Source organism: Peromyscus maniculatus, chromosome 16 (genome assembly GCF_049852395.1).
Source record: "Peromyscus maniculatus bairdii isolate BWxNUB_F1_BW_parent chromosome 16, HU_Pman_BW_mat_3.1, whole genome shotgun sequence".
Taxonomy (NCBI): Eukaryota; Metazoa; Chordata; class Mammalia; order Rodentia; family Cricetidae; genus Peromyscus; species Peromyscus maniculatus.
The window spans coordinates 22,187,938-22,754,080 of NC_134867.1; the positions used below are offsets into that span (position 1 = coordinate 22,187,938).

The 566,143-nt window shown below is 41.0% G+C and overlaps 1 protein-coding gene, 2 long non-coding RNA genes, 1 other non-coding gene and 1 pseudogene across 4 annotated transcripts; 4 read left to right on the top strand and 1 right to left on the bottom strand.

The window, feature by feature from the left end:
- The first annotated feature begins 2,136 nt into the window (after window positions 1–2,136).
- LOC121823142 (uncharacterized) lies at window positions 2,137–4,841 on the top strand. Its single transcript, XR_006064487.2, has 3 exons — window positions 2,137–2,275; window positions 3,510–3,587; window positions 4,694–4,841. It is a non-coding gene; the product is annotated as an uncharacterized LOC121823142 (long non-coding RNA).
- A 12,661-nt stretch (window positions 4,842–17,502) lies between these two features.
- On the top strand, window positions 17,503–430,936 carry Slc35f1 (solute carrier family 35 member F1). Its single transcript, XM_042262095.2, has 8 exons — window positions 17,503–17,675; window positions 271,976–272,151; window positions 344,302–344,429; window positions 386,520–386,679; window positions 393,365–393,521; window positions 395,496–395,548; window positions 404,319–404,473; window positions 428,271–430,936. The coding sequence occupies exons 1-8, from the start codon at window positions 17,503–17,505 to the stop codon at window positions 428,493–428,495; spliced, it is 1,227 nt and encodes a 408-aa protein (XP_042118029.1). The 3' UTR covers window positions 428,496–430,936.
- Window positions 243,454–243,556, top strand: LOC121823319 (U6 spliceosomal RNA). The gene has a single exon (XR_006064729.1). It is a non-coding gene; the product is annotated as a U6 spliceosomal RNA (small nuclear RNA).
- LOC107402674 (small ribosomal subunit protein uS5-like) lies at window positions 375,455–376,521 on the top strand (annotated as a pseudogene).
- Window positions 391,900–395,762, bottom strand: LOC121823131 (uncharacterized). The gene is made up of 2 exons (XR_006064462.2): window positions 395,687–395,762; window positions 391,900–393,602 (listed from the first exon to the last, which is right to left on the bottom strand). It is a non-coding gene; the product is annotated as an uncharacterized LOC121823131 (long non-coding RNA).
- Window positions 430,937–566,143: the final 135,207 nt, after the last annotated feature.

The following is a 566,143-nucleotide window of genomic DNA, read 5'->3' on the forward strand; positions in this document are numbered from 1 at the left end:
CCTCCTCCTCCTCCTCCTCCTCCTCCTCCTTCTTTTTCTTTTTGTTTTTTCGAGACAGGGTTTCTCTGTGTAGCTTTGCACCTTTCCTAGAGCTCACTCTGTAGACCAGGCTGGCCTCGAACTCACAAAGATCCGCCTACCTCTGCCTCCCAAGTGCTGGGATTAAAGGCATGCACCACCACCACCTGGCAATGGTAGAGAGACGGCCAACGGCCAGGACTGACCTACTCTGGTGATGGGATGGCCAAACACCCTGATAGTTGTGCCATAAACCTCATCCAAGGATTGAGGAATCTGGATGCAGACATTCACGGCTGGGCCCCTGGTAGAGCACTGGGAGTCTAATTAGTGAGAAAGAGGAGGGTTTATATGAGCGAGAATTGTTGAAGCACAGGGACAAATAACCAAATGAATGGAAGCACATGAACTATGAACCAAAGGCTGAGGGGCCCCCAACTGGATCAGGCCCTCTGAATGGGTGAGACAGTCATTTGGCTTGATCTGTTTGGGAGGCAGCTGTGCGGTGGTGCCGGGTCCTGGGCTCGTTGCATGAGTTGGCTGTTTGAATCCTGGGGCTTATGCAGGGACGCTTGGCTTGGTCTGGGAGGGGGGGACTGGACCTGCCTGGACTGAGTCTATCAGGTCGATCCTGGTCCTCGGGGGAGACCTTGATCTGGAGGAGGTGGGAATGGGGGGTGGGCTGGGGGAAGGGGAGGGGGGCGGGAGGGGGAGAGCAGGGGAATCTGTGGCTATTATGTGGAACTGAATGGTGTAAAAAAAAAAAAAAAAAAAAAAAGAAAAAAAAGAACACTGACTGCTCTTCCAGAGGCACTGAGTTCAATCCCAGCAACCACATGGTGGCTCACAACCATCTGTAATGATATCTGGCGCCCTCTTCTGGCCTGCAGATATACATGCAGACAGAATACTGTATACGTAATAAATAAATAAATAAATAAATAAATAAATAAATAAATAAATAAATAAAACATTGTAGGCATATATAAAATTGCCTATGGATAAATTTAAAAGAGACCCTGCTTCAAAAAACAGGGTGGATGGTACCTGAGGTACAATACCCAAGGTTGTCATCTGGCTTCTAAATGTAGGCCCACACATGAGCACCTGCTCACCTCCCTGAACATGCACATTTACAAACATACACAAGTACACACACACACACACACACACACACACACACACACACACACACACACGGTGCATGCATTCCTGTACTACCTATACTAATTGTATGATTCTCTAGTTTGAGGGCATGATCTTGATTGAATTCGGGCCCTTGACTCACTCATATTGGTGCTCTGCTTCTCCCCACCCCTTCAGATCCTTAAGGAAGTAATATAATGCACTGTCACACTCAGTGAGTAAGTTGACAAATTTTCCTGCAGCTTTGTGGTCGTCTGTTTACTAGCAGGTCATTGTTTTCAAAGATGGGCTGTGTTTTTGGCATGATTTTAAACATTTGTCTGGAGTTTTTGGAAACAGTCATTATTCTCACTAATGACTGACCCTGGGACACTTCTGTTTCCATTCAAGTCCCTTCAATTTTATAGTCATACCTTGTATTTTATAAGAAACTTAACTATTCAAGCATCTTTCACAAGGATTTGCTTTTTTTTTTAATTAATTGAGGCTTCCCAGGTGAGGATGCTCAACTTCATTCTGCTCTGTAAGCCATGTAAAAACCAAGAGATAGGAACAGTCCTGTGACATAAGTTACAGATATTTATTGGAATTTTCTGTTTCTCCTAAGCATCCCCTGTGCATGGTCTTTCAATTCTGGATTTTCTACAGAGACTATTATTCTATTCTTACTAACAGGAAGGTTCAGACTCAGAAGAAGTGAGCACATGGTCACAGTGAATAGAAACAAGAACCATATACAAGTACATTCTGGGAGTGGAGAGGAATAGCCAGAGAAAGATTGTGCCCAAGAGAGAAATCTTAAGTTATGATGAGCAGTAGGGATGTCCTGTGCTGGGAGGCAGCCTGGTCAGGGATCTAGGTGGACCTCAGTAGAAACTTAGAGTTGCGGAGGTATAACCTTCAGTAGAACTTAGAACCTTCTCACTTAGAGCCTTCCTTCTGTTTTGTTCTTTTCATCCAGAAGAAGCTGCTCCAGGGAATTCCAGCAACAGCAAGAGGGGTTTGAAATTTCTCTCATTATGTAGGGTTTTACATCTTGCCATAATCAAACAAGCTCCTACAGGACAACATATTTCCCCTTTTATCAGGCCATTGTCTTTTAGTTGTTGTGGTAAGTAAAACATTCTTAGTCTGGTTTCCTTTGGGTAATCTTCCCCTTAAAACATAGTTTGGCAATGTTAGGTCCTCACATCCTACTTTTCTAGTACAATATTATTCAATGAGGAGATATTACCCAAAGGAACAATGCTTAAATGATATAGGATTGTAAACAGAGGCAGAGCCTTTTGTCCTGACTGTCTGGTCCCAAATAACACACAACAGCTTATAATAATTACAGAATGCTTGGCCAATATAACTCAGGCTTATTACTAACTAGCTCTTAAAGTAATTAATTCTATTACTATTTATTCCATTTCTATTAATCTATGTATTGCTACATGGCTGTGGCTTTACCAGTCCTCTGGCATGTTACTTTTGGGCAGCTGGCTCACACCTCTTCCAACTCTACCCTTCTTCCTTTGAGTCCTCAGTTTGATTGTTCTGCCTAACCTTATCCTGCCTTGCCATAGGCCAAAACAGCTTTATTATAAACCAATGAGAGCAATACATAGTCACAGCATACACAGGGGTTATCCCATGGCATTTCCCCCTTTCTGTCTAATCAAAAAGGAAGGTTTTAAGTTTAACATAGTAAAATTACACATAACAAAACAAGTTATCAACAAGAGTTAATGTTAAAATATCTAGTCTATTTGTATTTGACAAAATCAGTAACTTCAAGGGATTATTTTGCTGTTTATTAACAAGCAAAATCCACGCACAATAATTATAAGACAGAATGGGGAATCTGCATGGGATTATCAACTACTGTGCAGCTGGCCATGCTACTGCTTCCTTGTTCAAAAAAGGCCTGCACCTCTCTTTCCCTTGCCTTATCTTTGGCCATGTCCACTCTCAATGAATCTCCACCTCTCTGACCCAAATTTTTCTATTGATTAGGTGACAGGATTCCTGTAACACAGGATGAATAATTCTGAGTGTCTAATGTATATTATGTCACTATATTATACAAATAATATATTATATTATTCAAGATTTTCAAGGAGAACAAGGTTCTTACACACTTCCAAAACCTAGACACATGGCAATTATGAAGTGTTGGATATGTTAATTAGCTTGGCAGTGGTAATTATTATGCAGTCTGTATATGTTTTAAAAATGCACCATATTATATGTCTTAAATATATATAATTTTTGTTTGCAACTGTATCTAAAAGACAGATGGAAAAGAAGGAATTTTGTGCAGTAATGAACATGCCCTGTATTTTCTCTGTTTCATACAGTAACCACTAGTCATGTGACTGTTGAGTACTTTGGATGTAGCTAATGTGACTGCTGGATTGAAACAAAGTTTACTTAACGTGAGTTAATGGAAATTTAAATTTAAATAACTAATTAGGGCTAGTAGTTATCCTGATAGCCTTGCTCAAATGACCATCAAATACAAAACAAATAAATAAACAAACCCCAGATTTCCTAACTTAAAGTTACCTATCAGCTTGTTTTTCCTACTGGATCCCTATGAGCAAGAAACTTTTCCTTCTATGCCATCATGTGTTCCCTCTTTCTTCTCACCTTACAGAGTTAGCTTTCTCTCTGATCACTCGTGTTCACATTTTTTCATCATCACCTGCTTGTGTCTGGTGGAAATTCAGTGCTTTATTAGAGAATGTTCTCCTAGGAGAAAGCTTTTCCCCCACCTTCCCCCACAGTTCACAAAAGCTGCAAAGCACTGTTTCCCAACTAGCAGAGTACTAGCCTCTGGGGGCCTGAAAGACAACGTAAGTGGTGCTAGTGAGAGCATTTGTACAATTATACTACTTATTTTTGTTTAATGGATAGTAGAACCATGCAATTAGCACTTCAGATGTGTGATTTCATGGATATTACTGCTTAATAAGAAACTAAACTAGGCATTTATGTTTTAGAGAGTCATTTAAATATTACGTTAAATAAATAGTAGTACCATTTGTTTTTGAAATGGCCAAACTCTGGGAAACACAGTTATTAAGTAAACTTCTGTACTAGCTTGCCTATGGATGTCTATACTCCACATATGTGCCTATCTATCTTTGTCAGGTCTTTGTTGATTTGGTTACTGCCTTGAGTGTCTATCTGTTCTTGACTCCTTATCTCTCCACCAGGAAAATTCTACCATGAACCCTTCCTGCCTCCTCCCTTCCTTAACTTTCTCATAAAGCAAGCGTCTCTACCTTGTATCTTTGTGCTGACCCACCCTTTCAGTGAAACATTTAGCACAATTTGGTTTCATTGGTTTTTGATGATATATTTTTCTCACTAAACTAAAATTATGTGAAAGCAGGGACATTGTTTTAATAATTTTTATGCCTTAGAGTATCTGACTTGTACTAAGTTCTTAAGCTTTGTCATGGAATAAACACAGTTTTAATGTAAACTTTACTATGTGAAGCCAATTTTTAATCATTGTTCTCTTTTTCTCTCATAGTTATTGTAATTGGAGGAAACTTTGGCCACCAGAGGTTAGCAAATGCACAGGAAACCAAAGGGGAATGATGATCTGAAATATGTGTGAAAATTTCTCAAAGTTTTCCAAAACTAAACCAAAACTAAAATAAATGTTTTAAATTGCTTGACTTTTTCAAATGAAAAAAATTAAATGATTTAATTAATTAATAAATACACACACATATATATACATATATATCCTGCATACTGAAACAATTTGATTTGAATTATGAAACTTCATGCATCCTTCACCAAACAATTTTCCAACTGTACTCATTCCTTGATATTCTTGATAAGAAGCCGCTTTGGGGAGGAAGGGCTTATAGTTTACAGTTTATGGTCTGAGGGGGTAGGGTCTGTCATGATGAGACAGCCATGGAAGCAGGAGTTCAGCTTGATTTTTCTTTTTTATGCAACCCAGGGCTCCAGACCATGCAACGATGTTGTTCATTATTATGGCAGGTTGTGGTGGTTTGAAAGAAAATGGCCCCCAAAGGGAGGGGCACTATTTGGAGATGTGGCCTGGTTGGAGGAAGTGTGTTACTGTGGGGGCAGGCTTTGAGGTCTCTTTTTCTCAAGTTTCCCTCAGTGTGATAGTCAGTCAACTTCTGTTGCCTGCAAGATCCAGTACTCTCAGCTCTAGCACCACATCTGCCTGCACACTGCCATGTTACCCTTCATGATCATAATGGACAAACCTTTGAAACTGTAAGCCAGCCACCCACAATGAAATGTTTTCCTTATAAGAGTTGCCATGGTCATGGTGGTCAAACCCAAACTAAGGCATGGGTCTTCTGGTTTCAATGAATGTAATCTACATGAGCCCTCACAGACATGCCTAGTCACTTCTTTCTTCTATGATTCTAGGTCATGTCAAGTAGATGGTATTAGCTCTCACACCAGCTCTCTGCTTTACTTGCCTTGGTGAGCTCTCTTCCAGATGTAACTCTGCTCATGCCATTGGTTCCTTTCTCATTAGTCATGGAACCTTCCCATAAATAAGTTACTCAAACTTAAAATTAATTTTGGAATTTTTATGATGATGTACATTTTGAAATTGTTGAAAATAAGAAATGAATATTAAAAATAGAAAATAGATAATCTTGTATAGGTTTTTGTTATCAAGGTCAGGAAATGAGATGTATAAACAACATAGGAATAAAGTGGATTTTCATTTGCCTCCTTATGTGAATAATGTCATTTCTTATGTGTAGTACAATAAAAGTGTGCAAGATAGCCAATGTTTATAGGAGCAATTTCTATTTATATATAAAGTCAATGCATTACTTTTTAAGGGAGCTTTTGAACTTTCTTTAATGTTTTCCTAACTTCAACAGGCAGCATATTGTTCAGGAGATATCTCCTTGAATGCCGTTTCCTCCATCCTTAAATAATGTCCAGTAGATGAAGCCTGGTTCTGGGTAAGCAAAACACTCACAACACAAACTTGAAATTTTTTGTACATTTATTAGAAAAGTAGTTTTAAAAAAAGTTTTAAAAACAAAAAGAGCTTAGAAATACAGGAGAAATTATTACTGGTTGAAAGGTAAGCTATTCACCTATTTAATGTTTACAATACAAGGTTGAAAGGTATATGCTAGTCAATGACTTACTCTCATTGATTTTTCAACAGCCCATTGGCTTGTGTAAGCATAAAGGGAAAAAGAAAAATCTTCTCTATATATGACACAACATGAAGTTGGGAAAGGTGTGTGAGGGGGTAAGATGGTTTGAATAAGAATGGTTCCCACGGGCTCATATATTTAAATGTTTAATCCTCAGGGAGTGACACTATTTGAAAGGATTAAAAGGGTGCAGAGGTGTGGACTTGGAGTAGGTGTGGCCTTGTAAGTGTGTCACTGAGGGTGGGCTTTGAAGTTTCAGACATCCATGCCAGGCCCAGTGTCTCTCCTCTCCTGCTGACTGTGTACTGAGATGTAGAACTCTCAGCCATTTCTCTAGCACCATGTAGGCCTGCCTGCTACCATGCTCTAAGATGGGGGAGGGTGGTCTGAGAGGAGTTGGAGGGGGAGGGTCAGGAGTAGAAAAAAATCAAAACACATAATACATATGTGTGAAATTCTCAAAATGAATGAACACGTTACATAAAATATTACATTAATTTAAAACAAAAGAGTTGACTTCTAGGGGAATTTTCAGAGTTTTTGGGTTCTTAGGTGTGGTGGGTTTTTGTTATTGTTGTTTGGGTTTTGCTGTTCTGTCCACTAAATACAAATTGCAGGTCTGGATTTTCAACCCTGTTACTTCTGCCTATTAAGATTGTTTTAGTGATTGGACATTATATCCCTTGATGGTGACTCGCAGATGCCTCAGGACAAAGACAGGACGAATATGGGCCTGGTGACGTGCTTCCCTGCCTTTTATTTGGAGACAGGGTCTCATTTCTCACTCTGGCCTTGGACTTCTTTTCTTACTATCACCACTTTCAAATGCTGGGATTATAGATATAGACTTTCATATGTAGCCCCCACATATTATTTTCTGTCACAGAGGATTGAACCCAGGGCTTTGCACATGCTAGGCAAGTTTCCAACCACTGAGTTGTAGCCTCAGCCCATAATGTGCTTCATTTCATGTGTTTCCTTTTCCTAAAGAGTCATTGCATTGGCTTCTGCCTTACATTGACTTTTGTCCGAGATCTGAATCATCTTTTAGAATAGCTCAGGGGAAATAAATACCAATACTATGCACTCATATGTCTAGATCAACCATTTAATAAAGAATACATTTTATGTCAAATTCCTTATATATACTTTATTGGTCTGCATGAGTCCTGAAATACATTTTTTATTGTTTCCATTTTTATAGAATAAGACATTCATGCTCAGAAAGTTTAAAAGAAATTCCTAAAGTTGACTCAGCCAGTAAATAACACTAGAGTTGGAACTGAGGTTATTTGACCCGTTTCTATTATAACTTTTTTTCCTACCTAGTCATGAAGTCAGTATACAAGTAACACAGCATTTTGCATTAATATTTTATGAACTAAATTGTTTAGAGGGAGATGTTAAGGTTATAAGTAGAAGATGACAAGTGAGTTTTATATGAGAATTGTGTTTCTCTGGTCACAGATAATGGGTAACATAGTACTTAAAATAGTGACAATTTCTTGGGTGAATTACTCACCACTTATTTTCAGTGTTGAGAATCAAACCAAGGCTTTTCATAGGCTACACAAGTTTTCTTCCACCGGTCATGTTCTCAAGCCCTCCAAAGACAATTTTGCTGTGCACTTATATATTGAGATGATCTTCATCCATTGAAGTAACTGATTCTACAAGACTAATTCTTTCACTAAATAAGGGTGTAGGTCAATTACGATCCACAGAACCAATCTGCTTAGCATTTGAGAAAACATTTATTACCTATGAACAGAGACTTACTGTATCACCATGACAAAGATATACACCCACATACTTTTAGAAATGGAACATTTTACAAAATGCATAGATATTCTAAATCTATCAAAGCATAGTCTGACCCTGCAAAATTAGACCTCATCCACAATTAATATCACACTAATATCATTTTCCAACCCCCTTTATCTAGAGCCAATTATAACCTACTAAGTCTTCCTAATTTACTCCAGAGGAGCAAGTTTCCAAATTGCATGACAAAAATTTGCATAATTAAGCAAAAATAGAGTGTAAAATGTGTGACATGTTGCCTCTTGTTGTTTATTGTCTCTTTCCCTGTTTTGTGCATATAACATCCACAATAATCATTAACTGACTACCTTAATTGATGATGAATGAGTGCTTATGGAACTTCTGTGCTTTGATATCTCAATTATTTTATCCATTTCTTGGATTTAAATGTAATGACACACCCATTCTGTTCTCCTTTCCTTTCTCTCCACATCTTTTCTATCTCTTTTCTTTACTCATGAATGAGATTAATCAGGTGAATGAAAATCCTGAAACTAGATGCTATGTGTTCAATTGCATGTGTCATGTGTGGTGGTTTGAATAAGAATGATCCATAAAGGCTCATGTATTTGAATGCATTGTCAGGCACTACTTGGGAAAGATTGTGAGGTGTGTGTGTCCTTTTTGGAGTAGATGTGGCCTTGGAGGAAATGTATCACTGGTGATGGACTTTGAGGTTTCAAAAGCCCATGCCAAGCCTAATGGCTCTCTTCTGCTGTCTATGGATATAGATGTAGAACTCTCAGCTACTTCTCCAGCACCATGTTCTATTTGTGAGCCATCATGCTCCCCACCATGATGATAATGAACCAAACCTCTGAAACTGTAAGCAAATCTTAATTAAATGCTTTCTTTTATAAGAGTTAGCTTGGTTGAGGCTGGAGAGATGGCTCAGAGGTTAAGAGCACTGGCTGCTCTTCCAGAGGTCCTGGGTTCAGTTCCTGGCAACCACATGGTGGCTCAAAACCATCTATAATGAGATCTGGTGCCCTCTTCTGGCGGGCAGGGATACATGCAGACAGAACACTGCATACATAATAAATAAATAAATCTTAAAAAAAAGGTGCCTTGGTCATGGTGTCTTTTCACAGCAATAAAATAGTGACCAATTCAGAAATTGGTACAGTGAACTAGGCTTGACATTGCTAGCAGAATGTGAAATCTGGGAGTTTGGATTGGGAAAGTAGTTGAATGTGTTAAGCAAGGCTTAATGGGTCATCCTAGTAGGAACATGGAAGACAGTGCTGAGGGTGATTTGAATTATTAGGGCACTGCTCAAGAAGTTTCAGAAGGGAAGGATGTTAGTAAGTGGCCTGGAGACCATTCTTGTGATATTTTTTGTGAAGAATGTGGCTGCTTTTTGTCCTAATCCTAAAAATCTGCCTGAGGCTAAATTGAAGAGTTTTCAATTAAAGGCATTAGCAGAGGAGATCTCAAGACAGTCTGGCATTTAGAGTGTTGTGTCATTACTAGTATCTACTCTTATGCAGGTCTATAGTGAAAAGGAGCAATCTGAGAAAGGAAAAATAAAAAATGTACAGTTTGAGGAGAAAAGAACACCAGGAAGTATAATGGAACTAAAGCTAGTGCCCCAAGAGATAAAAAGCTTAAAGAAAATCATGATGCTAAATGGAATAAAGGGAGTGGTGACCACAGGGTAAGCTTCCAACTTTCGAAAAGGAGTTAAAGAAACATTTAAGCAGTGAAGGAAACCATCAACAACAGAAAGCAGATATAATTGAACAAGGGGGCCAAGTTCCAGGCCCAGAAAGCAGCAGAACTTGGTGGCTTTGGCCCCACGATTCTGGCTTTAGAATCAATAATACAAGAGAGGGGCTGTGGAATTTCTGTCTGCATCTAAGCTGCTGAGGCCAGGTGTGTGTCGGGAGTGTCCCTGCATGGAGACCAGAGAGGCTATTGTGTGAACCTGTGAAAGTGAAGCCTCGATTGTGTTGGAGACTTCAAGATGTTGGAGATGTCAGAACTGTGGGATACCTGCTGAGAAGAGCTGCTACCAGGATGTGGAACCAACACATGAGAGAGAGGTATGTTGTAATCAACAAGGCTGAAAGGAGTTGGAGATATGAAGAGTGTTGACATCTGTGTTGTAGAATATTATTTTAAAATGCATTACTTTTGTTTATGCTGCATTTGTTTAACTCTGTGAAGCTGTGTTACTGTGCCTGTCTAAAACACCTAATGGTCTAATAAAGAACTGAACAGCCAATAGTGAGGCAGGAGAAAGGATAGGCAGGGCTGGCAGGGAGAGAGAATATATAGAAGGAGAAATCTGGGAGGAAAGAGAGGTAGCCAGAGAAGGAGGAGGACTCCAGGGGCTGATCACCCAGCTACACAGTAATCCATGGAGTAAGAGTAAAATTTACAGAAGTAAGAGAATGAGAAAAGCCTCAAGGCAAAAGATAGCTGGGATAAGTAAGTTAAGAAAATCTGACAAGAAACAAACCAAGCTAAATCTGTGCATTCATAATTAAGAATAAGCCTCCATGTATGATTTATTTGGGAGCTGGTTGGCAGGTCCACCTAAGGGAACATCTCTGCAACTTTTTTTTTCTGCTCAGCCCCCTAAGGGATATCTTAGCAAGGTTCTTCTTCTCTGCACTGGTGAATGAAGAGAATGGTGTGTGGTAGGGGATGGGTAGGTTGCATGGGATGTCAGCAGTCACCTTACCCATCATGGAGACACCTGCCCAGGCCACACAGGTGCTCTGTTTTAGGTTGGTGAGTGCTCCTCAGGTATTACCTGTCTCTGAATACTCATTATCATACAGGCTCAATCGTGTGTGAGCTGCAGAGTTAACTGCTGCCAAAGATCTCAAAGTGGCACTGGGCTTGCAATCTGTGTGTTCGACACAGAAAAGACCAACAGAGGTCCTAACCCACCCATAGCCAGTAGGCTAAAGGCAACTGAGCCATTCCCTTCCTTAATGAGCCTTACTGCAAATTGGAGTCCTTGTAAGATGGTATCCCAAAAGCAAATGGAACTTGAGTTTATAAATTTATAATTTTTCAAAGCCAATTGAAATGTATATAACTATTGAATTAAATGTATCATGCCCAGTAGAATGAAAGATTAACTAACTGTGGTAGCTACTTTTGCTGCCAGGGTCTCCACTGTGCTAGCTGTAGTAACCAATTATGAAATGGTAATCCCAGAAATAGTAGCAGTTGTGGCACTGGTTTCAGAGTCAGGACATGTTTCTCTGGTTCTGGGTTCGGGGATAAAGTGTTTCTTTCTCTGGCTCAGGTCCCAGATCTAGGCTGTGTTTCTTTCACTGGTTCTGGGATCCAGGGTCAGGGTGGGTTTCTTTAACCAGCTCCTTTTCCCTATACATGGTGTCTCTTCACAGCAATAAACCACTTACAATGACAGCGTGTGTGTGTGTGTGTGTGTGTGTGTGTGTTATAAGGCCCAGGGTAGCTTGGCAGCTGCTGCCATGACAGGCCTGAGGGAGACCAGCCAGAAAGTAGGCCTGAATTTCAGTTTACTGTAAGAAAACGTGGTTCCAGGAAAAACCACAAACTGACACCACCCAGGCACTGCCCAGCAATGGGCCAAAGAAAGCATCTAAAGAAAGAAATACCTGAGGTTCTAAAGGAAATACCTAATGTTCCAACCATTATAGATATCACCAGGTGTCCTTTACCCCAGAACACACTATCTCCTCATCCCAACCTCTGCTAGTATAAAAACCCTCCCCCAAGGTTGTGGCTCTCTTATCTCACCACTGTGATGGACAGACAGAGGGTCCAAGCTCAAGCTTGAATAAAGACTCTTTGCTTTTGCATACGGATTCTGAGACTTGGGTATAGTGTGTGTGCTTGTGTGTGTGTGTGTGTGTTAGATTCAATCAGACTTGGTAGAGAAAGAAGGATGGTAAGAAAACGATGCCACCCCCCATGACTCTTGGGTCTGTGGGGGCCACATTCAAGCAGGAGCTATAGTCCCAATCTAAACCTGAATTGGAGATGGACACAACACAGCCAAGCAGGGACAGGGGATTCTAACCCTGACCTGAAGCTGATCTCCAGCCAAGCACCTACTCTATGCCTTGCAGCCCAGTGGACTGAATGTAGCCAATGTATCAACCAGGAGCCCTCCCATGGCTTCTGGTGGTGGGTCACTATCATGAGCTACTCGTGATGAGAAAGCATGGCCCAGCCCTGCGCCATGGCCACCTGAGTAAGACAGGGAGACTCATACAGAGGTCTGGGGCTGCCCACCCAGGGCACTGAAGAGAAAACATGGGCCCACCTGGTACCTTGTAGCACCAGCCAGTATTGGTGAAATTATTTTGGCCACTCCACGTAGTTAAAAGGATATTTATTTAACGGCGTAACTCACAAATTAAGTAATAGGTAGGTCGCAGGGTCTGGGGAAGGTGTATTGCAATCCAGCGGTGTTCTCTGGAGCTCTGCACAATCCACCTTTCACCGTTCCGCGTTCCGCGTCCCGGCACAGAGCGAGCGCTGGCCCATCCAGCTCTCTGGTCCCTAGGCGCCTCCCCTCGCTCCGCCTCGTAGGCGTGACAGTTGCCAGAGTCTCAATGGGGGTTGGAACTTCCAGATCCAAGCTGGAATGGCTACCCACTACAAGCCAGTAGTAGGCCATTATTGGAGTGAGCAGAGGTATGGTGTGGTGTTTTATAGGGAGAGAGAGAGAGAGAGAGAGAGAGAGAGAGAGAGAGAGAGAGAGAGAGAGAGAGAGAATGGCTCAGGTCCTGTGGAGAGAGGCATATCTGAAGAGATGAGAAAGGAAGGAAGCAGGCTGAGATGGTGAGGGAGCTGACCTCTTGAGCAGCAGTAACACGTGGGAAAGTGAGCCCTACACTTTGTGTGGGCAGCACAGCAGGGCTGACCCTGTTGATGAGATCACAGGTGAGCCAACTGTGAGGATGGGTGCTTGGGAGACCTAGCCCCACCCCTCATCTGCCACGTAGTGACATGGGCTGGGGAGAGATGTTCATCCCCCCCCCCCCCCGCGCTACCCCCACCTGGGGCAGGTGGGAGAGCTGGCCCTATGGTCATAAGAGCTGGAGACCTGTCCCTGACCCCCTCCAGCTGCAACACTCGGGAAAAAGCAGGTCCTGCACCTTGCCAGGGCAGCACCACAGAGCCAAACCTGTTAGCACAGGTGTGGGTGAGCCAGCCCCAAAGATGTGAGCAAGGAAGAGCTGTCCCCATTTCCCATCTGCGCCCACCCCCATCATCGCCTGAGGCAGATGGGAGAGCTAGCCCTGTGATCATAAGAGCAGGAGAGCCGTCCCTGACACCAGCTGTAACACGCAGGAGAGCAGACCCTGCACTTGCCAGGGTAGCAAAATAGAGCCAACAGTTAGCACAGGTGTAGGTGAGTCAGCCCCAAAATTGTGACCATGGGAGAGCTGTCCCCATTTCCCATCTGGCGGGCCACCCCTACAGCTGTTCAGGTCCAGACCAGAGTTATAACTTTGCCTGCCCCAATATCCACCCCATCTGTGATCTCGTGAAGGGACCTGACCCACAGACCCCAAGCTGCAGGATCTCCACAACACAGGGAGGCAGCAGGATGTCCAAGAAGAGTCCTAGTGGGGGCCCAGCATTGAACATGAAGTGGGGACCGAGGGCTTCGAACCAGACCAATGACTCCTTGCAATGAAGACTTGTAAGAAGAGATAGATGAAATATATCGATAAAGGGCTATAGGGCATGACTTGTTGGGTCGAATAGCAGCTTCCATGATGAGATTTTTAATTCTTCCCTTTTAAAAATTTGTCTCATTTTATTTTCTGCCTTTTTTTTTCTCTTGAATTTTGTTTTATTCATGGGGCGGTGTGCAGGGGCAGAGGACAGATGTAAAGGGATGGGGAATGAATGGGATCAAGAGACATGATGTGAAAAACATAAAGAATAAGGTTTTTTTAAAAAAAGAAAATGACAGAGGAAGATATATGGGCCACTTCACAGCAAAAAAGATAATCTAGGCAACTCCTCAGTATTTGGGGGATGGTCTCGGGTACTTTTGGACCCTGACTTCTGACGTTATTTTAACTGTAATGCACAGGTTTACTCTTTGCTGAAGTCTCGATCTTAGGCTAAACTATGCACATTCTTCCACAAGTTAAATGACTTCAAAATGAGCAACGCCGTACAACACTGTGGTTGAGCTGATAGCCAACTTCTGCTGCCTTAAGGAACTCAACAGAATTAGCATGTGTCTTCAGAACTACGCAGGTGATAGACCAGGGAGAAAATGCCTGAAAGGAAACTTGGCAATAGTATCAGGCCACTACCTGACTGTGCAGGGAGCTGCAAAGGATCTCTCTGGCTATGGACCCATCTGCCACTACCGAGAGTGAGTTTATTCCTACCCGCCCCAGCCCCCTGAACTGGATAAGAAGTCCTGGAGTATAGATTTTGAGACAAAGAGACAAGTAGCACTCTCAAAACAGAACAGAGGGAAGACGAATTTAATTCCATGTCAGACTTACTGCTGTTATATTTGCACCTTTGACATGTTTCACCATCTCTTACACGCCACTTGAGCTATTTAAGAGCTGAGTATGGAACATGGAATCTGAGAGGTTCTGCCCATCTACAATATAAGATAATACAAGGTCTTTTCTCACCAGCAGGATTAGAGTTTTACTTGAACTACTCAGGCTTACTCTTGCTACGATGAAACACCAAGACCAAAGGCAAGTTGGGGAAGAAAGGGCTTATTTGGCTCCCACTTCCACACTGTAGTCCATCACTGAAGGAAGTCAGGGCAGGAACCTGGAGGCAGGAGCTGATGCAGAGGCCGTGGAGGGGTGCTTGCTCTTCCTACAGAACCCAGCACCACCAGCTGAGGGGTGGCACACTCAAAATGGACTAGGCCCTCCCCGCTCAGTCATTAAGAAAATGTCCTACGGGCTTGCTTGCCCGGTTTTTTGGGGGGCATTTTCTTAATTGAAGTTCCCTCCTCTGGGGTTGGGTGGACAAACCAGCCAGCACCACCTCCCTTCCTGACTCAGTGGAGATTCAGAACGTAAGGATTTGACAGTCCCTCTAGAGAAATGATATATACCCAGACATGGAAGTGCACTCACAGGATTGAACTATGATATGCCAAAAACATTCAAAAGGAATCAAGCCAAATGTGAGGGAAGAGGGCACGGAAGCAACCACTCATTCAAGGAAGACACCCGAAATGACTGCAAATGCTGTTTTAATAGAGATATTCCTATTGAGAGTTGCTGCCAGGGCCAGCTGCAGTACATTTTATTCCTGTCTACTACATTTGGTAGTTCCCCAGGGGCCAATTCATTGCCGTCTATTGGGATTTTAATGTTCACAAGGTTACCAGCCTTGTTCTTGTTTGTAGTAATTCTTGTACCTGGCCTGAAGATCTGGGGTGAATATTCCTAGAATGAAAAGTCACTGAGGAAGCATGGGGTGATGTTCTGATCATAAAATGGCAAATGTTCCAGTTTGGGTGGAATTTTGTAGAAAGGGACCCTGGGGACAGTTAAGGTGGAAACTGGGTTTGACAGACACTTAAATAGAGACTAGAGAGGTTTTGTACATGTATATTTATCACTTTCGTTTTGTTTTTTGAGACAGGGTTTTTCTGTGTAGCTCTGGCTGTCCTGGAACTCATTTTGTAGACCAGGCCAGACTTGAACTCACAGAGATCCTCCTATTCTCCCCTAATTTTTTTTTAAAATAATGAGTACCCTCAATGTTATAAAAGGGATGGGTTTCTTTTTGTCCCTCCCCAATTCCCCCCTCTTTTGAAATGATATCGTCTATTACTTTTGAATGTTATTTGCCTCTGAACATTCTAAACAGCAGTTTTCATTTGCTGGTCTCCAGAGCATTTAGATTCAGTGACAGTATCAACGTGCTTTTGTGTGAACAAATATACCTGTTAAACTAACTCAGTGTGATCAATTCCCATTCCGCCGTGAAGTGGAGAAAAATCTTAAATGCATATCATTTCCATTGCAAGATCCTTGCCCAGGCAATCTAGATTAAAAGACATTCGAAAAAAAAATTTCCAGAGTCAATTATGAATTGAAATGAGGATCAATAGGTATAAGGGATGCCTGGGACAAAGCCCTTTTGGTGGAAAGGGGTCCTGTTTAGGACTGGACCAGTAGCTAACACACAGCTAACTCTTTGACAGCTGGAGGACCTTGAAGGAGCCATCCGGCCCTCCTGATGGGTAGTTTACTTCATTTAACTCTTACAATGTTCAGGGAGACTCATGAGTAGCCTTGCCCCAGAATTTAAGAAACTAACTAGGATCTCTGTTATTTTCAGAAGTGCCATACCAGTCCGCTGGCTTCCCTTTCTGGGCTCCATCGCCTAAACAGAGACGTTTTGGGGTGGCTTGTTTTGCTTTTCCCAATTCCCAGACTGCATTTTTTTTTTATTTTTTATTTATTTATTTATTTTTTTTTGGCGAGAAACTGTTTCTCTTCCCATTTCTTGCAGGTTCATTCTGATGAGAGTAGTTGCAATATTTAGGGTGTTCAGTTTGGGTTTGTAACCTGGACCAACAGTGGTCTCATCGTGTCGATGCCCCAGGCTGGTGGTGCTGGCCTCCGCAGAAGCAAGAGAAGTCCTCCCCGGTTTCAGAGGGAGAATCTACCTTGTGCTGCCCTAAAAAGACAAAACCACCCACCGCCTGCCACAACACCCTAGACCTAGGGCTTCTTTGGACTCCAGGAGGAGGGTTGGGGACACCAAGGCACCGCCGGAGCGCCCTCTGGCGACAGCAGAGCGCGCGCACCCCCCCTCGACCCCCTCCGCCAGCGCGGCGCCCCCGCCCGGCGCTCCAGGTTCCCTCTCGGTCTCTCACTCCGTGAGACACAGACGGCAGCTTTCTGAGCGAACCCGGCACCAGCTGAAGCAGCGCCACCGCAACTGCCAGCGCCAGGACAAGCCCTGGGCACTGGGACAGAAGGCGAAGCCTGGCAGCCGGGTTCCTCTCTCTGCACGGTCCTTGGTCCTTGCAGTGGAGCCGGTAGCTCCGGGTTCCCTCCGACTCCCTTTCGCAGCCACTTGGCGGGGTGTGCCAGGACTTGGGTCGCGGCTGGGGAAGAGCCCGGACTGGAGGAAGCGGCGGCCCCCGAGCGAGGGTGTGCAACCAGGACTGGGTAGCAAGCCGAAGGCACTGCGCTGGGAGGCGGCGGCCGGAGCCGCGGGTGCCTCCCCGCTTCGTCGCTTCGCAGGCGGCACCGCCTCCCGGGCCGGGGCTGCTTGGCCGGGTTCTCTGCGTGTTCCCCGGGCCCGGAGCCCGCGCACTATGTGCCCCGCAGCCTTCTGATAGCCGCCCGCCACCGCCTCCGCCGCGATGATCCCCCCGGAACCTCCGCAGCCCCAGCTGCAGCCGCCACCGCCGCCGGCCCCGCCGAACCATGTGGTGACCACCATCGAGAACCTGCCAGCTGAAGGCAGCGGCGGCGGGAGCCTGTCCGCCTCCTCCCGGGCTGGCATGCGCCAGAGGATCCGCAAAGTGCTGAACAGGTGAGCACAGGCGCCCAGCGGGGACGCCGGGGACAGGCGCTATGGGCGCCCAGCCCGAGGTCCCCTCGCCCGATCCGACGTCCCCGAGGTCCTTTGGGACTGGGTCCGGGCCAGGGGAGATCAGTGAGCCAAGGCGAGCTCTCGCTGCGCTCGCAGGGAGGCCGCGGCAGCTTTGTCCTGGCGCCGGGATACCCCGAGTGGCGGGGCTGCAGGCAGGTCCGGGGAGCCAGTTGGGGAGAGGCGGGTTGTTCTACCTGCCCTGTGTGTGTTCACACTCACGCCTCGCATCCGCACGTTGTTTCACTTCCCTTTTCCACTCTTATCCCAGCTTTGCGCTCTGGGGACCCCCCCTCCCCGCCCCGAAATGGCCTGGGCGGAGGCGGGAAGGCGCCGGGCTGTGGTGATGGCGTGGAAGTCACCAACCTCGCGCTGTCTTTCGCTCCGCCCTGGTGGCACCGACTCCCCTCCCCAGGGGCATAGGGTCGTGGTGAGGACCCCCACCTCCACCCCTCCGCCCCCAAACAGAAGGGGAAAACACTTCTGCTTGATGCTTGAGTCGCTGTTCAGACTCTTGGTGGCTTTGGAGCAAGGAAAAGAGGCTAGAGGCCTGGACCAGACCAGAACAAAGTGCAAAATACTGAGGGAAGGGTGTGAGAAGCAGGTGCCTGGTTACTGTACCCCGAAACTGAGCCGGAGGATCGCCCTGGCCTTCACTGCTGGAATCTGCGTAGTGGGTTATCAAGGACAGACATGTTTTAGGATGAAGACTCTGTTCTCTTGAAAGTGGCATCTCCTGTAATACCCTCACTCAAATGTGATGTGAAACGGACTTTTGCCACTTAACTAACTTAAAATGATTGACGAGCTGATGGGGAAAATTCACCTAACCAGCTGTTTGTGTGCTTTTCAATGCTTCTGCAGGGCAACCCATCCAATCGCGTTATTCATACAGGTTTCTGTGTGGTAGCAGAGATTCCCTGATGCACTCACATGGAACTGTTTGGGTCATAAAGCTCCACTGAGAGCATAAATATATGTTGAGAAATAACTTGAAAATATTTTTATTTGGAGAGTGTCGTTGCATACGATCCAAAAATTGCTTGTTAAAACCCAATGTTTATAGTAACTTATTTATAGATGTTTCTGTCTAATATAAGAATTTCACTCTTAAGTGAGACTTGAATTGGCAATAGAAAGTCAGTTTTACCTGGTTATTTGTAGCTTTGGCAAACACATCCTCAAATATCCCACTTAAAAGATGATTTTCAAAGGATGAAAAGGAAAAGAAATAGGGAAGATGGGTTAGTACATATTATATGTCTACCCTGATCTTTATGAACACTTAGAGTTTTTAAATCGCTAACATTTTAAGCATAATATATTCTTAATTATTAAATTATTATTTTTTTCTCACCGAAGTACAAAACACCACTGCAATAGTTCATTTGTTATCATTGAGGTCATAGTGCTGCTGTTCTGCACATAGAATGAATCTTAATGTCCAGAATGATAAAGTTACAGAGGCAGGTTTGAAGGGACTTGGGCATTTACCATTCCTTTGCCTCTGCCTAGCCACAGGGCTGTGGCACAAGCGTTCATCTTCTCTGGTGTTGGGCTCTCCCTTTGTAGAATGTTTAGTGACAGCAGTCTCAATGCCCTATCACAGCATGATTTTGAGAATTAGATAAGACCGAAGGGGGTGGAGTGAGGTATCACTTTGGAAAAGCGAAAGTTCTAGGGATAATTTGTTCAGCCCAGTTGTGTTGCTCAAGACATGTCCATGAGAGCAACACAGGTCAAGAAGGTGAGGTAATGGCTTCACATTGCCTTTTACTGAGTCCTATTTGATCTGTGGCTTGAGCGGCATTAGTTCCTATGGAGAGAGGGGAAACTGAGATTCAGGTTGGGTTGATGACATTTTTTATCTCAAAAATATGTGGAATGGAACCCTAGGATTAAGTCATTTAGACTTAAATGAAAAACAGTTCTTGTTTGTCTCAAACTCTTCAAAAATTTCATCTTTTATGTTATCACAAGTTCCCCTCACCCTTAAAAAGGTAAGGACACGTTATTCTTTTGAAAAAGGACATCTTTAAGGAGACTGAAAACAGCAAGAAAATATTTTAAACATCGTAATGGACTCGTTTTGTTTGCATAATGGACTTGGCTTTTGTGCCAGGATTGCTTCAGCAAGAGGAGCAGAAGCTAGGCTCCCTCCTATGGAAAGAGCTTGAGTAGTGGAGGCAGGTAGTGCTTAGCCATAACTCTTCCTGTTGACCTATCATGGAGTGTAATGGCTATCAAGTCAGCTCATTGGGGCCTATTCATTAGCATCTTTGTTTATTTGCCAAAATCTCAAGATCGACTCCTTTTCTTTCTTTGCCTCTTTTCCCTCCCCTCTCTTCCTAATACTTCTGCTTCCTTCACCAGCATTGCCTATCCATACAGTGTTGTCTGAGGTTCCTTTTCAAGTATCCCTGGCATGCAGCAACTTAGCTTCTAAGAGAGATAGATCCATTCCAAACCCATGAGCTCCAGCCAACGTAAGAGATACCTGTCCAACATTTAGCATTAATATATAGAGTTGGCAGCATTCTGTTGCTGGGAGCTGGTCTAGCAGTCTCTGTTTCCTTACTAGGGAGCAGCTCTAGCCATCTCCTTGGGAATATTTCTGAGAGAGAGGCGGGGGAAATGGGGTGGGGAGCGTCAAACTGTATGATAAGCAAGCCTAGTAAACTGTCTGTTCTTGGTCAGAGCTACCTGTCAACCAGAGAAGGGAATGAAAACATGTCAATTGTCTGTCTATATCCTGTCCACTCAGGGACAGTTAAATAGAGTTAAGATGCTAATTGATACTTAACTAATGATACCACTCTCAGAAATCTTTGAATGAAAATATAATGTCAAAAAATAACAGTCAGTGAACATCCATCTTTCAGAATTGTGCATCAATTTCTTTCTTTAGTGGAGTACCATCTATTGACTTTAAACACCCACAGAGCTAGATTGCTGCATTTTATATGTGAGAATTAGGGCAGCTCACTGATGGTCTAGTCTCCTTCTGAATAGCAATTAGAATATCATATTATATAAGACTTTAGGGAAAGAGGAGGCACTGGATCATTTTTTTAAAAACCAGTTAATAGTATGGGTCTCTACTCAAAATTACTTTTGAGAAAGGATGCAAGAAATAGAAGATGATTCAAATTCTGGACAAATGACTACCCTTTGGTTTTAAAGATGCAAAATTATCCATTGATGTAGATAGATAAAGAAAAATTATGGCAAACTGTTTTTCACTTACTTTTTGTTTTTGTAGAACAACAGTATTTATTATCCTGCCAGAGACAAGCAAGATACAATAAATAGAAAATGCTTCAAGGTCAACAGTTGATAACCCTTCCACAGAAACTGCTGACCAAGTAGATTTCTTTGAAACATACAGGAGTAGGCACTAGTTATATATTAAAGTGCCAAAGAATTTCCTCTGAAACGATTAGTTAGCAAAATGTCCCTTAAAATGATTGCTTTGTACATGTAAGATTTTATTGAACTTTTTCTATTTTGACATCATGAGTTTCCAGTTTTTGATCAATTTTCTTCTCAGTAAAACAGTTATTGGGTTGTGTGGGGGTAATAAAGCTGTCACCGAGTTTCAAATCTTGTAGTAAAGATGTTTAATTATTAGATGAAAGTATTAGTGTTTTAGAACATCCATTCATTTAGAATTAGTTTTCAACTTAGATTTATTTTACTAATTTTCAAGCTTTGGATGTTTTTGAAAACTGTAAACCAAAGAACATTAAGGCAGAAGAATGCAAGAAAATTGGTAGAGAGCTTGCATGAGATCCATGCCAAACCTGAGAAGTTATGATGTAAGAGGGGTCAGCGTGGATACACAATATTTCTGTGTCACAAGGCAAGCAGAATGTTGTTAACTGATGGAATGGTTGCTGAGAAATAAGGCTTTGCGTAAACACTGTATTAGATCCAGCATGAAGACATGGTATAATGTAGATGATCCTTTCTTTTGAAGTTAGAAGGCTTTTTGAGGTTCCATCTCAAGCTTCTTCTTCTAACAGATGTCAAAAAAAAAAAAAAAAAAAAAAAGAGGAAGATCAACTCATAATGAGGATATCAGACAAAAAAATATCCCAAATGGAACTGGGTGATTAAAAACAAACATTTGAAGGATCAGTATAGTAAATAAAGGGTGTCTGAAGGATGCACTTATTTTTAAGTAAAAGGACAAATTAACTTTTAAAATGATCATCTAGGACTTTTGTATTTATGCACTGTGCTTGGGTAAATGTTCAGTAAAGGAATATTTTGCTTGCCTTGGTAAATATGACACATTTTTATCCAAGTAATTAATGTGTAATCAGATAGACATGCATTTGCATAACTGTTCTTTGACTGTTCACTTTGTCAAATCTGGTAACTCCATAGGGCCATCCAAATAGATACCTATTCCCACAATTCACTGCTGCAAGGTGTAGACGCTACAGGTGATTGAGCTGGCCAACCAGGTAACTCTGAAGTTGCTTAATGCAAAGGCTACTATCTTTTTAGGTTGTTATCACCCTGAGTAAAATCCAGAACGTGAATGTTTTACCTTTAGGTTTTAGTTGAGCACTTTTTGTTTGAGTTCAGGCTAATGAGCATTTACTGTACATTGTTCAAACACATTTTTTTTATTGTATGTCTAAGGGAGTATGGCTAAGAAGTTAAACTCCACTTGACATATGGAAAAATCCATAAATATTTGATGATTCTTGACTGTCAAAAACATACATGAGTACATGCTCATTTGTCCTTTGCAATCACTATGTACCAGAAGGTACATATGTGACAACGCAGTATTTTTGGAGTGGAAGACCTCAAAGTCTCACTGGGGGACTTGGCACATGTATTGCTATTGAGAGTGTAATGTTACAGTTCACTATCTGAATTGTCTTACATAATTCCCTACTGGATGCTCCCAAATTTCTAGATCCTGCAACCATGTATAAGTTGTTCAGTGCTGAGGTGTCTGCTTTCTGTTGCCATGATAAACCACTTTGAGCAAAGGCAGCTTAAGGAGGAAGGAGTTTATTTGGCTTACCTGTCCAGGTCACAATCCTTCATTGAGAGAAGTCCTGGCAGGGATTTAAGCAGAATCTGAGACAGAAACCATGGAGGAACTCTGTTTTCTGTCCCACTTACTGACTTATGTTCAGTTAGCTGTCTTACACAGCCTGGGGGCACTGACATAGGGATGATATTGCCCGCAGTGGGCTAGGTCCTCCTGCATCAATTAGCAATCGAGACAATGCCCCATAGAGATGCTCATGGGCCAGTCTGGTTTAGGCACTTCCTCAGCTGAGAATCTCTCTTACCAAGTGACTTTAAATTGTGTCAAGTTGACAATAAAAAGTAACCAGGACAAATATGCAATTCATATTAAACTTCTTGCCAGACATTTTGGACTTACACAGGGGCTACTTGAATGCTAAGAAGATTTTAGGAAATATCAAGAAGGAGAGTAAGAATAAATATGCTTTAAAAATATTTTCTTATGAAAATATCCCATTTCATCAGCATACACATGGGTGTAATTTGTTTCTATACTATTATTTAACATTTAAAGTATTTTTTTGCGTCAAATTTAAATTCTAAACTTTCTCTCAAAAATATTTACCAGTCCACGCATGATTATACAAAAATGCCTTAAATATTATTTTGCAAGTTCTGACATTGTAATTCCTATTGTGTTCCACTTAGATTAATTAGGTGGAACTACTACAATGGAATAAACAATCTGTTTTATGTTATTTTTTGTCATATTGGGGTGAGGGAATGTGCATCCTGTTGTGCATATGGTCAGAGGACAACTTGTGGGGAGTTGGTTCTCTCCTTCCAGCATGTGGATCCTAGGATCTAATTAAGGTTGTCAGTCTTGGCAGCGAGTCCCTTTACCCACTTTGATGCATCTTGAAAACCCTTACTAGATTAAAAAATAAACAAAAAGCTAAACCCAAGAAGTCAAATCATGCTTATTATACTCAGAGTTAGAGTGACAAAGTTCTAATTTGTTGCCATCCTTGCTTCTGGGATAACAGAGTACTCTGCCTGTTGATTAAGTCACCTTCTGTCATCCGTTGCTTCATTTATCCTAGCAGTGTCTCATGTAATGAGTACTTAGTTGGTCTCACTGTATATAGGACTTTGACAGAAGACCGTGGTGAACACATACTAGCAGACTATGGTGGGCTCTAGGTCATTGAAGCAGTGTCTGTTATTAACATAATCTTCCAAAGAGGCAATTCAAACAAAGTAGAAACAAACTTACATCATTTCTCGAGAATAGATTTTTAAATACATTTAGTTATCTTAAAATTTTTATGTGTATGAGTATTCTGTCTGCATGTATGTATGTGCACCACTTAAGTTCCCACTGAGGCTGAAAGAGGGTGCTAGACCCCTTGGAACTGAAGTTTCAGACTGTTGTGAGCCACCAAGTGGGTGCTGGCACTCGAACTAGGGTCTTTTGCAAGAACTGCAAATGCTGTTAACCATTGAACAATCTCTCCAGGCCCTCAGAATTAGATTTTTAAGGGGATCTAATAAAAAAGTTCTTGCCAGTTAGTGATCTTGCCCTTAGCTCTGACACATCCCTTAGCATCCACACAGTCACCTATAGTGTACACAGTGATCTTCAGGATAAAAATCTTTCTTGTTTCTGTTTCCTTTAGGACTTAAAAATAAAACAAGCAAAACAAGAGTAAGAATCAGCTGCTAATGTTCATGTGACTTCACCGTATTAGGAGAAAAAGAACCAGTTTGAATTCCTTCCTGCTGTTGAGTGAACCCATCAAAGGTCATTGCTATATAAACCTAGTAAAAAGGAGTTCTCTAGCTGGGTGTGGTGGTACACCCCTATAGTCCTATCACTGAGGTGGAGGCAGGAGAATTCTGAATCTGAGGCTAGACTGGGTGTTCTAAGCTATGTAGTTCTTGGCTATAAAGCTAGACCTTGTCTAAAACAAACAAACAAACAAACAAACAAACAAACCAAAACTCCCCAAGCCCAACCCCAACCAACAGCTAGAGTTTTCTGAAAATATGAACATGCTGACAGTATACAGGCAACTCTGCTGGAGCTTGGCATATGTGTGTGTTGCAGATAGGAGAGAGTTCAGACATGACAAGACCACGAGGGGTCAATGGGTAGAAGGGCTGGATACTTCGGTACACAACATGATGTAATTAAGTGACACTATTCCAGCTAAACATCAGCATTCATCTAGACAGTGGCTCCAGTTCTTAGGTTTTATGCTATAAAACATACCTTTTACACCACAGGACATTATTACATTATGAGCCTTTCAACTGGTTGCTGCCATCCTTTTCTAGATGGGGAAATACACCTTGCTAACTAAGGGCTTTGTAAGACCACAGAGGAGGGAGACAATGACAGGCTGGGTGCAAAGCAGGAGAGGCTAGGGATGGTATTTGCCCTTGGCATTGAAAGGTAAGTAGGGTAGGGACATGCGTAAGAGCGGAGGGAGAGAAAGGATGACTTGTATGTGGAAGCCAAAGACGAGGGAAGGTATGGAGTGTCCTGTTTAAAGGCATTTCAGGATGAGAAGAATAAAGGGCATGGGAGTGAACTGGGACTAGAATTGTTGGGTGAGGTCCAGATACAAAAAGCCTAAGATGGTAAGTTAGTAGTAAGACATCACTTTATATTGTCATCATCATCATCATCATCATCATCATCATCATCATCATCATCATGTTGTTACTGATTAGAGAAACAAGCTCAGAAATATGTTTCAATATGATAGTCTCAACACACTTACCAGGTCAGAGGACAGTAAAGGAACTGGAGCTGGGGTCCAGTTAGGAGACCGATGCAGCTATTTTGGGGGAAGGAGATGGACATCTACATGTGGAGTGGAAGCAGCTGGGATGGAGAAAAGGGTAGACTCTGGACCAGGTGGGGGAAATGATCAGGAAGTGCCCACCATGGTTGGATCTTAGTGTTTAGTACTGACTTACTTATACTTGATTTGAAAAGCTTTTAGAAGGGGATGATTTCCTCACTAGGGGAGTCTAGGATGCTGAGTGAGCTAGGTAAGCAGTCAGAAAACCACCTCCTACACAGAGCATTGTCTATCGAGTAATGCTGGGCCCCAAACTGTGATCTGAACAGAAAGTAAGAGAAAGCATTCTGTAGCAGTTTGTTCGATAAAGCAGTTTTTTGTTCTAAAATTTGTGGACATTGTCTTGTACCTACTTTTTTTTTGGCATTTCACTTTTCCTATAATTAATTTTTATTGTCCTTTACAAATACATTGCCCACATTGAGTTAAAAAAAAAAAACTCTAATTTTTGCAATGGAAAGCCTTAGAAGTACAGATCCCTGCTGGTTTTCTAACTGGGAGTAACAATGAGTCTGGTATCTAGAAGTGTGTCTGATCACTGAGTGATCACTCACTTAGCTGAGTGAGTAAAGATTCTCACACTGAGCTCATCAGGTATATGCCAGTCATGGCCCTGTGAATCTGCACCTATTAGTTGGTTATGTCGAGCATTATCATTTGGCCTTTAAATGTTCCTCAGAGTCCATGTACTAAAGGTTTGTTCAATAGCATTTAGGGCTAGTGGAGGTTGGTAGAAGAGTGGGACAGAATGGAAGGAAGACAGGTCTTTGGAGACATGTCCCTGAACAGGATATTTCAATGAATTTTCTCTCTTCCCTTCTCTTTGTTTCCCTCCTGCCATGAGGTAAGCAGCTTCATCTGACTGATCCCCTCTCCCATAATGTACTACCATGTGACCATATAATGATGGCTCTGAAACCAGGATCTAAAACACATCTTTTCTTCTCATGTGTTGTTTAGCTGAGTATTTTGTCACAAAGGCAGACATGTAGACAGTAGGGTAAACTGACAATTGATACATTAAGTATCAAGGCCATAGACAAATGGCTTGGGTAATAGTTGGGATTCCTGCCTGAGAGCCTCCTTACCCCCTAGAACATCAGTTCTCACCTTTGGGTCTTGGCCACCACAGATATTAGATATCCTGCATTTCAGATATTTACATTATGATTCATAACAGTAGCAAAATTACAGTTATGAAGTAGCAATGAAATAATTTTATAGTTGAGTGCTGTGGGATAATACTTGAATTTTTCAGGATCCCCATAAGATTACCAGTGCCCCCTATCAGCAGGAAGTAGCCTGGAACATTATGCTCACATTCCCAAATAATGGATTATGGATGTTTGTCTTTGTTTAGGTTGTTGGTTACAAATGGTTATTGGTCATAGTCAATATCGTTCTAAAAGAAGAAAGGGGGATATGATGTAGAAATATAGGATATAGGTATGATGGGATAAAAGAGTAGATTATTGAATCTACTTTTAAAAAGCAACAACTTGCTTAAAATATTTTACATTGCTATGGATTTTAGTTTATTACAAATTTAAAGTTAATTTTGTTATACTGTATGTATATTTTCACTCTTGTTTAAGGTATTATGTTTGTATAGCTCATTTGAAATTGTAATGGATAAATAAGAAATACAGATCAATAATTAGTCTTCTATGATAGTCAAACTTATAGTCATATTAAGTTTTCTAGGTATATATAGATACAATTCAGTTAGGTAGGTAATCGTTAAACACTTCAAAGATCTACAGAATATAGCATTTACAATTTTTTAAAACCTTAGACTTTCTGGACAGTGAGACACATCTGCTCCTGGCAGCACCAATTTACTTCAGAGAGAAAGATGATGGTGGAAGACACTCCTTATGGAGTTTATCTTCTTCTTGGCAAAAATAGCCATTTGGGCAAGAAACTGTTCTTGTCTGGACTGCTTGACAAAATGTTGCGTCTACTGGACATGCATGACCCATAGGAAGGTGACCACTGAACTTTGCAAGGTGAGATAGTCCTTCAGGTTCCTGCTTCACAGAAGAAACTACCAGACATTCTACAGGACACAGAAAAAAGTGACTGAAAGACTCTATGCCTGTGGGCTGAAGATGGATGCTCCAATGTTACAGAGGAACTTTGGATGACCATCCATGCAGGCAGCTGTCTCTGTCATTCTAGATTTTTGGAAGTTGCTTACAGTGCTCTTCATGTTTACTTAGGTAATACTATATGCTTCTGAGGTCTTTGATGTAGTAGAAGACTAGAAAGTTATAATTTTCCTCAGTTATGATAAAAGATGTAAAACTTTAAACTCATAAATATAAGATAGAATATTTTCTTTAATTTTATAAAATACAAATAGACTAGATATTGTAACTGTAATTCTTGTTTGTTATATCTAATTTTACTATGTTAAAGTTAAAACCTTCCTTTTTAATTAAACAGAAAAGGAGAAATGCTGTGGGATAATGCTTTGTATACTTGTTTAATAAAATGATGATTGGCCAGTAGCCAGGCAGGAAGTATAGACAGGATAAGCAGACAAGGAGAATTCTGGGAAGAGGAAGGCAGAGTCAGGTGATGCCAGCCTGCCATCCAGGGAGCAGCATGTAATGACACACAGGTAAAGCCACAGAACATGTGGTGACCAATAGATTAACAGAAATGGGCTGAGTTTAAGTATAAAAGCTAGACAGTAGTTAGCCTGAGCTAATGGCCGAGCAGTTTTAATTAATATAAACCTCTGTGTGTTTACTTGGGTCTGAGTGGCTGCAGGACTGCCTGGACACAGGACTGGGCAGGACACAGAAAAACTTTCAGCTACAGTTGAAGGGGTCACCACAGCATTAAGAACTATATGGTCGCAGCATTAGGAAGGTTGAGAATCACTGCCCTGAAAACTATCTGGAAGTGAGAAAGGGTAGGAGAGCAGCAGCTCGTTTCTGTAGAGTGGGCTGTAAGTGAAGAATACCACCTTACAAGATCTTACAGTCGAGGAGAGAAAGTCTTCAGTCAAAATAACAGAAAGTGGGTCAAAGTTACCTGGAGGCCCACATTTGTGCTTAGATCATTGATACCACTTCACCTTAAGTTCTGGAAAGCTCAGAGTAGATGCTAGTCAGCCATTGAGCAGGTAATTACTAAATCAAAGAAGAGACATGATCTACACATTGGCTGTTCTTTGGGGAACAAGGCATCAAAGGACTCTACTCTTAGGGAGGCTAAATTCTAGTAGGTGGAGGCAGGAAATAAACAACCACATCCCGATGATACCCAGGAATGCTAACACGAGGCATAGAATTGAAGTAGGGTGACATGACAAGAGCGGTAGTGGACTTTTAACATGGGTGGTCAAAGAGGTCTTTCTCTGGTGACATGGGCTCTAATCAGAATGACTAAAGGAACTAGTCACTGGAGGCATAGAAGGAAGGAAGGATATTCTAGGTGGATTTGATGAGATAAACAAGTGTAATGAGCTTAACGAAAAGAAGACTGGAGTACAAGAATTGGGCCAGTGAGAAAAAGACAAGAGAAACAGGCAGTGCCATTTTTAAGTGGGATGGAGAACAGGTGAGAGATTCTAAACAGAATGGGTATTGGGTCAAGTTGGACAAAGTCATGTAGGCTGCTGTTGGAGAATGGATTGGAGGGGAAGGCTATGGTGTGGAGGATTGGGAGCTGTCGGGAGCTGACCTGGGCAAGGGCAATGGCGATGGGGAGAAGTGGATACCTTTGGAATGATTTGCTTCAGGCAATGGAGCCTTTCAGTTGGCTGAATGATCTTACAGGGTTGCTAAGGGAAAGGAATACCTAAAAATCCCAGCTTTGGGGACTTAAGCAATTCAGTGGGGATAGTGCCATCTTGACAGCAGAGAAAGGCAGGTGGAGGAACATGGATAGGAAACCAGAGTTAACTTCTTCCAAGTTGAGTTAGGGATGTCTAGTGGGAATGCCAAATGAAAGCTGAAATTCTGGGCAGAAATGAATACTTAGAACTTTGGATTTAGGAATCTTGGCCAGGTCTTCTTGGAGGTAGTGTGTGGAAATAGGTAGAGAGGGGTCCTGAGAATGAACTGGAGAGAATACCAACTTTCAGAGAGAAAAGGGGGACCCAGCCGAGGTGAGAAAAGGAGTCAAAAGTAGGAAGCGGACCAGGGGGAGTATGATGTCCTCACACTAGGAAAAGGCATTTCCAGAGGAAGGCAGTAGGGACATGCATTGTGATGAGACTCCCTAAAGAGCAGGCAGAGACCTCACTAATGGTTTGGCAACATAGAAGACCCCAGGGGCTATGTTTTATTTTTCTATTGCTTTGAAGAGACACCATGACCACAGTATCTCTTATAAAGGAAAGTATTTAATTGGGGCTGGCTTACAGTTTCAGAGGCTTGGTTCATTGTCATCACAGCAGGGAACATGGAGGCATGCAGGCAGACATGATGCTGGAGAGGTAGCTAAGAGTACTACATCTGGATTGGCAGGCAGCAGGAAGAGAGAGTACCACATTGGGTCTGGCTTGAGCATCTGAGACCTCAAAGCTCACCCCCCCCACTTCCTCCAACAAAGCCACACCTACTCCAACAAGGCCACACCTCCTAATAGTGCCACTCTCTATGGAGATAATTTTTATTCAAATTACTACAGGCTGTGACAGTGCAGGATCAAAAGACTGATGCTGACAGAAACTTGATTGGATTGGTTGGGGAGAAGTGACAGAGTAGAACTGTTGAGAAGTTTTGCCTTTAAGGGGGGGGTACTTTCAAATGATGGGTCTTTGTGCTTGGGGCAATGGCTGCTGGAGAAGGAAACTGTAAGGAGGGTCATGAAGGCGTCTAGAGAAGGCCCAGGGAGGGCTAAGCCTGAGAAGAGGGAGCCTACTCTCCCAGGCTCAAGGGTGTGCTGGGAAATGCATGCACTGGAAAAAGCCCCTTTGGTAGATTTCGTGGTGGGAATGAGAGGCAGTGTCTGTCAGGTGGCTTCTCTGCTGGGGAACTCCAAGGCGAAGATTTCAGTTGTGAATGGAAGGTGCCAGGTGCTGGGGGAAAGGGTGGAGGATGTTTGTACAGAGACAAGTGGGAGAGTGGGAAAGGAAGCAGACTGAAATGTTATGTGTAAATGTGACATTTGTGGTTGGGATGGTGTGTGTGTGTGTGTGTGTGTGTGTGTGTGTGTGTGTGTGGTGGTAGGCCTAACGAAGGCACTATTATTTAGAATCTGCCTTGAAAGAAAGAGAATTTACCTAAGTCAGAACCCAAGTAAATTCAGGTGTAAAGTGGGGGCACTGTGCGACCTTAACAGGGGAAGATCCTGATTTAAATTTGGGAGTGGGGGAGAGAGAAGAGGAAAGCAAAGGAATTTATATGGTCACTCGAAGGTTGGTGCCCGGATCGCTGTGTCCCCCTGAGAAGGAGATATCTTTTCTCTCAGGCTTGTGGGGGGCTTCAATCTTCTCAGGGGTAGGCCAGTTAAAATAATTCTGGCTCGTTTCCCATTGGATGTTTGGGGTTCCAAAATGAAATAACACCAGGGGGAGGAAGGCTTGGACAGCTGCCAAGTGCTCCACAGTGGCGATCCTGGCCCCAGACTTAAGAAGGAACTTAAGTAGCTGTGCTCTGTCACCAAGGCTGTGCTACACGGTGACCTGGCCCTTCAGCACACACAGCCATGACTCTGCCCCCTTGGTATGCCTGAGCGTTGTCTGAAGGGAAACCACCTACTTATGAACACGGCAAGGCACTAGTCTGTTTATTATTATTATTATTATTATTATTATTATTATTATTATTATTAATTTCTTCTGGCAAATACATTTTTTTCTTCCTTTTTAAACAGAAAGCCTCTCCCGGGAGTCTTTCATGTGCACCGGGCATGAGGTACCCTGTCTGCTGTCGGAGCCGGGGCTTTGGCTGCGCCTGTGGTTTGCACAGGCAGGTTTGACAGGCGTCAGGAAGGGGTTAGTACCTCTTGAACCCAGCGGGTTTCCCACTGAGGGAAGGCCTAAAGGGAGTGGGCTGCCCTAGACAGAGCAGGCTCTGAGCGGAAGGGACGGAGCTGCTTTAATATGCTAATGAGGGAAGCCCAGATGCGGGGCGATCACTGCAGCTCTTTGTGAGATGCTCTGGCTGGCTGCAGCCTCTGTCCCCGCGTGGAGGCCGCTGCGGGCCGGGGAAACACTGCGTTCTCTGAGCGCTCCTCTCTCCTCTCCGCAGTCCTCCCTGGCAGAGCATCCCGTGGGCGGGCTACGGCTGTGGACCCCGCGAGGACCAGAGCATGGGCATTGGGGCATGCAGGATTGCAGCGCAATGGTTGGATCTGGACAGTGCGGGGGTGCCATGAACAGGGAGGATGTTTGTGGCCTCACAGGATGGACTCTTTGCCCTCGAAAACTGCCAAGCGTTGTGTGTGTTTAAGCTGAAAGGGTTTGAGGATGCAAGTCAGCGTTTACTATTGGGTTGAGTCAGTAGCTTTCTCGTGAAGCAACCAGCCAAGCAGCACCATCCCAGTGAGCTCTGGGGGAAAACACATGCTTTGATTATTTTTCCCGGGATAGGAAGGGTTTCGAGTACCCACCAGGAAAAAGGGGCCAGTGAAGGTGTCTTGAAGTAGTTAGTGTCTGCATGGCAAGAACTTGGGATATCCAAGACTGGGTTTAGTGAGTCATCTGCTAGCAGTGAGAGATGGGGAAGGCATTACCAGCCACCCCTAACTGCTGCCGCCAGATTTCACCATAAAATCCATCCAGGATGATATTATTATCTCTGGAAGTATGAGTTCCCAGATGAGATGCACAAGTGGAAATTATCAAGCCATAGTATCTTAACGTGTGTGTGTGTGTGTGTGTGTGTGTGTGTGTGTGTGTGTGTGTGTGTGTAGGACAGGGGTCAGAGGTCAATGTCAGCTGTCTTCCTCAGTTTTCCCCACCTTATTTTTCATTTAACAATTTTGAGAATCACACATGTAAGTGCTGTATTTACATCATTTCTAGCCCTCCAACTCTTCCTATGTCCCTCACTCCCATTCAACGTCATGACCCATTAATATACATGTGTGCCACTGAGTCCGTTTAGTATCACCCAAATGTACCTGTATTTAGGGCTTGGACACCTACTAGGGGACTCATCCAAGGAGAAGATGGATTTTTCCCCTGTCTTTCTCAAGAGCCAATGGTTGCCTGAAGCTCTTCATCTAGGTGTAGGGCCTTGTGAAATTTCCCCATCTCTTTTGGCATATCAAGTGGTGATTTTATTACGCAGGTCTTGTGCAGGCAACTATAGTGTGGAGATTCTACAGGTGCAGCTTCCAGTCATGTCCAGAAGACACTATCTTGAAACAGACAACCTGGTCCGTGGAAGGTTTCCCCCTCTTCCTCCTTCCACGATGCTCTCTGATCTCTCAGGTGTAGGGTTGCACCGTCAATGTAGCAAGTTAGTTTAGGAACTCCATGACTACTTACATTCTCTACATTTTGACCAGTTGAAGCTCTGTAATAGTCTCCATCTATTGCAAAATGAGGCTTCTGTGATGAGGGGGTGGAGCTGTAATTACTGTGGGTACAGGGATAAATATTTAGATTATGTTGTTTTAGGAAAATGGCAGTATATGTTCTCCTCTAGAGTCTCCGACTTCTCCAGCCATTAGTAGTTGGCTAGTTTACAGTACCAAACATGAAGTCCGTACTCTTAAGCAAGCCTTATGTCCAGCTAGACACCTGTTGATCATCGCCAAGATGTAAGTGCCACTATTGCACCATTAGGAACATCTTGCCAGGCCAGTCATGGCTATGGTTTGTAAACATTACTGCTGGGTAGGGCTACCAGCTTCTTTTCTTCCTTGGGAGCTTGCACAAACACCTTTGGACACTCTTAGAGTCCTCACAGAGGAGGCTTCTAGGTCAGTTCCAGCTTCATCCCTCTAAGTCCTGTGTGCAAAGTGTATGGAGTCTTTAGCAATAGGGTCCCACTTTCAAGCTCTGAGAGGCAATCAAATGAAATGTCAATAGTCTATATTGTTTGGGGGGTCTCTGGGACCCCTGTGATCAACAACTTGAAGGGAAGTTTCTCATGCCTGGCATTGGGGGTTTGTTAGGTAATCTTTGGCTCTTGAGGGGAGCATTATCATCCCGTGTGGTATAATTCTACTTAAAATTTTTATATATGCATACATGTATGTACTATATATATAGTCTCTATACACTTAAAATATATAATTTTTAAAATTATATATACACATACAAATATATTATGTATGTATTTTAAGTAAGCTTATAAAATAATGTTTCCCTGTGGCTTTTTCAGACACCAATAGTGTTATTTATCTCTTCATCCTCCCCCTCCCTTTTGGTTAGTCTTCTTCCACACTTAGACTATGTCCCCTATTTTTTTTTGAGACACAATATCTCTATGAATGCAGCTAGCCCCAGGGGTCCTCTGTTCTTATCTCACTACCTTGGGATGACTGGTGCTCACTGCAATGGCTGACTTTCTTACATGGTCCTGGGGATTGGACTCAGGTACTCATGGTCCTTAATAAGCTGTAAGTCTTTCCCTTTTTGTCTTCTATTGAATTTTTCCTTTTGAATTCTTCTGGGGATATTAAAATATTTATGTAAACACTGTGTGCTGTATACTATTTCCCAAATAATACTTACTAGATGTTATTTATAATGGGTCTTTGCTTGTCAACACCTCTCTCTCTCTCTCTCTCTCTCTGTGTGTGTGTGTGTGTGTGTCTTGCTCTGCTTTTTCTGTCTCTCATTTGGCCCACACTCATAGGCAGACAGGTGGTTTTCTGTGTAGAGTAATTTATCCTTCTTATTTGATGCTAACACCCAAATCTTCTAAACCTTCCTCACACCCAGGTTAAGTTCAGAATTAGTTTTAAAGGAATGTTTTATTTTCAATGTGTTTTGTTACCACATCTTTGAACATAAAAATATTGAGTGTGGGCCATATGAGAGACAGAAAAAGCAGAAAAATATCACCATCACACTAACTCTAACTAACTGTGTGACCTAATCTATAAAACAGCCCCCCCACCCCCTCCCAAGCTGTTTCCCTCTCTGAGTACAGTGGTTTGGCTTTAAACCTTCTTTGTCTTTTTCCTTTGATTGTAGCAGGTTGAATGATTTTACATTTTCCAGGCAACATTCGTGTCTTTTGAAAATTAAAATGCTGCTTCTCCTTTCCTTGATGCTTTCTGTTATTTCCCACTGCTAATGGGAATACATGGCTTTCCCTAGTTAAAGCTGGGTCCTACCATACCTAAAAATGTATAAGCCTGTTTGCCCTCATTTTAGATAATTGATTGCTTTCAACTCCAATGCTGACAAATGGACTCAATTATTTCCTGTATGAGCAAACCTTTCGTAGATGCACGGTTAGTTGCAACTTGAGAATATATCTTCCAGAATAACAGAAGAAAAGTATCATGTGATATTAGATATTAGAGCAAAGGGTATCACATTGCTCTTAGTAGGGTATCCTGTTGCTCTATGTATTTTAGGAGAAAACAGCAATTATGAAAAGTTTGTATATAAATAGGCATAAACATCCAATGGACCAGGGTACTGGGCTTTCAACATGTTAGGCAGGTTCTTAAACTTCTTCTGCTGGCAACCATTTTGCTGTTGGGGAATTATTCTGAGACCCAGGTTTATAGGTATCTAAAGTATAAACCAAATCCTACTGATAACAAACCACAAAAAACTTATTTTAAAACAATTCTTTGATATACATGTAATTTTTACATTTGTTAAAAGATTAAAGAAAATTTGAATACTGATGAGATGGATGCACTTGTTTATTCTTACATAAAGAATTAAATCTTGACTGATTATTAGATGCTGTCAGCCATAGAACATCATCAAAATATAATGAAAAAAGAGGCCATGACTTTGAATGAGAGGAAGGAGGTATATATGGGAGGAAAGGGGTGTGAGTATGTGTGTGTGTGTGTGTGTGTGTGTGTGTGTGTGTGTATGTGTGTGTGAACAATGTAATTATATTATGATCTCAAAAAATAAAGAAAACAATTACAAAACCTTGCAATTCATAGCCTACAATAATCTTGATTATGAACCAGTCTTTTTCAAACTGTGGTGGTTGGTGCTTTATGGTGTGACAGCATACACATTGCAAAGCGCACGTTTGTGTATTCAGAACCAAAACACCACAGTGAAGTTGCTGGATGCAACACTGGCAAGTTTCCAGAAACACCTGATCCATTCTGCATTTGGTTTTGAGCGGTTAATATTTAGTCACTGCATATTAAGGAACCTCTTGTTGTTTCCAATATTTTTGTGACTTCCACACTTAGTCTTATAACCTTCAGTGCAGCTGTGACCCACAGTTTAAGAAACTGTGTTTTAAACTATGGATTGAGTGAACTAAGATGACAACCACTCAAGTAACCTCATTTGGCTTTAACATTTTGGGCATCAGAGCAGTGCCAGATGTGGCTAACTGCAGATGTTTTTTCTTTCCCTCTTTCCAGTCACTGTTGTATTACCAAAGCACGATTTTCATCCCAGTATGGAGTGACAGACATTTGCTTTATATTATTAGAACGATCGCTTTATTTCAAAAAGAGTTATGAAGTCATTTGGCTTACATACTTGATGTCATTTGTATTGCCTCGATGTGGGGTTGAACGAAGCAGTTTCGATAGCTGCTGTAAGCAATAAGCCTATAAATGTTGGGTGCTGACTCAGCTTGAGCCTGTCTGCAGGAGAAGATGATTAACTTCAGGAGAAGCTGGCGTCAGCAAGAAGAAATAACAGCCATGCATTCAAAGAAATATGAAGTATTTACATGTGACATTTCAGGAACCATCTCATGGAGGGAAGCCTAGCTATGCTAGGAGCAAGTAAGTATATTCTCTCCCATCTAATACTGGTATTAGAAAGTTTATTACCTAAAAATCTCTTACCCGGTCTCTTATCCAATACATTCATCTCACCTGAGATGGCTGATAAAAGCCAAGTATTCCACAGACTCCTTGGCCAAGAAATTGTCCTTGGTCTTGGGATAGGCAAGGATTAAGGTTGACCTGAACATATTGAAGGGATCTTATTTCTGATGATAGAGGAATAAGCATCCTTTCTTTTTGTTGAGAGTGATAAAGGAAACAGATCTCCTGCTACTTGCCACCTTATGTCTGTGAAAGAAACCCAAGGACATTTTAGGATGTCACTGATGCTAAGGATAGAGGAATAGCGAGATGTTACGTGCCTTGACTGTCATACCATGTGCTTGAAGCTTGCTTTGTGTCCTGGCTTTCAGTATGTGGGATAATTAATATCTCTTTAAAGCTAATTTGAGCTGAGACATACAATGTTATTTCTCTATTTATTTAAAGATTTCTTTATGTAGTCTAGACTGGCCTCAACCTAGCAATCCTCCTGCCTCCTGAGTGCTGGAATCACAGGTACCAAGACCATTTGGGTTAGGATCTATTTAGCTTTCGGCTGTAAGCATCGCTAACTGTTGTACCTCTTTCATTGTCCTTGAATCTGAAGACCTCCTTTGGATACCATTCAGACCTTTCCTTTTCCTTCAGTCTGGATGCCTCAGCCAAAAGAGAACAGGAGCAGAATGATGATGTGGATGGTCTGGTTTAGTCTGTTCTGTAGACGGGTGGTTTGCCCAAGATGTTCCACTGTGGGTAGATTCTTGTGACCAGGAGATGCCATAGAAATGCATTCTAGTCTGCAGCATCTGAGAAAATCTATAGCTAGTCTGAATTTAGAAAGTTATATGGAGGCTATTAGAATACTATCTCATCCATTTATTCATTTGATAAGCATTTATTCTGAGCTTTCTTTATGTGAGGCTGGTACAAGCCATGGGTATATGAAAGGATTCAGACAATACAAAGGAAACCCAAGAAAACATCAAATAAAAAAGGCTGGGGAAAGCATCTGGTAGCTTAAAAATTAGAGACAGAAGAAGGCATGAGCAGAATAAATGGAGAGTATGTTTTTGTGAGTGGGCGGGTGGTGCTGAAGGTTACATGAAGAAGTGTTTTATGTAGAAGCAACATGTCAGAGTCCTGAGTAGTTGAAGTCTTGTTCTACTCAGGAAAATAAAAATAGGTTTAGTAGGCTACATCCGTGTATGAGAGGGAGTGGCCAGAGGCTGGAGGCACAGGTTGGGACCAGGTCATGCAGGGCTTTAAAATTGTTGTATGTTCTTTGCTCTGAGTGCTGACCAGTGCTGGAGACTCTAAACAGAAAGGTAATATGTCAATAAGATCTAGGTGTCTGCAGTCTAAACGACGAATTTTAGTAGAGCAAGGCTGATTGCAAGCGTTGTAGGTAGGCAACAGTTTTGGAAGAGAAATGCAGAGCTCTGAGGGCCTTTTAATTCCCTTTCTTTGGAAGCATGGTCTTTGTTTGTAATTACCACATAAGACGAAGTCCTTTGAGCCAGGTCTGATGGTGGTCAACATTTGATTTTGCTTACTGTAGCAACCTTATGACTCTCAGCAAATTATCTTAAATCTTCTAACGCTTTTGTTTCATCATCTGTGAAATTAGAATAAGGACACCTACCTCATAAGGAGATTGAAAGGGATTAAATAAGATAGTTTTAATTCTTGGCACCAGGCCCGAAATACATTAGCCGTTATAATTATTAATGTTCTTGAGAGTAACATACAGCTTTGGAAGAGGCCCAAGAATAATGACAGAAGAGCTTCCCTGTTCTTTCATAGTCTCGGAGTTGAGATTCACTTGGAAGTGTCAAGACAAGTGTTAAGTGTGGTGCCATCAAGTTTTGTATGGAAGGAGGACTTGGAATTATTGTGTTGGCAACACATTTCTAACCTTCGCTCCCAAAAGAAGAAGTATAAATCAGAGGAAAACATGGTAAATAGAAGATGTGCCAATTTGGGGGTGACAAGAAGGGCTGTTGACTTCACAGGACAGGCTGAAAAGCTGTATATCTAGGAGATAGATGTTGGGGGCAGGGCTACCAAGAATGCTAAGATTTCACCGTAGTGTGAACATTCAGCAGAGATGCACCTGGAAATCCTAGATGAATGCAGATGCATTCTTTTAAGGTAAGGATCTCTCTCTCTCTCTCTCTCTCTCTCTCTCTCTCTCTCTCTCTCTCTCTCTCTCTCTCTCTCTCTCTCACACACACACACACACACACACACCACCTGCAGTAGTGCCTGCCAGATGGTAGATACTGCAGTCAACAATACCGCCCAAATAAATGGTTGGATATACATGTGATGGGGAGATGGGTCAGGATTTCTACCTGGGGCATAGACATTTGTTGGGTAGGGTCCCCTCCATTTACTGCCTACAAAGCAGCCCTTGTATTTTCCATTGCAGCCATTAGACAAACTAATGAGAGAAGCTAATCGATAGCTGGTGAACTGATTCATGGAAATAGATTTCTTAGGCCACAGTTTGAAAGAAAAGCACGGATTCTTTCCTTGGGCTGCCTGAGCTATTTTTAGTGAGCAGATGTTGCAGCTTTCACAAAACCTTTGGCAGGGTTTCCTTCTACGCTCATTTCACCCTAAATATGTAGCGTTCATCACTTCCATTCCCAAAACATGCTACTTTGTGAATGTTTTCTGAGTAGATCAGGGCATTGTGGGAAAGAGTAGTTAAGAAAAAAATGAATTGCTTAGCATGTTCATATTCAACCTGACCTCATAGTACATGTGTGATAAACAAGATTGAACAGAGAAGTAATGTGGAGAGTGTGAGTGGAGGGAGAAGATGGCTGGGAACACCACTCCTGGCTGAACCTAGAAGAAATCTCTCTGCATTCTCAGCAATAATGTGCAGGTTTTGGATTCTTCAGTGTGAATCAATTTCTATTCCCAGAGCCTGGGAGTATAATTTTAGCTGCCAATACCTATTAGTTACGGAAGGGCCAATCAGTTTTCTTTGTGCGTTGCTTATAAACAAATAAATCTCTAGATCAATTGATGGAAACGCAGCAACTTAGTGTTTTGAAAAAAAAAAAACAAAGAAAAGAAAAGAAATGGTCCTTAGACAATATCATCATTTATACAGTTCTGAGATGAGTACTATACCATCAGAATGGTTATTTCCAATGAAAACAAACCATGTATTAGGTCTATGTTAGAAGTTGGCAACACGTTAGGTGAGTTAACTTTTTCACTGTTCCTATGGTCCAGTGTGAAATGTTGGTCTTGGGATTTGGGTAAAGAAAGCTTGGAGGTTTCTAGATTCTTGAAGAACGGTTCTAGATATCAACCAGACATACTGTGGCTTACTTCAGTTGTGTTTTACATGGTCTGCAGTTATGGATCATGTTCTGACCTGTCCTGCAAAGGGGTTGGGGTAAAGGTACATAGTTAGGATGTTCTTATTAGTCAGGGTTCTCCAGAAAAACAGAATCAACAGGATCCATTTATACAAAAATAATACACAAATTTATGAATGTAACATATATGGACATAGATACATATTCAAACATACACATGTAAACACGCATACACAAAGATCTAATTTTAGAAGCTGGGTTGTATTATGGATTGGAGCTAGCAAGTCTGCAATTTGTAGTTGAGGTTAAATCTGCATGCTGGAACTCAAGCACAGTTTCTAAGTTATAATTTAGACTTTTAAAGTCTTCAATGATTAGATGAGACTCAACCACTTTATTAAGGTAATCTGTTCAAGTCAATTAATTTTAAATGTTAATCACATCTATGCCATACCTACATAGCAAAATTTACTCTAAGGCTTGCTTGACCAAACAATGAGGTGCCAAGGCCTAGAGCTACATTGATACATAAAATTAAGCTACACAGTGACGATAACAATAATAATGATGTCAACTCTCAGACTCTATTGGAATTACCATGCATATATCAGTAACTGCCAAAGCCTTTGCATGTACTATCTTCTTTGATCTTTGCAAGCCTTTGTTTTCATTTTCAAGATGAAGACACTGAGTCAGAAAGGTCTGCTCAATAGGCCAAACTTGCATAGGTCTTGAGTGGCATGTCCAGAACTTGAACCTATTTGATTCTAAGCCAGTGTTTTTGTATAGGATTGTATAGAGTAGATGTTAATCATTACCACTTTATTTTCCCCATATGATAGAAGCCTCTCTCAAGCTTGAGAGAAAAAGCCATGCCATTCATTGACTGACTTTTGTTTTCCAGACATCCAAGGTCAGGGGATTCAAGGGTTAAAAGGACATAGTTGTTGTACACCTTGCCTCTACTTCTTTCCTTTAGGTGTGATTCTGCAGGCAGAGGAGCACTCTCTGTGAAGAAGGCAGCATTCAACAAGTGCATGAGAAAGGTGTTTTATTCTTCTCAGCCTTAGTGCAATTCTAGCAAATGACTTTGGCCTTGTTTGAGTTATGTGCTAGCCCTAGGTCTAAGACCTGTAGTCCTATGTTTGGTACTACATGGGCTTAGGTCTAAGTTTAGTTTGGAAGCCAGGATATCACAATGGAAGGCATGCTAAAACAGATGGAGTGGGGGGTGATGTAACGCTATCACTCCCCTTACTATTTTTGCCATTCTGTGCAGACACACCGCTGGGAGGGAATGAATACACCTATGACTGAACTTGGCTGTGACAGTTTCACATTTCTCAAATGGTTAGAAGTAGCCTGAAACCATTTTGTAAGAATATTGCTTTTGGTAGTGTAGGATGGTTGAAAGGATAGCCTTAAATTATTTAGAATTTAAATACACATTTAAAAGATTTTTCCTCTGACTCAAAGCACAGGACCTTAGAGGACTTCTTCCATAAACCTTAACATTACATTAGCTTCCCAGTAGGTGCTTAAAGAGCAAAAGCTGTCTTAAGGCAGGTAATGGTTCTAAATAATGTTCCTATCACATTGTCCTTTCTAACTTTTGATCAAAATGATCTCAAAATACAATTGCTTATGGCAACTTACGTTCCTACTGGAGTGTGAACTACGAGAGTGGGGAGGGCAGAGGCCGGCCTGCTCTTCCTGGCTCGCTACAGTTCCTAGCATAGCTTTCTATCATCATGAGTGAGGGGAAAGTGTTTTTGAGGAAGCGAATGAGTCTGAGTCATAGAGTGAAACAATCCATTGTATGTAGTAGCACTTGAAGTCTTCCAGGGTAATTCTCTGCAGGACTGTGCATAGGGCAAGGCCAAGGGTCAGACACTGCGGCGAGCTCCTCCGCCAGCGAGGAAGAACGACCACCACTCGAAGATTCTTCTCAGATCACACTTTATTGGAGCGCCTCTTGATTAAGGGAGAGCGGGAGGTGAGGGGCCCTAGGACTAAAATGCCGCTGCTTATATAAGGAATCAGGCAAACGTGCCGTACTGTGATTGGGTCCCGCCAGAATGCAAGCATGGGGAACCACGGGATAGGCTGAGGACATAAGGTCGATTACCATACCCGTGCATGTGCAGGTCACAGGACACGCAGTCCCGAGAGCATAGCCAAATATGGAGTTGTTTACAGCTAGGCTACCAGGAAGCCAGCACCATCTTTGAATGGCGGCTCCCTACAAGACACTCCTTTTACATTTTGACCTTTTAGGTCTATACCCTCAAATATGAAATGGGGATTGAATTAGTATCTACCCCACAGAGATGCTATGAGAGCATATTTTTAATCCCTAGCCCATTGTTTAGGGTTTAAAACATTACCTATTATGCTTATTGCTATTTGGTTGATCTTGACACTGAGATTTCACCAGGACTTATTTAAACTAAGCAAGGACTTGCCTTAGTTTTGTTTAGAATTGTGCTCCTATTATATACCAGAACTTAGATTTATTCTTGATGGAATTGCAGAAGTGGAAACATGTCTTTTAGAAAACAGGTTGCTTCTTTTTGTTTTTGTTAAAATCACATTAATATGTATCTCCTGAAAGCTGTTACAAGAAATGAAGATAATAGTGTGTGGGTGAAAGTTGCCTAAGGATCCCCGTTTCGGGCATGACAAAGCTGCTGCTGACTCATCTTGATGATTCCCCAAAGACAGTTTTCAATTTGCTCCATCTATTTTTACCGTGAACACGGCCTGTTTCTCTCTATGCTACGCTCACGGTCGACTAACGGTACAAACTGTGTCACGTCCGTTCTCTTACATCTTTGTTACTTCGTGTGTTGTTTGATGATTTTCATATTCGAAATGCATTCAAGCACTCATAGACATTCCTCCACTCCTCACACAGATTGTAACTCATTGGATGAGGTAGAGGAAGGTAGAGTGGAATGTGTCTAGAGTTCTTCGAATTCACTCTGAACTTCTAGGAACAGTAGGACTGTAACAGCCCACAGAGACGTCTCTAGCCCTTCTCATACAATACCAAGAAGGTGCTGCAGCCAGGGATTGTTGCTACTTGTTTCTGTTGCCTGCCTGATTGATTAGAGTGCTGGGAACCAAACCCAGGGCCTTGTGCATACTAGACAAATATTCTACCATCAAGCTACAAGACAAATATTCTACCATCAAGCTACATTCCCAGTCTTTGGCATTTTGGGACAGTCTAGTTTCCCTATGTAGTGTAACACAACTTCCAAGTTACAAGTCTCCCTTTTCTGACTCCTGAATGCTAGGATTACGGGCGTGGGCCTGACATCTGGCTTCTACCGTTCGTTTGCAACTATGGATAAAGGGATATCTCCAGATGGGAAAATACTATATCATTTTTCACTGTTGTTACCTAGTACACAGCTGCAGGTTGGATGTTTCCATCCCTTTAGAATTAACGTATAACTTAAACTTCAAGGTGAATATTAGGAGGTGAGATCTTTGAAGGGTGATTAGACCATAAGGACTCCACTTTCATCAGTGGATCCATACACTTGTGCAAGAGAGCTGCTGGGTCTTTCCATCTCTTCTGTTCTGTGTGAACTTAACATTTGTCCCCTTTGCTTTCTCTTTATGTGAAGAGAGGCATGAAGGTGACATTCTGGAAACAAAGCACAACGCTCACATTCTCCCAGCAAGGCATCTGATGAAGCCTTGATCTTGGGCTCCTTACCCCAGAATTGTGTTTTTCGTTGATTGTAGTATCAGGAACAAACAAACATTTCATTTTTTAAACTCTTATTATCTCTAGTTACCAAAGGGAAAAGCCAAGGCACACAAAGATTAAGATAATTAAGTAATAGAGATTTGAACTCATACAGTTTTGTTATGGAAGTCTTTATTCTGAACGATCACACCATTCCTGGGAAGATGGCAAGAAAGAGAGGACCTTTTTCAGACTCTGTGATCACTACTGTATTGTGTGTGTGTGTGTGTGTGTGTGTGTGTGTGTGTGTGTGTGTGTGTGTGTGTGTAGACTTTCTTGTAAAATCCAAGATGAAAATACTGGATGAACCAAATTTCAGACATTGACACTTCCTTTGGGGAATACCATGACATCCAAGTCATTTATCTCTAACCACTAAATTTCTGGTATAATTTCATGCAGGCTGATTCGTGTCAGCTTTCAGGAAATGACAAGACCATGTTGGAGCTCCAGAACCAGGATTAGCTGCAAGCCAACCCACATTTTTCTTTGGAGGCTTCTGGCAAGTGTAATTTTGTCTTAGTAGAGGGCCTAGGGAGAGGCAGAGACAAGACCTTCCTTGCTTTGCAGTCATGGTTGCCCTGTACTCACTATGTAGCCCAGGCTGGCTTCCTATTCATGGTAATTCTCCTGCCTCAACTCCCATCCAATTCTGGGATTTCAGGCGATCAACACCAGGCCTGGCTTTTAAAGACTGTCTTCTATGGCTAGAGAAATGGTTAAGAAATTGTTTGCTACCCTTGCTGAGGATCTGAATTTGCTTCCCACACTCAGATCAGGTGGCTCACAAATTCCTGGAACTCCAGGGATCCAACCCTATCTTCTGGCTTCTGAGAACTTGTGGTATACACACACATACATACAAGTAAAAATAAGATAAATCTTTAAAAAAAAGTATAAGAAAAAGAAACCTCAAAGTCTACTTAAGAAAAAAAAAAAAAAGAATCTCTTTTGATCCGAGAGACACCTACACTGATGTGTTGAGAATTTCAGGGCTTCGAAAGCCAGCAGTTTGCCTGTGGCCAAGCCTTGTTCTTTGATTCTGTTGGTGTCTTTGTTGAGCGTTTGAAGGTACTGCTTAGGAAATTGAAAATAACAATTGTTTTGTGTTGATATACATATATAAGCCTGAATGTACGGAGTGTATGTATGTACACTGTATGCATGCCTCATCTCCTCTGAGGCCTGAGGAGGACGTTGGATCTTCTAGAACTAGAATTACAAATGGTTGTGAGCCACCATGTGGGTACTAGGAATCAGACTGATATCTTCTGCAAGGGCAACAAGTGCTCTGCACCTCTGCTCGATGACTCCACCCCACATTGATACCATTAAATTATCAAAGCTCTATTTAAGGCAGAGATTCTCAACCTTCCTGTGGTGCAACCCTTTAATACAGTTCCTCATGTTGCTGTGATCTCTGACCCTAAAATCATTTTCATTGCTACTTCATAACTATAATCTTGCTACTGTTATGTGTTATAATGTGAATTACCTGATATGCCAGATATAAGAGATATGGCCCATAGAAGGGTCGTGACCCACAGGTTGAGAACCCCTGTTCTAAGGATTAGCTTGGTACTTTTTGGTCTTCTGTTTTTTTTAATGCTTTAAGCTATGAAGTGCACAAAGACTTATACTGATGCTGGTAAAATGAACATGATGCCCAACTGAGATAAGATGCCAATGGCATATGAGCTCTTACTAATGATAATTAATATTCATCTCTTTCAGTTTTCACTTATGCTATCTCTTGGACATGTACATGTTGTTAGGAGTTATTGTGTCCTTACACATGAAATCATTTCTTCATGAGAAGACATATTCACTATTCAGATTTTACTTCTTCCTGCCTTTTCCCAACAAAAGTAATCCCTATGAAGCACTCCAAATTGGAAGGGCAAATCATCTTTAAAGCACTACCATATATAAAATAAAGGGACTCCCATTATTTTTAAGCATTTTGAAAAAGAGATTATATACTATTCTCACATTATTCCTGAGTAAGCATAGATGTCCTATGATGTAATGGTTGCCATAGCAATTATCATCTTCCAAAGAGAATAGTGGAGAATATAAATCCACATAAATTGCCCACAACACTAGTCAGAACTGCCCTCTGGGAACCGTGGTTTATGAAGACTTTCAGCAAAAGGGTGCTTTCCTCCTGTTTCTTTTTCATGGGAAGAATAGAGAAAAGTGCTATTGTGCTCTGACTTCCCGGCCTTCTCTTCTTGCCTCTGGAGAGTTCCAGAAGGTGAGCAGGAGTCTGGCGGTGGCCGCAGTGGACAGGAGGCTCTCATGGTAACAAATGGCAGCAAACACTTGGCCGTGGTGGGGTTTGTTGCTTTATGAATATTCTGCATCCTGACTGTCATTTGCCAATGCCCTTGCTGTGAGAGCTTGGTGCTTGTAGCTTTTTGCTGGTGGCTCTTCTGCTTGTCCTAACCTCTGCCTCCTTTCAAAGCGAAGTGGAATTGACCACTGATTGGAGCTCAATTGTAGTAACAAAAGTGAGAATTGTTTCTGAAGGTCATCTATTGAATAGGGGTCTGCTGGCACACAAAGCAAGCTACCATGGGAAGAAATTCACAAACCACAGGAAAAGCATTGCAAAAGGGAGGAACAGCTGAAAATTTTTTTCATTTTTCTTTATTAAGAAATTTTCTACTCACTCTACATACCACCCACAGATCTCCCCTCCTCCCTCCTCCCACCTTCTAGCCCTCCCTCTCAAGCCACCCCACATCCCACATCCCCCGAATCAAGGTCTCCCATGGGGAGTCAGCAGAGCCTGGCATACTGAGCCTAGGCAGGTCCAAGCTCCTCCCTACTGCACAAGGTGTCACACCACAGGCACTGGGCTCCCAAAAGCCTGCCCATGCACCAGGGATGGATCCCAATCCCCCTGCCTGTGTGCCCCCCAAACAGTTTGAGCCAAACAACCATCTTTCATATCCAGAGGGCCCAGTCCAGTCCCATGGGGGCTCCACAGCCACTAGTCTACAGTTCATGGGCTTTCACTAGTGTGGCCGATCATCTCTGCACGTCCTCGCATCATGATCTCGACGTCCCTCGCCTGCAGAATCCCTCCTCTCCCTCATCAATTGGATTCCCAGAGCTCAGCCTGGCGCCTGGCCGTCACTGCATCTGCCTCCATCAGTCACTGGATAAAAGCTCTATGATGATAGTTAGAGTATTCACTAGACTGGTCACCAGAGTAGACCAGACCAGGCAACCTCCAGACCACTGCCACCACTCCAAGGTGGGGTCATCCTTGTGGATTCCTGAGAGCCTCCCAGGCACCCTGCCTCTTCCTACTCCCATGATGTCCTCATCTATCATGGTATCTCCCTCTCTGCCCTCCCACTCTGTCCTTGTTCCAGCTTGACCCTCCCATTCCCCTATGTTCTCATTCCCCACTCCTTGCCCTCTGCCACCCCCGCAACCCAGTCTGCTCATATAGATCTCATCCACTTCTCCTTCACTGGGCCATCCATGTGTCCCTCCTAGGGTCTTTCCCTGTTAGCTAGCCTTTCTGGAGCTGTGGGTTGCAGTCTGGCCATCCCTTCCCCTCACATTTAGTATCTACTTATGAGTGAGTACATACTGTTTGTCCTTCTGAGTCTGGGTTACCTCACTCAGGATGATATTTTCTAGTTTCATCCATTTGCCTGAAAATTTCATGATGTCATTTTTTTTTTTACTGCTGAGTAGTACTCTATTGTGCATATGTGCCACATTTTCTTTATCCATTTTTCAGTTGAGGGGCATCTAGGTTGTTTCCAAGTTCTTGCTATTACGAATAATGCTCATATGAACATAGTCGTGTATGTGTCCTTGTGGTATGATTGAGCATTCCTTGGGTATATGCCCAAGAGTGGTATAGCTGGGTCTTGAGGAAGACATTCTCAATTTTCTGAGAAACTGCCATACTGATTTCCAGAGTGGCTGTACAAGTTTGTATTCCCACCAACAGTGGAGGAGTGTTCCCCTTGCTCCACATCCTCTCCAACATAAGCTGTCTTCAGTGTTTTTGATCTTAGCCATTCTGATAGGTGTAAGATGGTATCTCAGAGTTGTTTTGATTTGCATTTCCTTGATGACTAAGGATGTTGAGCAATTCCTTAAATGTCTTTCAGCCATTTGAGATTCTTCCATTGAGAATTCTCTGTTAAGCTCTGTAGCCCATTTTTTAATTGCATTGTTCAATATTTTGAAGTCTAGCTTTTTGAGTTTTTTATATATTTTGGAGATCAGCCCTCTTTCGGATGTGGAGTTGGTGAAGATCTTTTCCCATTCTGTAGGCTGTCGTTTTGTCTTATTGACCATGTCCTTTGCTCTACAAAAGCTTCTCAGTTTCAGGAGGTCCCATTTATTAGTTGTTGCTCTCAGTGTCTGTGCTACTGGTGTTATATTTAGGAAGTGCTCTCCTGTGCCCATGTGTTCAAGACTACTTCCTACTTTCTCTCTTATCAACTTCAGTGTAACTGGACTTATGTTGAGGTCTTTGATCCATTTGGACTTGAGTTTTGTGCATGGCAACAGATATGGATCTATTTGCAATCTTCTGCATGTTCACATCCAGTTATGCCAGCACCATTTGTTGAAGATGCTTTCTTTTTTCCATGGTACTGTTTTGGCTTCTTTGTCGAAAATCGTATATTCATAGTTATGTGGATTAATGTAAGGGTCTTCAATTCGATTCCGTTGGTCCACGTGTCAGTTTTTATGCCAGTACTGAGCTGGAACAGCTGAAATTTAAATTATATTTACTAATTTAAACTATAATGAACAGTTGCTGTTTGGTGCCTAGCCTGGGATTCACCTTTTTAACTTTTAATCCTTGACTTCCAATATTTGTGCCCACTGGAAATATGGCACAGGTCAGTGTGGCTGGGATACAGAGCCATTCTTGATTGAAAACATTTCTTACAGAAAGGCTAATAAAAGCAGGTTAATAGGATAAAGGTGTTGTTAGCTAGGGTAAACTCAGAGACTCATATTCAGAAGATAGTCTGAGATTGTATTGGGGAGGAAAATTTTGATAAAAGAATGTATGATAACTATTAAGCATGTATTTTTAGATGGAATTAATTGTTCCACAATAAAACCCCCATAGTTCGTGTTCTGGTTTACCTCACTGTTTGGAAGATAATTTTTACAAATCACTTGTAAAATGAGTTCTGGTATCAATAGATACAAAGTTGCTTTGGGTACCTTCTATATCATCAGTTACTTCTCTATTGCTGTGATAAAACACCACGACCAAGGCAGCCTATGGAAGAAAGAGTCTGGCTTTTGATTGCAGAGGGATGAGAGTCCATCATGGCAGGGAGACACAGCGGCAAGTGGCAGGCATGCAGCAGGAGCAGGAAGCTAAGCGCTAACATCAGCAAACCGAAACATAAAGCAGAGAGAACACCCCCAGTGACAGACTTCATTCCGTAGGCTGCACAACCTCATCCATTGCCACCAGCTGGGGACCAAGTATCCCAATGGCAGAGCCTATGGGGAATATTCTCGTTCAAATTACCCTGCATGATTCACTTCTCAGTTATCAGATCTGTAATTTATTATTTGTTTAAGATATGACTCTAAACATTAGGAGGGCTGGGGAGATGGTTCAGTGGGTGAGGTACTTGCAGCCAAAGGCAATTAATTGATGGTCCAAGTTCAGTGCCTGGAACCCACATAATAGAAGGAAAAAAACCAACTCCCACAAGTTGTTCTCAGACTTCCACATATATGTTGTGGTTCTCTCTCTCTCTCTCTCTCTCTCTCTCTCTCTCTCTCTCTCATACAATAAATAGATAATAGAAAAGCATAAAATATCATGACAATTAATGGTTTAATTTCAATGGCTTCTGATACCGTATAACAAAACAAATGTCAAAACAGGAAATGTTCACACTCGATTTGATAAAATGCAGAGTTTAGCATCATGCTTGAACACAACGAATCTTCCCAACATAAAAACCATTCACTTTAACACTCCCAAGAAACCGATACACACCAAGAAAGCCTACAATTTATTGCTCTGTAATGACTTTACTCTTTGGCGGATCAAATGCCATACTTCTTGCTCCCCGTATTTGTTTGTGTTAGAAAATCTGCATGTAGGAAAGAAAGTTTATTTTTTCGGTATTTTAGTTACTGCCCAGAACGTCTAACCATGAGTAGCACAATTGGAACTATAGAGTAGGGACATTTGAGACCAATTACAGTAGCTCTAATGCCCTAGACAGATTTAGATTCTGTCTAGTCTCCATGAACACTGGACTCCTGCCGTCCAGCTTCACGTCTAAATGTACTGTTTTAAATATCCATCACTGTGGATTCAGTCTGTCACTAAGACTTCTGCCTCATAGTTCTCAGCTTCTACCAACCATGCTTCCAGTGGATAGACTGGGATTGAATTCTTGTAGCTATCAGTGTTTGGCACTATACACTACATCATATTTAATCTGCAAAATAGCCTTCTACAGATAATTACTTACTAAATATGTATACCTTACCAACTCTATTTAAAGAGATGAGAAAACTGGGTTCTTAGTAGTTATTTAAGTTAAAACTGCGATTCAAGCTGAATCTGTTTTATTCTGAACTCACACTCCTCTTACATCTACTAACTGTCAAGTATTTAGACAGTATAGTGTCTTTGTCCTATATGAAATCCTCATGGAAGTAACATTTTATCCAACTTAGAAGCAACAACCAAGCCCTTGAGTACATTGTCCTCATTGTCTGGTGCAAACCCATTATTGTTGGTAGGAGGCCCAAAGCACCCCAACATTTTTGGTGGATTCAGGATGAAACCAGTTTCTAGACATGCTCCCTGCACCAGTCTAGAACAGAACTGTTTCTGAGAGGGCAGGTGCTCTTGTCACTTAGAAAATTGCACAGTCCTTAAATGTATCTTAAAGTAGGTGACTATCAAGGTAGGAAAAGCTTCTTGACTGATTTCATGTGCAGATTGTAATTTCCACGGTTTAGGCTAAACATACAGAAGCATGGGGCAGCGGGGATCCTTGGGAGATGTGGACTCCATTTGTTAGCCTGTTTCCCCATCTGGCGAGTGGTTTTGCTTTCTGTGTTCCTGTTCTCAGCTTGACCCGTTTTGAGTCAGGCCTTTGGTAAGGCATACCAACTTTTCCATCGTGCCAGACAGGATCATGACTGTTTCCGTGTCGTTTCTAGTTAGTTGGAATGATAAAAGGAGTGAACAAGAATTCATGGTAATCAAGAATTGCAAGTGGCGTTCCTAACAGCTTCTCTGACATTTGAAAAGAGCCATTAAGGACTGTGATAATATCCAACCTTAGATAAAAATTTCTGTTTTAAGTCTTTAAGTTTCTCAGCTTCTCCTTCCCCTACCAGCCTTGCCTGGCCTTCTTCTTGAGCCTGTTAAATAGAGGGATTTAAAACCATCTTCGTTCTAGTAGATACTGTAAAAAACCCCACCAAAAGAATCAACAATAACTGTTGCTTTTATTTTTATTTATTTTTTCTGTTTCCTAATGTGCTCCCCCCTACTTCTCAATAGGCCTATAATACTTTTTCATTTATTTTAAAAACATCATAAATGTTGATCAAAGAAATCTGTAAAACTTAGATATATGTCTCAACAATGATTGGTATAGTATTTAATGATTGATTTTGCATTCCTTGTCATCTTTGTGAATTTATTATTTATTCCTGTTATGTTTTACTGAAGGTCTGAGTAAGTCTTCTAGAGTAGACACGTGAATCATATACTTTCAAAATCCTTTCATTAAAAACTATTGTTTATCCTTGAATGAATATATGTTTAGGCTCAAATTGTTTCTATTTAGAATTTGAAAATACTGTTTCATTCTTCTTTTATCATCCAGTGTTACATCAGGAAAGTCAGAGATTAAAATGAGTTTTGAATATTTGTAAGAAAAAGTACTTTCTCTCTGGGAGCATTGAGAATCCCACCTCAGATGTTCCCACGTATAGATTGCTTCTTTTTGTCCCTTTGCTGTGCCTTTGGGATCAGTCTGGCTTCATATAACTTGCTAATTTATTCTACCATTGATGTTGATTTTGCTATTTGATATGTCTATTGATTTTTAAACTTCTTCAAACATAGACTGTTTTCTAGTACTATTTCTCTTTCATATAGCTGGATCTTTCTTTCAGTTGTCTTTCTTATCTATATGGTGATATCCAGTTGAATTTCACTATTTACAGTAGTTTTATAGTCTTTGAGATAGCCATGGTGGGTGAATTGCAAATACCAAACCATTAATTTTAGGGAAAAGAAAGCAGTAGGCTCTTACTAGCCTCAGGTCACAAGATTTTCATCAAGAGATCAATCCAGTATCTGTAAGAATGTGTGTTTCTGTCAAAGATAGCTTATGTAGTACATATAGTTGATTCACAAATATTATTTTCACAGTCAACAATATTTCATACCACGCTTGAAGAAAGCCTGTCTAACACATTATTTCCACAACTCATATCATAGCTTCTTGGCATTTAGGAAGCTAGACATATTTTCAGCGCTGTGCTAGGGATCATTCTGAATAAAGTGCAGAAATGAGAGAAAGACCACAGAAGGGGCACTGCTCTATGGTAAGCATTGGACACAGGAAGCAGAGTGTTGCTATGATTGACCTCAGCTGGGCATGTGCATACCAACCGACTCAGTCTTCACCACTGTTGTATGATACATCAATGGTCGCAAAAGTGCTAGGAATATTGATTTGGAGATTAGAAATAAAGTTTAGCCAGTAGACAGATTCTCAAAGATGGACCCTACAAGTAACGCGAAGATCAAGAATCCATTTGTCAAAGGTCATTGTTCTACTGTCTGTTTCTTTGGGTGTTTGTAGTTGAGGATTACAGAACCAAAAAAGCCCAGAAAAACCATGTGGAGAAGGAAACCATAACCTATGTTCTTGTCATTGACTTCAGTGGCTTTGTTCATGGGTTGGTTTTCTTGAAATCATTAATGAATTTCATGTGTGTATGTTTTCGCACTTGAGATTTCTGTTTCGGGCTATCATGCTCTTGCTAGGGAAGACCAAGCAGATGCTCTTTGAGGAGTAATATTCAAACATTTTCTTTGTTAACGTGGGAGGCTTCTGTTCCTCTGGCAATCCAAGTGCGTCTCCAGTCTCTGTCCTTGTAGACCCCCAAAGTCCACACCGCTGCTACTGCTGAAGGTGGAAGGATTGTGGAAAGTGAAGCATGGGAATGCTGAGACATTTGCCTGGGGACTTCCTCCTGCTATGTTTTCACCTCTGAGTCTTGATGTGACCTTGGTTGTGCTTTTTCCTATCAAAGTAGTCCTGCCAGTCTTTTTTTTTTTTTTTGTTTCTGGGAATCCAAAGTTTTGCCCATCAATTCTACAGTTCAATTTGTTTTTACCACTGTTGTACTGTTTTATTTCTTTTGATCTGCTGAAAAACATTTTTTGTCTTTTTTTTTTTAATTGAAGTGGGAGTCGATAGGAGTAAAGGCTTAGTGTGTGTCATTTTGATCTTATTTTTTATTATTGTAATTAGGGAAAAATGTTCTCAAGAAGTTTTTGTGTTTCCAAATTCTTCAAGACAAAATAGTGCAGATGCGGAATTCATGACAGAATTTATACAGGATCCTTTATTAATTGCTAATGAGGCCATCTATAAAAATAAATTCATAGGGCTGAAGAGAAGGCTCAGCTGTTAAAGAGCACCTGCTGCTGTTCCAGAGGAACAGAGTTTGTTCCTAGTATTCAGGCATCTTAGAAGAGGTCTGCACGTCTGGTTCCAGGGGATCGTAAGGCTCTGGCCTCCAAGGACACCTGCACTCACATGCACATGCCCACATGCAGTCACAATACCCACACATAATTAAAAATAATAAAGGTAAATCAATAAAAAGTTGGATTCTAACTACTGCATAAAATGCTTTATTAATTACATGTTTATGAGTGTGCTTTACTTGCTAGCATGTGTCTTTTAAAACCATGGATTCCAAATTGTTTCTGGTTCAGTATAGCATTTAGTATTCGTAAAGGTTCTATAAGGTAGTGATTGTTGTATTCATGTTGAACACAAGGAAGCAGATTCACTGCCTGTGGGTCTCAAATAAGCTGGTATCTGACCTAATAGCTGTCTTTCCCCAAATTAATCATTCTACCACACTCTCACAGAGGATTAGTGCTTATTTCAAAAATGCTAATTATTATTTCTGTGCATATGCTCATTCTCATAAAAATAAGGAGGATATGATGCATAACAAAATGTTTGAATCTAAAATGGAGGGGCTGTATGGCAACGTTTGTGCATATATGCCTTCTGTTTTTGGGCTTTTCTTCATGTTAGAATGCACAGCTGTTTAAAAGTTCATCTTTTCAAAGCAAATTACTGATCAATTTAGCATCATTATCAACCATTAAAGAATTCGTGTCCAATCTAAGGCATAGCAATCAAATATTTATTTAAGGGGAGTAATTTTGCTCTCCCTGTTTTTTTCCATTTGAATAAACAGATAATAAATCAAGAAATATTGTAAACAGCAGGCATCTAGCTCAGAACTGCCAAAAAAAATTCTCTTTCCATCTATGCTGTAGAACACAAAAGAATTACTTGATAATTGGACTTAGATTGTAAAAACACCCATCCACATAGGGGATAAGTACATTGGGCCAAAGCAAGGAGATCCCAGTTTCTAATTTTGCCATCTTAAGCTGTCCAGACTTAGAACTCAAATTCCCTGCGGAAGTCAATTGGGTCTACCTTCATCACCCTCCCATTTCTGATGGATCCAATTGGAAGAGAGCTGGGAGGATGGTACACTCTCTTGTAGCGATATAATTTTTCTCCTGGGGTTGGGGTGTGTGTGTGTGACTGAGCCAGATTTTGAGATTAGTCTAATGACTTATGGCCTAGCAACAGAGAATTTAAGTTACAGCCACGGGAAACTGTCCTTGGTATAAAGAGGTGTTTGTGGAGACCCAAGTGTCCCATGACTCCCCCATCCTTTGCTTTTCTGTCTTCCTTTGGTTGAGATCATTGATGACTGTTGAAATGCAGATTTCACTTTTCCTTTGCCGAATTTATCTGCAGAATCTTATAAACAGAAACAAATCTCACAGAAAGTAAGCTCAACAGATTTCATAGGATTAAAAAAAGAAAATTACGTCTTGTGGCTCACTCAATACTACCACCCCCCCCCCACTCTCCCCCCCCCCCCCCCCCCGTACGCGCCCCACCCCCGCCGGATAGTGTGGACCTTAGTGATTCACATTCAGTGTTCCAAATCTGAGTTCTGACAGAAGCTCCAGTCTATTCGGCCCAGCTCTCACACTTTGCCTCACACACCTGCAAGAGAGCAGGAATCCTCCTGGGCTGGCCTTGTCCATGCTGTGCAGAGCCCCATGCCTACTGTGGCATTTGCCTCACTGCTGCTTCAAATACCCACCTAGTCACCTGGAGTCCAAGCAACTCAACCATGCAAACACTTGAGAAGTGCGAAGGAGGATGTTTCCTCCTCATTGGGAACACTCAGCTAAGAAAGTTCTGAGGGTTCTTGGGTTCAAACAGTGGGGGAGCTTTAACATTACACGCTATTCTTTTCTTGTTTGCACCATATTCATAACCCAGCACAGTGGACTGTTTCTCCCTTGACCCTCAGGCCTGCTTCTTGTGTGTAATGTGCAACTTCAGCTCTCAAGTGGATTTTCTTTTGTTGACAGTCACCCATTTCTCCTACTGTCCCTGAATGTTCTTATCTTTCTGTTTTCCTTCCCAAGTTTCGTCACGTGAGCTTGTATAGGTTTGAACTCCATGGACTCATAACTCAAATATTTTCCTACCCACCAAGAAGACCTTTGGTCTCACGTAAACCAGTGAATGCAAACTGGCTCCATGAGAACAAGCATCAGTTAGATCTTTGTCTCAGGCTGTCCCCAGGCTCATTTCAGCTCCGGTATGGACTACACATACTTTCCCTATTTATTTTTTTTCTTCGGGTGCTTGCTCTTCCTCTGGCACCTTTGTGAGAGGTGTGCTAAAATTTTATGGACATTCTGGATCTTGGTATCTTTATTAGAATTATGCTAAGATTATTTGAGCATTCTGGATCTTGGTCTTCTACAAGATTCAGTTCATCTGCAATTTTTCTAGTACTCACTAATGTTTGTCAAAAATTTGTGTAAATTGGAATCCAAAATACCTTTACCTCAATAGCATCCTGAGAAAAACCAGTTAGAATGGGTCCTAGGAGTGTAAACCTGGATATATATATATATATATCACTCTCCTGTGGCCTTTGTGAAAGAAGATGGGATGGAGGAGACATTCCATTATTTGGAAGGTTGTGTCTATGTTCATGTTGTCTCCCAGGTCCAATTTATTACTACTAATATTATTATATTATTTTAATTGCTATTTTGAGACAAGGCCTCATGTATCCCATGTTGCTTCTGAACTGACAATATTCTGTGGTGGAATGGGAAGAAGGATTTTACACATTTGTCTTCAGGTCCTGCATCCTTATGGACCAGCAGAGGACATAAGAGAGAATGGACAAATGTTATTGTTCAGTAGATGCTCTTTTTTGTTTGTTTGTTTTTTGAGTCAGGGTTTCTCTGTGTAGCTTTGTGCCTTTCCTGGAACTCACTCTGTAGCCCAGGCTGGCCTCGAACTCACAGAGATCTGCCTCAGTAGATGCTCTTTTAAGTTACTCTTTTCTTTGATGATTGAAGAGCTGGCATACAGCCATCACAGTGGCAGAGAGGAAGTAGGGGAGAAGCTATTTTATGTTTCAAAATGAGACAAGGGGGCTGGAGAGATGGCTCTGTACTGCTGTGCAGAGGACTGACCCAGTTCCCAGCATCCACATTGGATGCCTCACAACCACCTACAACTTGAGCTCCAGGTAAACAGATGAACAGATGAATCTGGTCTCTGAGGGCATCCGTACGCACATACCCCCCGCACCGGCACACAATTAAAAATAAAACAAATATTTAAAATGTCTTAAAATGTGTATATGATGGAGAGGAGAAATACATGAAAACAAAGAGGTTTTCCCTGAGTTTAGTGGCTTTTGGTTCCTTGTAAGTCAGTTTCCTGACTAACCAGGGCTGACCATAGTACCACAGCTTGAGCAGCCTTCATTAAGCACCAGGGCTCTTCCTGTTGAAGTGTTGTTGGAAGATTTTCTTTTTATCCCCAAAAGTTAACTAGAACATTTCATATATACCAAGCCTGTGTGGCCATTCATTTAACCAGCTTTACCGAGTGATGAATACAAATTATATGTGTTTAAGGTATGTATCAGTTACATTTGTGTTTATTTGGCAGAATGTCTGAAAGGTTTCTTTGGCTCAGGATGCCACAAGAGTTTAGTCTGTCACATAAGGGAAGGTGTGATGCTACAGCCTCCTCCTTGGCAACAGGAGCCAGAGATGGCCGCTGTTTCCATTATGGAAGACCAGGAAACAGAGCAATTTGAGCCAGGATCGAGCCTAGAGCCTCCATAGACCCGACCCCTGTAATCCATACCTGTCTCTATGAGTGGGGAGGGGCGGGACTTTCAAAATTAAAACACATGAACCTAAGGGGACGTTGAAAATTCAGACCCTAACAAGATCTAGGAAGGCTCTATAGAAATGAAGAACCAACAATCCTACTTTGGGGTATATACTGCCATAGGAAAAATCTAGACACATTGTCTTCACTTGTATGTTGATAGTAGCATTGTCCACAATAGCCAAGATACAAACTCAACATAAACATCCTACAGTAGAGAAATGGGCAGAGATGTGTTTTAAGATCATGTCAAGGATCTGAAATGTTTTTCTTCAGTACAATAAAGACAACTTCCATTTGTAATGGTATGGAGCTCACTGACCTGAAGGCAGCATGTCAGATGTGGTTTTGACATAAGAAACACCAAACTGACTGAGCAGGTTGTACTCATATATGTAACAAAGATGAAGAAAAAGGCCACAAATTGTGAGGGTATAGGGGAGAGGGAAGAACAGGAAGAGTTGCAAGAATGAGAGGGAGAGGGAAATGATGCAATCATATTTTAATTAAAAATAAAATAAAACAAACTGATTCTGATCAAATTATCTTTCCTTTGATGTTTAGGACCAAGGGTCCACATATTGGCTATGCTGTTTACATTTGGTGTTAAGAATCTAGACATACATACCTTTCTGATTTACAAATTCCACATCGAAGTAAGTGTTCCCTAAAGCAAAAATGAAAACACTAACACCTCTTGAGAAAACTCTGTGTTTAGAATCAATTATTTTTAGTCTTTCATGCTTCAGATGAGAAAATGTGTTGGAGAAACTTTCCACTGTTTTAGAACATTGAGAAACCAATTCATCTGATCACATTGTTTGCATTCAAGGTAAAGCCTTAGTGGTTTTTATTTTTTCTTTTGTATCTATAATGAAGGCAGAAATGCTCTTGGAGTAGAAATAATATCTCTGAAGAAACCCTGAAGTCAAGGCCAATCAATTGCAATAGCAAAACCATAACAACTACCACAACAGAGGCCCTTCAAATAATTATAGGGCTGTAGGTAGTTCCTCTGCCTGGGGCACACCCACTTTCCCATAAACCAGTGCTCTTTATTTCCTTCTTCATACAACGCTGTTACCTGTGAAATTATGATTCAGTTGCACTAGATGAATTTTTGACTAAGAAACAAGCCATTCCATGGAGTGAGTTGTCCAAGTACCACTGAAGATTTAACCCTGTATTTAAACACCATACATAATTGTGCTCCTTGTTTACTCCAGGCTCTTCCAAGTGAAAACAGGCTCCTCCCCTTCCCATCCCCACCCCTTACCTGGAATTTCCCATACAACATGGAATTAGAGATAAGTCAACATGAAGACTCATCAATTACTGGTCACTTAGGAGTCAGCTATAGATTTTCTTCTACAAGATCCTATCACCATTTGAATAATAGTCACCTGGTATGTGTAGTACTTAGAGCAATACCTTCTTCTCAAGCCCCTAAGAGCGGCTGTCATGGTGGAAGGCAGAAGCTGGGGATGTGTATTTTATAATGTCCTCACCCAGGTCTCTCAAAATCACCTTGAGTTGCTTGTACAACAGCCCATTAACTACTCACGCAAGATGACAGGCTTAAATATGAGTCTCACTGACAGCAGGTCCATGCTTCCACTCTGGAATTTGGGATTGATTCTGTTATGATTACAGAATATGAAGTATATAAGCATGATGAGCTAGATAATATACAAAAGGAAAGGGGCGAATAAGTTATTGAACATGTGGTGTAGAGATCAATATCATTTTGCCACAGAAGGTTTTGATTTTGAGAATGTTCATGACATCACGGAAGAATTAAAATTTTTAGGACTGCCAAGATGGCTCAGCAGGTAAAGGCCATTGCACCAAGGCCTGATGTTCAAAGTTTGATTCCTGTATCCCACAAAATGGTTGCAGAGAACTGACGTTCCAGAGTTGACCTCTGACCTTCATGTGCACTGTAGCACATGTACATTGGCACCCAAACACCCATACAGGCATACACACTTGTACACACACACATGAATATACACACACATACATGCACGTACATACACACCTACATGCACAGACATAGACACAAACATGTACACACAGGAATTTTATTTTAAATATATTTATTTATTCATTTTATCTGTCTGAGTGTTTTGCCTGAATGTGTATCTGTGCATCACATGTGTGCCTGATGTCCATTCAGCCAGAAGAGGATGTTGGAGTTACAGAAGGTTGTGAGACACCATGTGGGTAATGGGAATCAAACCCAGGTCTTTTGGAAGAGCAGCTGGTGCTGAGCCATCTTTCTGGCCCTCAAGAGTTTTAATAGTTAATGAGATTGGTTGATTTTACTCCTTCCTGGAAGCAATCTCTCTGTACAGAACCAGCAGTTGTGGTTTCTTCATGTCTGTTGTTACATTCCTGAAATTAATTTCATTGGATCATATACATTCTACGTAATTCTTAAAACAATGATTAAATATCTTATTTAACTTTCTGGCATGTATAATAAGGTTTATGATTATACCTTCTGTCACTGAAGTTGCTGGTTTTATCATATTCAAACAGCCAAGTATTGGCATAACTAAAATTTTAAGTTTTTTTAATGTTATTTCTAATTCTAATTTTTTCAGAGTGGTTTTGTAGCTATAACTGTTATGAAAAGGATGCCATGGAAAGTTGTTGCTGTCGTGACTTACATTTTATGTCACTTATTCTTATGAGTAATGCATTTACTTTCATGTAAATTAACTACCGATAGTTTTTATTTCGTAGGAACACCATGTGAAATATTGTGATAAATTTCTCTTATTACACGATTTATTCTTTGTCAAGGCACTGTGCCTTGCTTGAATTCCTTCAGTTGTAATACAGTCAATAGTCACATGCCCCCAAGCAAACTTTTCCTCTCAGATGCACTGGTCTCATGATTGATCCACTTTGGAGTGGGTCTTACAGATTCTAAGATATACTAAGCTTTATTTCAAATTCTGTTTGAACGTGGTATGTGCATCTCTAGTGTGGTTGTTTGGTAGATCATTATTGCTGCTTGATATCACACGTTGAGGCTAGATCTGTGGAGGTAACTGAAATGTATTTTCTGATTCCTAATCCAATTTAAATATGATTGTAGTTTTTTGAAAAATAATACATTGCTAAGATTTCCACTGAAGCCATAGCTTTTAAGTTTGGATTCCAGGCAAGTGACATAGTCATCTCTATGCATGCACAAAATTCTTGTTAGTGTTGGATGTGCTAGTAGTATTTTCTTCCAGCTTTCACTGGGTTAAAAGAAAGTTGCTGAAAAATTTAATACCGGAGGAAATTGAAGAGGCTGAACTAATGTCACTTATTGAAAGTATGAACATCTATGTTGTTATGGGATTGTGTAGTATAATACATGCTTTAAGCATTTATCAGCAGCATATATAAGAAACGATTGAAATCAGCTTGCAGGGGAAGCCATCTAAACCCTTGCCAAAAGTTGTCTCTATTTTGGATGTTCCACGAAGGATACATCTCTTCATTTGATTGTTGCACTGAGCATGAAGACTTTTGGCCAAACTCATAATGAAATAAAAACTTTCCATATTGGAAGGTCTAGGGTGTTTTTGAACTTTGGTTTATGTAAAAATTGATTTTTGCTGGTGCTTGAAGCAGCTGCTTTAGCTTCGTATCACTTTCTGACATTCCGCCTGCCTTTAGTTGTGGTTCTTTTGCCTTCTTTCATGTGCCCTGATAAACATAAGTCTGAATTAAAGATCGTGTTTCCAACTGTGTCAGCCATGGCTGTCCAAACTCTGACAGTAGCACATGCGTGGGAATATTCCTTCCCCACCTGCAGACCCAGTCTTTTCATGGAGATGTGAAGCCTCCCTCTGCAAGTGCATTCAGAATTGGTGTGCTCACTGTCGTTTATCTTGAAAAGCAGATAACAGGTCATCATCAGATAGTTTAATTGTACTGACCTGACACTTTCATTGTTTTATATTTCTTATTGCTGTGCAATATCAAAGCATGGGCAATTATGGAGACTTGTGTCTACAATTGAACTTAGCCCTGATCTTGTATCTATCATTGCCTTGTTTACTATGTGCCATTTGTGCATACGATGGGGAAGTTAAAAAATCATTAGTAAGGAGAAGAAAAGAGACTTGGTACAAGACAGGCACGAACCATCTCTGAGGTCACGCTGTCACCAGTTAGTATAAATTCTGTTGTTGAGCTCAGTTTATGTTGGAATAGGTGAATGTTTAGTAGCTGAAAAAGTTCACCATGCAGGGAATGAAAGTCTGTGAATACATTTATTCTCACCAAAGAGCCAGTAGTTTGCTCCTGAAGTGTAATGTGGCAAAGACTTGGACCCTAGAGAGGAGCTGTGGGGAAGCCGTGGGATGTGTGAGAAGTGGGGCTGAGTGGGAAGCCTTTGGATGGCTGGGGACGTGTCCTCCAAGGATATAGTGGAGGCTCGGTTTCTTCTTCTTCCTCTCGCTTTTGTGTCTTGACCACAGGTGTGAGGCTTTTTCCTCTGCCTCATGAGCTAGCCATGATGTAATGCCTTGGCACAGCTGCAGAAGCATGAGCTGCCGCCTCCCAGAACACAGGCTCAAATACACTTTCTTCTGCAAAAGTTGATTAATCCTTTGGGGATTTGTAATAGTGATGGAAGGGAGACTAGCATAGCCAGTTGTTTTTATTTTCTGAAAAAAAATTTTTCCATTCTTTTGTTGGCTTTGAGATTTAGCTCTTTCAACACACACACACACATGCACAGAGGCACACGTCTACACATGTAATGCATTCTAAATGCAAACACACTTTAAGTATTTGTTGATTTGTTTCAACTTACTTTACTGCCATCTTTATGGATGCATCTGTTCTAGGAAGAAAATGGCTGCATACAAGCAAGGGAAATTTAACTAAACTTTACAGGATTCCAATTTTAACGAGTAATTTGTAAGCAGTTTTAAAATGCGACTCTCGTTTCAGCGCTGAAGTCATTCTTACCTTTAGCTTCAGTTACGCTGAACTCCAAAGGCTTTTAGAATGTTCCAAATGGTCTGGATTCTTGCAAAGTTTTTGCTGGATCTGTCTCTGAGAGGATGCAACAGTATTGTCATTTAGAAGGCAGAGTGGGGCAATGTCTTTCTGCAAACCACTCGGGCAAGCTGCGAGGCTCTGACCACCATAGACTGTTTGGTAGTGGCACAAGCCGCTCTCTTATGCTTCCCACACTCAGGTATACTACCAGTGGATGGATTTGTCAACGTGGGAAAGGATCTACTACAACAGACACTACTTTTCTTCTTGTTTGGAGGTGTTTTCTCCATATTTGCTACTAATATTGTACTGCTTAATCCTTACAATGTCTTATGGGGGTTTACTTACTATTTTACAAATATGTATGCAAATATTAAAGGAGAACAGTTCATCTATCCATCCATCTACACACACACACACACACACACACACACACACACACACACACACACACACACACACTATTCACAGCTTTTCTGCAAGGCAAAAGTTAACTGCTCATGATAATTATTTTTGTGGAGGCTTTTAAAGTGACCCCTGTTTCTAGTTTTTTAACCTAAAAGTAAAGACATGTTTCCAGAACCCAGTATTGCAAGCTTAGTGAGGCTCTCCACAGTATTCTCTGTCTATACTGTGCTTGTTGGAGTTGTCATGTGCCTACACAGGAAGATGATGATGGACAACATGTCTCTTCTGGATAGTTGCAAGGGTTTTCTTTCACTTTGCAGGGATATTTTCAGTACTGGAAAATGAGTAAGTTGTCCAGTATTGAAGTTTTCCAGAATGAACTTTTAGAGGTGGGCCTTAAAAAACCTGAAGGTGGAAACTTTACAAGACACACCAGGATCTTAAGGAAATGACTGGTGTTAGAATGAGGAGCGTTTTCCCCATGAGCTGCAAAATGTTGACAGGAGCTATACCTCAGGTTGCTATCTTAGGATAGAAAGACCCAAACTCTCACTCTTCCTTTGTGCTTGGTGTTTTGCTCAGACCTTGGTGTGAGAATGAAAGGGAAATGAACTGGGTGCTTGCCCAATTACACCCATTTCCCTCTATTCTCCTCACATAGAATGCATAAGTCCAAACTTGCTTTTGAGACTGTTGGAAATGTGGAGGGTTTAGTTGGGGAAGAGGATGGTTTAAATGTGTTTGTACAAACTCTAGAAAGTCTGGGCTTAAAATTATGCTGTTAATACAGTGATATAAAAAAATAAAATAGTTACAACAGCAATCTGCACATTGTCATTCAAATATTATTTCCACAACAACTCTAAGTTGAGAGAATTGCTGACTTTGTGCTTCTTTGTTCAAACTGAGTTAGTTGAGATTTTGAGAGATTGATGTCTCTGCTCACAGAAACCCCTCTGGGTAGAGCTTAGGTAAGAACTTAGGCTCCATGACATTCTACCCAGTCTTCTTCAGTCCATGCTTGCATCCCTACTTTACTCTGGCCAAAGAATGAAAGATCATATGATAATATCTCCTTGAGGTGACAGGTTCTTTTGAGTGCTTTGGCCCAGAATGAAACCATTAATGAATAACTGAAAACCTTATGCTTTGTGACATTGCTAAAGTGGTAGTGTTGTAGATGGATTTTTCTCTGACCCACCAGCCAGCTCCCAATAATGACATGGAGACTTATTATTAATTGTGAAAGCTTGGCATTAGCTTAGGCTCGTTTCTAACTAGCTCTTAAAACTTAAGTTAACCCATTTCTACTAATCTACATTCTGCCATGTGTCTCATTGCTTTTGCCTCTCCTCCTGTATGTCCTGTTTCTTCTGTGGCCATCTGGTGACTCTATGGTCCACTCCCATAGCTGAATGTGTGCTTTCCAAATTGAGGTCAGACTCTGTAGCCAGAAAGTTTCTCTGGTCTTGCCTGACCCTGGGGTCCTGCAACTGCTTATAAAATAATCACTCAGAAGCTTATATTAATTATAACTGCTCGGCCATTAGCTTAGGCTTATTACTGACTAGTTCTTACCCTTAAATTAACCCATAATTCTTATCTATGTTTAGCCATGTTGCTTGGTACCTTTTCTCAGTTCTGCCTTGTCATCTTGCTTCCTCTGTGTCTGGCTGGCAACTCTTGACTCTGTCCTTCCTCTCCCCAGCATTCTCCTAGTCTGCTTGCCCCACCTATACTTCCTGCCTGGCTACTAGCCAATCAGAGTTTTATTAAACTAGTGTACAAGAGCATTATCCCATGACAAGACTCTATTGGTGGTCATGGAGCCATCAATACAAACAAATCTCCCCCATTTAGACTACCAGCTACCATTGAAAAACCTGGTTGCTGCATCTATAACACCTATAGTACCAATACTGGGATGGGGATTGACATGCATCAACAGTTGGATCCATGTAACTTGCTGGCCAGCTAATCTAGCCAAATAGAGAGGTCTAGGTTCAATCAGTGATGCTGTTTCAAAACTAGTAAATATGTAAGGCGGGGGGTGACTAAAGGGTGAAGAGGTAATAAGGGAAGGTATATTTACCTTGTGATGATTGTACTAGGAACCTCCAAAACTGTACTGAGCTCTGGCTTGTGTTAAATACCATTCAGCTGGGGGGCAACATAAGTTCAAGGCCAGCTTTAACTGTGTTTTAAGAATAAAGAAAGGAAGGAAAAACAACATCAACAACCAACAGTGACGCTGTTTGTGCATCTATGGAAGAGCTTCCCCCCACAGGTGGAAGACTTGGGCATGGAGTTCTATGTTCTATGTTCCCAGGCAGTGGGAAAAGTAAGCATAACACTTAAGATTCTGGGTCTCTGGATGTTCAAGGAAGAGCAGGAGGTCAACAGGACCAGAGAAAACTGGGTAGCAAGAAAAGGTTCTAGAGATGAGGGGAGCAGATAATAGGAGTATATCCTGAAGATCACTGTAAGGACTTTGCCTTTGGTCCCTGAGAGAATGAAAGTCAAGTGTGTATTTTCAGGAGAGAAAGAGTGCTGTCTGTTTCCTAAGAGATCTCTTGTAAAGGACAACTTCAGCTGTGGTGATGAGAAGAGACAACCTTAGGTGAGCAAGGGTCCAGTTATAGAGACTATTTATTTAAAAGTGGCATCAGCCATCCAGGTGTGACACAGCAGTGATGTGTGCTATTGTGGATATATGTTGAAGGTAGAGCCTTTATGACTGATTGCCAGGCTCCCTGGGTCTGGGACACAAGAGGACAGCTATGAGAAGAAAACCACAATCAGGGATTGGGAAGGACAACCTGACCAGGGGCCGGGGAAAGGTCAACAGCTGAGTGGTGTTTTGTGGAGTGGATTATATATTCAGTTATTCATGTTCAGCTGTTGCAGAAGACAGCTGAACAGAGGAGTCTGGGGGGAGGACAGAGGTCTCTCTGGACACGCACATTTGAGAATCACAACTGATGTTTTAAAACTGTGGAACTGGATGAAATCTCCAAGGAAATAAGAAGACAAAGGGGAGAAGAGGACCAAGGACTAAACCCTCAGCCACTCCAACATTAGAGGAGACAAAGCAAAGAAAGAGACATCAGCAGAGTGATTTATCAACAGCTTTGGGGGAAGATAAACAGAGATCTTGTTTCCTATTAGTTTATTTTTTAAGATTTATTTGAATTGTGGAACAAATGACAATAAAGGAATATGAAAAAGTAACTAGAAAAATATTTAAAATGACAGGTGTTTGGCTATAACATACGATCTTAACCATATTAACTAGCCGAGATAAATGGATAGGGCAGGGAGTGAAGAAGAAATGGCATTTTCATTTTTCTACCCTTTTTACTGAAGACTTATCAATTCTAATGTTTAATGCTTTGGATTTAATTTGATATAAAAATAATTTAATCCGTGAGATCTTTGGTTGGGGCTAAATATGACTCATTCCTTTATTTTATTATGAATCTGAGTCTCTTGCTTTTTAAATTTTTTTTTGTAAGTACGGAAAGTGTGATTTTCTTTTACTTTTCATTCTTTTCTTCTTGTACTTGAGGGTAAGAGCAGTCATTCCAGTCCCCAATATGTCATCAACACTGTTATTCGTTTATTTAACTAACATTTTGTTTTAGAATCTATTGCATATCCAGCTTTGTTTTAGATGTTGGGATAACTCTCTTCCCTTAAATAATTCCCACTTTAGCATGAATGAGTAATGATAATATAACAGAATATGCCCTTTGTGGAGAACAGTGTTTTAAGGAAACTCAAGGAGAGAATAGCCAACTTCCTGGTAAGGACTGAAGCCTTTTGCACAGTCAAGCTTAGTCTTGACAGGTTAATAAGATTTTTCCAGGGAACAGGATGGCCCAAGACATCAGACGATATCTTAATGTGGAAATTTGTATGAGAGAATAGTCCAGAGTTTAGAATGTATGTTGAGGATAAAATTGGGAAGCTTAACAAGGGCCACACAGCCTAGGTTGTTTTTTTTTTGTTTGTTTGTTTTCTTTTTTCTTATATTTTATTTTTTTTATTTTACAATACTATTCAGTTCTACCTAGGTTGTTTTATACCATACAGTCTATTTGTTTATTAACCCATTGAATTTTTAAGCAATGCTTAGAAGTGATACAATATTAAAGTCATTTTTGTAGATGTATATGAGTGAGTGACTTCACCTCTCTGTCATATAGGTAATGAGCTATAGAGCAGTAATATGCACACTTGATGCCGTGTGAGCTGTAAAATCATCCCCATTGTTTTCTTTTTGGAACAGTTATAAAAACCTCCATTCCATGTTATTAATTATTCTCCCTAGAATATCATCTGTCCCCCCATTAGATCAGATTTGACAAGACTTTTAATTGTTCAGCTCTTTTTCAATTTCATTCTACAAATATTAGTTCGGAGTTACTTTATTAGGTTGGCATGCCTCCCACAAAAGCTTGGTTTGTGGGAGATGCCTTTAGACCCCTTCCAGTAGCTGATAATCCTAACGTTTATGAATAAAAGCATACACACAGAACTCCTTCCTCCTCAAAACCATCCATAGAACTGACTGCTCACACCTCATATGCTCATTTCCCTCATGTAATTATCACCTTTGAGTTGAATGGAATTTGAAGACACCACCTGTCCACCTGTATCCCCAAAGCTCTTAGTTTCCTAAGTAACTATCTCTGTCGGTTTCTTATGACAGAGCTGTGAATGGTAGTGTGGGTGGAATGGGTCCAGGAAGCTGTCACATTAGCTAGTAGACACGGGAGTTTTGCATCCTTCATCTTCAGTAACATATGCATCTCTCTGGGGGATAATGGGAATCCTTACCCTTGATAACGCATCATCGTTAGTGTTCTGTGGAAGGAATCCTCTATTTGCAGGTGTGGAGTCTCCCTCCTCAGGTAGTCTCACATGCTTTGTTTTGAACAACACTTGGCATTACATTTCTATCTGTGATATAATCTCCATCTACAGCCGTTCAGTCACGTTTAACTCTGTAAGGATTATGTCCTTATTACGTCATCAGCCTGTGATGGCGTCCCAGCCTAAAAAGCTGTTGTGCCCTCCCACAGGCCCTTTTTCCGTATTCCCTCTGTACTTCCCCTCCGCGGTCTCTCTGTTTTTCTGTGTCTGTCTGTCTCTCCCTGTCTGTCTCTGTCTCTGTCTCTCTCTCCCCTTACTCCTAATAAAGCTCTAAAAAGGTAACCATGGCTCGTGATTCTTCGCAGACTGCAGCATCCAGCGCTCTCTTCCCCGCCACTCCATGTTACCTCTTTTCTTTCTCCACGTCTACACTCCAGTCTTGTTCTTCTGGATGCTGTTTGTCTTTGGGGATGATCTGATAAGCCCACAAAGAAGTGTTCTTCAAGCTTGCTCATACCCTTAATTAGCAAGGAGTTGAAATGTGACTTGAAATGTTGAGATGGAAGCTGCATATTTAGCCAGAAGATTTGGCAGGGTGTGGCTGAATCAGAATTTCCCTACACTCTCCCAACTTTTAGCTTTTGGATGCCTGGTGAGATTAAATAATAACCCGGAACAAGTACGTTGAGGCTCAATTTCTAATTGAATGGAATCCAGAGCTTGGGCAATGTGCTCTGTGTTCTGCGGTCCCTTTAGTTCCTAACAGTAGGTATTGTATTTTAAAAGGCGGCGGGAAGGAAAGCCACACCATATAACAGAGGTTTATTGGGGGACGGGAGGGGACAGAGAGGAGAGAGCTTGTCTTTTCATATGGGGATATACCGCATGCGCACAGGGAGTGGCTGTAGCTGATCTTGCCAGGTCCCCAAGGGAGGCCAATGCAAATGCCTGAATATTAACAAGTGCATGCTCACTGAAAGTGCTCTTAGTGACTGCAGTTGAGGACCCTGAGGGTAGGCCAGCGTATATGCCTGAGTACTAACAGTAAGACCAGCAGATTTCTAGTTTTGTTGCTGAACTTTAACTGAGCACCATTTATCAAGTATTGCAGATGCCATGTAAGATCCTTGTCATACAAAGAAAGACATCACTCTTCAGTGGAGTAATCCAAGTGACACTGGCCAGTTAAAATATTCCTGACATAGGTAATAATAAATCCAAGTAAATTACAGGATTTCCAAGGTACAGCTGCTCTGGTGAAGATTAAAAAAAAAGTCATCTAAAGCAACTTTTGAAGATTTACAGTAAACATGATTAAAACCTTTAATTTGAAAATGTGCAGTGTTGAAATTATAATTTCCCAAATTACAGTTAAGACAGAAGAAAGCAGGTGTTGAGACATCAATGTTGATAAATAAGGGAACTTCAAGTAGTCAAAGCCTTTCATAGGAAGTAGAAATATTTTTTTCCATAATTCTTTAACATAAACTGAAGTAATATATTTTAAAATATGTCCAAAGTAAAAGAAAAAATCACAGACATGCATAAATGAGTGAATTAATTTACTATTTATTTCTGTCTAGATGTTCTATTTTTAGACTTCAATGGAAGTCTTTCTCCTCATAAGGAATTTCTCTCAAAAGTGTGAATGTTATCTATGAAAGAGAAGATGTTTTATAGGGTTCGTTCACAGTCCAGAATCCTTCCAAAACAGAGTAAGGGAGCTAGAGATTTGAAGTAAGAATGGAAGAGTCTAAAAGGTTTAGAGATAAAATCCAGTGTCAGGCTGGAGAGATGACTCAGCAGTTAAGAGCACTGTCTGCTCTTCCAGAGGACAGAGGTTCAATTCCCAGCACTCACACTGTTGTACTTTAAAAACAAGGTGGCCTTGGCGGGTGGAGCCCAGGGGAAGGGCAGAAAGTCACTCACACCATGTGATAGCCCTCATGTGAAAAGTTTTATTATTAAAAGGGAGAAGGGAAGAGAGGGAAAGAGAGGGAAAGAGAGGGAAATGGAGACTGGAGAGAGAGAGAGAGAGAGAGAGAGAGAGAGAGAGAGAGAGAGAGAGAGAGAGAGAGAGAGAGAGGTGAGAGAGAGAGAGAGGAGAAAGGGGGAGAGAGAGACTTGCACCCTTGTGGCAAGAGAGGAAGGAAAAGAGAGAAAAGGGGAGGGGTTTTCTCTTAGAGAGGACTTTAGTGAGATGACCTTGTCAGGACCCTGGGCGGTCTGCAAAGGGCAGGACTGAAATGCTAACACACGTGGTGGCTCATGACCATCTGTAACTCCAGTTCCAGGGGCCCCATACCCTCCTGTGGCCTCTGCAGATCCCAGACACTCTCGTAGTGCCCAGACATGCATGCAGGCAAAATACCCATGAACATACACAATTAAAATAAAATAGTTCAGTGCCTAAAAAGAAAGGAGTCACCTGCTCCTTCTCAGGCAGAAAAACAAGAAAGGGGACAGGGTCATAATAGAATAAAGGACTGTCTGCTGAGTTGCAGATGGGAAGAGGAACACATCGATCGTGCTAACTGTCTGGACTAAAACTGTCCCATGGATGGAAAACCCTGGAAACAACCTTGTGATCGTATTTTATCAAGAATTTAACAGATGGGGAGTGGACATGATCTGAATACACTGTATTTGATATGAAACGGTCAAATAATGTATGATGAAAATAAAAAAAAATGATATTTATAAAATCTGCCAAGATTGAACTCCTTTAGTACAATCGAAGGCAGTGGGGAACCTAGGGGTATTGTATCTTAAACATACTCTGAAGGAAACACAAAAATATCTACAAAGTAAAAGACTACGTCCCTGCAAGTTTGAAGGCATGCTGGGATTTCCGTCCTGTCTTTTACATTCCAGGCCTCTTTGAAAGAACTGTGAGCACTCACCAGCTTGCTTCTTTGTATAATGTAGGCCAAGGAATGTGCCCAGGGTAAGAGACCTGGAAAAGACCCCTGTGCAGACCTAGGCCACTGTTCAAAGACCCCATATGAATGTTCTTTTTGCCAGAATCCTAATCCTTGCCGAAAAACCTAGGTGCAAGCAGAGAAGGTGGGAGAGGAAGTCATGGGACATGAAATGGGACTCGGCCCTGATTGCCATGGGCAGTGCCTAAACATGAAGCCCCAGGGATTCCCCGTGGAGCGCCTGTCTGTGGAATGCAGGGCTTCTGAAAGAAGCCTCACAGTGCAGCTGGGCGTGAATGTTACTTGGACTGTGCTTGCCAGCCGGTGGCCAGCCTCATGCTGTGTCCTTCTACAGAGCAGCCATCTGCTGCAGCTTTAATGAATGAAGCGCCTCCCTGCCCCCCCTTGGACAGAACAATAGCTTCAGTGATGTGATGTGCATTCCGATAGATTGAGTCTTTTGCTCAGTCTTGTGTGTATGAGGGGTTAGGGAAGAGACAGTATGTCTGGGTCTCCTCAGATTGGCCATGACTGATTTCGGATGGAACGCTGATGGATGTTGTTGAGAAGGTTAATGTTTTATCTTTGCTTTTAATTGGAGTGTTCAATCAACTTTGCTCTGGGGGCGTGTATTGCTCTGCGCTTTCTCTGCATTGTGCGTCTCTGTTGTTCTTTCTGTAGCCTGTCTCTCTCAGAACACAAGTAGATAGAGTCGAGGATTTTTTTCCCCCCGTGAATCATCTGATGCTAGCTTTGGTTGATTAATGCCCTTCCTGTAACCCCTGCCTTGGCTGTGTCCTTAAACCCATCTTCCTACCTTTGATGCAGTTCCCAGGCCGAACTCTCAGCAGCCCTTGTCAATACTTCCTTACCCTGTGGGGTTCATCAAACTCAGGGCAGAATCTTCTTAATTACAAAGGAAAGAAACACGCAAAAGACAAATCAAAAACTTTGCCAGGAGAGGATTGATTCGGTTTTTGGATTAATCATCTTTCAAAACAGAAAATCCTATCCTGCCTGTCGATAGGGGCCCTGTGGTTAATAATCTTTAGCTTCCTACAACTAAAAGGGGGAGCTAATTGGGGAGAAGCTTGAAGATTGCTTATTGAACTCATTGAGGTCATCTACTTTCTGATTTTCAAGGAAAAAATATGATATTTTGAGTTCAATGTTATCCAGAACTTCCATGCACAAACCAGCTCTAATTGTAAATGTTCTGGTGGGTGTGGAGAGAAGTGAGCAGGAAGTGGATGAGGGCTTGCCCCTCACTGGCCGGGTTTGCAGGCTGTGCTGGACAAGTTCATAATGATACTTACCAAAGGCATTTACTTGCTCAGGTGAGACTCTGCTAAACCTTAGGAGAAAGTAGATGCCATTTAATTTTTATTTCTCTTTTCATTCTGCCTTCCAACTGTCAGCAGTAATGCTACTTTATACCTTGACTGGGATTCCTTTCAAGTTAGGCTTTATCAGGCAAAGGATAGAATAAGTGGAAGCTGAAATTCCTTCCGTTCTAAAATTCAGAGGGAAAATACACTTGCTGGTTTGCCACTATGGAGAATTGAATCCTTTGTGTCATGTGACAATCTTAACATTTGTTATCTATTACTTTAAGATCTGTGCTTTCATCTTTATCGATGTTTTCCTAAAACATGTATTTAAGTTTTATATATAAATATATTTGTGTGCATAAACATAAAACCTGTCTGAATCATGTATAGTTCATTCAGATTATATATATATATATATATATATATATTCAGAAAAATATATAATATACATATATATTTAAATGTGTGTGTGTGTATGCACATATACAGCGGTAGATAGACACACGGGCCCTCGATTTCATTTTTTGTACATCCCATTTCCAAACACTAAGAAAATCCCTTTTATAGATCCACTTTCATAGTGCAGAACTATCATAAAAATCCTCTCCCAATACAAAAGATATAGGCCAGGGACTAGACTAGCAGTCCAAGAAGGCAGGCATTGTAAGTCTATGTGAATAACTCAGAGTTCACTAATATTTGTGGGATCTCAACATAGGAGGACATTCACATCTCCAATAAGACCTCATGAGAAGGTGCAGGAGTGGATGGGTGACCTATCATTCTTTCAGCAAGTAGAAAACAGATAAGTCATTGCTAAAACCTGTATTGTTTCGCAAGTGGAGGGGAACAATTCAGTGCAGTGCTGGGCAGCAAATATCCACTGGTGCCTGTGGTGCCCGACGTCTCCTGGGTATCTCCAGTTGAAGATTCTCAGCTCTACAAATTTCAAAGTATAGCCTTAAGTGCTATAAATAATTATGAACACATTAATAACTCCAGATAACAAAAACTGTCTGAATTTTCCCAAGCTTGAGCCTTATACAACTATTAGTGAGCTGCAAAGGTTTTAGCTTCAGCATGGATTATAAAAATGGTGCAGGGGGGAGCTGTTTAAACAACCATCAGTGGCGAAGAAGGTAAATACAGTAACTGAGAGGACAAAGGGTTTGCTTTTTGTGTTTTTTTTCCCTTTCTTTTGTTTATTGTATTTATATGGAATACAATTTATATTTTAAATGACCTTGAATTTAGAAAATTAGTAAAATTCACTTGGTAATAATTCAAAATGCTTTTAATTGAAATGGAATGACATCCCTTCCCTCCATTCCTTTACTCTCTGAAGGCCCTCTGAGCCATCCTCCTCCTTCAAACCTTTCTCATGCCTTCCCCTACTCTTAAGCTGACAGCCTCTTTTCCTTTCATTATTATTATTAGCATATGTATGTGTATATGTATATTCACACATATATTTGCATATATGTCTATACATGTGTGTAATTTGTTGTTTGTGTGTACATGTTTTCATAGCTAACCAACCTTCATCAACAGCCAGTAAGTATATTCATCCCCGGGCGAGGCTGATTCTCCTTCTTCCCAGCAGTTGTTAGTTGCCTACAGTTATGTGTCTAATGGTGGGACCCAAGAAAATTTCCACTTTCCATGTGAACATGTCCATTGACGTTGCCCTTTTCCTGGTCTTGTTTATGCAGCCATTTCTAGAAAGAGAGACTCTTTCACAGCAGGCTCTTACAATCTCCCACCTCCTCTTCGGTGATATATCTTTGGGGGCTCTGCTTTCTACAACCTGTTGTTCTCTGCATTGTGTCCAGTTGTGGTTTTCTGGTTTAGTCTCCATTGGCTGTGAAGAGAGGCTTCCTTGGTCAAGGGTGGTGACTGCACTTATCTGTGGGTGTAAGGAAAAGATTTTGAGTAGAGTAAGGAATTACGCTGAACTAGCAAGGTGGCAGTAATAGATTATTTTCTAAGATCCGTGACACCACTAGCCCCAGGCTAGGTTTCTCATACACAGGCATGATTTCCCTCCTGTTGAGTAGGCCTTAAGTCAAACTAGACAGCTGTTGCTTGGCACTGCCACATGAGTGCCACTTACAGCACCTTTATGAACATCTTGCCCTGCTGGTAATTGTCATAGTTTATAGATGTTGCAGCTGGGTAGGGCTGTAATCGCTTCCTTCCCTTCACAGTTCACATAATATTTTCTGAAATCATGGAAGCTAGACCACAGGAAAGAGGCTTTCAGGTCAGAACCAGCTTGAAACATGAGTCCCGTGTCCTAAGGATGCTGTGTCTTCATCACCAAGAGCTGCATCAATAATCTATATTGTTTCAAGAGTCGCCTGGACTATCCTCTCTAACCATTCAAAAAGATGGTTTCTTGTGCTTGGTGCTGAGGTTTTCGTGAGTCCATGGTTCTTGTGGGGAACATTTTTTTTTTTTTAATGTCACCACTATAATTTTCTCTGCAATGTTTTCAAGTTCAGAAGCAGTGAGTACAGTCAGAAGTTATTCTCTCGGCTAGGTGTTCTCACTCCAAACCCAAAGCTTCCAGATGATGGATTTTGCATCCATGTGTCTGGTGGTACCTAATCCAAAGCTGAAATTTAAGGAACAGAAAACTCATCAATATAAATGGTTAGATATAAAAGAAACACAGTGATGACCCTAAGATTTTCATGTTCATTGAATATTAAAATATACTCAGTATAAACTTTGGAATGTTAAATATATTTTAATTCTTTGAAAATGTTAGATAACTCATCTATAATTTATTTTGAACTCTCTGTTAGCTTTAAATATTAAATTAAGCTTCACCATCCATTCTTAGACTGTTCCAAGTATCATCTGGGAGATAATACTTCACTTTGAAACCTTGTCATGAGAAAAATTCTTTCTTATAGCTGATACATTTTTAAGCATTTGGTTGACTAAGACTTGAAGATGATATTTGTGCCACTTCATACATTATAAAATCTTGATGCTGTTTTATATCTTGAGATTTCTAACTTTATATCTTAAAGATACAAAGTTTTTATTGGTGAAATTATTAAGGCCACTCCACATAGTTAAAAGGGAGGTTTATTTCGTGGGGTAACTTACAAGTGAAGGGATAGTTTACAGAGTCTGGGAAAGGTGTGGCACAGTCCAGCAGTGTTCTCTGGAGAATTCTGCTCAGTCTACCTCCAGCATCCAGGGTTCAGGAACCAAGAGAGATGGATCTCAGGTCTTCAGGGCCTTCTCTTGGCCCTGCCTTGTAGGTGTGACAGTTACCAAAGCCTCAATGGAGGTTGGAACTTCCAGATCAAAGCTGGAATGGCTACCCACTACAAGTTTTAAAATTTGCTCTTGCAGGAAGAAATGCTTGTTAGGATTTGCAAGCACCAATAAATACTTGAACCACATTTATTATATGTATCTGTTCCCTCAGCTATAGAGATCTTCTTTCCAAAGCTAAACATGGAACCCACAGTTCAATGCGGGATCTGAGAACTGGCTTGAGAAAAGGATTCATGGTTGGACCTGGATCTGACCCACCCTAGAGGGTTTCATGCCCAGAGCTGCTGACACAGTGCTTAGCAGCGGTTTGGTAGAACTTCTTCCGAGCAAAATTTTATTCTATCTGATTTCAAGTTTTTCCTGATTTTCTGTCTCTTGAGAGGTCATTTGATACTCCAGTCAACAATGATGGGTGAGATTCTAGGCTCCTATTGCTACACCAAGAACTTTATCTCCTTCCTGCTTCACTAGAGACTAGATAAAAGAAAGAGTCGAGCAGGCAGGAACTGGAAATGAGGAGAAAACAGTGTGGACTCTGTTAGGACTCAAGCTAAGTACAATTTTGGTTCAGTGTGCTGCTAGTCACATTGTTTCACACATACCTGTACTGATTCTGTACCCCGTTTTGTGTGTAAACAAGTTCAGGTACTGGGTCATGCCTGAGGGTGGTCTAAGGTCATAAAATGCAGCAGTGATGTGTCCTAGAATGATGGACTGAAAACATGTGTAGCCATGTTGTAGCCATGGACAATCACTGACCAGTCCAATAGTGGTCTGTGACACATATGGTGTGAGGGGTCAAGGTTTCTGTGATGTGGCCAGTGGGGACCACGTTGGAGGGTGTGCACATGCTGCTTTATGGGAACATCAGGTATCTTGAACTGGAGCTGTCACTCACTATTATGCATCCTTTCTACATGTGTGTTGGATGTCCCACAGTAGTTTACAGACGCGTGTTCTTTAGTTCATGAACAGCCAGCCATTGGCTTGGCCAAGGCGTAATCCTTACTGGCAAATAGCATGAAGCTTTTCAAACTCTTTGTCTGTAGTTACTGACTGGCAGGATGGTACCACCCTGCTGGGCAGTTGGCTGTGGGGGCACTATGAGCATTAGGCTTTCCCAGGAGATGAGTAAGCCCTGATCCTTTTGCCCTTAGCTCAGTTGGAGAGAATGTATACAGGGCAATACAGAGTTATGGTGCTGTCTTTTGATGTGTTGTTGGGATGCCTTGTGCAGAGGATGATTCTGGCCCTTCCATTATGTATGTGAAACTGTGATTAAGCCTTCAATGAGTGCTTCTTTACTAGGCAACATGGGGACAGTGCCTGGAATCTAGTCAGTTCATTGATAAAACTCGAGGTTGGAAGCATGACTGTTTCTTTGTCTAAGTGCATCCAGGCCTCAGTAGTGGGCTACTGCCCAACTCTGCAGTCTGAATCAGCTGCTGGCTAGTCAGGGGACTTGCAGAGGCCATTTAAAAACACCTACAAGGGAAGCTTTTAATCTTTTACTGGAAAATTTCAGAACTCACCAGATGTCACTGAGGCTACTGTTGGCCAGTTAGGATTTGGGCTGGGGCTATGGAAGGTTAGGATTTCAGCAGCTTTCAGAAAAGGCAGGGAACCCTGTGCTCAGATGTTCAGTATATTCTTTATGGAAACATTTGACTTCAAGGCCAAACTTTTGCCATAATTCTTACCATTGAAATGAAACCTGGGAAAATGAAGACAATGAAGCAGGATGCCCCTTCTCTTTTGTCTATGGAGCAGTGTTCTGACCTGAGTGATGCCTTCCCTCCTGGCCTGGGAGGAGGTTTGTCTTCAGTGAGATGCTCACCACTCAGATTCTCTGAATGATTGATGATTCTGCCTGTGCACTCAGCATCTCATCCACTTTTCTCCCACTGCTTCTAGACATATTTCTAGGTAAAAAGAACATCCATCCAAAGAAAGGACGACTTCAACCTTTTCTGTGAATATTTTAGGATTTCAAAAATCTAACTTTTTTGGGGTGGGGGCACTCCTCATTTCTTATAGAAAAACCTTTATCCTTTTGAGTTTTCAAACGCTACTGAGCCTTGATCCATATAAGACTAAGGCTGTGTGCTTTGCAGAAAGCCACCGGAATTAAAAGAAAATGTTATCAAAGGGTAAACCATTGTCATGGTATTGAATATCTCTTCAGATTTTCAAAATAGGCTCTCACAGGCATCTGAATGAGTTTGAATTTTAGATTTAGTGAATCTGTTATTCTTTTAGAACATTTATTGAAAAAATTGAAAAGATTTATGCAGGGATATGTGTTCGTGTGTGTGTGTGTGTGTGTGTGTGTGTGTGTGTGTGTGTGTGTGTGTGTATGGTGGTACCTTGTGGGGATGAATCTCTCTGTAATTTGAAGAGTAATAGTTTTATTCTTTCAATTTTAGAACAGTCACTGCTTTTAGCCTAAAGATACCTCAGTGAAAGACTATCAAGAATGCTTTCACTGGCTAGACCTCTGCTTTCCCAGAATTTCCCCAATCCCTTGTTATTTTTCTCTTTCTGTTCCATTTTTGTCTGAAGGAGTGGTTTGGTGAGTTGCTTGGAGAGTCGGACCTGGAGGCCAGCTCTTCGGTGAATAATCAGATGTCCCTCCTGCATGGCACATGGTCCTAGGAGAATCATTTCGGCTCCCTCTGCACTGATTTTTTTCATCAATAAAATGAGGCATATTTATGGTCCTTTTATGAGATCCATGTGGTCTAATGTCTAGAGAATGATGTGACACATGGTGAACATTGTGTTTGTTATTTGCTGATATTCTAAGGGCCTGAGATGGTCACCGGAAAGCTATCAGTAGGAAAGGGAATTGGATGTGGAAGAGACTGAGGTAGACTCTGTTCTTTCACTAGGGCTGTGTTGGGAACTGTGTGTTCTGGTTTTTATCATACTGTACCAAATGCTATTCACTTGATCTAGATTCTGTAAGTGAAACTTGTATGCAACAGGAGACTTTTCACATTTCAACAACCAATTCTCCATGCAGAGGGCCAGAAACAAAGTTTGCCAATGCTCAGGATTGGTTTTTTTTTTTTTTTTTTTTTTTTTTCAGTAGCAACAACAAATTCCATCCAAGTTCCAACATGTTGTATTTGAGGAGAGGAAAATAGTTCTGGCATCCTGAAATAGATGCACCTTGCTATATCTGAGATGCAGGAAAAATAAAATATATTGGTACTCAATTGAAAAGATAAAAATAGGACTCACCAAAAACAAAACAAAACAAAACAACAACAACAAAAAAAAACATCGTTTCACCAGTAGACAAAGCAGAGGGCCTTGGGAAGGTGGCTTGGTTGGCAAAGCGCTTGCTGTGCAGCATGAGGATCTGGATTTGACCCTAGCGCACATTCTGTAAAGCTGGGCATGGTGGAATGTTCCCATAATTCCAACACTCGGGAGGGGGAGACAGGAGGATCCCTGGGCTCACTGACTGGCCAGTCTAGTGAAATCAGTGAGCTCTAGGTTCAGTGAGAGACATCTCAAAAAATAAGGTAGAGAATAATTGCAGAAGACATGCAGTGTTTACCTCTTGGCCCCATACATTCTGATGTCCATACACACACACACACACACACACACACACACACACACACACACACACACGTACATTAGCATTTGAAATGTTTCTCTTTAATGTACATTGAAGGCTAGTCTGTTGAACCAAAGATATGTCCTATAACACAGTTTCAAATATATATATATCTGACATAATTGTATAACAAATACTTACATATTGAAACAATTGATTTTGATTTCCTTCTATACGATGACCAGGTTGTTAATCTCATCAATATTTTGCATATGCAAGAATTACATATAATTGTTTTTATTTTTAACAGAGAACAAAGCTTTGATCTTGAGATATTTATTTGAGTACATAGATAGCAGAGATTTACAAGGCAGAAATCAATTTCTGGATGTTTGAGTACAAGTTAATGTAATTTCTGGCATATTCATGTTGCCTTTTGGGGACAATTTGTTTCAGTCCCACAGAAAATTCCTAAGTTCCTATAGCATACAAGGCACCAATGAAGTGTTAAGGTGAAGAAGACCCAAGAGCATGCTGCCTACCTTGAGGACAGATGGTCTACACAGGATCACAGTACTATAATCTCAACCTCCTCCCATCCTGATGTGTGAATTCAGACTCCGCCATTACCTTCCGTATAGTTTAGATAATCCATAAAGTACTTGGACCCCTCAAATACAGTGTTTTTGAGTGCTCTTATTTGTGTGAAATCCTTGTAATTAACATTCATCTCGTTACTGAGCATTGCTACCTTACATGGTAGTTTGCTCTTTAGACTATGTGTATTGTAGGTTAGGTATAAATTTGGTCACTTTAGAGAATCAGAGGGAAATGTATAATTTAGCAAATTGTGATGAATTTTGTATGAAGATAAGCATCTGGTTATATCAGCATTTTACCCCCAACACAATACCCCTAAAGAAGAATAGATTTGCCTTGATGTGAGAGTGTGTAGATGGGATGAGGACCTGAAAGGCAACGCAGCTAGCTAGCATAGCCCCCTAGAATAGGGAGGACTGTGGATAAAGATTCCTCGTTGCACAAAGAAAAGATGTGTATCTCAACCATGCTTGATGGACAATGAACAAATTATTAATACAGGCATGGATGAGGAAAGCAAGGTGACCAAAAAGGCAGGGAGACAATAAGTGGCTATGACGTATATTTCGGAGTTTATTTTAGGAAAGTTTGAGTGTTTAACATTTCTCCATAATTGTCTGAAACTTGTGTTGTGCCCAGATCGTAGGGTTCCCCAAAGACCACCAAGGAGTCCAAATCCATATGCAAAAGCAAAGAGCCTTTATTCAAGCAAGCTCGATCTTGGACCCTCCGTGTGTGAGAAGCAGCAGTAGATCAGAGTGCACAGCCTGCGTGGGGTGGGTTTTTAGTAGAGGTTGGGCATGAGGGGATTTCCAGGGTTCAGGACCCTGGTTAGCTGACATTTGTCTAGGGATATCTTGGTAGAAGGGAAATGGGTAGGTGCTGGGCTAAAGGATACTTGGTGATATCTTATAACGTTTGGAACATTAGGTATTTCTTCTGAAACATTAGGTATTTTCCCCTGGGATGCTGATTGGCCCATTCCCGGGTGGTGTCAGTTTATGGCTTTTCCTGGGGACCAGGTGGTACCTGCCAGTAAGCCTGTCATGGCAGCTGTGTCTGAGCTCCTAAGCCTATCATGGTGGCTGTGTGATCAAGCTGTTTTGGGCTCCCACACACTTGTGTTTCTTCACTGACCGGGCTTTTTGTACCTAGAAAGAGTTCTTTGGTTTGGTTGAAGCGCTCAGGAAATGAAAGCCTGATCCCACAGGTCAGCCTGCTCAGAGCCACTCATCTTTGATCCAGTGCATTTTCTTTTCATCTATTCTCAGTACTCTGTTGGTCATCTCCAGTAGGAACTTCTAGAAGGAACTCCATGACTGTAATGGAAGTGAGAGACCTGGCTTTCGATGAATAGATAGACATGCAATCCCTAAGAGATTTAATAACTCTGAAAATAGTTTCTTCCTCTTTCATCAGTGAAACTATCCAGAAGGCCATTGTGACTGTATGCAAGGATGCTAAGATCGCGGATCATCACTATCACTTACTAGAACCACACGGAACACCTGTGATGTATTCCTTCTTAGCTGACTCCCAGGCAGTCCTGACAAAAGACTGAAGGTGGGAAGAACCCAGCCTTCAGCTTTGGAGCTGTTTGACTGGCCTCTCCTCCCTTCCCTGCCTGGTTGTCTTCTGTCTCTGTCATAGTGATTCTCAAGGGACTTGGCTACAGCTTTTTTTTTTTTTCTTGATTCCACCATTCTTTAACCTAAAGCCTCATGCTAAGTATATAAATCCAACATATCCAGTTTTAGTATTTCTTAGTAACCCACTGAGAAACAAAAAGTTGTCTTCCATTGTTGACTGGAGTAAGGCATGACACATTTAATTTTCTAGGATTATAATTCAATACAACTAAATTAATAACCATGTACTTTTTTGTCTAGTTAGTAATGTCTAGTTTTATAGATTATAGATAAAAATATATGGAGGAGAGTCTTGGCTGAAGTAAGATAAGTCTGGGCAATGACAGCAGAACACAGTCTATACACAGAACAAACATCTGTAACAGGTGTTACTTGTGTGCACACGAGGACCTGAGTCTGGTGATACTATTGCACGTGCTCTGGGCATGTTTCTACACTTGGATATTTGCTAACTCCTGTACAACAGACTGAATCACTCAGTTTGCATTAGAGGCTTAGTGTATCTGACAGATAATATTTCTCTAGAATTCAAGACGAGTGCAGCGGCAAGCTTGGCTGTAAGTACATCCAAGAGATGAGACAGATGATGCCTCTCTTTCCTGTGTGGGCTACCAGTGTCCGATCTTTACTACTGTGTAAGAAGGAAGAAGCAACATAGCTCATGAAATATTCCCACAGTATATTAAGGCAAAAAGAAAAAAACCTTAAGTGGGATATTCTGTAAAGTAGTGAGTTACTTGTGTTTTCTCCTCTCCTTACTAAAGATTCCCATTGTTTCAGCAGGCTTACATTTTGAAATGACCTTCTCCTTGCTTTTTTTTTTTTTTTTTTTTTTTAATGCAGTTTCTTGAACACCACCACACGCATACAAACAGAGTTTTAGGATGTGGTCTTCTTTGATGTGAGACTGTAGGGTCCTGTATAATCATCTTCTCACCTGGGGAGTAGATGCTGTTCTTCTCTGACAAACATAGCTTGGAGGAAAAGGGCAACAGAGCAGGGAAGCTGTAGCCCAGAAGTCTTCTCACTCTGACAGAAGCTGGACTTCTCTGGAAGGCCTGCCAGCTCTCATCAGCTGCTAGACAAGAGTCCTCTTGAGGGATCAAAGAAAAAAATTGTCAATGGAGTGTAGTGGACTGGAGAAGAAGCATTAAAAAATACAGACAGAATGACTGTAGATCAGCTGGGGTGCTCTCACTGTGAAAGGCTACTCTAGCTGGTCTCCATAATGCAGAGCAACTGATACTTGCATGGAGAGTGCGTTCTGGTAGAATTGCATCTCATGGGTTCCAGCCTAGTCTCCCTACTTTCAGCTCCACGAACTGCACGGACATCTTGAGGTCTCTATGTCCCTTTTCTCAGGTTGTGGCTTGCCCAGAAGCCAGCTGGGTTAGGGGAGATGAGAGCCTTGACTGGCAACATTTTCCAGTTTCCATGGTGCAATTATTGCCTCTCCTGTAGTTCTAGAGAGTTGTGGCTCATGAAATTCAAGAATATTTGATAATCTACTCATTAGCTGTTCCAAACACATCATTGCTGACTCTTAATAGAGTTTACCTCACAGGACAGTAGGTGAGGATTCCTAACACAACGCATGTGAAGTTCTCAGCATCCTACCTCTGGCACATAACAAATTCTTACCATCCTGATTGGATACCGCTTTTGTGAGTCTTCTTATTAATGTAATAATTAATCTGACTTCAAGGTATCCTCTTTCCTCAAAAGTCGTGATTTAAAAATGCACATTCTAAGGGCAAAATTAATACTTCATTTATTAAAACAATCCCTATGTACTGCACAATTTTTGAGAAAAGAGGGATAGTTAATGATGTGAAAACAACTTTCCAAAGAAACCATTAAGGATGCTTTAAAGGCTCCCAGCAACTTTATAGACAATTCCTTTATTTTGAAGCTTTACAGCTCTTCGGCTAATTCTTGAGCACTTTTTGTAGTTTTCATGGCTGATCCTGTGCTCTGTGTATCAGTTGTTGAGCCTCATGTCAGGTGTCCACATGATGTTTTGTTTTCTCAAACCAATCTATTACCTAGTATGTTCTCCTATATTCTCTTTTCTTACCCACCATGGTGTTCTAGAAACATCCCTAGCTTTCCTGATTGCTTTGACATGCTACTACTTCAGGCAGTCTGGTCTTACCCTTCACTCTCATGTCTGACTGCAAACATCCTTGTGGATACTGTGCAAGCTCCATCCGGGACTAGGGCTGGAGGTGGGATGGAGCTACTATTTTCACACTCTTTCTTCTGTTCTCTGTAGGATCCTCCAAGATGAGGGCATGAGAAGAGTCATAACTTACGGCGTACTTCTCCTTATGTCCTTTTTTTGGTTGACTCTCTTCCTAGCCTTGTAGTGTCTCTGAGCAGTTATCATAAAGACGCCGCCTCTTCTGGAGAGCCTGGGGATACTTTGGGGGCACTGCAAATATTTCTCTTCTCCACCTTTCATTGCATCAAAGGTTTAGGCTCAAGCTGACTAGTGTTTTTCCTCTCAGCTTTATGGATAAGAAGCATCTGTAGTGGGGCTCTAGCTACCCATCGGAAGTCCACAGCTTCCAGTGAACAGGCAAATCAGGCACTGGTTATAAACCTTTGTCCTAACGAGTGGGAACAGCAAATGTGGAACTACTGGAGAGTGTTACCTCCCTTCAGTTGTTTGGAACTCTGCTAAGACAGACAGAAACAGGCAAAGGCTGTACCCCCAAAGAAAAATTCTAGCTAGGGAAAAAATTATTGCTTTCCCTTTTCTTGCATTTGTCCCGATCTTTAAAATGGATATATATTTTTTTCTTTCCCCAAGACAGAGTTTCTCTGTGTAACAGCCCTAGCTGTCCTGGATCTCACTCTGTAGACCAGGCTGGTCTCAAACTCACAGAGATCCACTTGCCTCTGCCTCCCAGTGCTGGGATTAAAGGTGTGTGCCACCACCACCCTGCTACCATGGATATTGTTAAGGCCCTCTCAAAAGTATTAGGGAGAGAGAAGCACCTCCTCTTCCCCCCTGTGTAGGATGTTTCACTATCAGCCTTATGTCACACAAGAACCAGTGACTCCATTATTCCCTTCCACAGTTATGCTAGATAGTGGTTAGTTGTGTTGATTTCCTAGGGCTACTGTAAAGATGTGCTCTACCTGAGCATATGAACAATGGAAGTCTGTATAACAATTCTTGAGGCTCAGTGTTTGAGATCCTTGTGACATCAGGGTTGGTTATTCCCTTTCCTCATTCTTATCCCTCCTTTTCCTCCTCCTCATTCTTTTTCTTCCACCTTTACCTATTTTTTTTCTCTTCTTATTATTTTCTTCTTTTGGTTGTTTTCTTGAGACGGCCTTCATTATTAAGGTCAAGATGACTCACAATCCACCTACCTTCACCTCTCCAAGTGATGGGACACCAGTATGTACCCCTACACCTAGCTACAGTTGACTTTTATTAAGCCCCCCTTTGTGTGTGTGTGTGTGTGTGTGTGTGTGTGTGTGTGTGTGTGTGTGTTTGTGTGTGTGTATAAATGACCATCTTCCTTTGTCTCCTTACATCATTTTCTCTTTTTGTACTAGGTTTAGTTTTCTTCTTATGAGGCTACCAATTTTATTGGTTAGGGCCATTCTAATGGTCTTAGTTTAATTTAATTGAGTCTTTAAAAGCACTGTCTCTAAATACAGTTGTATTCTGAGGTATTAGATATTAGGACTTCAATATATAAATGGAAAGAGGTTGTCACAATTTGATTTTCACAATTCAATTTCTGTCTCAATTTTGAGATGACACAAAAGTCCCACTCAAAATTGTGTTCACTGGAAATAGAAGTAGCAAATGGCAAGCATTTTAAAGAACTTTACTTTGTCTACATCACCAAAATAATTGAAAATAATGAAACATACAAAATAGCTTTCTGTAGCCCAAATGGCAGAAGCAGGAGAAAAGAATGAAGAAGAAAATTAACTATGAAATATTGGAAACAATCACAGGTCAGCAAAGAAGACATCACAGGAAAGAATGGAAAGATCAAAAGTCTACTTTGAAACTAGAGAAAATCCACATCACATCCTTTAAGAAATAAGGAAGTAAGATCCTTCAGTAAAAACAATCCATTATCTGGGCATAGTGGCTCAAGAGCTTAATCCTTGTACTCAGGAGGCAGAGACAGGTGGAGCTCTGTCAGTTCAAGGACATTTTGGTCTACATAGTGAGTTCCAGGCCAGATAGTGTTACACAGTAAGACCCTGTCTCAAGCAAAAAAACCCTAAGCCAAGACAACAAAACAAACAAAAATATCTCACTAAAGAGAGTATTTTTAATGAATTTGTCACTACCTACATTGTTATTGTATTGCATACTAGAAGTTCTTAAATGATTCATACTAGGTTTATGTTCTCATTCATATCATGGCTTATTTAATGCTTTTGCTTTTTTAAAATACATTTTAGGATAATGTTTATTCAACTCAAAGAATGGAACCCTTTGTTCTTATTTACTGTTGTCTGTAAACCTAATTGTTGAATTTTGTCAATTTGTGAGTTCTATACTTTTCAGTTTTATGAACAAATCATTGAGAAAAAATTCATTCAAATGATCTTATTGGTTGAATGAATTATTAAAGTTTCTTCCATGAACCTGCTCTTTGGTGGATGCCAAAAAGCAAGTTGTCTAAAGGTCATGCAAAAAAAAAAAAAAAAGTCAACAGTAGCTTGGGGGAAACAATCAAGAAACCAGTATTTGTCTGCATTTCAAAAATGCTTCTTTTTTTAAAAAAAATTCATAGTTATGGTAAGAACCCAGAGAAGGGTGTGTGTGTGTGTGTGTGTGTGTGTGTGTGTGTGTGTGTGTATACTATAAAGACTGAAGATGTCATTAAATATGTTCTCAGAGCACTGATTTTATTTAATTTCAGAAGTAATGGAAGAGACAGGGAAAGAGTCACTGTTCAGATCTCTTTTACATGAAGCAAGAGCAAAGGTGTAAAGACCACTGGAGAGGCAAAGGCTTCTTTGTGAGGCTGAAGGGAGGTGTGCCAGAACTGATTCAATACTTCTGTGTTTTCAAATGAAAACTATGGCTTGAAGTGACTAATAGGATGTACTATTAATTTTTATAAATCCAGTGCAATTTAAATTGTTGCTGATATAACTACTAGTAGTTTGGGAAACTTAATTGTAGACCCTTTGTATTGATGAAGACTTTTGGGGAAATAGTGTTTATAGTCTACAGACATCTAAGGTACTCACTAAACTCACTGTCCCTGGGTTCTCAAGATTCTAACCCAGTATGTACAAAGACCTGTGTATATATAGGGAGTCTCTTCATGATCCTGAAGCACATACAGATCTGGAAACTACTGGCTTGGGGAATAACTCTGCTTATTGATGATATATTCCTACCATCTTTCATTCTCTCTTTCGAGCAAGTTCATCAACTACCTGTTTTGTTCAGAGAGGAGTTAGACAATTATTCTTTTATATGGGTATCCTATTATGCTCAGAAAATTGTAGTGTGCTCCCCGCCATATGTTTTGCTTTTACTAGCTGAAAGTTATTTCACAGTTTCAGTTTAATATTGTTTTTCCCAAATATCTCTTAGTCTGGATGGCTGGATTTCAGCTGGAAGAAACAAAGTAAGAGAGTGATGCTTTCTGAAGAAATTTTGTTGTCAAAAAAATTTCACATGTTCACAATTCATTCCTCGTGGAGTCTCAAAGTTTCACCTCTAAGCAGAAATAATTTCATCTGTGTTTAGACAAAAACATGCTCCTTGCTTTTAACCTTACTCTCCAAAAGGGCAGGTGGAGCCTAGGAAGAGGTACCAGAGATGGCATTGTGATCAGAACTCCAGTGACATTAGTGTGGGATAAAAAGACAGAACAAGTTAAGGGGACCTGAGAAGGAAAAGACTCTCTCATCCTGGCATCTAGTTTTTGTTCCTGTGGGCTGAGAGTCAAGAAACTTCAACTCAACTGATAAATGCTGTAATTGTTTATAGAGGTAATGTCTATTTTTAAAAGACATCTCAGACAAGGATGCTTAATCCAATGAATTATATTTACTTAGGGCCAGAAAGTCTGTAGCCTTAACTTTCTTTCTTTTTTTAATTTTTCTTAATTTCCTTCCTTCCTTCTTTCCTTCCTTCCTTCCTTATTTTACTTTTTCATTTTTGAGATTATTATATGATTACATTTCTCCTTCTATGTTTTTCCTCCAACCTTCCCTACACAGCCTTCTTTACTTTCTTTCAAAATCCTGGCCTCTTTTTTTCCATTAACTGTTATTGCATGCATATATGTATAGGAATATATAATCTTCTCTGTCTGTCTGTTACTTACATTTATGTTGGGGCTGACCATTTGGTATTGGATAGCCAATTGGTGTGCCCCTCTCTAGGGAAGATGATTTCTCTCCATTTCAGCACTCCTCAGTTGCCTCTAGTTCTTGGTGTGGTGTTGAAGCGTATCGTATTTCTCACCCCCACTTTGGTGTGTCTGTTGGTTTTGTCGTCTTCACTAACCTCATGTTTGGACAGTCATGTTGGGGACACTTTATGGGTATAGCTTCTGACATTACTCGGAGACACAATCTCACAGTAAACTCCATGGTCATCTTTTGATGGGTACAACTGCACATGACAATTCTTTTTTTTTTTTTTTTTTTTTTTTGGTTTTTTTTGAGACAGGGTTTCTCTGTGTAGCTTTGCGCCTTTCCTGGGACTCACTTGGTAGCCCAGGCTGGCCTCGAACTCACAGAGATCCGCCTGCCTCTGCCTCCCGAGTGCTGGGATTAAAGGCGTGCGCCACCACCACCCGGCTGACAATTCTTTAAGATGAGAGAAATATGGAAACTAATTCATGTATTTTTACTTAAATTTCCAACTTAATTTTCCAACTTCATTTAGTCTTGAAATCTGTTGGGCTATAGTCTTTGTGCAGCACAGAAGGCCACAGGATCATTTCTAGCCACTGTAAGGGCTATCATTTCTTGCGCAGCCCAGGTCTATGTCTTGGGGAAATCAACTGTCCTTTTCTTACATGCCTTCTCTTTAGTGTCTGCCATTAAACACCATCCTGCTCTCTCTCCTTAATAAACTCTCTAACTTTGCCTCATTTGGACTCTTGGAACTCTTTCTGGTGGTAATCAAGAACTGGGCTTTGCCTGAATGGAGGTCCCCAGGGGAAGAAGTCTTCAGGCTTCTGATGGTGGTACTAAGTGGTGTTTCCCTTCCACAAGGGAAAACGAGGTCAGTCTTGCAAAACAACAACAACAACAAAACATTTATATATTTTTTTGCTAGCTCATTCAGGTGATATGAAGTCATTATGGAATGTTTGAAATGTAACAAAAGTTAACAATAATAGAAGCCACCTGCAATTTCATGATTTAAGCATTTTTAACTTTTGGGACATTTTTCTTTTTTAAGTCATACACAGCTGTTTAAGCTATTTTATATGTAAGTCTGTGGGCATTGCTAATCATTCATACCTTTAGGATGAATTCCAGAATGTTTTTTTTTGTGTGTGTATGTATGTGTATATGTGTATACAGAGGGGAGAGAGACAGAGAGAGATAGAGACAGAGACAGAGAGAGACAGAGAGACAGAGATAGTTTGGATTTGATATGTATCTGCAAATAGCTTTCAATGAAATTATTCTAACTGGCTTTTTTAAAGGTTATACTGATAATTAGATTACACAGCATTCAACTGGATACTCTGCCCCACCCACTGGTTTGCAAGGACAATACTATCTATTTTTAGAAAGTTCATAATTTTTTAATGTTTCTGGGTTATAGAAATAGCTCCTTCCTAAGGTCCTTGCCCAGTGTGAAATAGGCCCCGGGTTCAAACCTCAGTAACAAGAAAGAAAACTACAAGCAGAATCAGTGGCTGTGTCTGAATTTTGTGACTTTCTAACCATTTGGGGTTGAGTTTGCTACCATCTGTGGTTGAACACAGCACTGTAGTTAGGTGATGTGTTCTTCTCTGTCTGTGACCATGTCTGAAGTTAAAAATACTGTCAACAGGTCCCCTGTAATGTTCCTCTCTAAGTGAATCTTTTTTTTCCAGACAAGATTTCTTTGTGTAGTTTTGGTGCCTGTCCTGGATTTTGCTCTGTAGACCAGGCTGACCTCAAACTCACAGAGATCTGCCTGGCTCTGCCTCCTGAGTGTTGGGATTAAAGGCATGGGCCACCACCACCTGGCTCTGTGTAAATCTTTAAACTACATTCTCTCCAAGGAGCTCTTCAGGCTTGTAATGCTGGTGGGAACCTTTAACATTGGCAAAGTTTCCTCAGCTGCAAGCTGTATTGCTTTGTTCTTTGAGACAGTTCATGAAGCAGCTTAGCTGAATCTACCATCCACTATCAACACTCTAGAATAGAATAGACATGCACAGTCTTGAATTTCCATTTGTGCTTTGTGTATTAGTCCCCTTTTCTCCATCAGCACCCTTTCCTCTTCAGCCCGTGAAGACAGGGGAAGCCGAACACCAGCTGTTCAGTCTCCCTTACATAGATCTCCCTTACACAGATACAGTAACTTCTATTTTCTTCTCCGGCAAGTATCTAGACATGATAATTTAACAAACACACAAGGATAATTTTACAAGTTGAAACTAGAACACTCAGAAATATATTTGGTGAGAGTGTTAAGCTGATGTGGGCATCTAGGGCTTCCGCAGCAAACTCTTGCAAGCTGAGTGACTTACCAACAACAGAACCTAATTCTTCCACATCTTTGGATGCTAGGAGACCACAGCCAAAGCATTGTCAGGTTTGGTATCTTCTGAGGCCTCCCGCCCTTTCTTTGTGTCTCCACAGAGCCTTTCAGGGTGTCTCTGCTCTATCTCTTTACATGGACCCCAGTCTTATTGGAGTAGGGTCTACTCATATGACTGGGTTTTACTAACTTCTTTAAAATCCCTGTTTCCAAATGCTTCCTCATTATAAAATGAACCTGGGTTTTGGACTCTAACACAGTTGATCTATTTACATAGTGTAGGTGGATTTTTCTTTGGGCCACCAGCTCACACACACACACAGACACAGAGACTTATTATTAATTATGAAAGCTCAGCCTATAGCTTAGGCTTATCTCCCCCTCCTTTTCTGCTACATATGGTGCCCATGATGAGTGACATATATAGCAGACTTTTTCTTTGGGCTGCCAGCTCACAAATAATGACATGGAGACTTATTAATTATGAAAGCTCATCCTATAGTTTAGACTATACACTGACATATAACTCCTGGCTTTTACCTCTCCTCCTGCATGTCTTGCTCCCCTGCATATGGCTGGTGACTTAGACTTTCCTTTCCCAGAGCTCTCTCTGTCCAGAAGTTCCACCTATACCTCCTGTCTAGCTATTGACCAGTCACCTGTAGATGTAACCAACCGTCTTATTAAATAAGAAACACAGAAACAATGTAAAAGAGAAAGCCGAGAGGTCAGAGCTCAGAGCTAAAATCTCACCCTTCTTCCTGCTGTCCCAGATTCGCGAAAAGAGACCTACTTCCTGTCGGTTCGTTTTTTTAAAGTATGTTGTTCTGCCTTCTCATTGGTTGTAAACCCAAACACATGACTGCCTCGTCACTGTCTGAATGTACAGCCCCCTAGGTCTTAAAGGCATATGTCTCCAATGCTGACTATATCCCTGAACACACAGAGATCTTATGGGATTAAAGGCGTGTGCCACCACCGCCCGGCTCTTGCTATGGCTCTAATAGCTCTGACCCCCGGACAACTTTATTTATTAACATACAATCAAAATAATATTTCAGTACAATTAGATTACCACCACTGTCACCTCTTTATTAAACCAATCAGAAGGTGCCTTTACAAAGACACATCTTCACAGTGTACAAAAAGATTGTTCCACAACAACGAATCTTAAAATAGAGTCATTGAATGTGGACACATAGCTTGGGGTAGGTTATATTCTGAGTATCTTTCCACATTTCAGAGTTGAGAGTTGATTTATATAAAAATGTATTTGACTATTTACTGGTTGAGTTAATCATTTTACGTCATTGTGACAAATGCCTGACATAAATAATTGAAAAGAGGAAAACAGTTATTTTGTTTCATGGTTTTGGAAGCTTCATTCCAGGATCCACTGGCTCAGTTGCTTTTAGTGGCAAAGCAGAAACATGGTAGACAGTGGAGGGAAGCTGCTAGCTCACTTCATGGCAGCCAGGGAGCAGACAGACTAAGAGAAGGGACATGAATGGCTTTCCGTGAGCAGTCAGTATCCTTCAGTTGGACTCTATGTCTTAATAACCTAGTCAGTTATGAATTAATGAATGCATTAATCCAGTGCCATGGTCACTGCTCTCATGGTTTACTCACCTCTCAACAGCACCTGTATCTGGGAACCAAGCCTTCAACATGTGGCTCTTTTAGAGGGGACATCTTATAGTCATAAGATAACATTGCAAATGTTAGACCCTTTCTCTACAACTTTTATAATGTGAGCAAGTTAAGGGCAATGAAAATTCACATCAGTCTAAATCTTTAGTGCCAGCTATTGCTGTGGGATGGTCTGTATGTCAAATTGCTCTGATTGGTCAATAAATAAAACACTGATTGGCCAGTGGCCAGGCAGGAAGTATAGGCGGGACTAACAGAGAAGAGAATTGAGAGAATTCTGGGAAGTCGAAGGCTGAGGAGGAAGACACTGCCAGCTGCCGCCATGACAAATAGCATGTGAAGATGCCAGTAAGCCATGAGCCATGTGGCAAGGTATAGATTTATAGAAAAGAATTGATTTAAGATGTAAGAATGAGACAGGTAGAAGCCTGAGCCATTAGGCCAAACAGTTTAAATAATATAAGTCTCTGTTTACTTGGTTGGGTCTGAGCAGCTGTAGGACTGGCGGGTGACAGAGATTTGTCCTGACTGTGGGCCAGGCAGAAAAACTCTAGCTACAAGCTATGGGTTCCAGGAGTAAATGCCAAATTTAAAGTCACGGTATCTTCCATTCAGCTATCAGTAGTCAAGTCTTGTCATTGCTTTGGAGTTTGTGCTGTTGTGTGCAGTGCATCCCTTGTACTCAGGCTCAAGACCTTGCTGGATAGCTCCAGTTCATCTGTGCAGAGATTCTGTAGTCTGAGTTCTGTGTCTGCCACATAGCAGCTTTTCCCTCTGGGCAGTTTGCATTATCTCTGGACCCCAGTTTCCTTATCTGTAAGACAGAAAAGAGTGTGACAATTGTGCCAATAAGCACAGTGTCCAGCCCTTGGAATGCTTAATGAATGTTAGATTTAGTTATTATTTAGAGGTACATTAATGCATTTTACAGGCTGAAAAGATAACTTTATCTCTCCAAACTTGTAACTCACCATGCTGCTTTATTTGCATATGACAGGCACTTTGCAAATTTGCACCAAGAGAGTGATATTAAAGAATTCGCTCTTATGTAATTTACACCAAATGAAATTCAGTTTGGACCTTGAGCATCAAGGTCAAGCAATAATGCTTTCCAACTCTAGAGCAGAGCAGAAGGTTACTTCACTTGTGCAAGGCCAAAGAGATGTTTTGAGTCAAAATGGGTCTGGGACTAGTGGGATGGCTCAGTGGATAAAGGCACTCACCACCCAACCTGACCATGACTTTGATCATTGGAACCCACATGGTAGAAAGAGAAAATAAAATAGACTCCCACAACTGGTCTTACAGCCTTCACATTTGTACTGTGATACTTAAGTGTCATCACACACACACACACACACCCCACATACACACATGTACATTAAATAAATTTAAAAATGTAAGAAAACCCAACAACAACAAAACCCAGAAGTCTATGACAGCTGTTCTCAGAAATTTTGAGCTCGAGTCTATTTATATTTTTGAAAATTATTGAGGATCTAGAGAGTTTCTGCTTACATATGTCACACCAATTCATATTCATCATATTAGAAATTAAAACAGAAAAACTTAAAAATATTTATGCAGTTACTAAAATTATAAAAGTAAACCCATTGCAGGTTAACATAAATATCACGGTTTGGTGAAAAATAATTGTACTTTCCAAAACAAAAATAACTGAGAACTGTGCCACTGTTTGATGCTTCTACAAACTTCTATCATGCATGCATTAACAGAAGGCAGGCCGATTCACTACTTGATTCTGCTAAATCTGTCACAATATCTTCTCTGTGTACTTTCAGGAGAACAAAAGTGAGAAAAAAGACAATAATAAATTGGTGTGGTTGTGGTTTTGATGGTTAGCACCTCCCCGAAGGAGTCATAGGGTCTTCCAAAGGTCCTTGGAGTTCAAGAGCTGCTGGCCTAAATTATGTCCATTAGAAATGCATTGTCTTGGAACTTTGCAACCCTCCACTTATCAGCACTAATGAGATGAACAGATGGAAACGTTTACATCCTTCCCCTGTTGGTAAGAAACAAGTTGGCTGAAATGCATCTCCAAAGTCACTCATTCACCTTCCTGTTAGAGTTGATTCTCCAGATTTATGAGAATATGAAATGTGTGTGTTTGTTGAAGTTGTTTGTCTAAATAAGTAAATATAAAAAGAAAATCTGGTTAGAGCTTCCTGCATACCAAGTGCCTGCAGACAGTGTGATGTCTCTGTAATTGAAGCTCCTCTAAATGGGGTTGCCAATTAAGCTTTGAGATGGGATTGGCCCAGGGCAGCCCACACAAAGTATGGCCCAGTGGCTGCAGTGTAGTGTGGTGTCTTAAAGCATTCTTTTCATCTTAACACAATGTTCTCAGAAGTGTCAGAATTAATTGTCTCAGCCCACTAGTCCTATAGAACCTGACCATAGGAAGGTGCAATCAGGGCGCCCAAGTGGTGGGAAGTTCCGCTCTGTCGTTTGGGTAATGGAAATCCACCATCAAGGGGGGCTCCTCTGTCCTTCCTACCCATGCTCATGCAGTGCTGAGGACCCTCCCAGCCACATTCCACATGATATCTAATTTGATTTTGTTTCTGGCTTAACACATTTTTATAATTTTTATGTTTTAAGAAATGATTTATGACTTTTTTGTCTTAAGAATTTACAAAAGCAGCATCTTCTCTTATTTAAGAAACAAAGTTTGAATTTTTAATGGAAATGATGAATCTTGTGTGTGAGGACAGTAGAGCGCGTGTGCCTCATGAGATTGTCCTGTGTTTCACTTTGACCTGCCACGTGAGTGACAGACAATGAGAAAACATTCATGTGTTTTAAAATAAGCTGCACGTCAGCCACTCTCCACACCAATGCTCATGGAAAAATCTCAGTAATCAGAAATTCTTGAATGAGTTTTCTTTGAGTAGTGTGTACTTCTCTGTCTAGTGAGCATCAATGCATGTTTCTCTCTCATGGTGCCGCCAAACACACCCGTCTCTCCCCCTCTGAATAATATATGCTTTAAAGTTCTGTCCCATGCTCACAAGAGGGCGCTAATTTGCGTTGATGTCTCAAGAGGCAACAATTCACTCAAATCTTTTATCTTCAAAGTTGAACTAGAAAACATGGCTTGAAGAAGGCTCTTGATAGGTTTGTTTTCTTTGTAAAAAAAAATTTCAAACTTAATAAAGTTTAGTTTTTAAGAGAATCAGATATCATATAGTTGTTTTGGGTTATGTCGCAGACTTAGTTTTTAACAGAATTATTGAAATAAGGAAAATGATTTTCCTTATTTTCCTTATTCGGTATAATTCTTGTTTATTCTTTGCTGTATATTGATTTAAGAATAGTTTCAGGACAGAGGCACTCCAAAAATATGTAAATGTAGACGTTGAAATAAATACCAAGGAATTTAATATCTTTATGCACAATCTATTTGATTGGTTTTCATTCTATTATAATGAAAAACTCCTCACAAGCTAGAGCTAATTCTGCTATTTTTCTCCCATGGTTGGAAAAATAACACATATATTGTAGAAAACTTGGAAAATTCTGGTAAATATTGAAAAGTTAAGAGTTGTTATCCTACAACCCCAGCAATCTTGATATTTTGGTGTATTTTGTTGCATGCTTTCCATATATAATTGCAAGTATGTTATACATAGATATACAAATGAAGTTTTGTGTGCTAGTATGAAAAATGTGATAAAATATCATTGATTTTTTTTCAGGGGGTCATTTACATTATTTGTCTATTATTCTATTTTAATTATTTTCCTATTAATGAATATTTATATACTTTTTGCTATAAATAATGATGTAACAAACATCTTTGACCATAACTTTTTAAAAGCACAGCTAATGACTTTCTTAGAACAGATTTCTATAAGCAGAATTATTCCTAGATGACAAACATGATCTATTCTTCCTGTTTTTGACATATACTGTTTAACAACCACTTTTTAGAAAGGTCTTTGTTATAAAATAAGAGATTTTGGCAATCTCCAGCTGCCCTTGTTTGGTGTCTAGTGTTCTAATTTCCCCCAGTACTATCTAAGTTGATCAGTCACAGTGTTATTCAGCATATCACACAATATGACCTTCTGCATTGCTGGGGATATTGGGAATTTTCTAAGCGCAGTCAGTCATTTTTATTTCCTTTTCTGTGAATTACTTTTTTCATGACTTTTGCCCATTTTTAAATCTAATATAGAGGATTTTGCCTTTTTGAATGAACTGGAAAGGCAGCCTAGAGATGCCCCAGACATTCCTAAAACACATCACCTCCTGGATCAAAGCCTCCAACTCACATAAATTCTAAAGGTGGTGACTGTCATTGTACAGTCCATAAAAGCCTTAACCCTCCATTTTTCCACTGGAAGATTTCTCCGTGAGATTAGTATTAGCTTTTGGCCTCTAAAAACAGCTAAGAAGATTTTAATGTGGATGAAGCATGCCCGCACAGGCAGGGGAAGGGCTGGTGCCTGCCTCACAGTTTCCCCCTCTCTCTGGACGGAAGTCAATTTCAGATGCTTTCCTTTTACTCCATCCAGGCTAGAAAGTATTAATAGCTCTTTTTCTTTCACTAACACAGCTTGTTCGCAAGTAATCAGCATCCTGGTATGTTCCTGATCCTGCTGTGCCCAGCCTTACATCAAAAGGAGAAAATCTTGCTTATAACATCCCTTTTAAAGCACGGTGGCATTAGAATTCTATTATCGTGTCCTCCTATTCTTTCCTGGGGCTCTGAGTCCAAGGTTGATTGAGAGGATCCTTAGCAGGAGATAGCACAGAAAACCTAGCCCTGTCTCCACCAGATGTCCTGGGAGCATTCCTATCATCATCCTCTGTCTCCATCAGATCCAGCTCATGTGGCTTCCTGAGGGAAGCCTTCTGTTTCCTAGCATGAGTGAGTGATGCATTTCCCCCCTTTCATTCCAGGGGAGATATTTTATTCATGTTTCTTTAGCCCTGCCAGCAAAAATTACCCAAAGTTCTCTTCCTTTCATGTGGTGTCATATTGCTGAGAGTACAACTATGGAATCTCTTCTACCTGAGGGCAAGGGTTGGGGCCCCCATGTCTTTCTTGATCCACAGATGGATTTCTGCTTATGGGTGTGTGTGGTAGCCATGGAGCCAACTGCTTTGCACAGTTGTCCAAAACCTCATGTGTAGGGTTGCAGTGACAGGCGTGGGCCTATCTATGTTGCACCTTTTTGATTGTGAAACAGTTCATGAGAAAAATCTTCAGAAGCCCACATGGCTAAACCCCCTCACCAAGGTGCTGGTGCTCAGGTGGGCTGGAAGGTCTACAAGGCCCCATCTTGGGGTCTGTGAGTCTAAGTACATCATCAGATATATGTGGGAGATGGAAGAAACTACAGATACCCATGATTACAGCAAGAAAGGCCCAATTATTCTCATCTCTGAAGCATAATGACTTCATAGAAGGAGAAGAGTTTGGGTGAGCATCTTCATCCTCCATTGTATGTTTTTCAATGCCTACTTCAACATTTGTGTGTGCAATGGAAGCCATTGCCATTTATAGAAATGTAATACGATTTGGAAAAGGTCTAAAATTGAACAGAAAGGAATTTATGCTTTCATCCACTTAGTTATTGAACAATTGATAGTATGTTTGATATGATTCCTATGTCCAGCCAACGTATCAGTCTCTGGGTGAATAAGGTTTCTAGCTCTTGGGCTGGTGAAGTCTGTACTCTAAGGGAAGTGGACTTTCAAAGAAGAGAGATACATAATTGAAAGTGTTAACAGAATATAGACTAGGAAAGACTGTCTGGAAATGCACACAGTAGACAGGAACCCAAGTGAGTGTGGAGAAGAAATGTGTGCCCACCATTTGGTGACACTGGTGGTGTACCCAGATAGAAAGGAAGGAGGTTCACAGAGAAGCATGAGTGTATTCTATGGAATGATGATCCTTTGAAGCAACTTGTACTTATTTATTATTTCTATGTATGCATCATGTATCATGTGTATGTAGGCATGTGGAAGCCAGAGGCCAATTTGTGAGTCATTTCTCTCCTTCTGCTTTTCTTTTTCTTTTGAGACAGGTTTCACTGTGTAGCCCTAGCTGTCCTGGAACTCACTCTGTAGACCGGGCTGGCCTCAAACTCAGAGATCTGCCTGCTTCTGCCTCTCAAGTGCTGGGATTAAAGGCGTGTGCCACCACCGCCCAGCTTCTCCTTCCATTTTTACATGTGGTATGAGACTTTTACCCTCAAGTCTGCAAGACAAATGGCCTTCCTTACCCACTGAGGCATCTTGCTAATCTAAGATGCTTAAAAAGTTATTTTGAAAGTTTATCTTATAGAAGCCAGAAACCCTGAGTTCGACTAGCTTTGAATTTTGGAAACAAAACCCACAATACCAGATGGAACAGTTATTGATCTTTGATAAAAGTGTATAACACAAGTGGAGGCAGAGTTGGGGGAAAGGACAGGCCTGTAACAAAAATTGCTAAACGGTCTTTTTATAAAAAAAAAAAAAAACCCTGGAGCCTGATGTTGAGGCGAATGCTGAAAGATCAGAGAGACAAAGGAACAAGCCACCTCTTACCTCTAGGACCCCTCAGCCTGAAAAGCTTTCCTCAGCAGAAAGACTTTCCTGTCTCCTCACACCTTATATACCTTTGTCCACTCACCCATATCACTTCCTGTCTCAACTTTCCTAGTACTGGGATTAAAGGCATGTAACTTCCAAGTATTGAGATTAAAGGTGTGTGCCACCACTGCCTTGCTCTGTTTCTTTCCTTGTCTGAGTCAACCTCATGTACTCCAGGATGGCTTTGAACTCACAGAGATCCAGATGGATCTCTGCCTCCTGACTGCTAGGATTAAAGGTGTGTGCCACCATTGTCTGGCCTCTATGCTGAATCTAGTGGCTTGTTCTCTTCTCTGATCTTCAGACATATTTTATTAAGGTACACAGTTTATTGCCACACAGGCCAATAGCTGAGTTTTTATTTTTGGTTGCCATGAGGTGAGATAGGAAACTGAGGATGAAATGGCCAGTTGAAATATTTTGGCCATGGGCTAGAGGAGGAAGATGTAATAGTTGAGACTGGGTATTCTGAACTGGAGGGCGGAAGCGAGGTGGTGCTGGAGATGTAGATAAAGTCATCACTCAAACATTAGTGTTGGTTGAAAGTGTGGCACTGGAAGAATCCATCCAGAGAGTAAGGTTTGTGAAACTGAGAGTAGAACCTCTTGAGCATTTAGTATGGGGAGGTTTAAGAGGAGAGAGAGGGAGAGAGGGAAAGAGGGGGGGGGCTACTGGGGTAGGAGGGCTTCTGCTTGGGTGGTGATGATACCTGAGGGAGAAATGTGAGCAGGGCTGGGATTTCCTGGGGTATACCAATCAGCCTTTCAGCTCTCATTAGAACATTGGTAGCTACTTGTTTAGATGTCTCTCCATGGCCCTTCTTCCAGGCATCACTGAACTATCCAGGCTATTGACTTAGCAGTGATGGACATAAGCTACATGAGCTGGTAATGGTTAGGGTTTATTTTTAGTCTACATTCAGCATTAACAAAAAAACCTACTGTATTCCAAATACTTATCCTTACACCCATAGATATCAGAGAAGCTTCATTTTGGAGCAGACAGGGACTACAACAGATCCACAACTGCTCTAGATGTAGAGAATAAGTAACCACAGGTTAGCCAGCACTGACGCGTCCATCTGAGACATGCCCCCTACATCTAAAGCTCTGGGTACATTGCACAAAAGGGGGAGGAAAGACTGTAAGAACCTCAGGATTGGGAACCTGGTGCTAGAGAGTGTCTCTGGGACAGGACAGGGAAGCTGCACCCATGAAATCTCAATACTATAGCTGCTTAAACATGACCAACACAATGACAATACACGTTTTGACATGCCATCACAGACAGGAAAAAAATTCACAAGGTCCCACCCCTAGATGAAGAGCTACAGGCAACCAATGGCTGCTAAGAGAAGGAGAGATTCTTTTTTTCTCCAGGGATGTTGATCCCCCCCCCCCCCCCCCCCCCCCGCTATATAATCTCAGTTGTCAGCTCTAAACATGTTTATATAAGAACACTACTAAATGATCGGTAGTTTTTGTGTGTGTGTGTGTGTGTGTGTGTGTGTGTGTGTGTGTGTGTGTGTGTGCACATATGTGTGTATGTGTGTGTGTGTTTGTGTGTTACAACAATAATTGTAGAAGAGATCATGAACTTGAGAAGGAGTTATAGGAGACACAAAAGGAATTGGAAGTGGAGAAGAGGGAGGTATGGAAATGATGTAAATACAATACTTATGCATAACATTCTCAAAGCAGAATTAAATTAACAGAATTAGATAATAGAATTAAATAAAAATTAAATTATAGGAAATAGAAAAGCATGAGAAGTAATTTTGTGTACTGACACCCACAATATCCTTGTATTGCACCTGCCTTTAGAGTGGTTATCAGCATGGTTTCCACGTTGCCTTTTGCAGTATATTGCTCTCTCTTCTCATGGATGCTAAGGATACAGGTCAGAGTTGGATACGCTAGGCATGCTTTTATTGTAACTCTCAGGACCACAGCTCCATGTTTTTAAGAGTGTAATAAAATACCAGGTTCACATTTAATCTGTGATCAGTTACCATCTCTGAATCTGTCTCTGTAGAACTTCTATTAAAATGTATTTATCAATTTAAAACTTCTACCTTTTTTCTCTAAATACATTATCCCATTTAGATCTCTCTTCATGCCGATGTGATTCATCTCTTTAGACAAATCATTTATAGGAAAGGAAGTAATTTTGACTCTGCTTGGCGGTTTGCTGTCACACGTCTTATTAGTTTTTCCTTTCTGGAATGACAAGTCTCTCAAAGTTACTGAAATGCAAAAGAAACGTAGGAAAGAAGACGAAGTCAGTATTTAATAAGGATTTGGGTTATCCTTGAAATCCTCATCTTGAAAAAAACCCCAAACTTCTACGATTTCAGAGACCATGGTTCTTCCCCCACAGGCAAAGGGAACCTTGTAAGAGCTCCCAGTTCATCACATACTCCTCTCTGGCTGGAAGGTGCTTCCAGTTGGCAAAAGTGTGCAAATCTTGTCAGTGGGAAGTTCTCAGAGGGAAGCAATTGGTACATACTTGTGTAAAGGGGGTGGGTATGACTCCAAGACTGAAACCTATGGAGGATGCATATGGAACTGAAACAAAATCTTATATGCTGTTCCAAAGATCCTACACATCTCTAAAAACACCGGAAAATTAACCAGCCTGATTCAACAACTGGGTTAGTTTCTATTGCTATGACAAAACACTGGAGAGACATTGTCCTAAAGGTCAGATGGTTTGTTTGGGTTCATGATTTCAGAACATCATCACTTGTCTCTTTTTCCACCTCCCCAGGTAAGGCAGAACATTCTGGTGGTGAAAGTGTGGTGGAGTGATGTGACTTAACTCATATTAGATGAAAGAGAGAGGGAGAGAGAGAGAGAGAGAGAGAGAGAGAGAGAGAGAGAGAGAGAGAGAGAGAGAGAGAGAGAGAGAGAGAGAGAAGAGAATAGGAAAAGATAGTACCTCAGTGAATGGCCTGAAGGAAACCCCCTTTCTTCAGCTAGGTCCTATCTCTTGATTCCATTACTTCCCAATGGCCCATCAAATGATGAACCCACCAATGGACTGATCCTCAAATAGTACCAGAGCCTTCACGATCCGGTCAGGTCCCCCAAACCCCACCTCTAAACATTAGTGCATCAGGACCAATACTTGAACACAGTATTGAGCTTTGGGGAACACTCAGATCCAAACTGTAATGGAGACACTTCCTGGGAGACTCTCCAAATATATTTGTTGACCTTTGCACATCATCAGATTCTCTAACTGATCTTCATTAGCCAGCATTATCCACTGATTAATACCTTAATGATGGCGGAATCACTTACACCTCGCTATCTCCTCATCTACCTCCTTTTCTTGATTTTGTTTATTGATCTGGACTGGTTTAGACTAGAGACTTGGTCAAGAATAAGGAAGAGGATAATTTTCTTCTCACTGTACTTGTGTTGACAGAGTTATCACTGTGTTTTCCCCTGGAACAAAAGGACCATCTGCAGCAGGCTGGTGACCGATGATTCTGAGACCTGGAAAGCCAATCCAAATCATTCTTTCATGTGTGTGGGGGCTGGTGTGTGGTTTGTTAGCTTTGAATTGTAGAAGTAAAATGTGCTCATCCAACATGAGAAATTTAAAAACAGATTTCCTCCCATCTCATCTACTTGCCCAGTTCACTGTCTTACAAAATTTAGAAGCTGCTCTAAGCCCATACCATGCTTTTAGAAAAATCAACGAGCTTTTTTCTTTTTCTTTTTTTTTTTTTTAACCTGGCCTCAGAAACTTCCAACATTCTCATTGGTGAATTACAGAAATACCTTTAAAGATAAGATAGTAAAAACCCATTTGCAGATAAGAAACTGAAGTAGAAATGCTCAAGTCATTTGTCTTTTTAAACTAAAATCCTCATTGATCTTTCCTTCTTGTTATGACTCTTCTGTCCTTTTTAAATGTCAGGTATTAGGGTGCATCTAAAGTTGCACCCCCAAGCTGCTGCCAAGATTGGCCTGCTTGAAGATGGATGCTATTGTGGGATGAGGGATTTTCTCTACTCCCTACATGAGCTCTCTAAAAAGTATATTCTGTTACCCCACAGGATTCCACCCTTCACTTCATTTAATGGCAATTTAAACTGTAGAAAAGAAGTAACCAAGCATTTAGTTTAGAAAATGACTTATCCCTGACGGCAGTACCATCTCTGCTGTTTTCAGTTATCATCAGTGGCAATGCTGGTGCTGTGTTCTGGATTTGCCACAGGGCAGGCTGGCTCACTACCTGTTCTTGTGTGGCTTGCAAGCCAAGAATCACTTTCACGGTTTTAAATTGTACCAAAAAAAAAAAAAAATTAAAAGAGTTGTTTCATGACAGAAAAAAAATTGTAAGGTACAAACTTGAGTGTCCAGTAGTTAAGTGTTAGAGGATCGCAGCCATGCCTGTTTCTTGCCTGTGGCTGCTTTTAAGTTGAGTAGTTGCTGCAGAACCTGTAACATTTACTCTCTATTCCTGCCAGCTCCCCTCCTTGACGCATGCTTTAGAGGTGTTAGTGGGTGTAATCCTCTGCACAGCACTATGCTGTGTGGGCATCCATTGTTCTCATCTTATTGATGAGAGAATCACGGCTTAGGAAGGAGATGAATTGGCCAGGCTGAAATGACTAGGGGATGAGGGGATGGGACAGGAGCCAGTCTGTTTGGCATGCAAGCGCCAGGCCCTCTGTCACATGCTAAATCGCATTTCTTCTTGACTAGCAGCTCAGTCCACTTCCACAACAGCCATCTCTGCCTAGGTTCTTAATCCTCCCATTCTCCGCTAGCACATCACATTGTTACACAGGAAAGGTAAGCTTAATTTGGGTCACAAATTCATGAACTTTTTTTTTTTTTAGTTGAATAATTAGCTTGCCAAACTATGCACTTGACTGAGCCTTTTGTGCCCGAATCTACCAAACTGTGCAGTTGACTTACTCCTTGGCTATATGTAAGAAAAAAAAAAAAAAAAACAATGTGGGTACCCTTCCTTCTGCCATTATTTCACCAGTGTGTCAATGATGAATGTTCTAAACGCTGAACAAATAACTTGTTTAATACAGGCTGCAGTTTAAAAGAGAAATTGAATTTCCCGAGAATAATAGCTCAAGTAGATAAGAGTTTTGAGTTTAGTGTCTGAGTGTGATGATTAACCACAGGTGTCAACTTGATGAGATCGAGAATATCCTGGGATGTGGGCCTCCAGCCATCCCTGTGGAGGATTATTTTGGTTAGGGTAACTGAAGTGAGAAGACCTGCCTGGTGGTACCATTCCCTAGGCTTGTGTCCTGGACTATATACAAAGGAGAGAGTGGGCTGCACATTTGTTGTTACATGCTTCTTGCTGGCTGACATGTGACCAGCTGCCTCAATTTCCTGCTGCTGTGAATTCCCTGCAGTAACAGACCATAACAACTATAAGCTAAACAAGCAACAACAACAACAACAACAAAAACAACAAAAACCAGTTAATCTGCCTTTTCTTCCTCAAGTTGCTTCTGTCAGTGGGTTTTAATCACAGAAATATGAAAAGTAAGCAAGACTCTGAAACTTGAGCTTTCAAAATGAAATGGCAATTAGAATCATTTAGGCTTTTCTGTTTTTCATGGTTAATCTAGTTAACAAAACTAGTTAACAAACGTTAGATAACTCACAGTTCATTTGTAATAGGTGCATAGCAGGATAAAACACTTGAGAAAAACTATCCAAGTTTATAATTGAACTTGTATGCGGAATTGTCACATTTCAAAAGTCATTGCGCCATACACTTCAAGTACAGCATCTGCAGATGCTCATTAAACAGCAGAAAAGAGCATCTGAGACCATCCAATACTTGTAGTTAACTTGTGAGACGGTCTCCACACACATCTGCTAAGTCATCTATACACATCTATACATCTATACACATCTGCTAAGTCATCTATACACATCTGTACACATCTGCTAAGTCCTATGCTTCCTCTGTTAAGTATCTTTGAAGACTATGGAGATGGTGCAGTCTCCAAGTGCTTGTTGCACACATATAAGGATCTAGTTTGATCCCAAGCATCCATGTAAGAAAGCTGGATGCTGCAGTGTGCCTATAATCCAGGCACTGGGGGGTGGGGTGGAGACAAGAGGACCCTGTAGCTCATGGAGTGCTAGTCTAGTTGAATTTGCAAGTTCCTAGCTTAGTGAGAGAACTTAGTTCAAAAAGTAAGATGGAGAGAGACCAAGAAAGGGACCTGACTTCAACCTGTGGCATCTGCAGGTATTTGCATATGTGTGCATGCATATAGGTCACCACCCTCCAAACAATCTTCTAAGAAACTAAAAACTGTTTTGCTCTACAACACTGACTTGTTTGTTTGTTTTTACTTACATGTCTTTTCACCAGTGAAGACAGAAGAAAGCTCATAAAAATTTTCAACTTTTTTTTCTGAATGTATTTTTATGTTTGTGCAAAGGTGATTGCACATGCACTTAGGTTGATTACCTTACTGTTAGGCTCCTCAATTTATGACCACCAGAAAATTGGCTTTAGCTTGAATAAAGAGGGGAAATGTGTTGTAAACAGAAGTATGATCCTGGGGGACGCTCACTGGATCTGTAGGCATTGACGGGATGGGGTGCTACAAAGGACAAGGAGGCTATGGACATGTTTGGAAGGGGGCAGCTATGGTCTCTCTCCAACTCTCTCAGGCCAGTTGGTCTCTTGGTTCTGATTCTCTGGTGGGTCTGTTTTAGGCTTGTTTCCATGAAGCTGCCTCTTCTGCTTCTCCCTTCTCACATTAGAACATGGCCTTTTCATTGCTTACTAGAGGCCAAGCTGTATCCCAGATCCTAATCCTGGCAGCAAGAATCCATCTGGCTTTGCTTTGGTCAGGTGGCCAGCCAGGGATATAGGTCCTACCATTTAAATATGCTACCAGAGCCAGTGTTGATGAAAAGAAGAGTCATCAGGAAAACGAAGCAGCAGGTTGGGGAAGTCTCAGTAGGGGAAAGTCCCGCTTCATGATCCCAATGGCCATGTCAAACCCAAAGTGAAAACACCACTCACCAACTAGCTTTACTTTTCTTGCTTAATTCAGAAAATCCTGCTGAGATTGTAGGTTTTTTTGTTCTTCAGATTTAGTCTTGTTTATCCCGGCATTCTCTACATAGACCAGGCTGGCCTCACAGAGATCCACCTGCCTCTGTCTCCCAAGTGCTGGGACTAAAGGGATGCGCCACCATGCCTGGCAAGATGGTAGTTTTGAGTTTATGTTTCTTCTGCTTGTTTTCAGTAGACACTCGTACCTCCTGGTAAGCAGGAATGTTTGAAAAGTTGGCTGATGACTGGTCTGTGCCCAAACCCTCTTCTGATCACAGCTGCCCATGGGCACCTGTGGGGTAGTTTACCTCTGCATGGCTGACCCCAGCCCTGTACAGCATGCTTGATTTTCAATTTCAGTAGGGAACATTGTTAGCTTTTTACCCTGGAGAGTTTTGAAAGACAAGGAATTCCCTTAAGGAGACAATAATTGTCTGGTATTTCTGAGGCACCATGTCTCCTGGAAACTAAAGTGGATTTTTGCTATCTCTGGAGCTCTTTCTAGAGCACGTGTTTGGTTCTCAGTCTTGGTTTATATCTAAGCACGTGATAGGCAGCATGCTGAGGGATACAACGAGGAGTGGAAGGAGTTTGTTTCATCAGTTAGGCCGACCATTCACAGAGGTACAGGGGGTTGAGGAGCACCAGAACAGCATTTGTACAAAGTGCTGGGATGAGTCGAAGCTGCTCGTGAAGGTCAGATTCATGAGGGGCAAGCCTGGCTCTCATGCTCCACTCCTCCATCTGTTCTACTGTCCCCAGACCTGCAGCATCACCTTTGTCCTGAATCAGACAGCTGTGCATATGCAGACCCGCTTAGGATTGTCCACAGCTGTCCTTGCCTGGATGAAGTTCTACTGCCTTAAGTATTGGAACTTTTTAATAGCTTTGGTATCAGGTGATGTGTTTGGGCTTCATTCTTCCCCCTCTTTCTTCCAAATCCTGTTGTCCTAGCACTTTTCTTTGCCATCCCTTTTGCTGTGGATGTCTTGAAAGCTGTGAATATGTATTGCTCTGATTGTTTGATAAATAAAGCCATTTGGCCTATGGTAAGGCAGCTTAAAGGAAGGCAGGACATCTAAACAGACAGGAAGAGAAAGGAGAGGCAAGGGAGATGCTACTATCTGCTGCCAGAAGAAGCAAGATGTTAAACTTGTACTGGTAAGCCACGAGCCATGTGGCAAAGTATAGATTTATAGAAATGGGTTAATTTAATATATAAGAACTAGATAACAAGAAGCCTGCCATGGCCATAGTTTAAAAATAATATTAGCCTATGTGTGTTTATTTGGGTCCAAGTGGCTGCAGGACTGGCAGATAAGAGAGATTTGTCCTGACCATGGGCCAGGCAGGACACAGAAAAACATCCAGCTACACCCTTTCTTTTCTTTCTCCTCTATCCCTTCTCTCTTTTCCTTCTTTCTCACTATTCCCTCTCTCATCCCTCTTTCTTCAGGCCACCCAGCCCATCTGTGAATGAATTTCGAGTTTTACCAAAGCCTTTGAATTTGAACTTGTCCAGCTGTTTAAGCCAGGCATCATTAAGCTTGCTATTATTTACCTAGAATCTGGATGGGAAAGGATGGAAGAAAAAAGAAATGCATCCAGGAACAAGAAAGACAAATTGATACTTCAATAAGGATCGTGCCCTACATATACAAACCCCATGGTTAGTAAAGTGCTAGTCCATTCCAGGCACATGAAGATTAAGACTGTGAATCATCATATGCCAGGGACTTTCTCCAAAATGTATTATTTTCTGTCTGTTAGATAACTGTCAACTTCCACTAACAAAAGTTCAGAAATCTTGACAGTCTAGGAAGTACATATTCTGAAGCTGAAGAAATGGGTTATCTTTTTAGAGGCTTGAAACTTGGGTTCTACAGTCAACCCAGATTGGAGAGGCTTGAACCTCCATCCTTCCACTCAGCTGTATCCTTGGGGAACCGTGTGGGGCAGACACACATCAGTCCTCAAGAAATCTGTGAAACTGTGGATGTCACTGTCAAATCCCAAGCCTCTACCAAAGTGCAGGGGCCAGCACTAGGTGTAGGTGTAAAGCAATGAGTGCTTTGTGTTTGGATGACCCCAAGCTACTGGGCTAGTTTATCCTTGGGGAGGAGGCAAGACGGTGTTCTGCTTGCTGTCATTTCTCTCTGTCACACAGCATCAAGTCTTCCTGGACCAAGAGAATGCCGGCGTCCTGACAGCTTCCTAAGTAAATGCAATTGAAAGCTGTAAGGTCTTCTCTAACTTATAAAATATTCTATTTTCGTGCAGAAGAAAGCCCTAATTCAGCAACAGCCTCACACCCGAGTTTGTGCAAAGTTAATGCACGGACTCAAGCGGTTCTGCCCCCCTTGACTGAGGTGAGCTGCCTTTGGAGAGGGGCCTGGTTTGAAAGGTGACACAGGCTGCTAATGTTGATCAACTGGGTCATTATCAGATTTCTTTTGTGATATTGAGGAATGCGTTAACAAAGTGTCTCTTTTGAAAAAGAGAAACGTGACGTCCTTTAATGTGGGGAAAAAAGTTAGGTTTCTAGTATTTTTTTTTTAAATCAAGAGTTCTATTTTAGAGCTAAAGGGAAGGTCTGTTGTTTAATGGGTACAGCGTTTCAGTCTAGGGTGGTGGGAACATTTGGAGGGTAGATGGTGGGAATTGTTACACAGTTATGTGAACAGACTTAATGCCACTGAATTGTGGCCTTGAGAGCTGATAAAATGGTAAACTTTGCGTTGCATATATTTACCAAAATAAAAGTCCTGCTTTTTGAGTTTCTGGAGCTGTCATATTTCAAAACACTTGTTTTAGTGAGAGCGGTAGGGAGGGTGCTGGTGACCAGGAATCCATTGGAATTTTACGGCCTGGACTTCTCAGCTGATGCACACTCCCTGATCACACCACTCACCTCGCTCTTCTAGCATCGTGGTGAATAACAAGCCCCAGTCTCCAGTGCCGTCCTGAATTGAATGTGTTTTGTGCATCCTCCCAAAGGGGAGACTGTGCACCATCATGCTGGTGTGCTATGGTTTCAGAAATACTGTTATCTGTGAAGGAAATGCTTTCCACCTGTGACCTGTCGGGTACCTGGGGCCTCTTTAGCATATTAAGTGTCACATCTGGAGACGAGACTTCCTTCTCAAAACCGTGTTTGGTCTGGTTTTCATTTTCATAGGATTTTTGTATCAGGAATTTAATTTTAGGGCACTCTGAATCCTTCTTAATTTATGGTGAAGGGGTTAAAGTGGAAATTAGATGGCAATTTTTCAACTTACAAATGATTTGCCCTTTTACTAATTAAAACGCCTAAAGATCCAAAGCACAGTGTTTGAGGTTAGGCATTCAAACCCTGGGAACAAACAAGCACTGTCCTTTGTGTGGAATTTAATTTGTCTTTTTGGTGAGTAGGGCGATACGTGTTACAATCTCCAGGTTTTAGGCAGGATAAAGTAGAATAACAAATGATAATAACACCTGTGAGCTTTGATTGCTTTAAGGAAAGAGAAGGTGAAGAAACTAGACAGAAGCCTCTAACTTGGTTTTGTAACAAGCTCACATTCCTTTAGTCTGACAAATGACTATATATATATATATATATATATATATATATATATATATATATATATGACTATATATATTACACACACACACACACACACACACACACATATATATATATATAAAATTTTACAAACTCTTTTGTTGGCTTCCTTTTTCTTTCTTAATAGCTGAGTGGAATTTAATTTATTGTATCGCCATGACATGGCAGCACCTAAATTCAGAAGTTTCTTTCTGTCCAAATATCTGATTCTAAAGGGAGCCAGGCAAGTGTTTGTTTCCCTTGGTTTAAAATTGGCTAAGTGAATGACTTCCACATTAATGGTATTAAGGGAATCATTTAAAAATTACAAACAATTTGTGTAACTTCATTTACATGGTATGTACAAAAGTACACACACACTTCCATGTTTTATGTGTCATTTTAGGTAACTATCTTTATGGCTTTTTTCTAATACCTTTAATGTTATCTATCACTCCTTCTTCAGCTTCCTGCTGTGTGGTTCTTCCTGCACCTCTCCTATGAAATGTTCCCCACTTTTCCCACTTTTTCCTTCATATTCCCCCTCAAGAGCCCTTCTTCCTACAGCTTTGGTCCCTTTTTATTTTCCTTGTGTCTGTGGTCTTTTTCTGGCTCTACACTCACATTTAAAAAAACTTAAAAGCCATCAGGTTAAGTGCCTCAATCCTATGCTACTTCTACTACTTTTTGTGTGGGAATTCTGAATCCACACTGTTGGAATTGAAGTCATTTTTGTAGGAAATAACTAGACCTACAGACTAAGAAAATTCTGCTTCGTTGGAAGCTCCTGAGACATATGAGTTGTGTTAGAGTCACATTTAGACTGAGTTTGTACCATATGCTTCTCTTCTCTCCCTCACCCAGCAGAACGTCTTCTCTGTATCATCTACTGGTAAAATTCCTTCTAGGTTATTTGATGACTGAAGAAGTAATTTTAGAAATCATGTATAAAATGTTAAGATATTTTGTTGTATTAAATACTGCAGCCCAAGACAACACATTAATCAATGGCTTCTTACATTTGCATTGCAATCTGCATTTAGCAGAATGGTTTTTATGTACACCTATTCCACAGTATCCCAGAATCCTGAGGATGCCCAAATGCTTAGTCAAGTTATTTCTGTAACATGGTGTGGCATTTGCATATAATTCATACACACCATCTCCTACACTTTAAATTGCCTCTATATTACTTATAATACTTAATAAAATGTAAAAACTGTGAACATAGTTAGGTTGTGTTATTTAGGTAATAATAATGGGGAAAATAGTCTGCACTTGTTAACTGTGGTTTGTCCCTGAATACTCAGTCCTGTTTATGAATCCAAATGACCTGTAATATGTAAACGAACATTTCTTGTTCTGCCAATCCCAAATAACTGACTCAGAGGCTGAATATGAATTTTAAGTGCTCTGCCAATAGCTCAGGCTTGTTACTAGCTAACTCTTACACTTAAATTAACCCATATTTCTATCTATGTTTTGCCACATGGCTCATGGCTTGTTACTTTTTTTTTTTTTTTTTACATGTCCTGCTTGTTTGGCGACTAGCTGGAGTCTCTCTTGACTCCATGGACTATACCCTCCTTCTTTCCATCATTCTCAGTTTGGCTTTCCCACCTAACTTCCTGCATAGCTACTGGCCTGTCAGCTTTTTATTAAACCAATCACAGGGACAGGTCTTCACAGTGTATAAAAGGATTTTCCACAGCATTTCCCCCTTTTTGTCTAATTAAAAGAAAGATTTTTAACCTTAATATAGTAAAACTATATACAACAACAACAACAAAAAACATTTATTAAGTAAGAATTATAGTAACAATATTTAGTCTATTTGGATGTGGCAAATTTCGAGAAAATACTTAATTATCTTGTGAGTCTGAACTTTTGTATCTAATTTACTTTCTATTATAACTAAGAAAGATATAATTATAATTATTTAGTCTTCAACTCCATCAAAGACTCCAGAAGGATAAAATATTATCTAATGACGGGGACATCAGGTTGCCTGGACAGTCACCTAAAGTTTCTCTGTAATGTTGGGGCATCCATCTTCAGCCTACAGGCCTAGGAATTCTGACAGACTTTCCTGTGAAGCAGGGAATTTTGAAGGACTGTTCTACTTTGTCTTGGCAAAGTTTGGCAGTTGCCTTTTTTGTGTCCTGCTGGTCCAGTTTGGACAGTAACTATCAGCAATTGAGGCAAAGGCAGTTTCTTTGCCCGAATGGTTAGCTCTTGCCATAAAGAAAACAAACTCCATATAAAGTTTCTTAGATGCCCATCATCTTTGCTGAGGTAGATTGGTGCTGCCAGGAGCAGACATGTCTCACTGTCCTGAAAAACCTTAGGTTATTAAACATATTAAGTACCATATTTTGTAGGTCTTTGAAGTGTTTGAAGACTATCTATTTATCTAAATATATCTGTTTATGACATTAAAAACATCTAATGTGACTATAACTTTGACTATTATAGATGACTATTAATCTTTTTTTTTTTTTTTTTTTTTTGGTTTTTTCGAGACAGGGTTTCTCTGTGTAGCTTTGTGCCTTTCCTGAAACTCACTTTGTAGACCAGGCTGGCCGCGAACTCACAGAGATCTGCTTGCCTCTGCCTCCCAAGTGCTGGGATTAAAGGCGTGCACCACCACCGCCCAGCGACTATTAATCTTTATTGCTTAATTATACATTATATTTTTAAATGAGCTGCATAAACACAATACTGTCAACAAGAACAGAAATATACTTACAGTATAACAAAATTAACTTTAAATTTGTATCAATAAATCAAAATCCATACTTATAAAATATTTAAGACTAGTGGTTGATTTTTTGGCTCAAAAGTAGATTCAATAATCTACCCTTTTATCCTATTTCTATGTCCCCTCCTTTTTTTTTTTTGAATGAGATCCCTGAATCTAATCTCCTTTGTTCAGCTTTTTTCCTGACAGTTACCAAAAACAACTTGTAAACAATCCCCCTAAACCATGACAAACATTCATAATTTATTTTTGGGAATGTGGTTGTAGTACTCTAGACTACTTTCTGCTCATTGGGGGTGCTGTTAATCTTTGGAGGACCCTGGGAAAATTTAGGATTATGATCAAGCCCTGGCTGGAGTATTCTGTGAGGCTGGATCATTTCAGCCAGCAGCCTTGAAGCTTTTCTGGGTACACAACTTAGAGGAAAATGTAACACAAGCACTATGAAACATTGGATCATCTGAGCCATCTGTTCCCATCAGAGATTTTTCAGGTGGTCTTCTTCAGTCAAACCTGATTTTTCTTAACCCAGAATGAATTCACAGCCTTTCATTTCCTGTGGAAATAAAAGCAGAACCTCTTTCTCAAAGTAACATATCTTTTGACTTAAATTTGAAGTCAAGATACTTTTATAAAATATATAGGTAGGTTTAATCTAGCAGCTTTCATAATCAATGTCTCTCAGCAGTTATCATTTATCCATTAGCAGTCAAAAAATTTAAAGACCACACAATAACATACAGTATCCAGACTCTCTGTATTTTCCATTTTTACATGACTTATTATATATTTTTATTACTGTATTTTTAAGGACTTTTTTTAACCCTTTCCCCTTTCTCTCCCAAGCTGATACATATTTTTAAACACACTGTGACCCATTTAGAGGTTTTTCCCATCTGAATCTGTTTTTACTGTGTATCTATTACCTTTTCTGTCTGCATGAGCAAAAAAACTGCTGTGTTAACTTAGATCACAGCATGCTGGTACTGGCTCCTCCCCCTTGGTTCCATGAGAGACTAGTCTCATGGTGGTGGAGGTACATTTATTGCCAGTTCTGGGAGCCATATTAATTGACTCAACTCTGGAGAGTTTCTAGGTCTATGCCACCACTGAGTAGCATGTTGCTGGCTCCTCTTAAACACCATTTGTGTGTTTAGTAGCAGGACCTCTTAACACCCAGTTTTGCAGCTAGCACAGAGTCAGGAAGCTGTCTCTTAAAGGAGTCATGCCTCTGCTCATTGCTAGCAAATGGAGCCCACTGGAGAAAAGGAAGCTACTAAGAAGCCATGCTTGACCCCATTCTTGTGTGCCTAGAATCCTTTTTTAAGTTTTGTCAGGTTTTATGTGGAAATTTTGGCCCCACACTGGGGGCCATATGTAAACAGATGTTTCCTATTCCAACTGCCAGTCCCAAATAACTGACTTGGAGGCTGAAAATGAATTATAAATGCTTGGCCAATAGCTCAGGCTTGTTATTAGCTAACTCTTTCACTTAAATTAACCCATATGCTTTGCCACATGGCTCATGGCTTGTTACTTCATTTTTACACATGCTGCTTGTCCTAGCTCTTACACTTAAACTAACCCATATTTCTATCTGTACTTTGCCATGTGGCTCATGGCTTGTTACCTCACTTTTAAAATGTCCTGCTTGTTCAGCAGCTGGCTGGCATCTCTCTTGACTCCTCTGACTCTGTCCTCCTTCTCATCATCCTCAGTTTGGCTTTCCCGCCTAACTTCCTGCCCAGCTACTGGGCTGTCAGCTTTTTATTAAAGCAATCACAGCCACAAATCTTCAAAGCATACAAAAGAATTTTCCACAACAGCAGTGCATGGATATGGAGAAAGGGCAGGCACCCACATGTTCTTTGGACCATACGCCTCCTGTATGATGAGTCCTATGCTAGTTTTCAGAAGGTGTGTGAAAAGCAAACGAGATACCTGTGTCATTTTAAAACTTGTTCTCAGTTTGTATGATGCATTAAAAGTTAGGGTTATGGATGCAGAAGAGGTAGTAGATGGGCCAGACTCTGTGTCACTGTGTGTGTCTGCATTGACTGCCTGTGGGGTGTTGCTGCAGCCATCCCATCTTTGGTGGGTTCTTCTGTAAGTTGATAAATGGCCAAGACCTATTAGATTTAGCCAATTTGTACAGATGGAGAGTATTTGCACCTCAAAATAAGGTGTAAATTTATAAAACAAGCATTTCAGTGGTTCTCAATTTTATGAGGAAACTAAATGGACAGTCTAACTGCAGAAATTACTGAATATGCAGGAAAATATACAGAAAAAATTACTTGTTTTTTTGGACTAGGTCAGGATATTCAGAAGCATTAAGCAGAGACTAGAATAATACAGTGTCTTCAACCCACATTCCTTATTCAAAATGAAACCTGAACTGTGGCCAGCAGGATGGCTCAGCAGGTAAAGGTGCTTGCCACCAAGTCTGAGAACCCAAGTTTAATCTTTGGGATCCACATGGTAGGAGAGAAGTGTTCTCAAAGCTATATTCTCTGACCTCCATGGGTATAGTGTGACATGTGTGTCCCTACGTCCATAAGACACAAAAATAAAATCTTAAAAGAGAAAAGAAGACCAACTCTATAGCAAATGTAAATGTACAACTGCATTCTCATTTGCATGTAATAATGGACCCAATGCTTTTTGTTCTTTAATAATGAAAATTTCAGAAAATTCTTTTGTTGTTGCTTCTGTTCTGTGGATGACCTAGACCTGCTGAGGCATCTAAAACAAGGTCTCTGTCCCAAGACTCAGAGGCAATCACTACTCATAGAGTAGGTGGATACTTCCAGAACCCTATTATCTAGACAACATATTCTAATGAATTTTGAATACTTAACATGAACACACCCCTGTTTTGAGACAGGATCTCATTGTATATCAGTAGCTGGCCTGAACTTGCTGTTTAGACCAGGCTGGCTTGTAACCAGTTCACAGCATTCTGCCTGGCTCAGCCTCTTGAGTGTTGGGATTAAAGGTGTATACCAACACACCCAGTTTAACCTGAAGCTTTTAATTTTGACTTTTTACTTATTTTGTTGTTGCCATTAAGAGATCTTTGAAAACATTTTCAATGTTAGAACCACAGGCATGGACATAAGTTTCTGAGTAGTTTTAGCTTTATGAACTTAAATATAATTACATGAGACCCTTACTGCATACATCCTTTAATCCATTCTGGGTTTTGTTTGAGTTAGTTGGATCTAGTTTGTACGTGTTATAGTAAGACTGTCTGAGTACTTTTGATAATCCACAACAGTATTAATTTTAAAAGGAATAAACCCTTTTTCTCCTATCATATAAAAGTAGTTTCGGTTTATCTTGTTCAACTTTATATGATTGGCCAACAGCAGGATGAATTTTTCCTTGTCATCATTGGACATTTTCCAATTTTTGTTTATTTCTCTCCATCGAACACTTCTCTCACACTTCCAAAAGTTTTGTAAACATCATCCCTCTACTAAGAAAATAATTTTCCCCCATGGGAAATAGTTTGCTTCTGTTTTTATTTGCCTTTTAATTTTGTGGCATATATGATAATGAATTAAGTCAATATAAGCTAAATTGTATCAATAAATTCTTTTGACTTCATTTATTGTATAGAAAGCTTTCCCCTATCCTGAAATTTGATATTCAAGATTTTCTTTTAGTTTTTAAACATTCACTCCCCCGCCCCCAGCTTAACTTCTTATGTTCCTGCTTTCTGTGTTATATGAGCTGCTATTTATTTTCATTTACTTGATCCTTGACATCATTGTGTTTGTTTAATCCTTGAATTTCGGGAATTAAAGAGGATGCTCTTTGAAGTTGGTCAAGGGTCATCAGTTGATGATTGATTGATCACGCACCAATGCCATGTTGTGTGTTTGGAGGTAAAAGACAACTTTCAGGAGTTGATTCTTGCCTTATACCTTGTTGCTGTTTTGAGAGAGGTTTTCTCTGTGTAGTCTTGACTGTTCTGGGAACCAGAAGGTAGACCAGGCTGGCCTCAAACTCACAGAGCTCTGCCTGCCTCTGCCTCCTGAGTGAGTGAGTGACTGAAGGTGTGCGTCACCATGCTTGCTTGGCTTCAGCCTGTTGAGGTCAGATCCATCGGTTTTGTTTTTGCTGCACTGTGTACTCCAAGCTAGCTGAATCCTTTGTTTTTGCCTCCCTTCTTTCCTGTGATGGGGTGAAGAAAATAGGAGTGGAACTATTGGGAGGCGTGGCTTTGTTGGAGTAGGTGTGGCTTTGTTGGAGTAGGTGTGGCTTTGTTGGAGTAGGTGTGGCTTTGTTGGAGTAGGTGTGGCCTTGTTGGAGTAGGTATGGCCTTGTTGGAGTAGGTGTAGCCTTGTTGAAGGAGGTGCATCATGTGGGAGTGTACTTGGAGGTCTCCTATATGCTCAAGCCACTCCCAGTGAGTCAGTCTACTTCCTGTTGCCTACATATCAACACATAGCAGCTCCTTCTCTAGCATTTTGCCTGAAGGCTGCCATGTTCTCCATCATGAAGATAATGGATTAAACCTCTGAAAATGTAAGCCACCTCAATTAAATGTTTTTCTTTTATAAGAGTTGCTGTGGTCATGGTGTTTTGTCACAGCAATAGAAACCCTAAGACACTACCCATATGAATGCTGAGGCTACAGGTGCATGCCTCCACATCTATCTTTTTTTTTTTTTTCTGTGAGTTCCAGGAATTGAACTCAGATCATCAGAACTTGCACAGCAAACATTTTCCCTAGCTGAGCCATCTCCATGGTTAATAGTCTGAAATGCTCTGTGCACTGGGATGGGGAAAACCTTTCCATGTGTACTTTGATATCTGTCACCTTTCCCTGCTCCCTTTCATTGCATCCAGTTCCTCTTCACTTCTCCTCTTCTCCAGGTGTCAGTTGATAAATATAAATCCGATCCTTTGTATCCTCGTCTAGGCTTGTATAAAGATCTTGGTCCTGGAGAAATCAAGTTAGGAAATGTGATTGCTCTGTACCCAACTGGCCTTTCTAACTAAGAGAAACTGCTGACTTTGGTAGACATCAGAAATATTTTTCTATGCAGCTCTATTTTTCTGTGAGAGAGATTTTTAATGGAATGGCTTATGGCTGTTTTTTAAATGCTATAAAGAGAGTCTAGAGTGAAAGACTGTTAAAGCTAGAATGGTGCAGAGAGAAATTCAATTTCTTATTCGGAGATTAATTGATAGTCTTTCCAGCAGTCATTGGTTTCTCTGGAGAGTATTTTAGTCCCATTAGCTTCACCCTCTACAATCTCTATCAGGAAGATAGGAATTTTGCAGATGGCATTGGGCCATGCTTCATTTCTGGTCAGATCACACCATAATGATGCCACTTATTCATCCATAAAAGCTTGTGGAAGTGCACGGAACATCTGTACATAATGCAGCCATTCATGCAGAGAAAGCTGAGGACTCTGTTTATCACAGGGGATCTGCAGGCTCTCTCTTCCTGCTCAGTCAGCCTCAGAAGTTTCAACTGCCCTGAGAGACAAGTGCCAGCAACCCATTAGCCTGATGAGCCAATCTACAGAAACATGGCTCTCTCTGCCCCCTGCATGCCTGGCCTGAGCTGGGACTCGGCCAACATGCATTGAATTCCTCTGGAGCCTCAACAGTAGCATCTCCCTTCTGTAGCTGCACTCCCAAACCACTGCTTAGACATATGGCTTCCCGGAGTCATGTTTACTCTTAACCACATGTTCGGTGTAAGTTTTTTTGCCAAAGCAAATGGGAAGCTTTTGAGATTACAGCCATCCTTCAAATGGATGCTTCAGGAGTACCATTTAAATGAGAAGCGTCACAATTCTTCTCCTTTGTAGTCACTGTAAGTGTTCATACGTGCGTCCAATTAGCAGATCTGCATTGACAGCTGCTCTGTGCTACATCTTACGGATACAGCCATGAAGGAGGAAGAGGCCGTCATGTACCCTGCTGCCTAATTCCAGGACAACAAATGGACACAGAGTTTAAGAACTTCATTATTTTCTTAGAAAAAAAAACAGCTTTATTTTTATTTTTATTTTCATGATTATCACTTAATTTAGATTCTAGCCTGAAGAAAACTCTAGTATTCTGAGTGCGGTTCTCTTAACAGCCATCTTCTTTCTATTAGCCTCTAGCTGCTTTCCTATTGCTTCAACAGAAACACACTCCATATCGACATGTACTGTAATAATGGTGATGCCAAAGGCACAGAGTTCAGCCCCAGGATGGCGGAGTGTTAGTTTTCTCTCACCATCGCAACAAGTCACCAGAAACTGAGTCTTAAAACAACACACATGTTCGTACTGTTCTGCAGCGTAGAAGTCTGAGTGTTTCCGGCTTTGCACAAGGCAGAAATCAAAATGTCACCTGCTGAACTTCTTGGCTCATTCAAGTTGTTGGCAGAATTCAGTTCCTAGGAGTCTTAGGACTGAGATGTCTGTTTTCCCGCTGGCTGTCAGCCAGGGGCCTCTCTTAGCAACTAGTAACCACTTGGGTACCTCATCTCCATTCCTCCACCAGGACTATCACCTTGCTGGAGCCTCGCCATTCAAACTTCTGGCTTTCGACGCTAGTTCATTTCTGATAACCAGAGACAAATCTTTCAGCAGCTGGTGTGATCACACTGGGTCTGCTTTGATAATCTAGGATCATCTCCCCAGATCAACAGCCTTGTTTGTAGCAGCAAAATCCCATTTGCTATGCTAAATCACGTATCACATGTTCCAGGGATTAGGATGTGAACAGCTTGGAGGTGTCCTTTCATTGAACAGCTTGGGGTGTTCTTTCCTTGCTTTTGAAGTCCTCTCAAGTGCTATTTATGACCAGTTAAATAGTACAGCCTAAGAGATGACTGTATATGTATTTGCTCATTATATAAGCAAATAAACTGAAACTAGAGGAAGCATGGTACCTACCAGACACTTGCAGCCATCAATTTTGACACTGGGATTAGAATTCAGGCTGTCTCTAAAGCTATCCTGTGTCATTTCTAAAAATCAGCCAAACAAACCATATAGCTAGGAATTGTGGTACATGCCTGTAGTTCCAACTCCCAGAAGGCTGAAACAGGAAGATTTTAAGTAAGTTAGAGGTTAGCCTGAGCTATATAATAAGACCCTATCACCAGAAGAAAATAAGTATAAAATAATAAAATATCATTGATGAAGTGAGACTTGTTCATTGACAAAATTAAATGATTTGGCAAAGTAATGCTCCTTAGAATTCTCTGGGATCCCCACACAAGGAAGAAAGCTCAAGTTTAATGTGTATTGTGTATTGCTTTAAGGTAATTTAGACAAAACTATCCAAGTGTTTAGGTAAATATCAATGATAACCTTTAAGAATTCCACTCAAGTTAGGCGGTGGTGGTGGTGGCGGCGGCGGCGGCGGCGGCGCACGCCTTTAATCCCAGCACTTGGGAGGCAGAAGCAGGTGGATTTCTGTGAGTTCGAGGTCAGGCTGGTCTACAGAGTTTGTTCCAGCACAGCTAGGGCTGTTAAAGAGAGGAATTCTGCTGAGAGAGAGAGAGAGAGAGAGAGAGAGAGAGAGAGAGAGAGAGAGAGAGAGAGAGAGAGAGAGAATTCCACTCAAAGCTGAGTTGAGTGAAAGACTGGGGAGTTACAATCTCATATACCCATGGCTTATGACCTGATAGAGGTAAGTGCTAAATAAATACATACTGAATGGAAGAATCAGTAGGCATACTTATATTTTCCACATACACAATGAGGCCTATGTAAAAGTCTGCTTTAAAAAAATCACCAAATATATTTTATTTGTATATTTTAATAGAGTAGATGAATTTTACTGTATCATTAATCATCAGAACATTCTTCATTTGAAGATATATAAACTACATTTTTGGTAGTGACCAATTACTGTTGACTAAATTCTAAGTGAATTAAACTATCAGGAAAGAGAACTCCTTAAAACCATTTTTCATCATACTGAAGCAGGATTCTCTATGGATGAAGAAATAACACAGAGCCCGTGGTACATATTTCATGTCTTCATGTTTATTTTTACTTGTGTGATTCAGAGGATATAAATGTCTATTCAGTGTGTTTTAATTTCTGAAATACCATCATGTAAGGAAGTATAGAAACTCCATATTTACTTGTTAATGTGAAAACCTCAAACACACTTCAGTCACACACTTCGAGCTTAAGGGCATCAGATTAGTGCAGAAGCAAATGCTTGCAAATCGCACTGGACAGGAAGAATTTCCTTCTATCTTAAATAATAGTTTTCCAAGGGTACATTAGACTCTGTCCCAAATAACTTCCTCTAGCAGAGACAATGACTGATATGTGTGAAAAATTATCCTTCCCTATGGTGTGAGATTTTCTAGACTGTCTATAAGAAAAAGCATAAGAGATAAGAAAAACCTCAAAATTAGTTTTGGGGAGTTTAAAAAACACTGACTGTCATTTATACAACTCCAAATATGCTATTTTTTTACTCATTTTATTCTATTTTATTTCAGCTTTACATGCATTCTCAATGGTTGCTTCATTCATTCTCTCTTCTCTATGAACAGTCTTGCAGTATTGTTATTTCTTCACACAATATCAGATTCCCCTCAGGAAATTGAACAGCATATTTTTGTTGAATTACTGGTTCATTTAGAAGGAAAGGGGTTCAGATGGATTCGTTGTCTTAAATTACACCCAAAGACATTTAATTATACAAAATCCAGGGAACCTTGAGGTCAATGATTCAGGATGCATTATCTCTCATAACTCTGCCTCCAAGTTTCTCTGGAAGGATCTTAACTAAATCCATATGTTATTTGGGCATAGCATTGTCTGAACCAGTTAAGATAACTCTCCCAACAACCCCATAACTATGAAGAGTTGTTTCTTCCATTTCTTGATAGGTAACTGCATAGTTATATCCTGAAAGCATCCTGGAGGGGATAAGCCAGATTCAGGAGGTCCTGACGTCATGGGCTTCCTTGCTTCACAGTAACCTACAGGCCGTGGTCTCTGATCAGGTCTCATACAAGAGGCTGGGGAGCTGAGTAGGCTTTGCTCCACTGGGGATTGCCCTGGATAGGTGTGGACACTGGTATGCTTCTCAACAGACAGTTCTGGACATAAGCTAGAGTATGCCATGTTGATGCTGGTAGATCATCATGAAAAGCGGAATTCTAGGGCTGGAGTGACAGGTCAGTCAGTAAAATATTTGCCTTGGGAGCATGATGACCTTAGTTCAGTACCCAGACCCCCACTGAACAGTCTAGTGCAGTGACACAAATTTGTCATCCCACTGCTGCAGAGGCAGAGACAGACAGATCCCCGGGCTTGCTTGATAGTCTCCAGTCCAACGAGAGGCCCTGTCTCAGCAAACAACGTGGTTGGTGACTGAGAAATGATAGGATGGTCCTCTGACCATCCTCTTTCTGCACACACATGCGCACATAGGGGCATTTGCACACCCAAGTACCTGCCCACACATGTACCTGCAAATACACGCACACACTCTTTTACACACACACACACACACACACACACACACACACACACACACACACACACCCTCTTTAAGCTGTGAAGCTTGTGGGAATTTGTTAGGGTTTCTACTGCTGTGATGAAACATCATGACAAAAAGCAACTTGGAGAGGACAGGGTTTATTTCACTCACAGTTCCATATAACAGTTCCTCATCAGAAACAGTGAGGGCAGGAACCTAGAGGCAGGAGCTGATGAATGCAGAGGCTATGGAGGAGTGCTGCTTATCAGCTTGCTTTTTTCTCTTATGGAACCCAGGACCACCAGCCCAGGGATGGGACAGTCACAATGGGCTGGGCCCTCCCCCATCAGTCACTAATTAAGAAAACATCAATTGAGGTTCTCTTTTTTCAGATAACTCTGGCTTGTGTCAGGTTGACACTAGCCAGGGCATTCCTTTCTCTCTCTCTCTCTCTCTCTCTCTCTCTCTCTCTCTCTCTCTCTCTCTCTCTCTCTCCTCTCTCTCCTCTTTCTAACACACACACACACACACACACACACACACACACACACACACACACACACACCCCACACAAAGAGGGAGAGGGAGGGAGGAAGAGAGAGAGGATGATGGGGGAGGGGGAGAAAAGAGAAGTAATGCACCTGAACCGAAACTCAGTTTTCTCAGTTATGAAAGGATCACTGTGATGCCCACTACACGAAGTGATGAAGATCATGTGAGTTAATGTATGTAAATCCCATTTCTCCTTTCATATCTACTGTTTGCACTCTTCTTTAAGAGGGCACTCAGCACCATATGGAGCTTCAGATCTCATAGAACCCGGGTCAGTCCTGCTTGGCAGAGAGAAATAAGAACAGTCAAGATCAGAAAGAGAAGCAGACTCACTGCTCCCCAAAGGGAGGGGAGAAGAGAACAGAGCTTTGGGACCCCTCTCCTCCGGCCTCTTTATCCCTGTCCATCAACAGCGACGCTTGGCTGCTTCGCAGGGATTGCGTGAGGGGCCAATGAAAAATGCATGTGAAAGTAACTTACACATGCAAATCACGAAGATATTACTACTAGTTAGCAGGTTTTGTTTTGTTTTTTTTTTTTTCCTGCAGGTGCAGTGATTTACAAACACTGTAAGCAATCTGGGTAATGTGCAGAGGGCACCTGCAAATTGTCGAAGCCTTTCTGTTTTCTTGAAACTTGGTGATTAAACAAGACAATTTAGGTGCCTGGAGAAGCCTGTTTTGAAGTTTTTACTGTTGTTCATTTCAAATCCTACAACTGAGTGATCTTTCTAAATATACTCACAGAAGTAATATCAGTAAAAAATTTTAGAGCCCATTTATCACCTACATTTTCCGTATTATCACAGGAGTTTTAACAATAAGTGAACATACTAAGGTAAATTGTGGCCATTTTGCTTATTGGCTGAACCATCAATTTTTCTACAATATGTTAACCATTGGTTTGGAAAACAAAATTCTAGCTGTGCTGGATTCTGTTCTGCCATCTACCAAAAATTCAAAGAAACTGAATCCAAATTCTTTTAGCACAGACTTAAGTCTGTTATGTACAAGCCAGTCTTTCCAGATGTGGCTTGTGCTCTCCGACGGCGACCGTACTGTCTTGGGTGGAGAAAAACAAAGCTCGTACAAATTAAACGTCCTGATGGGAATAGTTATTCACATGCACTAGCTAGAACACAGTAAGGAAAAATGATTTCAGTTTGACCTGTGAAAGGTTTCCAGAGAAGATGATGTAGAGAGCTGTCATGTGACTAGGGAACAGTGCTGAGGAGAGGTGTGGAGGAATGGGTGGTTCCAGGTTTTTAGAGGACTTCTAATCACAAGATCCTGATGCATGTGCACTGTTGACATGCATATGGGCTGTGAAGAAACCAGAGGGGAGCTGAAGCTGACATTTAATGGCTTTACTGTTATTCTGAAAATTGTGAGGACCGCTGAACAGGATCTTGCCTGTTCCTATCAATGAAACCACTTTTCTATGAGTCTTGTACACTGGAAACCATATGTCCTCTAATATTTTGCCTTTCCAGTGCTACCTTTTAATTTTTTTCTTTCCAGAGTATGTGCCATTACATCAGTTATGTGGTGGCTCTTGTTTCTGTTTCCATACAGCATATAACTCCAAGTATCAAGGGATGGTACTACCATTTTAAACTAGAGCCAAGTTTATACATACTTAGATAGTATACTCATGATTTTTCACCAATTATGTGAAGTTCAGTGATGGGCTAGCTGGAACCTCACCTCTGTGCATGTGGTCAGGTACTGTTGTCATTTGGAGAATTTGCTTTCTTATTGTGAGACTGACACCTTATTGTTTTGTCAGCTGTCAATCAGGACCACCTATGGCATCTAGAGGCCCACTCTGGTTCCTGTGAGCTCCACAGGCTCTAGCATCACACAGACCTTTGTTCTCTTCCAGATAATTATGGATGCATGTCTCTGATTTCTAGTCCCTTTCCAGCCCTAACAGAATTTTCTGTAATCATTATCCAGTCAAGGTGGTGACTATTCCATTGTATTGGCTCTGTGTGCACTCGAGGGAAGAGGATTATGATATAGATTGTTTGTATCTGAGAATTCTGCCTGTTGCGTCCATGCCTGACATTGATGTGTTTGGGCCTCTAATAGCAACTTTGACATTTTCAAGCAAAGTGGAAGCTGGACCATGAAAAGGAGTCACTACAAATGATGGGGCTCTGACTGTCACAACTTACCAGATGCTGAGCTGAGTGGACCTTAGTCCTGGCCGTAAGGAGAACTTAATGTTCCCTCCAAGATGAGAGGTCAAGAATGAAACTTATCTCATGATTCTGCATAGAGTAAGAGGAGATTTTTCTGGAATTACTGAGAAGAATGGAGTCTAAACTTATATTCGATGCTAGTGGCAGACCAGATTAGACCTAAGCAGATGGCCGGTGACAACCACAGATGGCGACAGGCTTGGTTTAAGAAGTCTATCTATTGCTGCCGGGAATAACAATCTTTAATATTTTGCTTCCACAGCCTAAACTCCCTCTGGGGTTGCTTTCTTTGTGCTTTGCCTAAGAATCTGGCTCCTCTGCTCATGTTTGCCTGCCTGTTATTAGAAACTAAAGACCCATTTGAGGAATTTCAGATGGTGCTATTATAATTATTGAACATACCACATGGAGAGTTTAAAATTATGATGGCCCTTAGAAATATTTGTTGTCTTTACACTTATTCACCACCCTGGGCGCCACTTACTACTTCCTGAACATAGAGTCAACTAGCAACCATTTTATTATTTTTTTCCATGAGTTGAATTAGTAATTTACTCTGTGGCTATTTTCTGAGTGCCGGTTAGCTATCTGCAGGCACTGTGCTTGGGCCTGGGATATGGCAGGATACACAGGCTCCTGACTTCAAGGGTGAGGAATGGGGAGCTTGAGAGTCTCAAGAGAGCCTGAAGATGGCCAGAGCTTCTTTACTTTATGGAATTGGGCATGGGGTTTATTTTCCATATGGTAAAATTATCATCCCTCAAGAAATCAGGATCAATGGAGGGTCCTATTAATGGTGATAGCCCAGTGTGCCATTGGGTTCAGATCACTACATCATCTCCCCATTTTTAAAATATAAGGAAAGCCAAGCAGACCTGTTTCTGGGGAGAATAAAGCAAAAATAAAGAAAAGAGAAATCATGGATCTGCTCTTCAGTTCGTTTTGCACTCTACAATAATGTGATTGGACAATTTTGCCCAGGGTCACAGAGCTAATTAGAGGTAAGACAGTGATTTGAATCCTACGAGTCCCATCATCTTTTGATGACGATTCTATAAAATACGTTAACACCCTCTATTCTTCTGTCCTTTCTTACCACTTTCAAGTGTGCTTGTAATTATCCACTCAGTAAAATGGCTTTCAAATGACAACTCTGTGCTTTAGTATAAATTTTATTCTCATCTGCTTAAAAGATTTTTAAGTACGAATTAGTCCAACCATATTTTCAGTTAGAGTTACATATTGCTTATAGCTACTGAAGAGGAAAATTTCCTGATGTTAAGGATACAGCTTTCAGATGAAGGGATTTTGTTGTTAGATACACATGCAGGGGAATTTACAATGCCCAGGAATGAATGACTTCCTTCCCGGGAAGGAATAGACAATATTTTACAGGTGACCCCTGAAGGTAGAAACCATGTACACCGTGTTATTGTTCTTTAGCTTCTTTTAAAGCCAGTATTCTTTCATAGATGGGAATTAGCAGAAAAAGTCCTTAATGAAATTTTATCTTGCTAGCAAGGAGAAGAAGTTTCCTATCTGGTGTTGAAATCTGTGATGGTAAACTTTCCTTTATGGCTTGAGAAGTCTCTTCTGTACCTAAGTAAGAATCCAGTTTCATGTTGTTTGCTATGAATACTTCTATTTAAAAGTCTCCTCTTAGCTAGTATCATTTCAGAACAGCAATGCAATAGGGTTTTTCCATGTGTTTTCTCAGTAAGGCATGACAATTAGTTCTTCGGTGTTACTGTACTGCTCGGGTGATTCTTTGTGGAAGGCTTTGCTATATTTTCAGAGCAGAACTAACATATATTCTTGTGGTAAAGGCAAACACAAGAAGGAATAAAAGTCAGGTTATGTCAAGAATAAACTTTGCTTCTTAGTCATTTGTTGTTGTTGTTGTTACTGTTTCATTAGACCATGTCAATAGTGGATGCCAAAATTTTTTTCTGTTAGGCTAAGTTCTCTTGCATTATTTAAAATATTATATTACTCTTTGGTGCTTTTATTATGGTTTTGGGCATTTTATTTTTCATCTAAGAAATGGAAAATCCTCTAACCAATCTGGTGCTTTTTCATAATTTTCTTGAGATCAATGTGAAGTTATCAAGGAAAATAATCTCACACATCACTCATCTACAGCTTTATCCTGGCCTCAAGGATGTCACTACAAAAAACACGAAATAACCACCCCTTTCCAATTCATACCAATCCACAGACAACTAAGTAGTATGCTATAGATGAGTGTCTCTAAGCTGGGGGAGATTGTGTCCCACCTGGGTGTTCTGTATGGTCTGGAAAATGATCTATGATATCTTGGCTTTAGGTTTTGAATGAATGGATTTTATTAAGTATATGGTAGGCAAAAATAGAGGAATAAAATAACAAGTAGGAAATAGAGAGAAGCAACAGGGATTCATGACAAGTAGAATCAAAGTAGTACAATTGAGAAAGCAAACAAAAGCGAATATAACCAAATCAGGAGATTACAAACAGCCAGCAGAGATTGACTGGGAAAGCCTGATCAGGCTGCCAGCTGGAATTCCCTACTGAGAGACTCCCAGGCACAGCAGAGTGTTCCCTTTGGGTGAGGTTTCCAAGTAAAAGAAACAGTGAGCAGAGATAACCTCACCCAGCATTGGGAGCTCCCAAACCCAGCTCAAACTGACCCGGGAGCAGGAGTTCCTGTTGGAGCTTTCACTCCATGGTGGAGCTTCCTATAGCTGATCCTTCTGTCTCCTGTTCCCATTGCGGGCACTTTTAACGTTCTATCTGTTCTCAAGGACCCCATGTTTTTAATATCCTTAGCTGTCTGCTGTTTTTCTTTCTCCCTGTTACAGAGTTGGGGCAAGTCTGCCCCAGGACAGGGAGTTTTGAACAGGACCTGACAAACAAACTTGGGTGTGAAGTAGAGGAGCAACCCACCTCCAGACAGAGCTTCTCACTGAACTCAAACAGAATGTGGGACTTTACCAATGACACCAGGTGACATTTAGCACTGCCTGGAGCCCCAGGGGTTGGGGGTTTGGGAAGGAGTTGCTATTGGCATCTAGTAGATGAAACCAGGGATGTTTCAAAACATACATCAACACACAGGACAGCTCCACACTATACAGAATTGCCTATCCCCAAATGTCAATAGTGCTGTGATTGAAAAATTATGAGACAGAGACAGAAACCCTGGACCGAAGGGACAAGATATATGAGATATATTTATTCATCTCCACTTCTTATAGAACAACCAAAAAAAAAAAAAAAAAAGGAAAAAGGCTTTGAAACCTCAGAGTGAGCTTCTTAAACATAGCTTATCATTTAAGAAATATGAAGAGTGTTCTTAACAATAGGGTTAGTACTGTGTGTGCACTTTTAAGGAAAAGAAAGAAATCTAGAAGGAAACGGTTCAGAGAAAACTGCCATGGTGCTTCAGTATACAGAGGTGATGTCCTGTTACTTGTAACATGTGTAGCCAAGGTGGAAAGGAAAAAGAAACAGGTGGAAAAGAGAGATGAGAGGAAAAAGACAAGGCTGTGTTTTATATTTAATTGGTCTTGTGATGCTCTTACCTTTTAATGAACTCAGCCACTGTCATTTAGTTCTGCTTCCTGGAATTGGAGCTGTCTCAGTTGATAGTATGTAGAGACCATAAACAGGAGACCAACAGGAGCTGTCTCAGTTGATAGACCATAAGCAGGAGAAAGAAAATGAAGAAAACTCAATTGGAGAAAGCACCTAGATACACAAGCTTGAGAGATTCCTGTGGTGACCCCAGTAGAAATGGCCATCCAAGGTGCTTCCCCAGCCCATATTTGCAGACATCCCTCCTGACTGGGAAGCCAGGGCTGAGGGGCCACGCAGTATGTTGAGGTGCCATGTGCCATGCTAGCTTGGTGTGTGGGCCCAGTGTTCCTGAGGGGTCTTGCTGCGTCTGCCCTGATCCATGCTTACTAATTTGCTAAATGGATCCTGAAAAAAAAAATCACTTAACCTTCTTGAGGTGGAAATAGCTTTTTTGTGTTTGCTTTCTATAATTGCGTAGGGATGGCGAGATACAGGGGAGTGCTGAATCCAGAGTTCCATTGCTCATAACCCGTTCCACCATCAGAATGGAAATGAGGGTTACCGTGACAAACCACTAAACACCTGGCTTATGTACAGACTCCGTGTCATTCACGGCCATAGCTGCAGATTGAGCAGGAACCATCCTCCACCAACATGCACCTTCTTTGGTGGTGACTTGGAATATGGATAGATGTGAACAGCTTTTCTGTTTGAGCAATTTGTTCATTACTGCAGCAGTAATCATGAGAATAGGTCAGAGTTCTTTTAGTCCTGGGTTCTTATGCCTCACCCTCTAGAGAACGGTGCTTAAATATTAATAGCATCACTGGGAAAACATGGCAGTTATTTCCCCGTTTACTTCAGCTCAATGAAGAGCTGTTCAGTGTGGACCCCAGTGCACTGGCTTCATGAATGGATGTGATTGTGAGAAAGTCATCTCCTCCTAAGGCAAGATGTGACGCTGGGAACAAAGACTGGATTTTTTAGCCGATGTGATGAGCTCACTCCAGGGCCCATGTGGGGACCCTGAAGCCTGTGTGGATGCCAGCTTTCTGTGTATATGACATTCTTGGGGGGATCTTTGGAGGCTGGGCAGTAGCCTTTAAACATTGATCTGCAGTGTGAGAATCACAAGGTCAGATGGGGTGAGATCTCATAATTCCTACGTTACCCAAATTTCCCCCAGAGGATACAATTCCATGCAAAGGGAAACCACAATATTTTCAATCGAGCCAAATCAATAAAGGCTTTACAAAAGCATATTTATGTAATTATTTTCTATTTAGTTTTTTTCTGTGATAAAAAAGGACACATCTCCCATTCAAGACTTTTTATGAAGCTATGCTAATGATTAGTAGAAATGCATCCAGGAAACCAGGCTAGAATAGTTGCTTGAAATTGGAAAACGTTATGGAAGCTGCTTTCGATTTATGTGATGTCTAAAGGCCACACTGACTGATATTTCCCCTCATTGAATTGACTGATTCTATTGTTTTATCATCCTTTAGTCATAGCCTATTATTTTGGCTCTTTGGAAAGTCCATCTGACTCATTGTGGATCAAAGCGAACTTGAATAACATCAGCTTGTATTTCTACTCCCACGTGAGAATCTCTAGGCACACAATACATTGTGGGCACAAATAGTTAATTGGGCACCAAAAGAATGCTTCAAACTGCACTGACTGTCATACCAATTCAGAGTAAGAGCGATGCAGACATTACTATATAAGCATTACAGAATCATCTAAGGCTATGATTGCTGCACAATGAGGAAAAGACCAGCATTTGAGTCAGAGTCAGGCTTGGACTGAGATTTATTTTAGCTAAGTTTTCTTAAATAAATTGGTTGGTCCAAGTTTCATTTTCCCCCCATGTCAAATGGGCATACTAATACTTCCCTTAAAGGTACATCAGGGCAGCTAAAGCACCCAGCCACAGTGAACACTTAGTATGTGGGACCCATTGTTATGGAGACCCAGAAAAGTGCACAGGGCTCTAAGGATTCAGAGACCGCTGTCCTCAGTGACTGGAGAAGGCCAGGAAGGATTCTTCATGAGAATTAAGCTGGGCTCCTAATGGCCCACGAGACATCATGGACCCTAAGTGGGTGGAAGTGTCCATAAAAGCTGCTAGCATCTGCTAACATGCAAAGACACATGGAAAACGAGACTTGGGAAACACAGAAACTGGATGCTGGGAGTAGGTCATAGAATTCAGATCTGAGACTCACACTTGTCGCTTCTTAACACAACTTCCTTAAAACTGAGTTGACAGCAGGTGTCCTCCTGGCCCGGGATTGTGGGGCTTTCATATCAGGAATCAGTGTCCCTTTTCTCATGGACCAGGACTGCTGGGGCAGAAGCTGGAGCTTTAACTAACAGCTCAACATCAGGGCTGCCACCATCCTCTCCGAATTAGAGACACAAACCTGCAAGAAGCAGAAGTGAGGCTGGGTACATGCCCTAGATCGAGTGTACAGAGGTGCAGCGTCCATGCAGTAGACTAAGAACAATCTGGAAGGTCTTCTGAGAGCCTCAGTGCCTGCGAGCTTAGTGTCCTCTATAGCTCGCTTGTCCTGACAGGCGCATGCATGCTGGGATCTCAGCATGTTGTAGTTCTGTCTGGCAAAAGGAGTCACTAGCAGAACGTCCCTGCTGCCCCCCTCCATGCCCTTCTCTCCCTCATCCACCATCCTCTCATTTCTCTGGTGGTTTCTGGCCCTCTTTGCTTCCCTACTTTTTATTTATTCTGGTAATAGCCATTTTCAAAACACAGTTTTCTAAATTCAAGTTTTCATAATCTGACCTCAACCTTTAAGAACCAATCTAATATGAAAAGTCTTCATATTCCAGCCAGAAAGAATTATACCATAATTCTAAATGATTTTAAGACACTTTACCCTACCTGTTACCCCACCGTTCCCTGCTAGGGTGAAAATTCCTTCAGGGCAAGAATTTGCCTAGCCTGTGATTGTGTTGGGCACTTTCTGAAAAATAGCCGAGGCCTCTCAGAGCACCACAGACTGCTAAGAAGCCCTGCTATTTGCTCAATAGATCTGTATGTTCCATCTTGGAAGATAATTAACAAAACTCATCTAATTTTTGGGAGATGATTAAAAAATAGCCTATCAAATATGGATGGTCATAACAGCTTATTTGAAATATACTGATTTCCAAAACATGACTTCTTTCTCCAGTATTCTTGTTTAAATGGGTCTTGCTTCTACGTCATCCTCCCATAACTAATTTCCACATCTTAGCTTTGGAATCGGTTTGCTGTATTTTTCAGAACTCAAGCCTTTAGAACATAAACATGATTTCTCCCAAAAGATGTTTTTTTTTTAAGCCAATTAAAAGGAATCAGGCAATACCTGAAGCTGGTGCACCCTTGTCTACGTCATGTGGGCACACATGTTTGCACACACATGACTGTGCATGTGAGTGTGTTCACACAAGAGTGGTTGCACTGTTTACACATGCACACGGAGGTCAAAGGGCAAACTCAGGTGTGTCATTCCTTAGGTTCCTTCTGTCTTTTGTCTTGCTCTCATTGACTTGGTACATCTCCAAGTAGCTGTGCTAACTGGCCAGGGACCCACCTGTCTCCAACTCCTACCTCGTCGCTGCTGACAACACAGATATAAGCCACCAAGCCTAGCTTTTCCCCTGGCTTCTGAGGGTCAAACTCAGGTCCTCATACTTTTGATGGAAGTGGTTTGCCACCGGGACCATCTCTCCAGCCCTCCTTCTGTCTTGATCGAGTATTGTCATAGTTACGGTATCTACTAATTTTTATTTTTGTGTATGTATGTATTTTAATCCTTAGCATAAACAGCACATTGAATATTCATTGTTTCCAGCTGAATACAGGAAACATTTCTGTAAGTGTGTGACATTGTTTCCTGTGGAAATATTAACTAACTTAAAGAAAGGCTAAGAAAGTGGAATTTTGTAAGCACCTTATCCATTTAGAAACATTATTTTTCTAACCTGGTTTATCAGCAAGGGTGGGGGAGGGAGAAGGTAGCCTGAGGATGGCCTCCATCCCAGTCCTTACTTTGGATACATCTGGCTCTCTTAAATCAACATTTTAGGGCTGAGTTGCCAGTATTCTTTGTTGAAGAGCATGTTCTGTAGAATGGTCCTTGTTCCAGGATACTTGTGCAGATGATGTCTGCCCCATGCCTGGTCTTTTGCTTAATGCTTCATCTGTCAGCACATGATTCCTAGCTGATGCCCTGGCTACTTCTCTTTCCTGAGGCATTTGGATTTTTTTTTTTGTTTTGTTTTTGTTTGTTTTCTCCAGGAGGATAGAATCTTTCTATCCTAGGCTGCCTTGAATGCTGGCTTCAAAGCTGCAGCTATCTGACCTGGGTCTCTGAGTGCTGAGATTCTAGGCATGGGCCACTCTTAATGAGTATTTTTGAAAGGAAAAAATTCCAAGCAATCTTTTCTCCTCTTTACAATATACCCCTAAAATATCTACTCACCCCGGGCCCCCGACCCTGCCCCACCAAATAACAAAGAGTGCCTCCATATCCAATCCCCCTGTGAAATTCCAGGACTGTTTAACACATGACTAGCTGCTGACACAGGCTAGCCAGGAGTGTAGGAATCTATGAGATCCCTCATTTTCTATGTCATCGGGATAGATCTGGAAAGACAGTTGCTTCAAGAGCCAATGTAGGAGAGGGAAAACGGCCCAATTATTTTGCAGAGACTCTAGAATGCATATAAATTGTTAGAATTCTAAAATGTTGTCCCCAGACATTGTTCAGTGACCACATTAGAAGTAAACCTCAGAGACTGGCCATGAACTTGGAGGGAAGCTACAAACAGGGTGTCATCTGCAGTGTGGGAATTATGGGCAAGCAGATCCCAATATGGGAGTGTTTGCATGGTGTTCAGTTCTCAAGAAAGGAGCCAATGTAGTTCCTCTGCCTCCTCCTCTTCCTCTTCCTCCTCTTCCTCTTTCTCCTCTTCCTCTTCACCCTCCTCCTCTTCCTCCAACTCCTCTTCTTCTTCCTCCTCCTTCTTTCTTCTCCTCCTGCTTCTTCCTCCTCCCCCTCCTCCTTTTTTTTCAGAGTCCTAAGCAAACCAAGGTAAAAATATGGCTTCTTATCAGAGACCTCTGAGGGATGCTTAGCTTAGTACTGTCTCTGTTATTAACTAATAAAATGCCCTGGAACCCACAGCAGGATCATCTGCTCTCTAGCCATCAGTCTTAAGTTTCCGCTGACAGTGATACTTAGTGGGTAGCAAAGCTCAACTTCAAGTAGAGAGGGCTCTTCTAAATAATAGCGACTTGGCAATGGCATGAGCTCACTCTCATTATGTTTCTGTCATTCATCTGTGGTAGATCTTTTGTGGCTCTTGTATAAAATAGCTCTGGGGTATTATTTCTGCGCTCTTATGTAAGCTCTGCTCATTAAATAGAGTGCTCCCCGTTAAGTTCCCATTTAATTTTGTTTTCTAAGCTCATCAGAAGAGAGGGATTGGATTGTCATGAGCCCTTTTCATGGAATAGTTAATGGCAGTTTGAGATAAGATCAAGTTTTTAAAATGCATAAAGTCAACGAGACTTATCATTGCTTTATCCTTCACTTTTTAAAGTCCTCTAGCATCTGCCCAAAGTGGCACAGCCAGAGTTCACACAGTGTCACAAAAGCAGTCATTATCAGAACATGGGTTCTTTAAGTGCAAAGAGTAGTCAACCTATAACTACAGCACTTAGCAGCTACACAAGCCCCTTGATTTCTCTGAACATCCTTGCTATTTGGAAACGGTCAGAACAATTCCTACTTTACAAGGTTATTGTGAGATTAAATGCTTGTTTCCCTATTTAAGACCAAAGCATTCTACATATTGACAATTATACACATTTTTGGGTCTCTTTGTTATTGCTGTTATTGATGATTCAGATAGGGATATGCTAAATATACTTTCTACATAAGCTAAAAGTCTTACGTTTGGGAGCCATCACAGGAGTCTAGAACTAAGATGGTATAGAGGCCCTTCATATTTGGTGATAATGAGCAATTATGTAGGAAACACTCTACCAAACATCTCATGCTTGACTGCTGGTTCCACAATCACATTGCTGGAGCATTTTGGGCACACTGGGTAGACTGGCCTTTATTGACTCTCAACTTGAGAGCTTTGAGGACACTACAATTTACATATCATGATGGAACTCCTTGGCTTTGTGATAATAGCTCTTGATGTATATGCACATATATATATATGTATATACATACATACATACATACACATACACACACACATACACACACACACACACACACACACACACACACATATATATATATATATATATATATATATATATATATATATATACATAATGGTTTGCTTGTTTATTTTCAGACCAAATAATGAAGGTTATTTGAGTATGGTTATTGACTACATCTAGTGTATAACTGTAAAAAAGAATAAATTAAAGGCCAAAGTGCCCCCCCCCCGCCAAAACAAAATTAAATAAAAAGTTGACAAAAATAGCATTGGGTTTGTTTTTTTAATTTATTATTATTATTATTATTATTATTATTATTATTATTATTATTATTATTATTTTGAGACAGGGTTTCTCTGTGTAGCTTTGCACCTTTCCTGGAACTCACTTTAGAGACCAGGCTGGCCTCGAACTCACAGAGATCCTCCTGCCTCTGCCTCTGCCTCCCAAGTGCTGGGATTACAGGCGTGCGCCACCACCGCCCAGCCCGTGTTTGTTTTATGTTGTTCAATCACTCTTGGGTATGCCACCTGCCATGGATCATGGTTGATGTACCCAGTGACACCCCAGTGGAGAAGATCAAATTTCTCATTGTCAGTGGGTATCAATTTCAAGTGGCTTCTTGTTTAGGGTAAGACCCAATGCCCTCTTCCTCCTCTCAGTGCTGGGATCCTATCACTGACTTGAACATATGCAGGTTTTATGTCTGCTGCCATAGTCTTTGGTGTTCATATGTGTATCAGTCCTGTTTTGTCTGGAAGACATCATTTCCTGGTATCATCCATAACCTCTGACTCTTACAATCTTTCTGCTTCCTCTCCCATATAGATCCACTAGCTTTGAGGGGAGGGCTTTGAGGATTGAGTGCTCTATAGTCTCTCACTCTTTAGATTGCTCAGTTGTGGGACTCTGTGTTCACTCCCATCTACAGCAAGAAGCTGCTCTGATGTTGGTTAAATGAGGCACTGATATTTGGGTATAGCAGTATGTCATCAGGAGCTAATTTGTCTGTTTTTATTTTTGTTTTTAATGGGTTTTTGTATCTTGGTTTGCTTTTGTTTTTGTTTTGTGGAGAGAATGAGACAGCATGGAGAGAGACAGAAAGGTAGAGAGAGAGGAGATAGATACAGAGATAGATAGATAGATAGATAGATAGATAGATAGATAGATAGACAGATAGAAAAAATTAGCTGGGTAAGGAGGTTGGGGAGGATCTGGGAGGAGTTGGAGGAGGGGAAACATGGTAAAATATATTGTATAAAAGGGTTGTATTTAAAAAAGAATAAGTTGCCGGGCGGTGGTGGCACACGCCTTTAATCCCAGCACTCGGGAGGCAGAGCCAGGAGGATTGCTGTGAGTTCGAGGCCAGCCTGGGCTACCAAGTGAGCTCCAGGAAAGGCGCAAAACTACGCAGAGAAACCCTGTCTTGAAAAACCAAAAATAAATAAATAAATAAACAAACAAACAAACAAACAAATAAATAAAAAAGAATAAGTTAGTATAGATAACTTGAAACAAGTTAAAGGATTTCTTTTGACTTTGCATAAATATGTTCTATTACCACAATCAACAGATAATTAGCACCAACCACATGATGGCTTGTTCTTGTGGAATCACTGAGGATTGGAGAAGTGGAAAGAGAGACAGAGAAACTTTGAAATAATTCACGTTTCCCATTAGTATTTAGGAACACACAACTCTTATATGCATGTTTCCAGTAGCTTGCACTCTGTTTCAGCTTATGTAATGCATTGGATAATGTATTATTCTGACCTTCTAGCCTTATCCCATTTCAAACTGAACCCTTAGGCAATGCTAGTGGGAAAATGGAGGTCTGTTTTTTTACATAGTAGTTGGACTGCAGTGATATTCTTCAATTAAATTACTATTGGTGTTTGGTAAGAGTCTCTCTCTCTCTCTCTCTTTTTTTTTATAATACTCTCATCCCATTTGTGCTATGCCCTTTATCACAATGGGAAAATTCACCTATTTCTTCCCTAGCGAGTATTTTTATTTTAAAGCATTACACAAATGTCACAGCATTTGAAACAATTGCAAAGGTTGGAACCTGGTACATTTTAAGATGTAGTGGAAACAGATATGCTATTTTTTTCTTTTTTAAGACTAGCCATAACAAGTGGTTATGATAACTGTATTTCTGCTCCCTTTCTTTGAGATGTAGTTGGGATGTGTAATCTTGTACCTATTACAAAGGACTAACACCGAACACTGACCCCATCCTGTGTGCAGTGCAGGCTGTGTGATACCTGAATATGACTAGCTAATTTGTATGTTAGATTGACTGCTAATTAAGTGCCAAGTGTGATAAGTTTATCTGATGGAGGTTCGGCATGGTATCCATCCTCAAAAAAATGTATTAAGTGATTGCAAAGTAAAGGGAAAAAAAAAACTATGGAGGAAACATTTAGAATTCAAGGACTTGACGGGGTCGGTGGGCCCCAGGGACTAGTGTGGTGATGAAGAGCTTGTCCAGGTGAGCATTGAGAAACACATTTGGATAGACTTGAGGGGAGGAGTATTGTGGAAGACCTTGAAAATGAAACAAGAGTATATTGACTGGAGGAAATGGGAAGTAGGAACTCATATAGACGTCTGCAGGAACAAAATAAAGTTTGTTAAGTGGATGAATCTGAATTCAATACTTAAATGTTTAGAAGGTTCAAGACTAGGCCCTGGAAACTAGTAGAGCAGAGGAATCACTACTGAGGACCGAGACACAGGCTAAGGTGAAAAGTCATATCAGAGATACTTTGAAATAAGTGGGGATCACAGAGGAACTGAGTATTGAAGCTCATGTGTTAACTTTGGTCCAGGCTGTGATCCGAGCCCCTCTTTGAAGCAGCAGAGGGAGGCAGAGCAGGGGACAGAAGAAAGAAAAGAGGTAGAGAGAATTTTCTAGATCTTTAAAATCATGAGTTTAAACCCTACCAAGCATCATATTGCTGCCACACTTACTTAATTGGGTCAAATTTGGCTCACAATTGCGGCCGGGGCTTAGAGTAGGATTGCTAAAGCTACGTTGGAGTACAAAAGATTTGTGGCATTAGAACCCGGTCAGATTTTTTATTATGAAATCTTATGACTAAAAGCATCAGATGGATGTACAGGCGGCTAAGAAAATGTAGACTGGAAACATTGGAACTAATCTGATCGCTAAGAGGTGTATTAGTTACTTTTTCTGTTGCTATGGTAAAATAACTTAAGAAAAGCAACTTAAAGGAAGAAAGGAAGGAAGGAAGGAAGGAAGGAAGGAAGGAAGGAAGGAAGGAAGGAAGGAAGGAAGGAAGGAAGGGAGGGAAGTGTGTTTATTTTGCTCACAGTTGGGAGGTACAATCCATCATGGGATGCAATCCATGGCTTCAGCATCCTGAGGCATCTGATGGCATGGCATCTGCAGTCAGGAAGTGGAGGGAGATGGGTGTAGGTGCTCAGGTCTCCTTCTCTATTTTATGAAGTCTGGGACACAAGCCCAGGGAAAGTACACTTAGGCTAAGTCTCCTCATCTCAGTTCAATTAGTCATGATAATCTCTCACAGGCATGACCAGAGTCTAACAAAAATGTAAACAATCCCTCACAGGTGTCATCAGAGGCTTGTCTCCTAGGTGACTCTAGATCCTGTCAAACTGACAATCAATACTAGCCATTACAGTCACCTAATCTGAGAAAAGGAACTGGAAGATATCAATGAAGGCAAAGAGGATGAGCAAGTAGAGATAGCTCCCATCCTATCAAGATGACAATGACTTGAAATTAATGTGTGTGGAATAAGATTCTGGTTTGGTGGGTAGGAAAGTGATGACATTCATCAACACGGGGGGGGGGGGAAGCATCTGTTGTTGAGAAGGGAGCTGACAGAAGACTTGGAAGTGAGGGCTTAAGTTGAGCACTTGTTAGAGAATAGAAGTTATGAATGTGAGTGACCACAGGTGACCACAGGTGTTCCGAGTACTTAAGAGCACTGGCTGCTCTTATGGAGAATCCTGGTTTGTTTCCCAGAACCCACATGGTGGCTCATGACCACCTGTAATTCTGTTCCAGGTGATTTGATGCCTTTTTCTGGCCTCAGCTAGCACAACGCACATGTGTGTTACACAGGCATATGTGCAGACAGAATACCTATACACATTAAAAATAGCATAAATTGAATGAGTGTGTGTGTGTGTGTGTGTGTGTGTGTGTGAGTGAGAGAGAGAGAGAGAGAGAGAGAGAGAGAGAGAGAGAGAGAGAAGGATGTGCATGCAGCCTACTATTTAGAGGGTATTCTGTGTAATTTCTTTGCTCAATGTAAGGATGCATTTTTAGGTAGTGATTTCTGAAGATCAGAATACAGAGAGGCAGTGGGCATAACTCATTATGTAAGTTTCTGGGGACAATGCAAAATAAAAATGGCGATTCCCTCATCTCAAAGATCAGGAAAGAGTTCAAGACAGTGGCAATGAAGAACTGAGGCATCCTGAGAGCCCTTTTGATGGTGGCATCCTGGGTGACTTCACCTGTCATGTACTCTTGCAGCTGACCTGGCAATGGTAAAGCCATCTGAGGGCTGGCTGTGCAGAATGCAATCTCCGAGTGTAACTTGGGGTATCTCTTCTTCAGCGTCTTTTCACTCCTTCCTTTTCTTCAGTTATACATAAAAATAGCTAAGGTAATAAAAATGATGGATGCTGGAGGAGTCCCAGGTGCGGAAAGGGATTGGAAGCATGATCTATGTAAGGACCGACCCTCACTATTCATCCATGCCAATTTAAATGGGAAAGTTGATGTCTCTGGCCTCAAGCCTTATATCATGCTGTCGCTCTGCCACAGCCATGGGAGGGTCCAAGCAATATTAATATTAGGATTATCATCTTAAGCATCATATTCCTAAAACCCTCTCTCCTCTTACAAACACAAAACACCTCTTTGCTTTGCTGGAGTCTAGTTGACCACCAATTTCTTTGTGTTGGTGAAAAAGGAAGCGTCATTCTAGTTTAGAGAAAACCATTTTCAGAGTTATGAGAACAAGAAACCATTTTGATTTATGGTTGAATTAGCTCTACTTGCCCCCACGAGTCATATCTTCTGCAGCACAATTTCTACGAAAGAGTCAAAAACTCCCATTAATTTAAGAGATTTTACCTTGGAGAATCTTGGCTTACTGAGGAATCAGGCATATAGTAGTTATTGTGTTCAGACTTCAGACCTTAATGCTGGAATGAATTTAGACTTGTGTGACTGTCAATTACAATTTTTTCATTTTATAAATGAAAAACCTGAGACCAGAGTTAGACTTGTCCAAGATCAGTCAACTTGACAGTAACGAGTTTTGAGGGTTAGGGGACCATTCCTGCAGCATCCACAGATCCTTACTTCCAGCTCATCCTCAAAAATGGCTTTTTGACTGGCCAAATACCCAAGAAGAAGCAAGTTGAGAGAGGAAAATTTCCTTTAGAGTAAGTTCTGCTGATTCATGGCTGTGGCAGCGGGAGTGTGCCGACATCTGGGCGGGTCAAGGGGCAGATAGAATGCAGATGCTCTGCTTGCTTTCTCTCTTCCTGTCCACTCTTCTGTGATGATGGGAGTGGGGGAGGGAGTGTGATTTTAGACATTCCATCATGGCTGAGCACTCCACAGAAACTTATTCTCTATGCTTTGAACAGTTGTAAGTTTTTGTGTTAGCCACCATCCACTGCACAAAAAAGCATCTTTGAAGAGGACTAGTTTCAGTAATTTATGGGTAGAGAGATATTGGTATTTGGAGAGCAGGCTAATACCTATGTCTGTTTAGCAAAATAGTAGATTCACTTCTCATGCCTGTGCTAGAATTAACTCAAACTAAACTAATACATTTCCAATGACATGTTTCCCTATAAGACATGTCTCATATGATGTAACTAAAATCTTTATCCATCTAGAAAAAGTTTGGGATTCAGAATGTTTTAGTATTTAATTTCAAGAAAATAAAGTTACAAAAGAGCCGTTCATGCCTTAGGGATGGATCCTGAGCCCACTGCTTATGGTGGGACACCTTACATAGCCTTGGTCCAGGGGAAGGGGCTTGGACCTGCCTCAGCTGAGTGCATCAGGCTCTGCTGACTCCCCATGGGAGGCCTTTCCTTGGAGGAGGTGGAAATGGGGGTTGGGACGGGGGAAAGTTTGGGGGTGGGTGGGAGGAGAGAGGGGAGGGGAATCCGTGGTTGGTATGTAAAATGAATAGAAAATTTCTTAATAAAAAAGAAAAGAAAAAAGAGCCTATTGCTAAAAAAGCAAAAAATAAATAAAAAAATAAAGTCGGCATATTGGGCAGTTTTAAGTTGGAAAAATTAGGCTTGGGATGTAGCTCAGAATTCAATGGCTGAGTGCTTGCCTAGCATGTGGAGTGCTTTAGGGGTGGGGGCTGGAGAACGAAATGAGAATGAGAATTGCAAAGTTAGTACAGGTTTCTCCGTACTTCCCACCCAGATTCCCCTATTGTTAACATGCTGCTTGAATAGGCTATAATTAATGAACCAGTAATGAGACATTTTTAATAAACTCTACACTTCATTCAGATTTTGTTTTCCTAATTTCTTCCCTTTCTTTTTCTGCCCCAGAGTTCTATCTGAGGTAACATGTCACACGCAGTTCTGTCTTTCCTTTTTCCCTAACCTCCTCTCGGTGTGACAACCTTGGGTGCTTAGAGAAACACTGGTCACTTAGATTTGTAAGTGTTTTCTTAGGATTGTACTGGAGGAGGAGGATTACCCAGATTCTGTGAACCAGACTCATCATCACTGATATTAATGATCATATGGCTGAGGAAGTGCTCCCCAGGTTTCCAATACGCCCCCTTCATTTTGTATTGCACTCTTCAGAAAGATTTCTCCACAATAATGCATAACTGAATAAGGAGCGATGTTCCCACCTTCAGGGAGGGGCATATTTACATATATGTTCTTTGGAATTCCATGGCACATGTGTGTATTGTTCCCCCATCATCTATTTATTTATTCAGTCACATATCCATGCCATTATAGATTCATGGATACATTCTTATGATATTTTTGGCCTTACTCTCATATACATCATTTATTTTGTTCAGTGCATTTCAGCCTTGGCCTTTGGAAAATCAGTTGAATTAATGTATAATCTAATAGTCTTAAAACAAATATGGCAGCATACCAAAAGACACCAGCACATGTCTTATATCTTAGAGCAAATCTATTATCTTCAAAGAAAATTCAGGTCGGTAAAGTATTCCAATAGATTGACTTTCTGTGATCGCAACAGATTTTCTGTGTTTGTGTCAAGACTTGTTTCAGCACCAAGAAAAAAAAAGTCTTTCATTTTTATAATCCCAGTCCTTGCTAGCTTCCATCCTTATCCACTTTGCTGCCCAAAATGTTCTCAGTACCGGTTTACTGACTTACTGCTACATACTTTGAATAATAAAAACAAAGTTAAGCCTAGAAGACTAGAAGCTTCTCACTGCAAACAAAAGAAGAATAAAAACTTACACTGTCAAATTAGAGCAGCTCTTGGGGTTCAGAACGAGGATATCATCAAAGTGACTGATTGAGCGGAGCATTGTGAGTGATGATATCAACACTCTCATGGACACCTTCTGATGTTAGAGTGCTTTTTCCCCTCATACAGTCACAAGGCACAATTTTGTCTGCTCTACTCACTTACACTAAATATACAATCTATAAATCTCCACCTCAAGGAGGCAGTTATTCCTGTTAAGCTGACCTCTTTGCTTGCCCACACAGAGGCACATTTTTTTGAGGAATATATAAAGTAAAATTTGCCATGTTAGTGTAAAATTCAATGGGTTTTGGCAGATACTCTCAGTTGTATAAATAGCGCATGTCTTTCATGCCAAGAAGTTTTCTGGTCCCCTTTGTAGTTAATGCCTTTTCCATTGACAACCCTTGGCAACCAATGACCTGATTTTTGTCTTTGCCTTTTCTAACAACCATGCAAATAGAACCATATGGTGTGACGGCTTTTGTATCTGGCTCCTTCCACTTAGTCTAATGTTTAAAGATTCAACCTTATCAACACTTGTACTATAATTAACTGCTTTTGTGCAGAAAACAGTCCATTTTATTTCTTTATCCATTTAGCATTTGGTGGACATTTAGATTGTTTCTGACTTTTAGCAGATGTGTGAATCAGCCCTGTTTACAAGGGCACCTTCTCTCCCTGACTTTGGTAAATACCTAGGGGTTCAATTGCCATGTCATTTTTCTTTAGCATTGTAAGAAATTACCATTGTTTTTCACAGAAGTCCTACCCATTTGCATCATTTCGTACCTCTATGTCCAACCTTTTAAATCTTAGCACTTCTAATAAGCCTTGTACAAGGTTAAGGTAGCACTGTACCTCCAAGCTACATCCTAATGACCTGTTTTATTCTTTTCGTGTCCTGTCTACGAAACCCCAAACAACTGAGATTTCTTGTCTTCCAGAAGTTGTATGCTATTTAGTTTAGGAGATACATTAGGCTTGGGTCTATTTTAAACTAACTTTGTTTAATATGGAGTAATGTTATTTTATTTTTAACTTTTAATAGATTCTTAGGCTTCATATTCAATACAAAATCCAAAATACATCTGAATGTGGTATTGTGTTTTATGTCTTGACCTGTTCTGTTCTATTAACTCATGCAGTGAAAAGTTGCCGATACCCTACTAGCTGGGAGACAAACTCTCTAAGGGATAGCTCCTGCTGTCTCTCTTCTCTTTGTACTTGTTTTCCTTTTGCCTTATGAAAATCAATATCAGTGAGATGTGTTTGAGAAATTGTTACAGTCATAGCTCTCTTCAACATTTTTCTCTTTTTCCCTAACTCTGAAAATTTTATCTAATGTGTTTTGATCATGTTCGCCTTCCACCTCCCCCACAGATCCATACTCCCTTCCACACCCATCCAACTTGGTTTCCTTACTCTCTTTTAATTTCATAGAGCCAAATTTGTGTTTTCCATTTCCTCTTGATGATGTGGCCATCCACTGGAGCATGGTTGACTGAGTGAGTGAGACACTCATACCCTCTTCTAGCAGCTACCAATTGCCCATAGCTCCTTGGTGAGGGATGGGACTTCATGTTCCTCTCTCCTTAGGAGTGTGTTGAATGACAGACATGGAAGAGTTGGGGTTGAAAATCCAGCTGAAAATAGTGAAGAATGTGGATTGTAAAACAATTTTTTTCCCTGAGGACAGCAACTGATCCTACAATGTCTGTTGGAAATACAACCCCAGACTTGAGATAAAGCCATGAGATCATTATAGAAGCAGAGGACCACCAGACTGATCTCTGCAAGGACAGACAAATGGCAGAAAAAAGGAAGCCATATTTGTTCTTTGAAAGCATGCCTAGTTAAAGATCAAAACCAAAAGGGTAGATTAGAAATAACTGAAGGGACACAGATGGAGAAGTATCTGGAGGGGCCTGAGATCCTGTAGATTTGGAAAGAAGAGATCAAGTAGAGGGAAGACCCAGAGAAGACAGCTACATCAGCCTCCAGTTATTTAACAAATAACTGGGGGGTGGGGGGTGGGGGGATGGAAGGTGAGAGAGAAAAAGGAGACTGTCTCTTATCAGTCTTTCCTGACTTGAATTTTCTGACACCAATTAGTGGATGTTACAAGATTCAGTATTCTATTTACAGAACCATGACAAAGTTGCTGACTTGATTTAAAATACTTCAATTTTAAATAACTAGCAGCCTCTATTATGTTAATGTAAATTATTAACTTCTAAAAAGAAGACCCATCCACATATGCAACATTCTCTGCTTCCTAGGCTTTGCATCCTTCTCCTTATTTATCATCTATGTATGTATGTATGTATGTATGTATCTATCTATCTATTATCTATCTATCATCCATCTACCTATCATCTATCTATCTATCTATCTATCTATCTATCTATCTATCTATCTACCTACCTACCTACCTACCTATCTACCTACCTATCTACCTATCATCTGTCCATTTATCTACCTACCTATCATCCATCTATCTACCTACCTACCTATCATCCATCTACTTATCTATATCTATCTATCTATCTATCTATCTATCTATCTATCTATCTATCTATCTATCTATCCTGTGCCACGGTGCATGTGTGGAGGTCAGAAGGACAAATTTCACGAGTTAGTTCTCTCCTTCTACCTTGTATGTTTCCGGAATCAAACACAGGTCTTCAAGTGAGGCAGCAGGCGTTTTAACCCACTGAACCATCTTGTCAGCCCTTTCTTTTCTATGTAATTTATAGAATGTCTTCTTGGAATTGACATTCCAGTGAGGGAAGAGAGAAAGTCACCTGTGTCAGCAAAGTTTGTCCATCATGTTAAGGATGATGTGATAAGTATTATAGACATTTCATAGAGATGGTTTATGTAGAGGGGGTTGATACCTGTGAAAAAGTCAGTTTTAAAAATGATTAGGGAAGGTTGATACACTAGAGACATAACAGAGGCAAGAAAGTAAACCATACTTCTCTGTGGGGCGTCATATTCCTGGTCAAAGCTGCCAAGATAGCAGCTCCCTCACTTGCTTATAGGACAAGGGAGTTGGCTATAGGGGAAGCCGTAGCAGGATTGGTCAGAGGTGTGTGTGTCTGAGGTTACATCAGGCAGTTGTTGGACAATATGGCACTCCTGGCATTGGGGAATCCACTTGTGATTGTGTAGGGAAGGCTTGGCCTTTGGTGTTGTCTATCAGCAACAGTGGTTGAGCATCTTTATTGCTCCTTATAACTATTTTGGCTAATGACTCATTAACACAGGAGAGGTTTTGAACACAATGGTTTCTGCTCTCACCCATTCTGAAAAAGCAAAGTGCTTTTGTGTGGCTTTGGAGAGACAATACAGCAAGTAGAAGTAGAACATGCCCTAAATTGGCTAGCAGTCTCTGAGAAAGGAGAGAGTCACTGAGGTCCATCCAGGAGGCTAGGAACAATAAAAGAAAAGTTTGGTCTTTGAGGATAGAGAGAAGGGGAGGAGATGAAGGTGGGTTTCTTGCCAAACAATCAGACATGGATTGGATGAATATCTCTCTGACTAGAATCCTATTCACTATGATTTATGAGGTCAGCGATCCCAAGTGATTCACAGATCTTCTCCACTTGAGGTTTTCTTCATGTGTTCATTTTAAGAAATAGTCTGTTACCTTTAAGAGCTGAGAGTCATTTCATGTCCCCCTTTCATTCTTGGGAAATAAATTCCTATAAGAAGCAGTATTTTTTTTCCTAATAATATATAGAACATTCAGTCTTTAAAAAGACTTACTATTAATTAATAAATTTTATTTTTAGAACCTCTTTAGGTCTATAGCTAAACAGAATGGGATATGTAGACAGTTTCTTCCCCCCCCCCTGTGTGTGTGTGTGTGTGTGTGTGTGTGTGTGTGTGTGTGTGTGTGTGTATCATGCGCTGAGTCTGTTTTTGTGTATATGGTTTTAGGGCTGACCACTGTGTTGGACAACCAAGCAGAGGGTTCATCCCTGGAAGAGGTTAATTGTCTTTCTGACAGTATTCATTAGATTCCTGTATGTCGTCCTTTTTCTAATGGTGGGACCTTGCAAAATTTCTCCCTTCTGTGCTAACATGTCTGCTGATACTGCCATTGCTTTAGTTTTGTTTATGCAGCCATTTCTAAGAGAGATTGCTTCACAGCAGACTTCCTGGTATGCTGGTTATTACACTCTTTCCACCCCCGCTTCTGAGATGTCCCCTGATGCAGGGGCTGTGCTGTAGATGTAACTATTGGGTTGGACTTTCCAGCATCCATTGATCTCTGTGTTTTTGTCCGGTTCTACTTTTTTTTTTGTTTTTTTTTTTTCTTTTCTTTTTTTTTTTTTTCGAGACAGGGTTTCTCTGCGTAGCTTTGCGCCTTTCCTGGAGCTCACTTGGTAGTCCAGGCTGGCCTCGAACTCACAGAGATCCGCCTGCCTCTGCCTCCCAAGTGCTGGGATTAAAGGCGTGCGCCACCACGCCCGGCAACTTTTTTTGTGCGTGTGTTCTTCTCCATTTGCTGTAAAGAGAGTCTTACTAAATAAATGGTGGGAGCCACACTTTTCTGTGGGTATAAGGATAAGGTTTAGAATGTAGTAAGGAATTATGCTGGCCTAGCAAAATGGTGGCAGTAGATTCTTAACTAACATCCACAATGGCACTTGCCCCAGGAAGCTAGTTATGTTTCTGGTGCCCAGGAATGGCGTCCCTCTTGCTGAGTGGGTCTTAAGTCTAAGCTGTTGGTTGCCACCTTCCTGTGGACCATGACAATTACCAGTATGGCAAGATATGCTTAAAGGTACTGATTTTTTACTAATGAGCAAAAATGAAGGAGAACACAATAAAAGGTGAGAACAGGGTTAGATTTTAGCTATAAGGACATAAAGCACAATAGAAAGAACATGGACCAATTTTGTATTAATTTATCAAGTATATTCACTTAGAAAACTTAAATCAATCACCTATTTACGATAGAGTGTGCTTGGGTTGAGACACATGAGGGAGAATGATAAAGGTATGTGTAGAAACAAATGGGCCATCTAGATGCCTCAGCATGAGACACACCCCCCCCCCCGCCCCGCCACACACACACACACACACACACACAACCCTCTCCTCCCATTTTCCACTTTTTAAGAAATAATAGGAATCGAACCAACAATGTTGGTTGTTTCTCTTTGGGTCTCATCTTACTGACGCCAGTGAGTGCAGTGCAGGAGAATCTGCCAGGGAGGGTGGGATGTATATTTTCGAAATTTAAATAGTTTTCTTTATTTTACAGCTTGTCACCACCCTATTTGGCAACATAGAAAGACCACTGGCTCCGAAGGTCTCATTAAATGCCTCTAGGGGCCAAGTCAGTATCTTACCCTGCGTTTCTTAAGTCTTTAGCAAGTTCCGAATCATTTCCCTGCCAGGATGTGCTTGAGTTGTGTGCTTTTCTTACCGAATCCCAATCTGTCTATTTTTCTCGAAGTCTGAGGCTTGCAGATGATGTGCTGTTGTTCCTGCCTCTCTTCTGGTGACACCTTTTCTCCGAGGACAAGCCATTCTGCTATCCTTTCCGCTGCCATGTTGCCTTATGAATAGGATAATCTTACTGAACATTTTTACACGACTGTTCTTTCTGGATAGTCTTCCTCCGCCTACGTGTTATACTTCACGAAATAAATATATTACAAGCACATTACCCAGAAGAATAACATCATTTGCATTTTGTTGAACATTTTACTTCTTTTATTAATATTAATACTGTCCTTGACTTCTTTTTATAGTCTCTTTTTATACCCCTTTGGATTTAGAACTCAAATAATTGTCAGTGGCTAAGTAAATGTTAGGTAATGTCTTTTCACCCATTAAGATGCATAGCCTTTGGATTTGGAGATTTTTACATTAACTTTAAAATAAGGAGTTATTTTTGGATGCATTAATAAAACCTCTTAGGCATTATCTCCTGTTAATGCTCAAGCGCATTACTTTTTATTTTAAATATGAGACTGAAGAAGCTTCACTTTGAGGAGGCTAGGGAATCTAAAGTACAGATGCTACAGAGTCACAGCCATACCTCATTTGCTTCTCCATCTATTCCTTTCTTTTTGAAAACCTTTTTCTTCCTGAGGTGTATTGTTATTCTCTATATTACAAAGCGAGACATCTCAGGTGCAGGGGAGGATCATGCCTAGTACAGACTGCAGGATCAGGACACCCATAAGGCAATGGGGCAGGCATCTCAGGCTCACCCATCATTGTTATTCATGCGACACTGGTCAGACCTCTTCAAAATGACTGGCATCATCACCCAGCAAACATTGAGATCTCTGTTGTAAAGCAAGAGGGCTTTGAAGTCAAAGACGCACATCTTGCTTGTCATTATATTGCAGATATAATGGTGCCGTGTGAATGACAGGCAATTGGACCTTACTGTGCATTTACCGTGTGAACGGATCCATCAGTGAGAGACAAAAACTAAATGGAAGAGAATAAAGATGCTACCAGAGACTTAGTGGGCAGAGTCCTCCTGACAAAAGAATAATAAATAGCTGTTAAAAACTTTCCACTCTAGCAAGGTTAGCAACATTCATGGAAAGGCCAGACAGTAAATATCTTAGGCTTGGTGGACCATATGTGGTCATTATTACTTCTTCCTATTTGCTTGTTTGTTATCCAAGCACTTTGTAATGGTAAAACCTGTTTTTAGGCTGCAGACAACCTCAAAATCCAACCTGGATTGGCTTTGGCCTGCAGATTATAGTTTATTGCTATAGATAAAAATCATTAAAATATATTCATGGGGTCCTTGATGTGTATATCACCCAGGGTAGCACCACAAACAGTTTCTTGGGGCCTTTAGCTAACATCATTTATATATGGTCCAAAACTGCGTTTCAGGGACAAGTAGCCATAATGGAGGCATGTTGCTGTTGTCAGCTTCATTAAGGTGACATTTGTGACCTTGGGTTTTGGAGTTGTGTTTGTACTGGTTTTATAAAAGTCATTGAGTAGTGTTTCCTGCCCTTCAGTTTTCTGAAGAAAAGATTGAGTAAGACTAGTTTGTGGAGAATCTCCCTTGAGAAGCTGCTACCTATTTCATGGAGTTGCGTTAGTCAGGTCAAGGTTAACCATCACAGGTGTGTTTAACTACATTTCTCCTAAACTCCTTTCCCCTTCTCTATCCCCCCCCCCCCATTCACTTGCCCATCAGGAGTTTCCTTCCTGTGTTTTCACCCTTTGGAATTTCTCCCTTATTCCATAGCTGCAGGAACTCTTCTGGCTGTTTAGATACAAGGATGGCGATCTCCCTCATTTTGGTTGCCTATATCGAAGACCTGTTCTGTGACTGAGAATCACCTCCAGGCAAAGGAGCTAGAAAAGGAGAATCTCCCCTGAGATCTTGCCTTCCTTAGGAGTATTTGTACTCTTCTTAGTGTTCAGAGTTTTTAGATCAGTGGTTCTCAACCTAGGGATCAATCAACCCTTTCACCCTGCATATCAGATATTTACATTATGATTCATAATTGGCAAAATTACAGTTATAAGGTAACAATGAAAATAATTTTATGATTGGTGGGTCATCACAACATGAGAAACTGTATAAAAGAATTGCAGCATTAGGAAGGTTGACAGCCATTGCTCTCGAGAGTATGGTCCTTGTTATTATTTTTCCAAGAATTTATAGGTAGTCAGGAGAGAGGGATGGATTGTAGGGAAATTATATTACAATCTATAAACTGTTGCAGCCACTATTCAAGGCAATCTGGGTACCATTTGAACTACTGGCAGAAATTGGCATCATGATGCTAGTTTTGTAGTTGTGGAGGATGTAATAACTGAAAAGTGACAGAGGCTTCCACCAATTCCTCAAAGGCCAGCCTGGAATATTAGGCAGTGTATGACAGAGTTCACATCCTTGTCCATAGCTCCTAGCTCACACCATTGTCCATAGCTCTTAGCTCACACCCTTGTTTATAGCTCCTAGCTCACACCCTTGTCTGTAGCTCCTAGCTCACACCCTTGTCCATAGCTCCTAGCTCACACCCTTGTCCGTAGCTCCTAGCTCACAACCTTGTCCATAGCTCCTAGCTCACACCCTTGTCCATAGCTCCTAGCTCACACCATTGTCCATAGCTCCTAGCTCACACCATTGTCCATAGCTCCTAGCTCACACCCTTGTCTGGAGCTCCTGAAAGGGCAACACATGAAACTGTGAGACTGAAGCCTAAACCAGAATGCAGATCCTGAGATGTTGGAGGTGTCAGAAACACGGACTGTGAGGGAGGCTGCAGGCAGCAAGTGGAGTCAGCCAAAGAGAGAGGCCAGGCTTGATTAGATTAAGAGGCACCTTGGAGATTATTCAAGCACATTTCTGCGTGTGTCTATGAGGCCATTTCCAGAGAGATAAAAAAGAGAAGGCCCACCCCCCAAATGTGTGCAGCGCCGTTTTATAGACTGAGCACCTTTAGGAGAGGGCCACAGGCATTGTGTGTTCTCTCTGCATCATGGCTGTCGTGAGATGAGCTGATGCTTTCCCATAGCCTCTTCCATGTAGCACTGGTGCTTCCAAAATGGAGCCAAACAAACCTTTGATTCTTAATTCTTTCTAGTGTTTTTGATCAACACAACAATGACATGTCTCACACAGTTACTTCCATAAAGAACAAGAGAGTGTTGAGGTTCCAAGAGTGCCATTTGTATCTCTTGAATTATTTTGAATATCTGTTATCAGCACAGATATAGTGGCTACACTGTCAGATTAACTGCTCTAAGCATCTGCATAGGATAGAAACTTAGAAATCCAGCACTGGGCAAACATGAAATATTACTGATCTAACTTCACCATTTTATATGTCATATGCTAAAGTGAAATTTATATCTAAGTTTATTCAACTGCTGTGGATATCATTCTATACAAATAAAACACTGATGGCCAGTGACCAGGCAGGAAGTAGGTGGGACAAGGAGAGAGGAGAATGCTGGGAAGCAGAAGGCTGAGAGGAGAGACACTGCAGCCACCGCCAGGACAAGCAGCATGTGAAGACGCCGGTAAGCCACCAGCCACGTGGCAAGGTATAGATTTATAGAAATGGGTTAATTTAAGATAAAAGAACAGTTAGCAAGAAGCCTGCCACGGCCATACAGTTTGTAAGTGATATAAGCGTCTGAGTGATTATTTTATACGTGGATTGTGGGACTGCAGGGCTTGGGGAACCTGGAGAGAAGCCCTCCAGCAACATTCAACCCTCATTTCAGACTTACTATGTAATTAGTATATGTACCACACATATTCACATAAATACATGTCCTGAAATCATAGCCTCTGTGTCTGGATTGTGAATGCTATTACACTTTTCCAACCTAAAATTCTAAAACTCATCGATGTTTCATGAAAAAAATCCATCCATACTTCTTTATTAATATTTGTTGCATTAAATTTAACAAAATAAATTCCATTTATTTTGATGCAGTGACACAAATATGAATTAAATGTGGATGACGCTACCCTGGTTTTAGAAAGTATTATAAAAGCAGGGTGGTGGTGGCATATGTCTTTAATCCCAGCACTAGGAAGGCAAAGGTAGGTGGATCTCTATGAGTTTGAGACCAGCCTGGATCTACAGAGCCAGTTCCAGGATAACCAAGGCTATACAGAGAAACCCTGTCTCAAAAAACAAAAGAGAGAAAGGAAGGAAGGAAGGAAGGAAGGAAGGAAGGAAGGAAGGAAGGAAGGAAGGAAGGAAGGAAGGAAGGAAGAAAAAATTAGAAGTACTAGGTACAAGAATGCCCAGTGTTTCGATAAGAATGTAAGAACACTGTCTTGGTTACTTTTTCCCCTTGTGATAAAGCACCCTGATAAACACGGATAAAAGAAGGAAGAAATAGATAATTTTGGCTCACAGTTCTAGGGTATGGTCCATCATATGGAACATATGGAACAGCCCATGCCATGGAACTCAGAGCAGCGAGAGCTTGGGGCATCGCTTTTCCAATGAGGAAGAACAGGGAGATGAACGCTTATGTTCAGCTCACCTTTTCCTTTTTTTGCAACCTAAGAATAGTGCAACACATAATATGAGGGTTTTCTCAACTCAGTTAACTCAGGCAAGATAATTCTGCTGCAAGGATGCTAAGAGGCACATTTCTGAGGGTACTCTAGATTTCATAAATCCTTACTGATGGACTAAGAAACAAATGAGAGGGACAACATCTTTCACAATAATATAAAATATCTTGGGGTAACTCTAACCAAGCATGTGAAAGATCTGTATGATAAAAACTCTGTAGTTTGTATGGCAGATGGCTTTGTGAGGATAGTATTTGGGGTATGTAAATGGAACCTTTTTAACGTTAAGGGGGAAAAATGGGAGGAAGAGACCTAACCTGTCTTATTTTCAACTGTTACCTGAGATCGAGAGCTATACATGCAATAGTAAATGTTAATAAACATTTGACAGATAATCAGAAGAATATAGATTTTTCTGTTTCTATAATTGCCTGGGTGTTTTTTATAACATACAGTGTCAGACATGCTCCCTCTCACCCAGTCTTCTAATTCTCAAAGTGCTTCGAATATTTGCACTTAAGCACTTTTAGGATATTTAACTTTCTTCCATTTGTCAACTTTTCTTGATAGGTGGTGTGAAAAGCTGAAATCTTTGCTCACATCCACAAGGAGGAAAAAACTCTTTTTTCCTTTTGCAGCTCTTTCCAAAATTGATTTTAAATCAGGCATCTTAGAGGAATCTGATTCCCTCTATTGTCTGTTCGGGGTGAGAGGCTCATTTAGTCTGTGGTGATTACTGACAGAGAAGGGCAAGAATGGTCTCTTAATTGACTGGAATGTGGTGAACTGGTGGCACTTTAAGATGCCAGAATGTTCGCGGCAGGTACTGTCAGCAACACCTGCTGAGACGGGAAGAAAGGGCTTGATCAGCCACAAAGCAAGTGGCTACTGGCTTTGTCTCTTTTAGCTCAGTCTCCATCCTCTTTATTTCCATCTTGCTTTTACAGCAGAAGTATAGACGGTGTTGGGCTCTTGCCTGGGTGTCTCTCTGCAGCCCAGCCTTGCCTCCACCCTTGACCTCTCCTTGTGCCTGCTTTTTCTACCTCCATCCTTCTGTACTTCTTCCTGTTTCTCTGAACTCATTCATCTGTAATGTGTGCTTGAAATCCTTCTCCAGGGCCTTTCCTTTTGAATCTGGGACTAGGGTTAGGAGAGAGTTTGTTGCAAGTCATGCAGGTCCCAGGTCCAAGCTTCTGTTTCTCCCGGAGTCCCTTAACACATCCAGACTCAGGCATCAGTCAACCTTAGTGGTTCAGGCACACAGCTGAAGAGCCCAAATAGGTAGCACTTAGCAGGCAAAGTGAGTTAGAGTTGGTCAGTCCTGGGTTTTAAATTATGCTTCATGGGTCCACTAAGATCTTTCTTCTTCTGCCCAGATCTAGTCAAACTCCACATTCTTTGCAGCTTGTCTGCTTTCTTTCTTAGCACTGGATCAAGAATCTGAATTCAACTCTATCTGTGCCAACCAGCATCCTTCTAATTTAGGAAATGGGAGAGGAGTGAGAAAATATATGAAATGGAGGCTCCTGAAGTCTCTTCTTGCAGTAATTATATTATACAGTACATGTAATTTGTTAACCATCTAATAGTACGAAATATATTTTACAAAAACACTGTAAAATTAAGTCTTACGTATACTAGTAGGTGTGAGCTTTTTTTCAGGTACAAAATAAATTATTTTGTTTTACTATTTTCCCCCTAAAGGTAAAATGTGAACTTCCTGAAATGTCTCTTTGCTTGGCAAATTTAGTCTTGAATAGTTTGCCTTGTGGTATCAGAACTCATGGAGTCATTGGGTGTGGTGGTGCACACCTTTAATCCCAGCACTTGGGAGGTAGAGTCAGGTGTATCTCTTCTAAGAGTTGATGGTCAGACTGGTCTACACAGTGAGTTGTAGGGAGATACTGTCTCAAAAATTGAAACAAAGTAAAAAATGAAGGAAGGAAGGAAGGAAGGAAGGAAGGAAGGAAGGAAGGAAGGAAGGAAGGAAGGGAGGAAGGAAGGGAGGAAGGGAGGAAGGACCAACTATTGCAATCACGTTCTGGCATCTTATCCTCCATCAAAGGCTTCATTCTTCATAATGGGGAGATGTTTGAAATTAGACTCCAATACTAAGGAGTCTGTGGCAATACCATCACTGGGGAAGTTTGAAGCCAGCCTAGGTGACATAGCGAGACCTTTTTGTCTCAAAAAGAAAGAAAGGGATAAAGAGAAAAGAGTTAAGAAAGGAATTAGACATACTTTGCAACTGCAAAGGAGAGAACCTTTTTAAGATCACGGCTGGTAGCCACACATACAGCACAGTAGGTGTCTAAGGATAGAGCCCAGTAGATGCATAGTGTTCACAGGCAGGAGGAGTCTCAGAGCACAGCCCAGAGCCTGGCGTCAGGAAGCTCTGAGTGGATGTTTGCGCTAAACCTAAAACTTTTCTAGAGAGCACTGACCTACAACAGCTATTTGTCTTTCCTTCCTTCCTTCTTCCTTCCTTCCTTCTTCCTTCCTTCCTTCCTTCCTTCCTTCCTTCCTTCCTTCCTTCCTTCCTTCCTTCCTTCCTTCTTTTCTTTTCTTTTTTTGAGACAGACCAGGCTGGCCAGGAATTAAATATGTAGCTGTGGCTGGCCTGAACTCACTATGTTCACCCATGATGGCCTTTAATTCAAGGGCAGTCTTCCTGACTCAGTCACTCTAATGCTGCAATTACAGTATGAGCCACCATGCCTGGTTTAGCTATTTGCCTTTATTTCCAAATGTGCTTTTTACTCTTCTTTTCTTCCCCAGCTACATACACTGAGGGTTCTGTAACTGATTCCCATGTCTTTGGGATTTACTGAGGAGATCTACTGCCTGAGAGTCTGTATGATAATGAGCTTCTGGGAGGCAGATGGAAGGGATGGTTAAATACATGCAGCTTGTTCCATCTGTAGGGTAAAAAGTCTGCGTTCACTTCTAGGTTTCAAAAACCCACCAATCCCTGAGCTCACCCCAAGCTCAGGATTTGCAATCCCACCAATCCCCACCCTGCAAATCTCCACCCTGGAAAATTCCACCCCCACAAAACCCTATATAAAGCCTGCCTCCCACTCAGTTGTCTGCTGCCTCTCTCCTGAGCAGAGGCAGCCGCCCTCTTGTGTCTTTCCTGATAAATCTCTTGGGTGAGATTTGTTGTGCAGTGTGACTTTGTGACACTCCTTGGCTCCTAACTGCCAGGATATCCTTTCCTTTAGAGCTGCAACTTCCATGAGGGGGAAGCTCTCCCCACTTGGAGCTGTAACACTTCCACTGGGGAAGCCTTTCCTCTCAGAGCTGTAGCTCTTGCGTAGAGGAAACCTTTCCCCTCAGAGCTGTAACCTTTACAACATTACCTCCTATAAATGCTTTTAGATGATGCTAATGAGCTTATTGTTTTTATTGGAGGGAAGGGAGAAGGAATCCGTGGTATTGTGTATGCTTTGGCTGGTTGTTTTCCTTTCTTTGACATTGTCTGGACCTGTTTTTCTAGTTATTAGTTAGCTCTGAGTTGAAGCCCAGACTGAGCGGATGAAGAAAGTGGGTCGATAGGCAGAATTTATTTTTCCTGAAGTTCTGGCTCAGTCAGATGGACACAAGTCTGCTATGTTAGGAAAGTACTCCCATTACTCACAGCCAATTGGCTAAAATGCACAGGCATCTAAAGAAATGTGTGATCACTCTTATAAAAATAACCTGGGGATCTATGGATGCTTTTCCTTCTAGAGAGTGAGTTGGCTTTGTAAATCTTGACATCTTTTAAACTAAACTAAACTAGGACTTGTTAACTTACCATTCATCATCAAAATAATTTTTACTATAATTTCAGCTCAGCTCTAACCATATTCAGTGGACATGTCATCAGTAAGAATGGGAAGGTGGCCAAAAAATTCATGATGTTTTGAAACCAATGTCTATTCTTAACATTACAACCCCCCCACTTCCCAGCCCCATCTAATCTCATTACAAAGAATTTGTATCATTTCTTGCAGGAGGCTTTAGGAGTATACAGCAGGTGGCAGCTAGTATTCAACAGGTCCATCCACCAGAAGAATAACACTCTGATGGGGAGCCCCACTTGGCAAGGACCGTGGGGTCACCAACTGTAAATGACTGGTTGTTTCTGTCTATAGTTTTTCTCATGTGTCACTACATTTCTTCCCTAAAAACAGATATGGGTGTTTTCCCACTGCTTGTGTGTTTATCTCACGTACATATTCCATCTATTGGGCACACTTATAACTGTGGATGGTCAGGAAGATGATTTCTGCTTAAGCTGTGTAATTCTGATGAATAGAAAATAGGAAAATAACTGTATTCTCAGCTACAAAGTCAGCTTTTCACACATTTAGCTAAGACTTCAGAGAAAATCCAAAATAGATTAGTTGCCTCTGGAGATGAATTGCACAAGGGCAAGTTGTTGAACAAAAGCCTGGCTGATAATATTAAAGACACAACTCCCTGCAACAATTGCCTTTCTGTACATACTCTTAATCTCAAGGTTCAGCCAACTAACTGTTTATTGTTCAAGTTCTGAATTTCAACCTCACCCTCTGTCTGGCAACTCTAACCTTACTCAGAGCTATGTGTCTGCTTTACACACCATGCCCAGTCAGCTCGACCTCCCTAGCCTGAGAGAAACGGTGTAATCAGAATGGCTCTTTCTTATTGTTTACTCAAGAAATGCTATATGACCCTAAAAATGTGGCTCATATTTGTTCAGTGTCTTTGCTGGAGAGAGAGTAAATGTGAGGGATGTAGAAGGAGAAGTGTGAGAGAAATGTGAAGAGATGTAGCTGAGTGGGTAGAGAGATATAGAGGATGTAGCTGTATAGAAAAGAGATGTAGAGATGTATGTGAAGGAAGAGAAGTGGCTGTGTGGTGAGAGAGCTGTGTAGATGAGACGTATCATATAGCTGTGGCTCTGTGGAGAGAGATGAAACTGTGTGGAGATTTGTAACTGTGTGGAGAAAAGGAAGAAGAACATGTATAGAAAAGAGGTGTAGCTGTGTAAAAAGTGATGTAACTGTGTATTGAGATGTGTGGCTGTGTAGAAGTTAGATGTAGCTAGAGAGAGAGATGTAACTGTGTGAAGAGATGTAACTATATAGAGATGTGTGGCAGTGCAGAAGAAAGATGTATGTATGTAAGGAGAGATATGTAGCTGTATGTACAGAATGTAACTGTGTGGGGATGGAGAGATTTTTTCAAGATGAAGTAAAAGAGAAAGGTACTATCAGAAAGTGTATGTTTTCTTATTTACCTCTCAGATAGAGAAGTCTAGCCCTGGCCACATTTGTGGATATTTTTGCCTACCCTGGAGGCAGTCTTGGAGCAGGCTCTCCAAAAGGCTGCCACAGGTAATCTTCTAGTCTCTCCTCTCCAGATTCCTAGAATGGAATGTTTCCTGAATCTCACTGCTTTGTCTCTGGATGGTGAAATGATGCTTGCCTCTTCCTCTGCTCCTAAGTGCAGTACAGCTTTAGAGGTTATGAAGGGTATGGGATATCAGTAAGCTAAATACTGACCTCCTCGGAGTGATAAGGCTCCCTAGGACTCTCAGGTTTTATCCACTTGAAATGCAAAATGTTGAGGACAACAGAATGAGTGATATACAAGGAAACAGGTGGGAAAGGCAGCCTAGGGCATTCTCACCCCACACTGTATCCACTTCTGGAAGAATCAGTCATTTTAGAGTCCTGACCCAGGAGTGAAGAGCTGTGTGCTCTGACTGGGCAAGGCTTTATCTTTGCTTGCATTCAGTAACATGCAGGTCTTTTGGATGCACGTGTGGACTGGAAGCAAGTACTCAGTGTGGTGGTATGGTGTTCCCCAAAATATTGTGTACTCTAATAAATTTATCTGGGGTCAGAGAACAGACAGCCACTAGATACAGAGGCTAGAAAATGGTGGCACTCACACCTTTAATCCTAGCATTCCAGAGATAGAAATCCCTCTGGATCTCTGTGAGTTCAAGGCCACATTGGAAATAGCCAGGCATGGTGACACACGCCTTTAATCCCAGAAAGCCAGCCTTTAATCCCAGGGAGTGGTGGTAGAAAACAGAAAGATATATAAGGCGTGAGTACCAGAAACTAGAAGCATTTTGGCTGGTTAAGCATTTGGCTGGTTAAGCATTTGGCTGGTTAAGCTTTCAGGCTTTGGAGCAACACAGTTCAGCTGAGATTCATTCTGGATGAGGACTCAGAGGCTTCCAGTCTGAGGAAACAGGACCAGCTGAGGAACTGGTGAGGTGAGATAGCTGTGGCTTGTTCTGTCTCTCTGATCTACCAGCATGGACCCCAATAACTCGCCTCAGGTTTGATTTTATTAATAAGAACTTTTAAGATTCCTGCTACAACTCAGGCTTCTTCAGCGTGAATGCTGGAATCTAGTGGAGTTGCAGAGACGTTGGGCCGTCCTGGAGAGAGGATAATGACTATCCAGAACTGATTCTGAGAGTGCAATGTGAGTAGAGGGAGGTTATTTGAAAGCTGATGATCAGAATCATGGGGAGGGAGAGGAAAAATGAGACTGGGAGGAGGCATTAGAGACCATGGGCTCAGTCACTAGGGTTGGGTGGCTCTTGAGAACCCCCCCCTTAGACTCCTTTCAGCATCCCCTGGATCAGGTGTCTGAGGGTCTGGGGAGTGGGTGATGTAGCTGTGTTCAGGAAGCTGCTTGAGGTAAGGAGCTTTGAGTTATAAGAAGCAGCCATTTCCAAGCTGCAGGAAACAGCAGTCGGAGTTACAGAGGACCAGTTGTGGATACAACTCACCTTTTGCTTTTTAAAAGGAAGTTAGAAATCTCATTTTGTGGGAACTTTCTCGACCCTATAGTGACAAATAAGTCAAATTTCATAAAAAAAAAAAAAATTTCTAAGAGTCAAATAAAGAAAAGTTTGTGGATCACATTTGACGCCTACCTCATCCAGGAAGGTGATGATGCTACATCCTTTACAAGAATTATTCTAGATTTTGTTTGTTTATTTTCTCAAAGAACAGCAACAACAAAGGGATTGTCACAATTACCCACATTTTCTGCGCAATATAACAAGAAGGTAGAGAATTGTGACTAAGTTACTGTTAGTTGGTATGCACCTGGCTCCTAAGCAAAGGCAGGGCGCTGCCCAGGTTTTGCCCAGTGTCCTCAAGCCTAAAACTCTATAGGGGAAGTTAAGCCAGATGTGGCCAGCAGTCCAACTGTACCCAATAAAAGTTAGTCTTAGATTATCTACATTTCCAGTTGTGCTGTGAAGTGGTTTCTAAAACAGAAGTTTGGATGTTGAAAAATACTTTTCCAGTGATATTTTTCTTTTTGGTCACAGGGAGTATTATCTATGTAAGAACAGCTAGTCTGGAGACTAAGATGTGTTTCCTGAATATTCTTTTTCTAAAAGAACATCCTCCCAGGGATTCTACTAATTATCACACAGTTTTCTTTTAGCTGAATGCAGGACAATGAGAAGCTTTGGACTCTCTCTCTCTCTCTCTCTCTCTCTCTCTCTCTGTTACTGGAGCATTCTATGTTATGGCACACATTGATTCAGAGCGTTTGGAAGTTCTGTTTGTAGACACTTTGGGTAAGAATGGCAATATTTATTCTATTGCTCTTATCTTTACAAATGCTAGGCATAAAAAATTTGTTATATTCTCTCCAGATGCAAAGGGGAATTATGTTTATGGACCTATAACAGCTAGTGCAGCCATCCACGCACTTGGTGCCTCCTGTAGAGACTTTTGGCCCTTAAGGGAGGGCTGTCATCACTGTGTGTTTCTAGGGCATTAGGCTTTATTTGGAGTATTTGAGCCATTTTTTATAGATATGAATTTTTAAGAGACATCTTTATTACTATTGTGGTAAAAAGAAAAGCTTATTGAACAAACTCAATACTGCATTTCTTCAAACACAAAACTTTACTTCTCTGAAAATAAATGTTGTTCTCTTACTCTGGTCTTTATTAACAACTGCATGTAGTGATTTCCTCACAACATCGGTGCCCTGACCTTCAGATCCCTGTAACAATCAGAATGTACAACTGACACTGGAAATGATAGCAATAGAAAGAAGGCACCTGCCCTTAATTCACTGCTTAGTAAGAGAAAAGAAACAAAACATCAAATTAATCAAGAATTGTGTTGTGGTAAAGGAATAGTTATAGAAGTTCATGTACAATGAGACCTGGCTGAAAAAGAGGCACCAGCTTCATAAGTGAGAGGCAAAAGACCTGAGAAGAATCCTTGTAATCATAATAGTTAAACAAGAAACAGGAATTATCTAGGCAAAGCCAGGTGTGGTGCTGTACACTTGTAATCATAGAGTTCAGGAGAAAGAGGCAGGATCTTCAGTTTGAGATCAGCAAGTCTAGGTATGTAGCAAGGCTCTGTCTCAAAACAGATAAAACAAGATAAAAAGAAGGGGAAAGAGTTATCCAGGCAAAGCAAGAGTAGAGTGTAGTGTGTAGCCATCCCAGCTTTGATCTGGAAGTTCTAACCCCCATTGAGGCTTCAGTAACTGTCATGGCTACAAGGCAGGGCCAAGAGAGGACCCTGAAGACCCAAGATCCAGATGCTCCCACTCTCTTGGTTCCTGGACCCTGTATGCTGGATGTAGACCGAGCAGAGTTCTCCAGAGAACACCACCGGACTGTGCTACACCTTTCCCAGACCCTGTAACCTACCTATCCCTTCATTTGTAAGTTACCCCACAAAATAAACCTCCCTTTTAACTATGTGGAGTGGCCTTAAGAATTTCACCAATAGTAGAGAGCAAGAGGGTATTAGGTGGAGTAAACAGAAGATTAATAGAATGGAGGAAATGGGCATGGAACTGAAAGACATTCCCCATCAGACCCTAGATAAGAGAAGAGTAGGAAGGAGCAGGAGACATGAAAGGAGAGCAGAGGTAGGGCCTGAAAGTATAAAGTTGGAGGGAAGGCCAAAAGGGAGAGCAGAGTGAAAAACAGGATAGGGTAATGAATACATGCAACATGAAGGTACTGGGCAGACGACTTGGAAGGAGGAGGTAACCAGCAGGGAGTGCGGGAGAGTGAGTTGGTGAGGGATCGAATGAGAACAAAGTATATATATACATATATATGTATGTATATGCATAATCCTTTTTATATGTGTATGAAAATGTTATAATGAAACAGGATACTTTGTTGCCAACTGAAAAATTAATATTTGATAAACCACAGAGCTAGATCAGGCCAGATTTCATTGTAGACCACCACATTATTGTGACCTTTGGGCTCAGGAGTGTGAGTGACTGGCAATGCAAGACTACTTCAGGCAATGCAGACGTTTGCTTGACTAATGACCACGCACGACACAGTTGTTCTCTAGAGCATGACTTTAAAGATGAGTACATTGACACCTAGATGTCTCTTCCCATCTATCAAATGAAGTTATAGAAAAACTCCAGGTTGCACTGAAGGATTTGTCTTAAGAATTTGTGCATTCTGCATTAAAATTATACTCCAGAGTCACTTTCTTAGTTTTATGGACTGTTGACTTCTTAGTGTCTTTAAGAATTGTACCTAGTTCATTATCCTAAATCCATTTGTCTTAGAGACATGTTATTTAATTTCCTTTCGAAGAAGCTCACAATAAGTTTCCTTTTGTTCTTTTATTCACCACTATTGTCTCTCACCATGTATGTACTGTAGAGCTAGCCTTACTGACAGCCTTGTCCTTGGCTATTGCTCAGGATGTCACAGAATAATTGAGTAATTTTCTAATCTTATATTTTAACACATGATGCTCATGTCAAGTTTTAGAAGATAAATTAAACAACTAGAAGGGAGACAGGTTAATGATAAATATCATCTTGCACTTCACTCACCACATACTCAGCACCATTCAAGACCCAGGGTTCTATCACTATGATAAAATACCTGGCCTGGGGACAACCAGGAGCCATGAAGCAAAGATATTTATTTGACATATTTGAAGGTTAAAAGTGTAAGATTGGGCACCACAGATTTAGCTTCTGGTGAGGGCTGCACATCTGGCGTGAACCTCTAGGAACTAACATTGTCTTGAACCCAAGGTGAGAGTGTGGGGCCTGAGAAACTGTGGCCTGCTTTTCCTCTCAAGAGCATGCGCTCAGTGATATAAGGCCTCACTCAAGGCTCACGTTCTAGAGATCAGTAGTATCTTTCAGTACTACCACTCTGGGAAACAAGTCTTCATATGTAGACTGTGGGAGATGTTTAGCCCCAAACCGTAGTAGCGGGCTTTAAAAGCATGTAAAGATAGAATACTCTTTCTAGCAATTCACAATGCTGGGAAAGAACAGATCATAGGTGGGAAAAAAATTAGTCATACAAAGTTAATGTCAAGAGCTCAGAGGTATGGTTGAATTACCAAGTGTAGTTCGGGGTACTAAGAAAGAGGCTCTTAGCATGTCCCAGAATATTTTAATAAGTCTTTTTTTATTTCTTTGGTTTTTTGCTGGTGCTGGATGCTAGTGTTCAAATGTCATTCTCTCGGATTTCCTTTTCTAAGTCATCAGTGTGTCACAATGGTGCCCCATGAATACTGATATAGTTCTGGATTGGTTGGGCAGCACCACATAAATGGGCATTGATATTATGTGCATCAATATTGTGCAGTGACCTCATTTTGCAAAGAAATTTTATCTGGTTAGGAAACGTGAAAACAAAGATTTCTTTCAAGGAGTCCAAACAAACTGAAATGTTGCTAATTCCAGAAATTTTTAGGAAATAGAAACCCAGTTATGAAATTCTTTGGCCTTCTGGCATTCCAAAGAGAGAATGCATGCCTTTACTGCTTCTTAGGAGGGAAGGAATTTAAATGACTAGAAATCCACTGCATTGTTTAAAAAGGAGGGATGTGAAACTGCCCTAAGAACCTCGGCCAGGGGTCAGGTCATCACAAAGATGAATAAAATACAGCCTTAGCATTTAAATCATTAACTCCGATGTCTAGGAAATGCGATAGTTTTTCTTATCCTCAGGAACATTCATTTGTGAAAATATTATGACAACATTAATATTTGGGGTCATTAAGTAAATCCCCCGCATCCTGATTATTTTAACACACTTAATTATGTTTAATAATATTTTACTTCCAGTTTTTGCTACTATCCATATGTTTAATTCAACAATTATAAGTATAGCAAACATCCGATTTAATATCTATTTTTCACTTAATATTCTACAAGTAGCATTTTCCTTATTTTTTTTCAAGGCTAGTCTGGAACTCATAATCCTCCTGCCTCTGTCACTCAAAATCTTTCTGCTCTTGCACCCCTTACCTTCACCATGTTTATATTAATGATTTTAAACGTCTGTATGAAATCCTTTTGGACATACCCTCCAAATTTTATCTAAAAGTTCATTTTATGTGCTTTTTATTCTTTGTATTATAGATATTTAAGATAATAAGCATCTCTATGCTCATATTATTTTTGACTGAAAAAGTTTTAGGGATAAATTTTGTAATAAGTGGATCAATGAGCAAGAATGCTTTTATGATCTGGATACATATTGCCATATGTGTTCCAAAGGAGGAATTCCTAGTTATTATGTTGTTATCATTATCAACACCATTATACCACTGATACACCATATGATACCACTGAGAAATTTTATCCTATTTTAAAATAGGATAAGTGGTCTTTTACTCTTGTCGGAATGTGTACTGTTTGTAGTTACTAAGGCTGAAGATATTTGTCCTTCCTTTCATGAAAATTGTAGTAAATCTTTTGAATTCTTGATTCTTTCTTCATGATCATCACAACTTGGCAATTGGTTAGCAGGATGCAAGGCTGTGGACAGAGTCCTTTTTAAAACAATGGTGCTTTGAGAGTGAGCGAACCCTGGGAACAGAAATTATTTCACTGTGTTGAGATGCTATAATAGAATCCTCTTCTCTGGATGTCTGTCCACTGCAGACACTGTTTTAGGACACTGTTTTAGTCATAGATCACAGTGCAGTTTCTGAATCCTTGAGGAATGCTTTTTGAACGACTGGTTGAAATGTCTTAGTTCGGGATAATAGAGGAAGGTGGTTTTCCATCTGGGAGTATAATTCTCTGCACTTGGCTCTGTTACAGCCTGGGATCAAAGAAAGGAAATCATTTTCTTAAGGTCTTGCACTGAATCGATGCCATTTTGGCACCAAAGCTGACATGGGTCCCCATGTGTCTTCGATATTTCACATTTCACATTACCTCATTCCTTCTCTGACACTGCTTCCCCTTCCTGTGTTAGAGCTGATGGGCAGGCAGCAGGTTTGACTTTCTGGGGGGTGCTTTTTCTTCAACTGATGAGAGGAGCCTGCTTCTGCGTGGATTGTGTGAGTTTCATTTCCTGTTCTTTTCAACCATTGAGGAGAATGTTCAAGCGGAGATAAGGGGGGAGAAAGAGAGAGAGAGCAGGAATTAACAACTAGTCTAAATGCTACTGGCCTCTATTTTATTAGCCCTTAATATTTGTCATTAAATTCTACTTTAAATTTTAAGTGGCTAGAAGCATTCCTGGTAACGGTTGTGTTTAAACATTAAATCATGAAGCTCCTTAATACAGCTCTGTTTGGTTTATCAATGACTTCATTGATTAAACACTTATAGTTCAGGTATTTAAAAGAACAATCTTTTGGTGGTTTTGTTTTTTAAAGATTTGGGGTGTGTGTGTGTGTGTGTGTGTGTGTGTGTGTGTGTGTGTGTGTGTGTATTTTCTCTGCATGTATGTTTGTGCACTGTGTCCACACAGTGCCCTCAGGGGTCCGAAGAGGGCACCAGGTCCTCTAGAACTGGAGATGTAGATGGGTTGTGAGCTACTATGTGGATACTGGGAACCCAGCTATTTTGCAAGAGTTGCAAGTACCCTTAGCTGCTAAGCCATCCTTCCAGCTCAAATTTTGGTGGTTTTAAATTTAGTCACATTTGGTTTAAGGAACTGAACTTGTTTGGGGCATTATAGTGAACATTAGGAAAAAATGCCTCTGAAATATCTGAAAGTCACTGTGATGGCCTTTCACATGAACTGAGAGGGAATACTCCATTTTTGGAGGAATGTAATCTTGATATGGTAAATTATTTTGTTTTTATTACATTTACGTTAGCAATCTTTTTTTTTTTTTTTTGGTTTTTCAAGACAGGGTTTCTCTGTGTAGCTTTGTGCCTTTCCTGGAACTCACTTGGTAGCCCAGGCTGGCCTCGAACTCACAGAGATCTGCCTGCCTCTGCCTCCCGAGTGCTGGGATTAAAGGCGTGCGCCACCACCCCCCGGCTTACGTAGCAATCTTAACATAAAGAATTGAGGGGGTTCCTGAAGGTGACATATAAGGAAGTGAACCATGCAAAGAGATAAGAATGATAACCAGGTGCAGATTGACTTCGTCAACCTAGATCAGACTTTGGGGAGTCTAATAACAGGTAGTTTATTCTCAACATATTTAAGCCCAGCATAATTTGGAAAGAAGTTTCCTGGTGTAATACAATCCCCATTGTACAAGGAGAAGCATAGTTACATTGAAACTGGACTCAGGGTACATGCCATTTTCTCCAAGAAGATGGGTTCTAGAGATATACTACTTGTGCTAGCCAAAGGCCTAAAATTCTGGCCTGGTCTCAGTCATACAGATAGCATAGAGGTCATTTGGACTATTAGGTACCTCTGGTCCTGGTTGTAGGAGATTGGGGTGGGGAACCTCTGGCCATGAGAGTCATTTAGATTACTGTCCACCCTGGTCTTGGTTTTAAGAGCTTGATATGGCCTGGCCCAACAGATAACATAGATCACCAGGCTGTTAATCAATTCCAGTGCTCAGCTTTCTGGATGTTAGAACACATCTTTCCCATTGGAAAGACAATCCTGTGTGCTGAACAATCCTTGTTTTTTTTTTCCTGGAGATTTGTGGGTGCAAGGACCTTTGTGCTATGCTCCCAATAAATCACAAAAACATTTGGTTATTTTGTAAAATATTTGGTGGGATATTCTACCCCATAAGTTATTGGAACCATTGCTATGTGGATAAAGCTTGGGGTCAGGAGAAGCCTGAGTCAGAGCCGCAGATGGTCAAGGTCTGGTGAGAATGAGATCCACAGCTAAAGACAGAGGCAAAGCAGAGACAAACATGAGTCAAAAATTATGTTTGGACAAGAAGGCCCCTGGGGCTTCAGACTTCAAGCAGTTCCTTGGTCATTGACTGGCACCAGGACAAACCAAAAATGCTGGGATGTGTTAAATAAGTCAGGTTTGCTTCACTTTGCAAACTTCAGCTGAACTTTGAATCACTGACAGGAGTCAACACGGGAGACAGAGCCATGAAGGACCACTTCTGTGACTTCCAGAGGAAAGGAAGTTCATGTGGCCTCTTTTCTGAGATGGCTCAATTCTTCCCATCAGGATTATCCTTGGGATTATCTGTGACTTCACGATTTCAAGATAAATCCTAATTTCTCATGTAACTCGGTCCGTTGTTTGGGTCCTTATATATGTCTACATTCTTGATCCAAATGGGAAGGACCTCGGGGGCATCACTTGGGGAAAACAGAGAGATACAGCTGTCCTGCTTCTCACAATCCCATGTGTAAGGAAATGGGTGCCAGTAAATGACATAAAATTGGTCTAGAGATAAAGAGCCAAACAGACAGATGTGCTGTGTCTGTCTGAAGGAGGTAGAAGGGAAGTAGAAACCGAACAAAGAGAGTAGCCTGACTCCCTGATGGCAGACAGTCTGGACATTCCTAAGGTGCCGATGAAAGGCATGTTTAGAGCATACCAGTGTTTGATCATTGGCTGGGCATCAGCATGTAGGAAGTCTTAGTCATTTCACACAGTGCCAGGCAGTAGTGACGTAGCTTCTGAGAGTGTTGGGGATGTTTCATTGGAGAACAATGGTTCTCATTCCTATGAACTGCCCTGAGGAGAGGTCCAAAGTGAGTTTTAATCTAGATGCAAGGAAGAGAGCTGCGATGACATGTGTAAGGTCTGATGCATTTACTCATTAACTTGGCCTGTTCAGTATCCTAGACTAGAGTCAGGAAAGCATTCATGATTCCTGCTAGCCAGGAGGGCAGAGAAAGATAGATATAGTAGTCAGGGTTCTCTAAAGGAACAGAACTGATAGAATGGAAAAAAATACATATATGTAATTACATTAAAATTGTGTGTGTGTGTGTGTGTGTGTGTGTGTGTGTGTGTGTGTGTGTGTGTGTGTGTTTAGTAGAGTGGCCTACAGGGTGTTGATCAGGTACAGTGACTGTCTCCTCCACACCTAAAGGCCAAGAATCTGGTCATTGTCCAGTCCATAGAACTGGATGTCTCAGCAGTCCCAATCTGGTGCTGGAGTCTCTGGGGATTCCTGAAGAGCTGCTGGCCTTCAGTCTGTGTTGGAATCCTGAGGACGTGGGTTCTATTCTCAGGGAAGGCACACCCGAGGAATAGGATAGAAGAATTTTCCAGTGAGAGTGAGGACAAGCAGGTAAAATGTCAAAACACTTCCCTTTTCCATGTCCTTTTATATGGGCTGCAACTGGAGAGTGTGACCCGGGTTTCTCACGTTACATGATCCAATCAAGAAGATTCTTCCTAGGTGTGCCCACCTGCTTGTGTTTGAGTTGGTTCCAGATGTAGTCAGATTGACAACCAATATTTACCACCACAGAGGCCTGTAAGAATTGTGGCACACCAGTGTTCTCTGCCTGTGGAGAGCATTTCAGAAAGATCCTTGTTGTTTGTCTTACCTGTCCATCTTTGCCATCATTGTTGTTTTGAAACAGTCTCTTGTAACTCGGACTAGCTTTGAAGTCACTAAGGCTGGCCCAGACTTGTAATTCTCCTGCCTCTACCTCCTAAGAGCTGAGATAATAGGAGTGCACCACTGTTTAGCAGAAAACGACTTACACCTGTCTTGAGTACTGAGCCTATCAACAAGACACTTTAAATATTGGAAACACTCAATGTATTATTTGAACTATTTACAAAACATTCCCAATGTGTTTGTGCTACTTCAAATACCGTTTAGTTAGAAGTCATCATTTTTCTTCACTCCTTTTTTTTCCCTTTAGCATATATCATTTTTAGCTTTGCTTTATTTTCAAAGTACCCTTAGGTTATGTTCATCATGTAGGGGAGTAAGGATGGAGTGAACTTGAGGGAGCTGGTCACATTCACAGTCAGGATCAGACAGCGAATGAATGAATCATTCCCATTGGCTTATCTGCTTGCACTCAGCTCAGTCACTTCCCTCGTAGGTAGGTCAGGATGCCCTACCTAAAGAATGGTGCCACCCACAGTAGGCTAGGTCTTCTTCCTCTGTCAACAAATGCAGACAGACCCTCATCAATACTTTCTCCCCAGATGATCCTAATTTGGGTCAAGTTGACATTAAAACTAACCATCACAATCTTGTATTTTTACTTTCATTAAAGATTAATTAGTATGATTTCTTCCAAGAAATAAATCCAGATTTAGTATGAACAGATTGATAGACAGCTCAAAAGCAATGCTAGTCTCGAAATATTTAATACTTCAGATTAAGAAAACACTAAGAAAAGACAGTTAGATATTTGAATTCAGATGAGCACAGGTTCCTGGAAGAAGGCATTTTTTTTCTACATTTGGGCTAGCACCATGAAAGTATTAATATTCAGCCAGAACCAAGTCAGTCTATAATGGCTCCAGCCAGTTTCTCATATCAACTCTGGCCATACTCTCTCAGGCAGACAAAATAACTGTCATAATTTATGGTGAGGTTGTGGCCTGGTAGTCTAGTTCAGTGAACCCTAGAACAGGGTGTGTATTCAAGTGAGAAAGAGAAAGATGATTTGCTTTATACAAAGACTTCTTGCAGGAATTTCCTGGAGCCCTTTAGTCATTGTTGTGGTAACTAATGCCCAGATAGAGGGGAATGGGTCTTTATGTTTCACCTGCTTTACATTTTGAAAAATGAAGGACTTCAAGAACAATTTATCTTATTTTGATTGTTAGATCATCTTGTTGGTCAGTGACAATGAAGAAGACAACTTTCTTTTCTTTGTGTGTAGGCAATAATAGCTGCTTAAAGGGAACAAGCAAATGAGAATAGAAGGGGGAAGTGTTCTGGTCCCAATTTATTTCTCTTCATATAGACTAGGTGATGAGGGGGAAATGGTGTTAGGGAGTCATCACCTCTGCCCTGTATACATTTTAACTGCAGACCCACCCAATGATAAGGCTGTCTTTCAAGCTGACTATCACACCAGCCATTTAACAGGGGCAAATGAAATTAAGCACAGAATTAGTTTGATTAGTGTGTACTACACTGGTGAACCAATGTGATGCTACAGATGTTACAGTTCTCTATTCAAATGCCCTAATGTGAACTGTAATAATGACATCAGATGGAAAAGCTGTCTGGATATGAGATCCTCCTTAACAGTTATACACTTTCATCAACACTTGAGAGTTCTTTTAATGGCTCCAAGTAGGAAGATAGAATATTAGGGGAATTCTAAGCTTAGCATCTACTGTTATAGATTCTTGCAGATGAGTTACATGGTAAAATCTCATGAGCTAACATCAATGGGCCTCTAGGAAAGTGGAGTTAAATGAAACATTTCTCCCTTTCTAATTTGATATCTGCTAAATAGAGTTTGTCTTATAGGCATTTCAGCAAATGTGGCTTTGAAATGTACCTGGAGTTTACCGGGAGAAAGTAAAATATTGATATATCAAAAACTTATGGGAAGTATAATGCATGGATGGAGTTTAGTGGCTGTGTGCAATATGTTTTGTTAGGAAACAAATTCAGGAACTCTTCACAGGAAAACCACTGAGAAATGAGGAAAGTGGGGCACTAGAAAAGGAAAGACATTTGGGACATGAATTTCTGTCATTTCCAAAGAGGAGATTTGGCGAAATGCATGGAAGCATGCAGACCCAAAGAACCCCTAGATGTTTGAGGAAGGTGAGAGATGAGCTTGTGTGCCAGTAGGTGATGTGCCTTTGTTTAAGGACTGAGCACATCAGTACACTTTGCTATGTGTCAGCGAGCAGTGCGCCTCTTTTTAGGACTGAGCGCGTCAGTATTCTTTACTGTGTGTCAGTAGATGATGTGCCTCTATTTAGGACAGAGAGCATCAGTACTCTTTGCTGTCATTGAGTGGCAGGCTGACACAGGAAAGCAGTTTGCTGAGTGCTGAGATGTAGGGAGAAATACAACTTTAATTATTCTATATATTTTATATCTGTCATAGTTTAAAAATATGTGTGATGTATTGGCACAGATCTTTTTATACATGCAGTGCATGAATATATGTGGGTGTGTGAAGGTTCACATTCCACTTTTTTTTTCTGTAATGTGGCAACAAATCTAGAATATTTAAAGCTTCAGAATCAGCCTGCTTTCTTCCAACAATTCAGGCCGGACTGTTAAAAATCACCCACATAAACCAGAGACCCAAGGAACTGGTTTGTTTTTATAACCTAAGATCAAGATTCCTAATCTTGTTTCCAAACATCTGTTTTTCAGACATCTTACTCTTTTATTCCTTTAAAAAGACTGTTGTTTTGTAAGCATTTCTGTGTATCACCTGGAAATTTTCATGGAACAAGATGGGCATATATAAGTAAAGTTAAAAATGCTTAAAGAATGTATAAATTCATCATGCCATTATTTTTTTTCCAAAGCAACATCATAATGAGTGGGTATTTCTCTTTTTAAGAGATTTATTTTTTATTTTTAACTATGTGTATATTTGTATACCTCTTTGTGGCTATATGCAGGTAAGTATAGTACCCACTGGGACCATATGAAAGTGTTGGATCCACAGGAGGTGGACACAGGCTGTTGTGAGCCACCTGACATGGATGCTGGGAACTGAACTTGGGTCTTCAGCATGAGCAGCAAGTGCTCTTCACCACTGAACCATTTCTGCAGACCCATAAGTGTCTGTTTCTATTAGAAAAGCCCTGAGAAGCTTGAAATAGTCAACTTATTAAAAGCTCTATTTGTCTTGATAATCATGTTTTTCTACTAAAGCTGCACTTGGCTGTATTTCTGCTGGACTCTAATATTACAAGGTGTAATTGAAAAGAAAAAAGTTCCTAAAATAGAATGCAATTCTTTCTCTATAATAAGATCAGCTTTAATTTAGTTTCAGTGCAATGAAAAATATAATGAAAGCCTCAACTTCAGACCATACATTTTGGAGAAATTTGCTGTCAATAATAAGAGGCCATTCATAACCTTTTCAAGATATAACAAAATATTTCATTTCCCACTGAAATTATTTAAACTTTTTCTCTGATCATTAAGGATGTCATAAAGTCAGCTCAGAGGGGTGGTTTTGTTGCTGCTCATCATTCTGACTAATTTAATTAGCTATTCAGGATGTGGTAAGTCATGCACCACAATATTTAATCACCATGTCCAGTAGAAATGCCTAATACATATTTGAATAATCTCTCAATTTCACTGCAGCAAATGAGAATCTTCTTAGCTACTCTTTTTGTGAACATTGGACTAATTGATAAGAAAACTATGTGTTACATAATATTATTTAGAACAGTGTTCACTTAAGAGAATTACTTATATGTTAGTTCAACCACAACTTCTTACCCTCACCTAATTTATTCCTGGATACTACCAAGAAGAAGAACAGTGGGGGAATACATTTTAAGAAAAATGAAGTATGCCTTGGCATGCCATCACCTGTAAACTGTCAGAAAATGCTATGAAAACATGATACTTTTCAGGAAGTAATCCTTTTAAATGTCCAGTTGGGAACTTAAGGAAAATGCTAATTTGGGTAGGTTCAAAGATGCCACCAAGGCTAACTGGTTACGATGCAGTGAAAAGCAACAGTAGGCTACAGTAACTGTGTCTGTCACAGGTTGTTACCACAGTAACCCAAGTGCAGAAAGCCCATCTCCACCTGTGATTTCATGATCGCTAACAAATGAGGGAGGGGGCCTGGGGATTCATGTGCTGACTGAGAAAACTTCAGCTAGAAGTAAAGCTCAGCATTTTATGTGGACACACAGTTTGAGGCAGACAGAGAATTCTGCAACTCTACCACATACTCACACACACACAAAAATCTTGCTTTGGGTAAATGGACTGCCACAGAGGCCACTGATTGAAAGCATTCTACTGACCAAATGGTACTATTGTTTCAGAAAGATGAGGAAAAAAATGCTTTATTTCATAACACTTAATGTGTCTGTGAAACATGAGAGTGGCTGGATATTAAAATAAACATTGTTAATGCCCTCAAGTAGCTTGTATTCTGAAGGGAGGAGCTAAGTCTATAAGTGCACAAGTCCAGATAATGGCATCTGGTTAAAGGAAAAATAAATTATAAGAATTAAAGACCCCTGTGGTCATAAGAATGAGAGAGCTATCCATGATCCCCACCAGCTGCAATACTCAGGAAAGCAGACCTCGCATTTGCCAGAGTAGCACAATAGAGCCAACCCCGTTAGTGAAGGTGTGGGTGCGCCAGGTCTTCAATCCTGAGCATAGAATAGCTGCCCCCATTACTCATCTGCCTTGTGGTGGCATGGGCAGAGGAGAGTTGACCCCCTGTCCATCAATGCCTGAAGCGGGTGGCGGAGCTGGCCCTGTGATTCATTCATTCATCCACTATAACTACCTGATGGCAGAGCAGGAGAGCCATCCCTGAGCCCACCAGCTGCAACACTCAGGAGAGCAGACCCCGCACTTACCAGAGAAACACACTGGAGCCAACAGTTAGCGCAGGTGTAGGTGAGTCAGCCCCCAAATTGTGACCTGGAGAGCTGTCCCCATTTCCCATCTGGCGGGCCACCTCTACAGCTGCCCAGGCCCAGACCCAGGTTATGACTTGGCCTGCCCTAACATCCAGCCCATCTACGATCTGCTGGAGCATGTGAAGGGACAAGACCCGAAGACCCAAAGCTGCAGCATCTTCACAACACATGGCAGCAGCAAGATTTCCAGGAAGGGTCCTGGTAGGGAACCCAGCATTGAACATGAAGTGGAGACCAGGGCCTTCGAACCAGACCAGTGACTCTTTGCAATGAACACTTGCAAGAAGAGCTGTATGGACAACAGGCTATAGGGTGTGACTTGTTGGGTCGCACTGAAGCTTCCATGATGAGATTTTTAATTCCTTCCCTTTTTAAAGTTTGTCTCATTTTATTTTTTTTCCTTTTTTTCTCTTGAATTTTGTTTTATTCATGGGGGGTGGGCAGTGTGCAGGGACGGAGGGCAGATGTGAAGTGACAGAGAATGAATGGGATCAGGATACATGATGTGTAAAACACATAGGAAAAAAAAAGCCAGAGGACAAACAAGGAAAACACGTATTTTAGCATCAGATTTGAGCTTGCACATGCTCTCTTTCTCCTAGTCGCTGTGTGTGATTTTACCTGTATGTATCCATAAATGGGGAATGACATCTGTGTCATAGCCTTATTTTGAGGATCATTGTGTGGGAATTATAGGGCTGGCATGTCATGTATGAGTCCCTGGGTTAAATCCCAGCACTGAACAAATAAGAGGCATTATAAAGTGCTTGCCAGCTAGTGGGCACCTGACCAATAATAATAATTATTAGAACACCTGATCTACAAAATATAATGCTTTGACATAGTTTGAGTGTAAGTAAGGAGCTCTCTAGATGGACTCACCCATGTGCAATGAATTAGTAGCTGCTGTGGCTATTGTCAGCTGTCTCCTAAATTTATTGCAAAACATTTATAGACTCCAGATATTAAGTTCCTGTGGTAAGATATTTCATCTTTTATAAATAAGGAAGAATTAAGGGATGCAATCAGGTAGTTATAGTGGATGAATGAACGAATTGTAGAAAGATCAAATTTTGAGAAATAGGATGCAATTCTGTATTATTTTGCCTACTTGAATTGAGGATATTGAAAGGGACAGATACAATATGGTAACTAACATGGGTTCACTCACTTAATTCCAAGGTGATCTGCAGCACTGCTCCGAGAGGTTTGTCCTTCTATGTGCTGAGATTAAGAGACAAAACCAGGTGGAAAACAGTGTGGTGCTTAAAGCCCGCGTTCCCACACTGTGCCCTGGGGCTGACTCACCCATTCATTTCTTTTTCCTTTCCTTTGTGTCTTACAATCCCAAATACAATGACTTCTCTATAAACTTCCTGACCAGTTCAGGACAAGTGACAGTCACAGAACAGATAGCAATGTGTTCAAGCATCTTCCCATCCCATGGAGACCATAAAAGGAGCAGAACAGCCCATTCACTCCCCAGAGAGGCTGGAGGCCACCATCGTGGACGTGAAATTGCTTTCCACATGCATCAATTGAAATGGCCTCCACACAGCAATTAGATTTAATGAAGGGAAGCTGCTGATACCAAGGCAGGCTGCCAGACCTACTGTTGGTTATTTTTAGAGGAAATAGATTGTACAACCTGTTTGGCCCCAATTCCTGTCTCTCTAAAATTGCTTTTTCTTGATGAATTTCGCTTCTTTTTCTGAATTAGAAAACAAGAATGAACTCCTAAAGACTGCTTGCTTGACAGCTTCAAACAAATGTGATCATAAAAAACAAGACATGAGAAGATTCTCCTTAGACCAGTTAGACACAGAGATAGCGATGGCGTGCATATGCATGTATTTTTATATGCTGTTCCTTAAGTATATGATTTGAGTCTTTATATTGTAACATCATCTATAATTGGATTACAGTTATATTCATATTCTACTGTTTTGTTTCATGGTTAGGAACAGTGACTAGAAGTAAAGAATCTATACACATAGCATTCAAGATCGATTCTTTGATTCTGGGTCTCAACACACAGGCTAACATGTCTGACATGTTCTGTGTAGTTCAGGCCTCCCTCAAACTCATGATCCTCTTGCCTTAGCCTTCTGAGTGCTAGGGTTACAGAAGTGTATCCAGTCTTCTGATGTTTGTAATGCTTTTCTGTTTCGTTTGCTTGCTTTGCTTTGTGGTGCCAGGGATTTGGCAAAGGGTCTTACCCATGTTAGGCCAGCACTAACAGCATTGCTAGTCTAGCTATACCCACAGCTTTTTTATTTTTGTTTGTATTCTGAGACAGGTCTCAATACATTTCCCAGGTCAGCACCAAACTCAGCGTAATGTAGGCAGGTCTTAAATTAGTCTTGACCTCAAGCCTCTACCCCCATCCCAGCCCAGGATGGTTTTTCATCCTTGAACTTTCTATCCATGACTGTCTGCAGAGGCTATTTTTTTTTTTAGGGATGGTGCCCAAAGCTGCACCAGAACATGTTGCAAGTTGGAAGCCAATAGCTGAATGGCTCTCATTTTCCCCATTATGTATTGCTCAGTTTGAAATCGAAAAAGATATTTATTTTCACCAATTTCAAGTTAATTTCCTAAAGCTAAAGAGAAGGCACTAAGATAAGCAAGGTGTGTCACTTTAAAATCCAAGACTAATAAATTCCAAGACACTTTGAGATTCTTTTTTTTTGTTTTCTAATAAGAAAATCAGAGATTATTGAATACATGAAAAAGTATAAAAAAATAAGACATGCTAGTTCTCCAGCATATTAAGACTTTGAAGGTAAAACTTTATAAGAACGACACAAGCTCTTTGGGTTTTAATTAAGGAAAAATTTGACTGATTGTAATGTGAAAATGACCAGATATCAAATTAAAAGGAAAAGTACCAAGTCCCAAAACCATTTAATAAGCCCTGGACACTTTTCTTTCTTTCTTTCTTTTGTACTTTATTTATTTTTTATTTTATTTTATAATTTAATTTAATTTTACATATCAGCCACGGATTCCCCTGTTCTCCCCCTGCTGCTTCCCCCCCACCTTCTCCCCAGCCCACCCCCCATTTCCATCTCCTCTGCGGCAAAGACTTCTCTGGGGATTCAGCTCAACCTGGTAGATTCAGTCCAGGCAGCTGGACACTTTACTTAATAAAAAAAAAATAGACGTTGTCATTTGTTTTTAAGGGGTGAAGAGTATTTGTTTTAAAAATGAGTTTTATTTACCTCTTATTGTAGGGTCTGTGGCTGTATTTCAGATAGTTCTTCCATGTCTCATGTTTCTGTTTTAAAAGAGAACAACTATCATATCACTACCAGTGGGCTGGAGAAGTATGGTCCATCCTTGAGAAGGACCTAAAACTGACTTTGGAGAAAATGTTTATAAATTTTCTTGGTCAACATACTTTCTCATAAATTTTTGTGTTTAATATGTCATCAGTTGTCTAGAGATATATTCTAAATTGTTTTTCACTCAGTTTGGAATGAAGTAAGATTCATGACATCGTCACAGAAGAGTCCAAATAGAAAGGAAAGTCTTAACTACAGAGAGGTTTCATATATTCTTTTTCCATGTCAGCTGCGTCTCCACCCTGTCAGTCCCTCCAAGATTTATGACAGAGGTGAATGAATTTGGCCCAAAGAAATTATGTAGTAATGTATGCATTTTGTGTATTTTTATTGATATACTTCTTAATTAATCGTTTTATGAAAGGCTGATTTTTTTGAGATTCATTGATGGGTCAAAAGGTGTCATCCATCCCCATCCCCAATCCCATGTTAAAGCTTTGTATACAACTGGGCACGCAGTGAACATTCTTCCTTCTCTTCAATAACCACTGAGTGCTGACTATTGTGAGGAATGGATGGACATACCCATAATCCCTTTAAGCCTCAGCCAGGACAGGGAATCATAGCTGGCTGTTTCCTGTATTGCTGATTTCACTCTGATAGATCAATGACCAATGGTGCTTTTAACATGTGTTTTAAAGGACCTTGGGGTGATTTTGTGATAATTTCATTGAAATTAAATAAGTAAAAAACATACTGCAATGAATGTGTAATAATACATAACAAGTGAAGTTATCAGTTATGCCCAGAAGATCTCTACCTGGCTGGGAGAAATCAAACCAGAGATTCTTTGTATATTTAGATTGTTTTGATTTTTCTTTATGATTTTCTTATGTTTTTTTCTTTTTTTCCTCAGTGCTGGAGATTGAATCTAACCTCCTAATACACACTAGGCAAGCACTCTACAACTGAGCCCTGCCCTTAGCCCTCCTTGTATTTTTTATTGAAACACAGCCTTGCTAAGTTACCTGGGCTGGAACTTTCTCTGTATCCATGTGGATCTTGAAGTTGTGATTCTCCTCAGTTTCTCATACTTGGGGTTAGAGCCTGTGTCACCAGGGTGAGATACGGTCATTTTAATTTGGAGATAGTTGAAGTATTGAGAATGACGTTTGCTTCATAACCTGACATATATAGTAGTAGCTCCTTAGTTCCAAACCAGCACCATAAGAGTCATCACATTTTTTTCACTACCCTAAGGATTACTCAGGCATCCCATTATTTGTATAACTGGCTACTAGACAGCCCTGGTCCTTTGTTTAGGTAACTGACGGAAGGAATTGGAAGCCAAGTGTGAATGACGCTAACTAGACTTTAGTAGTCATAACACTTGCATAGAGAACACCTCTGTAGTAAGGACGAGAGAACTAGAGTGCCTAGAAATTTTAGGTCTAATATTATTTGAATTATTAATAATTACTAATAAAATTCTGAATTTGTGTCCAAAGTTTTATATCACCCTAAGGAACTTATTTTGTTTTCTGTTGCACCTCAGACATATTAAAAATAATATCTGTAGTTGTGCATTTTTCCTCTTTGCAGATGTTAAGAATTACTATCTCCAATTTGTTTTCATCCTCCTTAGTGTTTTAGGCTTATTGGCTATTCCATGGACTTGTGATAACTCAATTACTCAAGGTACAAGAAACCAATGGAAGGTTATGCCCCCAATTAATGTACAAGAGAATGATCACACAGCTAATCTCAGCAATTTGAGATGGAGCTGATGAGGAAGACCAACACAGATACCTGAATCAGCTTCCTTTACTATGGGCAAGAATCTTAAATGATTGCATTTACAATGGGATAGAAGTACAGAGAGATAGAAGTCAAATTCTGCATCTCCAGTGTCCTAGGTTAGTATTGAATGTGATCATACTGAACACCTTAGACAATCTAAGAAAGGAAACAGTCTACTTTTGGGTATTTTAGTACAAGCCAGTAACCTAAGACTATGAACTCCTATTTCAATAGACTACAGCCTACTTTTTATAAAAACTAAGACACACAGGCAAACTGGGCTGTAATAATTTTTAGCTTCAATTTCTATAGCCATTGTTCTTCTTCTGATTACTGGTGACTGATAGATTTATTCTGCACTGTGTTGCCCAAATCATGGATTATTATCCACAACAAAAACAATGTTCTGAATATGAAGTAGAAAACCAAAAATGAAAGTATTGTTATTGAGCAAAGACTTAGCCAGTTATTTACAGGAAGATTTGTAAAACCTGGCTGAAAAAATTTCAGCTAATTAAACTGAATAAGGTGTCATTATTACAATGCAGATAAATGCCATAAAAATTAGGTGAAGATCTGTTTCTATGAAATATGTATTTGATTTGCAAAATTAATCAGTTGGACTATTAATTTTTGCATAATTTTGAAAGTAGATAAGTCATTACTTGTATAGTTGAAGTTTTTTCTTTCATATGTATAATCTTACATCTCTGTTCAAATACTTTGTTTATAGTCCAAAATAAAGCAATTAAATAACTTAGATTTATTTTTAGTTCTATTATATAGAATAGTGCTTGTGATATCATCCTTAGGATTTAGTGAGTTAATCCATCCTTAGTACTTCTTAAAAATGTGGTTTTAGTGCATTAAAATTTGGATAGTGTTCCTGAATTTGCTTTGAAGAAGCACCATTTGAGAAATATCCAAACAATCACAGACAGTATGAAATAATATCTTTGTAGCTTAATTTTAGGAAAATATTTGGTTGAAAGTATTGGTATTTGACTTGTTCTTGTGAGACAAGATCTCCGTATGCAGTTCAGGCCAATTTCAAGCTGCTGCTCCTCTTATGTCAGCTGCCCTGGATTTATCTTGTTTCTAATCTAACTACTCCGAGATAAAATATCCAGTTCATAGCATGGTCATGAAGCAGATCTTCATTATTTGATGTCAGGAACACATCCAAGGAAAGAAAAGATGATGATGTGTGTTCAGAAGCTGTCTTAGATTGAAGTCATGGAGAAACAGAGATGAGAAAGCAGGGAAGTGTTGCCCAGCATTTAACAATCATCAGAACCACCAGGATGTGGGGGCCACGGCTGGATCTGTTACTTTCTGTTGCTGTGTTCAACTCAGAAGGAAAGTGTTTATTATACTGTACAGTCTGGAGTCCATCACCAGGGCATGAAGGGGTTGTGGAGAGAAGCTGGGTTGGCTAAGAGTACCTGAAGAGACCAGGAGGCCATTCATGAAGGTACACCCTCAGCTGCAGCAGAGACCCCAGAATACTAGAGATGCCAGGATTATGAGATAGCCACTGATAACAGTTGCTGGAAGGAGGAGAGCTGAACTGATCCCCTGAGACAAACTGTATAAGCAGTGAATGGCAGTCCACGAGAAGTGGGACTGCCAGAGCCCTGTGGGGCCCAGATTATCAGCCCCAGATGTCAAACATTGAGCTATTTATACTATTAAATGGTGGTGCCACTTCAATCTGATTGGTGATTGTACCCTGATCTTTCTCTCTTGGAATTAAAAAAAATGTATATAACTTATTTTGGATTTTACAGAAGCCCACACTTAAGAGACTCTGGATTTTTAAAGGGAACTTGGACTTTTTTAATTGTTGTAATTTTTAAAAGACCCTAGGCGGTTTAAAAGTTGGACTGTATTTTTTTTTTAAATATATTAACATGAGATCTTGAGGACAAGGAAAGATTGTGATTATGTTCATGTGTCAGCTTAACATGGCGTGAACTTGTAATGGCTGACACTGGTTGTCAGCTTGACATACATACCTAGGAAGAAGGAATCGCAATTGAGGAATTGCCTCCACCAGACTGGCCGTGGTATGCCTTTGGGGCGTTGTCTTTTTTCGATGATTGATATGAGAGAGTTCAGATCATTATGGATCGCACCATCTGTAAGAAGGTGGACTTGAATTATATAAGAAAGTAGGCTGAGCACAAGCAGGGGCCGAGAACCAGTAAGCAGTGTTCCTCCATCAGTTCTGCTTCGGTTCCTGACTCTGGCTCCTGCTTGAGTTCCTGTCCTGGCCTTCCTTGGTGATGGACTCTAGTCTGTATGATATAACAAACAGTTTCCTTCTGAGTTTCACACAGCAACAGAAAGCAAACCAGAAAAGATCCAGTTCGTATTTACAAGGTTAAGCCTACTGTATAATCCAGGCTTGTGTCACAGTCCAGTTACTTTTAATTTATCTTTCCTTCCCTCTTTTCCTCTCCTCCACACTCTCATCTTTATTTTCTCTCCTTTCCTTCCTTTGAGTGGTGCTGAGAGTCAAATCTAGCGCTTTGTGCATGCTAGGCAAATGCTCTACCCCTGAACGGTGTCCCCAGCCTTCAAGATCCGTAATCTTATCCATATAAGCAAAGTCTCTTTTGCCATGTGACATAACCCCATCACCAGTTCCAGGGGTTAGGATCTGATTCTCACATCACGTTATACAGCAGTGATGTATGCTGGTGCAGGCACCCACTTTGAACGACAGGGCCATACACATTTCTCTCTAGAAGCTTAGCAGGGAGATGTTCAGAGATTTGAGGGCAGAGGCTGATCCAGAGAATCTTTCAGGGTGATGGGAGGACTTGTGCATGCTTGCCAAAGGGTAAGAACGCTAGTAGAAAGGTTGAAAGATTAGACCAGAGGAAAAAGGCCCATAAAACATACATGGGTGTACAGGAGAGCTGAATGGGAAATGTGACTAAAAGAGGTAAGGAAGAATAAATTCTTTAACTTCTAGATACTACTGAGATATTTGTAAAATCAAAATAAACAAAGGAATGAAAGGCTAGCCAGGGAGATTACATAAACTGGTGTATTCATACTACTTAATGGATTTGAATGTTGGCAGCCAGATTTCATGAAATAGGTTTGCAACTAAAATAAAACAAAATAAAATAAACCAGAATAACAACAACAACAACAACAACAACAACAATCCACTGAATGCCTACTGCACCAAAAAAAAATCAACAAGCAAAGAAGCAAAAACATTTTCAATCATTTCATTTCAGTGTCAATGGCAGAAAGGCCAATTGTATGCTCCAACTAATTTAAGCAAGATTTTTGTACAAATCCAAAACCTGAAAATATAGCAAATTAGTCTTTTTAAGGCATATGCTGGAATTATAGAATAAATCCAGAAAATATAGATTTTTACATTATTTAAAAATAATTAAACTTAATTTTACCAGCAACATAGTTATATGATTTGAAACAAAAATTACTGAATTATTAAAATATGCCTATTAGAATATTTTCAGATACTCAAATTTGTTGTGGAATATTAGTTTAAGATGTGTTATATTCATTTATGCTGTGGAATATTTGTTTAATGATGCAAAGATGTGTTGCATTCTTTTATGTTACATTTGTTTGACTCTGTGAAGCTGTGTTACTGTGCCTGTCTAACACATCTGATTGGTATAATAAAGAGCTGAATGATCAATAGTAAGGCAGGAGAAAGGATAGGCAGGGCTGGCAGGCAGAGAGAATAGATAGGAGGAGAAATTTAGAGAAGAGAGTGAGGAGTAAGAAAAGGAGAAGGAGAGGAGGACACCAGGGGCCAGCCACCCAGCCTCACAGCCAGCCTCAGAGCAAGAAGGAAAGAAAGACATATAGAATAAAGAAAGATAAAAAGCCCAGAGGCAAAACATAGTTAAAGAGAAATGGAATAATTTAAGTTAGAAAAACTGGCTAAGGCTGGGCATTCAGATGTAAGATTAAGTCTCCATGTATTTATTTGGGAGCTGGGTGGTAGGCCCCCAAAGAATAAAACAAAAACAAAAACAAAATGAAACAAACAAAAACAACTACACAAATTAGTTGTCATAGTTTTTAAAAATTTACTCTTACATTTTAGAGTCTGGGGGATATCAAAAATAACTTTTACTTCTGAAACACAAAACACAAAGATGCAACAAAGAAAGAGAATTACAGACCAATCTCCTTCATGAACATTGATGCAAAAATACTCAATAAAATACTGGCTAACCGAATCCAGGAACATATCAAAACAATTATCTACCATAACCAAGTAGGCTTCATCCCAGGGATACAAGGATGGTTCAATATACGAAAATCTGTCAATGTAATACACCATATAAACAAACTGAAAGAAAAAAAACCACATGATCATCTCATTGGATGCTGAAAAAGCCTTTGGCAGAATCCAACACCCTTTCATGATAAAGGTCTTGGAGAGATCAGGAATACAAGGAACATACCTAAACATAATAAAGGCATTTTACAGCAAGCTGACAGCCAACATCAAATTAAATGGAGAGAAACTCAAAGTGATTCCACTAAAATCAGGAACAAGACAAGGCTGTCCACTCTCCTCATAGTTATTCAATATAGTACTTAAAGTTCTAGCTAAAGCAATAAGACAACAAAAGGAGATCAAGGGGATACAAATTGGAAAAGACGAAGTCAAACTTTCATTATTTGCAGATGATATGATAGTATACATGAGTGACCCCAAAAATTCTACCAGGGAATTCCTACAGCTAATAAACTCCTATTGGTGAAATTATTATGGCCACTCCACATAGTTAAAAGGAGATTTATTTAGTGGGTAACTTACAAAAAAAAGGGAAAGGTAGGTTGTGGGGTCTGGGGAAGGTGTATCGAAGTCCAGTGGTGTCCTCTGGAGCTCTGCTCGGTCAACCTCCACCGTCCAGGGTCCCGGAACAGAGAGCGCTGGCCCATCCAGATCTCGGGTCTCCAGGCGCCTCCCCTGGCCCCGCCTCATAGGCGTGACAGTTGCCAGAGTCTCAATAGGGGTTGGAACTTCCAGATCCAAGCTGGAATGGCTACCCACTACAAACTCGTTCAGTAAAGTGGCAGGATACAAGATTAATTAAATGCCATTATAAATCTAGACTAATGATCTAACTCTTATCTGGCTTTTGCTCACCTGTACACTCAATCTATGGTGTCGGAACAATCCTCTCTGTCTCTAAAGAGGGTGGCTTACAAATGTTTCAGAGTTGTTTATTTCAGCAGAACAATGATATGAGAGTCATTGGCTTCCCCTTTGGTTGTAAGTCATGTGTCCTTAACAACAATGTCCAAAGACAGAAGGAAGAATTCAATGTTGGTGGCCTTTTTGAATGAAGGAAAAAAAATTCCAGAAATCTCCATTGCTCCTCTGTTTGCCTCTCCTGTTGCACCATCTGGTTACAGGTATGTCCAAGGCCTTAGCTCGCAAGCAGAATGGAACCAACCTCTCTACTGGATGAGGCTTTCACCTTGACTTTGCTTTTTCTCTTCTTTATGTTTTTCATTTATTTATCACATGTGCACACACACACAGGCATGCATGCATACACACGTACAGATATCCACAGACATACACATTCATGCAGGCACGCACACACACACACACACACCACATACCACAGCACATGTTTGGATGGTACAAGACAATTGGTGGAAATCAATTCCCTTCCTCTACTATGGGGCTCAGAAATTGAACTAGGTCATCAGGCCTGACAGCAAAAGCCTTACCAACTGAGACATCTCTTGTTCTTTTGCTTTTTACAGAACAAATTCTACATACCTCTCAGGATAATTCAGTCATGATGTTTGGGGGTATTATTTAAGCACTAGCATTTTTGTGAAAAAGGTTTTTATATGTTTTTAATGTGCAGCTTGGATTTTATTGGAGTTATTGGGTTATTAGTGGCTCCTTGGACTTGTGTTGTCTCTGTGCTCAGGTTTCTGCTTCAGAAGTGAGGAGCTGTAATTGATATCTCTTATCAGCTCCCACATGATGCTGATGCTGGTGAGATCATATTTTGAGGGCTATGTTGGAAAGTCAATGTTGAGGGCCAATCAGGTTTCTCCTAGCAAAAAGAGGCAGCAGAAGCTGAAAGGGCAGCCAGCAAGGAAGGGCAACCAGAGCATGTCTCAGCTTCTTTTTCTATCTTCTTGTTCTAATCAGTGAGGATGATATTGCTCTCCCAAGGAAAACGTAGTCCAGAGCAGCAGCCTCCAATCTTGGCTTCCAATACTTCTGTTCCCCAATACATCCTGAAAAGGAGTAGGAAAATTGCCACATACTGGCTAGTGCCAGGTACTGAAGGTGATCGCTAGCATCATCAGCAGCCTTTCTGTGATAAAACACCATCTCTGTATACTATACACACTTGTACAGTTAGAAGTCTGAGGCCAAAGGTTGCACATCCGTGGATTTAGCCAACCACGGATTAAAAATATTTGAAAAACAAAAATTCATCTGCGTTAAGCACATAAAGTTGTTTCTCCTGTCATTCTCAAACAACACAGCAACTATTTACAGAGGATTTGCATTGCATTAGGTGCTGTAGGCAATGTAGAGATGTCTTAAAGCACACAGGAGGACTGTACAGACTATATGCAAATAATGCAGTATTTTTTATAAAGCAACAGGAACATGGGTATTTGAGTATCTGTAGAGGTCCTGTAACTAGACACAAGGGAGAAATGTGCTGTGTAATCTGTAAAACTCAGGCTAGTGCATGCATGCATGCATGCATACACACACACACACACACACACACACACACACACACACACGCACACGCACACGCACACGCACACGCACACGCACACGCACGCACACATGCATACACGCACCGTAGACAGCAACAAACTAATGTTGAGTTTAAGGTCTGGGGAACCCTGGAGTTCAGAGGTAGAAGATAGTTTTGGGTGGTAAATGGGCGTCTAGAAATTTTCTTGACAGGGAGAGAGACTGGAGAGAGCATAACAATGGAAATCAGGCCTTGGGAAACAGCTGAAGGGCTTGCCTTGCAAGTAAAAGGACCTGAGCCTGATCCCTAGAACTTAAAGATGCCAGGTTTGACTGTGCATGCTTGTAATGCCAGTGCTGGGCAGAGGGAGACAAGCACGTCCCGGGCTCCTTGCCCAGCAGCCTAGCCTCCTGGGTGAGTTCCATGCTAGCGAGAGACCCTGTCTCTTAAAAAGGTGAAGGTACCTGAGGAGTAATGCCTGAGGTTGTCCTCTGACCTCCATCTGCACATGTACACACACGCAACGGCACACAGACACATGCGGAACACATGCAAAATCACAGAAGCCAACAAAAATTGAAACATCGAGAAATCATTTTTTAACCTTAAGATGCTCTTTTTTTTTTATTTCAGATTTTGGTGTTTCCATAGTTTTAATCTAGCATAGATGTCAGGATTCTTCAGAGAGTCCGAAGTAATAAAATGAGGATATGAAATGGGATTGATTTATCAGGGGAGTTGGCTCATGCAATTATGGAGGATGAAAACCCCACAAAAAAGCTGTCTCCAAGCTGGTGGCACAGAAAAGCAGGTAGTATGGCTAACTCCAAGTGTGAAAAGCTCAGAGTCGGGGAGTGGCTGGCACAATTCCTAGATAGAGTCTGAATCCTGGGGAACCCAGAGTTCTGCTGCCCACGGGCAGCAGAAGAAGGATGCCCCAGCTCCGGGGGACAGTGACCCAGTCTGTCTTCTGTTTTCAGAGCTTCCCTAGCCAGCCTGCTGACTCACAAGTCAGTCTCCTCGAGAAACATCCCTCAAATGCCCCTCATTGCCCAGTCCTCTTGATACCCCTTCACCTGGCCAAACCATCATCAAAAATCAGCTGTCGCAGTGAATAAACACAGAGCAGTGGCCACAGCCGCTCCTGTGAAGGGTGGATGCCTGGAAGAGGAAATCCACTTCTTCCCTCTGAAGAGAAGCCAAGAGAGATCTGAAGCAGCTTTCCTTTCTCACAGCCTGCAGTCAGAGCAGAGCAAACCATCCTCCATTCTCACTCCTTCCCTGAGTTATCTTTGCTACTAGCACCTTCTATTAGCAATTGCCTTTGCCATTTCTGAGCAGAAGGAAAGGTGAGGGCGAGGAGATTTATTTTAGGGAGATTTTTTTTCCATTATACCCCTCGGGCTGATTGGAGAAAGCTATACATGAGGGGACATACTCCACTGTGTATCTTCCTTATTCCCTAAACACCCACAGTGTGTTAGGTGTTTCTCACGTAGCATCTTATTTAAATTGTCTAGCCAGTTGGCAAGCTTGTCCTTAATTATAACACTCACTTTTTACATTTTTCTACTAATGAGTTTCGTTGGAAAGGAATCATACAGATACCACTATATGAACAGAAATCAAATTTCACCATTTTCTCTTAGAAGACTTCTGGACAGTATTTAAGTTTAAAAGTACAGACATTAAAAGAAAAATATTCTATTAACAATAGTTCATAGCAAAAGCCCTGGATATGCTGAAATGAGATTTATTAAATATTCAAGAATCAGTCTTAAGTCCCTGTGTCAGATTGAGACAGTTATAAAGGAATTTTTTAAATGATGATAGAAAATTGCTTCCCTTTATTAAAATTGTTAGTCATTATTTCAGATACAACTGGTATGAACGATAGGTTTACTCATAATCACTTGTCATATTTACTTGAAGTCACTTAATGCTAATGGGTAGAAATTAACCACCCTATGTACACAAGACACAGCCTCCAAGATGGTCACTTTTGGGCAACTATTCCCCATTTTGGGAAACTATTTACCCATTATGTCAAAGTAACATTAAATTCAGATCAAATTGACAGTCTTCACGTCATCTTTAAAGTGTGTCTTGTAGATTGAGCAATGTTTTCTTTTTTTTTTTTTTTTTTTTTTTTTTTTTTTGGTTTTTCGAGACAGGGTTTCTCTATGTAGCTTTGCGCCTTTCCTGGAACTCACTTGGTAGCCCAGGCTGGCCTCGAACTCACAGAGATCCGCCTGCCTCTGCCTCCCAAGTGCTGGGATTAAAGGCGTGCGCCACCACCGCCCGGCGAGCAATGTTTTCTTTTCATCTGAAGATCAAGTTGACTTGAGTAGGAGAGACAGAGAGGTCAGACAGCTTCTTTAGTATCTCTTGGGTGGGTTCTTTCCCCTAGATTCTAGGGCCTAGAAAGTGTCTAGGATCTAGCTTGAAGAGGTAAGATGTTCCACGAAAATTCCCTAGGCAAGCATGAGCTGTTTTCTGGAAGCTGCAGCTTGCCAGTCAACCTTGACAGTTTTATGAGACACACATAAATAAGGAAGAAGATTGTCATAGCAATGATTAGCAAGCCTCTTCGCTGGCTTCTCTAGCTAATATCTAGTTATTAAAGTATTCTCTGCAGGAGGAATAATTATATTTATTTATCAGTTCTGAATGATTGAGAAAACACAGTTTACTTCATGTTGAGCGCTTATAAATAAACTCTGCCTTTTGTGTCTGAAAGAACAGAGACTTCCAGTACATAGCAAGTGAGATCATTTATGCAGGAATTTTCATTCAATTAAAGGTAACTTAATTGGTACCTAATATATTATGCAGCGAAGGTGACGGGAACCTAACAGAGAATGAAAAAAAAATGCAAATTGCATTTACCTTCAGATAGAGAGAAAACCAAAATTTCAAGGAAATAGCAGTGTACACTAAATCTTATCAAGCAAGTTTTATTTTCAAGTGACATTTATGTTACTTCTGTGGCACAGAAGGTATGAGAACATAAATCTTGCATAAAGAAGCTGAAGTCTACTTTTAAAAAACGATGGTAAATTCAACTTTCCTGCACTGGAGTTAGGCACAGGAGCTCTACCTGCCCTGTAGAAAAGCACTCGTGTATGCAAATATACTGCACACATGCATTCATTTGTCTTCTTAATTATATACTACAAATTCCTTTCTACTTAACCACTGTCCACCTGCCAACGTGAATGCCTGCTTCCCAACTTATGTCTTCAATTGTTACAGGTATTTCTTCTAGTAGCTAATTCCGTATCTCTAAATAACATACCTTTCTTGCTATTACCTTTTTGACAAATTTTAAGATGTTATCTGGACTTCTTGTTATGAGCAATGAAGACCTTTTAGCATAGTCCAGTTTCTACCTCCCAGCCTCCCAATACAGTGAGCGTATTACAGTGTAGACTGTTGTTGCTGAAGCTAGCTGAAGTTGAGTTGCTCAGCTGTAAGAATGAGCTTCCTCGTCCCAAGTACCTCATAAGTGATGGTGACCGAATGAGGGTGCGTGCAATAACTTAGAATGCTGTTGGAATATGGTAAGCTCTCTGTAAGTACTTAATATTATTACATAAGGTAGCCATAGCCTAAGTAGGGTATTGTAAGAACTAATGAATGAGTACACTACTACCTATACATTTAGAGAAAATGAGTAAAACAGTTATAAAATTCATCAGGCTCAATTATACAACCTAGCATCCAAGTGAGTGTAGGTGAAACTTTATGTAATACAATTGAATGGATACATGTTAATATTATTTTCAATGCCAACATTTGAAAGTATTTCCTTGCTTTTATTGTTTAAATTATCATTAATATATACTTTTACATGTAGCTGCATAGTATATTTTAAGAATATAATTTACTCCCTACTGACTTATCTAGCATAAGCCAAATTAGTCTTTTGTTTGTTAAATAGCAGCATACATTTTACATGAGTATCTAAGTGCCACAAAATAATTGAAATTTAGAGAAAGAAATATGGTCAATATGTATTGTTCTGATTCAGCAAATCCAGAGGAAAGCTGATGTCAAAGATGAAAATCTTTCCTGCCAATTATACAGGTCTGATTAGTTTTTCTTTTCTCCGTAGACACTGGATTTGTCATTCACTGTAGCAATTACACTCAACAGGAAGCAAATAGCATTGCGCCAAAAGTTGGGAAAGTTGCATTCTATTCCCACATCTATTACAGACTAACAGTGTGTCCTTTCTGGCTCCTGAAATGTATACAGTCTTACATCATGTGAGGCCATTATACTTCATTCAGATTCGTTAAGAGTTGTCTCTCGCCATCATGTGGTGCTGGCAGTGGCGTTATTCAGGTTTTGCAGTGCACTGCTGTTGTATTGCTGAGAAGAAGTGTCACTGGATTTTGCTCCTGGGGCCGGACTGCCAGGGCTTCTCTGCAACCCCGGGTCTGTGCCTCCCCTCTTCCAAAGCACATCAAAACTTTGACCTACTGAATGCTTGGATACTTGTCTTTGTTGGTGGTAAGATTATTCAATACTCTCTAGCCCTCAGTTCAAAAATGTTGGGGCTGAAATAGTGTGCTTGAGGCTCCAATAATTTAGCATAGTATGAAGGAAACTGATCTGGTAGTTATCAAGAGACTTGGAGACATGCAAATTGAAAAAGATGGGTACTTAGAGGTTCTGTATACCAACTCTCCTAACCTAAGTGTTGGGGCTGGCTTTCCAGTGCATTGGTCACACAGCTCTGTTCTGGGTCTGGTACAATTTTAATGAATGTATTCTGGGTAAAGTGATTCTCTGTCTCAGAACGTGTGCTTGCTTGATGAGAGTTGTGGATCATTAAACTAATTCAGTTAAGTTATTCAGTTTTGAGTTATTCTTGAACCTATAGTTGGGATCTTGCCTATGTTGGTTAGGATGTAAATGGGCTCAGAACACTTCTTCTCACTTCCAATTATACAATTATACACCAAGAGGGTTTATTTTCTTCAGTGCTTTTACATTAATAACAATGCAAGAAAATCTTCAATCTATATAAAAGTGGAAGCTAGTGTTATTTCCTAAAGAAAACCTCTTATCAATTCTGTGTTCCATCAGATACTGTCTGTGGTCTCACTTTTTTCTTCTAGAAGTATTTAACAACTATAAACCTAAGTGTACTAAGTTGAATGTGAAGAGTAAGATGACAAATATTGTAATTAACTCACAAACAGCAGTAAAGATCCTACCAATATAATATTTAAAGCTATATTTGTACTTTTGTTTGTACATCAGTCTTTGAGTGGCAGAGTATCCTGTTATGTTAATGCAGTGTTTAATCTTGTAAACAACCTGGTTAGACTTTGGAGCTGTTTGTGGTGTTCAGTGAATCCAGATGTTAAGATATGTATCAGTATACACAGAGTAATGACTCTTCTTGTGCAAGAGAATAACAATATTGCCTTGTTTGTTCATATTTTCTTCCATGGCTGTGTCAAATATTTTATGTTCTTCCTCATTATGTGATTGTGTTAGATTTGTTGTTATTGTGACCAAATGTCTGACACAACTTAAGTAAGGAAGATTTATTTCGAATCACAGTTTCAGAGGGATCAGTCCATGGTTGCTTGTCCTCACGAACTTGTACAAAATATTATGATGGTGAGAGCATGTGGTAGGAGAGATGTGGTAGGTAGACAGGACAGAGAGAGAGAGAGAGAGAGAGAGAGAGAGAGAGAGAGAGAGAGAGAGAGAGAGAGATATTTACCTATGATAACTAATTTCCTCCAAAAGGCTCCCACTTCCTGCTTTTCCCCACCTCCCATTAGTGCCAACTTATTATGGCTCCATCAAGGGATTAACCATCAACAAGATCAGAGCCCTTAGAATCTACTCACCTCCCTAGGGTGCATAAGCTGTCAGATAAGTTGCCTGTCTACCTCCAGCCATATTCAAACAATAGATCACATTCTACAGCCACATTCAAACCATAGATCACAGTCTACCAGCCACATTCAAACCATAGATACTACTCTACCAGACACATTCAAATCATAGATCACACACTACTAGCCATATTCAAGCCATAGATCCCACTCTACCAGCCACATTCAAACCATAGATCACAGTCTATGAGTCATACTCAAACCATAGATCTCACTCTACCACCCATATTTCATAGATCACACTCTATCAGCCACATTCAAACCACAGATCACAATCTACCAGCCATATTCAAACTACAGATCCCACTCTACCTACTAGCCATATTCAAATGATAAGTTCCAGACTACCACCCATATTCAAACCATAACAGGCTTTAAAAATTCAAGCCAACAGTTAAAATGTAGTTTTTTTTAAAAGACATGTACAATCTGTTAACATTGAGCCTCTGAAAATGGCGCCACTATCTTCATGTGTATGCACTGCTTCCCCACCATGATCTCTTTAACACAGAGGCCCAGTGCCTTCTCCCCACTAATAGTTACCACGATTCTGTTGGAGAAACCAGTGTTGTTTGGTCTAGTCTGGTATTGCTTGGGTAAGAGAAATGTTTGGACCCTATATTTGCTTGAATTTTGTGCTATTTGTATAATGCTGAAAAACTGTTCCCAATACTAAATTTTATTGTTTCCTATATTTTTAGATACTTTATGCCTAATGTTTATACTTAAATATTTAACATGCTAAGCATTTACTTTTCAACTAATCTAAGAAACTTTATCCAGCTGTTATTTCCAACATTGTTAAGTAACTCATGTTCTCACCATGGATTGAAAAAAAAAATCTGTTTTATTATGTAATAAATTATGTGCAATTATACATACTGTTTCATAGGTAAGAATTTTTTCATGATATAACTACCACAGGCCTTGACACACTTATTACAAAATAAAGCCAGCTTTCTTTTATTTCTGAAATGCATATTGTCTATTTTTATGCAGCTATATTTTAAGTTTATCTTAAAATTACTTCTCAAACCTCATTCCTCTCATCCACTTACATCCCTGTTCCCAAAAAAAGGAAAAATTAAAGCTTGATATTGTTATGAATTGATAGATAATCTTTGGAGAACATACATCTAGTTTTGAGTGTTCATATATCAGTGACATATTCTTCATTGTGAACAGAAGAGACTAACAAGATAAACCCTCAGGACTGCTCAGGTACAAAGTATGTTCAGAGGCAAGAGATCGCCCAGAGGCTAAGGAGAGTCTCTGCAAAGGTTGTTTTCTCCTCCGATGTTCATGGGTGGAGGGGAGCATCTATAAGCAAAAGAATATCAATACAGGACTCATGAACCCTACTGTTCTATAGTATTCCAATGTGTCAGCTTGGCAAAAGCAAAACCAGACATTAACATGTAATTGGCTTATAAAAGGGATAAGGAAATGGCCTTTAGAACCTAAGTAGAATGAAGTTTGTATGTTTCTTTGCTGGAAATGAAATGGATGGAATTCTGTCATGAACCACCCCCCCCCCCATTTTTTTTACTTGAACTGACTTTTGTGGATTTTATTGTATTCATAACAGATATGGAAACTGGCATCTAGCAATTGACTTCAGCATAATAATATATGGTCTCAAACCACGAGGCAGTAGAGTGAGGACTGAGATGGCTTTGTGATACAGGCACACTCTGGTAATCCCAACATTCAGGAGGCTGAGGCAAGGAGAAAGTTTGAAGCAGACTTGGACTGTGGAGAGAGACTCCTGTCTGTAAAAACAAAGAGTTTGCTTCGAAGTCGTGTCAGCATCCTGAGGACCCTGCTGGACATACAGGTGACCTCACAGCTTCCTGTGACAGGACAATCCGCAGATGAGACATAAACAGCGCCATTAAGCAGTAAAGGATTCCAAGAAAGCGCTAAAAGCACAAGAAACTACAGTCTTGTCCAGCCTTACATGCACTCCTTAGACCCTTTTCCTTCCAGTCTGACTGTGTTTTCATTTTCTAGCTCAGGAAGTTTTTCATAGCAGAGGATTAGCCTTGCCATCCATCGTCGATTTAAGTTCTTCCTCTTGAGAGAAAACAGAATGTCAGACGGTAAACACTGAAGTAATGAAAACTGGTTTTTGTTGATGTTTGTCTTTCATGGCTCCCTTTTCATTGATGTAACCTCAAAGTCATGGCCCAGATGGTGGAGCATTTTTTTTTTTTAAATTCTTGGGTGAAAAAAATACTCAGATTTCACAATTTCCGTATTTCCACTTAAAGTTGATAGAAAGAATGTAAGGCAAAAATGTAAACAACAACAAAAACCCCAAACCAAACCAAACAAAACAAAAAACAATATAAAGATGGTTCAAGTTGAACGCATTTAAAGTAAAAGAGGTGGAAAAATTTGGAGGTCACCAGTAAAAAAAATGGATGGGATTTAGCAACTCTAAGAGGCACAAACTTATGTTCTACCTTGGTGGTTTACTATTTCAGAAAGTGTTTAAACAGTTAAAGGTATTGGAATAGTAGAAGAAAACAATAGTAATGCATACCTGTTCCACCCTGAGCTAGAGGCTTTGTAGCCACATACTGAGTTCACCAGGAGGCTGGTGCTTGCACAAAAAAAGAATTAAAAACAACAACAAAACACTAAAGACAGGCCTATGCTGAGGCATTTTGCTCAGCCTTGGTGTAGAGAGGAGCAGACTGGCCCTGCCTCAACTGAATCTACCAGGCTGAGCTGAATCCCCAGGGGAGACCTTGCCTTGGAGGAGGTGGGAATAGGGGGTGGATTGGGGGGGAAAGCTGGGGAGTGGGAGGAGGGAGGACAGGGGAATCCGTGGCTAATATGTAAAATTAAATTAATTATAAAATAAAATAATAATTTAAAAACAAACAAACAAACAAAAAACAACTTTGTACAGCTGATCTTATCAGATCCCTTACAACTTTATTCCTGTGGTGGCAGGTTACAGTTTGATTTTTACTATTATTCAGTTCTAGTTAAAAGCTCATCACTTGGGGGTATCCTACAAAGCATTTGGGCCTGGTCTACTTTACCCCAAGATGGCTTCAGGGCAAGCACAGGAGGAAGCTTGTGTATCTTTTAAGTATTGGTATATCTTGATGGGAGGTATCTGATGCACTTCTCTCTCTGGTGGCATGTTTTGAAGCCTCATTGGCCTCTGTGAAAATGTCCATTGGCCTACCTGAACACTAGATATTCTGAGCCATGGCTATCTCGGGCTTGACTTTTGGCAAGTTTTGTGAGTATCCACTATTGCTTTCCATTGTCCCTGCTATGGCTTTTGGACATTTCATAGTCCCTTGTTCCTTTTATGAGGCCACTACAATCAACTTTAAAAAGTAGTGTGTGTGTGTGTGTGTGTGTGTGTGTGTGTGTGTGTGTGTGATATACTTACCATAAAATTCACGATTTTAGCCACATTAAAGTATAAAAACCCAATAGCATTAAGTACATTCAATCAATGTGCAACTATCACTACTATTTCTAGAATTTTATCCCTGTCCTAAATATAAAAACTATACTCATTATTCTCCACTCGGCTTTCCTCAGCTCTATTAACCTAAATTTTATTTTCTAACCCTCTGAATTTGACTAGGTATCTCATAGAAGTGGATCCACAATATTCTTTTGTGTTGGCTTATTTTACTTAAAATCGTATTTTTTAAAAGGCTCCTTCATGTGGGCCATATGAGACTTCAATTCCTCTCCTCAAGTGGACACTATTAATGTGTATGCATATAGCAATTTGGCTCATCGATGGAACTTGGTTGTTTCTGCTTCCTGCGATATTGCTGCTGTGAACATTGGTATGTGAGAATCCAGTTAAGTCTCTGGTTTCACTTCCTATGACCGTATATACAGGAGGAGAATTACTTTTTGTGTCAGTGATATCTTGTACCTAGTAGAGACCTAGGGCCTAGCAGCTGCTCAGTCCACACTTGACTGGAGTGGGCAGGGCAATGGGTTGTTGCCTTGGCATCTGTTTGGCTACATATTTTCTTCAGTCTTCTCCGTGTGCTCTTGATGCTGGCTGAATGAGGGTACTTAAGTGTTGCTGAGATATTTTCTGGACAGAAGAACAATTTACCATGTCCTATGATTCTGTCTAACCTTTTTTTTTTTTTGCTTGATTTCACATAGGAGTGGGTGAGCCAAGTCATTCCCATCTCTTCTCTCTCCTGTTTTTCCTTCTCCACCAGTCAAAAGACATTCTATTTTCCACTCTTATTGTCAGGGATTTTCTTTATTCCATATCCTTTTTGTCTTTTAGGTGGAGGCTCACCAAAATGCAATACCCATATTTCCTTTTGTTTTTAATGTGTAAAGAGCACTTCAAGTTTCTAATACCAGTTGATTCCTATAAAGTCGGGTCTGAACATTAAAAAAAATCGCTTGAGATTTAAGGCTGGAATCTACCTCCTTACCTCTTAGATGATCCCATAGCTCCTGAAATAACAGCATCATGAATTCAGTAAGTGGGGAATTGCAAGATAAGAAAAAAAGGAAGTAGAAGGCACGAATATGATGGGAGGGAGTCTGCTGATTTCCCCAGTGGAGTCTCTCTGCATAGAATGCTCAAGCTCTTGCTTCTTACTCTCCAGGCTGAAGACCGTGGAAATACCCTTCACGATAGCTCCTTGTTTCCACTCATGGTGATGACTCACTATGGCTCCGTAGTCACCAGAAACCTGAGAACATCAGTGAGGATTCCCACTGTCTTCTGAGTCACTACTCACTCAGTCCTGTATTTCTACAAACACCATGGCTTTATTTTAAACCCGGCTTAGCCTCTAATTGCCAAATTAAGGTTACGACAAAGCCATTAGAACTCAATAATCAGATAAAACAGTAGTCTTGTACAGCTAAAGGAAAAAAAAACTAAAACAAAAATAACAACAGACAATTTGTCATTCCTAGCTTTCTTGGGCTACTTTAATGTGTGTATGGAAGGTTGCCCCACCATGTGTTTTTACCAGACCATCCCCTCCATACACCTACCTGAAAATAAAACTGTACGTGCATATACTAATAAGAAGAGCACACTTGAAGCCTTTCTCCAGAGCCCTTCAAGCCTAGTGTGGCCTGGCAAACTGCCCACAATACTGTGTATTCATTCAAATCAGAGCTCCTGAAGTATGGTAGAAAATGGGGGCAAAGAGGAGAAACTGGCCAGAAATGGGCCAGATAAGTATTACTAATATGCTAGAAGCAGTCACATCAATATACGACTCATACAGTTTTTTTCTTATCTTGCAATTCCCCACTTACTGAATTCATGGTGCTGTTATTTCAGGAGCTATGGGATCATCTAAGCAAAGAAAATGCAAGGATGATAACACCCAGCACAGTAGTTGTGAACTGTTTACTATCCTGTGTGTTATTTCCTTGAAAACACTAGGCTTGTTCTTGTCTGTCATGACCTGGTCCATTCTTCAGCCTGCTTTGACCATGTTCCATGCATGTCATTGTGAAAAGAGGTTCCGGCCAGTGTCCAGCCTTCTAAATTTCATGAACACTTAGCTCATGTTTCTGTCAGGCTCTTAGCTCTGATTCTGCAGAGTGGCTGGAAATAATTGATTCATAGAAGGTAGCCTGGCTCATCGTTTAATTTGGAGTTCTTACACTTGACTGGTCATGAGTATCATCTGGGGATCTATAAAAACTTTTAAAGATTCGTTAAATCAAAATCTTCATGATGCTCTCCCTTGGATCTGCTTTTAAGGGTTGCCCATGATTTTGACAAATCAGCCAAATGGAGGCCTTTCATGTTCAAGTCAGATGCCTGTCTAAATTAGGGAATTCCCAAGACACACACACACACACACACACACACACACACACACACACACACACACACACACACACACGTATGCTCGAGTGTGTACACTACTGCAATGCTTTCTCTGTTAGAGACTCGGTCTCTGAGCTTTGCTGATGGTGCATTGAGATTCCGCTCTAAGCAACCATAGTAATTGTGACAATTGAATACGTGGTATTTGTCCCAGGTGAGAAACACTGGCCCAAATCAATGTTTACAGATAAGAACAAAGCCTTGTTTTAAAGCTGCCCAAAGATGATGTCTTGAATTACACTGTTCATACCTTTTTTTTTTTTTTTTTTTTTTTTTTTTTTTTTTTTGATGAAATTCAAGTCATAGAAGGGGCTGAAATTCACAGGCTCAGGGAGTAACTTTGGAAAGGTCTAGTACCAAAGAGCTTGGGGTTCATCTCTGCTAGGACTAAAGAACTAAAGAAATTAAAGGAACACCAATTACAAAATAAATCCAGAACCTTAAAAAAAAAACAAACAAACAAACAAAAAAAAAAAAACCAACTATGATCTCGCTTCTTTTATGAACCTATGTGTTGGTTTCGCTTTTTAGCACAGGCTAAAAGTTTCCAGCGCAGCTGCATTCAGAAACTCAGTTCTGTCAGTTCTCTGTCTCTAGATCTCATTGTCTCTCAGCTGCTTTTCCTGTCCCATTGTCTTCTTCTTCAAGCACTCTCTTCAGATGGCAAGGAAAAAGATGGCTGCTCACCATCCCAGACGCATCCCCTTAAGCAATGCAAAAGGAAAGACGCCTCCTCTCTGGTAGTATCCAGTCTAAATGCCAAGGAAAGCACCGAGGAGCCCTGTCTGAATCACCTTTTGTTCCCTGAATTTGTTAGGATAGATTGGGGAATCATTAGCCTACATGACACTCCCCTTAGTTTGGAGGATGCTACATGTCTATCAGGACCACTGAGGGTAGAGCGTAGTTGCTCCCTAGGGAAAAGGTGGAGGACTAATAGGTGGAGGAAAAAAATGTTCTCTAAAACACAAAGCAAATGGTTTGCTGTGTCAGACTGAAACTCTAGCAGTCATCAAAGGCTGTGGTCATCAGGGAGGCACACATCATGCAATTCTGGGGCAGGCACAGCGAGATTCTTACCTGGCTGTTTCTAATGGCCCCTGGGAAGGATATGTGACCGAAATGGAGCTACATTTTACCACACATTTATCGCTATCCACCTGCATTGATATAGTAAATGAGCGCATAGACTGCTAATTTTTTTTTTTTTGAAAAACAGGCTTATTATAAACCTTTCTAAGATAAGTGTGCTGACCCACATGAAAACGTAATAACGACTTTACGGCCTCATGTACGTATATGCAAATGTGCTTGTGCACTGAGATTATGACCTTGAACTTGAGCTGCCCACAGCGTCCCAAAACCTGCTTAGTGATGCTTAATAAGAAAAGAAGTAATGAGGAAATGTTAAGCTAAAAATGTGTAATTCAAAATTCATTAAAATCACCCCTGAAGTACTTCCTCCCAGATATTGAAAGCAAGTAATTAAAGGAATCCTTTCCCCTTGCTCCAGTGATGCCTTTATGACATTATTATAAAGTCAAGGTCAAAAAATAATTTACAGTTTGGTTCAGTATTGAATAATGTGCCCTTTAAAAATGTTCCATGATGGATTCTGATTGGTATTTGGCAATGTATGTTGTACCTGACGTCTGGATTCAGATGAACAATAATTTGCAATTTAGCTATCACTCATTAGCATCATTTAAGAGAGATCATTATTGCCTCTTCACGTTATGAAAGACATTTTTCTTGGCTTCACTAATGCAAACTGTCTTCACTGTTTTCAAGATTTAACTATTTGTATTTAGGTTATTGGAACGGAATTTTGAGCATCCACCCTTCCACCTTCTCTTTCTGCTTGACACATACAGGAGCAGTGCCTGGGTGGCAGACACCATTCTAAGCCTTCCGTGTGCATTTTGTCTACATCTGACAGCATCCAGAAGACGTAAATGCTTCGACGGCCTTGTTTTTTCACATGATACTGAATCTTACAGCTTCTAAGAAACTTACAGTTACGTGGCAGCTATTTAGTCCTGGCACCAGGATTCCAGCCCTGCTTTGTTTGCTCCCAAAGTCCCAATCCTTGCCACACACACCCCCCCAGTCTTTTTCTTCTCTTTCTCTCTTGCTCATCCATGATTTTACTAAAGCCCCTAAATTAAATGAGGGAATCTGACAATACAAATGACTCGTTCCTCCAATCTTGTCTAGTTCTTATTAAATTGCAATAGAAACTTTATTTCTATTTTAGCTTTTTTTTTTTGAGAAAGAAAGGGTTTATTATGTTACAACTCCCAGATGTCATGATCTATCATCAAGGAACTCAGGGCAGGAATCTGGAGGCAGGAACTGAAGCAGAGGCCATGAAGGAATGCTGCTTACTGCCTTGTTTCCCATGGATTTCTCAGCCTGCCTTCTTGTGCCATTCAGGACCACCTGCCCGGGGGTGGCACCACCCTCAGTGGGATGGTCCCCCTACCAATTATCAATCCAGAAAATACCCCTTCAGATTCACTTACAGGATATCTGGATGGAGGCATTTTCTCAATGAAGGTTCTTCTTCCCAGATAATTCCAGCTTGTGTCAAGGGACAATGACAAAGCAGCCAGGACTCATGCTGAGCTCTGAGGAGGCCAGTGGGGAGAGGGATGGAACTGTGATCCCAGGGTGGTGGGGAGAGGGATGGAACTGTAGATCCCAGAGTAGTGGGGAGAGGGATGGAACTGTAGATCCCAGAGTAGTGGGGAGAGGGATGGAACTGTATATCCCAGGGTAGTGGGGAGAGGGATGGAACTGTGATCCCAGGGTGGTGGGGAGAGGGATGGAACTGTGATCCCAGGGTGGTGGGGAGAGGGATGGAACTGTAGATCTCAGGGTAGTGGGGAGAGGGATGGAACTGTAGATCCCAGGGTAGTGGGGAGAGGGATGGAACAGTAGATCCCAGGGCAGTGGGGAGAGGGATGGAACTGTGATCCCAGGGTAGTGGGGAGAGGGATGGAACTGTGATCCCAGGGCAGTGGGGAGAGGGATGGAACTGTAGATCCCAGGGTAGTGGGGAGAGGGATGGAACTGTGATCCCAGGGTAGTGGGGAGAGGGATGGAACTGTGATCCCAGGGTAGTGGGGAGAGGGATGGAACTGTGATCCCAGGGTGGTGGGGAGAGGGATGGAACTGTGATCCCAGGGTAGTGGGGAGAGGGATGGAACTGTAGATCCCAGGGTGGTGGGGAGAGGGATGGAACTGTAGATCTCAGGGTAGTGGGGAGAGGGATGGAACTGTGATCTCAGGGTAGTGGGGAGAGGGATGGAACTGTAGATCCCAGGGTAGTGGGGAGAGGGATGGAACTGTGGATCCCAGGGTGGTGGGGAGAGGCATGGAACTGTAGATCCCAGGGTGTTGGGGAGAGGGATGTAACTGTAGATCCCAGGGTAGTGGGGAGAGGGATGGAACTGTAGATCCCAGGGCGGTGGGGAGAGGGATGGAACTGTAGATCTCAGGGTAGTGGGGAGAAGGATGGAACTGTAGATCCCAGGGTAGTGGGGAGAGGGACGGAACTGGGTTTGGCACAAGGAGGAAGGGCTACTGCAGGGTTGGGGGCCCCAGAAACCAAAAGCCTGTACATGAGAAGCAGCTGCTCAGGAGGACCACAGACATGAACACCAAGGCTGGCAAGGGTATCTGACCCAGAGACGGTCATGCTATGTTCTCAACCTCTGTCACAGACATTTCTGAACCAGGCAAAGCTGTTCTTTAAAATTCTCTCCTTCCTACTTGTTTGCTAACGTATAAAATGAAATATAAAATATAAAATAATTCCAGAACAATATTGGTCTGGAATATTTTACTTAGTAGTGGAGGAAATGAGAGTGGCCTGACTTTTGGCTGGGGTCACCCCAAAGCAGGTTGCGAGAATTTTACCCTAAGAGAAGAGTACCTGAACAATCCCACTGAGAGGCCAAGGAAAGAGGCTTTAAATGTAAGGTGATGGATTCAAAGCATTAAGGGGGGGGGGAGCTTTCTCATAGAGTGCTGCTTCTCTTTGATAGACAGTGAAAGGAAAGTTTGGTCTACCTCGCAGAGGCTCCTTAGTAAGGCCTTACTCAAGGTCAGAAAGTCTAACCTTGCTTTACCCAGCAGGGTTGCATAATAGGATGATTTGGTCAAAGGCGTGGTTACCAGATGTTTTGAAGAGTCTACACTTGGCTGTAGTTGTGCTTTGATCTTGGAAGGAGGAGGTCTTTTGCCTCTCCCCTTGCTAGTGTATAAAAAGCCCATTAAAATAAACTCGAGGTTGCTGGGTATTGACCCAGGGCCCTCCCGAAGCTATCCCGTGTCTCTCTTTTCTTCATCAATATTTTCTATCTATCACTTCCCAATTCCTCACTCCCCTCTTCAAGGAACCCTTCAATAGGTCGAGGCTGAACCCCAACACCAGCTACACCGGACAGAAGGAGCCAGGGCATGTAGTTCATAATGGGAAGGAGGAATCTGGGCTCAAGGACAGGGCAGTTTCTTTCAGTGTTTTGGGCTACAACCTGAGTACCTTCTCAGCACCTAGGAAGGCATAGTATAGCACTGGTTGACTCTCATTGTCATCTTGGCTGGATTTAGCGTTACCTAGGAAACAAGCTTCTGGTCTTGCCTTGCTGGATTATCTAGATTAGATTGGAGCCCAGTTCCTTTGGGCTCATCTGTGAGGGATTTTCTGAAGTTAGCTGTGGTGGGAAGACCCATCCTAACCCTGAACCAAATACAAAAGAGAAATTGAGCTGTCAAAGTATGGTATTTTCGGTCAGGACAAAAAAAGTGTGTGTGTGTGTGTGTGTGTGTGTGTGTGTGTGTGTGTGTGTGTGTGTGTATTGGAGATCTGAAGGCAGGTACAAAATAATTACTACAAAGTGTAGTGTGTGGTGTGTTTCAAAGTGGCACTTTTGTATTATACTCATAGATAATATGGGGCTCCAAAGACACATGATCCTGTTTCTGGCTTTGGTGGTGATGGAAGGCTGAACTTCAGGGACTGGATTATTAAGTTATTGGCAGATCATTTAAAAGAAATTCAGGCCTGGGGTCTGAAGTAATCAGAGTGACAGGGACATAGGTAAGTTCACTCCTTTCTCCCGCTGGTATTATCTGCAGTGAGGTGACATTCATGGCTGGCTTATCAGTTCCAGTTTGGACCACTTTGCCTGGTGACTTAATCACTATTCTATTCCTATGACAAAACCAAGGCAACTTATAAAAGGAAGCATTTAACTGGGAGTTTGTTTACAGTTTTTGAGGGTCAATCCATAACCATTATGGTAAGGAGTCTATAGGCAGGTAGGCAAGCAAGCAGGTAAGGAAGCAGTCAGGCAGGCAGCCAGGAAGGCAGGCAGGCAGGCAAGCACGGCACCAGAACAGTAACTGTGAGCTTACATATTGAGATAACAACCATGGGACAAAGAGAGAAGGAGACAGAAATAGATCACTAGGAATGGCATGTGTAGTAGGTAGCCATTCCAGTTTTGATCTGGAAGTTCCAACCCCCATTGAGGCTTCGGTAACTGTCACGCCTACAAGGCGGGGCCAAGAGAGGACCCTGAAGACCCGAGATCCGGATACGCCACCCTCTCTTGGTTCCCGGACCCTGGATGCTAGAGGTAGAGCGAGCAGAGTTCTCCAGAGAACACCTCAGGACTGCGCTATATCTTCCCCAGACCCTGCAATCTACCTATCCCTTCATTTGTAAGTTACACCACTAAATAAATCTCCCTTTTAACTACATGGAGTGTGGCTTTAATAATTTCACCAACAGGCATGAGCTTTTGAAACCTGGAAGCTCACCCCCAGTGACACACCTCCTCCAACAAGGCCACACACCTCCTAGTCCTTCCTAAACAGCTCCTCTAACTGCAGGCCAAGCATTCAAACACATGAGGCTATGGGCCCTTCTCATTCAAAGTGCCATACCTGGTATCTTCCTTGTGTAAACTAAAGTGAAAAGCACCCTTTCACACACCAGTTTTCATGTCTTTTACTCACTTTGTCCAGCTGTAGATTAGCTGTATGTGCCATCATTAGGATTATTCTTGGGATCTGCCACACCAACAATAAGACGTGGATTTACAACTCACCCCAGATGAATTAGTCAGATTATGTCTAACAGAAGGTTATGTTAATGAGCAGCCTTGAAAAGAAACATTTCTCATCATGGGACATGGTCAAACAGAAAACAGGTCACAGAGTTAAGCATTTTAATGGATTTGGGGCCTACATAGTCTGAGAGACCCTTCCAGTTGTGATGTTCCACAATTATATATATCTTTAAATTTTATTTTATTATTTTATGTGTCTAAGTGTTTGCTTGAATGATGTTTGTGCATCACATGTGTGCCCTGTGCTCACAGAGGCCAAAGAGGACAATGAAATCCCCTGGAATTGGAGTTACAGATGGTTGTGAGCTGCCATGTGGGTTCTAAAAATTGAACTTGGTTCCTCTGGAAAAGCAGCTAATGCTCTTAACTACTGAGCCATCTCTCCTGCCCCAGTTCTATGTATTTTTTTATTATGACTCCGTATTGACTTCTAATTTCCCCCGTTAAATGCTGACAGGTCCCCTATTTGAGCAATTCCCTTGGGATTGCTGTCAAATGTCCCTTTCTGGCTTGCAGAGTCCTTTTTTTCTCATATGGTGAAAACCAGGCCGACTTATGCCATCTCTTGTCTCATCTGCCTCTTGCATTTCTGAAGGTTGGTGTCAGCCTCTCCATTGCTCACTTGTGAGTTCTGCTGTAACCTTGAGATGTGACATGTTGAGGTCAGGCTACTTGAACTCACTCAGAGGAGCATGTGCTCTTTGTAATCCTTTGCCTCCCTGGAATGTCAGTTCTCTTTGCCAAGGCTCATTCCTGTCTCTTTATTCTGAATCATTTCAATGACAAAGACAGAGGCAGAATAATGGGATGTTCTCCTTGCAGCTGTTGTTAGGGAACCTGGAGCATTAGTAAAGCCTGGGCCCCAGCTTCCTGTGACCTTGACCATCATTGCCACTTTGAGAAGCTTTTGTTGTTGACTCAAAGTTCACTGTGGCCTTTATCTTATTGTGTGTTCTCGTTAGCTTGTGTCTGTCAGATTTGCTTTTTCATTGCTCATGTGTCTTTTTCTCCATATTTAGTGGAGAACAGCACTGACCTCTGTCTAGGGTGTCTGAGGACCACTGCAAGCACCTACTATACTAAGTACCAGTTGTAGAGTGATTTTTGTTGTTGTTTGGCCTCTTTTTCTACCTTTTGGAGGTAAAATGCTGGCAAACAGTCAAGATTCTCTTAGCTGGCTCAGCCCAGCGTCCCAGCAGTGAGTTCTATCTAGGCATCTGGAAATCAGCCCAGGCACATGCTCTTCTATTCTTTTCCCCACAACCATCTATCAGCATGCTCCTCATCCAGTAAATTCAGAGGCCACCATGATTTCCTGGGCCTGTCCTGATATCATAATGTGACTGTATGATGACTGTCCTAGTTAGCATCTTTTATCAACTCTACACACCTAGGAAGAGGGAACCTCAAATGAGGAATTGCCTCCATCAGATTGACCTGTGGGCTTTTCTGAAAGACATTTTCTTGATTGCTGATTGATATATAGGAGGGCACAGCTCACTGTGGGCCGAGAGCCTGGGCTGTAGAAGAAAGGTAGCTAGGCAAACCAGAGGAGGTAAAGCCAGTAAGCGGAATTTCTCTTTGGTACCCACTTCAGTTCCTACCTTAAGTTCCTACTATGGTATTCCTCTAGGGATGATAGATTTTGACCTATGAACCAAATAAATGGTTTTCTCTCCCAAGCTGCTTTTGTTCAGTGATTTATCACAGAAACAAAGAGGCAAATTGGAACCATGAGACACTTGCACTTCGTGTTCCTGCTGTGCTGCTGTTATTTATCCAGCCTTTCTTACTCCCACGAGATAGTGAACACCTGGTAGACACTCTTTCTTGTCGTGTTCGTCTTATTTACTGAAAGCACCTAGCATTTGCTTTGTACCTGGAAGCCACTAATCAAGCATTGGATTGGTGTAAATCTTGTAGGATTAAAATAGCTATCAAAGCAATAAACATTTAAACTGCATTCTACAGTTACATTTTGTTGTAAAATGGCATGTGGTGGCCTTGGCGGGTTTGAGTCAAGGTGTCCGGTGGGTGAGGGAGACACGTCATGTAGATACCGTGGGTGGTGGCCAAGGGGGCATGGCAGAAAGTTACTAACACCATGCAAACACAGTATCCACATGGAAAGTTTATTATTAAGGGAGGAGGGGAGAGGGAAGAGAGAAAAAGAAAAGAAGGAAGAGAGAGAAAGATGAAGAGAGGCAAAGAGAGAAAGGAGAGGTGCATGCAGCTTCATGGAAGGGGAGGGGGGCGAGAGAGAGAGAGAGAGAGAGAGAGAGAGAGAGAGAGAGAGAGAGAGAGAGAAAGAGAGAGAGAGAGAGAGGAGAGAGAGAGCGAAGAGGAGAAGAGAAGAGAAGAGAAGAGAAGAGAAGAGAAGAGAAGAGAAGAGAAGAGAAGAGAAGAGAAGAGAAGAGAAGAGAAGAGAAGAGAAGAGAAGAGAAGGAGGAGGGCTTTTTTTTCTTAAAGGGGACTTTACGTAAGATGAGTCAGGATGCTGGGCAGATCCCTAAGGGGCAGGTCTGAATGCTAACACATATATTCCTAAAAGTACTAAATAATAAATCACTGATAATGCTAATATAATCACCAGCCTGTTTTTGGTAGTTTTACTTGTAATGGTATTTAAAGTATCCAAACTAAAATGTGTATCTTTTCATATTATTTATTCTAAGTGCTAATTTCATATTTATTATTTTTGGTGGATTATCTTTTGATTCATTGTTTTACACCTTGTTTCTTCTACAATTATTTCCTAGCTCCCAAATGAGCAGAAGTCATGGATCTTGCACAGTCCTATCCCTGGGCCCCTGTGGTAAACAGTAATTAATGCAAAGCAGGTCATGGAGGATGTTTCATGTTCCAACTTTGCAATGTTGTCATTGAACCATGGCCACCAGAATGTTTTCCTAGAAAGCAGCCCATTTGGAAGAAGTGTTGAGTTCGGCAACAGAGAAGCCTCGCTTTTAGTTTATCTCATGGCCTTTCTCCTTATGCTTCATTCACAGAGGGGATCGTCCATTCATTTTGACTGATAGGAAATACTGAGTGAGCATTAACCCCGTGAATCTCTTCTTAGACATACAGAGAATAAGGTGAATGAGAATGAGGTGACAATGGAGGGCTCAGGGATGGGAAGGCAAGTGGTTTTCCAAGTTCTATACTGAAAGAGGGTATTCAACCAAAGGAATCACAAGGCTGACATCAAACTAATCAAGCCTTATCAAATCATGTGCCGATGTAAAGTGGAGCAAGTGGAGAAGCTAGAGCCTTTTCCTAATTAGCATAAAGACCTTCTTCATTTATCAAGCTTTGCATGGTAGGGCTGCATCCTCCCCGAATGGACACCATTCTTTTGTAACTGAAGACATCCTGTGGAGTAGTGAAGGCCATGAAAATGAAGTAGCAATGCACTTGTTATATGTGTGCCATTGTGGGAAGACTAGAGTCAGAGAAGTCATTTAACCAGCTACTACAGAAATGCAAGGAAGAGTGAGGGTACCTAGGACAAGACAGCACCCCTGGAGATGTGAGTGGAGAGCTTTCTGATAAACTGGAAAGAAGTGATATTGGAAAAATGGGGGAAGTAAGAGGGAGACTGACTCTCACCTGAGCATTGGATGGCTATTGTTCCATCTAATGAGATGAGAAACCCGAGAGGGACAGCCAGAATAGTGGGAGTGAGGTGAGTTCCTTTTTGAGGTGCTCTCTGGGCATTTCCTATTTTATAAATCACTGGAACCCCATCAACTGGTCATGACAGGGCTCAGCCTTCTGTGTCCCAAAGCCTAAGAAACAAAAGAGCCTGTGTTGGGAGTTCAGATGGTCATTCAACATCTCTGGGCCCTTTGCCAATGGAATTAGGGCTTCATCATTTCCAAAGTCCCTTCCTGCCATATAACATGGCTATTCATTTCTGTTTTCTATTGCTCATCTTCGTGATATTCTTTGTATAGGGTACCCAGTTCAAAAACAGAGATTGGCAATGATAAATAACAGTAAACTAATGCACGTTCTCTAAGCTAAAAAGTTAAGATCAATAAGGTACACAAAGCTACCTAGGCATTTTTACAAGGATGATAGATAATTGGAGGATTGCAGATCCAGTTTCAAGCTTGTATTGCCAGTCAAGGGCCACTCCTCCACCATGGGCTTAGGGATATCATAGCTTGCTCTTCTGGATAGGCATCAGCCTCCAACCTGGCTTTGCAAAATTGGAAGGGAAGTCCCTTTTTTCATGAGCCAATTTCATGAAACAAAACACAGTGCCTCAGTTCTTGACTCAAAGCCGAAAAGCTGCAATGGTCCCATAAATGATTAAAACAGCAGCTGTTAATGTCTTGGAAACAGATTGATCAGTTGGAGTGCCTTAAAATGTATCTGGGTCCTGCATGCCTTTGAGCAATATGAACTAATTCTGATGTGAGACAGAGAATGGAGATTTAGAACCTGAAGATGTCAAGATAATTGTGGAAACCCTGCCAAGGGCTACACCTTTCTCAGGCAATTATTAGTGTATTTTAATACTTTCAGGAAAGACATAAAATTTGGAAGATTTTGGGTGCTTGTAAACTCATAGTGGATCCTGTTTAGCAGGTCAGGATGTTTGAAGTAAAACATCTGAGTATTATTATTTACTTAGTAAAGATGAATACTGTGTGTCCAACATGTATCTGCTATGGGCTGGAAGTGGTATGTGACACAAGGTTCCTACCCTCACTAAGCTTATAGCATGGTATAGAGCAGTGATTTTCAACCTTCCTAATGCTGCAACCAACCCTTCAATACATTTCCTCATATTGTAGTGACCCCAAACCATAAAATTATTTTCATTGCTACTTCACAGTTGTAATTTTGCTGTTATGAATCATAATGTAAATATCTGATATGCAGGATATCTAATATGTGACCCCCAAAGGAGTCTTGAACCACAGGTTGAAAACCACTGGTATAGAGAAACTGATAAGTACCTAATAAGTAAATGGTATATAATAATTCACACAGCAGTAAGACTATGTTGGAAACAAGCGTAAAGTGTTGAGTAGTTATTTTAATTTGAGCTCTTCAGAGAGCCCTCTCCAAAAGATGGCATTTGAGTAGAAACTTCAATGGCCAGGGAATAGATGCCTACAAAAAAAGACTTAGGGGAAAGACACTGGCCATCAAAAGCACCCATGTATGGGAAAGGCCAGAGATGATAATGTCTGGCTGTGGTTGACAAACAATGAGAAGGCAAGTAAGATTGGAGCCTGATGAGTAAGCCAAGAATCACAGCAAATAAAACATGAGAGTTTGGCAGAATCTAGGTGAAGTATTGCCTTCTAAAAAGTTGGGTCTAATTCTATCAGAAATCAATAGCAGGCTTTAGCAGATACTAGACAGGAACAGGACTGAATAAATTTATTAAAACATCCTTCAGAGTGCTGCATAGAAAGTGGGTTGTGGGAACCTTAAGTGGAAGGAGGAAGACCACAGGAAGTAAATTCAGGTGTCCAGGAAAAAGCAGATGGAGGGCTGAATTGTGGTGGAAGTGGAATGCTGGTCAGAAGTTGGTTACAATAGGATAGTGTGTGAAGGAACAGCTGACAAGACTCAGATTTCAGGCATGAGGAAAAGAGAGAGAGAGATGATATGTGTCTATGGAGTACTTAGAGGAATGGAGGGCAGAAAGACAGGAAGAGTTCAGGAAGGACCAGGAAAAACAGTATCTTCAGGACATGGAAGCATCGCTGAGCTCATGAACTCACCGCCCTTGTGGTTGCCTATACAAGGCAGGAACAAAATCAAGCCAGTCAACATTCCAACATGTAGTCTGTGGTGGGGTGTGTGAGTGGGGGGGTCCCCGATATCCCCACCCACTTGAGGAATTATTGACAGTTGATGGCTTCTAGGTAAGGAAAGTCAATGTCTTTAAGGGTGTAGCTGCTGGTAGGATGACAATGACCAGTGGATGGTCCATATATAGATAAGCAACATACATTGGACTCAGTTAAAAAAGAAAAAGAAGAACATGAAGTTGGGAAGGGGTTCAGATCTGGGAGTAGTTGGGAAGAATGTGACATGACTATGATCAAAACACATTGAATTTATATGCATTTATAACATTTACAACGAAATAAAAAATATTATAGTTCTAAAACAAGGAATGGCAGTCTTTTAAAAAGTATTTCCTTAAACTTTTGGGTGACTTGGTCTTAACTGATTGAAAGAAGTGAGTTTTAAGTGAGGATTGATTTGGATGCAGTGGGAGAAGAATTCAAAATTTAGATTGGTTGAGATTAGATTCTTACTGAACATCCATGTGAAGTTGCCAAGCAGGCAGTGAGATAGTCCAGCTACCTGGAGAGCCATGAGGACCAAAGCCTAAAACACTTCCACTTCAACAGAAAAGCTTCCAGGAGGTAGAAAGAAATCAGAAGTGTGGTATCCTGAAACCCAGGGGCGAGGGGTACCCAGAGGATGAAAGAAGGGGACTGATAGTTGACCATAATCTTTGACAGGACAAAGGTCATAGCTCTACTTGACAATAGAAATTTTCTTCAAGAGGTAGGGTGAAAACTGCACAGTAGATGCCCACAACAAAGACAAGTCTTTCTGGAGAGAACTGAGGAGAGATTAGGGGATAATTTGAGGGGCATGAGCTTTCTTTTGTTGTTGTGGTTGTAGGGTTCTTTCTTTCTTTCTTCCTTTCTTTTGGCTGTCCTGGAACTCACTCTATAGACTGGGCTGGCCCTGAACTCACAGAGATCTATTCGCCTCTACCTCCCAAGTGCTGATGTTAAAGTTGTACAAGACCACTGCCCAGGTTTTGCCTTTTTTTTTTGGTGGTAGTTACAACATGATACTATGGTGGTAAGAATGATCTAGGCAGAATAACCAAGGTGCAAAACAACCTAGGGGCATAGTTTCAAGAGACTTTGGGTAAGTAAGAGAAGATGATCTTTTTGATATAAATGGAGGGCTGGACATTATTCAGAAAAGATAGTGAAACACTAGGGAAGACAGAGTCTGCATGGGCTAGCTCAAGCAAGCTTGGAAAGAACTGAATTTTGTAGAAGATTTTGACATCACAAAGTTGCTTCTATTGGAGTGAAGTATGAAGAAAAGTCATCATCTAAGAATGGGAGTTGCATAGGAAATGTTGCTGAAATTTAAGGATAGAGAGGGAAATTTTTCCAGGAAGATAGAGTGAGATTAATGGTAATACTTAAGAGGTATATGGTCATGAGTCCAAGTTTATGTCCTGTGTTCCAATCAGAGATAGTATTGAATAAAGAGCATGATATTGGGCAAAGGGATGTATAGAGACTAGCTATATACCTTTGGACAAGATATTTAAGATTCCCATGAATTTTATTTGTAATAGGGGACTGTGTTTTCTTTTCTTTTTAAAATGATTTATTTATTTTTATTTTATGTGCATTGGTATTTTGCCTGTATGTATGTCTATGTGAGGGTGTCAAATTCCCTGTAGCTGGAGTTACAGACAGTTGTGAGCTGCCATATGGGTGCTGGGAATTGAACCCAGGTCCTTTGGAAGAGCAGACAATGCTTCCAACCACTGAGCCATTTATCCAGCCCCAAGACTGTATTTTCTATCAGGAAAGATGATTACATGTATCAAGTTAGGCAATGTGCTGAATTGGATTTTTCCTGGTTTTATTTATTTATTTTTAATTTGTATATGTATATGCATTTGTGTGGGTATATGCATATGAGTACAGGTACCCATGGAGTCCAAAAAAAGAGTGTTGGGTCCCCTAGAGCTGAAGTTTTAAGTGGCTGTATGCTTTTAATTTAATTTATTTTTTTAAAGAAATTTATGATCAGTCTTCTCCAACTTGTTTGTCATTGGATAAAGTGGTATAGGAAGCGGTTATTTTTTATGAGGCCATTTACCAAAAGAGTTAAATACTCACTGTCTAATGTAAAAATTGTGGCGTTGTCCACAGTGAGTCCTGAAATTTTGATATTTGTGGGGAAAGTAAAATTATAGGGGTGGTGGTTCATGTTCAGTTCAACTTGACTCGTTTTAGAATTACCTAGAAAACCTCTGGGAAAGATTTTGAGGGATTCTCCAGAGAGATTTAACTGACTGACTTTGAATGAGGATGAGACCATCCCATGGGCTCAGGTCCCACTTTAAATAAAAAAGAGAAAATAAGTGTATCACCAGCATTCGTCTCTCTTTGCTTCTTGACTGCAGATGCAATCTGACACTCTGGATACCATATCTACCCGCTATGATGGACTATGTCCTGAGCTGTAACACAAACTACATCCTTCCTTCCTTCCTTCCTTCCTTCCTTCCTTCCTTCCTTCCTTCCTTCCTTCCTTCCTTCCTTCCTTCCTTCCTTCCGTTGCTTCTTGTCATTTGGCTACAACAACTAGAAAAGTAACTAATAGCATGGGATTTCTCTAAGTACATCAGACATGGACAACAGGCAACTCAGGGTCACAAATGTCCTAGTCAGTGTTCTATTGCTGTGAAGAGACACCCTGATCAAGAGAACTCTTAGAAAAGAAAGCATTTAATTGGGGGCTTGCTTGCAGTTTTAGAGGTTTAGTCCATGATCTTCATGATGCTGGGCAAGGCCGCACACAAGCAGACATGGTGCTGGAGAAGTAGCTGAGTTTTCTTTATCCTGATCCACAGTCAGCAGAGCTAGAGAGAAAGAGACTGGGCCTGACATGGGCTTTTGAAACCTCAAAGCCCATCCCCAGTGGCACACCTCCTCTAATCATTCTAATCCCATCAAAGCATTCCACTCGCTTCCTGGTGACTAATCATTCAAATATATGAGCCCACAGGGGCCATTTTCAGGCAGACCACCACGTAATTAGAGGCTAAATTATTCCTAGTGGAAGGCAGCAGTAGTGTGAACATGGAGGTGAGGCTGAGAAGAAGCAGCTCTCGGGGGTAAAGGAAGAAGTGAAGCAGGAAAGCAGGAGAGGGGTCGGGAGTGGCAGCAGGTGGACCAGGTGAGGTCACATCAACCGTTCCACATTCTTGCTCTAAGCTCAGGTGGGTTCTTCATCAAAGCTTCATCATTACTAATAGAGTATGCGGTCTCAGACCAGGACTTCCGATTTACAAAGTTTGATAGAGAAGCAATGTAAGATTGGGGTTCACATGAAAGGTGCTGTCTTGGGTTGGTCTATACTTCCCCACAAACAGGGAAGGTGAGAGATCAATATTAATGGAACATTGGACTATTATTGATAGATCTGAATTTTCTGTTCCAGTCCTACCCTGTCAGTTCAATCAAGCAAGTTTCTGATTGAGGCTGAGTAAATAAAAATAAGAAAACAGAACATTTGGGGGAATATGGACATAGAAATCGGCAAGCTTCAGTATAATTTGGCCTTTGAACTTTGTGCCTCATAGCTGTCCCCACCTCCTTTTGTGTGGGCATCGTAGAAGACAGTGAATGTGATTTGTAAAGAACAAAATCACCCATGAAACAAATCCTTGTCGACACACCGCCTCTTTAAACCACCTCAGATCTTTTGTGGAAAAAGCCAGGCTATAAATAAAAGACCATAGTGTCTCAGCTGAGTGTCTAGCAGTTGGACATTCAGGTCTCGCTGGACACACACTGGGCAACTCCTGGTCACCAGGTATTGTTGAGGCATGGCATTCAAGTGCACAATGGATGTGCTTTCATTATGTTTCAAAAGCTTGTCGACTGACTGCCAAGGATCACACTTCATCTGCTGTCTTCTTCATTCCCACACTTGACACTGAGAAACTCACAATGTGCTAAAGAGGATGCTATGCCACCTTGCTTTCGGACGTTTATTCACACACGGCCTAATTGTAGTCATGAGCTAACATAACTGAAAATATAGAACCGTGACAGAAAGCATCTTCTGTGATTCATATTAGCTTCTCTTGCTTTAAATCTGCTCTTTTTCTCCTAAGTTGATCGTCCCTGACCTGACTCAAGCAGGAGACTCATTGACTCTTTCATTCCAGACAGCCTTGGTCATGACATTCTACCAGTGTTACCTCATTTGCTGGATTTGACTCCTCTTCTGTATCTTCAATGCCTCTGCTTGGGATCAAAGAAGTTTCCCTTTTGGTTGCCTGGCCTTTTCCTTCTTCTTAAATCTGTTTTTCAGTGGCTTCATGTTGTAGTTTCAATGAAAATACCCCCTCTCCTTCCTTCCTTGACTGTGTGTGTGTGTGTGTGTGTGTGTGTGTGTGTGTGTGTGTGTGCTTGTGTGTGTGTGTGTTCATGTGGGTGTGAATGCACACATGTGTACATGAGTATGAAAGTCAGTGTTTGATGTCAAGTGTCTTCCACTATGGCCCTTCATGTTAGTTTTGAGGCAGGGTCTCTCTCTGAGCCTGGGGCTCCTTGATTCAGCAGTGTTAGTTTGCAAAAGCTCTGAGGTTCTTGCTGTTTCTGCCACCATGACTAGCTTCTGCATGGGTGTTGGGCCCTAAGCTGATGTCCCCATGCTTATGTAGCAAGCATTTTACTAACTGAACCATCTTCCCGGTCCCCCTGAGTGACCTTTTGAAAAGTCAAATCTATAAACAAACTACAATAATATGCATGTATGAAGATGCCATAAAATCATTATTTTGTATGCTTACTAAAACTTAATAATAAATACATAATGAAACAGAATCCACAGAATTGTTTCCAATTGCCCTAGGTTAGGGCTATAGCCTGAAACTGATTCACAAGTCCCTTCCCCTCTACGTGGTCTCTCAGCTCTCCCCACCTGCCTCTCTGGTCTCTCCAACACCATTTTCTCAATGCCCAGGTGACATTGCATTGTGGATAATACTCAGTTTTATGCTGACTCCAAGGGATAAAGGGCCACAGTTGGGAAGGTCATCTGTTCCTTTAAAACGTCTCAACTTCATTTGTGGTTTTCCTAATTCTGAATATTAAGGCCTTCCCCCTTTTTTTAAAAAAAATATATTTCCTGTATCTTGTGTGCCATGGATGTAGACTTATCTCTGACCCTTTTCCTGTTGGACCAGGAGCAGAGAGTGATGGAAGTCATTTTGGTTTAAATGTCAGCTGTCATGAACTGGAAGTTAGAGTGCATTGCTAGAGGTGACCGTGGCAGAGCAATATTTTTCCTGGAAGACTGATTTATATAGAAAAGTGCACTCACATCACAAATCTCATTTAGAGAATTATTTTGTTACTAACATCAACTACAAGGGCTGATAATGCCATGATGGCCATTCTTTGTACCAATTAAACAAACTATACCAATCCACTGGAAACAGTATGGCGCTTAAAACCATACTAAACATCTAAGACCCATCGCCTAGTAATTATCATGGATTGAAGCTTTCCGTCTCACAAATTGAGTAGGTGTGGCTTAGGTATTCCTTAATCTTTTCACATCTAATTATAAAATAACTCTATTTCTAAATAGAGTTTCTCCTTTCTAAAAATAAGTCTGGTTGGACTATGTATTTCCCATGAACCATGCTTTGAAACAACTTTAGTAGAAGAAAGCTCACACTGATACCTATACTCTTAAGTAATAACAAGAGGGCATCAATGCACTCAATAAACTCTTACTGAGTATCTATTATGTGTCATTATAGTTTTAACAGATGGATCAATGGGGTCATGGTATTACTTCAAGCCAATTGTAGATCATTTGTACACACACACACACACACACACACAGTTTAACCTCTCACAATAACATCATGAAATATACAAGATGATTATCATCCTTTCACAGTTAAGGCAGCTCGGGCTGTGACTGCAATGATTGAAATAAAGGACATCTCACTGTGAGTGGTGGATGGGGATCCAATGGCCAGGGATCCTTGATGCTCTGTGCATCAGTGGAAGTGTTTGAAAGCTCCCCTCAAGGGAGGACTCCCTCTTCTTCAGTTGCTGCCTGTTCTGGAGGTCTCCAGTGACTTTTCGCCTTCACCTCTGACTCCTGCCTTGCCTGGTATTCAACATTAGTCTTTTTGTATCTCCTTCCTTCTTAAAAAGCTTTCCAGGGAAGAATTGGTACCCACTCCTCCCCATGTGCTTCCATTTGATAACTCAGTGACCATATGTCATGACATGTTCTTAACTAAAATGATTGGGTGCGAACTTGTATTTCCAATGCCCATGACAAAGGATAATATTGGTGTACATGGAATCAGACTTTTAACATTCACTCATCTTTTTCTTTTTAAATTTTTCATTACTTAGAAATCATGTGGATGTGAATATGTTTAGGTATGTGCACAAGAATGCAGGAGACCATGGAGTCCAGAAGAGAGAGTTGGATCCCTTAGAGCTGGAGTTACAAGTAGTTGTGAGCCTCCAAGTGGGGATACTCGGAAGGGAACTCAGGGCCTCTGGAAAAGGGGTGCAAGCCCTTGACCTCTGTTCCATTTCTCCAGCCCCATATATTTTCTTAATAGCACACAAGAAGAGAGGAAGGAGAATGCTGCTCTTTTTACCCAGCACACCCTTTCCTGCTCCCCTTCATTTTCTCACTGCTGGGTTTGACTTATTCTTTGAGATACCTGACTCCGGTTGGCTTAGAACTCTGTGAACGCTGAATTGCACTGGAGGTTGACCACAGATCCCAGGGCAAATGCAGGATCAGGAACCTGGCTTCTGCTAGGGTATTTTGTGGGAGAGGCCTCAGAGCGAATCAGGGTGCCTACCCTGGAGAGATGTGGCGACTTCAGCAGGATGCCATTGAGGCCGTCAGAACCACGGAGCTGACCAAGGCTTTCTGGTCCGACCGCAACCCCACTTGGTGTGCTACTCGGGGAGTTCAGTCCTTCTCCAACGGTGAAGCAGCATCTCCGAATGCAGGCTTGTTCAAACAGACTGCAGAAACCCCCTCACAGAGCGTCTGAGTCGGTGGGTGACTGATGCTGTCACTTGGGAGATTTTGCTTTGAAAGCTATTAATTTAAATGCTACAACTATCAATTAGGAGAGGGATATAAGCAGGAGACAATACGCATTAGGTTGGCTCTTCCTGTCCTCCTCCTCTTCCTCTCCTCCCCTCCTCTCCTCCTCCAGAATTCCTCTACCTGAAGGTTACAGCTATCCTTTTTGAAGAACTGTCATCCACACAACCGACCTCATTCCCCTCCCCCTCTCCTCCCCTGCCCCTCCCCTCAGTCTGTCTCTGTCTCTATCTCTCCCACCACCCCTCCATTGCTTTACCCCTCCCTCCCTCCCTCCCTCCCTCCCTCCCTCCCTCCCATCTCCTCCTCCTCTTGCTCTGGAGATTAAACCCAGGGTCTTGAGAATATGGAACTCTATCGCTAATCTATGTCCCTGGACCTTGGGGTTTGTTTGTTTGTTTATTTCATTTTTTTCAGACTGGGGTCTTGCTGCATAGCTCCGACTTAAACTTTTGATCTTCCTTCAGCTGCTGAGTGCCGGGATAACAGCTGCCTGCCATCACGATCACAAACAGCTTGTGCAATATATTTTTTTATGTAAATGGAGTCTGGGTGACAAAATAGCCGAAGGAGGGACCCTAGACTAAAAATGTCCTTGTGAATTCAAGTTCCAAGAAAAGAGAAGAAAGGCCGAGTTTAACACCTATGTTAACGACTGTACAAGGTGGATTGACTGAAAGGAACTTCATATTGTGGAGAACTGGAATGTTGCAAATCCTGGGCCAAATTATCTCTAGCTCTTTAGTCCCCTTAATTGCCCAATTTTGTGTCTGACCTAACATCTTCTCAACTATCCGATCAAACCTTCAGAATATATTAACTAAAAAGACCACTAGTTCCTACAACCCAAAAGCTGAGCATATTACCAGATAACATTTAAAGCTCATTGTAGAGTTTCCTTGCTCTGAGTAGTAACCTGCGCCTCTTTGACATTCCCACCAACATGTTTGGAAAACACCTTGATTTGTGTCTTTCTTTTCTGTGACTATAAAAGTTCATGTAATCATTTCTATATGGATATGTTATTTGCCCCAATCTGAATCTGTGTTCTTGGGCCATCATCATTCCTATGGGGCTCAGATTCCACTACTGTTCCCTTTTAAAGTGAAGCTGTACTTCTTAGTGGCCAGGAGCCCATCTGAGGTCAGCCTGAATATCTTCTTGTGTCCTCTGGGAGTGAATGTTCCATGTAGCACTATGGTTCACAGTCATTTATATGTGATTTGGTTGATGTCTTAGTTACCTTTCTCTGGCTGTGATAAAACACCAGGACCAAGGCAACTTATAGAAGTGTTCCAGAGGCCTAAGACTCCATTGCAGTCCTGTCAGGGAAGCATGGCAGCAGGCAGCATGCAGCAGGCAAGGTGGCTGGAACAGCCTAGAGCTCCTACCACCAACCGTAAACAAGAAACAAAGAACTTACCTCAGAATGGTGCAAGTCTTTAAGTCAAAACCTGCCTCCAGCGACATACTTCTTCCAGCAAGGCCACACCTCCTAAGCCTGCCCAAACAGGGCCACTAACTGGTGACCAAGTCCTCAAGTGCCCAAGAATGTGGGGGGACATCTTATCCAAACCACCACAGGTGGGCGAGCATTCATTATTTACCCCCTTTGCTCTAAAAACTGCAGTAGAACCAGCCCTGGACTAATATCTAAGAGCTTATGATTTGATACTATAGTGAAGTTGAGATAAAAGATACTTCTGCCATGTCCTTCTTGGTTATTTTATTAGAAAATCTGCATTCATTTGTATAAAGCAAATAACATTTGCAAACACTTGTATATAATGCATTATCCTCACAACAGCCCTTTAAGATAGCTATTATTATTACTATCTTCTCATAAATGAAGCATCTGAGGCATAGAGAGCTTAAAATCTTGCCCCAACTGTGGGAGCCCGTTCTCGGGTTCCTTGTGGCTTTACCCAGCAGGTCCACATAGAGGATGATCAGGACCACGGGCCTGAGTGCAGGTGTCTGAGATGGTCTGCACTTGGCTATGCTGGGGGAGGAGGTCTTTTGCTCCACCCCTTGGCGTCTCTATAAAAACCCTGGACCAGAGACAGTCGGGGCCCGTTGGAAAAGGTTCCAGGCCCTCTTGAGGCTATCCTTTATTTTCTATCTGTTTATCTCCGCAATATTCTCCGCAATAAATCCTTCTATCTAATATTTCCTGCTGCTCGCACTCAAGAAAACTCTGGGAAGCTGTGGGGTTGGTGGGTAAATGCCCCACACCCAACCCATCAAAATCTGTATGTACAGGATTTGAGCAAGGCAAGCCAGTGCTCAGCCCTAGGCTTGTGTGTAGTCATTATGGCAGACGGGTGCACGTTGATCCTGACCAGCTCCCCTGCCTGCATCTTGATAAAATTTCCCCTAAGTTTTAAGTTCAATAAATCATTGTAATGATTAACGCTGATTGCTACCTTGATTGGATTGAGAAGCACCTAAGGGCTTCATGGGGTTCCCTTCTAGGCGTGTCTGTGAGGATGCTTCCAGAGAACATTAGCAAAGTGGAGAAGACCTTCCCTGCACAGGCTGTAGCACCTTGCAAAAACCATGCCAGCATAAATGCATGCCCCATCCCCACCCCCTTTTTCTGTGCCTGGCCACCTTGCTTTACTACACCTTCCCCATGGAAGACTGAAACCTCTGAACCCAGAGGAAAAACATCCTGCCCTCCTCTGTTATTTTTCTGGGGTATGTGACACAACAATGAAAAATCTGAATACTGAGAAAATTACCCATTACTAGTCAAACTTAAGGTTAAAGTCCCCCCTCTGCCCCCACCCCAGACTGTTCTTACTTCCCGTACCAGCTTCAGATGGTCAGCTGGCTCTTAGTTTGGAGCCCTATAGATTCACTCCGTTTCCATCATTTTCTACAACAACTTATAAGACTCGGGAAGGAGTTATATGTTTGCTTGTAGTGTTCTTAAGTGTCTGTTGTCCTCATGGACATGCCAACCTCACAGGGTCAAAGTATATCACTCCTCAGAGTCTTACCAGGCAGGGCAGCTCACCTGAGCCCTGGTGTCTGGGGTTTATGTACCATTTTCTATATTGGTTGTTGCATTGAATCAGCTGCAGCTGATGAACTCAGGCTCTCCTCCTCTCTGCTCCCGGGAGGTAGGGCTGATAGTGCTGTGAAATCCCCATCCTTTAATTATATTTGCTGTTCCTGAGATGTTGTGGTCCCACCTGGAGTCACCTCGTTCACAGAGACCATCACCCACAGTCCAGGGGCCCCGCCCTGGATAGTAAGACTTCTTTCTGTTGGTCCAGGAAATCCCAGGGGATTGAGAGAGTCTCCTGGGAACTTCAGACAAAGGCCTGTTAAATTCTTTGTTACACAAAAGCGCAAGCCCAGAGAAGTGGTAGAACTAGATGGCAGTTCAGATGTGAATGTATGACATCATTTAGGTCAGCAGCTCTATTTTTGTGCCAGGCGATAGTCTCACTCTCACAGGCAAGGGAAGAATTTCTCCTGGAATTTCAGCAAATATGCAGCAAGCCAGGATAGGTTTAAATCAGGGAGCCGGAGAGTTCTGCGCTGTGGAGGCTCACACACAGATGAAGCGGGTAGGAAGGCAGCCTTGCCACAGTGAGGGGTTTCTACTGGGTGGGAGAGCATCTACAGTGTGAATGGAGGCCCTCAGGACTCTCTGCCTTATGAAGTTTTTACACACCCGACATGTAAATCACAGTACGTGTGAATGGGTGTTAGTTCCCATGTAAATGAGAAAATATTTCAGTTAATCAAGTCTGGCCTCTGAAAAGAATCTAGGGACTAAGGACTATTCTGTGGCACTTGCGAATAATAGGGAAGGAGAGAATGTTGTTCCATTTCCAAAGGACTTCTAGAATGAAAAATAACGAGGGTTGGGAAGAGGGGAAGGGGACGGGAGAACATCACAAGAAGCAATCTTCCGTGAAACCCCGCCTGTGTGCCATTAATGCATGTCTTTCCAAATAAGAGCAAGCAAATGAGAAAAGAGCAGAGAGGTGTAAATACAGGCTGGGTGAGCACAGAGGGAGGCGTGCCTTGCGTGGACGGAGACTTTAATTTTCAAGGGCTGGCTCTGATAGCAGTTCCATACCGCACACACTTGTGTTTATGACTCACTCAAAATGCAGGATTTCCTGTGATGCTCGAGATCTCTCTGAAGCCAAAGCCCCTCATGTCTGGTGAGTTTAATCAGGATCTCCAGTGCAAGGGAGGAAAGGTGAAGGAATGCTTAATTTTGGCCAGACCATGCATCTGAGGACCCCGGCGGTTGGCGAGGTTGATTGGCTCTGCCTTGTCCTGGGCATGCCTGCTTGATCTTCACTTGGTCCCTGCAGGTTTAGTAGAGATGGGGTTTTGATGAGACCTAGGGAAGGCTCTGGCTGCTTCCCTGACCCACTCCATCAGGTCCAGGTCTCCAGCCGCTGATTTCAGCTACTACGCTAACCTGAACATAACAATGACACACAAGAAAGGGGCATTATGGCTCTCTCCATCTTTCAAAGAAAAAGAATAAGAAAGAAAGAAAAAGAATTACGCTTGGCGTGGGGAATACTGTTTTCACTCCCACTATTCAAGAGGACCCCAGCATCAAGGCAGGAAGGTCTTAAGTCTGTGAGGTCAGCCTGGGCTATTTAGAGAAGAAACGTCCAAGATAGAGTTGGGGGTTGGGGAGGAAGAGGAGAATGAAGGAAGGCTGAGGAAAGAAAGAAAAAGTTTGTTAGTATGTAAACACAGCAGACAGCTGTGATTTATGTGGCAGCCTCGGGCAACAAGGGGTTAAAAATGTCTGTGGTGTCCAGAGAGAGTCTGTTCAGCAGTGAAGAGTACTTGCTACCTTCCCAGAGGACCTTCAGCAGGTGGCTCACAACCTCCTGTGATCCAGTTCTAAGGAACCTAATGCCCTCTGCCTCACGGGACACCCGCACTCATGTGCACATACCTCCCCCAGCCCCCACAGGCACATAACCGTTTTTTTTTTTTTTTTTAATTAAAAAATCTTCATGGACACTGAGTGATGGATGCTTTCAGATCTTGATCCAGTCACCTCAGCCCCAAAACAGTGGCTTCAGGTGTGGAGGAAATCACCTCCATGGCACCTGGTAAGGCAAGCTCATCCCTGATCTTTGAGGATGAATTCTTCCTGTCCTGAGTTCTCCGAAAAGGTCTGTTTCTTATCAGCCAGAGGTGAAGTTTAATACTGGACAGAAAGGAAGGACAGGAACTCAGACAGGGTAGGAACCTGGAGGCGAGAGCTTATGCAGAGGCCATGGAGGGATGCTACTTACTGGCTTGCTTCCCTTGACTTGCTCAGCCTCCTTTTTTTTTTTTTTTTTTATAGAACTCAGGACCACCAGTCCAGGAATTGAACTATCCGCAATGGGCTGGGCCTGCCCCCATCAGTCACTAATCAAGAAAATGCCTTACAGCTGAGTCTTATAGAGGTATTTTCTCGATTGAGACTCCCTGTTTTCAAATAACTCTAGTTGGTGTGTCAAGTTGACATATGACCAGCCAGCACAGAGCAGTTCCTGACTAGGCTTCTTGGGGGGATGGCAGGAAGCCAGAGAAGTGGACACATCAGGGCTTGGATCTGCTCAGGCCTCCATGCATAGCATGCTGAACACTCTGGGCAAGTTATCTTATTCTCAGGCCTCCACTTCCATGTCTATAAAATTGAGTGATCAGGAGGTCTGCCTCCCAAAGCTGTCTTGGAGATTAACTCAACATTTTTGCAGTTCCCTGGAAAGGCAGGCACCTCCTTCCCAAGAAGAATAGTCGGAATGTCAAGTGCATGGAAACCTAGTGCAAATTGGAAGCAGGTACAGGGCTATCTTCAACTTCAAAAACTGATGCTGATGCCTAAGGTGTCTCAGGAATTTTCGGATTTATTGCCTGCTGCCCCAGGGATCCTTGGGCCTGAGAGCATTTGCTTTGGACAGTGTGGCGGTCTACTTCACCACCTGCCTAAGCAGAAGGCCAGGCCAACTCTGTGGGTGTACTGTGGAACAGCCACACACGTCAAGATTATGAGCATCCAGGTCAAGGTCACCGTGTTCTATGCTCAGGCCTGGTGTGCCTGAGGGGGCACACTTAATCTGCTAGGCAAACACACTGCCCCAGGAACATCAGGGGTGCTGGCCCCACCCCCATCCTCCTCTTTCCTTTCCTCTGCAAGGGAAGGTAAAGACCTGTGACCATTATTGCCACCCAGCCGGGCTGATTTGCTTTGTAGTTGAGTACAGCTTGTCCCAACTCCAGCAAGTGTTCTGGCAGCCTTGACGTGCTTTTTCAGTGTAAGGATGTAGTTTTCCATCATTCAAGTCGGCTGGCAGTTATTTTTAACTGATACCACCTCAACCTCGGCAGCTGATTACTGTATTTTACCAGTAGGCATTTTGAGTCAGCCCTGAAAGGCTGCATATTCCATTAAGAGCTAGCCATGGAGCCCCTTAAGGAGCATTCACAAGCATACCAGATCACAAGTATGCCTGGTCTTTTCATTCCCACCTCTCCTTCCCTCCCTCTCTTTCCTTTCTTCCATTCCCTGTCCTTTCTTGCTTCTGCCTTCCATTCTTTTCCTCCATCTTTTGGCACTTGATTCTAAATCCTCAATTGGGATATTTAGATATTATATTGTATTCCTAACATGATTCAAAGGCAGGATGGGATACCAGCATAGCGATTAGAATAATGCCGAGGTAAAATCTTGGCTCCATCACTTATTAGCAGATCTTTTAAAACAAATTATTTAACTTCTTCTATTGTCTGTTGCAGCACCCCACCCACCCACCCACCCACACACACATCACAATGTAGCTACTGTTGTTGTTATAGAACTCTGGTGAGTTTTAGAAAATAAAGGAAGCAGTGTGGCAAATGCTCCATAAACATCAGACAATAGCTTTTTTTTTTTTTCACTGAGATTTTTGTGTGATTTACTAACACTATTTTGTGGTTTGTGTTTCATTGTTCTACCTCAGGCACTACAATAAGAGGAAGGGAAAGGGGAAAGAGGTAACCCTGGGTTCCATTTTTTTTTCTAATAAATAAAGTATTATAAATAAACAGGGTATGTCACGCTGAAAAGTCTTGGTGTTTCTCCTGAAAGAGAAACTGTAGAGCCTGGCCTGAGCCACCTCAGCCCTAGGGGTCCCTAGATTTGCATCCTTCAGTTACACAGCCCCATGGGGCTAAACCTACTTGTTCCTTCTTCTCTAAACCCTACAGAATGAACACTTCCCTCCAAGCCCAATCCTTCTTGTCCCTGTCATAATTATGATGCTGCAAGAATTTTTTACTCACACATGGCCCTCTTGCCCCTCCCTTTGATTCCCAGGATGCCCTGCAAAAGAGTTCTTTCACTCTATTTCCTCAGCTCAAGACCAAGGCCATCCTCTCTCCTGATTGGCTCTTTCCTGAAGAGACTGCTTTGCTCACTGTCCACTCACAGAGCAGCAGAGTTTGGCCTTCTGTCTCTGGTGTTTGAGGTAGATCTATTGTCTGTTTGCTTTGTCACATTGAGCTATGACCAACCCCAGGAGGCCTCAACTCTTAGCTTCCAGTATCTCCCAATAGCATCACTACTGAAACATGCCTTTAACGCCTTTGGAGGACATTCAACATCCAAACTATAACAGGTCTCTTCTTATCAATTTAGCCTCCACTGAAATGTTACAATTCTCATGGAGGCCTTTTCTAGCCATTGTGTATTCCCTAATGAAAAGGAAATTCTACCTCCCAACAAAGCTGAAAAAAAATATTATTTTAATGTTAAGGTGTTTGTCATTTGTTTATGCTTTCCCCACATAGAGGGAAGGATTAGTAAAGAATGGGGATCTTGCCGGGCGTTGGTGGCGCACGCCTTTAATCCCAGCACTCGGGAGGCAGAGGCAGGCGGATCTCTGTGAGTTCGAGGCCAGCCTGGGCTACCAAGTGAGCTCCAGGAAAGGCGCAAAGCTACACAGAGAAACCCTGTTTCGAAAAACCAAAAAAAAAAAAAAAAAAAAAAAAAAGAATGGGGATCTAGCCTGTATGTTTTGTTGCTGTTCTCTGGTGTTTGGAACAATGTCTAATGTTCAGTAGATGCTCAATATTCACTTTCATTATTCATATAGTCATCCATTTATTTTTGTTGTTGTTGTTTGCTTTGAGACACTGTCTTGCCAGGTAGCCTTGGTTGACCTAGAACTCACCAGCTAGACTTGGCTGACCTAGAACTCACCAGGTAGCCCAAGATGATTCCAAACTTACAGTCCTCTTGATTCAGCCTCCCCAGTGCTGTAATTACAGATACAACAGGATTACAATACCAGCACACCCAGCAAGAAATGTTTTTTTAAAGAAATAATCGGATGGACAAAATCTTGACTCTTTCCTCTGAATACCAAATGCTGTTTAAGTCTATGCTTTCTCCAAGGAAAAAGGAAAACATGAACATAACATGACTTTCTAACAACTTCTATCAGTTCCTGCTTTATTTTCTTCTTTCCAGTTCCATATCCTGTGATTTCTTCTTATAAACTCTTTTACTCCTTTGTCTTTAGGCTACACTGGGAGCTGGAAGGAACCTGGAGTATATGCAAAAATACTCACTTTTCATAGCTGTTTATCCTCAAGTGGAATGCTGGCAGACCCTGTAATAATACACACGTCAGGGAATAATCTATTCATTGCTCAATGAAGATGGAAAAGTTAACACATGGCCTGTCAGTGTTGGATTCTGTGTCTACTATCAGTTGGATCCTAGACTTAACTGCTTTCATCATATTCTTGACCATTTTTAGACCTGTATTATAAGGCAGACTCAGATACCTATAATACATAAGTAAGAAGTGTGTGTGTGTGTGTGTGTGTGTGTGTGTGTGTGTGTGTGTGATTGGAATTATTTGTGTGGAACTAGTCAGTGGAGACAGTAGTATGAACAGTATTAAGGATCAAGGAAGGAGTTTAGACCTTTCCAGGCTGGAACAAATCGCTAAGCCTTTCCTCAGACCGCAATGGATTCTGACTTGCCTACAGCTTTATCAATAGGAGATCGCTGCAGCCCTAGTTCCCACAGGTCTCTAACACAATGAGAACATTCGATCCTACCCTGAGGTGCCGTGATTGTAATGCTTTCTGGACTATTCAGGGAAGAACAAGTGGTGGAAATCGTGGGGGCACAATCAACATCATTATTTGGAGAATGACAGTTTCTGTCTGGTGTACATTGTAATTCTATATAACTCAAACATTTGATTCACAAAAACTATGCCATTGCCCCAAACAAAGAATCCATTGTTTTTCCAGACTGGTTTAATAACTTGCTGGAACTTGACATTTAACTGTGAACATATATTAGTTCCATAAACTTTTTGTAATTAAACTACAAAGTGAGTGATGTTTTATCTTAGTCAAGGCTTATGGATTACTGTCACATATTGACTCCAGTGCCTAAGCAACCTCTGGGTAAATCTGAGTCACTGTTGAATTTTTAAATGTTGATTTGTTCTTCTCTTTGGCCCTCGGACAATCAGCCTGTTTATTCATAGCTTCCCGTGGTGGGAAAAGCCAGAAAACTCTTTAAAACAATGATCCTCAAAAATATCAGCAACACTAAGAGTTCTTTGTGTGTGGCTAGTTTTCAACACACACAGATAAGAATAGCTTGCATGCATGAGTGAAGGGAAGGGAACTCTTTACTCAGGAACACTTGTTTCCCTAGAATTCCTCATCTGTTGTAGTACCATGTTATTGCCAGAGAGAGAGAGCTGGGCAAGTACTGGAGCCCAGCTATAACATGCGTTCTCCATGCTGAAAACTACCAACCAGTTACTACCCATTCAACTTGTCTTTTTTTTTCTTAGCAAACTGTAGATGGAAGAATGAGTTTAGCTTCTTATGTTTCAGTGACATTTTATGGGCATATTATTTTCTCACGCTGGGAAAATTAAACTTCTCATAAGATTAAATTGCAATACTTATTGCATTTCTTTGTTTTGAATCATCCTAAAGTCCTCTTTGCCTATGCTCCTTTGAAATGTCTTGGGTAAATTATAACAGCTTCAAGAAAAAAAAAAAGAAAGTGAGAGAGAGAACATATAGGGAAAGTTAATAAAGAAGAATGTCCAAGGAACAGACAGAGTAATTGAGAATGGTCTCCCCATCTAGAAACAACGTCCTCTTTATTAAAGAATCGTAGTAGAGGAAATAAGAGAGTCAGAGAGAGAGAGAGAGAGTGTGCAAAGCAAAGCTCTAAAATAGCATTGGAACATTTTAAGCAGTGGGGTTTAAAAAGTTTCTCTACTCAGGTGAAAGAGGTAATGTCAGCAGGTATGGAAAGCAGAGAAATTCAGTTCTCCAAAGGCTTATAATTGTGCCAGACCACTAGCTATGGTGTAGATGGCCAGGAATGGTTTGACTCTGGGACCACACGTAGCATTCCCAAAGCATGGCCAACATCTCTGACACTGTTTGCCTTACCTCTTTGGAACCTTTACTCTTTCCCATGACAGAGGTACCGAGGTTGTTGTCCAAGGCTCATTGTTCGATTTTAGAGGCAGAACAAAGTGAGAGAAGGCAGAAAGAGATCAGAGTCTGTCCTTCAGCAGAGGGGACTGTTTATTAGCAGACACATTAAGGGTCAGCCTCTCTGCAGGGCAGGAAGCTGGCTGCAGTCTTTTATAGGGGCGGGAGTAGGGGGGACTTGGGAATGAGGAAATGTTGCAGCCATAGGGGGTTACTACATGTCTCTCCATTCTGAAATTGTTTGCCTAAAGGGAGGCAGGCTACCTTAGGAGACGCCTTTCTGTACTGATGCATAAGGCTGAGCAAAGTCTTTGGGAATCTCATAGGGATCCTGTTTCACAACTGAGGCACGCATCACTCCCCTATAAACTTTACCTGACAACTACCTAAAGCAGCAAGGGCCAGCTTCTCTCTAGATAAAACCCACATTCAGCTTCAGTTGAATATAGACATTACGTGAGACTTTCAACACTTATTGTCTAGAATTTCAGATCTAGACATAAAAATACATAAAAACACTTCCTGGTAGAAAATCAAAGACTAACGTTGAGCTAAAACCCTGAGACGAGTTATGTGGTAGAAAGCAGTTACCTTGTCTTACTGTAGGAATAGCCCACTTAACATCAAAGGTTCCATAACATCACCCCTCCCCCATCCTCCCACACAAATATCACCAGAAATACATGCAGAGTAGGCATTCAGCATTTGTTAGGTGAAAGAAGACCATATTTCTGAGGCATTAAAGCCTTCCAATGAGGCCAATGAAGCAATATAAATGTAAAGTGGTTTGGAGTAGTCACAGATGTATATTGCAACCTCTAGGGCAACAAGTAAGCATATTTTAAAGAAATGTAATCAATGCATTTTTAAAAGGAAAGATAGAATCATATAAAATGTCTAGTTAACACAAAAAAAAGAGACATGAAGGCAGAAGGGGGATTATTTGAAGGGAGGGAGGGGACCAGCAAAATGGGAGAAGAGAGACAGAGGAGGGTAGCATATTGTGAGCCAAGTAATTGTGTGTGTGTGTGTGTGTGTGTGTGTGTGTGTGTGTGTGTGTGTGTGTGTGGTGTGCGTATAGTAAATGTCATGGTCACAGTGAAATCTGTGATTTTGTATGCAGATTAAAGAGACTAAAAAATAAAAATCAGTTTAAGGTTAAAAGTTGAAATGTTAGAAATTATGAGTAACAAATATCACCAGTACTAGTGAAGGACTATAAATTCGAATGGTCTCTATAGTCTAATTGAGAGGTAGAGATTAACCTGAGGCCATAGTTTAGTGTTGAACTTGAATACTTCCCTATTATGCACAAGGCCCTGCAGGGTTCAATCCACAGTAAAAATCCAAACAAAACCCAGACAAGAATGGATTAAAAAAGAAGCCTCCCTCGGCATTGTCTGTTAGACACATATTTTATATAGAAAAACACAGATGGTTAAATGCAAAGAAAAGATTCTAAACCTCAGCCCCAAGAGGAAACTCTAAATAAACTATAGACTTTTGACAATAATGATGTGTCAGTGCAGACCCCCCAGAGAAGTAGATGTGCCACTGTGGTGGGTGTTACAGTGGGGGAGGCTGGTATGCATGTAGGAGGAGTGATATTGAAACATTGATGTAGCTTTGCTTCATTTTATTGTGGACCTGTAACTGCTCAGAAAACACGGCATAAACTCCAGCTCTAGGAGATCCGATGTCCTCTTCTGGTGTCTGCAGGTACCACACACAGGCACACATTGACCATTGTGCCACCAATAAAACAAAATCTAGAATAGTTATATTAATTTCATATGAAGTTGACTTTAAATGAAGGAAGATTCTTAACGCAACCTCTTCAAATCACCTTTCTAACTGTGGACTTAGTTTCTTGAATGTCTTTTCTCCTTAGTGGCTTTAAGCTTATTTGACAATGGATCTGAGCTCCCTCACAAGATTATCCACATTTCAAGTTCTACAGTTAAAAGCTAGTAGTTCAATATCATTTAATAATGCTGTGTAAGTTTACTTGTTTTTAAAGTATATTGTCACACTGAGGCAAAGTAGAAACACATGGAATATCATGATGATACAGAAGGCAAAGGGATTCCCCAGCCTGGAGCTGAGTCAAGACTTCCAGCCAATTACCAAAGCTTGCTCTGAATACAGCCTACATACAGACAACATTTCTTTCTTTCTTTTTTTTTTAAGACTTATTTATTCGTTTATTATGTATACAGTGTTCTGCCTGCATGTATGCCTGCATTCCAGAAGAGGGCACCAGATCTCATAGATGATTGTGAGCCACCATGTGGTTGCTGGAAATTGAACTCAGGACCTCTGGAAGAACAGTCGGTGCTCTTAACCTCTGAGCCATCTCTCCAGCCCCGACAACATTCCTTTTATACAGGGATCTTTCAAGAAAAGTACTAAAAACAACAGTGGACCATTCTCATGGGCTGAATATATATGACTTTTCTTGTTCTGTAGACCTATAATTTTCTAGGAATCTTACTTAAAAACTCCATTTACAACAAGAGTCATGTTTTAACCACCACCACTACCACCACCACCACCACCACCACCACCACCACCACCACCACCACACACACACACACACACACACACACACACACATACACACACTCATTTGTATATGTGGTTTTATTGTTTCAAACTGCAGATAATACACCTCTGGAGCTACCGTATAGTTTCCTTCACTGAAAAAGAGATTTTAATTAATTAATTAATTTTTTGCTTTTCTCTGAGATGTAAGTTAAGAGCCATCAGTATCACATGTATAGTTTCTCTAAGACACTAAAGTTCTACTCTCCCTTGGGAAGCCTTCACCCGTGCATGCGTGTGTGCATGCGTGCGTGCGTGCGTGCGTGCGTGCATGCATATGTGTGTGTGTCTTATTCTTTCCCTGGGTATATCTTTCTAGCATCCTTGGAGCCTCTCTCTAACAACTGTCTTCCTAAGACACCCACCCCTACCCTGCTTCACACCCAATCATCTTCAAGTTCTTTTCTGCAACAAAGTCAAGAATCTCCCCAGAAAAGAGCTGTGTAGGCTGTTGCAGGTGGCAGTGTGGATCCGTGTCTCTGGCTCACACCCTGCTGCCTGGGATAGCACCAGGCATGGTGGGACATACTGCAGTCCTGGCTACTTTGAAAGCTGAGACCGGAGGATTATTTTCTGTCTTCCATGGCTTGCGATGCCACCCTCTGTCACCTGTTAGATGGCATATCTGCAGTGCTTAGTGGCCTGTTGGTCCATTCCCTAACATAGAAAAATGCAGGATGTCACCAAAGGGCTACCATTAGCTCATTCAAGCTCTTTTATATGAGTTCCACCATTTCACTTTTATAATAGATGAATGCTAATATTATCTCTGTTGCACCAATGAAGAAATTGAGCCTGGGGGAAAGTTCAGAACCTAGCCAACTTAGAGTGGCAGAGTTCAGACTAGAACTTGGCTCCGTCGGATTTCAGAGCCCAAACAACTGACTACTGTATTCTACCTTTTCTCTTTATAAAGCTGTATTTTTCACACACACACACACACACACACACACACACACACACACACACACACACGTTACTTTTCCAGTTCATCATCTGGCCCATGACAGATTTCCTGCCTGTATGTTCCCCTGGTTTCTTATTTTCAGCATTTCCTGGACTGTGTTCCTTTCTTCACTCCCAAACTGCATGGCCTCCTGATTTTTTCCCCACCATTTCTAGCTCTCATTCCTGTTCTCTTGTTCACCAGTTGAAGTATTCAACTTACAGCTTCTCATTTGTATTCTAGAGCTTAGGTTTGGGAAAGGGCCACCTTGTTATTTTGGATTGGAATCTCAAGCAGTGTGAGGAGACCATTGATTTGAAATATTTGGTGTTTTCATTAAATGTAAGCAAATGACCATCTTTTAAAAGGCAGTATGGTGTGGTGGCTAGTTTCAACTGCCAACTTGACACAACTTAGAGTCACTGAGAAGGCAGTCTAGTTTGAGGCAGTGTCTAGATCATGTCAGCTTGTAGGCATGGCTAGGGGAATTGCCTTGATTATTAGTTGAGGTGAGGACACATATCCTGAATGTGGTCAGTGTACTTCACAGCTGGGAACTGAACTCTCTCAGGCTGATGGAAGCGGGCTGAACAGAAGCTGCAGGCAAGCAAGGTGTGTTTATTTTCTTTGATCTTGTGAGTGTGACGTTACTCTGTGATTGAGTCTCTATGCTGACATCTGGGAGATGATGGACTAGAACCCGGAACTGGTATCTAAATGAGCCCTGTCCTCATCTATGTTGCTTTTAGTAAGGATATTCTATCACCATGGTAATGGAAATGAAACTCAAGCAAGTGCTATAGGAAACATATAATTTGCTTTATTTGTTAGCTAAGGCTAATACTGGGGGTAGGTAGAAGCTACTTGTTAAAGAGGTTGGTTGTTCTAGAAGCATCTGACTGTTGCTCCCAAACTGAAGCATGGAGTCATTGGATGACTTTTAACTTTGCGTTCTGTTGTGGGAGCTCTGCCAGCTTCTGCCTTGGACGGTGATGAGCATCCATCAGTTGGTTTTATTGCCTGCACTGTTCAGCATCAATATAAAACAGGAACTAACAGTATTTTAAAAGTTGCTCCTTCTTCAGGCAGGTGCTTTTCCATTGTCTTCTAATCAAGGGCGGGTGTGTGATTCAAAGTGTATTTCTTTATAATTGCGGCTCACTGTGAGTGTCATTATGGGGAAATAAAATTTTAACCACTAAAGGGGTAGAACAGTGGTTCTTAATCTTCCTAATGCTTCGACCCATTCATACAGTTTCTCATGTTGTGGTGACTCCCAACTATAAAATTATTTTTGTTGCTTCATAATTTTCTGTAATTTTGATACTATTATGAATCATAATGTAAATATTTAATATGCAGGATATCTGATATGTGGCCCCATGAAAGGTGTTAAATATTTGGAGAAGCAACATCGTGTGTAAGTTAACATTGCTTTGGTGAAACAAAATTACAGTGTGTGTGCAACTGAAAAGGACTAGTCTTGACCTTGAACATTGCCATCAAGGTTATTATCTATTGTTCAGAGCTACAACTTTGTTTCAGACCTTATGGCTGGTCCAGCTGAGTCCTCCAGCCACAGCTCTGTCTGTAATTTCTCATTGAGGAGATTGTCACAGCCCTGTAGGAAGAATGATGTAGGCTTAGGATATCTCAAAGTTAGCTGTCATCTATCTGCAGGGACAGAATAAGGGAAGATGTGTGGAGGAAGACAAGGTACCACAAGTACTGGATGGGAGGACAGTGCCCTGAGCAGATGGTGGCTGTTCCATGAACACTTATCAGTGGATAAATGGAAGAGGAAAGAAATGAGCTGAAGCGCCAGGTACAAGAGCTGAGGTGACAAGAGAGTCAGGGTAGAACGGTGGTTCTAACGATTGCCATTCATTTTTACTCCAGGTCAAAACCACCCAGAACTGCAGTATTTTACATTCTGTACAATTGTTGATATCAATTGCCTGACATAGAATGATGTGGTTTATGGACATCACAGACAGCTAACAGGATTCCTCATCCTCTGCATTGTGCATCTTAAACTTGCAGTGTACAGCACAAATGGTCCTCAAATTTCCTTCTCACGCTTCTTCGCAATACTGTGCATCTCCAGTAGCTCAATAGGAGTTACAAACTGTAAGGAAGAACAGAGAATAGTTGACAAAATGACACACTATGTTCAACTCAAAAAAAATCAGTAATTTATCACACTTGGTAATCATTTGGTTCTTGTAGTTAATAAAGGCGTTGATGTTAAAGTTAACTTAGATGTTTCTTCTAAGTCTGAATGAAAATACTAGGCATTAACTTATCCTCAATATGGGTTTTGTTTTTATTTGAAGACTTACTATGGATCGACCCGAGGCAAATGATAGATTGGAGGCAAACGTGGGCATGTTTGCTTCCTTTCTGAAAACATTTGAATGTGCAATGGAGTCATACTTCATGCCTTGATCAGATATTTCAAGCTGTCCTTTCATGTACTGTGCTGAGCATGCCTTCTGGCCAGGGGCTCTGTCTGTTGTGAGAACAGTGTGGGTGAAGAGAACGTCAACAGGAGCTGAGAAGAGTGCTTCTAAGCCACCAGCTCGCCAGTAGATGCAGTTAGGAAAGAACCTTATGGAGGCTGGTGGTTTGGAAGTTGATTATCTCCAAATTGGTCACACTTGCAAAGTTTCAGAACACTCTCTTAGCCCATATTGAAGATTACCATGCTAAAGGACAAATGCCTATGCGCTTAATATTTTACAACTTTGTGGTAAATAAAAGCCCAGGAGCATTTATAAAAAGAAAATCCTTTTACAGAGAATATTAAATATGTATTGACTGAATGCAATAACTATGGCTATAATTGAATTCGTGCTGCACTTGCTAACATTTAAGACACAGAATAAACAGTACACACCAAAATGAAAGGCTTGACAATTTATATTATTAAAGAAGTTTATTAGCTCCCAACTCATTCTAAATGCAAGGGATAAATATATTAAGCCCCACTAAATCATGGCTTTGCTATTCTCTGAAGACTTTTTTCCTTTCCAAAAATAGAATCTCACTGTGTGGTTTAGGCTAGCTTTGAATTTGTAATTCTCCTGCCTCTGTCCATCCTGTGTACCATCTTATCTGGTGCCTTTTTTTTTTAATAGAAAAAAGAAGTTTTGTGTTGGATAAAATAGTACAATTTTAGAAAAATGCATAAAAAGGTTGCAGAATGGCAAAGTCCTATATGTAATGGTTAATGTACTAAAAGGAGCAACAACTCATATTTTTGCTTGTGAGCCCACCCTTTAATAGCTAAGCCAACTCTCCGGCCCAAGGAGCAACAACTCAAAGTGTGTACTTTATTGTTTGGCTCCCACTTAATAGTTTCCCTTCTCAAGTTTTGGTAGACCTCTCCTAATTCACATGTATTGCATTTAATGAGCATCCACCATGGGCTGGGTAACACTGCAGGGTGCCAAGCAGTGTGCAGAGAACAGGAGCTGCTAAGCATAGAAAAGACAGTAGAGTGAGCGGAAGCAGACTGGAACTATTTGTCATTAGAACACTTGATTCCCACTCCAGCCTCACTGAATCCTGCAATCTATCAGAAGTCTTCATTGGATCTGAGCCTCAGTTTCCTAATCTGCAACTTATAAGACGATTCCTGAATTATTGACACAGTTAAGTAACGTCATGTCTGGAACCCTCGGTTGCAACTTCTGGACTTCCGAACCTTGTGAACTGCCATGAATGTTGAGATTGTTCTTGAACTCCTTTACCACAGCCCTTGAGCATCTTCTGCGTCACCTGCCTCATCAAGTCTTTATAGAACCCCCAGGTTCTCTAAACACAGCTTCAGTGTGGCTCTTTCCCCATGGACTTATCTCTCCACTTTGTAGTGAAGTCTACTCTTCAACTTGGGATGTAGGTTGCCTGATTTCTGTATTTCTGAACTTCCAGGGAAGGTGCAAGACATGTGACTAATCAGTCCAATGTATGCCATTCTTAAGTTGACACTTGTGTCTATAAAAACAACCTCTTAACCCACTTATTCTGCACCATGTGTCTGAAAACTCTCAGTTGGTCATCTCTTCTTTGGAAGACTTTTCTTTACACTTTACTGGTAGAAAACTACCAACTGGCCTGACTTCACAGACACACATTCTGGTATTTCCTTCCTCCCCATCACTTCGGGTTTTCCTTTCCACCATGCTTCTGTCCTGTTATCTTCAAATCTCTTCTTAAAAGGGATGGGAGGAGATTTGTGAGGGCACAGAGACACTGCCATGCTCACAGCAGCATAATTTTTCCTTTTGTAACATTAAGAATTATTTTCTCATTAATTATTTTTGAAACAGAGGACCATGTAGCCCAGGCTAATCTTGGACTTTTGAGCCCCCTTCAGCCATTTTCTGCATGCTGGGATTACAGGAATGTACTATCATAGCATCTAGTTCTAAGATTTATTAATTTTTTAATTAAGAATTTTAGATTTGTTATTTTTTTTTAGTGTTTTTGCCTACACACATGTATGTGCATCATGTGTATTCCTGGTACACATGGAATACAGAAGAAGGCATCAGATCCCTCATAGCTGAAGTTACAGATGGTTGTGAGTCACCATGTCTGTGCTGACAACAGACCCTGGGTCCTGTGCAAGATCAATATGTGCTCTTAACTGCTGAGTCGTCTCTGCAGCCTGTGGACTCACTTTTTAACTGTTGTACAGACTTTTAACAATTGTTCATATTGATGGAATGCTATGTGATGTTCTGAAATACATAAGTTCATTGTGTGATGTTTAAATCAGGTCAGCACATCTAGCTTCTCAAATATTTATTGTTTGTTTATAGTGAAAACATTCAAAAGCTTTCTTTTTTGTTTTAAAAAGCATACTGTGCCTTGTTATTATCTGTAGCACCTCTATTCTGCAACAGCATTTTCTTGCTATAAATTAGTCTCCTTTGTTCAATCTTCGCAATCTCTACCTTAACCTGACTAGAGAGTTGGTGGTGGCCAACTTCTCAGACTTGCCTAACCAAATACACTGTGGCCTCTAGTTCACTCTCTGCACAGCTTCAACCATGGCTGCCAAAACTGCAAATGAGAAGGTTGTTAATAACTGAATTGAATACTAGCATGTCAGCATTGAGCGGGACGTTGGGGGAGTCAGACAGTCTCACCATTGGTGGGTGCTGCAGTAACATCTGTGACCTTACACTACTTTGTATCTAACCTCTGCATCATTGTTTGAATGAAAGCAGCTAATTCACAAGGCAACTCATTCTCTTTTGGGGCTCATCTTTGTGCATATGCAACCCTGGAACTTCAGCAATTGACCCTTGTTGGGACACCCAAGACTCACACCATTTTGAAACCTGTGGCAGATGAATGAGAGTGATTTTTTTGCCTTGTTGCTCTGACTATTCTGTTTGCACAGTTGATTCTAAGCATTGTTGTCGTTTTAAGGATATACACTTTCAAAAGATTCTTCTGAAGAATGCTAATTCAATTTTTAAGTGAAGGGGCATTCACTGGTGGAGAGTAGTTTACTCCTCTAGTGACAATGTGCTTATTATTTATGACACAAGAACGGAGGTGGAGGAAATACCAGGAATGGACACATACAGCAAGGGCATCCTCAAAACATAAATAGAAGAAAAAGAAATGGCATGTTTCCCGAACAAATCCACAGAAGGGACTTCTGAGACTCTCAGAGTTATTTCCTTGGTAACAAGGGTCAGTAATTTGATGTCAACTATATCACTCTGTATTAACTACAATGAGTCAGAGAGATAGTTCAGGGTACAACATACTAGAGCATTATTCACATACAATACATTCATCTTTATAAAGTGCAATTTGATAACTCTGGATAATTGTATACAATCATGCAGCCATTCCACAGAATATTTCCATGTATTTCATTGCAAAAAAATCCCCTTTTCAGAGCCTCAGATGAAGGCACACACCATTTACCTTTCTAGAATTTCATTGAAAGGAGATTCCACAATGTATTCTCTTTTGTGTTATACATCTTTCATTTAGCATCCTGTCTGTAATTCATCCATGTTGCCAAGTGCCTTGGTCTTCCATATCTTTTTCTTGCTGAGTAATATTTCATGGTGTGGTATAATACAGCTTATTTATTCACCAGCTGATGAAGATTCAAATTATGCCCGTTATGAATAATACCACTATGAACACTCGTGCATATAAGTTTGTGTTGACACAGGAGTGAAACACCTGAATCAAAACTGCTGCTTTGCATGGAAAATGTATGTTTAACTATTTAAGGGTTCCCCAAGTGCCTGCGGTACAGTTACTACCTGTAATGAATGAGACTTCCCATTGCCCTGAGTTCTTCCTGACCCTGTATGTCAATTAGTCTTTATGACATCTAGTGTAAACTGCCATCTTTTGAATTTCCAACCATTCTCCAATGGTTAGTGATGCAGACCATCTTGGTATATGTGTCTTGCCCGTTTATATATTTTATGAAGTGTCTTTCAAGTCTTTTGTCTTTTTTAATTGGCATATTTTCTTTCTTTATTTAAAAAAAATTTTTTTTGAATTGGAATCTCTCTATGTAGTCTTAGTTGTCCCGGAACTCACTATGCAGACAGGCTGGACTTGAACTCACAGAAATCTGCCTGCCTCTGCCTCCCAAGTGATTAGATTAAAAGTGAGTGCAACCATGCCTGGCTTAAATTGGTTAATTTTCAAAATGGAGAAGTAAGTCTCTTCATTTTCCCAACACTTTCGTGTATGTAGAAGTAACAGACCTGGTGGATAGACTAAGTAGAACTCATTTAGAAAGGGACTAGGCAGGTCCCAAGGACCCTCTCTTCCCTTTGTGGCCAATGATGTTCCTATGCATGCTGGACTACCAATGCCCATAACAAGATGTAAATAGAGGCTACTATAATACCTTAGCTTTTTCTTTTATTAAATCTGGAGATAGTTGTGCTTCTTCATTGATTTTTTTCCCTAGAGAGTCCAAACATGGACTGTGTAGCACTAAAGTGAAAACATAAACTATCATGTTTGCTAATGTAAATTACTTTAACTTAGTGCAAAGTGACCCTCAGACTTAAGCTGGGGTAGGAGGTGTTAGGGCTAGGTGAATATAGATCTCAGAGCACACACTGACTTGAAAACAGCTAAATGTTGCCCAAGAGTTGCTACTTCTTGTGCTAGAAAAAAGGCGCATAATTGGCTTTTCATATTTAAAATAGGATGCTTATGTGTCTATGACACAATGTAAACTAATCCAGCAGTAACACTATTTCTTTTTATAAAGAGCACAGAGATTTCCATGTTATTGGTTAGTCTATAATAATGTTGTCTAATACACAATAATTTTCTACTAAGAAGTTATTACTACACAATATTTATTAAACGTCATTGTGTTTATATTATGTTGTACCCATGGGAACTACTCAATATAATTTTAATCATCTTGCCCATTTTCCTAAAATGTATAGGAAATATATTATGCTCATTTTTACAAAATGGAAAAATAGGCATATACTTTTTTGAGGCACATTCCAGACCACAGTGGCTCTTCTTTTGTAGGTTTCCAATTCAAATTACATAAATAGCTTACACTTTGTACCTGTAGAGTTTAATAGAGTATACAGCAGATAGAGCGACTAGAGATAAAATGAATTGGGCAGTCAAACGTGATGAAAGTCTTTGTGAAAATAATGAGGTCATGTATTGAAAAGGACCATCTTGGAATAGAAACCTGGAAAAAGTGGTATAAAGCAGTTTATGGCTACAGCATTAGCAAATAATTTGGACTCTAGACTCAGGTTGGAGCACATGAAGCTCCACTTTAAGGTGCATATCTTCATTTTTTCCTTTGCATTTATTTCGCCACCAATAGCAAACATACAAATGCTCTCCAGTAGTGCTTAGAGTAGGCAGTCAGCACAATTTGGTGTGCTATATAGAAATCACCAGAGTCTAAAGACTTATATTTGGGACAAAACATGTTCATTTTTGTTATTGTTGTTTTGTTCTTTGCTTTTCTTGTTGTTTGCTTTTTGTTTGTTTAATCTGTTAAGTCTTATGCTAAGTAGTGAGGGTACAAACAGAGTTAGCTGCAACCAGGCTAATGTATTCTGATTTTCATTGGACATTTTTGAAAATCTTCCTGCTTTTGAACAAATACTTTCTTATAAGACATGTGCCTGGAGTGCTTTAAATAGGAATGGCCCCCATAGGTTCATATATTTGAGTGCTTCATCATTAGGGAGTGTTGCTACTTGACAGGGATTAGATGTGGCCTTGTCGGAGGAGGTGTGGCCTTGTCGGAGGAAGTGTGTCACTGGAGGTAGGCTTTGGGATTTCAAATGCTCAAGCCAGGATCAGTGTCTCTTCTTCCTGCTGCCTGTGGAAATGGATGTAGAAATCTCAGCTCCTCCAGCACCATGTCTGCCTGCATGCTGCCTTTCTTCCTGCCATGCTGATAACAGACTAGACCTCTTAAACTGTAAGCTAGCCCTAGTTAAATGCTTTCCTTTAGAAGAGTTTCTATGGTCATGTTGTCTCTTCACAGCAATAGAGCATTGACTAAGACACTGTCTAATGGCTTTCTCAACACAGAGTCACATTTCTAAGTATGGATGAGAACATGTACTATCTCAGAGATACCCATTGTTGTGTGATGAAAGATTCTGATGGTAAAAACCCACAAAGCTGGGTATGTCCCTTTATAACTGTCTAAGGAAACAGAGAAGGGAAGGATTTGATTGCATTATCTCAAACTTATTCAACCTTGTGTTGACACAATTCAGTCCTTATAAATATGGGTTGATTGGTTTGTGCTTTCTGCTTATGTGGAATTCTCACCTTTTCTCAATGTAAACCCAAGACAAGAGCAAGGGCACAATCTACAAACTCATTAAACTTTAATAGTAAACACTTAGATGGAGAAAATTTGATGATTGAAGATGATTCGTAAGTTGAGGTCTCAAGAGAGGATCAGCAAGCTCTAGGAAGATTCCACGTGGTGAAAATACAAGCAGAATTAATTTAGTAGGATTCTCTCAAGTGGTTTGTTAGCGAAAAGAGCCCTTTGTCTTGGCTACTAAGGCTCTCAATGTTAATCTCAAATGTCAACCGTGGTAACTGAATGATCCTCTCTATTTCTGGCACAACAATCAATTTTTCTTTCTCTGTCCTTTAATTCTCCTTTTAGTTTAAACTTTTAACAGTCCTATCAGAAATATATTTTCTTTGCATTTTATGTGATCTCAAATTCTTTTGTTAAAAGTAGAGTGCTAGATAAAAATAACAAGTTCTTACAGCAATAAAAGAAAGTGTATCACAATGGAAGCTTCAGAGGCCTAGGCCAGTGAGAAAGCCAACACGAGCTGATGGGACAAAACCTAGTAAGACTAGATCAGCAGGAAAAAGAGCCATGGGAAGGAGAGTCTCTCCTTCTTCCATAAAGCCAAACTTCAGTCCCTATTTTCTATGTGGACCTCCTTCAGAGAGATAGGCACTATGCCAATTGCTTGAGTGTGCCACACCTGTGTTCGTAAGTAGTGGAGGGCCAATATCACAGACCTGGCTGATGAGGAGGCCCATAGCAATGATAGGTTATATACAGGCCCAAAGCACATGAACAGGAAGGTAGAAAATGACACAGCTTCATTATCATTTTCATATTGTATTGAGGTACCTCAATACAAGAAGAAATGCTGATGCCTATGTCTAATAAGGTGGTAGAATTGCTTCAATAGCATTGTTGAACCTCCAACATCTTCCCAGATGAGGGAACTCATCACCTTGTCTAAACAAATGTCAATAGTTCTCATTCCTCTCAGTCCATTATTTTGAATCCATGTAATTCCAGGAAGCTACTCTGTAAAGGATTAGAGGCAGGGGAGTTATAGTCAGCACAGGCCCCTGGATCTAATTTCCAGGATGTAGTTTCCAGTGTTAATGGTGTTGGCAGTGTCTGTGGTAGGGTGATGATAGCTTCATAACATTGTAAATGGACACCAGATTTTATAATTAGATGGGTAAGATGAGGTGGATTTTATATGAGCATTTTTAAACAGAAAATAAAGCAAAAAAAATTCTCAAAAAGGAAAGAAAGGAAAAAATTGGTTAAAACTTATAGAAAAGCCAAGGGCTAGGCAAATCTGACTTATCACTTGCTTCTTGTGTCTCTCTACTCACTTATGATGATAGCACTAGCTTGAGGGATATTTACAACTTCATTTTTATTAGATGCTAAGAGGAGTTAGAGTTACAAGTTAAACTATCTGGGACGCTCGTCTATTTCTAGAAAATTGAAAAGAACCTTATTATAAATAGCATATCTTCTAGAAACACTCACTGATCTAGACAACTTTTGCAGGACTTCTTACTTGTTCTACATTTAATCTTAGTGAAGCCATTGGGCACCATCCCCTTCCTTCATAAATTTACCCTTGAGAACATTCAGTCCCATGGAGGTTGTGTGTATTGTTTAAGGTCACTGTAACAGTTAGCGCAAAGATTTGAACAGTGTTCTTGGCTTTGTTCTCTTTAAGGAGCAGCCCAACCAAACAGTCTCTCACACATAATCACATTTAAGTTATTCATGAAAATGTTTATCTTCAAAGACACTCCTATCCTTCCCGAGAGATACAGTAGGCTGTTTAGCATCCCCTTCAAAGGTACCAAATTCCTCTTTATGTCTACATTTATTTTATATGCCTTCCCTTTCTCTTTTGTCTTTTTCTCCATTGAAGGGGGACTTTTAGGCATGTCAGCTACAAAGTATGGTAGATAGGAAGGAAAATCCAGTTCTCAGATCTTTTTATTCTGAAATATTCTAATATCAAATGGCTTAATGCCAGGATGATGGAACTTCAGGATCCATGCTTCCTACACACGGCGTGTGATCAGCAGCCCCTGCCTGTCAGAATCAAATACCACCATCAAATCCCATGAGGAAGAGACTTCTCTCTTCAAAGTTACATTTTCTCTAAAATGGAAAGTTACCCTTAGAAACATGTGAACAACCAGTAAAAATGAGTTAAAAATGTATTCGTAGGACTCAGTGATATTTTATTTTTGTACCTCCATAGATGCAAAATAATAATAATCAATTTTAAATGAAAATTTGGCATGGCATTTTTGCATGTCTTATATAAAGCATATTTGTTCCTGGATTTCTCCCATAGCCCCACTTTTTTAATTCAAGAAAAAAAAAAGACTGGAAATACAACAGAAATATTAATTCCATTGTTATCTGGCACTGCTGCAATTAACAATGTGGTAAATTTATAACACGGTGCCTGAATTTCCAGGAAAGCTGACTTGCCTGTCTTTGTTGGTATTAAAAGGTTCAACCCCAAGCAAAAACACGTATGGAACAGGCTTTCCTGCCACAGAAGAAAACACCAGTGCAAGGCTGGCAGCTTCCATCGTAATTCCAGCAATGGGAATCTGAGAGAGCTTGGCAATGGGATACACACAAGAGAGTTTGCTTTTATTGTGTGCTTTTTAATATCTAACCTTGGTAAACTTGCAACCAGAGCTTCCAAATAACAAAATGGGCTTCTTCAAGTTTCTAGGTGTTTATCTCTACCTCTGCCCTGCCTCCATTCATGAAGGAGCTAACAAGCTGTACTGTGGCCAAAAGGCAGGCAGCAGGGAAGAAAGGGAGAAAGAGCAGAGTTTGTCTGATTCCAGACCCCGGCTAATTGGCATCCAGATAATTAAGAGCTGGCTTTAAGAAGAACCAGCACCTAATAGAGGCTCCCTGATGAAGAGGGTGCAGAGAAGAGCTCTGACAAAATTTGGAACATTTATCAACTAGTAAAACTCCAAGGCTGTGGGCTAAAAGCAGGAAGTGAGATAGAGGCAGACACCCCCAATAGGAGAGAGGAAATTAGCAGCTAGCTGGCATCAGCAAACTGTCTAATAGTTGGAGGGAAGAAAATCAGCTTTCACTTCCAGGGAAGAGATGGTAGTTTGAATAGTCTTGATGCTTTATTCTCAAGAGATCCTTTATTTTTTTAAAGCTTGTATTGTGTTCCATTTATGTTGTATAATAAATATCTTTCTATAAACTAAGATAAAACCCTTTGCAAAATATTTCTTTGGCTGTGTCTCAAGGTTCAATTACAGGAGAGGATGAAAGCAATTACTCAGATTTAAAGGAAAATTATCTTACTTCTGCTTATATTAACAGGCAAGTTTAACCCAAAGTTACACTTGGCCTTAACTTCAACACCTAAAGATTGTTGAGTAGAATTGATCTACAAAGGTAATATATTTGGCAGGTCTTAAAAGACCCATCTTAGAAATTCAATACCCAATAATAACATATTTTACAGTTACCATGCAGACAGATAGATTCTACACAAAACAAGTAAAGTATTTAATGAATGCTAAGGAAAAGCTATTGCTTCAGTATACGTTGAAGTGATGACTTCTGTCCAAGTCTTCCTAGTCTACACTCTAATACTTTGAAAAACACCAGGTTTAGACTTGCGTGTCTGTACAGTCCTTGGTTGTCCCTAATAAAGAGCCTCAGGTTTACGGTGAAAAACACTTCTGAACTGATGCATACAGCTGGAAGCTCCTATCTCTTGTCAAAAGAGCAACTGTTCTCTGAAACAATTTGCGTGTTTGCTTTTGTGCCCATGGTGAGAAGTTCTGGAAACTCTATGTCAAGTGGAAATTCTGTGGCATTTCTGCTTAGATCAACTGACTAAAAGAATTCTCAGAAACCTGTTCAATGGGCTCAGGATGAGCATCGTTGGCCAAGTGTGCCACTGTCTTTCGGAAGGTGGTAGTCAGTAAATGACTGGTCCCAGCTCCAGTAAAGGGACTTTGGTAACTGCATCTCGAGCAGATTCACAAATTATAGAAAGGAGATGACTTCTGAGTAGAATTTATCTCCTGAAGAATTTGCGGTCTTAAGGTATTTCTTTTGCTCTCAAACCTCCCAAACTCAGGGGTACAATGAAAGATGGTGTCTAAGCTACAAGGTAAGGTACCTGAAACCTAGGACTAGCATTGCCGCTTGCAAGGTGTGACCTTGACTCATTCATCTAGTCTCTTTGAATTTTATTTTCTTCACCTCTAAAATAAAGAGGTTCAGCTGTTTGATTTTTGAGGTCACCCAATCTCTCAGAATCTCGTGTTTTTACTTTAGTGTATAATTACCCTATGATCTCAAAGGCCAGGGTTGCTAATGCTGAATTACTTAGTTTACAAGTTAAAATAATGGAGCTGCTGGTGATGGACAATTCTTTCTCTGGATTGTGCTGTCCATGGTGGGAGTCCAAGAGACTTCTCACTGGGACTAGGTTCTCTCACCCCATCTCTCTTTAGAAAGGAAAGAACAAGATATAAACCATTATAGCAAAATAAAACTGGAAGATGGAGAGTCTCCATATTCTTTACCTTCTTCCATTCGACTGAATTCTCTGTTGTCATTGAGACTGGCCCAGATCACCTGACTGGTTTCACGTGATACCTTAGGTCACCTGTCATAAACATCTCACAAGAGCCTCAAAACCTTGTTGACCAAACTTGAGCAGGACTCAAGCAAATATATTTAAATTTCGTATTCAGAACAGGTCAGAAAAATTCATGTACTGTTAAGGTATAACTAAAAACCCAAACAGTAAAAGTGGCCAGCAGTTACAATTATAAATGTTCTTCTTTGGCCTATTTTTTTCTACGTTTCACTATTTTTTACAATATGCAAAATAAATGGTACTGAGATTAGTGAACGTAGATTATAATGAAGCAGAGCTCAATCAGATAGGAATAATAGGCCAAAGAAATGCTTAATTTCTAATAATTTCACATCCCTGAATATTTACTACCAAGGAAATGTCTCCACACATTTATAGTTTCCGATAAATAGATGTATAAGTAACTGCTTGAAGGCACATGCCTGTGTAAAGAAAAATCAAGAACACATTTAATTATAGAAAACAAGAAGAAAATGGTGTCTTCAACATTTAGTCCTCAAGATTTTCTTTTGACTGCTGATTCATTGATACTGGCTAAAATCTATTGGTACAGTGCCAGGTTGTCTCACCTTGCCCTCTGAGCTAGGTGAATTACATCATTACTTGAGAAAAGTTACCAATTATATACACAAAATAGCAAAAATATTTTTGTCCTTATTTATGGGTCTTTGGGTACATGCTATCAATGCACTATGTTTTTATAGTGAGACATGGTTATTCCGTGAATTTTTTCTGAAAGGTGAGAATGAGTAAATTATGCCTTTAAAAAAGCTTCAGAAAGAGCAAATGGTAGACTGTGATTGTCCCTGCCTATTTGTGAGAGTATCCTGAGAATCCTCGTGCTTTCTTTGGGGAATCAGCATCATGCCTAGCCCAGAAATTGTCTTCTTTGTTAGCATTCATGAAGTATGAGAAATCTCCCAGATTCACAGCGGGCAGATGGCCTTGTGTATTGGACCCCATGCTGGTTCGATCCTTGCTTGATTCCAAGACAGGGGCTTTGCCAGTGCACCCGAGGTGAAGCAAGCCAAGCCAGATGACACCTGTGAGCTGATGAGATTTGGGAGAGAAAGCATATTTAACACATGACCTTGTTAATATCATTAATACCCATTGTCAGCTTGCCAGATCAGTGATGGAAGGGGGCTGGCAGGTTTCAGGGTCCTGGAGTGGCTCTTGGGCCACTGCCCATGGATAATTGCTATTCTTTTTTCCCCCTAGTTCATTTGGCTTGGTTCCTAGGGCACTAGATATTCATGCTGGTGTTTTCCCATGGAAACCTTAGCAGAGTTAAAAAGTGATTCAGGATTTGCTGGGTAGGAGGAAGAGGGTTGGTTTTAATTTTTGAGATCAAATATACTTCTTGTTAAACAGAGCTAACGATGGAGTAGTGTGTGTTTCTGTATCACAGACAATAAATTTCAGGTGTTCTCATCACCAAAAATATTAGATATCAAGGGCAATAGATATATTAAATCAAACATTATTTTGTAATTCATGAGTATGTATAACTACAGTTTGTCAATATGTAAAATAATAAAAATTCAAATTCAAATCCAACAAAAAGTGACACTGGGTAAGACATCTTTTACAAAATGAATTCTGTGTTTGCTTCAGGAGCATGGATACTAAAAATGAAATGTTTCAGGGAAGGTTAGCATGGGCCCTGTACAAGAATGACTTGCACATTCTGTAGCAGTCCATGTTAATTAAATCAGGGGCTGAGCTTGTAGCTCAGTGATAAAGCACTTACTTAGCATGCACGAGGCCCTAGGTTCAATTCTATGTCACAGAAAAAAATATTATTCAGAACATGTACAGTAGAAACCTTCCCTGGCAGGCAAAACAGTTATCATTTAAGCCTTCAAAGACAGCAACTCCACTGTCCAATCCCTTTCCCTTGGAGGGACTTTTGGAGGGCCCTCATGTTTCATCAATAAAAGAGGCATTTAATCGTACTCTCTTCCAAGGCTTCTGATAGGATTAGATGAACTCCTTTAAGTCAAACATTTAGAAAAGAGCCTGCCATAAATAAATTCTACATTTGAATACACTTGAAATTGTATCTTAGAATTGCAGTATTTTACTTTTGGATATTCAATGACAAGACGCAATATTTCAACACACTTGACTTCCTATCTAGTATTGCCATAGTTTGTCTTTGACTTAGGCAAGTAGTCAACGGTGAGAGCAAGGTTGGAGGCCAGGGCCCGGATGCAGCAATGACAGATGCCCAACCCTTGGCCTTAGAGAGTTGCTTGTCTCTTTGGGAAGATTCAGAGTGAGTAAGTAATCAATGAAGCAAAGAAGAAATCACACAGTGCTAGGCTGTGGTGGGAACCTTAGTGAAGTCGCTGGAAGTAGTACTAGAGAGTAAAGATGGCAGGTCTTCTGTTAGGCTGAAGGCAAGACGAGGCAACTCTAAGGGGAGCTATGTGAATTGTTACAGAAAAGAAGCATTGCAGGCTGAGCACCAGTGCAGTGGAGGGGGGCAAGACAGAAAGTTCTATTCCGAAACCACAATGGCTGCAGCCAATGAGAAAAAGAGGTGAAACGCAGAATGTCAACAGATCCAAGATGGGAGTCATTACGTGTAAGGCATTTTCCATTTTCCAAAGACCCCTTTAGCTGCCACATATGAAATGAAAGGGATTGTAGACAGAGTTATAGGAATCTAGATCTGGAAGATGATAGCATGAACCAGAGCATGTAGTTGGGAGGTTTCTCTGCCCCACTGTCCTGCAGCCTGCTTATAAAATAATCACTCAGAGGTTTAATATTAATTACCATTACATGGCTTATGGCAGGCTTCTTGCTAGCTAGTTCTTATAACTTGACCCATTTCTATTAATCTAAAATTGCCACATGTCTATGGCTTACCAGTGTTCACATCTTGCTTCACCTGACAGTGCTGGCGTCTTTTTCCCCTCTGCCTTTCTTCTTCCTGTCTCTCTCTTCAATTTCCCGTCTAGCTATAACTTGACTTGCCATAGGCCAAACAGCTTTATTTATCAACCAATCAGAGCAGCACATAGTCACAGCTGTACAGAAAGACATCCCACAGCAAGAGCACTGATGTTGTGGTGGAGAATGGCTTGGATTTGGAAGATACTGAGAATGAATCAACAGGGCTTGCTGCAAGCACACTGGGCCTGTATTATGAAAGAAAGGAGAAAATCAGAACTATGAAGTACTTACCTTAATATTTTAAATTATGAATATAATAAATACAAACTCAGTGAAATCAAAGGAACAAACTTTATCTACTTAACAGATGATTGAAATATAGTGTCTATACTACTGTCTACCATTAATTATAGGACAGCATCTAATAGACATGCAAGCAATAACTTAGAAATCTTTTATTTTAGTAATTTCCTCACTGAATATGAGGACACTGGATGAGTTTCAGAACCTTTTCTCTTTGCTAGGTTTCCAGTTGCTTTGCCATTCATTTTCCAAATTCCCCAACCCTTAAAACAGTATATCTCTACACAGTAAGCTACATATTTACAAAATTCATTACAGATAAAAATCTTCTAAAGATTTAGATAGCTTTCAGTAGTAGCTCTGTGTTACATGCAGTTTGAAGGATTTGCTATCTGTCTTAGTTTGGGCTTTTTTTATTGCTATGAAGAGACACCATGATCACAGCAACTCTTATAAAGAACACATTAAATTGGGGTGGCTTACATACAGTTTCAGAGGTTCAGTCCATTATCATCATGACAGGGAGTATAGCAGCATGCAGGCAGATGTGGTGCTGGAGCTGAGAATGCTACATCTTGCAGGCAACAGGAAGTTGACTGATTGTCACACTGAGGGAAGTTTGAGAAAAAGACCTCAAAGTCCACCCCCACAGTGACGCACTTCCTCCAACAAGGCCACACCTCCTAATAGTGCCACTCCCTTTGGGGGCCATTTTCTTTCAAACCACCACATTTTCCTTGCTGGAAATTTAGCTGCTTTCTCATCTATAACCTGGACAGCCTTGCTTTGGGGAGTATCTTGAAAATTAAATGAGAGTAACTATAATATGCTATGTAAATACTTGCCACATATTATGATTTCAATATATCTAGGGTATTATTTTTATTGATCTACCCAGGCTATTTGGAAAATACCATATTTAATGGTTTTCATCAACAAAATGAAAACAGGCCCCACCATCTACTTTAGTGGAAAGGTGCTGCTTGACTGTGGAATAGTGCACCTTCTTGAGGAGTTCCTCCTCTAAGAACACACAGTTTAGGCTTGGAGGTGGATTACAACAAAGCCATAGCACACGGCCTATCATACCACACCATGCCAAATGTTCAGAAACACTGGAATGCACACTCTTTATGGCAGTGCCCCCTTGATTTTACCTGCAGTTTTGCATTCAGAGAACTACCTCTACTTAGTATGCATGAGGCACCATTATTTCTTACCTATTTATACTGTGATACAATCTGAAAGGATTAGAGCTGAATTACAGAAAGGGATTGGAGATTATAAATCATCTTAATCAAAGTTGCAGAATTAAAACCAATAAAAGCAAAGAAAAACTATGTAAAAATCTTATAAATATTTTGTTTTTGATAACCAGGAATTTTTCATGTAGTTAATTCAGAGTATTTTACAGTCTTCCAATTAATTAATCATCATAAAACCTTTCCCATGGGAAGCAGTCAGAGTCTGATATGCCAGCACGTATATTATAATGTGTTGGTCCAAGGTCATATCTTCCCTAAACACACAGTGTTATGATTTCATCTAACACAGTTTTCAAGTTCTTCATGATTTAATTCAGTAAAAGAGAATAGGCTTAACAGGAAAATAAAATTGTTGATCCATTTGTTGATTTATAATGTGTTCATAATGTGACACTCAGAAAACAAACATGAGGAAAAGATCAGTTAATATGCATAAAATATGTTCACCCATAGTTAAGGCCCAGAAATGATTTCTGAGGAGTTTTTCATTTGGTATTATGGGTTAATCACTTATATACATTTATAGCTTTTGACAATGATATGAAATTGCTGTTTACTATTTGAGCAAGCCAATGTACCATGACTTAATGAAACATCACATTACAGCAACATTTTGGTCATTTCTAATTTTTATTATTTTGAACCATAATCATGACAAAACATCTAGTTTTCCCATCTTCTGATTTCATTAAATTCTCAGATATGAGATGACCGATTATAATGAAGAATGCCAACGTCAATGTTGTTACTTGGTTTCTGCTGCTGCCATCAATGCATGAGTACACCAGCACTGCCCACTAGTTAAACCTTAGCTCTCTGTTCCTGCTTTGATGAATATCCATAGAGGAAAGTTTGCACGTGCAGATACGTAACTTTAAATTTTGCATTCTGACATTCAGGACAGGCAAGTGCACTCTTTCTCATCCTTTATTTTATTATATAACTATTCTCACACGGATGCTGCTCTCTAAAAGTTATTTTAATGAACACAAGCAGATAAACAAAGTGCTTTCAGAATGAGCTGTATTTCCTTACTCCTTCCCAAGCTCTGTCCTCAACCCATCCCACCTCACATCATTTTATAGTCAAGGAACATAAAAATTTGAGGAGTGAAGACAGTGAAACATGACAAAAAAAGGAAAAAGAAAATGATGCTGTGGGACTGGAGAGATGGCTCTGTGGTTAAGAGCACTGGCTTCTTTTGCAGAGGTCCCAGGTCCAGTGCCCTGTACTCACATCTGTATGTAACTCCAGTTGCAGGGGATCCAATGCCCTCTTCTGGCCTCTCCAGGCACCGAGAATGTATGGTGTGCACAGATACACGTGCAGACAAACCACACAAGTAAAATAAAGACACCTCTGTGTAGAAAGTGTCGCTGGAAGAACAGCAGCACACATGCCTGGTGTATCTGAGTGACTGATGTGCCTGTGTGCCTGGGTGTGGCCTGTGGATTTACTGGTGTGGGCTATAACTAAGAGCTCAGATGCTGGCTTCAGCTGGAGTTTGGATTTCTATCACTTATGTTTACGCATGCAGAGGTTTTTGTGTGGCCTTATACAAGTTACTAACTGCTTTGTATGTCTGCTTGTTCATCTGTAAAATGAAGAAAGTAAGAATGGCTACGGCATTATTCAGACTTTTAGTCAGTATGAAAAATAGCAAGAAAAATAATGTAAAGATGGAAGGATTTATTTTGGGTAACAATTTCAGAGTTTGGGGTCTATCATGACACAGAGGAAATGGTGCAGAACAGCTTGCCTCATAGTGACCAGGAGCAGCAGGGGGAAATCTGTCCACAGCCCTCAGGATGGTACCACCCACATTCACACTGGGTCCTCCTTTAAAGTACATGGATCCCCTCTGCCTTTACGGACACCTTCTGAAATGTGGTTCACTAGTCTCCTAGGACTGTTTCAATCCAGTCAAGATCAAGGTTAAGCACCACACAAACACTATGAGACACAGGGTCAGTTCATGTAAAACCACTTTCTAAGTACTACAGGAGTGCTAGTTATGATTACTGTTATTGTCTCTGCCAGAACTGAAATCTCTAAAATGACTTATTTTTCCCAATCAAGAATGATTGAATATTCATTTTGTTCTCTTTTATTGTTTGGTACGTCTTAAATGATCTGAGGTGCTTGTTCAGAGGGTATGATTTGAGCAACATCTGGAAGATTTTGTCTTCAAATACACTCTGATTTGTCAAGCTCCATGGTTACAGCCATCTTGTTTCTGTCCAGTTATGTCTTGCTCATACTGCCACCTTCTGAGCTGCAGATGGTGATACCGCCTTGTGGTCTCCTGGGCGTTGGCTGGATACTCAGTGTATTCTTGAGTGGCAGACGCAGATAGGGGCCCTGTGCTGCTTCGAAAGGTAAACACGAGGTGGGAAAGGAAGGCTGAGGACAGTGGGGCTAAAGTGCTTCCTCGACTGGAGGGAAGAGAGGGGTAGACATCTGGTTCTAGAAGTTTCCCTGAGGTGCACCTGGATTCAAATTGTGCCAGGAATGGATCAGCATCTCTGGGAGGCATGGGGCCAGAAGTGACCACATGGTTTATCTGAATAAGAGTTGTCTGCGTTACACTTGAGTCTTTTTCTAGTATTAACGGGACCTTGGATCCCGGTGAAGATTCAGGTTCATAGAGCTCTGTAGGCAGAACCTGTCTGGTGGCGAAGGAAAAACACAAAAAGGAAAGAGAATTAAATGACATCAACTGCAAAAGCATGTTCTCTCGCTACTGTGGATGAGCAGAAAACTGTTGCCTCAACTGTCGAAGCTGTTTTCTGCCAATTTTAGAGGCAGGGCTATATTTAGTATTGGGGGAAAAAAACCCAAACCAAAAAACCCTGTCATTTATAGCCAGTAAAACTAGTTCGTTTAGAAGCATAAATGGCAACATTTCTGGACAGAAAAAAGTGAATTCTCACAAAGAACAAGTTTCTAGAAAGGTTAATCATATTGTTAGAGTAAAATGGGCCAATTTTTACTGCAAAGAAATATTCCAGTGCTCAAAATTACCAAAAAGGAGATGGTTTCTCCTGATTTTCATTCTGCACTCAATTTTACTGATAACAACTTTCAAATCTCACGTAGAAACAGTTGTGGGGTTTTTCCTTTTTATTTTCTTTGTGCAGTACATATTTAGAGCTCTATTTTATATTGGAATTCATGGTTACAAAGTTTTAAAAATATTTATTCTTATGTTTGTGTGTATGTATGTACGTATGTGTGTATGTGTATGTATGTGTGTGTATGTGTTTGTATGTGTGTATATGTATATGTGTGTGAGTGTATGTGTGTGTGTGTGTGTGTGTGTGTGTGTGTGTGTGTGTGTGTGTTTATTATCACTGTGAAAAACCACCTACCAAAATCAACGTGGGCAGGAAAGGTTTTATTTCTTCTTGCAACTCTCAGGTCACACTCCATCACTGAGGGAAGTCAGGGCAGGAACCCAAGGCAGAAATCTGGAAGCAAAAACTGAAGCAGAAGCCATGGAGGACACTGCTTACTGGCTTGCTTCCTATGGCTTGATCATTCTACTCTCCTCTACATCAGGACCATCTTCCCACAATAATCTGGGCCATCCCACATTAATCATAATCAAGAAATTACACCACAGACTTGTCTATAGGCAAGCTGATAGAGGCATTTTATCAATTAATTGTCCCTCTTCCCAGATTACTCTGGTTTGTGTGAAGTTGACAAACCCCAACTAGCATGGTGTGTGTGTGTGTGTGTGTGTGTGTGTGTGTGTGTGTGTGTGTGTGTATGTGTGATATGTATGATATGTATGTGTGATATGTATGTGTTGTGTTATGTGTGTGTGTGATTTGGATGATATGTGTTTGATGTGTGCGTGTGTGTGTGTGTGTGTGTGTGTGTGTGTGTGTGTGGTGTGTATGATATGTATGTGTGATATGTATGTGTTGTGTTATGTGTGTGTGTGATTTGGGTGATATGTGTTTGATCTGTGTGTGTGTGTGTGTGTGTGTGTGTGTGTGTGTGTGTGTGTGTGGTGTGTGGTGTGATGTGCACGCTGACTTCCCATAGCACACAGTGAACAACCTTGGGTATCAGTCCTTGCCTTGTTCCTTGTTTGTGGCTACTTTTCACACTCCAGGCTAGATGGCCTGTAAGCTTCCTAGAAATTCTCCCATCTCTGACTAGCTCTTCACTGTGGTACTGCCAGGATTCTGGACACATGCCTCTGTGTCCAGCTTGTACGCGGGTTCTGGGGACCTGAACTCAGGCTGTCTGGCTTGTGAACTTTGACCCACTGAACCATCTTCTCAGCCCCTAGAATTGTAAAACTATCAAACCACTAGGTTTTCGAGTTTACTGGTGGCTGGATACACCTGGCAGACTGGTTAGTTTTTGTCAACTTGACACAAACGAGAGTCATCTAGGAAGAGAAGACACTAATTGGTGAATCACTTCCATCTGATTAGCCTGTGATCATATCTGTGGGGGCGTTTTCTGATTACTGATTGGTAGGATGGAGTCTAACCTATTATGGGTAGTGCTATCACTGAGCATGTGGTCCTGGGTTGTATAAGAAGGCAAGGTGATCAAGCCAATAAGCAGTTTTCCTCCTTTGTCTAGGCTTAAGTTCCTGCCTCCAGGCTTCTGTTCTAGGTCCAACCTTGGCTATTTTTTTGATTTTGGATTGCTTTTGGTCAGTATTTCATCATAGCAACAGAGGGCTAAATTAGGCTAACTGCTTTACCCTGGGTCGTCATAGTCTCTATGTATAGGACCTCAGAACTGTGGGCACAACCTAGATGCCCAGTGCCTGGCACTGAGTTGTTACAGGGTAAGGCCTAGTACCCTGCTTCCTAGAAATGTTGCCTTCTTGCCCAAGGAGAACCTTATTGGTTAACAGTCTAAAGGTTAAAGGTCTAGGTACCTTTCTTTCATAGGTATTTCTGAGACCATCAAAGTAGTCTTGCTATGAGTGTCCTATGTTTGTATGTGTCCTTCTGCCTTTTCATAAGAAAAAACAACTCATTCTTGGAAGTTCAAAGCCTTATGAAATCTGAAGTTAGTGGAGATGTATTAACAGAAAGACACATCCAAGATCATGAGGAGAAATTGTCAGTACAAGACAGGATTTTATACATGTTGAATGATGACTTGCTTAAGGGGATAGTGGAGACTTAGGAACATCTAGTATGATGGGCAAAGGTCTGCTTCAAAGAGTAAAGTAATGTGGCTGCATCTTCTCATGGGTTATCTCATTACTGACTGAAATATTCCTGACTGACTTTAGAATACTTGCTTCTTGCATCTGTCAAGTCCAGTTGTCAACAGGGAATTAGCACTGCTGGCTGCCTCCAGCTCTGATTCAGCACTCCAGAGCCTGAGAGTCAGGAGAAATATGTTAGTTCACAAATGAGCTTTTCATAAAAGCAGGTGGTTGATGAAGGCTAGTCTGTGAGAAACGCTGAGTCCCGTGATAATGTGATGAGGGAGGCAGAGTTGAATAAACCCAATACAACCCAAAGGTGGATTTGGAAGTCACTTGATGTGGTCAACAGCGCACAGAAAGCTGGTTGTGATTGCCTGGGTTTTCTGAGTAGGACCGTGTAGGTAGGTTGTCCTGGGATTAGTGTCTTATTAGATTTCCCACTTGTAAGAAAAGATTCCAACACTCACATGCCTCACTAGTGGCTTAGCAATAAAGTGTGCAGTTTAGAGACTTGGTGTTCCTCCCTTCCACAGTGTAGCAAAAATGAACACCAGGGCAGTCTGCTGCCTCTTTCCCTTTCTTCCTGTTTCTCTACATCCCAACCCCCAAACTTCCCTCTCCTGTGTTGTTTAACCTGAGATTACAATTGGAATCTTTACTTCATCTTCTGTCAAGGTGAAGTAATGTTGGAAAGCCTACTCTTTCACCTTGCTTCTGTTGAGACTATCAGTAGATGGAGTCTAGTCTGTAGAGATCTACAGCAAAGGCATCACCTCTCTGTTGCATTCTCTTCCTCATCATTAGCTGTGGTTCTGAAGTAAAAAGACACCTCGCAGAGTACTGAGAAAGCACACTGGCCTCACTACTGTCTTTAGTGTTCAAGTACACTGAAGACACATTAGCTTACCAGTTACTAAAAGTCAAGATACCCAACTTTCGCTTCTTAAGTACTGATGTGCTAACAAATCAAGAGGTTAATAACCATTATGTCACTTCAAGGTTATTCTCCAAGTTACATTCTCTGTCAATCATAACATTTTCTCTGAATGACCATTTATGAACTTCAGTGCTACTTAGAGTCTGTATTTTGTTTCTATGGAGGAACATCTTGGATGTGAAATAAAAGAGAAGATGTAAATGTTATGAAAGGCCCATTGTCAGAATCATTTAGATATAGATGCCAGCCTTATGGAGTGGGGGATCCTTGCCCAGGCCCTTTATCTGACTTGGCTGTTATGCAGAAGTTCCTGCTCACTCTGAAGTCCAGCTGGAACTCTGCATCTATCTGTGCATGCAGAGATTAAACACCTGCTGGTTTCTGATTTCTCAGAAGACCTCTATTGCCTTGAAGCAAGGGGAGGTTGAAATTTGAACAACACACATTTGGGCCATTCCTCCCCCCCCCCCACTACTAAATATATACCATCCAAAATTCATACTCTTGCCAATATGTTTCAATATCCAGTTGCCTTCCAGGTGTTTCTGTAAAGGAAAGAAAGTGCCAGGTGTTGTTCTCTTGTGCCATATGGTTGTAGAAAAGTCCTCAATCAAGCATTTCCCACAAGCCTAGGAACTAGATTTTTACTTCTACCTGATATCCTGTCAATGTGTCCCAAGTTACCATTCTGTGTACAGAACTCAGGAGAAGCCAAGACATGAAAGGCAGTTAGATTATTGCTATCATTTTGATAGCATGGTTTGTCATTGACAATGAAGCATAATGGAGAGTCTCATTCACATTCCCTTTCCCATAATGCTGTGCTATTTGCCTGTAGGATCACCTTCCCATTACTCTGAGCTAGCTGCAATGTAAGAGTCAGAATTATTTGGGTGACCTTTATGTTGTTAGTAATAGCCTTCATTTACCTTAGAGTATTTGTAAAGAATTCAGTAACTTCTCTACCCCTGTCTTGCATTGTTTATCTTTATCAAGCACATTGTTCTATGTTTGGATAGCATTCATCTTTGAAGTGATGTGGACATATGACTGATCCTATTGTGATGAAATAATAAACATAGATCAGTTAAAATACCTCCATGTTTGTGTAATTGTCTTGATTTGTCTTTTTAAAGTTTCTGTGCTAATGTGCATGCCTTGGTAGGAATAAGCCTTCTGATTTCTCTTGGCTTCTGATGTTATCCCAGTTGGAACATGATAGTTATATCACAAAGGAATGTTTGTAGAAATAGAGGATGAAGCCCCATTTCTTCTTCATAACCTCATGCTATGGTTTAGATGCCCTGTGTTGAGCCTTGGGCTCCACAATGGTGCTATTGGTTGGTATTTGGGAAGGTAGGGCCTGATGAGAGGTTTTTTAAGTCATAAAGTTTGCTTTCAACATATATAGTGGGACTCCACCCTCTTTTTCTTCCTTTTCCTCTTGGCTTCCTAGCAATGAGGTAAATGTTTCTGTTCTAATACATGTGTCTGCATGAAGCTTTGCTTCACCATGGTCCCAAGGCAATGGGGTCAATTGATCACAACCTGGAACCTCTGAGTGGTTATAGGGTAAGGCCTAGTACCCTGCTTCCTAGAAATGTTGCCTTCCTGTCCAAACAAATCTTTTCTCTTCATGAATTGATTGTACCAAGTGTTGTCATAGTAACAGAAAGCCAACTCTCATACACTATCTGCTTCTACCTCTCCATTTTTTAAAATTCTTAAAAGCTTACCTGTAGTCATGTGTGTATGCATGTGTGTATGTACATGGTGTGCATGTGTATATGTATGTGATGTGTATGTGCTTATGTGTGTGGTGCACATATGTGCTGTGTACATGAGTGTATTGTGTGGTGTGCATGTATGTGTGTGGTGTGCATGTGTGTTTGTGTGGTGTATATATTTATGGGTATGGGTGCATGTGTGTATGTGTGTGGTGTTTATATATTTATCTATATGGTGTGCATGTATGTGTATGGGAACATGTTTGTGGTGTATATATGTTCATATGCATGGGTACATTTGTGTGTACGTGCATGTGGAAAACAGAGGTTGATGATAGTGTCTTCCTTGATTGCTTTCTACCTTGTGTATTGATACAGGGTTCCCAACTTGAACCCAGATGTCACTAGTTCAGTCACTCTGCCTAGCCAGCTTACCCTGGGGATTCCTGTCCCTCACCACCCCCATACTAGGGTTCTGAGTATCCAAACTACATTACATATGCTTTCATAGCAGGAGCTTTACCCACTGTATTCATTTGCTCTCTATTTCTGTAATAAAACACCATGATAGAAAACACCCTGGGGAGGAAGGGCTTTATTTCAGATTATCTTGAAGCCCATCATCCAGGGAAGTCAGGGTAGGAACTCAAGACAGGAACCTGGAAACAGGAATTGAAGCAGATGCCATGGAGCAACACTACTTACTGGCTCACTCTGCCTAGATTGCTCAGTTTGCTTTTTGATACACCCCTGGACCACCTGCCCGGGGACTGCACTGCCCATAGTGAGATGGGCCCTCCCATATTAGCCATCAATCAAGAAAATGCCCCTCACGCTTGCCCACAGCTTAATCTGGGAGGCGGAGGGGGGGCATTTTCTCAACTGAGGTTCCCTCTTCTCAGATGACTCCCACTTGTATCAAGTTGGCACAAAATTACCAAGCATACCCGCCATGGTCTCTCTCCAGTCCCTGCCATTTATGTACTTTTAGTAAATATTTTCATAAACATAAAATGGAAAAATGCTGACAGATGCATTCTGTTAAGTAAACCAGAAATTTATTTGCCAAACATGAAAGGCTAAGTCTCCTATCTCTCACTAGTGTATCTCAAACAGAACTGGGAGTCTAGAAAAGAACACTGTAAGGAAACATTTACAAAATTTATATCACAGCAAGCCCCTGTTCTGTTCTTCAAGGGGCTTGTTTTCCTACCTTCCTTGATTTGGCTATGTATCTAGAATGTACATGAGGCACTACCAATGCGCTAGCAGCCAGATAACTTTGTGAGGTCCTTAGTCACATGGCTTCGATGTTTTGGAAAAGTAAATGTTTGTCATTAAGACAGTTCTGTTTTTCCTGATACTGTTCCATGTGATCCCTTATTATTCCTCGTTTATCTTTTTTCACTTCAATTAACTTTCTTTTATCTCTAGACCTTTCCTTTCTGTCTCTTTCCTATCCTTCTCTATTTTACTCATCCTTGATTCCAACTGAAAAGAACTATAGTCTTTGTCCATGATAAAATAATGAATATTTGCAAAAGGATTAGAGAAACCACCAGGTGTTTTTGTGTTTAAGGAAGGAAAATGCTTCACTTAGCAATGGCTTACAAATTGAAATGGAAAAACATTTTCCCAAGAGTTAAAGTACAGAGATCTTTTGTGCTACAAAATTTAACAAAACAAATTAAACCTGAATCTGAATCTTTGGATTCTGCACTCAGAAGAAATCCTCAACTCTTAGGAGACAGAAAAGGCTTCCTCCTCTCTCTTCCCTCTCTCTTCCCCCTCTCCTCCCCTCTCCTCTCCTCTTCTCTCCTCCCCTCCTCTGGGGCAATCCATCATAAACTCTTTGGTCCATTATTTCTAATCCTGCCCACTCTTCTAGAGTAAACAGACCGGAGTCTTGTGCGTAGTGAGTGAATCCTGTGCACTAGGGGGATGCATATTTTCTAAACCCAAACTACCCCTTAGAATGAAAGGTTTGCAGGTTTTATGCCACCCTTGGGCAAAAGAATCTATCTGTACGGGCTGGGAACCATGACGCTTGAACACAACTTCCCTAAATGGTCCATCAAAGCATTCTCCTATGTATCTGTAACCTCCTGAGTGGCATGAAGGGATGAATCTAGGTGCCTCCTCCCTGTAAAAGCTGTCATAGTTTGGAGACTTCTTCCAAGTGTGTACTCTCTGTGCCCTCCTATCTCTAGGATAGCCTCCCTCCCTCTGACATAATCTCCTCTGGAGGATTCTAGAAATAAGAGGAAGCACCCTTCTGGGAACATTCATCTTAGTTCCACTTTCCTTCTTGGAAACCATTTCAATACCAGGGAACTCAAAATCTTTTAAGAAAAAAAAATATAGGTACAAACCCATCACTAAATGTCACAGTAAGTTATGTTACCATCAACATAAGGTATGGCCAATTCTCTTTTCAGCCAGTTCTTTTAAAGCTAATATAATATCTCTCTCCGGGAAGAAAGAAATGACCCAAGGTCAGCCTGACCTCTCTGTCACTCCAAGGTAATATATCAGCAACCAAGTCATTAAACAAGGCTTATTCTACCTTCTTCATTTACAGAACTTCATTAAGTTTATCTGAAATGTGCTTTAAAAACAATCTAATTCATCTTGCTCCAAGTAATTTAATTAGAATCCAATTAAATTCAGCAGAATGCATACATCATTTTACATGTTGCACCTTGATTCATTTAATTTGCAATTTTATTTTAAAGATGCAGAGGAGTTACTTGGCCCCACACTATTCGATCCCAAACAATCCATTTCATGCATAAACAAACTGGTTCTCAGGAGCGCTATGGGAAACAAAAATGTGCTCATCTTTATGCATATCACACACCACTCATTTGAATTTCATATCCTGGGCAATGTGTGCTCTTAGGAGAGAGACACTTCATATCAGTTCACTTTTGCTTACAGAGGGATACTTTCTCTCCCTCTCCTTGCCTTTCCCTAAGACACACACCAAAATGGATCAATACAGAAAAAGGAATGGTATTCAGATCCAATTTACATCATTTTCACAGTCACAATGAAAAGTTTAGGGATCAAGGGGACCAAGGATGGAGTTAGAACTCTTTTTCTTTGGAGACTGTGCAAAATACTAAATGGCTAGAAATGGCTTTTTTTTTTTTTTTTTTTTTTTTTTTTTTTTTTTTTTTGGTTCATAGACACACTGTATTTGCTTGAAATTGGTCTTTGTGAACATGATCTTAAAAGGCCCAGTACCACATGAGTACTATATAAATGCCATTGTGAGGAGGCTGGCCTTGTTCATCTTCCAGGAAAGCACAGGACTACTTTTGAGTCATTGGCAAGAATCTTGCTGATGTAGAAGAAATCTTCCAACACTCTGTGCGTCTGTTATTTCAGAGACCAAAAAGAATACCATATCTTTCCTTTAGATTTTTTTTTCTTTTTTGTTTCAGTCATGATTTTTTGAGTCAGAGTCTCATATAGCTCAGGTTGGCCTTGTAATTCTTATATAGGGGCAGTTTGCCTTGGACTCCAGGTTACAAGCAGAAACCACTACAACTTCTTCCTTTGAGTTTTCATAATTTGAAGTTACTCACAGTTAAGGTAACAAATGAATATGGTGTCCTTTCAGTTCCATGGTGTAATGGAACTGGCTATATGCTGTTCTTAGCCCACAGTTACACTGTGGCAACTATTGTACCTTAAGCAGCATTAAACAATTTTAAGACCTTGTTGAGGGTAGTGAAAGAAAAAAGACAGAAACTATATCTTTACCAAAAAAAAAATAGAAAAGAAAAGAGAGAATGAAAGAAAGAAAAGAAAAAGAAAATAGGTAAAGTTAAATTGTAGCATTTGTTTTAGCTATTAAACTATTACTTAATTTCCCTTTACTGGGATTTTAAAGCATTAAGTGAGGCCATGTTTATTTCTCATCAGGTAGACAAAATTGTAACATTCTTTTTCTCATTATTTTGCCATATTTTCACTGAGGTAACTTTTCCTGGGGAGACATGAAGAACTAGACATTCTAGATAGGGCAAAAATGGCAGGCCAAACAAACAACCCCACCCAAATCTAGATTGATGAACCAATGAATTTATTTGGCTTACTTGAAGAATCATGGGTAAGTGGAATGGGGATGATTCCAAACAACTGTATCCCTGTAATACCTCCACCCCAGCAAGGATGATGACCTCTCCAAATCAGAATAGATGGAGTCCCTCTTCAGTTAACCTCCTATCCACTATACATTCTAGGGATCCCATGCCATGAAGGCAAAATGACCTGTAGCTGGGAGGGTGCGAGTGGGACAGAAGAGTGGCTGAAATCTCCGAAGAGGGCCTGATGACCCTCCTTACCCTCTCCTTCTATAAAGGAATGCCACAGGTTCAGTCTTGTTGAGGGCTTCCAGTGGGTAGTCACCACTGCCCTGGTCAAAATGGTGAACAGCCATCTAATGCACAGGAGACACCATTCTATAATGGATGAGCTCTTGGACAGTTTAGACAGCTTGGAAACATTATTAGAGCCTTTGCTGGTGACACAGGTGTGTGGGATGGAGTTTATCAAAGATCTGAAATGACTTTGATTTACCAATCTTGATCTATGAGTAAAGAAAGTAAATGTATGTCTTGGTTTAAGACACTATAACAAAGTGCCATAGATCAGATGGCTTATGCACACAGACATTTATTTCTCACGGTTCTGGAAGTTGGAAGTTTAAGGTCAAGATGCTGGTATGATTGAGTTCTGATGAAGAGCCCTCTTGGTTGCGTGCACACTGCTACTGTACCTCGAATGGTTTAAGAGCCCTCAGATGGCTTTTATAAGAACTGAATTCCATTCATAAGTACTTTGCCCGTTTGACCTACTCATCTTCAAAAGACCCACCTTCTAATATTATTGCATAGTTAAGGTTGCAATATATGAATTCTGGAGAAACATAAACATTTCATCCATTTCAAGGTGGTTTATAAACGATTGATTGCTTCCTCTAAAAAGCCACTGTAGAAGCATGATATACTGAAGCAAGATTATGTTAAGGGACAATGGCTTGTCCTTTTCCATTTTGGAGACAGGATTTGGTGAGGCTGGGTATGTCAGAGTACATCTTGTTATGCTAGCAGGTTATTTTTCAATGACTTCTAGTAGGAAAATGATTAGTATATAATTAATATGCACAAACATGAGCCCTAACTCGTTTTCCATTCCTATTCTTGAAGGGTCAGTGGTCTCCAGCATGTGAGGGTCTAACACTGGTCTTCATGCGTAACCTTAGCAGTGGCTCCTCCTGTTTCTTACGTTACATCACCTGGGACACAGCCTCAGTGGGAAAGATCATTCACAGTAGACATCATTGTTGCACCCTTGGTTCGGAGCACCACTGTTTCTCTTACTTCACTGATGTTCTATCAGTCTTAGTCTTGATAGCTTTTTAAAAGGTAGAACATTGTATATCACACAAACAGCCCCGGGTTATCTTTCAATAGCCATCGGTTTCGTTTCAATGTCTTTGCATACTCTCATCAGCATCCTCCATCTCTAGTCTTTAAATGTCTGCTACAGAAACCCTCCATCAGAGTGGCTCTCCCATTGGTCTTTCCTTCTGTTATCTTCAATCATAGAGGCAGCCGAGAGCCTTCATGGATCTCACACTTTGAATTATCACTTCCATTTGCCTTCTCATCTCTGCAACTGGAGCCTGGGATGACAATAATTGAATTTCCTGTTTTTGTTAGATTTATCCCTGATGTAGAAATTTCAATAAATCATTTTCTTCCCTGTCATTATAATGGTTATAATAAACGCCCAACTTTTATTTCTATAGGAGATATTTCCCTCTACAACAATTTTTTCTTAGTCTATGCTATAAAAATTAAAAATTGACATAATTTTGAGGTGTTTTTAAGGCAATCTGTGAGAAAAGTTTAAATCAAAATCACTCCTTTATTGTCTTATCATTAAAGCAGGGGTACTGGACTCATCTTTTGATGCACAGAAAGAAGAAAAAACTGTCTACTAGCCTCTGTTCAGAGGGCCCCTTTGCTTGGGAGCAAAATCCAGGTGTTTTGTCTTCTACAACGAGGAAATACTTCTTTGTTTAGCCACATTTCCTGCTCATTCTTGCAGGTAAAAGCATAAGCTATGATCTCAGTTGATTACACATTTCTCGAGTGGGTTTTCACCGTGTGTGTGAAATTTGGCATTCAGAGGAATATAGTTTCCTCATACTTCATGGGTAAGAATGTATTACAGATGTAATAAAATTATGAAATCTGACATTGGTTTTTAATGTTAAGACACAGTGAGGCAGTCTGTTTTTGTTCATTCAGTGGATTTCCAAGTTAAACGTTTGCCTTTTGGCCCCAGGGTTCACTAACGTAATTCAAAATGCAAAGCTAAAAGCATTTTGAAATGAAAAATGTCAAAATCATTTAAAATGCATAAAGCAAACAGTAACACAGTCATCCTAAAAGGTTACACTGCCTCTCTGCTCTCCAAGATGTTAGCAAGCATGAGAACTAGTCAGAAGTTCCTGCTGGAAAGCTGCTAAGTAGTCCATATTTCTTTTTCCCCCCTGACTTTCCAAAAGACAAGAATACCAAAGGCTGTCCTAATTAGAGAAAACATTAATTAACTTGTTAACAGTCTTCTGAAAGTATCAGATGGGTTGGTACTTACAAATAGACTCAACGTTAGGAGGGCCGTTATTCTGAGTATTGTCCAAGAATCAGATATTACAGGAGGCAGTTCACATATACTACTTTGTTAAGTCATCTACATTTTATAAACCAGTGAAATAAGTCTTAGCGACCTGATCGGGATCGGGATCTAAGTCCAGATTTGTTCAGTTTCAAAGCATGTTCTCATTTTACTATACCACATAAGTCTCTAGAAGAGCATGGCGATGTCATACCTCTCAAGAAAACAAATAAAATTTTATTTTCTGAGTCAGTTGTCTCCAAAGTGGTAATATATAGCTTCAGAGGAATATCAGATCCTCTGCTAAAGTCTGAGAAGAAAATGTTATCATTACCTTATAGGTGAAGAGAAAACACCATGCCTTTTGTGGGAACGGCAGTAAAACTGAAGTAAGGTGGGCCGATTTGAAGATGTGAATTGACCATCACATAACTGTGTAATCTGTGGGACTGTCCTCCCCACTTCCCTCTTCCTTTTCTCCCCCCCCCCACATCTTCGTCCTTTCCTAATTATTGTGCATTTTTCCTTTTTCACATAATTTCTTTACATTATAATTGCATCTCCTCCCCTCCTTTTCTTTTTCTCCCTCCTAAAACTTCCATGTACCTCCATCACTTTGTTCTCCTCCAAATTCATAACTTTTTTAAAAAAATTATTGTTACACTCATATACACATACCATGTACGTCTGTGTGTCTCTATTTGTGTGTACATACATATGTTCCTAAATATATAAACACAATCTGTTCAGTCCATATAATGTTACTTATACGCATATGGTTTCAGGGCTGACCATTTGATACTGGCAAGCCAATTGGTATTGACTAACCAATCGGTATGCTCTTCCCTGGGGAAGAAGACTTTTCTTCTACTCTCAGCATCCCTCAGTTGCCTGTAGTTCTTTGTCTAGGGCTAATGCCTCCTGAGCTTTCCCCCACCCACATTGGCATGTCCATTGGGGTTGTCAGGTTCTGTTTGGGCAGCCATGCTTATGAGACTTCATGGGTGTAGCATTTCCGACATTTCTAGAAAACACACTCTCACAGCAAACTTCCTGTTTCTCTGGCTTTTGCAATCTTTCCACCCCCTCTTCCAGAATGATTCCTGATCCTTAGGTGCAGGAGTTGTGCTGTAGATAATACCAGTTGAGACTGGTATTATCATATTATCATAACTCTGTATTTTAATCAATTGTGATTTTCAGAAATGGTCTCCATCTGTTGCAAAGAGAAATTTCCTGATGAGGGGTGAGGATTAAACTTACCAATGAATATAATGACACATATTTAGAATATAATTAGGTATTATGCTGAGTCAGTAAGGTGGTTGTAGGTTCTCCTCCAAGATCATGACATTACTATCCCTGGGTAGTTGGCTACAGTACCAGGAATTATTTCCCTCTTGTTAAGAGGGTCTTAAGTTCAATTAGAGAACTGTTGATTACAAACAAGGTATGTGGGCCATTACTGCACCCTTGGGTTATCTTGCCAGGCTGGTCATTGTTGTGGTCCTTAGGTGTCATAGCTGGATGAAACTATTGGTTGTTTCCCTCCATAGGAAGCTTACTTAGCACCTTCTCGTACCATGAGAGCTAGTCATCAGGGAGAAGGCTTTCAGATCTGTAGCTAGAGATTTTCTGCCTGGCCCACAGTCAGGACAAATCTCTCTTACCTGCAAGTCCCACAGCCGCTCAGACCCAACCAAGTAAACACACAGAGACTTATATTGTTTACAAACTGTATGGCCGTGGCAGGCTTCTTGCTAACTGTTCTTATAGCTTAAATTAACCCATTTCTATGAATCTATAAGTTGCACATGGCTCATGGCTCACCGGTGTCTTAACATGTTGCTTCTCATCATGGTGGCTGGCATTGTCTCTCTGACTCAGCCTTCCATGTCCCAGAATTCTCCTCTCTGCTTGTCCCACCTATACTTCCTGCCTGGCTACTGGCCAATCAGTGTTTTATTTATTAACCAATCAGAGCAACACATTTAGCATACAGAACATCCCACAGCACAGGCCAGATCCTGCTGAGGATGGGGTGGGACTGTCTCTTGGCCTTGTGTCCAAAGTACATAGTTTTTTTTTAGCAATAGGGACTTACTTTCACCTGGGGTGGGTGACAACCAAGAGCAATAGCAATAGCCTATAATGTTTTGAGTTTCTCTTGTACAACCCTGACCACCAACTTAAAAGATGGATTCTCATGCCTGGTGTTGGCAGTTTTGTTAGATGGTCTATGCTCTTGAGGTAGAGGGTGGTGTATTGTCAGTCCAGATGGAAAAATTTCATGTAACTATGTATGTATGTTTATATACTGACTTAAATGTATTGGTATTTTTAGGTAGATAGTTAATAGTATAACTCCTCATGACCTTTCCAGACATCCTTACTGTTATTTTATGCTCCTACCTCTTTCTTCTGTATTTATTTCCCTACTTCTTCCTAATTAGCACTCCCCGTTCTTCCCATTTCTCCCCTCAGATAACTTTCCCTTTAGGTCATTTCTCTCCCTTCCATCACCCTTTCCCTTTAATGACAGATTGATAGACATATATCTCACTTCTGATAGAGTTCATACGCATAGGGTGTACAGTTCAGTAGCTTTTAGTATAGTGGTATATGGTGTTCAGGAACGCACAATAAGCACCACATCCATTTTAGAGCATTTTTATTACTGAAAAATAGCTAATTATTCACTAGATATCAGCTCTGTTTCCAGCCCCCTCATCCCTCTCTTAGTATTTGACTCTTCTAAACATTTTCTACAAAGGAAGTAATTTAACACAGGATAATCTGTGCGGCTGTGGTGGGTTGGTAGTTCTTTTAAGGTATATGTGACTCTCTGACATAAGAATGGATGCTCTGCTCTCAGAAGGGGTTCTGTTCTCCTCATGTGGGTGCTTAGTGAGATAAATGATTGTATTTCTTCAGTGACTGAATTTCATAAAGAGAAATTTTGACTTAAGAATGATCCCTGAGTCATCAATAATATCAAAAAACATACAAGTAAATTACAAAAACAATAAAAATAAGCCAGGTGTGGTGGCATATACCTTGAATTCCAGCACTCCGGAGACAGAGGCAGATATATCTCTGTGACTTGGAGGCCAGTCTGGTCTCCAGAGTGAGTTCCAGGACAGCCAGATTGTTACACAGAGAAATTCTGTCTCAAAACAAACAAACAAAGCAATAAAAATAGATATTTCTATTATTACTTTCTCTTATTAATCTGGACTTTATGAGCTATGAATTAATTATATTTTCATTTTAAAATGTTAATTACAATTTGTAATTATCAGCAAGACATTTCTGTAGACTTACTTCTCCCCTTTTATTCTAAATGAACCCGGCTTTCAATGTATAGATTAGCTTGAGGTAGTTCCTGACAGTATTAGCTAATGATTCTAAACTTAAAACAGCAACAAAACAAAACAAAAATACAAACAAATAACCCAGGCATGGTGACACATACCTCTTATCCCAGAAGTTAAGAGGCTGCAGTTGAGGGATTGCAATGAGTTTGATGCCAGCTTGGCCTACATAGTGAATTCTAGGTGAGTCTAGACTACAATGTGAAAGTCTGTCTCAAAAAAAAAAATTGTTAAGCAACTATAAAATAAAGATAAACTGTGCAATTTGCGGTAGGAGGGTGTGTTTAAAGTATTTTAATGCATCACTTTACATTTTTTCCATTAAATGTAGCAATAGTTGTTTAATTAGATTTTATTGGTATTATTCTATTGGTATTTTACACAGTAGTAGATAATTAAAATGGCATTGGGGAGATCTCTTCTTCTCATTATTATAAAGAGAACTGTAGCATGCAAACAAAACAGTAGCAAAAACAAAGATGGCAACATTAAAAATGCATTCATCCATTGACCAAAACTACTGAAAAATGCATTAAAGCCATGCAAATATTTAGAGAGAGAAAAATCAAATTCCTGCATACCATTTGCTGTGTTTGGGTTAAGGACAGATGTAGCATCGTGGATTGTCCAGAGCTGGTGTAGAATTATGTCAACGTAGTCAGTGAGGGTAGTTCACTTACATAGCCATCTCTCACGTCTCAATAGTGCCTTTTGTTGATTCTGTTTTAACCATAGTAAAATGATATCTGGGCATTAACAAATAAAATGAATGGAGAAATATAGGAACATTGTGGCTGATGTTTAGTTCATGTCTCTTGTTCAGAAATATAGAATGCTTTCAACCAAATTAAAAGTATGTCTATGCCACTTTTGAATTCTTTTATCACCTACTTGTATATATATAATATATATATATATATATAATAAGAGTATATATATAATATATATTATATATATACTCTTATTATAACTTCTCATTGGCCAGCCAAGTGAGTCCACATCTGTCTCTGCATTTAAGCAAGCATGGCATTCCCCTCCTTGCAATGATGCATCAACTTTCCAGTACCAATCCAAGCCTTTACCATTAGAAAAAAGACTCTAATATTTGCTCTCCAAGAAATGCTTTCATAATAGGATCATCCAATTTTAAACATTAAAATTATCCCAATAACTTCTGGCCTGTTTTAAGATTTACTTGAGTTCATAAGTACTTTATGTTCTCTATCTTACATATTTATTTGCCTTTCTCAACATCTGGAGGTAGAGCAATGGATTTGTTCCTCCCTATCTGTCTGTACCTGGTAGGGCTTGAAAAATCTACAGACTTGTTTATTTCTCTGTGGATCATAGCAAAACTAACAAATAATAAATGCATGGATATTTATGGTAATCCAGCAGCCACCAAAGAGTTATCAGTGGCCTGATTGCTTTAAGGTTAAAGATATAAATGTCAGTGGTTGGTATACATATACTGCTACTTTTTATAAATGTCAGTGGTTGGTATACATATACTGGTACCTTTTAAAAGTAAGTCATAATTGTGGAATAGATGAAAATGTAAAGCTTATTAATTTAACCCGAGTTCTCCCATAAAGCAGAGAGAGATGTACATATTGCTACTTTATTAACAGTGCATTTCCAGCAATAACAGCAATGAGACACAATAAAGAATAAAAGAAACCTTTGAGAACCTTAAGATGTAGCCATCTCTAGAGAGCCCATATAGCTTGCAGGAAGAAGGAAGAGTTTCCCATTGTTCAAATGCACTAATTCCATTTTACGGTTAGCTTTTTCATGAGTGGGTACCAAACAGGTTGCCACAAAGGTCCAGCCCTCCACATCAGCTGAGAGACCCTTCCAGGGTAGAAGGCACAAGGTCCACAGCATGAGCCTGAGGCGCAGGGCCACCAAGTTGGGCCCACATAACTTTGAGTGAAGTCTATGTAGAGATTCTCACTCTAACTACCACTGGAGCTGGATTAAGGGGCTAGGAACCCTACAGATACATGAAACCAAAAGAATCTGAAGGATTGTAGAAGAGGTGACATACACACAGGGCATTCACATATCCTTATTTTACCTAGAGGATCTCAAGCCTAAAGTGGGAAATAGTCAAAACCGTGGTGCTACATAGTAGAGCTGACAGGGCCAGAAAGTTCCAACTGTCTCCTCAATAACTTCTCTCCTTCTCTCCAGACACAATTGATGAAGTAAGCATGAGCATCTGTGTTATCTTGTCACACTAAAGTTCAAATATCTCCTGTACTTAGTATATCATAGATAGATGGCAGGAAGGCCTCCTGGTGGCTGACTTGATTTCTTGTAGTTAATGGTAAATACAATTCAAAATGATGCCACAGAGCCAAAGAATAGATTCAAGCCCAGGCATTCAGATTTGAAATAAAAAGAAACCCTGGTTGATGTTAAACCTCTCAGAACATGCATTTGTTCTTGTCCTAATAATCACCTTATAGAGAAGTCAACTAATTGTCGAATACAGTCAAAACCTGCTTAGCAGAGAGCTTCTCAGAGTCAATGGTCTACCAACAAGAATCTTACAAAAGAACAAAGTAGTAAATGTTTCTCCCACATTCAAGTGGCATTGTTTTTATACCAACCTGTATACTCAAGTATTCTTTATGCATGCATCTCTAGATGCTTGTACTAACTCAAATCTGATGAGACTTGCCTGAGACTCATTATCAGAAGGAAGATGCCTCCACATTGAAAGGGGGATTTGTTCTAATTCAAGATGATGGCATAATTATTCCACTCTCACGGCAAAGAATTACAGAGTAATATAATTATGTAATGCTGTGTTGACATTCTTCATACCTTTTAAAAGAATATATTCTTATGATTAAAAGAAAAGAACAGGATACAATTTATGCTTTATTTTTAATTTTATTTTATTTTTAATTTTTATTTTGAATGTTTAATTTATAAGAGAAACTTATCCCCCCAATCCTAAATTCTATTTCTTTAACACAACACAGTGCTGTTGATAATGGGCATGTCAGTATTTATGAGTACAAGTTCTGTTGTAACAGGTACTCAGCTCCTAGCAGCACCATTTTCCTGAGACTCATGCATTTTTCATTGTCTAGCCTGTCTGAATTTAAAGTGGATGAGATGTCCTTTTAAATGCGCAAACAAAGACGATGAAAATGTGTATCATAGCCTCCTCTCCATTTCTGCTACTAAAATTATGGGAACTATGTATCTTATGTTAGAATGCATCTGCTGTGCTATTCTATGTACTACATGAATAACCAAGAGCTCACTGTGCAAAATTTCACCCAGCACCAATTTTAGTATCATTTTTTTTTTTTGCAAGATAGCACCTTTCCGGGCTTGCTCAGAAATGCACAAGAAAATAGCTTATTAATCTCAGTTTCTAACTGGCAGTTGGGTTACAGTAAAAACAAAACTGTCTTCTGTTTCATTTTGGTAAAATTTCCAGCTAGGACAAGGTGCCACCTTGCCAATCTTCTAACACTTTACCCTTTCTGTACATAGACACTAGCTCCCTCAGAAATGCCTGCATTCTTCATTGAGTATCTATTTTCTTCTGTCCAGCAGTCATCAGACCTTAGGAACAGAACATAGAAATTATTAAAGGTCATTCATTCCCTTCTTCTCGGTAGCTATGCTATATATTCAACATAAGTAGACATAGGAATACAGACCTGAAGACACTCGACTCAGCCTTGGGGATCAGCAATGGCCAATGAAAGGCTTTCAAGACAAGTTAGTATGTTCAGGCCTTGAAGAGTTAGGTAAAGGACCCACACAGCAATTGCAGTGATGACTCAAGAGAAAAACACAAGAGGGACAGAATGACAGAAACCAACTCGGGGGATCCTTTGAGTTGGAAAAAACAGGTTTCTGTGCCACATGTTGCCATATGCATTCATCTTGTACCAATGAAGAGTAAAGAATTTGATGGGGGGCAAAATGGCAGGGCAGAGGTTGGGGTTAGTAGAATACCAGCATTTAGATGTCGAGAGGCTTTGTATTTACTTTATTTTGATGCCTCTAATAAGTCACTCAAGCATGTAGGCTCCAGTTGCTCTGATCTCTAGCTCCTTTAGTCAAGAAAGGACTCATGAGCTGATTAGTGTCTGGTAAGAGATTCATTGCACCTTTTCCTGATCCACATCATGTTTATTAGCATGCCCTATAAAATTATAATTTGCATTCTCAATCCAATCCCACCAGCAGGGCTGAAAGATATGACTGTTAATTAAAAGCATATGCTCAGCACAGTGGGTCTGTGACTTTGTTCTGATAAGGAAACAAGGGCAGGCTTGTTTCCTTATCAAGACCTCTTGTTGAAAGGCACACATTACACGTACCTTGGTGGAAAAGTTCTTGTCAGTCAGTCTGACTAGCTGTGTTTTTTTTTCTTTACTGTTTCAAGTATGTTCCTGAAAACCAGCCTGTTCGGTTAGTCTGTGCTCCACACACTCTCTGAGAACAGAGAATATTTCGGGCAGCTAATGGTGGCACAGAATAGTAATTCAGAAGTTAGGATTTGAAATCAGATCACCTGGCTTCCACCTAATGTCTTTCCAGTATCTACATTCAAAAAGATCTTGACCTTTGATCTTGAACTGATGCTTTGCCTGTCTGTGACTTAGGTCCTTATCTATCAAAAGGCACAATAGCAGTATTTAAGATTCCATGAGTATTAAAGAAAATAGTATAAACTAATCCAAGTGCTTTTAAAATATGAATTAATAGGGATATTTCCCTTTAGTTTCTATTTCTTCAGTTTTTTGTTTGTTTGTTTTCTAAGTTTCTTGGAAATCCAATGTTAAAAGTTTGGTTTAATGGCCTCTCAATGACAGACTATATCTTATTCATTTTACATGACTTAATACAGCATATAGAAGGCTATTTTATAGTATGTTGGATATAGTCACAAGATAGATTAAAATCTTATTTTTGTGTGTAAGTTTTCTGTAATCTTGTGTGGCTTGGTTTGGTTCAGGATGCTACCAAGGTTTTAAACATCGTCATTATAATTTAAGTAGGTCATAGTATTTATTGTTTTAGCCTTCTCTAACAAGAAGGTACACTCCACACATAGCACTTTCTAATGCATACTCAGCATCAGAAACAGCCATTTAATACACTCGCCGTAATTTTACCTATGTCTTTCCCACTTTAGTGTGTATAAAGAATGACCAATCATAGGGTTCTTATCCATCTACTGTAAATTAATTATGTACTGTGATTAGTGTTATGCTACATGGTGATTAGATCAAACATCTTCAAAGAAGCCTTCAAAGCTGACATTTTTATTTCTCACCACTTTCTACCCATGTACTCACCATTAATGATCCCACCTAAGAAACTCTCTATGCCCTGAGTTCCCCAGGCAAGAATTGACAGGTAGGGTTATATGAACCTAAAAAGCTTCCACACAACAAAGGAAACCATTAACAGAATGAAGAGACAGACTACAGAGTGAGAGAAAATCTTTAACAGCAATACTTCAGACAGGGGACTGACACCTAGAATAATAAAGAACTGCTAAAGTATTTCCAATCAATAATTGAGGCAAGGAAGCAAACGGAATGTTCTCTAAAAAGGAAATACGAAGCTGGGGTGGAGCTCGGTTGGCAGAGTGCTTGTTGAGTTGGCATGATACCCCGAGTTCAACTCTTGGTACTACAGAGAAAAACAAACAAACAAACAAACAAACAAACAAACAAACAAACCCTGGCTATGTTAGCATACCTAAATTCGGGAGGATCAGAAATTAAAAGTCATCCTTGACCACATAACGAATTTGAGGCCATCCTGGGATACATTAAACTCTATCTCAAAGAAGAAACAGCAGGAGGAGAATGCTTTGTCCAGAGTGTCTTTTAACCCTTCTGTCTCATAATCCTCTGAATGGCATTACCTGGCTGTAGGAATAGGAAACTTAGAAAAGTCATTAGTCAGATGAAGGCAAAAGAGGTAAAACGAGCAAGCAGTAATTACAATGCAATGAGATCAAAGTCATCAATGAGCTGTGTCCCGAGGGAAGGAAAGCAGCAAAGCCTCGCAAAGCAAGTGGCCAACGAGCCAAACGTTGAAAAAAAAATGAATAGGACTCAGACTGGAAGAGGCCTGATGCACATTCTGCAAATGATAACCCAGTAAAGGAATACAAGAAAAGAAGACCACCGTTCTCTGTTGAAATATAAATAGCTCTAAAAGTCAAGAACACTGGCTTCATGGAGGAATGCCACTGGGCTGGGGAAGCAGGAGTTAACGGCCTAGGGGCCATTGGAGGGGGAACATTCAGAACTTCATTTCAGTTGCCATATGACCCTTGGAAAGCCACATGCCCCAAAGTAATGCCGTTTCATTTTTCTCATAACTCTTCTCCTTGGGCAGCAGTCTCTAGGGATTCCTCATTTCTTCTCCTTTGTATAGGTTGGCTTAGTATGTTGGAGGCAGGAGACTCCCAAAACCTCATTCCATTCAGCACAGAGGCTGCCTGGATCTCTCTCTTTATTTCCCAGGTGCCCCTCAGTATTCAGTAGGACACCTCAGGCTCCTTACTGGGGAGCTGTTTCCTAAGAGGAAAACATGAAATGCTGCAAAACTTCTCAAAGGTTAGGTCCAGAAGGCTCATGGCCTTCATCTTCTCTGTACTCTAGTGGTCAAAGCAAGGCAATATCAACCTAGCTGCCAAAAAAGGGGAGAACTAGACTCAATCTCTACACAGAAAAAATAAAAGAAGAACTTGTGTTTTCCATAAGTCTTTGTGTTTATACTACTGCCTTCTTATTCTATATTGCTGTTTCTACAAATAAACCAGAAAGATGATCAAAAGAGACTTTCAGAAAAAACTCTGCCTCCTATTTCCAGAGGCTTTCCGTGTGTGTGTGTGTGTGTGTGTGTGTGTGTGTGTGTGTGTGTGTGTGTCTACAAAGCTTGTGTGGGCATTTCATTTCCATAACTGAACATTCTGACCCTTGCCTCCAGTCCCCACTTCAGTAGTCTACAAGAGCATTGCCTAGGAAAATGGCAATGAAAATATTTGCATAATTATTATACTTCTGCAGTCCTGAATCTATTTCAGGAATAATAGTTTTAATATACAGTCAATTGCAACTTGAGAAGCAAAGAATAAAGACCCAATGCGTACTAATGGTTCTTAGATCCGAGTTCTGGAGTCTAGGAGGGCATGAGAGATGGTCCTTCTGGATTTCCAGAGGCTCATATAGCCATTTCATCCAAGTTTCTAGACCCAGGAGTTTGATCTGTAAAGCAAAGCATCTCCCTTTATTGCTTTATTGTAAACGCAAATGATGTTGGAATATACTTCCTGTTTGTCATGGTTGGGCATGCTCCCAGCATCACTAATGCACAGTACTGTGGTAAGCATCAAGATGATAGTCCTTCCACAACAGCCTCTGGAGTGCAGTGATTGGAAGGCAGCAAGGTTCCTATCCAGAGACTCGATCTCACAACCTGGTTTTGCTTTATCCTCATTATGTGTTCTGTGGCAGATTAACTAACCATGTTAAGCATTCATTTCCATTCCAAGAAAGCCTCAGTAATAACTGTACAGTCCCCCCAACATCACTTCAATGGGTTACAATGGAGAGTATTCATTGCCCTTCACTCGGTGTCTGCTATGAATTATCAATGGAATTAAGTGCTGTTGTTTTCACAGACTTCCTGTTGACACCCCTGTGTTTCTCTTCATTTCTCAGGGAGATGTTAATCTCTGTGGCTTTAGGCCAGGTGTTATCCCTTCTTGTTTGTGGAATCGGCTTGACCAGCAAGTACCTGGCAGAAGATTTTCATGCCAACACACCAGTCTTCCAGAGCTTTCTGAACTATATCCTCCTCTTCTTGGTCTATACCACCACCCTAGCTGTCAGACAAGGTAAGCTGTCCAAAGCCCAGGAATATGACATTTACAAACACATAGAAGAATATGAGCCATGCCTAGATATCATTTTATCACTAGTAGCTTCAGTAAGATGATTCAAATCTCCAAATCTCATTTTGTTATTTTGCAGTAACACTACAAAGAAAATGAATGAATATATCACAAAGAAATATACATTGTGTGAATTCAGCAAGAAGTCGGTGATATATGCATTGGAGAAAAATACAACTGCTCACAATTTGAATTCCTTTTAAGGTTTTTGTTTCTCTCAATGAATCTAAATAGAGTACCTCCTAAAACCTGAAACAGGCCCAATGCAACTCTTCTAAAGATGCTGGCCCTGAGCTGTCTATGGGAGCTGCAGACCAATACATATTCTTGAGGAAAGTGACACAAATATAAATATACACAACTCGAGCAACAACGCGAGAGGAATAAAGAAAAAGGAAACTCCCACAAATGGCCAGGTGTGGTCCTATTTTCAATTTAAAATAAATAAAGCAATAAAAATAAGTTTTCCAAGGGTCAATATAAGAAAATGCCTTTTAAAAGAGTAGGTCCAATAAAAATTACTTGGGAGGGGACCTATCTTAGAGGCCTTTCAGTACCTTGTGACTACACTATCAAATTTAATATAATCCTTTCACCTATGGCCCTAGAAAAAAACAAAAAATTCCCCCTAAATTGTAGCTTTTGACCTGGATCTATTGAAAAATAATCATTAATAGGTTTGAAAACAATCATATCCTTTAATTAGAAACAAGAACATGTATATTGCTAAATATATGTTTTAATAATTATACTTTTTAAAAACTTTTATAAAAAAAACCATCAATATTTCATTCTCACTTGTCCTCATCTGGATTTCTGTCTAGAATAGTACTGCCCAGTTATAATGATTTAGCCAATAGTAGACTTCATCTGAGAGGATAATAGATCAAAGGTGGCTGGCATGAGGGTTGTAGCTTAATTGCTAAAGGGTCTGCTTTGCAAGTATGGGAGCCTGAGTTCAGATCCCCAGAACCTACCTAAAATTCTGGGCACAGCAGCATGCATCTGAATACCACCACTGGGGAGGCAGAGACAGGCAAATCCCTGGAGCTCACTGGCCATCTGTCTGAGCAGAACTGACAAGCTCCAGATATCGCACAACACTCTATCTCATAAATCAAGTTGGAGAATAATTGAGCAGGGTACCTGCCATCAACCTCTGGGATTTACATAAATACACACACTCACACACATACACAAACACACATACACACACACACACACACACACACACATATGCCTACCTATATATGTGTGTGAACACACCCACAAAAGCACATATATAACCCCTCTACACACACACACACACACACACACACACACACACACACACACACACAGGAAATTACCACACTAGTACTCAACTGATTTTTCAATTTGTTGAAAATACATTAGAACCCAATTTAATTTGCTTTCCCTAAGTTGATATTACTAGAGGTTTTTTTGTTTTTGTTTTTGTTTTTTGCCTTAATATCAATAGCTGTACTTAGTTTTAAGAATCAACTGTCAGCCTACAAAAGTTACAGACAATAAAGCTCAGCTATGTTTGCTCAGTGTGAGTTGGAAGCCGATGAATTTGAATGATAGAAGTGTGTTGTCCAACAGTTATCCCACTGTTTCTTGAATGGTGCTTCAAGCCAGGAAAAGACTCCAGGAAGTGAGGCAATGGGGGAGGCATACAATTAGTAACTCATTTCTGAGACACTGTGGGAATGTATCAAAAAAGGAGAGATAAGGGATGAATGTAAAAAATTCGTTTGATGTGAGCTTGAATCAACATTAAAAAGAATAGTATTATTTAACCCAGTATAAAGAGTATAATTAAGAATAATGGGATTAAATTGGGAACAATTTTGCAATAGCCTAATACTGAAAAAAATTTTCATGTGAAAATAGTGAATTCATCTTTTGTGATCTTTAAGCACCACTGGATTTTGAGATCTCAAATTGTTTCTCCTCTTTGGGTTCTTGTCTCTATTGTTTCCTAAGAGTCCAGAGATTTAGTAAGAGTCTGTATCTAGGGAAAATAAGCATATTAAAAATCAGAAAGAATGATTATAACAGTTATAGGTAGAAGCTAGAAAACTGAATGTATGAAAAGACTCGTGTTAATAATACTAATCACACCATTTACAGAACCTTTATAACGTGCCAGCTACAATGCATGTGACATCCCTTCTTACTGCTTCAACCCAAGGAAAAATAAGTATCCAAAATTTTACAAGTGAGACAACCAAGAATGCTGCTCGAGGGTGTGTGCTAAGAGAGGGAAGCTGGGCTGGGGAGGGGGGTGCTGCCTAGAGGACCCTTGCTTCTTCTTGTGAAGTTCAGAAAAGGCCGCAGGAGAGATGGGAGACCCTTTAGAATAAAAGGAGAGGTGCACGTTTCTTGAACTTGAAAGTCCTGAACAGGAATCTAGCCTAGGGTGTAAGGTGCTGTGAGACCAGCAATGAGATCAGCGGAGACTCTTAAAGATGATGGGAGGAACATCGGTGTGGACAAGGCAGAGGAACAAAGAGGCGAAGACCAGGCAGGAACTTGGAGGCTCTTTAGAAGGAAAGATTAAAAAGGGCCGAGGAAGTCCTGTCTTCCGAGTCAGTGGAGGAGAGAGTCAGTTCACACTACGCAGCGCTCTTTCTGGAGATTTTTACCATTGCCCTGGCTGACCACTGAACTTGTGCGTGTGCCTGTGTCTGTATGTGGTGTTTATTCATGATATTTGTTTTAAGTTTCATCTTTAGTATTTTAATAGGCCGGTATTAAGCTAACATCTAGAAATCAACATAGTAATTGAGTTATGTTTGTATACGCTGAGTCACTTTGGTATTCTGGAAATACAACCTTTGTGTTCAGGAACCTCCAGATTAGGAGGGTGTGAGCTAGAGAAGAGATGGGAATTCTGTATGTAAGGGAGTCTTTCACAGCTAATCTCTCCTTTCTCAGTGTTCCTCACAGTCTGCAGGTTGAATCAAGAGCTGGCCTTCCCATCTCTCCTAGCATAAATACCACCTACCTAGTTGGGCCTCCATATTCATGGTATGTGTATGCCTTGGACCAGTTGACAGTAAGCAGTTTCCTGGCTGTGTTGTATTTATTTTTTAAACAGATCTCAGTCATTGTACTCATACAGCTTCTAAAACTTATGATTGTCAATTTGAAACCCTCTGAAAATATTTAAGTGTGATTAGTGTAAGTAACCTTGCCAAAAATCTGCCTTCAAGGTTAAGGCAAATTCTCCCTATCAAATTTACATTAGATCAATCCCCAAAAGATATAGAGGGAACAGGTTCCAGTGTGGTTGTGAACTTGCCCTTGGGTATTAACTAATTCCTGGGAAAATGAGGGTGGTGTTGTCTTTTAAAATAGTGTGTCCTGCTGAACAAATTCTCAGTGTGGCCTGGAAGGCTGAAGCTGTGCTTTCTTCCAACTGTTTCTGAAATTAGGAAGATAACTACTGTTGCTAGCAAAGTCCTTCAGTGATGGCATTCCACAGGAGAAGTGTAGTTCAAAGCTGTGGTTTGCACAGACATGTCCAGTTGGAGAATTCAAGTAAAATTGAGCCTGTTGTTACTTTAACCACACTAAGAGGTGTCTGGGAAGTGGAAAGTTCCATAAAGAAACTCGAAAACAAGGCCCTTAGGACTGTAACTAAGAAAGCAAGTGAGGCTTGAAGCCTGATGGTCTGCCCAAGAAATACACAAAGACTCTCCTTCATCTCTACATACTTCGTCTATTTAAAAAAATTTCGTGTAATGCTAGATGAAATTCAAAGGCCAAGAGACACAAAAGAGCAAATACCATGCAACAAGGGAGGACAGGGTGGAGGTCACTGAAGACTGAATTCTTGCTTTTTGTCAAGAAGCAAGAAATATGACCAGCTTTTAAAATTAAAAGTGACATGGGATACATTTCGTACCGAGAAAATAGTTATCATCATTTTTCGCCCATAATCATTTCTTACTGATTGTAATTATCTGCCAGAACTACTTTCGGTTGTTTCCTACATAACAGATGAAGTCAGTCTATTTACTACCATTTTTCTGTATTTGTATCCAATTAAGGGGAATAAAGAAAGCGGAGTAAAAATGGGCTGCTTAGGGAGAAATGAACGCGTGTTCAGAGCTTGTGTTCTTTCTTCCGTCATGGTGTGGAAAAGGACATGAAAGTATGAACAGAACCAGATGTATCAGCCACTGTGTAGACCCTGGAGTATGCCTAGTGACAGATCTTACAAGGGTTGCTTTTTCATTGAAAAGTACTTTTTTAAGCTCTTCCAATTTTGAATAAAAAACAGCCTTTCAGCTAAAGCAATTTGTTAAATGTCTCATGCTTGAAGATAGACTCTCACATACTTTCTATCATGTCTTGCTTTGTGATAATGAAATAACTCTCTAAGAGTAAAATTTAACACTCATAAGCAAGTCTTAAAAGATTCATGTAGTTAGAAAAAATAATATATAAAGGGTCATATTAAAAAAAATAGGGTTCTTGGCCATAAGGAAGTCTTGGCAACTTGAGTGTCTGTATCTTGAAATACATCGGACTGTGATATTGTCTAAGAAACTCTCTCTCTCTCTCTCTCTCTCTCTCTCTCTCTCTCTCTCATCCTGGCACTACACTACATTTGGGAATCTCTGCCTTTACCTGCATTGGAATGTGTTTAGTGTTTACCATAGGTGGTCAAAATCCCAACTCAAAGCAGTAAAATTAATTAAAGCAAAACCCAGGGTTTCCTCAGGGCAGAAGACTCCCAATTCCTTACTGAACCACTGAAGAGAAGGGACTGCTCCTGGCTTGTCAGGGTAAGAGAGCACTTGGCAAATGTAAATATGGAATCACACGTCCCCTGGGAGCCATAGGGAAACTAGCACCATCAATCTCCTAAGACCAGTGAGGTAATTTTTATTGGACTCTCTTAAAATCTCCCTTGTGGGAAATTACTTGGCGAACTTCCATGCCTATTCCTTGTCAGGTCACATTTATTTTTACTTTTTAAGTGTGATTGGAGAGCTGTAGCCACTATAGTATAGAAAGATTGTACTTGAGAGGTTCCGAGATGAATCCTTGTAGACGCTCCTTGAGAAATACTTAACATTGCCACGGAGAAGGACAAAACAGGCTTAAGGTCAAGGAAGCAGATGCATCATGGTAGGAAACTGACAAAGAAAAAAATCACACACAAGAGTTAGAACCCACTTCTAGCAAAGCTGCCTGTCAACACACACAGCTCTTGTGTAATACTGGTAGAAGTGCGAATTGGCCACACAACTTTCGAACACAGCTCGGCATTTTCTTATAAAGTTAAACTTGTACTACATGATCCAACAGTTAGTCTCCTCCATCATGAAAGCATAATGTTGTCACACAAAACTGTTTGCAAATGTTGCTTTGTTTATAAGTGCTTTAGAATCCTGTGAACAACTGGAATGGGATGCCCATTAGACTATGGAAGGGGAGAGAAAGCTGCTTGTGGTGGTGCACCCCAGTGATCCCAGTATTCAGGAGGCTAAGACAAGAAGATTGTCACAAATTCAAGGCCATCTCTGGCTAAATAATGACTACCATGGCAGTCAGAGCTACACAGTAAGATGCTGTCTCAAAGAAAAGCAGGGAGGGGTGGTGACGGTTGGGATGGCCAGTGAGTTGGTTCAGGGTAAAGGCACTTGCCACATAAGCCTGATGACTTGAGTTCCATCCCTGGAGCTCACCTGGTAGAAAGAGACAACCATCTCCTTCAGACTGTCCTCTATCCTTCACACACACAGCATAGCACACGTGTGCTCACACTCACACACATACACACAAAATAAGAAATAAATAAATAAGAAAGTGTAATCAGTGTATATAATCTAGTACCACTGCCTAATAAGAAGGAATAAGGTTACTGATACATTCAGCAATATGGACTAATTTTAAAAGCATTATGCTACGTGCAAGAACCAGAAGCAAAATTTGTACTCTGACTGGATAATTGCATAGTTGGAGAAAGCAAAATAATAATGACAGAGAATAGATCCATGGTTGGTGGAGACTGAAAGTGAGGGCAGGCTGCAGAAGGCACCAAGGAAAATCTTCATTGTTCTCTGTCTCTCAATTGTTTTAGGCATTATATAAGTATAGACATTTGTCAAGACTCTTCAAATTGTACACTCAAAGAGATGAGATTTATTGTATCTATATTACACTTGATGGGAAAAAGAAAATAGTCTATTCCAACGCTATAGTTGCCTGGCTGGAATAAGATATTGCTGGGTTTCCAGTAGGTGGCTATTCTTTGGTCACTGACTGATGTCAGGAAATGCCCTTGAAAGCATCTTCCTTCATTGTGGCATCCTTCTAGAATACCAAGGAACTTGATCCATCTAGTTCCAAGTTATGCATCAGATGGTGCCAAAAACACACATTTTATGCGTATACAGTGTATGCAGGATAAATGTATAACAAATTAAGCATCCCACAGTCTTAATAATACTTAGAGCACTCAATATTTTATATATATATACATATATATGTGTATATATATGCTATATAATCACAAATACAGGGTGCTATACACAGAGCCCTCAATATCAGCTCATTTAATGACTTTCAGATTGTAAGAAAGTGACAAGAATATGCAATGCCATCTTCTCCTTTTAATGCATCCTCATATAAATTCACACACACACACACACACACACACACACACACACACACACACACTTCATATCACATCCTCCTGCATTTCCCCATGCTAAATACTTCATTAATGAATACCCCTCTGATTCCAAACAGCATCTAAGCTTGTAGGAAGGGATTGTCTCCCTGTTGTATCTGGAGTCCATGTTGACTGTTAATTCGGGAAATCTTTAAGCATTCATCTTTCCATGCTGAGAGCTGGCGAAGGGCAATACTCATTCCTGGCACGGAGCTCCAGTGTTCATGTGGGAGACTGAAGGGTGGTTACAAGATGATAACTGTATTGCCTGGAGCAGATAAGTCCCCTTCTGCCAAAATAGTGCTTTGTATGTAATTAGTGTAAAAATTCAGAGGAATAGAGTTTATCCTTACAATCATCTTTCTCATTAAAAAAGAATCATAATGGAGGAACAAAGCCATCCCTGCAGTGAGCTGAATTGCTTTCCCTAAGTTTTCATTAAATCAAAGACTCAGCAGTTGGGACTCTTGCAGACACTATTGCAGGCTGCTGCATGGGATCTGCAAGAGAAAATGATTTTTTTCCCCTCCAAGGATTAGAATTGCATTGTGATTATCTTCAGATCAGAATTCCCTGCCTGTGCATTTTGTGAATGTTCCTGTTCACTGGTTTCTATTTTTGAGGCTTCCCAGGAACATGGGGAAGATCACTCAACTAGACACATTTAAATGCAATACATGGAAACAGGGGTTCTGCCGTGCAGTACCTGTATGAGGAGAAACAGAAAGAAAATAACCCCAAATACGAAAATGTTCAGACCTTATTTTGCTTCTCATCATGCGTTGTGTTATTATTTAATAATTCCAAGACAGAACATACTCATCCCTCTCTTTTACTTTTACCTCCTTAATCAGTCATTTCTAAGAATGTCTTTTTTCCTTTAAGTTTTCTTGTGATGTATTTTCCTTAGAAGAAATTACAATAGCTCTACATTTTATAGTAAAGAAAAATGTCCCATTGTGCATTTGACTACATCACATATTATATTGCTCACCCTTGATTATTTGATTAAAAACTTTTTCCCTTAACATAAATTGAGCATTGCTTTTCTAATTAGTGGGAATATGATTTTTTTTGTTCAATTGTATTTGCATTTTTTATAAATTGCCACTACATACCCATTCTTTTTACTATACTATTGGTGAGAAATGTTTACATGAGCTTCTCATGAGTGAATCTTTTCTATAGTCATTTAAAACAGTTGCATTCATTTATATGATTAGTTTTTTTCCTTCCCATTCCCTTCTCAAATGCCACTGCCTCTTCCTACAAAAACCTACAGGTCCCTTTCAACTTTCATGACTTTTTTTGTGTGTGTGTAAACCACTAAGTTTATTTGGTATCTTGTCTGAGTATCTCTAGGGATCCAATGTCTCTAGCCTCCTTGAGCCCTTACACTCATGTGTACATACCCGCACACATATGCTTAATCAGGTAATTTAAAAAATTAAAAAATATATAATTTTTAAACTATTGCAGTTGACACCTTTTGTGGATTCAATTAAATCGAAATTCAAGAACCATTGCAGAGTTTATAGCTCCCTGGGGCTGTGCTGCTTCACTTTACAAAGCTGGATAATAATGGTAATTGTCTTAGGGGTTTCATGTGAGCTAAATAAGGTGTGGTATAGATGTGAGCCATACAGAAAACATTTACTGAATGTGACACATGTCAGCATTAATTTACTTAATAAATCCCGAACCTTCCGCCCATCAGTTTGGGGTGTTAGTTTCTTGTTTGTTTTTGAGACACGGTCTTACTCATGCTGGCTTCAGCCTCCCACATGCTAGGATAATAAGCATGAATCACCATCTCATCAGTTTGAATTTTATATATAAACCTTTAATTTGAAGAAAATCCCCAGGGGGACTCTGGCCAGGAGTCCTGCATGAGTGGTTTCATCCATGTGATCTTGAATGTCAAAGATGCTACTAGTGTGATTTATAGAGGAATCCGAGAGGAAAGAGTCCAGATGTTCTCTTCCCACTGTGGTGGCCAATGTGAAAGGGAGTTCACTCGTGTGTTGTACAAGTGTGTGATAATTATAAAAAAGCACATGTTCAAAACCACCCTACTAGTGCACAGATGGAATCATTCTACCTACGCCAGTCAAGCCAAGGGAAAGAGCAGGCACCCAGCACCTTTATCTAGAAGGACCCAGAGGTGTCTTCAGTCTTTTAGTGAGTGCATCTACACAATTCACTGAGGCTGGGGAAGACAGCCAAGGAAGGAGCTAGATGTCAGTGAGCATTTGTTTTGTTTAAAGAGCTTTCCTTAGGATTGGCATGACATTGTTGCTGTTTGTTTGTTTGTTTACAGATAGGCAGAGCTTCCTTTGGAATCTAGGCTATCTTAAATGTATGGCCACCACCTTCTCAGTTTTGGGATTGTAGTTAGCTGCCAGACACACACCCAGCCATCAGTGTGAAATATAGAGGCACAACTCCATCCCATCCTGCCTCTCACACTTGTCTCTGCGTGTGCTTCTTATTTCCTTTGCTTCCTGTCTTTAGTCTAGCCTTTTCCTTTCCAGGTAACCTTAACCTCGAGTCAAATAGACAGAAATGGGGGGGAAGTATTCTCATTCCCTTGATGGAAACAGAAATGTCATGACAAATCCTGAACAAAGGAGAGCAAACCCAGGTTCCATTCCCAGCCTGTCTGCAGATAACCTCTCTAAGTCACTCTGCTTTGCTCAGTGAAAAGCTGCAAACACATGATACCTGCTAAGGTGTGCTCTAAGCGAGGCTGGACCGTTTTCTTTCCTGGATGGTTTTCTTCCACCACATGCAGAATGCATCTGTGAACTGTGACCAACAAACACTTCTGTGGAAATGGAAGTGGATCCAGAGCAGCTGGGAAGTCAAACTCCCCTGCTGACGGAGGCTCATGGCAGCTTGAGAAGTTGAAGGAAAAGAAGTGTGATTTGGTCAAAGCCAGGGGACTGCATGTCGACAGAAAAGAACCAGTTCTTGGGACAAGGACCACGGATGCTTTTAAATAAAGCTGTCACCGTGAAATTCTCAATGGATGCCAGCATGGAGAACCAGCTCATTGTTTTATAATCAAAAACCCCACATTCCCACTAACTAATCGGAATAGCAAGGATCCTATCTCATTTAAGGCCATTTTAATGAATACCACAGTAAGAAATATGCAAGCAGTAACACAGGCTTTCTCCAAGAATCAGAGTTGTTCTTGAATGAGCTCATTTAAAAGACTCTTGGACACATAATCCCATTTTCTTTCTTTTCTTTTTTTTTTTTTAATTTTTTTGAAGGAAGGGCAGGGTAAGTCAGCTCTTTCTGTTTTGGAGTTCAAAACTAACATCTGGGTGGGAGGGAGGAAAAATAATAAAAGAATCCAAGATGAAAAAGAGCTGCAAAATGCCCTAGGAGCCCATAAAGCACCGGGGATAAAAAGCTAGGAAAATGGCCACCTGTGTCATCTTCTGAGAAGAGGGGGAAACCATGCTCTTGGGGATCACGGAGCTATTGTGTAGCCACTGTTGAGCTGGGGGACATCACAGACAAACTCAATGGAACAGTCCCTAGCCCCTCCCAGATTCAAAGCCCAGCTGCCCAATGGCCTCCACTGTCTTTCCTTTGATGGTGTATATGCCCTTTGCACCAAGACCCCAACTTTGCTTGAAGAAAAGCACCCACCTGCTTTTCCTCTACCTACAAGCACATTTCAGCTTTGCCTTTGGTGGCTGAGGTCGAAACTTCCAGCTGTGCGGTGTTAAACTCACAACTATTATAGCACAGCTTTAAGCCAGCTATTGATTTTAGACTTTTGTTAGACTCAGAGAAAAGTAAGGCAAATCATCCAGGAGCAAGCAAAGAATGTCTAAAAATAAAGCCCAGGAACTTGATAACTAACTTCTCACAAAGAAGTGTGTGGGCATAGCTTATGTAAGTAGCATGGATGGCAAAGTCTTTGCACTGCTAAAACTGTAAGTTGTTTACTATATAGAGTCTTAGGAATCCATAGCTCCGGGTCTCTACTGTTTTGACTTCAAGTTATGCTGATTATCTGTAATAACAGAGGGGAAAAAATCTATGATAAATGTGTCCCTATACTGAGGGCGGTGGCCCTTGAGGGTGTCAACCTGGTGTACAAGGCAAGAATGTGACCCCCTCCCCAGAGGTGTTCTATAGTATCAGTTCTATCTATGATTCCTTTAAACAGAACATCCCACAAGTCTCCCACTGAGCACATCTCATTCAAATTTCTATTACATAACGTGCAGCTCTCTTACCTACCCGGTCATTCTTTTTCATTCCGTATGGATACTCACTCATCACTCCATTCATTATTCATTTGTTCAGCAAGTGTTTGGGGGATGCTTTCTTTCATCAGGCACTGTTCTGCTCAGTGTTGATGGCACTTGACTGAAAAAAGGCCGTCTTCCTTCTGTTGTGCCTCCAGACTTTCGGGCTAGAGAAGACCAGCAACGAAGGATGCCTATGAATGTACAAGCACACATCTGAGGGGCTTCCTTTCCTTATTGCCTCCAAACTTCACTGCAAATGCCTTTACTTCTACCTTGTCTTTTTTCCATTCACCCAGAGGCCTTCTGTTTCCTAATCATTCAGAGTACAATTCATTAGAAATGGTTAGAATCAATCCATTGCTAGGCTGGAGAGACAGCTCAGCAGTTAAGAGCACAGACTGCCCTTTTAGGAAACCTGACTGTGATTCATAGAACCCAAGTGTCAGCTTGCAGTGGTTTCTAACTCTAGTTTGAGCAATATGAAACCTTCTTTTGGCCTTCATGGGCATCAATGTGCTTGTGATACACAGACATAACTGCAGACAAAGCAACTGTACACACAAAAAATAAAAACAATAATTAAAAGAAGAATCAATCCATTGCTGCCCAGTGACCTCTCCTTGGCCTTCCATATGACATACAAATGTGCTTTTCACCAAGAACCCAATTTACTCTAAGAAAATGGGGTTCTCTAAGAATCTGCTTCTCAAGTCCCTCAGCCACTCCCAGCCATGACTCTCTCCCCAGAGAATGCTACAAAGACATCCTCACCCACCTGCTCTACGCTCCACTTCATCTATATTTATCTGTGGTGACTTCTTATCCACTGGTCTTCTTATGAGCTATACTTTGAAGTATATTAATGGCTTCCCACACTTTTACAGGTCTTCTTCACCCTTACCAGTGGTTATATATGGATCACGGGTTTATATTATCTTGCCTGACTTAAGCGACCTCTTCACGAAAAGACAATTAGTCCTTGATTGTTATTTTAGCCCCTTTAGGATGCCTTTGTCATCCCCAGTGACTTAGACAAATACCTTCAAGTTCTTGCAATCATGCTCAATTAAAGCTCTTGCCAAATTTCTAACAACCTCATAAAATATTAGAAGCTAAAATAATTCTAAATTATAAGGAGAAAAGTGACCAGTGGAGAATATCAGAGTGCTGGGGCTTTGTGTCCCTTTCTCCTGACAGAACAGACAGTTTGAAACCATTCACTGAGACGGTGAGCATATTCAGGGAATCAGGAAGGGAGAACAAAGCATCAGCTTTGGCATTGACAGGGTGTATTATTTCCTTGGTCTACAGCACATTCTGTTCAGCAAATGGTGAAGACATCACTCAGAGCATTCAGAGTCCTACTTTGTAGTATTCTGGAAATGTATCTCAAAGGTTCCCTTGGTGGCAACATTACAACATACACAATTACCAATACTTCTCTTTTCACAGGGACATTCAACTAACTGCAGTAATGTGTATGATTTCTTTGAAGATGCCTTTATTACATTCTTTCAATTTTATCCCCAAATCTCTGACATGGCTTCACAAATCTTTGTCAAGCCAGGTTATCTCCAACCACTTCACCCTGTGCATCTACATCTCCTCCCCAGTTAGCACTTCAATGCACTCACCATGCTAACTTAGAAAACAAACTTCATGGAGATAGAAGTTTAATTTGTTTGTAGAATACATTGACAGGTGTACGAAGTTGTCTCCAGTTAAATTTCACTAACATCTGTTGATTGCACTGTGTGCCCAACACTGTATGAAACCCTCCAGGCTGCTCCCTCTGTGTTCACATTGGCTCTAGCTCTGCCCTAAGTCAAGCCACGGCTGGCTCTCTCCTTAAAAGATGCCACCACCCCTTGGATGCTTTCCGTCTCTGTTGCCTGTTGTATTTGCATCTCAGTTATCCCACTTTTAAAACTCTTATCTACTCTAAGCCAAAGTTGAGTGACAAGCAGACACTGGATGGCCATGTTAGCCCTTCTTTGTGATTCTGATTACACTCGGGATTTGAACCAACAGTTGGGGAAGGAACTGGTTAATAAAAAGCTTTCTCCATCCAGTAAAATCAATATGTATTTCACTTCTTTGTCATTCCGGGAAGGAAATGGAGTTTTATCAAAAGAACTCAAAAAGAAAAAAATCTTGCCGGGCGGTTGTAGATGTTATCAACCGTCTTATTAAATAAGAAACACAGAAACAATGTAAAAGAGAAAGCCGAGAAGTCAGAGCTCAGAGCTAAAATCTCACCCTTCCTCCTGCTGTCCCAGCTTCGCGAAAAGAGACCTACTTCCTGTCGGCTCGTTTTTTTATAGTATGTTGTTCTGCCTTCTCATTGGTTGTAAACCCAAACACATGACTGCCTCGTCACTGTCTGAATGTACAGCCCCCTAGGTCTTAAAGGCATATGTCTCCAATGCTGACTGTATCCCTGAACACACAGAGATCTTATGGGATTAAAGGCGTGTGCCACCACCGCCACACTCTTGCTATGGCTCTAATAGCTCTGACCCTGAACACACAGATATCTATGGGATTAAAGGCGTGTGCCACCACCGCCACACTCTTGCTATGGCTCTAATAGCTCTGACCCCCAGACAACTTTATTTATTAACATACAATCAAATTAATATTTCAGTACAAATCAAAATAATATTTCAATACAATTAGATTACCACCACAGGCGGTGGTGGCGCACACCTTTAATCCCAGCACTCGGGAGGCAGAGCCAGGCGGATCGCTATGAGTTCGAGGCCAGCCTGGGCTACCAAGTGAGCTCCAGGAAAGGCGCAAAACTAAGCAGAGAAACCCTGTCTCGAAAAAAAAAAAAGAAAGAAAGAAAAAAAAAAAAACTCAAGATCAAGCTAGTGAGGTGTTGCTACTCTTGCTTCCTAATTAACATGCCTACTTCAGGGAAAGATGCCAACGAAATAACACACTAATTTTTAGCCTTCTAGCCAGGGGCCTTTTCTCAAGCATAAGCCAAATTTTCTTGATTTTCTTGGATTTCTGAGTAGATGACTCTGATCCAGAAGTAAATAAATAAATAAAACTTTAATATTTCAGGTGTACCAATTCCATTTGAAATAATTTGAGCTGCTACTATACTCTGCAGTGTAGCTAGAGTTTTCCTGCCTTGCCCACAGTCAGGACGAATCTCTCTCACCCGCCAGTCCCACAGCCGCTCAGACCTAACCAAGTAAACACAGAGACTTATATTGCTTACAAACTGTATGGCTGTGGCAGGCTTCTTGCTAACTGTTCTTATAGCTTAAATGAATCCATTTCCATAAATCTATACCTTGCAACGTGGCTCGTGGCTTACTGGCATCTTCACATGCTGCTTGTCCTGGTGGTGGCTGGCAATGTCTCCCTCACTTAGCCTTCCACTTCCCAGAATTCTCTTCTCTCATTGTCCCGCCTACTTCCTGCCTGGCCACTGGCCAATCAGTGTTTTATTTATTGACCAGTCAGAGCAATTTGACATACAGACAATCCCACAGCACTGCAGACAGACTTGGTGCTAAACTCAAAGAACCCTTCCATGGCTTAATATAGAACTTCCATCAAAGTTGATTAAATCCGGTTTGACTTGAGAGTTAAAAGAATGAGAGACTTTAATAATAATGTATCTCAGTAAGAAACAAATATCTTTACCACACTGCTTCTAATGCACACATGCACTCTACCAAAACTGCTAAATACGAGGAAGATGCCATGAAGAGCTAACAGCCTAAAAGATAATGCTAGAGCCCTTTGTTTAATTTTTATTTTTAAGTTACTTGGGTAACACATTAGTATAAACATTACTTGTGTAATATAAACATTTCAAGTACAAGGCATAAATATAGTTAAAATGATTGTATTCCCCGTTGAGCACATAAATACCCCTATATTCTAAGGCAATCTCTGTTAAAATACTGTTATTTGTTTTCCCTGGCATTTTTCTATGCATTTGTAACCATATGCAGAGTTACTGTGTGTTTTTCATGAAAGTGCTGGAAATTACAAGTTGCTTTGCAACTTGGTTTTTCTCATCTGTTAATTACTATGTCTTGGAAAATTGTCCACCTCAACGCATGCACAATTACTGTATATTTTTAATTGCTGCAACAGTGTAGATAAGCCCCCAAATTAATGGTCATATGGATTCTTGCTAATTTTAAATTATCCCATCTAGTTTTTGAAAAATTTATTTTTATTTTTTGTGTGTATGTGCATGCATATGGGTGGATGTGTATGTCGTGTGTGTGTGTGTGTGTGTGTGTGTGTGTGTGTGTGTGTGTATGTGTGTGTGTTCTGTGGGGGGTACGGGTGAGAGTGTATATATGCCATGTGTGTGGTACCCAGTGGGGGTATAAGGCGGCATAAGATTGTCACCTGAAGCTGGAGTTGCCAGTTGTTTGGAACTTCCCAGTGTGGATGCTGGAAACTGAACTCTGGTCCTCTGGAAATGCAATGGGTACTCTTAACCACTGAGCCTTCTCTTCAGCACCATACACTATGGATTTTAGAAGAAAAATCCTTATAGATAGGTCTGTAGACACAGATGATAGATAGTATATTGTAGTTTACACTTCTAAAAATGTAAAGACTGAGTCAATGGACAGTCTAGTATTGATTAAAATTCTCCCCTACCTTACTTGACAACCCCAAAAGACAGTAACAAGTCAAAGCTTGCTAGTAGTGTCTGAGAGTACCTTCTCCCTATTTATCTTTTGCCGTTGGACATTATCATTAATTTTTGTCATCCTGAGAGGTGGGAAATATCACAGTCTCAAATCTCCCTTCTTTAATTATCACTGAAATGTTTATTGTGATCCTGACATAACTTTTCAATGCTGACGGTATGCAGCAGCAATGGCCCCTCACAGTCTGCTCTTGTAAGTACACATTCCAACGGCGGCATGCCCTTTGACACTCAGCCTCCAGTTCTCATTTCCTTGTGTGTCAGGGCAAAGAAGGAAAAAGAAATGAGCCCTGTGATACCTTGCTTTGGAAGAATGCCATCTGACAGCATTAGATAATAATACTGAAATTTATGTCATCCATAAGCCTTTTACAGTGGTGTAATTAGTAGGGCCATTTAATACTAGCCAAGCCTAGCTTTATTGCTGTAAACACAGCTTGTAATCACATAAATGACATCAGTAATAATCCTTCAGGGTCTCATGTAAACCTAAGCACTTGAATCAGTAGCACTAGGACTTCATCATAATCTTCATTAAAAAAAAAAAGGAGCTTAGAAAGCAGAAAAGGAGGGGGGACCACTGGGTACTTGGCAGCACTGTGGGTTTTGAATTCAAGGGGAGAAGCTCTCTATTATTAGATGGAAACAATGAGTTGGAAGGCACAGAGGAACTGTCAGTATCAGTGCAAAGCTATGCTACCTTGGCCAAATACTGCCTGTCTCTGCAGCTCCAAGCCCCTTGCATGTGATCTCTGTACTCGTTGGATGCTTTTATTAAGGCTCATCCAAAGAAGCCTTTGAGTATACTTGCTTCTCATGTCTTCAAAACATAATGCCTGTGCCGTAAAGACAGTTTCCAAGAATCCCATGCTGCAAATGATAAGCATGCTTCAGATGAAAACTGGAGATCGGGAGTAAAAGAGCAGCCAAGAATGGTCTCCAGTTTATGTTCCTGTCTTAAGCAAGTCACCTTCTTCTCTCTGTGATGCAGATTTCCTGGCTCAGTAAATGGGAAAGTCTATCAAATAGAATTATTTATTAGCCTGGTATTTCTAATTGTATGTGAACTTATATAAATTTATAATTGATGATTCTATTAAAATATCCTTCCCTAATCATATTGGAGAGATGGTATTTGATCGTCTATAGCATTTTAGAGTTGGGTATTCACTTACTTAAGCCAAGTATCTGAATAAATCTAGTATATTCTACAATAAGTGGGACTTCTGGAGCAAGAGTAAAAAGTTGATTCACTCAATTGAACATGGACAAAGAGAAGAGGCCACTTAGCAAGTGAGAAAGAAATGGTGCACAGTGAGATTTTATGACCACCCTGTGAACTCTTTGAAGGGTCACTCAGAGGGAAAGCAAAAGGAAATGCAAATATACAGCAGTCGTACATCATCTTTAGCCCCATGACAATCGAGTGCTTTTTGACAGTTGGATAAACTAAGTCTCAGAGAGGTTAATTGGCTGATCAAAGATGACCTAGTGACTTCTGTTTAGCACACCAGGTCCCAAAGATTACCATGCTCTAACAGCAAAAACATGCCTGGTAAGCTACAAAACTATAGTTTCTCTGAAACCTCCACCCCGAGATAGCTAAAGGTGAAAGGAAGTTTAAATATGCAAAATTATAAATACCAAGAAATCCACTGTAGAGGAATCAGCGATAGCGATATCCATGGGTACCGGGAGCTTGGTACAGACTGAGGAGTGAGGAGAATTCTTTAGCAATGAATTAGCCTGCTGAACTGTAAAGGCACATTGTTAATATCTCAAAAATGTGCTGGAAAGTGCAAAGAGATCTCCAAAACTTCAGCAGTACTTAGACTCTGTGCCTGAAGGAAGACAAGTGTTGGTTGTGCTCTCCAGGGCCTGAAAACCATTTGGGAGGATGGCTCAGTGGTTAAGAGTGCTTCCTGCTCTTTCAGAAGACTTGCCTATGGTTCCCAACTCCCATATTGGTTGGCTCACAACCACCTATAATTCCAGCTCCAGGTGGTCCCACAGCCACTTCTAGCCTTTGAGAGTCCTTGCACACAGCTGGCATCCACTCATACACACTCTCTCTCTCTCTCTCTCTCTCTCTCTCTCTCTCTCTCTCTCTCTCTCTCTCTCTCTTTCTCTCTCTCTCTCTCTCTCTCTCTCTCTCTCTCTCTCTCACACACACACACACACACACACAAAAGCAAAAAATAAAAATAGATCTTAGAAAAGTAAATAAGCAAGCAAACAAAAAAACCCATGAAAATAATGATGAGCTAAGTAAAAATGAAATGGAAATGGCAAGAAATCTCATTTTCAGTGAACAGATTGAGTTCCCATTCAAGACATTTGTTACAAGAAGAGAGATATACCTTTTTCTACTGTTTTTTAAAATATAAAATATTCAGATGACGAGATATGTAAATAAGTAATAAACCATAACTTATGATCAAGAAAGAGCAGAAACATCAGAAGTAGACTTGGAGGTGCCATAGATGTTATCAGAAAGGTATCACACTTCAGTTTTAGAGGAGGATGCTAGCTTTCATGAAAAGTGGGGAACGTTATCACTGGGAGGGAGGAAATGAGAGAGACCACGGATTTGAATGAGTGGGGATGAACATATGGAAGGGTCTGGAGAAGGGAAAGGGAAGGGAGAAATGTTGTAATCAAATTATAATTTCAAAAAAAAAAACCCATAGCAAAAGAAATGAAGCATATAGGACTCTGTGGGAGAAAGAATGTGGACTTGAAGGTAGGTGAGTACAAAGTATCCAACCAGGAAGAAAAACACCAAAAAACAGGGAGCAGTGTGGAGCACAACAGAGTGGGTGGTCCAGTGTGAAGGTGACAACATGAAGTGATCCAATGTAGACAGAGGGGCAAAGCAAACATTTGAAGAGATGGTAGAGGAGACCTTTTCCAGTGTGTTGTAAAGTGTCCTATGGAGCCACGAAGCTTGTCAATACCCAAGAAGGAGAAATGCAAATTAAAGATCACACCTGGGTACCTCATGGTGAACCTGCTTTAAAAAAAGAAAAAGCAAAAATAAAGTCTTGAGAGAATAAAACAGATCATTATGTATGGAGAAGACATACTTCTTACCAGAAACAATGGGAAAAGAAAGCAATAAAAACAATTAAAGGATGAGGATTAAATAAAAACTGCCATAAGTCTATTAACAGTGAGGTTCCCTTTAAGAAAGAAGGGAGGCAAGAATCATATAGTTAGTATGAACTAGCAAGAAGGAGTGAATTAAGGGTCTAGATATGGTAAGATTGCTTCTAGAGTGATGTTAGCCTTTCAACATTTGATTTTGACAGTTCATTTTTATTATAAAGTAAGCTTATTAAAAAATTCAGGTTACTTGTCAGCACTTTTCAGTTACAGAAAATGCTTACAGGCAATGGCAGTGAGGAATTCAATCATTTTTTCCTCCCTCACTCAAAAATAGCCATCAGGAAGAGTAGAGTATTCCAATCAATATGCCACAACGGCCGTAAGATGGTTATTTGGATTTCAACAAGTCTTAGTGGCTTCCTGCAATCTATAAATGGGCTGTAATCTACTAATCCACCAGCCATGACTCAGGTGTTTGCAAGCACAGGTCTATCAATCAGCCTCTTCCGCACAAACATCACTGTCGCCCTGGGCATGTATGTATTTGATGCCAGCAAACATGCTTGGCGTTCTTTAAAAGGAATGTGGCTCAGAGCGGCATTTTTGAGGCCCCAAATGAAAAGTCATGTGGGAAGGTCAAGGAGGAGGTGTGAAGAAATGTCTTATCTCCTCCATCTGTGATGGTGAATCCTGATGGCCAGTTTAACAATCTGGAAACACTAAGAGCCACCTGCTATGACTGTGACAGATCACGTAGATTAGGTTGATTAAGGAGGAAGTCCTATCCAAATGGCGGGTGGCGTCATCCTCATGGGCTGGGGTTCTGGATTGTGTAAAGAGGAGAAAGCAAGATGAACACCAAGAGTCCCCTCTCTGCTTCTTGACTGTGGATGTGATGCAACCTGCTCCTGCCACCTTGCCTTCCCGGCTGTGATGATGATGGACTTCGTGTTCTTGAACTATAAACCCACACAACCCTTCCTCCTTTAAAGCTGCTGCTTCTCAGGTCTTCTTTCATGACAATGAGAAAAGGAAATAACACAGTAATTGAAGTCACGCTCTCATTCCAAATTTGCTAATAGAATTGTAGACAGAGCCGAAGGAGAAAATAAAATATTGCTCTGCTCTAAACTGAAAGTACTTTAAAAAGCCACTGGTAGCCGGGCGGTGGTGGCACACGCCTTTAATCCCAGCACTCAGGAGGCAGAGGCAGGTGGATCTCTGTGAGTTCGAGGCCAGCCTGGGCTACAGAGTGAGTTCCAGGAAAGGTGCAAAGCTACACAGAGAAACCCTGTCTTGAAAAAACAAAACAAACAAACAAACAAACAAACCAAAAAAGGCCACTGGTGAGGATTTTAAGAGTCATTGTATTTTAAGTGGAGAGTCTCTACTTCTACCACACGTGAGCCAGCATCTCAGAGTAGATTTTAGTGTTTTGACCTCGTCATCTGTAGGAAAGGCATCCCTTCAGGGTAGCTCTGGTCATTGTGCTTCTTCCTTACAATGAGTCAAACTACGTTTCCCTTCAGCTCATGTGCATTTGGACCCCAGGACATAGTAAATTGTCTTTATGAGGGAGTTATTAATTTATTTGAAGGCAAATTATACATGCATTTTCTTTGTTAAACTAACCATCCCAGGCCCCCAAAAGTCACCTGCTGTCCATTCCCAACAGCATCCCTTCAGCATCATCCTTTAAGACCGCTTCCCTGTAAGATGTGCCCACGCTCTGCCCTTCAGAGTAGGAACGGGATCAGGTCTCTTCCCTTTCTAAACATACCTCAGCTATAAATTTAGACTTGTACTTGATGATTCTATTTCCACTCTCAATAACTGTGCCTAACCACTTCCAGATGAAAAGGTAATTGATGTCTTACACATTCCTGTACTCTGAACGCAGGAAAGAGTTTTCCACAAGCAGTTAACTCTCTATCTTTTGATTCTTTAAAACATGCCTGACCACCATGGCTTCCTTGGTGTTACAAATTCATTTCTTCCTAGTAACCTTTTGTGTCTCTCAAAGTCACTGTAAGTCCTCTTAAATCACCAAAACTTTTCCTTTTTAAGGGCCACTGCAGATGTTAGATCTGTCCTGATGGTTCCTATTTTCTATGCCTATCAGCTTTTTCACACACTTCCAGACTCCCTTTCATCTCTTCACACGCTCTAAAAATGTGAGACTCTAAATTAGATACTATTAAATATATAATAACCGATAGAACTTCATCAACTCCGAGCAAGCCTCCCTAGCTTTCTGTCATCTCTGACAAGATGTACTTTGTACTTCTTCTTCATGAGGATGGTCAATAAAACAAACTAGAGCATCCAGCATATGCACCCGACCTACATTTCAGCAGTCCCTTCCTGATGCACCGAACAGTTATATGTTTTATCCTGAAAAGCCTTGGAATAAAAAGGATGGGTTGAGTTTCTTTAGTAATTTTCTCTCATAGAAGGCCCATTGCTGTATGACTGTAGTCACAAGTACTGGGGAAACTGAGGCAAGAGGGTTGTTTGAACCCACAAGTTCAAGGATAGCCTGAGCAGCATAGCAAGGTTCCACCTCAAAAAAAAAAAAAAAAAAAAAAAAAAACCTCTCAGACCTGCTTTTCTGTTTTGTTTATTTTAATTTAAAAGGCTCTCACCTTTTTAATTGTCCCCTAACCTCTTCTCATTATTCTCATTAACAGGTGGCTACAAATGACAGAGATGTCTTAGTCTTATTGTTACAGTAACTATTTGTGATTTAGGAAGACTTTTCTTCAACGGTAGCTTTGTTATTCTAGGTAAAGATTTAAAAAATTTGCTACTATAGTTTCCAAGTCCCTTTGGACTTGACCATGAACTCTGAAAAAAACAAGGCTCTGCCTACATGGGAATGATCCTCCTTGTTTCTGTGGGAGGGAGCAGTAGGCATGCACAATGCATTAGTCTCTGGTAGAAAGGAAATGCCTAAGTCCAGGGCTAGCTTTGAAGGCATGTCTCACTCTTTACTTCTTTGCTTTCTGTCTCACAAATTAGACATCCCCCTATCACAGTACTGGGGTGCGGTGAAAGCTGACATATCTGCCAAGTTCTGTGAGGAACAGAGATGTTCTGCTTCAGCAGCTTTCCCCATCTTCCAACTCGTCTATCTATTAGTACCTGAAACCACAGCTGGTTAGTTAGCCCCTGGTCCCTGCTCCAAGTGTCTGTGGTCCAGATTCCTGGAGATGTCTACATCACAAAATACTGGCATTTCCTGGCTCAGCGACTGGAGGTTTTGGCCACTCCCTGAAGGATGGCAACTCTTCTTTGCCCCTCATTCTCTACCTGGAGTGTTTGGTCTCGGGTCTTCCTCCTCCCATCTCTCCTGTTAGAGTTCCTTGTGTTTAGGGTACAGCTACTGACCCATCTGTGGGAAGATCTGTCTTCTGATAGCTGCTCTCAGAATGTTCTCATAGCTTTCTAATTTGGATACAGTTCAGTTGACCATCCTATTTAAAGAATTCATTCTTGGCAAATGTTATGTTTAACATTGCAAGCAAATTTTACCATGTTTTATCTTTCTAATGAGACTTTTTAAGCTATCCTTTACTTTTAAGGAGGTGTGAATTATAAGTAGTTTAAGAGAAGCTATATGAATAAAACAGACACATGTTCTACCCATTAAACTTTGGATACAGGGGGAATTTGTTCATTCACTGAATGTGAGGAAAAACTCTGCTCCTATCCAAAGTCAACCAGAAGAGACTGACAGTACCTGCAAAGAAACCCAGCTGGTCTCAGGACAGATGTAAGATTTATCTCAGTGATAACTCTTATCTTTCCCCCAGGTTACTTTGGTCCATCTGAGAACAGATTTGTGTACTAAACACCCAGGTCTGTGATTGACAGATAATCAGATTCACCCATGGAGGTTTTGCAGCTCATTCTCTCACAATCCAGCTTAGGTCACAGCAAAGCAGTTTGGAACATTCTCTTTACAGGGATATCTCCACAGGGGCCATAATCAAAAGGCTATATCCATAGTTAAGGGAAATTAATGAAGGTTTTTAAATGTAGAAGGGACACAACTAACTTGATTCATCTCTTTTGTGAAGATTAACCTAATCTTCCTAACACACTATGAAACAATATTTTACTAGCTATTGGCAACTCTAAGTCTGGTCACATTGAGGCATAAAATGAACCATCACAGAATTCTGATTTTCGTCATTGTTTATAGATATACTGTATGATATGTGTTCCGAGAAACCTTGTCCAATAGAGGAGTCCTACCTGGTACATGATGGTAATCAGTGGTGGCTGGCTGCTCATACTTTTACCTTTTACCTTGAGATATATGGCAGCTACTCACCATGGTCTGGAACTTGGGTTTTAATAGTCATCAATATGATTCATAAGCAAAGGCCTGGAGCACAACTTAGTTACGTAGAATCAGCCACTCGAGTAAAAGTAGAACTACAGAGTGGAAGCAACCCCCCCAGCAATAAACAAGAATAAATTTTGTTCTAAAGTACTATGTACTTGTTTGATCTGACTTGAATCTGTCAATAGAAAATAATTCTCTTCTGGGAGTAAACTTGTATGTGTGCATATTTGAAATTAGAAAATATATTATTTATATGAATTAAAAATCATGAGCTAAAATTCAAGTGGTTATAGACTGGCAGTTTCCCTGGGTATTTGGCATAAACAATCATATATCTGCCGAAGGGTGTGCTCTAAACTTAGATATCAAAGAATCCCTATAGATCCAGTTGTGAGAATTACGAATTGAGCTGCTTAGCTTTTGTTTTTAATGATAAACCAAGTGCAGAAGCACCATGAGTAAAATCCTGCATAATAATCAACCACAGAAGCAGATCTGAACAGATTATGGATTTTGGAACTGTCAAGATTTAAAGTAAACGTGTTGAGCAAAGCAAAACACCAAAAATAAAGAGTTCTCATTATATGACAAAGGAAGAGGCCATCAAAAATTTATCAGGCAGTATAAATTCTTAGTTTTCTAAGGAAAAATTACAACTGTTAAACAGAAAAAAAAAAAAAAGACCATCCCTAGACATGGAAAGCAGTGGTTTAAGTTAAGTAGTCATCAGTGGTCAAACAGTAACATCCACTAAAGAGAATATTAGTAAACAAGGTGATTTCTTACAAATGCTTTGAAGTTTGCTTCACAATAAGGTAAAAACAAAAATATGAAGCAGCTATTCACTGACATGGGCATGAATATGATCCTAGAAGGAGAGTAAAGAGATGGCAACATCCTTTGTTCATAATTTTCCAGAATTAACAAAATACTCAAATCTTTCCATTCTGAAAGTCTAGTGAATAACAAGTCAGGAAACAAATGCAAAGCCACGTCTAGATACATCATAATGATACTGTAGACCACCAAAGCAACGATGGCCAGCAAGACAGGAGAAGAGACCAGCTACATGCCAAGAGTTAAAGTTTATGGAGAGTACTAACATGTAGAAGCTAGCACAGTAATCAGAAAAACCTGCTGTTACATATGGGTTTTGAAAAGAGGGTACACTTTGGATACTTCCTGACAAATTACAATAGAGTTTGCTATTGAAAGACTCAGAAATTCAAAACCCATGCTTCAAGAAGATAAAAAAATGGGCTTAATAAGATCTACAATTGAAGAAGAAAGCTATGCAAAGAATATGGCCCAAAAGGAAGGCAAACCTATTAAAAAAAACATATTAATTGTGAAAAGCAGAAAAATACTTTCTTCTGAGGTTTTAGTGTGAAAAAGAAAGAAAAAAGAGAGAAAGGAATGAAGGAAGTAAGGGAGGGAGGGAGGGAGAGAGGGAGGGAGGGAGGGAGGGAGGGAGGGAGGGAGGGAGGGAGGAAGGAAGGAAAGACGGACAACAATAGCACCTAAATCAGAAAGCAATGTGGTTGTGGTTGGGATTGAAATGTTCCGCATCTCTTGTATTCATTTAGACTAGAAGGAAACTAACTTTAAACACTGGAACATTGTGTTTCTTAGGATAATACTGACGAATAGAAATAGAATGCATCAGGGCCCCAGTGCATGATTCCACACTCATGTTAAATGGGCAGCACTAATTGGATTCAGTAGGTTAAAAAATAAAATTTATTTTTTAAAGAAGAAAATAGTACTAGAGAGAAGGAAATACAAAATAGGAGGAATATTTAATACATTCAAAAGACAGCAAAGTGTGCAGCAGGGAAGAAATGATGCACGAATCAGATAAGTCTACTATGACATCACAAGTAGAAATGGATCAGGAATTACAATTAACACAGATTCATAACCCTCTCCAATTAGAGCACCATCAGAAGGAATCTTTAAATTAGTTGAAAACACATTTACCTAGTGTAGTGTGTGTGTGTGTGTGTGTGTGTGTGTGTGTGTGTGTGTGTGTGTGTGCATGTGGATATGTGTATGGCCACACACATGCTACAGCATTCATGTGGCAGTCAGACAACTTATTGTAGGAATCTGTATTCTTTCACCAAATTGGGCCTAGGAATCAAATACAGGCTGTCAGATTTAATAGCCAGTGCCTTTATAAACTGAGCCATCTCATGGCCCAGAATGAATTTTGTTTGGTTGGGTTTTTTTTTTTTGTTTGTTTGTTTGTTTTTGAAACAGGGTTTTTCTGTGTGACAGCCCTGACGGTCTTGGAATTCACTCTGTTTATCAGACTGGTCTTGAACTCACAGAGATCCACCTGCCTCTGCCTCCTGAGTGCTGGGATTAAAGAAGTGTACCACCACCCCTGACCAGAATGAGCTTTTAAAATTATAGATGTATACTGACTATAAAAGGTATGCTCAATAATGGAAATACTTTTCTAAAATTAAAAAAAAAATTAAGTAAGAGGGAAAAGACAACTTGAAAAACATTTTTAAAAAAAGGAGAACTACTACAGGTGTATTTGACAAATATTTTTTAAAAAATCATTACCTAGTGAAGTTAGTAAATATATTACTAACTGAAAGTTTAGCTCATCTAAGGTTCCTATGACTGTAGGATCTTTTCAATTAAATTCAAAATGCCTAAAATAAAAATTGGTCCATCAAAATGGCAGATATTTAAGGTGACTTCAATGATTAGTAGGTCAAGATATAAATGACCTTGTTCATTATAATTTTTAAGAAAGCAACTTTTGAATGGAGTGATGCTTCCTATTATATCTTCTTTAAAATGAATTTTTCTGTACATACTTTTTATTACTTCTTTGTGGTTTGTCCTTTGGGATTTAAAAATTTAGTAGAGTCTGACATAAATGTAAGGCATCAATAAGCCCAAGCATGAAAATTTAAAGATAATCACATGGGTGTTCTAAATTATTTATTGTAAAAAATGACATTATTGTTCTTATATATACTATATTCACTATGCACCAAAACATTCGTAAGACCTTTGTAAACTTATCAAAGACACACATTGTAAAATAACTTGGATGTTATATATTTTTTTTCTGACTGACTTAACAATGAAAGGCCATTATAGTAGAACTTAAGTAGCCACAGTGATTTCCATGGATATGTTGAGCCCTGTTGTGTCTTGGAAATGCTCACCTTGGAAAGATTTCTCTTTGGTCTGGCTCTAAACTTTAAGTGCATTGCTCAAAATATGTTTTCAAAATGAGAAATGCTATGTGGCGCAGATTGCTGTAATTCACCATGATCTCTCCAGACATCTTGAGATCTTAGCCACAGTGGAGGCTTCCAATTTCTGAAGCTTCCTCAGTGACCTTGAAATCCATCACAGAAGGCCTGTGATTGGGTGGCATGTTTGAAATCCATCACAGAAGGCCCGTGATTGGATGTCATGTTTGTCTTTTACGGTCACAGTTTAAGCTGAAGCTCTAATCCAGAACTAAAGTTAGAGGTGAGTTCTGTTTCCATGGTTGAAAGGCATCATCAACGACAGGGGAACACTCTTCACACTATACAGGATCTCAAAGTGAACCTAAACAGAACCTATGAAGTGACAACCCTAGAAACTGTCAGTCACTGCTTGACAGTGGCCATTAAACAACAACAACAACAACAACAAAATAAAAAACAAAAGCAAAACACACCACTCTATTTCAAAATATGTACTTGGAATTTAAAGCGTGCATTCCCCCAGTAAGCTCTTCTGACTTTGAATGCTTAACTGGTTCATTCCAGAAGACACAGCCTCACTAGAGATGCCATCTAGATAAGCTTAATGTCTGTGACTGCAATTAATTTAATATTAGCAGAGGTTTTTGCACATTACCACAACCCAGCCTTCTTCCTGCCATAGTTTGCTTTGTTTTGGCTTCCTCCTTGCAAGTGCAATACTTGCTTATCTTTGACTTCTCATTCAAATTCATTGTCTTTCTGAATCAGAACTAAATTTTGTTCCATCTCCACCTACAGAACAGAGGATCTTCTCAACAAACATTTCCATTGGATTGCTAGTGAACCAACACATAGCTGATCCAAATTCTTCTGAGTGATTTGGGTATTTCTAGCTCTTTCTTGAGAGTGGTATTTAAAAAAAAAGTCAGAAAACACAAGTTGTAACATAATATTTGTGAAGACTGGGTATGGTGCCCACACATGCCCATCTGCTCTGCTGTGCACATATCTAGGAGTAATTATGGAGAAGTTCTCAACTGTCTCAAGACAATGATGTGGCTCCCCCATGCCTAAAGGGGGACTCCCAGAGGTCTCATGCCAGGGTCTCTAAGTGCTAGGCTTGAGTAGAGTCGTTCTAATCACTGAAGGAGAGAAACATTTTTGGTGAAGCCTGGTACTCAGAGACCATGACATGGCAGCAGAAGTTCCAGCTCCTCTCTCCCTGCCAAGCATTCAGCTAAATGTCTACACAGAAGGGCCACAAAAACTGTATTTAGAGTATTTCAAGATTAGGCTATAGAAATGTGAAGACAAAAAAAGGGAAAGTATATGTCATACATCTATGTATTAAAACAAAAAGAAGGACTCTGAAAGGACTTTACATGGAAACATGGGAAGCCTGAGTAAAAACCATGGCAGGTTTCAATGTCAAGCTACAAGTGGAGGAGACAAGATTCTTTTCCGTATCTGTGATGCCGCTTGTTGTAACGTTAGCCGCTTCATAGCGGAAAACTTCACCTTGGCCATATGTTGGGCTCTTGCTTCCTGCCTGCCCTCCGAGAACTTTTCCTTTGTCAGGGATGAGGCAAAGCTTCTGTGGCCGTGGTCACAGGCTCCAGTAGGCAAGAGACTACCCACTGTCCTGTCTGATGCCATGCTTGGTATACACACATACTTGTGAAAGCTGCTTACAGAGCCCTCTGCTTGGATGCTGTAGCTATAACATTAGCAAGAGGTACAGAGCCAAGATGCTCACTGCTTCGAACACTGTTTTTCTTCTGCCCCTGGCAGTCTAGGATTGAACCTTAGGCCTCATGCATGCTAAGCAAGCGCTCCATCATTCAGTGACATTCCCAACTATCTTTTTACATTTTATTCTGACGTAGGTTCTTACTGAATTGTCCAGAAGGCCTTGTCTTGGCTTACGGATTCGTTAGGAGCACAGGCCTGTGCCACCAGGCCTTGCTAGTAATTTCTCTCTTGGCTATGGCAGGAAGTAAGTGCTACTTTATCTCTTGGCTATCCCAGAATGCCTACCTTGAAAAATCCTTCTTCCTTTACTTCTGCAAATGACTTCTATAGTCTCAAGCTTGGGGAAAATAAAAGCCAGAAAGATTTGCAACTACTTTTGTACTGGCCCTGCCCGACTTCCCGAGGCTCTAAAACAAAGTTGGCACTGGTTTGAATTAAGAGGAAGCAGAAGGGAAATGCAGAGGAGGGAAAAAGTCTCAAAAGAGCCGCTAGACACAAAAGGAGCAGGAAAAGCAAACAATGTACCTAGTGCTCCTTATCCATACAGCAACTTTAATGCAGGCAATCATTCCTTATAGCTTTAGGTATTCTCTGATTATCCATTTGGTCAAGATCTATCTGTTTATCCATCTGTCTATCTATCTATCTATCTATCTATCTATCTATCTATCTATCTATCTATCTATCTATCTATGATACCTTAACGTGGAAGTGGAAACTGGCAGTCTACAGGCCAATTCTAGACTATTGATAATGTTGTGTTTGACTTGCACAATGTTTATATAAATCCTGATTAGTTGGAAGTAGTTTTAAAAGGAGGGCATTTCACTTCAAAATATAGAGTTCCAGATTCTATTGAAAATCAGACTTGAAACAGTGGATCTGAGAGACTAACAGTAGGAACCCAGACAATGAGTTGAGTCTTATTCTTAGGCATTGCATGCATCCTTCAGTTGGCTACAGCCTCTCTCTGTTACTCATCTGGAAGGCACGTGCATCTGGCAGTACTGGTCTGTCTAAGCTCCTGTGTCCTAAGTTCTAAATACACTTATTAAAATTTGATATGTATTGTTGTCTTAGTCAAAGCTCTATTGCTGTGAAGAGACACCATGACCACAGCAACTCCTATAAAAGAAAGCATGTAACTGTGGCTTGCTTTCATTCAGAGGTTTAGTCCATTATCATCATGATGGGAAACATAATGGCACATAGGCAGACATGGTGCTGAAGAGGTAACTGAGACTTCTGCATCTCAGCAGGCAGCAGGAAGAGAAAGAGAGAGATAGAAAGCCCAAAGCCCACACCTAATGACACACTTCTCCCAACAAGGCCACACCTCCTCCAACAAGGCCACTTGTCCTAATCTCTGTAAAGTGGTGCCATTCCCTAATGACCAAGTATTCAAATCTATGAGCCCTATGGGGGGGGCATTCCTAGTCAAACCACATACCACCACAATTGTCTAGTATGAATAGATTCAAATTATCCTTCCAAAAGAGGTATTTCATTTTCATGCAACTCTCTGTTGAATTCTATCCCCCTACACACACACACACACACACACACACACACACACACACACACACACGTAAAAGATTTATTTTCATAAAGACTTTATTCTCACATATATATGCAAGATGCAAAACTGAGCCATGTACATTTTATTCTTGGTGACTTCTAGTCAGGGGCGTATGCACCTGACCTACTCAACTTCTTTGTGTAGCCATGTCTGCAGCTGTCTCTTCTATACATATATTCCTCACATATATGTGTGTGTACACACATGTGACAATACATGCCCTGCTGGATCTGGAGTTGCTTCTGTGTTCAATGCTAACAACCATCTAGGATGTGAGTGCCAAGAGAGGAGAAAAATCTTCTGAGTTCAACGTACCCCCACCAGGTACAGAAAGGGCACTTTCTGTTCTTTATCAGTAGAATCAAGCAGGGCAGAGACTATCTTATTCAACCCTCAGTTATTTCTCAGGAGCTCAGCTGCAGGAGGGTACCACAGTGGACTTTGCTTCAGGTTCCTTTATCTTTCATAGTTTCACATCTGCATTAAAAAATCATTTATTTCTTCTCTGCCATATAAATCACTGTCTTCCCCACTCCCTTTCCAATCTCCACATTTAAAGAAAAAAAAAACTATCTCTAAGATAAAATAAGTATTTAGTTTTGACTAAATTTACTGGGAATGAGTCTGTCCACATTTCAAATAATAAATATGTATTGGTTAGTTGTTCATGACATTGATTCACAATAATTTGTTTACTTGGCTGCTTTGATTTGTTAGGTACCAAACTGGTTTCTAGAAATTTAAACATGGGCAAGAGGGAGTTACCATGGGTGCCTGCCTGTGGTACCAGCATCAGGGAGGTTTTAGTGAGAAGACTGAATTGAAGACCACCTACAGTCACCTACAGTACACCATGGGTTTCTGTCTAGGGACACACACACACACACACACACACACACACACACACACACACCAGAGAGAGAGAGAGAGAGAGAGAGAGAGAGAGAGAGAGAGAGAGAGAGAGAGAGAGAGAGAGAGAGAGAGAGAAGTATTGTCAAGAGCAGTCTATTGACTGCCTAAATGAAGCCACGAGCAATCCATTCCCAGGATATGTGATGAACTCAGGGGACCTGTCTGCATCACCCAAACAAAGGTTTAGCTCTTCCTGTCTCATGAACTTCTAAGGCTCGGTGATAGGTTTTCTAGTTGAACCAAACTAGTTTCCCAGGGCCTGGGCTATATATTCTAAAGTCTAAGTGGGCAAAGACTTTCTATAGCCACTCATTCCCCAAAGACAGCCTATTTCCGGTATCAATCCCATCATGTCCAGGTCTCATCGCGTCTCATTCCATCTCAGCCAGCAGCCTTCTGAAAAGATCTCATTTTCTTCAGGGGTGCACAAGTTGAGATTGTTCGCTACCCGTGCTTCCTGTCTGAGTCAAACTGTGAAATGAGATAATTCATGTAACAACACCCTGCACACGGCAAGCGTGTGAATCTTACCTCTTTCTGCCCTTCCCCTCCACTGAAACGCACAAGCTGGAATTGCTTTTCTGTCAAATGGAGCCCTCAGTGTTGAGAGTGAGAGTATGGTTTCATTTCCACACCTTTCCCCCTTACCATCTGCGTGGAGACCGACAAGTGTTCCATTAATGTCCAGCCCTCTCCCCAACATGTAAGCCAAAGTGGGGGTGGGGAGGCACTTGAAATTGTGACCAACTCATGAAAGCAGTTTTCTGCTCTGTATGTGGAAAAGAAATTACAAATACAAGTTGAATTTTTCCTGCTCTTCCTGCTCCTCCCAATCACTCTCGGGTCAGGACTGGCTTTCTCAGATGATTACAAAGTTTACACTTCGCTGTTTGGGTTTTTTTCCTTGACAGCTCAGTAGTTAGGTTTCCTCTCATTATCCAGGATGTGGGTGGCTGGAAAGCGTTTTCCAGAAGTGTCCAGATGAACCGTCTCTCTTAGAAATGTGTGAACCAAGCCACCAGCCCCCTCAAAGTACAAATTTTAATGAGTCACTTCAATTTTAGGAAGCATATTAATCTAAACGGTGCCTGAGCCAGAAAGCAGGATTTTCTCAACTGGGAGTTAAAATAGCTTTTGTTACAGGCAAGGGGGAAGCTCTTCTGACTGTATATGAATCATTTGCCAGATCCTCCCATGGAAAGAGGCTTAGGCCACTCACTGTTTCTGACCGATGCCAGATACAATAGTTTCGAGAATAACAGCTTGAATTCCTATTGGCTGGCTCCTCTGTGAACACTGTACAATGTGTTTAATTCACATTGGGTCAAGACATTGAACAGTCAGTCAGCTCCCACTAAAGAACTCACTTCTTATTCTGATTGCTTCATTGTGCTGTTCTCTTGAGCAATGCCACAGGAACACTCAAATCTGACAGGACTCCCCAACTCACAGAGTCCCTACAAAACGTCCAGCTCTATTCTAGGGTTGACATTTACTGATCCCCCCCGAAAAATGCCTTTTATAATGTCATGTTTCTGCTGTCTTTCAAACTATTCATTTGCTGAAGTCCACACCAAAGAAAACGACAGTATAAAAGATCTACAACTCTCCTTGAAGTCCCTTGAGCTGTGGAAACATGGGTAGCCCCATGGAATACGAAAAAAAGGTCTTTTAAAAAAAGAAGCTAAATAACATACTTATAAACACGTCTCTCCTGGGGGGCGTTATTTACCCACTCATTTAGTGCTGGACACTTAGGTTATTTCCAGATATTAGTTTTTAGTTCATTTCCTACACCTGTTGTTCATGTCTAAAAACTCATTCTGAAGACCAAGGGCTTTGCCTTTCTGTCCTCTTCTAAGAGTTTGCTAGTGTCTGTCTTATATTTAGTTCTCTAATCCACTGGAATTGGTTTTGTGTGTGGGATAAAGGGTCTAATGTTACTCTTTTGCTGTATTCAGTTTTTCCAACAGCATTAATAGAAGAGAAATTTTCTCATTGTTTCTCTTGGGTACCCTTACCAATATTATTTGACCATATACACTTGGGGTACTTCTGGACCCCAAGTCCTGTTTCACTGGTGTTTGTATCTGTTTCCATGCCAATGTTGCTTTGACTAATATGGGTTTGTACTGGAACTAGAAATTATCAAAACATATAAAATGGATATTATTCATAAGCCAAAGAATGAAAAATACTATATGATGTCACTTGTAAGTGAAATACTTTTTAAAAGAGGAAGAAAGAAAATGTAAAACAGCAACAGAAAGTAGAATGGGGGACAAGGGATGGGAAGACATAGGACAAAGAATACACAGTCAGGTTTATACAGGATTGTCATGGCAGTACCATCCAGAGACCCATCCAGGAGGGGAGTGTCCAACACAGCAGTATCAGCCATTAGCCTCAGAAGGTTAAATGAAGAAAAAATTATAAATTGGTGATTACGTGGAAAGGGGGTTTATTTTCAATACGGCTGTATGGGGAAGACAGAGCTAAGAGACCGATAGCTTTGTGTTTATACTGAAAAGGAATAGTGACAAAGTTCAAGGCAGGTTACACAGCTAGCATGGTCATATTATGGGATGGTTGACTATTAGCCTGGGTTGATCATGATACAGAGTCTTATTTTACTGCTGGCCTGAGAGTGTGCTTTCAGTTACCATTGTAAGGTATTTATGCTAGGTTTGTCAGTTAACATCATGAGGTATTTATTTTAGGTTTTGATGCTGAAATTAAAATGCAAATAAATCATAGCAATTATTTTTTATTACTATGACTAAAAAAAACCCTCAATGAAACAATTTAAAAGGAGGAGCTATCTCTACTCATGGTTGCAGTAATTTTGGTTCATAGTCATAGGCTTTGTTGATCTTGAGCCCATGGTAAGCAGAAACATGTAACAGGGTTGCTCACCTCATGGTGGGCAGAGAGCTGAGAAAGATAGGGGCTGAGGACCGGGTGTAATCAACACAGACATACGGGTCACTTGTTCTCTGTGTTTTGATCAGTTGTGGATTTCTCTAATGGTCTCTATTTGCTACAAAACAAAGCTTCTTTAATGAGGGGTGAGATCTACACTTGTCTGTGGGCACCAGGACAAGTATTCAGAAAGCACTATAATAATTATATTAATGTATTATTCTGATTTAGGAAAGCAGCAGTAGCAGGTTCTCCTATCGGGTTCATAGTTGTACCAGCCAGGGGTAGTTGGCTAAGTTTATAGTCCCAGGCACGAATTCCCTCCTATTGAGTTGGCCTTAAGACCAATTAGACTGCTGTTGATTATCACTAAGACACAAAAGCCACTATCGAATCCTTGGAATATCTTACCATGATGATCATTATTATTTGTAGTGTCACAACTTGGTAGGATTACAGATTATTTTTCTCCCCTGGTAGCTTGCATAGCACCTTCCAGTGCAATGAAACTTAGTCCCCAGGGAGGAGGCTTCTAGATCAGATCCAATTTAATTCCCCCAAATCCTATGTCCAAAATGTGTGATGTCTTCAGCAATAGGAAGCTCTCTGAGGCAACCGAGGGCAACAGCAATAGCCTTGATAGTCCCATGATAATGCAAAGGAGGTTTCTCAATCTAGCACAGAGGGTTTTTTTTCTTTTAATTTATGATTCTTGAGAGAAGCATTATCATCCTGGGGGGGCATACCTGTGTGTGTGTGTGTGTGTGTGTGTGTGTGTGTGTGTGTGTGTGTGTATGTGTGTGTTTGCACATATACTTGTATATTATATACGCATTTTAAGTAAACAAGTGACCAGGGTGCCCAAGCCCAGTTGTCACATCTACAACAGCCCCTATACCTAAGATTTGGGGGACATCGTGGGCAAAGACACAAAAAGCAAGGGGACCAGGACTTCTGTTGGGGAACTGTGTCTTCTGTATATGACTGAGAAATTTCAGGACTGCCGCTGCCCAAACAAGACCTGCACAGTGATCACAGTAGTTGATATGTTAATGTGATTGGGGGAAATCTCACAAAACCCAACCCTAAATGAAGAGCTACAGGCAATATTGGCTATGGAGAGAAGGAGAGCTTGTCTTCTTTGGGGATGAGCTTCCTGATAGATTATCTAATCCCAAGTGGTCATCCCTAAACACAGACACACACAGACCCACACTCTCACACACATACTCTCTCTCTCACTCTCTCTCTCTCTCTCTCTCTCTCTCTCTCTCTCTCTCTCTCTCTCTCTCTCACACACACACACACACACACACACACACACACACACACACGAACAACACTAAAGAGACTCAGCAGGCCATATTTATTTATATATGTGTATGTAAAAATAATTAAAGAAGATATCATGAATTTGAGAGGGAGTAGAGGGAATGCTGTGAGGAGTTGGAGGGTAGAGAAGGAGAGGTAGAAATTATATAAAAGCAGTATTCAAGTATGAAACCCTCAGAATGATTCTAAAAATTAAGATTAAAAAAGTAATTCAGAAACCAACAAGCTCGAGAGAAAGACAACATGAATTTAGGCTGTAGGTGGTCCCCCACTAGGATGAGTAAGTCTTGAGAGCTAACGTATAAGGAGTGTAGGGGTGTTTTTTTTTTTTACTATTCCACACCATTTCTTAATTGAATCTTTGGGAATTTCACATCATGCACCCCAATTCCGCTCACCTCCCAGTCTCTATACATCCTCCCCTCCCCCTTGCAGTCCCCCCCCACATGAAAATTAAAAAAACAAATAAATCATACCAAACCAAAACAAACAAAAAGAAAAAATAGCCAAAAGAACAACAACAAAACAAGACAAAAATATGTCTTTGCTCCTCCAGCTTTCCTGCCTCTCCAACGCTCATTCCAACGAACATTTGCAAGTAAAGCAGAAGGGACAAAAGGGTGCACTGTGTGACACACCTCGGCTCCCAACGCCACCAGGGAAAATGAAGAGGCGGCGGAGTGTAGTTTTTAAAATAATAGACATTGGAAATTTGTTAAGTGACTTAGCTTTTCGATGCTCTTACCACTCCAAAAAGAAAAAAAAAGTGATTAAGAAATGATGTCTATGTTAATTTGCTTGACCATGAACATGGATTCACTATATACAAAACATCATGTTGGGGTTCAGGGTTCGTGTAGATCGGTGGCAGAGCAATTTGGCTGTTGGGCCTGAGGCCCCAAGTTTCTGCCTAGCACAGAAACAATCCTGTATTCCTTACACATGCACTATAGAAAACTGCTATATATATATATATATATATATATATATATATATACACATATATATATATACACACACAGTTATTTAACCTCGTAAATGACTCAGCTACCCCCACCCCCTTCTTTACTCTTCATGTCTTTGCTTTTCTTCCCTACTTTTCCCTACTTCTTTCTCCTTCACTCTCTTCTGCTCATCCATCCTTCTCCACCCCTTTGGTTTTGTAAGACAGGGTTTCTCCGTGTAATATCCCTAGCTATTCTGGAACTTGTTCTTTAGACCAGGCTGGCCTCCTCTATCTGCCTGCTTCTGCCTCTGAATCCTGGAATTAAAGGCATGTACTACCACGCCAGGCTCCTTCCCACTTTTTATCTCCAGATAACTTAAGACCTTCCCAGTGTGTGGGAACTGTGCTTTGTGAGAAGCTCCTCATGATAAAATTGTGCTCTTAGAAAAAACAAACAAACAAACAAACAAACAAACAAACAAACAAATAAACAGTACAGCAGCCTGCAGTGAAGGTCTGTTCCACCCTGACTGTACAACAGTTGAGTGTGACCTTATTATGAAGTTGGTTTCTTCTGAACTTAGTCCATTAAACAGATAAGCTATATGAAAAATCTGCCTCCAGGATAACATTCCCAGAGGGAAAGGGGAGTCAGGGAATGTAGAACTCGGGGCTTGTAACATATCTCCTGATTCCTGGGGGCTGGGACCTGAACAGAGGGGCCTTTGCCCAAACTGTACTCAGCCCTTCCAATTATCCATGTAACAATTCAGGGTTGAATTTTTAAGACTTTAAGTTTCTGCTTTCGGAGTGAAGAACATAGAAAAAAATCCTACTTTACATCTGAAAGACTCTGAAACAGCTGGTTTTGCTGGAGAGCCAGGCTTGCCTGGCGGTGGCTTTGTGAAGGCATTCCACGAAGAAACTTGCCCACACAGACAAATGCTGCTTTAATGGAGGCCTTTTGGTGCCCAGAAATCTGTTGTTTGGAGCAACGGAAATTGTACAGAGGGAAAAAGAGTTTCTTCTATTATGAGCAATTCTTTCAGCATAGACACTGTCTGTCTGGAGTGCTTACCTCTGGAAGATCCCATTGCCTTGCAGGCATCCCATCTGTAGGAAATGCAGGGACTGTTTTATTTTCTCCTGTAAACAGTTAGTTCATCTTGAACTTCAATCATGCAATCTGTAAAGACATGCATCATTTGTTTTTAGAAAATGCTAGATTAGAAAACCTCAGATTTTTGAACTGAAGGATTATAATAGTATTCTAAAATACTCTAGTTTCTTTTTATAACTCTTTACTTACAGTACTGAGACATGACTTTATTCAGGTCTCACAAATGCATAGATTGACTATAAACATTTTTTCTTTTAAAAGCTGAAATATTGCTGACTGAAAGGAGGCCTTCTTATTCATGAGGGGTCGAAAGAGAGAGATGGAGGCTCTTTGGACCTAACTTCAGCACGAAGAACTGTGTTTTTAAAATATGAAAACGTATTAGCACAAGATAATACTATTGTTTGTCAATCATTTTCTTAGTGGCTATATTTAAGGAAAGGGAGAAAGTACATTGAAGTATAGAGTATTTAAAACTACTTCTGTTCTCAGAGACAGACCCTCATTATGCTGTGTGCCATTCAGGACCTGAAACTGTAACACACAATGGAGCTTGTTCATGTTCATGTTCATGTTCATGTTCATGTTCATGTTCATTCTCTCTCTCTCTCTCTCTCTCTCTCTCTCTCTCTCTCTCTCTCTCTCTCTCTCTCTGTCTCTCTCTCTCTCTCTCTGTCTCTCTCTCTCTGTCTGTCTGTCTCTGTGTGTGTGTGTGTGAGAGAGAGAGACTCTCCCCTTTCTCTGTCCCTCCCTCTTCTCTCTCTATCTCTACCCCTTCTCTCTCTCTCCCCCGCTCCCTCCTTCTCCTCCCTTTCTCCCCCTCTCTCTTTCTCATTTCCTGGTATCAGTCCCCAAGACAGGAACCTTTTCTAGCGCTATCCATCCTAGAGGTGACTCTAAGCACCATGTCAGTTACTACTGACTTTCTCGGATCTGGCAGGAAGTTTTGCACAAACGTAGCTGCCAGAATATAAGTCTGAAGACACTGAACACTCTCAGAGTGTGTCAGGCAAAGTAATAGAAGCCCAGACCCACAGAGCCTGCTCCCAAGGCTTGGGAAAGCTGCCCGGTGTCAGGGTAGTCTTCACTGCACATGTCACAAACCTGAGGGACACTTGAAGTATTTTAGGTCTTATGGGGAAGATGCCTATTATGAGATCCCTGAGGACATGGAACATTCCTAATGTTAAGGCAAAACATTTGTATTAGCCAGGGTTCCTTAAGGCACATAACATAACATGTGTGTGTACGCATGTACATATAATTTAACACACACACACACACACACACACACACACACACACACACACACAGAGGATTTATTAGAGTCACTTACTGATTGTGGTCCAAGTAGTTCAACAATGGCTGTCTCACAAGAGAAAGGCTGAGAATCCAACAGTTGTTCAGTCCACAGGGCTGGATGTCTCTGAAGTCCCAGTCTAGTGCTGGAGTCCTGGAGGATTCCTGGAGAGTTGCTGGTTTTCAGTCTATGTTGGAATCCTGAAGGATTTAATTCTGGCCACAAGAGGATAGATGAACTTGCTGGTGAGAGTTGGGGCAAGCAGGTCCAAAGCAAAGATGCTTCTCCCATGTCCTTCTATGTGGGATGCCATCAGAGGGTGTGGTCCAGATTTAAGGTGACTCTTCTTGCTTCATATAATCTGATTAAGAATATCTCTCACATCAGTGCTGAGCTGCTGGGGTGTTAGTTGATTCCAGATGTAGCCAAGTCCATAACCAAGATTAGCCATTACAGCGTTATAGTATACCTTGCACAAGGAGAGCACAAGGCCTGAGCTGTTCCAGACAGCTTTTCCTTAGCTCAGAACTATCAAAGAGGAGAGAAAAGCTGGATGATCCAAGGTCCTGTGGAAACCATCCTGACTAGTTTTATGTCAATTTGATACAAGCTAAAGTCATCTCAGAGGAGGAAACCTCAACTGAGAAAATACTTCCGTAGATCAGGCTGTGGGCAGGAAAGCCAGTAGGGCATTTTCTTAAATAATGATTGATGTGGGAAGGCTCCTCCCATTGTGGGTGGGGACACTGCTGGCTGGTGGTTCTGGGTTCTATAAGAAAGCAGGCTGAGCAAGAGCAAGTCCCCGGCAGAGCTTCTCCATGGCCTCTGCATCAGCTCCTACTTCCAGGTTCCTGCCTTGACTTCCTGCCCTGACTTCCCTGGATGATGGACTGTTACCTGGAAGTGTAGATGAAATAAACCCTTTCCTCCCCACATTGCTTGTAGTCCTGGTGTTTCATCACAGCAACAGTGACCCTTATTAAGACAGGAACCTATGCTCTGTGTGTTTATATTTACATCTCCCTACAAAATGAAGTCATATCGCATAGTTAGTTCTATAAACTATTCCGTTGACATAGTTTCCTTTGTAGCCACTTTTAAAGCTGTATAACCTTTTGTTTCATAGCTATCATAATTTATTTACGAAATCTGTTTATCAAATACTCAAATCTAAAGGCTACCATCCTGACTCCTGTAAAATTTTAAAGAGCAGACGTCAAAGATTTTACTTATTTCATTAATTAATGAAGGAACCAATAAGATACTTTAACCAGTTCCAAAGAAACCTCAATGTGTCTCATATTTAAGAGTTGATATAGAATTTTGGCAGAAATTTATAAAGGGACATGAAAGTAGTATACCAGTCAGTATCCACATGGAGAAAAAAAAATTACATTCTACTAGAAATAATTTTCAATCAGTGGACAGCGACTGCCTGGAATGTACTTAAAGAATGATAGGCTGAAGCCAGCTTCAATGCTGTCCAGTGGGCAGGGAGTAGCTGTTGAAGGAAGGAATCACTCAGTTTATCCTGGGACAGCCAGGAAGAAACAGGCTTTTGAGTAATGAAGGGTCTTTCAAGACTTTTTGCAACTTCTAATAAAAACTTTGTCTCTTTAAAATATTGGCAGTCTTTTTTCTTGGGGGGGGGGGCCATGTTCGAGACAGGGTTTCTCTGTGTAGCTTTGCGCCTTTCCTGGAACTCGCTTTGTAGACTAGGCTGGCCTCAAACTCACAGAGATCTGCCTGGCTCTGCCTCCTGAGTGCTGGGATTAAAGGCGTGCGCCACCACTGCCTGGCAATTGGTGAGTCTTGAATGGACTTTTTATGAAAGGTGTCTAAACAGCTACTTACTTCATTGTCCACTAGAAAATCACAAGTTAAAATGACAATAAGCCAGGCATGGAAACCTATAATCCCAGCTGCCCTTGGGACTGAGGCAGGAAGAACCACAACTTTAAGCCCTGTCTGGGCTACAAAGAATTTCATGGCCATCTAGGATCACTCAGTGAAGTCCTGTCTCAATGTTTACAAAGAATTTCTTTCAAAGGGCTGGGTAGATACTTGCCAAGTGTGTTTTCAGTCCTAGGTTCAGCTCTTAGTATCACAAAAACAAATGAATTACACACATATATACATCTATCAAATATATATCCATCCTTACTTCCACACATAAAATAACTAGATCTTTGACAGAATGGCCAAAATTTAAATGACAGAAATATGTGTTGCCAGATGTAGTGGCATATGCCTGTAATACCAGCTCTTTGGAAATTGAGGGAGGATTCCTGCCAGGTTGGAGCCAGCTGGGGCAATATAGAAAATGAGAGGGGGGAGAAAAAGAGAGATAGAGAAAGGGGGAAATATATTGTTGAGGATGTGGGTGGCAGGTGAAAGGTTTCAAGTTTGGGGCTCAAGGGGGCACCAAGACAAACTGTTCTTTTATATAACATATCTGTTAGAAGAGTTGTTAATACCACAGACAGCCAGACAACAGCATATCAGGTCCCTAAGGAAAGCTCTACAGGTTTCACAGGAACAGGTTGGGGGGGAGGAGATTGAAAATTTTCCTTTTCTGAAGCCGGGCGGTGGTGGCACACGCCTTTAATCCCAGCACTCGGGAGGCAGAGCCAGGCGAATCACTGTGAGTTCGAGGCTAGCCTAGGCTACCAAGTGAGCTCCAGGAAAGGCGCAAAACTACACAGAGAAACCCTGTCTCGAAAAACAAAAAAACAAAAAAAAAAAAAAAAAAAAAAAAAGAAAATTTTCCTTTTCTGGCTCGTGGCTGTCTCTTGCTGGGGTAATCAGTGGGTATCCATTTAAAGAACGTTAAATGATGGGTAGTCATCTTTCTTGGCACTATAACTTGAGGTCAATGGGGCAGGAAAACCAAGAACCTAGAGAACAGGTAGCTTTAGTTCTGGAAAACAAATTGCTGTGGTTACAGGAATTGTCACAATTTAACCAAAAATAGAGGATCTTTCCAAAGTAGTGTGGCTCTAGCTAACCCTCTGATATTGCTGTATACTAGTGAAAATATAGATTAATATTACTCTTTGGGAAAACTGTTGTGGGTTATCTACTAAAAATGAGCTTATGTATTCAAGGCTGTGACATTTTTCCTAGTGATGATGAAAACTAAACTATTTTCTCATTGTTAGGAGCAATACGGTTAATATTTAGATGTTTCAGAGTATCTGGGGCGATTGATACTCAGTGGATTTGATGCTTGTTGTTCTAGCAGAAGAACCTGAGTTTGGATCCAGAGCACTCATGTAAAAAGCTGGGCACAACAAGGTGTGTATATACATCTTCAGCTGGTAGAGTGCTTGCCTAGCATGTATAAAGCCCTCTGTTCAACACCCATAAACCAAGTGTGGTAGCACACACCTGTAATCCCAACACTCAGAAAGTGAAGGCAGGAGGATCAGAAGTTCAAAGTCATTCTCGACTATATAATGAAGTTAAGAAGAATCTGGGGGTACGGTACGTAAGACCTTGTGTCAAAAAAGAAAAGAAAGAAGCAAAGAAGGAAAACCAGAAAGACAGGTAACAGAACCAGGCTCACACCTCTTATTCTAGAACTCAGGATACTGCAGCTGAAGGATTATAAGTCCAAGACCGCCTCAGCTATACTAATTATATTATACACCATTTAGACAAGATTTAAATTAATACATAGTATAGTATAGTATAGTATAGTATAGTATAGTATAGTATAGTATAGTATAATACATAAAATAAAGCAAACCCTTCCCTTTGAGGACTGAGGTAACGGCTCTTCCCAAGGTGAGACACGTGTTGCCCCTGCAGAGAGGCGATGTATTCCTTAGAAGAAACTAGAAACATGAAGGGAAATAGTTGCGCTCTCTCTCTCTCTCTCTCTCTCTCTCTCTCTCTCTCTCTCTCTCTCTCTCTCTCACACACACACACACACACACACACACACACACACACACACACACTCAGCCCTCTGATACGGTGGTCCCCTCCTTCTGTTCCCTCCATGCAGAACTGGCCTCTCCTTCTGTTCCACCCACCCTATGCCCTGCCAGTGCCCTCTGCTATAATGAGGTCCCCAGGTCTTTTTTTCCCAGTCACATGTAACCCTGGGAAATCATTTTTATCTCTAATTCAGGAATGCCTACCAATAAAATGAGAGCCCACCACAGAGTGTCAACAATGCTCCTTGTGAAATCATGACAAATAACTTTGCAATTTCCTTTGACCAAGACATTGGCTTGGTATTATGAGTTAAGTCATTCTCCGGTTTCCTGGTTTCTTTATAAATCATTTAAAACATGAAGAGTTCAAATTTTTGTGAGGAAAAATTCATTGTAAAGTACTCCCCTTTTTTTACTTGGGGCACACAGATTTTTACACATAACCAAAAATGCCATTTAATTATGAAAGCAATGCATGCTTATTAGAAAAAGAAATTGGAAAAATGCATGCAATTAAGTAGAAAATTACCCCTTGTGCGACCATCAAACCACAAACACTTCTGATAATATTTTGATGTTGTATTTCAAATCTTTTTCTTCTTAGATTTTTATTATTTTTATTTTACATAATTAAAGTCATACTGTGTTTACAATTTCACACCTGCTTTTTTTTATACTTCATATTTCATTAGAGACATTTTTACATTGTCTTTCTCAAGATACCTTTAAAAGCAATTATTTCTGCCTGTGGTGGTCCATGCCTGTAATTCCAGCATTTAGAAGGCTAAAGCAGGGGGTATCAAGTTCAAGACCAGCCTAAACTATCTAGCAAAACCCTACCTCAAAACCAAAACAAATAAACCCCATCTTCCAAAGCTCAATATTTTTAAGGATGTAGTAAAATTGTCCTTGATAGTTTGGCAATGTGTAAATGTCCAGAATTTCAAAAATTAAGTCTATCACGTCTTAGAACCTAAATCTATTTTTCTACTTTTTAAATGATGATATTTCAGATATTTTGATAGTAGTTTTAGAATCCTGGCCCCTGCTCATAGAGAAGCGCAATTACTTTCAGGAGTCTCTCTGCGGAGTCTATGTGTCTGAAGGGCAGTGGCAAGCTAGCAAAGGCCTGTCCACTTCTCCACAAATACTTAATATCTTAAATATTTAATGCTTACTTCCCAAGACTCCTCTCTCTTCCATCTTCCAAGACAATCTACCTGACCAAAAGAAACAGAGCCCATTTCTGATTTTACTTTTTCCAAAGGTTTGATCTGCACTGTTGCTATTTCAAAGGAAAATCGGCACATATCACCTTAGTGGTCTGCAAAGACAGTGGCAGTGGTGCCCCAAGATGCTTAGCTAAAGCAAGAAGAACAAAGGGAGCTTAATTATGCAAATGAGTGCCCGCCCATTTGCAGGAGCTCCTCTGCCTGGAGGAGCCTGGTGGGGTAGGAAAAGTTGGCAGTTTAGTCTACTGCCTTTCTGGGTGATTATCGCGCCTTATAATTAAATTTAGAGCTAACTATTACTGGAATAATGTCTGGAGCTGCCAAGTACTCAAAAGCCAATATTAGGGGTGAGGGTTGGTACAAAGGATTCAGGTTTTTTCACGGATCGTCGTCTTGAAAAGGGCTGTCAACCTTAAAGTACTATCATGGGGAATTTGGGAGCATGAGGGGCTTTTATAGGAAAGGAAAGCGGTACCATAAGACAATGTATAGGAAGGCTATTAGAGAGTGGGGTCTCTGTCTCCAGCTCTAATCTCCTTTTGTTTCTCTGGCCAGAACATCCCAACTGACCTTGACCTTCCAGGATTTGTTTCTGTATTTCCTTGAAGCAGACATATTGCTTTTCTATACATTCGACTTCACAGCAACTTGATTGCTCTGTATTGGTTGATAGGGAAGTATTACAAAAGTCATCAGATATTCTGTGCTATATTCTGTAAACCCAAAGGAAGGCTATTTAGCAATTAACTTCTTTAACTACATGGGATGAATGATATGACTGATATATCCAAATGTTTCATATCCGCCCATTTTCTTTTCTATGTCATACTATACAGCCCAGACTCACCTTGAATTCTTTATTTGCCTTCCACGTACTGGGATTATAAGTGTACACTGCCACACCTTGCATCATGTCTATTTCCTCTAATCCTAGTACTAAGCAGGCCCAACCTCAAATAGCATCCAAGATCAGATGGTTTGCCTTCAGGGTACGCATGGTGGTACACGTGTCTGCTAGTTTCTAATTCCTTTAAAGACATTTTTTTTTGGTTTGTTTGTTTTTATTACCTGATCTATAGGAGATCTTGTCTGGTGTATGTACCAACTAGCACCTTGTGGTGACAAGTGACCAAACTTAATTCTAATTTTTTTTTAATAAAAACAATGTAAACCAACAAAATAGAATTGAAGTTCAAAGGGAAGAATAAAAATGAAGTGCAGCTGGTGTGGTTTGCTCTTTTCTTGTAGAAAATCCACCAAGAAATTTACCATAGGCCAAGCCTTTCTTCTCTGGTTGAAGCATTAGGGGGAAGCAATTCTTTGTCTAGTCTACTCTGAAGGCTGTTGTGTAGATTATATGTTCAACACACACCAGCCACCTTAACCAGGGTAGTTAGATGTTGACTAGTCTCTACATGAATTTTAAGTGGAGCCTAGCCTAAGTGCTGTCCTTTCCAAGTTCCTCCCTAGCATCCTCATATGGGGTAAATTCTATCTCCCCCAAATTCATATTTTTAAGGCCATCCCTTCAGTATTTCAGGAGCAACTTCACTTGAAGATTGGACCTTTTGAGAAATAGTTAAGATAGACCTATGTGGAACTTGATCCAGTACACTGGTGTCCTTAGAAGAAGCCATTAAGACACAGAAGAAAATACCATGCAGAAGACATGGGGACAAGATGACCATTTCCAAGGCAGGGCAAGAGGCCACAGGGAAAATGGATCCATTACAGATCTCCAGTCTTGGAGTTTTAACCTCCATAATTGTGAGAAAATACATTAATCTTGTTAAAGCCACAGAGTCTGTGATCCTTGGTTGGGACATCCCAAAGAAATAAACACACTGCCATAGTCAGAACTAAGCCCTTTGCTTCTGCTTTCCTATTGTGTTTTTGCCTTACTTACTTCCTGCCTTGTAGTTCAAACATGCATATATCCATATCTCATATCTTTCCTCTAGGACTGTAAAAATCTTTGTGCACAGATCTAAGTTAAATTCGTTTTCAGAATACTTATGAAACACCCATCAATTCATCAAATGAATATCACATACTTACTATAAATTATGAATATAAATACACTAGGCACTTAACAATTTTTGCCAAGTTAATGTGATGCCAAAAGAAACAGTTGACAGACCTAAGTTTGTTATGGAATGTCAATTCTTAAAGGACATGTGATTAATTGAAGAACAACCAAAAACATCTGGGCATATTCTTCAGGAAGAGAATTTGTGCCATGAACACATGCCGTACAGACTACATGCTGCTGGGTTTTTTTTTCCCTGTAGTGCTAGGTGCTTGAGTGATACTAATAGGGCATCACCATTATAAATTCCTTATTTGACCTTAGCAGAACTTTGTACAACTGACTACAAAGAGGTTTTAGAATTTAGCTGATATATTCCCCAAACAATGGATTCCCCCATGTAAGAGTATTAACTGTATTTTTTCTTAATAATTCAAACACACCAGCACCTACAGTTTATAAAAAAAATAGAACTGTATAGAGTAAAACCTCTAGGGGATACACTACTATTTTTATTCAGCAATTATCTATACACCTTAGTTCCTACAGAAACCCACATTTGGTCAGGAATCTACTCCATCTCTTATGATAGGCTGTGTGGCTCTCAGAAAAAAACATTCTGCAGTCCAAGGGCAGCTACAGCTTCAAAAGGAAGCAGGTCCCACGCAGGACTTGGAGCCTTGAACTATGTTATGAGAAGATGTAAAGTGCAGGAGAACAGAAACAGTTAGAGCATCTCCATTCTATCTGTAGTACCTGCCCAAAGAGGTCAAGTGTGCTCAGGCTGCTTGGATTCTTGATGATCTGATTATCTAGCAATCCACCAATCCAGTTCCAGGAGATGGAATGCTCAAGAGGCGTAGACCAGACGAATTCTCCCCAGTTGTCCACCCACATATTCTCACAGAGCAAAATGGATCAGGCAAGTGCTGATCAAGAGAAAATAGGAAGCATGGAAGACAAGACACAAGAGAAGCTTCCTGCAACAAAAAATGCAGCAGACAAAATTGACCTACCCAAAGTGCTTCATTCTCCATTCTAAAAAGTGTCTACTTCCGCAAATGGGAGTTTTGGTTCAGGATTCCTTGCCTTTGTCCCCTCCATTGATTTCTCCAGTATGTCTAGGGTGAATAGACCTATTACAGGCTGGAGCTGTGTATTCTCAGGCTGAATGGAAGAATTGATCAGTCCATGGGGATTTTTTTGACTTAGATATAAATATATATTCAACTTTAACACTAGCAATAGTTATTCCAGCAATGAGTCTTAAGAAAACTTTAGCCCAATAACAGACATTTCATTGTTTTTCCTTTGGGCAGGGAGAATAAGTTTTATTTCTCTGTGGAGCTTTTGTAAATAGAATAAGAGGAGAGGATTTATAAGGATGGATGGGAGTTGAGAAACCAAAAGACAAGTGATAATAGGCTCATTTTCCCTCCCCTTTCTTAAACAGTGTTTTCAGAACAAGTAATTTAGCTCAAGTATATAGAGTGAAACTCTGTGGTTTAGAATAAGATATAGGGGTATCCACTAGAAGACAAGCATGAGAGTGTGGGTGGGTATCAGTGAAAAATTTAACTAGATTTTATATGATAGGGATGAGATGTGTATGGCTAGAGATGAAATCATAGAAGGAGCAGGATTCAAAACTAGTAAGGAAGTAGAGAAAAGTCAAGGGTGGTTCTGAGGCTGAGACATTTTACGGTTAGTTAAAACTGGGAGGTTGCTAGAAAAAAAAGAGAGAGAGCTTCTGTAGGACAAGGATAATTGAGTTCACATTGAAAGAAATCAGTTCACAGGGCTAGAGAAATGGCTTGGCAGTTAAGAGCAATGGATGGCTGTTCTTACCAATGACACTAGTTCCAGTCCCAGCACCGACATGGTAGTTAACAACACTGTATAACTCCAGTTCCAGGGGATCTGATTGCCCTCTTCTAGCCTCTGTGGGCACTGCATCCATGTGGTGCATAAACATGTATTCAGGCAAAACACCCATATAAAATTTTAAAATAGGAAGAAATCAGTTCACTTGTTTATAAATCACTGTCTTGGATACTTAAAGGAGGCAGCTGGCTTTTTTGGCAGACATTAGAAGTCATCCAAATTAGGTTTTGATATCATTGTGTTGGTCCATTGGGGTACAGAAGCCACACCCACATTGGTCATTCCTGGCAGGTAATAGACAATAGATATCAGTGATGCAACCCACGTGTTGTCTTTGTCCACTCAACATCTATTTATCTGTAGTTGAGCAATATTCCCCTTCTTTTTCCTCAGGGCAAAGTATTCTTTGCCTGTGTGTGCCTCTTGGTGTGAGTTTACTCAGGGAGCCCTGACCAAGAATGTGATCCAGGCTAGGTCAATGTTTCTTCCTTTCTGGGTCCTGAATTTGAACATAATAATTAAAACTTTAAAACCAACAGGCCTTGATTTGTCCTAGTAACACTGTCTTTAAAAGATTATCTTTACTTTCCAGTGCTGGTGATGGGATCCAGGAACACCCTTGAGCTGCATCTCTGGCCTTGGTTTTTGTTTATTTTCTTTCTAGATTACATTTATTTATTTATTTATTTATTTATTTATTTATTTATTTATTTATTTGTGTGTGTGTGTCGTGTGCCATGATGATGTCGTGTGCCATCTGGTCTTGTTTATTTCTAGATTACATTTATTTATTTATTTATTTATTTATTTATTTATTTATTTATTTATTTATTTGTGTGTGTGTCGTGTGCCATGATGATGTCGTGTGCCATCTGGTCTTGTTTATTTCTAGATTACATTTATTTATTTATTTATTTATTTATTTATTTATTTATTTATTTATTTATGTGTGTGTGTCATGTGCCATGATGTTGTGTGCCATCAAGTAGAAGTCAGAGAACAAATTGCAAGAGCTGGCTCTGTCAGTCTACCACGTGAGTTCCAGAAATCAAACAAGTCATCAGCCTTGAAGCAGCCTTACCCACTGAGCTATCTCCAAGCCTTTGCCCTGGTTTTAAAGAGAGGGTCTCACTATGTAGCCCAGACTGAACTTGAATTCTCCATTCTTCTACCTCTGACTCTCGAGTGCTGGATTATGGTTGTGAACTACCATACAAGGCTAACGATGACCTGTTTTTGCTATATAGGTATTCTTTAAGTCAGGTTTTCTGAATTTCTTCAAATCCACTTTCTCACCCTTCAGAAGTTTTCTTTCAAAATTACAACCAACACAGATGTTGATTTCAATTGTGAAAAGCTTTATGTTGAAATGATCATAGAGTTAGTACATTCTATTGGTGGCCTTGTTCCAAATCATTTAGGACAACAGTGTATCTAATTTTCTTAGAGTTATAGATACCAATTAATTTTGGGAAACCTCATAATATTTGAATGCCATTCTTATTAGAAAGCAATTTGTATCTAACCTGGATTTTGTCTATAAAATGTTAAAACCAAAAATATTGAAAAAGATGTCATAAAGGTGGAATATTCTATCACACTTATTATAAACCTACTAGAACAAGTTAAAACAAGTTGGAATGTGTCTGGCCACTGTTTTAAACTCAGCAATGCATAACAATCCATTCCCCATTCTGTTGAAATGATCGCTTCTCAACTCTAAGTCTTTTCTGTAGCTCTTAATTAGAATCTACTTTTCAATATTAATATCAAAGAACCAGAATCAACAGTGACAGCGTATTCTAATTATCACCACTGTACTAGCATTTATTTAAGGATTGTTGGATCTGATTGCCTTGGTTATCAAACACAAAATGGGTAATAGACTACCCTCTTTGCAGAATGTGTTTAGTTTGTGTTTACAAGCATGGAGAGAAGGGAATTTCTCTACAGAGGTAAATCATAAATTTGTACAGGCACTTTAGGGAGTTATTTGGTTGTAGCTAGGAATATGAAAAATGCAAACACTCTATGAGCCAATAAGTTGGTATACTGGCAAGTTTTACACAAGCCACAAGACATATTTATTGTAGTACTGTTTATAGTAGAAGAATTGAAATAACCTGTGAATTTGGAGACGGAAAGAATAGATAACTAAAATGTTTCGTGCCATGCTGCATATGTTTTAAAATGAGCCAAATTTATTTGCATATAACATGGATAACTCACAAACAATGGTGAGTGAAAAAAAAACTCAAATTACAAAGTTATGTATTTCTAGAGCATGACACAAACACTATAAACTTCATAAAACCCTTACAAAACACATTATATGTGAGGATGAATACATATACACACTCATGTATAAATATGTATAAGACAAAATGGCTTGAGATCCAATTCACAAATTCCTTCTCATTGCTTATGAGAGCAGAGGAAAATATTGGAAGTGAAAGAAAATGAAGAGTTGAACTTCAGTAAAAGTTCTAAAATTTTACTTTATTCTTTAAAGTGACTTTGAGAAAATTTAAATGGCCAATTCTTTGTCATGGAAGCGTCAACACAGTCAATTATCCTTGTATTTTTCACTTTTTCAAAATGAAAGTCTTCAAGTTTACTACAACCTATCCTGCAAGATGCTTGATTTATCTGTTCATTCTTCAATGAATGCATCATTTGCTGTTATGTATACGATACTATATTTGGTACCATAGGAAGAAACAAAAATGATATGACATGACTGTTCTACACTCAAAGTTCTTGTAATTTTAGAATTTGAAATTTCCCATGGGGGAAGAAAGTATTTGTGAGTTTGAGCATGTCTCATTGTGCAATTATTATAGGCTTATGATATGAAATTATTATATTTGCCATAAAATTACATGTAGGTGGGCTTCAGTATATAAAAATGTAACAGGAAAATCACCACTTACAAAAGGTCAAATTAGGGTGTAATTGTCAATTTAAGAGGGAATTAGTCATTTTTAAAAAATGATTCACTGTAGGTCTCTTCCCTGGATGCACAAAATTGTGGTTTTATATATATGTCTCCTTATGTTAGTCTTTTGTTTTGGTTGATGTGGTCATTACATAAAGTAATGTATAGGAGAAAGTGTATATTGTTGTTGGCATACAGTAGGTTCAGTACTCATAGAGACTTGAAGCTGAGTACGTTTCTAATCACTCAGAGGTGAAGCGGGTAATTCTGCTTAGCATGAGCTAGAGATTCACCAGTATTACCTTGGGGGTCTCCATTGCAGATGCCACTAGCAACTATTAGCCAATATGGCAGGGAACGTGCAAAAGATTGCAGATGGCTACAGAAGGACCGGGAAGTGATGGAGGTGGCTGAATGCTGCCTCCGAGATACTGAAGGACAACATCTCTGTTCTGACTAGAAAGGGGGTCTTAGAAGAAGGGACAGGATTTAAAAGAAAGCCTGATTTCCTTGTAGAGAAAAGCCAGGTCTGTCCGTGAAAGAAGGGGAAATAGTGTGGGGTTAAGATCAAATGAGCAGAATTTCAAGCCTATCGCTAAGGGATTTCTCAGAAAGACCGACATCTCCTATAGAAACATATTTGATGTGTGTGTGGATTAAATGAGCTCTGGACTGACTATTGGATGCACTGTATGCACCTGAATCTTCTGGAACATCAGTGGGGGTTTCAACCTGCAGTGGGCCCAGCTCACTAACTCTGGAGGTGAGAGTGGAGGCAAGACCAGGGCTGTTCCAGCCCCTCCATCAGAGGGCAGTCTAGAACTTGCTGTACTGGGTTTATTGTCTCAGTTTGCATAGGGCCTTTGACTCCACTTAGCAGCACTCTCCTCTTCATGGTCTCTTCTCTGAGGAAACCAGGTCCAAAACAGCTAAGCAACTGCAAGGAGACAATAAGGGCAGACAACTGGGGACAGGGGTGACGACTAAAACAGAGAGGGAGCCAAAGAACAGAGAATCAAAGACATACTTGGCCCATTTTATAAGTAAGCCTTATCCTTTAATTTCCTATCTCTTAAAAAGCCTGATAAGCATCAGGTATTGCTTCTGTATCTTTCATCAAAAACACATGGCTTGAGCCCTTTTTCTAGGAACCTTCTCCCTAATATCAGGAGGGAAAAAAATTCTAGGATACCTCCTGGTCCAGTCATGAGTATCCTTAATACAAGTAAAGTGGACTTTACAGTATGAGTCCCCAAGTCGCAGGAAGGAGCTGTCAACCACAGTGCCCTTTGCTGTTAGGACATGTTCTGCTATCTGAGGGTTTCTTTGTTTGGCCAGACTGTGAGGCACTGAGGAAAACAGTTGAAGCACAAAGGATCTGAAAGGCACATACATTTCCTTCTTATATCTAAAGAGAGAGAAAAAATATAGGTGAACATGAGAAAAAGAATTTCTGGAAGTTTTCAAAAATAAAACAAAGACCGCGAAGTGGTTTAAGGTATACATAAAAAGCAAGTCGCCTGTAAAGATAAGATGGTCTTGTTGCTAGGCAACAGGCACAAGACAATGGTGAGCCATGAAGGTAGAAGTCATGAGTGTTTTAGTGTGAATTCCTGTCACAATGGGGAGCCTGCTAATAAGCTTCTCCGATAAGAGGAAATAGCTGAAATGGAGATATTACAGACTAAGAGAGGTGAGTCATTTGGAGTTTTGTTGGCTACCATGTGTGATACAGCTAATACCTCTGTTAGCGCGTGGAGTGGCCTGTTTACCCTACTAGGCGTGTGTCTAGTTTCCCAGTTTCTATGGATGACTGCGAGATTTCAGATGCTGGTATCTGGATAGAGTTGGCAGCTACCATGGACAGAGGCAGCGCTTCCTTTCCTTAGCCCTAAGAATACAGTGTATTCTGACCATGAAGCAAGAAAGTGAGCCCTCACGCACCTAGCAAAGAGGTTTAGTTGTCCCTCAGAAGTGAAACTCATTTGACAGGTGATGGCAGACGCTAAAGTGACTTTCGTACCATAGCCCTCTTTCCATAGGAGTATGAGCTCTTCGTTTGCTCCCCACTGAAGTTTGGGGGAAATTGACAAGGAACTTTTAAATTAGTCTAAGTCTATGAAGCAAGGCTAGTCAGGAAATGCCTGCACTTAGCTGTCAGAGGATGCAACGATAATTTATTTAGAAGAAAGCTCACATCATAAAAATTGATGGCATGTGTTAACTGTCAGGAAGATATTTATTCCAGGTAAATTATATTCTTACCATTTTAATTGAAGGTTCCAAAAACTCTGACTGCAAAACAGCACTGCTTATCGTTATGAACTACAGTTTACACTCACACACGGGTGTATTGCTCGAGTTTACACTCACACATAGGTGTATGGAAGAACTTCAGTTTACCCCAAATAGTAGATCTTTGGGGTTCTGATAAAGTACAAATGTAAGACGGTATAAGATCTACTCCCATACCTCATCTTTTTCACACACAGTGGCTTTGAGTTAGATTCCAAAGTGATTCAGATAGACTGTTCATGTACTCTCCAGTGCTCCAGCCATCTGAAAGAACCAATGAGAAGCCCAAGAGGAGCCTAGACAACTGGGAAAAGATTTCCCATTAGCTCAGTTCTTCACATGACTATTTATAAAAGATTATTACCTCAATTTAATGTCTTTGTGGAGATATGTTGTGTTATATTTGCGTGTGTGTGTGTGTGTGTGTGTGTGTGTGTGCCATATATGTGCAGGGTTCCCTGGAGTTGGAGTTATAGAGAGTTGTAAGATGCCAAATGTGGTGCTGGAAACTGACTTGGGTTTCTGGAAAGCAAATGGCACTCTCAGTGGCCATGCCATTCTCCACCCTCTGTCACCTCCATTTCTATTCTTATGTATATCTTCTAAGAAAGTGAAAATAGGCTTTCAAACAGATAATTGAATAAACGGCATTATTCATAATACCCAAAGGTGGAAACAACCCAAGTGTCTGTCAGTAGATGAATATGTAACTAAAATGTAATGTATATATACATTGGAATATCAATTTTTAAAATGAATGAAATTCTGATATGTCATGAACAGCATAATGAACCTGGGAAGCATGAAAAAGTAAAGGAGTCAGACACAAGAAAACAGATAATGTATGCTTCTCTTCAGGTTAGATACCTAGAATAGTCAGATTCGATGGGTCTACGCCTGTTGATGTCCTGTGATAGTAGAACTGGCTGTTGTTCAGTGGGTGCTAAGCTTTAGAATAAAATGATGAAAAGTTCTGGAGCTCAATTGTAGTGATGGTTGAATAATAGTGCAAATATTCTTAATGTCACTGAAGTGTTCACTTAATGCACAAATGATAACTTTTACATTATGTATTTTTATTATAAAAAAACAATAATCTTGAAAAATATCATTGCCTTATCTACACTCAACCCTTGAATCACTCCTTGCTGACACTGTACCCTTCTGCTTCTTTCTCCCCTGACCTCAGGTTTAAAAATACAGCAGTGGCATCCCCACAAGCCTTAATTTAAACTCTAATGGAATGCTACAGGGTTAGTTTAGTAATTTCCTCTCCTGGAAATGTAACTTTTTTGATATATTATTTATATGCCAGTTTACTTGCCAATGCCAGCCACATACTTGAGGCATCACGGGTACATCAAAAGGGAAGTCGAATTTTTCTCTGCTTAAGTTAGAGATTCAAGGGCAGATGGCATGGTACAGATGGCAGAGCCAGAGACTGGGCAGATGGCCCGATCTTCATTCTGAAGTGGAAGGTGCTTTGGGGGATTTAGACCCAGTTATACCAGATCATGGGTAAGTCACCATTTCTATGCAGAAAATAAACAAGAAGAATGAAGGAACTATCAAACGTGTTTGCAGGCATGGTGCACCAGACAAGTGGAACGAAGCCCTCTGAATGTCATGATGCCACTAAATTTATCCAGGTCAAGTTTATTACTAAGGCATTAGCAACATCACAGCTAGATGTCATTTCTCAGCTAGATGAACACCTACAACCTTTCAACACCCTACGTATTTCCAGCCACACCCTTTACAAACAAACAAACAACAACAAAAACAACAAAACCCAACCTATTCTGCTCATTGAAGTCAGATCTAAAAATAGCCTTGATTTGGTAAATGTGGTTGTATGAGTATATACTTCAAGCTGGGTCTTTGAATTAGACCCAAGACATAAGTGAAGAGACCACAAAAGGTCAATGGAAGTACTGTGGAGAATAATGTGAGCTGTCTCCTGGCTGCATATTAAGAATCCCAATTTTAGCCCATGAGTCTCCCTTTCCTCGTGTGTTGACTGCTAATTGGGAATCTAAAGGCTTTCTTTTCACTCACATACAAGCTCCCAATCTTTTTCTATATCCAAAGAAATACATGGACAAATTTAACATCATTTTAAAAGCTGCTGAATAACTGGTGAAAACTGGGGGACACATTCAAGTCTGTTTTGGTTCTCAAAAGTTCATCTCATACCAGGGATTGTCCATATTAAGCCTGAGTCTAGGGACTGTAGAGGTAGGCTGTTAACAGCTCTTGGATATTGTTGACTTACCCGCCACCTGCAATGTATCAGGGACAGTTAGCCTACAGTGATACTTCACCTTTCAATGTCTAGAGATATCTGGCTTATCAGTGGATAAATACCTGAGGAAAAGAACCTCATGTTTTTAAGAATGACAATTAGTATGGATTGCAAGTGATTTTATTTATTATGTTTTATTTTAGGATTAAAAAAAAAACCTCTTATATTGTAAAAGGGACCTTTTGGAAGGTATGCTCTTCTATGAATTTTAGCGTGGCTCGTTGTCACATTTCAACGGGTAGACATTGTCAATATACACATGCAGAATCAGTGTCATAGTGATACATAATAAATAAATAAATGGATCAGGGGGAGGATGAAACAATTGCTATATGTAAAAATATAGAAGAAGCTAACAGAAACAGAGGTTTTAGTGTCTATGAAATTTGCCTATATAGTATATTCTGACAATTTGTTTGTAATAGAGTCAGTAAACATTTGTTAAGCAAACAACAGTGTATTTCTATAAGTGGATAGCAGAAAAGGATTGTCAAACAGCGTTTGGCTTTGTGGTTGTTTCTTCACTTACTTCCCTATTATTCATTACAGAAGTAACACACTGAAAAATTTTTACAATAAAAGAAAGGGTATGATTAGGTCTCCAAATCAAGAGACCAGTACATAAGAACTATGCGACTTTATAAAAAAAAAAAAAAAAAGCCTATGGTTCAAATTTGGAGGAAATTTCTCCGTGAATGGAGGGGTTGGAGGAAAGATCCTCATCATACTTTTGTGGATAGTCTCGGTCACCCTACACACACCTCAGGGGTTCTGACCACTTTAGAACAGGGGTACACAGATTCCTATATCAAAAGTTACCTTGTTAGCAGCTTCGAATTACCAGCCAACAATTAGCAAGCGCCAGAGAAAATAGCTGAGGGAGAAACGTGTCCAGATTATTTATTAGTCAAAATCAGACTGCCAAAATGTAATCAAATACAAGTAGCCTCATAATCTCTAAGAGGCTTTCTAAATTACTACAGATTCTTGAGTCCCAGCCCAAACCTGTCTGAGATCAAACCCAGAAATTGGCACTTTTAAAAGCATCCAAATTTAAGGAGCAGACTAGACAAAGTTTGGGAGAAAATGACAAAAATATGATGTAATTACAAAATACACAAATATGTATATAATTTTATAGGCAATGGAGTCCCTAATATTATAAACAAGTTTGAATTGTCTTACTTTTTTGTTCTCACTTCCAGAATGTTTCATCATAGTTAAATGCCCGTTTGTATGACTAGGGCTTGTAACATCATTGTACTGTTCTCTGTGATGTCCATACCTCCCATGTGTTTGCTTTAGGAGGCTTTTCTTGGGATGCTGGGTCATTTCTTGATATCTTTTCCTCTTTCAGTATGGACAGTCACATTTTGAACCATGAATCTCTTGTCACCAAGCTGGATACACCCTTGTTCAGCTGCTTCTATCTTCCTAGCATCCTGCTTCAAGACAGCAGAGCCAACCACTGAGAGGGCAATACTCCAGCAGTATGTTGAATCTCCTCCAGCTACTTTAGAAACTGCAGTGCACAAAGAATTCCCTATAAGGACTTTTGTGGTCCACACATAGACAGACACTTCCTGTAGAGCATGCAGCAAGGACAAGACACTACTTCCCATTAGCACAAGGGCAAGGTACCACCACAGACAATAGGAGGCAGGGAAAGAACAAGAGGTTCTTCGCTATGAAGGGCTTGTCAAGGTTTGTGCCAGAGGAGTTGTCAAATATTCCTCCTGACCTCCAAGACCAAAACAAGGGCATGGACAGAATGCAGTTCAAAGCCCTGGATTTTCTAGCTGTTAAAATTGTGTAGTATCTCCTAGAATTCAAGGCCACAGTAAGGAGGAGTGAGGTCTACTAAAACAAAGACAAAGGCACTGTTGGAATTCATGTTCTTGCTGGTGCTCTGCTGTCGGCAAAAGCTTCCCTTTGCAATGGCATTCTCTTTGGTTTCTTCTGTAACTTTCTTATTATGAGAATTCACAATACTAGAGAAGGAGACAGAATATTATATAGAACACCATCAGCCACATTTCAACTGCAACAAATTCAACTGGTGGCCAAGCTAATCTTATCCTTACTCTTACCACTCACTTTCCGTGAGTACAGTTTCCCGCTACATGCATTTTATCTGTTACTCTTTCCGTCTGTATTTCTGAAAGATGATAACATAAGAACAACAGTACAATAGTGCCATAGTCACATTGAAAAACCAGCAGTTTCCAAATGGCCTGTGAGTATTCAGATTTTCTGTTGTCTCACAAATGCGTGTGTTTTTAGTTTGTTTGGGTTGGGATGCAAACAATGACCATGTAATTCAGGTGGCTGATATTTCCTTACGTTCTTTCAATCTATAGATTTCTTTTATTTTTATACAATGTTTTCGATGAAAAACTTTTGCCCAATATGACAACTTCCTTTCAAACAGTAATTCATGCAGGTCCCCCGGGTGGACTGAGCAAAAACACATATTTCAATCAATCAACTGGTTTGGGTGGGGATGGGATTCTGAATTTCTAACAAGCTTTCAGTTAATATCATTGAACAGAGCAAACAACATGTAGAAAGGTTACGTCATGTCTGGATTTTGCTGATTGAATTTTCATGTGCTTTTAATGCGTTCCTTGAACCCCTGTTCTCTGAAGTGGTGCCTGAGTACAGATGTAACCAATCGTCTTATTAAAATAAGAAACACAGAGCCAAGGTAAAAGAGAAAAGCCGAGAGGTCAGAGCTCAGAGATAAAATCTTACCTCCTGCAGTGCTCCTAGCTTCCCCGAGAGAGGGAGGTACTTCCTGTGTCCCTGTTTAAATAATCTTTCTGTTCTGCCTTCTCATTGGTTGTAAACCCAACCACATGACTGCCTCATCACTGCCTGTAAGTACCGCCCTCCAGGTCTTAAAGGCGTATGTCTCCAATACTGGCTGTATCCCTGAACACACAGAAATCTACCTAGCTCTTCTAATCACCACGCTCTTACTATGGCTCTAATAGCTCTGACCCCAGGGCAACTTTATTTATTAACATAAAATTAAAATCACATTTCAGTACAAATAAAATATCACCACATTTCCCCTTTTCTATTTTAATAAAAAGAAAAAAGGCAAAAGGTTATAACTAACAAAAGAAAAACTATATACAAAAGTACAATAACTATATACAATATATACAAGTAACAAATACCTAAACGATGTCTAGTCCATTTGTATTTGACAAATCAGAGAAAATAATTCCCTTATCTATCCTATTTTAGTAAGTCCAAAATGTATCTAATTCACTTTCTATCCTAATTAATCTTCAACTATAACTAACTAATCTTCAACTCCCTCAGAGACCCAAGAAGGAAATAATATTAGCTAACAAAAATAAAAACAAGAAGTGCACAAAAGCAACTTCCAAAAAATTTGTGAGTTGACAGAAACAGCCAGCTGCCTGGACAGTCACCTGAGGTTTCTCCACAGTGTTGGGGCATCATCTTCAGCCTATAGGCTTAGTGTATCTGACAGACTCATTTGTGAAGTAGGATGTACACAAGGTCAACAGTTCAACCTCACATTGGGTGAGAGCAGTCCATATACCAGAAACACCTGAATTCCACTGGTGTCCTGTCATGATTCAGGATTTTAAATTCTGGAAATTGTTGATGGTTTTTGAATTCAGCTGTCCATTCTTCTTGGCTGTGTATATATGGCTTCATCTAAGCATCCCCTTCTCCACATCCCTCTATTAAATGCCAGTCTACTATTGAGAGGCGTGAGCTTTCAGTTGCTGTTCCATTGCACAACAGAAGCCATCGGCCCACTGCCTGTTCAGCTGCCTTCGAAGAAAAGGACACTGTACCTTTTCCGGATTGTGAAGTCCACTTCAGGGATGGTGCCATATTGTCCTGGCCTCAGAAGATGCCTTTTGATAAAGCCATAACCACACTTGTTTTGGCAGGAATCGGTAGTCCTTTGTTTCGTGTTCTGTCTGTCCATTTTTTCTGTTGATTTGAGGATACTTTGTTTTCCAGTGGCTAACTTTTGCCACAATGAAAATTAACTCCATATGCAGTTTCTTCAATGCCCATATTTTCTCTGAAGTAGATTGGTACTGCCAGGAGCCGACATGTCTCAAAAAAGAAAAATTTCTAAGTTATTAAAACATTTTAAATGCCATATTCTGTAGATCTCTGAAGGGTTTGAAGATGACCTGTCTAAAATACATCTGCTCAATTTTTAAAACATATCTAATATGACTACAATTTCTATTGTAATGTCTAACTACTAACTTTCATTTCTTTATATCCTAATAGTTGGTAATAATGTAAAGTATTTAAAACTAGTAATTGTCTTTTTCTTTTCTTTTCTTTCTTTCTTTCTTTTTTTTTTTTTTTAAAACAAGAACCTTAAATCTAATCTCCTTTGCTTAGCCTTTTTCCTAACCCTTGACAACTTGTAACCTACCCCCCTAAATAATGAAAATTATCCCAGACCCAAAACCCATTAAAAGAACCAAAAAACCACCCGCCCCACACCACTTCTTTGGCAATGTGGGTGTCATATTCTTAAAATTGCTTCCTGCTGGGTATGGGCGAAGTTATCTTTATCCTGAAAGAAAAATTTAGGTTAATTGTCCAATTCTAGGAAAGGTAACTATATCCTTCATTATTATCCAGTCTGTGTATAAAGCCAAAGTTCAGGGTTTATCTCAAGTCCTTATTCAAGTAGTCTTTGAGACTGGATCATCTCAGCTAGTCATCTCAAAATTGCTCTGAGCACCTTGTAGTTCAAAGCTGATCTGTAGATGATGTTTGTCAGTTTAGTGATATTATTATTGTCCACGTGGAATTGTTGTTGTTGTTGTTGTTGTGGTGGTGGTGGTGGGGCCCCATCTTCTTTCCGGAGTCTTCAGTTGATGTTAGGCCTGGCCGTGATTTCCTGCAGAAAACTGATAAGAGACTCGAACACAAAGACACATATATGCAGCTGATTGGAGCCTTCTTTCTAGAATTAGTTAGTACTCTATCTGACCATTCATATCTTAACAAAGTTTAAAATGTATATATATATTAATCTTGTAGATTTTGATATAAAATTTATACTTTAAGAAAAGTTTAAAGAATCAGAATAGAATCAAAGAGTTGAGATTAGTAATAGAATAGTCCCTTAATTAATTTGGCTTTTGTCCTGTCCCATAGCAGAAAATGGCTCTTTCTGGCATGATACAGGGAGTTTGCATTTTCCTTTTAACAACATGCTTGAGTTTAAAGAAGGAGAGAGCCATTCTCCAACTCCAAAGTCAGCTTTAAATTTTAATTGAACTGGGACTATTAGAAAACCAATAGTGTTAAATCTTTAGAGAAAAGCAGAAACAAACATTTAAGAAGACATAAAATTTTTTAGATAATATATACCCATATGCCATATACTCCCATATACTCTGTTTCCTGGGATAGATGATTTGTCCCTTTTCTTCAGTTGTCTCATTTGTCTTGTGTCCTTCAGATTCCTTAACCTTCATTCTCCTAAAAGACAAAAACAAAAACCTTCCCCCAAGACTAATTTTGGGGATGTTCCTTTTTGGCAAGTTATTATCTGATTAAATGAAAAGACATGTGTTACAGGTACAAGTTAGTTTAAATTGGATGTTCATGCTGATTGATGAACTATCACCTCCTCTAATTAAGAGGTTTTTCTTGTTCAAATCGAACCTTTATCAATTTTGATGGTATCCACAGCTTATCTTTTCCTGTAGAAACAAAAGCAAAACCTCGTCCCCAACGTAATACATACCCTGGCTTCCATTCTGAGGTCAGCACATCCTTAAAGTATATAGGCTGATTTAATTCTGTAGTTTTTTCTATTACCCAATGTCTCTCTGCAGCTGTTGTTCCTTTCTCATTGGCATTCAGAAAATTCAAAGTTAATAGAGCATTATGCAGTCTATTTCTGGGGGTTTTTGTTACTCCTTTCTGTTTATTTAGCATATCCTTTAGAGTTCTGTTTGACCTTTCTATAACTGCTTGACCTGTAGGATTATGTGGTATACCTGTAATATGCTTTATATTGTAATAAGCAAAAAACTGTTTCATTTTAACAGAGACATATGATGGAGCATTGTCAGTTTTGATTTGTGCAGGTATACCCATAATGGCCATAACTTCTAGCAAATGAGTGATTACAGAATCAGCTTTTTCAGAACTCAGAGCAGTTGCCCATTGAAATCCTGAATAAGTATCGATAGTGTGGTGTACATATTTCAGTTTTCCAAATTCTGCAAAGTGAAACACATCCATCTGCCAGATTTCATTTCTCTGAGTACCCTTTGGGTTGCATCCTGCTGGTAATGGCGTTTGATTATAGAAGGAACAAGTAGGACATTTCTTTACTATTTCTTTGGCTTGTTGCCAGGTTATGGAAAAATCCTTTTTTAAACCTTTACTATTGACATGATGTTTTTTATGAAATTCTGAGGCCTCCAGCACATTTCCTACCAATAATTTATCAATCTCATCATTGCCTTGTGCTAGAGGGCCTGGCAGACCAGTATGAGATCGGATGTGAGTTATATATAAAGGATGACTCCTTTTCCTGATTGTATCTTGTAATTGAATAAATAGTGAAGTTAATTCTGAAGCATCAGGGATAAATTCTGCAGTCTCAATATGTAACACCACTCTTTCAGCATACTGAGAGTCAGTTACTATGTTGAGAGGTTCTGAAAAATCCATTAATACCAACAGAATAGCATACAATTCTGATTTTTGCACTGAATTATAAGGACTTTGTACCACTTTACTTAAATTTTCTGATTTGTAACCTGCCTTTCCTTGTTTGTTGGCATCTGTATAAAATGTACGAACTCCAGATATGGGTTTTTGCCGTACAATTCGAGGCAAGATCCAATCAGCTCTCTTTATAAAATCAATTCTGTTGCTTTTGGGATATTTGCTGTTAATTTCTCCCAAAAAATTACTGCAAGCTCTTTGCCAAGGTTCACTTTCTGTCCATAATTTTTCAATGTCCTCCTTAGTTAAAGGTACGACAATTTCTGCTGGGTCTATTCCTGCTAATTGACGAAGTCTCAATTTTCCTTTCCAAATCAAGTCAGAGATTTTTTCCCCATAGGTTTTTAATTTTTTATTTGGTTTATTTGGTAAAAATATCCATTCCAATATAATATCTTCCCTCTGCATTAATATTCCAGTAGGGGAATGCCTAGAAGGTAAAATAACCAAAATGCAATCCAGCTTTGGATCAATACGATCCACGTGCCCTTCATGTACTTTCTTTTCTACCAAGGCCAATTCTTTCTCAGCTTCAGGTGATAATTCTCTTGGACTATTTAAGTCCTTGTCACCTTCTAAGGTTTTGAACAAATTAGTCAGTTCATTATTTTTTACCCCAACAATAGTTCGTAGATGAGAAATATCTCCAAATAATCTTTGAAAGTCATTAAGAGTCTGTAGTCTATCTCTCCTAATTTGCACCTTTTGGGGTCTAATTTTTTGTAGCTCTATTTTATATCCTAAATAATTAATAGAATCTCCTCTTTGTATTTTTTCAGGAGCAATTTGTAATCCCCAGCGAGGCAAAATTTTCTTTACTTCTTCAAACATTCTTTCTAAAGTATCTGCATTTGAGTCAGCTAGTAAAATATCATCCATATAATGATAAATTATAGATTTAGGAAATTTTTTACGTATCACTTCCAATGGCTGTTGTACAAAATATTGACACAGAGTTGGGCTATTTAACATTCCCTGTGGGAGGACCCTCCATTGAAATCTTTTAACCGGTTGAGAATTATTATAAGTAGGCACTGTGAAAGCAAATCTTTCTTTGTCTTTTTCTTGTAAGGGTATTGAAAAGAAACAGTCTTTTAAATCAATAACTATGAGAGGCCATCCTTTTGGTAACAGAGTAGGCAAAGGAATTCCAGATTGTAGAGAGCCCATTGGCTGAATTACTTTGTTAATTGCTCTAAGGTCTGTTACCATTCTCCATTTACCAGATTTCTTTTTAATAACAAATACAGGAGAATTCCAAGGGCTGGTTGATTGTTCAATATGCTGAGCATTTAGCTGTTCTTCTACCAGCTCTTCTAAAGCCTGGAGTTTCTCTGTTGTTAAAGGCCATTGCTGAACCCATACAGGCTTGTCTGTTAACCATTTTAAAGGTAGAGCTGTTGGTATTTTTGGAGGATTATCAGTTGTTGTGCCCTGTTCTTGTATAATATGGATGGCTGGTGACCACTCAAAATAATGCCTTCTAATATTTCTCTCAGAAACATGTGCTAGTTTATGATTTGTTTCTGAGATTGGAGGGATTTTAATCTGAGTATTCCATTGTTGCAACAAGTCTCGACCCCACAGGTTCATAGCTATGTTAGCGACATATGGTTTTAATTTTCCTCTCTGTCCTTCTGGACCTATACATTCCAGCCATCTTGCACTCTGTTTCACTCCAGATAATGTCCCAATTCCTAACAGTTGAATGTTTACCTCCTGAAGAGGCCAAGCTGGATGCCAAAATTCTGGTGCAATTATGGTAATGTCCGCACCTGTGTCTACCAGACCAGACAACAAAACACCATTTATTTTTATCGTTAATTTTGGTCTCTGTTCATTAATAGAAGTTTGCCAAAAAATTTTCTTTATGTTTTCTCCTGAATTTTCTATTCTCTCTTTTTCATCATCCTGACCAGCATGATTTCCAATAGTCATTTGGTTATTTAATCGCTCAGAGCAGGGATTTCCTCTACAGCTGCAGGTAAGGTTTGAACTGGTTTTGCTATGGGGGCCTGCATGAGGCCCCTCCGGGAGTTTCCCGAAAACTGAGGCAAAGGATTACCCTGTCTGTCCTTTGTTGATCTACATTCGTTGGTCCAGTGTTTTCCCTTACCACACCTTCTGCATACTCCAGAAGGAAGGGGCATTCTGTTGCCATTGTTCCTTGAAGAAACATTGCTTCTAGGAATGACCTGTTTACAGTCCCTTTTAAAATGTCCTTGCTTTCCACACCCAAAACATCTAACACTCCTCAAACCTTTTGAAATTACTTCTCCTACCCACGTATCATGCTCATCAACCTCAACATTAATTGTTTCTCTAATCCAATCTTCCAAAGGTGCAGATCTTGCCCTTAACGGCCTGATTATTCTTTTGCATGCTGCATTCGCATTCTCAAATGCCAAAGCTTCAATTATTGCCTTACTAGCTTCTGATCCTGAGACCATTCTGTTTACTGCTGAAGCCAGTCTTTCTAAAAAATCTGTGAAAGATTCTTTTGGGCCTTGCATAACCTTTGTGAATGACTCAGGTTTTTTTCCTGGTTCATCAACTCTGTCCCATGCATTCAAGGCTGCCATTCGACATAAAATTACGGTTTGAACATCATATAAACATTGTGTTTGTATTGAAGCATATTGGCCTTCTCCAATAAGCTGATCCTGACAAACTTGTATTCCTTTAGCCCTCCATTGTGTTTCTACGTTTCTAGCTTCATCCTTAAACCACGTTAGAAATTGAATTCTCTGGCTGGGTTCCAGAACAGCTTGTGCAAGGTCCCGCCAGTCCTGTGGTATAATCCTATTATATGTTGACCAAGAGTTTAACATTTGCTTTACATATGGGGAATGCATGCCATAAGATACTATTGCCTCCTTAAACCTTTTAAAATCCATCAGTTCAATTGGAGCCCAGATATTTTGTGTAGCCATTTGATCAGGCATCTGCTGTACGGTTACAGGATAAATTAAGGATGACTGTGTGAAAACAGGCTTTCTTTCTGTAACCTTATGATCCAAACTTGAACCAACTTCACTGTTAAAATTAACAGGTTTTTCTAAAGCTGTTATCCTGGCACTTAAATCGACTATCTTTTTAAATAGTAAAATGAGAATAAGCATGGTGATTAACTGCATAATTCCCATAATACTAATCTTTTCATATAGTTGTTCCATTGTCAGACTGCCTAAAATTTCAAACAAAACCCAATTTTCTTCCAATGTACACAGGAAACCCATTTTTTTAAATGTGGAAAAAATTTGTCTTTTAAATAGTTTCCTTTATGACTTACCAAATCTGCGTAGAACAGTAGAAAATCCGAGCGAATTTCAAAACAGCCACCTAGAGTCCTAGGTGTAAATCCAGAGAGAGAGAGAGAGAGAGAGAGAGAGAGAGAGAGAGAGAGAGAGAAACAGAGAGAGAGAAAGCAAGAGAGAAAGCGAAAGCGAAAGTGAAAGTGAAAGTGAAAGCGAAGGGGTAGCCGGCTAAAGCTTAAAGCCAGCCACTTGTTCCCTCTTGAGCCGAGTCAAGGCTTGGCTTTACAGGCAGGGGCCCTGTTTAGCAGGGCAGGCCTGAGCTGTTTGTAGCACTGGCTTTAAGCAAGCAGCTCACAGTCCAGCCTGAGCCCAAGCAGACCTGGGCCGGGGCTAGGGAGCTGGCTGCTCCGGCTAGGGAGCCGGCCCCAAGCAGATTTTAATGGATTCTTGTCACGTTGGGCGCCAGATGTAGATGTAACCAATCGTCTTATTAAAATAAGAAACACAGAGCCAAGGTAAAAGAGAAAAGCCGAGAGGTCAGAGCTCAGAGATAAAATCTTACCTCCTGCAGTGCTCCTAGCTTCCCCGAGAGAGGGAGGTACTTCCTGTGTCCCTGTTTAAATAATCTTTCTGTTCTGCCTTCTCATTGGTTGTAAACCCAACCACATGACTGCCTCATCACTGCCTGTAAGTACCGCCCTCCAGGTCTTAAAGGCGTATGTCTCCAATACTGGCTGTATCCCTGAACACACAGAAATCTACCTAGCTCTTCTAATCACCACGCTCTTACTATGGCTCTAATAGCTCTGACCCCAGGGCAACTTTATTTATTAACATAAAATTAAAATCACATTTCAGTACAAATAAAATATCACCACAACTTGGTCAAACTTAAAGATCTGTATAGCAGGATGTAGGTGGTGTTTTGTTCTTGTCAAGAAACAAGAGACACCACGATGTCTGGTTGTTTCTTTCTCTTGACTGCTAGTGTCAAAGCTTGTCTCCACTTACTAAAAAAGGAGGTACCTAACTATGACACTCTACTCACCGTACTTCGGGTTCATTCATTAGGTAGAATATTAGCATAAATACAATCTCTCACGTGCTGTTTAGTTACTCAGTGGTGGAGCTCGCATAGAATCGTGGGAAGAAGAGGGGAAGGGACTTGATCACTTTACTTTGTCTCCCCATATTCAGAATCTTGACTTGATTTAACCAGCATCTCTCAGTAACAACCAGGTCTTATTTTTGTTGGTGTTTTCTGTATCTCTCGGGTGGAGGTTGGGGTGGTTGTTTTTTAATTCATCAAAAATTCACAGATTTATCAAATTTCATGCATTTTTGCCAACCTGGTCATTTCTACCTGTAAGGGTCTTCAAGTTGGCCCCTGAATCCTTTTGATAACACTTTCTAGTCTTGGAATGCTCCCCTTCTCTTCTGTGTGACAAGATATTCTCGGCTCAGCTTGTGTATTACATTTCCTCACCCATGTCTGTATTCAGCCATTTCTCCAAAGGTCATTGTTTCTTTTAGTGAAAACTATATTTGAAGATGATAATCTGGATGTTATGGTACTTACTGACAGTAGGTTGATATAATGGAAAAAAATGAATTCTATAAATACATTCTTCAATATTTTCAGTTGGAAATACACACACACACACAAGAAAGGAAGAGACAGACATACACACACACACACATACACACACACACAGAATACTCTATTGTTTATATTGCTTAAAAAATGCCTTTTCTGTTTTCTGAACTTACTTTCAGGAAAGAAATAATAATATGAAGCATTTCTGATTTGTTTCATTAAACTCTCCATGTAGACAAAAAATACCATTCTTAGAGAAGTTAATATTTTATAATAAAAAAATCAGAACAGACCTTGGAAAAACTACATAACTTCCTCTAAATCTAATTTTCTGGTCTGAGAATATCTTCCTCACAGCGCTGTTAATAACAAAGCCATCACCTACCCAGTATTTACTTGAAGCTAGATACTCTATAGGCACTTCCCCCACTTAATCGTTATGGAAACATTTTCCAATAAGTGGTATTTGCTTCATTTTGTAAATGAGCACCGTTTTTCAAGGTGACACCGCCTGGTAAGTGGCAGCCGGTGTTTTCACAGAGGTCTCTGACTCCGTGCTTTTAACCTAGATTTTAAAGTGTCAGGCAAGTAAGAGAAAGGATGCGCGGTGCAGAGTACCTGACAGTTGTATTCAGTGGAAAACAAATGACATTAACAGAAGTAGCCTTGGTGGGTATCCACTCGGCATTTGAGATGGGAGATAGGCTGGGAAGTGGAGGCATGCCAGCCGGCTCCCTGCGTTACCAGGCATCTGGCCCATTGACACTTTCTCCTGTTAATTTCCCATGTCGGGGATAACCTATGTGTCCACCATGACAGCTGCTCTTATGTTGGAGCTCAAGGTCAGCCCTCAAGAGTTCAGGCTGGCACCTTCTGTCATGGGGTCTTTTGAATACACTCAGCAAGTGGCAGACGTCCAGAGGCGAGCCTGCTTTGGCCTCTTCCTCCGGTATCATGTGTCATTAGCAGCGACATAGCTCCTTGTTCAAAGTAAAATTCACGAAACTGACAGATTCATCTGCCTAATGTCGGGAGGCATCAGAGCCAATTACAGGATAGTTCCAGAAGGCAAATAGGGGCACTTTTCACAAAATGGGATGAAGAAAAGGGAAATCGTCTTGTCATTAAAAAGGACAAATACATTTTCCTCTCAGCATGCTCACCCCAGGAAAATTGAGAGATTTATATTAATACAGACTTTCATTATGATTGCTCTGGATAATTTTAAATTTCAAATCAAAGCATCTACCACCCACTCATCCCCCAGCAAACCTACCATTAGAGATGTTAGCTAGTGAGCAGTATTTCGGATTATAAGCGGTGTCTTCGTGATGATAGCAACTTGAGGGATAAACCGCAGAATTGTGACACTTTGTCTAGAGAGAAAAAACTTTTTCATTGTTTCACAAGGAGGTGTGTGTGTGTGTGTATGCACGTGCGTGCGTGCGTGCGTGCGTGTGCGTGCGTGTGTGTGTGTGTGTGTGTGTGTGTGTGTGTGATGTTACTTTTAATCTACTAAGTCTAGGGGCTTTGGAGACCTTGTTATATTGGGATGCATCTCATATGCATTCAAGGTTTTACATAAGAGTGGATAATAGCCGGGTGGTGGTGGCACACGCCTTTAATCCCAGCACTCGGGAGGCAGAGCCAGGTGGATCTCTGTGAGTTCGAGGTCAGCCTGGGCTACCAAGTGAGTTCCAGGAAAGGCACAAAGCTACACAGAGAAACCCTGTCTCGAAAAACCAAAAAAAAAAAAAAAAAAAAAAAAGAGTGGATAATAATTTCATCATGTTGGAAGACAAACTACTGAAAATGCTTAGGAACACACCCCCAACACTATCTCCTCTTATGCTATCTCCTCTTAGGCTAACTTCCTAAATTTAAGCTAATCAAAAACTACCCCACTGTCTGACACCAGTTTTAAAGTTTGGTATGTGGAACCTGCTTAAAACATCCCGAATCTTGGAAATTTTCAGGAAAGTCTCATACAATCAATGCTCTGAAATAGGACCTGGCAGGGGCAGAGAGTGGACTTAAATTTCATCTATAATACTTTCTCAAAAAAGATCTGAGATAAGCATCACAAAACATTAGCATTTGTTAAATCAAGATGGAGTGTACATTAATACTTTCTTATCCAATGTTTTATTTTTATTTAATCATACAGATAGTAAAATATTAACCAATGGAATATATTTAAATACCAAACTACAATTCCAAAGATTCTATTTTGTGCTCATAAGTTTTATTACCCTTTACAGTTAATAAAAATAAAATTGAGGTGATTTCAAAGCATTCACATTTGTCAATTACAAGGGTATCATATTCCCAGGGATGGCTGACCCTCTTTCATGAGATTTGGAGGGGCCTTTAGCACAGGGATTCCAAGAATATATTGTTGTTATTTTAAAGTTTTAATCATCTATTGTACAGCAGTGTGAGTCAGGTGCCCCTTTTAAAATAAAGCAATCTCCCTCCATCCTGGATAATTCTTCTAGTCAAGTCTGTTGAGTGTTTGCAGAGTCATCAGATGAAACACTGTGGAAGCATTCACATGGTGTGTATTTACTTGAAGTTGTTATCAGCAGACCAGCAAGGCAACCCATCCTTCATCTGAACCCATACATGTTTAGACTTTGGGTATGTTCTTGGTTAGTGGGACAAAAACATCACTATAATCTAGTTTTCCAGTAATGTGTATTGAGACATGGCTTGTAGGCTCTGAATTTGGCAATTGTTCATCTTGTAAAATTGCAGGGAAATGACCTGTGACTTTAGAATTGCCAATTTGAGGTTAAATATACCATTAACAATTTTATGACTTCTATCCAGTGTATTATGTGTCAAATACTCAACAAATTAGTTTTGTCAATGTCATAGTTTTGACTAGAAAACTATTTCAGTGGAAGGAGTAAAAATGTCTGTAGTAAATGTATTTTAACTATCTCAATTTCAGTGTTGTAAAATCTCTTTCTGAGATTACTAAATGTAAAATTTATTCATATTTATTGACTTTTTGTCATAGACTGTTAGGTTCTGGAGATAAAGACCAAGATAATGCCAATTTGTTCAAATTGTGAATACCTAATGAGTAATAGAGATAAGAAAGATAAGTTCTGGATGTGACTGGAGCAGTTATTAACAGACATATCACATGAAGTCCCAACCCAATGAGCAGAAGTAAGAGTGTCTATCTTCCTATTAAAAGTGTATGCTGGTGCTTCATTTTGGACACTGGAGGATCAGTGCTTACTTAGGGTTTCTATTGCTTTGAAGAGACACCATGACCAAAGCAACACTTATAAAATAAAGTATTAATTGGAGGCTTACTTATAGTTTCAGAGGGTGTGTTAATCAGGATTCTCTAGAATAACAGAACTTCTACAATGAATCTCTAAATACATAGAAATGGGATTTATTAGAATGAGTTATAGTCTGTAGTCTAGCTAATCTAACACTGGCTGCCTTTGAATGGAAGTTCTAAGAATCCAGTAGTTTTCCAGTCCACAAGGCTGATGTCTTAGCAGGTCTTCAGTATATGCTGGAATCATGAAGAAGTAGCTGTAATGCCAGTTACAATGACCTGTGCCTTTAGAACTGGGCTTGTCAGCAAGGATGAGAGCAACCAGGCGAAGAGAGCACACTTCCTTCTTTCCTTTATATAGGCTGGTGGCAGAAGGTTTGGTCCAGATTTAAGGTAGATCTTCCTATCTCAAAAGATCTGGATTAAAGGTTTATCTTCCCACATCAAAGATCCAGATTAGAAGTAGGTCTTTTCACTTCAAATGATTAAATTATGAAAAAAAAAATTCCTCACAGGTGTGCCCAGACATTTGGGTTTTTGTTAATTCCAGACATAGTCAAGTTGACAACCAAGAATAATTATAACAGAGATTTAGTCCATTATTATTATGGCAAGGAGTATGGCAGCATGCAGGCAGCATGGTTCTGGAACAGTAGCTCAGAACTTTACATCTTAATCCAGGCACTAGGCAGAGAGGAAGAAAGGCATGGGGCCTGATGTGTGTGTGTGTGTGTGTGTGTGTGTGTGTGTGTGTGTGTGTGTGTGACAGATCGCCCCATCAAAGCCACACCTCCTAATCCTTCCCTCATAGCTGTGAGCAAAAATATGAGCCTATGGAAGCCCATCTCATTAAAACCACCACATTCCACCCCTACCCCCCCCATAGGTCTACAGTTATATCATAATGCAAAATGCATTTAGTTCAGCTTCAAAGGTCCCCATAGTCTTTAAGACTTAAGACTTTCAAAGTCCAGTGTCTCTTCTGATACTCAAGGCAATTTCTTAACTGTAACCCCCATAAAATAAAAAACAAGTTATATACTTCCAACGTACCATGGCACAAGATAAATATTACCATTCCAAAATGGTAGGAAAGAAAGCATAATGAAGAAATACTAAGTCAAAGCAAGACCAAAACCCAGCAGGGCAAACTTCAAACTGTGCATTTCTATGTTCCATGTCAAAGTGCTCTTCAGATCTCCAACTCCTTTTAGCTTTGTTGACTGTGATACACATCTCTCTTTTGGGCTGGTTCCATATCCAGTCCTCTGAGTTGAAGGCCTGAGGGCTTCCAACAGCCAAAAGACCCCTACTCATAAATCCTTCAGATGAAGTGAAGCTCTGTCTGGCAGTTGGCCTGGAACTTACTAAAGTCTCGAATCATAAGCATTCAGTTAAGCTGCAACGAGATTCTTGATCCCCTTGAAACCAGAACACAGTAAACATTTCTTGTTTTGAATATCTATATATTGGAATAATTTGTTATACAGTAGTAAGTCACATACATCATCACTATTCACTCAGAGTGTCTGTATATTCAACATTGTCTGTGAAGACTTCACAAGCTGGCCACACAGAGCTGTATGTAATTATCATTGGGCCACTTTTAGAAATGAGATTTATTTCAGCTTGAAATACATTTTCCTAAGAATGAAGATATCTAAAGTGCTATGAACGTAAAACAAGGAGATGAAATTAATTGTTGGTAGCACTGAGACAAGGGTCAGGTGGTGTGGTCTTTTCCATCCTAAAGCTTTCTCTGCTCACATCACTCCCATATCTCTAGATTAAACATGAATATTCAAGCAAAAGTCTCTTTTGAATACCATCTTGGAGTCTTACGACAGACCTACTACCACACACACAACTGCTTCCAACAGGCTACTTTTCTTTTGGTCTTGAAATTTAGGATGGCCTGAGGTGTTTTGTGTGTGTGTGTGTGTGTGTGTGTGTGTGTGTGTGTGTGTGTGTGTGTGTGCCATGCACCCTTTCTTGTACCATTTTCCTTTCCCTTGTGACACAATTATTCTTTCACACATTGGTAAAGATATATTCCATAGTAAGCAATGACCTACTCAGCCCCACCCTGGTGTGGAAACTAATGTGGAGACCTAAAAGTGACCATGAAGACAATTTCCCAAGTAAAGCATGTGAATCTTTGAAAGATTAAGCCACTAAAATATTGAGTAAGTTTCTGGTAAAAAAAAAATCATATGTAGGTACATAAAGCAACAATATGTTAGGATTCTAAATACGTAATGTGTTTTATGTCAAGAACCTAAGCCATTTCCCTTCTTAACTTTGTAACACAGGAGAAGAAAACCTCTTGGCAATTTTACGCCGAAGATGGTGGAAGTACATGATCCTGGGACTCATAGACTTGGAAGCAAATTACCTGGTGGTCAAGGCTTACCAGTACACGACTCTCACCAGTGTCCAGGTAATGATAGTTCCTCTCCTCTCGACTTTCCAGATCCAGCCCACTTTGACTTGAATTGATTGGAAATCGGTATACTCCATGATGGGTTTTTCTTTTGGTTTTTTTTTCTTTTTGTATTTAATTTAATTTAATGTTTTTTAGTTTAAAATAGATTCTTCTGTCATACAATACATCCCAACCACAGTTTCCACTCCCTCCACTCCTCCGAACTCCCCACTATTACTTCCCTCTCCCCCAGATCCACACCCCCTCCGATTTCCCCTTCAGAAAAGAGCAGGACCCTCCCCCTCCCCAAGAGATTACAGTCAAACAGGACAAAACAAGATACAGTAAGACAAGGCAAAAGTTCTCATATCAAAGCTGGACAGGACAACCCAGTAGAAGAGAAAGGGTCTCAAGAACAGGCAAAAGAGTCAGAGACACACCCCCTCCCACTGTAGGAGTCCCACATAAACACCAAGCTAACAGCCATAACATGCGTGCAGAGGACCTCTTGCAGATCCATGCAGGACCTGTGCTTGATGCTTCAGTCTCCATGAGCCCATGTCAGCTCTGCTTCATTGATAGAGTGGGCCTTGTTCAACTGGTGTCCTCAGCCCCTCTGACTCCTACAGTCTAGTCTCCTCCTCTTCTGAGGGGTTTCCTTATCTCCAAGGGGAGGAACCTAATGGATACTTCCAATTTTAGACTCTCTCTGTGTTTAACGTCTGGCTGTTGGACTCTGTACCCATTCCCATTTGCTACAGGAGGAAGCCTGTCTGATGACAATTGGACAAGGCACTGATGTAGAAGTAGAGCATAATATTAGAGATCAGTTCATTAGAAATCAGTTCATTCTTTTTTTTTTTTTTTTGCCAGTCATGTTTGGTTCTACTATAGGTTTCTGGACTATCTAGTCTCCAGTTTCTGGCTCTGCAGGGCCATGGGCTCCCTCTCTTGTTATGGTCCTCAAGTTAAACCAGACATTGGTTGGCCACTCCCACAAGTTCCATGCCATCATTGTCCCTAATTATCTTGTAGGCAGGACAGGTTGTAGGTGGAGGGTTTTGTGGTTGGGTTAGTGTCCAGGTTTCACTTTCCATAGCCTGCAGAGTACCTTCTCCTACCAAAGAGGCTATAATGTGGGGTGAAGGCTCCAAGCAGGCATCAGCTCGACCTCGATACATTCAATGAGCTGTGTGGATGTTGTCTTTGGCCATGGGTCCCACTGCAAATTTTCAGAGAGCAACCTTTTGTCTTAACATCAGCCTGGGTTGTTAGGGATCTCCATGGGACCTCCTCAGCCAAAAATTCAACCAAATGTAACCCAGCCCCACCACTGGAAGCCTTGCCTGGCTGTAAATGGCCAGTTCAGGCTGTATCATCCATCACTTAAAGTCATCGCTAAGGTCCCCTTCATAGAATCCAGGAAGTTTCCATTGCATTAGGTTTTCACATCACCCTCAAGTGTCCCCCAGCTGTCTCTCCCTGCGCTCTCTCCTTCCATCTTCCTTACACACCTGATGCCTCCTGTTCTCATCCCCACCTGTCCCCACTCCACCCGAAAGATCTACTCTATTCCCCCTTCCCAGGGAGATCCACGCTTCCCAATTAGTGCCCTCCCCTTTACCTAACCTTTCTGGGTCTGTGGATTGTATGTAATATACATTTATAAGTGAATGCATACTATGTTTGTCTTTCTGGGTCTGGGTTACCTCACTCAAGATGATTTTTTTCCAGTTTCATATATTTGCCTGCAAATTTTATGATGTCATTTTTTTAAACAGCTGAGTAGTACTCCATTGGGTAAATGTTCCACATTTTCTTTATCCATTCTTCTGTTGGGGGACATCTAGGTTGTTTCCAGTTTCTGGCTCTATGAATAAAGCTGCAATGAACATAGTTGAGCAAGAGTCCTTGTGGTAGGATTAACCATCCTTTGGGTATATGTCCAGGCAGGGGTGGTATAACTGGGTCTTCAGGTAGATTATTTAAAAACTAAAATTGAACTTCATTTATATGTCATTAATTTTTCCTAAAGCAGGTACAATTGAACAGCTTTTTCCTCTTTGTTCTAAATATACCAAAATAATAATTTACAATGCAAAAAGTAATTCATGGATTTGAATGCTGCCAACTAATCTTGTGTCAGCAGGAGAATTATTAATAAGTATAAAAATAAATCTGATTTCATCACAACTTAACATTTTTTAGAATGTTAATAGATTTTGATTAAGTAAGCAAGCTCTTTAGTAACCTTTTCTTTTAGCTTTTTTTAAAAAAATGCATTCAATATGAAATCTGAAGGGATAAAATTTTTCCCTGAAGGAATAAAAATAAAATTCTTAGAATGTGTTATGTGTGAAGATAGCTACTGTGTTTCTCTCTCTCTCTCTCTCTCTCTCTCTCTCTCTCTCTCTCTCTCTCTCTCTCTCTCTCTCTCCCCCTCCCTCCCTCCCTCCCTCCCTCCCTCCCTCCCTCTCTCTTTCTCCCTCTCTCTCTGTCTCTCTCTCTCCATCCTATCACACAGATGTACACATGCACACATACACACAAACACAAATAGCAGTTCAATCTATTTTTATAATTGTTGGATACTCATTTTCCTTATGACTCAAAGTACTTGGATTGCATTTGTTTCATCATCATTTTTCTTTGTGCAGAAATATTATTGGTTTCATAGCTATTCTAAAATTCCAAGAAAAAAAAGTCAAACATTATTCACCAATGAGCATAAGCTGAGATTTGATACCGGTCATCCTTTTAATTTGACTTGGAACTACAATGACCTAAGTGAATACACAAAGACACAAAGTACCCGAGTAAATATATACAATATAGACTGGGTGAGAAGTGACTGAAACCTGGTTTCACTTTGTTATTTCATCACATTCCTAATTTCCATATGAATTTCAAAGATGATTTCTTGGTCCACTTTTGTGGTTATGATAGAATACTGGAGAATGGATAATTTATAATGAATAGAGTATTATTGGATCACTGTACTAGAGGCCGGGGAATTCAGTATCAAAGAGTGAGAACAAGGGGAAGAGTAGGAGGTGGGTCAAACCCCACTGGATAACGTCTCTGATCTCACCAGTGACTGTAGCGCAACAGTGGCCTAATCGCCTCTTAATGACTCTTGGTCTCTGTGACCCTTGCAACAGCAATTTAACATTTACCTGAGTCCTGGGAGATACAAATATGCAAGCAATAGTAGATAGCCTAAAATAAAAGGAGCCAACATTTTCCAGGACTATGTCCACACACGGTTTGTATTCTTGTTACATGTGTGCCACTGCATGCATGTGTGCATGTTCACGTATGTGCAGGTACACACATGTAATGTGGAGGGCTGATGACAACCTTGGGTGTCATTTCTCAGGTACCACTTGCCTTTATTCGGGGACAAGGACTTTCATTGACCTGAACTTGTCTGGCCGGCGATGCTGACTGACCAGCAAGCTCAGGGATCTACTTGTCTCTGCCTCTCCAGCCACTGGGTTTACAAGCTCAGGCCACCTTCTTCAACATTGATTTTTATGTGGACTCTGGGAATCAACCTCAGGTTCTTGTGGTTTCAAAGCAAATATTTTACTGGCTGAAATATCTGTCCCCAGCCCACTTCCACACACAGTTTGATTCTGAGAACATTTGTGGGCTGAATTCCAGTGAAGATACACAGTGAAGCAAGAAGTAAACCAGTAGAGAGGAACTGAGCAAGCCTTCTTAATCTAGTCTTTACAATCCTGTGGCTTCCAGACTCATATTGGAGGGTACAAGCTAATGTCCAGATTAAGAAGACCCAGAAGTCTTGCTCTTTATCACTGTCTTTTATAGAATTATCTCTATGGCATCTCTGCTCCGTTGGGGACCTTCTTTTATCCAGGTGCTTATGCATCTGGAGATTGAATTTCCTATTTCCACATTTTCCTTCTTACCATTTCCTCTACAGAAAAATAATTTCCAAGATTCTTCATGCACAATATGTGCTATTTCTTCTGGTTAAAAAATATCTGAACATGCTCACATCCTAAGGTCTTTGTAAGATTTTAGACATCTTCAAAACAGGAATTTGTGACTTGTTAGAATAAGTTAGAAATCATGCATAAATTAGCATTTAGAAATATATACATCTAATACAAATATGGTTATAAGAGTTCCCATTTACATTTGCTTTGATTTTTTAAAAAAATATCACCAAACTAAGAAAACACATGACAGTTGAAAGCTCTAACTGGAGAATAATTAAGCACTCATCTTTCCTTTAACAGTGATCATTATGGCTTTAAAATGGAAAATCCTTTAGCTATAACCTAGCTATACTAACGGTGTGCATCTCCACAGTGTATATAAATGACATAGGCTTTAGGAAATGGCTGCTTTATTACAAACTCCAATTTTAAAATCTTTTCTCTGTTTTCAATGATAACCAATTATTTTTTAAATCGTGGAGATAAAAACTCATTGGCAATGTTCTCGCAAACGTGGCATTGGGTATTCAGTACATGTTGCCACTGGATAAACAACAGTCTCCCGAGTCCCACTTTTCTTTGCCTTCTTCAATTAGAAACAAGGTCCTTTTTTTGTCTAGCCTTTTACAATTAGAAATAAGATATAATAGTAGGCTGTCTTCTACTGCAGATGCCCCATATTAAAAAAAAAAAACCTTCAAACACACCTTACCCAACAACACACACACACACACACACACACACAGAGAGAGAGAGAGAGAGAGAGAGAGAGAGAGAGAGAGAGAGAGAGAGAGAGAGAGAGAGAGAGAGCAGTTTTTTAAAAAATACATTTGGCCAAGTCTTTTGTATTATATGAAATATATTTCTCCCTTCATCTTCTAGCGATTGATATCTTTCTCACTGTAAAATCCTTTCCACATCCAGGATGGTTTCAAATCATATATTAATTGAAAGTGCAATAAATCATCTTTAATAGTAAAGGAATATATTGGGTCTTAGAACTAGAGCACCTAGAGAAAGGGCGGTCTTCAGCACAGTCAGTCAAATGTCTTAATGATGCCATCGAAGTTGCAGATCTCTTTATCCTTGCCCTCTTCTGTCTCTCTGTCAATGCAGACCATGGTTATGGTCATAAGGTAGATCTCTGCCAGCATGAATCAGTGCCACACACTTCTTCATTTATGACCAGTGAAAGATTAAAAAAAATCCTCTACCAATAACCAATGAATAAAAACCTGGAAGTCTATTCTGACTGGACCATACAAGTAGCTAGGGGGATGTTGGAATATTGAGGACTAATTCGGCTTAGATGTGGCAAATAGACAAATGCTTCTTACTAAGAGTACTACTATCAATTCTAGTTAGACAGTACCCCTTCCAAGTCAGGACTGGGTAAATCTCACCCAGTTATTCTCTGTCACATATCGCAAGCGAGACAGATAAACGCAGGATGATGAGCTGCAATGGCCTTACATCTAATTTAATGCCTGCCTCAGTTCTATAATCCCCACTATGAGAGGATCCCTCTGGTTCCTATGCCCCCATGGTATTTCGTTCTTGCTCCATTTTCACAGTCTCCTTCCTAAGAATAACTTCATGTATCTCCATTTAATTCAGTGAACTCAAGATCCTTAACTGCAAACACAATTTCTTTTTCACCTTTGATGCTCTAGTTCCTAGTAGAAATCCAACACACACTGGATAATCAATATTTTTAAAGAGGTTAATTAAATTGCATCAATCTCTAGCAGTCAGGGGCGCAGGAATTCCCAACAGTTCCCTACCTAAATTTAGAGACTGCCAGAACATCTATGAAGGCGTGGACACACAGGAAAAGTGCAACACTGACTTCTTGACCGAACCACAACCATGAACCAAAGTCAAAGTTTATAAATGGATGTAAGGAAATAAGGAGGCTTTTCCTTTGGAAGGATGCTTGATGTGTCTTTGTTCTTTTCTTTTTATGGTTAGCCTTCAAGAGCCACAATCAATTATTGGTCTTTTATGATTTAAATGTTTTTTCAAGTTTTTCTTTGTGGGGAAACAGTTTCAATTAATTCCTAACACTGGTTCACTGAGCCTCGGATATTTAGATCAACTTATGTGATACACTATCTTGGTTTGTTTTCTATTGCTAGGAGAAAAAAACCCACCATGACCAAAATCTGGAGAGAAAAGAGTTTATTTGGCTTCCAGGTCCCAATCACTGTCTATCACTGGGGGAAATAACAGCAAGAACTCAAGCAGGAACCTGGAGGCAGGACTGAAACAGAGGCCTTGGTGGAGTGCTGCTTACTGGCTTGCTCAGCCTGTTTTTTATACAACCCATGCCAACTGCTCAGAGATGGTACTGCCCACCGTGAACTGGGTCCTCCCACAGCAGTCATTAATCAAGAAAATGCCCCACAGATTTGCCCACAGGCCAATCAGTTGGAAGAATTTTCTCGACTGATGGTACCTCTTCCCAGATGGCCCATGTTTATGCGAAGTTAATTAAAAACAAACAAGCAAACGAAATAACTAACCAGGACCTCCACCATCACTAATAGGCCCAGCTACCCAGTTACCTTTCTCAAATCAGCTCTGTGACACTCCACTTAATGCTGTGTGTTAGGAAATAATTTTCCAAATAATCTAGGAAGAAAACAAAACGAAAGTTCCAGTGAAAATCAATTGGCCTATGTTACAATTTACTGGGCAAGGAAGAAGGGGAAATAAAAAGCAAGTTGAGTCTGGTAGTTCTAGAGTCATTTTTTTTCATCCACAACAAATAAACCTATTAAATAATAAAAAATGGTCCGGACAGAAGACATTTGCCCCAGGAACTACGGCTGCACTGCTGAAAAACTAATTTAGTTCTGCTTGCTCATTGCAAATCGGTGAAGCTAACAAAGATCTATACTGATGCGTCCCTTGTTTCTGTAATTATCGACTGAGTATGCAATATGTGTGTTAGTCCTGGTAATCAATCAAGGAAATACTCAGCCCCTGAAAGCTGTGCCAGCCATTGCAGGTGACATCGAGACAGACATGAGGGAGTCTTGCCTTTCAGGAGATTAGCGGCTAGTAAAAGGAGGAAGAGTTGTGATGTGTGCACTGAACAGAACAGCCACTAGATATAGAGGCCAGAAAATGGTGGCGCTCACACACACCTTTAATCCTAGCATTCCAGAGGCAGAGATCCATCTGGATCTCTGTGTGTTCAAAGCCACACTGGAAACAACCAAGCATGGTGACTCACGCTTTTAATCCCAGGAAGTGGTGGCAGGAAGCAGAAAGGTACATAAGGCGTGAGGACCAGGAACTTGAGCCCCTTTAAGCTTTTAGGCTTGTGAGCAGCAGTTCAGCTGAGATTCATTTGGATGAGGACTCAGAGGCTTCCAATCTGAGGAAACAGATCAGCTGAGGAACTGGTGAGGTGAGGTTAGCTGTGGCTGATTCTGTTTCTCTGATCTTCCAGCATTCACCCCAATACCTGGCATCAGGTTTGTTTTTATTGATAAGAGCTTTAAAGATTCGCGCTACAGATGTGCTGAGAGTAATGCTGAGCACAGCCAGGGAACAGATGTCGCAGTACTGCTATGTTTAATGAGGGCAGGGAAGACAGCCATTGGAAAGTAGAGAAAATGCCCATTCCTGGGGGCGGGGTCTATGACAATGTTAAAGTGTGTTAAGAACGAAGCATGGATATGACTCTGTACAAGAAATCAATAGCTATATAGAAGCCTGGGACTAAAAGCCCAGGAGCAATATTTGAAAAACTATTATTCCTATTCCATTCACACAGTTACCTCAAAAATAATTCCCGAATACTTCTGGATCTGAAACATTGTATTAGATGATTCAAACCCTTGAAGGAACATACAATGTGTGGTTATTCCTCCCTGGGAGCTCCTGCTACTATTGGGGGTTCTCACTTTTCTGTAAAATATCTACATTTGCTTTTCATAATATATGTGTATTTTCTTAACATTTATGTATTATGTATATAAAATCTGTATTCTCAAGAAAGGTAGCATTTCATCAAACAACCAAAAAATATGGTTACAATAAAAAGGTTTGCATTCTAGAAAAGATTAACGTGGTTCTATTGGAACTTTTGTGAAAATGTCCTGACTGAAAGGAATTGGGGAAAATGTCCTGACTGAAATGAAATGAAAAGATGCAAAAGTAGAATATGAATTGGAAGGGAGCAGGGTCCAACAAAGAGGGCCTGATGTTCAAGGTCACATGGTAGGGGCACAATACCAAGGACAAAGTGCCTGTGGTCAGGCAAGGAGGGAGAATAGTTTCAGGAGAAAGCTGGAGGAAGAGGCAGGGGTTGGTGGCCCAGACCAAGGGTTCAGCTCTTCGGTCTGACAGCAGAGGAAACCAGCAAATGTGTTAAGCTGACACTAAAGTATGACGTTTTGGATGTTCGAAGATGACTTTAGATCGAGTGTGTTCAAGCAATGGGTTTTCACAAGGAATAGAGGATAGCAAAAAAAAAAAAGTTGAGTCTGGGCTGTGTTGTGGGTCTTCAGGAAGAGAAGGAAGATGACAGCTTCCTCTTGTAGGCAGCGAAGAGCCCTGGAGGCTTCTGAAGAGATGAATGATAGGATTCAACCCAAGCCTACTGTGTGAGAAGTCTTCTTTAGTGATTGCCAGGCACACTCTGGTTTTCTCATCCTCTTCAAAACATATGTAGAATGAAAAGATAGAGAGAGTGATGTCTTCCTCAATTCCTGTCTTTCTGCTTATGGTTAAATGCCACAATTGATACATGGAGCCTCAGAGGGCAAGTGCATGCTTAAATGATTATAAACGTGAAGGAAATTTCAGAAACATATAGCATCCTTTGAACACTACAGCTTTCCTGATGGTGACATTTTCTGTGACTTAACATAATGTCAAAACCAGGATATTGGCACTGTTATAACATTATTATCTAGACTACAGACATTATTGCATTTTTGTGTGTTTTACCTTAACTCTGTGTTGTGTGTGTGTGTGTGTGTGTGTGTGTGTGAGAGAGAGAGAGAGAGAGAGAGAGAGAGAGAGAGAGAGAGAGAGAGAGAGAGAGAGAGAGACAGACAGACAGACACACACACACACACAATGATGGTGGACAGAGAGAAATGGAGTCAGAAACAGAAGGCTCTTAGACACAGATTCATGTAACCACAACCACATCAGGACACAACTCAGTCTTCTGGCCACTAAAGCGTTCCCCAATGCTGCCCCTCTGAGATCACACTGATCCTAGCTAGCCCTCCCCCACCAGCCAGTAATCACTAATCTGTTCTCCATCTGTATGTCTTGTCTGCAGGAACATATTATATAAAATGGAATCACATAGTACTTGATCTGTGGAGATTTTCTTTCACTAAGCACATAGTCCTTAAATCCATCTAAATAGTTGCAGTAGTCCATATCATGGACTACTAATACACAACACTAAAAAGTTTCTTCCTTTTTCATGCTGTGTATTAGTAATCCATGGTGTTAATATACCAGTTTGTTGAACTCAAGGAAATTTGTGTTGTTTTCAGCTGTAAAACTGGATAACAAAGTTATTGATAAACATCCCTGTGTCTTCTTTCTGTCATTGAAATAGTCCCTCCTCTAGGATAAAGGCTTAAAACCGCCACTGTTGGGTCATATGGTCAATGCATATTTAGATTTAGAACTTGTTAAACTAGTTTCCACAGGGGTTGTCTGTACCACCACACATTCCCATCAGTAATCCAGGAGCAATCGAACTTCTATTTGCCCCAACATTTGTTGGTACCATTTTTTATTGCACTTTTAATTTGTGTTTCTCTAATGACCAATAATGTGGAACATTTAGGAAAGTTTTTTTTTTAATGTTGCTATTATAATTGAAAGATAACAGCAGTCTTTAAAAAATGCCTTCGATGTGGGAAATTTATAATAAAAGAGAACACTGAAGGGAGGAAACCCCACTGCTTTCTTTAACAGAAAGTAAAAGGAGAAATAGTAACACCATCATGCTAGATTTATAAGGATTTTCATTCTAAAGACACATTTGTGGCTTTTTATCTCTTGACTTGCAAAGAATGAATAGGTTGTGGCGGTGACTCTGAGACAGATTAGCAATGACATTTGGGTACATTTAACTGCTATGCTATTTTTATGCCTGTGCTATATGAACCATTTCAATAGAAAATACCAGCTTTACGACTTCTGGCCCAAAGATTATTCCTCTCTCTCAGCCGTGTGGTACTGAAAAGCGAGCAGATTAAACCAGCGCGGCTCTGAAGTACAAAGACAGGTCTCTTCAAACCTGAGAGCCCGGTAATTAAAATAAACTGACATCAGAGTCATTTCCAGTGCCTTTGCCAACCCTGCCCAGAGGCCTGTATCTCTGACACTGGTTCCCTCCTTCCCACAGTGGGTATTTCACAGCTTCTCTCATTCTTTGAGAAAAAACAAGGGATGCCTTCAGCTCTGATTGTTTTCCTTCCAGATATGAGCATGGCAGAGCAACTGGCACCCCCCCCCCCCGGGTACAGTGGGGTACCAACCCTGAGACAAATCCTGGAAGGCATGTGAATCGTATGAGAACCACAGTGTATCCCATTGCTTTCCTCAGCCCTCGAGCTTTCTGGTACCACACTTTTTGAATTTTCAGTAAACAACGAATTAGAGATTATCAGACACAGGGAAAGTCCAGTGGGTGTGTACCTTCTCTGCAGACTAAAGCTGAAGCCACAGGAATAGATACTCCCTCACCGATTAAAAAACCCAGGATGGCCTAGAGGATACAACTGCTAATCAGACATGAATCCTGCCACGAGATGACAGATAACTACAGCAACAAAGAATCCAAGATAGTCAGGAGGTGATCAGAGGTCTCACACAGCTCCGTAGGCACACAGGAGAAAAATGCTCCCCACCTCCACAGCCAACGAGTTATTGGACATGAGAGAAAGGTATTGCACTAACTTTTTGGCCTGTAGCTAACTTGAATGTCTGTGTGAATTAACATAGAGGAAGCAAAGCTATATACATTAGAATCCAGACCCACAGACTTGAGTTTAGGATTACAAAGTTAGTCTCTAATACCGTAGCTTCTTGCTTAACCTTGATGTTCTACCAGTCCCTAATTCAGTTTTGTGGAAACTGAGTAACTACTCAAGAGACATTTTCAATATAGCTAAAGGCAAAGCTTTTAAGAATAGACACATTTCTTACCCACCTACCCCCAAAGGAAGACGAGGTTCTGGATCTTTCAGATTTCTTTGATGAATGCCCTAGACCTGTGTTTGAAATAACAGCAACTTCAACATGTGGCGCCTCAGTCTAAGGACTTGACCAGGTCCCTTAACTGCTCTCGAACCTGATCCATCTGAAGGACACGCAGAAACCTCATCTCCCCCACACCCCAGCTCCGTCACTGTACTTCTACTGCATCTGAATTGTCAGCAGAGCTATTCCGTCCAGGCTATGGAAGGAAGCTGGTATATTCATTGACTAAAGCTGCTGGGCTAATAGTTCAGATACCACCGGCAGTGACAGTAATCAAGAAGACCTCTGGAGGTAACGGGAACACCACCCTCTCTCCCTAGCTCTGTGGCTGCCAAAGCATTTGATCCAGTCTGGATTCTTCGTTCATCCTTCCACCTTCTCTTTTGTTATGGCAATATTCCCTTTCTACTTTGGATGATAGTTTTTTATTTACATATTTCTGAAGGGTTCTAGTAGGCCTGACGCTGGCAGGCCTTGCCCTTCCCCCATTCCCTCTGCCTTGCTAAACTGTGAGATTACACTCCTAAAGCTAGCCACCAAGGTCTATTCCTTATTTAGTCACTTCCTCCTCCTGAGGCTGACCACCAAGGTCCAGCTATCGAAGTATTGAAGTCCAGCAATCAAAAACCCCCTTTGGCTGCCCTGATTAGCAACTAAAATTAAACACCTCATCCTGATGCAGAGACTCCCCTTTTCCCTTTATAAACTGCCCTTTGCCCATGGGCCACATCTGTCTGCTCTCTATCCAGAGGCAGTCCTTTGTCCTTGGGGTGCAAATATTCCTTCGCCTCTCCCTTGTTCCTTTTTCCTTCTCCCTCATCCTCTGTCTCCCATCTTTGTCTCTTACTCCCCGCTCTTTGTCCCTTTGGGGCAAATAAATCTCCTTTGTGCTGAAAACTTGGTCTTGGTGTGTCCTGTGCCTATTCCAGTCCTATCAATTTCCTCTTCCCTTTGAGTACACAAAGCCTTTGAAGGGGGGGTGCACACGTGGTGTGCAATAAGCACTGGATACATTTCTCATATTTGCATAAGTGCAGAAATTTTTTTGGTTGTACTCCTGTACAGTGGCATGTACAAGAGAGATGCTAAAATGTATTAGACATTTCAGTGAGTTAGCTAAGGAAAGGGTACCTTTCCAGCTATGGAGCAAGGCAGAATGAGGGACCTCTCTTGCCTTTAGCATGGGAAATCCACCCACTTCTTTTGAATGTGTGTATAAGATGCCAGCCATGTTTTAGATGTTCAACAAGGCTCTCTGGATGTACAGTTTTAAAACGTCTGCATTTCTAGATATTCACATGTTGTAAGCATTGTGTGCATGTAGATTCATTTGTACTACATTTAAATGGTCAAATTGGCTGCCCTGTCATTATTTTCTGTCATTGATCTGTTTGTTTGTTTGTTTGGTTGGTTGGTTTTGTTTTTTCCAGACAGGGTTTCTCTGGGTAGTTTTGGTGCCTGTCCTGGATCTCGCTCTGTAGACCCAGGCTGGCCTCGAACTCACAGAGATCTGCCTGACTCTGCCTCCTGAGTGCTGGGATTAAAGGTGACAGCTTTAATCTGTTGAAGGCAACTCTTCTCCCAAACATTCTCCGCCAGGCCAACTGGCGGTGTCTGGAGAGAAAAGAATGAGTCAGGGTAAAACTGACCAATCTGCTCCTAAGTTGAAAACTCTCCTTGGGCAGTTCGGTTGCTGTTGGACAGATGCCCAGCCTCTCACATTTCCCACCCTCCATATTCATGTCTGAGATAGCATGTGGGTCTTTAGAGGTTATGGCCCCCTCGGCCTCATGTTGGTCCTGTGGTTGATTTCCACTTCAGGGCAGCTGGCCAGTGCTGAACGTGTACTTGCTTCCTTGGGTGAAGAGATTTTGCTCTTTTCTGGTTCTGGCAGTCTGCCATTGCCTTGGGGTTTCTATTGCTGTGAAGAGACACCATGGCCATGTCAACTCTTGGAAAGGAAAACATTTCATTGGTGCTGGCTTACATTTCAGAGGTTTAGTCCATTATAGTCAAGATGGGAAGCATGGCAACACACAGGCAGACATGGTGCTGGAGAAGGAGTTGAGAATTCTACATCTTAACTGACAGGCAGCATAAAGAGAGAGAGACATTAGGCCTGGCTCGAGCATTTGAAACTCCAAAGACCACCCTCTAGTGGTATACTTCTTCCAACAAGGTCACACCTACTTTAGCAAGGCCATACCTCCTAATAGTGCCATTCCGTGGTGACCAAGCATTCAAATCTGTGAGCTCTTATGGCCATTTCTATTCAAACAACAGCAGCTGGCCCCTGCTGCTTCCTGAAGTGGTCTTTCCAGCCTCGTTGATAGTTTCCCACCATACATTTATGATGCTGGGAGGTACAGTGGCTGCCAACCACACTCACCTCCAATTGCTTTCTATGGTGTCCTCCTCTCGGGATGTCACTATCTTAAAGGAAAATGACACTTCTGTTCAATAGGCACCTCAGCCATTTGTCCCAGATTTGAAACATGGGATGGACAATTCAGGGTAGAGGTTGGGGTGTGCCAGCTATATTCTGTACCAGATAGGGACTGAGGGATGCTGGGAGGACCTGGCAGCCAGGTCTGTGTTGATATGTTAAATAGGCATCTCAGCCATTTGTCCTGGGTTTGAAACTGAACAACTTTTCTTTCCATTTCGTCTCAAACCACTGAGCATTCTTGCCCCCACCTCTCCTCCCCCATCCCCGCTCTGAGACTTCAGTAAATGAGACAGCAGCACTGGACACCTAGGGGTCAGCTTCCTTTGCTTGCCCTTTGAATAAAAAAAAAATGAAATAAAAGGAGGAGGCCGTGACTACTCCTGAAGTATGGAGATTTTTATTGTAGTTATAATGGGAGAGAGCAGGCAAAGGGAAGAGACCAAGCTGAACATGGCTGGCAGACTAAACCAAACCATGAAGAGAAGGGTAGGGAGAGCAAGAGAGGAAAGCCCTAGAGGGGTGTCCTGGACCTAGAGGCCAAGAGTGACCAAAAGGGACTGGTGTAGCCAAAATGGCTGGCTTATATAGGGAAGAGCAACTTGGGAAAGGGCTGCTCAGTCCAGTCCCTGGGCAGGATGAGTTCAGGGTAGATGGCTGTATATGCCAACAGGTAGGGGCTGAAGGACGCTGGGAGAACCTGGTAGCCAACATCCGCTTTGGTTTGTTAATAGACACCCAAGTTAGCCATTTGTCCCCGATTTGAGACCTAACACCCTTGGATCCGCAGGTAGGAAAGACAAACACATGTCCTACTCTGCTACTCTGGAGGGGAATTCTTTGTCTTCCATCCTTCCACTTCTGGGAACGCCAGGCCTCCTAGCTCTCTAGAGGGAGGAAGTGGCAATCTTTGTTGAAGAGAAAAGTAGAGGTTTAGAATCTTTCCTACCTCCATGAATCTGACTTTCTACATCTTTCATTGATAAAGATGGCCAAAAAGGGAGAGCTTCATGTTTTCAAAGTTAATCAGTAACCTCTTATCTTTTCTATAAAGGATGCCATCTCATTTTTTTTATGACTCAGTTTTAGGGATACATGGCTCAATAGCGCATTAAGTTTTTTTTTAAATGTGTTTCTATTTTACTGGAAGACAAAATGCCCTGGAATTAAAAAGGAGTGACTGACTCTGTATGACAGGGAGGACTCCAGGGGTGACATCTGAGTCGGATCCATTGACGACAAGAATCAGACAATAAAGCAGGCCAGTGGAGATTTTCAGCTCCAGTGGTGCATATAGGCCGGTCATACATAGTGAGATGCCCTTATATACTTGTTCTCTCTCTCTCTCTCTCTCTCTCTCTCTCTCTCTCTCTCTCTCTCTCTCTCTCTCTCTCTCTTTCTCTCTCCTATCACTCTCTCTCTGTTTTTCTACCTCTAATTGAGAATCTAAATCCTTCTCCCCCGCAATGTGATCATAGTATGCAAGTATAACATTTTATTTAATGTTTCTCCACTAGCCCCAAGGATAAAATAATGCAGCTCCTAATGCAGTCTCTCGCTCTCCCTCTACAGTGAAGTTCCTTTGCCCTTTCCACAAGCAGGCCTTCTTACAGAACCACCATAGCTCTTCCAGTGGTCCTAAGGGTCTTTAAAATTCTTAGGGCTGGATCTGCCAGCATGATATATCCCAGTTCCTTTGCTTAGATTATTTCTACTTCTTTCTATCCATTATTTCTGTTCTTTCCATCCACCCAATTTAAGGGGGGGGCATGCATTTTTCAAACACTCCCATTCTCTTTTCTACTTACTCTTGAACTGAAATTTTAAGAAAAGTGATGGGATACACAGCTATGTGCAAAGTAATCAAAGAGGAAGACCTGCGTGAAGTCCAGGAAGAGGTTAGGAAACCCACCTCCAACTAAAGTGAAACCATTTGCCAGTCAGTGAGGGCATAGGATCTCCTGAAGATGAATGAGATGGTTCTTAATATGAACAAAATCCTTCCAGTATACTCTGGTTTGTGAAGTGAAAACATCGTGGTGAATCGTCTGGGTACATATGGCAACATCCTACTTGAAGTCTTATTTTTTTAGTACCAGGCTCTAAATTTACCCCACTTAAGGCTCTGGAATACCACTGCTTGCCATACAAAATCAAGAATACTTCAGGAGTACAAGGGAACTGCCTGACTGCCATGGGCATGCTCCTGAAACAATATCTTCAACAGATTTTGTCAACAATTTCCATTTTTGTACCAACCAGAAAATACATCAGAGTTTTTTTAGAAGCGGAAAATTATTTTGTACTGTGGGCAACAGTTCATATTTTCTTCCTTAGGTGTGTATCTTGTGTAGGATGTGTGGCAAACAAAACACTTCTCTAAATCAGAATTATACCACAAACAATATTTCCCATTTAAATCCTCAAAGCAAGAGGCCAGCTTGACTAACTTGGAATGTTTGTTGGGAAGGGTTAGCAGGACAAACAGGAAGACCAAGGAAGCCCAGACTTGGATTTCTCCAAGCCTCCTTTGGGCCCATCAGTCTGGAACCATTGACTACGTTCACCTTCCAGACATGACTGCCACCTACAGAACAGAGTTGGGAAATTCTGAGTGGACAGAGGCTCAAAGTGAATCGTAAGGAAAGAAGTATTTATAAACTTAGTGAACAGCTCTGGGATATATATGTGGGAGGAAAGAGAAGAAAAGAGTCAGGAGAGGAGAGGAGAGGAGAGGAGAGGGGAGAGAGAGAGAGAGAGAGAGAGAGAGAGAGAGAGAGAGAGAGAGAGAGAGAGAGAGAGAGAGAGAAACCAAAGTACTTAATTGCCCAGTAAATAAAAATGTAAACTGTGCTCTGGAAGGGGATTAGAAGTCTCAGTTAAAAACTCTGATTTGCAGTAAATAAACTCAAAGGGTTGGAGTTAGCTTCATTCTGAGATCTTGCCGGTCAAAGTGTACTCAGAGGCTGAACGTGTTCTCGGTGATATCTATAAAGAACAAATCTTAGTAGAAAGTTAGAACCATTTTATTCAAAACCATCCTCCTTGCCTTTTTCTGAGAAAAATTCTAAAAATAAGGTAACTGATAATTTCTCATAATTCATTCTAGGTTCTCAAAACACTATAGATTATTGACAAGATTAAGAAGAAATCAAAGATTTTTCTGTGTCAAATACAAAAATTGCAGACTTTTAAAGACAATGATCTAGTTTGGGGTCATTTCAAAAGCTCTACTCAGGCAATACACCATAAAGAGACAAGGAACTTGAAAGAGCTGACTTGCAACACATAGCTTCCATGGTTAGGCAATGGAACAAGAATTAAGAAATAAGCAATTCCCCAGTGATTTCATTAGAAACAACTTCTAATATAAGAATTCTCTTTACTTTTCACTAAAAGACATGCTCTTGAAGTGCTAACATCTTACTTTAAACAGCAAAGTTTATACAACTACAGCACTACTATACTTCAAAATACTCATGTCTCAACCTGATACAAGTGTTCTGATGACCACTGTTCAATAATTTTCAGAATTTCTCCTCTGAAATCTCTTGAAAAGGCAATTTGAAGGCATGTGGGTGTCTTTATCACTGCCCCCACCCACCCCGCCACAGACCCAGAAAGTATTATATAGCTTAATCCAACATTTTGGATTTTCCCAAATACTGAATCTACCCTCAGAGAATGAGCAATTGCCTCCATTAACAAGTATTCAGAAGGAGAGTTCAGAGAGTTAAAATGGTTTTGAGTAAAGAGCACTACATTAAAATACAACCATGACCTTCCAGAGTGACTGTCGTGAATGACAACCGTGCCTGATGAACGAATTCCAGTGCATTACAGGAGATTAGGTCTGTAAACACCCATACAGCCTCCTCAAGAATGGGCAATTTTCTTTTTCCCTTAAAGGAAATTTCTCATTATTTCCGATACACCTCTCAGTATGCATGAACATAGCTGGAGTGTAAGGCAGAATAATGTCCTTTCAAAAATGCTGGTCTTCTAATCCCCACAATATGCAAATGTGTTACTTTAAATGGCAAAATAGATGCAGGGTTGTGATTAAACTAATGATATTGAGATAGTGAGATTATCCTGAATTATCTGGGTGACCGCAATGTAATCACAAAGATCCTTGGAAGACAGAGATGGAGTTAGGTAAGGAAATAAGGCAACAGAAGCTGAGGTCAGAGCATCAGAAAGATTTAGAGATGCTAAATTTCTGCCTTTGAAGAGGGAAGAAGTGATAGCAAGCCTAGGAATGGAGGTAAACTCCAGGAGCTAAAAAGGAGAATCCCCTCCCAGAGCCCACCGAATGACCCCTCTAGGACCTCTGACCCCAGAAATAAGAAGAGGAACCTGTATTTTTTCAAGGCAATAACTTTGTGGTAATTTATTGTAGTATGAATAAAAAAAACCAAACACAATTGGAGATGATATTTATTTTTTTTCTTGCCTACCCTTGAGTGTTTGTTCTCCACTTTACATTCACATGATGAAATCCTTACCCTTAAATTATGATACATGGAGATAGGGCTTTTGGAACGTGATTAAACCACATAGAGTTCTTAACAGTGGGATTAAAATACACCCTGCTGGCTTCCTGTGGCAACCCAACATCAAGTCTGAAAGTGCCTTGATTTTGTACTTTCAGCCTCTGTAAGAAATAAGTCTGTATTGCTATAGGCGCCCAGTCCATGGTGTTTTATTACAGTGACTGAGTGAACTAAGATACCAACCCAAGGCAAATACTTTACTTTTCTGTTGCTGTGGTAAAACACCTTGACAAAAGCAGCTTAGGAAGGGTTTCCTTTGCCTCACAGCTCAGGAGAATATGCAGGGAATACACTCGTGGCAGGGAAGCTAAGTTGGTGGGGAGAAGAGGCTCCTCATATTGCATCTACCATCAGGAAGCAGAGGTGAGTGCCTGTGCTCTGTGTGTGCCCCTTCTCATATACTGAAGGACCCGAGCCTAGGAAATTGTGCTCTCCTCTTAGGATGGATCAGTCCCTTCTCAATGAACCCATTCAACATAATCCTTCACAGGTATGCCTAGTGCAATGGTTCTCAACTCTTTAATCCAATGCCTCATGCCGTGGTGACCCTCAACCACAAAATCATTTTCATTGCTGCTTCGTAAATTGTAATTTTGCTACTGTTATGAATCATGATGTACACATCTGTGCTTTCCAATGGTCTTAGGTGACCCTTGTGAAAGGGTCATTCACATGGGCCATGGCCCACAAGTTAAGAACTTCTGGCACAGAGACTGCTCACAAGTGACTTCAGATGCTCTCAAGTTGGCAACACAAATCATCACAGCAAATACTAACCTTTGGAGGCCCTTACATAGGTGCATTTGTAAGCTTTCTGTGCCTTTTTGGGAAAGGAATCCTATACAAAAGCTGTTCCTTCTTTGTAGTTGGAAAGTCCCCTCAAGACTGCCCACACAGGCTTCTGCCCTACTGAAACACATCAGACTCTTTCAAATCTTGATTGTGTCCATCGACAGTGTTCATTGTGAGTTGATCACTACACTGTGCTGGCCTATAATAAATCATTACATTGGAAGAGCATCCTTGTAAAGGAAGAGGGAAAAGAAGATCTTTGTAGCATGTTTGTAGCTTGAGTTTTTCTCTCTGGGTCCCGCCAAGCCCTAGCAGTCCCATAGCCCACTTATAAACATACAGATGCTTATATTATTCAAACTACTCGGCCATTAGCTCAGACCTACCATTGTCTAGCTCTTCTTACTCTTATACTCAGCCCATATCTGTCAATCTATATGTTGCCATGTGTTCCATGGCTTTACCTGCTGCCTTTACATGACAGCAGGCTGGCGTCTCCTCCAGACTTCCACCTTCCAGCCTCTCTGTTTGTCCCACCTATTCCATACTTCCTGCCTGGCTACTGGCCAATCAGTGTTTTATTTATTCACAACATACAGGACATCCCACAGCACATGTTTCCTTCAATGATGTATTTGAGGACATGCATTTGTTCACAAATCTGTGGAAACTTGTGTGCTGCTTTATGCATTGAAATATATAGTCTTTAAAAAAAGATTCATTTATTTTGTGTGCATGTATGTCTGTGGGAGGGTGCCAGAGCCCCTGGAACAGGAGTTACAGACAGTTGTGAGCTGTCTTCTGTGTGCTAGGAATTGAACCTGGGTCCTCTGGAAGAACAGCTCATGCTTTTAACCTCTAAGCCAACTTTCCAGCCCTGAAACGTAAAAGCAGCTGAGAAGTTGAAGTCTCAGACAATGAGAATTCACAGAAACATCAACATCTGCCATGGAAGCAGGAGTTATTTTTGCCTCTCTTCTTCCTTTCCTCCCTCTCCATTGCACTGTCTGAGTTGGGGCATTTTCTAACTAAAGAGCTATTGAATGGAAAGTCAGGGTGTGACTGGGCACCTTTTGGGGTCAACGGTTTGAGTTCTGTGAGAAGACTGGGGGCTGTGGCAACATCTGGGCCTGCGATGATGATAGGAACTACGGTGCGCTTGCACAGGGACCTTACCTTTAGCTCCTCATGGTGGAAATAAACTGAATCAACTGCTCCCTGCCATCCTGGTTTCTTTCATGACAGAAAAAGAGATCTTAGTCATTGCTTCTTTCATTACTCATCCATTTGAAAGCTGCTATCTGCCAAGCTTCCCAAGACCCATCCAAGTGTTACTTCAGTGAGTGCTCCCCGACTGTCAACTTAAGATTCCAATCTCCTTCCCCATTCCACACTGCCTACCCTCTCCTCTGTGTCCCTTTTCTCCATCAATGTCACCACTGACATATGACATATGCTCATGTCTGTCTTTTCCCACATGGAAAAAACACATCAGGGTAGGGAGTTTTATTATATGGATACTGTGTCTCTAAGGGCAGTGCCTGGCCTGAGGTTCATCTTCCATAAATATTATTAAATAGATGAACAAAATACCTGTGGAGGTCATGCTGTGCCAAGCACTGTTCTTGTTGTCAGGCAAAACTGAGTACAAAGGGCGCTGGAGAGATGGCTCAAGGGTTAAGAGCACTTGCTGCTCTTTCAGGGGACCCTGGTTCAGTTCCCAGCACCCACATGGTATCTCCTTAACTTAAGGTTTGAGGAATCTAACACCCTGGTGCTCTGTGGGCACCAGGCATGCACATAGTACACAGACACACACTCAGGCAAAACCCAGATGCTCCTGAAATAAAAATAGATAAATCTTTCGAAAACAAAAGGCCTGAGTACAAGAAAGAAATGTCCACCCTAAGGGCAGTAATTGTATTTTAGCATAGGTATACATCCTACAGATATATAAGTATACATCCTAAAGATATATGAGATTTCCCTTCAAGGCACTTAATCTAGACTTGGGAACTTACATAGGCGTTCCTAGAGGAAGTGTGGTCTAAACTGAATGTGAAACTTCATTGTGAGTCACCATGAAAAAAAGTGGCGATGGAGAAACGTGAGGATTCCAGGTAGGGGAAGAACAGGTGCGAATAAGTGAGACCAGGAAGACTGTGGCGTGCTAGAGAACTAAGCACACTTCAGCATGAGTTGTGATTTTTGTGTGTGGTAAGAACACCTCCCATGTGCTCTGTGGGGATACTCTTTCTTTCTTGGCCTATTGGCCATCAGTCCTAGAGGGGAAGGAGGCAGATTGGGGGGTGGGGACAGAAAGCTTTGTACACGGCCCATGAGCAGAAATGGAAGGAGGTCTCCAGGACAAAGGCTTCAGTGAATCAGCTCAATTTTATTCTACAGTATAAGGAATATATGGGCTTGGGGAGCCTGAGGGACAAACCCTAATTTGCATTAAGTGACATGCTCTTGTCACAAGGCTTTGGATGTGGCAGTAGGGTCCTATAGCAGAGCTCTTAGCACAAGTCTTCTTAGCAGGGATCTGTGCCAACGGTCAAATTAAAGATGAATCAGGCATCTGATTTAGAGACAGGCATCTGGTTTAGAGACAGTTTTCAGATAAGGTCAGTCCTCCAGGCCCAGGGGCATCCTCCAGATAAGAGCAGGTAGGGAGCAGGAGGTCTTGCTGGAAAGGGAGGGAAATTCCATATTGCAGCTTAGAGAAAGCTGTAAGGTTCTGGCCGACTGTGACCTCTAACCAGCCAGCAATGTCTTCTAACAGTGTTCCATCCTTTAGCCAATTTTTAAGTGCATAATTTAGTGTTGCCAGTTATGAACATAACGTACAAAAGATCTCTGCAACTTATTGTCATGTGCAGCTGACACCATGAAGTCTCTAAAAGAGGAGACAAAATGTATGGAAATGGCTAGGGGAAAATCACGGAGAAATTAACAAGCCACATCAGGGAGCTCGAATTTTATTCTGTGGTTTCCAGGTATAAAGGGCAAATGAATGTGGTTTTCACTTTACAAGGTCACTTCTATGGTTTGAAATAGAAGGAGGAGCAGGATAGGACAAAGGGAATTCCCAAGACATTTAAGTGGCTAAAAAGGCAAGACCAGACTTCTGTGTGAGTGAAGAAAGTTCAACTCATGCTTTATGCTTTGCCCAGGCATTTATCCAGCAGATATTTATCAAATATGTGATACATCTTTTCATGAGTACTAGACACAGAGCATGGATAAGACTATTCTGACCTCCTGAAGCCTCCATTTAAAGCTATACTTTCTTTTACATTTTCTCCCCCTGTCCAGCTAAGAATGTGACAAGAGTAAAATATGCAAAGGTGATGAGAGAGAGGTCTAAGGCAAGAGAACAGAAGCGTGAGGATCTGGAGCATAGCATATTTAAGCCATGGGAAAGCCGGGAGGTGGCCAGCGGCAAGAGGGTAAACACAAGAAGAGGATGGTGTTATATTCTGATCTGCCCCTTGAAATCCCACCCCCTTGGCACCGCCCTGTGTCCTGACATAAAAGCCCCATTCTAAGGAAAAACTCCTCCTCCTCTCCCCCCCTCTCTCCCTCTCTCTCTCTCCCTCTCTCCCTCTCCAACCCCTCTCCCTTCTCTCTCTGTCCCTCCCTCCCTCCCTCCCTCTCCTTTTCTGTCTTTCTGCCTCTTCATCTCTCTATTATAATAAACTCTCCACGTGGATGCAGCGTCCGGGGTGTGTATCACTGGCCAGCGCCGCTGCCACCATACCCCTCATGGCTTGCATCTCGCTGCATCTGCCCAGCATGGTTCTCTGCACGCACGGGATACCCTTGCACCCTCGCCCCCACTCCTCCCCCCACTCCTCCCCTCCCCCGTTGGGGCAGGTGACATGAGGCTCTGCAAGTCAAGGGAAGGTGAAGAGATTTGCTCTTAATTGTGAGTGAACCATTGCTGCTGTTGAAGATTAACTGTGAGAGGGTAAGAGTGTCCAGATTGGGGTAGTTAGCAGGCCTATTAAAGGATGATGATGATGATGATGATGATGATGATGATGATGATGATGATTCTAAGCTAGGAGCTAACTGGAAGTAGCTAGAGATAACTGGACACAAATCCAACAGGATTTTCCGAACATTTTGTATGGGGGTTGGGAATAGTTGGAAAGAAAAATAGAAGGGTGGAGAACGATGCCTTAATTTTGGGCCAAGTGTCTGGGTGAGTGTTGGTGTTATAATATGAAATGGGAAGAAAAAGAAAAGAAAAAGAAAAAAACCAGAAAGAGAAGGTACATTGCAAAAGAAGAGTTCTCATCTGGCTATGTGTTTGAGCTTTGAGTGAGCTTGGTTGGGGTGACTGGATTCATGTGCCTTGAATTCAGCTGAGAGGTCTGGAATTATGAAAGTGAATATCACTCTCAGACAGTGCTGAAGGTCATGGTCTGATAGCCGTATAATGGAATAAGGAGAGAAAAGAAAAGAAAACTGAAAAGTGAGCCCTAGAGTTTGACCAAACTCAGGAGGAAGGAGGCTGAGAAGAGGCCAACAAGGGAGTCAGAAAATAAGAATATGGAAGACAAGTCAAAAACGTGCTTCAGGCCAGGCGGTGGCTGCCCACACCTTTAATCCCATTACTCAGGAGGCAGAGCTAGGAAGATCTCTGTGAGATCGAGGCCAGCTTGGTCTACAGAGTGAGTCCCAGGACAGCCAGAGCAACATAGTGAAATTGTCTCAAGGAAAAAAAAAATGTATCCACAAAAGACAGGAGAAAGGGCCAGCAGGTAGGAGAGGTAACTGGGAGAAAACTCAGGCAAAGCAAGAGAAGAAAGAATTCAAGGAAAGAGTGCTGTTGGGGTTGTTAGAGTCCAGGGCAGCCACGCAATTCCACTTTGGTGGCTGTTAAGGGATCTGTTCCTGAGGAATAGGTGAGACCCCCAAACCAGAGACTGTGACTTTAGGTTGATGTTCACAGTCTGGTATGAAGAGGGAAAGATAAACAACAAACAGAACAATCTCCCACCAATAATAAGACCAGGGGCCAACTGCCCTTGGGCTGGAGAAATCACAAACTCTAGAAGAGAACTTGCTGTTATTGTTTGGCTAACCTGTTGCCAAACCGCCTTCAAAATACTCACATGTAGACTCCATCTGAGAAGTCTGAATTCCTACTGAAACAGGCAGTGGTTAATGCATAACTGGCCAAAGTGTTAAGAATAAGTGATGGTGGCATGCTTGGCCCCAACTGGGACAACTCTAACAACCCTTCTGAGGTTCAGGGAACATCATAAAAGAGGGTTTGGAAAGAGTGTAAGAGCTGAGGAAGGGAAGACATGCAATGAAAAGATGTCACCTGGACATGATGCATCATGAACTCATTACAGTAGTGTCTACCTGTACAAGTCAAGGTCGGGGCCATCAGCATTCCATCATGGATAAGGAAGGGGCCCATGAGTCCCCACCACTTCCAGAGGGGACCATTTGCAATAACACTCGTTTAGGAATGGGGTGTCACGTTCTTCAGTGGTACAACCATTGACACATTGTCCAAGTCCCACCGAGTGACTTCTCATCTAGGCTTGAACAAGTAAATCTAATTAAGCTCCATGGGCCACACACACAAAAGAAGACAGGAGAGTAGGATGGGGCTCGTTGGGATGTGGGAGAAGGGTGCCAGGGGGTGACAGAGGAGGATGTGGGAAGTGCTGAGGGGTGAAAATGACCAAATTCATTATACGACCGTGTAAGACCATCAAACTAATAAAAAAGACGAACTCTGGGGGCTGGAGATGGAGCTCAGCTGGTACAGTGCTGGCCTGACATGCAGGAAGCCCTGGGTTTGGTCCTCAGTACAACGTAAGACTGGATATGCCTGTATCCGAGCACTAGGGTGTAGAGGTAGGAGAACCAGCAGTTCAAGGTCCTCTGCTACTCCCTGTCGCTATATAAGGAGAAAAGGAAGAACAGGAGAGAAGGAATGAGAAAGGAGGGAAGGGATGGATGAGGCCAAGATGAACCAAGATATTGAAGAGAGCTTCCCAGTGGGAAGGGATGAAGACCAGGGGGACATGGGATAGCAGCTGGAATGAAGCTCCATGGCCAGGAGGGAGGGATTGAGTGTTCCAAAATATGACAGGATGACCCTCAGTGCCTGGTAAGTCCACAGAGAAAGAGAACAAGTGTGTGAGCACATAATTATCTGCCGAATGAACAAATGACTAGTATGACATGGGAAAAATCTGATTTTGTCTTTTAAAAAAACCAAAAACCCTAGACTAGGGATGCCAGAAATAGAAACCCCCAAAGTACAAGATGTTTTCCTCTAGCTTTTGAAAGTATTGCTCCCTGCTGTGCGGTTTTAATGCTGGAAGGCATCAAAAGTGATGCAAAATTAATGCAGAATTAATATTTTATCAGAAAACTTTCATTTCCTTCAATATGTGCTTTGAAATGTGTACTCGCTTTAATGTTATCGTTAATGTTCTCATGTTCATGAATTCTATAAATAAAAAAATACAAGTTAGGGCCCAGCTTACTTAAGGCAAGTCTTCCTCAGAAAACCACTCAGGCAGAGATGCCACTGAAATCATCCTGCTTCTCCTGGCGTTACCTTATACCCCACACTGCAAATATAAAAATGCAAAACAAAACTAAAGCCCACCAGGCTGCTATTCAGATGAACTCAATAAACTTTTTTGGGACTGGATCCATACAGTTCCTCCTTTTCCTGGATCTTGATTTAAAACAAAAACAAAAAGAAAACAACAACAACAACAACAACAAAACCATTTGTGTAAGGAAATGGTAGGTGAGAACCACTGACAGTCACTCTGGCTACTACGTGACTATTAATTTTAAAGGATGTTGGGTTCAATACACATTATTCAGGTGGATTGTCTTCAAAATAGATTTATCAAGGGAGTTACAGTGTTTTTCCATAAACATGATGCTGGGGTCCTAAGGAAAGACAATCTCTGGTCCTGGCCAGCAAAGGGGATTTGGGAATTTCTTGCTCTTATACATTAATGTGGGCTTTCCATACCTTGTGACCTAGCCTATATAGGAAGGCAGTGAGTAAGAAAATAAAGTTATGGTTCACAGTTGCTATAGGTATGGACAATAGAAGCCTGGACTTGCTTGAATCTGCTGGAGGATACTGCAAGGCCACAGCGGTTTGACTATCCTTTGCCACTATGTACCTAAAGAGAAAGATGGGGCTGTGGGGAGGCATGGCCTGTTTCTTGAGAAAAAGAGAGAGTGCGCAAGGCAACTGGAGCATCTGCAATCTAACAGCGACTTCAAGAGAGTTGCCTGTCTTTAGAGCTCTAGTTCTTCATCCGTAAAATGGAAAGATTAAAGGACCAGTCACAGCACCAGGCTCTGAGTGTCCAGGGAACAGGAGTTCTGAGCTTTTTTCCTGTGAAATCCATTTGCTGGTGATCAGATCTTCTTGCTGTGATTAAAGTTCCTGAGATGTTCAACCTGGAGCTGTGTCCTCCAGGAAGGCTCTCTTCTGCCTCAGGCAAATTTTCTGCAAGGGGATTAGAAGCCCTGTGTCTAATTATCTTTTTCTCCTGGTCACCTAGATTTCTAGGCCCTTGTCCCAGATTTTCAGTGCACAACAGTGCCCCCCCCTCCAACTCCCTCTCCAATTGAAACCCAAAAAGTAAAGTGAAAGTACCCAAGCAACTAGGACATTTTGATGGCAGGCCTCAGGTGACGGACAATTTACACGTTTAAATCCTGTTGATACCAAAAGGGAAAGAAGTGTGATGAGAGCCTTTTCTGCATCCCTGAAGGGACATTTCCTAGAAAGCTGCTGTCTGTGACAAGCACCTCTTAGCCATTTTTATCTCTTGCTAGCAATGTGCTAGGAGCAGGACTTCAGCTGCATGAGTATTTAAAGACAATAAAATATCAATATTAAGGCCCAAGGTATGAGTGTTGGGAGAGATGGTTTGAATTTAGTAGCTTGGTGAGAAAAAAAAATTCAGTAAAACAGTGTCACAGAGGCCAGTGGTTTTCTACCATAAATGACTTTTCCAGATGGACAACACTGGTGCCTCATGATGGACTCCTGGCTGGATTTTCAAACGCCTGCAGGAGGGATGCCTATCCAGGCCACAGAACTCAATTGGTTATCGATAATATGTGAATATGCATTTTCCAAATTGCTCTTCCTATTAGGACTGTCAGGCCCAAGAGGTCAAGTCTGTGTTCCTGAAGTCTGCCTGTTTAAAGACCCCTCCCTGCGGATGCTCCTGTTGTACCCACCAGATGAATTTATAGTACTTGTCACTCTTAGGAACCAGGGAGAATACCCAATTAGAAGCAAAGAGGGAAGCATCCAGAATTTCTCTTTTCCGGGAATCACCCATGGTTGCCTCAGGGAGAGCTTCTGACAGCTGGCCAGGTGAGGGGAGCTCCTGCCCTGTGAATAGCTGGAAGGGAGCGCTAATGAGGAGCAGAAGGCTGATGGAGAAGTCTCTTTTGGGAAGAGAGAGGATTTGACAGAGGGATGAGGTCACCTCATTATGCTCTGCTGAAGTGGGAGCACTTAGGTTTGGTTGTTTAGTTTTTTTTATAAACTATCAGCTCCCCCGAGAAAGGCTTACCTGATTGATAGAGTCTTACACTTTCACTACGTGTTGCTTTATATATTTTGAGAGTGGTATATGCTCAGAGGAAACTCAGAAACCACAGAGGATTTGAGCCACAGGACTAGAAAGATTTGGTCATCACAGTCAAACATTATCATTGTTAACATTTGATTCTTACAGATTCTGATTTTCTTCTTCTGGAGACCATTATGCCTAATATTATGAAATATGGTCTTTGATCAAGACACTGACTTTTCTGTGAACATGTGTGTCACCTGAACCATGCATGGTATAAAAGGAATGTGAAGATGTTGCTGTTCTCACTGTACTGCCACCATGCAGGGGAGTTTCAATCCCTTCCAAAGGCTGCCAGGGCTATCTCTCTCCATTCCACACCCACTCTACCCCAAGCCACCTCCAAAATCCACATCAACCTCTAAGAGGGGACTTTACCACCATTGAGGATTCCTTAAAACAAAAAGGAAGGAAGACAACCTTCAGTGTGCTTCATGGCTGCTGGCTCTGTGCACTGGTTAAGATGGTCCCTGGATGGAAGGAGCCCTAAGATAGGGTCTGGGAACTGATGCACGCCTCTCACAGGGTATCTGCCTGCAAGCTTCCTGGAAGTTAAGTTGCAGTGGGAGACGGGAAGCCATACTGCCTTCTGCAGTTAAGTCTAATGTCAGCGCTGGTGGCCTGGTCTCCATTTGCTTGTTTATGTCTTTTAGGTGACTGCCAATATTCAATCAGGTTGACTTATAAAATGGCAATTCCAACTGGATCAAACTATTATTCTTTACTGGCCAGATCCTAGAGAAAAGAAGTCAGTTGTTGGAACCACAGGCACTGAACATCAAAAAAGAAAGTAGCATTTGTAGTGTTTTAGACACAAAACACAGCGCCTGAGTGTACACTTCACCAAGAATGGAAACATCGTAAGGATGAAGAACAAGCCATTCCAAGTCTTTAGGAGTAGAGGATTTCCTCAAATGTCTGTTCTTAATTGCAGGGCAGCTCTCCCAGCTTATTTTTTCAGATTTTCTGATCATCTTCATCCATTTTACAATATATATATTCAGACAACACAAAATACAGTAATATACTAGATATAGGATTATCTGATCATTTTAATGAGTTAAATAATTGTTTGATTAAATCTAAATCTAATTTAGATTTAATTTTGAAATCTAATTTAGAAAATTGATCTCTTTAGAAAAAAAAAACTTCCTACATTTAGGACACGAAGAAGCTTCCTAGCCTTTCCTCGTGCTTCTAGTCAAAGTTATTCATGCTTTTAAAAATAAAATGTTGTATTATAGGCTATTGCCACCTAAAGGTGGAAGGTAAATCCATATCGCTGAAGATACTATGCACTTCAGAAACAGGGCCCAGAAGTTCCTGAGCTAGAACTGACACAAAAGCCTCCACCCTGAGGACTGGCTTTCATGATACCAGAAGGTACCATGGAAGCTTCCAAAGGAGGAAGAAATAGCAGTCCTACCCAGCTATGATGTCTATGAACTACAACAGTGACCAGCGTGGCAAGCTAACCCTATGGGTGCAGTAGTGGTGCTCATGCCTTTGCGATAACCAACAGCTCTCTGATGGGACTTCAGACCCATTCAACAGGAGGGAAATCGTGTCCGGTATGGAAACCTAGCCAGTTACTACTCAGGACTAGTGAAGTCATGGATCTTGAAGGAGAACCTACAACCATCACTTTACTAAATCAGCATAATCCCTCACTGCACTCTACATATGTATACCACAGATCAGTGTAGTTCTCACCCCTCATCAAGGAAGCTTCTTTTTGCAACAAGGGAGACCCTTACAGAAAACCACTGCCAATCAAAATGTAGAGCTGTGGAGCACAGTCCCAGTGGATCCATCTACAAACTAAGTTCAGCGCCTAAAGCTCAGGAAATACTGTGGAAGAGCAATGTGTATGTGAAAGATTGTAAGAGCCAGAGGATCAGGGAGTTTGCTATGAGATTGTGTCCCCTAGAGATGTCAGAAGCTACATCCATAAAGTCTAACCAACACGACTGCCTAAGCATGAGGTGAACAGAGACATCACAGACATACTAACATGGATAGGTGCAGGGGAGCTCAGGAGGCCTCAGCCCTGTGCAAAGAACTACAGACAACTAAGGACAGCTGAGATTGGGAGAAACAGTCTTCCCTGTTTTCTTCCCTGGGGAAGAAAGAGGACACAGATCAGTTACCCAATACCCAATGGTCAGTCCTGAAAACATGCATACGAGTAACATTACACAGCTGGAGCAGGTTATTAGACATATGTATGTATATACATGTCACAGCCATCACTTTAAGAGAGGGCAAGAATATGAAAAAAGGAGAGCAAGGAGGGTATGTGTGAAGGGTTGGAAAGCTGAAAGGGAAGGGAGAAATGAAATAATTAAATAATCTCAGAAAGTAAAAGAAGTGATTAATAAACAAAATGTTGATTTATACTCTGGATTATTTTGATTATGCCAAGACATTGCATAATCAAAAACTGACAATAGGTTAAAATATAACATTTAACTTAATTGCAATAACTATATTTTTCCGGTTTGTTTCATGCAAGAATAAACCCTCTATGATGTTTATCCGATATCAGTGTCACTAGGCTCTTTTTAAAAAACAGAATTCATAGCCAGTTGATATTTTCCAGCCACTAAAATAAATGCAAATATCCAAAATCAAAATTTCATTCGTAGCTCTGTCACAGTGTGGGGAGAAGGTATTGTGTCTCATTTAAATAGTTCATTTTATATTTAGTCATGAGATAATGAATGTTGTCAGGGCTTTTTGAAGTCACCACTGATGTGAATTAGGGAAATAAAGACTTGAAAATAGAATGGTAAATTTTATCTGGGAAAAAAATAGCCCAAGCAGATAAAAATAGATAATTTTGAAAAACAGCGAATAATGAAAATCAGTTTACATTAGAAGACATAAATCTCCAGCAACACAGACAATAAGAAGACAGCAGCTCATCATGTGGCCCTGAAATAACTATTTTCTCCCCTGGTGCTTTGGATCAAACTTGGGGCACTATATGTAGTAAGTAAGCATTCTACCAATGGGTATACCATATTCTCTATAACAGGTGTGTGTGTGTGTGTGTGTGTGTGTGTGTGTGTGTGTGTGTGTGTGTGTGTGTGTTTCCTTTTATTGAAAATAGATTTTTTTTCTCATATCCTGATTATGGTCTCCTCTCCCTCTGCTCCTCTCCCCTCTTCCTCTCCCATCCAGATATACCAACTTTCTGTCTCTTGTTAGAAAACAAGCAGGCTTTCAAGAGATAATAATAAAATAAGATAAAATATAATAAGATAAAACAAAAACTAACTCATGAGAATAGGACAAAACAGACAGACAGAAGGAAAAGATTAAAAAGAAAAGGCACGCTTCTTCTTCGGGAAAATACCAAATGGCAGACGACGCGGGTGCAGCGGGAGGTCCCCGAGGACCGGGGGGCCCAGGATTAGGAGGCCGGGGCAGCTTCCGCGGAGGATTCGGAGGATTCGGCAGCAGTCTTAGGGGCCGCGGTCGTGGTAGAGGCCGTGGCCGTGGTCGAGGCCGCGGGGCTCGTCGAGGTAAAGCTGAATGAAGATAAGGAGTGGATCCCCGTCACCAAGCTGGGCCGCCTGGTTAAGGACACAAAGATAAGTCCCTGGAGGAGATCTACCTGTTCTCCTTGTCCGTTAAGGAATCCGAGATCATTGACTTTTCCCCGGGCATCCCTAAAGGATGGAGGTTTTTTTTTTTTTTTTTTTTGGTTTTTCGAGACAGGGTTTCTCTGTGTAGCTTTGCGCCTCTCCTGGAACTCACTTGGTAGTCCAGGCTGGCCTCGAACTCACAGAGATCCGCCTGGCTCTGCCTCCCGAGTGCTGGGATTAAAGGCGTGCGCCACCACCGCCCGGCAAGGATGGAGGTTCTAAAGATCATGCCACTGCAGAAATGGGGCTGACCAGCAGACCAGGTTCAAGGCTTTTGCTGCTATCGGGGACTACAATGATCGTGTTGGTCTTGGTATTAAAGTGCTCCAAGGAAGTAGCCACTGCCATCCGAGGGGCCATCATCTTGGCCAAGCCTTCCATTGTCCCTGTGTGAAGAGGCTACTGGGGGAACAAGATTGGCAAGCCCCACACTGTCCCGTGCAAAGTGACAGGCCGCTGTGGCTCTGTGTTGGTGCGTCTCATCCCTGCCCCCAGAGGCACTGGCATCGTCTCTGCTCCTGTGCCCAAGAAGTTACTGATGATGGCCGGTATTGATGACTGCTACACGTCAGCCAGGGGCTGTACTGCCACCCTGGGCAACTTTGTCAAGGCCACCTTTGATGCCATCTCCAAGACCTACAGCTACCTAACCCCCGACCTCTGGAAAGAGAATGTGTTCACCAAATCTCCTTATCAGGAATTCACTGACCATCTTGTGAAAACCCACACCAGAATGTCTGTTCTTAGGACCCAGGCTCCAGCTGTGGCCGCCACATAAGGGTTTTGATACAAGAAAAATAAAGTGAATTAAATCTGTTTAAAAAAGAAAAAGAAAAAAGAAAGAAAGAAAAGAAAAGACACGTGAAACAGATACAGATATGGAGCCCAGTCATTCGCATACCAGGAATCCCGTAAAAACATTAAACTGAGAGCCATAATATATACACAGAAGACATATAGGATAAAAAAAAAAAGAGAAGAAGAAAATACAAAGTAAGATAAAACATAAGATAAAATTTTTTAAAAAGGGAAAAAGCTCAGACATGGTATGAGGAGACAAGAAACCTCCAAAGACACCATTGAGATCATTTTCTCTTGGCCATCTGCTGATGGGCAGGCACCCTGCACCTAAGAGGACTCAGTTTTCCCAGTGAGACTCACCTGGGGAAAACTCAAGATGAGTACAGCAGAATGTCATTAGGAGTCACTTTATTGCAGCTTTTTGTTGTTGTTTTTGTGTTTGTGTTTGGAACAGGAGTGTTTGGTTTTACCCTTAGTGTCTGGGCTATCTAGTCTCGGGTTCTTGTCACTCAGACAGTGTCGGTGTCAGAGTACGGGTTCCATCTCGTGAAGCAGGCATTAAGTCAAATCAGATATTGGTGGTCTGCTCCCACGAACTTCGTGCCACCATTGCACCAGCATGTCTTGCAGGCAGGACATCCTTTTAGATCAAACAGTTTGCAACTGGGTTGGTGTTTACATTTCTCTTTTAGTGGCATGCAGAGAACCCTCCTGTACCAAGGACACTAACAAGAAAGGGGGAAAAGCTCCGCGTAGGCAACAGCGTGGCTTCTCTGTGTTCAATGAGTTATGCAGATGTCGTCTTCAGCAACGGGGCCATGCTGTCAGCTTATGGAGAGCAACCTACTATAGTTTTGGCAATAGCCTGGGTTATTTGGGGGTTCCCTTGGGACCCCTTTGGCTAACAGCTCAATGAGATACAACCCACACCCAGTATTAGAAGCATCAACTGGTGACAAGATGTCCATTTGGGACTTTGTCACTCGCCTTATTTGGTGACTTCATTTCAATAGTTTTCATGTATTTCAGGAGGCTTCTACTGTATTAGGTTTTCATTCTATTCTCAAGGGCCCCCTAATTCTAGCTGTCTCTCCCCATATTCACTACCTTACCCCCCTCTTCTTTCTTCCTTCCCCTTGGTCCTCCCCTCTTAGTCACCCCCACCTGTTCATAACTATCTATGCTATTTCCCTTTTCTATGGAGATCTATCTGTTTCCTTCTCCCCTAGCCCCTTACTCCATACCTACCCTCTGTGGTTCTATGAATTGTAGCTTGGTTATCATTAACTTAATAGCTAATATCCACTTATAAGTGAATATATACCATATTTGTCTATATGGGTCTATATTACCTTATTCAAGATGATTTTTTCTAGTCTCATCCATTTACCTGTGAATGTCATTGTTTTAACAGCTGAGTAAGACTCCATTGTGTAAATGTACCACATTTTCTTTATCCATTCTTCTTTTGAGGGACATCTAGGCTATTTTCAGTTTCTGGCTATTATGAGTGAACATGGTTGAGCAAATGTCTCTATAGTAGGGTGAAGCATCATTTGGATATATGCCCAAAAGTAGTATAGCAGGATTGTGAGGTAGATCGATTCCCATCTTTCTGAGGAACCACCACACCATTTATCATAATGGCTATATGACTTTGCACCAGCAATAGGTAAGTGTTGATGAATTTCTGAACAGTCTTATTAATAGAAAACACAGAGCCAGATATAGGGGTGAAAACTTGAGAGATATCAGAGGAATAGGAACAGACACATGTTAACCTCACCTCACCAACTCCACAACTTCCAAAAGAGCCAGTTACTTCCTGTCTACCCACGCCTATATGCCTTTCTGTTCTTTTCTCTTGTGTGCTCTCTCAGCCCAGCTACATCACTTCCTATCCTGCCCAGCCCTGTCACTTCCTGTCTGTCTGTACAGACCTCCAGACCTCCATGGTTAACTAGTGTTGGAATTTAAGGCATGTGCCACTACGCCTGGCTCTGTTCCCAGTGTGGCCTTGAACTCAAGATTAAGACAGATCCACATCTCCCAAGTGATAGGATTAAAGGTATGTGTTAACATTGTTTGACTTCTATGTTTACTAGGCTAGCCTTTTCCTCTGATCCCCTGGTAAATTTTATTGGGAGACACAGTATATTGGGGGACACAATACATCACCACAGATGAGTATTCTCCTTACTTTACATCTTTGCCTGAATGAGCTGTCACTTGTTTTATTGATCTTGGCCACTCTGGCCGGTGTAAGATGAAATCTCAAAGTAGTTTTGATTTACATTTCCCTGATGAAGGAAGATACTGAAAATTTCTTAAAGTGTTTCCTCTTTGAGAATCTTGCGTTTACATCTATACCCCATTTTAAAATTAGGTTATTTGTTTTTTTGATATCTAGTTTTGTAAGTTCTTTGTATATTTTGGATATTAGCTCTCAATCAGATGTGTAGTTGGCAAAAACTCTTTCTGCGTGCTGTAGGCAGCTGCTCTGTCTGAATGATGGTATTCTTTGCCTTATTGAAGCTGTTCAGTTTCATGAGGTCCCATTTATTGTTTATTGATGTTAGTGTCTGTACTGATGGTGTCCTGTTCAGAAAGTCTTTTCTGTACCAATGAGGTCAAGGGTATTCTCCACTTTCTCTTCTATCAGGTCCAGTAAATCTGGTTTTATGTTTAGGTCTTTGATCGATTTGGAGTTTTTTGTGCAGGGTGACAAGTGTGAATCTGGGCTGGAGAGATGGCTCAGTGGTTAAGAGCAGTGGCTGCTCATTCAGAGGTCCTGAGTTCAATTCCCAGCAACCACATGGTGGCTCACAACCATCTATAATGAGATCTGGTGCCCTCTTCTGGTGTCTTCTTCTGGCCTGCAGGCATACATGCAGGCAGAACACTGTATACATAATAAATAAATAAATAAATAAATAAATAAATAAATAAATAAATAAATAAATAAATAAATGACAAGTATGAATCTATTTGATTCTTCTACATGCAACTGTCCAGTCTGACCAGCACCATTTGTTGAAGATGCTGTCTTTTTCCAGTGTGTATTTCTGGCTCCTTTATCAAAAATCAGGCATCCGTAGGTGTGTGGACTTATGTCTGTGTCTTCAATTCAATTCCATTGATCAGTGTGTTTGTTTTCATGCCAATAACATCCCATTTTTATTACCATAGCTCTGTAGTACAATTTGAGGTCGGGGATGGTGATAACTCCAACAGTTCTCTGATTATTCAGGGTTGCTCTAGGCGTTATTCTGATTGGTCTGTCTTTATATGTTACTTTATCTTTGTCCCTTGCAGATTTTAATATTCTTTCTTTGTTCTCTACATTTAATATTCTGATTATTATGTGCTGAGGGGGAATTTCTTTTCTGGTCTAGTCTATTTTGTGTATGTTTTTAGTACCTTGATAGGCATTTCCTTCTATAGGTTAGGGAAATTTTTTTGTATGATTCTAATGAAAATTTTAACGAGTATATTCTCCTTTGTCTAATTCTGTTATTCTTAGATTTGGTCTTTTTACAACATCCCAGATTTTATGCTAGTTTTTTAATTTAACATTTTTGACAGAGATATCCTTTTTTTTTCTATCATGTCTTCAATGCCTGAGATTCTCTCTTCCATCTCTTGTATTCTGTTGGTGAGGTTTGCCTCTGAGGTTCTTGCTCAATTTTTAAATTTTTTTATTTCCAAATTTCCCTCAGTTTGGGTTTTCTTTATTGATTCTATTTCCATTTTCAGGTCTGAACTGTTTTATTCATTTCCTTCTGTTCTTTGTGTTTTCATAGATTTGTTCAATGGGTTTATTCATTTCCTCTTTAAGGACCTCTATCATATTCATAAAGGCTATTTTAAGATCTTTGTCTTGTGCCCAGCTGTGTCACAATTCTCAGACCCTACTGACACAGGGTTTCTGGGCTCTAGTGGAGACATATTGTCCTGGCTATTATTGATTATGCTTTTATGCTGGTGTCTCAGAATCTAGGTTTGAGAAGACTGCAATTCTAGATGTTAATATCTAGTCTTGTCTTTGTTGGGTGGGTGTTTTATTCCTTAGTTTCTGATACCCTTTCTGGTTCTTAGGAGAATGTGGTGACTGTGTGTGACCTGGCAGGGAATTCTTCTGGAATCTTGATAGGTGTGGCCACTGGGTAAAATGTGTTTCCTGGTATTGGGAGCTGACACTTAGGAATGGGGATGGGCTAGGAGTGGGGACTGAGAGGGCCCACAGGAGAGTGGACAGCAGGGCGTTCTGCAAAGATCTGCTTAGTGTCCTGGAAATGGGACAGAGAATAAGGAAAGGCCACAGCAGGTAGTCTACTACAGAACTGGGGGTGAGACTCGGGGACTGGATTTGGAGGAGAGGAAGACGACGTGAAGATCTGTAGTTATCCTACCTGCCTTTCTGGCTGGCATGGCTGGTGTATTCCCAGGGAATCCTAAAATAGATCTTAATCTATATGAAACAAATAACAGAGAAAATAAGAACTTTTTTAGGGAGAAACATTAGAAGAAAATGTACGCAGTGTCAGAGCAGCAGATAGCAGTGAAGTTTTAGGATCCAGATGTGCGTCGGTACATGGGCAGGCTAGCTATGGCATCGGTACATGGGCAGGCTAGCTATGGCTGTGCAGTGGGGTTGAGCCTGAGTGCAATGGAACTATGATATGGGGCGGGGGGAGACACTCAGCAGGAAAGAACCTGAGAAGCAGGGCAAGGATGGGGTTCTCTTGGGCAGCTAGGGCTTCCTCTTGGAGCTCCCCAGCCTGAAGGATCAGCTGGCATTCTGCTTCTACAGGAATAAGACCCCTAGGCCAGCAGACCTCCTCTCCTGCTTCTGCCAGCTCTCCCCACACCACCACTCTGGGTCTGCAGTGTGCTAGCACTTACCTTGCAAGGGCCCTAAATATGTCGTGTGATGGTAGGAGAAGACAGGTCCTCATTCTCCCCACACAGCGGCTCGTCTCAGAAGTGTGGGTATTTGAAATGGACTATGAGGTGGTCTATGGAACACAAGCAAATGGAGGTAGCGTACAAACGGAGAGAAAAACTTGCATAGATACTGACAGGAAGAGATGAATGGTGTGTGTGTGTGTGTGTGTGTGTGTGTGTGTGTGTGTGTGTGTGTGTACAAGGGCATATAACCAAGTATGATGAAAGACTACTGGCAAGAATACAGTGGCAAGAATGTCAGAAATTGATGGAAATGGAAAAGATGCCAGAGAGAGAAAAGGTAAATGATGCTGCAGTGCACGCGTGCACTCGAGCACACACACACACACACACACACACACACACACACACACACACACACAGTCATCCTAAAAGCAATGTCAAGACAGACCTCTAACTTCTGTAAATTGCACTTGAAATCTGACCTCGGGGTCTAGAAACTAGTACTTTAGACCCAATTCTAACACTATTTGGCTCTACTCCTGGAACTCCAGTTGTCTTACTTAAGGAAAAAAAAAATGAGACCAGCCATGGCTCCTTTAAAGGGCTCTTTGCAAATGGTAAGTAAAAACAAAGAAACCTCGGTAAATGTTGAAAACTGCAAAGTGCAAACAACAATCCCGTGCTGTCACTGTGGCTTTGAAGAGTCTGTCCACACTACACCAATCAACAAAGTCAGACAAGAGACCCTGACTCCCTCTGAATGAGGGAAGGAGGCTTTATGATACAAGGGGAGTAAATTAGTTTAAATCCTTAAGCGAGGAAGCTGCTGTGTAAATCCAAGAGCAATGGACAATTTTCATAGTGTTTAGGTGTTTTTTCTTTGTCTGGGTTGTTTTGTTTTCTGAGATAGGTCTTCCTCTGTGCCAAGACTAGCCTGGAACTCATGATGTCTCTGCCTCTATCTCCTGAGAGCTCTGATAGAGGCTTTTGCCATCATGCCCAGCTCCAAAGTGCTTTTCGTATTCTTGGAGATTTTTCAGAGTGTAACCTGCTCATAAAATAATGGTTATTTATTCTTCAGTGCTAGGATTTTATAATTTCTTCTTCAATAGAGAAATGGGCTTAAAGAAAGCTAATTCTTCCCACCCCCACCCGGGGGATGGGGCTAAACTATAATATCTCTAAAAATCTGTCTTATTACTGAGGACATGAGAACCAATTCTGCATGAAGAAAAGAGCATCATGTTGGAAGTCTCACAGGGAAGATCGGTTTTCCTACTGGGCTCTTAGCTTTGCATTTCTTGCTGAAATAATTGTTTTGGTTAAAGCGCCCTGCCCCCTTTGTGATTAGCCATAGTTGCTGACAATTTAAAATTACTTTCCTCCAGACTTTGCTTTTTTTATATTTAAATATCATGAAACCCGTATTGGTCTTAGAAACTGAGGGAATAAGCATGAGTCTTTCATCTTTGAAGACTTTGGTTTAAATTTGGCTCAGGTTCAGCAAAAGCAAGTTTGATCTTGTTACCTGCATTTCTCCAAGCTTTCAGGGTGAGTAATAATTACAATGAACTCAAATCCCCCCAAAATATGCAAGGAATATGAAAAATATTCCTTTTGAAATCTAATTCTTATAAACCATTTAGTAACAGAATTGAAGGTGAGCATGTTCACATTGTCTTGTTTATCAGTCCCAGTAGTGGGCAGCTATTATAATGTCTTTCTGTTTTATGATCTGAGCAGTCTTTGATGAGAAGTTAAGCTAAAGGCAAAAAAAAAAAAAAAAGTCGCAAAAACTAATAACCGATTTACTAATAGTGGCGACCACACAGCTTCTCACCTGTAGTGACAGACACCATGGTGAGGCCTCAGCGATAGCAACTCAATATGGTTATCATTGATTGCCACTGAAATACTGTTCAAAAGCATCATTATCCATAACCACTGCTGGGACCAGAAATTGTACAACCTTCAGCGTATCACTCTCTTGGAACTTGTGAGTGCCCAACTTTCAAAGAACCGGATCATGGAGAGTCTGAACTGGGGAAATGCTACCCTGAAAGGGTGTTGGTAGATGTGGAGGTCTGCTTTAAGGGCAAGGGCCGCCGTGCTAGCTTTCTTCAGAGAGAAGAGACCAACTTGCAAGATGAAGACTTGAATGCCAGTAATGACCTGGGTTATCTCTAATGTCCCTTCTGGAAGTCAGGGATGTATCTATCATTCATGCATCATTTACTGAGCCCCACTCCATGCTGAAAACCCAAGTTCTCTTGAACTAGCATCATGTGAGCCCTGGCTTAATGACATTCTTATTTCCTTTCTCTTCTTTCTCAACACTTTTCTTCCTTGGGACTACCTAATACTTACAAACAGGGGTTTTCATACCCAAACCGAGAGGTAACAGATCTCAGGGCTCACCAAGTGCTCTAGTGTTTCCAGTGATGCTGAGAGACAAAAAAAAAAAAAAAAGCCCTTTTCAAAGCCTGGAAGATGTACTGGTCTGCCCCCAATGATTCAGGAATGGGAGCCTTTAGCTCTGTAGAAAGATTGTTCCAGTCACATGCAGGCCCAGCTCTCTGGCACGTAGTGAAATATTTCGACTTAATCCAATCAGTTTTAATTTGCAAAAGGAAACAATGACTGTATTATATGTAGTGAACAATTTTCACTGGCAAACTGGAAATTTCATTACATGGCACCTGAAGCCAGTTGTAAAATCTAACATACTGCGTACAACCCCATCAGATAGGTCATTAACTTACATTGTCAATTTAACTGTGCAGGGAGCAAACGTGGGCTGCTCAAAAGCAATCCCACCAACTCCGAGAGCCCCTCCGGGAGTCCTGTGCCCCTGAGACCAGCCCCCAGTCCTCACGATACTACTGGGCATGACAGTCACATGGTGCTTTCTCACTGTGACCCTGTCATCTTTCGGCAACCCTGGAGATGAGTGGGTACCCTGAGTGCCATTGTCATTTGGCAAGAGAGAAGTCCAGTCCATAGAGATGCATGAGAGTTTGTTCCCATCACAAACATCTTTGGGGAGAGCAGGGATTCGGAGTGCTGTTTATGCTGCCAGTTGACTAGTCTGACATTCAGAGATACCGTGTGAATACCCAAACCTTTCCCAGACTTTACTGATCTCAGAGGCTGGATTTTGATGCTTCAGTTCATTAGAAATCCGTGTGTTCTTGTTCAGGAACTATTAACGGGTACTTTTCATGGGCCTGGCAACATTCTGCATGCTGGAAACAGACACGTGAATAAGTCTGACCTTATGCCAAAAATGATGTATTGATTAAGTTGGGTTGCAACGGGCACTATCAAGGAGGAAAATGTGCAAGGAAATACCAAAGGGGACCTGACTTCATCTTCAGAGCTGAGAGGCTTTCTTGAGGAGGTAACATATAAAAAGAAGCTCAAGAATTAGAGTGAACCACTTCAGGAGGAGGTGGGGGGCTCCAGGAAAGAAGGCTCTGGGGCTAGCAGGCAGGGATTGTTCCCACTAGGAGAGGATGCTAGATCAGTCGTGATGGTACAAGTGGGAGAGGCTGGCATGGATATGGATGGCAGACATTTGTAAGATGGAAGATCAGACTGTACTGATCAATGGGAGGTAGGCCGTGGGAGTGGAGGAGCATTAGAAATCCCTGCCCTTGCTGGCTGCTCCAGGATGAAAGTCAAGTGCTTAGGATTCTAGCAAGGATTTGTACAAGCAGTATGGCAAATCACACATCTTTCATTCAGAACATGGAAGTTGAAGTCCTGTGAATATTGGTTTGCCTAATGGAGAGACCCAACATTGGACAGTGATTTTTAGACAATTTACCAAAGTCGATAGGGACAGATCCAAGTTCAGGGAGCCTCAAGCATTTGGAGGCTTATAAACCGTCTTTGGGGGACTCGTATTTTAAAACACCTTGTTTTTACTCCTGTTTTTATATAGCCTTTTATTAAACCGATTTTGTTATTGTTGAGATAAAACCTCATACAGCTCAGGCTGACCTCTAACTCAGTGTGTATCTAAGCATGACCTTGACCTTCTGGTCCTTCTTCCTCTGGGCTCAGAAGCACACACTGCCATGCACCTGTTTCATGCTGTGCTGCAGCTTGAACCCAGGGCTCTGTGCATGCTGGGCAAGCAATATACCTGTTGAGCTACACCTTCAGCCCTTTCCTCTGTTTTTCAGGCGTGGTCTAACTATGTAGCTCAGGTTGGCCTCACACTCATGATCTGTTTGCCTCAGTTTCCCTTGTACTTGGATTGCAGGTGTGAGGCACCATGCCCAACTACAAAATACTTCCCTACACATTAACTTTGAACTTTGCCCTGGTCACCATGGGGGGTTGATGGTGTTATTGTCTTTCTAGTATGCGATAGCCCAATGCCACAGAGTAAGGGCTCTGATTCTCTGCACAGGATTGCTCTTACTCCGCTCATATCACCACGTTCTCTCTTTACCCCTCCACCAAGGGCAATTGCTCTGGCTCTCAGGGACTCATGTCACACTATTTGTCACAGTAATATGTATGGTGATATTAAAATGAAAACAACAACTATTAGATTAGAGGCTTCAGTATTAGAAGGGAGATAATTGCCTGAGAAATAGTAAGCGCATATTTTCCAAGTTCTATGAATTTATGAAACATCGTAAGACCTCTCTGTCCTCACCTTTCATTCTCATATCTACTCCTCAAGTGGTGGGACCATGTAAAATGGCTCAAGGTATCCTCCCCATGGTCCAGGTATTCCTAGAAAAGTTTTCGAGGCTCTGTAGAAGATGGGCAGTGAAACTGGCTGGACACAGAAGAGGGTGAGAAAACCTTCACCCCTGTGGAGTCTTATCCATTTGTCATCTTCCCTTTCTTCAAGTCTCAGGATGTTTGTGATTAAGTGAGAAACAAAGCTGTCTTGTGTCTAGGTCTGAGGGAGCTTTAACTGCCTCTGCTCTGGCTCTACGTGAAGATCTTGTTCTGGGAAGGACTTTCTGACAGCGTGGAACTTTTTTTGTGTCCTAACATCCCTGAACCTCTCGCTGTTGTTTCCCCTGATGCTCCCAATAGCTCCTGGACTGCTTTGTGATCCCGGTGGTGATTTTGCTCTCCTGGTTCTTCCTGCTGATCCGGTACAAGGCTGTGCATTTCATCGGCATCGTGGTCTGCATCCTGGGCATGGGCTGTATGGTGGGCGCTGACGTGCTCGTGGGAAGGCACCAGGGAGCAGGTGAGTCTCGGGGTGGTCACTAGGTCTCTCGTCTTTATGAGGGGGATCGCAAGGAGACCTGGAATGTCAGTGGTTGGATATGGGAGTCCTAGGAGCCGGGTTCATCCTATGGCAGAGTTTGTGTTCTTGTTCATGTTTTTGTCCCACACCCAAAATAGTAGCACATATAAGGTCCTTGATACATATGTCCTGGGTGAATATAAGATGTAAAATTCGAGACATTCACACATTTTTTTAAAGTGAGGGCACCATCTATGTGGCAGAAACTTTAAAGGTCAGAGCAGCTGGCCTAGAAGAGCTAAGGCAGTATTGACAAGTCAATTAGCAAGTCAGCCGTAAAGCCTCCCCCACTGCTTCTCACCCAGCCCCAGCTCTGTCAGGTCAGGGAAAGACCAAACTTCCGAACTACTGGGTGATCCTTGGTTTACAGGCCAGAGTAGGTTGGGTCATTTCCAGAGGGTAGGTGCCATCTCGCCATCCCGTGCATGGTTATTCATGGGGGTTTTTGTTGTTGTTTATTTGTTTTGATGGGAGGAGTTGTTATATTGGTCACAGCTTAGAGACTTCTTAGACAGAATTTTGTGATTAAGTCAGCAAATTCCTGTGAATCTTCTGGGGGACCCCTGATCCCAGTGGTTTCTGGAAGGACTTTCTTAATAGGTTTCAATTATTGTGATATGGAAAGAGTTTGAGAAGAGAAAAGGCGCCCCCCCTTGCTGTCATCAGAAGTGAAGAAGAAAGTACTTACCTTCAAAAGCTATTGGAATTACCCTTTCTTCTAAAAAGTTAGATAATGAGGACTCAAAATTGGGGCATTTTGCTTTATGAGACAAAGCTACATGAAATTTCTGAAATGACGTCACTTATATTGCATCATAGAAGTTTGTAGCAAAAACTAAGGGCCTTCTTCAGCCTCCTTTGTATTTGGCATGAGGGAACATCAAGTTCTGGGAAAACCAAGTGAGTTATCCAAGATCATAGTGCTGAGATGGGAGAGGCTAGATTCTTGAGCTTCCAACATTTAAGGCAGGCTTTCTTCCTCCCATATTGCTAACAGCTAAAGCTACAACACAGAACAAAAAGGAGACATCCTCAGTCTCCTGAACCTACAGCTGGAAGGTTATGAGTCCCTGCTTCAGCAAATGGCTTAGAAATATATACTTACCATCTCTCCAATTCTCCCTTGTAAAACACTTATTCCGTTCTGTTGGCCATTGACAGATAGTATATCAAAGATCTGGTTGTGAGCCTCATACACAGCCAGTGGTCTTGACAGGAATCTCTTCAGAACTCAACAGACAGCATTCTGTCTGATTTAATGTCACAGTTTGGCCACAATTTCTGAGCTTTCTTGGCACTGTATAAACACAGAAGTATGTACCCTTAGAAAACTTGGCTGTTGACCCTAGCTGTCCATTCTAATCATCATCTTATTCCATAGCCAATCAAGACAGCTGTTCTGATAACTCAAGAGTGTTTTGGACTTCAATAGTGAGTTAACTTTGAACTGATTTACTAGATTATATACACTAATTCTGTAAAAATGTCTTTGGGCTCTGAAATGGTAGGAAAACAGCACTATTTAAGAAGAAGTCAACAAATCCATTTGAGTCTTTCCTTAAGTGGTCACTTGTCACTGTTGTCATTGAAATGAAGACATGGATAAAACATACTGAAGTGGTACAGTGCTGTCCCTGTGGACCTGCGTGAGGCTCACAGCATTGCCTTTTGTGACATGCAAAGCACCCGTGTTAAGGGAATGAAATCTTATCACTGCCCAGCATGCTCTGTGCTACTGAAATGGTGCCCAAACGTATGGATCAATGCCTTAAGGCCAGTCCAAATATGAAATTCAAGGGCTCATTGACTACACATACTTTATCTCTATAAAATATTAACTTTGGCAGAAATCTCAACTATTATATAAGCTACTTTTAAAAAACACATTGCTTTTGGAATCAGTATTACTTTAAAATTTGTATGCATTATTGCTAAAATTGTCTCACTTTTTTCTACCTTTGTAGTACATTGGGTTCAATTGCATTAATCAGTCAAGACCACCAGGCATTTATGTAATATTTTGGGTACTCATAAGAACTTTAATGAATCATTTGACTCATATAAATTATTACAATCATATCAAGGGCTTTTCAAAGGAAAAGAGAATAACTGACTTTATTTTTTTTATATATTGCTTAAATCCTGTTTCTCTTAGCTTAAGATTTTGACAGTTCTGTCCCCAAACACATTGATTTTAGCCCACTCACAATTACTTTGGCCTCATTATAGTTAATTGTTTTAATTTTCTTTGTTGGCATGTTTCTTCTTCTGCACACCAGGAACTCCTCCTTGATTTAAGTCTGGCTGAAGGAACCTTCTCAGATGATATCAGGAATTGCATATAAAAAATAGGTCCAGGTCCAGAATGAAGTGACAATAAATGCTGCTGATGACACCTGTCCATCATGTCTACCTACTGCAGACAGGGGTCAAAAGAACGCACCCAATCTCCTGGCATGAGAGACCTCACTTTGACACCCACAGCTAGTCACCCACCATAAAAACTTTCTACACCATTATGCTCATCAAAAGTAGATTGCTTTTCCAAGTTGGTCAATAAAAAGAGTGGACCTGATATGCAAACTCTCCTTGTGTCATTTAGCTTCCCATCTGCATCACAGGCTTCTCTGAATGGCCATCTATACTTTTGCTAATGCGAGTGGTGGGAGTCATCTAGTAGACTGTAAGAATATTGGAAATGTTGGAGTGTGTAAACATGGTTCCATAAAGCCCCAGAGATACATCGCTATGGCCTCTACTTTTCTAACTTGTGAATATAAATAGAAAGGATGAAAGTTATAAGATGAAGACAAAAAATTAAAATCATGCCCTATTAGAAAATATATTGCTTATCCTAAAAATAGCCCTTTTCTGCTATATTTATTGCATCTTTCAGGCCATTTGTGATGATGTTGGTTACCCATGACAACAATTTATTATTCGCTATAACTTTACATTTATTTCAAAGAAAAGAAAATGCTTTTAAAGAGCCAGAGAGCTCAATACAATCAAATAAAAGTGACATTTTGTTGAATATGCCATGCTGCCAAGGACTTTCTCATACATTACCTCATTTTATCCTAATAACTCTGAAAAATTTTTCATGTTTCATCTTCAAAAATCAAATTAAATTGTGTGGCTCAGATGGAAAAATCTTTACAGTACTTTTTCTATTCAACTCAATTCTTATTTTTCTCTAATTGCATCTTGTTTGGGAAAGACAAAGGTGTGTTAAAACAGTTAATTAAAGTAAAGGACTGTCCTGGATTGCCCAGGATGGAGGATTGCTCAAATGTGAGATTTTAAAGTTAACATTGAGTTCCGTGAAAACAAGACAGTTAGTTCTATATTTCAAACTTCAATGTATTTAAGGAGATGGGTATATTTTCATCAAAGGAACTAGCAGTCTCTCAATAGTCCCAATAATAAAGCTCATTCTTAAACTAGTGGTGACTCTTGATTTTTAGATAACCTTCCCTTAGTACTACACATAACAAATCTAAAAGAGATTTGTTGAAACAAAATCTAATATGGAAAGCTATTTCTTGAAAAATAATTATGTCTAGAAACCATGGGCATTCCAGAATGAGAAATGTCCCACACATAGAGACAGTTATTCAAATACAATGGAGATTGGCCCTTTAAAAATGTCAGGGACAAGGACAGAATCTCTAGTTAGTGGAAAAGTACAGACCCCCGATAAGACAGGGAACTAGATCATCTTACAGTCAGGTTGCCTAGCAACAGGACATTGAGTCAGAGCCCTTGACCCTCTCACCCTGTAAACATTCTATACAAACATCCTGTTAGCTTGCCCCACCTTATGCAGATGACAGCTTCTTGCTCCCCACCACCACCCGTAGGAACTATATAAACCCTTCTGGAAGGAAATAAAGTGGCACCTTGATCAGAATCTAGACTTGGTGTATTTTCTTTTGTATCTCCTGTCCCTACATTCCCTTCTTAGGGTGGTCAAGAACCTGTTGTAGCCCTGCAGGCAGGGCATAAAAACACCATTTATGAACAAGTTGTGTGATGTGGTATGCTAACATTTCTATGTGCTATTTTATTCTTGCAATAATAACATTTTAAGATAAAGAAAACAAAACAAAATAAAGGAAGGCCCTGTAGTTCATTACAGGTGTGATTTACGCAGCTCTACCTGAAATGAAGGCTATCACCATTCAAAACATTGCCATATGAGGGGTCAAGATATTTTCAGTCAGATAATTCATTTAGATACACTGAGAATTTAGAATGGGGTGGCATAGTACATGATGGTGAAAGTATATAGCAGAGGGGAACTGTTCCCTTCATGGCTTGCAAGAAACAGAAAGAGGAGAAGAAGAAGGAGAAGAAGGAGAAGAAGAGGAGGAGGAGGAAGAGGAAAAGGGAGAGGAGAAAGAAGAAGGGACTATGTGTCAATATCCTGTTTAGGGCCATCCTCCAAAAGACAACTTATGTCTTCAGGCCCTGCCTCTTAGTAGTTTGACTCTTTATCAATAGCATTGTATGATGGGAACCAAGTCTCCACATGTGGGCTTTCAGAGATATTTAAGTTCAAACTGTAGCCCATACTATATGCACATATATCCACTTTAAAGTAACTTAAAAACTGATTAATAGAATTACTGGTAAATCATAATAAATACTATGTAATATTTTTGTCAAGATAGCTTTGAAAATATTTCTGATCTGGAAATTGTATGCAATTGTATTACTATCAAAAATTATCACAAAATAAATGAAATTTTAAAGTACTGATAACTACATTTCCTTTAGTAGGTCAGTTTATGGAAAGATGGGTGGATGAGACTCTACAGTTAATGGTGCTTATTGTCCTTCCAGAGGACCTGATTCTGGTTTCCAGCACTCACATCTGGCATCTTACAACTGCCTGTAACTCCAGCTACTAGAGATATGATGTCCATGTGTGCATGTGGATACAAATAAATCTTAAAAGATAAACAACTGTACAATACTATTCACCAAAAACAGTGTCCACTTTTTAGGACTTAAAAGATAGACTTATGTTCCTCTAATTTTTATAAAAATACTTCATTATGACTTCGTTTTCAAGAATCTATTCATAGAAAATTAATTATATTAACCAAGACTTCTATTAAGAAGCCCTTCTATATTTTACTAGTACAACAATAATTGATATTCATAACAATAATTTGATGTCATTACAAGAGTCTGAAATGTTTCCTGAATGAAAAGAGACAAGATGTGCTTTAGAATTTAGGGTATTGACTATGTCAAATTCAAAGATTTTCATACTTCAGTAGCTGACACATGAAGATTAATCAGTTGCTAAAAATTTCCCTATTATGGCAGCCTTCCTAGGCTGCCCAGGGCGGCTTCCTCCAGGTCTGCTTTCTCATCAGGGCTTCATTAAGTTTTCTGCTCATCTGCTGAAGAATCATGGTAGCTCCTCATGGACTCAAGGAAATCTCGCAGCCCTCCCAGTATCACATTCTCAACTTCATTTCCTTGAGAGTAACTCCAGCAAGCCATTGTCTTTCAGGGTCTCTTCCACTCTCTTCCCTCTCCCTGTCACCAGGAGTGGGACTTGGCCTGGAAAAGGGTGATGCTATTTAGCATAAAGATATACTCTGAGGTGACCAAATACAGAAGTCCGTCCGAGCCCTGCTTTGATTCATGTGAACTCTCTACCTAGAGAATGTTCTATGCTCTCCAAAGACTAGTGACTGTCTTCTTCTACAGTTTTGGGGTTGTTCAGATAATCTCAGAATCCAAAGATTGCAAAAGTGAGTCTCTTCCTCAAGAGGGCTATTGTTGTGGATTTGCTTCCCATTCTTCACATCTCTCAGAGCTGTGCATCTGCGGCGCTGACAGCTGCCTGGCACCTGGTGCACGGAGTCAGAAGCCTCTAGAGAGAGAGTCCTCCAGTCAGGGTGCTCCTGCTGCTTATCTTCATTCTCTCTCTCCATGGCTTCCATCCACACTCCCTGAAGTGGCATGAGTTTACTTTGTGATCAGATAAGGAATTTATCAAAAATTGGACATAAACGAGAACCAATCCAAACTGAGTTTAAAACAAATGTGGTTTTTGTTTGAAAAAAATTAATATTATGGTGAATTATATATTAAGCTGTGTCAGAGAAGTTGAAATCTTACAAATCCCATTGGTCCCCTTGTCTAAGTATTTACATATTTTGCCAATGGTCAAAAACATAGTATTGACTGCTGTTATACCTTCTCTCTGTGCATTGAAGAGGGTAGAAATTGACTTTGTTGGGTTTATGACAGATTCACCAAACAGTTGGAAAATGTCCTTAAACAAAAATAATACATGTACACATTAGCACGTATTTGCAGACACATCCCTGGACAGAGACATGGCCTTTGGAGCGAATTAAACTGAAGAAAACTTCAATTCTTCAGGAAAACTTCCAGTTCCATTAAGATAGGTAGCTTTTTATATCCTAGCATGTCGAGAAAACATATTTTTAAAACCTTCACTTGATTTCAGTTGGAAATTGCTGGGCTTCTTAGAAAAGTGTCGGAAGAAAGTAGACAAGAGAGGCTCAGTTTTCTGGTGCCAGGTTCTTGTTAAGAAGATTTTCCTGAGGCTCCATCTGCTTTCCTTGTTTCCTAGGGGAAAATAAGCTGGTAGGGGACCTCCTCGTCTTGGGAGGAGCCACGCTGTATGGCATCTCTAACGTCTGGGAAGAATCCATCATCCGAACTCTGAGCAGAGTGGAGTTCCTGGGAATGATTGGTCTCTTTGGTGCATTTTTCAGTGGAATTCAATTGTGAGTAAAAATAACAAGAAACATGGAGGCGATAAATGAGTGGGTTTTATTTTTACAGTTTTTGCCCTCGGAGTGTAAAACCTAAGGCAGAAAAGCAATCATCAAACTCCTGCACAAAGATCTTATTCAATCTGTAAGCTATATCCTCATTAGTAAATTGCTTCCAAACTAAGTAAGTGTATTCTAAATTATTACAAAACATTTAATAGATTTTGAAGATGATTTTGAAGAATAAGAAGTACATTAATTCTCCCAGTGACTGGGTTATAATTCATAAAGAAGTTATAAGCAAATCACAAAGGTCATGATTTGATACACTTCAAAGGGAATATATTTTGTTTATTAGTGGTAGCTGTTAGGAAATGGCTACTTTAAAATTGCTCTTTTATGGGAGAGATGGCTCAGCAGTTAAAAGCACTGGCTGCTCTTCCAGAGGACCTAGGTTCCATTTTCAGCATCCATATGAAGGCTCATGACTATCCATAACTCCAGTCCCAGAATACCCTCTTCTGATCTCCTTGGACACCAGACATACATGTAGTGCAGAGACATACATGCAGGCAAAACACCCATATACATAAAAGGAAAACCATTTTAAAAATAAAATTGCCTTTGATAGGTGTTCTTTGTTGCCCATGAGTTCAAAAGAATGAACCACATTTCAAATCAAGTATCAGAATTTAGCATTCTCTTTTCCTTAAAAAGATAGGGACAGAACACTGAAATTTACTAAATGCCATAAAGCAAAATATACTAGATTGTCAATAATTCCAAAACTGGAGCAAAAATTATCCCTTAGTGCATTATCTGGTCTCTCAAAATTTGTTGTAGATGAAGCATAATTTCCTACCAGTAAAGAACACACATTTCAGTCCATGTGAGGAGCAGTCTAGTTTCACCAAAGAAGCAATTGCTATTCCATGGCATTTCTTTCTACAAACCAAACACTTTGTAACTGTATAGGTTTTTTGTTGTCAGAAATTACTTGAAAATATTTTGGCATCACTTGAAACATTATGTATATAGATAGGTTCTTTCCAGCACATTCCTCAAAAATCTCAGGGTCCTGAAGTACTGCAAACTCTCCAGGAGGTACATAGAAATGGGAAATTTCTGGGGGTTTATTTGGGGTTCATTATGAAAGTGTAGTGGCATTTTGAAGCTCCCAAATTTGTTAATTCATCTTTGTGAGAGGAAGAAAGGATTATTTAGGTAAAGCACTCATGGCTGACATTTCATAGATGGATGGTTCATTTTATGCATTATTGTTTGTATTCTTGCATCCAAAATATATATCCCGAGATCTGCTCTTTTTCTTGATTACAGTCTGTCATGGCTAATGGAGCTCTGGAGGGAGGCCCTGCTGCCAAGATAAGGGCTTTGTTTGGTGAATTAGATAAGTTGAGGGTGTGCTGGACCCACACCCTTGCTAGAATGGTAGAAATGGTACCACCCTCACCTCCTGCTCCAGTTCAGTCCTTGGACCACAACACTGCCATCACCTGAGGACTAGCAAAGCACCTCCCTGAGCCCCTCCAAGTTCACCTGAATCTGAAGGTCTAGGGAGGAGGTTCCAGAGACAGTCGTTTAACACTCTCTAGGTGGCTATGAGACACATGCAATCCTGAGAATTACTGCTGCATTGACTGTTCAGTGGGCAAACTGATGAAGCCTGTAAGCATAGAGTTTCCTGGACCTTACCATGTGCTTCCCCTAAAGCACATGAACAAAAAGAAACCAAAGGAACAAAATGCCTGTCTGGTTGAGAACAATGTGGTTTAGACTCCACCAGACCCTCATTGCTGCTGGGCCCGTGTAGAAAGACCTTTCAGGGAGAGATTACAGGCTGCTCTGCAGAGGCCAATTTATTTCTGAAGTTTAATTGGTTGTGTTAATATTTGTGTAAATATGGTAAATGGCAGAAAAAGGAAGCAATGTGTGTGATCATTTTGTCCATTTCCTTTGACTCTACAGAGCCATCATGGAACACAAGGAGCTGCTAAAGGTGCCCTGGGATTGGCAAATAGGTAGGCATCCGCTCACTGAAGATTACGTTTTTATTAGTAAATCTGAGAAATGCGCTGGAAAAGTTGTGCAAGAAGGGATGGTTGGGGCAGACAAGGAAGAGATTTAGAATGGCAGGGGACAAAAGGAGATGAAATTACCTTGCCACGGTGGGAAGTCCTTCACACAATAAAGGGACTGGATTTCCTGAATCATCTGGTTTCCTGCCACTTAACACTGTCAAGGTGTTTTATGGGAGACACAAAAGTGTGTTATTAGGTTAAAGACCAACCAGAAAAGAAAGGCCCAAGGCAGTAGTGGTACAGAAATGAGAGCAATTTGCTCCAGTCAAGAAATACAGAATTGATGTGATCATTAAGGAGCAGCACTTTGGGAAAGGGGAAAACTGAACTTAGCAGAAGGCATGAAAAGAAACAACATAATGGGCATCCCGGGCTCTTTGGAACCTTTTCAGAAGGGAGCACTTACACTTAAATTGTTAATTGATCTCTAACTGGCCTTGGAAATACTAGATAGGCATTGGACTACTCCAGAGACATCCAGGGCATCTTAGATCCCACTTGTTTCTAAACTCACCTTCTTCTAAAGAAAAAAATTTAGGGTAAGGCTTTCAGATCCGTGATGATGCTCTAATGGATGATCATTCGGCAAGCCCTAGGATGAAATGCCCCTTAATGCCCTCATAAAGTCTATCATGAAGCAACAGACACCAGGAGTGAAAATGGCTTGAGTGTAGGCCAGTGGTTCTTAGCATATGGGTTGGGACTCCTTTGGGGTCACATATCAGATATTTGCATTACAATTCATAACAGAAGCAAAATTATAGTTACAAAGTAGCAACAATATAATTTTAGGGTTAGGGTTCCCAAAACCTGGGTGTAGTAGAATATTAAGGCGTGTTACTTTTGTTTACATTGCATTTGTTTAACTCTGTGAAGCTGTGTTACTGTGCCTGTGTAATACACCTGATGGTCTAATAAAGAACTGAACAGCCAATAGTGAGGCAGGAGAAAGGATAGGCAGGGCTGGCAGGCAGAGAGAATGTATAGAAAGAGAAATCTGGGAGGAGAGGTCTAAGATCTAGGAGCCAGAGAAGGAGGACAACTTCAGGGGCCACCCACCCAGATACACAGCAAGCCATGGAGTAAGACTAAGATTTACAGAAGTAAGAGAACAGGAAAAACCAGAGGTAAAATGTAGATGGGATAGTTAGTAAAGAAAAGCTGGCTGGAAACTAAGCCAAGCTAAGGCCGGGCACTCATAAGTAAGAATAAGCTTCCTTGTGTGATTTATTTGGGAGCTGGGTGGTGCCTCCCCTCAAAGAGCCAAACAACAACAACAACACATGAGGAACTATATTAAAGGGTCTCAACATTAAGAAGGTTGAGAACCACCAGTTTAGGCCAGATGGGGTAGTAGTACATGTAATATGTGTGCAGAATAAATGTAAATCTGGGTTGCAGGGGATACAGGTGCTGCCCCTCCACCTCCAGTATACATAGCTTTGATATCCATGATAGCTTCAGTATATTTTCTTTCCACGGAGAAAGACATCAGTGACCTGTTCCTCTGCAGCACTGTATCCGCCCCCAGCCCACAGCATACGACCATAATACTACCAGTATTATGCCCCCTGGTGGCTGACTGAGTGGCAGGCGTTTGTATGACCAGATGGGTTAGCTAGGTGACTTCAAACAGGGGCTAACCTACCCCTGTGTTTGTTTCAGGGTCCTCCATTGGTTTGTTTCTTAAATAAGCATAGGGAATGTCACAATCAAGTGAAAAACAATAGAGAGGAAGGAAGGGGGAAGAGGAGGAGAGGGCAGTTGGGAGAGAAACCAGCTGGAGGGGCCGGAAGCGTGTGCCTTTGCAGCTCGAGAAGCCAGGGCTCTTAAACATGACTAATGCTTCACAGCACTTCACATACAGTGGTCTGTGAGGGTAAATTAATTCGATATTGATGGTAATGGCCGTAATCAAAAGGAATTTGTCCTCTAATTACATAGATGTCCTGTGCATGTCCGCTGAGACTTTGTTATAATTCAGTGTTAGTTAAATGTGCCGTCACAAGGTAGTTTTATCCTGAGCTCTCATATTGCCATTAAGATGTCAGTCCCCTGCAGCTCAAGATGATGAAGACTGTGTAAAAGGAACATATCACAGGGCCATCAAATTAATTCCTGGTAGGAAATGAGGCCCAAATGGCCTAGATATAGGATCAAATATTCATTTTTTCCCCTTTTCTGAAGCACTTGGGCACTGGAATTGGAAAGTTTATACCACAGCCACCTTTGTCCCTGTTAGCTCGCTCGGATCGAGTACAGGGTCTAGTCGTGCAGCTTGGTTATAGACATGTGACATTCAGTAAACCCGTGATCATCGAGTGAGCAGGTGAGTGAACGACAGCAGAAAAGATGGGTCTCTGTTCTAACGATCAGACCAAAAGGAAGCAGGGGGGGCAATAGCAGAGGCTTGAGATGATGTTGCACAGTCTTCTGGGTAACTGAGAAATGGCAGAGCAGCCGCTGAAGTTCGTGGACCAGGGAGACATTGGAGGAGGTCAACATCCTGTTATGTTGCCCCCACATACTTCAGGAGGTCAGCCAGGAGTGAATCAAGAGCCTTGCCCTTCATGGCTGTGTCCTGGAGAAGAGCACATATTGCTCTGATGAAGAGAACAGACTCCCGGGGTGGCTGGAATGTAGTCTATAGGTAGAGTCTTTGCCTGGTATGTCCAAGGACCTAAGATCAGTTCCCAGTAACACACAGGATGGGGCTGGGGAACACAGAATCCAAGACTATCCTCATTTACCATGATCTGTCAGTAAGTACCCCACCCCACCCCTCTGTCTACAATTCTAATATACCTCACAGAATCTCTGGGTTATCCGAAGTTATCAATGCAGAGAGTATTTCCCCCACTACAGTGTAAAAGCAGAAAGAGAAATGCTTTCTATTTTCTGGATATGAAGATTATTCTTAATGGATTATTATTGTTGTACAGTGTGTGGACTAATTTCAAGATAGAGTGATTAAAAGCAAGATGATAATGGTTATCATTGTTTTTATTCCTTTGTTCTACTCTACTGAGCGGAAAGACTGCTTGTGATTATCTGATCAGTAAACTCGAGTAAAACATAGGACTCAGTACAGCCAAACTGTTCTCCCCCAGAGCAGGAATCTTAGGCTCACTGCCAGAAACCCAGTAAACAACTTAAATAGTCCCTTTATCTCATGTGCCATTCTGTGTTAATGGGTGTATGAACAAATGTGAGCTGATGGGAAAGTCAAATATGGAGGAAAGGAGTTCTGAGAGTCAGTAGAAATAGGCTCGCTTACATGGAGGTGCCTTTTCACTTTCGATGGGACAGCTGATGACTGTTTTGTTACCTTACCTGGCAACGGGATCACGTGGTCACAGAGCAGGGAACTTCTGAAGGTTCCTTAAGAATGCACTGAGGAGTGCTGGGGAGATGACTCAGTGGGCAAAGTGGTGGCCGAAAAGTATGAGGACCTGAAGTCAGATCCCCAGATCTCGGGTGAAAAGCCAGGCCTGGTGGAGTGCATCTGTAATGTCAGCACCGGGGAGGCAGAGACAAGTAGTTCCCAGGCCTTATCACGCAGCTAGTCTAGTTAAAAGGTGAGCTCTGAGTTCCTCAAGACTTCCTGTCTCAGAATCAATGGAAGAGTGATTGAAAAAGACACTCGATATTGATCTTTGATCTGCACACACACACACACACACACACAGAGTGAGAGAGAGAGAGAAAGAGAGAGAGAGAGAGAGAGAAAGAGAGAGAGAGAGAGAGAGAATTGTACACAAAGGCACACAAAAGAATGTATAAGGCTGAAACTTATGCCTACATTTCTGAGATGACTTGATCAAGCTTTCAGTTTCCTGTGATAGAACAAATTTGCATTATCTTAGAAGATCCAGATAGTCAAATGCTCTTGGTATATTTGGCCTATAGTGTGTATGTGTGTATATATATATTCTGAGAAATCATTGTATCTTGCTATTATTAATAAAAATATCTTAGTCTGGTTTATACAAAGGGATGATAGAACACCAGTAGGACCTCAAAGGAAAAGAGGAGATAAAATGCATGTATCACAAACAGGCACCCACTATGTGCACAATGGATGCACATACACCAAATGGAATAGTCACTTGTCAAACAGGATGTCCCTTATCTCTCTATCTTCAGAGTAACTCAGCCTTAGACATCAGTGGCACGTACTCACAGAACCCAGACTGCCCATGAAAGCTAAGGGAAGGGTCCTTGGCCTGTTTCTTACAGATCAATGTTTTTCCTACGCCCTGTTCTGCACATACAAATGGTCCTTCCCAGGCTGGGCAGGTTTGGCCAGTGAGAGGAAGTAGAGGGAGATGAGAGGCAGAAAGAAGAAGAAGGAAGTGGATGTTTTCCTTATTCCATACTACTTGTGGTCAGGTCTCCAGAAACAGCTGAATCCCTGTGGTCTTCTTCTGTGGTACTTCCCTAGTTCCTGTCCTTAGGTAATACACCTTCTGCCTTTATTTCTCTACATCATGGGGTATAATTTATAGCTATTGCAAGTCTCTGGTTTCTTCTCCATCCCTGTCTCCCCTTTCACCCATTCAAATATGATTGCAGCATATGCTCTGTTAAATTTTCTCTGCTCTACCTGGTATGGGCTGTGTTTCTTGATCAAAATAATCAATAAATCCATCTCCTATCTACAGCAGCAACAGCAATTCTTTTGCATTGCTTTTAAGATTAGCTAAAGCATATACCACCCAATGACACATAGTAAAGACCCCATTGGGATTAGCCAGTAGTGTTATTTTCAGTTTCTCCACATTAAGTCTCTTCAGTGCATGAGGACAAGAGAAACCAAACTCTAAACTTAGTGAGAAAATACATTGCAATGTGAACTGGTTATATACATGCTCTGACTATAGATGTATTTAATATAATCATTATGTATTTGCTAGCCAAAATAGTTCATTTGTTTGATCATGTCTATTGATTGGAAACTCTCCACAGACAGCAAATTGGGTCTTGAGGTGAACTGCTAATGTCCACTAACTACCTAATGTCTGCCTCAGAACAGCAGAAGGGCAAGATGTGGCAGGACTGCATCCTCCGTCTGTCTAATTATGCAGTTATCTGACTGTGCTTCACTCACAAATCAGGGTATCCACACACAGAAGCCCTGACTGGCTCAGTAGAAACCATCAGCTAAGACGGTGTCGTTCACCCACATTTAACTTTGGCAGCTTTGTGAAATACAGGAAGAATGTTTAAACCGGAACTATCCTGAGTTGGCCAGATTACTAGGGTGATGGTCTATTATATAGCTGAGTTCTCACTCCGCTTAGGTCAGTAAATGTGATTTTTAAAGTCCTGCCTCTTCTCTGAGCCTGCTCACGACCCATCCAGAACTCTACTAGGCAGATCCACATGAATGATGAATAATTATCTAAACCAACACGTTCAAGTGTTGTTTCACTTTCTCTGAAAACCCCATCTTCTCATTGCTCTCTCCGTCTCAGTACAATGGCACCACAATTCACTCATTTGCGACAGTAAAGAGCAGGTCTCTTCCTTGATGCCCTCCCACCCACCCCCGCTGCTTACCTTCCAGCCATGAACAGGTTGACTCAGTATTCACAGAGCCAGGCACTTCCCTTTTGCTCCCCAAGTGAACCACACACCTTTCCTTCCTGGACACAGATGCCGCTCTCCTCACAACTCCCTTCCTGTGCTGTCCCCATTCCCTTCCTCCTGCAAAGAGTAGGCAGAGTCATCTTTTCAAAATGTGGATCAGATTGTGCTAGATCACTGGTGCAAACTGCTCAGGGGATTCCTATTGCCATTAGAGATTTCTTTCTAAGACACACAGGGCTCCATATGAGCTACAGCCTCCCTAATTTCTCTACCTCATTCTTACGATTCAGTCATTCTGGTCTCTGGAATAAACCATAACTTTCCCCTCCTTGAGAATCTTTTCAGGTGGAGACATCTGTGCCTCCTTTAATCTCCTCACATTCAAAGTCAATGCCACCTTGGCAGAGCAGACTTAGCTGAGGATCCTTCTTAAAGCAAGCCCTGGCCATTCTCTCTGAGGAACCTTTTCATTCTTTCACCATGAACAGCTCTGAGCTTATTGTCTGTCCCCCATATTGATGGATTCTTAGCCCAAAGCAGAGGGTCCATGGCACACTAGATTCTCAATGAAGAATTAGTTGAAAAAGAGAGTGAACATAAACCATCAGAGCCCACAGGTCAGTGTCCATGTATGCTTTGCCAGATAAGAAGATAGAAGGTTAGGATTCCAGAACTTGTTAGCACAGTTATCTGTGGTGATATATTGTATACCCTAATAAAATTTGCCTGAAGATCAAAGAGACAAAGGAACAAGCCAAAGCAACAACATCTTACCAGTGTGGTGCTATATTGTGTACCCTAATAAAATTTGTCTGAAGATCAGAGGACAGAACAAGCCACTAGATCAAACATAGATGCTAGGCAGTGATGGCACATACCTTTAATCCTAGCACATGGGAGGCAGAGATCTGTCTGGATCTCTATGAGTTCAAAGCCACCCTGGACTACATGAGATTGACTCAGTCTAGGAGAGAAAACAGAGCCAGGCAGTGGTGGCACACACCTTTAATCCCAGTACTTGGGAAGCATACACGCCTTTAATCCCAGGAAATGATGGCTGGGCAGAGAAAGGGATATAAGGCTTGAGGAGACAGGAACTAAAGTCTTTTTGGCTGAGGAAGCTCATCCAGCTAGAAGCCTATTGGCTGAGGCTTTTTCAGAAGAAAAGTTTCTGAAGAGTTGGTGACGTGAGAGGTGGTGGTTCTGGCTTTTTCTTTTGTCTCTCTGATCTTCAGGCAAATTTTATTAGGGTATACAATATATCACCACAGTTATCCTATAAGCTAAATCAATGATGTCCAAGATAACAGACAAGAGGGAAAGAATGGAGAGAGGACAGGAGGGAGGGAGGGAGGGAGGGAGGGAGGGAGGGAGGGAGGGAGGGAGGGAGGGAGGGAGGGAGGGAGGCAGGCAGGCAGGCAGGCAGGCAGACAGGAAAAGAAAGGCTCTGATGTTCTGGTGTGTTTGGACTATATTCTACCCAAATTTGATTATCTTCAGTAGAGTAACTTAAGGGTAGAACTTGTTCCTAGTCTGTTAATGGCAGATTTCATAAGGAATTCTGAATTAATTCTTGGGTCTTCTTGTGCATTAGTCATAGGTTATCTAGTCTTTGTTATATTTTTTTGTAAGTTGATTAAAAGGAAAATCAATTGTAAGTAACATGAAACTCAAGTGAAAGGAAATTGACTATTTTTATGGAATTAAAATTTCTGATGGAGAGTCATACAGCATCTATTAGGATTTTGGCAGAATGTATACATGCAATGAGGTCTCCTAGCTTACTGAACCCAGAAGTAGGGATATCATCCGGCTTGGTGTGGAGGCCATGTCCACCACACTAGAGGGGGCTGTTGTACTGTTTGCTTAATGTTCACAATGACTTTCATATGTATCTGATGTAGCTTTTCTTAAACCTAGGATCAGAAGTATAGACTAAACTCTGTGTCCTTTAGGAGAAAAACAATGGAGGAATCACTGATCTTAATCAGAGGAACTGGACATCCGATTGTGACCAAGTTCCCCTGAGCCCCCAGGATTGAAAGGAAGCAAAGTGCTCACACTCTACACCAGACACATTTAATCCAAGAGTCACTTGTATATCACCCAGAGAACCCTAGAATTGTATCGTGTCTTGTTCTTTCAGAGAACAAGCAGAAAAATAAGCATGATTTTTTGTGCATATGTATCACCTCAACGTCTGGGAAATGATGGAGCCTACAGTTACCTATAGAACGCTGCTATAGACAGTCCAAACCTTGTACTCATGGAATTAGTACTGCCAATGATATGTCCAGAGTCCACAACTGCCTAGGAAAGCTGACAGAAGGATAACGCCCAATTTCTTTGGCGTAGAGATGAGCAGAATTCATTCATTTTAAAGAAATGAACAGATTTCCTATGTTCGAAGCAATCGCATTGTCTGTTCAAAGATGTAGTTTAAGTCTTCAGTTTGGTAGTCTAAGTTCAGGTCTCTAATTTCAATAACTGTGTAGTTTACCCTTGAGAGCAGTACATAGTGTATTTCATTCACTTCTGTTTTTCAAGTAAAACCTAAGAGGTTAAAATGTTTTGAAATACATGTACAGGCCATGAGAGACAACTCAGCAACTAAGGAAGCTTTGCTGTTCTTGCAGAGGACCAGCATTTGGTTCTCTCTACCCATATGTGGGAGGCTCACAATGGCTTTCAACTCCAGCTCTAGGGGGTCTGATGCTTTCTTCTGACCTCCTCAGGTGTGTGTGCATGTGTGTGCACATGTGCGTGTGCACGCACGTGTGTGTGTGTGTGTGTGTGTGTGTGTGTGTGTGTGTGTGTGTGTGTGTGCAGCAGACTTTGGAAGCCTCTGCATATTGCACCAAGAAGTTTTTCTGGAAGCACAGCAGGATGTCAGCTATGTGGGAAGAAGCAGAGCATGCATTTTCCAAGCACAAATTTTAAGTTCCCATTTTATGTAGTATGTATGTGCCAGCCAATATTCAACATAAGACAATGCAGTGAAAGAGAAAAACTACCTATAGTGAGTCCTGGATGATGTGCCCCATCCCCTTATCCTCCAGGTCCAGATGCTGCGGATGCCCTGAGGAGGCCCTGACACTGTCTTCTCTTTGCTCCACAGGACTGCTCTATGTTGGCTTTAGTGCCTGCATGTTTGGTCTCTACAGCTTTATGCCAGTCGTCATAAAGAAAACGAGTGCCACCTCCGTCAACCTTTCTCTGCTCACAGCGGATCTTTACAGCCTGTTCTGCGGACTCTTTCTCTTCCATTACAAGGTAAGCTACGTCAGTGCTTCTGGGAGACAATGACAGTCATAGGAATATCAAGTACTGCCGGACATGTTATGGGATTTGGTGAGTGGGGTCCTGACTTTCTGTCGTGAGTGGGACTTCAGCTCTGGGTGGAGATCCCACAATTTGGATATTCATTCATTCATATTTCAACTCAAAATAAAGGCAGCATTTTGTCCTAGGAAACCAGTGACTAGGGACAACAGATAGTAAAGGTAAACAACAGTCATGGGGAGTTAAGCTCTTGAATAAGGGGTGGGCGGACAGCTCAACCTAGAAGCTATGCTTTCCAACATGAGATTAGAAAGTTTGTATTCAATTTTACATTCAGTTCCCAAGCTGCAGCCACAAAATAGATTTTGCTGAAGACTTCGGTTGTTTATTTTCTCTTTGGGGAAGTGATATAATCCATAATCCCCACAGCTCTGAGTTGCAGATGTTCTATAGCAAACATGAATGGAAAAGACCATTGCATTCCCTCAAGGAAGTATTGTAACTAAAATACCGGGGTTTGGTAGAAGAAAGAAAAGACTCGTGGCGAGCGTTTGCCGTCAGTGTATCAGCCCTGGAAGAAATGACCCCTCCAAAGATGGCTGTCTCTTCAAAGGCCAGACTGTACTGGTGACTTTTCTGTTGTCATAAAACATCCTAACAAAAAAGCAACTTTTGGAACAACAACAACAAAAGGTTTATTTTTGGCTCAAAGTTCAGAGGGAATCCAGTCCATTCAGGTGAGGGCAGGCCTGGGAGCAGGGGCATGACCCTTTTCTGCCATTCAGGAAGCACAATGATTACAGTCCATCGCACACAGAAGACACAGAGAGAAACAGGAAATGGGACCAGTCGAGCAAACCCTCAAAGCCCACCTCAGTGATATACTTCCTCCAGCAAAGCGCCACCTCCTGATGGTCCCATACAGCACCAGCTAGAGACCAAGTATTCAAATACATATGCCTATGGGATGCATTTCTCATTCAAAGCACAGAAAAGACCCTACACACTTCTTCACAGAGGCAGGCATGACTGAGTGTTACATGCCAATGTCCACTGCTGTTCCTCTTCACACCACACTTGCTGCATCCATTGATAATCAGTTAGAATTGGCATGTGAGAAGAGACCCACTTCATATCCCTTCATTAATCCTGTAAGATACAGATTGATGGGGAATCCAATACAGTGCGGCGGCCCACATGGAGCTGGGCTTGGGGTTGAGACCGGGGTTCTTGGAGAAATGATAAGCTAAGAAGTATAGGTACTGGGGAAGACAAGAGGCAAAGCTGAAGTTAATAATCAGAATTATTGAAGAAAGAGGCTGGAGTCCTACTCAAAACAGAGAGAGGAGAACACAGGCCAGGCCAGTCAATGGGAGGACTGGAAACAGATCCAGAAGACTAAGCAATCAAGTAGGAGAGATGCTATAGTGTTTTCCAAATGTAATTGACAAATTCAAATTGTATCTATTTAAAGCATGTATGGTGGTTTGAAAGAAAATGGCCCCCAAAGGAAGTGGCACTATTAGGAGGTGTGGCTTTGTTGGAGCAGGTGTGGCCTTGTTGGAAGAAGTGTGTCACTGTGGGTGGTCTTCTATGCTCAAGCTACACTCAGTGTGACAGCTCACTTCCTATTGCCTGTGCATTAAGGTATAGAACTCTCAGCTCCTTCTCCAGCACCATGTCTGCCTGCATGCTGCCATGTCCCACCATGATAATGGACTAAACCTCTGAAAATGTAAGCCGCCCCAATTAAATATTTTCCTTTATAAGAATTGCTGTGGTCATGGTGTTTCTTCACAGCAATAGAAACCCTAAGACAGCATAGGACAAGATGCTTCAGTACACATATTTTGTGACGGGCTTACCACAATCAAGCTAATTGAAACATCCATAGCCAGTTCTTTCTCTCATCTCTCTCCCACATTAGAGTCAATCTTCTTCAGATCTCACACAAGCATTACCATTATAGTTATAGTCACCTCCATGGGCACTAGTGTTCAGAGCCTACTCATCTTGTAAACTGGAAATTTCCTTTCTTTGAATAGCATCTCCTTAGTTCCCTGTGAGTCTCTACTTTGCATGGGACTTTTTGCCCAGTATAGTGTCAAATTGACAGTTAAAAGAAGCTTCTCAAGGCTTGGCAATGTTTGATGTTGTAACTCATTTTGTCCACATCCCACAGTTTCTGTGTCCTGAGCTCTCCCAAGTCCTCATACGGATAAAATCATGTTCCTCTCGGGTTGTTTCTTGACCACAGTGCTGGGAGGGCCAGGTTCCCCCAAAACCCCAATTGTTTTCTAAAGCCGTGGAGACCACTTGGCCATAGTCTCACTACAACAGCAGAGTGACCACCTTTCTCCCCTAAAGTTAAGTATCCTGGTCTCACCTACTCCTTTAGCATGAACTCAGTTCTTACCAGTTAACCTTGTAATTGATACTCTAATTATCAATTAACAGCTTCATTGGCTCCTAAACCAGAAGAATCTCTCGCTCATCTCTTTGGGAAGGATGACTAAAGCCATTGCTATGAGTGAGGGCCAAGGTCATGTTTTAGACAGTCCAGACCCATTCCAGCTACCAGCATTCCTCAAATAAATAAATAAATAAATAAATAAATAAATAAATAAATAAATACCCATCAGCCATCTCCCAAAGCCTCAGATCAGAATCTGGGGACAGATCTAGGAGGATTTGCCTGAATAGCCAACTGCCCCAGAGGTCCATTGCTTTCTGAATTTGAGCAATTGAAAAATCGAAGCAAAAATGTTAGTAAATTTTATAAAATTAAAAAAATAGTACGGTAATAAAGTATTAATATGTATGTTCTATGGAGATATTGGAAGAAAAAGCTGATATATTTTTATACATCTATTTTAGAAAAATATCTGTTTAAGTTTCTTGCTTATTTTTATTTCATCTATCTATCTATCTATCTATCTATCTATCTATCTATCTATCTATCTAATTATCTATCGATCTATCTATCTATGGATCTAGAGATCTGTTGTCATGTAGTCCAGACTCACCTCATAGTTCTTTGTAGTTGAAGATAACTTTAAACTTCGGATCCTCCTGTCTCTGCTTCCTGCACATGCTGGGATTGCATGTGTGTGCCACCATACCTGGTGCTGGGTGTTGAACCCAGGCCTTCATGCAGGCAGGGCAAGCAAGCATTGTACCAATGGCGCCAAATTCCCAGACCCTCTTGTACATCTTGCATTGTTTCTGTTTTCATTATTGAATGGCAATAATTGCTGGCATAGTCTGGATACCAGACCCTTATCAGATACATGGCTTGCAAATATTTCTCCCTTTTGGTGGTTGTCTGCTTTTTTCCCCAGTGACATTTGAATAACAAAACCTTCCTAAGTACGCTTTTGATGACATCAGACTTGTCTATTGCTAAAGAGGCTTATGTAACCGTGGAAGAAATCAAGTTATCCCACTACCGCTCTGTGCCGCTGGGTCTCCTCCGAATGCTTTCTATGTTTCTATGGGTTCCTTCCCTGAGGCGACTCATGATAGCTTCAAATTGCTTTCTGCCTTCTACTCCAAAGGAACAGGTGACAGCCACAGCTAATGAAGAGAACACTCAGAGCAGGTGAGGATTTGTAACCATGAAGAGCAGGTGCGAGCTGGTAATTCTCAACTCCGGCTTCATGTGAAGAGTTTCCAGAATCCTGATGTACAGTCTCCAGTCTCACTGACCCAGGCATTCTAGGCATCTAATGTTTCACCTAATGTTTGACCTACAGTCAAACCCCTGGTTCAGACTTACTAGAAAGTAAGTGGTGCCAATAAAAAGATTACTGCTAAATAGTAGGACTGTCAGAACGTGATCATTCCAGATGTGGAATTGCCTGTCTTAGGAATCAGTCCTCATCACTGCAAGAGCTAGGACAAGCATATGAGAGCAGGAATGTAGAGGGACTGGAAGAGACCTCTGGGATCGCTATAGGTTTTACTACGGCCTACAGTTAGAGTGTATCCTCTCTCTTCATCATGATGTGTTTATTTATACCTCCTTCTGGTATGGTTATAAATGTCTGAAGTTGACAGGAAAGACAGCTTTCTCACAGATGTTGCTTACCCACACAGAATTAAATGACTAAATGAGGCTCTCCTGCCCAATATTTATTATTCGCTTTTTCCTACTTTATACCCTCAGGGGGAAAAAATCCACTCTTTCTCCCTCCCATCAGCCCACAGCAGCATCTCTGTCTTGGTGCTGACTGGACAGTACAGCATTTCATCCTGGAAGGCAAGTGTCTCGATTCTAAATGAGACGATCTGGACGGAATGGGGCTCATGCAATCTCTATGTTTATGACTTTGGAAAGTGGCTCTGTGCTTCTGTTCTTTATTTCCTGACAGCAATATTGAATCCAGAATAGTAAATCTCTAGCAACCCATGGAAAGGCTGGGAAAAGAGTCTTACTCAGCTTCAGAGGCCCCTAAAACCAAACCCAGGGAGAGACTGACACAGAAACTTTTCAGTTTGATAATCTTGGCTTTTCAAGGTCAGAGCTTCATATTACAGGCTCTGTATGTGTTGTATAAAGAGGATACTTCAGAAACGGAAAATGGCTGCTTTAATAACTTACCACAAAGCCAGTGGCTGACCAGCGGCTTTAACATCTTCTGGTTCTGAAAGTCGGCAGACTCACAGCTACAATCACATATGGGTGGCTCTGTTACTTCTAGGGGGCTCTGGAGGAGAACCCCATTTCCTATCCACCTTCTAAGGATTGCCTGTATTCCCCTTGTCTTCTGGTCCCTTCCTCCATTTTCCAAGTCAGGGTATAGTATCTTCAGATCTGACCATTAGTCCTGCTTTCCTATTAGAGACTTTTGGATTATAGAGAGCTTACCCAACAACCCATGACAATCTCCCTGTCACAAAATCCTTAATTTAATGCCATCTGGTGAGTCCCTTTTGTCATGCTCAGTAACATATTCAGGGATTTCAGGAATTAGGATACATCATCGGGGAGCACATTGTTCTGACTACCACTGCGGAACTATTAATAGTCACAGGAGACAACCAGAATACCCTGGCTTCAGGTCAGGCCAGCTGGGGCATGATGGCGCCCTGTTCAGAAACCACGTCTGGACAATGAAGGCACACAGGCCCCCTCAAATGCCTTGTACTCTGGCAGTAGAATTCTTCAGCTGACTTTTCAAAGGTGTTCCAGTGTCCTGATAATATGCGATTTTAATAATGAAATCAGTAATTCATGTGGAGAGACGACAGACTGGAGTTAAAGAACTCCTTCAGTGTCTACTGTGTGAGATATGAATGGAGCAGCTGAATGGTAAGATGTGGCCTAGAGTCACAGGAGCCTACATGGAGAGCGCGGTTTGCATTTACTCTTTAAATTCTTCGAGGTGGATACTTCTTGTCTCTAGATTTCAAGATGATGAGATTTGCCACACTCAATGTTTCAGAAGAGTAAGTTGGAAGACATCACCGTTCAGCAGTGACCACAGACCATAGGCTTCTCTAATTAAATGTGTAACTCAGGCTCAGTAATCCCTACCTCGCTCTATTTTTTTCTATTGATGTTAAAATCGTATAACTAGATGCAGCTCTTAACAATTTGTTATGAGTTCTTGCTAACTTACCTCATGTTTGAAAAGTCAAACCTGGCTTCTCACATATAAAAATATAAGCTGAGAGGTGGTGGTATATGCCTTTAATCCCAGTACTCCAGAGGCAGAGGTAGGTGGATCTCTATGAGTTTGAGGCCAGCCTGGTCTACAGAGTGAGTTCCAGGACAGCCAGAGCTACACAAAGAAACCCTGTCTCCAAAAACCAAAAACCAAAAACAACAACAAAAAAGAGTAGCTATATTACATCAGTCACTTTCAGCTGAATTCTTTGATTCTTTTCTTTCTTGCAACAGATTTTCAAGAGTAAACCAGAAACACAAACAACATTTGAAGGTTGTTAAAATGAAATGACACGCTACTGTGTGCAGACAAGTTTTCAGCAAAGTAGTGACCAACATTGACTATGGGGAATATTTCTTTCTGTCTGGCATTTAAACTAGAGAATGACCTCCACACATTCGCTGTACCCATTCCAAAGCTTTTACTAGTACCACAGAACTGCTACAATAATGAACATTTAACGGAATTTCATAAGAAGATGCTGACATCACAGTTTGGATAGCATACTCTAGAAACTGATAGAGAAAAATTAACACCATAAACTCTCTTCTAGTTCCCATCAAGTACTCTACTTGAGTCATCAGCTCATATGACTCTTCACAGAGAACATCAGCAAGCTACAAACACCCCTGCCGGAAGAGCAGTACCTTAGGATTATAAGATCTCTATGAAACTTTATTCTTGCATCGAATGTTTTTACCATCCAAATATTCACTAGCTAACAGGTGAAAGATAGCTTTTAATATGATGTATCCAAGAAAGTGACCTCAGCTGTTCTGTGTAAAGTAATGGGTGTCCATGTGGTAGAATTTCATCTGTTTTCATTAGGAATCATTCAGAATATTTTTGTCTAAACCTTGTATGAGATAACTTATCACCAAGACTTATGAAGCCATCAGAAAAATGTCTCAATATAACCACTATGCTAATGCCCCAGGTTGGATCCCTCAAGGTCAGGGACAGAGCTCCCTGACACTGTGACCCTCCCTTCTGCCACTAGTGTTACAGCCACATGTCACCTTCCCTTTCTCTTTCAGTGCTATTGCAAGAGATCTGGCACGTGAAATTTAATAACTCTGAGCATGATTCACTTTAATGAAATATTATCATGCGTTAAATTTAAAACAGCTTCATCCCACAAATATTTATCCTGTGCCTGCTATGGGCAGTTGCTGCTTTGTGATTTGCCATCTTATTGACAGACAAAGTTGACAGAAGCACTATAAAATCACCAGGCAGATTAACGCAAAAGATGAGATTCCAAACTCCAGAAACTCAAGTCGGCCAGCAATTTCCAATGCCCTTAGCATCTAAGTGCCCATACCAGATAGATTGCAGGGATGGGACCTTTTCATTAAGAGTGGAATCTTTCATTAGATGTAGGTCAAAACCCTGAGCTGTGTAGCCCTGTTGATCCTCAGTGGCAGTGAGCAATTTCAGTAATGTGCCTAGTCTTTAGAAGCCAGGGCACACAACTTCTTCCCTTGACAACTGATAAGCATTAGGGCAATTCTTCACATTGTATGTATAAAACTACTCTCCCTCATGCATTCCATTTTATGCTTCTTTTTGTAAAGAAAAGAAGAGAGATGGAGAGAGAGAGAGAGAGAGAGAGAGAGAGAGAGAGAGAGAGAGAGAGAGAGAGAGAGAGAGAAATGGATTTTAAGCTCATCGTGGCCAAACATAAATTGAGAATATGAGATTTGAAAATTAATATTTAGCTTTTAATGACTGTCTTAGGTACATTATGACCATGTCAGGTGTGTAGAGAATTGAAGAAATTCATATCCCAGGCCAAAGGCACTTCACATGAATCACCACCTAGAATGACGGAGCATTTTAGCTTGGCTTCTCTGTGTCCAGTACCCCCCAGCACAGCCTGTTCCGAGACTCCTTTCTTCTGGATGAGTTGGGGTGAGTGTTGCTGGCTTTAAGCATTGGGTTTCACTGCTCCCACAGTTGCTCAGGTGCCCAGGTTTCATCCATCAACTGCTATCCTCTAGTGAAAGGATCAAAAAGGACTTGTAAGCCATCCACCTGCTCTTATAAATAAAGTTCCACTGAGGCACAGACTTGGCCTCTTTATACACCAACCATATTGATTTGTGTGTAGTGGCGATGTTGATTTTAATTTACTAGCTAGGGACAGGAAAATGTCTCAGTGATTAAGAGCACAACTGCTCTTCCAGAGGATCCAGATTTAATCCCCAGCATCCACAGGGCAGCTCATAACTGTTTGTGACTCCAGTCCCAGGGAATCCAATGCCTTCTTTTAGCTTCTGAGGACATTGCATGCATGTGGTGTACAAACAAATATGCAGACAAAACATCCATACACACAAAGTAATAAGATAAAATATAAATATTTACTAGGCATAAGAAGTTTATTGATATCTGGGCTAGGCCTTCAGTGAGTATCTCTTGTGAGACAGACTGGTGACACCTATGACTGTGAATACCAAGTGTCTTTAACCTCCTCCCCATTCTATTGTTCAGAACTCAGTCACACAGCCACAGTGGGGTTGAAAAGGTAGTCAAGCCATTTATGTAAGAAGAAAAGAAAATAGGTTTAGTGAACAAACATCCATTTCCAACCATATTAAAAATTCCCATTTACCAAATATTCTGGAAGGAATAGAAAAGTTGGGGACACGTTTTAAAGCATTCCCAGAATGACAGAGAGAGGTCAAAATTCCTTCTTCTTAAATCTATTATAAACTCCATATCACAAAGATATTTGAAACTGGTTAACACAATAACAAACTTTGAGGGGAAATGACCAGGTTAGAGGTACTGTAGACAGAATCAAAGGAAAGGCTTGCATTTGGATTGACTACAGCAGAGAATAAACAGTACTAGTTGTCTCCTGAGAGGATGTGGAGGGGGGTGTTTATCATCAAAATGCATGTTCTGGCCCTATCCCTTACACTGAGATGCCTAATTTTCACAACAACCCATAAAGATTTATCTCCCATAGTCTAGAATATTAGTGAGCCAAGTTTACAGAAATCGTAGCATCCTTTATACTAAGATAAAGAACAAAGATTGGCTCCAACATAAAGGCTGAAACAAAGCATGGCTTATGGCCTGTCCCATTTTTAGAGGAACAACCCCTTTGTCCCTTGAGCTGCTGGCCCACTGTCCCACAGGTCCAGTAAATGGAAGCCCCAGTGACTGCATGCCTTCCCAAGAAACAGAGAATGGAGCTGAAGAGGTTCCACTCCTGAAGATGCTTCTTCATGTCCCTCGAGTTTGCATAATCACTACTCTATCAAGTCCCTCCACATTGGAGAGACCTGCAAGGACCAGTGAGCCAGCACCTTCTTCCCTGAGTACCTTTCATAGTGAGTGCTAGGTTTGCAACAATGAGGATTCATGCTGGAATCTTCTAGACTCTCCATTGACTACTGTTTGTCTAAGTATATGATATTCAGTTTTAGCCCTGCCTTTGAACAGTGCTTTTAATTTTTTTCCCCATTGGCTTTTCACTGAAGCACTGAGAAATTCTATAGTCTTGCTTCCTTCTGACCTCTTTTTTTTTTGTTTGTTTGTTTGTTTTTGTTTGTTTTTTTTGTTTTTTTGTTTTTCGAGACAGGGTTTCTCTGTGTAGCTTTGCGCCTTTCCTGGAACTCGCTTTGGAGACCAGGCTGGCCTCGAACTCACAGAGATCCGCCTGGCTCTGCCTCCCGAGTGCTGGGATTAAAGGCGTGCGCCACCACCGCCCGGCTCCCTTCTGACCTCTTTACTAAGAAACAACTTTATTGGAATATTTATACACGTGCAGATGTGCAAGCAATCATGTGTCCACTAGCACACATCTGCAAGGATGTCCACCAAAACATGAGCAAAGCTTGGCCAGAATGGTAATCACAAGCCTGAGCCTAGTAGAAAGTTCCAGCTCCACTACCTACTACTGGAAAGCTCCTATTTCCCCCCAATGGATCCACCTGGCATTCTAATGATGCCCAAAGACCACTTTTCACAATGTTTTGAGATTCTTAAATAAGATGAATAGGACTACAAGACCAACTTACTAAAGCTATCAAAATATTGTTTGTTTATTTATTTATAGACGGGATCTCTTTATAGGCCTGGCTTTCATGGTACTTATTATGTAGACCAGGGTGGACTTGAACTCACAGAGATCTGCCTGCTTCTGCCTCCCAAGTGCTGAGGTTAAAGGCATACATCACTACACTCACATATGTGTGTGTATGTGTATTGGTTTTTGAGACAGCCAAAATATTTTTAAATGTCACAATATAGTAGTGTATGAACCACAAGATCTAGCCAGAGACCTAAGAGTGGTTGTCATTTCAAAGCAGTGATAAGAAAAAGCAGTATTTGAGGAGATCTGTGACATGAACATGTCACCATTATATTGCTCAAAAATCTCAAATACTGTTAAGGATGATGTAACATTAATGTTTAAGTAAACATGCTAAATGTCAGTTTGAGGGAAATAACAATGAAGGTCAAGGTTTCCCATCCAGGTCACAGACAAGTCTCTGGTGTGTTCCCAGGCATGGTGACAGGTGTCTGAAAGTCCAGTACTTGGGAAGCAGGAGGGGGGATGCAGGGTTTGAGAGCAGCTGAGTTACATGCGGAGTTTCTAATTCAAAATGCAGAAACAAAGAGAAAACTTTGTGATTTGCTTATAACAGCCTTGAGCAGAAGTTATTTCTCTTAGTGTCCATTTTCCCATTAGAAAAATGTTGGTGGTACTCACTTCATAAGGATAGTTTGAGAGGTAAATGAAATGGTACATGCCTTTAGCATCAGGACCCAAGCATTTCCCCCAAAAATGTGTTCTTAATAAAGTTTCTAAAAAGTAAAAAAAAAAAATCATACTTAATATGCCACAAAGTTCTTTATGTTCAGACCTCTTTTCAAAGCTAACTGGAATTATTTTCACCCCATTTCAGAATACATAGAATGTCTGCCCTCTATTGGAGTTTTTGGTGGCATCTAAGACTTTGTAATAAGGGTGGATTGGGATGTCTTCAGCTCAGTCATTGATGGGTTTCATTTTGCATGAAGGAATGAAGGAGAATCAATGTGAACCAGCCACCCTGAACAGAGATGGGAAGGAAGAGACATTAAAGCCATATTTTACACAAGATAATGAACAGTGGGTGAAGACAGGACAAGCAGAGACAGGGCGAGCATTCCAAACTGATTTTGTACTTCTAGTGCAACCTGGGAGCTGCGATATCTGGCAATAATCATGTACACACATTAACTTGTCCAGAAAAAGAGAGCATTATCCACACTGCCTAATTTGACAATAAATGTCCTTTCTGTGTCACAGGCCTCTTATGATGCTTTGTCATTTCCATATATCTCTCTTTCAAAAATGGAGAGAGAGAGGGAGAGAGAGTCAGACACATGGTTATGTATATATTGGTTCATGGGAGTTAAATTTAGAAGATGCTTGTAGATTTTGGGAGAAAAATTGTCTAATACTAGTAGTAGAAGAACACAAAATTCCATTTGAACTTTAGTCTTAAGAAATGAACTAGTTCTATTTTTATACAAGTTCCAAAGTTTAATTTAAAATGTAAGAATTCTACCAGTGTTATTGAGTGTCTCACATTATTACAGTACCCCAGAGATTTCAAAGATTAAACAGCCCTATGTAATTCAATAATTGTGGCATATAAGATTTTATTGAAATAATCCAAGTTTCTGCACCCAGAACTGAGGCCCAGAGCCTGTACATATCTCTACTTTTAATTTTAAAATGGATATTGAGGATTATTTAGTAGATAACAGCTATGTATCAGGAACCAAACTGCTATTTAGAAATAAAATAACTATTAAAACTATAATGTAATTTGTTCCTTGACAGCTCCACACCAAAATTTTCTTTACTCATAAACTACTCATCCATTTATTTCATTCTTCTGTCCTTGCTATTATCAGACACAGGAAAGAGAAGAAATAAAGAATCCCAGTGCAGTTGGAGGAAATTATGTGTCACTTTGTCAAGAATTCTGCTCCTCCAGCTATCATCATAACATCCCTTAGCCATTGATCATTTCTATAAATTAAGAAAGAATGGCTTCCATGTTCATCAATAACTCATACAGATGTTAAATGAAAGCTGAGTTCTCCCACTGTTCAATAGCAGCGTGTATGTGCCTACAAGCTTGAGCATAGAGAATGAAGAAAAAAATGTCTTTGTAGTACAGTCCACTACGCAGCTAGATGCCGAGCAGAAAAGCAGACTTGAGCCAAGGGTAAAGGTCTGCAGACACCATGCTATCTGTCACCACTGAACTTTGCAGCATGCCCCATTTCCTGAGCATCGGAAATGAGCTGACAGTAATCTATGCTCCCCGGGAGGACTTTCCTTCCCCAACTAAATGAGATGTATACAAGAGATATTTTGAATGAAGTTGACTGCAGTTTTGTTTGCTAAGGTTTGCATGCCTAATTTCGAAACCTTTGCTGTACTCTTCTGAATGCCATTTTCCTACGACATTTTCAGACTACTGGAGAGAGATAAATAAGAATGAAAGAACTTTATGGGATAAATATTGGTAAGAATTATACCCTGAATAACACATAGCTTATACTAGCAATATAGAAGATAAATGTAAATCCTCAATGATTAAAAAGATCGCATATTCTATAGGTGAATGAATATATTGTGAAAAATATACTAAAGAATCATACTTGGCATACAGAGGTAGCTCAGTCAGTAAGGTTCTTGCCTTTTAGGCATGAGGACCTGAGTTCCATCCAAAGAATCTATGTCATAGGGGCCAGAAGTGCTGTCATATTCTTGTAATCTTAGCACTGGCAGGCAGAGACAGGAAGAGATACCTGGGGCTCACTGGCCAGCCAGCCTAGCCTACTTGATGAGTTCTAGAACAGTGAGAGACCCTGTCTCAAAAAACAAATGGGAATAGTTCCTAAATAATGACAGCTAAAGTTTTCCTTTGGCCCTCACGTGCAAATGTGTGTGCATGCACACATTCATGCTCACATGTACACACACACACACACACAGACAGACACACACACAGACACACACACAGACACACACACACACACACACACACACACACACACACACACACACACACACACACACACACACAATCATATTTCCCAGAAGTAGTCTCCTTTGGTAACTGATCTCAATATCAACTTGTCTCTTTTTCATTTCCCACATTTCACCTGTCTACATCTAAAGTGGATTTTCCTCTTCTCCTGCCACTGTGAGTCCCAACCACACCTCCCATCTAGACCATATATTGACATCTTGATCTTCCTTCCTCCTCCCATTTCTTCCTTCCTATAGTTCATCCTCCACCAGTTGCCAGAGCGATCCTTTTCAATTACAAATTAGATTATGCTCATCTGCTAAGCACCTAGTGACACTTCTTTCTCATTGCATTTTGAGTAAAATGTAAATACTCGGCTGACTTCTGAACATTGTCCCTGCCTATGGCTCTAACATTCACCCTAAATCATTCCATGCCTCATGGTCTTTCTCTTAGAAAAGAAGACATAATAATAATTTCCTTTTGGGATATTAAAAATGTGGATGGGTATAGTATAAACGTGTGTCTGGGAGTCACTATTAAATATTAGACTTAAACAACACTGGCTCTTCTTAGGTTCTTGATCTAGGTAGGCCCCTGTGCTCCTTGGGAATTTTGTTCTCAATGTCCCTCTGTCAGGGTGTTCCTCCTCCAGATCCTAACAAGGATACCCCTCTGGTTCTTCTTAACATTTCTCTCTATTACAAATCAACCCCTAGAACTTATTTTCAGTCTCAGGAAACTAGAGTTTACCCACTCTACTTATCACCCATAGTCCAAGTATTGTGTTTATTGAACAGATGGGTGAGTAGGTAGTATCCAGGGTCTTAGGTAACAGTTAATGCTCAATAATTGAGTGAATGACTACTTACCAACCCTCTTCATTTCATATAGCCACTGGAATAGACTACCACAAATATGGTAGCTTAAAACAACATGGAAACTTATTCTCTCACAGTTTGGATGTCAGGAATCTAAACTGAATTTCACTTGACTTAGGTTCAAGGGAGCTATGCACTATCCTATGACTCTGGGTGAGAATCTGTTCCTCTCCAACTTCTGTGGCTGCATTTTTCTTTTGCAGGTCATTATCTTTAGCCTCCAGAGGACTCAGACTATCATTCCAGAAGGTTCTGAGTCACTAGTGTCCTTTCTAGCTAGGGTTGTTGTAGTTTTTCGTTGACTTTAATCACAGGATTAAAGAGGCATCCATAGTGATCTATAATCCCAGAAAAACTCCACCTTACCTCCCTGTTCAGGTTTCTCACAGCAATTAGGATTAATCTCTGAGCCAGCCAACTCCCTTCTTTTCCTGTTGATTCAAAAGCAGACATCCAAAGTGGCCATGTGACAATTTCCAGTTCCAGTTCAATGTAACCATTGTTCTGCTTCCTGAGCAGAGCTTGCTTCTCCTGGAACTAAAACTCATGCCAGTGGATCACCAGGTCAAACAGTAAGTAGTGGCACTTCTGTGTCTATCCCTGGATCCCACTGAAATGGACAGTTGATCTTTTGCATGCGTGACCTAGAACACACATCTACAAACAAAATAGCTTTCACCAGTTTTCACATTTAATCACCTCCTAAATCACTCCAGCCCTGGGCGGGTCTTCTGATAGGCTGAGGGAAAGAGATGTGTTGTGATGCAGGAACTCCAGTGGTGTGAAGGCCACTGCTCAGTACATCTCCCACACATATGTAATCCCAACTTGGCTGCAGAGTGATATAAGAAGGGTTCATGGGAAAGGGATGCAAATGAGCCATTGAGCACCCTAGGTTGAAACTGAGCCTATAATTAAACATTCCCACAGAGTAAGCCCCTTGACTACTATAGTCTTTTTTTTTTTTTTTTTTTTTTACTGGACTCTAGGAAATGGAAATCTACATGAACGAGGCTTTCTATCAATTCATCAAGCCAAGTGGAAATGTCTGTTTGTCATATAAAAGATAATGGCAGAAATCCATTTTTAGCTCTCTATTGCTGCACTCATGTGTGAAATTACCCACAGGGGAGGATATTTGCCTGGAAAGGAGCTTTATTGGGACTGGCTGCACAAACTGTAATACCAAATGAATTGGTTTTGCAAACCAAACGGAAGGCCTCATAAACCAAATGGGAACTGCGGTCCAGACAAAGGCTGCCCGTGGGTGACAATGTTAGGCGTGGGGAGAGGCTGGAAACCTCGTGGCCACTTCCCTCCTTTCCAACAAGGTTGACTCCCAGAGGATAAATCATTTTCTGAGCAGTAAATCTTAATAACACCTTGGTTTTCCAATTTGGATAGACAAGCCATTTGGCATTCTTCCTAAGGTACTTGGTCTTTTCCTTTCTGCCCTGATAGTATTAGCATGAATTTGGGTTTTAAATTATCCAGAAAAAAAGGATGGCTGAAGGGCATTAGGAGGAAGTCTTCATGGTCTCTAGAAACAACTGATTTGGGTGGCGATTAGAAGATGGTGTACAGTGTTTCCATTTGGTATCTTTCAAGGTACTTATAGAAGAAAGAAGTATTGCAACATTGAACTAGCAAGAGTAAGCTCTTTTGTTTTTCTAACAAAAAGTAAGAGAACAGAAAGAGGGAAAATAAGGCGAGATAACAATAGGGTACCACTTGGGGAGCTGGAAACTACTTGACAAAAAAGCTTGTCTCTCACCAGATCATTTATTTCCATTTAGTAAACCCAGAAGTCAAACTTTAATATTTTTAATAGAGTTAATAATAACAAAGATGGTTTTGTTAGTTTAGTGCACAGACAAAATTAGACAGTCCCACACCAGCATGTTTGTGTTTGTGTTTCTCTGGAGCCAGGTCTGTCTGGCTTCCTTGGCTCAAATAGCAATTGGCACAGACAAGAGTGGTAGCAGATCAGGTCCAGGCAGAGCCTTTCATCAGAGGATTGCAAGCAGATCACAGCTTCCAGCTGTGGCCCAGAACTGACCACCAGCCTCTCATGGATCTGTACCCAACAACTGTCCTCTGAGGCTAAATGTGTGGCCCCCTGAGCCCACTGAGAAACACATGGCTGCAGAGTGACTCCCGTTGATGAGCCAATTTCTCCCTCCAACCCCAGGGCACACAGTAGATTGCCTATTTCCCTTTGAAGTGGACTCTCTTCACAAGGTGTCCACCTTTAATCCCTGTGTAAAGTAGGGGCTCAACAGACTAAGGACTCGCCTTTAGCTGGCCTTCCCTAGAACAGCATCACACTGAATTAACAAGTCACTTTTCATTGGCATTTTGTTTTACTTACTCATTGAAGTGTCTTTATTCTACTTTCATGCTCAAGACCAAATTAGCAATCATCCTTTCCTTTAAAAATACTTACATTTATTTATTTTGGAAGATGCACATGCCACAGCCCATGATTGGAGGTCAGAAGACAACTTTTAGGAATCAGTTCTCTCTTCCACCATGTGGGTTCCAGGGATTGGACTTGGGTCTTCACAGTTAGTAGTGAGCTCCCTTACTGACAGAACCATCTCACTGCCCCCTCAACTTCCTTTTTAAAAGAATTCATATAAATATATTAGAAACAATTTTATCCACTAGCTCTTCAAAACTAGATGTGTAAACATGAAAAAAAGAACACAATATATTTGAACATTGGTGAACATTTACTTCTGCCTGCCGTCCTAGCCATAGAAGATGCTGCTAGATCAGGAATGTCTTTTAAAAATATTTGTATTAACTCTTGAGAATGTCATACTTGTGCACAATGTACTTTGATCATACTAACTTCCTATATTTCTCCCTCCAACTTTCTCTAGTCATCCCCACTCCCTTCTCAACTTGATGTCCACTTCCTTTATTTTTTATATCCCATTAGTGCTGCCCATATGTGCATAGAACATAGGTGTGAGGTTATCTACTGAAGCATGGCAACCTACCAGTGGCCACATACCCAAGAAAAATGAGTCTTCCTCCCCTACAGCCGTCAACTTCCAATAGATACTCAGCTAGAGGTGGGACCGAATGAGCTCGCTCCATCTATGCTAAGGTTTTCGGGATGCATGAACCATTTTTCTTGAGACTTTCATGCATGACTACACTATATTTATATCATTTCCACTCTTCCCTCTCCCTATTTCAACTCCCCCCAACTCTCCCCTGCTTTGAACAGTATCCTTGAATAAGATACTTGGGATTCCCTTCTTCTGCTTCTCTATAGACAGCCTGGGGAGCACCTGGGGACTGGAAGCAGCATCGAGACAGGACAGTCTCCTCTCAAAAGGAGGCAGATCTCATCAGGTCAACAGTTGGGATATGCAGGTGTGCGTGCTTGTGTGTGCATGCGTGTGTGTGTGTGTGTGTGTGTGTGTGTGTGTGTGTGTGTGTGCATGTGTGTGTGTATTAGAGAGAGAAAGAGATAGACTGTAGATCAAATGCATGTTGACTTAATTTAGATGAAACGATATTGTTTTTTACCCAGTTCCACTGTCTCCTTTTCCTCTTAGCTATTGAGAAACTTTAAATACCTTTTCCCTTTTCAGAATTTAAATTATGTCAGTCTATGCTCTCTGCTTGCCTGGTCCTTATGGTTTCTTCAGGGGTCTGTTGTCACTTAGATTTTCTTATTGAGTAATTTGACACTTCTCTCTTGCAACTTCCAGTATTTTTTCTTCATTCTGTATCTTAGCACATTAACTCTAACAGCACTTGGGAAGACAACATCCTGGTCTTGTCTGTTTGGAGCTCTCTCACATTTGGCTGTCTGTTTCTCCCCCTGGAGTAGAGAAGTTTTCTACAAATTTTTAGGGTGTGTTATCTATGCTTCTTACTTTGCATCTTAGTTTCCTTTTTCTGTATCACAGATTTGTAGGTTTGGTCTCTTACTTGTGTCTTGATGATTGAAATATTGTTGTCAGGACCTTTTTTTAAATTGCTATATGAATGCAGTTACTCTTGTTTCCAATGCCTGTTATTGTGTCTCCCACCTGCCCCTGTCTATTCATGATGCTTTTTACTAGTTAATTGATTTATTGGACTTTTTATTTCAAAACTTTGTTTCCCCTGAATCTCAATTTTCACTTTGAATCTCTCATTCAAACTTCTGGATTCTTTATCTCAGTTTTAAACTGGCTTATTTGCTTTGTTCATCTTTTCATTTGAATCCTTGTCGAGGACCCTGGTCGTCTTTAAAAGCAGACTCTTAAAAGTTTATGTTCAGCACTTCAGCCATTTTAATACATTTGGATTCCGTTATTGAGGATTGTGAAGTTTGGGCGTCTGCTGTTAGCTGGCTTTCTCACATTCCTTGTGTTCTCATGTTGTAACTTCTGTGCCTGTATGTCTTGTCTGGATTTGTTTGTGGATCTCCCTCGAGGGCAGCTTTCTCTTGAGGCCCCAACACTCAACACTGCCTAGTGAGGAGCAAATAAACTCTTGTACCAGCAACACCACCAAAGCAAAGTAGACTCTGTAGATATTTTTCTATCAGTGTAACAAAATTGAATTATTTTTTAAATTTATTTTATTTATGTATATGAATGTATTGCTCACATGTGTATATGTGCAACCCATATGTGCCTGGTGCATGAAGAGGTCAGAAGAGAGTGTCAGATATCCTGGAACTGGAGTTACAGATGAGCAACCATGTAGCTGCTGTGAACCGAACCCAGGTCCTCTGTAGGAACAACAAGTGCTCTTAACCACTGAGCCATCTCTCCAGCCCCCATAAAAATAAATAGAAGAAAGCTGATAAACCACCAATGATCATAGAATAGAAAGTGGCAAAAATAATCTAAAATAAATTAAGAAGTTAAAAATTAATAAGATAACAATAAAAATGAAATAGTGGGTATAGAAATAAAAAATGGCCGGGCGGTGGTGGCGCATGCCTTTAATCCCAGCACTCAGGAGGCAGAGCCAGGTGGATCTTTGTGAGTTCGAGGTCAGCCTGGGCTACCGAGTGAGTTCCAGGAAATACACAGGGAGACCCTGTCTCAAAAAACAAAACAAAAAAACAACAACAGAAAAGAAGTAAAAAATGAAGCAAATTCAAATAAGGAAAAAGAAACAGAAGAACAGAAAGGAAGAGGACGAGAAAGGAGCAAGAAACTGTAAAAAAATCAGAATACAAAACGAAAAACTCCATAGATGAAATTTGATAAGAGTATGAAGAGGACTAAAAATTAAAACATAGTATTTTTAAAGATTAAATTTAAAAATTTAAGAATGATAGTAAAAAGGAAAAAGTTTTCTTTTAATTTGAGGTGCTTATTTTTGTATCCTCTAATACTGGAATCTGCCGAGTCCGAGGGTGAGTGTGGTTCCTGCCTGTTCCCGCTCTATACATTGGTTCAGTATGTGACCTGAAAACTGGGCCCATAAGAAGTGTTGTTCGTGTCGGTTATTTTAGACACTTTATGTTTAAGGAGCTGCTGTGGATCCGAATGAGGTCTGTGGTTTGTGGTGACTTCCCACACCCACGCCCTGGAAGCGGGAGCAGGCTGAACACTCGGGGCCAGCAAATATCCAAGTTAGTGCATCAGAGAGGTGAGAAGGCAGAACACCGAATTCTTCCCTGAAGGATGAGTATTGAGGAAACCCAGCTCTCTGCCTGCTGGTCTCAGTGTTTTCAAATCCCGCTCAGCAGTAAACTTGCTGGAAGAGAGGAGCAGTCTTCGAGATCTGGACTTAGCATTCTGGGTCCCGCCCAGCAGCAAACCTCCTGTGGCAAGGAGGCAATTTCCAAGACCCCATGGCCCACCAGCCACGGTCGCAGAACTCTTAGTCACCGTAGCAACCTATGGATGGTAGGGCTAGCTCCCTAGAGGGTCAGGCCACTGTCAGGTGCACCCTTCAGAGGCCGAGTTTCAGAGTCCGAGTTCCCCACCGCTTCAACGTCTCATGGGGGTCTCTATCAGGCTCTTCTCTTTACAACAGCCTCCCATGGCTGTTGTAAGCCTTCCAGACTTTGTTGCAGGGTGGACACAAGCTCCCTGACTTGAGGTTGTTACCTTTTTTGGGGCTCAAAGTAGTTATGTCTCAAACAGCAGGTTCTCTCTCAGGGCAGTAACTGATAACAGCCCTCTGAGCCACAGGATGATGGAACGGATTTCCTTACAGTGCTGTCCTGGTCCACAGAAAAAAGTCGATGCCAATGGGATTTGATTAAAATCCCACTGGTTTAATGCTGGCAAGGACCATGGCTTTTCTGTGGTTAGGACGGCGAGTCTTGTCCTCAGGGTCGCCTACAATCAAGGTTTACCTGTGGGGGTGATTTCATTTACTCTTTCCCCTAGGAAGCTGTGGGCTGCTTTCTACATCATTATCTTTCTGTTTGTCCTTTCTTGTCACCCTTTTCTTCCTAGTTTTCATTCTCTCTCTCCCTCCTTTCTCTCTTTCCTCCATCCCTCTCTCTTTCTTAGAATACAAACTTTCTTTTATTATCCCAGCTCTTCTCATTCACAGAATTTCCTGGTGAAAACTCATAATTCACCACCTTACTCCAGAAACCCTGATATATTTATCGGTGGACTCTGGGATTTTGAAATCTTTCTATCTGTGGAGGTTGAAGTCTATTGAATTTGTGGGTTTATTAAAATTCAACTTATACGTCTGATGCCAAAAACAAAGTGAAAATGTGGTCTGTCCTTAGTGATGTTCTGAATGCCACATTAACTAAATACAACCATATGTTGGCTCTCTAAAATCTGGATGTAGTGCCTAGCCTACGAGGCTTCTCATCAGCTGTGCTGAGTACTCCGTCACAAGGACTTGCACTGAGCAGTACAGGGGTAATCTCACCACACACAGTGCTTTTCAGACCTGTTCACAGAGACCCATCAATATAGAAACAGTGGGAAAGCTTCGGGAACTCTAGTGCCGAGACAGGGCTTATCCCTCGTCACTTCTGTAAGCCACAGAACAAGTAAAATGCTGGCTGTCCTACCACAGAACACACAGGCTGATCCAAGGGCCTCTGTTGACTAAGGAGATGACCACACAGCACACACAGGCAGCCCTGTTCCTCAGTGGAGCCAAGCCTCTGCCTGGGATTCACCTTGCCTGGAGTGCTGTAAGCTCTTGGCCTCACTTGGTCCAGGAAAGTTCCTGCTGTGTTTGCTTCTAGAACAGAAAGTACACACAATTTGCAATTAGTAAGTTGGGCACCCTAGACCACATGGAAGTTTTGTTTGCCTGATTAGTTGTTGAAGCAAACGCTTTGTAAATGTGATGTCTGGACTATGGGTTGTCTCTTTAGGTACCTACATCAAAATTCTTACTATTTTTCTATGAGGCTAAAAAGACAGAAGAAAATGAAACATCTTGCCTTTTGAAAAATAAGTTAAATGTTTCTGTCGCCATTTGTGACATCCAGTATTTATCCCAATTAATCCCAATGTTTGCCTGGCTGCTCCCTTTTGGGGGAAATGGAAGCTTTCTCTACTATCTATTAATAAAACCCCTTAGATGACTTCCAACATGAATCTATTATATGGAATTCCATGCTATCCATCTTTTGAAAAAGTTAGAGTGAGTTCTGGATGGATTAAGTAGAAATGAATTGGACATACACTATGTGCTGGCATTCAGAAGCTGTGCCCTGTTGTAGACTTAGGGTTCAATCTTATATTTCCACAACCAGAAGAGGGCTGGCCCTTATGAATGATACAACAGTGGCAATGAAACTAGTATGAATTGAATGTCTGTTGCAAGGTGTCTGTTCCAAGTGTTTCACATGTTTTATCTAATATGACTTTCAGAGTCATCATACACTGTACAGGCACTCATTGATGTGGAAGTGTGGACTGGAAAGGTACAAGAAATTTGCCAAGAAGTATAGCTCTTTGGGGGTAGAGCTAAGACTTAAATCTGGTTTGAGGGTTAGAAGGTAGCAGTAACTACAAAGTCCCATTGTTGGCCTCCCTATTTTCATGTGCAGCAAGAGCAGTGGGCACCTAAGACCACGAAACAGTCTTCACTTGAAACAAAAATACATGAACAGAGTAGCAAAAGTCATTCATAAAATATTCAAATTGATGACAGTGTTAGAAGCAAAGCCATTTGATGCACTAAGGGTGAGCTGAAGGGCGAGATTCTTGGATATGGATTTCAGGAGGTGAGTCTAGAGGTGAGCAGGCTTTCTGAGATCATGAGGAATAGCCCTGGGATGCTCATCTTTCCCTGTTTTTTTTTTTAATTGTGACTCAAAGAACAAGGCACATTTATTTCCATTAAGGAAAACCTAATTAATTATTTCAAGTTAATTAAGTGGATCTGCTCCAAGTTGAGTTAATATATAAGTCCACATTCAAACGTGTTACCATCTGGCCTGAATGTGAAAAATGAAGGGATTGGGGAGCAGAGTAAAGAGTGCTGTAGAAAGAAAATCAGAGTGCAGCCTTTAGACTTAGCTCCCTTGGTCCTGTAGAAAGAAAAAGGTGGAGGGAAAAGTACATTATAGCAAGACTTTTAGCCACAAGGGCATTTTTTTCCTGTATGTCATTACCAAGATTGTCTTTTCCATTGTTGAATCAGCAACCTTTCAGCTTGTTTACAATCGCCACGTAACTTACCTCCAAGCTCTCTGGATAACTGTGCTATCTTCTCCTCTTCTAGCTTTGGTACATCTTGGTTTGTTTACCAGTTGCTACTTCTTCTAGAGTATGAGCATAAAAAAAATAGACACTAAAACTAAAACAGCTCTCTTCTGTAATAGATGGAGGATGTGGTGGATTAGCGGCTTCTCCGTTGCTGTGATAAGACACTATGACCAAGGCAACGTATGAAAGAAAGCATTTATTTGGGTCTTACAGTTGTAGAGAGGGAGTTCATGATCATCAAGGTGGAAAGCACAGCAGCAGGCAGGCAGGCATGGCGCTGGAGCAGGGCCTGGGAACTCTCACATCTTGAGACAACAACCATGAAGTAGAGATAGCTAACTGGGAATGGTGTGGGATTTTGAAACCTTAGAGCCTGACTGAAGTGACACACTTCCTCTAAGAAGGCCACACCTCCTAGTCCTTCCCAAACTGGAGACCAGGTATTCAAATACATGAGCCTATCGAAGCCATTCTCATGGCCAAGACTGAGTTGATAGGAATTGACTGAAATGAGGTCTGGTGTGCCCTAATTGTGTTGTGTTGCTTTGGTCTATCTGTACCTGGTAAGTCTTTGATGGGAAGAGCAAGGCTTTTTTTTTTATTTCTATTTCCTTTGTACATAATTGCATGTTTTAGGCACAGGAGATACTGTAAGAAACCATGAAGGAGTGAGCGAGTGAGTAAATGAATAAAGAATAAAGGAGTGAAAGTGGGTAACTGTCTTTTAACCTTATTCTCTTCTGATAACTACCCAATGAAACTCCTCAAGAAGGTCGTAATTTTTCAAAAGTCTTCCTGACATTATAAATCTGTACCAACCACTCTACACACACACACACACACACACACACACACACACACACTCACACACACACACCAAAGTAACAAAACAGCCAACAAAATGAAAAACTCTCTGAGTTGTCAAGCAAATTGTTGGTTTGCTTTTTGATGAGTAGGGCAGGAACACTGTGTTTTCCTGCTTCTCTCTGCTCAAGGATAACCTAATCTTGCCACGATAGTTACTGAAGTCAATAACAGTTCTTACAGGGGAGACAAATCATGTCTGCATTGGATTACGGTGAAACGCAGTGCCCTGCCGATGCTGTCAGTGAGGAGTTCTTTGTTTGTGGCTTCATTATGCCCTTAAATGAAATATCTATATTTCTTCTGGGTTTAATGAGGCCACAGACAACCGACTCTTTATGGAGTGATGTTGGAGATTTTTTTGCTTTGAATTTGATATATTCTAATTTGTGCTTAACTACCCTTCCCAAGCAATTCAGGTTCTCAGATGGGCATTTTAGGGACAATTAGCTAACTGTGCCTCTCATTAGCCACGGAGCCTAGAAAAAGACAAAGGGAATCAATAAGACAAAGCCAGTTTAGGAGAACATTCACTTTCCATCACTGAGGACCAGCTACCTCATCAGGTTGCGTGTTCCTGCAGGAGACATCATTAATCTGCCAGTGGCTACACTTGGCTGCTCAATCACCTTTCTGTTGTGTTTTAGTTTTCAGGACTTTACCTCCTGTCTTACTTCACCATCCTCATCGGGCTGGTGCTCTACTCCTCCACCTCCACGTACATAGCCCAGGACCCCCGGGTGTACAAGCAATTCCGTAATCCTTCAGGACCTGTTGCGGACTTACCCAGCACAGCTCAGGTGGAGCCTTCAGTCACCTACACCAGCCTGGGCCAGGAGACAGAAGAAGAGCCCCATGTACGTGTGGCCTAGGGTGAGGCCCACCCTGCCCGCTGAGGACAACTCAGAGGCCACGTGTTCGCTCGTCATCTCTGTATTGTACATAGAGAAAGGTATTTAGTAGGTGCAGTTTCACAGGTGGACTGCAAGGTAGCTAACCCTCCTTTTGTAAAAGGAAGCAAGCTGAAGACCACTGGAAACACAGGCTTCAATCCACCTGACTCAGAGAGAGGCTTTGATAGTATGTATCCCGACCCTGACCCCACCCCCGCATTAATTACTGTGAAATTTTTTGAATCAAAATCAAGTATTATTGTTACTATGATTTTTATTATTGTTGTTACTGTTATTACACCAACTTTCAGAAGGAGGTTTTGTATTCCTGATGGGAATTATTGCCAGACCCTCCCGTAGTCAACGTACATCCCACTTTTCTATGGCAAAGTCACTTTTTGAGAATCATACTTCTGGTTTTGTTTTGCACAGACTATATGAGTGATGCATGCCACAGAAGCTCTACCCCTCAGAAGTTCCCTCATCCTGGTGACCTTGTGGCTAATGGTTTCCTCTGTCACCTGTTGGATTGCCTGCTCAATGAGGATTTTTGTGCCGTGACCCTTGTGGGGAGGGGAAACTGACCATATAATTCTCTATTCTAGGAATAGATATAAAACAAACATTTTAGCCTTTTTATATTTCATTTTCTGCTTACTCCAGGCCATTGGCTTTCTTTTGGGCCAGGAGATTCATCTAATTAAGCCCTGTGACTACAGGATAAGGATTCTCCCATTTTTGTGGCTTACAGGAAACACTCTAAAGAAAATCACTTATGTTTAGGGTTGTGTTTTTTAAACTTTTTCTGTCTTTCCCTATATCTCTCTCCTAAAAAATTAGTTTCTGTTTTAATTTTTTTTCTTAATGATGTCATGGAAATTAATCAAAGTACTGGAAAAGCCATGGCCTCTGCCCTCTTTGTTATATAGTACCTTTCTCAGAGGATGCCAACATGGACACTATCTTTATCATGGGGCACCATTGTTTATACCACCTCTTGGAGCAAGGTACTGATGTGGAACAATCTCAGTTAGTAGCTCATGTTCTGGTCACATGGTAGTGGCAAAGATGTCACCACTGAAAAGTCTGGCATTTTGGTCACAGTTGATACCCATCTAATAGCAGAATATAAGGATAAGCATTCATACAGACAGAAGATGCTACATTATCCCAATAAAGCTTGATACATCATTAGTTTAGTCAGTTCTATTATCTCAAGAATGTCTCTCATTCCACCACTACCCTTGCAACATAGGAAACTGAGAAACATCATCAACCTTTATAATTTAGAATAGATTCCATGTGTCAGCTTGGCTGACTTCAATATCATTCAAAAGGATCCTTGATGGAGTTACAGGCTTTATATAAATGTTCATGAAATTTGAGACAATTCAAGTCAATATTCTTTAATTAAGCAAGCAAAACAAAACACTTAACGGGGAACCTCATACAGTAAGAACAAATTGCAAAGTAAGGTCTAAGCATGGCAGGCAGGAGCTCCCATGCTGTCCACCAGCAGGCCTCTGGCCTCTTTGCCTGCCTTCTTCTGTGAAGAGTCATTGTGATCCACTTTGACAAGTCTCATACAAACAACATATGTCCAAAATAAGTAATGTGCTTGAACACTGTAACTCTGTTAAAAATCTTTTTCATTAGAAAAATATAACATTTCTTCTAAAGTATTTTTGAATCCTGACCTAGGAGAAAGGAAGAAAGGTTGTTTTCTGATATGTATATTGCATGTCAGATTTCCCCATGGAAATAAGTTCTCTTTGCTGGGGTGTGGTGGGCATGGGGGAAAAAGGTTTGAGCTAAAGCTACATATCCCATCCTACAACCTTGCCAACATCTGCTCTCTGCTACCTTTTAAGCCAATTAAATACCTTTCTCTGAATATTTTGTCCATTCAGCTCTGAAGACCTTTAAAGACTGTGCTTTTATTTTTGTGTTTACATTCCTTTGGTTTGCATAATTTACTTGATTCATTGCATTTTTTTTAGTATTTATTTTAAGCCAAATGCCTCTGTCTTTTTGATTCATTTTTATGACACGAATTTGTAGACACTCCGGTAAACTCTCACGAGAGACAAGTGACTGAAAGTGTTTCCAAGTCCATTCAGTGGGCTGGGAACATTTTCACACTTAAAGTTTGAAAAGGTTTGCAATTAACGGATGGCTGAAGGTCGCTGTCTAGACCACTTCATAGGATGTTTTAATTGACTCCATTGTATGGAAACCCAGTGTGACTATAAGATGAACGCACTGTATACTTTTTGTCATTGGATGTCCCTGTGATCAGACGTTCATGCCACTGGGTTACTTCACCTGTGTTGGTTTATTTCCATGTATAAAGCTGGTAACATTGGCTGTCCAAGATCAGAAGTTTAGAATTGACCCTTAAGGAAAAAAAAAGGCAAAAAGTTTCAAAGAACTATGTTTTCAGTGTGAAAACATGGGGGTTTCAGAATGTGGGGCGGGAAGTGGGAATAGGGTAACATTAACTGTAGCAGGTTTAATTTCTGAGATTCTGTAACCTCAGTAGATACCAGGAAGAATACCAACGTCTTAATCCACCACTCTTCTCTCCTCGATGAATGAGAAAAGCCCTTTGTATGAATGTTGACAAAGAGCAAACCACAGCTCTCTTCAACCTTGCCAGAGACGGGTAGTGGTTTTCACTTCCTCACTGGAAACTCTCACTGGGGACAGAGCTTGCCTCGGTCAGATCTCCCCACAGCTTCAAACACACATCCAGGTAGACCAAGCAATGGACAACTCTGCACCACTGTGTCCCATCCAAACGTTTCAATGTTTAGTTTAGGTATGGCTAACTTGTGCTATTAACCTTTTGACAAGCTTGTAGTCTTGTTTGTTCGGGATTTATTTTTGATTTGTAACCATTTAGTAGTTCCTAGCTAGCTATCAGTACAGATTTTACCCCATGGGTAGGAGTCTATCTTCATACCACATAACAAAGCACACTAATCCTGACACCACCATGGAAAATATGAACCCAAATATAAACAAAAAGGAAAGAAAAAGAAAAAAAAGACCTTTACACTGGGAAGCTGAACAAGCAATCCACATTTTCTATTTGCATGCTCCCCCATGGACTGGCTGTGGCAATGTAACACCTGTACAATGTTTTCAAATAAAAATCAATGCTTTATGAAAGCACCCCGCTTCGGGCTCTCTCGTGTGTTTGTCTGCATGATGACAAGCGTGACAGCAGCTCCCTTGAGACGGTAGAAATAGCAACAACAGCGGAGAACCAGCACACGTCAAAATAAAAACCGGAGAGGAAATAGCTCCAAATTAGGTACGGCATAGTCTCTGAACTGTAGTCTCCAGAAGTCGAATTAAACACACTTGTAATTTGTTTCAGGGTACTAAAAAAGGATGTTGGGATACAGCTTGCAAGTCCACATGGGAAACTCATTTAGGATAATGGAAAGCTACCCCTGAGAAACAGTTTCTTATGAGGAAGAAAATTCTGGGTACACTGTCCTGGACATAGCAACAGACCTAAGCATGAGCATTCTTTCAGACTGGGACATTTATGAAGCAGAGGATACCCAGGTTCCTGCTCAGAATGTGTAAAGAGCCAAGACTCCTCAGCTATCTCTTTCCTACCTTCTACTCATTAAGAACCCAGAGCAGACAGTTTATTTATTTACGTTGTTTGTACATCCTTGGCACTTACGTTCACAATCAGACCTTCACAAAGAAATAAACCAGGATGACTATGTGTCTGAGCTATGTATTCAAAACATTTTTAAATTGATTTTTCAGCAAAGAGGGACAACCCCACACCAAGTGCTTTGTGAAACACTTTACAAAGTGCAAACTAACAGTAGGTAGTTAGCGCACATAAATAATTTGCTTCCAAAATACTTTTCCTTGCAAACCTTTCTCTGGAAACTATTTCATTTTATTTAAAAAGCTCCTTGATCAAAAATGAAGTGAAGTTGAACTTCAGCCCAGCCCTGTGTCCACATGTCCAGCAGTTTCAAAAGACTGGGTCCACATTACTACAGACAATTAATGTGCATGTTGTGTTCCACCTCTTTGCCCAATCAATCCTCATTTTCTTAAGAGAGAACCTGGTTTCCTCAATACGCCAGTGCTCCTGCAACAGCGAGACAAGGAAGCATCAGAATTTCATAACTATTCATAAGATGGAAAACAAAACAAACAAACAACATTAAAATTCACAGGCCAGCTGTCATTGATTAGATTGTCTTTATGCCCTACAAGAAAATGAACTGTAATATGTGATATAATAGCCCAACACAGATCCAGCTAATCTGTTCAGTGCCCAGCAAAACACCTGGCTCATGGAAGTTATTTATACATCTTATTTTCCAGAATCTACCTTCAAAGCCATAAATACAAGGCATAAGCATAAGCAATTCTATTACAAAATGTTGCCTTTCTTCTCTTAACTCTTTTATTCCAATAAAATTCTCCGTTCTTGGCATTGAAAAGAATCAACACGTGCACTCAAGTTCCTGCTTCTGGGGAACTTTGAAATAAAAGTCACTTGTAATGTTTAAAGTCATTCAGGTTCAGGACTGAGGTAGGAAACAGCAAAATTCTTTCCTTTCAAATAGCATTTTATATTTATATCATACCTTCTTAATTGTGCATGCCAATCACACTTTTTCATTCTTCATTTTGTCTTTGATATCCTACCCCTTCTCATTTCTACAACCAGAGGGCTACTAGGGCCACCCATGTATGAAGGGTTTAAAAAACAAATCTGTTGTAACTGGAAAGCCCTGTCAATTCCAGATGGCCTGTATTGAGACTCAAGAAGACAAGACATTGAGTGTCACTCTTCAGACAGCTGGACAAGTATCCTCCAAACATGGCAACATGGTGAACAGGGCCAACAAATGAAACAATCTCATGGGATAGGCTACAATGTTAGCACCATCCATCTCAATGGACAAAAGGCTGGTGTGGGCCAGGAAAATGTCTGTAAACACATGAAAATGAGCTTGTTCATTAAGTATTAGTGGGGCTAGGGCAGCCCCACAAACTAAAGGGTCATTTCACAACAGGAAAGATAAATACTACTTTACATACTGTAAAGCAATCTTCCTGAACTCGTTATCTCAAACTGCTAGTGCAAGTTAAAATGTATCCCCTAGAGATGCATGATCTATAAAAGTATTAAGTAGGCTGACCACTTGATTCATTATATAATCCATTAAAATTTTCAATACAAAGGTTGACATTGGTGGTTCTACATAGAAATCAGGTGCAGATCTAGTCTGTGCCAGTTAACCTGGGAATATAGTCACACTGACTTTAAGACAAATTGGTTTATCCCTACCTATGCAAGCTGGCAAGCACAGCATATCGCCATGTCTTCCTGTCACTAGATGGCACTGAGTTAGAATAAGAGGACAAAGTGGCCCACCTGCTCACCGTGGTATTCTGTTAGTGAGTTCTCTTTAGTGTCCCTAATCTTGTGTAGGTCCCCTGTGAGTAATCACAGCTGCTGGAAGTTCAAGAGAGCAATGACCATCATGTCACGCCTGTGAATAGGAATCCAAAACAACTATAAAATATTTTACTGCTGTTAGAGGCTAGCCCTTACTACTGATTCTGAAAGCAAACCCCATTTTCTATAATTGGATCCAGGAGGGCACCTCTGGCCTGGGCTCTCATCTGACTATTCGGGTATCTGTAGTCAGGAGTGGTAGGAAAAAAGAGAGGCATCCCAATGGCAACATCGCCAACAGCATCACCACTGTTTCATTGCTCAAGTGTGAGCTTAAAGAAGGATGCTTTACTGGAGTTATTCAGAAGCAAAGTACAGCAGAGATTTACACACCCATACACTTCAAGAAGTGTGGAATGATGAGTGAGCATGTGCATAAATGAATGCATGCTCCACGTGGGAAAGAGGTCAATTCCTATAGGCCAAAAAATAGACAGTGGACCCAAACCACTCCTCACTTAGTGTTTTCCAAACAATGCACACCAATACTATGTCTAGGACTTCAAGCTCCGATTGAAGCATGGGGTGATAATACCTATTTTGTGAAAGGGGTGGAGGTCTTCTTGCCTTGCTGGGTCATGTCTCTGCAGGCAGGAATTACTCCCATGGTACCTGAAGAGGTTCAATAAATTTTGAGTAACAGCAATAATTGCAGTTTTACAGATGGTTGGCTACTTGCCAGTTTCCCGGCAAACTAGAAAGGCAATAAAAACATCGACTTGTTCTTAAAGTGACTACTGTTCTAAATGAAATTACTAGAGAGAGAGGAAATGGCCTAATCACTCGGGTAATCAAACCAGTCTCATTATGGGGCTCCCTGTGAGCTTTTGTTTGAATTTTCTAATGTAGTTTTTGGCATTAAATGGGATTTTAAAAGCTAAATAGGTCACACATGCATACAAATGGTTGAGTGAATCACATAACAGCTTTATGTTCCCAAGATTTTGCCTATGAGGCTCCTTTTTAATTAAAAGGGGAAATTGTCAGGGATAGCAGACAACTTAATGCGGGAAATTTAGCAGTCATAGGGGAAGAGTGATGATAGTTCGATTAATAATCCTAACTTGTGCCACACCATCGATACTGGGCCGTCACCGGGACCCCTCCTAGACATCCTATTATTGCCATGTCACAGAGATCCTGCAGCTTTGGATCTGCAGGTCTGGGGCCCTCACACACTCCAGCAGTTCATAGATGTGAGTTGAAACTTGCAGGTCCCTTCATGGCATGAGCTTTTAATTAGAAGGGGAGCTGTTTAGCCTTCAGAACCTAAAGCTGTATGGCCAATGGCAACATTCTACAGATAACAGAACCATCTAGAATCATGCATTCCTCAGCCAGACACCAGCATCTACAAGCTAGATGTAGAGCCTCCTTGTAAAGAAGCTAGGGCAGCTTCTAAGGTTGTAAGTACTTCTAAGGTCCCTAACAGACACTTAGGGAGAAGCTCGTAACCAACCAACCACCGAAGTGTAATCCCACAGAAGAAAGAACTGTTTTGCCCTGGACTGACTCTCTCTGGGAGAACCTGCAGAAAGGAAACTCCCTTGGGTGTGCTAACCCAACACACAGTGTGAGAGGGCTCTCGGAACTGTCCTTGGCCAGAGGATCCTCCAGAATGAGCACACTTCTAAGCTTCAGCATTTGGTCTGTAAGCTTTGTCAGGAGACTCCTCACCTGCGACATGTACTTGTGGTCACTGACTGCATTCACCAGGGACCTATGCTCTGTCAGTGTCCATCAATTGCCTCTGGCTCAGCTGTCAACGAATGAAGGTCAATGACCCTAATGCAAAGGAGTCATATTCTCCTTAGAAGTATGGGAGCAAACTGAACCCTTTAGACAAGTGGCCCCTGAAGGGTAAGGATGTGGGGAAATCAAAACCAATGAGCATGGGGTTGCTACCCCTGAGTCACTCTGGAAGTTGCAAATGTGGGTAAATGAACAAGATCTCCAGGTGAGGGTGAATGTCAGTCTCGGCAAGGGACCTCAGCATTTCTCTTTCTTCGATATTATTTGATCATTGTGAATCTGGAGCACACTGGCTCAGATTTCAGTTATTACACCTTAAAATGTTCTAATTGATCTATTATTATTGTGTTTTTATGATGGGGGGGCGTATGTTTGCCACAGGCTGTGTGTGGAGCTCAGAGGACAACGCTGTGGACTCAGTTCTCTCCTCCCACCTTTAGATGGATTCCAGGGATTGAACTCAGGTTTTCCAGGCTAGCACAGAGAGCACTTTACTGTCGGAGCCATGTCACCTGTACCAGCTAAGAGAATCTTTAAAATTATTGCCAATTGTGTGGTTGTAACTACAGTTAGCATCGTTTATTCTCTGTGCACAACACTGGTCTAACTATTAGAAGAATGGTGCCATTTAACCCTCAAAGCACAGGAAGAGTCATACAGTGAGAGCTATCTTATTGATGAGTCAGTGGAAGCATCAATTGGTTACATAAAATGGCCAAAGTTACACATGCAGCCAGTGACGAGGCCAGGACCCAAATCCAGTGTGTCTGCTTCAAAGACATTTAAGTACACAGCAGCACAAATTGTCTCATGGACGTTCAAAAGAGCGGTCACATTAACAAAACCCTTGAGGGGCTGTGTATAAGAATCCTGTTCGTTGGGGGTTTTGTTGTTGTTGTTGTTGTTGTTTTATTGTTTTTAATGTAGGAAAAGCACAAACTTGACTATGTCTAAGGAGAAAATTAGTCCTATTAAACCAGCCAGCATAAGAAACCTGAGCTAACCACATTCATGGCTCATCATTGATAAAAGAAAGGGGTGACAGGCAAACTCATTTCTTTGCAGAACTGACAGAAGCAGTAGGTCATCAGTCAAGAGAAGACATATCAACCTGCTCAGCTGATAGGAAGTAGTGGCCAGGGCAGTGTCCTGAGTTCTCCTATAGGCTCCATGTCTGCCCATGGAGGAAGATCTCCTCCAGTATGCCTCTGGGTGATCTGTGCCCTGCTCTGTGATTATTCCTGTCCCCCTCTCTGCTTAGCCTCACCGGAGCACATGGCACAGCTGGACCTTCCCTCTTTCCTCAAACAGCTCTTCTGAAGCTTCTAGAACCCCTTTTCCCTGGGTGTCCTGCCAGGAAACCCCTTCCTCTATCTATGGCTATTTCTTCTTTTGCTTCTATGACTAAATGATAGAGCTGATTCGTGTCTTTGTCCTCCTCTCACATCTCCTTTGTGTCCATGCTCATTCCTGCTGCTTCACACACCAGTTTCATGCTGGTGCCCCACGCTCACGAGTCACCAGCATAGATCTCTCTGCCTGTTCAATGTGTCACGCTTGAACATCTAACAAGCCTCTCTATAAAAGTGTCCAAAATATAACTCATGATCCCCACCAAACCCTGTCTTTATTCCAGCCCTCCCCATCTCACTTCCTAGCACCATGATACTTGGTGACTTGGACCAAATGCCTGAGGTTCACCCTGGATGTGTTCTTTGCATTAGCATCCACATTCTTTCCACCAGCAAATGACTGGTCTGATCTGATTCCTGGGAACAGACGATTCTGCCTGCTTTCATGCCAAATCTTCCCTTCCATCCTCAACTGCCTCCTACACACTCTCCACATCTGCCTCTGTACTTGCCATTCTCCACAGAGTGATCTTTTTAACAATGTAAATTACATCCTGTCATTTCACTGCACAGAGATCTCGGTGTCCTTTTTCAGTATTAGAATAAAAATCAAACGCCTCACCATGACTCTCAAGATCCAGCAGACCTGGATCCCATCTTTCAGAGCAACTACATTTGTCTCCTTTTCTCATTAAGTTACCTCTGACACCTTAGTTCCTCCTCATGGCCCTTGGAGCCACCAGCCAGGGATGCTCGCACAGGTCATCCCATGTACTGACTCCACAGAGGGACTTCTTTCACTGTCCTTAACATAGTCGCACTCTTCCATTAGCTTCTTCTAGTTTCTTCATGACACTTCCTGCCATTGAAATAACCTTTATTTTCGTGAACACATAGGTAAAGCTGCCCTCCACTACAATATGTCTGCAGAGATTGTGTGCTGCTCATTCCTGTGCCTTCAGCACTGGGAATAGTTCCTGACACATGGTTGGTCCATAGTAAAATGAGTCTAAGAGATGGAATCCAAACTTGGAGGACTGGTTAAGGCTCTAGAATAAGAGAGTTAAGTACTAAGGCTCAGTTCCTACTATTCCTAATCAGTTCCTACAATCCATGCAATGGATTCCAGGCAGTAGCCTAGTGTTTAAGGGAGGTATTGGGAGCAGGAAGTCTTCTATAGGCTTTGAAATTCATACTAGCTAGGACAGTGGCTCTCAACATTCCTAATGTAGTGACCCTTTAATACAGTTCCTCATGTAGTGGTGATCCCCGGCCACAAAATTATTTCCTTGGTACTTTATAACTGTAATTTTGCTACTGTTATGGATATTTACTGATGTAAATATCTGATATACTGGATATCTGATATGTGACCCCTCTAAAAGGGTCCTTGGACCCCCAAAGGGGTTGCAACCCATAGATTGAGAACCACTGAGCTAGGAAGACACACAATATATAAATGACCTTGGCTTGGCTATACATAAACAGACTAGAGATTCCTAATTTCTATTAAAATTTATTCTTCAGCAACCTTAAGGAGAGAACATACAGCACAAAGTTTCAGTCACCAGCAAGTACTAACGGCCTGATAGGTGAGTCCCCAGAAATAAAAGCACCTGATTTTTCTCTTTAGAGATATTCTCCATTTAAGCTATTCCCCTGCCTCCCAAGCTCAGGCTCTGCCAGCCTTCTTTAACAATTGCCTTGACTCCTCAACAGAAAGTCCTCAGCAACCAACTACAGCACCTTCCTGGACCATTCTACGGACAATCAAGGTGAGCTTAGAAACTCATCAAGCCTACAAATCTCCCTCTACATTGCACTGGCTACTTAATCCTCCCACAGACAAGTGAAGGAGTGCTAAGTCCAAAGCACAGATGAAATCATATCCACGGATCACTCCCCTGAATGTGGAATCAAGATGAGGAAAACAAAAAAATACCGACAGCCAAATGTGACCCGTGGGTAAGCAGCCACCTTGGATTTGACAACAACGGAGGAGGACCCCTGTGAAGAGGTAACATTTCCAACACCAGGACTGATCACCTACTGGTCTACCGAGTGTGGATCAATGAGGATCACAGCAGTGGGGGGAAGGAAACAAGGGTTTATGTTCTAGTGGAGGAAGATTAAAATAACAAGACAGGTCTCAATAGAAATAGTGCTATAAGGGAAATGAGTGATGAGCCAGCAGACGGCTCAGTGGGTGAAGGTGCTTGCCAGCCAAACCAGACAACCTACTTGATCCCCAGGACTCACATGAGGAAAAAAAATAGAGTCAATTCCCACAAGTTGTCCTCTGACCTCCACATGTAATTTGTGGCATGTGCACACACATAATTTTTAATCATTTAATCATTTTTGAAAAACACTGTTATGTGCATGCATGTTTTGCTGGCATGTATGTCTGTGGACTGCATGTGTGCCTGGTGCTAGTGGAGTCCAGAAGAAGGGGTCTGATTCCCTAGACCTAGAATTAGAGAGAGTTGTGAGCCACTGTGTGGGTGTTAGGAACCAAACTCAGGTCCTCTGGGAGGGCGGCCAGTGCTCTTAACTGCTGAGCCATCTCTCCGAGCACTGTAATAAACTGTGTTTGAAAAGGAATGAAGTGGTGAGGTAGAGGGATAGCCATTCCAGCTTTGATCTGGAAGTTCCAACCCCCATTGAGGCTTCGGTAACTGTTGCGCCTACAAGACAGGGCCAAGAGAGGACCTTGAAGACCTGAGATCCGGATGCACCAGCTCTCTTGGTTCCTGGACCCTGGACGCTGGAGGTAGACCGAGCAGAGCTCTCCAGAGAACACTGCCGGACTGTGCTACGTCTTTCCCAGACCCTGCAACCTACCTATCCCTTCATTTGTAAGTTACGCCACTAAATAAACCTCCCTTTTAACTACATGGAGTTGCCTTAATAATTTCACCAATAGAGGATGGTGACAGAAAGTGATGGGGAATGTCTACTTTGGCTTAGTGATGCAAGGAGAAAAGGCCAGAAGGACGAGATACAGAAGAAGAGAACAGAAGCGGAGTCAGCAGCACACGCGGAGACATTTTAGGCAGAGGTCTGCAGGACACAGCCACGCCACCCCCACATTCAGCAGGATCAGCTCCACTGGACCCGATGGTAGAATAACCTATAAGCGCTAGCATTCCTTCTTAGAATCCAGTGTCATAACTAGTTAGGCACACGAGCAGACAATCCATCTCTCTACTTCGGGGAAGTTGCTTAACAGGCCTGGACATGGGTTCCTCATACATACGTGAAAGGTTAAGATGTCATCTTAACGGAGTTACCTCGCAGATTAAATGAGAAGACATATACCGCGGAACATGTCAAAGGTCGTCGCAAGGGTTCAAATGGTTCCACTGCCACCCTAAATTCTACAAGATCGGCTTTCTCCAGACTTGTAAATGAAGAATCCAAGTGCCAACACACATACCTTATGTTTAAATGTATCATTCAGCCAACAAAAGCTGTAGCATTTGACCACTTTCTCTCTCTCTCTCTCTCTCTCTCTCTCTCTCTCTCTCTCTCTCTCTCTCCCTCTCTCCCTCTCTCCATTTTCTTGTTGCTTTTGACTTGTTTGTGCTTTTGAGGCAGAGTCTTATTATGTAGTCCTGGTTGGCCCTAAACTCACGATCCTGCTGCTTCAGCTTCCTGGGCACGGGGATGACAGGTCTCTGCCTCTGCTTCATGCCGTGCTGAGGTTTTCCACCGGCTCTGACCCCGGAGCTCATTCCCAGACTCTGCGTGGGAAGCCATCGCTCATGCCAAGAGGCTGCCACCGGCATGGTACAGAACTCCCGCCCCAGCATAAATGTTCCCAAACAGGAAAAATTAAAAAAAAAAAAAAATGATCCTGCTGTTGCTGCAGCCCTGACACTGAGCCTTTCCCAGCCTCTGTCCCTAGGCAGGAAAATAAACATCTGTGTCAGTTACAAAGCTCTACCCATAAATAAAGACCCTGTGCTGGGAATTGCATTTTTATTTAAAGTTCTGTTGACATGGGGTCAGAAAGGCCAACTTCTATTTCTGTAACATCCCAACAGCAATTATAAAAATAAATAATAAATATTTTTATTCACAAAAAAATGTTTGCATGAAGTCTTTTGCAGACTTTCTAGTCAAACACACAGGGCCTTTAAATGAATAGTAATGTTTGTTTCTTCATTAACAACCAGGCACAGCTGATTTACCTCCACAAATGTCACTGGGTCTGTCCCCATTTCCTCAAGCTGAAGTCCTTGGTTTTGATTTAGCTCACCACATCTTTCACCTGACCACCTGCTTCTCCTCATCCCCCCTCTGATCCTGTCTCTACTCAGCATCGAAAACACTGCTCTGACCCTGCCATTGTCCTGGTCTCCATCTTTCCCTGGCTCTCTATGGCACACTCTACAGGAGGCCATTCACATTTCTTCAGATCTGAATCAAGCAGACTGCACTCATAGGTCAGTGTCTCGCTCAGCCATCATCAGAGAAGCTTCCTCCTGCACGAGATGGGAACAAATACAGAGACCCACAGTTGGAGGATGTGCAGAGAGTGAGAGACCTTGGAATGCTCGATCTTAAATGGAATGTCTCCATTAATTCCATCCCCTTGGTGCTCAGGGAACCCTGCAGAAGAGGAGAAAGAAAGGTTATAAGAGTCAGAGGGATGGAGGACACCAAGGAAACAAGGCCTTCTGTCCTGGCTAGTTTTATGTCCACTTGACACACGCTACAGTCAGCAGAGAGGAGGGAGCCTCAGTTGAGAAAATGCCTCCATACGATCAGGCTATAGACAAGCCTGGGGGCATTTTCTTAACTAGTGATTGATGGGGGAGGGCCCAGCCCATTGTGGGTGGGGCCATCCCTGGGCTTATGGCCCTGTGTTCTATCAGAAAGCAGGCTGAGCAAGTCATGGAGAGCAAGGCAATAAGCAGCACCCCTCCACAGGTTTTACATCAGCTCCTGCCTTCAGGTTCCTGCCCTGCTTGTGTTCCTGTCCTGACTTCCTCTGATGATGAACAGTGAGTGCCATGGATATGTAAGCCAACTCAACCCCTTCCTCCCCAAGTTGCTTTGGTCATGGTGTTTTGTCACAACAATAAAAAACCCTAACTAAGACACCTTCTAAGTACATCAGGACTGACCCACATGAACTCACAGATGCTGTAGCAGCGTGCACAGCCCCTGTATGGGTCTAAGCCACATGGGTCCGGTGCCCCATCTACATCTACAGCTGATGACCACTTACAAAGGAAAAATCAGTTTTCTCTCATGTCTTCTCACTGGATATACACACACAGACCCCATGCCCAGCAGCAGATGGCTAACATGAAACCAACTCAAAGGTAATTTTGGAGGTTCCTTGTCTCATAATGTATTGTCTGGCATTATTTTTAGTATTTTTTTTCTTTTCAGGTCTCTTGAGTATATGTTATAGTTTCTAGTCTTGTATTTTTAGAAAATGTATATGTATGCAAGTGCATGTGTCTCTAAATCTTTATGTATTTCTTATGCCTTTTCTTTGACTCGTCTCTCCTAGGAGACTGTCTGCTTCATCCTGTTCTGATTTGTTTTTCTTTTATCTTACATTATTTAATTATTATTATTATTATTTTGATGCCTGTTTGTGTTCTAATGACAGAGAAAATGGAAGGATGTGGACTTGGGTAAGAGAAGAGTCAGGATCTGGAAGGAGCTGGGGGAGGGGAAATCAATCAGAATAATCTATTTTCAAAACAAACAAAAAAGACCTAACTCTCAGCTCTTCTGATACTTCCATTCCATTTCTTTTTCTCTGTCATTTTCTGACAGATTATACTTTTCATTGGTTCATTTTTATGTTTCTTGCCCAACTTGAAAGCTTGTGTTTTAGTGTGACAAAAATCTTGTTCATTTTCCCCTCCTTATATCCCCAGAGCACAGAGGATCTTCACCAAGTGAAGGATCTCCAGCAAGTGGGTTCATTCACGAATGAACTCATGACTGTTATTCTTTCCATATGGTCTACAAGAGGTCAGAATGGCGGAACCCTACCCTGTTCTCCAGCCTCGTGTTCTGTCTCTCCACTGGGCTCGTGGACTTCAGACAAACTGACTTCTGTTTAGTGACCCAGCTCCTTCCATCTCCAACAGTCTACTTCGTGGCTTTCTTCTCTCCTGGATGTCGTGCCCTCCTCTTTAGCCTAGATAAGTCCCACTCATCCCGCAAGGCTCAGACTCAGCATTAGCCTACAGAAACAGCCCCGTAGATGATGCCTTGCTGCTGTGCCTCTCCCTTTCCTTAGTGATTATTTTTCTCCAGTGACTGATTCATGCCTCCCTCCAGATCCTGGCGGGAAAGCAATCCATTAGGTACACATTGGCACTTAGTAATAATCACTGAGATTATTGAATGAAGAATGAGGACTTACTAATAATTGAGCCACAAGTAATTGTATAAAATGACTTGGCTGCTCCATGGTATGGCTAAGGGTAAGATTTTTATTGTAGATATGAAAGAATAGCTAGAGGTATCTGAGAGAGTCTAGAGCAGAGAGAGAGAAAGAAATTAATAGATTGTACATGGCCAATAGATTGGACCTGGCCATGAGAGAAGCAGGAGCAGTGTGTGTGTGTGGGGGGGGGTAGAGAGAGGGAGATCATGGGAGAATAGAAAGGGGAGAGGAGGGAGACAGACAGACACAGACACAGACACAGACACAGACACACACACACACACACACACACACACACACACACGGGGAGGGGCTGAGAGCACATAACTAAGATAGTAAGGTTATAAAGAGAATGAGTAGCTGGCAGGAGGGAAGGAAGCCCATGAACTGGGGAAGTTTAGGGTAAGGGAGGAGGTTAGAAGAGCTGGGGATGGACTTTGACATATGTAACAAGTACCTGTGATACTGAGGAGCCTGGAGGACATTTGCTGGTGTGCTAATAGGCACTACTGATACTCATTTGTCCTGTCTGCCTTTTGGAATTTGGGGAATGGAGTTTACTTTGGACAAAAAGGAGGGTATTTCCAGGGTTTGAAACTCAGCCCAAACAACCAGCTACCTAGTTCTTTCAGCTCTCAGCCAGCATGGGAGCCAACAGACAATGGATTCACATCAGCCAAATGATGCTGCAGTGGGTGAACAACTATATATTCTTAAACGATATATCCATCTGAAATTTGTGAATGTGATGTCCTTCGGAAAATAGTATTTTTACAGATATAGTTAAATAGAGGATCTCAAAATCAGGTCCTCCTGGGCTATGTGAACAAAGCCTAAGCCCAGTGACAATGTCATTATACGAAACAAGAGAAGAGGCACATACCAACAGAGGAGAAGCCCATATGAATTTGGAGCCCTTGACTTGAGTGATGCAGTCATAAGCCATATTTGTAAAACAGTACGTACTTATTCATTCAGATCCAAGTTCATGTTTAGGAGGATAACGCTTCCACCACCACAGTCTTAAAGTCAATCATCTGGATATGATTATCAGTATCTTGTCGCCACCCCAAGAGTTTTCTCGTGACTAGTAGGTGCAAAGTCACTATAATATTTTGGAAAAGAGTCTCACCCAGTGGCTCTGAAGGACTATCTTTAATATGGACTCTGATTCTTGATTATTTGATTCACTTCTGTGAGCTCTACAGATAGAGAACTCTCAAGCTAGCTTCAGAGTAGGAGCTCTCTAACTTTATTAAGTTCCCTAAATTAATGAGCTAGTAGCCAAGAAAACATTCCATCTGAACTGTTTTTGTCCAGTGTGTTGAGGTTAAGTACAATAGGGGTGCTGATTTCATGATAAACCCTGCACCATCACTGACCTCTGCATCATTTCCTAGAGAAAATGGAACGTAACTAAAGCGACCTTTCCTCTAGTTTTTTTTTTTTTTTATTTCAAGAGAAAGACTCTGTTATGGACTGTATCATCATGATTCTTTATTGCAACCTGATTAGAGAGAGAGAGAGAGAGAATGGAAAAGGAAAGAAGACAAACATGAAAAGAAAAAATGGCTGGAAAGTGGGCCCTGAGCAAACGGGCACTTGATGAGCAAGCCTGTGACCCAAGGTAAATCTTCAGAACCCACATGAAGGTTAAAGGACATAATCAGCCCTACAAAACTGTCCTCTGACCTCGGCACATGCACCGTGGCATCCAAACCCACACACACTCATCATGTGCACACACATACCCACACAGCAACAAAATAAAAGGAAGTATATTATCAGAAAAAAATACTGGTTAACTCAGAAGACTCAAGAATTGGGTTCATAAAACCACAAACCCCACGGTAAAGACATAGTTTTTACATCACTTAATTCTGTGTTTCTGTGACGAAAGCGACTTGAGGAGGGAGGGGTTAGTTTTGTCTCACAGTTTGGCGGGGTTATAGTTAGTCATCGTTTGGAAGGGCTGTGGGAACACGAGGCCGCTGGTCACAATGTGTCTACAATCAGGAAGCAGAGAGAGAAGAATGCGGATAGGCAGCTCTCACCCCCTCTTCTTCTTCTTCCATTTTGGTTCACTACAAGACCCGTGCCTGTGGGATGCCGCCACTCCATTCAGGGTGGGTCTTCCTTCCTGAGCTAATCCTCTGGAATCACCCTCACGGATGTGCCCAGAGGTGTGACACCTGGACTATTCCAAAGGATGTCAAGTGAACAATAAAAATCATCACAGCTACACAGGAAGGAGCTGACGATACTGGCAAATACTCCCCTAGGACAGGATGCTGTCACTAGCTGTAGTGACTAATATACCACCATTAAAAATACTCAGAAGGAAGCCGGGCAGTGGTGGCGCACGCCTTTAATCCCAGCACTCGGGAGGCAGAGCCAGGCGGATTGCTGTGAGTTTGAGGCCAGCCTAGGCTACCAAGTGAGCTCCAGGAAAGGTGCAAAACTACGCAGAGAAACCCTGTCTCCAAAAACCAAAAAAAAAAAAAAAAATACTAAGAAGGATCTGGACCTCATGTCAGTGAGACTGAATGAGTGAATGAACACTTGACTAAGGCATGTACAAGGAAAGGACAAGCCTTCCCAGCTCACAACTTCTCCATTGCTTCCTATCATACAGCACTCTCACAATGAGATTCCTTCACACTCAAATATATACAGCACTCAAAGTCATTTCAAATGAGTTAGCTAATCTTCATTCCATGAATATACTGGTTATTTCTGCTGGTCTAAAATAGAACCTAAACCATAATGTTGGTTATATTGAGATGAAGGGTTGGAAAAAATTGCTTTCATGATAGATTGGGTAAAGAATGTCCTAAAAATAATAAAAGCATGTGATCTGGTTCACCTCCTCTAACTTCTGCTTAATACCAACATTGAGGAGGAAGATATTTCACAGCACTATGTTTTTTTTTATTTATCTGAACAGAACTTAACATTCTCTTATATAGAGGAGGTTTGCCTTCATCCTCACAATTGTACTTGCATCCTGCTATCATGCTATCCCACGTAGACTATGAACACTGTGGCACACACTACTTATAAATGGTTGTTGGGATGCAAGTGTTCAACATGAGGTTGTGGAAGGTCCTTCTAGCTCTCTGAGGCCACTTCAAGGACTATGGAGATAAAGATTTAGTTCACTCAAGACCCTCCAAATCATTTTTTGGATTAGAGTGAATTAGCAGATTACTGAGAACATAAAATGTGTTACTTTTACTGAACTGAACTTTTAGACATTGCTACTAGTTTGTGTTGAAGGCTGTTAATGAGATACTGTGTAAAGATTCACTACTGTACAGGTTGTATGGATGGATGTTCACTAGAGCACACAGTATCGGCTCAAATACAACCCACAAGAGAACTTTCATCCTGGCTTTAATACCAAGAAAAGCTATGATATTGATATTTTATGTTATGTCATGGTCACAGTATGAGGAATCTTGTAACAGCTCTTATTTCCTTGCAGAGCCAAAATAAAATTGGAAGCCTTTCTCTAACGTGCTTATGAGGTTCTTAGAAAGGCTTCCTCTGTACCAATCTAACATGTTGGTTATTAATTTATCTTCTTTAACATGTTTCTATTTATTTCACCCTTGTTATATTATTTTCTTAAACCCCCTTTAACAATTACAGCAACACAGTAGAGATGGAAAAGACTGAGAAGGGCCAACAAGAATTGAAATAAAGAAAGTTGACTGCCTTAACATACTAGAGCTATTTCTAGTGTACTAGAGCATCTATTGGTTTGGCCAAGTCTCACCCAGTAGATAAGCTCCAAGGAAATGACATAACCCATTTTAATATACTCAAGCAAGTAGCTCTACAGAAATTAAGTTACGGATTAAAAGTATCACAGTATGATTATATTTAATGCTACTGGATTATGTTCTTGAAAATGAATAAAATTATGTTATATGGAGGAGCCATAAGCCTAAGCGACCCTTGACACAGAAGATGCCATATTTGGGTTTCTCTCCTCTTTTCTTAGATCTAGGCCTTGCTTAAGTCTCCATAGCACCAGAACCTCTTCCCACAGATACCAGAACCTCTTCTCAGATATCAGGTGAATGAGCTGCAGTTAAGCAATTAGGCAGTTAGACAAGGGTAGATAGATAACCTTCAGAGCAACATTTCCTGCTGGCCAAACAGCCCATAATTAAGTCCCTTCCTGCTTGCAACCCCCATTACTAAGTCCCTTCCTGCTTGCAACCCCCATAATTAAGTCCCTTCCTGCTCACAACCCCCTTTGCTTACCTGTATATGCCTTGAGAGAAAAATAAAATTTTGGAGCTTGATCAGACGTCCTGTCTTGCTCTCATTCTTTGTGTCTCTTGTCCCTCTCATTCGCTGGCCCTCCCTTTAGGTCCCCGTTGAAGACCCCGCTGGCCGGGGCACCTGGCGCCCAACGTGGGGCTGAAGCTACAAAGGGCTTGGCGAAGTCACACCCAAGCAAGCCGGCTGACATTGGACCCCCGCCTCGGTACATTGGTCATGAGTGAAGGTCCGGAGAAGAGATCGCCGTGAGACGACCCACCCCACGAGACAGATCCGAGGAGAGACATTTGGTGTCGACGCAAGGGGAGTGAGTCACCATGGGACAAGCATTTAGTAAATAGGACCTGTTTATTTCAGGTTTGAAAGAATCTCTCAAGACACAAGGAACTAGGGTCAAGAAAAAGAATCTTTAAAAAATTTTGACTATATTGGGGACATTGGTCCTTGGTTTCCTCAAGAGGGAACTATAGATGAAAAAAGATGGAAATGAATAAGAAATTGTTTAAGAAATTATTATCAAACTTTTGGCCCTGAGAAGGTGCCTGTTCAGGCTTTTTCTTATTGGAAATTGATAAATGATATCCTAAAGGTTTATTTTAAAAAATAAAAAAAAAGTAAGGAAAGATTTAGGAGACCCCTAAAAGCAGCCAACCTTATGAAATTGATTTACCGTCAGACTACGATAAGCAGCAGAGAGTCTAACTCCTCCCTTTAGGGAGAAACCTGCCGTTACTTCATTCAGGGTCTTACAAGGAGGTAACACGATATTCTCACACTACAAGACCTCCTGAGAGCGTAAACCAGAACTAATGAAGTTCACTATGTTCTCCATAGTAGCAGCAGCGTCCTGCTACAAACAGTCCTTTTTGCTAAAACTACTGGAATCTAAGGGCTAACTTGAGCCCTAAACTTGCCCTGCAGCTAACTAGGAACTCTGCTCCAGCAGCCTTCATTTAAATTAACACAAGCCTCACAGCCAGTGCCGATTTAAAAATTAATGGCAACTCCCAGCTCTCCTTTAAAAAAAAAAAAAAAGTGTCCTTTTCTCTCTCTTTCCTCTTTTTGGGTTGACTTTTAAGTTCTTGGTAATTTACAAAAATCTTGGTCAAGTACAAGAACTTCAGTTAACCCATTAAAAAAACAGGTCCTGGTTAGCGGACGCCCTGATATGACCTGTATGGATTCATCAGACCCCCGAAGACATTTGGGGGTTGGAATCCTAAACATCCACCGCCTTCTCTCTGAACCTAACTATCTGCTATCTGCATCTCAGCTCACCTCCACCCTTCTCCTCACCTTGCCATTCTGGGTGGATGTCTGGCTTGATACAGACTGAACTAACCGGCTACAGATGCTACAATAATAATAATAATAATAATAATAATAATAATCCTCTGTTTTAGTTTTTTACTGTGCTTATCTCATTTCATGATACACCTTAAAGGAGTTATTAAATTGTTACTCTCCTTATATACTATATTTTTGAATAAGAGTTCCTGTTTCTATATTAAAATAACTTCAGTACAAACTTAATATTTTTTAGGCTAACCCTGACAGGTATAAAACCTAAGTTCTAAGTTTATAAAGACAACTAACTTATAAACTGTTAAATAAGTTTACTTTAGTTAAAGATAATTAAAAAATAAAACTTATTGATTGATTGGCCAACATAAACTGTAAACTGTTAAGGATAAATTGTGCTTAAGCTATAAGCTATTAGGGATAATTATTAGGATACAAATTAAAGCTTGATCATTTCATGATCAAATTCGCTAATGTATATAAAATCTTATTTATATACCTGATAAGTGTGCTAAATTTCATATAATCATTGCATTACTTAGCCCCTTAGCATTTAAAATGTTTAAGCTTTGGACAAAACTGCCATACCCCTTATTGCCAGGGTTTTGTCCAAACTATGCTTTGAGATCATTTAGATTATATCCCCATTTACCAGGCCTAAAAGATAATTTGCCTTGCTATCCAAATTCATAAAAAAGATAGCTTACCAAACAGATTTCAAAATAATCTTTGACTGTTACTTTGTTTAAAGGAATTTACCACATTGGCTGCTCTCAGTAATCAATCACCTATTTCTCCTTATGAATTAAATACAAAATGCTTTTAGATATAAAGTTTTTATAATATATAAAGGATTAGATATAAAAAATGTTTAAGAACATTAAGAAATAATTTATTACATATGTAATACAAGTAATTGGGATAGAGAAATATAACATATAAACATCTAGATATGTTATAAATAATGACATAAATCTCAATAAATAACCTAAAGATATTGAGGATGTATGCCTAAGTTAGATCTATGGATAAAGTTTTTATTGAGGTCTGAGATGGACATATAGGATTTAAAAATAAACTTATATATACCTTAATACAAGAGTCTGTGGACCTCCCCAGAAGGGACACTGGGGCTAATTATAGGCTATAGCTCCTCAGCTGTACAAGGTTGCCCCAGGGATGTGTGATTCTGACTTTACTGGAGAGATTAAGATCATTATACAATTCAGATTCATACAGGGCAGCGCCTAAGGCAGCTGCTGGTGTGAATTCTAGTGATATGGCCTTCTGGGTTCAGGAAATTAAATATTCCAAACCAACTAAACACTTAAAATACAGGAAAAGAAGATAATTGGCTTGCTAGACATAAGCATGGATGTTTCTTATATTTCAGGAAAAGATTGGCCAAGTACTTAAGACGACTATTACTCCTTCGTCTCTGACAGGCCTAGGTCAAGCTAATAATGTAGCCAAAAGGTCAGAAAAATCTAATGCTCCTATCTGGATCAAACAATGGCTTTTGAATACTGAGAGAATTGTAACTGTGACTTGTCTGGTGGAGGAGAAACTTAAAAATAAGACATATAAAGCCTCCCACCAGCCCTTGAGTCACCCCAATATTTGTTGTTTAAAGAAAATGAGGCTTATAGACTGTTACAGGTCCTTAAGAAACTAAATACAATTTATTAAAGCCAAGGGAAATCTCACAGCCTGGCTTGCCATCTCCCAAAGCCATCCCCAGAAATAAAAAAATAAAAAAAAAATCGTCATAGATGTACAAGATTGCTTCTTTGCCATACTTCCTCAACCTAAAGATTGTCAGCATTTCACTTTTAGCTTGTCTACTCACCCTGCCATGATGGAGGCCAAAGCTGACATACAGAGCAAGAAATGCGAATTCTGTTTATCTAGGATTCATTTATTGAGCAAAGTTCCTCATTATATATACAAATTAACTATCAGAACTGTCAATTATAGCTTCCTCACAGTCCCCCAACCTATATGTATGTGTATATGTATATACATATATCTTACAATACATTTATTGTACAGATATTATATTTATATCAAACTATGAAACTTATGAGTCTATAGGTTGGCATATAGCTCTACAGGATATACTGGCACCTTTTCATATGTCTGCCTGTCCAACAATTACAAATTCTCTCCCTATGGAAGCTCACCCAGGAGGCTTATGTCCTTATGATTTATGGTTATGAAATAAGAAGTTATTCCCCATTTCTTTCACTTCTTTTTAATTTTAGGAATGCCTTGAGCTCATATATAGACAACAGCCTTACATATACTTCAAGAGCTCTTAAGAATTGGTACTTAATTTTTAATATCCCTCACTACAGGTATTCCTTATCACCACCAGGCCAAGCCACAAAGTTACACCTAAGCCTCTATGATCCCCTCACTGATATTTAAAAAGGTCCTGATGTTTTCATAATGTCAGGAGGAGGATGCATGTCTTTATAGGACATTGACCCGCCTTTATGAATCCTGGATCGCCTGGTCACACCATATACTAGGCAGCTGCAGGACTAAATACAGGCTGTTATTTACCTCTAGATTCTTAAATATTGAGCCTTGAATATGAATAAATTGATACAATTCCAGACCCTCTTGAAGAACTGTTCATCAATGATATCAAAACTTATAGAAATATGATTAGAACTAATCTGTTCTAAATGTATTTTATTAATTTTTTGTCAAAAGATATATAAGACTTGAGAGATATATAAATAACACATTTCAGATTTCATTCTCTGGCTATCCTGATGTTTTGTTGAGGCTCCAAGGATTCATAATTTTGCTCTGATAAAGTTCACCATTGTTATATTGCTAACATGTCTAAGATTTTGTCTATTAAGAAGGTTCTTATAAGCTTCAGGACACAACACCTGGCAGTGGTGGCACAAGATCAACATTTGCCAACACCCACAAGCCAAGGACTGGGAGGAATACAACCTGACTGCAGTTTATATCTCCCACTTACAAATTTTCTTTTTCTTCTCTGGGGGAGGGGTCAGACTGCCCACAATTGCAAAATTTATTGGAGGGAGGAAAGCATAGGATGCCCCTATTCTTTCTGCAAAATTCATGATGCCATTCCTCCTGCTAAGGGACAGGTAATTGGGAATGGAATGGCCAAAGCAAAAAAGAGCTGTTTTCTTGCCCCTTGTGGCCGGAATTTCCCTGGCCACCTCCCTGGTCTCTTCGGGCCTGGCAGGGGGAGCCCTGGGTCACTCCCTCATAACAACGGCTCACCTATCCCAACAATTTCAGGTAGCAGTTGAGGCTTCTGCAGCGTCCTTGTCCTCCCTTCAGAGGCAGCTAACCTTCCTTGCACAGGTTGCCCTACAAAACCGACGGGCCTTGGACCTGCTGACAGCAGAAAAGGGTGGGGCATGCCCTTTTCTGAGGGAAGAATGTTGCTATTATATTAATGAGTCTGGAATGGTAAAAAACCAGATAAATAAGCTACATAAACTTGCCTAGAGCTACATAAGCAGCGATTCTCTGCCACGGCAGATGACTGGTGGAGATCATCCATGTTCTCCCTTTTGACACCGTTAGTCAGCATCTTGTTATTTGTAACTTTGGGTCCTTTGTAATTGGCAGGCTAACCAGATTCATCAAAAAACAAATAGATTCCCTATACAGGTCCATTATCATTGGCTTGATCTTGCCCATCAAGGCCACACAGAGCCTTTGGGCGATGACTGTCCTCCGGGAACTGCATGAAAACCCAGAAACATGCAAGCTTGTTCCACTTGGGAAGAGCTTGGGTACCAAGGAAGGTGTGAGGCCAAATGGCACTGCAAGGGGAGGACCAAGCTTTCTGCCTCTGGGTCCCCCGAGGAAAATCCCTGATTGCATAGGGGTTGGTGTCTAAGGATGAATGTATCCAGGGCCCCTCCTCCAGCAAAGACACCTATAATAAACCGGGAGGACCAGGGCAATGTTTCCCCTCCTTGGTTAATGCCCATCACCACCAGGCAAATTTGTACCACCACCTTGGACCTTCATAAATAATTAAAAGGGAGGAGATGACGGGAGCCATAAGCCTAAGCGACCCTTGACACACATGCTGCCATATTTGGGTTTCTCTTCTCTTTTCTTAGATCTAGGCCTTGCTTAAGTCTCCATAGCACCAGAACCTCTTCCCACAGATACCAGAACCTCTTCTCAGATATCAGGTGAATGAGCTGCAGTTAAGCAATTAGGCAGTTAGACAAGGGTAGATAGATAACCTTCAGAGCAACATTTCCTGCTGGCCGAACAGCCCATAATTAAGTCCCTTCCTGCTTGCAACCCCCATTACTAAGTCCCTTCCTGCTTGCAACCCCCATAATTAAGTCCCTTCCTGCTCTCAACCCCCTTTGCCTACCTATATATGCCTTGAGAGAAAAATAAAATTTTGGAGCTTGATCAGATGCCCTGTCTTGCTCTCATTCTTTGTGTCTCTTGTCCCTCTCATTCGCTGGCCCTCCCTTTAGGTCCCCATTGAAGACCCCGGCTGGCCGGGGCAGTTGTACATGTAAATTATGTTATACAAATTTTATATGTCATATAAACTTATATATTTATTATATAAAATTTTATAAGCTATATAAATTTTACCACAAAAAATCTAACCATTCTATTAAGATACAAAAATATTCAGTATCCTGAGGCATCTTTAACAACTGTCTGATCTTTATGACATTTTTTTAACCCAACTAGAACTTAGAACAATAAAATATAAATCTACTATTTGTTCTGTTTCTTGAATCAAATTCCAAGAACATACATATGTAGACATTATACACTGGCAATTGCTCACGTGCATGTGACTTGGGGTTCCCAAAGTTGCAAACTCAAATACATCTCTATCGTTTCTAATAACTGAGCTCCCTACTGTTTCTTTGTATTCAATACATACAAAAGACAGATATCCCAAGATGAGAACGTTTTTAATGCACTACTGTTCACGTCATTTTGAGTTAGTAGGCATCAATCCAAAAACTTTGGACACGCTAGATGACTGTTCTATGAGACAGCATGGGAGTGGCCCTCAATGCATTGTTTCGTACACTGTCTAGCTAAGAATATGGGCTGGAAAACAGATACATTTGGGTGGAGTTAGGAGGTGAAATAGAGCTAGTATTTCAAGCAGGGTACACTATAGAATAGAAGAAGGCTGGCTGGAAGGCCTGGTGAGGGAGGATTCATAAGGTGCTGTAGTAAGCAAAAAGCTTCCAGAAGGCACAAACAGTATGTAACCCCATGGAAAGACACTCTGAAAGATGGGAAAAGGGTAGTGAAATTCTAAAGAGTGTTTCCATGAAGATGAAGACCCTGTTGTGATAGCTAATCTTAAACAGTTTGATTAGATTGAGAATTCCCAAGCAAGCACACATTCGGGCATGTTCATGAAGTTATTTCTGGGGTGAGTTGATGGGCATGTGTTGCCTCTCACCGGGAAAAGTCTGTTACATAACATCATGTAATCCCCGCCTGCCCTGTGCTATTTCAGTGCCTCCACAAGCAAGGTGCCAACAACTGTCTTAAGCTACAATACCCAGCCTCACCTGCTCCACCCACAGCTTAGCTTTAGAGCAGTTTCTAAAGAGACATCAGAGTCTGCAGATGGGCTGGATCCTCATGTTAAATGAACGGTTCCAGCCACATTCCAAGGCAGGATATTCTTCCTTCCCTCAAATATCTCAGCTTCCCCTCTTTTTCTTCTTCTGGGAGACAGTGCATGCTCATCTTCAGCACCAGAAGTCTGAGTTTATAGAAGAGTCTATACAAATAAAAACAGTCAAAACTACCAAATGCTTAGGATAAAATAGACACTGTTCTTCGATAAGGAACTAGACAATCATCCGAGGCAGGTATTTGTTATCTCTACCGTGCCGAGAGAAAGATGGAAACACATAAAGGCCATGGAACTTCCCAGGGCTTCATCACCAATGGGCATCTGAAGTCTGGCTCCAGGGCCAGAACCATGTCCACCGAGGAAGGCACTGCAGGTGCTGCTCGGTAAGTCTACCTTAACCCTACCTTGCCTGCTGGCTCTCAGTACCTACTGCTGAGTCCCAGGGTTAGAAGACAATATGTTAACTCTTCCCCTCTGTCATCTTTTGTTTGCTTTTTTGAGATGCTGGGTGTTAAACTTTGCACATGCTAAGCGAGCAGTCCACTGGTGAGCTACATGCCTACCCTTTTCCCCTCAGTCACTCACGACTCTCCGTAATTACAAGTCATCCACCAATGGCTACCACTCTTATTTATTAAGTGGTGCAGTGTTATTCATTAAATGGCGCTGTTTACAGTGCAAGAGAAGCCACCAGGTACAACAAAACCCACTATAAGAGTTTATTAAGGGAAGGGAACAGAAGGGGTGTGCAGAGGCCTATGGAATGACCGTGCAGGAAGAGAGGGAAGGAATAGGTGAAAACTGCTTTTATAGATTCACACACACACACACACACACACACACACACACACACACACGCACATATGGGCTTACGTAGTTATGCCATGCATGCTCGTCGATGATGTGATCAGGCAGCACACAGATTACATAGAGTGTAAGGCCCTGGGATGACGACGCATCTTGCCAGCGCATGTGCAGTCGTGGAGGCATAGCTAGGAATTCTAACAACCACCTGCTAAGAACCTGGAGAAAGGCTGGGAATGTGAGGCCAGTGGTGTTTCAGGCTTCCTTTGTGCCATTTCTGTCACTCAGTGTGTCCTGAGTCACTAGGCGTCTGTGACTGAAAAATCCATGAAGTAGTATCCTCAGAACTCACTTATTAACTATTGATTAACTTCCACCTTAGAAGTCAAATAAGAAATATTCTCTCTCTCTCTCTCTCTCTCTCTCTCTCTCTCTCTCTCTCTCTCTCTCTCTCCCTTTTCCCCCTTTGCCCCCCTACCATCAGTTTGTGATTATATTTTCCTTTTCAAATACCCCAGATACATGTTGTTCTTTAGGGAAATATTACCTACAATAGTCATTTCAAAAGTAGTATTTCACTTTGTCACTATTTAGGCCATAACGTTTATAAATGAACTCTATGGAGATGATTTTAACTAAATATTACACGGCCAATTCAATTGTCCTAATATTGAATTTGACTGAGGAAATGGGTCTTCTGTGAGCTGGAGAAATGGAGATTAGAAAGAGCTTTGGGGAAGATTACTCAGAGCCATCTGATAGTGAGCTGCCATATCGTCATATGCCTCACCAAGAAAATGAAAGTATCAAGCCAACTTCACATTTGTTCACGTTGTTTTACTCTTAGGCAAAATACCTGAACTGTGTTCATTCCCCAAGGGAAACAGAGTGAAAGCAACCTCATTAACTCTGAAGATTCCATTACTGAAACAGTGCAATGGGAAGAGAACTGATCAATAAGGGGGTGGAGGGATTTTCTGGACCTTTAAGTATATAATTTTGCCCTAACTACCCTCCATCCGTCATGATTGTTGGGACAATCTGTGATCCCAAATCCTCAATGTAAGAATGAGTGACTCCTCTAAAACAGAGTAGAGTCCCAGAGATAATTCGCTCACATTCTTCTTATGTGTCCTATTTGTAGAGTACTGACAGGTTTTAACCCCAAAATACCTGGATTTCATCAATGGAATAAAAATAGAAATGCCGCCGGGCGGTGGTGGCGCACGCCTTTAATCCCAGCACTTGGGAGGCAGAGCCAGGCGGATCTCTGTGAGTTCGAGGCCAGCCTGGGCTACCAAGTGAGCTCCAGGAAAGGCGCAAAGCTACGCAGAGAAACCCTGTCTCGAAAAACCAAAAAAAAAAAAAAAAAAAAAAATAGAAATGCCACATGGATGACCATCATGGATCAGAAAGTGATTTGAGAAGAACACCCATGTTAGCCAGGCATGGTGGTGCATACATGCCTGTAATCCCAGCCAGAAGACCACAAGCTAAAGGTTTAGACTGTGCTGCACAGTGGGATCTTGTCTAAAAAATACAAAGGTGGAGAGGAAAAAAGAGGAGAAGGAGAACATTCACATTAAACTCCAGGTTTTTTTTTAAACAATGGGCAGGTGTCTATATGTATATGTGGAGGGGGGTTTGCATAAGTGTAGGTACCCATGAGGCCAGAGGCATCAGATCCTTCCAGAGCTGGAGTTATAGGCAGTTGTGAGCTGCCTGATGTAGATGCTGGGAACTGAACTCAGGTCCTCTGCAAGAAGAGTATGTGCTCATAACCACTGAGCTATCTCTCCCTCCTCAAGAGGTGATTCTCTTTCCTGTGGTGAAATATGTCACACATCACCACATTTACCATTTTAGGTGTACCATTCTGTTACATTCACCACATTCATATTATTGTACAACCACAGTCAGTTGCCAAAACGTTTTCATCATTCCAAAGAATTGTTCACTCAACAGTAAACCCCCATTCTCACAACCCCCAAGTCCCAATCACCTCTGCTTGTCTCTATTAATATGCATACTGTCATATACCTGGACCTCATGGACATGGGCTCAGATGATGTTTGTCCATTTAGGCCTGATTTGGTTAGTACCATGTTCTCTGAGTTCTGTTGGAATGTGCACTAGATTTTTGTTCCTTTTTAAGACTAAATTGTACCTCATTGTTGCTGTATTCTTGCGGGCTGCAAGAATATATTATAGAGATTTAGCTGTGTATTAAAGCCATACTTTGACCAACCAAGGGTTCGTCAAATAGGAAGCCATTTATCATAGAATATTTGGTGTTATACAGCCTTAGTATTTAGCTGCGCCTTGCTATGAGTTTCTTGTGCATAGCTTTGCTTCTTATGCAAATGAAGCTCAGACTGTCCCCTTCCTTCAGGCCCAGGGGCATGGCAGATAGATTGACTGAGGACAATAGGACTTTTTGCATAACCAGGTCCAGTAAGGAACCGCAGAGGCAGACAGAACTGCCTGGCCAAAGAGAAGAGAGGAAGACAGAGATTCGGTAGAGGGTAAAGCAGATCTCTTGTAGAGTTTTCTGAGAGCCAGCAATAAGGAGCCAGGAAGGCGAGATGGAGGATGAAGGGACAGAAGACGAAGATGAGGCCAAAAGCATGGCAGCTTACTGAAACTATGAGGACAGGAAATGTGGGCACAGAGAGGTGCTAAATGTGAGGATGGAGCTGAAGCTGTAAAATAGAATTTTGCCATAGAGGAATAAAGTAAATGGCCAAAAAAGCATGGTGTATGTAGATTCCTTTCCCTCAGATAACCTCACGCTAGATGTAGCATCTTTCCCAGGACTCTGGGAGGAATTTTCTCAGGACTGGGACTTGGAAAAATTCTGTTCTCTTTACTGTACCACATGCCATTTATTCAACTCTTGAGCATTTTGGTTGTCTCGACCCTGAGCTATTGTGAATAACACTACTATGAGCATGTTTATCTTCTGGAGCACTTTAAACAAAAGAATAATATAGTAAGACTCAAATTTCAGGGGGGAAAAGTCCCTTAAATCATCATTATTTCTGCCCCTATAGCAAGGGGTAGAAACCATACCAGTGATTCACAGAGACAGTTCTTACCAAGTTAAATGAGAAGGCAAAAAAGAGAACAATACATCATCATAGAGATGGGAATGTCAGAAAGCAGCTACAGCCTGAGGGCTGCAGAAAAGTGAGAATCAGGCATAGAACCCTGGGGGAGGCGGCCAGGGGAACCAATGCTCATGCACTGGAGGACAGGACACAGAATGGAGGTGTTCTGTCTTTGCATTCAAAGGAAAAGACCCTTGCATCAGGAGTCTCCACGCTCCAAAATAAGCATCACCTGTCTGCTACTGGTGCTGGCGTCCCAGTGCATGTAAAAGCACTGTTTCTGTGAGCATTGAAAAGACTGGAAATTGATTCAAATGCTTCTACTGGAATGAAGTGGTGAGCAAAGAATGGATGGAGGCAGTACAAAGACAGGAAGCTGCAAGATGGAGCAAGTTCCTTCCCACCCCCTTTCCTGTGGGCTTCGTCCAGTGCTTGCCCCACTGGAGTAGATGTGGGCTACAGAGTCCCAAATTACAATAGAGAAGGATGGGTTCAAAGATACGATACAACTCACTGCTAGAAGAGTTCTAGAGATGTGTGGGGAAAGAAAGGCGGAGATGAGCCTGGAGTCTGAATAAAGTGCAAGTTGGGCTTCTTCTCAGGAGACATTCCATGGCGGTGACCCTGAGTTTGATGTCCCTATATTGGGATTAGTCATTAGCTATCCCTATCCTATGTAACTTCATCCACTGACCATAGCTGATTAACCCACTGAACTCACTTGATTCAAGCAACATGCAGATTGTCTTTCTGTGTTTTGAAATCTTTAAGAGATGCACATGAAATGTGGAGACCATTAAAGGTGGGGTCAAGTAAATGGATCTGCAGACACCTGCTGCAGAGGTCACTAGAGCTGACCTTTCCCCTGAGCTAATCAGAATGACCACATGACCACCTACCACTTCATGTGTTATCTATACTCTAAGACCTTACATTTAAGGGACGTTGAAGGCGCTTTAACAAATGCCACCACTCAGGAGTGCTAAGTGTTGTCAAAGAAGGAAGCAGAGTGGGTGAACTGTGGGTACCACACAGCAGGGGCACTTGGGTCTTTGGGTTGGGACCAAACATGGAGAAGCAGGGAAAGGGTAAGTATGGGGGAGAGCCAAGCATTCCAGATGCTGGTCAGTTTGGAGACGCAGAGGCAAAAGATGTGAATTTTGAGGAAATGAAAGCCATCTAGCAAGGCTAACATAAAGAAGGGGGTGGGAGTTGGACTAGGTGCTGGCTAGATGTATGTCACCTTGACACAAACTATAGTCATCTGCGAGGATGACTATATTGAGAAAATATCTCCATAAGATGGGGATGTCAGACAGCCTGTAGAGGATTTTCTTAATTAGTGATTGATGGGGAAGGGCTTAACCCACTGTGGGTGGGGCCACCCTAAGGGCTTGTGGTCCTGGGCTATCTAAGAAAGCAGGCTGAGCAAGCCATAAGGACCAAGCCAGTAAGCAGCACTCTTCCATGGCCTCTGCATCAGCTTCTGCCTCTAGGTTCCTGGCCTGTTTGAGTTCCCGTCCTGACATCCTTCGATAATAAACAGTCCTGTGGAAGGGTAAGCCCAATAAATCTTTTCCTTCCCAGCTTGCTTTTTGGTCAGGGTGTTTCATCACAACAATAGACACCCTAATTAAGACAAGTTGGTACCAAAAGTGGGGTATTGCTGTGATAGATCTGACCATGTTTTAGGGGAAGATTGTGGAAGGACTTTGGAACTTTGAGATAGAAAAGCCATTGAGTGTTGAGAGTTCGGTGGGATGTTATGTTGGAGCTTAGAAGGCAAGAAAGTTGAGAGCACAACAGAAGATGGAGTCTTGACTTGTTTCAGAGAGAAGTTTAAAGACTCTATCGGGGCATTTTCTATTTTTGAATTAAGATTCTGTCTTTCTGGTCAGCTGGGCAGAAGGATCAGTGTGATTAACAGGAGACTGGCACAATTGAAGTGAAACCTTTGCATTATTGGGGCGATTGATGTTGGTTAGTTGGAGCTAAGAAATAATGGTGATGAAAAGGAAACAGCATAATTGAGGTGAATTCTGGGAAGTGTTTCCTAAGAGTCAGAACACAGGGGCTGTGTTCCAGAGGTGACCAAGGTTGTATCTACCAGTGACAGCCAAACTTAGTAGTGTAAAAGTCATGCAGGTGATATTGGTTTTGAAGGCATACAGGGGTCACGGGGAGCACTGAGGCTTGGCACTGTGAAAGGGAGGAGAGGCCACTGGTGAAGGTGCAGCCTTGGTTGCAGTTGAAGACCCAGGATTGAAGGGGTTGTGCAGAGAAGCTGAGGCGTGGCACCATGAAGAGAGCCTGTGAAAAGCTGATGAAAGTGCAGCCCAGAGGCAGCAGAGGACCCCAGCATCTTGGAGATGCCAGGACCAAGGGATGACCACCGAGAACAGCAGCAGCAGTAGAGTGGGGCCAGCCAGAGCCTAGAAGACAAGCTCTGTGTGCTGCAGAGGGCAGAGCTGGAGAAATGACCCAAGCCCTTTGGAGGAGCCCAGAAGACGGTGAGTAGATCCCAGATACTGGACATTCCGTATTTACACTGTTGGCAGTCTGGTTTTTGCTTAGTTCAGATGGTGACTGTGCCCTGATTCTTCCCTCTTGAAGTGAGAATGTATTTAATTTAGTTTTAATTTTTACATAAACCCACAGCTGAAAGCCTTTGAACTTTCAAAAGAGATCTTGGATTTTTAGAGAGATTGTATATTTTAAAGAGACTACAATTTTAGCTTGTTTGAATGTGCAAAGATTGTGGGACCTTTAAAGTTATTTATGTTTTTAATGTGAGATCTTGGGATTAACAACAAAGGAAAGATTGTGGCTTAACAGCAATGCGTTTGTGTAAAGTTGACAAGGGTTCAGTTGTGCTGCCTAGATTTATGTCAACATGACACAAACTATGGGCATCTGAGAGAAGACCTCGACTGAGAAAATGCCCTCATAAGATTGGGCTGTGGGCCAGCCTATAGAGCATTTTCTTAATGAGCAATGAGGGAGGGCCCAGATCACTGTGAATGGTGCCGTCCCTGGGCTGGTGGTCCTGTATTCTATAAGAAAGCAGGCTGAGCAAGCCACGAGGAGAAAGTCGGTAAGCAACACCCCCGCCTCCCATGCATCAGTTCCTGCCTCCAGGTTCCTGTCCTGTTTGAGTTCCTGGCCTGACTTTGACGATGAACAGCAATATGGAAGAATAAGTCAAATAAACTGTTTCCTGCCCAACTTGCTTTTTGATCATGATGTGGTATCACAGCAATAGAAACCCAAACTAAGACAGATTATGTAGGGACAATGGTTCATTTCTTGAGGGTTTACATGCCAGGCACCACTCTACATCATCACAGGGAGTGATAGATTCATCCTCACAGCAATCCAAAGGCATAGGCAATATGGTTGGGAGACATCTCTCCACAGTTGTCTTAAATTTCTGCACATTTCATGAGCAAAGACGCCGGTGGTTTTTCTTCTAGTTTGTTTTTTCAAGGACATTGGGATTACAGACCTTCACAAAGATAATGCCTTCTTCCGAGCAGAGGGCAGACTTGTTTGCTGTCTATTAGAAAAGCCGTGTTTCCCACTGGAGCAAAGTTCATGTGTATTTGCTCATAGTCCATGTGAAGGAAGTTAGAAAGCCGAAGCTTGGGGTTTGCTAGCTGTGAAACAAGCTCACTGTCTGCAGGATATACCTGGTTTGCGTCACCCTGCAGATGTTGGAGGACTCGAAGAAACCGTGTAAGCATGAAGCTGATGCTGTCTGCTGTTCTCTCGTATGACTAGGAGCCTCCTGGCTTCTGCTTGAACCTGTGAAAGTGGTAAGCCATCTCCCAAGTAGACTGAAACTTCAGACCTTCATGACTCTTGACAAAGGTTATCTCCTTTTACTAAGGGGGAAATGGAGACACGAAGAGGTTAAGCACTTGGCCCTCTAGGGAGGGAAGGATCTGAAGTCATTGTGGAACCACTCTGGAGCCTGTGGATATAACCACAGCAGTGAGACTGGGAACCCTGCAGGACCTCATCAGCCATATTTAAATTTAAATCCTGTCTTGAATAAAATAAAGAATTTAAAGTCTGCCTTGAATATAACAGAGCTACCAGGACCTCATCACTTGGTACAGATTTTAAATTCTGTCCTAAAGATAACAAAGCTACTTGCTATGGGCTGGCTAACTACTTGGACAATTAGGCTACCACTTGTATATTGACCCAGACACAAGAGAAACTCACTCTGAGATCACACAATAATTTGAAGCTGACTGGTCTGTTCCATGGGCAGCTCTCTTCCACAAGGAGACTCATGAGTTTGGGTTTCTTCCTCCTTACAGCTCCACCAATCTCACGAGATCTTTTTGTTTCCAACAAGAAAACATCAGATATCAGCACGAAAACCACACTTATTTCCTAAAAGTCACGGCATGGGGGTGGGGGTGCCCTACACTGCTTTTGCTGTTATTGCTTCCACAAAGCTGCTCACACACTCAGGTCCAGAAACAAGGGGAATGTAATGGTCTTGGTTGTCAACTTGACTGGATTGAGAGATGTCTCAGACCGGTGAAGCCTAAGTTACAGGAGAAAGGTAGGTTGACTTCCAAAGAGGAGTGATGCTTGTGCCTTCCTTGCATGTCACCAGCAACTTCTAGCAGGGCTGGTAGTCTAGATAAAACAGGAACTCAGAGGAGAGCAACTTGCAGTACCCACCAGCCCCCTTCCAAGTGTGTGTGTGTGTCCTGTGCTGCTGCCTGCTCACGTCCAACTCTAGCTTCTGGGAACTTTTTCCTCTTTCTCCATGAATTCAATCCTTCAAGCTCTCCAAGGGGCTAGGCTTTCAAGGCCAGACTGGGACTGCTGGGATTTCCCATCTTCTAGATTGAGAGTCTGGGTCTCTCCTTTTCCAATGTACACGTGGCCACTGTTGAATGAGCTATCCCTTAATGTGTAAGCCAAGCCAACAAATCCCCTTTCATTAAACACACACATGCAAACACATACAGACACAAACACACACACACGCACGCACGCATGCACACATGCACAGTATTGGTTAATTGCTATAGAGCACCCTGCATAATACAAGGCGCTTGTCAAAATGCAGTTACTGCTTTCTAAAGGTAGTTCCATGCAATAGAAAGAGAACATACATGCTGGTGGATGGCTTTCCAAATGTGATGCAGGAATATGCTGAGGGATTTAAGCAGGCACAGTGAAATACGCCAGATCTCTACCACAGGTTACTGGCTGAAATATCAGGTCTGATAAGAGAGTAAGATAGGAGGCAGAACATAAGCCATGGATCTATCATAGTAACCTGGGTAAGAGAGGGAGTTAAACTAGGAAGGGAAATGAAGCTGGGCATGGGAAAGTAGGGGAAGTCAAACAACATTGAGAAAAGAAAATCTTGAGGAGGTTGTCTGTGCTGAATACATTCATTCTCCTAGATAACTGGGTGTTTGTGGGCCTCTTGTGAGCCTGACCCTGACTGTATTTCTGTGTTTATCTTCACAGTAGAATAATACATCTTAAGATGGGCAAGATAGGAGCACGTAAAGGGTCTCAGAAGACACTTGAGATAAACACGCTTGAGGCTGAGATGAGGGGGCCGGAGTCATGCCCAGGCAGCTCTCAACAGATGCAAACAGCACATAACAATCTACTGATACAATTTGTATGACAACATGTGGACCATCGACCATAGTTCACAGCGTCTCTTATACCCTGATGTGAGCATGTGATAACTAGCCAATGGAGCATCTGGAGATGTGAGGTATGCCACATCTGTGGACATGACCTGCTATTCTAGATTGTCCAAGACTTGAGGTTTCCCTGGGTGTGGGATTTTTCTATACTAATGTAGTATAATTGAAGGAAAATTAGGTCAAACTGGTCACTCTACTTCTTGCTATCACTGTTGAACAGATCTGCATGCTGCAGTAATGTTTCGCTTTTTGTATTTGTTTATTTTTCCTCTCTTCCACCTCCTTAGACAGACACATCCCAATGGTTGCAAGCTGTGCTTTGAACATGGCAGAGCCCAGTGCCAAACTCAATGGCCACAGTAAGAAGCATCCTGCTGTCACTCTAGTGACAGCCATATCTACCCTGAACTTTACTTGAGTGAAAAATAACTTGGTGGCTACTGACTCCTTACTTGCTTCTATTTTCTTGCCTTTATCCTGGATGAAACATACACTGCAGCATTAAACTAGATACATATTTTGCAAACTGTCCAAGTTAGGGTTACTACTATCGTTGTGAGTGATGAAACACCATGACTGACAGAACTTAAGGAGGAAAAGGGTTATTTCACTTACACATAACTGTTCATCATCAGAATAGGAACTCCAAAAGGGACAGGAACCTGGAGGCAGGAGCTGATGCAGAGTCCATGGAGAAGCGATGACTCTGGCTCATGTTAAGATGCTACAAAGCCAGCCAGCACACTAACTTCTTGTCAGCTTTAACACAAACACGTCACTGTTAAACCATAACCTTTCCTTTCTTGTTCATCCCCAAGATCACACATTCATAAAGCTAACACACTATAAAACATTTTGCAGTCTTAAGTCCACAGCCTTTAAAAATTCAAACACTTAAAAATTTAGTCTCACTAGGCAGTAGTGGCACACATCTTTGATCCCAGCACTCTGGAGGCAGAAGCAAGAGGATCTCTGTGAGTTCAAGGACAGCCTGGTCTACAGAGTGAGTTCCAAAACAGGCTCCAAAGTGCTGAGGTTTCGGGAAGAATGTACATGAGGACATGACTGTACCCACTTTGTGATCAGACCATGATCTTGTGAAACGAAGTTGTATGGGAATTGTACTCTTATGGCTTTTGTGGGTTTTTCCTTTAAAAGTACCCATGTGATTGCAATAGGTGCAACTCTTGTTCTTTGGAGCTGAGTTGGCCCAACTGCACAGCCGCATTAATAAACACCTCTTGCTGTTGCATCAACTGGACCGGAGTCTGGGTTCTTGGGGCGCCCACTTGAGACCCTAGATTTTGGGGTCTAACACCATGAAATATTCTCAAGTCTACTTTCAGTATTCATAGTCTAATTATAAAGTGCCCCATACAATCAGTCTGACATTGAAGAATGTTATGGAGACAAAACGGGGAGTTAGAATTCAACACACACGGGAGCAACCAACTGCGCCAGAGCCGCTGAGTGAATGAGGACAGGGCAGTGACCTCTCTGGATCTCAGATCCCATCTGGAAGGCAAAGGTTACCTTTATTTCTGATTGTGCAGAAATCTTCCACAGGCCAGTTCTAGGACAGCCACTGGATTTATTAGATCAACTTACGCAACACGTGCCAGGTAGTCCAACAATTTCTTTCTGTACTCTGGAGAGGCTGAGAATCCCGGTAACTGTTCAGTAGTGCACGAGGCCGGCACTGAAGGCATGGAGGGTCGCTAGAAAGCTGCAGTCCAGCTGGCTTTTGGTGTCAGCAAAGGATGGCTGCAGCGGAGGCAGCAAGATGGATACATTCACAAGCAATAGACGAAGGCACAAAAACTAAAACCAAGATGTTGGTTGTTTTGGTTTTTTTGTTTTGTTTTGTTTTGTTTTTTTCCTCTCCGATCTTCATATACCTGGGCCACCAGATATTGCCCACTCTAGGGGACAGACTTTCCCTTCGGTTAATCTCTCTAGGAAATCCTTGCACAGATCCACTCAGAGGCATATCTGTTAGTTGAGTCCAGGTTCAATCAAATTGACAGCCATGATTAATCAACACAGTAGGATAGAGCTAGAATGTCTTAAAAGTGGATCGTCACCTGAGGCCAGAGCAAGGGCAAAGGTGAAGGAAACTGTTTAGACAGCTCTTTGTGTTCACAGGCAAGAGCAAGCCAGTGAATGATCTTTTCAGATTGCCATCAGTAGAGTGCCAGAGAATGAGGCCACTATGCTATAAGAAGTGACATTCGCTTCTCCAATAACCATTCAAATATTTATTCATTATTTACCATGGAGATTCAAGGCTAAGGAAGCTACTGTCTCCTAGTGCCTCATAGCTCAAGGGAACATGAAATAAATACATAATACAAAACGGAGCCCATGTAGCGACAAACAAGAGGAACTTACAGATGTGTGAAGACATCTCTGCTGGGCAGAATTTACAGGCACTGGGGATTGTTTACATCTTGGGCATGTGCTAAAAGAACCTGAGACACAAGAGGTGCCGCTTATCCAGGGACTCAGAAGGTAAATAGCAAGCTTCAGACATCAAAGGGCAAAGTAAAATGGAAAACGGAGAGGAAATTGAGTTCATAGAAAGCTGTGAAGATGAAGGGCTGACTTAGTGATACCCTCAAGGAGACAGAGTGCCCCTGGTGACCTCGGGGAGGATGGCTGTCTCTTCAAGGCCCGCTTTGAGCCAGGGGAAGGGGAGTGGGAGAATCAACAGTGGAAGGAAGGCTTGCACCATTGTCTCTAAATGCTTAGCAAGGACATTCGCCTTTACAAAGTGTAAAATGGTCCCGATAAGGTGGACACACAGGCCCCACACTAGCTGAGAGCCACAGCTGAGTGAGGTTATGATTTGATGAAGTAGTTTAAAGGATAGTTGATATGAATTGGAGCCCTCTAGACTTCAGAGTCAGATGCACTTACACTGTTCTGTTTCTTGTCAAAAGTTCACAGAATCATTCTCTGATCATTTATAATTGGAGGCTAAAATAAAAGGCTAGAGATATCATTTAACTGAATGAGAAAAAGAAAAAATGTTAACTGTGTCTTAAGTATTCGCCACCGTCCCTCGTAGTAAATGGCCATCCTTCCCTTTTCCTCGAGTTCAGAAACTTATGAGAGAGTGGACTTGCAGCAGAAACCTGAGAACACAAATGACTTAGAGAAATTAACATGTCATTTGTGGTTATTTAAAAAAAAAAAAAAGATTTTTTTTAATCGTATAGAAATGTGTCTCCTAAGTCAGAGGAAACCTGAATGTATAACATTCAAATTCTTTTACTAGAACAGAGCACTAAAGACACTCTTAGCTTTATGCCAGAGGTCAACTGACCTGCAGATGGCCATGCCATAGACAGAACAGCCCCCTGACACCACTACCACGGTGCAGAGGCTGGAGGGCTAGGGAGGGAGAAGAGGGCAGGCTCTGCTTTCATGTAAGTGACTTCTGTCCCTAACCAGCCCATCAGCTTGGCCATATCACCCAGCCTCATTTGGCTTATGAACCACTCTTTACCTCACCAAGATGGCACAAATACTTCCTTATTAGGAAGAAATCTAACCACATACCTTTCCCCCAACTGGTCCATGTAATCTAAGTGATACACGGGTTGTTCCCTCTGGGGCTAGAAACTATTTGGCTTTGCTATAATTACTATTTAAAGTTAACAGATTCTACCAACAGAAGATATTTATCTTCCAACAGTTGGGAGGCCCTTTGGAATTCTGGTCCTGGTTGATCTACTCTTTGCTGTCACATCAAAATGTCATTAAATGACTTGAAAATTCCTCTAGGGTGTTTCTTTAAGAAGACAAAGGAAGGCTCCTAGCCACGGGGAGATACTGCAAGGACTGCATTTTGGAAAATATGTGCTGCGTCATAAACACAACCCATATATTTAGCCCCAGCTACTGCCCTGGACAAAGACCAGGAGGGCACATCCCAGATAAGAGGCTCCAGGAACCCATGGGGCAGGCAGGTTTACATTAGAAAATTCTGAGCACATGAGTTTTGTTTATCCTCATTTATAAAACTCATCCTGGCTGAGATACAAAAGCACATTAGGAATCTACAGGGCTCCCTAAGTTGTGAGCTGTGTTGCCTGGGTGCCAAAACAAAAGGCAGGTTTAATGACTATAAACAATCAACCAAATCTAATGTTTGACATCATATAAAATTATACAGTAGCATGTGTTCCAACAAAGGCAGAATCTTCCAGCTTTCCTCTTTTTCTTTCTTTTTTCCCTTCTTTCTTTTTAAAAGAAAACTTACTTGGATACTATATAGATAATGGTCAGGGTCTAAAAATTTAGCTTCGTGTGTGTGTGTGTGTGTGTGTGTGTGTGTGTGTGTGTGTGTGTGTGTTGCATGTGTTTAGCAGAAAGAAAGATTTCTTTCATTTACTGCAAGGGGCAGTGGGTTGGGCAGTAACCCCTAGCAGCCCTTCTGTGCTTTCGATAGGCTTTGTAATTTGAGGTCTTTTCCTTTTTATAAAGCTGTGGATTCAATTCTTGACTGCAAAGTAGAGTCAGCAGTAACCATCTGGACACACAAGAAATCTCCTCAAGATTACTGGATATCTTTTCCAGAATCCATTTAAACACACGGAAATGGAACTTGGTCCAAAGCTGCCAGGACCGATGGAGAGTCCTGAACAGAAGGCACAGGGAGGCAATGCCCCCTCTAACCCGTTCCCTCTCACTGGGAAGTGGTTCCACTCTCACCTCCTTTAAAAAGAAGACTTGAGTTCATTACAGAGTCCTAATTCAAGAAAGGCTGGAATCTAGATTTTTAACTCCTACATTAGGGAAGTAGGAACTCAACAGGATCCTTAAATATAGAAGAGCTAACTATTCAAAACACCACAGTCAACTAAAATATGACAGGTATTACCACAACACTAGAAAGGATTTCTTCTACTTTACCTGTTTACAGAGATGAATAGAGTAGAGAATTGGCTGGTTTGGATTGACTAATGACCGGAGCATGAACTCTAAATGCAAACAAATGCATCTGTCAGTAATAATCATCTGTTCAAGGCAGATATGAGGGCCAGCACAGATATAGTTTGAACGGCACTGCTAAATCAGTAGCTTAAAAATGAAAGAGGCCTTTCTCAGCTAACATAGCATTTCATCTTGGTGACATCATATGGGACTTTATTCCAGATGTAGGAGGAGCCTTTCTCAGTCAAATGGTCTATATTTCATGAAATACGCCTCTACTTATATGACCCCTTTTTCCCATGTTTAAAAAAAAAAGGTTTTTTTTTAAACTGTACTCTAAAATCAAACCAGCCAATGAATCAGGAGGAAAGCATTCTATATACTTATATCCATCAGGTTTGTAGCTGAAATTTTCCTGTGTCACAGCCTGCCGGTGGTCAAGACAAATCTCTCTCACCCGCCAGTCCCGCAGATGCTCAGACCCAAGTAAACACACAGAGGTTTATATTATTTATGAACTGTATGGCCTAATGGTTCAGGCTTCTTGCTAGCTAGATCTTACATCTTAAATTAACCCATTTCTATACATCTGTACCTTGCCATGTGGCTCATGGCTTACTGGTATCCTTACATCTCACTTCTCATGGCAGTGGCTGGCAGCATCTCCTGACTCAGCCTTCCTCTTCCCAGAATTCTCCTCTCTGCTTGTCCTACCTATACTATACTTCCTACCTGGCTACTTGTCAATCAGCATTTTATTTATCAACCAAATCAGAGCAACACATTCACAGCATACAGAGTGATATCCACAGCACAGGTTTGTAGATTAAACTACCGTGAATTAATTATAACCGACTCTCCTTTGAGTGCCCCATGAAAATAGTCATGAATTAAAAACACAGCTGTATTAGTCCATGAGCCATCTATAGACTAGGTAGGACATCACTGGAAGAATTCCCATTAGTGGCAGGAACTACTCAACATTGTTTTGGGGGTTGAGCTCGGGGGAAACTAGATAAAATACAGATGATAGTAGAGAAGAGAAGTGAAAGAGGCCAGTGTGACAATGCACACCTTTGACCCCAGTGCTTGGAAGGCAGAGGTAAGCAGATGTGTTCCAGGCTAGCCTGATGTACAGAGTGAGTTCTAGGCCAGCCAGGGCCCCGTACTGAAATTGTGTTTCAAAAAATTTTTGAATTCTAGAAAAAAAAACATCAAATTCTAGAAAGAAAGAACCAGCATTTCCTTATAGCACAATTCCATCCCACAAATCCAAGAAAAGAATAATTTTGTTAATAATAATAGAATTGAATAACATGACCAAGATTAATAAATTAATGGTTTGACAAGAAAACTGAGGGATGTCAGAGGGGGAAAGTTTTATTCATATAACAAAAGTGACAAGAACAACAAACATATTAAATAAATTAATAGTATTACACATAAAATTTATAAGAAAAAAATGTAAAGCCTCCTGGGATACAGCAAAGAAGACTATAAAAATGATGTATTTCTCTTTGTGAAAATTATTCATGAATAAGTGAAAAATCATGCCATTACTTTGGTAATAGAGAAGTCAAGTCTCCTCAAATCTACTCACATTTAGAATGTTCCAAAAGGAAGATTTACCAGGATATCTTTTATCTAGATATCTATTCTAAGACATTCACATGCCAAAATACCCTGAGAAATTTCTGTAGCTATGAGTAATGGTAGGGTATAATTCTGCTAGAGCAAAAAGATAAAGATAAAAATGAGAGTTGATTTGAAACAGTGGAAACCTATACATTATAAAGTAGTTGATAAATAAATATGACTCAATTTTCAGTAACAAAATATAGAAATATAAATAAATGCTTTCATTTTTCTTATAAAAGGAAGACACATGCACAATGAAAATAATGACAGTGTGACCTGTAGCAGTGTGCTATTTTGCAGTTCTAAGTACTCACTAGGCAGAGTCTCATGCTAACTGTTTCAGGCTTGATGAAGTAAGATATTTCTTGGAAAGTATAAATCACCAATGTTGTGTAGAAAAGCTGAACTGACCAATGACAAAGAATAAGCAGAAATGCTCTGAAGGATTACATTTCCGAAGTGTCCAGGCTATGATTAATTTCCAAGCAACTCCTTTCTCAAATATCACAGCATCACAAATTCCCACCCTATATTTGGTACAGATAAAATGGTCATCTACTATATCATACAATGAACCTATCAGTTTACACATAGTAAACTACATCCTGGGGTTGATTTGGATTTTGAATATGAAAAATGATGTACTATAAGTGAATGTTTCATGTATAAGGATAAATTGCAGAAAAATAAACTCAAAATGTATTTAAAATATAATTGTTTATATATTAAAATATAAAATGCTCAAGAAATCTAATACATTGTATAAGTAAGTGAAATATGAGAAAATGTAGTTTTAATTTTCTTAGGCATTCTAAATTGAGTAGTTAAATATCAATGTCAATGCCTTTTTTTTAAAAGAATATAGGTACCAAGAAATAGAATTACTACCTTAAGATCACAGAATAAATAAATAAGTGGGCAACACTATATACACCAATAAAACATCAGAGGCATGGAATTAAAAATCAGAGATGAGCATCCTTGCCTAGATGAATATTTGAACATGTTCTATTGAACTTCATCCACACAAAGAAAAGAGTAACCGAAATAAGTGGTTGAATGATTTAATATAAAGATATGACATCATAATTGCTTATAATGGCTCAGTCTGAGAAAATTCAATAAAACTATTTGAATTCATTAAAGATTTTAGCAAAGCAGGTAAGTGCAAAAACAGTTTTTCTTTGTAACCGGAAGAGCAAGCACTGTGTATATCTGTGGAGCTGCCTCTCTGCACAGCAGTTACTTCTGTTGAAGGCACCGGAGCAATGCCTTAACTGTAAACATAGAAGACATATGTGACAAGAGCTATAAAACCTTTCATTGTAAGGACAATTCTCTAAGTTTGAAAAAATAAAAGCAAAATTACAAAACAGGAAGAGGGATGAGTATTCCCACTTTTCCCCAGTCAATAAACACCTTTACACATAAAAACTAAACTATAAGGGAAAAGATTGATATAATTTACTGTCTGAAAGTTTGAAATGTAAAAATTGTTAATAATTTAGCATGAAAGAAAACCCATAAACAGTTAGGTGTGGTGGTCATTCATATAATACTAGAGAAGCTGAGGCAGTGGAATTTCTTTAAGAAGTGTCTGGGCTGTATAAGAGAGCTCAAGGCCAGCCTGGACAACACAGTGAGCTCTGTCTCAAAATGAACAAAAATACCATTAAACAAAATTGAAATATAACATCACAAAGAAAAATACTTAGAACATGCAACAGCTCTAGTCCTTACGAGCCATGAGACAAATAACCCAAGAGGAAATGGGCAAAAGACGGGGGTGGGATGGGAGGGTGTTGGGGGGTGGGGGGTGGGGGTGGAAGCATGCAAGAAAGACCAACACCACTGAAACCAAAACTTAAATTTCTATAACAAAACGATACGATTAACAACAAACACTTGCCATTAAGCAGAGACTCAAATGCCTCTGACAAATGCAAAAATGTGCAGTAACGTCATTGAAAGAAACTCACAACTTGATATGAATCTTGAAAGAAAATCCAGGCTGACTCATTTTGCTACTAATTGCATTTGCTGAGGAGTTACTTTTTAAATATATTCGACAATGTTCTATCTGTGCAAAAGAGAAAACAGATGGATGATAATATCAGGTATCTATGACAACCAGTTGCTGGGGGAAAGAGAGCCCATCCCTATGGAATTCATGATCAATCTATTTGGGAGGTATTGGAACAGGGGTAGAACGAGTGTCTGTTGATGACCCAGACTGGCTATGAAAGGACCAAGCAGATGCCATAACAGGCTGTCAGTCTTCCCTCAGAGATCAGGCCTCAATTTCAGTTTCCTGAAACTTGAGCAAGCAGTATCTGTGAGAGCCATGAACAAAAGACATAGTCCTTGCAGTAGCTCCCTTTCTGCATGTACTCTGACTGCTCAAGGTTTAGCCAATTGTTTACTGTCTGGGACCCCTCACCAACTTAGAGCTACGTGCATGTGTGGGGCCAGCCAGCCTCCATGGCACCTCAAGGACAGAGCTTGGGACTTGTCCAGGCCTGCCCAAAAATGATAACTGTAACCCCCAACCAGTAAATTCAAAGGTTGCACACCCTTACCCAATCATATGATGCCAAGGCTTGTACCACCTTGCTTGCAGTTTTTCACTTTAAAAACCCTTCACTCTGAGACCTCAGGGCTGTCCTCCTCTACCCACTGTGCTAGAGTGTTGGACACAGACCAAGCCCAGGCTTGGTTGTTATCAATAAACCCCTGTGTGTTTTACATAGGGTATCAGCTCTGTGGTGGTCTTGCTGGGGGTGGAGGTGTCTCATGATGTGGGCACAGTGGAAAAAGTATTAATGACATGGCAGATGGCAGATAGTTTACACGTTAAAAGCATAAGGTATTTACCAGTATAAATTCAAACAATAGAGGTAACAAAATCTGAACTTTGAACTGTTGCTCATTAACAAGAGAAATTAGTAACAACAAGAAATGAAGCCCAGGCTGGGGCTGTAGCTTGGTGGTAGAGCAAGCTCCACTTTGCAGGCACAGCCCTTAGGCTTGATCTATACATCACAAAATAAACATAAATGAAAAGAAATAAAACCCCATTGCCAAGTAAGCATAGGATCTAGACAACAACATCCCAGGTGGAGGCCAGCATAAAACTTTAAGAGGCTTGTTGGCATAGAGTTTAATGCAACTTTAAAAATAATTGCTGCAATTAAGAGCTTAATTGTCCCCCATGGCCCCTTTGTTAAAGGCCTGGTCCCAGGATGGTGCTACCTGGAGATGATAGCACTGTGAAGATGGACTGTGGGAGGTATTTAGGTCATTGGGAGCTGCTTAGAGTTCCAGAGAACACCGCTGGACTGCAATACACCTTCCCCAGACCCTGCGACCTACCTATCCCTTCATTTGTAAGTTACGCCACTAATAAACTTTCCTTTTAACTATGTGGAGTGGCCTTAATAATTTCACCAATACCCTGGTCTTCTCTTCTTCCTTCTGTTTCCAAGTCAAGAAGTGAGTGATTTTCCCAGCTGTAGACACCTGCTATTATGTGTCTGCCACCTGCCCAACAGCAACAGAAGCAAACGAACATGAACCAAAACCTCCAAAATTGTGACTTGCAATAAACCTTTTCTCTCCATAAGCGCCTTCTCGAGGGTATTTTGTTAAAGTAACAGAAACCTGACTAATGTGGCAATGTTCCTGTTTCTCCTAATTATTATTCGTGGGGGGTAGTGTGGGAGCAACAGCGTGTGTGGGGAGGGGGGCAGTTAAAGGACACTTTTCAGGACTTAGTTCTTTCCTTCCACCTTTACTTGGGTCCTGCCAAAGGGTGGGAGGTGCTTTTACCCACAGAACCACCCCTCCAGCTTGCAATCATCTTTCCTGTGCACTCTCCTGTAATTTCTTGGCTAATGCTCCACCCTCCTGATCTGCTCTCTTTTACCCACCTATACAATCAAGTTCCATTGGTATCATCTGGTGTCAGGGGTGGAGTCTTGGTGGGGTGCGGAGATTGAGGAGTAGGGGGTACAGTGCTGCTAAAAAGTACTGGTGCTAGGTCTCATTCTCAGAATCCTGGTTTACTGTGACTAGCATGTAGTCTTGACATTTAAAAGTTTTTAAGTCCATCCTTTAGGTCATTCCAAAATGGCTGAATTTTAGAATCACTGTCCTATGTCCTAGATCTTACCACCTTGGTTTTGTTTGTTTGTTTGTTTGTTTTTTTCTGTGTAACACTTTCCAGGCTACAACAGTTGTGTGCTTGTTCATTTATTATTAAATGCTAACCACAAAAGTTGGGATTATGTATCACCAAAATTGTTTGACAAGCAAATATATAATAGAATGGAAAATCTGGATGAACATTTCGTATTGTAGATTTAAAACAATAAAATAGCCTCCAACCAAAGCTGCTTTGAGAATAATGTGTCTGTGAGTACCCCCTGGAGTCTTATTTAAATGTGGGTTCAGATTCAGTTTGACTTGGAAGAGAGCTGACTCTAACTAGCACTCCTAACGAGCTACCAAAGGAAGGAAAGCAAGGGCCTCATGCAACATTTGACAGAGTCTCCTTAAAGCAAGAACCATCGGGGGCTTCCAACTGAAAGAACAGATATGGATGGGCTCCTACTTCAAAATCATGAGAATAGGGTTTCCACAGAGGGAGCCTGGCAGTCCATAAGCTGGTATTTGATGTCTTCCTCCTGATCCATTCCATTGATGAGACTTTCCACTGAACTTTTCACTCGACTGATTGTGTTTCTCACTTCCACCTCATTTCAGGTAAGATTTCTTCAGTATTTCTACATTTTTATTGAATTCTATTTTCATATGTTGAATTGACCTCCCTATTTCATTGAGCTATTTGCTTGTGTTCTCTTAAGTGTTCATGTTCTCTCTGAAGTTCTTAAACATATATGTAAACATTCTTTTGAAATCTGTATCCAGAATTTCACCTAAGTCATTTTCATGGTGGCCATAACTATGTATTGGTAATTTTTGGAGGAAACAAGTGGTCTTGGTTTTTCATGTTGCTTGTGGCTTTGCACTAAGATCTGCCCATTTAGGGTTATATTGTTGGTTAAGATGTTTGTTGTTGTTCTTTTCATTTGGGTAGCTTGTCTTCTTTCAGTGGATGTGTTCACAGTTTTCAGAGAGATTGGATTGTAGTGAAGTTGTTTCTATGTTTCCTCCTTTTAGATTGGTATTCCAGGCACCAAAGTCTATCGCCAGTCTACTCCTGTTGGTTCATTAAAATCTGCAGCAACAATCACTATATTAGTTAGGGTTCTCTGTAAGAATAGAATTGATACATATACATATGTCAGATTTTACAGGCTGTGGTCCAGCTAGTCCAACAATGGCTATCCACCATCAGAAATTCCAAGAATCCGGTAATTGTTCAAGTCCATGAAGCTGGATGTCTCAGCTGGTCTTCAGTAAATGCTGAAATCTCAAAGAAGTAGGCTCTAATACCAGTGAAATAATGGACTTGCCATCCAGAGTAAGGGCAAGCAGGCAAAGAGCAAATCTTTCCTTTTTCCGTGTCTTTTATATATCACCAGATATGGCCCACATTAAAGGTTGATCTTTCTACCTCAAAAAAAAAATCCAGATTAAAGGTAGGAAGACCCACTTCAAATGATTTAATGAAGAAACCCACACACACACACACAGGTGTGCCCAGCCACTTGGGTTTTAGTTCCATCCAGATGTAGTCAAGTTGACAACCAAGAATAGCCATTACAGTCACTATCCAGTGGTTAACCTACTCATAATAGAGTAGCAGGTAACAACAAAATAAACGCTTGTTGAGTGCCAGTTCTTTTAGGGAGCAAAGGGACCCCAATAATGTGTATTGTGTATCCTAATATGGGAGATAGTGTGGGTGTGGGTGAAAAGGAAAGAATAGAAGAAAGTAAATAACCAGGCAGGACCCATGGTTAGAATGAGGTTGCTAGATGGGGGGTGGAGGAGACGGGCATATATAGGAGCAGGAACGAGAGAGGCAAAGGGAACTATGAGGAGGAGATGTCCAAATCTTGGTTAAGGACAGACTAAAAAGAGGGAAGTGAAGTTATGTACTAAAATACCATACACTGGGTCAACCTTGTGGCTATGGGCAATGCAGTGTGAAAGGAAATGGCACAGGGAAAGAGAAAAAAGAAAAGGAGAACACATAGAACTATGAAGGGGGCACCCAGGATGGGACGTCACAGGGATGCTGCGCTGACCTGGGCAAGATAAGGAAATCCCTCCCCAGGTGCTGCTGGGTCTCAGACTCATCTTCCTACTGCGGGCCCAGACTCTAGTCCATGCTGATTCTCACCAATCTTGTTCTTCTCTTGGGGATTCCCAGCTCTCTTTCTGTGTGGCGTTTTCCTGTGGAGCCCTTTGGCTCTGTTCTGTCAACAAGGGACAGCTGAGTCAAACTGCCCAGCAGCAGCTGCTGGGACTCCACAGGGCCAGCACCAGGGGTAGCTGTCCAGAGCTCGTGCTTGACTCCAAAACTTTGGTGTTCCAGGCTCAGATGCTGATGGTGGTCCTGGCAGCAGGCACCGGAGACCTCTTCTATAAAAATCCCTATCAGAGGCGCTTTTGTAGATTTCCTGAAAGAGATTGTTTTAATCCAGTTTGCAGTCCACTCCTGGAGTCTGCCAGATCTTGCACCTGTAGCAGCCACTGCACTGGCTGAATACTTACAGTGTGAAGCCTGTGACAGAGCTTCCTTTCAGTGGAAGCCCCATTGTCCTTCTCCACATCAAGCCCTTGCTCCCTTGTCCCTGCGTGTGGAGAGAGGATCTGACTGTCCAGAGCACTGAAACACAGGGGAGTGGAAAGCTAAAAGCTGATATCCTGAGTAGGGTGGCCCAGACTCCTAAACAGATAAATAATGACTTGTGCCCATTTAATAACCTCAGAGAGGTGCAGGGCGATGTCCAAAGAGAAAACAGAGCAGAAGTAAGTGTATCCTGTGTGTGTTTGTGCCTACAGAAGGGAGGTTGGACTTGGGGAGAGATGTCCACGTTACTAACAATGACATTCTTAAACATAGAAGGGCAATTGGAGACCTTGGAGTAATATTCTCCTTGAAGATGAAATTGCTTGACTTGATTAAAGTTTAAAGGCAGGTGCTCTTAATGACATGGTCCTCTCTATTTACCAATGCTTAGTTTGAAAATAGTGTAGCATCTTTATAACATCAACTTAGATGGATGGGTATCTTCAAGAACTCTACTAAGTTGCAGGTCAACTCCCCAAATCGTGGCCTTCAATATGAAGTGCGTGGCAATGCCAAGTGGACAGCTACAAGAGGGAGCAGCGCACTGAGAGCCTCCACCCTCACTCCTGTTCTGGTCTCTCAGGTCTCCACTGATGCTCAGTATCCCTGAAGTACCTCCCACCCTCACTGAAGCCATTCTGAGGAAAAGGCTGAGCTTCCCGAGGGCCAGGGACACCCTCAGAAACCAGACAGGGTAGAAGCTGTTAGAACCTTCTTGATGCCCACCCCTACCTAGATGAAGAGCTACAGGCAAGCAGGCCATCAATGACTCTGAAGAGGAAGACTCTGTTTTCTCCAGGGTTGAGCACAGATGGATTATCCGATGCCAAGGGGTCAGCCCTAAACATGTGCACATATGGACAATGAACTCAGTAGTGTGTGTGTGTGTGTGTGTGTGTGTGTGTGTGTTTTGATATATATATTCATAGCTTTGAGAGGGAGTGGAAAGAGAGCATGAGAGGACTTGGAAGTGTGGAAGTGATATAAACTCATGTATGAAACTCTCAACAAAATAATTTTTTTAGGGTAAAAGCAGGATAAATATTATGTCTACTGGATAATGAATCATCTACTACTGCCTCTGAGCAGCCAAACATAATGGTCAGAGAAAAAGCAGGTGCTTTTCTGGTTTGATAGAAGTCATTATCACATGCTATTTAGAGTGTGTAGAAGGGTTTCTTGGCTCTGCTGGAATCCTGGAATTCTGTTTCCAACAGGCTTTCAGCAGCCATGGCTCTGGATCACCTGTCTGGTGACCAGAAGCCTGGATCCAACATTGTGTGCCTCCCCAGATAATGAGGTCAAATGTGCCAGATCTGCCAGGGGCCTGATAACTGGCTCATTAACATCTCTAAATGATAGTACTTTGATTAAACTTCACATCTCTGCCTGGTCCCCATCTTAGCCCTTCTAAAATTAGAGCTGGTATTTTGCTAATCATGCCCTTGCTTAAACTTTAGGCTGGTTCATGGGCAGTAGAAACTCATGATGCTCCTTAAGGACAAGGACAGAGTTTTCTGGGTCATGAAACGTTAGGTTTTCATTCAAATGCTACTAGCTAGTCATTTTCCTCCCTTGGAATACACTTGGGTGTTTAATGCCAACAAAATATCACATGAAGCTGGAGCTTTGGACACCAGACCTCTGTGACTTAATGACACTCCTGCCTCTAAACTAGACGCATAACAGTCACTGTGTTAGCATGGTACTGATGTTTTCCATCTAGTGTAAGGAACTAGTGTTACTCCTAAAACCAGCAGAAGGAACAAAAATATCAGGGTAGAAACCCCTGGGATAGTAAGAGACCTATTCAAGTATCTGAGCAGTATTATCATGATTATTATACCCATCCTGATGTTCTGTTGCACAACAATATTGTTCTGTTTGGGAATTTCAGTTAGCAAAGTCAGTTTGTCCTATTTTTGTTTCAGTACTCAAAATACAAAATTCCATAAGACCGTGGACCTAGGAAATGAAGATCTTATCAGAAGGCAGATAGCTTTAGAGCCCCACACAAACTGAGTGAGGAAAAGCCAAAGAGCAGACTACTGAAGACCAGGGGGCACGTGAAGGAGGCCGAGAACAGGATGCCAGTGCCAGTGACAGCAGGGAGACTCCTTGGAAATGAGCATCTACTTGCTGAGGCCCGGGCTCCGGCCCTTGGTTACCTACAGGAGGACAGCGATGAGGCTACACCAGTGATGGAAGTGAGGACGTGCGGGAACTAGAAGACAGAAAATGAAGGCAGAATGCACTGGTGGGCTCGAGATCTTGGAGATCTTGGAGACAGGGGTCATGTGAGCATACATGGGGATGTGAAAATGAGACAAGAGAAGCAATGATGCTGATCTCCAGGAGGCTGAGAGCCGTGACCGTTGTCTTCACTGTCTATGCACATTATGAGTGGGACCTCCCAAGATAAACGTGGGGCTCAGAAAGAGAGGAAGGTCATGAGGTGCTGAAACCTACACATTTGGGTCCTGGAAACCTGACTGGGGCCATGAGGGAATGGGGAAAGGGACAGACATACAGACATACAAAGAGAAAAGCTGGGATTAGATGGGCCATGTGCTCTAATGGAGACACACTAGCAGCAGTTTGGAAACTCAATATTTTTATTTTATACACTACACTTGATATAAGAGGTGGGTTTATTGTTCACAGCTGAACCGGAAGGACCCGGGTTTGCTAACCCCGGTAGGAATTCTCTGTAAGGGGGCAGTTTCAAGTTGCAATCATCTAAGTGGAAGAAGTTATAGGCCGTAGTTTCTGCACGCACTGGTTTTAGCTAATGGTCAGGCATTTGTCAGCACTCACACTTGGACTACAGGAAGACTCTGCCGTTCCTCCAGCCTGACCAGGGGGAGGCTTTTTTCCATGAAACTGAAGGAAAGAACCAAGCATTTAGAGAACTGAGACTGACTAGGAAGAGAAGGAAATACGGGAGTCTGAATGACAGGGATCTCTACCTAGGATAAGAAGGGGATTTATTGTCTGGAGTGTCAACTGTCCCGTTAGTTCTTACCTTTTATCCTCATCATACCCTCAGACCTAGAACCAGAACTGGTAATGCCGAAGAAAAGATGAACAAGCAGTTCCACTTCCTCCTGGAAAGCCTGTGAGACTAGAGACCCTTTCACCAGATGATCAGAGAGTGGCACAGGAAGAGGATGCAGAAGGAGTTGATCTGTGATGAGCATGAGCGTGATGAGGATGGACAGGAACACATTTGGGCTCCAGAGTGCCGGCAGCAGGGGCTGGGAGGGATGGCAACCGTGGAAAGATGAAAGGTCATGCAAACGACAGCCCAGAGCTAAAGGAGTATCTTGCATTTTGGGGCTGTCTCGGTAGCACAGATGAGAAGCTGGGTGAAATGAAGCATTTCTGGGTGGTTCTGAGTGGGACTCTAGGCAGGCTGAGACCTCAGGCCTTTCAGAGCTCCATTAATAATGTGAGAGGATGTGTTACAATGGGGACTAGCCCAGGAGCCCTCTCATATATAAGCCAGGAAGTGCAGTCTTTCCTGTGTCCTAATGAAGTGGTGTTTGCAGGTATCTTGACCTTTTTGCCCACTAGGGTAGGAGGCAGCTCCTGTGCCCTTCAGCCTGCAAGTGGGCCTGCCAGCATTCCCTCTGAAGGGTGATAGCCTGAGCTCAGCTTTCAATGATCGAAGGCTGACAGAACACACGCCTTGTATTCCAACGCCGAGTTCCTAAATCGCATAACGGTGTACATCGACGCTCATCCTCCTCCTGCCTCTGAAGCCCTGCTTTCTCCCTCCCTTTCTTCCCATTACTGGTGACCTTGAAAAACTGTCAATAAGCTAAAGATGCAACAACGGAGGAGCTAAATAAATGACCACACATTCATGCTCTGGAGTACCAAGAGGCAAATTTTGAAAGGGGGTGGGTATGTGTACTGCAGTGGGAGGGGGATCTAGAGTAATAGATGGAATAGGATCTCAGTGGGGACAAAGGGAGAAAGAAACAGAGAGATGCACTAGGAAGAGAAGTGGGGACATTCATACTTTATATATATGTATGTATATGAATATGTATATGTATAGAGAGAGTGTGTATAGAGCTTTGTGAATAGAGATTTTTAAAAGATTCTGAACTGATAACTAGTTACTCTCAGGTGTGGGCCTGGGTTTGGGGTGAGAAGAGAGGATCATGCAGTATCATTTCTATAACTCTTGAATGTTTTACAACCATTACCATGCACGACATTAGTCATCAAAGATACAAACAGCTCTATAAATGATTCCAGGGAGGGCTGCCTGGGCTCCGGTGAGCATTAGAGTTTTATTAACTTTGGATTTGGGCCTGATAGAAGCAAGCAGCAAATGTTTGTTTACTCATTGAAGACCCATTGTTTGGGGCCAGGAGGACGGAAGCAATTTGCAAAACCGCTCAACAGAAACAGGAGAATGTTGTCAATGAGTTGGAAAATTGTTCTGAACAATGCGTGATGAAGGTTAGTGGCTGAGCTGGAGCTGAGAAATTTGATCCTCCATTTGCAGTCTCCTGATTGCAAATGAGAGTGAAATTATTAAAGTAGAGAAGCAGCCAGTTTGCAGATTAGAAAGTATTATACCTAAAACCTACTCCGTAAGGATTTTAAAAGCAAATTCAGTTTTATTTTAAAATACTAAAAGGCAAAGATCTATAATTTTAATATTTTATTTGTTTTTATAATTTTCTACTCAAAGGCCAGGTGCACGACCTTCCCACTTAATCACTCAAAACTGTTCAGGTTGATGCCTATGACTTCACTTTCCATTAGCTGCCTGTCTAAATATACCTCAGAACAAAGTGCTGCAGACAAGTCCAGTGTGAAACCTTTTTTTTTCTCTCTCTTGCTCCTACAAACACAATCTTTCAAAGAGTGTGAGTGAGCTACACTTGGGAATTCATCCCCTTGTGTGACTTTCCTGAATCAAGGACACTTCACTCAGTCTCTCTGGCTGGAGTCTCAAGGGGAATAAAAAAGAGTAGTGGATGGCCAAAGCAAATTCTCTTGCAGATTTTTCTCCCTGAAGCAGTCATCCCTAGAGGCTGTTCCTCTCTCTCCGGGGACTCCTGTTTTGTCTCACTCTGCAAGCACTGGAGTTTTCATTCAGGGTCACTACCCAAATTCTCTATAAAATTGGATAGAATATTTTTAAAAAACAGATCCAACGACACACACACACACACACACACACACACACACACACACACACACACACAATGGGAATTTTGCATTACAAGACTGTATGAAAAATAATTAAATTCAATTTCTCTACTACTTTCAAATCAAATTCAATTCAGAATTTTCCAGTAAGCCATGTGACCAGCCCAGGCCAAAGGTTATTTTGTGGTCAATTTAATGCTAGACACAATGTCTGTAGTTTTTTTGGTGACATTCAAAACATGATTATATGGACTGCAGCAATGGCCCAGCAGTTCAGAGCACTTCCTGCTCTTGCAGTCGACCTGGATTCAGTTCCCAGCACCCACATGGAGGCTCACAATAGTCCATGACTCCAGTTTCAGGGGATCTGGCAACCACTTCTGACTTTCATGTGTACCAGGCATGCTGCACACATACTGTCTTTCTTAGGGTTTCTATTGCTGTGAGGAGACACGATGACCATGGCAACTCTTATAAAAGAAAACTTTTCACTGGAGCTGGTTATAGTTCAGAGGTTCAGTCCATTACCATCATGGTGGGACATGGCAGCATCCAGGCAGACATGGTGCTAGAGAAGGAGCTGAGAGTTCTACATCTTGATCTGTAGGCAACAGGAAATGAACTGAGTCACTGGGTGTAGACTGAGCACAGGAGACCTCAAAGCCCACCCCCACAGTGACTCCCTTCCTTCAATAAGGCCACACCTACTCTAACAAAGCCGTACCTTCTCAAAGTGCCACTCCCTTTGGGGGCCATTTTCTTTCAAACCACCATACACATAAACAAACATAAAGATAGATAAAAAATATTTAAAACACAATCATATACAAGAATGTGGAATATTCATGTAGCTAATTATAAATTGCAACTTCTTGGTATCTATCTGGCTTATTTTTGTTTTTTTCATACTAAGACTTAAGTATTCATTTATTCATTCAGCAGATATTGAATTCTTGTTATATTCTGGGCAGTGTTTGGGTGCTGACAAAGGTCAATGGAGATTTTTAAGAAAAGAAAAGTTATAAGCTGACTTACCACAATAAATGGCCAGTCTCATTGTTGTGTTAAAAATAGACCATGAGGAGGTGGATGGCAGGGAAAGGCAGAAGCAAGAAACTCAGAAGGCTATAAATACGAGCATGGTGGTGAGGGGCACGCTGGTAGGGGTGATTAGCGGCATTCTCAAGGAAGAGACAACCGGGTTTACTAAATGCACCGGGTAGGACTAGAAGGGAAAATTATCAGAGGGGGTTGCAAAACATTTAGCTTCAGCAACTAAAAGAACAAAGCCACCATTACTTGAAAAGGTGAGCATCGAAGACAAGAGGTAGGGGATTAAAGAAAAATCTAGAATCCTGCTTGGGGCATTTCGTGCCCTCAAACTCTGCAAGACATTCGGGAATGATATACATATGTACAGGTGGGCCCAGGAATGCAGAGTTCAGCGGAAGTGCTGGAGAGTTTCTAAGTCGGACTTGGGAGTTGGACTTGAGAGGTTTATTTAGAGCTCGCCACCCACATGGCCTGGAAGAAAGCATGTCAAGGGGTGCTTGTAGCTGCTCCATTATCTTGATTCGATCCACTTCTTATTTATTTGGCAGCAGCCACTTTCCCAAATTCTGAGGGTCTAAAGTTGGGTATGGTCTACGTTCTGTGACTAAACCCAGAGGCGGAGACAGAAGACACACAACTTTTTAGCGCTAGAAATGCTGCGAAAGCTTGCTGGAGCTGGTCATGAACACAGATGCAGATATAAATAACGATAAGCAGGAAGAGCAGAGAGAGTATTTGAAAAGTTATCTTGAGGGCTAAGAGTTCACTTGAGGGTAGTGACAGTCATCCCAGGCAATGTAAATAGACACAAATGAGGCAAAGAAAAAAAATGAAGTAGAGAACTCATTCTGGGAGCCACAGCTCAGTTAGTATGTAGAAGACATTAGAGAATCTGAGATGAAGAGAAAATGGTGGGTGTGAGGTGGGTGTGAGGTTGGGTTTGCTGGGTCCCTCTGCTGCCCCCTAAAGGAGGAGGATCACACTTGCAACAGATGCACAAGGGCTGTGTGGGGCCCTGCTCTACTTTGCTGATCTTCTTCCTGGCAGCAGTTGAGGTGACCCTGGTGTCTGGGGATGAGAGCTAGGTGCCAGGAGGCGACCTTGGCTTGACAGTGTGCCCTTCATTGTTTTCCTGCAGCTCCTAAGCTCTGCCAGCTGCACACTGGGCATGAAGATTGCTTCTGTCTGAGGAGACAGAGTCACGGGAGTCACAGGAGAGCCTTAAGTCAGCGAGGCCTAGTGAGTTGTTCCTGAGAGGCTACGCCTTCCCTGGAGACTGGCAGGGAACGCTGCATCTGCCGGAGCCATCCGTCTCAGTTGGCACACAGACGTAATGGCCCAGCAGCCCGTGCAGGGAATGCTGATGGAGATAGATACACAACAGATCCTATCAGCTCCTTGTCTGCTTAAGTCGTACCTGCAACAGTGACTTCTGTGTGGCCTTAATCTTCAAGAGTCAAAAATGACATGTTTTTACTTAACGATCTTTCAGAAGGAGGGTATGTCTGGATGCTTATCACCTCTGAACCACGTGGAGCAAACCTCTAGCAAGGATCTAAACAACACGTGTGTATGACAGATGTACACAGATTTTGATGATGAAAAATAAAATGTTTAAGGCAGTATATGTATATGTGTGCGGGGGTTGGCGCTGGGGGCTTCTCGAGGGAAAATAATCTAGGATTATGAAAGAGGACATTCTGCCAGCTGTGATGACCCATCCTGGTGGGAGATGGCAAAAAGACAGAGGCAGGAGGCTCTCAAATTTGAGCCCCGCCTGGGCTACCCCTTCAGGTGCGGATGTAGCTCAATGGTTGAGTGCTTGCTTGCCTAGGACATGTGGAGTCCTGCGTACAACATCACCATAACACACTAAGAAGAAAAGAGGCTGTTCCTCTCCTCTGTGCCCCCACAGGACCCATTTGTCATTGGTAGATTTCAGCCTTTGCTCTGCCTGCGAAGTTGGATGATGTGGCCCACCTTGTATGTAACAGCGGCAGTTGAGAGCAAGACAGACCGCCAGAAGTGTAGAATGGTGGCTACGGAGGCCGTTTTTCACATGGTGAAAAGGCTCTTCCCAGGCGCCTTTCACTACTGCTTTTAGGGTGTTTAGGAGAATATTGTAGCTTGCTGTCCCTCTTTCCTGCGTATTCCTGCCTACTTCTTGTCCTTGAGAGAACAGCTAAACAATCTGCAGTCTCTGATACAAGGTGAAATTTTGATGTAGCTGTTTTTGCTTTTTAGAGAACAGGAAGGCTGTAAAGACACTAATATACAGCTGAAAAAATTTAAAAAGGCCATAAGCAACAGTGTGTAGGGGTTTTGAATATGTGTTGCTCTGATTGGTTGATATAAAGCTGCATTGGCCTATGGCAGGGTAGGATGGAGTCAGATGGGAAAATCTAAGAGAGATAATAAAAAGAGAAAGGAGAGTCAGAGGAGACGCTATCCCGCTGTCCAAGGAGCAACATGTAATGGGACACAGGTAAAGCCACAAAACATGTGGCAATACATAGATGAATAGAAATCGGTTAATTTAAGATGAAAGAGCTAGCTAGCAAGAAGCCTGCCATAGGCCATATAGTTGGTAATTAATATAAGCCCCTGAGTGATTATTTGATAAGCGGCTGTAGGACCGTGGGGCCGGGTAGGATTGGAGAAACTTTGCTACACACATATTCACACATTTGTGTGCATGTGTGCATGTGCATGTGCGTGTGCGTGCATGCATGTGTGTGTGTGTTCATGTGTGTATGTGTGTGTATGTGTGTGTGCATGTGCATGTGTGTGTGTGTGTGTGTGTGTGTGCATGTGTGTGTGTGTGTGTGTAGTCAGGCAGCCCTGCGTGTGCTTTAAGGTCTAGGGATAATTACAGGCCACGCATCTCAATTCTACAATTTACAGAAAGCCCAGTGCCCTTACCAAGGACAACCTAACTCTTTGTTGGAGACGGTGCTTTCACTGAGTTGTTTTGTTGGTAGCATCAGCAGCCCTACAAGAGATAAGTCTGGTCCTTACCTTCTAAAACCATCCATGAGTTCAGTCACCAACCAAGCTACCCTATCCACAGTCCTCAGATGTGAAATTAATTTTACTAAAGCATTGTGAGAGACAATGGGTCGTTGTATCACAGCAATTAATACAATTGTATGTGTTTGTGCATGTGTTTGTGCATGCATGCCTGTGTGAGCGCATGTTCATGAGAGTGTACATACACAGCATGCCCGTAAAAGCCAGAGGTCAACCTTAGATATCTTTCCTCAAGGGTCACCCACCCTGTTTTTGGATGCAGTGTCTCCCATTGCCCTGGTGCTCACTGAGCGGCTAGACTAGCTGGCCAGCGAGCCTGGGGGATCTGCCCATCTGCCTCCCTACCCTGTAATCACTAGTGTGTGCCACCACTGCCGGTGTTCTTGTGTGGGTTCCGGGGATCCAACTCAGGTCCTCCTGCTTACATGCCAAGCCCTGTACTGGCTGAGCCATCGCCCCAGCCTTGGCAACTTCCTGCCTTATGGCTGAAGAGTACTTCGTGGTGGATAGGTACAACTGTAAGGATAAACAGCCCCCTTTCTTCTCACCACCCTGTGGCCTCTCTGTTCTGTTGCTCTTTCAGCTGATCCCTTCTCTCTCTCCCTTCCTTGCTCTTTTCCAAGAGCTTTTTAAAACTACCTTTAGATTTTTAAACATGTGGGAGAGTTTTCTTACATTCTGAAGAAGAACTATAAATCCCCATCACAAGCTGCAGGACACTTAACTCTACTCCTGTTCCTTACTCTGAGACTCAGTTACCAAGGTCATCACTAATCTGAGCTAGAGAAGGCCCTGATGCCCAGGTATGACCTGGCCAACCCTGGATGACCGAGTCCATAGCTGAGACCTTCAGTTCGTAATGTCACAGGTCAATGCCATTGTCTTCTGTACTCACTCACACTTTTCAAAATGGTCAACCACGGTTTCTTGCAGGTAAAATAAGTAAACGAATACCTTTAAAATGTTCCGGTCTTTAAGGGGCTGACAAGGTATCCAAACCTGATGCCAAGGATGATGGTCTGAGCTCTATTATATAGAACCCACTTAAAAACACAACCCATATTCCTACGGCTCGGGGAACTTCAAGGAAGAGGGAGCAGGAAGATTATAAAAGCTAGAGGACCAGGGAGCTTGCCAAAGGAGAGTGTCTTCTCGATATGACAGAGAAGGTGTACCCATGAAACCTCTGAGAGCTGAACGATTACAACACCAACTGACATACCAGCGTATGGAGAAGTCTCACCCTAGAGAAAGAGCTACAGGAATTACCAGCTGCTGAGAGAGGAAGAATTAGTCTTTCTCAGGAATGAACTCCCTATTTAATTATCCAATAGCAAACGGTCACCTCTAAAAGCATATATACAAGCAACATTAAACAGACTCAGCAGTTGTGTTTATATATTTATGTGTGTGTGTGTGTGTGTGTGTGTGTGTGTGTGTGTGTGTGTGTGTGTGTAAAGACAATGATTGAAGAAAAAAGGCCGTGAATGTGAGAGGGAGCAGGAAGGGGGTACACGGGAGAGTGTGGAGGAAGGAGGGCGAAGGATATATTTTAATTAAAAATAAAATAAGTTTCAAAACTTTTATGAGTATGAGTGTTTTGCCTGCATGGATGCCCGTGTACTGTGTATGTGTCTAATACCTGAAGAAGCCAGAAGAGCGCATCAGGGCCCCTAGAACTCAAATCACAGACAGTTGTGAGCTTCCATGTGGGTGCTGAGAACCGAACCTGTGTCCTCTATAGGAACAGCCAGTGCTCTTCACTGCTGAGCCATTTCTTCAGCCCCACAAGAGAAATGTTTTCAAAAGTGAATGGAGAGACCCAGTTCACAAGATTTTCCTCTGGTCCATACACACACACACTACACACAATATCATATTCTCTCTCTCTCTCTTTCTCTCTCTCTCTCTCTCTCTCTCTATATATATATATATATATATATATATATATATATTTAATAATAAAGATTAATAATAAGAAATAATAATTAATAATAAAGAAATAAACGTTCTGGATTAGAAGGAAATCCAGGTTCCCTGGAAGATACATGTAGGGAGTGTGCTGAAAGATGAAGCTGACGCTGAGAACCCCTGGTCCTTTTGTGTGAAGGACCAGTGAGCACATGCCAGGCTTTGTGAGTCAGTGTCTGTCACAGTCACTCAGCCTGTCCTTGTCAGAATGCAGCCACAAGCAATACACCAACAATGACGAGGGCTGTGTTTTAATAAAGCATGGGTAAAACAAAACAAAAACCGATGTAGCCCCTGAGCCGAGATACTGTGTCCTGTGGTAACAATCCCTGCACATGCTTCCAAGGAACCCCTGATGTGTGACCGAAGGGGAAAGAGGAGAAGACACACTAAGTCATTCTGTGGTTCTCATACACCAACTGTTTCACTCAGTGTTTTTTTTTTTTTAATGTTAAAAGAAAAAGCATTCTGCTTCCTCAGAACTTTGAATAGGTTTAAAAGGAGCTGAAAGGCTAAAGTAAACTCAGTTAGAGAAAAATACACATGATGAGAGGAAGCAGTCTGGCTAGGTGAGTCAATGGTGGCAAAGTCAATGGCTACACTCTTCGAACTCTCAGGAACTCAATTTTCTGCCATTAAAACGACTTTTCTGTCATTAAAAATGACTATTCCATATTGGATACACCCAGTGTGCTTTTTAATTCTGGGATTGCCTGGAAGCGCTAGACCTTACAGAGAATTAGAAAATGGCCTCCGGATATACCTACCTCTCAAGATTTTATGTGTTGCACACTTCCCACAGGCCAGGTTACCTCTGCATTACTTGCCGTCATAGCTTACTGCTGTTAGATATGTTGAATTGAACCTGAGGAAACAAGGCTTCTTTGTGGTTGGAGGGCAAATGAACACATAAATATTAAGAATGCACCGGACGGGGGTGGCACGCGCCTTTAATCCCAGCACTCAGGAGGCAAGGGCAGGCGGATCTCTGTGAGTTTGAGGCCAGCCTGGGCTACAGAGTGAGTTTCAGGACAGACATCAGAACTACACAGAGAAACCTTGTGTCGAAAAACAAAAAAAAAATAAAAAATAAAAAATAAAAAGAATGCAGCTTACTCTTTCCAGGAATAATAGTCAGCCATTTCATCACAGCTACACACCTTATCTTTAATATCACAGCAACATACACTATCTTTATATCACAGCTACATACCCCATCTTTATCAACAGAGGAACCATGAAAACTGAAAAGCAGACAGATCCTTCTTCTGGGAGTCAAAAATGGGAGAAGTCGGTAGAAAACTTCCAAAGTTTATAGGGGAGTCCTTTAAAGCAAGAGTAGGCTTATCATTAATTAAGGGTAATTTCTCATAGAGGCCTAGAACTAGGTCAGAAAAGGACAAGTTGCTAAAAAGTGTGTGAAGAAGGGCCCAGGCGTCAACTCCAACCTATACCTATGGGACCCAAAAGGGAACAAGGTTCACAAAGGAAAGAGACATGCATCCTTTAAGTTTGATTTGTGGCTGTGTTTTACAAAGCCAGGGTGGTCTACCTGGGACAAACCTTCTCTGAAAGAGAAACAGGTTCTGCATCCTCTTCCTTCTGCCTCATGACCTCTTTGTAGAACCTAAGGAGAGTCAGTACATTTCTTTGGAACTCACAGAAGCAGAGCCGAAGGGGAGGGAGTGATGTCTCACTCACAGAAGAAAGCCGATACTGTCTTTGAAGATGATTTTCTACATGGTGTGCTAGCTACCTTTTTCATTGCTGTGGTAAAGATTTATTTCACCCTGTGGTTTAAAGGGTATGGTCCATCATGGTTCTGATATCATGATGGAGTTAATGGCAACAGGGGTGTGAGGCTAGGACTCCTCATATCTTGGTAGACCAGGAAGCAGAAAGAGGTAGACAGAACCAGAGGTGGGATGTAACCCTCAAAGGAGTAGTCTATGTCAGCCATCAAGGCCTCATTTCCTCAAGGTTCTACAACCTTCCAAGGAGCCAGGTGTCTAAACACATGAGTTGGGAGAGGGGCACTTCAGACTCAGGCTGTAACACGAGGTAATAATCAGTGACAAGCTTTTGTTTTTGATAGTGGTCTTGGACTTTTGTTAGGAAATATACTCCTTTTCTTTACAGTGTGTGTGTGTGTGTGTGTGTGTGTGTGTGTGTGTGTGTGTGTGTAAAAGTTGTATTAAAAATAGCTTTATGTAATCCTTTAAAATCAAGTAAATCATATTGTGGCTGACAGAAGTAGAAGACCATTACAGGATGTAGGTGACAATGTGCTCAGAAGATCACCTTCTCATTTGGAGTCAGGAGTTACGATGAACAGACACACTTCCATCATCAGTGCTGAAGTACCTTTTGGAGCATCCTAAAAAGGAAGTAACTAGTCAGTCAGAAGAAAAACATGTCAAAACAAGTCAAATCAAGTGAGTTTACTGGGAAGAAAGATGGATGAAGTAAGGATAGACAATTATCCTTCTCAGCCAATAGGGTCAAAGACCTTGATCAATATTCATATTCCGATAATACATTCAGCTGATGGTTTCTGGAACAGTTTGGCAGGTGGGTGAATGCAAAAATGAACCAACTGTTCAAACACGTGAGTTTATTGGGGGCACTTTTCACACTCCAACTATAACACATGACAATGACAAGCTTTTGCTTTCAATATTAGTCTTGGACTTTTGTTGGGAAATACATTCTAGCCTTCATTTCCAGAAAAGAATATAGTGTGTCATGTCTCACCTGGCTCCCATATGCCCATCCATTTCCATGAGCAATTTCAAGGTAACGTACATTGACAGGTCAATCTATCTGGATGGCTGAAATCTCCTAAGTGTCAACAAAAAAACAATTTTGTCTATTTTTAGGAACCAAGACATTCCAGTCCACTCGCCTGCCTCTTGGGTTAAGATCATGTTTTGAGAGAGAAAGCTAATCTTTACTTTTATATCTTGTAAGCTTTAAGTCATCAGTATAGTTTAGTGACATTATTTCAGGGTAAGTAAGAAACGAGATGAGAACATTCCTAAGCTGACCATACCTGTCAGGACACATTTGAAGCAGAGCACATTGGAAATCAGACCCCGTACTCAAGATCCATGACTAGATGGGCTTGTCACAATTACAGAGAACTGAAAAGGCCCTGTTTCGAAGCTGTGTTTGGCAAGTGGAGGGGGCCTGCCAGGTGGAGGGGGTTAGGTAGGGCTCCCCACAGTGCCTCTGAAAAAGCTACAGAGCAAGCAATTCCAATCCCACTGTCTTCCCTCCTTACAGATCCTCTTAAATTCTGTTTCAACACCCTGGGTCAGCTGCCCATACTCTGTGCCCTCTCTCTGTGTCTTTTTAAGAGTGCAACAGTGATACAAAGTCAGCTTAGATCCTGTGACCCAAGTACTTCCATTTATCAGATCTTTCTGGCTAAAAGGACAATTGGAGAGACAAGTGGATGAGGAAAATTTCTCCTGTCTGCTACTTTCCCTGGCCTTCTAAGCCACAGCAGGACTGGAAAGATGGCCCAGTCAGTGAGAGCCGGCCTCTCAATCATGACGACCGTGTTTGGATCCCCAGAACCCACATATAAAGTTGAATGTGGTGGCTTGAGCCTGGAACACAAGTACTGGGATGAAGAGGCAGGGCAGAGCCCTGAAGCTCAATAGGTAGCTAATCTGGGTGAATCAGTGAGCTGCCGGCTCAGCAAGAGTCCCTGTCTCAAAAAGTAAAGGTGGGTACTAATTAAGAAAGGATTCCCAACACCTCCCTCTCACCTCCACATACATACATATGCACATACCTACCCTAACAAGCACATACAATATACATGACCACACACACAATGAAAAGAGGCATAGTAGAGTAAGAACATAATAACAAAGGCTATGTGGTGTGCTCTGCTTTAGGGGAGAGGCAGCATCTAGCTCTAGAGAGTTATTGTGTGTTTATAACCATGGCCAGGGATTGTGATGCACGCCATTAATATGGCACTTAAAAGGCTGAGACAAGAAGACTGAGAATCTGAGGGCCAGTCTCAGAGTAACCCTGTCTCAAAAACAAAACAGAAGAAACACAAGAAAGCAAGCCACTTAGCCAAGGGCTCTGAAGGCAAGAACGCATAATTGCTCTTAAACTGTGATCAAGTCTTTGAAGAAGCATTCTTTTTTTTTTTTGAGTTGTATTTATTTCACTTTATGCATATGAATGTCTTGCCTGAACCTATGTATATATGCTGTGTGCCCACAGACATGAGAAAAAGGTATTGGCTCCCCTGGAACTGGAGTTACAAATGATTATGAACCACCATGTGAGTGGAGACTGGAGAAAATCCGGAAGCTTGCAAGCCAGCTAGCCTGGTGTCCACAGAAGGGGACAAAAAGAGACCCTCTCTTAAATTACATAAATGGTCAAGACCACACTTGAGTTGTCCTCTGACCTCTACTCGGGAACACATGCATACGCACACAAACATACACAAACATGCACATGCATATAAACACACACAAACATGCACACAAACACACAAGATTTTTTTTTAAGGCGCTCCTTTGTTACCTTGAGAACTCAAGAAGCCTCCAGCACTGAAAATGTTTAAGTAGATGGTGGTCTGAGCTGTAGTCATCAGGGAAGGCTAAGCTGAAGTGACAGGTAAACACTAGAAGTTCACTGTCTCGAAGAATGAGTTCATTAGTCTGTTTCTGCTTCTGTCTAAAGCAAGTTCTCAGTCAGTGGTATGCTGTGCACCACCACCACCACCGCCACCACACACACACACACTTTCAAGGAGCCATGCCAGGACTGTACTGGTATCACCATCTCAGTGCCATGAATGAGGAAATGACACAAATCCACGTAAGGAGGGTGTCGTAGAGGAGGCCAACAGGCCGGTCCCTGGTCCTTTCTGCATCACCCTCATTGCTATGATGGTTACTGTAATTGTCACCTGGACAGAATCTAGGATCCCCTGGGAGCTGGGTGTCTGGCCATGTGTGCTGGCTGGTTTTTGTTGTTCTTGTTTCAATCCTAGCCATGTATGGAAAGAGGGAATCTTAATCAAGAAAATGTTCCCCATAAGATTGGCTGGTAGGAAAATCTGTGGGATATTGTCTTGATTTAATGGCTAATGTTGGTGGGCAGCTCAGTGTGGGCAGTGCCACCCAGGGTAGGTGGTCCTGAGTTGTATAAGAAAGTAGGTTGAAAAGGCCAAAGGACCACGCCAGGAAGTAGAATTCCTCCATGGCTTCTACCTCCAAGTTCCTGTCCTGACTTCTGGATGATAGACTACAAGCTGTAAGCTGAAACAAGCTCTTTCCTCCCTAGGGTGTTTTTGGTATTTTATTACACTAATAGAAACCCCAACCAAGACAGCATGCCTGTGTGGGAATATCTTGATTGTGTTAAGATGGAAAGACACACTCAGGATGGACGGGATCATTTCTTTGCTATAACCTTGGAAAGTCTAAGTGGAGAAAAGAAACTGGGTGGCAAAATCCTCAGTCTCTGCTCCCTGGTTATGAAAGCAGTGTGACCAGTGCTTCCAGCTCCTGCCTCTTTGACTGCCCCATCATGACGGACTGCACCTTGAACTGTGAGCCAGAATAAGCCTTTCTCCCTTAAGTTACTTCTGTCAGAGTGTTTTGTCATGGCAACAAGAAAATAAACTACGACTAGTGCATTGGTACAACTCAGCCTCGCGGCCCAAAACTAACTACAAAGAAGAGGAAGGAACGTAGTCTACCCCATGATCTGGGGTAAGTGGTTTAGCATCTCAGTTACGTTTCCTTCCTCCGTAATCATCAGACCATCTCAATGGTTACTACCAATGAAGTGAAAAGACCGTCCACATTGTAAGTATAAGGACTTATATCAAGATGATTATAATTCAACAATTTAAAACAATTAAAAATGATAACTTTTCCCTTAAGAAGCTTGTAAGTGATAAATGAGCACATGCAAACAGCAGCACTAGCCCCAGGGGACATGAAAAACAAAACCACAACAAAGTACTAATTCAATACCTACCTGGATGGCCAGAATCAAAAAGTCACACAATACTAAATGATGACAAGGGTGTAAAGAAATTGCACTCCTTCTGTATCACTGGGGAGCATGTAAATTCTGGATGCTTTAAAATTAAATTTGACAGGTGCTCAGAAAATTAAATATAGAGTCACCAGATGGTCCACTAATTCCACTCTTAGGTATAGAACCAAGAAGGATATAAGCAACTGTCCATAGAATAGAAATACTTGCACACAAATTATTCTTAGCTGAATTATTCATAAAATATCCAAAATGTGGAAACAACACAAAACCCAAGTGACCATCACTCATAAATGAATAAATAACTGTTAAATAAATGTGGAATTAACTCTTGCCACAAGAAGGAATGAAATACTTATATATACATATATGTCATATATACATATATCAGCATATATATACATATATATTATATAGATGAGACTTGAAAGCAATAGGCTGAGTAAAAGAAGCTGGACACAAAGAACTGCGTGTTATATAATTGTTTGTAGAAAATATCTATAATAAATGTATCTGTAGGGAAAAAAATGGTATATTATTGGTTCCCAAATATGGAGACCAAAATATATATCTGATGATAGACACTGGGTTTCTTTTTGTGGTAACAAGAAGGTGATGGGTACATAACACTGTGGCTATACTAAATACATTGAATTATATAGTGTAAAAGGGCAAACTTGGTTTTACATTCATTTAAGTAAGGAAGCCATATCATCAAAACAATACCTTCCAACATGAAGGTTACAAGTTAATACCTCTGTAGAAATGAGATTATAGTTGACACATGCCTGCATTAACTAGATGGCCATGAGATAAAGTCCCACCAATAAAAAATGCTGAACGATCAGGAACTACAGGAATCATGGGAGCCAGAACATGTCAAAAACAGAGCCACTGTTACAGAGCCCAGGAGTGTAGATGACATTGGGAGCTGTGCTTCACATACTCAGAAACGTTTCTAAACTATTACAGGAGAAACACACGTAAGCCAATCTATTTTGTTATAGAAGCTAGTGCTACTCTCATACTAAGGTAGACAAAAGAGGTAATGTGCTATATAACAAAGGTCTAATATCCATGACATGGGCTTACCAGTCACATAATGAATGGAAAGAAAACTGCTATTACAGATGGAAAAGTTAGAACATTTGTTTACCGCTCTCCCCCCGCCCTCCCCCCCCCCCGCAACACACAAACATTCTCCTGAAATAACATGCTTACTGAGTCAGTAGCTCTAGGGAAAATACTTAAATAAAACTGAATATTTCTGTGCGCTGCCTACTCCTTGTTATTTTTAGCATGCCTTTATAAAACTGAGAACTCAGAAAAACATTGGTTGTTTTCCAACCAAAAAAATGGAAAGAAATAGAAAAAGCACAGAAAAGTATAGTTTTGCATTCATGTATTTGTTCATTCAGATATGTTCCAGACACTTGGAATGCATCAGTGAATAAAAACACAAATAATTTATATTCCATGTGGAAAGACACACAACAAGCAATATGCATGCTAATATGTTATCTGTGTCATGAATAGGTTATGGACATTTGTCTTATGGCTCACTCCTGCAGTCCTAGCACCGGGGAGGTGGAAGCCGGAAGATTAAGAGTTCTAGATCAGCCTTTGTTATGGTGAGTTTGAGACCAAGGATACATGAAATCCTATTTCAAAAAAAAAATCAAACAAACAAAATGCTACAGAAAACAAATTCATGGGGCTGGGGTAGAACCCTTGCCTGAAATGTATGAGGGCTAGGTTCCATCTTCAGTACCGACCCCTCCCGCACAATCCCCGGAGAGGATGGTAAGGACAGGAGAAGAAAACATTTATGATTCTGTATAAGGATGCCTTCATTGAAAAAAACAAGAGCAACGATCTGCCCAGGGTGGGCTAGATGGACAGATGTCTATGAAAACCGTGTGCCAGGCACAGGGATGAGAGGAGCAGCGCCTGAGATGCAGATGGACCTAGTAAGTTCAAGGAGCATCGGAGGAGAAGCCCATGCAGCTAAAACCGATGAAGGGAATGATTAGTAAACATTAGTTAGTCAGGGTGGAAAGCGGGCGGACTCCATGACAGTCTTTAATCCTGGGGAAAAGACAAGGCTTTCCCGGGTGTTGCTCCAGAGTGACAGTTTGAAGGACTCAACCTTGCTGTGAGGGGAAAAGCAGAAACAGGTGGGTCAGGAGGTTCCAGCCACAGGCCATGCTGAGATGATAGTTGCTCGCTATGGGATGGTAACATGGTGGCTGAGAGAAGAGGAAGGTTCGGGCTTATCTTGGGAGGAGCATCCTTATAGAAAGGATGGAGGTAGCTTGTAAAAGGAAGGGACTACTGACTGTGTTGGCTTGGATGAGAAATGTCCTGTATAAGCTCACGTATTTGAACACATGGTCCCCAGTTCATGGCACCAGTTGGAAAGGAACCTTTAGGAAGTACGTCACTGGGGGGGGGGACCTCCAGATCACTCTCTGCATGATGTGATCTCTCTGCTTCCTGTTCTACTGCTTGTTGCCATGTCCCATCCACCCCACCCCCCATCTACTCCCCATGTAGCTGCCATTTTGGACTCTCCTTGTGAAAACATTAGCAAAATGAAATCTTTTCTTCTTAAATTGCCTGTGGCCGTGGTATTTTATCACAGCAACGAAGAAGTCATTCGAAGAACAAGGTAAAGTGATACTAATAAAAAGAAAAGCACAAAGCAAAGTGTAAACGAAATAAACGGCGCCGCAGAGGAATTCTCATGGACCGTGTTAGAAGCATGGCTTGTCTAGGTCAAAAATAGCATTTCCTGGTAACTTGGAACACTACTGAGTTAAATCTGCTGTCGAAAAGCTGAACAATTTAGGGCTTGCTTTTTCTCCCTAATCTCCTTTCTGTGGGCCTCACTGAGAAGGGACTTTCTGGGGAGGGCTGATTAGCACATAGAGATAGGGAGGGCCACTGGAGTCTAATGCATTTGAAAACAAGTGAGCCAACAGAACGAGAGAGAGAGAGAGAGAGAGAGAGAGAGAGAGAGAGAGAGAGAGAGAGAGAGAGAGAACAACCTTTTTATACTTTGTTTTTTGCAGTGCCAGGAATTGAAATGAGGGCACCAAACATGCCAGGCAAGTACCCCGCCATTAAGCGACATCTGCAGACCCCATTCACCTTGTATTGCACGAGCCTCCCCACAATATCCTACCAGGCGGGGTGCCCTTGGCCCCTGTCCAGTGCCCGCTTTCCTTCTGTGGGAAATTAGAAAAAGATATTAAAAAAGAAGTCAGACGTTTTCCTTGGAAACATACAGAAAAAACCCAAGATATTAATTTTCCACCACAATAATGAAGATTATTAAGCAATACACATAGAAAAAAATTAAATCTTAGAATCGAATAATTCTTCAGAAAAAAAAGTCTTTAAAACATCACTTCGAAGTTCATCATAATGAACTAGGTCATTCTACTTTCACAAGGTGGCTTTTCAGCCAATGATTTTTTTCCCAGAGGTAGCAATATGATAAAAGCAGTCTAGATTTAGGGGGAATTATACTTAAATTAGTCCTAATCTCAGCCATTCCACCTTCCAGCTGTGTGGCTTTGAAAAAGCCACTAAACAACTTTAAAATTCAATTGCTCTGAGAGAAGCTAGGGTACTTGATAATGGAGCTTGCACAGAGAAGGGAAATATTATAGGAACCATCCCACAGACAGCCCCAGCAGAGCTAGGTTCTCCTCCACATAGGAGGCTCCACAGCAGTGTGATAGCAGCTTCCTGAAGACCTGGGAAAGATCTCTCCAGTTTGCCAAAATCAAAGGGGGAAACTTTGTTTTCTGTCCAGACACTTTTGCTTCATTTGCGGGACATCTTCTGAAAGCTTGTTGACCCCAAGCACAGTGCTTTCAAAGAGGACCCATCTTCAAGAATTGGATAGAATGATGAGAAGAAACATCTTAGGAAAGAAATTATTCGTGTGATGTCTTCTGCTCTAGCTCAAAGTCTTACGGTTGCCAGTAGATCAAATAAATAAAGCCTGTGATAAAAATAAAACTTCTGTGGAGGTTTGTTTGTAGAGTCCAACCTGTTTAGAGGCTACACTTCTCTGTGATTTTATGGTCTGATATTTCCATCGATGGCATTTCAGTTGCACGTAGTCAATTACAAGCTTTTCTAGCACCACAGCACTGGCTCAAAGTTCCTGCTAATTATAGGAGATGCTGTGGAGAATCATGATAAGGGGATTGCAAACGCTTTGATTAAAATGACATTTACAGAATTGACATTTAAATGGCTAATTTGGTTCTTCTTCCATGCTATAAGTTGATCCATCTTTTGTGGTGTTTACAAAAGATAGTTTGGAGAACTCTTGAAGCAAACTAGTGGCAGCATCTGCCTTCTATGAAATCAGAAAATCCTGTTGCTACTTAAGTGGTATGAACTTAATGCTGGGTGAGTAAATTGCCTTATTGCACTCCTGGACATATATCAGCATTTCTCCTTAGTAAACTCTACCTTTGCATAAAAAGGGGTTGAGAGAAAAGGAGTAGAGTTTAGAATCCAATAAAAGTTCTTGCTTTTATTCTCAGATCAGCTGGTTGTTTGATCTTGCATATTAGAAAGAAACCTATTTTTCTCTCATGTAATTTGGGGATAATGCATAAGACTTCTCCAGGGTCTAACAAAAACAAATGTTAGAAAATGTCTGCGTCGGGAGTAGTATCCAGTAGTCATTCAATAAATGGTCACTATTCTTTACATAAATAGCTATCATGATTCTTTTAATATTTAAAGATCTTGTCAAGGAGAACATGATGTGAGATCTTTGTCAAATTACACACTTGCTGGAGAGAAATCTTTGTATCTATGGGGGAAAGAGAAGCAAAAGAAAATGGAAGAGCCGTATGTCAACAGCCAGCCATTTTTGGTGCTCGGAGAAGCACTGAGACATTGACAAGTGGTCTCATTCAATGCTCACAATAACATTTTTCCTTTTCTATGTCAATATATAATTCATCCACCCAAAATGCGCCAGTTTGAATTATACAATTCAGTGATTTTCAGGGAATCCACAAAGACTGTGCAGCAACCATTACTATCTAATTCCAGTATGTTTTTCACCATGAAAAGTAACTACAAACCCATTAGCAGTCACACCCTACGTCCCGTCCCCCCAGCCTTTGTGAACCACTATCTGTTTTAATTATGCTGCAAAAGAACACAGACAAGGTAAATTTATAAATAATAGAAAATGCCAGTGTTAGGTAGCTCATGGAAGTCTTCGTGTTGAGTGATTGTATGATAGACAAGGTGGAAATGGGGCCTTCACTGGACTCTCACTGCTGAATCGCGGCTCAAAGGACTTAGCTCTTAGGAGCACCTCACCAAGGATTAAGTTTCTTTGAAGGGGACACATTGAAACCATAGAAACTGCTGATCCACTTTCTATCTCTATAGATTTGTCTGGTTTGGATTTTTATTTATAAATCATGCAATCTGCAGCCTTTTGTGTCTAGATTTTTTTTATTCAGCATGTTTTCCAAAGTTCATCTGTGTTATGGAATGTTCAGTATTAATTCCATCTTGTGGTGAAATAATGTTCAGTGTTATAGATACTCCACATTATTTGTTTTTCCATTAATGCAGGATAACAGTTTACAGTTGAGAATACATCCATATGTGTTTTACTTTTTGTTCTACTGACATTTTAATGTCTTTATATCTTAGAGATTATTAACACAGATATTATTTTGATACTAACATTTTCTTTTATTTTATTCATTAATAGTATGGGGGCAGACAAGGGATGCTGGTGCATGCCATGGCCCATTTGTAGAAGTCAAAAGAGAAAGTCAGGTTCTCCCCTTCTAGTGTGAGTTCCAAGAATAGATTAGATTCTTTATGTTTCAATTTTTAAAGTATCTAAGATTAACTGTGTATACGAAATGGTAAAAAGTTCTAATTTCATTTTTCTTCTGAACCTTATTCTATGTATTTAATAGGAATAGAAGCAACAGTCAATAAATATTGAAATGATATTTGACTTCATTAGTGATGGAGGAAATATAAATCCAGAGCACAGTATGACACCATATTAACTTCTTTCAAATAGTAAACACATTTGAAAGCTTAACAATATTCAGCATTCAGAAGTCCATCTAGGGTTACTCCTTCCCTGTGCTGGCTAATTTTGTGTCAACTTGACACAAGCTTGAGTCTTTTTGAAAGAAGGAACCTCAGCTAAGAAAATAACCCCACTCGACTGGCATGTGGGCAAGCCTGTGGTGCCTTTTTAAATTGATGATTGATGTGGGAGAGCTAAGCTCATAGTGGGCAATGCCACCATTGGGAAGGTGGTCCTAGGTGCTATAAGAAAGCAAGCTAGGCAAGCATCAGCAAATTAGTAAGCAGTGTTCCTCCATGGCCTCTGCATCAGTTCCTGCCTTCAGGTTCCTGCCTTGAGTATCTTCCCAGGCCTCCCTCAGTGATGAAGTGTGACTTGAAAATTGTAAGTTGCATTAAATCCTTTTCTCCTCAAGCTGCTTTTGGTCACGGTGTTTTAACACAGCAATAGAAACTCTGACTAAGACAGCTCTCTACACTCTCCCTCATAGCTTGTCTATAAATGGCCTCCATTCTGTTCAGACCATCACTGTAGGCCTTGGATTCAGAGAGAGTGGGCTCCTTTATCAAGTGGCAGTCCCCCACTCTTTTGCCATGTGGTCTCACTTCTGCCTTGGCTCTACCCTGCCTGCACCTGTTTTTATTCCCAGAGACCACTAAGTCCAACTTGAACTTCTCAGGGTGTAAAGCTCCCTCATCCCGTTGCCAGTGGCACCATTTCAGCCTCATTGTGCTTCCAGAACTGAAATCTGCAGACCCTGGGAGAGAATCTGTTTCCATGTTTCAGCACTCAGAGCTGAGAAAGAAAAATTAGCTTCCATCCAGAAACTCTTGTGACTAAGGATCCAAGGAGTTGTATAATGATGGACTTCTGACCTCACAAAGAATCACCCTTTCCTCTTCACAATATCTTGTCTTCCCATAAATTTCTCACAACCTAGAATTAAGACCCAATAACGTACTGGACTTTAAAAATACACCTTGAGGGGGTTCGGAAATGAGTATTATTGCACATATTTCTGAAGCAAAGTAGGTCACGTGAACACATCAAGCCAGTTGCTTCCTCGCCGAAGTATAGCAGCTCATCTCTTGGGACTATCATTGTCATTCTTCTAGGGTCATCTGCTTTTAAGAAGGATTTTCTTTTCTTTCTTTCTTTCTTTCTTTCTTTCTTTCTTTCTTTCTTTCTTTCTTTCTTTCTTTCTTTCTTCCTTCCTTCCTTCCTTCCTTCCTTCCTTCCTTCCTTCCTTTCTTTCTTTCTTTCTTTCTTTCTTTCTTTCTTTCTTTCTCTCTCGCTCTCTCGCTCTCTCTTTTTTTTGGTTTTTCGAGACAGGGTTTCTCTGTGTAGCTTTGCACCTTTCCTGGATCTCGCTCTGTAGACCAGGCTGGACTTGAACTCACAAAGATCCACCTGACTCTGCCTCTCAAGTACTGGAATTAAAGGTGTGCACCACCACCACCCGGTTAAGAGGGATTTTCTAATTTGTGAACTACTTCTTGATTTCTGTTGTCTTATATGATGTCACTAGGCTATAACACCATCAACATTTCCCAAGCAACTTCCTGAGCAGCAGTAAACTGAATGTTGGGAGACACTAAAGCCATAAAGTATAAGAATGTTGGTCAAATACTATATAATAAAAAACACTTACTGAAAAATAAAGGCAGGTGTTTCTGTTGCTTATAGACGACTCTACCACATAGAGAACAAATGGTACAGATAACTCTGGACTCCCAAATAATGTGATTTTATGTAATTTTTCCCACTACAAACATTCTCAGTTACAGATAGGAAACAACCCTACACTTGCTAGTTTACCCAGGAAAGTGACTGGCACCACTTGAGAATTGTAGAGATGTAAAAGTGAAGGTTAAAACTAAGAGTTTTCTGCCAGACCAGTGAGAGCTCATCCTCACTTTAACTTCCTTCCACACTCTTGGTTCTAACGCATATTAATTAAAAATAACTTACTTGGCAATACAAGCTCTTCTCTCTCTCAGACAACTTTTCTCACTTTTCCCTGAGCACTTTCAACCTATCCATGTGGGCTGCAAGGATTTGCAGAACATGTTGTCTCAAAGGTACTTCAAAGGAAAATGAAGTCTTTCTGGCCTCTTTTGGATCTCTTCGTTGAAAGGAGGACAGGAGTTGTTTGCTAGCAAGATTTTGAACTTCTATGTGTCCTTTTCTCAAAATGTAGTCCCATAACATGCTGCATTTATTCTTATTTTATCGTGATATCTATGTAGAATTCTTGTTTTTTTTTAAACACTAGCAATGTGACTTCATATTTTGTTCTTCTAAAGCCATAATTTATTCATTTAATGGAGTATGGTTTTTGTTCTATTTGTGGGCTCTGAAAATATCTTTTTATTGATTTTTAAAAAGCTTATCTAAAAGAAAATAAACAAGTGTCTCTCATTTTTCAGTGAATCTAACCCTACTGGTATCCTGCCCATCCCAAAGAGTTATGAGTTAAGAAAATAACTCTTAGCTTTGCATTTAAAAATAGAAAAGGTAAAATATTTGGATCTATAAAAAAAAATCAAACTTCAATAATCCAAACTTTCTATGTCCAGACAGGTAAAGGTGGAAACTGACTATGGGTGGGTTAGGACTCCTGTTGGTCTTTTCTGTGTTGAACACACAGATTGCAAGCCCAGCACCACTTTGAGATCTTTGGCAGAAGTTAACTCTGCAGCTCACACACAATTGAGCCTATATAATAATGAGTATTCAGAGATGGGTAATGCCTGGGGGGCGCTCACCAGCCTAAGACAGAGCCCCTGTATGGCCTGGGCAGGTGTCTCCATGATGAGTAAGGTAACCTGCTGATGTCCCACACAACCTAAGTCAGAAACTCATTTTTTAGTAAAAGGGGGGACCTGTAGGGTCCTGGCCCCTCTTTTGGGTAACTGTTGCCTTGATTGCTGACCTTGACCTTGATATCCTCCCTATGCTAATTCCCTGCCAGGTTCCACCCTCCTGAATTCTTAAGGGAAGTTCCTTATCTGTGTACCCTACATATTGGGCGTTAACAGCTTAGATGCAAGATTGTAAAACATCGGTAGCAAACTTCTGACCTCCGGGGTTCTCCCATTGTGCTGTAAGCCTGTATTTAAGACCTCCTCCCTCCTTCAATAAATGGCATTCGGCATTAAAAAAAAAAAAAAAAAGAAAACCCTGGGTCATCAAGAGAGATGGCTCAGTGGGTCAAGGATCCTGTTGCCTAGCCTGACCTGAGTTCAACCTCCGGATCCGACATGGTAGAAGGAGAAAATGGATTTTTGTAAGTTGTTTTCTGACCTCCACAAGTAGGTCATGGCACAGGTGCATACCCTCTCTTGCAAATAAATAAATAATTTGGAAGATTAAAAAAATATAGTAACAGTGAAAAAAAAAGAAACTTCCTAAATGCGGAAGTGATTGAAAGACTGTGGATTTGAACTCAGAGAAGCTAGGCAGTGAACGCCGTTTTTCAGAACCAATCTTTAGAAGCATAAGGTATTAAACCCACAATTACATGCACCATACGAAAGCTAATGTAATACACACTCAGTCTTCACCATCTCCTGGTTATTTCACCGTCACCAACTTTCTGTGCTCTTGAGATGTGTAAGCATTGCATCTGTGTGACTGAAATGCCATACAGTGATGTGTGTCTTACTGTGCGTTTCTTCCTAGTTTCATATGCACTGATGTGGAGTTAGCAGATTGAGATGGGCCAGCTTGGAATATTTACATCATGGAGACTGGCAGATAACACAAATCAGGGAATTTTCTCCAGTCTTCCAGTTTTTTCCCCCCAACATTTATCAGGGCATGGCTACTAAGCAAAATAAGAATCTCAATGTTTGAAGTGTAAGTACACTGGCAGGACCTATGCTAGAGTGGACTACCAGGCTCACTTGTTGGGGTTTGCCTTCCAGCATCCTTTCTGTCTTCATATTTTACTATAATTCCTTCATCTACTGAATGAGCTCTTCCTCATTCCATTTGCTTGGGTCAAAGTCTAGGATTCCTACACCTTCCTTGCCTTAAGGGCAGGCTCAAGTCTCAAGGCTGATCAGGTGTCATACTCATCATTGATCAAAGCAGTTGGTTCAGGCATATACATATAGGCTGACCAGTTGTCATACTTTTCATTGATCAAAGCAGTTGGTTCAGGCATATACATACAAGCTAAATTAGAACAGGGTTCTCACTAAGATAAAGTGGATGGTTGCTGGCCAGGATGAGGAGCTGCAGCTGTGGGCCTAAGCTGCTGTTGGCTGTCTCCCCCAAATTTGATGATACATGAAGGGAAGCAGGACTCTCATGCCATAACTTGGAACTTGCTTAGAGCCAGATGCTGCTTAGACATCCCTTAAATAAGAGATGTCTTTATGCCAACTGAGCCTACACTGGGCCACCTAACACTTTGTCGGTATATTCTCCCTTTTACATGACCAATAAGCATTTCATCCAGCCGTTCTTACACAAGCCATGTACTAATGGCACATTCATATGGAGAGTATTGCTTCCTCATGCACCGCATTCCCACAGACGCATAGGAAAGGCAAAGCTGGTCTATATTGTGACCAGATCTACAGACTAATTAGATATCCTTTAAAATACCTCATTTTATATTTATTGGCTGAAATTTATATGAATTTATAAAAAAAATTGTATCATAAAGACTTCGTGTGATTAATTACTTGATACTTTGACGTTTATGGGTATTCATAAATTTTGTCTTACTATTATAAAATACCTTAAGTATATTATAAAGAAAGAAGTTTTGGTGTTGGGGATTTAGCTCAGTGGTAGAGCGCTTACCTAGCAAGCGCAAGGCCCTGGGTTCGGTCCTCAGCTCTGGGGGAAAAAAAAAAGAAGAAGTTTTATTTAACTCACTGCTCTGAAAGGTCTAGTCAAGATTAAATGGACCCACTAGCTTGGGGGTGACAGATAGTAATAGTGGGGTACACATGGAAGGGAAACCTACTTAATTGTATCATCTGGGAAGAAAAACAGAATGAAAGAGGGGATGGGCCAGCCTCCCACAATCCCCTTCTAGAGCACACCCCCAACGGCCCAATGATCTCCCATAAGGCTTCCTCTCTGAAGGGCTCAGCAACTCTTACCACTATTTTCCTTGGGTATCAGGACATTGACACATAGACTTTTGGAGAATGTTCACCATCCAAATTACAGAAGAAGGTTAGGAAAATGCAAAGCCTGTCACTGTGTTCCCAGCATGTGACATCATCCTAAAGAACAAAGTGAACAACCTCTGAGGAAATGTCTGTAGACCTTCTGAGGAGCTGCCACCTGGAGACTGTGCACTCATCGACACCACAACAGTGACTCACCAGAGTATGTAATACTTCATAGCTACCTTTGTGACAATGGCATACAGACAACACTGTGTGATGTGTGCCAGAGTAAACAGACCCAATAAATGGAGACACTCTACTTTGTCTGCATGCTACTTGACCTTGAAAGACACACTTGTTTCTGTCTAAGCCACATCTCCTGTTTCCAAGACTCTGAGCCCAAAGGAGCCAAGAAAGAGAAACACCTCACCTTGTTTTATAATAAACTAAACAAAAGGTTAATCCATTGACTATTTACAAAGGAATCCAACGGCTGAAACGGGGCTTCCAGAGTTTCAAAAATAGTTTTCTAATATATTTTACATTTATCCATGCAACATTAAGTGAGGGAGCTTTGGTCCACACAAGAGCCCTGTTGGACAAACAATAGTCTCCCTTTTTCAAAGTCACATGGTACTGAAGGAATAGTATCAGAATAAATCTCTCTAGATCCTCTTTCTAAATCTCTACTCATTCTTCCTCACTGAAATAAAAACAAATCTGTTTGGGAAGACCGAGAACAATCTGACATGAATTTTCCATGCTGACTGGGATAGGAATGACAACACATTGAAAGGACAACTGTGTGCCACTCACTCTTGAGGATGGCCTCCCTGTCATAGCAGGCACCAGGATACAGAACAGACATGCCACTCTGTGTGGTCCGCTGGGAAATGTATGTTCTCCAAAAAAAAAATCTCTTCCTGCAGGTGGGGGACACACCTAGACTGGGAGGAAGGGAGAAAATGGAAGTCCTCATTCCACATATGTGTAAACTCAGTCATCTGATGCTGCTTTCTAGGGGCTACCCAGCCTACAAGGCTAAAACTCTGCGGCAAGGAGAATTGCATTGCCTTTTGCTGAGTTCAGTGTATTCAGAGCTCACAATGTTACTTCGGGTGATCAGTACCTCGGTCTTGAGGCTTTTGAGTTTGGAAAAGCTATGCCTAGTCAATGGAAGCAGCATTTGGTTGATGAAGAACTACCTGAGAGCCCAGTATTTGATGCCTTTTTTGCCCTTGGGATGTTGGAATTTAATTGGCATGGCTCCACATATGTTCAGGTTACTGTTAGTTATAGCTTTGCCTGATAATTTGAGACACAGACTTCAGTTTCTGTTTGTAATGAAAAGGATTCCTTTGGGGATCAAGATAGGTTTTCCTAGAATCTTAAATGAAATAGACTCTTGCAAATTTAGAGATCCACACGTAGATCCAAGGGAGGGTCTCTTTGGAAATTGATTTTCTTTTGCTTTTTGTTTCTTTAGTTGGTTTTTCGAGACAAGGTTTCTCTATGTAACAGTCCTGGCTATCCTGGAACTCACTCACTCTGTAGATCAGGCTGGCCTCGAACTCACAGAGATTCACCTGCCTCTGCCTCCTCAGTGCTAGGATTAGAGGCATATGCCACCACTGCTTTTAAAAAGAATGGTAACTTTATTCCTTTAGAAAGGGACTTGGGAGGACAAGGCCCCCACATCTTCTTGGTAAAGTCTGTATTCTAAAGACAGATGGAGGTAGGAAGAACAATTCTTGATTCTTAATTATGTTTTTTTTTTCAAGAAAAAATTCACTTGTTAATAAAGACTACAGCTATAAAATCGATGGGTTTCCATGACAAGGGGTGGAGACAAAACCTTAATGGAGCAAACTGAAACAACTTGACCTTAGATATCCAGGACCATCTCTGCTTAGTGACTTTAGCTGGATCTGAATTAATTGCCTATGTCCTGAGTATGATTTTCAACTTCCTGTTTAAAACACTGTAGTCAGGAAAAGTGTATCATATTTTTTTTAAAAAAAGACAAATAATTTCTTGGTAGTGTAGCATCTATATTAACTCTTTGAGTTGCAGTACAACCAAAATCTCAGTGGGCAATTGCATCAGGGGCAGGACATTTTGAAAACCTATGTGGGACCATTCCATCTCTAGGAAGGTTTTGTTTTGTTTTGTTTTGTTTTGTTTTGTTTTCCAGACTTAAAAAGAAAGAATATCAGTGCAAAATATGGGTCTGAATCTTTACATAATCAGAGTGAAAAATGTGGAAAAATGATAACTCCCTTCAGTGAAAAGTTGCATTAGCAGAACCAAGATGGCTAGGATAGGGAAAAGAAGAAATCCTTATATCCCTGTCTACAACTGACAACCTTTTTCATATGCTTCTAAAGATGAAACCAGGAAAGATGTGTGCTGTGATGAGCACAGTAAAAACTGCCCTGTAGACATGTGAAAGTAGCTTAGTTGGGAACCCCACTATGCCCAAGGTTGCACCTGATAACCAGAACCCGCCATCACTTATTCAGGATAACCAGACTGTCCTAGAACTCCGTGAAGTTCACTGGACAGTATGTGAGCAGAAACCAAGAGCGATGCTCTGCTCTGCACATCTTCAGGCCTGCTGGGGAGATACCACCTAGATCTGGCCTGCGACTGGAGAGTCTCCCCTGGGATCCTGACCCTCAAGCCTGGAGACTACTGTGAGAGACTGGACCCAGCCTTTGGCTAAGACATGTTGCAAAGGTGAGCAGCCTCGGGGAAAATGGGCGGAGGGCTGTAGTTAGGAACTTGTGTGACGACGCTCGGCATAACATAACTTTTGTTATACCACCTATGTACCTACCGTCTTCCTTGCAAATGGGCACTTTCCTTGGTAGATTGAGATCACATGTACATTCATAGTCTGCCCATTCACAGAGCTCTAGCCACAGACCTTCAGTCCCCAGTCTTTCTGTGTTGCTACTTCCAGTTCCTGGCAATCCAGAGAAATCATTAGCAGAACCACCAAGCTGACCATTTGGCCATCTCTCCTTCTAGATACAATGAATAAGTGGGTGTTCTCCTCAAAATCCCACTCTCTGGGCTGACTTTCTACCATTGTCCTTTAGGATCGTCACCTGCTGTAGTACAGACTTGAGTATCATCCCCAGCAGCACACAGACTTTTTCTTTAGTTTTGGTCATATTGCAGTTGGGAGAGATAGGTACCATGAGTGGAGATCATGGGAGTTTGAAGTCATCATTCATGAAAATTATCTGGCTCTTTTGGACTTACATGAACCAGCTGTAACATTTCCATACAATGACAGAGTGCTACTATTCATGATAAACTTCATAGTTTCCTGGGTTAGAAAGCATCTAGTTCATGAGTGGTAGTCATGCACAGTGTTCTCACAGCAATTTGGTAGTTCATGATCACAGGCATTCAGCATCTGCTGGTGCTCAGAGACAAGTCAACAACTGCTTCTCAAGAGAAAACAGTTATCAGGACTGGAAAGGTGGCTTAGTGGTTAAGAGCACTGGTTGCTCTTCCAGAGGACCCTGATTCAATTTCCAGCACCTACATGGCAGGTTACAACTGTCTATAACTCCAGTTCTAAAGAATCCAACACCCACGCAGACATACATGCAGGCAACACACAAATGTACATAAAAATAAGTTTTTAAAAAGAATAAAAAAGAATTATGAGAGAGAAAGATATCTTCAGAGAATGTCATTCCTCAGCTCCACATTGTAATGATCTGGGTGGTCATCTACCTACAAATCTACAACTTAAAACTGTCAGATTAGGCGATCAGTGGTAGTGTACATCTTTAATCCCAGAACTCAGGAGGCAGAGGTAGGTGGATCTCTGTGAATTTGAGGCCAGCCTGGTCTACATAGCAAGTTCTAGGACAGCCAAGGCTACACAGAGAAACCCTGTCTCAAAAACCAAAAATATCATATTATATTATTTTATATTATATTATATATTATTAAAAAAAACAAACCTGTCAGATCTGCTGGATCATGCAATACTTTTACATTTGTGTAGTATTTATTGCTAAAACCATCTGTTACATGTATGCCTTTCCAGGATGTTTAGAGCAGTTGGTAGACTTGCTCACCAAATTCTATGAGCATACCATTAGTGTAATGGGTTGTCCTGGTTCCTAGGAAAAGGTGAAATGACAGGGGTCAGTCCCTATAGGGAAGATTGACATAGGACTGGGGAACTGATATGGAGCAAAGGTAAAATGGATGATAGCTGACTTAAAATGGCTTTATCTGCGAGTTTTGGGTTTTACAATGGTACAAAAGCAGTATGTGCTCATTAGAAACCTTAATTCAAAATTTGAGTTTAGTTCTTCTTCTGGATTAACAGTGTGTTATTCTCTTAAGTCAGGCTCAAGCAATCATGGTTCCATATCAGTGACGTCAGTGTGACAGTGAATCCCCAGATTGCTCTGAGTTGCTAAGCTGTGAGGGTCAGTAGGCTGAAAGAATTTGGACTTATGATAGTTTCCGTGTATCAAAACATATCCCTATAGTAAGTGAAAAAGCTTACTATATGTACATCAATAGTCCTGCCAATCGAACACAGCATGATCTGACAGTTTTACTAATAGGCATTCACCAGATCAGTAGCTGCTTTCCAGGTGCTTATGACATGTGTTGATTTGCTCCAGAACAGAAGGAACATCTGGAACCGTCCCTATAATTTGCATCAACATCTGATTAAGTTTACAATAATCAGCTATCTTTCTCCAAGGTCCATCTGTCTCATTCACAATCTTGATAGCAAATAGCAACTTACTAGGAATTGCCACTTGAGTGTTCTAAAACCTGGATAGTGGCTGTGACCTTGCCATCCTTCCGAGGCTGCAGGATTATTGCTGGTTTGGCTAATTTTAGAAGGAGAGGTGGTCTTGATTACACCAGCCTCTCCTAGCATAACAGCTGTCGCTTCACAGAACACGGAACTAATTTGAGGTTTCTCCTGTTGCTGAATATGTCTTTTCCAATACGGCAATCTGGAGTTGGATTGCCAGAGCCCCTGCCAAAAATTTGAGCTGAGAGAGGGAATCCAAATTTGTGGCTGATATCAACCAATATCTTCCAAACAGATATTTCTACCTCAAATCCAACCCTAAGGATCCAGCCTTATAAATCAGCGATTCTAAACCTGTAGGTCACAACCCCTTTGGGGGTCAAATGACCTTTTTACAGGGGTCACCTAAGACCATCATAAAACACAGATACTTACATTGCGATTCATAACAGTAGCAAAATTATAATTATGAAGTAGCAACAAAAATAATTTTGTGATTGGGAGTCACCACAATATGTGGAACTATATGTTAGGAAGGTTGAGAACCACTGTCACAACTCATTTCCAGATTTCTGATCATATAAATTGTCAAAAAGAAAAATCCTTGCTTTTTTTCCCCTCCTGAAGATGTGAGTTATGCTTTGGTGTCTCCTCAGAGGGAAGTTTTTTTTTTTTGTTGTTTTTTGTTTTTTAATCTTACGATCTAGAGCCTGGATGAAATTGAGTCATGTCATCAGGCGAGAAACAGTAGGATGTGGTAGACTTATAGCCTAAAGGAAGTTTAGGGATCTCTTCAAACTCATTATGGCTTCTTTTAGCTTTGTCAGATGAGAGAGGAAAGGCTAACTTCTGAAGGCACACAGGCTCAGCCAAACGCAGGCATGTCGGGCTCTCACCTTGAATAGCATCTTCCTGTGCGCCCTCATCAGGGGTTCAGCCCCCAACCCCCCTTGACTTCAGTAGATCTCTGCCAAGGCTGATAATCCAATCTGCTCTGTAACTCAGCCTTTTTGTCGCTTGAAACTGGCTTGATTCTGTAATTATAAAAGACGGGGACCCTTGTCTCTTTATTTTAGGGCCTTGGTGAAATATGTCTGGGCCCTTGCCTATAGTTTAAGTTAGAAATTTAATGTCCTGACTCTATCACTTTCTCTCCCTGTGTTCCATGCTACATTCAGAGAAACAAACCAAACAATTTGCATTTCTTCTTGCCATTCACAATCCTCTGTGGCCTCCTATGCTTAGCTCTCCAGAGCCTTCAATTCTAGTTTACAAATTAAATTTAAGCAACTGCTTTGCTATGGCATGCCATGGCTTGCCAGTATTTCCTTGGCCCCTTGATTATGGTTGATTAGGGTTGTTATACTGGTGTGTGTGTGTGTGTTCATGGAGGGGATGTAGGACTGGTGGTTCATGGTCATGTGTGAGCACTCATATGGAGGCCAAAAGCCAACCCGAGGCTCCATTATCTTATTGTGAGTCAAGGTCTCTCCTTGGCCTGTCACTTGTAGATACAATACCATTCTGATTGGCCAGTAAGGCCCAGGGATCTGGTTGTCTTTGCCTCCTGGGGGCTGGAATTACAAGCATGTCCTACGCACTATGCCTATCTTGCCTTTTCTTCACATGGATTCTGGGGATTGGACCCAGATCCTCAGTCTAATCAGGCCTTTTACCAACTGAGCTATCTCTCCTGACTGAATCATTACCCTTTAAAGTGTGACAGATGCAAGAAGCTATTCAAGACAGCAGAACCAAATCGTAGAGGTTACCTGTTAGTTCCTCCAGACTGGCCCAATACGACTCAGGGTTTTGTGAGTGGAAGAGAACTATTTTGAATGGATGCAGTATAAGAGAGTTGCCATAGGGAATATACGTGACTTCATGTCCGGTGACAGCCCTAGAGCGCATATATCATCTTGCTGGTAGACAGAGAGGACAGTCAGACACATGTAGGCTGCCTCAAAGCTAAACGTCCTCACCAAGCCTTCCAGCACAGACATGGCTGGTTCTTTGCCTGCACCCTGCCTTCCAAATGCATGCAAGTTTCTTGCGCTGCTAAGCTCCATTGAAAACCATGCAAGAAGATGATTCAGGGACATTTTTTTTTAAAGCTGAGCTAGGTTGATTGAGGACCAAAGGAAACTTTGGAGGTCATGCTAGCATCTGTGTGTGTGTGTGTGTGTGTGTGTGTGTGTGTGTGTGTGTGTGTGTGTCTTTTAGGAGCTGGATATGAGTCAGGGTTCTTCAAACCTGGCTTTTAAATTGTTCATTGATCTACACATTTCTAACTTATGTGATTTAGTTATTAACCAAGTAATTTTTATATCTTAAAATGTTTCAAATAAATTACATTCTACCTATCTCTCTATAGGTAGATAGGTGTGTGTGTGTGTGTGTGTGTGTGTGTGTGTGTGTGTGTGTGTGTGTGTGTATTTACAAAAGTTTTGGATAGCCCAGACTGGCCTTGAATTTCTGAACTTTCTGCATCAGCCCCTAAGAGACGGTTAGTTTACTTCTTAAAATGTTTTTAATAGGTGCATATTTCTACTAGCCCTCATACTTCCAATGAGAGGAAAGAACATTCTTCTTACAATGCCAGGGGTTAAATTCTTAGGGAGTGTGGAAAAGTGCTCTTCCACCAACTTCCATGCTCTGCCTCCATGTAGAAGAGAGAAGTTCTGATCAGATCGACAGAGGAGAGACACCTGTGTGGTCCCTCAGATGGGAAGACTGCTCATGTCCTAACCCTTCCCCTGGGGTTGATACCCAAAGCAAAGGAGAAGCAGAAGAAGACACCTTTGCTCCATCTTGCCTCAGCCTTTTGAGATACTTATGACCAGGTATGGAAGCATGTATTATATTTCTTAACCTTGTGCTATAGGTCTCTAAGTTGGGTTCCCTGTTCTCTCACTGAAGGAGCATCCATTCCATGATTTCTCAACCTGTGGCTGAGGTACACAGTCAGGGCTCCTCTCCTTATTGGCCTGTCTATTTTCAGTTGAGGAGGGAAAATAGAGAAAATTTTAACTTATATTGGTATTGGGTACAAGTCTTATTTTTTAATTCATCTTTAGCAGTTACAAGTTAAAATTTCAGGAGCCAGTTCAGACATTCCTGTATTTAAATTCTGTCACAGAACTCTGAAGTTTTTTCCAGCATTGGGGTCTAGGGTTTTTTTTTTAAACCTAAGATCCAGAGAAAGGAGACTCCAAGTGTTAGCAACATTTCAGTACCAATTTAGTCATAAAACAACTGGGACCAGATGGCAGGACTTATCTCCAATGAGCAACTGGGGAAGGGTTCTAAGGCTCATCATTTACTTCTTCTAACACCTGGCTACAGTATACATCAATATATCTAAGCCACAGAGGGACCAGAATTGTCTTTCAAACCTGCAGAGATCTTCTATAAACTCTGAGATATGAATCTCTGATTATAAAAGCTACATGGGAACACATCACATCCATTGGGGGCTTCAGAGGGTCTCCTAGGGTTCCACTGAGTCCCAATGTTAGAATCTGCATACTCCCAGAGTAGCCTGAGGAGATGAGAACACATTTGAAGAACAAAATTTGAATCCTGTTGTCTCTGTGACTGCCGAAATCACTGCCTGGACCTTGGTCCAATCCAGGCCTGCTCCCTATGTGGACAACAGTGGGAAAGGAACCCAGTTCTTTGACCACAATGTAGGGAGGTAATCAGTTGCCAGCTTCATCTCCTTTGGAAAGAGGAGAAGAAAATAATAAAAAGAGGCAACATTTCTAATTTAAGTACTCAGTTGGGTGAGAAGAAGGCTTTCCAATTAGTAATCAAGATACGGGACTGTAGCTGGAAGGCTTTTCTCCAGGTTCCCCAAGCCCCGCAGTCCCACAATCCACTTATAAAATAATCACTCAGACGCTTATATCACTTATAAACTGTATGGCCGTGGCAGGCTTCTTGCTAACTTTTCTTATATCTTAAATTAACCCATTTTTATAAATCTATACCTTGCCACGTGGCTGGTGGCTTACCGGCGTCTTTACAGGTTGCCTCTCCTGGCGGTGGCTGCAGTCTCTCCACCTTCTTCCTGTTTCCCCAATTCTCCTCTCTCTTTGTCCCGCCTATACTTCCTGCCTGGTCACTGGCCATCAGTGTTTTATTTATATAGAGTGATATCCACAGCACGGGACAAGAGTATGGGCTACAGAATGGTATGCTACTTTAACATAACAGAAGCACAAACAAACAAACAAACAAAAAAAAAAAAAAACAGGTTCAAGTGCTTAATTTACACGGAAGAAATAAAGAAATCCAGAACAAAAACCAGGAATGCCCATGGTAAAGGTATGCAGAGCTTGTTGTGGCCGATCTAGGTAGAATCTGTCACTGCCCAGTGGGCTATTTATGAGAACTTCTGTACCAGAAGGAGGTCAGTAAGATGACATAGGCTGACCTCAGATAGGACATGGATAAGTGTGCAGGTCATTAGGAAATGACATGTGAGCGCAGAGGCTATCACTGAGGACAGTAGACACAATTTCAAAGCAACTTCTAACCCAGGCAAATACAGTTCCTAAAGGACCTTCAGTCTTTCTGCCACAGTTTTATTTATTTGTTTTGTTTTTGAACTTTTACATGTAGGGTCTAGGGAGATGGCTCATTATTTAAGAGCAGGTACTTATCTTCCAGAGGACCTGAGTTCAGTTCCCAGCACCGACATAAGGTGGCTCACAAACATCTGTAACTCCAGCTCCAGGGTAATCTGATGTCTCCAAGACACCTGTACTCATATGCACACACTCACATGCAGACACATACCTACACGTAAGTAAAAAGAACAAAAATAAATCTTAAAAAAAACCTATTTTTTTAATTTCACATGCATGTTGGCATCTCTTTAAAATAGAGATTTTGTTTTTGTTTTTATATGTATGGGTATTTTGCCTGCATGTGTCTTAACATGTACATTTAGTGCCTGCAAAGACCAAAATAAAACATCTAATCGCCTGCAACCGGAGTTACAGATGGTTGTGAGCCACCATGTGGGTGCTGAGAACTGACCCAGAATCCTTTGCAGGAGTAGCAGTCACTCTTAACTGGTAAGCCACCTCACCATCCTTTGTTGTGTTTTGTGCATGAAGCCCCTCACAGACGCTTGCATCTGAGACGTGGTTCCCGGCCAGTGGTGCCATCAACGTGATAGCGCAAGGATGTTGGAGGTGGATTTCAAGGGAAGGGGGCATAGAACATAGGTGATGTTGACGGAGTGCCTAACCTGTAAAGCAGGACTCTGACAAGGTTACAGATACTCTTGCTCAACCTTACTGGGTCATCCTAGAAAGGAGTGTCTGTTGGAACGGCCTGTCTCACTTTGGGTGGGCAACTTTGGGAAGGAGGGACTGAAGACGGGAAATATGAGCTACGAGCTATATTCCTAAGGCTCCTTACGCCGGCCCTATAAAAGGTTACAGCCATCTTTTTTGTCTGGAAGACAACTCAACGTCCTGCAGGAGAGAGTGTGCCCCTGACTCTGTGCTCCACTATACAGTCTTGTCCACTGAAGATAAAGCTTCTGTCTCTTTTTCTGACTCCTGTCCATTTGAGCTGCTGAAGAAATGGAACATATGGTGCCAATACCCAGAAAGAAAAGTGGGAGCCTACCGGAGGCCGGGCCCTTCCACTGATGAACCTCCCTTGCTTTCATCCAATCACAGCCCCAGCCTGAGTGGGCCTGGCAGGGCCACCCGTCTCTCTCAGACCGCCATTTTTTTTTTCACTCTGTCTCCACCCCTCTCTCCTTTCATTTTCTCTGTCTTATTCTGACAAAGCAGATAGGAGACCAGTTCTCCATCAGACAAGACCATGCATCCAATACAGCCAAAGGTCAGGACAAGGTAACTTGTGACACCTAACTTGGGAGGAACCCAGTCAGGTCCTGGGGGCTCCAGAAATCCCTCCCCCTTTCTGTCTTGCCTTGAGATTTTCACAGCCTGGTGACCCTACATGCCTCCACTGTCTCTCCACAAGACTAGCTTGGGACAACCCAGAAAGCTCTTGACTCCTGGAAATGTAGAAGTTTGGAGGTGCTCACCCTTCTTTCCATGCCTGTTTAGTCAATCCCAAATCCAAGGTATGCCTCCAGATGATTGGATCTGAACCCTGTTTTCACCTTGGTTTTGCACACACCATGGGTTCCAAATTGTCTGTTCCAAAGGAAGAGACACTGTTTGTAACTACACCTAGAACCAGAATGCCTGCGGTTTCTACTGGGTCTCCAAGCCTACATCCCTCAACTGAGATAGGATAGTCTTACTGTCTCCCCAGTGCAGCCATGGATCTCTGAAGCTCATGCTGAAACCTAGTCTTTCTTTATTGCAAGATCTGTAAGATCATTGGGGGTTTGGTTTAAAAGGCTGTAAAATCCCAAGCATAGAAAAGGTTAACTTAAAACCTGTAAGAAAAAAAGTTAATAGTTAAAGGTCTATCTACAGGCAATCTTAACTTGCTACAGCACGTGATGTATGTAACTTGGAATCAACTCTTGTTTAGGAAAAGAGAAAGAAACAGAGTAGGTTTGAGGAAAAGATGTTCAAATGGATGTGAAATATAAGGTTATATTGGGGGGAAATAGAGACTATAAAGGTGCACATTTAATATGTGGGATATGTGGGTACCACAGGGACTTGTGCCTGAAGGGAGACAGGCTCACCTTATCAGGGAGCTGCTCGCACCTTGAACAAAAAGCAGCCCTGTGACTCAGCACCATCTTGACCGATGACTTCATCAAGATAGGAGCAGCCATGTGACTTGGCCTCCATCTTTGCTAACGTGTACGTGTGTCTTCACTGCCATCTTGGTTAATGTGACCACGTGGCATAAACTGACTTTGGCAGCACTCATAAAACGTTTCAGTCTTACTGAGCCCTCTGCTTATTATTATGTCCCTTTTAATAATTAATTAAACTAAGGGGGCAACACTAAGCCTCCAAGATATTTTGGACTAAGATGGATTTTTGTGTCATGTTTTATCTTATGAGTGAAAAATAACAGTTGAGGATAAAAACCAAGATCAAGGTTTACGAAAACAGGACTTAGGAACTACATGTGTTTGACAATTGATGTTGATAATGGTTGATAATGATAAGTCAGTTTAAGAAACTGACTTAAATAAATATGTCTAATCACTTATGTCTTTGCTAAATTTCTTAAGCTTTAGCTATTTGAAGAAATAAATAAAGAAATAAAGAAAACTGGGATATTTTGTAAAGGCACACTATAAAAGCATCAGGAGCATACACCTCCAGCCACTGCAGGCCCAGTTGCAGGCCAGCAGGCAAGACTCCTGTGGGCAGGTCTTCCCACTACCACTCCCCATGGGAAACTGCAATCTACAAGTCCCACTCCATCCCCGAAACCTACCCATCCCCCCCAGACCATGGCTTCTCCCTGAGACACAGACTTTGCCAGCTTCAACTGGATCAAGAGGTGAGTCACTGTTCTCCTAGCTGGTCACCACAGCCCCTAGGCCTTAGACCTGGGGGTACAACCCCTGGCTCCCTACCCATTGCAGCCCCAGTTTCAGGCCAGTAGGCAAGACTTCTTTGTGCAGGCCTTCCTACCCGCACCCACGACTGGACCCTGCAATCTACAAGTCCCACTCTGTTCCCCAAACCCACCCATGCCCCCAAGACTCCAGCAGCTCCCTGAGACACAAACACCACCAGTGCTGACTGGACCAAGAGTTTCTCTCTGAGACACAAATACTGTTTGCACCAATTGGAGAAAGAGATATGTAGATGCCAGTGCAAGAATACATTCAAGCCAGGTGGTGGTGGCACACGCCTTTAATCCCAGCACTCAGGAGGCAGAGCCAGGCAGATCTCTGTGAGTTCAAAACCAGCCTGGTCTACTAGGCAAGATCCAGGGCAGGCACCGGAAAAGCTACACAGAGAAACCCTGTCTTAAAAAAAAAAAAAGAATACATTCAACAACATAAAGAGCAATATGGCACCACCAGAACCTAGCAGTTCTACTACAGCAAGACTTGAACATCTCAACATAGAAGAAGCAAAAGAAAACAACCTTAAAAGTGAGTTTATGAAGACAATAGAGGTTTTTAAAGAAAAATGAAAAATTCCCTTAAAGAAATTGAGGAAAAGACAAACAAAAAATTGGAAGAAATGAATAAACCCCTTAAATAAAGTCAAGAAAACCAAGAAAAAGCAATCAAAGAGGTGAGGCAAACACTTCAATCTTGAAAACTGAAATAGAGGCAATAAAGAAAACACAAACTGAGGGAATGCTGGAAACGGAAAATCTGAGTAAATGAACAGGAACTACAGATGCAAACATAACCAACAGAATGCAAGAATGCTGTGGATGATTGTTTGATAAATAAAACACTGATTGGCCAGTAGCCAGACAGGAAGTATAGGTGGGACTAACAGAGAGGAGAGGAAAGGACAGGAAGGCAGGGAGGGGAGACACCAGCTGCCGTCCAGGGAGCATTATGCAGAGGCAACAGGTAAAGCCATGAAACACATGGCGACATATAGATTAACAAAAATCAGCTTAGTATAAGAATAAGAGCTAGACAATGATAGGCCTGAGCTAATGGCCAAGCAGTTTAAATAATATAAGAGTCGATGTGTTTATTTTATAAGTGAGCTCCAGGACTGGTGAGGTTTGGCAGGAGCTGGAGAGAAACTCTCCAGCTACAGAAGAGATAGAAGAGAGAATCTCTAGCATTGAAGTTATAATAGAGGAAATAGATTCATTATGGTCAAAGTAAACATTAATGCCAACAAAGTCACAACATAAATTCTAGGAAACTGGGGACACCATGAAAAAGCGAAACCTAAGAATAATAGGCATAGAAGAAGGAGAAGAATACCAGCTCAAAGGCACAGAAAATATATTTTAAAAAAAATAGAAGAAAAATTTCCCAACCTAAAGAAGGAAATGCTTATGAAGATACAAGAAGCTTACAGAACACCCAATAGACTGGACCCCCCCCCAAAAAAAAAGTCCCCTCACCACATAATAATCAAACCACTAAACATACAGAATAAAGAAAAAATATAAAGAGCTGTAAAGGAAAAAGCTAAATAATAAAGACAGGCCCATCAGAATAACACTTGACTTCACAATGGAGACTCTGAAAGCGAGGAGGTCTTGGACAGACATTATGCAGACACCAAGAGATGATGGATGTCAGCCCACATGATTATACCCAGAAAAACTCTCAATCACCATAGATGGAGTAAACAAGATATTCCATGACAAAACCAGATTTAAACACTATCTATCCACAAAACTAGCCATACAGAAAGCACTAGAAGGAAAAATTCAACATAAGGAAATTAGATGCACCCTCAAAAACACAGGCAATAGATAATCCCACACCAACAAATCCCAAAGAAGGGAAACACACACACACACACACACACACACACACACACACACACACTACTACTACTACTACTACAAAAATAACAAAAATTAATAATCACTTGTCATTAATATCCATTAACATCAATGGACTCAATTCACCTATAAAAAGATACAGGCTAATAGAATTGATACAAAAACAGGATCTATCCTTCTACTGCATACAGGAAGCACACCTCAACTTCAAAGACAGACACTACCTCAGAGTAAAGCATTGGGAAAAGACTTTCCAATCAAGTGGACTTAAAAAGCAAGCTGGTGTACCTATCCTAATATCTAACAAAATAGACTTCAAACTAAAATTAATCAAAAGAGATTGAAAAGGACATTACATATTTATCACAGGAAAAATACATCAAAATGAAGTCTCAATTATGAACATTTTTGCCCCAAATACAAGGGCACCCAAATTTGTAAAAAAAAAAAAAAAAAAAAAAAAAATCACTAAAGCTTCAATCACACATCAAACCCCACACACTAATAGTGGGAAACTTCAGCACCCCACTCTCACCAATGGACAGCTCTGCCAGACAGAAACTTAACAGAGAAATAAGGGAACTAACAAATATTATGACCCAATGGTCTTAATAGATATCTACAGAACATTTCACCCTAACAAATAAAGAATATACCTTCTTCTCAGCACCCCATGGAACCTTCTCTAAAATCTACCACATACTTAGTCACAAAACAAACCTCAACAGATACAAAACAATTGGGATAACCTCCTGTATTTTATTGGACCACCATGACTTAAAGTTAGAATTCAACAATACCACAAATTACAGAAAGCTTACAAACTCATGGAAACTGAATAATGCCCAACTGAAACACCAATGGGTCAAGAAAGAAATAAAGAAGAAATAAAAGATTTCCTAGAATTCAATGAAAACGAATGTACAACATTCCCAACCCTATGGGACACTATGAAAGCAGTGCTAAGAGGAAAATTCATAGCTCTAAATGCCCACATAAAGAAGTTGGAGAAATCTCACACTAGTGACTTAACAGCACAACTGAAAGCTCTAGAACAAGAAGAAGCAAACTCACCCAAGAGAAACAGATGCCAGGAAATAATCAAATTGAGGGCTGAAATCAATAAAATAGAAACAAAAAAAATACAAAGGATCAATGAAACAAAAAGTTGGTTCTTTGAGAAAATCAACAAGATAGACAAGCCCTTATCCAAATTAACCAAAAAGCAAGAGAGAGAGAGAGAGAGAGAGAGAGAGAGAGAGAGAGAGAGAATCCAAATTAACAAAATCTGAAATGAAAAGGGACACATAAAAACAGACAATGAGGAAATCCAAAGAATCATCAGGTCATACTTCAAAAACCTATACTCCACAAAATTGGAAAATCTGATAGAAATGGGCAATTTTCTGGATAGGTACCACATACCAAAATAAATCAAGACAAGAAAAACAATGTAAATATACCTATAAACCCTCTGGAAATATAAGCCCTCATTAATTCTCCCAACCAAAAAAAAAGCCCAGGGCCAGATAGTTTCAGTGCAGAATTCTACCATATTTTCAAAGAAGAGCTGATTTCAATACTCCTCAAATTGTTTCACATAATAGAAAACAAAAGAACATTGCCAAACTCTTTCCATGAGATTACAGTAACCCTAATACCCAAACTACACAAAGACGCAAAACTAAACTACACAAACTACACAAACTACACAAAACTAAACAAAGAAAGAGAGTTACAGACCAATCTCCCTCATGAACATTGATGCAAAAATATTCAATAAAATACTGGCAAATGGAATTCAAAAACACATCAAAAAAGTCATCCACCATGGTCAAGTAGGTTTCATCCCAGACATGCAGAGATGGTTCAATATATGAAAATCTGTCACTGTAATCCACGTAATAAACAAACTGAAAGATAAAAACCACGTTAGATGCTGAAAAAAGCCTTTGACAAAATCCAACATCCCTTCATGATAAAGGTCTTGGAGAGATCAGAAATACAAGAAATATACCTCAATATAATAAAGGCAATTTACAGCAAGCTGACAGCCAACATCAAAGTAAATGGAGAGAAATTCAAAGTGATTTCTGAATCAAGAACAAGACAAGGCTGTCCACTCTCTCCATATCTATTCAATATAATACTCGAAGTTTTAGCTAGAGTAATAAGACAACAAAAGGAGATCAAGGAGACACAAATTGGAAAGAAAGAAGTCAAACTTCACTATTTGCAGATGATATGATAGTATACATGAGTGACCCCAAAAATTCTACCAGGGAACTCCTACAACTGATAGACACCTTCAGTAATGTGGCAGGATACAAGATTAACTAAAAAAAATTAGTAGCCCTCCTATATACAAATGATAAATGGGCTGAGAAAGAAATCAAAGAAACAACACACTTTACAATAGCCACAAATAATATAAAATATCTTGGGGGTAATTCTAACCAAACAAGTGAAAGACCTGTATGACAGGAACTTTAAGTCCTTGAAGAAAGAAAATGAGGAAGCTATCAGAAAATGGAAAGATCTCCCATGCGCATGGATAGGTAGAACCAACATAATAAAAATGGCAATCTTACCAAAAGCAATCTACCAATTCAATGCAATCCCCATCAAATTCCCTTCAATTCTTCACAGACCTGGAAACAATACTCAACTTTATATGGAAAAACAAAAAAACCTAGGATAGCTAGAACAATCCTTTACAATAAAGCAGTTTCTGGAGGCATCACCATCCCTGACTTCAAGCTCTACTATAGAGCTATAGTAATAAAAATAGCTTGATATTGGCATAAAAACTGACATGTAGACCAATAGAATCAAATTGAAGACTCTGACATTGACCCATACACCTATGAACACCTGATTTTTGACAAAGAAGCCAAAACTGTACAATGGATAAAAGAAAGCATCTTCAACAAATGGTGCTGGCATAAGTGGATATCAACATGTAGAAGATTACAAATACATCCATATCTATTGCCATGCACAAAATTCAAATCCAAGTGGGAGAAAAACCTCAACATAAATCCAGTTACACTGAACCTGATAGAATAGAAAGTAGGAGGTAGCCTAGAACACATTGGCACAGGAGACCACTTGCTAAATATAATACCAGTAGCACAGACACTGAGAACGACAAATAATAAATGGGACTTCCTGAAACTGAGAAGCTTCTGTAAGGCAAAGGACACAGTAAATAAGACCAAACAACAGCCTATAGAATGGGAAAAAATCTTTACCAACCCCACATCTGACAGGACTGATCTCCAAAATACAGAAAGAATTCAAGAAACTAGACATCAAAATATCAAGCAATCCAATTTAAAAATGGGCTACAAAGCTAAACAGAGAATTCTCAACAGAATAATCTCAAATGGCCAAAAGACATTTTAAAAATTGCTCAACATCCTTAGTCATCAGGAAAATGAAAATCAAAATGACTCTGAGATACCATCATACACCTACCAGTCAGAATGGCTAAAATCAAAAACACAGATGAAAGCTTATGTTGGAGAGGATGCGGAGCAAGGGGAACACTCCTCCATTGTTGGTGGAAGTGCAAACTTGTATAGCCACTTTGGAAATCAGTATACTTCTCAGAAAACTGGGAATCAATCTACCTCAAGACCCAATGATACCACTCTTGGGCATATACCCAAGAGACACTCAATCATACCACAAGGACACTTGCTCAACTATGTTCGTAACAGCATTATTCATAATAGCCAGAACCGGGAAACAACCTAGATGCCCCTCAACCAAAAAATGGATAAAGAAAATGTGGTGCATATACACGAGGGAGTATTACTCAGTTGTTAAAAAACAATGACATCATGAAATTTGCAGGCAAATGGAAGGAACTAGAAAATATCATCCTGAGTGAGGTAATCCAGACTCAGAAAGACAAACATGGTATGTACTTACTCATAAGTCAATACTAGATGTAAAGCAAAGGATAATAAGATTCAACCCACAGCTCCAGAGAAGGTAGGAAACAAGGAGGACCCTAAGAGGGATGCATGGATCGCCTTGAGATGGGGAAACAGAGGAGATATCCATGAGTAAACTGGGGATGAGGGGGAGCAACAGAGGAGGAGGAAGGAGGAATGAAAACATGGGAGAATAGGATGGTTGAGCTGGAGGAAGGACAGAGTAGGAGAGCAACGAAAAATATCTTGATAGAGGGAGACATTATGGGGTAAGGAAGAAACCTTGTGCTAGGAAAATTCCCAGGAATCCACAAGGATGATCCCAGATTATACTACTAGCAATAATATAGTTGGTGCCTGAACTGGACTACCCTTGTAATCAGATTGGTGACCCTAATTGTCATCATAGAGCCTTCACCCAGTAACTGATGGGAGCAGATCCAGAGATCCACAGCCAAGCACCAGGCTGTGCTCTGAGAGTCCAGTCCAAGGGAGAGAAGAAGGATTCTATGAGCAGGGGGGAGTAAAGATCATGATGGGGAAATCTACAGAGACAACTGAACCAAGATCATAGGAACTCAGGAACTTTAGACTGACAGCTGTGGAACCTACATGGGATCAGATTAGGCCCTCTGCATGTGCAAGACAGTTGTGTAGCTTAGTCTGTTTGAGGGGCCCCTGGCAGTGGGATCAGGATCTATCCCTGGTGCATAAGCTGGCTTTCTAGAGCCCATTACCTAAGGTGGGATGCCTTGCTTACCCTTGATGCAGGGGGGAGGGGCTTGGTCCTGCCTCAACTGAATGTACCAGGATTTGCTGACTCCCCATGGGAGCCCTTACTCTTTTGGAGGAGGGGATGGGAAGTAGGTAGGGGAGGATGCTGGAGTGAGGAGCAGGAGGAGGGATGAGATGGAGATCTGTGCTTGGTATATAAAATGAATTTAAAAAATTTGATTAAAAAATAAAAGGATCAGGAAAATGATGTTTCCCATCTCTCCATGGATTGTATTTATGATTAAAGTTCATTTTGATTCTAAAGGATCTTCAATTCAAAATAAATTTTTAAGGCTCAAACTTAACGGGAATAAAATTACAAAATCCTGATCTTATACAAGTTACTAATTTATAGTAAACTATTAAAGATAATTAAGACATACAAGTTAATGATCAGTTGCCTTACAAATGATCAAATTCTAGAACATGCTCATAACTATGTTTATAGTCATGTTAAATACAAATTTAATTCATTTACAGAGGCAAGCTTGGAAGGAGGGGCCAATTTATATATCCCATTATATAACCTTCTGTGTATGTTGTCAAAAGTAAAACCTGAAGCAAGTAATACAAGTAAGTTTAAAGTAAACTTTGTTTAATGTGAAATATTATTCAAAATCAGATATATTTCTAAAAACTGGTTATGAAAAATTGAATGCTTGAGTAATACGGATTAAATTTATAATACACTTGCATGGCAGGATGTCATGTAGTTCCAAGTAGTTCCCTTTGATGGGGCACAATCCCACCAGAGTAAGTCTCAGGATAAGGATTATGGGAAATAAGAACTGCCTTATTTCCTTCTTCCTCCAGCTGTGTAGACCTCACAAGGGAAGATGAGTTACTCCTCATGTCTCACATGAAAGGAGAATGGATGGATTCTCTTTCCAGTGGAGAATCTGCACCCACATCCTAAATGTCTCAGACAAGAGAGGAAAATAGCAATTGGTCTACCCTCATTGTCTCCCAAACTGACCAATGAGGATACTGTGAACAGGGGAACCTTGTACCTATGCCTATCACTTGATTAGTATGGAACCTGTATGCTAGTTCAATTGACCATGCCCTTTACCCTTGCGTTCACTTCTTCCTTTGAGACTAAGCTTATTCCAGGGTCCACACCCTGACCACCTACATTCCCTTGTTAAAGGAGCTGCCAGATACTGTCTTCAAACTCATAGCTTTGGAAAGTTATTCAGAATATACAAGCACTGTCTTTGGAATTTCACTAGAGTATACTATAAAAATTACTCAATAAGGATTCTTTTTCTCTTTTAAATTGTCAATTAGTTGTGAGCCTAGCCTTTAATGGCTGAGCTATCCCTCCTAGATGCAGAAAAGGCATTTGACAAAATCCAACACCCCTTCATGATAAAGGTCTTAGAGCGATCAGGAATACAGGGAACATACCTAAACATAATAAAGGCAATTTATAGCAAGCCAACAGCCAACATCAAATTAAAAGGAGAGAAACTCAAAGCAATTCCACTAAAATCAGGAACGAGGCAAGGCTGTCCACTCTCCCCATACTTACTCAATATAGTATTTGAAGTTCTAGCCAGAGCAATAAGACAACATAAGGAGATTAAGGGGATACAAATTGGAAAGGAAGAAGTCAAGCTTTCCCTATTTGCAGATGACATGATAGTATACTTGAGTAACCCCAAAGATTCAACCGAGGAACTGATACAGCTTATAAACACCTTCAACAACATAGCAGGATACAAGATTAACTCAAAAAAAATCAGTAGCCCTCCTATATACAATTGACAAATGGGATGAGAAGGAAATCAGAGATACATCACCCTTTACAATAGCCACAAATGATATGAAATACCTTGGCGTAACACTAACCAAACAAGTAAAGGACCTATATGACAAGAACTTTAAGTTCCTGAAGAAAGAAATTGAAGAAGATGTCAGAAAATGGAAAGATCTCCCATGCTCATGGATAGGCAGGATTAACATAGTAAAAATGGCAATCTTACCAAAAGCAATCTACAGATTCAATGCAATCCCCATCAAAATATCAACACAATTCTTCACAGACCTGGAAAGAATAATACTCAACTTCATATGGAAAAACAAAAAATCCAGGATAGCCAAAAGAATCCTGTACAATAAAACAACCTCTGGAGGCATCACGATCCCTGACCTCAAGCTATACTATAGAGCTACCATAATAAAAACAGCTTGGTACTGACATAAAAACTGACATATGGACCAATGGAATTGAATTGAAAACCCTGACATTAATCCACACACCTATGAACATATAATTTTTGACAAAGAAGCCAAAACTGTACAATGGAAAAAAAGAAAGCATCTTCAACAAATGGTGCTGGCATAACTGGATATCAACATGTAGAAGGCTGCAAATAGATCCATATCTGTCACCGTGCACAAAACTTAAGTCCAAGTGGATCAAAGACCTCAACATAAATCCAGCTACTCTGAACTTGCTAGAAGAGAAAGTAGGAAGTAGTCTTGAACACATTGGCATAGGAGATCACTTCCTAAATATAACACCAGTAGCACAGACACTGAGAGAAACAATAAATCAATGGGACCCCTTGAAACGGAGAAGCTTTTGTAGAGCAAAGGATATGGTCAACAAGGCAAAGTGACAGCCTACAGAATGGGAAAAGGTCTTCACCAACCCCACATCTGACAGAGGACTGATATCCAGAATATATAAAGAACTCAAGAAATTAGACATCAAAATTCCCAACAGTCCAATTAAGAAATGGGTTATTGAACTAAACAGAGAATTCTCAACGGAAAAAAACTCAAATGGCTGAAAGACATTTAAGGAATTGCTCAACATCCCTAATCATCAGGGAAATGCAAATCAAAATGACTCTGAGATACCACTTTACACCTGTCAGAATGGCTAAGATCAAAAACACTGAAGACAGTTTATGCTGGAGAGGATGTGGAGCTAGGGGAACTCTCTTCCACTGCTGGTGGGAATGTAAGCTTGTACAACCACTTTGGGAATCAATATGGCACTTTCTTAGAAAATCCAAGATCCAGCTATACCACTCTTGGGCATATACCCAAGGAATGCTCAATCATACCACAAGGGCACTTGCTCAGCTATGTTCATATCAGCATTGTTTGTAATAGCCAGAACCTGGAAACAACCTAGATGCCCTTCAACTGAAGAATGGATAAATAAAATGTGATACATATACACAATGAAATACTACTCAGCAGAGAAAAACAATGACATCATGAGGTTTGCAGGCAAATGGATGGATCTAGAAAAAAATCATCCTGCATGATGTAACCCAGACTCAGAAAGACAAATATGGTATTCATAGGAGAATGCTAGATGTAAAACTAAGATGACTAGACTGCTACTCACAGCTCCAGGGAGGCTACCTAGAAAACAGGATCCCAAGAAAGACACAGGGATCACTAATGGCAGAGAAATGGATGAGATCTACATGAACAACCTGGACATGAGTGGGGGTAATGAAGGGCAAGGGTCGAGGGAAAGAGAGCTTAGGGGAGCAGGAGATCCCAGCTAGATCAAGAACAGAGAGGGAGAACAAGGAATAAGAGACCATGATAAATGAAGACCACATGAGAATAGGAAGAAGCAAAATGCTAAAGAGGTCCACAGAAATCCACAAAGATGCCTCCACAATAGACTGCTGGTACAGGTATTACCTCCCGACTTCTGTTCTGGATCTTTGTCGTCTGTTGAGTTTTACTGGTGTCTCCTTGGACAGAGCCTCCTCTAAGGAACTCTAGCTGCTGCCCATTCTCATTTCCACTTTTATCAGCTTAAAACAGTTAAAGAGAGACCAACACCTCCAAACCCCTGTGGAAGCAGTTCAAGTAACCTCTAAAAGGGAGAATAATGGGCTATGGGCCATGCAACTCATCCCTATTCTTGCCACCCTAGGCATTATTTGCAAGACTCACAACTAAAGCAGTTGTACAGAAACCTTCTTTGTAGAAGTCATCTCTGTCTCACCAGCTCTAAAAACAAACAAACAAACAAACAAAAAAACAAAAAAAATACCTTAGAGAACTTTCAGATCAGCTTAACATCCTCCATGACTGACTCTATTATTTGGCTATTGTAGTACTCAAAACTAAAAAGGGACTAGATCCTAGATCTGGCTTCTGCTAAGAATGGGATTTGTGGCCTCCTCCACAAATGATGCTGCTTCTGCACCAACACACCCTGACTAGTTTGAGACAGAGCACCAACACATCCTGACTGGTTTGAGATAGAGACCAACACATCCTGACTGGTTTGAGATAGGGACCGGACAAAAATTCAACCACAATCCTCTTTCTATATACGGGCTTTGGTTTCCTCACACCCTGGCTCCTCCCCTTCATTCTTTCTTTTCTTCTTATTCTTACCATGCTCATGCTTTTTTCCTGTTCTTTAAATGTTTTATTCACTGATCTTCCCCCTACACCCAAACAAAATGTTCCATGTAAGTTCTCCTAGCGGTCCTTACCCTAAAACAGCTCAATTTGTGCCTGATACATCTGAAAAAGTACCCTTTAGGCACTATGGAGAAACTCTGGCTGCAAGGGCCTACTATCCCTTTCACCCAAGGCCAGATGTAATTCTTTACATCAATCCTCTATTTTCTCTTGTGCAGCATTCCTGGCAGTGGGACTAGTCACTGTCACCCCAAATCAACTCTATACCCACTTCCTCTCACTGGCTTTCTCTGTTTCTCCCACCTTTAGTCCTTCCCCTCCCTCCACCTTCCTGGGAAATCTCTCATTTTGCTCTGTAACCAAATCATCTGCTTACAACCCTCTAATGATTGCTTTTCAAAAGTCTCTCCAAAAATGTATGATGACAATCACATGATCCATCACAGATGATCAAGTTAAAACTCTCCTCTTGCTAAGTGACCGGAGGACCTCCTCTTCAAAGGATGCAGGACTACCCCCTTCTGATAATGACTCTCTGCAGCAGGAAGCAGCTAAAAAAGTTTCTATGCCTACACATACACACACACCCCATTTTCTATATCCCTTTAGGGTCTGGAATGATAGAGTGCCTCACCTGTAAAGCAGGATTTCTACAAGGTCACAGATAATCTTGTTCAGCCTTCCTTGGTCATCCAAGAAAGAAGCATCTGTTGGGTATGGCTCTTATCTTTTGCTGCCTCCTGTCTTTTTAAACTGCCACTGTAATCTAACAGATACCAATTAGAGGAGGGGAATAATGAACCAGTAAGAGTTAAAATGGGGTGGGAGATAATTGGCAAGACAGAAGAGAGAATAAAGGGATTGAGGTATCAATAACTGCTGACAAGACCTTTGAAAAAGCCATATGGAAACCTATTTCTGTAGAAGCCTCTTAAAATATATACATATACAAAAGCAAATTAAAGGTGACAGGGGAACATGCTTCTCCCAAACACCATGGACTTCCAACAAAAAGCCCGCTGCCAGGTATGTGTTTCCTCTTCTTGTGTTTTTAGTCACTGGGGTTCCATAGATCCTCCCAAAACATTATAGACTATTGCCATTGGTCTTGGTTATCCTCAAGAACTTGATGTGAGCTCCTGTTTCTGAAGATACCACACACTTGAATCATACGACAGAAAGAAATCAAGCTGGTACCAATCTGGAAGCGTTGTTCCTACTGACTAGCTTTCATAGTGCTAAAAGGTTGTATGTATACTACCAGGGGAGAAAATCCCTCAACAGTGCTACCCTGCCATTACTGCAATAATGGCAAGATAGGCCTGCTGGTGCAATAGTGGTACAAATGTTATGGTCATAACCAACCACTTTCTGATTGGATTTGCAGGCCATTCCACAAGACAGAACTATGCATCAGAAGGATAACTGGGCCAAAAAACATCCTGCAGTTGGCTAGGTCTTGAACTCCAGGAGAGAACCTAATACTATTGTTCTGTTTAATGGACATACTAATAAACTGTATCCTATGTTCTTATTTTTATATTCAGAGATAGTACGTCTTTCAACTGCATCAGAGGAGCTTACTTGTGCAGTAGATGGCAATTAATAAGAATCCCTACAAATGGTCAATGTACAGAGAAGAGACTTTGCAGTGCTTAGCTCTAAATGGAGTATGTGTATCACCACCTCCACAAGGCTCAGGGCTCAACCAAACAGTACTTGCCTGATATTACAGGGATGTTGCACACATGAGCTCACAGTGGCTGTGACTGCATGCAGAAGACCTACACAAGGCCAAGCCAGCCAAAATACCAGCCAGAGTCAGGGAGAGTCTACACTTAGCTGAGTTGTTGGCAGCTGATGGCTGCTAGGTGTAGTTGGAGTTTTTCTGTGTCCCGCTGGTCCTCAGCTGCTCAGACCCAAGTCAACACACAGAGGCTTATATTAATTAAAACTGCTCAGCCATTAGCTCAGGCTAACTACTGACTAGCTCTTACTCTTAAACTCAGCCCATTTCTGTTAATCTCTATATTGCCACGTGTTCCGTGGCTTTACCTGTGTGCCATTACATGTTGTTCCCTGGATGCTGGGCTGGCATCTCCTTTTGCCTCTCCTTTCTCTTCCTGTCTATATGTTTGGATTTTCCATCTGCCTCTAAGCTGCCTTGACATAGGCCAAATGGCTTTATTTATCAACCAATCAGAGTAACGTATTTCCACAGCATACAGAAAGACATTCCCCCACTAGCAAGGGGAAGAAAAGTTAGCTTTCTTCAGGGATACAGCCCTTGAGAGACTACCTGTGCTCTACTTGGTGATCCTACACCCACGCACATACAGGCAGCACTAAGTGGACACATTGGGTTTAATAAAAGTTTGTGAAGTTGGGAGGTTTTGCAAAATGGGGAGGATTCAGTGAGAAGGGAGGGGAGGGAGTACATCAAAACACATGATATGTGTGTGAAATTCTGAAACAGTAAATCATCATAAAAATATTACAATCCCATTGTTAGATTTTAAAACAATTATCATTAGCTGTGAGTACTTTATGACTATCTTTAATTGGGGAAAGAAACAACCATTGTCTTTCAAATATTCTCAATTTGTTGCCATATGTGGGCTTTGGATTTTTCTGCTCCTATGGGATGACTCTGTTAGCAGAGAAATATAGTCTACCTTTCTCTTTAAAGACAGGAATAAGACAATACTGTCTATTCTCACCATTTTTAGTCAACACCGTATTTGACGGTCTAGCCAGTACAATGGGTGGATTTTTTTTTAAAGAAAGGGAGAGAATAGAGTCCAGATTGGAAAGAAACAAATCAAATGATTTTTATGCGCAGGAAAACAATTTCATATTGATTAGAAATGTATAATGGATGGGGACGCTAGAGCTGTAAAGTCAATATCTATTTGACTATGCTGTATTTAAACAACCCTGAGTTATATTTAGATCACTCACATTATTTTGTCAGTGACAAATGCTATGCTTGATTCAAAGAAAAAAAAACTCAAAGGTTAAAACATGCTAATTTGAGTAGCTTTTTTAAAAACAAAATTCTCATTTTTACTGAAGTAAAATTACTGAAGAAATAGTCACAATCTTTTTATTCAAATACATACCCTTCAATAATGAATTACATTCTCAAAAATAATAATAAATAAATTGATACTTTTCAGGAAGGACAGCAAGGAAACACTTAATTGGAGGAAGTAGATGATTAGGGGTGTAGTTCTGAAACTCCATCTGTGACCAGCATCTTCCTTGGGGTCTCTGTGTGTCTCTCTGTGTGTCTCTGTGTCTCTGTGTGTCTGTCTGTCTGTCTGTCTGTCTGTCTCTCTCTCTCTCTCTCTCTCTCTCTCTCTCTCTTTCTCTCTCCCCCCCGCCAGGTATATACCAATGTAGCAACCCAATTGTAAGCTTGATCCACTGAAACTGTGAGACAAAAATCAGTCCCTTCCACTACCTTCTTCTGCTCATGTGTTTCATTTTAGTGACAGAAACTAACACATCTTTAATATAAAGAATTAAAAGCTATTTTCTTATGAGACATAAAAATGAGACTTTTAAAATGGGTATATTCTGAAGCTGGCATTATATAAACAGTTAACAGGAGATGATGAGAGTTGCTGATAACTGTTTCCAAATCTAACTGCTTCTGCCGGAACTATTTGTATGGTATTTAAAATCCAATGAAACCCCACTCATTTTATTTATTTATTTTTTTTACAGTTTTACACTTTTTTTTATGATTTCCAGAAAATAGAAACAAAACAGCAACATGACTTATGATTTCCAGGAGAAAAAAAAAAGAAACAAAACAACAAACTATGTTCAAGCTTAGTTCAAGAAACTGAAGGACTTAGGGTCCTCCCCTTCTACAGGTGCAGAAGCCAGTGGGGCTCAGTAAGAATAAAGCAGGCCCAGGAAATGGAAGTTCTAGGCAGGAATGAAATCAGCCAGCTCCTGCTCAAAATAACTCTACTGACTGGTAAATCCTGGGGTGACAAGCACAATTCCATCTCTCCTTTTACAAGCAGGGCTTCCTGCCATTTTCTGAGTAGCAGAAGCATTGCTGATTGCAAGGTGATTGCGTTTTTTTTGACAGGAGCCAGAATTTAAAACTGGCATCAAAACTAGCCAGCCTGAAGCCAGAAAGAGCACAACATGGCCGGGTTTATACAGAGATGAGCCATTCAGTACTTCGGTAGAATAATGCTATGTTTGTGTAAGAACAGATTCAGGAAGTCAGGTTGCAGGGGACCACCTATGTGTGACTTCATCTGTCTCTGACTAGAAGGATGAATGATTAATGAAACAATCACCAGGAGCTGCTGCCATCAATGCAGTTCAGCGAAGTTCAACAGCACTTCCGTAGTAGCTTTCTCATAATGATTTGGACCATGGCTATCTTCCCTAGGCCAATAGAAACCTTGGGGAAAATGTCCTTACGTGGAACTCCATGTGACTGGCCACATTCAAAAGGCTGTGGGCAAGAGTCTTATTTAAGGAGAGAAAATGGGCAGTAGTGCAGGAAAGGGATGATGGGGGATGTGTGTTAGGTTTTTAAAACATCCTAGAAATCAAAGGATAGATGTGCATTTACAAACTCATTCGGGATTACCTAAAATAGCAGCACCTACTCTCCTTCAATGCGTCAAATGCTTTAAAATGATGGGAAAAAATGAAAACTCTCTTCCCTTTGACACATTTTCATAGCTTTCAGTAACAAAAATAGTGGCTCCTTTGGCAATTTCCAAGGCTTAAAGGAAAGCTTGTAATGCCATTAGCGTGGAAATAGTAAAGCCTAAGCCATCAAGTAGTCATTAAAAAAAGGTTAAAATGACATTTAATTTTAAGATTTAACCTTGAATGGAGGTTCAGTCCTCTTCAAACATATTCTAAAGATTGGACACCCTAATCTGCTCATCATATATCTGTGAAGAAGATTACAGGCTTAAAGGAACACAAGCTAGTTTTTAACCTAGCCATAAAAAAAGCAAGTTAGTTATCAAGGGGAAAATACTTATGCTTTGGGTTGAGAATCCAGCAAGCAATACCTACTAAAATGCAGCCAACAACATGGTATGCTCTAGAGAAATGGCCACATGTTCCACATGTTCACACAGGAAGTGTGATGCAGAAGGTTTATGTGTCTGAGACTTGATCGAAACTGATGAGTCCGGTTATTAGAGATGACTGGATTGTGAAGATAGTCTCCTTGGTGGGCTCACCACTGATGAGTTCACACTGAATGGATAATTAGGAGACAATGTCTGGTTGGAGCAAATAGGTCCTTGGAGCCATGCCCTTTAAGGGTGTATCTTGCCCTGGTCTGTCTCTCTGTCTCTGTTTCTGTCTCTCTCTCTCCCTCTCTCCCTCCCTTCCTCTCTCCCTCCCCCTCTCTCTCTGCTTCCAAGTTGCTCTGAGTTGAGTAGCTCTACTGCACTGCATTTCATGGCCATGATGTTTTTGCCTGACTATCAGCCCAGACACAACAGAGCCATCTGCTATGATAATAGACTGAGAACTCTGCAACTGTGAGCTCAAATAGCTACTTTTTGTATAAACTGCTACCTGAATTCAGTCTGGTGACACATCACAGTGACTGGCCTACTGGCTTGGTTTCATGTTTATCTCACTACAAAGCCCCATACACCTTAGTTAAACAATGTACAACTTATTAAATGGTCTAAATTTTTAAATTAATCTAATGTTTACCTATTTTAATATTTCCGAGGGTTAATTCATTACTTTAGTAGAAACCATTAGAGAGTTTTTTTTTTTTCAAATAGAATATTTGGGGCTGGAGAATATTTAAGGCAAAGTTAGAAGTTATCTTAGCTAGGATTTCTATTGCTGTGAAGAGACACCACGACCACAGCAACTCTTATAAGGGAAAACAGTTAGTTGGGGCTTCTTTATAGTTTTGGAGGTTCAGTCCATTATCATCATGGTGGATCATGGCAGACATGGTGCTAGAAAAGGAGCTGAGAGTTTTATATCTTGCAGATAACAGGAAGTGGCCTGAGACACTGGGCATGGCTTAAGCATATATGAAATCTCAAAGCCCACCTCCACAGTGACACACTTCCTCCAACAAGTCTATACTTACTCCAAAATCCACACCTCCTAATAGTGCCACTCCCTTTGGGGGCCATTTTCTTTCAAATCACCACAGTAGTTAAGAACATTTACTTGAGTTCAGATCCCAGCAACCAAGAAACAAGCTGGGCATCCCATGAACTCCTGTAACTCTAACTCCAAAGAGGCAGATCTAGGAGAATCTCTGGGGTTTGCTGGCTTACAGCCTGTCCAGAAAAGAGAAAGCTCCTGCTCTAGGGAGAGACCTTGCCTCAAAGGAACAGCCAAAGAGTGACATAGGAAGATACCTGACACCCTCTTCTGCAAACACCCACCCACACAGATACATACACACAGGGACAAGAATAAATACATGTTTTAAATATGTTTGTATAGAGACAAAGGACATAACTACATTCATGAACGAAGGTCATAAAAGGACCTTTGAGCAATAAATATTGGTAGTTTGGTTTTTCTGAATTCCAAGCAGTATCTGGTAAAATATTGTTTGGCTTAACCTGAAGTCCCTAGAAAGCAAAGCCCTCAGAGACAGAATCTTTACATTTTATTATTTTGTTAGTAAAAGAAATACCAGGGGAGCCAAACTGAGGATAAGGGCTTCTGTGGGGAAAATAAAGAGAACCATCTTTATTCTGCGCACAAATTCTCTCAGCACAAATGCATGCTTCTCTCATGAGACTATCCTCTGCTATGCATAGAAGTTATAGTTTAAGACAGTGCCCTTTACATTTCCGAGTTTGCAGGCTTGGGAGATGCACAGGTATTCCCCATGCCTCATCCCTGCAGCCATTAGGAAGACAGCAAATAGCTCAGAAGCAGCTCCTTGTCCTGACATACGATGGAAAGAGTAACAAGAGATGGGTGAGGAACACAGAATCTGAAGTTCTACATAAGGGGAGTAAGGTACCACATACAATATATGTTTTCCAAAGGCCTAGAGCTCTATTATAATAATCTCAGCTATTAAAGAAGAAGTTTGAAAGTTGATAATCATTCCATAACTATCAATGGCTTAGTGAGGAAAACACACAGGTTCTGCTCTGAAAGAGGTAGTTTAATGAGTGAGTTTTAACTACTTGATTCTTCATAAGCACCCCCCATCCCCATTGTTAGCTTGACATAAAGGGAACTGATTAATGACGAAGCCATCATTGATGGTCCTACTCTTCCTCTGAATTAGAGGAATGTTGTTCATAAAAAATGGGCAATTTGTGTATTTCATAGCATCAAGGATAACAACTATCTCGGTCAGTGTTCATGTTTCTTAAACTCAGCTACTCTCTTATACACTGGCCCTTCCTTTATCCTTCCACCCTTCAAACACCAACTGGGGATTCACTGCTACCAAGACACCTCCCATTACTCATTGTCTCCCTCCCTCTGTCTTTCTGTTTCTTTCTGCTTTTCTTCCTTCCCCCTAATATTTTTCAAGAGCTTTGAAATAACTCAGTCACCTGCTATCGTAGCATTTATAGTCTACTGAACTTTGGACTATGTCTTTCCTCGAGATGGTCAGCTCTCTCAGCACCGGACTGAGACATTTCTCAGCCTAGGATCCAACACATGGGAGGTGGCCAGTGAATTGCAGGTGAATGAAGGACTGGGTAGGTCACTTAGTGTAGGGGGTTTTGGCAAATGGGAAAGTGGGTAGTGAAGGCTGGCTAGTCAGAGAAACACTGAAGGAACTGGATGAGGGATGAATACCGAAAAAATCTGTGGTTCATGGGTATGGAGAAAAGAGAATTACATTCCAAGCAGGGTACTGACTATGAGGCAGAAGTGCACCCAACTGACTCTAAAGAAGTAATGGTTATGGTTAAACTAGTACAGAAGGTTCTAGAAAAAGCCAAGAACAAAATGGTAGACTAGCAGCCTTACCTGCTTTCTCTATTGTAGAGTTTTGACCAAATGGAACGATAGATGGATGGTAGGTGGAAGGTCTGGTGGTGCATGCCCATCATCCTAGGTATTCAAGAGGCTGAGGTGAGATGACTACTTGAGGTCACAAGTTCAAGACCAGCCTGCAGAACATAGTGAGCCCCTCATCTCAACAACAAACTAGCAAAGGAAAGCATAAAAAGATATGTAGAAGAGTAATTAGGATGAGAAAGAAAAACAACTCAAATGGAAGAAAAATATGTCTCCTTGTCAAAATATGAACCAAACAAATAAGACAAAACTTGGCTTCGAAAAACCAATGATCTTTAGAGGATCTGCAGACTGTTCCAGCAATTTTCTACCCTTCGTTTAGAGTTTGCCTTTTCCATGGCGTAGTTCATGTGACACGAGCTGGGCTACTGCCCTGTCCTACTGAGTGGAACCCTTAGCTGTCTTCACGAGTGACCTGTTCGGCCACATTCCTGAGAAACCCTTGGACCTGGTGTGTTCTGCCTTCAACCCCTTTCTTTCTGTCAGAATTTGACCCGAATTTCCACCCTCTCTTCCAATGCTACATCATAATAAGGAGCCCATGTGAAAAAGTCACTCTCAAGTGATACAAGCCCCTTGTATTTGGACCTTCTGGTGACAAGGTTTTCCACTTTGCATGTCTGTCCCACACACAGGGGACGGAACGAACAACATCTCTCTCGAGTTTTTTATTTGGAGAAGAAATTAAGTGTGAGTGTATCCTCTAGGATTCTCTAGATAATCCAGTATTCTCTAGAAAAAAAAAACAGAACTGATAGGAATCTGAGGAACCAGGCTTTCATGTCAGTGAAGGTATGAACTTGCCAGTGGGAGCAGGCAGCAGGCCAAGAGTAAGCACTTCCTTCTTCTGTGTCCCTTATATAGGCTGTTGTGAGAACGTGTAGCCCAGATGTAAGGTGGAGCTTCCCAACTCAAAAGATCCTGACTTAGGATGGGTCTTCTCACTTCAAATGACTCAATCGAGAAAAATGCCTCACAGGTAGATGCAGCCACTTGGGTTTTAGTTAATTCTAGATATGGCAAAAATGACCACCAAGAAGAGCCATCACAGTGATGTAAGCAACAAATTGGGAGAAGGTCTGGATTTCAGTTCTCTTCTGGTCTGTGGGTCCCACATTATACTGTATTATGGATTCCTTGTTAGCAAAACAGAAGATTTGGACCTTGTTATTTTTAAGATGTTTCTCAACCTTAACATTCAGTAACCAATAGCAAGAACTCTGTATAGCATAGAGGTGGGCATATTGAAGGCTGGTAGTATGGTGGCTTTGGCAACTGTCACCAAAGAGATGCCTAGCAAATATTTCTTAACTGATGGATGAATAGACCCTTTTACTTACTCTAGCCACATGGGTTTATATATTTGCCTGTGTTTGGAGCTGGCTGATGCTATTGTTATGGGGTGTCCACCAGAGAAGACTTCTCAAACAGGGATTTATTATTAATCAGAGTCTTTATTAGCCAATCAGAGACTACACTGAGTGCTCAGGACCCCAGTGTTGCACCAAGCCTTTCTCCGGATGAGCTTTTAAGCACAAAACCCATGTTCTGGGTTGAACTGCTGCAATTAACAAGAACAGTTAGCCAGAAGCAGAACTGCAGAAGCCAAGGAGCAAGAGTAGTGCATTTAGAGACTTTCCCAGAACTATGGATTTTGATAGATTAGGTCATTGTTTTCGTTTCATGTGGTGGCGCTGCGTGCTGAGTTTTACAACCTGAACAGTACTTCCATCATGGAGTTAGTTATGCTGAGGTCTGAAGACCTTCTGTGATCTGGGGGCCCTGTTACATTACAGCAGTGACTGCAGTACTTTAAGGAACACTGTAAACTCCAGAACACATGTGCATCACCCAGAGATCTTATTCACAGGCAGATTCTGCTGTAGAAGTTCTGAGTGGGCCCTTGGATCCCATGTTTCTAACAAGCTCCCTTGATGCAGAATGACAGTCACTGGGCTATACTCTAAGTAGCAACATATGTACGCTGATAGGATAGTGTGCTTGTATACAGGACTTGTCTGTATTATTCCAGTCTGTGAGTTCCAAATCAAAGCTTCCTGTCAACATTAGAAGTGAGAGCCCTTCCATAGGTTAAGGTTTAACTTTACAGCACACATAATATTAATAATTCTTAAATTCTAGAATACTAATACATACTTCTGCATAGAAGTAGCAGTTTCTCCTGGGAAGATCTGATTATTTGTAGTTTTTGACAATAGCACATAGCGCATTTATTCATTTGGCAAGTATTACACAATACTTCTTATGTGCCAGGCATAGATTTAGGCCCTTGGAATCCATCTGTATCCACCCTCTCAGAGCTCACATTTGCTCAGAGAAAATTATAATACACACACACACACAGTTACAATCTGTACTTTTTAGAAACATTTACTTCTAACTAGACATCATCAATGCTCTCTCAAACCAATTGTCATCAATGCATTTTATATCAGTTTAGTTCCTAGACCCAGACAGAAAATGAAGAGAGAAAAATATCCTGTTACGTTTTCCGACTGGTAGTGACATGTTGACATGGTAGTGGAACATTTCCATTTGAGCCCTTCTCTCCCTTTAGATGGGTCTGGAAACTAGGGGTTAGCAGTGTACAGAACAGTAGATGTCTATGTGTCCCACTTACACTTTTATTTATGTTAACACTGACTTAGCTGCAGTTATCAACTCCATGCTGGCCCATTCTGTTGGACCCAATGGTAGACATTTACATGTGTCAGCACAGGTGACCCATGTACCTTTCCCTTAGCCAAGATAGTGGGAATGCGTGTATTTGAGGCTCCAATGAGCCATCCACACCTCAAAGACTAAACAGGCATTTTGTTGTTGCTGTTGTTGTATTACCAAATTCTGCTAGAAAATGTCACATACTTGAAGGGCCTACTTCCACCAAAAGAAAAAATGGCAGGGGGTTGGGGAGGGGAAGGCCATAGTGTTTTCTAGCTGCCATAATGTTTATCAAGGAGAATCATTTAGCATTTTAAATTTATGAAGATGCCAGCCTTAATCAAAGGTCTCTGCCACCTGGAGTTTTACAGTCACTATTATATGCAAAACATCCTAATGTTTCTCTAGACTAGATGATTGCGGTGGTCCCTCATGAGTTTCTTGATTCCTACTTTTTCTCACTACCAGAATTGTTCTTGCTTACATAATTTTTGTCTTGAAGACTAGGACAAGGCTTTTTTCCCCCAAATTTGAATATTTAAATTTTTTGTTTCCACTATTTTGTGCTTGACCCCAATACACTTTGTTCAGGTAATCATTTCAAAGTCAATAAATGTTATTTATATATGTTAACTGTATTTTTTCACTTTGAAAATATACAACCTTTTTCATATACTTCACAATAAGTATGTTCTATTGTATAAGCTAAAAGATATTTTTAAATGAGATAAATTACTGTTGTTAAAGACAATAAGCATAGTCACTTTTAAAATAACTGATAATAGCAACATAGATAACAGTGTATGATTCTTTTCTGGCTAGTAGAGAAAATATCTGTGTGTGTGGATTTTTTCTTTAATTTTTTAAAAAAAAAATGAGTGAATCCCTACTACCTTGAGAAAAGTGCATAACTGGACCCATTACTCTCAGAGACTTAGAAAAGGGCCCCTCTCTTTGGAGCTCTGGGAAGTGGCCTGGCAATTCGTTTACATCTGGAGGAGAAAGCCCATTTTCAACTCAATTTTCCCAGTTCCCCAGTTATTCTCAGACTATGGCTTGAGTCAAAAAGGATTCCACAGACCCACAGAGGCATCCATATGCAGTTCATGGCAGCCTGTGACTGAATCTCCAAGCTGGTTTGTGATCACACCTGGCTGGCTGGCCGTGTATCTACAGCTGCTGCTATCTCTACAGGCCTGGCCAGCCTATCTGTGTGGCTACAAAGCAGTATTTATCCTTTCTGTAGACAGTTAACCCCTAGTTTACAGACTTATCCAAAGGGAGAGAAAGGATCAAATGGAAATGTTCCACTACCCTGTGAACATCAGCCTGGAAAACCTAAAGTATGGGAGACAAGATTTTACCTATACCCCCATCATTTTTTGGCTACATCGGAGAACTAAACTAATATAAGGCAGATTAACAGGGGAAAAAGAATGCATATGTGTGTGACATTAAGTTCCATTTAACACAAGAGCCCTTGTGAAGAAACATAGACCTTGAGAAATGGCAAAACCTCAATGTTTTGTACTAGGTGGGTGTCTTAATTAGAGTTTCTATTGCCGTGAAGAGACACCATGACCATGGCAACACTTATAAAGGAAAACATTTAATTGGGGCTGGCTTACAGTTTCAAAGGTTTAGTCCATTACAAGTAAGGAAAGATGACAATATCCCCCTCCATGAAATTCCATATGTTCTGGAGTGTGAATGTGTGTTGATAGTATTTTAAGTAAAGCTTCAAGCAAGTTTTGTCCTTGATTTAGACTGCTCTGTACATTTTGGTTGTGCATTCTAGTGGCCTGCTACCTGGGGAAAATACCCAGAGATCCACAGGCAGCATGGTGGTGACAAAGAAACCCCAAAAAATCTGCAAATGTTTTTTGTTGGCAATAATCTAAACATCTACATTTACATGAATAAAGATTCCAGTGGAAATAGCAAATACTAGTTGTGGTGGTTTGAAAGAAAATGGCCCCTCAAAGAGAGCAGTACCAATGGGATGTGTGGCCTTGTTGGAGGAAAGGTATCACTGTGAGGGTGGGCTTTGAGGGCTCCTATGCTCAAGCTGTACCCAGTGAGAGAGTTCACTTCCTATTGCCTGCCTGTCAAGATATAGGACTCTCAGTTCCACCACCATATCTGCCTGCTCACTGCCATGTCCTGTCATGATGATAATGGACTAAACTGCTGAAACTGTAAGGCACCTCATTAAATGTTGTTTTTTTTTTTTTTTTTATAAGAGTTGCCATGGTCATGGTGTCTCCTCACAGCATAGAAAATTGAACTAAGACACTAGTGATATATATTAATGGTAGAACTCTTAGCTCATTAACGTGTGGAGAGCTTTTACCTCTTCATTGCAAACCTACTGTATATACCAAGCTGGAGGGGGATATGGGGGGCTGTAAAACTAGCCAATCAATAATAAGGTGAGAAAAATCAAGAAGTCATATTTCAAAAAGCAGAAGATATAATCTGCCAAGTGATGGTACCCCATGCCTGGTTGATATACATGGAAGGCCTATACTTTTTTGAAGGAAAGGGAGAGGGAGTGGAAGGGGAAAAAGGGAGGTTGGGGGGAGGCATTGGGAGGGAAGGAGGGAGGGAAAACTGTGATCAAGCTTAGAAAAAATTAATTGATTAATTAAAAAATGAAAAATAAGTTTTATAAATGTTGAAAAATCTGCCAAGTGAAGTAAAGCTGTATTTCCTAAGGGAAAATGCTTTTACATAACGTATTTATAACTGGCTAGATTTTGCCCATCTACCATCTCTTTCTCTGTCCTTTTTTTTTTTTCTCCTTTATTTCTAGGTATTTAGTGAGGAAGCATCACATCCTCTAGATTGGGTTCTAGGAGAATTTATAAAGAGTCTCCTGTCCATGCTGTCCATCCCTCAAGCCGAAAGAAAGACAAAAGCCCGGAGAAATTCACAAGGAAGTGTGTAATATGGAAGCAGTCACTGAGTATTTGCAATAGAAAACAGTGCATCCTGGGATGTCCACCATGGTGTTCTTTCAGCTTCTCATTGGCCTTCAGCCATTTTACAATTCTTATAATGTAAAGAGAAATAATAATTATGAACAATTCTTGCCTAGCAAAACACTGTGAATTGCATCTAGCGGAGATTAAATTCATGCCCCTTTCTGTACATGGAAAGCCACATCTGCAATCTCGTGCATATTCATCTCAGCACTGCTGAGTTATAAATGTATCTGTCCTTTGTGTTCTCCTTACATCAGTTGTAACAACACTTTCAATTCCCTCATTAAATTAATGAATTAAATAAAATATTTGACATATGTTCATTTTATATTCATATGAGTCAGAAAGTTACTTTTTTGAGGAAATTACCCTTTCACAGATTTGGGAAATAAAATATTTCATCACTTTCAATTTGAAAAGAACTTCAATTTTTACTGAAAATTGAACCCAGCCAGTAGATTAAATTTAACTGAATTTACATTTTCCTATTATATATTCCTAACACAGAACTCTTCTATGAAAGCATTGATTCCTGCAGAGATGGATTGACAGCTGAAGGCCATTAAATGCACAGTGTTTCTATAGTATCTCCATCTTGACTTTTGGCTAGAAGGTTTTTCCATATCAGCCCTGTTTTACTCAAAAGAAAAGCTGGGATTAAGCCACACAGAAAATGCAAATTAATTTGCCTTGCCTTGCAAACTAGCACATCAAAGTCAAGATAGACAATAGTGTGGTTCTAAAAATAATTAGTTGCTTGATGATAATGCAATAGTTATGTTTGGACAATAATTGCACAACTTATACATCATGGAATAAGAGAAGGAATAGAAAAGGGAATATGCTCTTCAGCTCAATACTTCATCTGAGGGATAGAGAACCCATTTTGGACCAGTCTGGTTGGAGCTGACTTTCACATTCAGTCCTCAGATAAACCTGAGACCAAATCAGAGAAAATGTCTTTGGTGTATTTTAGTTGTCAATTTCTGCCATGCCAAACTGCTACCACAACAATCACTTGTTATGGTTTAATGTGAAATGTTTCCCCATGGGCTCTGTGTTCGAACGCTCCGTCCCCAGCCAGTTGTACTGTTTGGGAAGGCTGTGGAACCTTTAGGAGATGAAGTAGGTCATTGAGGGTGGGCCATGATGAATGGAGTCATGAGAAAGGCTATGTGTGCCACAGATAGCAGAGCTGTGTGCGTAGAGCTTCCCTCAGCCCTTTGGAACTATGATGATTTCATGAGAAATCCCAGATGCATGACAAGGAGCTTCAGGATTTGGCATCTTCCCTTGTGTGTTTCTGACGTGCTTTAGTCAGAACCTAGACTTTCCTTGCTGTGTTCCCAGTCCTCTGTTTTGGAGTGGAAATGCGTACTTTGTGACGTTGCATGTTAGAAGTTTGCACAACTTACTGGTTTTATTTTTCAGAGGTGCTCACAGTTCAGACATTGTCCTGAGTCTCAGATGAGATGTGGACAATGTTGAGGCTGTTAAAGACCATGGAGACGTTTCAAGTTGGATTGAATACATTTTGCATTTGGAGACGGCAGAATGTGCGGTTTGAATATGAAATGCAAAGCGTCCCCAATAGACTCAGATCTCTGAACACATTCTTCCCAGCTGGTGATGCTGCTTTAATTGGGAATGGCATAGGGTTTTGAAACCTCAAAGCCCACTCCCTATGACACACTTGCTCTAACACAGCCACACCTCATAACCCTTCCCAAACAGTTTTACCAACTGGGAACCAAGTATTCAAACATATGAGCCTATGAGGAAAAGGAGCATTTGTACTAAAACCACCAGAGTCTCCATGGAGGAATCAGGTCAAGGGACACAGGCTTCAAAGCTTTGTAGCCTGCCTCCCTTTCCTGTTCACTTTCTGCTTCCTGAGTGCAGATGCAATGTGACAAGTCAGGTTCCTGTTCCTACTGCTGCGCCTTTCCTGTCTATTGCCATGTCTCTCTCATCACGATGTAACCTAATTATAACCTCAAACAAGCCTTCTCCTGTGTTACTATCCTCACCTTAGCCCATCACAGTAATAGGAAGTAACTAGGGTACAACCTTTGCCGACAATAGTAGATTCTAAATAACTTTCACTCTCAAATATTAACTACTTTCAACATGTTACCTTTTCCAAGCAAATACTATTTAAAAAAACTGAGGCTGGTGAGATGACTCCGTGGGTACAGGTGTGTGTGGTTTGAAAGAAAGCGACCCCAACAGGAGTGGCACTATTAGGAGGTGTGGCTTTGTTGGAGTGGGTTTGGCCTTGTTGGAGGAAGTGCGTCACTGTGGAGGCAGGATTTGAGGTCTCATATATGCTCAAGTCACATCTGCTGTGGGATGTTTTGTATGTCCTTTGGGAGCCCTTCTTGGGTTCTTTGTGGCGTTACCCAGCAGGTCCGCATAGAGGATGATTAGGACCATGGGCCTGAGTGCAGGTGTCTGAGATGGTCTGCACTTGGCTGTGCTGGGGGATGGTCTGTATGTCAAGTTGTTCTGATTGATCAATAAATAAAACCTGATCGGCTGTGGCTAGGCAGGAAGGATAGGCGGGACTAACAGAGAGGAGAAATAAAAGGACAGGAAGGCAGAAGGACTGACTGCCAGCCGCCGCCATGACCAGCAGCATGTGAAGACGCCGGTAAGCCACCAGCCACGTGGCAAGGTATAGATTTATGGAAATGGACTAATTTAAGCTATAAGCACAGTTAGCAAGAAGCCTGCCACGGCCATACAGTTTGTAAGCAATATAAGTCTCTGTGTTTACTTGGTTGGGTCTGAGCGGCTGTGGGACTGGCGGGTGACAAAGATTTGTCCTGACTGTGGGCAAGGCAGGAAAACTCAAGCTACACACATCCAGTGTCTCAGACCACTTCCTGTTGCTTGTGGATCAAAAATTTCAGCTCCTGCTCCAGCACAGGCCTGCATGCTGCTATGCTTCCTGTCATGATGATAATGGACTAAACCTCTGAAACTGTAACCCCAATGTTTTCCTCTATAAAAGTTGCTGTGGTCATGGTGTCTCTGCACAGCAACAGAAACCCTAAGACAAGGTATTTGCCATACAAGCTTGTAGACCCAAGTATAATCCCAGAACCCATGTAAAGGTAAAAGGAGAAAAGAGACTTCGCAGAGTTGTTCCTCTGACTTCCATACATGTGTTGGGCACATGCACGCATACACACATACACATACACACACACACCATGCCACACACACCATGCCACACACAATAATAACTGATAAATAACTGCATCAAAAAAGGAAATTAAACTGAGCGGTGGTGGCATACACCTTTAATCCCAGCACTTGGAAGGCAGAGGCAGGTGGATCTCTGTGAGTTTGAGGCCAGCATGGAAAAGCGCAAAGCTACACAGAGAAACCCTATCTCAAAAAACAAAACAAAAAAAAAAAAAAGGAAATTAAAACCATGCAAATAGTTACTCAGTATTTGACTGAGAAAAGGCAAATTAGTGGAGAAATGGCAGCCTCTTTCCCTTTCCAAAACATGTTCAAGGTAGGTCATAGACCTAAATGTATAACTCAAAACTATAAGTTTTCTCTAAGGTAGCGGTGAGAAATTTATGTGACTTTATTGATGACTTTTTAGGTTAACAGCTAAAAGCATGATCATTAATAAGAATTTGCTAGGTTGGACTTCATAAAAATAAGAAGTCTCTATTTGGGGTAAGGTAAATATAAGCTAGAGACTGCGAAAATATTTGCAAAACATGTATCTGATAAAATATTTGTTTCCAAAATATACAAATGACTAAGAGCTCAGCAAAAAGAAACACACCCCAAGTGTGTAGGAAAGATCTGAAAACATGTGCATCTTATTGCATCCTTCCAGAGGATGCACACACAGCAAGTAAACACAAGGAAAGATTCTGGGTACCATGTCCTTAGGAAACTGCAAGTTCTAATAATGGGGAAAAACTCTACACCTATTAGAATGCTTCAAATCTCAAACATGATGATACCAAATGACCGTGGGTGTGTCACTGGGGTGGGTGAAGCAAAATGAAACCCAGTTTGGCAGCTTTTTATCAGCTAGAGATAATTTTTATCGCATTATCCAGCATTTACATTCCTACATTTACCTAAATGAGTTGAAAAGTCATATCCATATACTCTTATATTCCAATTATGTGATATTTGAGAAAAACAATGAAAAGATCTGTAGTCTACATGACAAGTTCTAAGCCAGCCATATCTACTTCATTCTGTCTCAAAAAATGAAACAAAAAAAAAATAGTGGTAATTAGGGGCTTAGAGAAGAGGTGGAAGGGAGAAAGAAATAGCTAGTGCACAGTTCAGAGGAAAGGATTCTGTGTGACACTGTAAATACAAAACAGCTCAAAGGCCCTGAAGGCACACACCAGGTGCCCTGAAGTAGTGTGCTTAAAGCCGTGTTCATTCATCTATTGAAAATAGTAACTGGCAGCCGCCATGGAGGAGCCACAGCCACCACCAAAACCCAAGCCAGAGTCAGAGTACTGTCCTGCTGCAAGAAACTCCAAGAGTATGGGACCACAGGTGGGTCCTCGGTCCCCTGCTTGGGCCAACAGACCCAACCCACAGTGTGGATCTGCCAGTGCCAAGGAGCTGCCTGTAGCCTATTCAGTCGGCCTTCATCAAGGGCAGAGAGATGTGCAGTGAGTGGCCTGGAGCTCTAGCAGATCCTGCCCCCTGGGTTGCCCTGCCCAGCCACTAGATTACCCTGATCTTGGGTAACAACAGGATATCTAAGAAGAGTCACAGTGACAGTCCAGTATTTATAGTGCTTCAGAAATCAGAAACCTTGGCTGCTACCAATGACTCATTGCAATAAGTTATTTGCGTGTAAAGCTGTTTGGACAAAAACATATACTGTGTGATACACTGCAGTTTACAAAGCCACTTTGATGAATAAAGACGTGATGGAGAGGCGGGAAGGATGGCGGGACAGAGCGAGATGCCTGTGGCAGAGAGGGACAGAGCTAGAGATGCAGCATCATTGACAGGGGTGAGAGCATAGATGTGGTGGTGGCAGGGAAGCATTCGTTGCCAAGTAGGGCTGGCAGGGTGGTGAGCGCAGCCTGGAGCTCGCACAGGTCCTGACCCAAGTGCGCTGCCCAGCCCCGTGATCGCCCTGCCTCCAAGCAACTGTAGAATGTCTGAGGAGAACGGTTCATTTTCAGGATTGGGCCATCTCCAAAAACCTCCAGGATCTGCGCTGCCACCAGAGGCCATGTTGCTGTATGTGGCCTGTTGTTGGGGGCTTTTTCTCTTTTTCAAGGGACCCACCACCCAGCTCCCAAATAAATCACACATAGATTATTCTTATTTATGAATGCCTAGCCTTAGCTTGGCTTAGTTTCTTGCAAGCTTTCCTTAACTTATCCCATCTACCTTTTGTCTCTTGGCTTCTCCCGTTTTCTTACTTCTGTAAATCTTACTCTTACTCCATTGCTGTTTGTGTAGCTGGGTAGCTGGTCCCTTATGTCCTCCTTCCTCTCTGGTTCCTCCTTTTCAATCCCTCTCCCCAGATTTCTCCTTCTATATATTCTCTCTGCCTGCCAGCCCCACACATCCTTTCTCTTGCTATTGGCCGTTCATCTCTTTATTAGACCACCAGGTGTTTTACACAGGCACAGTAACACAGCTTCACAGAGTTAAACACATGCAACATAAACAAAAGTAACACACCTTAAAATAATATTCTACAACAGTGGCCCTTGCTACAGCTGGGGCCATGCTGGTGTCTGGCATCCAGACTGCCACTGCAGCCTGTGTTGATGCCCATGGACCATGCTGCTTCCAAAGACCTTGTGGAGGATGTCTGTGGCCCGTGCTCCCAACAGGGGCCATGTTGATGTTGGTAGTCTTTGTTTCCTCCAGGGGTCAAGTTGATGTTTGTGCTATCCCTGAATCCATGTTAGTGTTTGTCATTGGAGAAGCCAACTTGGACATGTTGATGTCCTTGGTTTGTGCTACTGCCAGAGCTCATGTCAGCTTCTGTGGTCAGTGCTAACACCTGAGGCAATGTTGATGTCAGTGATCCATATTGATGTGCATGGTCTATGATGCTGCCAGGGGCCATGTTGATGTCCATTGAAGCCATGTTGCTGTCTGAGGGTCTGTACTGCCACCTGAGGTCATATTGATGTCCCTCATCTGAAATGCTGCCAGGGACCATGCTGATGTCTGTGCTTCATGTTACCACCAGGAGCCATGTTGACATCAGTGGTCTATGCTACTTCCAGAGGTCTTGTTGATATCCATGGTCCATGTGCACCAGAGGCTATTTTGGTGTTCATGGTCTGTGCTGCCACCCAACAGCATGTTGATGTTCTTGGTTGTACAAGTGCCAGAAGACATGCAGATGTCCATGGATTGGGCTGCTACCTGAAGCCATGCTGATGTCTACGGTCTGTGCTGCTGTAGAGGACCAGATTGCTGTCTGTGGTCCCTGCTGCTAATGGAGGCCATGTTTATGTCCATGGTCTGCCCTGCCACAGGGGGCTATGTTGATGTCTGTATTCCATGCTGCCACAGGAGACCATGTAGATAGATGGCTATGGTCTCTGATGCCACCAGAGGACATGATGTCTGTAATCCATGCTGCAGCTGGGGGCCATGTTGCTGAGATCCATGCAGTCACTAGAGGCCATAATGAGGTGTTGTGGAATGTTTAAGATGTGCTATATTCATTTATGCTGTGGAATATTTGTTTAATGATGCAAAGGTGTGTTGCATTCTTTTATATTGCATTTGTTTAACTCTGTAAAGCTGTGTTACTTTGCCTGCCTAAATACCTGTTTGGTCTAATAAAGAGCTGAACAGCCAATAGCTAGGCAGGAGAAGGGGTAGGTGAGGCTGGCATGCAGAGAGAATAAATAGGAGAAATCTAGGCTGGAGAGGAGGAGTGAGAAAAGGAGGAGAGGAGGACACCAGGGGCCAGCCACTCAGCCACACAGCCAGCTATGGAGTAAAGAAAGAAAGATATATAAAATAAGAAAGGTAAAAAGCCCAGAGGCAAAACATAGCTAAGTAGAAATAGAATAATTTAAGTTAGAAAAGTTGACTAAAAACAAGCCAAGCTAAGGTGGGGCATTCATAAGAATAAGTCTCCATGTATTTATTTGGGAGCTGAGTGGTGGGCCCCCAAAGAACTTTAAAAAAAAAAAACTACAACGAGGTCCATGTTGCCCCCAGAAACCATGTTGGTGTCCATGATCCACTCTGGGGCCATGTTGATGTTTGTGATCCACACTGCCACTGGAGGTCATAATGAGGTCCGTGGTTCGAGATGCCACCAGAGACCAAGTGCTTGTCCATGGTTTGTGCAGTCATGGGAAACTATGTGGAAGTCCATGATCTGTGCTGCCACTGGTTGTTATGGCCAAGAAAGCATCTGTTACAGTGGTGTCAATGATTCTACACTCGTAATTGAGAATGAGAGACATTGAAGGATTCTGCACCACACACACACACACACACACACACACACACACACACACACACACACACAAAGCAACAGTCTAGAAGGAAGCCATTGAGGGAAGTCCTTAAAAAAGATAAAGATGCTGAAGTGTAGCTCTGTAGCTCTGTGAAGTTGTTGACTTCTGGTGGGGGGATGGGAAAGGTCTTGGTTATCATTAAGGGGCTGGCCACTGGGAGTTCGACCATGCACCAGTGAGTATAAGGGCAACACAAATTTTACTTGGTGAGAGTGTGGACCTGGGAGGAACGAGAAGTGAGTGTGATCAGTGCACTGCATCAAATTCCCAAATAACTGATAAAAATATTATGTTGGAAAGAAAGAAAATAGTAACCACTTTAATGACACATTTCCTTGTAATTTTTCTGTGCTTCTATTTTTTTCAATTATAGAACTTCAAATCTTTTCAAGCTTTATGGAGAATTATTGTTATGGTAGACTTCTGTTTTTCCAAAATCCAATCTGATAAAACATGTACTATGGATTTTTTCACAAGTTATAGTATAAAGCATTCTTTAAAACAAGAATGCTATCCTAGGAATATATAGTAGAAATATGTAAATGTAGTTACATTTCATATAATAGATTCAGTTTTAAGTAAAAATTTAAGGCATCTTTCCCACTTGAAAGTGACAAAATATTTCATAAAACTTGTTATAAATCTGTGAAGTAATTTTCAGAAAAGTAACTTTTGGCTCATAAGAATATAAACTATATGTAAAATGTATTTTCAAAACTCAGACTTGTTCAAAAATAAAGGATAACATGTATTTTCCACAATTCATAGGATCATTCAGGGATCAACTAGGGTATTTCAGTTAAAAATCATAACAAATATTAGTTTACCAGTTATATGAAATGCACCTTACCAATGCAAGATGTTACTAATAAGGAAAACTGTATGCAGTGGCAGGAGCGAGTGTATCTGCTGTGCAACATTTATGTAAACTTAAAATGTTTTACAAGCCAGGCATATAAAGAGAATCACAGACCAAGCAAGACACTTACACAAACAGATCACTATTGGTAGAGTATTAGCAGATGACTTGAGCACAGAACTCCCCCAAACATTTCTAATTCACATCACATAGTAATAAGCATTGCAGTACCCCTGAACCTCATGGCTTTCTTCTCAAGACCTGTTCTCTTTATCTGTGCCTATCCCAGACCCTTTGATGGGCAAATATCAGTATTAATGCCTTAACCATCCACTTGCATTCTTACAAAGTACTAACACTTTGACGTCAAAACTACCCACTGACACTTTCTACTCTACTATATTCTCTGGCTGTTGGTGTCCCTGTGATATTGAACTTATATTGCTAATTACTGGTCACAGCCTACCTCAACATTCCTTCCAGCCATTTTCTCCAACTCTTTTTTTTTTTTTTTTTTTTTGGTTTTTCGAGACAGGGTTTCTCTGTGTAGCTTTGTGCCTTTCCTGGAACTCGCTTTGGAGACCAGGCTGGCCTCGAACTCACAGAGATCCGCCTGGCTCTGCCTTCCGAGTGCTGGGATTAAAGGCGTGCGCCACCACCGCCCGACCATTTTCTCCAACTCTATCCCAGGAGCACCTGCTTTGTCTGTGAGTTCTGCTTGGCAATATTAGCAATGTCATTGAAAGCAACTGTCTAAAGGCACCAACTGAATTTAATTATGTTTATCTCAGACTCAAATATAATAACAAAAAGGTTGTTTAAGGGAAGGATTGGGAAGATCCTTATATCACAGTTTAACACTGGACATTTTAATCTCTCTCAGGATGTTTTAAATGTCTTATATTTTTAAAACTTAGTATGCACAGCATTAGGTTTAATTGTGGCATTAACTTAATTTTGATTCTTCTTCATCTTCACCCCCCTCCCTGACCCTCTCTCTCATCATCTCACTTCTGCTTTCATGTCATGTCACATAAACCCTGTCACCCTTACTAGTTTCCTATCCTATTTCTATATTCAATATTCAATAGGACTTATACATATAGACATCATGAGCTAGGATCTGCATATTATAAAGCATGTATAACTTTTGCCTTTCTTGGTCTGAGTTAGCTTGCTTAATGTAATATTTTTCAGATCCAATGTTCTTCAAATTTTATAATTTCATTTTTCCTTTACAACCCAATAAAATTCCCTCATGTATTTACACATTTTCGTTATCCATTCTTCTGCTGATGACCCTCTAGTCTGGTTTCAGTTCCCTGCTATTGCTACAGCAATAAGCTTGGATATGCAAGTGTGTCAGTGGGAGAATACTGAGTCTTTTGAGTGTATGTCCAGGAATAGTATAGCTAGAACATGCTGAAATTTTATTTTTAATCTTTATTTTTATGCGCGCGCACACACACACACACACACACACACACACACACACACACACACACACACACACACACAGTTGTGAATGTATACTACTTGCATGCAGATACCCACAGTGGCCAGAAGGTGTCAGATCCTCTAGAGCCTTTCTGTCCCCTTTCTTGATCAAAGCTGGAAGATGGAATTTCAAAGTCATTTTAATTTGCCTTTCCCTGGTGGTTAAGAATGTCAAACACTTTTTTTTTATTCTTCTCTCATATAATACATCCCAACCACATCCTCCTCCTCCCTCCATTCCTCCCAGTACCCTTTCAACCTTCCTCTTTCCCAGATCCACTGCTCCTCTATTTCCCTTCAGAAAAGAGCAGGCCTCCCAGGGATATCAACAGAACATGGTATAACAAGATGCAATAAGACTAGGAACAAACTCATATCAGGACTGGACAAAGCAACCCAATAGGAGGAAAAGAGTTCCAAGAGCAGGTAAAAGAGTCAGAGACAGCCCCCACTCCCACTTTTAGGAGTTCTCACAAAACCCCAAGCTCAACCACCAGAACATATTTGCAGAGGACCTAGCACAGTCCCATGCAGACTATGATTGCCCCTTCAGTCTCTGTGAGTTCTTATGAGTCCTGCTTTGTTGATTCCAGAGACCAGGCTCTCCTGGTGTCCTCAGAATTTCTGGCTCCTACAATCCCTCCTCCCACCTTTCTTCGGGATTCTCAGAGCTCTAATGTTTGGCTCTGTGTTGTTGAATTTTCTTTTACTCTAGCCCCAAGGTGGAATGCCAAAATGTTGGATTTTTTGTTTTACTCTTTCGCTCTTAGCTCTTTATGGAGCCCACCACCCAACTCCCAAATAAATTACACAAAGAGGTTTACTATTACTTATAATCCCAGCCTTAGCTTGGCTTGTTTCTTGCCAGCTTTTCTTAACTTTAAATTATCCTGTCTACCTTTTGTTTCTGGGCTTTTTTCTTTTCCTACTTCTGTATATCTTACTTTCACTCTTACTCCATGGCTCACTGTGTGGCTGGGTGGCTGGGTGGTTGGACCCTAGCATCCTCCTCTCTTGTTCTCTTGCTCTTTTTTTTTTCTCCAGATTTCTCCTTCTATTTATTCTGTCTGTATGCCAGCCCCACCTATCCTTTGTCCTGCCTCACTATTGGCTGTTCAGTTCTTTATTAGACCACCATGTGTTTTAGACAGGCATAGTAACACAGCTTTACAGAGTTAAACAAATGTAACATAAAGGAATGTAACAGATTTTTGCATCATTAAACAAATGTTTCACAGCATAAACAAATGTAACACATCTTAAAATAATATTCTATAACAGCTGTGGGTCTCTGCATGTGATCCCATTAGCTACCAGAGGAAGCCTCTCAGATGGTGATTGGAATAGGTCTCTGTGCCATCCAGCCAGTATCTGTCATGGACTTCCTCTCGTAGCTTAGGCCTCAAGTTAGACCACTCATTGGTTGGTTACTCCCACAAGTTCTGAGCCACCATTATCCCAGCACATCTTGCAGGCAGGACAGGATGTAGGTCAAAGGTTTTGGGTCTGGGCAGATGTCCCAATCCTGCTGCTGGAAGCCTTGCCTCGTTAGAGAAGATGGCAGGCTCAGGCTCTATCCTCCATTACTAGGAGTCCTCTCTAGGGTCATCCTCACAGGTTCTAGCAAGTTTGCACTGCACTAGGTTTCCACATGAACGTCCCCCCCAATGCCCTCCAATTCATCTTTCCCCATGCTTTCTCTCTTCATGCCCCCTCCCTGACCTGATCCCTCCTATTCCCATCCTCATCCACCCTCAACATCTATTCTAATTCCCCTTCCCAGGGAGATCCATGCATTCCACTCTAGAGCCCTCCTTGTTACTTAGCCTTTCTGGGTCCATGGATTGTAGCATGATCATTTACTTAACAGCTAATGTCCATTTATAAGTGAATGCATACCATGTTTGTCTTTCTGGGTCTGGGGTACCTCATTAAAGATTTTTTTTCCTATTTCCAACCATTTGCCTACAAATTTCATGACACATTTTTAATAGCTGAGTATTACCCCATTGTATAAATGCACCAATTTTTTTTCATCCATTCTTCAGCTGAGGAATATCTAGGTTGCTCCCAATTTCTGACTATTATGAATAAAGCCACTGTGAACATAGTTGAGCAAGTGTCCTCGTAGTAGGACGGTGCATCCTTTGGGTCTATGACCAAGAGTGGTACAGCTGGGTATATAACAAGGAATCGGAGGAACATACCCATTCCAACAAAGCCACATCTAATAGTGCCCCTCCCTATGAGATCATGGGGACCAATTACATTCAAACTATCACACCCTTGATATATCCTTGCCAAAATGAGCTGTCATTTGTGTTATTAATCTTAACCATTCTGACAGGTATAAGATGGAATACCAAAGTAGTCTTGATTTGCATTTCCCTGACCGCTATGGATACTGAACATATCTTTAAGAATTTCTTGGCCATTGCAGATTCCTCTATTGAGAATTCTGTTTGGAACAGTACCCCATTTTTAAATTGGATTATTTGGTTTATTGATATCTAGTTTCTTGAGTCCCTTATATATTTTGGATAATAGCCCTCTGTGAGATGTGGGGATGGTGGAGATCTTTTCCCATTCTGCAGGCTGCTGTTTTGTCCTTTTGACTGTGTTCTTTGCCTTATGGAAGCATCTCGGTTTCATGAGGTCCCATTTATCATTATTTCTTAGTGTCTATGCTATTGGTGTTCTGTTCAAAAAGTTATCTTCTCTGTCAATGCATTCAGGCTAATCCCTAATTTCTCTTTTATCAAGTTCAGTGTGTCTGGGTTTATGTTGAGGTCTTTGTTCCACTTGGACTTGAGTTTTGTGCAGGTTGATAAAAATATGGATCCTTTTTCATTCTTCTATGTGCAGACATCAAGTTAGATGTCTCCACTACCATTTGTTGAAGATGCTTTTTTTTTTTGCGTTGTGTATTTCTTGCTTACTTCTTGCCAGCTTTGCTTAACTTAAATTATTCCATCTACCTTTTGCCTCTGGGCTTTTCCCATTCTCTTATTTCTGTAATTCTTACTCTTACTCCATGGCTTGCTGTGTAGCTGGGTGGCTGGCCCCTGAAGTCCTTCTCTAGTTCTAGATCCTCCCTTCCCAGATTTCTCCCTCTGTATCTTCTTTCTTTCTGCCAGCCCTGCCTATCCTTTCTCCTGCCTTGCTATTGGCCAGTTCTTTATTAGATCACCAGGTGTTTTAGACAGGCACAGTAACATAGCTCCACAGAATTAAACAAATGCAATATAAACAAAAGTAACACACCTTAAAATAATATTCTACAACATTTCCCCCTTTTTGTCTAAAAAAAATCTAAATAAAAATGAAAGGTTTTAACTTAAGCATAGTAAGACTATATATAATAACAATTATCAAGTAAGGATTACATTGACAATATCCTGTCCATTTGTAGTTAGCATATTCAGACAAAATAATGCATTATCATGTGTTAGTGAATCCAAAATTTTATACTTAACTTACTTTCAATCATAACTAAGAAAAACTACAACTATAGCTATTCAGTCTTCAGCTCCATCAAAAACCCAGAAGGATATAATATAATCTAACAACAGATATTTGGCTGACTGGAGAATCACCCAAAGTTCCTCTGCAACATTGGGACATCCATCTTCAATCAACAGGCCTAGGGTATCTGGTAGACTTTTCTATGAAGCAGGAATTTTGGACTGTCCAACCTTGTTGTGGCAATGTTCATCAGTCACTTTCCTGGTCCTGCAGAATATATGACAGACCCTTCTGTGAAGCAGAAATTTTGAAGGACTGTCCTGCCTTGTTTTGGCAAAGTTCAGTGTCATTTTTCTGTGGGTCCTGCATGTCCAGTCTGCACAGGACATTCAGCAGTCAGAGGCAAGAGCAGTTTCTTTGCCTAGTGGCTGACTTTGCCACAATGAAAGCAAACTCCATAAGGAGTTTCTTCAATGCTCATCATCTTCTCTGAAGTAAATTAGTGCTGCCAGGAGCAGATGTGTCTCACTGTCATGAAAAACCCTACATTAACAAAACATTTTAAATGCCATACTCTCTAGGGCTTTAAAAGGTTTGAAGACTATCTATCTAATATATCTCTATGTGATCTGGAAAGCATACCTAACATATCTACAATTTTGCTTGTTATAAATGACTAATCACTAACCTATGTTCCTGATTATCCTATATAGTTTATGATAATAGCTTTCAAAAACTAGAATTTTACCTTATATTTTTAAATAAACTTCATAGGTATAACACATTAAAGAATAGAAACATATATACAATATCTTATAATAAAAATAACTTAAATTTTCATCAATATACAAAAATTCTTTAAACAAGAGTAGAAACGTATATACAGTGTAACAAAAATAATTTTAAATTTGTATCAATGTACTATATTCTCCTAAATGATAACAAACATCCATAATCCACTAAATAACCAAAAAACACCCATACCCCCTAACTCTTGGAAATGTGGTATTAGTTTTCTCCATACTTCTTCCTGATGTCTGTGGATGAAGTATCTTTAAGGTCCCAGAGAGAAAATTTTGAGATAATGGCCAAATCCTGGGAAGACCAGCAGTAACCTTTGTTGATGGATATCACCTGTCAAGTTTCGGGATGTCTCACCTGATCCATATTAAGCTTGAAGGAATCCACAGCCTCTCATCTCCTGTGGGAACAAAACTCCAAAGCATTTTTGATTTCCATTTGACAAATATATTTTTTGACTTCTTTTCTGAAGTTAAGGCTTATCTAGATTGGTTCAGTTTAGCAGTCCAGTTCACAATTTCAGGTGTTCTAGCAGCTGTCTTTTGCTTCTCGACAGTCAAAAAACTCAAAATCAACACAACATACAGGATCAAACTACCTGTGTATTTCCCATCTTAGGCGACTTATTTTTTATTATTGTACTCTCTTTATAGAATTTATTATTTTTAAACTATTTCTTTCTATGACCATCTATACCTTTTCTCCTTCCTTCTTAAGCTTATGCACATTGTAAAACACACTGGAACCTGTTTAGAGGTTTTTCTGTCTGGATCTTTGTTACTGCCTATCTTTTAGCCTTTCTTGACTGCAGGAGCAAACTTTTAACCTGAAAAGGTACACCTGGATTCTCCTTGAGAGTGCCTTTCAGTGGGTTCCACTCACTTCTTGGGTCATGAAAGCCAAGTGTGAATCTCGCAGCCAGTTGGTTGGAGATTTGTCTGACCAGGAACTGCATTCAACCTTCCTAGAGCTCTAGAATGTCAATGCTTGCACTGTGGCAGACATTTTTACTTAGTTTTTTGTTCCTACTTAACATACTAGCTGCTCAAGGGCTCACTGACCTGAAGAAACTGTTCAGCCGAAACTCTTAAAGGAGCCACATACTCTTGTTTGTTCAGCTTTCTCAGGCTCTAGATGGATATTCGAGAGCTCCAAGTTTTTACACCATTTTGCTGGTGGTGTTTTTTTCATTTTTTTTGGTGGGGGGGGTGCCACCCAGCTCCCAAATAAATCACTCACAGATGCTTATTCTTAATTTTCAATGCTCAGCCTTAGCTTGGCTTAGTTCTTGTCAGCTTTCCTTAACTCAAATTATCCCATCTACCTTTTGCCTCTAGGCTTTTCCCACTCTTCTGTAATTCTTACTCTTACTCCATGGCTTGCTGTGTAGCTGGGTGGCTGGCCCCTGGAGTCCTCCTCCCATATTTCTCCCTCTATATCTTCTCTCTGCCTGCCAGCCCTGCCTATCCTTTCTTCTGCCTTGCTATTGGCCAGTTCTTTACTAGACCATCAGGTGTTTTAGAGAGGCACAGTAACACAGCCTCGGAGTTAAACAAATGAAACATAAACAAAAGTAACACACCTTAAAATAATATTCTACTACAGAGCACACAGCATTATCAGCTGTGGTGTACACAGTCCCTAAGAGAGCATAGCACTATCAGCTGAGATGTACACAGTCCCCAAGGGAACATAGCACTATCAGCTGAGATGTACACAGTACCTAAGGCAACGCAGCAGTAGCAGCTGAGAAGTACACAGTCTTGACTTTGTAATGACACCTGTTGTGGGAAATCTCTCTACCAGGAAGATGTTAAGGAAATGCTTTTTAGTTAATGAAATAAGACAGACTTAGAAAGCAGAAGTCTGATGTTCTGGTCAAAGATTCTTCTATGTATTTATGGAAAGTTTTTACTTAAAAGTCAAGTTAACATATTCTTGTCATTGAGAGCTCGGAATGGAGAGCCGGAATTTCAAATATATTCTTATACCAAAGGCCCGGCTACAATTGGCACCCAATATGGGGCAAGAGTTTCCACCTGAGAGAACTTAAGAAGAGATTCTAGAATGGAGCTAAGAGCAGCTTCCTAGTTTGTGTCTCTCATGTGGGACGCAATACAGAGATGCTGCAGCATTCAAGCTTGAGCACAGCATGGGGGGATTCCTGCCACAGTACACAGAGGCATCTCCAAGCCTCGTAGCATGCTGTGTGACAGATTTACCTATAAGGTTTCTGGGCTTCATGTTGCTTGGTGGAGACACAGAACCACTGCCTCCTAGAGTTGGTGGTGAGCATGGCTCCCAGAACTGGCGGTAAAAACATACCTCCGCTGTCCTGAAAAAATGAGTGGGGAGAAGCCAGCAGCCAAAACCGCAGCTTCAGTCCTAGCCACGCAACTTAACAATTTAACAACTCTTCTGGTCAGAAAAGGATTACAGATACACAATAGGACAGATTCAGATGGAGAAAAAAAAACTCTAAATGGTTTACAGTGTGTGTAAAAATGTACATAGGCTTGGAAGAGAGAGGAAAAGGAGTATGGGCAGTTATATAAAGAAATAAATAGTTTTAAAAAATAAAGTCTTATAGAGGCAGTAAAAGTAACATAAAAGAAATAAGCCACATAAAGAGAGTCTGGATTATGTATATAATTGTATTTTTGTTGAATTTTTTGACGGCTAGTGAGCTAACTGCTAAGTTAAACCAACATATATATTTTAAAGGTATCTTGACTTCAAAACTTGGGTTTAAGGATACGCTGCTTTAAAAAAAGAGGTTCTGCTCTTGTTTCCACAGAGTATGAGAAGCTGTGGATTCATTCCGGGTTAATATGGTTCCATCAAGGAAGAACCCCCTGAGAGGTCTCCAATGGGAGCTGTGGCCCACATGATCCAACATCCAGAAGAGTTTCAAGGCAACTGGCTGAGATGATGCCGCCTCATAGGCTACTATAGTCAAGACTTGACCATAACTCTAAATTTTCTCAGGATCTCCATAAGACTACCAGCACCCCCAATCAGCAGGAAGTAGTATGGAAAGCTATAGCCAAATTCCCCAAATATTGTTTATAAATGTTTATTTTTATTTAAAGGGGGTTGATTATAATGATTAATGGTCATAGCCAATCTCTTTCTAAAGAAAAATGGGGAATATGATATAGAAATGATAAAATGATAAAATGGTTAGATTATTGAATCTACTTTCATCCCCCCAAAAACCTGTTAATCTCAAAATATTTTACATTGGTATGGATTTTGGTTTATTGGTACCAATTTAAGGTCAATTTTGTTATATTGTATATATATTTCTACTCTTGTTTATGGTATTATGTTTATGCAACTCATATAAAATTGTTATGTATCATTAAGAAATACAGATTAATAGTCATCTATAATAATCCAATTTATAGTCATGACAGCTAAGTTTTTTAGATATACAAAGACATATTTCAATTAGATAGGTAATCTTCAAACACTTCAAAGACTTACAGAACATGGCATTTAAAATGTTTTAAGAACTTGGACTTTCTGAACAGTGAGACATGTCTGTTCCTGGCAGAACCAATTTAATTCAAAAAGCATGATGGGCATCGAAGACACTCCATATGGAGTTTATCTTCTTCTTGGCTAAACTGGCCATTTGGGCAAGAAACTGCTCTTGCTTGGACTGCTTGACAGTATTTTGTATGAACTGGACATTCAGGACCTATAGGAAAATGACCACTAAACTTTGCCAAATCAAGGTGAGATGGTCCTTCAGGTTCCTGCTTCACAGAAGAAACTGCCAGACATTCTTCAGGACACAGAGAAAAGCGACTGATGAACTTTGCTAAAATAGGTGAACAGTTTAAATTTCCTGCTTCACTGAAAAATCTGTCAGATATTCTAAGTCTATAGGCTGAAGATGGATGCCCCAAACATTACAGAAAAATTTTAGGTGACTGTCCAGGTAGCCAGATGTCTCTGTCATTTCTAAAATTATGGAAGTCGCTTGCAATGCACTTCCTGTTCACTTAGGTAATATTATATCCTTCTGGGGTCTTTGATAGCATTAAAGACTAGAGAGTTGTAGTTTTCCATAGTCATGATAAAAGGTAAATTAGATATGAAACTTTAGACTCACAAAATAGGATAAATGGAGTATTTTCTTTAATTTTGCTAAATACAAATAGACTAGATATTATAGCTATAATTCTTGCTTGATAACTGTTTTATTATATGTAATTTTACTATGTTAAAATGAAAACCTTCCTTTTTGATTAGACAAAAAAGGGGAAGTGCTATGGGATCATCTTTCTGTATGCTATGAATACATATTGTTCTTATTGGCTAATAAATAAGCTGCTTTGGCCTACAGCAAGGCAGGTGGGAATTCCAAGCAGAGATACAGGAAGGAGAAAGGCGGGGTCAGAGGGGATGCTGAGAGCCACCCGGGAAAGTACGATGTAATGCAACACAGGTAAAGTCACAAGACACATGGAAACACACAGATTAACATAAATGGGTTAATTTAAGCTAACTAGTAATAGCCTGAGCCTTCAGCCAAGCATTTATAAGTAATATTAAGCCTCTGAGTGATTATTTACAAGTGGCCACGGGACTGGGCAGGACACAGAAAGGCTTCCATTTATAAGCTACCATGAAGACAAATATTTTTGTAAAAAATTTATTTCTCTGTAAATACAAATTCCAACATCAACAAACAATAGTCCAGTGGAAAAATACTAGCCATTAACATTGAAAACTTTTTTTTCTTAGTTTAATAAATAGAACTTTGGCATTCAAATTTCTAGCTGTAAACCCTATTTAAAAAACAAAACCACAAATAACTCCTTTCCAAAAAGGAGGAAAAACAAAAAGTCAGAAGGCATAAGCCAGCCAGTGGCTTCACATTTTTTTTTTTTTTTTTTTTTACAATAACTGTATTTCAGTTAAGTCATGAACACTGTATTTACACATGAGGTATTCTGGTGGTTCAAAACCTGAACCAAGTTTACAAGCCCACCAGTCAGTGACTGATTGCACACTCCACTGTGCTTTTAGTGTGACCATCTAGCACCTTACTACTTCTGGTCACCAGCCAACATGATGTCAATCTCACGCTTAAGTGTTTAAATAACTACATATATATAATATATATATAAATACACACACATACATACAAATGAATACATTTGAAAGGAATTTCCTGCTCTCTATATAGAAAAGGCTGGGCTTCAAACACATCCAAATATGATACATCCTCTCATGTTTACTAAGGTAACTATCACCTAAGAAGAAATGGCTCGTTTTAGAAAAGTTTTTAAGTCTATTTCCCAAAGAACAAGGTGCAATAATCAACATTCTTATAGCTCATGTAAGAGAAATAAACACTGCAGGCAAAAAGGCACGAAAGGTTCTCTCTGTATGCAGCTGCAACAGTGTTGCCGATGATACTGATTTCAAAGTACATTCCATTATAGTCAATATTTCATTTCAGTAAGAAGAAATCTCAAATCATCCCCTTTCATGATTAAATGTATGATATATTCATACAGCAATTACTATCAATGTATTTGGGAGGTGAAGTTCAAAATTTTACTTTTTATACCAAATAGGAGACAGTTTCTCTTCATTTGTGAACACTGAAAAGAACTGTCAGAAATGGAAATAAAAGGGAAGCAAGAGCTATTGGTGTTTCCAAATGTCATCTGCTCTGTGTGGTCATTCAGAGACCATCCTATCACTGTGATTACATATCCAGTGACAGAGATCTAGACAAGAACTCCAGCAATCCAAACCAGAGGCATGCTAGACTTGAACAGTACTGTGCAAAATAGCCTGTTGCTCAGCTCCTGTTGCTCAGTGACTAATACAGATATTTAAAGAGCATTCGCCAATGAAACAGCCACTCTACAGACATCCTGTCAGAGATTCCTATTGAAACAAGAACAGCATTTCCTCACAAGCTTCTATATCCAACTGTCCAATATTCATTTTAGCAACATTTCTAGCTCTTGAATTTTTCTAACAAGCTACTGAAAGTTAAATTCAGTTTCACAAAATTACAACCCACAACCACTAAGATATAATAATGCTAACATTAACAGTGAATCTTATTCTAAATATTAAAAGGGACCATGCTCTTAAAAATAAAATCCTTGTATATTTACCTAGTCACTTGAAATCTTGAAATCAGAGGTCACTGAAAATGTACTAAGTTTAAGTCTATTTTTCTGACATCAAATGTAAGGATGGTGCATTATAGTGTCCTTGATTCAGCTAGTTTTACCTGCATAGGTAACCGGTGTCTTTCCTGTGGCAACTGATAGTCTACCTCTCTTCTATAGAAGTGACTGTGCTCGAATGGCTTCAGCTTGAACAGACTAAAAATAAAATACTGTGTAACACTTCCTAGGAGAATAAAGACTTTATACATAAAAGCATAAATGAAAAGAAAGTTCATTACATATGGAAATTTACAGATAGATTTACTTTAGAATTTAAGTTCCCTTTTATTTTAGGCTTATCTTATTATAGTAAGTTCCATGTACACTCAGCTTCGAAATGGGGATCAAACACTATAGAATTGCTATTTGCCATCTTACTTGACCTAATGGTAAATTTTTGTTTTCAATGTGATGTGATATTATTACTGTTCTAACAAAGGTGTATCTTAAGGAAGATGTTTCTGAAAAATAAAATGCTGACTGACTAGGACACAACTAGTTCCATCTTCTTCAAAATTCCCTCCAAAGTGGACTACTTTCTATCAAAGCCCTTCATTACTCTAGACTCTGGTAAGAGATTAGTATTTTGTAGTCCATTATGTCAAAATTGATCACATCTGAATGTCTTTTAAATGGCAGTATACAATTTAGAAACTGAAATGTATCAGTAACAGTTTGGTAATTTCTTAATTAAAATTTTTTATTGTAAGACACATGAATTAAATTCTTTAACTTTTAGAAAACTAGCCAAAATAAAAATTATTTATTGCAAGTGGCCTGAAAAAACAAGGGTGTGTGTGTATGTCTTTCTCTATGTGTATATGTATGTGTGTGTATATATATATATGTGTGTGTGTGTATACATATATATTAAAATATATGACCATAAATTTGTTTTAAAAAAAACAGCAACTATAAAACCTCAAAACCTAAGACTAAAAACCTAGGACTTAGGAGACATAAGGAGATGCTAACACAAATCAGCACTGGTTGCTCTATAATGCTATAGTTTTAGGTGGCTTTATTTCTGATATCATGACAGGATGGTGAGGACTCTATCCAAAGAGAAGTTAATCTGTTACTTGCTGCACTATGGTTGATCCATATAGATGCTATCATCTGACTTTCCAGCTTGGGACTATCTGCACAGACGTTACTTTTTGCACAGCATATATTTTTGCAACAAACAATTTCTTGATTGTCATCAAAACATTAGTCTTAAAACCCAATGAATTAATTTTTAAAGAACCATTCTTAGAGTAGCTAAGATCTTCTCTGGGTTAGAGAGTTGGCATGCATATTCACTTCAACATATGGATTTATTAGTAGACAGATCCCAGGAAAAGGAGTAGAGTGGATTCAGCACTAAATAGAAGGGAAATCTGTCATCGTGATGTAGTATGACTAACTACTGGAATATAACTATCAAATGACTATGGACAGCAGAAAACAGGCCCATTCTGAACTGAGTATCTTCCTGAGCAATCTTCTCAAAGGCCTGTCCCATTAAGTTTTCATTGTTGAGATTAAGAAAAATCTTTTCTAGGAGCAAGGTCTATACCAGAATAAGTTTAGCAAGAAAAATGGGTATTTGTGTGATCTCAGTCAACCGTACTATCCTGCTGGTTCCACACCCTTTACTCTCCCCCCTACTTGGTCCTGCCTGAAGAAAACTGGGCTACATTAAGAAGGAAGAGAGGGAAGGAGGGAGGGGAGGGAGGGAGGGAGAGAGGGAAGGAGGAAGAGAGGGAGGAAGGAAGGAAAAGAAAACCAACCTATAAAGGGCAATGCTTTGCCTGTATTAAAAAGACTGTAATGAATTCTCAGCCGGCAATAAAATATACAATCTTTCTAAAACATAAAATGATACACAGACAGTATTATTTGAAGTTTAAATGGCTGTGTATCTGCTCAAATGATTTGCATTTCATAGTAGTACCCTGTGCTCCAGATGAACTAACCTAAGTAATATCATAATCCATGACAAGCTGCTTGTAATTTAACAAATCTAATAAAAGAAATTAAAATATCTTTGAGACTTAGGTTTTGTTTTATGTTACTATTAATTCATATATGAATGAGTTGGCTTTCTCTTATAGTTTAAAGCAGGCACAGAACTGTTTAAATGTGAATGCTGAAATGTGGATAAAAAGCAACTCTGCCAGAGTTACTTTATCATCTTTCTTTTTTTAATAGTCATTGAAGGCCACAGAGGGCTCCTATTAATTTTATATGGCTCTGCTTACATATATATCATAAATTGCAAAGCCAATGGGAAAAAAAACCATCACAGCAGAATTTTACATTGTGAGATAATCTATGACCACTCTGGAAGAAATAGCTGTGCCAGAATCAGCCCAACTTCACAATCCCACCATTTCAATACATCCACTTTTAAAAGAACTAATGATTTTGCTCCCTATCCTTCTGCATTAGAACACTGCCTGGGTTTTGGGTCTAGTCAGCCTGCCT

Bases quoted from the DNA above. Each gene is read 5' to 3' on its own strand.
- Slc35f1 (XM_042262095.2), top strand. From the start codon at position 17,503: ATGATCCCCCCGGAACCTCCGCAGCCCCAGCTGCAGCCGCCACCGCCG. The intron at 386,680-393,364 runs GTGAGTCTCGGG...CTTGTTTCCTAG, and splicing joins GGGAAGGCACCAGGGAGCAG to GGGAAAATAAGCTGGTAGGG. The intron at 393,522-395,495 runs GTGAGTAAAAAT...TTGACTCTACAG, and splicing joins TTTTTCAGTGGAATTCAATT to AGCCATCATGGAACACAAGG.